This window comes from Python bivittatus, unplaced genomic scaffold, assembly GCF_059951505.1.
Source record: "Python bivittatus isolate LINGU-HERP-01145 unplaced genomic scaffold, Pbiv_v1 ctg000850_np1212, whole genome shotgun sequence".
In the NCBI taxonomy this organism is placed as follows: domain Eukaryota; kingdom Metazoa; phylum Chordata; class Lepidosauria; order Squamata; family Pythonidae; genus Python; species Python bivittatus.
The window spans coordinates 19,007,510-19,535,172 of NW_028277112.1; the positions used below are offsets into that span (position 1 = coordinate 19,007,510).

Genomic DNA, 527,663 nt, shown 5'->3' on the forward strand with positions numbered 1-527,663 from the left:
CATTTGGCTAAGATCTCTGAACTTGTTTCCCAAAACTCTATATTGATGAGACCAATGACTTGAGTAGATAGAAATCTGATCTTATCCAGTAGGTTTTGTCTTATGTTCTTAAGTAACTTTTTATACATGCATGCATGCATACATACATACATACATACCAGGAGGCTTTTTACCTCCTGGTAAGAGAATAAACATTACGTCCTATGAGCAGGTAGGTTATGCTCTTGAAGTCAAGTGCAGGCTGAAAACTCATTTCTGGGCCCCAGACATTTACACAGAAATTCAAGTTAATACTGTATGGATGGTGTAAGTTTTTCATTGGCTCAGGAGTCATAAACAGTGATGAAAACCAGTGCCATTCTTCCTTCATGATGGGGGGACTTGTATCTGGTAAATAGGGCAGAGCAGCACAGCCATTAAAGTGCTTTTATAGTCCTGGGATACCCAGAACCAAGGTTTTAGTGTCACTTTTAAGTGATTAGAATTCAGAGATGCTGAGTGTAAGTAGCTCCTAGTTAGTTCAAGCAGAGCTTCAGCCTTTAGAACCTTTATCATTAGTTGCACATCTACCCAAATGTTCAGAGTGATTTCTTTACTAATGTACTTGTCTTTCTGATTACACAGACAGAAACAGTGCCATAATTTGATTCATTGGGGAACTTTTACTAAACAAAGCCTAATGCTTTCAGTAAATAATGACATAGAATAAATTAGCAGTGGGAATTTTAGATACACTCGAGGACTTTTCTACCTAGGAAAAAAAAAGAAACTGAAATCTAGGACACTAACAATTAAAGTAATTAAACTAGCACTTAAGTTGCTATGCATCACAACAAAGTGGGAAACTGGATTCTGTCTGGATATTTTTGCATAATCCAATTTTTATTTCTCCCCCACTCACCTACCCACCTCTTCATCAACATAGCCTTTTAAACAAAAATTATTACATCTTCTGGATTTTTTTTTTTACATGATGTCTCCCTTGAGAAACAGAAATATTTTGCATATGTTCCTGCCCTTTAATTGAAAATATAAAATAAAATGCTGTGTGCTTACACAAATCATATCTATTGACATTTTTCAAAACATAGAAATAAAAAGACACTAATGAATCTCATCTATGCCAAATATCGTCAGAAAGCAACCAACATAAAATAGCATATATCCTTATGCTATGTAATAGAATGCCATTTGCAACTATAAAGGACCTGTTTGCTCAGAAAGCAGGGGAATGTCTCTATTCTCTCATAATGGTTTGCAATGTCAGAAATAAATGGGATATTATTTAAGAAAGCCTTCTAAAATGTATCAAGAGTACATCCACAAGTAGAATAAGATATTGCAAATTCCACTAATTTTTTTTTTCAAATACTTTTTATTAAAAAGTTTTACAGTGCTAAAAGATAATGCAAACTGAAGTTAAAAGAAAAAGAAAAAAGAATAGAAAAAAAAGATACCAAGTGCAAAAAAGAAAAGAAAAAAAGAAATTCTTTCTAAATTAAAGTCACTGGCCACTTTCTCAAAATATCCTCCTCTGTTGTTAAACTGGTGTGATTTCCCACCAAATTTATCAAGCCTTAAGAAAGGATTTGGTCACCATTCACCATTCAGCCCTAAAAGTGCTGGAATAAATACTTCCACCTAGGGCTATATTCTCATTTGTAGTTTTTTGGTATGCCTAAACAAGTACTAGTTGTCAACATAACTGAAGCAGTTTGGAATTTCTACTCATTTGTGTTTGCAAAAGATTGCATATAGAACTCAGTAGAAAAGCATACGTTTTACATTTAAAATATCTCTGGCATGAGAACTCTCATTATTGGGAAGTCGTTTAAAATTGTTGTTGTTGTTGTTGTTGTTCAGTCGTTAAGTCGTGTCCGACTCTTCGTGACCCCATGAACAATATTGCGCCAGGCCTTCACTGCCTCCCTCAGTTTGCTCAGTTTCATGCTCATTGCTTCAGTGATGCTATCTAACCATCTCATCCTCTGCCGTCCTCTTCTCCTTTTGCCTTCAATCTTTCCCAGCATCAGGATCTTTTCCAAAGAGTCCTCTTTTCGCATTAGGTGACCAAATTATCTGAGCTTGAGTTTATTATGTTGGTTTATTATGTTTAAAATTGCCCATGTTCAATTGAGCTTCAACTTTGTTTCTCTGATATGCACTGTATTAATGAACAGAAGGAAAGGAACAGATAATAACAACCCAAACAGAAAACCTTTAAAAGGAAGACAGAAAAGAAAGAAAAATGAAGAAAGTATATGTGTGTGTGTACATAAAGCAATTATAACAATTTTTTTTAAAAATGAACATTAAGGGAGAAATTAAGTAAGCCAAAGTGAGTCTATGCTTTGTTTTACATAGACTATGGCTTCTAGACAGTACAACTGAGTAAGTCTTCATAAACATCTTTCTAATTTGGTCTTTACTTCCACAACGCCCTATCTGCACTTCATGCATACATAATTGGAAGTAAACTCTATCCTCTTTTTTTTTTTTTTTTAAGGCATTAAAAGAAGGAGAGAAAAACAGAGAAAACCAGATGGTCCCTAATATTTTGCTGTTGTTGTCTAATGGGAAAAGCACAGTGGGCCAAAAGTACCATAGCAGAAGAAACCCCGGAGGAGAGCCATTCCCATAATTATGGTAAGCATTTCAAAGCAACGTATTGCTTTAGATTTATTATGTTAAGTATTAAAATGCAATGGTGCATTACTATTGCAAAAACAACTTTTGTAAACAGAGATGAACCAAAAAAGCTTTTAGCCCATTTCCTGAGTCATAAACAAAGAGCTTCATATTCAGCTACTGGAAGAAGCATAAAAAGGCACAGGACTATGAGATCCTTATTGGATTACTCAGAGGTTTTAGCCATCACTAGCTATCATCGCAGCTGATATAAATCATTAAAAATAGTTCCCATAGAAAAGCAATCAGGTTTTAAGAATAGCTTGTCTTCCTTCCCCAGGGTTGTTTCCTTTAGGATTCAATTAGAATTCTTTTTTTAACAGAGCATTATAGAAACTATGCTTATTTATTAATTACAATTTATTATAAATAATGAATATAGCTACACTTGACTCCCACAGTCCTCCAGAAGCTTAGGGCAGCAAGTAACAGTTTATTCCGCTTCCCCCCTTTTTCTTATTTTCTTATCATTCCAATACCTGAAGAGGGCATCACATAGAAGCAGGCTTCAATCTGTTCCCTATCATTATAAAATGCAGGATAAAAACTAATGGTTTTAAATGACAGGAAGGAAGGATTCTGTCTAGCAGGTGCAAGCTAATAAAGAACAGAGCAATTCCAGAACTATCTTGTGGAGTTTCTTGGGCTGAACCTGACATCAATCTTGCCAGACTAACTCTCCCAAAGTCTGCAACTAAACACTACGAATTCCTTAGGGTGGTGCCAGTCTCATCCTCTTTGCTTTCACACGCTCAAGCTGTGGGCTGAGGAGATGCTTCTCCCCATGACCTTGAACCTCCTCATCCAAGTCCTCTATCACATCTAGTGTATCGTGTTTGATTACTAGTTGTTTCAAGCAAAAAGTAGTGAACTTGTGAGAAATTCTGGATGCTGTTTTTCTTTATACACCATCTCTGCTTAATTAGCTAATTGTTTGATGAACTTCTTGGACAGATGGTACTGATAATGGAAACAAAGTACTTCTTTACAATTAGTGGTTGTATGTGGCTTTAATATAGGAGAGTTGCTATTTTGCACTTAAAACATTCTATAGTGGTTTTCTAAAAAAATACGATTATAGAGGTCCATACCAATGTCCATCAATATCTACAAATGGCTACATAATTATGCATTCCATTCTAGCTTTAAATATTTAAATCTATTTAAGTGAGTAACAAATTATGAAAAATAAAATCAAAGTTAGCTCTATATTTGGAGAAAAGGTAGTAAAGAGTCAAAAGGGATATGAGAAGGGGAATCATTCTGCTTATTCACCCAGATGGGTAATGACATAGAATTAATGTTTACAAAGTACTTTGAAGATGTTCAAAGAAAAGTGCTATATAAGTATCAACTTGATGATTGCAGTGAGGACAAACGTGCTAGATAATACTAATTTTATATTAATAAAAAGAAATTAAAGTTCTTAATTGAACTATTTACTCATTGTGTATCATGGTTTGAGGTAGAATAAGATATTCACAGTTATAAAATAATAATAAATAGTATACAAAGGAAGTTCAATTATTTGTATTAACTTCCTGTCTGCTATCCCAACCTTTCTTAGCTCTTCTAAATTAGGCTGTTGCCTCATACTTAATTCAGCATACTATCCCATAGACAGTGTGTTCTCAATTGTGTGTTCATTAAGTTACCACACAGAGAATGGGGGAAACTATTTTTAATAAAATTTACCACAATAAAATTCTATCCAATAGTTCAAGGTTGAGAAATTAAACACTGCTTCATAGTTTACATCTTCTCTTGCCTATATTTTGTTAATTTTATATTATGTTGGTGAAAATGCCATATGTAAGGTTTATATTACCACATGTGGAGGTCATATACTTCTGTATAAGTACGTTATGAGAATTTGAACATGTTGGATCAATTCTTTGATTTAGACCTTCTATTCTTCTACAATCCCATCTCTGTGCAAATAAGCAGAATGTAACTTGCCTACTTTCTGTTGAGTGGTAATTTTAGGGTATGTTGTTGGAGTATAAAGGAAATAGAGATGGCAACTTCATTGGATTCACTTTTGCTGCAACCTGAAGCTTGCAAGGAATGTTATTTCATTGCACCGTCAGTTTCTCCAACATGACTTTGATGACTTCAGGCATTTTAAACATATGGATACTATTAACAAATAAGTTAACTTGAAATGTCTTGGTAGATGTGTTTGTACCAAAGTGCAATCATGAGTTATATTGGTGTTGCTGAATTTATGCACCAGACTGATTAGATAATATTTTTAAAAGTTGTTATTTGAGCATACGTGTAAGCACTCTTGGGTTCCAACTTCTGCGAAATGTGAAAAATCCTAGGATACTTTTTTTTTAAATGGTCTAACTGCTATATAATATAAAGTGGGCTACATTACAAATTATGTTACAGTAATATCAGATTAGCCCACTCTCAGTCCCAATATGTGAATATATCACCCAACTTTGTATTATAGGTTTAATATTCCTTCTATATCCTCCATTAGTATGTGATGGTACTCTAATTAAAGGTTTTGTTTTTTACTCACTGTATATGTTGCTGTCATGCTGTAGCAAATTTATTTTTTGTTTTTATTTTACTGCATCTTAAAATGTTTTTTTTCTCTTTGTAAGCAGTCTTGTTACTATGAGAACTCTGCCACAGAGCAGTATTTCAAAATAGCAAATCCTCCCCAATTCTCCCCTATTTCCGAGAAAATACCACCTCCTATTGGTGCACAACATTGCTTAGCCCAACGTTCTATAGGTATTCCCTGGGTTAAGAATGCCTGGGTTACAGACAACCCATAGTTAAGAACAAGTTTAGCAAAATTTGAGTCAAATACACAGTGATTTGAGTTAAATACACAATGGCTTGCATTAATTACACAATACTACTTATACAGTATTATACAATAATACTGTTCTGGCTTACATACAAATTTGATTTAAGGACAGACCTTGGGAGCAGAACCCGTCCTTAAACTGGGGACTACCTGTATATACAAATGCTGAACATCAAGCCCTCTCTTCCTGGCTATATTCCTCATACTCTAGTCTTATGTTCCCACATACAATAAAACATTAACGCTAAGATTAAGTTTATTTTCCATGAGCATTTTAAGTAAATACAATTGCCAGGAGAAAGTTTTATTGCCTATCATAACAAATGAAATCCTGAAATCTTTCCTGCTAAACTGTATTCCTCTCTTCGGGGATCCATTCTCTTAAAAAAAAAAAGAGGGAGGGAGGGAGGGAGGGAGGGAGGGAGGGAGGGAGAGAGAGAGAAAGAAAGAAAGAAAGAAAGAAAGAAAGAAAGAAAGAAAGAAAGAAAGAAAGAAAGAAAGAAAGAAAGAATGCTCTTCTACCGAAACATCCTGAATCTTTGTAGTTTAAAGTTCCTTTTGGCATATATATGTGTGTGAATAAATAATGCAGCAGTGTTCAAACACAAAGATACCGGGTCTCATTGTCACTGGGAACCTCAGAGACTCGCTTGCCATAGTTGAAGAGACAGAAGTTTCTTTTTGTTATGAAAAATGTTTTGTGAAGAACAAAACAGGGGAAAAAAAGTAACTGCTACAGAATACTTGATGGGCACTTTAATCTTCTATTAATATGCAAATGTTGCTCTTTAGAACCTCTGCTAAAGATTTTTTCCCCCCCTATCAGACTATTTGAAAATAGTTCTTTTCTCCCAGAGGTCCTTCTTGCTTGAGTCTAAGAGAAACACTGTTTTCTATACCACATTCCCAAGGCCCTCTTGTAGGCATCATTTTCATTTGAAATTATGTGGAGTTTATTGAACCACATTTGTAAAACATTCCACAGTTGATTTTCTTTTAAAGATCTCCTTTAATAGAACCAAGTCCCCTGCTGATCTGTGTCGAGTATGTTAAAGGAAATCATCTCAAACAAGAAGAACAATGAAAAAGAATGCAAAGAAATGTGGATATAAGGTAATCACACCCCCCCCCCATGTAATTGTAGCTTCATAATCAATTTAGAGTATATAATAATACATAACCAGATGATAATACTGGTAATAATATATACTCTGTTAAACATTATATTATATTAACTGGTAAACATTCAGAAGATGTTTCTCCTCATAACATGTCTTGTTATAAATGTGACCCCTAGAGTTAACATACAGTAGAAAAAACTACAGTTATATATAGTATCCTTACCACTGTCTGTCTCCCCTCCCCCCAGAAAACCCACCACTTCCTTTTTGTAATGTACCTAATATCCTAAAAATGCCACCCTAGAGGGGAAAAAAATCTGAAGAACAAAAACTCACTTGCTGCTGTGGAATGGAAAATTGAGACATTTTGTACCCTGCTGTACAAAAGCAGCTTTGGGCAGACCATCTCTGGATCTATGTTCAGTAATCCAGGCATTTTTTCCCACATTCATTCTTTTTTTTTTCCCCTTCTCTCTCTCTCTCCCAAATTATACTAAGAAAGCAATGCACAAAGGACATGCTTCTCTTATAAGATCCTATAAATTGGCCAAGCTGTCTTTTTAAAATGTTGATGTCTTTAAAATGGCATCATATTAACAAAATGCTAATATTAACAGCTCCACACATTTTTGATGAAATAATCAATGTGTTTTATCCTTACACTTAATTTTTTCCTTCTCCCCTACACACACATATTTCAGTCTCAAAGATACTGGACAAAAAAAGAGTTGCTTAAAAAGTTGTTTAAAAAAGGAGGTAATGCTCATAAAACTTCCTAATTTTATATCATAGATTTTGCAGATCACTGCAAGAAAAATGAGTGAATACTGGGGTACTAATATCCCAGTAAGCTCTGCCACACATCCATCCATGTGATTTTCAAATCATACCAAGTTCTGAATGCCTTTTCCTTTGATGCCCTCATTATATGCCTCTCACAAATGTGTTGAAGACTTCTCCTCAAGCTGTACTGTGAAATTGAAGTGAGGGGCAGGGAAACATCCTAAACAAAATGCCCCATCCACAGAAGGATGTTCCAGCCAATCCTGAAGCCAAGGGGGGGGGAGCTGTTTTTCTAGAGGTGGCCGGACAATGGATTTTATTTTCGAATCACAGCTCAAAGCTCTGCTTTGCATCCTGGATTGTGTGATGCCCAGAGAGGCATATGTCCTGCAGCAAACATGCAATATGACTCTTATTTTATATAGAATTCAGTGTTCCCAGAGACAATGCTGGCCATAGTTTGCATTTCACTGAAAAGTGAGAAATTCGCATGGATCCCTCCTTGGGAGAGTCAGCTCACAATTTGTGACTGAAAAGGCCTGGCCATAAGTACTTACATACTATGTTTCGTGTGGCTTCTCTGGATGAGTAATACTGCAGAAGGGGAAGATCTCAACATGCAGAAGCCCAAGCAGGAAAAAAAAAAGCAGAATCTGTCATTACTATCAAAAAGATGCAATTCTTCACTACTGACTTAGAGGAGAAAAATACTGTGACATTCTGCTCAATTTGGCTGTGATTATGTGAGTACCTTGCCATGCCTTAATTTAAAACTCTGGGACATTTGACTCAGAAGAGGGCAGTAACTGGCCATTAGTGGCATTCACATGCAAACATAAATAAAAGGTAGCAACACAAAATAACCTCATTCTTTCAGGGAAATATACATTTTTTTAAAAAATGGTTCCTTGGTATTTTTTTCCTCCCAAATTTAAGTGCTATGCTACTTATATAGGGTTGTAACTTGACTTTGACCAGAAATATTGTATTATAAGAAATCTAGAATACCTGATAGGTCTTATATATCTTTCCATAAAACTACATTTATTGCTAGTAATTAAATGAGTTCAAAACATAAATTCTGGAAAAGACTCAAGTCCTTTAATTAAAGGATAGCATATTTCATGGGTGCGTTCAAGGGTGTGTGTCAAAATCTGTATGATGGACACACAACTTTGCTATTAACGCCCAACCCATTTTCTACATGCATTTGACATCACCACTCATGTACTGCATAAGGGGTGCATAAGGGGAGCTTCAATCATGACATTGCACCTGCCATCTTGCAGATGTTGCTCTCTCCTGCAGACACTGCTGGTGTCTTCTGTACTTTTCTACAGGAGTCCACAGTGCCTGAGAAGCCCATTTTTCATCGTTCTGAAATCATAATACTGGAGCTGTTATAACATTCATAAACCCAATATGCAAGACATATGTGAAGACCTCATCAAAGCAGCTGCAATTCATACTTGATGAGGAATGAATATATATATATATATATATATATATATATATATATATATATATTCCCAGAACTCTCATTTCAAGCCTTCAAACAAGTTGCTCATCATCATCAGGAGACTCCACACCAGGCAAAGCTCAATAATCCAAACTGAAAAAGACCTTTAACAGAACACAAAAACTATCTCCAAACATAAACATTATCAAGGAATACCTCCCATGCATTGAGAAAATATGTGAGGGTTATATATGTGCTACATAAAATCAACAGTGTGGTTTACCTCACTTAACACAACATATGATCAAGTAGAAACTGTGAGCAAAAACAAAGCAAGAAAAATCCCTATAATTAGAATTGAACTCTAAAGGAAAAGTATGTAAAGACTAAGCTATAATCTTTCCCATTTCATGTTCTACAAGGGAATTTGTAGCAAACTTATAAAGTGATAAGCTAAGAAAATAAAAGAAATAGCTCTGCTGAAATAAAGGTAGTTCAGATAAAACGTGTACTGTATTAGCTTCCTTAATTACTATAACACAGCCCACTCTTAGAGTTTTGTTTTGCTTTTAAATAAGAACAGTTTCTTTTCTATTGGGATAAAAGAATATATAAGATTCTAAATGATGCAGCATTCCTATTTAGTCAAACAAGTATCTAGGATTTTATTTGTTTGTTTGTTTGTTTGTTTATTACATTTGTATAGTCACCCATCTTAAAACTAAACCTTGGGTGGTTGACAACCCAGCAATAAAAACAACATATACAACTAAAGCAAACAATAAAATCAAAAACAGGAAAAACAGAAAAACCTGGTACTGCAACCACACATCCCTGATACAACCCATTATGTTCTCCTCCCACTATGACCTCACTCTATTCCAGTGCCTGGGGGAATAACCAGGTCTTGAGTGCTATCCAGAAAGTTAAAAAGGTAGTGGTCTGTCAGGTCTCCAGGTCAAGGGTGTTCCATAGGGCATGGGCTGCAATAGAAAAGGCACACTTGCAAGGACCCACAAAGTGACAATATTTAAGGGAAGGGAACTGGAGCATGCCTACCTTATCTGCTCCGGTGGGCACGCAGATACTCTCAGGGAGAGGTGGTCCTGCAGATAACCTGGTCCTATGCCATATAGTGCTTTAAAGGTGACAGCCAGCACCTTGAATTGAATCCAGAAGGAAACTGGGAGCCAGTACAGCTTGTGCAACAGGAGTGTAACCTGGGCAAACCTGGGAATGCACAACACTGCATGCACCGCTGCATTCTAGACCAGTTGTAACTTCTGAGTGGTCTTCAAGTACAGCCCCATGTAAAGTGCATTGCAGTAATCCAAACAGGAAGTCACCAAGGCATGAGTGACAGTGAGCAAGGCCTCCCAGTCCAGGAAAGGGCGCAATTGGTGCACAAGATGAATTTGTGTGAAGGCCCCCCCTAGCCACAGCTGCTACCTGCTCATCAAGCAGTAGCCACTCATAACCTTCTCCAGATGTTCACACAAGGATCTGAAAATGGGTAAAGGAGCTCAAACTGAGTTGAGAAATCCAAAGACCAAAACTCTTCTTCAGACTGCCCAGCAGACTACATGAATCAGCCAGGCGTGGGATCCATGGTGCAGAGCTCTGACTGCTACCTGCTTTCGAAGTCTCATATACTGTATTTAGTAAATAGAGGAAAGGGCCTTTTCAATATAATTTAAGATTTTTTGGACAACAGAAAACCTTATTTGGCAGTTTGGAATCTTTCCATAATCCAGTTCTAAAGAGTTAGAAAGACAAGTAAAAAAACAAAAATAGAAGAGAAAGGGACTGTCATGATAGCACTGATCACCCACCACAAATAGGAATGGTCAAGGGTTTGCTCAGTCTGAAATTTTAAGCAAATTTAAATATTTTTCGTTGTTTCAAATTTATGATCATACTCAGCTCAGAAAGAGTGGCAAAATACTCATTAAATACTTTTATAGAAAATGCCATAAGACAGTCATGAATCTACGTATATCAACATGAACACTGAAAAAAGTGAAAAAAATGCATTAGCATAATATTTTACTTATTTATGTGTTAGGTTTACATCCTGCCTTTCCTGCAAGAGTTCAAGACAGCTTCCATGGGCATTTCCCTTCATTTTAACTCAGACCAGCAACCCTAGGAGGTAGGTCAAATTGACAATGTATGTGACTGACCCAAGGTTACCAGTGAGTTTCCATGCTTAAGAATTAAAGACTTAAATTTGTGTTTTCCTGGTCCTAGTCCTGCACTTTGACCACCACACCACACTGCTTCATATTTAAAACAAAAAACAAACTATAAAGTTGTAGTAATGAGACAAACTGGAACTCTGAAGCTGATACAGCCAGAAATACATGGATCCATACTACTATATACAAGATTATCTAGATCCAGAATAGCATATAGCTGTTTCAGGTAATGTAATTTTCCACTCTGCTATAGTAAAGAAGTACTCATACTGTAATCCCTGAGATTCAGGGGGAACCCAATTTATTAGCCTTCCAGAGGGCTATGAAAACCTGGCTCTTCGGCCAGGCATTGGGCTAGGATAGAAGTGAGCCCAGCAAATTAAAGTGTAGAGTTCATGGGATACTGTGGCACTATCTTGTGGGTTCAGTTGGTCATATTTATTCAGTTTTTATTTAATGTCATTGTGAGCCGCCTAAGATTATCAGGTCAACCATATAAGTTTTTTGCTTCTTGCCTGTTCTGTATGATTTAAGAGGTAGCATGTCTATCTAAGTTGGCCTACCTTCCACTAGGTGATTTTTTTTTAATGTTAAAACGCTCATTTCTCGTGGTATTTCTAAATGTTACCTAGACCTTTATTGAATTTGGTGGCTTCTGATTTCATTCGCAAGCGTATTCATCCCAGTTCGAACTTAGATATTCCAGTTTGCCTATTCGTAAGCTCCATACTTAGTGTTGTCTTAAATCCCAAATTACAAGAAATTAACCACAATAAATGGATTAATAAAAATCAGTCATTATCTGATTTTCTATACATAATCATTTTCTATACATAATTAGCATTATTCCAGAGGAAGATTGAAGATCAAACCTGTGGTCTCTTTGCCTTGTCATATGTTCCCCTTGCTCTTCTTGCAGCTCTCCACCCTGGAGGGGACTAAGCATCTGCTTGTGAGATCAGGGTGACAGCTAAATATCTTTTTCTATTCAAATAGGAATTTTGGATTCTGAATAGTTTTCAAGAATTCTAAATCAAAAGGCAGTATACATCAGGTCAATAAAGCACCCCACCACTGCTGAACTTCAGTCCTCAATATGAAGAGTGCTGCAGGAGTGAAGAAGGGCCACAGAAAAAGCTTTTCCCTACTCTACCCCACAACTTTCTGTAATCATGTTTGGGTGAATAACTGAATAGAATTTATGTGGTTCTAAATATAAGCTTCAGTATGTTCCTTTGTTACTAATACTTTATTTAAAACTAAGTAATGGTAATATCCTGGCCATATGAACCTAATTTTAAATCTATGCACAATCACATAGTAGAGGCAAAGCAACCTGACTTCTGATTTGGTATTTTTGTTTTAAAAGATGCATGCTTTGTGTTGTTTCTGCTGAAACTTGTTCCAAAAGAAGTGTATGTTTTAGGGGGAAAAGACAGGACATGATTTTTTATTTTTCTAACTCTCTAATATGACTACATTAAACCAAATTATTTTGAAGCCATGTCTGATGTCGTGAACACGTCATCACATGTGTCACCAGGCTGAATAAGTTATCTCAGTTAGAATTAAACCACATTTATACTTAATTCTCCACTGAATTAGCCTAGAGCTTATTTCAGTAATTATCACTTTTAAATTCTATTAACAAATTATCCATAAGGAACTTTTATATGGGTCAAAATACACGATGTGAAAATTTTGCAATAAAAATAATTATTTCTATTTTACTTATTCTGTGAAGAGATATTACCATTAACACAGTAAAGCTGTTTCATGTGCTCCCAATACATTTGAGCAGCTTTGGCACTTCAGAGGTAATATATCTCAAATACCATATTTTTATTTCAGCTTTCCCTAACCTCTTGATATGTTAGCCCTACTGGCTGGAAATTGTAATCCAACATATCTGAATAGCACCTCACAGAGGAAAACTGTTTGGCAAGATAGAGATAGAAAGATAGAGATAGACTGAGACAGATAACTGAGGAAAAATTAATATTAATTTGTGAAAATGGCTGCAAAATATTTTTTATTTAGTTATGCATATTCTGATTTACCAGCTTCACAGGCTTTGCAAAATTCAGTGGCTTAAATGAAAATAGCAAAATATTACTTTTGTGGGATTTTTTGCTTTATAAAATGCAGTAGGGCTAGCTAATTCACTTCAGTCATAACTTCAATTTTATATGCCAATCACACTTAATGAGTATCTTCTATAAGCTCTTAGGTCTACCCTGTCAATGGTATCTAAGTCTACCTTCTCCATTAATGTTCAGCTTCTGTGCAGCTACCTTTACTTCCATATATAATTTGAACAAAATACTTTTCTTATCGGTGCATACTTTTCTATTGGCTTTTCCCCCCCCTTTGGCTACTTAGATTTCTTTATTGATCCCAGTAATAGTGGAAATACAGTAGATGGTTTTTTACAAGATTCCTGTCTATCTCATTCACTTTGCTAATTTTTTTCTAGCCGAGTTCCATATCATACTAAACCACAATGTAGTTTAATTTGGCTCAGCTCAGCAAGGTTTATGAACCTTGGTTTATGGTTTAACACAAGACTAATCAAGAATGGCTTATTCAAGATATATTTTGTTTATGCAAACCATGGTTTAGTGTATTCTACAAATTCAATTTTCTTTTTTTGGCACTTCATATCTATGGAAAATGAACTTCTTTCTGCATTTTTCAACTTCACTTTCTTTCTATATCTGTGCCTATTTTTATGTCTCCAGATTGGCAAAAGTAATTCTCATGTAAGACCTGGAATCTTCCTTCTTGTTAGTAACCACATGTACATTAACTTAATTTACTTTTGCTTGTCTATTAACCCTCTGCACTTCTTAGAATTTATTATGCAATAGTTTCATTTCTGTTAGGAACTTAAGTTCCTGATATTTTTAAAGTTCATTTCTTCAGTATTTTCAGTCTCTTTAGAGCTAGAACTATGAAACAATAAATTATTATACAATCTCAGTCATAGTCATTTCACTACAAAGTTTGGGAAATTTATGATATCCATGGCAACCATGGACTTGTCCCAGTTAAACTCTGGTCTGATACATGCCAGTGTCACATTCATTTTTGCCTCACAGCGGTTTTGTAATGATCTGGATATGGAAATCGTAAGACCTGTCTTTTTGCCTAGTCCATATTAGACTGACGGCCACTTCTTCAGGTGAATGGGCCTATTAGAATAGTCTGCCCTAGACATATCATGGACCTGGTCCTTTGAGCTCTCTCAGAGGCCTTCAGTATAATTAACCATGGCATACTTCTCAACTTGCTAGGTTTGGGATTGAGGACACTGTTTTGCAGTGTTCTTTTCCTTCCTCAGAGGGCAATTCCAGTCACTGCTCACTGGGAAGGAGATATCATCCTGGCAACCTCTGACATGTGAAATATCATAGGATTTGATTCTTTACCCTGCACTTTTTAACATCTACATGAAGCCCTGGGTAAAGGTTATTTGTCACTTTGGAGTATGGTATCATTAATGTACTGATGATACCCAATTGGAAGAATGCATTCCTGACTAGCTTTACATGTTACTCAAGGAAAGTTGGATGGGAGTTGCATACAAGCCACCCTATTCTTTATCTCTAACTACCTCTAACCTCAGGTTGCTTAAAGTCTTGTTACACATTTTATTGACTCATGTTGCCACATGTTAACTAGGTTCTATCAAAAATTCTGAAGCTATGTTCTTGAAGACTGACACATAAGGAGGGAAATGAATATAAACTAATGCAAATCAAGAGCTATTGGTTTTCTCTTCTTCTTTATTCTCATCTTTTATGGATAGATGCCCCTATTTCTCCATTGCTTAAGCTTAGGGCAGCCTTCTTCAGTCTAGTACTCCCCACCATGCGTTGGATTGCAACTCTTACTATATATTTCCCAACCTAATGAAACTGAAAGGCACTACTTTGGGACAAGCTGCCTCAGAGACTTAACAGGTAAATAAGCAGCAAAAACAGAAGCTGACCCAGCCCCTCCCAAGTTGTGGACTTCCACATGATGCTTCAGTTTTATCTTCTCATGATAAATATAATGTATAGCCATGTTTGAATTTTTCATAGGCATTAAAAGGAAAAGGATCAGGGGCAGCCTATGTCTATGCATAAACAATGGGAAGAAAATAATTTCCTTATATCCCTTCTACCTTTCTTTGCCTTTTGATGGGGAAACTTCAGAATTCTCAGTGGTCACAGCCGCAGTTCTCTAATCTGGTGATATTTGTCTTTCAGTTTGTTAGATTTATATCTTAACTTTTTTTTCCCCATAAACTGAAAGGGATGTACATATCTCTGGAGAGAGACAAGAAATGGAGAGAGAGATTCTCAACTGTTTTTCCAAATACTGTCCAATTAAAAATTTTAAAAGATTAAAATCATTTAAAAGCTTAAAATAAACATGGATAAATAATAAATAATGCATAAAATGATTTAAAATAAACATGGATAAATACAGTGTAAACAGCTACCACATTTCAGGTTTATTTTCTGTCGTTCTATACGACCATTTAAAAAAGCAACCCTTATCAACTAAAACCAAATCATTAATAATGCAGTCCTGGACTGAGAATTGTTTGGCACATTCAGTTCATAGTACAGTGGAAGCACAGCGCTAGAAAAGCATCTCTGAATTTCATAAATGCATGCTTGCAAACATACATTTCATTCAACATTCATAGAATCTTGGTTGGTAAAAACTTCATGATGGTGTATGGTCAGTAGTAGATCTAATGTTGTCCCTTTGATTTTTTGCCATGGCCCCAATTTGCTGCAGATTTGCATATCTGTCTCCAGTCACTTCTATCAGTATGAAATATTTTCAGTACTCCATTGTCATAGCTTTTATTTGCATTACAGCAAAGAGCAGACTTAACATATCTAAAGAAGGGCTATTAGTCTGTATTGGCCAATCCTCAAAAATAAAAGGGGCCAATTATTGATAGAACAAAAACAGGTCTACTTTACCACAAGAAGGAAACATGAATATTTTCATATAGATGGTGCCAAGTTCCCTAAGTGAGTATAAAGCATATGTGCCTATTGCACATGAGTTCTTTGGCAAGCATGCACTCAGAACCATAATGGTATTAAGAAATAGAATGCATGCCTGTGGATCAAGAGAGAAAGGAAAACCAAAGTAAATGGGAAGCATCCCCTGAACAGGAGGGGTCTTTCTAACCTCAAAATGTTCCATTCTTCTATTTTGTTTTTCAGAGGATGTTTTCCTTTTAATGTTTCAAATTTAATAAATCTCCAAAGAATAGAGTAGACCATAGAGAAGCAGACTGGAATTTTCCTTGAATGATTCATATTTACATTCAGAGTTGGTTTTTTTTTAATGAATAAACTTTCCTTCCATATTGAATGCCCAGTTCTTTCTCTATATATGTTGCTTTGTAATTTTTACACTGCCCCAGAGCTAATAATGAAAGAAGCATTCAATTGTCCACCTGGAATATTCTCAGCCCTTTCATCCAGTATCTCTCTGATCCAACATCTGAAAGACATTGAACATTTTAAGGCATTTGCCAGAACGTATGAGGTCAGTAGTTTTCAGTGTTTTCAGTGAACCCATGATGGACCATCACTGCCTGTTTTTATCCTCTTACCAGTTTGTCTATCAACCCTTAAGAAAAGTCAGGCACCCAGCTCGAACAAACAAGTGACAGACAGGTATTAGACAAGAGAGTTATCAGAGTACCATCTTGTACTTCAATATAAGGTACAAAATCTGTCCATGTTGCTTTCGTCTCCTGTTTACCACTTTAAAATTTCTTTCTCTGTGTTTGTGTGTGTCTGTGTGTGGTATAGCCATTGATAGTCTTATCTTCCATAAGATTTAAGCCATTTCAAGTAATGGTCATCATTATATTTAGTGATAGTGATGTTACCTATGTTGTGTGAGAAAGGACTCCCTTTAATCATCTTCCAACTCTCCTTCTTTATTAAAAATTTGGTTGTATGATTTCCAATCACTATCTTTGATTTTAAAGGATCTAAAGTCATCTCTATTTGTGAGCATTTCTTGAGAGGAAAGGGAAGAAAATGGTGTATTGAGGGATTTGCTCTTTTACTTATCATCTGTAGGCAGCTTTTACATGCTGTTCAGGACAAAATTCTATAGTACTGATACTTCACTGATCAAAACTTGACTGCTTATTGTCATGTAATTTCTAGAAGAATGGCGCAACATGCTGATTATGTCTGTTTTGAAATTCAAATACTGATATGCTGGGATTCAGTACAAACAGCATGGCCTTGAAAAGGTAGTTTTTCTAGAAAGGCCTAAATAAAAGTTCTGAGATTGGGGTTTGTATGCACTAGGAAACAAACATTGATCTACCTAGACTTCCAACCTTTTCTTCCAACTATCACCTGCCTGGCTAAGAAAGGTCACAGAGAGATTGAAATAAATGGCTAAGGTTTCTTGTATATTATTTAAATAAGAATAGCTATGAAATTTGTTTGTCTCCCCACTCCCCACCCCTAATTTGCATAAGGTCAAAGAAATGGTTTGAGCATTTCACTGGCTATTATGAAGCAAATGTTCTGCTGACTTGCCCACATATTTTGCATAGTCAGCTCTGCAGCATATGCAGAAACTTCATGCAATTTTGATCATTTGCCAATTGCACACACTCAAAGGGGAAAATGTTCCTTCTATATTTGTGCTTTGCTTATATCGTATGTATCTTATTATTCCATTCTTGTTGGCAATGAGAGCAAAAATACATGTTTATAGTGGAGATGATAGATATATATAAACATATTATCGGTTAAGTTTATATACTGCCTGACTCCCAACAACTCCGGGTGGATACAAATAAAAAAATGTAGATATGGACATGGATACAGAGATATAGATGATATAGAGATAGATGATATGGATATAGAAATACAGATGCAGATACAGATGTAGCAGAAGCTAGATTGCTTTATTCAGGCAAAGTTCACCTGCCTAGGAGTTCTCTTTAGAACTGGAAATAAGTTTCTGTAGCATGAAAAACACATTTGTGTTAATTAATTTTATAGCATCTTTCTATTTACAGTGGTTTCCCTGAGCTAATTTCATTTGCCATTATCAGTTTAGCATTTTTCTTAATTTTACAATGAGAAAATTATTCTTTAGTTGATCTGAACAACCTTTTAAAAAATAAGAAAAACATTTTCCGCTTTGGTGCAATTAATTAAGATTAAATTATGTACCCCAGGAAACAACTCAAGAAGATCATTGTCATAAGTATACTTCATATATGCTTGAAAACTCATCTTTGCATAAAGAACAAATTGTATACATTTTGAAAATATCGAAACTCATAATTCAATATGTTTTAAGCTTATGGAATACCTCTAAACTATTTTATCACCATCTATTGGTAAACAGATAAGAGACTGATATACAGTCAATAATATCTCTATTACATAGTCTAATAGTCATTAAAACAAATTATAATCCAATTATATCTCATATATATCCAAAACGATATAAACTACCAACAAGTCAACTTATAAAGTCTTCTGCTCTTCTTTTGTTTCCTATTATCCTCCATTTTCTTCATATATGTTTGAGCTGACTGCACTAGTCAAACATTCGTGGGTAACATCAGATTAAAGAAGGGTGATATGATCAATCCAGTTTATTACTTCTCCAGAACATCAGGCAGCATCCTTGGGGAAGAGGGTTGCCAAAACAGCAAGAAGGCTGTCCCAACATTATGATCAAAACCCTGTCTCTCTGTATATGCATGAAACACAGATGCCCTTACAAAAAAGGCATGGCTTTATTTCAATGCTGCAACTTGTTTGGACCTCTTGTACATACTGCTGTGAGCATATGTATCTAGGCAAATATAACCTTTACTACAGTCCAACCATAAAGTTACTAGTTACCATTCATCTATTTAATATCTTGTCACCACCTGAATACCTTCACTGATAATTTTTTTCAGTTGCCTAACGTCTTTATCTTTTCAGAAATAAAGCATTGCTATATTTCATATCTACGGCTATGAGCAAAGTCAAGAACGACATCCCACTTTGCATGGTAATTATGTTTGCTGTGATTACATTGGTATTATCCATGTGTTTCTGCAGCAAATATAGAGGATTGGATCTAAATAAAGTTAGGACTACTCAATAGGATTTAAATAACTACTAACTTTTCATACTGATTTCAGTGGGAACCACACTGAAGTAACTTTGTTTGGATCCAGTCCATGGTGTATAAATGAGGAAAGCCGTGGCCTCAGACTCTCTGTACAAGAGCATTTAAAGATGAACATCTGCTGGCCATTCTTTGCTACAGGCAACATGACTGCTGTATAAAACATGTACCCATTCCAGGAATAAAATGAATGCTTGAGGACTGAAACCTATAGAATCATTACAATGTGTACAGAGCAATGCTTTATTTTGTCTTTTCTTTTTATTTTCTGGTCAGCATTCATTACTTTAATAGTATTTTGGTGGTCTTTTTCTAAGAATGCAACATGATTTTTGGCAGTGGCTGATACATTAGTTTTTCATTTAAGCAGCTGGACCATGTGTTCTTGTCTCAGTGCCATGTAGCACCATGTTCAAAGCAGCCGAAGACTGAAAGTCTTGCAAACACACTGCTTAAACACGTTGCAGACAACATATTAAAGATGCAGTTTCAGTATTCAAGGCACTGATAGAGCTCAAGAATCATTTCTTCCACTATCACTTTGCGACAGTACAGCTGTGAGGAGTGGACTGCTAAATGACTACAAAAACTGGTGACTCAGACTCCCACTAAGAGAAAAAATATTAAATTGTCATCTTTCTGTGAGCTGTTTCCATGTAGTTTGCTAAGATAATTGTAAGAAATCAGGCTACTATGAAAAGTATGAAGAACACAGGTGCCTTAAATTAATTTAAATTATCTATATTTTTTAAAGTTCCTTGTCTCCAGTGAATCCTAGGCTGAGTGAAATGCTTCCAGTCTAAAACAACCAGTTCCAGGAAAACAACTAATAATACAGATATTTTTCAGAAATGTGGCTCTGTGCCAACATCATATGACTGAAACGACAGCTCCACAACATTCTAATAAAAACTATTGGAGCTGATAAATACTTTACTAAACATATTTGCATGAATTAATGAAAATTCAAAAGAAATTCTTGAAGAAAATTGCAGCCTCTCATAACTATATATTATCACTAGCATTGGGAAAAAATGTTCATTTGTTGATATTCCAGAACTTACCAAATACATATATTTCTTTATAAAGAAGATAAATTTTTGTTTTTGTTTTTTTTAAAGAAATATTTTAAAAAGACTGATCAGCTGGAGCTTTGTGTTGTTTACCACAGTGAAGTCTGTGTCTACAAGCCAAAATCTATGGAGAATGAGCATTGTCATTTCTTTTTTTCCTGATAAAATCCTGAAATAATGGTTGTTTGGCAGAAACCAAAGCAAATTAATTTGGTGATATGGTAGAAAGACTCTGGGTTAAAGTAAATGGAGAAATAAATAAAAACAGTAATTGTCTTCTACACCAAGGCAGAAGATGTGAAGGATGCTTTCAAAAAGCAATCTACAGATTTTCAAAGAAGCATGAAGTAATGGTGATGGAAGTCTTTAATTATTCTGAGAAACCGGAACTGGCTTCCTATTTGGTTCATTCATCTCCAGCATGTAATTATATATTCCACCATGAAAATGTGAAGAGGAAAATGAAGGGAAAGGAGTGAAGCTTGAGGCTGATAGTCCTTAGTATAGTCCAGGACCTTTTTAGCCATTGTGTTCTACAGTAAGTACCAGCTAATGATCTCTGAGAAATCCTTGAAAACTGGTGAAGTGCCAGAAACTTAAAAAATAAGAGAGAGAGGAGGAAGGAGGATCTGGGAACTAGTAAGTCTGACATCATACATATGAAGGTGCTAGAGAAAATAATCCATAATCATTTCGAAAACAATAGGGTAATTACCAGAAGCCAGCATGGATTTTTCAAGAGCAGTTCTTCAAAACTAATCTTATCTCAATTTTTAAAATCTGGTAATCTCCTTAATATATTGTAAAAATTCAAATATATCTTTATTTATGATTAAGCATGATTTAAGCAAAGCACGCCTGTGACATTCTGATAAGCAAGCTAAATATGGGCTGGATAGCTTGCGATATACAGCTGTCTCAAAAGTCATGCTGAGAGAGTGCTCACTGATGGATCCTCATCAGATTGGAAAGAGGTATCAAGTCCCTATGCTTCTACACTTTTATTAATGATTTGGATGAAGAGGTGGAGTGAGTTGCAGATAATTCAAAACTAAGTGGGAGAGCAAAACTAAAAGTCAAATCCATATTGCTGGCTAGAGATAGAACACAATGAGAGTTAGACAAATGAAAAATCCCTTCTTAAGGAAATAAAAATCCAATGTACAGATATAGGAGTATGTATGTATGTATGTATGTATGTATGTATGTATGTATGTATGTATTTGATGCAGAAGCTGCCTCAATGGTTGTAGCAACTTTTGGTCATGTGCAACAATATATAATAGATACAATTTAAAGACCCATGCAGAAAAGACTAATGATCAATAATAACAATAGCAACTTTATCAGGGAAACTACAACCATAAATACAAAGCATCAATCAATCTCAAAAGCAGGGTCACAAATCACCCTGCCCCAGGGCCTGCTGAAAGACCCAGGTTTTCAATGGTTTCCTAAAGGTCAGGAGGGGCAGGATTTTTCTGGGGAGGGAATGCATACCAGGGGGGGATGGCCACAGGATACAGGGTGCCTGACTTGGAATAAGCATTGTGAAAGAGACCTTGGAACAGAAGATCACCATTAACTGGGTACAGGCAACATATTATGCAATATATATATATATATATTTTAAAAAGGCAAATGTAATTTTAGGACACAATAACAGGATCATCATTTCCTAAAATACTAAAGTAAGAGTTACTTTCTGCTTTGGTTAGACCCTGCCTTAAGTTCTATGATTGGTTCTAGGAATCATGCTTTAAGAAAGTTTCAGAGAAGCTGCAACACATTCAGAGGAGGGCAATGAAGATGATCAGAGGTTTAGAAACTAAATCGTTTAAAAGAAATTAAGATTAAATTTGCATATTTAGACAGAAGAAGACTGAAGGGGAATAAGATAGAAGTTCAAATTCTGTGATTCTAATAAAAGGCACAACATTACCTGCTCTAGGCTAGGCTAGGCTAGGCTGAGAGAGAGAGAGAGAGAGAGAGAGAGAGAGAGAGAGAGAGAGAGAGTTTGACCAGTATAAAGTGGTGATAATTTCACTTACTTCATTTTTTACAAGAAGTGTAAAAATAAGCAGGGTCAGGTTGAAGTTCTTTTAAAAAAATAGTAAATGTAAAAGTAAAACATTTGTTCATCTTTGCCTGTAACAGTGCAATACAAGCCATGTAAATAACAGCTATTCCATTTTAAATTAGTTTAATGGCACATTTAGGCTTGAAAATGTTTGGCTTAACTGGATTATGTTATAAAGCTATTTATCCTTTCTTTACCTATGAGGACACATACAAACGTTGGATCTGAGGGCAATCTGACTGCAATATCTGTCATACCATTGATTGCCAGAGTTGATTCATCTGATCTAGCTGGCTAGGAAGATGACCCCTTCCTTCCTTACCATTCCACATGTATCCCTCCCAAAACCGCACACTCAGTGAAAGAGGATGACTCTCTCAGATAGAAGGAGGCACGGATCTTCAGTCAAGGTTATACAATAGCTGTTCTCCCCTGCTAGAACCTCCAAACATATTCAAGACACATATACAGGTTAACTAAAATTTCTGAAAACAGACAACTCATTTATCAAACTGTTGAAAGCTCTCAAGCTGTAGTTGCAGTGTGCCTATCCCTCATAAAAAATGATGTACCCATCTGATCCTAGCTAGGTTCTTCCAAGAAAATCAAATGAATGAAGGATCATCTGAAATAGGACTGAGGTATGATTCCAAATGAGTTCTTCTACCAAACATTGGAGACAGTTTAGTGTAAGAGTTAAAGCACTGGCCTAGGCTTAGGAACACCTAAATTAAACTCCCTATTTGATCACAAAGTTCATTGGTGGCCAGTTATTCTTCCTCAGCCCAACTTCCCTTTTAAAGTTATTATTGTAAAGCTACTACACACATCCCACTGAAGTCTTCTGATGGTTCTCCAAGCCTGAAAGACAAAGGGTGCAGAGACATATTAGGCATTGTTCTTTCAGTTGTGGCCCCTGGAATGGCCTCTTTCTTAAGGTTAGGCTAACATCATCACTGCTTATATTCTGGAAATTACTTAAGATTGAGATTGAGGGCACCTAGGAGATGATTTTATCTTTAAGATTTTATATTTATAATATAAATTATATTATAAGATTTTATCTTTATAATTTATTTGATTTTTTTCATTATCTGCTATATCTACTAAATATATTTGACTGGAAATCACTTGTAATTGCAGTGGTATAAAAAATACAACAATCATCAATCAATGAGAAGATTTTTTAAAAAAACGATTAATAAATGGTACGTGCCTCAGCAGCTACATGGCAGTAGAAAGTGAGAAATATACCCATGGCTATATCTCTATCATGGTAACATTCAAATCAAATATAGCTAAAGTATCAATAGAAGATACAGTAAAAATAATCTGCAGTCTGGTTTTTTTGGGGGGGGGAGGAGGGGAGAGCAGAAACATGGGAAATGAAATTCCATTGCATTTGTTTCCAGAGAAACCCTAGTATTTTGATAGCAAGACTGGTGGTAAAGGATATCCAAAAAAATCTATCAGAGAGGAAATGAGAAATCAGAAGAGGTTAATACTCTATTGTATATTAAGGAATAACTTGCAAATGTTCATAAATACAATGTAGGGAAAAAATAGAAATTTATTTTACCCAGGGGACAAATGTGCAAGTGGAATCCTAAATTCACCACTCTGAACATGGAAGTTATTTGGCACTGTCATTATCATCATGATAGTAAAATTTATAAAGAAATAGCCTCTCTGCTTTCCCTGGTCCAACTGGAGCAAATGACAGGAAAACCCAGGAGAGAGAGCAGAATATTGCCATGCTCACAAAACACACACACACACTTAGACTTAAATCACAGGCTTCAAAAGAGTTTGGAATTTTTCTCATTTTAGGTCCTTAAAGAAAAGCAAGCGACCTGGCTTATTTCAGGGTCTTTGCAAAGAGGCTAGACCTAGACATTTGGTTCACCTTGCAAGCTAACCCATGCTGTAATTTATCTGGTTTTTCCTTACCAAGATGTGCTAGCCCAGCATGTGTGGCTTACAAACCATGGTTAAGTAAGCAAAATTAATGTGATGTATGAAGCCAGTCTTAAACTCCAAGAATCTTTCATAATCAATTACAGCCTTGCTATTTTATCAGCCCCTGTCTACTTCTATCAACCTTTCTGTCTACTCTTGTTGCAGTTCATGCAAGCCTTTTAATGAAAATGTTAGTTGGAAAAGGTGCTATTAGACTCTTTCTGATTTTTTGCAATAGGAGAGTCATTTCTATTCTTGTGGATTCCCCATCATTCTAAGACCTTCTCGGTCAATTCGACTGTCTTTTTTTTGAGGGCTGAAAAACAGGTTTCATATTATCAAGCTAAAAGCTAAAATTAACTTGTGTGTCACATTGCACAACCCCTATCCCAAGACCTCTGCAACTAGGTAATTAGACTGTCACTGAGGTAGATTGATGTAGGAGGAGATATCCCTAAGATATTATGGACTCAGTGTTTGGGAACCCCAAAGGTCATCATCACATTTTCAAGAAAATGTTAAGACAAAGAGGTTGGGGAAAAGTTTAAGATGACAATTACTTGATAGAAAGAAAAGTGGAATTGTATGTGGTTTTTAATTTCTTTCTCATTTCTCTATCTTTTATTTGTTCTGGTTTGGTTTGTATATTTTATTACATTGAAAAAGAAATAAAGAAAAAGAAATAAAGAAAAAGAAAATGTTAACTAAATGCCTCTCTGTACTGAATAATTGTTGCCCAGTTTCTGAACACCATATCAACTAAATAAAAGTGGAATGATTGGATTTTATTTTATTTTCCCCTGGGGGCAGAAAGACAATGAAAATGGAATTGTTTAGCCTGGTTTATTAGCGTTGTGGACCAGAACAACTTAAAAAGTAAAGTAATAATAAAATAGAAACATCAAAAGCATGATCTAGCTAAAATGGTGTATCAAAAGTATAAGATTATTTTAACATGAGTGAAATAAGATATCCCACTTACGTTCCATCATAGCCAGTATACAAAATATGGCTACACAACCTGAGATCTCCAGCTCCTGGTTAGCTAGTAGGAGGTTGAGGTAGAAATAAATAAATAAACAAGCAAATATGCTAACAATCTCTACCAATATCTGAAATATATATTGGGTGGGCCAAAAAAGATTTATTAGAATAGGAAAGTATTTCAGTTACCTGTCTAAATGTATGGTGAGAGAAGACCCAGAAGGAAGCATCTAAATATAAGAATTATATATTACAAATGGAAGTTTTGAAATAATTCAGATGTCAATCTTTGGGAAATATGATTGTTAGACAAAGTCCCTGCAGTATAAGGAATGTAAAAATTAGATTCTCTTAAGTTTGACTCTTGGCTTGTTTATGGACAAATTCATAGTTTTCATGGCAACTACATAGAATTGGCTTGCTACTGCTCTTTTCAGAAGTACTCTTTGAACTTCCATGTATAACCTAGAGCCCAAATATTTTTGATGGTTTCCTATGTACTAACCAGGTCTGACTCTGCTTAACTTTTCAAAATCAGACAAGATCAGAAATATGTTGCCCCCTGCAAAAAAAAAAAAAAGTTTATGCACTAATAGTTATAGACATATTGATATTTTGCTTTTGGCAAAGGAAATTCATATCTTAATAAAATTAACTTTTAAAACTGGCTTTTTATCATCTTTATCATTATGATCATTTTGGACTAATGGAGGTAATTAAGAAAAAAACCCTCTACAAATTTTTCAATAAAAAAAAGTCTTCCATCATGAATGAAGTCCTAAAGAATTTCTGAAGCATCCTGAGAGCATCTGGGAGCTTCACAATTTACTTGATTTTCCAAAACGAGAAAATTGCACCATTATAGCACCTTAATATATTTGATGTACCAAGTCTAAAAGTTTTAAGTAGGCTTAACTGTTCCAAAGGAAATTGGGAGTCTTGGCGAATTGATGCTATGGTACAAATTTGGCACTACATATGAAGAGAAAAGGTATTTTGAGGAATCAGAAGATGTCAGAAAAAAGGGCGGTGAGAGTTAAGGTTTCATATGCCAGGAGAAAAATATATGTATTTTTCTGTTAATAAGACACCCCCATGTATAAGACAACCCCCACTTTTCCAACCCAAAATTAAGAAATCAATATTTTAAAGATAAAGCAGAACACATTTTTATTTAGTAATTAGGTAACATTTACCTACACTCAGTGGGAGGAGGTCCAAATGGTCTCTCTGCAGCTCTATTTCTATGCTCTTTTGCATAACTGATCACATTCAGTTTGAATTTTGCAGAGTAAGACATTCACTTATTTATTTTTTTATTTTCCGACATCTTTATGGGCTCAGAATGCTCTGACATTACCAGTCCCTGTCGCATCTGCTCACTGCCTACACACGCTCCACCTCTGTTACACATGCTGCTCCCAGGTTCGGCTTATGGTCACTCACTCACACTCTCACAGCCTGTTGAGGCACGCAGATCTTGTCAGCCCCCCTTGCTTTCTACCTGGGTTTTCCATATAGGTGCGGCTGGAACAGACAGACACACAGCCCTGGTCAACAGCTGGGAAATAATTGGGGATACACACAAATCACTCACACATGCACAGCCTGTTGAGGCACGCGGATCTTGTCAGCCCCCCTTGCTTTATTCCTGGGTTTTCCAGATAGGTGCGGCTGGAGCAGATACACACACAGCCCTGATCAACAGCGGGGAAATAATTGGGTATACACACAAATCACTTCCAACCTAACACTGGGGCACAAGAGGTTCTTTGTAATACACGGAGACCCAGTGAATTTAAAGTAACAGCAAAACTTTACTGGTTGCAAGGTACATTTGCTCTTCCTCATACACATACACACACACTTACCCACGTCCTTCCCAACTAGGCTGCCAGGCACTAGCTAGAGGGACGGAACCCACCAAGTCTGGATGACTCAGATGACCAAGACGACTCAGAGTGGGCGGGTTTTGGGACCCCTTTTATCCCCAAAAGTACAAGTTGATGGGATTGGGGTGAGGGCTTCCATGTGCTCAGGCCCAACTTCCTCTTTCTGGTTCAGGTCCTTTGTTTTTTCCTTAAGGACTTGCTTCCTTCTTATCTACCTCCCTGAAGGGATCTCATAGATAAGATTCCTGGCTTATGTCCTCTCTGCTTACGTGCCTGCTTCATCTTTAGGTTATGGCAGCTTCAGCCTAGTCTCACACCTCCAACGGGATGTGTTCCATTTGGTTTGTTCAGCATCAGCTGACGTCAGTTACATAAGGTTTGTGATTGGAGGAAGCCTGTTTGCAGAGACAAAGTATGGGCAGTTTTGCAACCGCGCAGTTCTCTCCTTGGCTTACTTCCTTGCATAAGACGCCCTTCAATTTTTAGTGTAAGAATTTTAGAAAAAAGTATCAAAATACAGTACTTAGGAATTTGAGTGTTAGACAGGAATAAGGAAAGACTCACAGAATATAGTTTTCTGTAGCAGATTATACAAAAATTACGACCATAATCCTAAGTATACTTTTCATACATATCTCTTAATTTCTATTTTGCTATTTCCCAAATCACAGTACTAGGACCAAACACATTATGAAAATAATTCAGAAGAGCTTTGGACCTCACATCAACACACCACCACTCTCCAATTCGTTAATGTAGCCTGTATCTTTTCAGCCACGGAAAGGCTGAAAAAAAAGTGCAGTTGCATTAAGGAATCCACTGATTAAAGGAAATACAACTTTTAAAGCAATAGCATCTTTTTTCAGATTCACTTAGAAGTCTGAAAAATGTGGGTTGCTTTAATGAATTACAGAGAGGTGTTGTACTAGGCATGGTTCAAAGCACTTCTTCCAAATCATTTTTGAACCATGCTATGTTTAAAAGCAGAAGCCCTTGAATATTTTGTTATTTAAATTAGCCTTTACTTTAAGAGATAATAGGAGTAAATTCTCCTATTAAAGTGAATGTGAATTAATAGAAACAAATGTCTTTGATGCCGTGCCTAGGCATCTCCTTGAAGGTCTGTTGTCTTCCAGCAAGAGGCCAAGATTTTTGACATTTTTAAAAAATTCTCACAGCCTTTTAATTTCCTGTACATGTGCTACAATGTAAATGTCCATTAATTTATGTCTGCTGCTTTAATGGCCTTCCTAATTTATCATTTTGCTTTATTGCTGGATTGCTTTATTACACATACTGTGAAGAAATGACTAATGTTTTTGAAATGTACAAATAAATAAGGAATAAGCCGAATGTATTTTCCTTGAAAAGGAAATAGTGGGTGTGAAAAAGAAAGAATAAACTAGCAATGGAAGGAGAACTCCCCGAAAGGTAGCTTCTGTCAGAAATTATTAGCTATTCAGGATTCAGCTGAGAATAAAAGGTCATCTCAGCAATTTTGGGAGCTACAAGACCATGGATCATCTTTGCTTTCAGCTATCTATACAGGGCTTCAGATGCACTGAAACTGTCGTAGGTCAGCTGTGTTGTCAGAGACCAACATTTTGTGCTTTTTTATCTGCAGTTCAGATCTTGGTTCTAAAGAGTTGCACTTGGCCTGGAAATGTGAACTAAAAAAAAAAATTCTGCCTGCTCTCAGGGCATATCAAAGTTTTCCACTGAAACTCTCTACTGACAAGGGAAAGAGAGGGGTTCTCACACCACAAATTGTGAAAAAGGAACAACCTACATCATTAAGATGATAAGAGAATGTCAGTGAGCTAGCTGAGCTTCAAGACTGAGGAGGAATTATTCACATTTTTTAAATTATTTACAAGTCTTTTATTGAAATATGTACATAAATGTGTATTTACAGTCTGAGACTGAAAACAGTATACGGCAGCTTGAAATAAATGAAAGGACAAAAGGTATAACAAAATAAAAACATTAGGCACTTCACAATCAAAATGGAAATCAACAAGGAATCAAAGGTAAGTCCCAAGTTAAACAGTTCCATAAAATTTGGTCCATGTCTCCTTGTGGCAGTTGCTATTGAGCAGGATTTGGCAATCCACCTGATTATTGCTGTAGATTTATCTACTAGCAGAAAAATCTCACTTTCTTCATTGAGCCAGACTATGTGAGTGAGTAACAAGGTCATTTGTAGTTGTAGTTTCTAGTAGTATCACTAGAAATACTACAAAGGACAGCATGGGAAATTAGCTGACTCTTCCAAACAGGGACAAAGTTGATCTTCTAAGAGGATATTATTATTCTTCACTTCCAGAACTATAGACAAGCAAAACATTAGCTCTAACCCACAAAAATGCTGTCCTACTGAAAATAGTTTTGCTTTGATTTAAATAAAAATATGTATTTATTGCTTAATTTGATTTGTACCCTCTCCAATAGAAAGACACTCAGCAATTAACAATACAACAATAAAAACCAAATGTATTAAACTAATTAACATAATTACAAATAATTTAATATTGCACAAAAGTTAATAAAAATAAGCAACAAAATATGTTTATATGTTTGAAATCAAATCATCCCAACATCTTTCCAAATCAACTTTATGTATAGAAAAATAAAAATAGTAAAGTTTGTTCTGATATATTATAATTACAAAGACTATTGATATGGCCATTCCTCAATTCTGAGATCAAAATTACATTTTACAATAGATTGTTCAGGGTGTTCAGTATTGGTAAAATCATTCAGTATTCACTATCACATAGCTGCAAGGTTCAAAATAAAGTCTGGTATTACACTAAAGTACTTCATTTTGTTCCCAAATTAGTTCTCCTTCTGGAAGATAATGTTGGATATTTATCCATGTAATGCTTTCATTATAAGGAAACTGAGAACAACATTAGGCTCAAAAGGAAGATGAACTATAAAGGTCACATTCACTATAATGGAATTTATCAAGGAGAATGAGAGGAAACTAGGCTTGATATAAAGAATATCTGTTTTCCCCTTCATTTCAGCAATTCTTGTAGCCAAGAATTAGAGAAGGTTGTCAAGAAAAAATATTTGTTTGTTGCTCTAATAAATGAGCAACCTTTTCTTGTGCTGCTGAACACAAGACTATCAGGTCCAAGACCTTAGTGAGAAAAAAGTTATCAGGTATGGAGTGGGAACTCCATTTTAATTGTCCTACTGAGTAAAGGTATGATGAATTCTATTTCATCATACTTTTAAAAAATAATTCATCCTGAATATGTATATAAATAGAACTGTGTGTTTCATTCATTTTGGTGGCCCTGGGAAACAATAGGAGAGACAGACCTTTGTTTACATATATGATTCAGAACAAGCATGACTGGCAACAAATATGAAAAATAAAGGGTACAATCTAGCTTATTTCTTCTTGTTTAGATACAGTACAGTTTATGTAATTTTGACTTAATGTTAATCATTTATGGAAAAATTATAATTCATTTGCAGAAAAGATGTTCTTTCCCTGCAGCATTTGTCATTCCAAGGCCATGATCTTTCTTGTTGTTAGCATATCACAGACATTGATAAAGGGAGGATGATGCACATAGACAGACAGACATGTAAGCAGAACAAAAAAATAAGCGGTGCCCGTTTTATCTCTTTTCTGAAATGAAATTATGGTCAATTCATTGACAATAATCTTGCCTACTGATTATGGCTGATTCATTTGCATGAGAATAGTACTCAAGCATTGCAAGGAGGAAACGTTTCACTTCTCTGAACTCTTAATGAATCAATATGTATATGCACAAAGGGAGAACTCATAGATGTGGCTCCAAACTTAGAACTTGTGCCAGTGAGTGCAGTAGGAGAATTTGTCCACAAACGTCTCTAATAAATGACTTTTATATCATCCAGAATCAAGAAAGACTTTTAGCATGGAAGTGAACATTCATACATGAACAAGGATTTAGTTGCTCATGGTTTGTGGTTGATTTTGTGTAAATATAAATCTTATTAGTAGTAGAAATAACAATAACCATTATGAAGCATTACTATTGTTTCCATATCTCAGACTGGAAAATTTCAGCCATGAACTACAAGCTTTCTGAACAAAAAACCAAAACTATATAACTTATAGAAATGGCTCAAGAAAGTGTTATGACAGATCCACTATGCAAAAAGTTCACAGAAGCTTTGTCTGAGGCTAGCATTTCCTTTGAACCTGTGAAATCCATGCGGTGATTCTATAAACAAATAACTGCTGTGTGTGTGCTGTAGCTGTAGCTGATGGAAAAAATCTGAAGATTACATCAATTTATTCTAAAAGAGAATTGAATTACAGTTATTAGATACTCAATTAAAAAGATAATATTTTAAATGTTCTTTTAGGCATGCTTACTCAATATTTCTTTAAAATTAAACTCTAACAGCTTATACAATTACCCCAATCAACCCAATAAATACTATAATAAAACAATATGAATATTATTAAACACATGTAGAACACAATAAAAGTTCATTTTAAAATAATTTTAAAACAGACTGATAACAGATTAAAGCAGATTGAGAACACAGGTCTTTGGAGCCCATTTGGAACTTAAAAGAGAAAGCCAATTACATCTTTCTTCATATGGAAAAGAATTGCATAATGTGGGGCTACAGAAGAAAAGTGTCTGCCTTGTATCCCAATTAACCATGCTTCTCAAAGCGGAAAGACACCTAACAAGGTCTCAAATGTTAAACTGACAAGAGGGATGATAAGGGATGAATTAATTCTTTAAAAATCCTTGTTCCAAAATATTCATGACTTTGTTCGTAGGAAGCAAACTGTAAAAAACGCACTGAGAAATGAATTAGAACACAGAAGAGTTAGGAGAAAATGCCACTAGGAAGAGATCAAGGTAATCCCCTAGGAATTTTTAAGACAGCATAAAATTAGGTGGGCCCAATCAGAGATTTCAGCAGAGGTATTATTTATTTAAACATAACAGTAATTGGTGATCAAATGTTGATAGCATAGAATCAGATATTAAGGGAGCCAGAGCAATAAACACACATGTTTTATTCAACATGCTATTTGTTTTGGATAAAATATCATTGTTTTTCTCAGCCTGACATTCTTTAGATAAACTAGGACTATGACTCCTACAATACACTTCCCAGGATGTCTGGGGAAATCTGGATTAATAACAAAGTTGGACCAACTGATTCTGGTATACAGTACTTCCCTGTCTCAAAACTTTCATTGGGCTGAACCAGATATATTGCACTATGAGATCTCAACACCCACACCATTAGGATGAGTTTTATTTTTCTTGGCTCCCTGAAAACCTTGGAAGTATCTTAGATGCACCCTGCTAAGTGGTACCCCTGTTTATCCAATCTTGGCTGATTTAAAAAAGCTAAGCATGGTCAGATATGGTTAATACTTGGATAGGAGGCTGCCAGAAAATCCCAGACTGGGAAATTAAAAAAAAAAAAAAACCGGAGGCAGCAATAGCAAACATCCACATTGTTGCCAACAAAACTACTAGACCATGTCCATGAAGTCCCTGGGAGTCGGACTCAACTCAGAGGAGACTTTACTTTTTTGTTGCAACGTAGAGTACCATAATATTTAAATGTAATGAATATTTTCATAAAATATAGAAATGGCGGCAATGGTGTACCTGATTATTCTTTTCTCTTAGGAATGCAATTCAAAAGCAAGTTTCTGCAGTCTGTTTTCCAGCCACCATGTCACATGAACCTGATACAAGATGTAATGGCTACTTCCAGATATAATAAACCAGGGAGAGAACCCATAAAGAAATGTACCAAACAACAACTGCCCAGTTCCCTCTCTGGATATTCTAATCAGAAGGGTCGATCGTGCTGAGTTTGCCTGGCATGTCACTGATGGCACAGATTAGAGCAGTGTTTCTCAACCTTGGCAGCTTGAAGATGTGTGGACTTCAACTCCCAGAATTCCCCAGCCAGCTGGCTGGGGAATTCTGAGAGTTGAAGTCCACACATCTTCAAGCTGCCAAGGTTGAGAAACACTGGATTAGAGGTTTGCAGCCACCCTACTCCTGTTGAGCAGTCACCCAGGAATACTTGTGGTTAGACCATGACTTGCAACATCCATGCTATGCAAATGTGCCAATTCTTTTGTATCAGTTGCATCAGTTCAATCCCATCAAATTAGATTCTACATTTATTGCAACCTACCAGAAGCATTTTCCATAGCCATCTGGTTAATGAAAACATTCAGACCTCCCTTCTGCTGCTTTCTCTTGTCTCTTGGTGACAGCTGCATGGCTCCAGGATGTAGAAAATTGGTATCATTTAGCTTGCACCCAGAAGCACAATCCTTAAAATATCCAAATCAGTTTTTTAATGTCATCTCTCCAGTGCATTTACATTTCTATATATGTGTAAAACCCAGCATTTTTCAATTTCTAATTTATACCACTGTTATTTGATACAATTCCTTATTTTAGTCAGCCTGAATTATGTTATCTTGAATTGATCCTTAAGATGATATATGATGTAGCAGAATTAGCAAAGTTAAGTCACTCTCATTTAACTGTTGTTTGAAATCAGAAATCTAAAAAAAGTCATATGCCATACAATTACACCGTGCTAATTACAGCTGATAAATCAACGCTTTTATTTCTTTTTTTCCTTAACCTTGTGTTTACAGATCTGCAATATTTTAAAGCAACCCAACTAGAATACCATTACTGGTATGTGCTATAGTACTAATACAGCATTCTTCATTCTGTTGTTATTTTAAAGATTTATGTAACAGTATTGGAAAACTGTACCATACCAAGCTTGATGAAAATTCATTAAAATAGAAAAAAAAAACCCAATTTTGCAAATCCAAGAAGCATGCCCTCAATTTGGGAGAAAGAAACATTCTCCCAGTTATATTTTCTTAAAGGTAATACCACAAAAATAATGTGAAACATTATTTAAGCATCCCACTGAACAACAATATTGGAGCATGAAAGATGAAAGTCACCTAAATAAATGAGAGGTTGGATTTCCCCTTCTTATTACAAATAGATACGTTAAAAATAATATATGCAATTATAATGTTGTAATGTCATCTTAAAAAGTTCATTTGGCAAACAATGCACCAAGATCAATAATTATTGACTTTCAGCTTCAGCCTTGCCCCTGGTTTCTCATGCATAAATCTCATTTGTCAGTGAGACCTATCTATAAATAATTGAGATCAGGATCACCCTTTTATGTGTAAATACAAAATCAGAACCAACTATGCAATTGGCATAAGGTATCTGTTGATCTAAGTCTTTCAAAGAGTTACTTGAAACAATACATTGTTTTCACATATTCTGGAAATTGTTACTTAGAGTTTTTAAATGTTCATCTATACATAAAGGAAAGTACTATAAAGAAATCAGGCTGGATGGAAGTCACTACAGATAACTGATTATCATTCTGCACTACGAGTTAGTGGCAACAGTAGAAGAAAACATTTAATCACATTGTTTTGATAAAGTATATGTCTTTCCATGCACGTTTTTAGAATCTATGCGCTCTGAAGATGATTCATGCAGGGTGTCAAGAGATTAAGCCTTATACTGTAGCTTTTGGGTTATTAGAAAGAGTGTCAAAAAGGTTAATCCAATTCCACACCATAGGATTCCCCTAGGACTCTAAAATAAAACTTAAATTATACCATCTGGTCTCTGGTGTCTGTTAATCCTTTGCACCAGTGATTAGTTCCTGTTTAGATTAGCAAATAAAAAAGAATTAATGTAGGTTAAAGGTTCTTGAAGCTTGATTCTTTTCCTTTTAAAAAAATCAATAGACTAGGGACACTTAAGTAAGCTTTTAGAGAATGAACTGGACATCTCATCCCAGTAATGAAGAGATGTTGGGAGTCCCTTGGTTCTATAAAATGCATTAGATATCTGTCTCATATAAAATCAAAGTCACTGGGTTACTAGGGTCAAACACATTAAGCTTCATTTCAGGTCCACATAAGCATCTGAGCCCAAGAACACGATGCTTAATTGAATATTAAGCACCATCAGTCAAGCCCAGACAAAATAACTTATCTAATGCTTTCAATTGTAATTATTTAATACATCTGGTATATGGAATATTTCATATCCCAGTTTGCTAGTTTGCTACTGCTGATACTTTAACCAAACTGAAAGTTGCATAAATCCTTGCTATTTCAAGGACTCTTACATGCAAGCTATTCAAATATGTGTTTCAAGCAATTAGTTTAACATCAACAATGGCCAAATGTTTGATACAAAGATTACAACTTCGAAAAATGTTCCAAGGAACTGAAGTGGGAAAAAAATGCTTAAAAGGTTTACATCCATTTTCTTCCCCCTCCCCTGTAAGTAGCAACATTTAGGCACCAAATTTAATATTTTAATTTAATAGATAAGGATGCAATGCAGGAAGCAGTTGTCTACTTGAACAGAAAATATCAGAAATATTGTTCTGAGGGCATTGATTTCCTGGTAAACTGATAAATGTCTGCCCAAGTACAAATTTTAAAATGTGTTTCAATTATTTAATAAATGTATGTTCCGTTCAGTGATCACAGAAAAGGCCAGGTTCTATTGCAAAAGCAGTTCACATAAAGAGCCCTGCTGTAAATAACTCATTGTGGATGAGTCACATCACTAACCAGAAGGTAGAACTCATCACTAACCAGAAGGTAACCTGGCTCACTGATTTTCAGTGTTGGTCTCTCCAACTTGAGCTTGCAAACCACATTTTGAGAGGTCTATGATAGGACAGATAACCAGTTTTCTAACAGAAAAACAAAGGATGGGAGTCAAGAATGTGAATGAGCCCTTCCCCCCCCCCCCCCAGAGAACCCAGAGTTTTTGAGTGCTTGCCATAAGCTGTCACCAGATTTCAGGAGAAGGAGCACATGAAGAGGTGGCCCAGAAGCTGGAAATTGTTACTTATAATTACACAGACTAAAATAATCAAATAATCAGAGATATAAGATAGGCCATTTATTAAAGCAGATTTGGAGAAGGAGAAGGAGAAGGAGAAGGAGAAGGAGAAGGAGAAGGAGAAGGAGAAGGAGAAGGAGAAGGAGAAGGAGAAGGAGAAGGAGAAGGAGAAGGAGAAGGAGAAGGAGTCTTCACAGACTTTGAATGAAAATGCAAGAGAAAAACAGAGTAAAAAGTCTGCTTTTCTCAATAAGCATGTATCTTTGCGAGAAATTAAACCTTTAGAGTTCATCAAGGCTATCACACACATTGTCTCCAGATTGGTTTGGTCTGATTTTTTTTTTAAACAGTCCATTTTTTGATCAAAAACCTTGAAGAGAAATGAACAGAAATGTTTAGAACTTTCTTCTGACCATTTATATCATGGAATCCTTTGCCATAAACTGCACTATTCTGGAGAATCAGAATAGCACATAAAATGTTAACCATAATCCTAGCAGAGATATATTGAGAGTTCAGAAAGATGTATATTTTCTGACAGACTATTTTTCCAATGGTATCCTCATGAATCTGTCTTTAAGAATCAGTTTTGCAGTTCCAAGTGAGACAACCCTTTTATGAATCCAAGATTACTCTGCTATATGCTTTCAGTGCAATTTGATATTTACTTCTTTGTTTTTATTTGGGTATTAGAGGTCAAGGAATGCATATACAAAGCTCCCCCTTCCAATTTTATCCTCATAACTGCACTGTAGAATCCAATAGGTGGAGAACTGGCCCCAAATCATCCAATCAGCTTTATGTTGAACTAAGGATTCTAACCTAGGTCTCCCAGCACTGACACTGCCAGGGCCACACAAAGTATTCAAAAGAGATGCTTTGCAAAATTACATTACTGCAAGTGTTAAAACAGCCATGTCCCCTAGAAGCCCTGCAGAGCTCCTTTAAAGTCTGTACCCAACTATACATATGTGTGTATGTATACTGCTTTGCTTTGGTAGTGGTCTCAGGAGAAGCACCGTCTTATGTGAACACATGTATATGCAGACAACCAGGGACAGCCAGGCACACAAACTGCTTTAACATTCTGAAGGCTGGTTCTTCACTTGCATGAGTATACTTTGCGAAGCACCTTTTTCAAATGCTTTGCATAGTCTTATTAATTGCTACAGTACATTTCTAAATAGTATTACAGTCTTTCCACTTCATTTATGAAAAAGGAGGAGGTGAAGCACCTTGAAAAGAAGAAGAAAGAAGCTTTGCATGAATGAAGCAACGAGCTCTGTGTTACTTTGAGTAATTTCTAGGAAAGTGGAGACATCTGAGATACTATTTCATTGAGGGTTACAAACTCTGAACTCTAATGAAGAGAATCATGATGTCTTGTGGCATAAATCTTTTTGTCAAGGTGATTCTAAGTCATTTCTCACAAGCTTAAAGATTTTCCTCACTGCAGCCTTAAGCTGCTAGACTCCCATAAATAAAGTGACTGGAAATGAAATCAGCTTAAGGTGTCCCTTTCCAAATTTCACCTCCTTTCTGCACTCAGCCACTGTAATGGCCTGACGTCCTGTCCAGATTTTATTTCTCAAGGCCCCTAATAGGTGGATTGCTCTTTTTTTTTTTTTTTAATCCCTCTTGGGCTGGTTAAAAAAAAGAAAAGTAAAACATAAAAGCTTTACCATGTTTTCTGTTACTTGGCTAGAAGGGGACAATGGCAGAACCATTGTCAATTTCACCTGATTTCAAAAACAATACTAAACAAAACAAGATAGGTTTATTGTGCTACTAATTCACTCTTCTCTCAATGAACTTATAAGCAAAATAATTAAAGCAAGCAAGCACAGATCCACTATTTCAACTGTGAATTTGTAAAAGAAAAATAGTCATGGACTAGTGATAGGAGCAGAGGGCATCTTGCCATACACTGGGCACATTGGATAGCACTATAGGCAGTCTCCGGGTTAAGAATGCCCAGTTTACAGATGACCCATAGTTAAGAACTGAGTCTACTGTAGCAAAATTTGAGTTAAATACACAATGAATCCAGTTAAATACACAAGTGTTTGAGTTCATTACACAATACTACTTATACAGAATTATACAATAATACTGTTTTGGCTTACATACAAATTTGACTTAAGGACAGACCTTAGCAATGGAACTCGTTCTTAAACTGGGGACTACCTATACTTAAGCTGGCATAAGTCAGAAAGCACTATTTTAGATAGATAGATAGATAGATAGATAGATAGATAGATAGATAGATAGATAGATAGATAGATAGATAGATAGAAGAAAAGATCAGCAGAAATTGCCTTTCCAATGGGCTAGGAATGGATGGAGGACAACGTCATGCACTTCTGCCTTTGGAAAATGGTCAGAGGTCAGTACTGATTCAACCCTTATTGAAATACTCTCCTATTCAGCTGAGAAAACTTCCATTTCAATGGCTCATATATCTGCTTCTTGACCTGTGTCTCATACTGACATGGAACATAATATTAGAACTAAATTTATTATAAAGAAGCTCGGTTATTTCACATCTTTGTTATAGCCTGAATCATTTTGTTTACATTAAATTCAGCTACTTCTTGTTCACTGCATTCTATTAACATCCTTAATTCTTGTGAACCAAAAAAACATACAAAACATTTAGTTCAAAGTATTTGTAATTCATCTTCAGTTAAACTTGACTTTCACAGAGCCTGCTTAGAATTATTCTTAATTCTAACTATTTTACATGAAATGTTTATTTATTTTAGGAAATGGCTCAATTATATATAAGTAAAAGACTCCTGAATGTAAAAATAGCTGTTCCTAGCCTGCAGTCAACGTTTACAGGTAAGATGCTAAATATTCCTAGACATCAAGATATATATTGATATTTCAGTTTGAAAAGAGAGCTATAGGCATTTGGGTTAGTTATGGTTACTTCATAAACACTGAATGTTCTCCTTACACTATTTCAAATCCACATCTAAAAATATAGCATCCCATTCTTGCAGAGAATATATATTATAAGCTATTCCAGGAAAATTCAAGCTTACAGAAACAGGGCTAACAGCACAAAAAGACCCTGATTTGATTAGGCTGAGGCCTAACATAAAACTTTATCTGATGCATAGTATTAACTTATTATCTTATGTTTCCCTCTAAGTAAGTAAAATTCTGTGTGAGAAAAGAGCAGTAAAGAATATGGTAGGTCCTACTGCTAACTTTTGCTCTTGTCTTCCCCTTTTATTTTTATGACAGTCAATATTGTGGGACAGATAGACCATATTTAGATTTCCCACAATGCCCATTGGGCAATATCTTCATGCAGAATGTGCAGATGTAATTGGCTGTGTCAGCACCAATCAGAAGAAAGCAGCAGCCACTACCACAGAATATTATGCTGAGGATCTAAATGCTTACAACAGACAACCACATTTTATGCAATTCCTCCCCTACTAAAAATAATCAGAGAGTTAGAATTATAAAAGGGCCTTCAAAGGCAAAGTATGGGTGCCTGTGCTGATTCCTACAATAGGTGCAAAGCCATGAACCCTCTCTTGTGCATCACATTTTTCATACCCACTGCTTTGGAGACAACTCTGGAATCAGGTGAAGTAGCTCTGAAGAAAGTGTTGTGTAGATTGTAACCAGTGCCAATTTGATTTTAGATGATAGGTGACTAAAGAAAACATCACAGTAATCTATCCAGGCATAATATCAAGAGACCATCTCTCATACGTATAGGCTAAGGTTGAAAATCTATACATACTGACTTGAACATCAATTCTAGGAAAATCAATAGGACTTATGTTTAGCATAGCCTGAAAGCCCTATGTAGCCTGACCCCATTGTTTATTCAGAGCTCAGATGTCATCAATATTCATTAAGATTCCTCCCTCCCTCCCCCTGAGTACCCACGGAGTTACAGAAAAGAAAAGCATACTCTGAAGCAAAGCCATACAAAAGAAGTGGCTCAGGATGTCTTGAAGAGCTTACACTGATGTATACTAAGAAACAGTATCATAGTCATTACTGCTGTTATCTACCTACCATTTCACTTTCTATCAACTTACTCTCAATGCCTTGAGAAAAATAGTCCTTGAATTTCTACTTCCAATTCATAGCAGCTATACCCATATACACATGTAATAGCTGTTCATCTCCAGTTTCTGTCCTTCACCACCTTGCTTGCTCTAGAGTAACAAAATGGCAACAGAAGAGTAGTTCTCTATTTCGTGGGAAAGGTACCTAATAAGACAAGGCATCATGAACCACTAATAAAAAATGGATCATTGGTGTTTGTGGTATGCTCAAATAAAGAATTGGGAGGTAATCATTCAGTTGCAATGAGAAATCAAGACAACTTGATAAGAGAGACAAATAGGATAGAGGTATGCATTCTTTTATGCTGAAGATGACTGATCCATGGTTTACAAGCCACAGATAGCCCCCCAGATCACACTATTACAGTATATTTTAGTGGCAAGTTGCTAAGAGATGGCAATGTGTTTTCACACTGTCTTTTGGCTGAAATCCTTTTTCCAGGTGTGTATGTCTTATTTTAGATTTCAGACACCCAAAACGCCTACACATTCCTCCACAGAGCCATACCAACTGTGATAATGTTACTCACTAGAGTGGCCCTTAGCTGCCCAAATTATCTAACTTTTTAAAAGAACAGCTCCAAACATCTCATGTTTGTTTGTCTGCTGTATGCCTTTCAGAGTTATTTCAGGTGACCAGATGTGACCCACTGGGTGATGATCTCATTATGCAGTGGTTTAAGCTACTTAGTAGCCATTTGCAGCAATTGATTACATAAATATGTAACCTCACAGTTTGTGTGTGATCCCTTTTATAGATGATTAGCTTCCTAAAGAGCAAACCAGCTCCCAGTGATAATATACCACTACCACCAACTTTTATTTTGTACCATAAGAACATAAAATATCTGTTTTTAAGTGCACTTGCTACAATCATTCTAATTTTCAAGCTAAACTGTTTCATGAACATTATTGAAAATTATATTGCGAAGTCTTTTTCAGATGAAAAAAAGAACAAGATTACAATATATATATAATAGTCTTTTTTTTTTTTACTTGAAGATTTCTGGCTTCAGAAGCTAGTAAAACATATTTTCCTTGCTTCAGTTACTAATGAAATAGAAATTGCCTTTGTTCGTATCAAACTCTAATATGCAACATTAAAATTGTTGATCCTCTGCTTCCTGCTTGCTGAATGTGCTCTGAATAATGATTTCCTGGTTTAGTAGTTACTGAAGATGACAGATACACACACAAACAAATAAATGCATATTCCAAGTAATTCAGGGATCCCTAGTTTCCACATTTCTTCTAAACAGATGTTGTTAGGCTTGTCTTTGTTTTCTAGGTTGGTTTCCTGCACAGAGCAGAGCAGATTTAATTCACCTTCCAAGATGGTCTTGATATTTTTTTTCTACACAACTTCTAAAATTTCAGGAACTTGGCCCTATTTTGCACTATTACAGTACATCCCAATTTTTAATGATTCCTTTTATTGCTATTATTAGCATTCTATTATCACTATCATCATTCTTATTATTATGAAGCATAATGTATTTTTATATTGTGAAATGGATTGCAAAGTACAGATTTAATGAGTAGAATTAAATTTTGGTATATAATATGCTTGGGTAAACGTGTGGATGGGCAAAACATTTCCTGTGAAAAATTCCTTGATATTAGTATAACTCCCTATCATTTAGTAAGATAGCAAGAATGCCAGTGGATCAGCCTTTGCTGATATAAACACTACGAGATGTATTGGACTGCAACTCCCAGAATCTGGAGATTTCAAACAAGCCACCTGGAGATTACCAGGGTAGGGAAGACCAGTGTGGGTAAATGAAAATAAATTATATCAACTTAAAACTGATTAATTACATATGCTGACAGTATATTTTATCTAATCCAAAGCAAGACTTTTGAAATATATCAAACCTACTGGTCAATAATCAAGAATTAAACACATTATGCTTTAATACTTTTCCTTAGGAGCAGGAAGAGTTCAAAAGTAAACTTAACGTTCCTATTTCTTATAAACTATAGAAAGTACAGAGATAGCCTTGAAGAAAGTATGTGGCAGCCATTATTGAAAGATCAGCTGAGCTCAGAAAGACAGAAAGGGTTAAGGAAGAAGAACCTGGAAAAAAAAAAAGAACCTTAAAATTGCCTTGACTCTCTTTGGTATAAGAAAGAGGGAAATATATACTTCATCATGATTCTGTTACTATAGCCTATATCAATAGACTTGTGGTATTTCTTCTGGTGTCTCTTTCGTGACCTGATCTACCTCAAAGGGCTATTTATTTATTTATTTACTTACTTACTTAACAACTTCGTAAGGCTGCCCAACTCCATGGTGGCTCTGGGTAGCATACAGTATTAAAAACAAATTAAACTACACACAAAAATGTTGATATCATGAAAGAGTAAAACACCACTAACATGCAACATTTCTGCAAGGACCCACCACCCAATCTAGCCCAACGCCTGGGGAAGAGCCAAGCTTTAATGACTCATTTAAAGGAGATCAGAGTAGTGGCCATGCAAATCTCTAGGAGAATGCTGTTCCAGAGGGCAGGTGGCATGACAGAGAAGGCCTGCTTCCTGGGTCTCCTCAGATGATACTGTTTAATTGATGGGATCCCACGCATGTCAACTCTGTCAAATTGAACAGGATGGCAGACATTATAAAAGACAGATGGTCCCTCAAATAGCCAGGTTCATATAAAGGGCTTTGTAGATGATAATCCCACCTTGAATTGCTCCCAGAAGCCTACTGATAGCCAATGCAGCTCACAGAGCAGAGGTATTATATGGGCATAGCCATAACTGCCTGTATTGCCACATTCTAGGCCAGCTACAGTTTCCAAGCGGTCTTCAATAATCCACATGCCAGATGTTCAAAGCAGGAGTTACTGCCTGTAGTAATTATCCATAAATGGGCACAATTGGCACAAAAGATGGGTCTGTGCAAAAGCTTTTGTGGCCACAGCTGCTATCTGCTTCCCTATCTGAAGCTATCAGTCCAGGAAAACTCCCAATTTCATACCACTCTCCAATAAGGAATTGCAACCCCATTCAGGATTAGAGATGGAAAGTCTCCAATTCTGGATGGTCCAAATACCCACAGCCGCTTAGGCTTTCCATCCAGAGCCTCATAGCTACCAGACTCTGGGACAAGACCTCAACAATATCAGCAAGAAGTCTAGATAGACAGTTGGGTATCATCACTGTAGTGGTGATACCTAACTCCAAACTAATGGATGACCTCACATGGTGGTCTCACATGGATGTTAAATAGGAAGAGGTGAGAGCATCAAACTCTGTGGTGCTCCACATATCAGGAGCCTTGGGTTCATTTTTCCTTCCCTGTCAATACCAATTGGAAATGGCTACAGATAAAGGAGAACCACTACAACATAGTGCTCCCCACTCCTAATCCGTGTAGGTGATCCAGAAGGATACCATGATTAATGGTATTGAAAGCTACTGAAAGATAAGAACCAGGAATGCTGCACCACACCCATCCTGGCTCTGCCAGAAGTCATCAACAAACAGGACCAATGCTTTCTTAATACTATGTCCTAGTCAGAAACCCAATTCCAAAAGGTCACGATAATCAGTTTCCTCCAGGACCCTCTGAAGCTGTGCCCTGACCACTTTCTCTTCTAATACCAACATTGTAATGCAGGGAATTCAAGCTATAATACCATATGATCAAATAATAAGAATTACGGACTTCTCAAGAAAAAATATCAATATCAACACATGCACAAAGGGAGAGATATAGACAACAAATGAAAATATGCTTAAATTTCCCAACTGGCTTCATTAGATCTGTTTTTAAACACAAATTATTAGAACATAAACATTTAATAACATACTTATCTTCTGCTAAAGTTATTATTACTCAATTTAAGAAATCATTAGAAAGTATTTCAATTGAAAGTTTGTACAATAAAGTTTGGAAAATTGCTATATTGGAAATATTGACTTGTAAATTATATTATTTCAATGGAGAGGAGTCATAAAATCAATTCATGTCAGTTGGGTTTTTTTTATAAGCTATATGGAGCAGTATTATGAAAAATTAACAATGCCATAAGTATATTTAAGAGTCTAGAGAATAAATATAATCTGACCTAAATCCTGTAGGGTATGATTATTGTTAAAATACACTTATTTGAATGAGTATATGCCTATACATTGATTTGGGTGTGCATTCTAGTCTTATGTTATATGGTAAATAAAAACAGAATTCTATATACTTGCTGGGCTATAAAAGTCCTAATGGGGTCTCCTAGATCCCTAAGAACTCTATGAACATTTACTAATTTTCCTCAAAGGTTTTCAAGATTTTAGCTTGAAATTGAGAATTATCTGATGGAAATCTCTGGCTCTACTCATGAAACAGCCATTTGTAAGTGGTACATTACTGTAAATCAGGTAAAGTTTAAGATGCAGGAAAAGTTTAGATAAAAACCTGGTGTTTTCAGCATATTTGATCAGCATTTGAGCTGGAAACAGAATGAAAGACAAAGAACTGTTCTCATACACAGACATTACCATTCATATATTCACAAACCCACCATTCTTATTCATTTCCAGCTGACCAAAAACTAGAGGCGGGGTCTGTTCAGACATGTCTTTCAATGTCTCAACAAGCTGATTTTCATGGCAAACTCTGACCTTCAACTATTTTTAGTTGGCCAGGTGGCCAAATAGCTGAGAAAAATGTGGGCTAACAAGTTGATTTAAGATGGTGTTGGGTCAGCAATGGTTATTAAAAGCTTCATGGTCAAATGCTACCTGATCCATACGCAGACATGGGATTTTATAAACAGCCAGAGGAACTCATTATACCTTAGCAGAGTAGAAAGCCGCTTTGACACTAGACACACATATCTGCTAATATGATACAGCCTATCAAACTCTGCATGTAACGAGTGATTTATATTTACAGTGAGCAGGCATAAATAAGACACAATTTTTTCATTTTTCTACATACAACCAAATAAATCAAAAGTAATCAAGAATTAAATAAGCTCACATTGTCCTTGTGCCTGTTAGGGATGTCACAGCCTCAAGACAGACTTTGATCTCTTTTCAGGTGATCAACACTCATCTTTCATTACAGTACAGAACATTGTGTCACTCACATTGTAGTCTATTGCATTAACATTATGTGAGAAGGGGATATATAATGACTAGCAGCATAATGCATTAAAGATGCTACTTCCCCACAGAAAAAGCTATGGAATTTTTATAATCCATACAAGATGGACAAGATAGCTGTGAAATGTCTGTTCGATGGTCTGAGGTCACATTTTAATTTCTTCTTTAGGTGCCTGAGGGCTTCAGTGATGTTAAGTTGTCCATGAGGTGGGTGGGCTGAATTATCCAATGTCAGTTTACAGGTTCTGGGAGTGGAGTGTATCTTCAGGTTTTTGAATTGTTTGTAACTTGGCAAGATTTGGAAACATTCCCATCTCCGTTTTTGGAAGTAATAATAAGATAGCAAATAAGAAAACATGACAGTAAACCCACACAACACACCCACACTATTGTTAATAAATAGATGCCATGGAATAACAAAAAGGACTTAATGTATCACCTGATCAGTTGTATTGAGTTATTTCCTTATAAGCCAACTTGAATGGGGATGAATGAAAAACTAGCTGTGACTGAAAATAATGCACTGGATGTATGCTTTTTTATTTTTTTAAGTTATATAATATTATTATCAAGATTTGTGGATCTGACTCTGTTTTGTGAAAAATGGAGTCAAAATCATGTAGAGATCGAAAGTTTTAACACCAAACAGTCTTATTAAGGTACAGTCGTGTGAAAAAGAAAGTACACCTCTGAGTTCTATAGTTTTATGTATCAGGACATAATAAAAAAATCATCTGGTCCTTAGCAGTTCTCAAAAGTAGGTAAATACGACCTCAGATGAACAACAACACATGACATATTACACCATGTCATCATTTCTTTTACAAAAAGAAACCCAAAATGGAGAAGCCACATGTGAAAAACTAAGCATGCCTTATGATTCAATAGCTTGTCGAACCACCTTTAGCAGCAATAACTTGAAGTAATTGTTTTCTGTATGACTTTATCAGTCTCTCACATCGTTTTGGAGGAATTTTGGCCCACTCTTCTTTACAACATTGCTTCAGTTCATTGAGGTGTGCAGGCATTTGTTTATGCACAGCTCTCTTGAGGTCCTGCCACAGCATTTCAATTGGTTTGAGGTCTGGGCTTTGACTGGGCCATTGCAACACCTTGATTCTTTTCTTTTTCAGCCATTCTGTTCTGTTGTAGATTTGCTGGTGTGCTTGGGTTCATTGTCCTGTTGCATGACTCAATGATGGCCAAGCTTTAACTGTCGGACAGATGGCATCACATTTAACTCTAGAATACTTTGGTATACAGAAGAGTTCACGGTTGACCCAATGACTGCAAGGTGCCCAGGTCCTGTGGCTGCAAAACAAGCCCAAATCATCACCCCTCCACCACCATGCTTGACAGTTGGTATGAGATGTTTGTGTTGATATGCTGTGTTTGGTTTTTGCCAAATGTGGCACTGTGCATTATGGTGAAACATCTCCACCTTGGTCTCATCTGTCCAAAGGACAGTGTTCCAGAAGTCTTGGGACTTGTTCAGATGCAACTTTGCAAATTTGCAAAACTTTGCATATGCTGCCATATTCTTTTTAGAGAGAAGAGGCTTTCTCCTGGCAACCCTTCCAAACAAACCATACTTGTTCAGTCTTTTTCTAATTGTACTGTCATGAACATTAACATTTAACATGCTAACTGAGGCCTGTAGAGTCTGAGATGTAACTCTTGGATTTTTTGCAATTTCTCTGAGCATTGCACGCTCTGACCTTGGGGTGAATTTGCTCAGACTTCCACTCCTGGGAAGATTGGCAACTGTCTTGAATGTTTTCCACTTGTGAATAATCTTCTTCACTGTAGAATGATGGACTTTAAATTGTTTGGAAATGGCCTTATAACCCTTCCCAGATTGATGGGCAGCAACAATTGCTTCTCTAAGATCATTGCTGATGTCTTTACTCTTTGGCATTGTGTTAACACACACCTCAATACTTGAGACCAGCAAACTCCTAAAACCTGGTCTTTTATAGAAGTAATCACACTTGCTGATGATCATTTGATCAAGGGCATTTGATTAGCAGCACCTGGCTGCTACTTAGCCTCTTCATACCTATGGAAGCAGTAAGGGTGTACTTAGTTTTTCACACATGGCTTCTCCATTTTGGGTTTCTTTTTGTAAAAGAAATGATGACATGGTATAATATGTCATGTGTTGTTGTTCATCTGAGACTGTATTTACCTACTTTTGAGAACTGCCAAGGACCAGATGATTTTTATTATGTCCTGATAAGTAAAACCGTAGAGCTCAGAAAGGGTATACTTTCTTTTTCACACAACTGTATAACCCTATTACATTTCAGGTCCTCCCATTATAAAAGGGAGGGCTCTTTAATTGTTAAACAAAAAGAATGTACAGAGAGAAGATGGAAACCAGCATTCTGAAAACCACTCTCCATTTCCAGCCTCTTTGCACTGATGAGAAAGACTAGTATAACTACATTTAAGTGAGCAAGTTGGGTTGTCTTCTGACTAGCAGCCCTGAAAATACAGTTTCCAATCATGTCACATGTTCCTATTCCTAATGCATGAAGGGAAGTAAAGAAGGTGTGTCTTCTAGAATATAAATGATTCAGCTCACTTGATCCAGTTCTCAAACACAAAACAGACTTTGACACTCAAGTCCAGGCAGCAATATTAAATGCAGTGTCTTAACTGAAGCAATATTACAACACATTCTTTGACACTTCTGCTAAGAAGTAAAAATGTCTACAAGTATGCAGGCATGAAAATTAATAGAAGGGCTTGATTTTTCCTTTCTCTATCCTCCATGTGTCTGCTGAACTTGTAGAAAGAGAGACTATGAGGGAGTTCCACATATTGGCCTTTCCTCTGTCTATGTTTGAGCCATCACACACTGAGCCTAACATTTCAGTCTTAACAAGTTTCTACTCCTGAAGAATGCATATACCTTTTAAAAACATCTGCTTCTGATTGTACCGTTCCATTAAGGCCTGTTGTGGACCACAAACTGGAGTCTGTATACAATACATCTTTCATAACTTGATAACAGTTATGAACAAAATGTACAACTGGAGATCTCTAATTCCAATCAGTTGATTAATGTTCTGTAGGAATTAAAATGAAATCAGACTATGAGACCAGATAGGAAAAATGAGTTAGCCCTGCCATATTTTCCCACTAACAAGAGTATTACTATATATTTATAAAGATGATGTCTTGTCAGCCTTCACTGAAGCTTTCAAATAGGTATATATTAATGCATCGCTTTCCATTTTCCCAATGTGAGAAGGAAAGACACACTGACAGCATGACAAAGATAGCCTGAAGCAGTGAACAGCTGAAATTATCAAATCAAGTCACTGAGCTTACATAATATTTTAAAAATATTTTTGATTCAGAAGTTCTGATGTTTAATTTTAAATGCCTTAGGCACTCAGTGGGTATTTGGAAATATTATCCCACATTTGTTCACTATTATGAAACATATTTATAACCTAGAAACAGTAGCAAAAGCATGTTTATAAATAGTTATAAAGTTATAATGTATACCTCTTGCTTTCCTGTACATTTTTGCTAACATTTTTCTAAGCATGAAGTATCTTCCTACTGAAAATGATTATACCACAATTTTACTCTTCACAATTCAATAGAAACTTGCACAAGAAAACTGATAACCAAATGGACCAGTTCTTCAATTTAGAAGCAAAGCTATTTTTGGAAGGTTGATGTCCACCTTCAAAGCGATAGCTCTGAAATTCTAGAGTACTTCAATCAGCTGCTAAGAAGAATAAAAAGCATTCACAAAAAAAACAATGAAAAAAAGAGGAAAATGCTGAATCTTTGGAGAACACAGGTTATGCCAAAGACTTTGACCACATTTCATACAGGATGTGATGGGTAAGAAAGGACTGCAAGCAAAACTGATCCCTTTCCATGCTCAGATAGGATGAAATGACATACTGGAAGCAAAGCCTACACCCCAGTGATTATTCGGGCCACATGGAAAACCCTCTACTTCTTTTGGAGGGATATGGGAACACTCTACTCCCCTGAGGCAACTGCAGAGAATAGTGAACATTGCAAATTAATAGTGAACCAACTGCAAATTAACATAAGGATACCCAAAGCTGTAATAATACCCAAAATGTTGTAACCTAACTTTTGAGCAACTAACGAAGGAGCAAAATACATGATAAGCCATAAAGATAAATGATAGGAAGAATTACCTGATACTCCTCTCCGCCCCCCCACACACACACACACACCCTCTCTGCCTCTCTCTCTCTTTCTCACACACACTCACTGGCTAATCATGAGCACTCAATGTTGGTAAATAAAACTGAGGCCATAAAATGATAATCCAACTTTGGTATGATGCTTCTTTCCTTGCAAATACAAATTCCTTGGTCACGGTATACTTCCAACAACCTTGTAAAACAATTAAATCTGGAAGTGACTTAGCCCAAGAAAGTTCATGGCTTAGAAGACATTCAAGTATGAATCTCCTTGGCCCACTCCAATATATCTAATCTTGGTTCTTACAGTTTTGTTGGACTGCAACTCCCACATAGACTATGGGAATTGAAATCCAACTAATATAGGGGACATGGGCTTGGAAAACACTTTCTAACTGCTATACCACATTGGCACTTTTTTTCCATTCCAATTCTGGCTTTGAGTGCTTCTATTAAGGCTATGAATCAAACACCTCTTTTTGATAGAAATCTAGCTAATCATGGGAAAAAGGGATTAGAAATATTTTTCACTACATTAACAGCATGGTGTTGTTATTCCTTTACATATAACAGCAAAAAATAATAAAAATGAAGAATTATAAAATGAATATATCAGAACCTTGAATCCTACTTAAGTTCTGGTGTTTTTGGACGAAAAATACTAGAAGGAAAGCTTTAGTATTGCTGTAAATTCTTGGGAACAACCTCAAATGCACATTGATCTGGCAAAAATTATAATGATGATTCATGATGACAGAGGCTGGGGAGTCAAGAAAAATAATGAGAGTAAAATTAATGGTCTTTGCAACTAATGAAATATATATTATGATAATATGGCACTGAAGATGTTTTTAAACTTGGAAAATTAGCTACAGTGAAACGTAAGCCTTGTTTTATTACACACAAGCTGCTTTCCTAGCATTTTTAACACTTTGCTGAAACTAGTATCTAGAAGTATCGGAAACAGCCATCTAACATTTTTATAAAGAAAGGGTATATCTATACAATCATGAGGGATATTTCTTCTATCAGATTCTTTCAGATGCACTGCATATAGAAAATCATTATTTATATTCACAGGCAAAGTTATGTGGAAGCTCCAGGAAGAAACTCTTTTGCTGTAGTTTACATTCTGCTTTTCAGGAATTAGTGTGAATGCAAAGCAAGTAAGATTACTCTAAAAACATTCATTCATCTCATTCAGAATTCTGTATCAGCCTTGTGGGAGCCAGAGTTCTCTGTGAAGGCAGGAAAAAGGAAGAAAAATCAGTGATTGATTAGAAAGCTGGAAACACTCTCTCTTTTTCAAAGCCTTGGAGCGTGTCTGCAATTTGCAGAATCTTGCTGAATTCTGATAGAAACGGGAGGCAGCTTGGAGAGTTGCATGAAACTTTATAATAGCACTCTAGGCTAGAAAATTTGCCAATCCCTGCATTATGAAATTAATGGTTGGGCCTGCTAGATTCCATGTTAAATTACCTTTATATTTAACTAGAAGATTTCAAAATACAAATAGAAACTGCTGTGGTAGTGAGGTTTATAATACTTACAATTTCAGAAGGACAGGGAAAGTTAATCCTTTTTTCCCACATTGAAGTTTTGACAACAATTTCATTTGAAAATGATATTTATATTTGGAGGAAATACTCCACTGGCACCAAAGAGATCTGTTTTCAAATGGAAGTAGCTGCTTCAGAGGAGTGAGTTCTTATAAAGAGACCAGCAGTAGAAAAAAATCATTGCATTCCCTGTCCCCACCTGCTGTGATCACAGTTATTATCTGCCTTCTCACTCTGCAGTTGCATTTTTGGGTAATGTTCACTTTAAATGCAAAGGCACATTTAGTATCATGTCTTTGCTTGGCCCTTAGATCAGCCGGATACAAGTGTCATTGACTTTGTTATAAATACCAAGAATACCAACTTTGGTCTGAATACCATTCTATTGATTTACTGATTTTACATGTCAAGTAGTCTCATGACTTAGCTGAATTTCAAAGGATGTGAAAATATAGTAAATTATCTAGTTGGAATTAAACTCCTAAATATGCATTCTAGGATTTAAGCTAAGGAATTTCTCTATCAGGGTTTTACAAGCATTTTAATTTTATTTAGGTTGGAGCTACAGAGAAAGGATCCTGAATAATATTTTCTTATTCAGACAGACTAATGAAATGGAATATCTGATGACTGGGAAAGTGAAACAGGTGATTAATTATTCTTTTGTTACAGCTGCATTGTACGACTTCTGTGCATGCATAGGTCTGTTTAATTTTAAGTATATCTAAATTGATCATATATCTATCCATCTTCCTTTGGCTGACAATGCAATAGATAGATAGATAGATAGATAGATAGATAGATAGATAGATAGATAGATAGATAGATAGATAGATAGATAGATAGATTAGTATAAGTAGATCTATTGTATAAAAGTTATGAAGTCATTGCAAAAATTTCCAGCAACTGCTATATATCAAATCAAGCCCTATTTATACTGAAACTAAGGTTCCAAATTTTTGCATTCCTTTCTCCTGCCTGAGCATGAAAATGGCTAGATGTGACTCTATTTTGAGGTAAGAAGTCTAGTTGTTCATTTGTCTCTTGCTTTTGTAATAGACAAAACCTGTCCTGCCCCTTTCTTCAAAACTAGAAACACCTGGTGCATCTCTTCTTCCTCTCTCCCATCCTGGTAGCCAGCTCAGGACAAATCTGTGATTAATTATATAGAAAGGGCATACTTCTATTAATTTGACTTTGGGCCAGTCACTCTCTCTCAGCCCAACTCACCTCACAGGGTTGTTATTGTGGGGAAAATAGGAGGAGGAAGGAGTATTAGGTGTGTTTGCCGCCTTGAGTTATTTATGAAAATAAGAAAGGTGGGATAAAAAATCTAAAAAAAAAAAGATTTAATTTACATCATTTATTCTGTTTCATTTTTCTCTTGCCCTGTCTAGTTTCTGGAATGCAGCCCATAACACACCCTTCATTGATCAGGCATCACCCTTGGTCCCCAAACCTTGGGATTTATAAGATGACCTTAACATTCAGCCAGTTCTGCTAGGCTAGGTGGGTTTAAGCATTACCGAAGCTTAATTGCCGTCCAGGAATCAAAACAACATAGCAAATTTAGATTGGAGTCAAATCTAAACTTGCTATATTGTTTTCTTCTTCAGAGCATTTTCTGGTCTGAACTACCAGGCAGAGGGGTGAGAGGAGGAGTAGAGCAAGAAATCAGGAGAACATTATTTTATTTAAGATGCTGTTACCAGGTATTGTAACTAGGGCAACTAATGTAAATATTATAAGGTATGTATGTACATAAAGTAATCTACTTTCTGTGGCAGATGGCAGTGAAGGTCCTCCTTTCTCATGGTATTTTTAATCCTCCAACTGATCTTGTCCTTTAATGATCTTCTGTTCAGTTTTTAATGCTATAGTTCTCTACTCTTACCTGTCAGAAAGTCCCAGAAAACTCAGCGAAGCTCATTTTCAGCCAGCAGGCATATTCTTCAAGATGAATAATTTCAAACTGAAGAAAGTAACGGGAAACACATGGATTACAATCATACATTCCAATCAGTAGGAGGAATCAATGCAAATTGAAAGGGTAATAAGGGAAAGTCAACAGGAACAAACTGTTATGGACTAGTCAAAACTACATGGTCAGGCGGGATGTTTATTGGAAGTCTAAAAAGGTACCAGATTAGCATTGTCAAAGAAGCTATTGGGGGAATAAAGGTATTCTTCAGAAAAATTGAGGTTCTGTTCAAATAAAGGAAAACAAAATGGAATACAAAGGGCGGTTTCAGATAGCCAGTCTCTCCATTGCTCCAGTTTTTTTATTCCACAATTAAACTGCAGCAGAGATTGACTTGCTACTACTTCTAGCTCTGTAGGGGTACTAGGTGCCATAGGAGTGAACATATTTACATGTTTGTGCATTTATAGCACTTACACTTTCTGGCCATAGCTGCACACAGGAAACTATCAGTCTCTCAGTGCTCTTTTTGCTAGCTGGTGATAAGTGCTTCATGGCCATCCCTTAGTTTTGTGCAGAAACACAAAATCCTTCATGCTTTGTTAAAATTAGTAGCCTTCTTGAAGGATGTTATTAGCAAGTGGCTGGCTACCAAGGTAACTCAGGTGCTGGTGACAGCTAAGTTAAAAGAACAGTAAAGAACAACCAGAGATTATTTCAAAAAACTGAACAAGATACAAATGTTCATCTTTTTCCAGTTGAATGTCTGTGCTCGCACCAGAGAATCCTGGAAATGCAGTTTGCCAAAGAAACCAGGATCCCTATTTTGCACCTAAACACAATACAAAGAGCTCACAGGGAGACTGAGTAACCATTTAGCAATTTCAAGCCATTGTTGATATAAGCTTACTTTTTTCTTTCTTATAATTTTGTTTATGAAGTATCTGTACATTACCATAGCAGATTGTCTTTAAATGAATGAATCACTACATGATCCCAACTACTTAGCTACATCTGTTATGTAGTAAATTGCCCTGCTTGCCACATGCATAATAAAGAGTGGGGGGAGTATATTTGTTCCTAATACAGGCCTCATTATGTGACAGTACACGAATAGTCAGGACAGATGGATCGGCTGCAACACTATAAAATTTAGAAATAAAACTTGTTTATATTTCCAACGAAATGAATGCAATCAATCAGTTGTTCTGAGAAACTGACATGTATATGCTATTTAACTTCCGAGTGAGACTTTTTTAAAAAGCTTATTTATAGAGTAGAAAAAAATAGGGTGTTTGCTTAACAGATGAGAGTTTCTTTTTAGCTGACTTCTAATTCTTTTTACTGGCTTCTGTTTTTGAAAAAAGCAGATTCTTTTCCTATAGTTTTAGATTATTTGAAAGTGTAGAGGCATTGTCATCTCCAGAGGTTCTGCTTCCTGTTCTAATACGATTCAGTCAGTTAGAATAATTAGTGGACATTTAAAGGTTTGGGGGGGGAGTTGTTTTTGTTTTTTGCTTTTTAAGGAAAGGAAAGGAAAGGAAAGGAAAGGAAAGGAAAGGAAAGGAAAGGAAAGGAAAGGAAAATGCCAAAGCACAAGAAAATGGCATCAATACAACAGGCTATAAATCTAAGCCTGAAGATAGATAGATGATAGATGATAGATAGATAGATAGATAGATAGATAGATAGATAGATAGATAGATAGATAGATAGATAGATAGATTTCTGAAAAACAAAGGAAATGCACATACTGAAGCTGATTTCTTAATGGCCTGCCAAACGGGAGGGTAGAGGGAATTAAGATTGCAACATTTATGAACCTAGAAGTAAATCTATTTTAAAACAAACAGGATTACTTCAGATACTCCCAAAGACCTAGCAATCAATATACCAAAATTCTGATGCTAAATAGGTCTTTATCCATTTCAAGCTACATCACGCAAAACCAGTGAAGTTCAGGAATGGTACTACAGAAACTGTGCATTGTGAAAGAAACCCTTTTATCACATTAAAGAACATGACTAAGGACATATCTGCACTGCCAGATTGCCCCATTGTGAGTACTGGCCAGCAATGATTTCTGGAGAGCAAGAAAAGGTAGCATCTTCTACTTACCTTCAGCCTACCACGAATGTGACTTCTGCCTCTATTTTCCTGCTCCAAATTGAAAGTTGTGTTTTCTGGCTTGTATTGGCTAAGGATCTGCCTACTATCCTTTACTAGGCAAATTAATGCTCTTTGATTGGTTGCTGTACAGAATCAGGAATGCCTCTTCACTTGAGTCAATGTAGCTCTCTAATGTGTGTTGAAGCTACTACTGAGAAACAGGACTGTCAGGAGCATAGACAATACTTGTCTAACATGTATGATGTCCCAGATAGAATTTCTTTAGACAACTTAAATTTCAAGTGACATCAGGATGGATAGGATAGGATAGGATAGGATAGGATAGGATAGGATAGGATAGGATAGGATAGGAGCAGCTTAAAGATGCATTGTGATTATCTGGTTGTTTTGTGGTTTTCAGCTGGGTTTCTTCTACATCAAGACCTAGCTCTTTGTTTACAATATGCCCCAGCTTAAAAGGAAAACATTGAAGCAATAATATGAAAAGGATAAGAGATTTTTGTTAAAACTCAGATATCCAAACCTGCAAGGCCGAAGTGGCAAAAGTCTGGTATGTGAAGAGGATTTGTTTGTTGCAATACACAATTCCCAGTACAGCCAGGTCAAAGCAGTTTAGAATATTCAGTCAATAAAGTGAATTAAACATCATGAAACAAAAATAATGTAAAAAATAAAAATCAATAATGTAATAATGAAGTTAAAGAGCAAGATGAAAATCAAAGTCAACATTAGAGTCAACGGGACTTGGACTCTGCAGAAATAAGGAACAGGATATTTATTTATTTATCTTTCAAAGTTAGTCACTGCCCATCTCACTCAAAGAGCGACTCTGGGCAGTTTACAATAAGAATTTTTTAAAAAAACATTTAAAATACAATAAAAACAGTGTTCATAAATAAATAATATAATCCAAGGAATTGGTGGTATATAATAATTATCAACCTATGGGAGTGTCTTCAGAGTGCCAGCCACCCCCAGGATTGGTTACCTCTTCTCAAGCCCCATGGGAGCTGGCAAAGCCAGGTCTTCACTCCCTTCTGGAAGGCCAGGAGAGTGGGGGCCCCACCTCACCTCTGAAGGGAGAGTGTTTCATAGGGTGGGAGCAACGGCAGAGAAGGCTCTCTTCCTGGACCCTGCTAGTTGACACTCCCTAACTGACTGACTGACTAAATTAATTACATGTTAGAAACAGTCTCCTCCTTTCACAACCATTTGCTCTACCTTGGAATAATTCAGTTCTGTCAGAGCACAACTAAACCTACTTGAGAAAGCATGTGAGTAACTTGCAAGTTGTAATTCTAGTGATATATAATCCTTCATTTCTCTGTGTCACGGGAGACTGGAAAGGCAGCCTTGTATACTGTTCCTGGGAAGGCAAGGCAAAGGGTATGACATGACATGATTAGTGTTGAAACATTATTCAGCAGTGCCATCAGGATAGGACTTTAGGGCACATGTATAGAGTCCAACTTAGTTGAATGAACAGGAAAGAACCCCCAAAGTACAGGAGCTGCCTTACAATATTTTGAAATAAATGAAGTAAAACACATGGCTCCCCTCCCATCCCTACAAAACCATTAAGGTTAGGATTAGAGTTAATTTAAAATTATTTAGCTGATCCAATGCCATTATTTAAGACTTTTTCTCACTACCTCCCTGATAGCAGTGTCAGATGAGGGCTGAAAGCAAAAGTAAGGTTCATTTTGTGGAAGGATCAGTGAAAATAAAAAAAGAGAACACTAAGAATTATTAGAAATACCTTACATTAAGTCAGGCCATTCATTCTTCAAGCTGAGTATTGTCTATACTGACTGGGAAGCACCTCTCCAGATTGTCAAGCAAAATTCTTTTGCAGCTGTTCCTGTGGATACCACGGTTGAACCTGGAATCTTTTGCAAACATATGTACTCTTCCTCTGTACTGTTCTTTCTCTAAAACAAGCACCTTCAGATACCATTTTGAGGTGTAGCATTTAAGAATAAAGAGGACCAGCATTTCTTTTCACCTCTGTGGGACTATTCAGCTCACCTACCCAGGAATGTCTAATAATTCTGGGTATTCTGGGTACTGTAAGAGTTTGAGTTATCTCCTGACCTCCTACTGGGGATCAGAAAAGAAGCAGAGCTCATATTTGTTGGTTGTATGGTTTCATTGGTGGCTTTTTTATATTTTTGCCTTTATTTATTGCATTGTTTTATGGTTTTTTAGTTGCCCACAGTCATGTCTGGTAAGATGGGGGAGCTATATAAAGCCAAGTAAATAAGTCGCTATCTTTGACTTCCATTTGAATATACAGTGGTACCTCGGGATACGAACTTAATCCGTTCCGTGACTCTGGATGTATCCCGAGTTGGTCGCAACCCGAAGCAAATTTTCCCATAGGGTTCAATGTAAATCCGGTTAATCCGTTCCGCCCTCCGAATTTGGTCGCAACCCGAGGCAATTTTCTCTTCAGAGCCTTACTCCCGCCAAGCCTGCTCTGCATTTTCTTTGGAGCCATCAAAAACCTTCGCAAAACACCGCAAAACACACCACAAGCCTCACCGAACGTCTCCTTGCTACCGCGACCTCGCCCACAGGAAGCCGCAACCGCGTGGCAGGAGGGAAAATGGCCGCAGATCCGGTTCGTAAGTAGAGGCGAGTTCGTAACCCGAGGTAAATTTTTCCTGCCAAAGCTGGTCGTAACCCGAAATGTTCGTTAGTAGAGGCGTTCGTATCCCGAGGTACCACTGTATATGTGGGAAGGAGCTAGGAGTATAGGCATCCATTACAAAGCACAATGATGAAATAAATGATGAATGTGTATTGTGACATAATGATGCAACCCTAGTCTTTCATACCTGTGTCCCAATGTCAGACATAAATATGTAAATCACACATTTGTGTTGCAACTTTGTGATAGAAACATATAACTAGAAGTTCTTCTTATAACTTCTCATGGGCTTCAAATCTGAGTGGGATCAACGAAAGATAAGCCAACATAAGTCAAGTATCCATCTTTCTTCATGCAGTTATACATCTTGTTTTAAAGAAGCAGGGACTGATAACTACAGAATAAGTAAACAGAAGGATTTGGTTTCATGAGTTCCTAAGCAAAACAGAATAGGAGCACCTTTCTACTTTATTAAAAGCACCCGATTGCATGGTTGCATTTTTTTTTCCAGATTTTGCATTTTTTCAGGATACCTAATTACTGTGCTTCTGTAATGAGTAAAGGTATCTCAGAGGAGCAACTCAGAGGTGCTGGAGACACCAGATGTTGCACAGAGGGAAGTTCAGTCATCAGAAGCACTAAACTATATGCTGAACCAGTGTTTGGCTTCTGATAGTGGCAGAAAGAATAACAAGCTTACATCATCAGTCATGATATAGACCTTGAATAAGACAAAAAAGGGAGGAAAATGCTGTGTTGATCTAACAGGAACCACATTAAAATCATATGATTTGTAGTGTTCTCCGAACTGTTCACTCTGCTTCAGATTTGCCCTGTTCATGCAGAGGAGAGGGGTGCAATTTCAAAGCAAAATGAACTGAAAGGAGGGGACCAAATTCTGTTTGGAGTTTGGAGAGGTCACATTATAGTACATTGTTGGTGCACAATGGATCTCATTTTTCTTTTCCTTTAAAAAGTTTCACCTTTATGCACACTCACTGTATCTTTTTTTCTTTCTAAGAAGCAAGAAAAGGAGTCACCCAATAGAGAGATCTCCAGAGTCACTATAAGGAGGTGCTGAGGCTTTTTGAAAGGAAACAAAGAAAACTAGGTCCATCCATTTCATATCTTCTAGAATTCTTTGTGGAATTATTTTATTTGCCACAAAAGGGGCAGGAACAAACCTGTCTTTTTCATGGGGAGTAAAGACTCTTGCAAATCCTGTCCCGATTTGTAATTTTATAACTAACAATGGGTTTAATTAGGTATTTTTTAACGTTTTACATAAGAATCAAAATCCATAAGAAAGATTTGGCTATTGTTTCTAAAATCTCCTGCCACATGTACAAGCTTTCATTCCTTGCCAGTTGGTATCTCTAATTCTTCTGCCCAAACACTTCCCTGCCTCAGTAAACCAACATATATTATTTGCTAAAACACATTTCAAATGCTGCATTATCAAGAGATTAAAACATATCTCTGTAACAAAGATGGAGTATCTCCAGAATATCTTTGCACACGTCTACCATTATTTAGAGAGTAAATTAGAAAAATAAATACATTTTAAATATGTCTGTAAGCTTTCTGAGCAAATTATGCTGTACTTAGCAGTGTGCATCAACAACAGCAATAAAAAGGCATGTATGAAACACTAGTTTGGGAATGACAAAAACCCAAAGGTAGTTCACAATTCATGTTTAAGCTCTGTCCTTGATCTCCCAAAGAGATCCATATTTCTCTCTCTCTCTTTGCTAATTAAAATGGAAGGACATGCTTTTCCCCGTGTTTATGAAAAAGATTTTACTTTTGTTTATGAAAACATAATATACACAGGTTTTCTTGCAAGTTTGGCTATTCTGACTAAGGAGGCATAACATATTGTAGCATTTTACAACTAGTGAATAATTCTTATATCTTTTAAAAGATAGCTGAATAGAACATCATTATTTTTAAATGTTAAGTACCTACCTCAACACCTTTGGGTGTATTTAAGCAAACATCTAAGATTCTTTCATACATCACTACCAATATTATTTGTGCTCAAACTTACATGTGGAGGAGAGGGGAGGGGAGGGGTACTAAGCCTCTGCTTCATGTATTTTAAGGGAAATGGGGAAAAATATTCATAGCTGCACATAGAAACAATCAGAGGTTTGATTGCACTGTTGCAGTGGCCATCTTGTCTTTTTTGACCGCACCCAGAAGATACCTATGGGAAACAGCAGGAGTTACAGGCAAGCAGAGGTATATCAGCTTAGCTGGGATAAATCTGCATGCATACTTTTGAATGGATTTTGTATTTTCAAGTGGGTGCCCCAGAAAATAAAAGATGGAAAAATAGATCAAAATGATCCAACATAGCCATACTTAGAAGAGTTTCAGCTTCTTATTCTATCAGAGATGGCTTGCTGTTCCCAACTTCTTTGTGTATTAGTTGGAAAACTTGATTTTATCTTTTAATTGTCCAGTTATTACTGTTGTTGACTTACTATTATAGTATCACTGGAATTTCTTTTGTAGGAAAGTGTTAGGTACCCATAATAAAAAACAGATAGAGCTTAGTTTGCAAGAAAAAGTTGCTAAAACCTGTGATAATACTATAATAAAGGAGATAAAATAATTTTACAGAGAAGTCCTCTGGAATGAAGTTCCCCCTGAAATACATATGGCTCCCATCCTGGTGGCATTCCAGAAGGCCTTAAAAACCTGGCTGTTCTCCTAGGGCTTGGGTGAGGGTAGATGAAGCCCTTGTGAGATGTGTTTTGTGTGTTCTTGCAAACTGCGATCTTGTTGTTGTTCTTCATTTTTGTTCTTATTTTGTTTCTGATTACTCCTCTTGTATTTTATTGTTGTTACAGTGTGAACCACCCAAAGTCATCTGGAGTCAGGCAGCACCTAGACTGAATAAATTAAATTAATGTAAAAATCCTTTCTCCTTCCTCAGTTCAAATTTTTCTCATTTCTGCATTTCTCAATTACCAGTAGCGAGAACCAAATTATTTCCTACATACACACTTAAACAGAAATGACTTCTGAGACCTTTTGTACTTGATTCCAGCCAGACGTTCTTGTGGCTTTTATTTGGAAAAAAGAGAGAAAGAAAGAGAGGCCACAAAGAATTTCATCCACTATAACATACTATGGAATATATTAGAAAGGAACGGAGAAGCTTTGTGCAAGTCTATCAAACAGTTTTGGTTTTTTAAGAAGTTTATGAAGGATTATTTATGTAATCAGAGCTTCAACCCTCTCAATCCCAATTTCTGTACACTGAATGCCACTTATTTTCACAGAAGGAACACGTCCCTGGGTACACTGTAACTGCCACATCTCTAAGGAAAGTGTTTCAGGCAGTGGTTCTTTTTGGACTGGAAAAGCTTTTCTGCAAGTATCATCAAAGAAGAGGCTGAGAAGGGAATATGGCTTTGGAGTTGGAAATAGAACCATTAACAATCTTTAGCACTAACAGAAGGAAGATATTCCTAGTGATAGTCATGACTGCTGAATAACATATAATAGGAAATGGAAATAAAATGTTAGAAATGAATGGTAGCTTTTTCTCATTAATCTAAAATTATCTCTCATGTGATAGCACTTTATTCAGTCTTTAATTATATATATATATATTCACACACACACACACACACACACATACATACATACATACATACACACGCACACAAAAAAGTTGGACAGAAAGAGTTGTCATGCCAAAGTGTGTATGAATATGAGCTAAACTATGAACTGATGAGCTTTACTCTTTTGCTCCCTGAAACAAAATAGGTGCTACCTGTTGATTATGTGTAAAGTTAGAGTTGAAAGGGGGATGTATAGTGTTTTGTTTCATTTGTTTTAAAAACAGGCAGCATGGTGCCACCAATCCAGTTTAACACAGACGGGTTTGGGAAGATATTAGTGACATTTCTAAGGGCATGATGCTCTCAACTGGATTCTTTTTGTTGTGAAAATACAATGCATAAGGCCCATGATCTAAACTGAAAGTCTCCATAATTTGGAAAAAACTATAGCTAGGCTGTGAAGGTATCAAACATGCTCAGGTTTTGCCTAATTCCTTTCTGGAAAATGGAGATTAAAAAATCAAGACTATCAAAACCAGTAAGGCTATCAAAACAAAACCATGGGTTCAGAAGGCAGGGGAGGAACTAAAAGGTTGTAATTGTGAAGGCTGTTGACTGTACAATTTTATTTTGGCACACCCTATTTATAGACTTACTAGTGTAAGTAGGCAATGACAAAAATATTGGGAAGAAGAAGTATCCAAGCAGATAGAGAGATGGAAAAACCTCCCTTCTAGGATGTGCAAAGCCAGTGCAATTATCTTGAGAGAAGTTATCATCTTGTGAGCCTCTCATTTTTTGTGACCAAGGGCAACAGACTTCAGTGCCAACAAATGATACAAAAAAAGAAAAAGAAAAAGAAAAAAAGCTCAAGGAAAAGCTCTAACTCTCAGCAATTGCACAAGAGCCATTCACTCTTGTAAAAATTAGAGCCCTGTAGCATTTCCAAAAGTGGTCTCTGCAATCTGTCACTTCACACCAGTTAAAAATGCACTCAGAAGCAGTTTCTGGTTGTGAACTTGACATTTGCAAAAAATCAGGGATGTACTTTTCCATTTTGTTTGAAAGTCAAGCTCCATTTTTCCTTCATTTGAGTGAGAGTCCTGTTATTCCCTTGCACCGAATAATGTAGAGGTAGTAAATCTTAGGAACCTATTTCTAGTAGAAAGGTGGAGGAGCTTGAACCTAGTCAAAGTAGACTTTCAAATAAGTCCATAGAAATTAGTAGTTCACAATTATGCTTAACAAACCATATATCTACACACCTCAAAATTAGGGTTTTGTCAAGCTTCTCTGCCTGGTCACGTGGAAGAAATTCCATTTTAGCAAAGTCAGCCAAAGATAATTTTAAATATCTCCACTCTGAAGACCAAGTTTGCACACCATATTTTGAATGAAAATGAAATATTTGAACAACTTGCTTCTGGGTCAGCAATAAATAGAAAAGACTAAAGTCCCCTTCGTTGGTTTTTTAAATATATATTTTCTTAGAAAATTCTTCCACTTTCTAATCTTGGAAAGACATGAGTCTAGGGGAATTCCTGCCAACTGCCCATCATCAGAAACCATCTTCTTGGGCTTTTTTTAAAGTTCAAAGTGATTTAATACAACTTAGAAATAGCAAACCAAAAGGGATTGCTTCCATCATCAATATCCCTGCTTTCAAACTTATCTTAAAAGAACTGGAACCAAAAGGTAGCAATGTCAGACTTGGAACAGCTCCAAATTTTGAAGGGTCAGATGATCTAAGTGGACACATTTTTATGCTATGTCAGTGGACTTTCTTCTTCAGCATAACCAGGAGAGGTTTCAGTAGCAGCAATATGGGATAATAGGAGGTAATATTTTCAGATCTTGTAGTATCCTCAGGTAGTTAATATTGTGTCAATCCAGGGCATTCTGGAAAACTTAAGTGATGATTTATAGATTCAGCCACTTTGACAAATATAAGTTCTAGTGGTCCCCACTGGAGTGCTGTCTACAGTATAGAAAAGAAATTATTTTGAACCTAGTTGATGCATTATCCTTAAATTCCTAGCTTCTTAATGATGATATATTCTTGTTGATCTCCATTCCCATCCTGAAACTGACAAATGTAGCTTTAACATTCCCTTGGACCATTCAACTGTATACTATTAAAAACCCTTTTGAGTAAACCACCCCAACACAATCTTGTCCTTCTCTTTTTTAAAAAAACATCAATTTATTAAAAAAATAAGATAGCATCAACATTGCCCTTAAACTCCCAGGGTAGCATGCAAGCTGCAGTTGAATTACAGTAAAATGATAAGCAATCACCATCAACAACAGGTTATAGACCAAACCTTTGGTAGGGTTGTACTTGGAAGTGCTTCTGTGAAAATGTGCACAATCACAATTCAAACACCAATATATACATAAACAGAATTGGTTTGGCTAATGACCTTGATATATATGAACTGAGAATGAAGGGTGATGTAGATGTTAAATGCTATCTGTGCCAGAATCATTGCTTTTAACTGGAATGTAATAATATTTAGAATAAGCCCAAGACATGTATATTTCAAATGGCATCTGGCCCATTTTAAAAATGCATTAGTGGAGTATAAAGTATAGATCAGATTAGTCTGACTTTTGATGTTAGGAGGCCATAGTGCACTAAGGTGAGTTGATAAGATCACCACTCCATTGGCACAGTGGAGACTTTACTATGCAGATGTCTTAAGATATACTTGGAATAGATTCCAGGATGCATTGCAACTGCTGCATTTCTACAAATTTTAGAAAGAGTGAAATGAATTCAATCTGTGTTCTACCACAATGTTTTGGAGGATATCCATACAGAAAGCATTGACACATGGACACATGGCATTGACACATGGACACATCAAATCAACAAATAAGAGAAATACAGCCTTTCTGAAATGACTCATGAACTTGACCTTTCCACAATTAGTCACAGGTTTTCAAATGACAGTGTGCAGATACCAATCGATTGATAGGTCTTGGTACTTTCTGTGAGAGAAGGGCAGATTACACTTTCTGCTTATAAAGTAGTGTCAGAAAGTCATCTTTTAAACCCATCAAGAATAGCTTTGCATAACATTTCATTGTATGCCTAAAAGGATCATTTAACAAAACAAATAAAAATGCATTCTGAAGTAAATATTCTTTTATAACTAATGCTCATGAAAGAACTTAAGACAAGGAAAAAAATCCTCATATTATACCATAGTTGCTTGTTCAATACAACATTTAAATAAATAATTCAAAAAAGATTGACCTAAAAGAACTCCATTACATTTTAATGTAAATGGGTTCATGGCATATTTTCTATGGCAAAGAGTGGTGCCATTTGAGAAAGAGGGATGTCTATCTGAGGCCCCAGGGATCATAGCATTGCCAGATTTTTCCTCTCCAAAATCATACCAACCACAGAAGAGGAGTCACCATAAAAACCTTTACAGCTCTCACCGCTGTGATGCCAGACTTAAGTTATTCAGAATGGGAAAATGAGAATACTGGGAGTGGCTTGGGGCACACTCACAAAACAGAAATGTCTTTTTGCCTTCTCTGGACCTAGTGTATAGAATGTTCTTCCACTGATTGGAGGAAATCATATATCACACTGCTGCTCTGCAAGGAGTGCTAGCTCCCAGTAGGCTTCCAGGTGTGATTCAAGGTGCTGGTTACTACTACAACCAGGCTATTTGTGAGACAGCTTCTCCCCCATTGTTTCTGTTCACCCCACCAGATCCAGCAGAGAGGAGATGCTCCAGGTCCTCTCTGTCAATCAATGTCATCTTGTGGGACCCAGGAATTGTGCTTTATCTGTGACAACACTGCCCTGTGACAACACAGCATCCTTCCAGAGATCTGGATGGCCTTGACCCTGTTAGCCTGTCACAAGGCTCTGAAGACCTGACTGTTTCCCCAGACCGGCAGGTTAGGCAAGCTCTGCTGCTGATATGGTTTTTAAGTGGGATGTATTGTTTATCTTGGGTGTCATAGATCATTATTTGAGGCTATTGTTTTAATCTTTGTATGCTGCCCTTGTGAGATGGGTGGCCATGAATAAATAAATAATAAAATAAAATAAAATAAAAACTCTTCCACTTCACAGGTTTTTACAAATCCCAGCAGCTCTAATGTCTCAGCACTCCAAGAAAGAAGGTAGGATTGTCCTGCTCTATAATGAACATTGGCTCAGATCTTTCTGTGACATCTGCTTATTCAGAATGTTCTTATTAGATAATCTGGAGCAATGCCCTAAAATTCCAAACTCAATCTATAGAGAAAACTTCACAGGAACATACAGTATGTGAAACTCTTTGTACACAAGAAGGAAAAGAAAGTATACAAATGCCTATGTTGCACACAGATGCATCAACATCATACTTCTTCATGTCACGATGAAAGGCACTGAAATTTGAAAAGGACACTGGCAACTTCACTATGCTCCACAACAAAACTCTGCCTGTACAACTGTAGCATTAATGCAGCTTTTGATGAAAGTAACTTTTTCTGCAATCACTTCTTTCTGGTTTCTTATTCCCCAGGTTTCTCAATTAAAGCAGTGTCAGGTCAAGTGTCAGTAAACATATACCATTAATTCAACTACAGAACCAGAAATTTCTAACAGTTAGTCAAGAGTTCAGCACCAAGTGGCTACAAAGGTCAGATATTCAAATGGGACTCCTTCTATTAAAACTGCAAATTAATAATCCTACAGGATTCAAAGAGTCCCAGACTTCACTGCTTATATTAAGATGAAAACACGGTGTGTTGTAAATTTAAACTAAGGAGGAAAAACTTTCTGCAGGACATTTTTTTCAGAAGTAACATTTATTCAATCAAATTTCACTCAGTAATAAATGCAACTTTTCTCCACTGTTAGCATGTAAGTAAATAAATGATTTTGCAGTTCATCTTTCCTCATTATAGAACTGATAGGCTGTGTCTATAGGAGCTATGTAGCTGGTGTGGCAGGAACTGGAAAGAGGGCTTTGCAAGCATGAGCTGTTACAAAAAGGGATTCCCCTTGCCCTCCAGTTGCTCAGGACTGCTCCAGGAGTCATGACCCAGTTTGTTAACCCTTGCATGGTTAAGCCATAAGCATATACTGTGATTTATTAAATACTAGGGCAGAACAACATGTGCTTGAACTCCTTTGATATTTCAAGATTTAAAGAAGCCTCATGATCTGAAGAATTCAGAACAGAGTAGAGCCAACCAAGCCAAGTGTAAAATAGCAAATCTAAACAGCCCACATTTTACAGTAGCATACAAAAGGAAAGAAAACAGCAGGAAAAGAAAGCAACTAAGCTATTGTTCCTGGTGGTCAGGAACAATATTAAGCACAACACAAGATGTTGCCTTGACCTCTTAAGGTTTTCCTACAGACCAAAGTGCCCCCTTGAGTCACAGGGAACCACTGAATGCACAGACTGTTAATGACCAAAACAGTGTGTGTGCCTCAATCAATGAAGAGTTGAGCACACAAGTGAGAGCAGTTCTCATGCCATCTTGGCCTCTCAGGCATTTTCCACAGACAGAGTTCATTTCAGTGAACCTCGGAGTGCTGATAAAAACTGCTTCATTTTTTTAAGTGGACCATGCCAGCCACTTGGTCTATATCCAAAGGACAGTGATAACAGAAGCTTTCCAATCTCTTATTATACAACCGCAGGTGAGACTGGTGTTCAAAGCCAATAAGAATGGCTCTGTTCTTCAGCTTTAGACCACATCCATTGCCAGGAATGTTGGCATTGTTCAACTAGAGACAGAAATGAGGGATTGGCTGACTGACACATATAGCTGGCCTCGCTTAAAAAGCAAAATTGTGATTCAGGAAGCCTCAGATGCTGACCTTCAGTGCTGTATGATTCCTGAGTGGATGATGATGCTCACAGCCCAGACTGACACAGAATCTAGAAGGGGACATCCAAAGAGAAACAAGATTTTGGAGACAAGATTTAATGAAATTGTTGTCACACTGGCCCTGAGCCTCTAACGTGCCCTCTAAGACATCACAAGAAGCACACTATATGCTTAAGTGGATCCCATGGAGATTTTCAGCCTTCTTGCAAAATATGGTCCTATGTTGGCAAATTGTTGAGTGAGGCTAGAATAGTAAATGCTATTCTCTATACATAAACTGATTAAAAGGTACATGAAAAAACATATTATAAAACCACATAATTGGTCTTTGGTGCTGTCAGTTGAGAGTGAACATGCATAAAACTGGATATTCCAAACATGGTTTTTACTTTTTTATATTTCAAATTTGTCACCGCCCATCTCACTGTGGAGTGAAATATAATCAGTATATTTCAGGTGAAAAGGCATAAAAGAAAAACTCTGGAATGATCTTATGACCCTGTTCAATGGCTCCCACTTACGCTAGGTCCAAAACACTGATCGTATGGCATATCAGGGCTCATCATGCACAACCCACAAAGCAAAGTTCTGACCCTCAGCTTTTCACCTGAGACAGAGGAGGAGTAATGAACTGAAGAGAACTTTTTTCATGCCATTCTGCTTGCCTACATGAAAGGCTGCTGCTATTTCATTTTTGAATATTTTAAATAATGTTAACTATTGTTGACTCGATGTGCTGCTTATTACTGTTGCACTTTGTGGATACTTTGTCTGACTCTTTAAAAATGCCCCAAAAGGGCTCTTGCTTTGTTCTGTTGGGGTCTTAAATTCAAAATTGGAAGTTTGCTCAGGATACACATCTTAGAAGACAGTTGCTGAATTGTACTCTAAACGACAACTGATTTTAATTGGAACTCCACTTTGGAGGGAAAAAGTCAGAATGTTTCCTATAGGATTTCATGTGCATACCAGATGTAATAATTGATCTGTAGAGACTCACATCCTGCTTCAGCAACCATCATAGACTAATGTTTTAAAGAAAGGTAAGGTAAGAAACATCAAAGAACAGGTTGGGGTGTTTTTTCTGAAACATGAGATTTGATTACTTGCCATTATCTTCCTTTGCTGAGATCCATTTAAACATTCCAGCCTCTGAAAGAAAAAGATATAAGAATACCCTTGAAGTCATGGTTATAACTGCTGGGGAAAAAAATGAAGACCAATGGATATTGATAATAATCGAAAAATTCAGATATCTAGAATAAAGTTAAGTGCAAAATTGCTTCTGACATCTTAATGACAATATCTTACAATGGTAGATTTAATGTGATGAAATACAAAGAGTTTTATTTGTACTGGCTGAATAGGATATGAATACATTTATGCAGTTTTCAAAGACTTATGCTATGTTAAAATGAAAGACATTTTTTTTTTCCTACATCAGGCAATCTGACATGGGATACAGCAAGAAAAAAGACAGAAAAAAGCAAAGTGATAAAAAAATATACATTGCAGTGCACTCCTATTCAGACATAAATTCCATTTTACTCAGTGAGATTTACTTCCAGGTAAGATTGCAGATTGAGTGAATGAACCTTTAGAAATTAGACATATTTTCCATTAGACAGAAATTCTATATCATGTTGCAAAAAGTCTGTATTGAAATGTATATCTTACTTAAGAAATTAAGTAAATAATCTATATTGCAACTAATTGGATAAGGAATAACAGGAAGGAAATTGGGTAAGCCAATTCAAGCTGGTTCAGTGGAAGCAGGGGCATCCATGGAGAGGAATCAAAAAAATCAAGATGGTAGCTGTGACCACATGAAGCCCTGCCCCTTTTTATACATATGACTGACATGGAATGCGAGTAAAAAAGGGGTGGGGCTTCTGTCATATTGTCACAACCATATATAACCACCATCAATATAACCTGAGCTGAAGTATGCAATGCTTTGATCTCTCAGAGGACCATAGGTAATATCGAGGGGTTTGAATTTAATGTTTTTGAAATCCAGCCAGAAATGATCCTATATTTTCTTGTGCAAGTGTGACTTCCCATCTCAGGATCTTCCAGTTGGTTGGAACTAAAACATCCAGATTTCCTGGCTAGCACAGCCAACAGCAGAAGAGAAAAAGTTGCTCTTTTTTGACCCATAATGCTTTTGAGAAGAGACATTTCTGTTTTTTAAAAAAGGAAAGTGCATGTTTCTGTAATCCCTAGAGCTTTTCTGGAAATCAGCTTATTTTTGCTTTATGAACTTCATTACTTCTCAATTTTATCGATTATATTTCAAAATTATAAAGTGGCCTCCTGGCATTTATGTGCTAAGAAAGGGCTGGCTAACCAAAAGGTGTCCTGCATGCTTCCAGTAATAGAACAACTAAGTAGAATGGGCCTTTTATGAACTTTTTTCAACCAGTGCTTTAAAGCGTTATCTACTGGCAAGAAGTAACTTTATGATAAATGTGTGGAAAATCAAAAACAGTTGATCCTACAAAATTATGACATTTATTACAATCCTATCCAGGCTTACTTTGGAATAAATCTCATAGATGTCTGGATGAAATGCATTTTGAAACAGGATTGTTTTAAAATTATTTCCTGAAAGTAGACTTTGTTGGGGGGGGGGGTTCTTTGGGGATTTTTGTTTTAACAATAACATTTTAGTGAGAATTTTGCCTATTTGTACATGACTTGGGTTTTAGATAATGGTCTAAATTAGATAAGAGAGCATTTTTTTTAAAAAAAAGTAGTTCATATTTCCTTTAGCAATTATATCAGTTTCACTGAGGTTGGCAGGAGCTTTGGGAACTGTGTTCAAGTCATTTAAATTCAGGGTATGATCCACAAAGAACTTACTGTGGAATGGTTTTGTTAAAGACTTGTTGAGTTCTAGCTTCAGGCTGTAACCCACAATCCATTTACTACATTTACTATCACTAGACCTATAAAAGTCAACGAGAGTGTTATAGACAAGCTGGTTGTAGACTGTAATCATCATTATTTGGTATGAGCCTATAGGGTAACAGAATTCCTGGCTTTCTGAACTACTGCTGTGCTTTACCCTCTGGCAGCCTTATTCTCTGCAGTGTTTTCCCTAATTTCATCTAGGGGTTTTGGAAATCTCTTGATGATATCACAGCTTTCATTTATTCTAAACTAAAGTTGGTCATAGAGCCATGTGTACCTTTTTAATTACAGCTGTGGTCTTTTATCTGATGAATGACCTATCTGGTAAATAATTGAAAATGCAATAAAATAAAATCAATGGCCTTGGGATCATTACCCCACAAATGATTGTCTGAAGTTAGTTGCCTAATTTTTCTCTGCTTTCTGTGGATAGTAGATGACTTTGGTTTCTGTACTTACTTTCTGCAAGGAAACCTGATGTGTGTAAGAGCACAAGCGTGCGCATGTGATTTTTCGGATTATTTTCATGGGATAATAGAATTAAATGTTTTTGTCTAATTTCCACCCATACTGATCATACTGCAGTCACCTATATTTTTTAAATGTTGCATTATGTAAAATATAGTTTAAAAAATTCAAATGCTTCCAGAGAAGTCTACAAAAGGAAAATGAAGGCAAAATTTCAGCTTTCATTAGTCAGTCACACACAGAGATGCTCAAAGATGTCAGATATTTGCACAGACAAAAACAGGTGCTGTTTTTCTCAGTTTGGACATTTGTCTTTGCTTTCTTCATTATGAGAAGTAAATAGTTTTTATTGTACCTTTCATGATTCCCTGAAGGACCTGACTTGATTCAGCCTGGTGATGGTTACTCTAGGACTGCCCATAAGTCTATTTTGGGATATCCTTTTTGAAATTAGTACTCTTTTATATTCAATGTTCCACAGAATTGCACAGCCTTTGAACTAGCCATATTTTAAACTATAGAGTTTTTAAACTTTTTCAAGCTATGAAACCTGTTTTAAAGAAGAAAAAAAAAAGATCTCTGAACCCTTGATCAAGAGGCAAAGCTCTAACAATAGAAAATTAGCAATAAAACAAAAGTGCTTGTTGTAATTTATTTATACAAATGTATATATTGTTGTTGGGTTTTTTTGCCTTTAGTCTCTCATGGAACCCCATTATGTTCTTGAATAACCATTGTCTGAAATCAAGAACAATATGTTATACTTAGTTTGTTCACAAGATTCAAACATGAGAAAGTTCTTTATCTTAAATGATAAGACTTCAGGAGTCTCCTTTTTATAGATGAGATGACAGTTACATATGAAACACTTCCTTTCCATGACAGGGAGACTATGGACAGCTATAGCCAACTTTACTCCCTTTTTTAATTTAAAAACACTCAGCTACATCACAGCAAGTCGTTTCCTAGGCTAATTGGAAATTTAGGAAATATTTAATAGCTTCTGAATGTCGAAGAAGAGTTTTTCATGCAAATGGATCAGGGAAAGGGGAATGGAATATTTTGACAAATGTCTGAATGATATCTGTAGCAGATTACATTCTTAGAGTGAAATAGAGTCTCCAGACACGTAAATTGGCTCTTAGTAGGTATAGAATTGGTATTAGGTTGTCTCCAAAGCATGATGGGAAGAAGAAACTGAGCAAATAATTATTCTTTCATTTTTCAAATATAAAAGCTAACTGTTAAAGTCAAATATGCTTCCATCCTTTGCAAAATACAGATTCCTTGATAGACAGAAAGTAGAAGAAAAACATTTTTTTCTTTCATAAATGCTTGTTGTTGCTGGTTCTTACATAAAGTCTTATTCGTGACAATAATTTTTCCATCTATTATTCACTACCAAATAGCTGCAAACATAAGGTAGGTCATAAATCAAATCTAGACTTTTTTGGTCAGATTTTCTTTTAATACTCTGTGAAAGATTGATTCTTGTGTTGGAAAATCAATATAGTTATGGATCCATATACTTACGGGTGCCTACTCCTTCTTTCTATGACATTATAAATTCCTAAACACATTTGGAACAAACTGCTAATTATCAAAAAGAAGTCCAGAAAGGGCAATTCTATCATGTTTAAGATTACAATCCTAAATTCTTTTATTAAAAAGTAAGTTCAATGTGGCTTATTCTTAGATAAAATGGGGAGGGTTAAAAGCAGAATTATAAAGTTGTTCTTCATTTAAGTGAAATGGCTTATAAGATTTTTTTTAAAAAAACTCCTTTTACTGGATGGAATGCATCTCTTAAACTGTACCTTGCACTTAGAGACAGAACATACTGTATATCCATGTTCACTGTTCATTTTTTTAGATTTCACTATCTTTCTAGAAATCCTAATAATCAAATCAAGAAGAAACTCCAGGATTAAAATTCCTTAATGTTAATGCAATTGATCCCTTAATCTTGCTCTAAAATATATGTATCTGTATACGTGACTGTATAAAAAATAACTGTTTATGTAGCCAAAAATATGCTTGCTATCTTTACAACTGTTACTACTGTCAGAATAACCATTTTAAAAAAAAAAAAAGCAAAACATTATTGTCCATGATATCTGGGGAGTCCTCCTCCAGTTGGTATTGTCCTAATTAGAGAGATGAGAAATTTGGCAATGTTTCAATACTACTCAAACTTTTTGTTGTACGTAGGAAAATTATGCACAATACAATCTATGTGTTTTTCATAAATATACAGGTTGCATACACACAATGCAATTTATGTATTTTGCAGAAACTTCTAGGATATGTTCTGAGTGTCCTCTGTTGAACTTATGTGTGGGACTTGAGAATGAACTCTGGAGCACACTCAGCCTTCCCCTATCATTATGCATTATGAAGAGAATTCTGCAGTGGTAGGTACTGAAATATGATGGTAAGGAATCATACCAGAAAGAGGAAAATTCAGGGCTCATACTGAAGTCCTGCTGTTTTTGGAGGACATATTTCATGACATCATCTTTGTCTCATACTAACCCATTGCACAGGCAGCCTAAATTTGTCTCTAACAGTTCCAGGTTAAAAGTAGTGTTTTCCCTCTTTTTTCAATGCAACTCATGCCAACAAATAATCTGTGACACCTAATTGACAACGTTGGTGATGATGTGGCTGGGATCTGCCCATCTCCTGTTGACTGCTTCAAGCTGACAGGCATGTCCCACCTCATCTGGTGGCTGACAAAGACCTCCATGGCATTGACTTCCATTTGTTTGGAGCTGGCAAAAAGACTGGACAGCTGGTTCCTGCAATTGCCTAACGGTAATTACAGAGGATCCTTACATAAGCAGGTTTAATGCTACTCCAAAAGGGTGCCAGACCTGCCTAAAAAACTGATCCCCAATTGATTAAAACAGGAAAGAAAGTTGGGTTCTGCCAGCTGTCACCAGTGAGTGGATTACAAGTTTTTCATTGATCTGCCCTTGTTGACAGATCCCTTCTGCCAACAAAGGATTACATGTAGCTATAATTTGTACTATTTTTATTGGGGCGAGGGGGGTTCTACCATTTTGCCTACTCAATGGATTACTTCAGTGCTGCCAGCCCTGGCTTCTGCTTCTTAAGACTGCCCTTCCCTTGAGTATCTATCAACTTGGGATATTATAGAGTCTTGGAGAAATTGAAAAAGCTCTCTGTTCTCACTTTTAGCTCCGGTGAAAGGTCAAAGACTCAGCAATCAATGAAGCAGGAGGGAAATCATCCAATGCCCCTTGCAACCCCTCCAGTGTGCTGGTGACCTATCAGGCTATTTCTGAAACTTCTGGAAGACAGTTAAACCTATATCCAAATTGTCTGGTGACAGATTGATAAAATAAAGTGGGAACAGAGGATGAAGTAGGAGGGAAACTGTCCCACTGATGGTGGCTGTGGCTGCCACAAACTGAACTCCAAAGAAAAAATGAACCAAAGATGTCAGTGTGATTATAACTAGCAAATCTTTATTAATTAGCCTACTATGCTTACAGAGGAGACACCCTTTCCTGATCAGCTGTGACAGACACAAACAGCAGGAGAGGTCAGCCCTAGGTTACATAGTTTAAAGGTCAATATGGAGAGGATATATCATTGCATAGATAAATGTCAGCAAAAACCTGATTAGGGAAGTAAAGAAACTGTGAATGGATTAGGGAAGTAAAGAAACTGAACGGTTTGCAAAGGGAAATACAGACTAGCTTGATCCTGTGTAGGTACAGGGTCATTCACAGTTGCACCAAAAGAACTCCATCCTACTTTACCCAGCACCCTTCCCTGACACCACTAACTTGTCAGTTGGGCTATTTTTTTAAACACAGATTTAGCAGTCCTAAGAAGTTCTCAGAAATAGCATGAATAACTTCCATGCAAGCAACTTGAAAGGAGCTAATTGCTTTCTGTGATCTGAACTTTATGTTCCTGTTGGTGCACCACGACACTATGTTTGCCTTTTAAATAGCTGGCTCATAATTAACTTGTGGTTTACAAAGACACCCAAATCCCTTCACATTCCTGCCAAGTCAGGTCTTGTGTCTACCATTTTTCCTACCCAGATGCAAAATTGTACATTTCTTCCTGTCAAATTCCATCCTCTTCAGCCCACTGCTCAGTGCTGTGGGATAGATCTTTCAGAATCTTCTTTCACACAAAGTATTAGGCATCCCTTCCAACTTTTGTCACCTGGAAAAAAAAATTCAGTTGTCCAAGTTATTGATAAAAATGTTGAACAACATAGGACTCAGGACAGAACTCTGTGGCACTCGACTCAATACTTCCCTCTAAACCAAACTAAAGCCAAAGCTGCAGACATTATACCAACTGCGAGTCCATTAAACTGTAGTATTATTGAGCCCATATTTTACCATTCTATTAGGGAGAATATCATAAGGCATGCTGTTAAAAGTTTTCTTGAGGTCTGGGTGCACTATATCTACTGTATTCCTCTGATACATTAAGTTAGTGGCTCTATCAAAGAAATATGCAAGATTAATCTGGAATGATTTGTTTATGACAAACCCATGCTGGCTTCTCCTAATTGTAGCATGCCTAACCAAGTGGTCACAAACATGCTACTTGGAGTCAGTTTGAAGACCTTGCCCAGTGTAGATGTTAAACTGACCCTCCTCCTTCCCATGTATTTATCAAATTTAGATAGCTGCCCATCTCATGAATGTGACTCTGGCCAGTGTACAGTAAAAACAAAACAATACAATGCACATCTTAAAATAACCATAAAAAACAAGATCTTATTTTCTGAAGATGGAAATGACATTTGCTCTCTTCCAGTCTTCTGGGACTTTGCCAGTTCTCCATGAGTTCTCAGAGATTCAGAGAGTAGTTCTATGATCACCTGTTCTAGTTCCTTCAGTACCCTGAGACACAATACATCTGGCCCCAGAGACTCAAATTTGGTTAAATTAGTTGTCTTTTACCCTCTCCTTGTCTATCTAAACTGTAGTTCCCCCATTCCTCCAGTGCAATAATAATGATCAACTAGAGCTTCATTTCCCTTCTGGAAGGATACAGACCCAAACTAGGAGTTAAGAATTTTAAACCTGATGTTTAAAATTCACCACTTTCTCCTCACAATGGACTTACATCCATTTGAGCTTTCTTTTTATTTCTAACATATTAAAATAACCACTTGTTTTTGTTTGTTTTTTGTTTGCTTGTTTGCTTTTGATCTCTCTCTTATTCAGTTTATTCTGCGTTTTAGCCTTCCTTACAGATGTCCTATCATTTCTGGAGACTTCCTGATATTCTTCTTCAGTTATGTTCTCCTCCTTCCAAGTCTTCTAAATTTTAGAGAGTTCTGCATTTATCTACACTGGGCTTTTTAGATTTCTCCCATTTTTTTCTTCTTATGAAGAATGTTTAAAATTCAACCTTGAGTATATTATTTCATAGGATTTCCTATTCTTCCTGGATACTTTTCTTCCTTAAGGATTTGAAGCCATTGAATCTGACCTACCTTCTTTTGGAGTCCAGTATATTTCTATAGCCCAGTATGCAAGTCTGAGTCTTCTCAGTTGCTGTTCCTCTGAATATCACAAATTAAAGGATAACATGATCCCTTTCCCCGAAGATGTCAGGCACCTTCACTTCTTCAAACAAATTCTCCTTGTTTGGTGGGGATTAGGTCCAATACAGCAGACCCCTCTTGTTTTTACTTCCACCTTGTTAACCAATGAAGTTGTCAGCCAGAGCAGACAAAACTTTCTGGGGCTTCTGACTTTTGTCAGAGTTAGATATCCAGAAGTCATCAACATAATTGAAATACCCCATTGCCACTACTGCATGCCTCTAAAAGACTGACAAAGAAAGATTTCATCTGCATCTTCTGCTTGCCCAAGTGATCTATAAGGAACTTCCCACAATGGTATCATTTTTGTTTCTCTCTATTTTTATTCTTACCCAAGTACTTTCAACAGGACTTGCACATTGTGATTTCAGAATTTCTGTGCAAATGCATTTCTTTTTGTATAGTGCAAAATGCCCACCCTTTCTACTGGATCCATTCCTTTTGAATAAATTGTAGCCTTCCAGTAATGGGTGCCAATCGTGAATATCATCCTACCAATTCTCCATGATGCCTATGACATCATATTTTCCTTTCTCAGGATCTTTGGATCTCCCTGTTTATTTCCCATACTCTGTGTATTGGTATAGAAATATCTGAGAGTTTGAGAGGCCTCTCTGTTGTAGTTTCTTCTTCTTCTTCTTCTCTAGAATCCCCAACCTGGCCTCCTGTTTCTCCCTTTGTATTCTGCTTTCTTGGCCCCAGTCCTTGGCTGCATATTGAGTTCTGGGTTTTGCTAGTCTCCCCCCTTCATTCTAGTTTAATGCCCTCCTGATGAGACAGAGAAGATGCCTGCCAACACACTTTCTTCCCCAACTTCATAAGATGTATCCTGTCATCAGTGAGGCAGAATAGAGTTCAGCCATCAGGGCAATGCAAAATATGCTGGCATACTTTTCTGCTGAGACAAGGACAGGAGGAACATACATCAGTGTGACCAAAAAAAAGAGCCTCAGTGTTAATTTCTCATTAGAATGTTAACTATGCAGAGTAGCATGAGCAAAATGCCTAAATATGAAGATAATCTATTGTATTTTCTGTAGGTGAGAAGCTGAAGCAATCTTGGCAGTAACTCGGCAGCTTGGGTACTCTTATTTTCAAAACAGTATGTCAGCCAATCTGAAACATGCTTCAGAACACAGTCTGGGGTTGTAATCTAGAGCTGTAAAACTGCTGCTTTTAGCTTGTCCTTCTATAGCAATTGAGACAATTCTATTTAACTTGTCCTTCACCTTTTATCTTTGCTGCAGGTATTTCTCCCAGTTTATGCTGCCAGAGTGTTTCTATTCTTGTTCTAGCACAGAACACATACTATGGCTCTGTGATTACAGCCAGCAACTAAAGCTTTAAAGAACAAGTGCATAAAATATGACCTAGGAAGTACAGGCAGCTCTCATGTTTCTTATCCATCTTAGCCTTCCTTATCTACTGCTAGTCTTTGGTCATTAAGTTGGGATGGCTAGATGGAAGGGATAAACTTATGGGTACAGTCTATAAAAATATGTTTTTCATTCTAGACACATATTTTGTTTTCCCCACTGACTTGTGAATACACAGCTTTCAATCTTTAAGACAATACTGAGATGTAACCCTCCAACTCACAAAAGAAGTGGGAAACTGCAAGTCACAAGCCATCAGCAACCCACAACACCCCTTTCTGAATCTTCCAGAGCTGCTTCTGATCAAAATCTGTCTCTAGGCTACATGAGGCCATTCTCAGAACATCCTGTTTTCAAGCCACTACTTGTTCCTGCTGATCGGAAGATTACTAGTAGGAGCTGTTCACCAGTAGAACTCTCCGTGTCAGAGGCAGAAAGGGAGCTCTGCTATGGTTGATCATCCCTGTCCATAAAGTGGCATCTCGATCAGATTGTAATTCCCTCCAGCCATCAAGACGACATGACTTAGGATGGCATTGTAACTTGTGTCCTAATTGTAAGAATTATTTAAGAAATATAGTAGACTTTAAAAGGACATTTTAATTATTTTAACAATATAAGAAAATTAAAAATGTATCACAGGATAATTAGTAGTCTAGTTCAGTTAGTTTTCCAGTAACCTAATAAATATGAATAATAATTTCTCACTGATTTTTTGATGACAGTCAGAACTGTCAGAGCACAGGTCCAAATTAATGGTCAGTTTTGTAAATACAATTAAAATTATTGCTTCAAAATTGAAAGCAAATAGACGTTCCATATATATTGTTCAGCTCCTCTAGGGGAAGAAATTTCTACTTCAAAATGCCACCAACTTGTAGTGCTGCAATTTGTAATGCCAACTTGGGCAGAAAAATATGTGTAATGATGTGTTTTCCATACATTAACAGCAGGAGGTCAGTTTTACAGACACCAGTGAAAAAATGTTTTGATACACTCAGAAAATCTAACTCTGCATCTTTTTATTTTAACATGCAGAACATTATGGGATCTCCAGTAGTCTATTAGCGAGTAATAGAAAATCTAACTACTGTAATTAATGATAATTGGAATTTTCATAACATACAGCAATAATTTGAATAAGATGCATAGATTATAATCAAATGATAGGCCTCAAAAGTCTTAAGACATGCTTCTGTTAGGATTGTAAATGAATGTTCTTATCTGGATACTACGTTTTTCTATATCTGAACGTTTTATAACCCTTAACCATATAAAATTGAAGATTTTCCATAAAAAGCATGTATGTTCTGTAACTTGCCAGGAACCAATTAAATAGAGGAAAACTAGAAAGCATAGGCAAAGGCAATGGGGAGCAAGGACACTGCAATTTTTAGCCAGCAACTGCTGAAGGTTAGGTCTTACAGCACCATGTTTTCTGGGTGGAGGCACTGTTTCCTCATACTATTCGCAAGAAAGTATGTCTAATTAAATTCAGTGGGCACAATAACCTTACTCACAGATATAGTTCATTTCTAGAGTGTATTTCTTGGCAATAAAATAGAATCAGATACAATCTTTGCTCCCATTTGCTGAAAAGGAAGAGACGATTCTTGGCTGCAGCCTCCTCTGTCTTCTAAAATCTACCCCAAAGAGTTGAGGAACCTCACACCATAGAACAGAAGAGCAGAACAGAAAAAAGAAAACCCTGTTTAATGTAAAGAAGTATTCTTGATCATTTATATGGCCTGCCTGTCATTTTCTCTTTGCCCAGAAACAATAATGGCTTGCAGAATTTCTTCCTTGCGTATCTCAAGTCACCAGTTTTGGTTATATCCTGATCCAAACTAGAAAAACCTAAACCTACAATATGGGAAGATCACATAACTGTCCAGGTTGCTACGCGTGTTTCCTGCTTTCCAAACAAGCAGTTTAGCACTGAGGAAAAATGGCAAGAACCACACGCTTCCTCACTTTCTCCCTCTGCTCCCAACAATAGGTGCATATAGCCTCTTTTCTATGCAAGCTGATTCCATAATAAATGTGTTTTTCCTTAAGATATTGCAAGACTTTTGATTGTTATTACAATTCTTCAGTATCTCTAAACTAGGTTTGATGTCAGACTATTAATCAATGCATTAAAATCACAATTTCTCAGTCAAAACACTTTGCAAAGCAGTGGCTTTCAGAATCCGTGCACGATGGACATAATGTGCCATTTGCAAAAACACTATTTTTAAATTGCTGGGAGAAGAAAACCCAAAGATTTACATCAAGTTGAAATGAGACTTCTTAAGATTTAGATCTGAAGAGCAGGTTAAAATAATACTTCTTATATTTCAACATTCAACAGCAAGTTTGAACCAGTTCTTGAGTCCCATTCATCTTTCATTTATTTCATGAATCTTACCCGGCTCTTCAACAAAGAATGTCCATCATGTACCAAACTGTTTTATGCTTTGCTTGTGAAAAGCTGAAGCATTCCATTTCTGGAGTTCTGTCTGATACTCTCAGCTTGCCTTTGGTGTGTCATATTCCATCAGGAACCAGAGTGCAAATAACATATTTCCATTTTAAAATCTGAAAAATGTCACAAAAAGCTTTTGGCATTTACACAGCTCAGACAATCATACTTAACACCCTCTAATTCTCTCTGCAGCTAATTTCTTATGTTCACCATATATCCTCAGCAGGAAATCAGGAATAACTATTAAAGGGGAAAATGTGTTTCTGCTGCCTAGCTATTAGTGTATGCAAGGAACAAGAAAAGAGCATGTTGTATGGCAATATTATAGCTTTTTAAAAATAAATATGACCAAGAAAAATCACAAAAATTTCAAATCGAAAGAACTCAGGCATCATTTGCAAAATGCATTTAGAACTCCATTTGAAAGGGGTAATGTATGTGGTTGTAAAGACAATTATTTCCTCCCTTATTTTTATACTTTTTAGTTGCATTTTATTGCTTTTATTATATTGAGTACTTCTGGTGCATCGGTGAGATCTAAATTTAACAAATAAGCAAATTGTGTATTTTCTTGCATAATCTAACCATTTATGGCTGGATTTTAAAAAAAGTTCAGATTAATATCTTTCTTCCTAGAGGAGTTTTGTTAATATGTCTGCTGATGTAGATGCACCTATCATATTTGCTTATGTTTAAAAGGATCTGCAGTAACTGTGAAAATAGTAATCCAACATTTGTCTAAGGTCTGAGTGCTGAAATACATGCTGTTGGTGACTGATCAGATATTTCAGCTCTGCTGTAGCATTTACTTGTGTGGACAAGCAATATATGTGTAGGCACTTTTGAACCCTGGAGACAGGCAAAATTAGCCAATGTGCAATGAAGATACTCCACAAAGTGTATCCTTCACCTTTTCTTATCCAGTTCTTGCCTCTCCTTTAAGCATCACAGTTAGACCCTGTCTTGCACATTTATAATACTGTTGTTCTTTTATAAGTGAAATTATTTAAAAAAATATTGCAGACTGCTGTGTGGTCAGACCTTAAATCAGCTGCCTCACTCTTTCAACTTTGTTCATCCTCATGGACATCTTCCTACCACTAACCATCTCTACGGAACCCTTCATAACTCAGATTTCTTGAGAAACAAGAAGTCCTTTCAACTGTGCTTTGGATTTGAAGGCAAAAATATGCCTCAGAGAGCACAAAGGCACTCATGTAGCATCTGTTGGCAATGTTTAATGCATCTGCACCTTTTCCCAGGATGATATGACTGCTCTCTACAGCTGTCGCATGTTCCCAGGAAAAGCCACAGTTAACAAATTCTGGATAGGTGCTATGTTGAAGCACCTGTACGTTCCAAAACACCTTTGCCTTCAAATTAAAAATACTCCAGAGACCTCAACAACAGTATTGAAGTATTTTTTTTTTTTTAAAAAGAGATGGGGACATAATGATTCTGAATACTCAAAACAGCAACAAAAATAGGTTCCTATAACATGTTTGGGGAAACAGTGTCCACCTCAGCGTACCACAGCAGCAGCAAGTTCAAAGGCTGGGAAAGGAACCTTAACTAGCAAAGAAAAATGCAAACACACAAAAAGGGGTTTGGGCACATTGCGTAAGTCAGAATTCTCCAACAAATTCTTCATCAGTTACTCAGATTCATCTTCAACGTTAGGTACTAACTACATACTTTGAGAAGCAGAAAACAATAAAGACATATCAGATCTTACTTTGGTAAAACTGGAGAATCTTTTGGGGGGAATATGAGTACAATAAGTGTAAAAAAGGAAATCAGTAGAAGCCAGATTGGGCAGTGTTGCCTAGTGATTGAAGGATGAAATCACAGAATTGGAAGGGTCAATTGAGCACAGAAATGCAAGCTGTAGCCACCCTTACTGATGACTGTTTCTCATTTGCTAAAGGACCCCAGTGATGAGAAGCCATGATCAAATTGCTCATATTGTCAGGAATTGTCTTGTAACATTCAGTTGGAATCCACCTTCCTGTAAATGGAATTCATTATCTTATGTCCTATATACCAAGGCTTTGACCTTCGTCTGTATGATTTTCTTTTCAGGTATTTGAAGAGAGTTACTATATTCTATCTCCAATCTTCTGTTCTCAAGGCTGAATTATCCTTAATCCTTAAATCTTTCTTTCTTCACAGGACTTGGTCTCCAGACTCCTGATCATCCTTATTGACCTTCTCTGAACTTTTTCTACTTGGACAGAATCCTTCTTAACATACCATGCCCAAAACTGGACACCCAACACTCAAGGTGGATTCTGACCATGTTAGACTTTATTAAAAAATAAAATCCCTCCCCCCTCCTCGCCAGGGCATTGTTTTAGGAGACAACATGGAGGCAGGTCTTTTTGGGGGGACAGCACTAAGAGAAGAATTCAGGAAATAAGATCCAGCAAACCCAGCCAGTATAGCCAGTAACATTATACAGCCGGTGTAATTTTACATCAGAAACAGTGAAGAGAATATGTGTTTAAGCATTATATTCAGTGACAATAGTGCTTTACTGAAGGCCCTCAATAGATTTAGGAGTCTGTGAAAACTTACTGAATTTTCTCTCGTATTTACACTCAGGGACAACACCAAGCCTAGTCTAGACTAGGGAAGCCTAGTCCTCCCGTAGTTCAGCTGACATCCAAATGAACCATTTTAGTACCAATAGAGATTGTGTTGATAGAATACTATGAAAGCAGACTATTTATTTGTTTTGCTTTGTTTTAAAAGAGCACAAGCCTATGGAAACTTAAAAAAAAGTCTGTGAACCAATGAAGCAAATCATTTGGGGAACCCTTGCAAAGGGTTAGCTCTTGAAGGTTTGATTTTTGTTTACTGAGTAGAAGGAGGTTCAATCCATATTCTGAGAGCCTAGCAGACAGAAAGAGGGTTTTTAACCCTTTATCCCATCTAGATATTAATTCAGTTTCTATCTTGCCTTTCTACTCAACTGAGTAATTGAGGTAGCTAATGAAAACCAGAAAACAAAAGCAATGTAAGAATATTACATTAATTCTAAGGTTAATTCTAAAAGGGCCCCACATTTCTCTGTGTTTCAGGGATGAAAGCTGTTCTTGGTGTTTTTACAGTCTATCATCATCTCCATTTTGCTTGTCTTGCAACTACTGTCTGACTCTAGTTTTGATAGAAAAGCACCTACATGTCAGCAGCAGAGTACATGATAGGTATGGGCAGCTGCGTGATTTCATCCACAGTGTGAGTGGGAGCAATAATGATAGCAATTGCAAAAGAAAAATACTACATAAGATCTTGAAAAGTGACTGCCAGTCAATGAGATAGTAATGGACTGCTGTAGCTCAGCAACACTACTGACATAGACATCAATAGAATATGAATGTCATGGGAAACAAGATGCAGGGAGTCGAGGGGCACACCTAGGGTTCAGTTCAGAAAAATTAGGGTTACCAGATCCCATTGACGGTGACATGGACAGGTAACTCTCCAAAGAATCCTCCTTCCCCGTATGACAATTATACATTTAGAGTTAAAATATAGGTAGAAATGTTGTTCACTGGATTCAGTCTTCCTATTAACAACTCCTCTTTTGAGTATAAGGATCTCTGATTCCATTTTTATGAAATATTTTCATTTAAAAAGTAGATGCTAGCATGTGACTTCTAACATCCTCTATATTTATATTTTATATTTATTTATTTATTTTACAAGTTGGTGCTCCAGTTATAAAACCTATATAGTTTAAGGATAACCTTGGGAATGATTCTGCTGCAAATATTATATTCAAACAACAAACAACATACACACTGGTTTTTGATCCTTGACAAAATATAAATAAAATATATTTAATATCTATATGGGCCTTCTCTGCTGTAGCCCCCACCCTTTGGAATATCTTGCCCCTGGAAGTGAGATTGGCACCCTCACTCCTGGCCTTTTGGAGGGATCTGAAGACCTGGCTTGGGGCATGGAGGGGGATCATCAAGTGTGGGGTTAGCTAGTGGCCTGGCGTTGCTGCCTTGAGCCATCGGCCTCCTGGATTTTTTCCCTTTTATTTTTGCAAATGTGTATTGTTATAGGTTTTAATTGTATATTTATTTATTGCTTTAACATGTTGTGAGCCACCCAGAGTCCCCCATTGGGAGGAGAAGGGCGGGGGACAAAACAAACAAACAAACAAACAAATAAATGTTTCTATAGAGTCTTACCTGGGCTTTATTTTTGGAAATATGTCCATCTGTGAAAAATAAAGATAGGAGGGTACGCAACATTCTAGAGGGTTAAAGGAATTGTTGGGGTTCAGCTCTACCAAGTTGCCTAAGGTAAACAGATATTTAGGATCTGTTATGCCCACCATGTTAGCTATTTCATGAGGGTACCTATGACATGCTCTTAATGTTCCAAATTTGTCCATCACCCCCAAAGTTCAAGTCTGAGGTTACCTAATTCCACTACTGATGCTATCAAGTTGATGCCCAACTCCCATATTTCTATTTGAACCTGTGAATAGAGTTTCTTTCTTTACAGATGTATGAAAGTCAAGGGTATGTCAACCAGGAATGTGTTGGACCACTACCCTCATAATTCCAACTCAGCATGGTCAGTGAGTATGCTACCTGGAAATTGTTTCCTGGTCATGTTCTCCTCAGATTTTCAAAATAATTAGAAAAATAAATTTAGCATAAACTTTGAGTCTGTGGATAAAACATCAATGGAAAGAATTAACTTTCAAATACAAGTGAGCATTCTGCCACCAGGACAAGTAAATATTTTGCTGGAATTATGTCAACAATGCAGACATGAAATACTTTTTTTGCCAATAGCAAATTGTGGGAACAGTTTTGTTCATGTGGAATGGGAATAAGTATTTATTTGGTCTAAACTATTATTCAAGACACAGTCTTTTAAAATAGTACAGCTCTTGGACATGAAAATCTAAACTGATCAATCACACACAAGTCTTTATAAAAAGGCAAGGTAGAGATGTAAGAAGAAAGGAAATCAGCCAGAGGCTCATTATTGTTGCCACTATTACTGTTTCCTGACATTCTCCCGTATTTATAAATGTGATGTGGATATTTAGGCTGGTAGTTTCACAACGCTTGTTCTGGGGGGAAAAAAATGTTTTTCTAGATAACTTCATGGAAATGTATATTTCTGGTTATACCAGGGAGTCACAAGAATGCTCTGTCAATCAACACTTTACCATTCTTACCACTTCCAAATGATCAAGAGATGTAAATAATGTGGCTTGCAAAATTCTCATATTAATGTCTGATTTTTGGAAAATTTCAGTGTTTAATCACAGCAACTGAAATGAAATTTGGAGTCCAGGGAATTCCTACATTTTACTTAATTTCTGTCGCCTTCTTGTACAGAGAAACCATATGTACTACCTTTTAATTCCACCCTATTGATTTTACAAGTTGGTGCTCCAGTTATAAAACCTATATAGTTTAAGGATAACCTTGGGAATGATTCTGCTACAAATATTATATTCAAACAACAAACAACATACACACTGGTTTTTGATTGTTGACAAATCAAACCATTTGAGGAATAAGAGAACGCAGCAGCCTTTTAAGCTTTCAGAGGCCTAAGAGTAATAAATTGTACTTCATAGACAGCATGTTGTCAGTTTGTCCTAAGTTGCTGTTTTAGTAGTAGTAGTAATAGTAGTAGTAGTAGTAATAAATGTTGCTGGGCAAGATCCTTCGCTGTCAGTTGCATTGCTGTTTAAATGGGGTTAGGTGAGTGGGTATCTCATAAATTATTGTGAGAGGAAAAACACTAAAGTTTGTTAAACATATTTATCATTAACCAAGTTTTAGGAGAAAGTACTGGACTATATAAATATGATTGTGTGACAAAAGCTAAAATTTTCAGAGGATAATATTCTTTTGAACTATATACCTAGCACAGGGAATCTGATATCTGGACAACGTAAATGGATTCTTTATGCCTTTACTATGGCCAAAAGACTGATATTGCAGCATTGGAAAGATAAATGTATGGCCTCATTCACTCAATGGATTGAAGACCTGATTGCACTTGCCACTTATGAGCGGATTGCCTATAGATGTAGACTTTGCATGGACAAGTATAATGAGTCACTTATACAAAATACAGTAGGTTTATAAAACCATGATAGTCATATAAATCTATTAGAAATATATATGTACTTGAATAATATTTGCATTAGATAAGTATATATAGAAATTGTTTATTGCTATAATGTTATATTAACACTTTTTTTCTCTGTATTTTTTTCAATTTTTTGTTAAACCACTTTTACGTATTTTTTTCTTTTAAAAAACCCCATACTCATCATTATGTAATGTTGCTACAGACATGGTACTCTCTCATGAGGACTGTTCCTATCAGGAACCAACTGCTATTATGTTCCATATTGCTTAAATCACAAATACTGGATTTTATCAACATCTCAAATTTAGATCATGAGAAAGTTGCTTAATCTTACTGATTCATAGTCCTTGGGGGTAGGGGAAGAAGGACAAGATGAGGAACACTATATGCCACTCAGAAATTCTTCAGAAAAGGTAGGATAAACATGCAATAAATAAAAACAATCAGTAATTCTGCACAATAACTTTATACACAGAGTAGCACTGTGTAAAACAGTTTTCTTCAGCTCTGAAATTTCCAAAACTATTGAGAATGCAACCTTCAGACATCAGGGTTAGAATGGCTAGTGGTTACCAAGGAGCAGTTATAGCAGTTCAAGTCTACCATTGAGAATGAATCCTAAATCAAGTCAGAGATGAAAGGTTAAGGTGTAAGAGTTAGTTTCCTAATGGAAGGACTCTTATTATAGGGACAGTTCTTCTTATTCCCCTGATACATTCTCTAGGTTTTCTTTTCAGGGACCTCAGTGGAAGTTTGGAGAATATAAAGCTGGCGGGCTTACAAAGTGATAGCATCACCACTATGGGATCTTTATCTCATATTATCACAGGATTACTATCTATTTCTTTATCACTATTTATAGCATTGAAAACAATATACATTTATTTTATTCTGATTTCTGCAGTATAATAAAAAGTCAGTGCACTTAATCCTTTTCCAAGTGTAAATATAATGGGTTCCTTCGGGAATAGGACAGGGCTCATGAGTTCAATTCAGGAATATTCTAAATTATATCATTATTTTAATTTTATAACAATTAAGTCTATCAATTAATCCCAAGAATTTTAACCTGGGAAGAATATTGATACATCTCTTGTCCTCCTTTCAGATTTACAGTTTCCAGGATTCTGTAAAAGGACAAAATGTCAGTTAAGCCTCTTAATTTACATGTTAAAGATACATGCCTTCCAACCTTCAAACTAATTATTTTCATAGGGAGATAATTGCTAACAATTGGTGAATTGATATGGTCTCCAAAGGACTTCATGCAAGATCTCCATTTTAGCACAAACAGAGAAAAAAGTACTATTGCTATGCATTAACTTTTCTGCTATGGGGTATAATATTCTAGAGAATATAGCTTTTCTCAATATGATTCTCTCCACATGTGGTATGGCTATGTTTTCTAAGATTTCCAGACATGCTGGAATTCTGGGATTGAGCTCCAAGTATTTATAAAGAACAACAGATTGAGGAAGATTGCTATATTAGACATGTAGAATGCTATGAGAGAAAGTCACGCAGAGAATAGACCATAATAAATGTCCTTGAGCCACCATGGACTGCATACTCTAGCTTTAAAACAAGTTTTATCATTCTAGAAAGCAATTTATTCCTTGGTTGCTATTTTTCACATTGTTTTGTTTAAAGAAAAGTAATTAGCTACTGCAAATTAATAATTGTCTCAAGATACTTCATTAGTGAATGGTTATTCTTATCTCTGCTGGTTTTCCTCACCCATGATCTGTATATGTCAATTTTTAAATTAACAGGCACTCTGTATTATTATAAAAATAGCTGTAACAAACAAGTCCCACAATTGTTTGGAAAGCAGACCATTTTGTCATTCAAAGAAATATGCAACACGCATGGAGAGCATTAAAGATATGGAATCCTCACCGTTCAGAGTGGAGCAGCTGTAATTCAAGAGATTAATGCCAGACTCAGGCAGCCTCTAAGAGACATTCTTTAGCAGAACATTCTAAAATATTAGCCTTGTGTATTTTTATAGTTAATTCAATGAATACCAGTTATTCTAAGAGTCCCGCATTTAAAGGGTCTCAATATATTGGTTGCCACAAGATTGACATTTTGGACTCTATTTTTATTATAAATATGACATGATATATTTTAGCACTTACGTAAGTCACCTTCCAATACACATACTTACCAAACCAAATATATTTACAGTAAGGCCCTCCACTCAAAAATTTGCACAAGAAGGTATACATTTGTGAACAAAACATTTAAAAAACAATGGTAATTTAGAAAAATGTGTACAAGTAGTAAATGAGGATACTTTTGTTTTTCATAACACACCATACATTTCATACAATTTAAATAAATTGCATATTGAATTCGTATTAGAGGAAAATATATATAAAACTATACATTAGAAAAATGCAACACAGATTTTCCTGGTTGAAAAATACTGTTAAAATGGAATGGAATGGAATGGAATGGAATGGAATGGAAAACCTAGTGCAGTGATAAAGAGCATATATGGCTGAAAAAATGATTGTTCTGGATGATCAAGACTTCAGTTCAGATGTCTATTCAACTGTGAAGCCCATTAGGTAGTCTTATGCAAGATAGTCTCCCTTATACTAAATTAACTCATAAGGTGTTACAACTAAATGCAACGAACAGGCAGACTGTCCTTTAGAACAGAGGGTGAGATATAAAAGTGATAAGCAAAACAAAATTAACAGTAATTAACAATATACATTGCTTAGTATAGTAGAGAGTTTTCTGGCAAAAGCCCTATTCAGTTTGGTGGTTTTTATAGTTTCCCTGTACTGTATATGTGCATACATAAAATCTTTGTAGGCTGGATACCACCTTATTTGCTAATGAATGTACCAATGTAATTTCATACACAAAAAGAGCAAGTAGTTTCCTGAACAAAATTAAACATACTCAAAGGTAAAATATTATTTTTGCCATCATTTCATTATTTTGTCATTAAGTAGAAATTTAATGGACTTGTGAGGGAAAAAAATGCCTGAGAACAGAAAGGGACTTGCGACCAGTCCCCGAGGTTACAACCATTGCAGCATCCCCATGGTCAGGAAAATGTGGACACTTGTCAGCCCTCCCACACTTATGACCACAGGGGCACTTCAACTCTCCCCACCCACCTATATTCTCCCCATCTATGCCCCTTTGGCCCCCTGCCACCCTGTGCTCTGCCACCTCAGCTGACCTTTACCTCTTCTTGTTCTGTTGCTGACAAGGCTTGCCTGGTGTGGCCCTTTGCAAGGCAGCTGCTGGCCACATGATGCTTCCCCAGGTTGTGCATGGTGGTTTCCTTGTGAAAAATGGGGAATATGGCAGGGGCCTTGGAGTGAGGGTGGAGAGGGTGACTGTGGTTGAGACTGGGCTGAGGCAGCTGCAGCTTTGTGCTGTGCTGCACTGCTGGGCCGGGCTGGGGCTGGGCTTCACATTGTGGCTCTGGGCTTTTTGGTGCACTGTGGCTTTAGAGCTACAAGAAGCAGCCCCATAGCTGCAGTGCAGCACACAGCCCAGCCCCAGCCCAGCCCAGCAATACAGCGCAAAGGGGCTTTTTGGCACACCATGGCTCTGGGACAGAAAAAATCATCCCTAAAGCTGCAGTGCAGTGTGAAGCCCAGCCCCAGCCCAGCCCAGCAGCCAAGCCAGGCACACCTTGTCAGCAGTGGGAACCAGAAGATGGTGAAGGTCAGCTGCGGTGGTGGAGCGCAGGGCAGCAGGGGTCTTGGAATGCAGGGTGGTTAAAGCAACTGTGGCTGGGACTGGGCTGGGGTGGCTGTGGCTTCCCAGGGTATGGCAAGCAGCCCCAGAGCCACACAGTTCTGGGGCTGCGTACTGCCCCACAAGGCAGAGTGCGGGGTGGCCAAAAGGGCAGAGATAGGGAGAGATAGGCAGGGGGGAGTTGGAGGAAGTCCCTTGCCTTACTGAGGCTCGGGGCTGAGAGGGACTAGGCCTGGAATGGCTTGGATTGGGGTGGGTCCTCAGCTAACGACCAGCAGAATTCACTTAACGATGGCAATGAGGAGTGCCAGGATTGCCATCACTAAGCAATGAGATCACGTGACATTTTACTTTACTTCCACATCGTTTAGTGACAGAAATTCCAGTTCTAATTGTGGTTGTAAGTCAAAGATTACTTGTAGCAGATTACCAGATATAAGGTATCCCCCCAAATTTCCTATATTCATGCCAAAATATTTACAATAACAGCAGATATAATCTAAAAACACTAAGCACATACTTATTAAAAATAGATCAAATGTACTAAATATGTTTGCCTCAAAGAATGTCTGAGCATCAAAAAAGAGAAAGATATAGAACACCAAAACAAGAGAAAAATCATTTCTTAAACATTGGCCAAATTATACTTAAACCCAACACATATTAGAAAATTAATATCCTTTGTGCTACAATCTGAATAGATAGGCTTTTTATTCAAGAGCTTCCTGAGTCCTAAACGTTATTATTTATATTTAAGAATTCATTTTTCTAAAGAAAAGTCCTATGACATTCTGGTAAGAATTATAATCTTAGATAATTTATAAAGAGAAGACTATTATTAAAAGTTAATACGATCTCATCAGCATAATAAGTAGTCAGTGGCAAGACTTTCCTCATCAACAAATAAATGTCTAGGATGAATCCTATCAGCTCTGGTCCCATCACACGCATAACACAATGTCAATATTGCAATGACTGTACAAGTATTTTTTTATTTTTTATTTAAATTTCAAATTTGTCACTGCCCATATCACTGTAGAGTGACTCTGGGCAGTTGCAAGTGTTACATTATATCTAGTATCAATCGGAATTCAGTTTCGCTCAGGCTGCACTTGATTAATCACTTTGTGTACCAAGTTCTTCCCCCAAAATATTATTTTTGCTGTTTAGTGCACCTGGTCATCATATGTGCAGTGTTTACCAACAATCTTCCACAATTTCCCAATGCCAAGTAAAATAATTTCAGTAGTATTATGCTATCCATATAAGTAAAGCAAAAAACATACTTTTGACTTTATTCTTTTTCAGATCTGCCTATGAATATTAGGCCTAAACTGAGAGTTTAAGAACTTGTAAGTTTTCCTCACTGGAATTTGCTCCCCTAGCACAATATTCTTATCTGTAATGGGTTGAAGCTATTGACTCACATACAAAGAGTATTAAGTAAATTCCTCCAGTTTCTTAGTTTTGCAAAGCCACGCTTCATTAGTTGTCAACATTGAGTAACTATGACAATCTGTTAGAAAAGGAAATTCTCCCCACAAAGATTACAAACATTGGTCAAACACAGATGGAAATTCTTATCCATTATACAGACCGGTAATAAATTGCATACATCTAAATCTAGGATAGTGTGAAGGTCCAGAAAAAGTGCTATCAAATTCAAACCAAATGAAAGATCTAAATCAGGTCTCCATACTTTTCTTAAGCAGGATGACAATCACATTGATTACAGAATGTTGCTCAAATATCTGCAAGTATTTCCCATGTGCTCCTTAAAGCATTTTTAACACATTAATCCTTTGTGTATATTATTTAGAGCAGGCACCAAAATTCAGTGACTAAAGATGTGAAGCCTTGAATATAGGTCTAAGTCCAGGAAGAGACAGTAATGCAATTTAGAAAACCCTCCTTGCAGGTAGCTGTTACCTGGAGAAGTTGTGGTGAAGCTACAGTCATAAGACAGGGGCATACCCAAGGACCTAAGCAATTTTTTTTTTTTACAGCAGTCAGAAGTCCTGGAGCTCAGAAGACTGTCCAAGCCTACATCAAAAAGTGGTATTTGTCTGTGTCTGTTTCCAAAGTCAACTTAAAAATGTCTATCACTGTTAGCAGAGTTAATGCTATCATTCATGGTCAGTTTTCTGGCAGCTAGTTATTCAAAGTCAAGGCTTAGTATTTAACAAGTCATTACCCACATTTATTTGGAATAAAATTATGTCATCAGCAAAATTGTAACAACCATTCCTTTCCTTTGAATGGAACAGATTGAACATATTCAAGGGTCCCTAGATAATTTTAATGATATCCATGCTAGGGATAGAAATTAGAAATTAGTAATACTTCTGTGAATTATTTGAACCTGCTTAGCCATTGTTGATACTATCTCCTCAATCACACCTCCTTCACCATGTAATTCTCATCCTTACTATTTTCCATACTATGAAGAGGAGGTCTGAAGTGGACAATCAGCTGGTAGGTTTCCCATATAATTGAAATTTTTGCACCATCATAATTGTGCAAATGTCTATGCTTTAGCATTCACCTCATCTAATGTGTGAAGGGTAATATAGATATGGTGTAAGGGTAGAACTAATGAATGCATCTCGAGTTTTACTCCCAAATGACAAGAAAATCATGTATTTGAATACATAAAAGGCATGAAAAGGGGTGCTTCTGGATAACCTGCTTTTGGGAATGGTTGCCTCCCACTTTAGCTATACATATTGCCAGGGTTAAATTTCAAGTCCCAAAGTGTTACTTATTGCATGTTTATTTATGAATATATTAGTGAAAGCAATAATATTGTGAAAGGATTTTTAAAAGCATTTTCTGTCTCCATAACATAAACAGCTGGGAGTGCTAAATTTGCCTGTCAAAATCAATGCTTGGTTCTATGATAATATTTGTGGCAAGTTAACTGAAATAGTAGTTTTTAAGTTTCTTCTCCTCCACATTCACTCACATCATTGGAACTGACATTTAAACATGTGTTTATGATGAGATCAGCATTTGCAGAGGAAAAAAATATAGCTTATGTCAAACCCTGCTGTCAAAAATGGCTGGAAGATGTGCTGGCCCATTAGAAGAACTCAAAGTCAACACTAGTTCACTCCTTTTCACAAAGATCAACTAAAGCATCATAAGCTAGTAAGCAACCTTTCCAGAACTGCAAAACTGTTCTTTAGGCTGGATGTTCAGTCAAGCAAACAAAACAAAGAAGATGAAGGGAGAGGACACTTTCTTTAAAAAAAAAAATGATATGAACATCTTAAGGTTGGATACTATGTAGATTTTAGTAGGTTAGCTCCTGATATGTGAACAACAGATTTCATCTTATATTTGCATCCAGAAGTTCGACAGTAAGAAAAATTGACAATTCTTCTCTGAAAACATAAATTTGAGCCATAAAAGTTAATATTCTTGTGTATCAGCCAGCCTAAAATAGGAAGCTGCTGTTATCTGTTAGATTTAAATGCAATCTATTTGATTTCCAGTTCATATATACATCTTACAAAGATTCCCTTGACACTAGCAATTATCCGTATATATTAGCCAAGCTGTCTCTCAAATTATTGTACAGTACAGAGATCTACATATGTGCTCTAACAATAGATTGGTGGGTAGTGAAAGGAGGGAGACTAAGCACTGCTAGACTCTCACATCAATATAGATAATAAAGTTATTATGTCCTATCAATAAAAATATGGATTTTCCTGAAACCACTTGGGCTACTATATTCGCTTGAACTAAAATAAATTGTATTGACTGAGTGAACTTAACGTCACAAAGCTACCAATCATATTTGCTACTTCATAATGCTCTTAAAATCAAACATGGATTAAAGGACGTTTTAACCACATTCTATAAACATCATTCACTCTGGCATACATGGACATCTCTGCTTGATGGAAACCAAAGAACAGGATCAAAGGCAACTGGACTGGGGACCAAAGCTCTCAGTATCTCACATGCAAATTAAAAAGAATCACATTTAAAACAGGCCTGAAAGCAAAGCAGATGTAGGCATCTGCATGGGCTGCTAAATTTTATGGCCACCCACATGCCAGATAGAAAGTAAGTTCTGGACTATTTGTTTAACTGAAGTGTCACTCCAACCTCTTACTGGCAGCAGTGAGAACATTCTTTTAAATTTTCAAGCTACAGGGTACCTTTCTGAATTTATTTTCCAGCAAGCAACCAGGGAGTGAAGGAAAGCTTCCCCTCCCTACACAATATTTTTAAATTAAAACATTTCCTCCACCTACCCCCCACCCCCCACCCAACAGTATACTAATAATATAAGGGAGGGGGCATCAAAATATAGCCATAAAGTATACAATAAACATAATGTGTAATTTGGCCTCTCAATTTATATAAAACCAATACTTAATAAAAGTTGGAATCCACAGCAGCTATAACTGTAGGTCTCAAAACCATAATACATTTAAAGAATTCTTTTCATTATTCAAAATGAATTAGATTACAAGACAAATTCTAATTTTTGCATATGCACATTTTGCATGATAACTAACCCAATTCTGTCATCTCTGTCCATTTTTAGATTTGCAAAACAGAAGCATAAAGTAAACTGTGCTGTATTACAATGATGTGTGCAGGTGGGAAAAATCATATATAAACCACAATAACCTTTTACCTTAGAGAATTTTTGGTCATATAACATAAACAGTCATAAAATTTCAGCATGCTCACCATAATTTCTGAAGAGAATAGAAAAGAACATTTTTAAGAATGGATGATACCCAGACTGATATAGAGGATATCTTGAGGATTTGCTGGAATTTCATCCTGTCAGTTGTGATATAACACACATTAACTGTAATTGATGCACAAGGAGTTTTATAAGCTATTGTGCATCTCAGGGAACAATTCATTAGGGGCATTCCACTTACGGTCTTGATGGTTAAATCTTATATTATATTCTGGTAGGCTTTGCTCTTTGATTTCTGGGAGTGGTGTTATAATTCATCAGTAGAATTGTGGAGAGCTATCAAGGGTTACACCCAAGACACAGCAATAATTCTTTCTCTCTAAGAATCAAACTACATTCAAGAGCTCTCATGGAAAGTCAAAGACTCAGCTTGAATGTACAAGTGGTTTTTACAGCATATACTAAGCAGCCCTAATGGGGGGCCCACAGAGGGTCAAAAAAGTCAAAGTGGTGGGCACAGCAATGCAATCAAAGGCATGCTTATTTTTATGTGCATCACAACTCATATTTAAAAAAGGTGGAGTTTTGATTTCGTGGCCACCATCTTGATTTTTTAAACCCCTCCCTGAAAATACTCCTGTGCCCTAATAACAACAAAGACCAGGTAGCACAGAATCTTAAGAATCTAGTTAGATATGTCTGTGTCCTTTCTGCTACTGTTTTGTCATAAAGGGCTGCTTGTCATTTACTCCTCTGTTAATGGTATCTGTGTTGTTTTTCTAGAACCTCCTGTCTGCTCCAGCATCCATGTTTCCCAAATTGTCAGTCTCAGCTCTCATAAAAACTTACTTTTCATTTCAGTAAAATATTTTATTGTGGGAAATATATTATTCTTTTTTCCTAATTTCTTCTTCCTAGTGATATTCATTTTCCATATAATCCTTACTATGACTTTTCATATCTTTTCAGGCCTTCTTTTCTATTTCAGTTCATAAATTCAACCCTCATCCTTTTGTGGATTTCCCAAGATAGTCAGTGGGAGCCCAAAGCTATTGGTTTCAAAATTTTACGTTGAATTCTGGCCTCCTCTGATTTGTTCTACACATCAGATGGTGACCTCTGATTACACAAAATAATCTAATCTAATCTAATCAAATCTGATTACTCAGTAAAAATCTAATCAAAGAATCTATTGCGTCTTGCAGCAATCTTGAAGAAGTCAAGTAGGATTGGTATTAATCTTCAGTTCTGCTAATGGCTGCAATTTGAACCATCTTTCTTGATTGAAAAAAGTTTCCAAGCTTTGAACAGGTGCTACCCACTAAAGCTAGTCACTGGTCTTTTGTTGCTTGCAAGAATTATAAGAAGCTTCTTGAGTCAGCTGGGATTCTGCCTAAACATATCTCACTTTGATCTTTATCTGTTTTTGTTCCCTGGTTCCAACTAACTCCTAATTTTGTCCCTGACCCTTGGCCCTTGGTTTGATTTCTTAACATGGTCCTTTCCCAGATCCATTCCCTCCCAGCACAAGTTTTGACTCCACTCTACACAGCTTACTGTTCATCTATAACAATGGGATACATAGAAGCTGGTAGGTTCAGTGTCCATATATTTGTTCATTTAATAAATATTTCCCCCAGTTTCTTCTAAAATTCTTAGAGCCTTGCAGCCCCTAAAAGCACAATTTAAAAATTCAACCTCAGAATACTATCAAGACATCAGTACAAAATTTTTATACCGCCAGACTAACTTCTTATATTCTTCAGCTTAATTTTGTATGAACCTTGGAGTAATTTCAAAAGCTGTCTGTAAACAATCAGCTTAATCTTTCAATAGGAGTTGCTTATTTAGCAGTTTGCTGCTTGGAAAAGAGACAAAAGAGTATCAGAAAGAAAAGTGAATTAGAAAGAGACGTGGGGATGCCAGAAAAAGAGAGGGAATAAGTTCCAACCACATTTATGGTTTTGCAACTACTTGTTGTGTCAACTACTTACGTGTCATTCCATTCTTCTACTCCTTTCCCAGTAAACTGGTCCTGGATGTATAAATGATAGTTCTAAACAAAGAAAAAATTGTCTTTGGCCAATATCAAAAATCTAACAAAAGTTTTATATTCTGTATCTCTTCCCCAAATATTACAAATAGGCAGGGGTTTTCATAATGTTATGTACAGTATAATCCCTGGACATCATCAGCTGAACCTTCCTGTAAAGACCTGCTTTCTTTCAGTCAGTATTACACCTATAGAAAAAGACAGGCTTTAAAATATAAAGAATTAGAGTGCATTGTTTTAAAGATTGGAAAATCAGTAACTTGAATTGGTAGTCAAAATATGGCCACAAGTACTTAACAGGATGAGCAGGTGTTCACTTCCTTGTATTGCTTAGAATCTGTCCCAGGATCTTGTGCTACTTGAAGCTTCTTGAGTTGTCATCACGAACTGTCTTGCATAGTACAGATAGTCCTCATTTAGCAACCACAATTGGATTGGCAACTTGGTTGCTAAGGGGATACTCACACAATTGTGACTGTGCTTATGATTTCACTTCAGCTTTCCTTTTTGCCCACACCCCTGCCCTTTGGAATGCTCACCCTGGCACTGGGACAATTAGCACGAAGGGAATTAATGTGTGTATTTACATTGATTGGAGAGGAAGGGATTACAAGAGAGTAAGCAGGCACACAATGGGGAATACACATCAAAAGGAATGGGCTGGTGCTGGCTGTTTGCCTAGAGCACTAGCAGCTCTGAGCTCCAAACCGCTTAGGAGGCAAACAAAAGCTGAAGGTGTGAAAATGATTAAAGTCTTGTCAGTTACAGGAAGCAACTGTGAGCTGGCTAATTAAGATCACAGCACTCAGTTTGTTAACTTGCAGTTAGCTGCTTTTGGGGAAGCACTGCACTGCAGAGAAAAGCAGCTCAGAAAGAGATCACTTATTTAGGAAATCTCTGCTCTGTGAGGGGAGAAAAAAGAAAAAAATGGGTTAGGTACAGGACAATACATACTAACTGATTGGAATGGTGAACATGTGACTGAAAGAGAGAGAGATGCTGCAAAGGTCATAAATGGAGGCTTTGGTCACAAAGTTATTTTTTATCGCCTTCGTAACTTCAAACGGTCACTGCACAAGGCAGTCGGTAAGTGAGGTCTACCTGTATATCTTGCAAAAATCAATAGCAAGAATCAGTAGTAGGCAAAGTAGGAAGGCACTGTCAGCAGATAGACAACCTTGTGGTAGTTTAAATTAAAAAATATCTGTGTGCAGGAATAGAACAGAAACATACAGTAAGCTAAGTTAAACTAGGGAAAGAACTCCAATGCATATACAACCCTCTTCACCCCATGTTCCCATATCCCCAGCTGTTTTAGAGCATGCAAAAATCTGAAAAGATTTTGCAAGGTTTAATAATCTAAAGGTACCCACAAAGCTATTGATTCTTCCCAAAAAGATTGTATTTCCTATACATCCCAGAGGAGAACACTGTCAAAAATTATGTATGCCTTTAACCAATATATTGGTATACATTCACAGCTACTGAAAATCAGAATCCAAAACTTAGTATTACTTAGACAAAAAAGTACAACCAGCATCTATTCACTTATATCTAAATTTTATCAGATAAAAATAAATGTATAATCATCATAATTAAAGGAACCCACTAGAGAAAAATCAAAAAGGCTTAAATAAAGCTGCCATGAGATGTTTAATGGGTTTGGATCAAGCAGGAGTCCTATTTTTTTTTTAATAAAGCAAAGCAAAAAGGAAGAAATACAGGTAGCTCAGGGAGAGCAATAGCTGCCTCCTACTAATCAGCATTTAACAAAGACATAAATTACATCATTGCTATGCCAAGAATGACAATAGGAACAATTTTAGCCTCACTTGAAACATAAATTATGAATGCCTTTAATGTCTAGCTACAATATGCTTTATGTCATTGGTTCAGCCTATCCATTAAAAAGAAAAAGAACTCGATGATATGAATGATTGTAAAAAAGCCATCATCTAGACAATATGAAGACAAAAATAAAGATTTGACAAAGACCTATCCTTGACATGAAAATTCATATAGAAAAACCTATTTCACTAGCTTACAGACTTTCTACCTTCAGAGAAGTCCTTGGGAAACCACAGTTCAATTGTGAGACCTACTTAGTTTAAAAACCTTATAAAGGTCAAAAATTCTGATAATATAGTACAGGTAGTCCTTGTTGAATGACCACTTGTTCAGTGACTGTTCAAAGTTACAACGGCACTGACCAAGGAAAACTTACGACTGGCCCTTGTAGTTGTGGCCAGCGCAGTGTCCCCACAGTTACATGATCACACTTAAGGCACTTGGCAACCAGCTAGCAATTACAACATTGCAGTGTCCTGTTGTCACGTGATTGCCATTTGCAACCTTCACTGCTAGATTCCAATAAGCAAAGTCAATGGGGAAGGTGACAGGAGGTCACAGATGGTGATCATGTGACCATGGGATGCTGCAACCACATGGGATTCACCTAACAACAGTGACCGGGACTGCCACAACTGCCATCAAAAATCAGCACAGTCATGTGACATCACGTTTACAACCACATTGCTTAGTGATGGAATTGCTGTTCCCAATTACTATCATTAAGCAAGGACTACCTGTACTTGCCTTTGTTATAGGCTTGTAAGTGCTTCCAGCTGAATGGACAAAGATAAGGGGAAAAGGGGCACTGGGAAATTGCAGAGATAGTTGGGGATTCTCTTGTATGTGCAATCCATGTCCTGTACAGTTTTGGCATGTTCTAGACATCTTAATAATATCTCAGGGAAATCATTATTAACTTGAAATTAATTACTATAATTTCTTTTTTTTCTTCAGTGTAATTCTCATAGCTGAAGTCAGCCAGCAAGGTAGAAAAGTCTCTCCCTTATATGCCAACAAGACTAATTAAAAATAGGACTGTAGTCTTGGATATTCTGGGTTTTGTTCAAACATTATTCCCCATTCCAATTTAATTCATAATTGTCCAGTTATGGGACCCAGGCTCATACAGTCTATAATTGATTTGGTCAAAAATTATTATGTCAGTGATAGGAGCCGAGACACTGGGACAAGTGTTCCTAAATCAAAGACACAACTGTTATTTATTCAAACAATCTGTGGCTTGTTGCATGTGCCACATTGTTTTGACAAACATTTCACAGACATTTAAGTGCAGAATGTACAGTACAAACTAAAGGTAGATATAGAACACAAGGATGTCTTTGGCTAGACCACCTCCATTCCCAGTGCCACGTGCCAAGGCACTTTTGTGCAAACTAATGGCACATGTTGAGTTCTATCATACCACTATGAACATGGTTTATGGTAAAATAAAATCAGAAAGAATTTTGTGAATAAGGAAACTACCCAGTACAGCCCACAGGCATAGTTATCACATATGATTTTTTTATAGTATTTACAGTTGAATTAGGAACTTTGGCTTCTACACAGAGACTAAAGCAGAAATGAACAATCTGCACACTTAGATCTTCAGACAGCACCCCCCCACCTTAATTTTGGGTGCACACTTCACAGCCCCTCCAAAAATTGCCAACAAGGTGTACTTTTACTACCACAAAAAGGAAAAAAAAATACAAAATAAAAGTAGTAATATTAACTATATTTAGTTAATTTAAATTCATTCACATTTAAACCTACATTAAATTATATTTAGTTTTGCTGTGATCCTATCACAACAAAGACCCAATATGACCCATTTTGAAATAACATTACACATCTCTTCTCTAAACAAAACTAGATAGAACAAACATAGACACTGGCCGGAGAAACCAAATAGGATCAGTTTTGATCATTCATGAATAACCTAGAATTCTTCCATTTCTAGCTTATCATGACAGCCAAACATCACAATAGATTTTTTCTTGCACCATCAACTTCTGTAAGAGCCACCACTATATTTTCAATCCATAGGCAGCAATTGTGCCATGCTGAATCATGTAAATTAACCAAGATAAATTGCTTTACTTGGCAAAATCAAATCCTCAAGTTAGAAAGGATGATGATGATGATGATGATGATGATGATGATGATGATGATGATGATTTTAAAATCACTACATCACTATTAAAGTAACTTACTTCTTTTCAAAGATTAAGACTCTGTTCTATGTTACTTGATTGTACAATCTACAAATGTTAAAAGCATATTTTGAAATAAGTCAACTAGAATTACAATATAATGCATGCAATAGAGGGCTGCAGTAGCCAGGCTGCAAAAATCAACACAACCATTAGATGACAGCTCTTGATATCTCTTTGTGACCAACTGGTAGTCCAGATCTTTGCAGCCTGGATACAGTAGCCCTAATCAACTTATACTCTGTCTAATACAAGCTTATATTTATTCCTCTGCATATTCTCTCTGTGAGATTTAGTAATTCAGTGGTGGAAAAACCAACAATTATCAAAGAGTAAAGATCATGGGTGGGGAAATATCTATATCACAGAAAACAGCTCACTGAGCAAAATGGCATATAATATATACTCACAGAGAGAGATTTCATTTTGTAGTCGTCGATCCACTATAGCCTTTAGATTTTAAAATCTAATCTTTGAAAAAATGGAATTCTATTTTCTTAATTACAGGATTGAAATGCAATGATAATAGCTTTCAGATCAAAGCCGAACAAATGTTTCTCTCATCTTCTTTCAGCTCCTCATCCTTTGCTTTTGTTCATATCTGTGAGTCTTGCACATCTGGTTGGTACTCTGAGTGTACCGATTTTTGTTTCAAAGCACACTATGCTGATTGAACCAATACAAGGTGCTCAATTTATGCAGAGGGTATATTTCCACCTCAAGAGAATTATATTGTTCACAGCTAAGGACAGACATAAGATGTAGATTAAGATTTAAGGGCAGAGTGAGCTCTGAGATGCCTTCATTTGTATTAATCACATTGAAATACAGAAATCACCACAACTCTCAAGAATGATTATATAATAGACACAGAAAATGTTTCATCTAGCTTCAAGTCAGGAATTTCATAGAAGTAAATACCCAGAGAAATTGTGCTGGAATATAAAGGATAGCTATCAATCTGACTCAAAAGCTGTGGAATACATTACATTCTTTGTTTAGTGAGTCCATAATGGCTTGCTGGTAAAACACAATTGGAAATCCAGTAAAAGTAATTTTGTAGAGCCTTAATTATGTACTCAGTACTCAGGTGCATGTCTATGTAAACGTATATGTGAGTTTAAATTTCTTGCAGATGGTGGGAAGGTAAGCGTAACATTTAAGGCTGGCCTCAGAATATAACATTGTGTTACTGAATGTCTTTGGTCATATCTGATTTGGACTTTGTTGAACATCAGTGAGTTTGCAGATGTAGGAATCCTTTGTGATCAGGATTGTGATCAGTGCAAGGGGATTATACACCATATCTAAGGAAAATAGTCTAAGGATGTGCTAGTTAAAATACTTTAACTTTAGTTTAAAATATTTATATTTTTATCATAAATGCTTACATTTCATAATTCTCCAGATATTGGTGTAGCACAGCTACAAGGACACCCCCCCCCCATATGTCTAGTTTTATTACTTCTGTTATCATGATACAATCTACTAGGTGTAACAGTGAAGGAAAGGGAAACAGATTAGAGTGTCCAAGATTAATAGCTACTTACAGATAGCATGTTTCATAGTTGTAGCCAGGTCATACTTAAGGTTCAGTGGCAGCAGTCTAATTCAAAGGATAATTGAGAACAGGTGATCACAAATTGGTTCAAGGATCTGATACACCATTCAGAATGCAAGACATCCTCAGAGAAACAACTCAGTTGCAAGCTATACTAATTAAAGTTAAAAGCAAACTTCCATTTTGGGATGGCACTGTAGAAACACATCTCTCACTTCTCTCTTGATTAAATGGCTTTCAAACTCCTAAATTATCAGACTCTATGAATAAAGACTTTGTTTACTGAGTAATTAAGAATTTTTATTACATAAAAATATGTAATATTACATATTACATCTTGCTTTCAACAAGCGATTGGTATGGCAACTAGATCTAAATGATTAACAGTTAGTTTAACTCCTACTTCATCACTATCTGCTGAGCCAGGAAAGATGGCGGAGGAGGATTCTTCTACTAACTTGTTAAAACAGGTTTTGGCTCAGCTACAAGCTCTGAAGCTGATTCAACAAGATCTGGCTGAGCTTAAGAATGATCTAAAGCAGATGCAAGAAAAAATGTCTAGTTATGAAGATCGGTTATATGCCCATGAGACTATAACACAAGCCAGTCAAAATATTTTGGATAAATGAATTACTTATCTAGAATCACAACTGCATAGGAAAAAATTATGTGTGATTGGTATTGATCACCCCCCACGCCAACCAAATCTGGTTGAATTTATGGAGGATTTTTTCAGAAAGCTCCTCTCTTTAGGAACAGACTTTCCAGTCAAGATTGAACATGTGTTTAAAACTCCTCTGATGAGACAGAAGACTGGAACTAGTTCCAATATCATTATTGTGCAGTTCCTTTGTGTTACACAATAGATGAGATTGTATGTATATTTTGCAAAGAATCATGAAGTCTCCATTAAAGTGGGGTTCCAGCCAAAGTAAGATATCACTTTATCCTGATTTTACCAAGGAAGTTTCAGATAAGAGAAGAATGTTTACAAAAGCCTGAAAATTTGCTAGATCAGCACAACTCCCATATTTCATGTGCTTTCCAACAACATTCTGCATTAATGATTAAGATCAAGTGCACAAATTTGATAGTCCTTTGAATGCAGAGGCCTTTATCCTATCCTTGAAATTTGTTGATGGAAAAGCCTGATTGTCTCTCATTTCATAGCAATGGATAAGGGAGAAGTCTAAGGCAAGCACCATTTTAAAGACTCTAAAGTTTTCACTTTTTTTTTTTTCCTGTATTCTTGACAACCTCATGATAATGAGTCTGGGCATATTGCCAACTTAACTCTCTATCTCTACAGTTGAATATTTGAATATTAATGTGAGTTCCTCTGCAGGTTCTAGGTCTATGAGCAATATTAGAAAATATGATAAATATTTAACTATAGAAAAGTTCATCACTAGATGTTTGTCAATAAGTACAGGTTATAAAACAAATTGATACTGGGAGAATGTTGATAAGTGGGCCAAAACAAAATTAAAGGATGAAGTTAGTATTAATCTAAAAGGACTATGAGAATCTAAAAACTCAAAATGTAGTTTTAGCATATTTAAAATTTAAAAGAGTCACTTTTTTGTGAGATAAGCAGTTTCTAAATTTGAAATATAAATAAATAAATAAATAAAATCATTAAGAGCAGACATTGCTTATTTACAAGACACACATTTAATGGAACAAGATAAATCTCTATTAATGAAAGATTGGGTGGGACTGGTTTACCTCACAGATACCTTGGCAAAAGCTAAAGGTGTGGCCATTTTGGTTTGGAAAGGATTTTCAGTTGATATTCAGCAGGTTATTACTGATGTGAATGGCCATTATTTAATTATATGTGCTAAAATAGCAGGGAGTGTAATAGTTATGGTTAATGTTTATGGACCTAATTTAGATACTCCTATTATGTTTCATGAATGTTTTTGACATTTGAATAAGTGTATCTATGATGAAGTGGTGATAAGAGGAGATTTTAATGAAATATTGGATGCAGAACTTGATAGAAATACACTGGTTCAAAGAAAACAATCATTAGTGAGGGAAACAATTAAGACCTATACTGAAGAATTGAGTTTAATAGAAGCATCCAACTAAAAAAGAATATACATTTTATTCAAATGTGCACCAGAATTTTTTTAGGCTTGATTATTTCTTAATATCATCAACTCTATATTATTAAATTCAAGAGTGTAATATTGACCTTTGCTATGTATCAGATCATAGTGAAATTACTTTGAATTGTGTGTTTCAGAAACCAGTTAAGGCATCCAGAAACTGGTATTTCAATGTTTCTCTGTTGAATTATAAAGAATTTGTACAACAAATGTGGTTATAGACTTTGCAGTACTTTGATTTCAATCCAGAAACATCAAGTGCCTGAATTTTTGAATGGGAAGCATATAAATCTTATATCCAAGGTCATATTATTACTTATACATCATATAAAAATAAGATTAAAAATAAAAGGGAAGATAGATAGATAGATAGATAGATAGATAGATAGATAGATGATAGATAGATAGATAGATACACATACATATATACATACATACATACATACATACATACATAAATACATACATAGCGGCTGGATAGCGTAGTGGTTAGAACACCGCCTTTGATGCAGGAGACCAGGGTTCAAATCCCGGCTGGTACTTCCCTTACCAATAGGGTCCTTGGGCAAAGACCCCCTAACGCTTCACCTGCCCACCTCAAAATATGTGAGTGACACGAACTAAGAGAGTCATGCCAGCTCGGATGTCGCCTGGATTAACAAGGTCCACGTCAGATGTTGGGGAACCAGGACAATCTGATGTTAAGTGGGCTACTGGAACAAACATACATGGATGAGACAAGAGAACTTAGAATTGATGGAATGCTACTACAACAGCAGACCTAATGAGAGGGGATATATGAAACGTATGAGGGAGCTATGGATTGACAGAAGGCCTACATTCACACTAACTGAGAAACAACTAGTTACCCAGCGCTTCAACATAGTGAAGAGGAAGCTGCTCTCACAACTTGAGATAGACCAACTCCACATTACAACCCGGACTCAAGCAGACCTAGAAGAACAAGCAGATGTGCACCCAACACCTGAAGCTGGAATGTCACTGCCACCTCTTCCATTGCAGAGCACAGCAGCTGATATGAGGCATAAGATCATGGGTAAACTAGCTACAGTCAATCCTCGAGTCCAATTACCAAGGCTCAATGGAGAAGTACCATCAGATAGTATGCTAGAAGATGCCAACAGAGCCCTCCAGACAATCCCTACTTCCACCATAACTGAAACCAATGAATTGGTATATGCTACAGCCACTGTAATCCTGGAAATGCTTGGCTACACGGTCAAGAAGAACAGCAATACGTACCCACCCTGGAAAATGAGATTGGAGGCTAAGATCAAGGCAACTCAGAGAGAAGTCAGTCAGCTGGTGGAACTACAGAAGCGTGTGGAGATTAGGGATAAGACTCGGCTACTGAAAAAATATATGGGCCTGACCCCATCTGAAGCCCTAGAGACTGCTGAACAAAGGCTCACAGCACTGGCTTCCAGGCTAAGGAGATACACTAGAGAAGCAGAGGCCAAGAAGATAAATGCCCTCTTCTCCAAAGAACCTTCCAAGGTGTACTCCCAACTGCAGTGCAACCACACAGTAACAGCTGAGCCACCAGCAGCGGAAACTGAACAGTACTGGAAGAACATATGGGAGAAAGAGAAGACACATAACACCAGTGCAAAGTGGCTGCAGGACCTGAAAGCAGACCACAGCAATCTCCCAGAACAAGAACCAGTCACCATCACAGTAGCAGACATCCAACAGCGGGTCAAGAACATGAAAAGCTGGACAGCATCTGGCCCGGATATGATCCACACCTACTGGCTAAAGAAACTAACAGCAGTGCATGAACGCCTAGCAGCACCGATGAACCAACTGCTAGCAGCAGGCTCCCACCCAGACTGGCTAACACAAGGAAGAACAGTGCTGATCATGAAAGACCCTCACAAAGGAACAGCACCATCCAACTACCGGCCAATAACCTGCCTCCCCACAACATGGAAAGTTCTATCAGGCATCCTAGCTGCCAAGCTACAAGACCACATAGGCCAGTACATGAGCACAGCTCAGAAGGGCATTGGGAACAACACCAGAGGCTCAAAACACCAGTTACTCATAGATAGGACAGTCGCCCGAGACTCAAGGACTAGGCAGACCAATCTGAGCACAGCCTGGATTGACTACAGGAAAGCCTACGACTCAATGCCATACACATGGATCTGTGAATGCCTGGCACTATACAAAGTCAACAGGACACTAAGGACCTTCCTCAAGAACTCAATGGGATTGTGGAAGACAACATTGGAAGTGAACTCAAGACAGCTCGAACAAGTGGCCATCAAGTGCGGCATATACCAAGGTGATGCACTGTCCCCACTGCTGTTCTGCATAGGCTTAAATCCCCTCAGCCAGATAATCACAAGATCTGGATATGGGTACAAGTTCAAGAGTGGAATCACCATCAGCCACCTCCTCTACATGGATGACATCAAGCTGTATGCTAAGAGTGAACGAGACATCGACTCACTGATCCACCTGACATGGATCTACAGCGATGACATTGGGATGTCATTCGGACTGGAGAAGTGTGGCAGGATGATAGTAAAGAGAGGGAAGGCAGTTAAGACCGATGGAGTGGAACTACCAGTGGGCCACATAGCAGACATAGAGACCAGCTATAAATACCTTGGTGTCCCACAGTCACACGGGAACCATGAGGAGGAGGCAAGGAAGACAGCAACATCCAAGTACCACCAAAGGATAAGACAGGTCCTGAAAAGCCAGCTCAATGGGAAGAACAAAATCCATGCCATCGATATGTATGCCCTGCCAGTCATCAGATATCCTGGCGGTATAGTGAGCTGGCCAAAGGAAGACATGGAGGCTGCCGATGTGAAGACCCGGAAGCTCCTCACAATGTACGGAAGTTTCCACCCCAAGCCCAACACCCAGAGACTGTACACCAGCCGCAAAGAGGGTGGGCGGGGTCTGATGAGTGTCAAAGCCACTGTCCTGGACGAAACCCGGAGTATCCAGGAGTACATCAGTAAGATGGCACCCAAAGATGAGCTGCTGAGAGAATGCCTCAGACAGCAGCAGACATGGGAGAAAGTTCAAGCAGAGGAAATACCATGCCAAGACAAGCCCCTGCATGGGATGTACCATCGACAGATAGCTGAGGTGGCTGACATTGGGAAATCCTATCACTGGCTGGAAAGGGCCAGACTAAAAGACAGCACTGAGGCACTGATCATAGCAGCACAAGAACAGGCACTAAGCACCAGATCCATAGAAGCAGGGGTCTACCACACTAGACAGGACCCAAGGTGCAGATTGTGCAAAGAGGCCTCAGAGACAGTCCAACACATAGTGGCAGGATGTAAGATGCAGGCAGGAACAGCATACACTGAACGACACAACCAAGTAGCTGGCATTGTGTACAGGAACATCTGCAGAGCGTATGAGCTAGACCCCCCCAAGTCCAGATGGGAGATTCCACAGAAGGTTGTGGAGAATAACAGGGCTAAGATCCTGTGGGACTTCCAGATCCAGACAGACAGGCAGGTACTGGCCAATCAACCAGACATCGTGGTAGTAGACAAAGACCAGAAGACAGCGGTAGTGATAGATGTAGCAGTGCCAAGTGACAGCAACATCAGGAAGAAGGAGCATGAGAAGCTGGAGAAGTACCAGGGCCTGAAGGAGGAAAGAGAAAGGATGTGGAAAGTAAAGGCCAAAGTGGTTCCAGTGGTGGTAGGAGCACTTGGGGCCATGACTCCTAAGCTGGGAGAATGGCTCCAACAGATCCCAGGAATAACATCAGAGCTCTCTGTGCAGAAGAGTGCAGTGCTAGGAACAGCTAAGATACTGCGCAGAACCCTCAAACTCCCAGGCCTCTGGTAGAGGACCTGAGATTGAGGAAGACATGTACCACCTACCACATGTAGGGGTGAGAGGGGAATTTTTTTTTTATATCATATATATAAATATGATTGTGCGACAAAAGTTAAAACTTAGAGAGGATAATATTATTTTGAACTATATACCTAGCACGTGGAAGTTGACAACTGGGCAATGTAAATGGATTCTCTGTGTCCTTACTGTGGCCAAAAGACTGATATTGCAACATTGGAAAGGTAAACATATGGCCCCATTTAGTCAATGGATTGAAGACCTGATTACACTTGCTACTTATGAGTGGATTGCCTATAGACCTAGACTTTGTATGGACAAGTATAATGAAATATGAGACTCATTTATATGAAATACACTGGGTTAAAAAAAAACAGTATAGTCATATAACTCTATTAGAAATATATATGTATTTGAATAACATTTGTATTAGATAAACATATATAAAATTGGAACTGTCTACTATTATAATGATATATTAACTTTTTTTGTTGTACTTTTTCACTTTTATGTTAAAGCACTTTTATGTATTTTTCCTCTTTTTTTGTAATTAAAAAAATAATAAAAAATACTTTATTTTTTGTCAAACTCCACCTAAAAAGTAAAATTATCAAATATCAAATCAGCCAAAAGAGATATCCTGCATACATAACATTCAAATGTATCAACCAAAGAACTATATTTTTCAGAGAAATCAGTTGCTCTGGTACTGCTAAAGTAGAATTAAATGCAAGTATGCATACTTTCACAGCTTTATGATAAAAAAGAGTCGCTTGTGTGAGATGGGCAGCTATATAAATGTGATATATGAATCAATATATAAACTAAAATGAATCAATATATAAACTACTGATATCAGAAACAATTTTTTTTACTGATAAGCTCTAATGCTCAAGAGTTAATATTTTATTAGTCATATGGACCACAAAAAGTCTGATTGGGGAATGTGGTTAAAATGTTATTGAAATCGTTATCATAAAATCCATTTCTGAAATGCTTTGTCATGCAGAACCAACTACACCTTAAGCCCCAAGCATATTTTTTTTGGGGGGGGGGGGAACCGTATAAGAATCTCTGAAGGACACTGACATCTGATGCTATACTTTCTGACCTTTGGCATCACATCAGAAATAGCTACCAAAGCTAGCTGATCCATAAGAAAACAATTTCAGAGGTAGCAGTATGGGAAAAGATGCCAGATCCTCGGGGAAAGAAGAATGAATATTCTCTTGTACTGCATAGTTGTTACAAGTTTTTTTAAAAAAAAACAAACCAAAAATAAATAAATAAAACCAAAACAAAACCCATAACTTTAAAAGCTGACAAACCAATCTTGGGGAAAAAAAATGTATTTTTGTTTCACTGCATATCACCTATAAAAATTGTGAGATTCTAGCAAACGTTATAAAACTCAAAATGCTTATCCTGTATTTTTATCACTATCTTGCTCTAATACCTGTCTACCTTTCAGTGTTTGAAATATATAGTTATTGCATTTTTTATCCTGCTTTTCATCGGGTATGGGACCGAACTAAAATTTAAAAAAAAAACTTAAGGAAGTAAACCACATGCAGTTTACTAAACAAAGTACAGTGTCAAAAAAAGATATTAGTTCAGTAATGATAGTACATTTACCTGAAAAGATTTGAATATGTCCACGTAATTTACCTTTAAAATGGAATGATCTTCATGGATTTGATGGAAATATAATTACTAGAGACAATTATTTTCTGTTATCTTCCTTTTGCACAAGTATGGCTTCATCTTAAATTTAGTATTACATTTTTTTTTCTGGAAAATGCAGTAATTTACAATTATCTCCTTAATTTCTACAAATTTGCGTATGCATATACATTCCCATTCCCCATCAAGGGGTTACTTACACTTCTGAACTGTCAGCTACTATTCATTCCTAAACAATAGTAGACTATGAGTCTTTAATCACTTTTATTTGTATAGGCAGCACTCAGACCATAATCTTCTACAGACTCACATAACAGATGGAAATAATGTACTAGAAAATATACAAGATCAAAAGTCTATTCCCACTGTAATCCAATAAATCCGCAGACTCTTTTCCCATATACGTATGATCTGCAGCCTTTTATCACAAAGTATGGGTTCTTCCATAGCTAATCAATAGTATTGTTAATGGGTTTTAGTTCTTTTGAAACTCACTAAGTTTGTAGGCTATGTAGAAATAATAAATAAAAAAGATGTGTTTTTAAATGAATCATTATATTAAGTTACTTAAAGAACATCCTGAAACAAAAATGATTTACAATAGATAGTTTTCCTGTAGTGGGAAAAATGTTACATGCGTTTATTACAATGCACAGTATTTCAACTGAATACATTTTAATTATACAGGAATTCATAAAAAGATACCGTTTGTACATTTGTGCAACTCATGTTAAACTCCATGTATCCTTTTTTAAAAAGAAAGAAATTCTGAAGAACTTCTGCATTTGATACACATTAAATAATTTTAAAGGAGGAAAAAAGGTTTGTGGCATTCTTTGAAAACCCTGTGATTCAGAGGCATTTTGTAGTTTCCCCAAACACCTTGATGATTTCCAAGAAGTAAATCATTTCTTTAATTTTTTGAACATTAACAGTCTTTTCCACACGGATACACTCCCTTCCCTGAAAATCTACTTGCTGCCTTGAACTGCAGAATATCAGGAATACCTACATAAGTCTCCACACAAATGTGACCTCAACTGTTTCATATATAAACCAGTAACTATCCCAACCTGGTCTTTCAGACCTTCCAATGGCACATTCATCACCACAGTAACTGAGTCCATCGACCTTGCTGCTGGTCATCCTCTTTTTTCCTTTCCTTCCACTTTCTTAGCATTGGAGCCTTTTCCATAGAGCTAGGTCTTTGTATCATGTGTCCAAAGTAAGATAATTTGAGCCTGGTCACTTGTGCCTGGAAGTGAGAACTTTGGGTTGATTTGTTCAATGATCCATTTGTTTGTTTTCTTGGCTGTCCACTGCCTTCTCAGGAGCCTTTTCCAACAGCAAAGTTCAAAAGTGTCAATACCCTTCCTATCCTGATTCTGCAAAGTCTAACTTTCACTTCTTTGGTGTCACAGGGAATGCCATGGCTTGCACATCTTTGATCTTTGTAGGCATAGAGACATTCTGGCATTTGATATCTTTTCCAGACTTTCATGGCTGCTTTACCAAGTGGTGTATTTCTTGACTGGTTGTTCCTTTATTGTTGATGGCTGATCCTAAAAGCAGAAGCTATTCACCACTTTGATGTCTTCACTGTTAATTCTAATGTTGGTTGTTCTGCGTGTTGTCATTAATTTGGTTTCTTTATATTTAATATTAGTCCCATTGTTTTCACTTTGCTCTTTAACTTATATTATAGAGCTTGAAAATTGTTTGCATTTTTGCCTATCATGGTAGTGTTTTCAGCATAGCACAAGTTACTGATGTTTCTTCCTCCAATTTTAAAAAGGGTCTCATTTTCTTCCAATCCAGCTTTCCTTAATATATATTTAGCATATAGGTTGAATAAATAAGGGGAGAGTATGCAGCCTTGTTGCATTCTTTTGCCAACCTGGAGCCACTGGTTGTTGCTTTAAATTCTGTGTACTATACTGAGGACTCTGAAAATTGTTTATTGTTATGAATATGTTGAACCTATTTTATAAATAATCCAGTTAAAATAGCATTTGTATAGGTTTTCAGTTAATTTCCCATATTTTAAAACATGATTCAGAAGAAGTGTTTCAAACAACTTATATCCATGAGCATATCACCTCTCTTCTATTCATTAAAACAGAGTAACTTTTTTCTGGTCTCCAACTGAGCCTGAAAAAAATGCTCTTTAAGAGTTAACTCATTAAAAGTAATGCAATTCTTTTTTTTTTTAATAAAATTTTTTATTCTTTACAACAAACACAAAACATACATAAACAAACAAGAACATACAAAGGCATAAAAAAAAAAAATCTTCCATTTTATACCGTGTGTCAACCAGTTACCAAATCGTTGGTGCCCCTTTCATAATCTTCACTCATTTATATAAATTCTCATATCATCTATTCAAAATATACTTGTATACTTATCAATTATTAATCATTTGTAGCTAGTCTATAAAATCATTTATTACAAAAAATTTTTAGCTTTCATTATAGGATTAGTAATACATTTTTATCCATCGATTATATATATATATATAGTAATTAATATCAAATTTCTATTATAAAATTTCCTAATCCATTACATTACTATATTTTCTCATCTAACCATTAATAAAACAAATCCCGTGTCATATAAAATTGCTTATCTTCTTACTCTAATTTCAAATATCAATTTAACTCATCTCTGCACATTCCATAATTTTCAGTAACTTCCTCCTGCATAGGTACTTTTTCATTCTTCCAATTCTTAAAAGTTACAGTTCTAACCACTATCAAAACATACTTCATTCTTCACTACATGTTTCAACAAGAATATCTCTAGTTTAAAATCTATATGTTACTATGTCCAACCATGTATGAATTTTAGTCTAATATCTTAAAACATTTACAATCAAATACAATTCTTTACTATATATCTCAGTTTTATACCTTATTCAAACGCTTGCATAGTTTTAAGTTCACCCTTTTCATTCAATATCCCAAAATATCTAGCTGTTTATTCCTTTTTCTATATTATTGGATAAGAGAAAGCAATAATAAATGTCCTTTCAAACATTCTGCTTTTTGAAGCTTCTGTCAGTTCCATCGTTGTTGTATTCCCCTCATTTTTTCTTTAGGCATCTGAAGTAGTTTCTTTCAATATTGTTTTACTTCTTCTTTTTAAGTATTCTCTTAGTACAATTTTCCATTATAATCTTGTATAATCTTTTTCTCACCCTCATTACCAAGAACAAGTCTGTCCCTCTTCATTTTTCAATTGATTAACCCTTTTTGATTCTCAGTTTATAAGCCTCAAAATAGTTCTGTTTAGTGTTTCTGATTTCTTGTGCTATTTCTTCCTTTTCCATTGATCCCGTTTTATGTTTAATTAAGTCCATTTTAGCTTTGATCTTTTTTTTTTCCTTGCGGGAATTTCTGCAGCTCTTCTTCCAGTTTTTTATAGTCATCCTCGATAGTTTAAAAATCTTTTTCTGCATTGTGTTTCTCGTATAGTCTATTATCAAACCCCTTGTATAGACCTTCATTAAGTCAAAGGATTCTTTATCTTTATTCTTGCCAAAAGAAAGAAAAGAAAAAAAAAGAGAAAAAAAAAAAAAGAAGAGGAGGGGAAAGGCTAGGTCTCTTTAAAAGTCCAACTGGGGGGGAATAGAGAGCAAAGCAAAGCTTCTACCAGAAAGAAGAGCTACTGCCACTAAACAAGGCTCTTGTGACTAACTCAAACTTTCCATCTTGAATATTTTCAAAATCGCTTTCAACTCCGCTTTCTTATTTATAGTTATTCGGATGGCACCTGTATAAACATGCACATCCTACTATCTTTTTAGAAAGCCCAAAGTCCTTGAGTATACGTCACAATGAAAAAAAAAACACTATATCAAGCCTCTAGATGGCAGTGCAACTTTCTTTCATTTACTTTCTCTTAACTCCACTTTCCCCATTTCCAAAACAAAAAATATAGGTTTCTTATAACAATAAAAAAAATCTTAATCAAAAAAGAAGCTTGAGATAAAAGATTATTGAGTATTGAAAAGAAAAAGCCAGTCCAGTTAAAAATATATTTTTTTAAAAGAAAAACATCTTGCCAATTCCAGTAAAAAGGGAAAGTTAAAAAACAAAGACTTTTTTCCCCTTTTTTTTTATAAGGCTCAATCTCTCCGCTTAATCCACTTTTCTTCACTTTTAAAAATCTCTTTAAGTTACTTAAGGTGTTCTCTAAGAATAGTTGAATAGTAAAGGTCCATCTCACCTGGTTGACACCCCTCTCCTTCTTCTTCCTTTGGAGCTGTCCCAGCTTTCGCAGTCATTAAATGGCTGCCTCTCCTCCGCCAGCTTCAAGAGCTTCTCCTGGGATCAATCTGGGACTTGCGGTGTCCCTGAGATCCGCAGGATGCGCCCTTTGCAATCACCGTCTCTACGGGACGGCTTAGGTCCATCGGGACCATCCGGGGAGGGAGATATCGGCTGCGATCCTGGGAGCCCAGGATCGCCCGCCGTATCGCCGCGACGCCAGCTCCGCCCTTCCAAAAGTAATGCAATTCTTAAAGCAATGGTATCTGCTTTTTAAACTCATGCAAAAATCTTAGAGAATAACAGTTGGACTATGCTGGTATTCATGTGAGGTCCAGAGCATTTCTGAATATTTTCAAAGCATACAAATTCATATGATGCATTTTACTGCAGTTTTGTTAACTGTCCAAGGACAGTTTTGTTTGAAAGTTTAAAAAAGAAAAAAGCCCTTATACTACATAAATTTATGAACATGGGGAAAGTTTCTGGTCCTGATGCCTGTAGTATCAAGTAGTATGTTGACTTTTCTTGCCATTGGTCAAAGTTTATGTTTATTTTCTGAATAAAGTTTTTCCTACTTCTTTTAATGAGGCTTACATAATGGTAATTTTGAAGGCTGCTAAAGATGGTATTGGATGTGCAAATTATCAGCAATTTCCTAATTATATGTTCATCTAAAAATGTTGACAGTTACCCTGATATGTAGACAATTGTTACAGACAATATAACCTCAACTGTTCATCCTGCATAATCTGATTTTATAAAATGGCACCAAGCTATAAACAGTATTAGACCACTAATCAATATTTTAGTATATATTGATGCAAAAAAAATTGAATCAATAGTTGTCAGTTTGTTGAATCCATAAAAGGACTTTGATATGGTACAATAGAACCTTTTGTAGCAAGTCTTGATTTTTGTTCCTTTCTATAGACTGAGTTAAAATATAATATTCCAATATAGCCAGGTTTATTACAAACAGAACATTTCTTCATCCTTCAGGATTTTTCATGAAACTCATCAACATCATTCTCTAACTATTAATTTAATAATGGAAACTTTGGCCTATCTTATCAGAGGACATTTGAGGTAGCTAGAGTAAAAGTAGCTAGAGGTGAACACAAACTCTTGTTACATGACGACGATGAATTATGTCTTATGGATAAATATGAATGTTCTATATTAAAATATAGTACAAAATATGGTAAAACATCAGGCTATACAGTTAATTAAAGCAAGTTTCAAATACTTTCTATAGACTGTGTAATGGATATTTGCAAAATAGAGAATTGTATCTAGTGTTTGGATTCACTTAAATACAGGTATCTTGGAATAATTATTCTTGCCAATTTAACTCGTAGATATAAATCTAATCAAATTACTTATTTCAGGTTAATACTGACCAATGAGCTTGTGGGCAAATAATAAAATATAATAAAAATAAATATTACTTTGAGATATTAGTTAATACTTTTAAAGTATTTTACATGGATTGATGAATTATTTGTTGTTGTTGTTCAGTTGTTAAGCCATGTCCGACTCTTCATGACCCCATGAACCATATTGCGCCAGGCCTTCCTGTCCTTCACTGCCTCCCTGAGTTTGCTCAGTTTCATGCTCATTGCTTCAGTGATGCTATCTAACCATCTCATCCTCTGCCGTCCTCTTCTCCTTTTGCCTTCAATCTTTCCCAGCATCAGGGTCTTTTCCAAAGACTCCTCTCTTCTCATTAGGTGACCAAAGAATCTGAGCTTGAGCTTCAGTCCTTCCAATGAAAAATCAGGGTTGACTTCCTTTAAGATTGACTGGTTTGACCTCCTAGCAGTCCAGAGGACTCTTAAGAGTCTTCTCCAGCACCACAGTTCAAAGGCATCAATTTCTCGGCGCTCAGCCTTCTTTATGGTCCAGCTCTCACAGCCATACATTATTACTGGAAAAACCATAGCTTTGACTATGCCGATCTTTGTCAGCAAGGTGATGTCTCTGCTTTTTAATATGCTATCTAGGTTTGCCATAGCTTTCCTCCCAAGGAAATTTTAATTTCATGGCTGCAGTCTCCATCTGCGGTGATCTTGGAGCCCAAATAAATGAAGTCTGTTACTGCTTCCATTTCTACCCCTTCTATTTGCCAGAAATTGATGGGTCCAGATGCCATGATCTTAGTTTTTTTAATGTAGAGTTTCAAGCCAGCTTTTGCACTCTCCTCTTTCACCCTCATCAAGAGGCTCTTTAGTTCTTCTTCACTTTCTGCCATTAGGGTGGTATCATCTGCATATCTGAGGTTGTTGATGTTTCTCCCTGCAATCTTAATTCCGGCTTGTGATTCTTCCAGCCTGGCATTTCTCATGATGTACTCTGCATATAGGTTAAATAAGCAGGGTGACAGTATACAGCTTGTCGTACTCCTTTCCCTATTTTGAACCAATTGATGAATTATAAAGGAAGTTTTTACAGGAAGGATAAGACTCTAAATTTTCTTCATCAAAGTTACAGTTATGACAGTTTAAACTTTCCTTATAATTGGCGTATATTTTGACTTCTATTTCCTGGTGAAATTCAGATGATCAAGTTTAAAAACTACTAAGGGCAGAATTAGAAAATTATGGCAAGGGTTTGGTTTTCAAACCAAGTCATATCATATTCTATATTTCAAGTCATATTATATTCCATTTCCAGCACTGAAGGCTGCAAATCATATTCGGAAGTTTATTTAAGTTTTTAAATTTGAGTTGTTGCAAGAGAATTTGGATTGCCTAAATATGAAGAATGATCACACATTCAGTTAAAGCATCTTTGAATTTCACAATTTCACCAGAAGCAATTACAGCATCTACTATTATTATCAATCCTGAATTATTATCAGGACTGAAACATGAGTTGGATGATTATAAATATACTTTTTTTCAGAAAATTAAAGACTATTAGTAAAGCTGATATTATTTGCAAGAATTTTGGAACAAAAAGTTAGAATATCACATACTAACAAATCAATGGTTAAAGATCTTAATATTGAATATTTTGACATGATCTTATGAGATCAATTCAACCAAAATTATTCATTTATTGGGTAACTGAAATAACATTTAAAAGGATTAGTTGTCAAGTTCATTATATCAGAAATGTAAAATTATAGAGGAGACATTTATGCATATAATACAGGCTTGCCATACTATCATTCCACTTCAGTTTAATATACATAAATTTGTTAATAAGATTTTGGCAAAAAATGTGTTAAAGATATGAATGTGATTTTGAACTATATATTCAATATTTTTAATTTATCAATATATGATGAATTATGGATTTATCAAGCATGGGTCACAGCAAAAAAAGATTATTTTGCTATAATGGAAAGCTAGTAACTCCCTGGATTTGCAGTCTTGGACTTAACAGTGGTTTTTTTTTTTTTTTTCCTCTCTCAGCTTATGAATTGGCTGTCAACATAATGAACATATTGATCAATACCCTTCCCTGTGGTCAAGGTCTATTGCTGTCTTTAAAAACTGAGTTGATATTTTATATAGGTGACAATGTTTCATTTATGTTTTCTTTGCATTTATCTTTCTTTTTTGAATCCTTTTTTCCTCCCTTTTTTCCTACATATTACAACAATTAAAATATTAACTTTCTGTATCTGAATTCTCCTTCCAAACTTGATACCAATTTAGCCCAACAGTTATGGAGAAAAGTGGAGGATGCTCAGGAAAAAAGAAAATCCTTGAGACTTCTAAATTTGTTTGTAATAGCCAACCCTCTCGATCCATAAGTTCCATACCTTCTTAACTGGCACTTATAATTGTAGGGCCCTCGTACAGACTGATTCTTCTTATTGCAGTAATTCACATTTTTCTAACTTCCTTTCCCCACAACATCAGTGGCTAGAGCAGTAACAACAATACTGGGTTGAGACAAAAGAAGACGACATTTTGTATTGTTGCATTTGTTTTCTTGACATGCTTAAATATATATAAATTTCTTTCTTTCATTAGCAAGATTAAATGGCACAGAAGCTCTTCATTTAGACTGAAATCTTCTACTTTCCGTATTTGCACTTCAGTTGTGTCTCATTATTTTAGCCACATCAGAAGCAACTGATCCGCAGATAAAGAAAATATTCAGACACATATCACTGCCAGTAGGCTTGTGCCTGTTGTTGGGTGAGATATTAGTCTGTGATGAGATGTTGTTCAAAAGAATATACTCATTCTCTGTGCAGATAATTTGGTGAATATTACCTTGGAATTGCTAGAGTTGAAGATGCTCATCTGTTAATCGCCTCTAAAGGGAGATTAGGCTGCCTGTCTTCTATCACATTGCTCTATTTTTCCATCAGTCTCAGAAACTGATTTGTCATTATGTCTGCAGCCTCTTCACTTGCTCTCTCTCAAGCTTACAATGGCTGTGAATGCCTGGCTGCATTTCTCAGTCCATCATCGCATGGGATTGCCAGCAGCCACCGTTTCTGCATCTCTGACATACATTGAGATGGAATGAGTGTCGAGCTTGCTGCCACATTAAAGTTATTGAACCAGGAGGTGGAAAGAGGAATTTATGCACATGGATGTTCTTTCTCTTCAAAACTTCTCCACTTCAAACTTCCAAAATGATCCCTCAACATGCATGTGACTTTAGAAACTTACAATAGCTTAATGCTATTCATCAGCTTTGGTAATAGAGAAAGTGATCATCACATAATAGCATCTTGCTCAAGTTATGCAAAGCCTTTTTAAGTATGGTAACTAAAATGTGGAGATCTTAAAAGTGTGTGTGCAAGACTCTGGCTATTCCTTCCTGTGCCATTTTGTTTCCAGAGTTAAAGCTCTTGACTGATTCTCTGCTTAGTTACACAATTGTATCTTGCAGCTCTTAGTTCAACAACTGCTGGGAGAAATACAGGTAGTCCTTATTACTACCATTCATTCAGCAACCATCCAGTGTTATGACGGTGCTGAGTGAATGGACTTATGACAGGTCCTCAAAGTTCTGGCCGTTGCAGCACCCCTTTGGTGCCCCCACAATCATGTGAACAAAATTTGGGTGTCTGGCAACCAGCTCACACAGTCAGTTGTGATCATCATCTGTACCCTTCCCTACCAGCTTCCTCAAAGCAGTCAATGGGAAGCTGGCAAGTAAAGTCATAAGTTACTGGGGTAAGTCTCTCCCCCACATCTTTTCTTCACTTGAATGTACTGCGTCCTCCTTCCCCCCTTTGCTCACACTCACCCGCACCCTCTTTCCCTGGCCTCTCTGCAGTTGCACACATGCACACATGTACTCCATTCCCTCTTTCCACAGCCTACCTCCAATCACAAACACATATGCAGTACCACATGCCCTATTTCCATGGCCTCCATGTGATTTCACACAGATGACCTCATTCCCCAGCCTTTCTGAGCTCACACACCAACCCCTCCCCTTATTCACGTGCAACCTGCGCCAGGCCTCCCCCACCCTCCTGTGGCACCCCCATGCTCCCTACCTGGGACTCCCTCCACTTCCCACTTAATAACCTGCGGGTCTTGGGTTACGATCCAAGACTGCCTGTATTGCTTAGCAATGGCAGTCCTGGTCCCAATTGCAGTCATAACTCGAGGACTACCTGTAACGGGCATCCATTATATCTCCAGCACCCAGAGTTCCTTGATACACCAGGATCCATTTCTGTCCTGAGGCTTTACTACAAATGTGTAAAAGTCTGCATATCACTAAAAATTCTGTCCTCCCTTATATGAATATTCCAGTCCAAATTGTAGATTAGATAGATAGATAGATAGATAGATAGATAGATAGATAGATAGATAGATAGATAGATAGATAGATAAAAGGGCTTACATTCATAGCATCATCTAACACAGAGAGGCTTCAAATAGTCTCCTGTAATACACATATGTATTAATGTAAAATAAATCCTTTTTTAATGTAAATCATCCTATTGTTTGACATGTATGTTCCTCTAGTATAGGATTTCTTGAAAAAATACAGGCAGTGTTTGCACAGCATACTAAGCCGAATGGTCAGTTAATGAGTATGAGCTCCCTCGCCATTTATTGTAAACCAAATTTTGAGGCTTTTTGTTTTTTTTTTCAAATAATTTTATTATTATAAATGAAAAGAATAAAAGTTGATACAAACTACAAAAAATACAAACAGAAAAACACAAAAAAGGTGTGGGGGGGGCATGTGTAAAGAAGAAAAAAAGGGAAAAAGAAAAATTTAAAAAGAAAAAATAACTTCCCCCTTCATCCCAGCAGGTAAAAACAGGTTTAATATCTTCTCTAAATAAGAAATAATCTCTCTTCTCCCCAAAACTCATCTCTTAAGTAACAAAAAAAAACAATCCAAATGCTTCGTCAATCACTCTTTGTCAGCAAAAGTCCAGTAAGAGCAGCCAGATATAACTATTTTCCTCTTTTAGCCCTGATCAAATAAACCAACCTTATAAACCTTCCCTGAACTTTTAAACTATTCTTTAACTCCTTCAAAAAAAGTCCCAGAGGTAATTTGCCAATCATCTGCGTATCAAAACAAAAATCCTTCTGAACTTTAACAGATTTCTGTAACATGTCCATTAGATGATGTTTATCCTTTTGTTTGCCACTTCTAAAAAAGTCTTTCCAAACCTTAACAGAGCTCTTTTGTATATCCAGAAGAAAAAAATTATCCAAATCAATTATCTCCTTTAGGGGATAAATCATCCATTGGATCCATTTGCATTACATTTAAATCCTCCTTCAAATTAATTCCATAAACATCCATTACAACTTGTTCTTGTTTTACAATTTCATTAAAGCATGTCTGTCCAGTTTCTCAAGCTGTTGATCCATTCTATCCAGTAACTTGGCTGAAAGGTATTTAAAAGTCTCCAAAAGGTCTCCTTATCATAAAGAAACAAAAGCAATTGCCATTTTCCCATGAGAAGATATCTTCTAATAAATTCAAAACTATAATTCCAAATTTCTCTGCCGCCTTAATCGATTATTAACTTTCCAAAAACCATATACTAAGCACCCTTTTGCTGCATAGTCCAAAAAAAAAAATCATATATTTTCAAAACATTTAAGATCAAATTTACACCATTGTCTTTTAAGGAGGTGGAGATTTACCCGATGAATACAGTAAAACCTTGCCAGTCCACAGGGTTTTAATCTCTCCAATATACAACACATGAAAAATTAATCCAAAAAAGTGATTAAGATATACGGCTTGGTTGAGCTTAGTGTCCATTAGGCTTCTCCACAAGTATGAACTTGATGTAATTGTGGCTCCCAGCCACTCCACTCATAAACAACCATAAAACAGCAGTTTCTATGGTCTATTCATGAGTAGTAGCTGTCCAGAGTCACTTGGACAATCTCAATGATCGTCCTTTGATCCGGAGAAATTACGCTGGCCTGGATCCAACATCCAGCTGCAATTTCCCTTGCAAAAGCTGTCTTACAAGCCAGCAAGCCACTAAGACATCAGCTCACCATGGTGCTCTCAGGAAGTCCCTTGACTCTTCAGTCTCAAGTAGGCAGCTTTCACAAACCAAAAATGTTGGCTGCTTCAGGTGACCCAATGAGTTTCAGTGAGCTTCTTCCCCTTTCTTCCATGTGCCATACAGCCAGAAGAGATATCTGAATGACTGAAATCATTGAGCGAGCACATCTGATCTTTAAAGGAATACCTTTACCACACTGTGAAGTGCCTGGTTCTTTTTATATATGAAGCAATAAAATTAGTGACATCAAAAGCTGATTTCTAAAGTCAGCATGTACATGTCATCACTTTCCACCCCCCCAAAAAAGGTGTGTTACACAAATAAACCACCAAAACACATCAATAAAGACAAGACCCCTAGTATACCCATTCAAATGCATGCACATTAAATACCTTCCCACATCTCACACATTGGAAATGCAGGCACTAATCAGCTTGAATTAATGACAGATTGCACATAAATCAACTCTATTGTCAAAACACCACTCCTCTAATCCCTGGAAAATAAAGGGATGTATAAAAGTAGATGTTTGTGGATCACTGAAGATTATTTAAGTATACATATGGAAAAGAGTTAAGTGCTAATCTACCACCATTTAAGTAAACAGTAACTGTCATTAGTCTCAGCTATGCCCCTAATCATTTAATAGACTCACAGCTAGTCTAAACTCTTGTACGCTAGGATGCAATTTTAGAGTTATTCTGAGAGATTTCACACTATACTGCAGAATATTAAACTCTTGTTTCAATGTATTGGCTCATCTCAACAAACCTGTGTTGCCTCTTTTCTTTTTAGTATCTTGTTCTCGCAGAGCTTCTTCCTGATTGCAAGCTCCTCTTTCTAACCCAATGGAGAAATGGATCCGCCTGAGGATATTTGCATGAGGTGCTTTGTAAATGAGATTGTATTTTATTGAAAGCTGAGTTATACATCTGCTTTGCTTTATCAACAAAACATGAAAACATGCTGATGGTTCCAGTCCAGAAATCTATTTCTAGGCAAAGAGGAAATGCACAGAGTTCATGTAATTGGCAAAGAGAAATCCATATGTGCTCTTTGTTACTTTTTTCTTCTTTTTACCCATGAGTGCATTGTTCTACTCTTTAATTGATGACATTTTTATGTCTAATGTTAAGCACAGGCTAATGTTAAGCACAGATGTTACTGAAATAAACATACATGTGATGCTTTCAAATAAGATTTTGCCATTAGATGTCAACATTTGCATTCATCATTCCTCATCTCTGATTTCATATTCATACCTGGTGCCTGCTTGAAATCATGAGAAAAAATGTTAGGGAAGCTAATTTCTGTAAAACATGAAGAACTTAATACTACAAATATTAATTCTAATTCTGTAATGCAGCTACCTGTTTTCCTTTGTGGAGCTGTATCGTCATGTGTGGAAAGTATAGGGATAAATACAAGTATGGGATAGATCCCCACTTACACACAGGTAATATATATGCATTCTCAAACACTCAGAGTCTGTGGATGAAATAAGAACAATTTTTGGATTGGAAAGAGGGTGGAAGAAATATATTTCCTTAAGAGGAAGGCTTTTTCCATTCCTAATTGCAGTACAAGAGGAAATTTTGTATATGAATCCATGTAGGGATCAGTAAGACCTTTATGACTATATAAATTACTATATAAGAATCCATGTGTATTATATGTCTATTTGACTGTGTTATGCATGAAAATAAATGTGCAAATGTGTGATATAAAAATTAAAGGTAGGTTTTGGAGATATTCTGCATGAAACCCTGGAAAGCTTTTGCTAATCAGAGTCTTAGATAGACCAATGTTAGATAGACCAATGATCTAATTGTTAGGTACCTGTCTGTTTCCTATTTGTGAAAATGTGTGCATTGCTATGTGTGGAAAGTATATGGGAGAGAAATTGTGGGATAGATCCCCACTTCCTTTTTACAATATGCCAACTACTCCCATGCAATACGCAGAAGGCTCCGGAAAAAAAATATATGATTCTCATATCAAAACAGGCATGTCTATAGGGAAAGTATGAGTTTCTTCAGAACCTTTCCAGTAGTTGTTTCCCTGCTCTGTGTAGAATTACCCCATGGCTGAACCTTAGATTCAAGACACACAATCAAATCACTTCAGAAGGCAAACAAGGTATTTTATTCACAGGAAAACAGACAAGTATGCACAACAACAAGTACACATAAAACAATAGTAAGCACCCTCAGAAATGGATAAGGCGTATGTGTGTATGTATATTTTATTCTGATATATAGGGATCTTATCCCTATATATAATAAATTAATCTTATTATAGGCAGCTATCTAACAGGCATCTGGTGACTAACAATTCTCCTTAAAGATGTAGAACTCTTATGTCACACTGCCCCAATCAAAGACAACCTGCCTCATCACCATTGACAAATATTTTGTTGAAGATGCTGTGATCCCCTTCCATTTCTCCTGAAGTTTCTAGAGTTAATACAAAGATTATCCTTGATTCTGTAATATTGTTTGCAAATTGAATAATCTTTTATCAAAAGTCCTTCCATGAGCCACTATTTCCATTCACAGAGATACTTTCTCACTTTGATGCAGTCCTTTATTTTTTACTCATAGAACGCAGGATAAAAATAATTCCAGGACAGTAAGAAATTCCTGGCACATGGAAACAGGTGATTGGATGGCCCAGAAAAGTAGGCCCAAATAATAATTTCTACTTCCTTTGTTTCACAATAAACCTAATTTTCTATACATCTCAGGTAGGACTTTTTTGTGGATTAGAATTACAGGGAAGAACTGCAAAACCTGATAAACTTCAGTTTCTATAATGGTGGATTATATATGTGGACTGGAGAGCAAACACATCAGTAAAAACATCAAAGAGTGGGTTATAATACTGAGCACTAAACGTGCCTTTTCTATCCAGCAAATTACTACTATTCATTGGGCTTCTAGATGTAGGTCACCAATTTCCATTTTACAGAAACACAAAGTACTCTGTAATACTTTGCTCTTATTTAACTGCAGAGTATATTGATTCACTCATTTGGTATGATTATTTAAGAATATACTTCCACTGTATTGCATATTCACACTGAATAATAATGTGTTGGACACATGGGAAGAAAACCATCACATATATGCTTAACAGTAAGTGGGAGATTTAAGCTAGGCCACCAACAGGATCTTAGGATTAAGCAAGCCTAAGGGAGATTCCCTGGAGTGCTTTAAAGCAATTGTCAGCAGGAAAAAACACTCTGCCTACATTTTTGACCCAGAAATGAAGTGATTGCTTCAAAAGCAACCCAGAAAGGGCACCAGCACTCTTAGGAAGTAGAAGAGGAAAATACCAGGACCCAATGAAAGTGAGAGGTATGCAGCTTCTGACAAGAAGGGCATCCAAATACCATGAAAACAATTACATCAAATGGTTTGAAGAAGATTCTGTATCTTTCAACCACCTTTCCTAAACTTTATACCATTTTATGTGTTGTATGAAAACCACAGGAATTATGGGAATTTCAATCCAACAACCCAGAGGATACCAGGCTACCTTAAACCGCACCATGTCTAGTCATAACTTTAGGAACTTATGTTGTAATTCAAGGAGAAATCTCCTTTTTAAATATAGAACTATATGTTCTTACCTAGCCAGGTAACAAAACGTCTGCAAGAAAACAGCCAAGCTCAGAGAACCCCAAGGACTCCATATGTTGTACCATTTTGAAAACAATGTTTTGGTCTTGATCAAATTCCAATGCATATTATTTCAGAGGAGCTAAGATTGCTATGTACATGTAGTTGAGCCTTGTATTTTTCTGTCCTGACATTTTAGCTAAAAATACATTGTTTCAGAAAAAGCAGTAAAACCAGAAGCTTAGGAGAATGGCAGGAATAATAATATTGTCTATAATGACCTCATAGAGGTTTTCTTTATGCATCATTCCTTTAATTCATATAGAGGTATGGTCCCTCCACTGATTAAATTTAAAGGTTTTCTCAGAGGATTACTGCTAAGTATGGTGCCAAAATGTCTACTTGATTGCCAAGTAAACCTGCCAATCCAGAGGGTACCTTTAAATTTTCCTATTTAGACACCTAGTGGGAAAAACATTCCAGTCTAAAATCATTCTTTCTCCAGCCAAATCAAGTGCTTAAACACACACACACACATATATATATATTTCCTTGTTACTTAAGTTGTATTGTTAAGTTAACTTGTTCCTTGTTACTTAAATTGTTACAAATTAATCCCAGAATAAAAGGCAGATTCTGAATGGACATTTTTGGCCTCATGAATCCTTCACATTTAAGAAAGCAATTAGGGAATATAGCAAAACATTAATTTCATCACATTTTTTAATAAACAGTTATAAAATAGCATAGAAATGTTAACACAAGGTAACATTTCCCTGTAAAAGCTCTCTCAGATTTAGGAAGTTATACACTGATCTGAAATTTGCAGCTGGTCCATATTCAACTCAGCTACACTGGAAACTCAGCAAATCCATTAACAAGTTCGGCTGCATTGCTATGGAGATATCTCTAGTTTCAGCATAGACTTATAAATTGCCTGGTTGTAAACTAAATCCAGACATGATTGAAGATTACACAAAACTTGCATAAATCTGGGTTGATCTTACAGAAATATCACAGATCAATCAAATTGCAGATATCAGTCTGATTTTTATTCTGAATAGCAACCATAGTTCCAGTGGGGATTACTGCATTTTAAGAAAATGGGCAAACATTAGTTTACACAGGCTACGCCATACTCCAAAATTTCATTCCAAACAAATGCATGTTAATAGGAGCCAACAACTTCCATTTTAAGTATTCAAAAAGAAAACTTGCTCCTGCCAAATTGGTAGAGGGACTGTTAGCAAGCATTCTTTTAAGAGAGTTCATAAATAAGCATTTCCATAGTTTTATTTCTATCACTTTGCATTAGAGGTATATCAGTAAGTGCTTCCTGGAAATACACTCTAAATAAATAAAGCTTGAGGATTTAACCTTTGTTCTCTCCATCTACTAATGCACAGAAATAAAAACCAGTTAATGTATGGGATACCAAAAAGTGTTAACATCTAGTTCCTATATATATATAAACACCAACATTCAAATTTACTTTTTAATACAGATTAAGATCCAGACCAATATAGTAAATCAGAGAAAGGCCAAGCTCAGGTACAATTAATTGTAGCCAAGGGCCTCTTGTGTAAATGCCAGATAAAACTGCCAATGAATTGAGCAAATTTACCTCAGAGCAATCCTGTATCCTTCTGAAAATTCTCAGAATCTGGGTTCTCTGGTTTAAGAGAATCTGCTATTTCTTTTGCAAAGTTTAAAACTGCAGTATAAAAGATACAAACAATAACACATAATAAGACCAAAAGGTATTATAAAAGAAGATTCTACCTTAGCTTTAAACTATAGCAATTATGATTTTTTTTAATTTTAAAATTTAAATAATTTAACAATACAAACAAATAAACCTAACATCTCATCCTACTGAGAATTTCCCAAACTGTAGTACAATATATAAGATATAAGAGATATCTCCTCTTCAGGGATCTCTTATGCTTCATCTACTGCAAAAAATAACTTTGTGCCTTCATAATTTTCCTTGTTAGGCAGGTAAATGGCTACCACCTGTGCCACTTTATGAGTTGGCCATTATGCAGAGAGGTTGATCCACCTGACTTTTTTCTTTCACTCCATTTGTTAGAGCTCTTATGGAAGCAGGAAGTTTCCCACATCCAGAGTGAATACTCTACATACTGATAAATGTAAGCAAAAATTATGGGTTCAAGCAACTCCTCTGTTAAGCAACATTTCACTTTATTTTTAAAGGGTAGTAAGGTGGACATGAATAGGGTAGAGAAAATGTATAGAATGCTTCTGTATCCCTCAAAATACCAGAACATAAAGCAATGTAATAATATTAAATGGTGTGAGACATAGCAGATAAAACTAAGGATTCCTTACTGATTATACAACTATATTTTTTAAACATTTCTTTATTGCTTTAATATGCAAAAGAACTGGTAGAAAGATACAAAATCAGAAACAAAAAATTATACATATTTTAAAAAGTTTTTAAACATAGCATTCAATTTTAACCACACTGAGTAATATCAATCAGTCTTTCCATTATGTTAATAGAGAGCCATACATAAAGAGTGAATATATATTAATCCAAGACTGGAAATCCACAGCAGCACTGTCTTCTGTTATAACGGAGTAATTTTCTTTTTTGTTAAACCTCATGCTTGGTAACTCCATAATTCTTCATATGGTGATTCTAGTTTTTTTGTATACAACTAAAAATCACATCACATTTTAAACCATGCCACTGTTTCAAAACCATACTAACAAATTTAGGGATATTAACCTGAAACAGAATGATAAGGGGACAAGCCTATATCATATGTGTAATTAATTCCTCTTTCATTTTATACTTCCAACATCACAGAATTGACTACCAACTCTTTCTAAACATTACTTGAGGTATCCATGGAAAAAGAAATTTTTGTTGAATTAACTCAGCTTAAGATAATAGGAAACATAATATTCTTTAGAACACTTAACCATTGATTTGTTAATACTGAGTATTCCAACTTGTAATTCCAAATTTCTTGCAAATACTGTCTAATTGTCCATTAAAATACAGAATGTTTAGAATAATCCAAAGCACATTTCAATACTAATTAAAGAAATCAGTAATTTAAAGAATTTTATATGGTCCTAATTTGTGGGGACAAAAATCAAAAAATGTTTGAGCTGAATATACTGCCATTTGACAGTTTCAGAAAATCCAAATTCCTCTTGCAGAAAAGGATATGGTGTAAAAAAAATTGGCAATAACTGATCTACAATATTAATATCCCTATCAATCAATCAATTAAAATTAACCCATGAATTGAAAAGCAGCCTTCCAATTTTCAAAGTAGGATATGAAAATTATATTTCCATCTCAAGGCATCTTCTTGTTATGCCTTACAGAATTTAATGCTGGAAATAAAACTTAAAACACATAATACTTTTATAATTGTATTTATAGTGTTTTTTTTAATTTGATCACTTGGATTCCATATAGAAATACAAGTGAATATTTAAAGCTGAAAGTCAAGGAAGTTAAAACCCCCATCATATGACAATGATAATTTAGCTAAAGAAAATCTAGTAGTTTCTCCTTCCATACAATTTTCTTATCAATTTTTTTAAAATACTTAAAGATGTTAGTATGGGAATCCTTCCAAGTACATATATTTATTTGAACATATTCATTTTTGTTACATTTATCATTCCTTAGAAGCTCACTAGGATTTTTAATTATATATTTATATTGGTCTGAAAACCACAGTATGGTATTTTTACATCTACAAATGAATAATTTTTCTATGCAATAATTATTCCAATATATTTTAAAATAATTCAAACACCAGGTAAAGGCTCACATTTTACAACTTTCCTTGAAAACATGAGAGCCTATAGAAAATATATGAGAACTACTCCAATTAATTAAATAACCTGATAATTTACCAAACTTTTATTATAGCAATAAATATTAGTACAGAACTTTCATAATCATAAAACATAATGTAAGGATATAAAAGTTTGTATATACTTTTAAGCCCAATATGTTCTTTGATTGCCTGATGAGGCAAGCCAATGATTCTAATACTGTATTAAATATAAGATGAAATAAAGGGTATCCTTGATTATCTCCATCAGGTATCTTAACATGTGAGGAATAATTCCATTTGTAGTAACCTGAGCAAAGACCAAGATTACTATATTTAATTCGGTAAAAGGGAAAAAAAAGAAAGAAAGAAAATCCATACTCGGCCAAAACTTTATCCAAAAATCTCTACTGTACCATACCAAAGCATTTCCCATATCTGTTGAAACTACCACTTCCAAATTCAGTTTTTTTAATGTATACCTAAAGTATCAGTTAGTAATCTAACGTTATCCAAAGCTTGAACCCCTTTTATGCAGCCGAACTGCACAGGATGTACAATCAAAGTTGGTATTGCCTGAAATCTACATGCCAACTCACTGTCAAGATAGTGGCATCAACATTTAATAAGAAAATTGGGCAATAGCTTGTGCAGTCAATAGCATCTTTACTAGCCTTCAGCAGGGTCAGGCCCATCCAGAGGCTGGGCAAGCACTACAACAGAACAATGCACTTTTTTGCTAAAGGGATCCAAACTATGCCCACCTTGCCATATCTGGTGGGACAGGCAGAAAGCTGATAACCAGTATCTTGAATTGCACCCAGAAACATACTGGGAGCCAGTGCAGCTTGCATAGCAGAAGTGTTGCATGGACAAATCTTGGTGCCCCAACACTGTGTTTACTGCTGCATTTCTGGATCAGTTGAAGCTTCCAAATGCTTTTCAGGGCATTCCCATGTAAAATGCATTGCAGTAATCCAGATTGGAAGTGACTAAGGCATATGTGACCATAATCCATATAAGAACAAAACAACAGCAACAACAACAACAAAATCAGTATATGTCTTATATCATTCAATGGGATAGATAATATGGAAGCATTTGGAGTTTCCATAGATTTCATAGTATGTCTCATTTCCTGAACAGATAGTAGTATAGCCTGTAAAGCCACTTGATGATATAATCTGTTGAAGAGCTATATTCTTTTGAAAATATTATGAATTGTATCCTCAGTAAATCTTGACATACTATAATAAAGTTGTGTGTATATATTTAATTAGATCAGAATCATTTTATAATTTACCCAAAGTATCTTTCATGGTGGTGATTATTGATAATGCACCACCAAGTCAGTGTCAACTCTTAGCCATCACATACAGGTGAAACTCAAAAAATTAGAATATCATGCAAATGTTCATTTATGTCAGTAAGGCAACTCAAAAGGTGAAACCAATATATGAGATAGATGCATTACATGCAAAGTGAGATATGTCAAGCCTTACTTTGGTATAATTGTGATGATTATGGCGTACAGTGTAGATGGATTTTCTCCAGGAGAACCTGTTCCCAACCTGCTCCTTCAGGTCTTCCAACACTGCTCCCATTGCTGTTGTAAATGAGTCCATCCACCTTGTTGCTGGTCATCATCTTCCTCTCTTTCCTTCCACCCTTTGCAGCATTATAGGCCTCTCAAGAGAACTAGGTCTTCACTAGGACTTCACATAATATAATAATTTGAGCCTGATCTTTTGTGTGCCAAGTGAGAACTCTAGGTTGATTTGTGCAATGATCCATTTGCTCATTGTCTTGGATATCCATGGTATTCTCAGGAGTCTTCCCCAACACCAAATTTTGAAGGCATTGATACTCTTTCTAACCTGTTTCTTCAAAGTCCACATTTCACTTCTTGGCTTTCTTTTTTCACACTTATCCTTAACAACTTCTTGATTTTGTTCCACAGTTCCTCTAGTTCCCAATCAATGAGGACTTCAAAGTGATTCCTGATACCCTCCTTCTCCAAAATGGTGGACATATGCTCAAACTCATATTGTGGAAACTGGTCAGCTTTGGTTTTCCACTTAGCTTAACTTAGAATTTGCACATGAGCTATTCATGATCTATTCAACAGTCAGCCCCTGGTAAGCCCCTGGCCACATCTTAGCCATTATAACTGAGCTCTTTCACCTCCTTCTAGCAATAATATAGTCAATTTAATTTCTGTGTACTCCATCGGGTGATGCTTATGTGTATAGGCATTGTTGTGGTTGTTTGAAGACAGTGTTAGCAATTGGCAGAAATTGATAAGTTGTTCTCCTGCTTCATTTTGGTTTGCTAGGCCATATTGCCCAACTACATTTTCCTCATTGGTATGTCAACTCTTCATGGTATTTTGCCATTGCTGTTTCAATCAAGAGGTTAGCAGTTCATCAGGTCTTTTCTCTCATTCCATTATCTTTGCTCATTATCTATGTATACATTTCTCCTAAGGGCAACTATACATTGATCTTGTTTAGCTTTGCAAACAATGTTTGAAATTTGCAAATTATTTCTACAAAATAGATTCTGTAAACGGATCCTTCATGGTAAAGATTCTTACTTATTTTCAACACTATTACAAGATCTGTGGCATGTTGTTTATCAGAATTTTCAAGCTACAGATTCTTATTTCATACTATTTCATCACTATTTTAATTCTTCCATTATCTGATCTAAGGAATCAAGTCTCTGGTCCATCTCCAGAGATTTTATTTCATCTACTGCTGTGTTTATATGCATAAATTAAATTACTCTAAAAGAGAGTGAATTATGGGAAATTCTTAAAGTGATATGCAACTCCACCTAACTTCTTTCTCTGTTACTTATTTTCTTTTGCAAGTTATAAATAAATTCAGTTGCAACATTTGGCTTTTCTTTAATTCTGAGAAGCTTTACTTCAGCTGAAATAGAAGTCATTCTTGTTTTCTTTGACTTCTTTACATTGGGCCCATATGTTATCACCAAAGAGCAGTATTTTAAATAAGAAAGATGTTTCCAATTTACTGCTTACCAATTAAGCAGTAAAGCAATTGAAAGATGAGTAGCTGTCCCCTTAAAAGAGGAGAGAGTTCATAAATTCAGCGCATTGCCATATTAACCAGAAGTCTGTTACACAGTTAAATTATCTTCCATTTGAATGGTTTTAAAGAGGATGGAATTAATGGATTGTGAGGCTATCAATGGTTTCCAATTGTAATATTTATACTGTACCTTACCTTCAGTATATCAAGACAGTATCCCTCTCAAGATCAGTTGCTGGGAACATGAGAGGAAAGTGCTTGTGTTTCTCCCAGAGGTAAGTTGATGGCCACCCTGGAAATAGAACTAGATTGGTTTTTATGCTGAGCTAGTATAGCTGTTAAATTCTTATACACGTTGAAGATCAGAGAATTGATTTTGTCCACAATTACTATCATTAGTTAGGAAATTATGCTCAAGCCTAGCATTACCACTATAAGTACATAACCAGAGGAGGAGCATCTACTCCAGCATCCTATTTACCAAGAGATGTTTCAGGAAATTACCAAAATTTCAGAATTTAAATTTGAAAAGTGTTCTATATCATTGAAGTCTTAAGATTCAATACATGTATAATCTGTGTACATGGTACACAAATTGATGCATAAACACTATCCCTACTTGCAATTTAGGTACATGTTCCATGATAAATCATACATTTCTCTTATCACCTATAAAGCCAACTAAACCACGACCAACACTTTGTTTTATGGCAACTCCACAAGCTTGTTTATGTGCATTTCTTCCTAGTGAACAGGTGATCAATAGAGTCAAAAACGACAATATTAAATATCTGTTCAACAGGTAGATGAAAAAAGGCATTCAGTGTTGAACACATCTGTATAATATCTCATATATTTAAATGGAGAGAATTTTAATCCTAAGTAATATTTTCATACGTAAGTTAGCCAAAGTTCAGCACTTTACATTTCTGTTAATTTCAGAAAAAGGTCTAAACATAATCTTAAACCTAATAAATAGACATAAATTCACTGACAAAATTACATTTTTGTTGTGAAATTATGTTTAAAAATTGCACATATATGTCTATCTGGTGCATCAGTAATTTATAACTAAAGCCATAAATATTTTTTGTATGTTTTATAAAATACCATTTTAAAAATTAACATATATCATACAAGCCTTTTTAAAAAGAACAAACAAAAATGTTTATAAACCACAGTATTGTGTTTCTTTGTTATATATTTAGCATATTTTCAACAATCCTAAAAGCAAGGTTTATTGAGGTTTATTACATTCTTCAGGAAAAATAACTAAGTATAAACTTGTATCTTCTCTGACATGTTTAATATGGCTCTTCAGGATTTTGGATGTTTGTTGCTAACACACACAGAAAAGAAGGGTAACACTGAAAAATCAATACACATAAATGAAATACTTGCCCATTAGAAAGCACAAATCTTTCATGTTAACAGGTCAAATTTACAGTCTACATGCAAAGAAAATCCCTATGTTAACGAGTGATAGATTTATTCTGGCAGGAAACAAGAAGACAGGATTTAACAATAACTTATTTTAATAACAGTCTTAACTATTCTGTGGAAAAGTGGAATATGAGGTAAGGGAAATAAGAGAAAATCTTATTCTTCATATCTCTTGAAAACTATACACCACATTTTGCGTGGTATGGTCGTCAGATATATCCTTGTCTACAATATCTTGCCAGTTGTCTATTCTTGCTCAAAATAATGGGGAAAATGTTACTGTTCGTCACAGAAGCAAAAGAACCTTTTGCAGTACATTAATGGATTCTCATGGATGCCACTGGGTGCAAATTCTGAGAAACTGTAATTTGTTTAAGGCTATATTTTGCAGCTATGATCATGTCTATAGTACGGCTATGTAAACCACGTGAAAAGGATGCTTCGCAAAGCACATTGTTGAGACTGAAACACCCCTCTTCAAAGCAGCAAAGTAACCATGTCCTCCAGAAGGGCTGTGCCTCGGTATTTATGCCTAGTTGCCTTCCTTTGCTGACAGTCCCAGCAGGAATGTTATCTGTCTACATACATAGGCAGTTAGGGAAAACCTTCAAAGCATCCGTCCCTGTCTTTAACCAAAGCAGCTTTAACTCCTATAGGAGGGGTGTTCCACTTATGTCAGCATACCCTGAGGAGCATCTCTTTTGAATGTTTTGAACAGCCCTAATCCATAAATGCTGTACCGCTGTACTTTATTTACCACAATGGTTCTCAATGAAATCAGTGTCATGAAACTGCAAAGAGAATTTCCTTTGACAGAGAGAGTTCCCTAGTTTGTAACATAAGGAGAGGGGAGAGCATCTCAAGTGATCTTGATGACCTTGGTTGCCCAGCTGGTGAAATGATAATTCACACGTTTCAGTTCTTTGGTTCCAAAGGCCACTGTGGTGTAATCCTATACATGTTTGCAATAAAAATACATCCCACTGAGTCCAGTACAGCTTTATCCCAGATTGTATCAGATAGCATCTGCATATTTATTTTGCAAAAGGAAAAACATGCAATATGTAAAAGGGTGTACAAAAGCTTATTTTTCACTCAATTATAGTATCAAAACCTAGCATTTGATCCTTGGTATTTGCAAACTGTACTGATCAGAGCATCTTCAGAAAGAGAGAGAGATTCAACATAATATGTCTGCCACTTACAGTTGTTAAAACACTCAATACAATGTTTCTACTACAAAACCTGATAGGAAGAGCCCTGGGAGACTACTGTCCATGGAGGGGTCAGTATTGCCTTGCTCTGCAGCAAGGGAATGGTTTCCACTATGATTGACACTCAGGGAGACCAAGAAGACAGTCATGTGTTCCTTGAATAGAGGAAAGACTGGAGTAGTGAATAAATCACACACATTTTTCACAATCAGTGTTGCTCTCTAACAATTTTCACATTGATAATTGCATTAACCAAAGACATACACATTAATTAGAATAATTTACTCCTACCCTATGTCTAGTAAATGTCATACTGTTTGTGTTGGTAACATAATGATATGTAATCATATGTAAACAAAAAAAAAAGATTGAAAGAATTAAAATAAAAGACCAAATGCTTGCTAAACTGTGAGAGAAATAAACAGCAGGAATTTAAAAGGCTTCATTTCAAACTTTTAAGAAATAATTATCATATATATGTGTATATCCACACACTACACTATTTCTTAGAATAATTGCCAATTATCTTGCTGAGAGAGAGAAATAAGATAATTATTGGCAATGCTTGTAGGCCAATAACATGATCCAAGTACCTGCAGTTAAATTTAGTAATAATTACCCAAATATTTTCAACCATATTGCATTTCATACATTTATGCAAATATTTTCCAAACTTCTAATAACTGATAAATGCTTTTATCATTTCTGAATGTGAGACATATTTCATCCTTATAAACTAAAGATCTCTTTTGAAGTGTGCAAAGATAATAAATATTAGCCCATCAAAATATTATTGTTTTTATGTAGGATTGTTGATAAAGAATTTCATACCCCATCCTAGGTTCAAACAGTTTTACTCAGTTTCACACAATCGGTTCTATTGTATCATGATATTTAGGAGAGAACTAGGTTCCAAAGGAATCTTGATAGCAGCTGTTGTATTACATCAGTTTAAATCTGCTGTAGGTAAGTGTAAAGAACCTTTTCCTATATCTGTTCTATGTGTGAAGGTGCTAAACTGTTCTAGTACCTGTTTAAGCAATTTAGTATCCTTAGACTGATGTATCACAAGCTTTGTAATTTTCAGATGCGTAGACTTCAACTCCCAGGATTCTTAGCCATGGCCATGCTGACTGAAGAATTCTGGGAATTGAAATCTACACATCTGGGAGTTTCCAAGATTTGGAAACACTGTCTAAGATTCTGGATTGACCCCACACCCTCAAACTAAGATGTTATCTGGACAAGAAGGATAAAATTATAAATTTAGGATAAGAAGACTTCCTAAACTCTGTTTTTTTCTAAATTTTTACTTGTTCTTTTCACTCTTGTCTCTTGGTTTGTCCTTAAGGTGAACATGCTATTTAGTTATGATATCTTGCTTACATAAAACTTATGTTTTGCTGGAAACTATTATTGATGGCCTATCCTTTGGAGCAGGAGTGGTCTATTCTTAAAAGATTTTTTGGAACAAGGACTGTAGTGGATAGGCAGCCAGGATTTTATATTTTTTTCATCATTTTGGAAGAGGATTGGGATTTGTTTTTCATTTGTTTTTAAATTGTATTAAATCTATTTTAGGACTTGCACTAAAGTTTGCATGTCTCCTATCTAAAAACAATGGAAAATCATATTACTGACTGTTAACAATCATTGAGCATCATTAGAGGTGAATCTGGATGATACAAAAAAAGAAAATTAAAGGAAAATGTGTTTGGCCATAGACATAAGCTGCCAAGTCCTGCATAAAGACAGCATTTTCATCATTTTTTTTTTCTATCATAGTAATTTCAACATCAAAGTGTGCACAAAGGCCACCTCTCTGGAAATGAGAAAGGTATATTTAGTTGAGTTTATATCACTATGAAGAAAAACAGTCTATGTTTTAGTGTCTCCGTGAGCTATTTTCTGTACTATTCCAGCATAATTACACTACTGTGTATATTCAGAAATGCATTCATTTATAAGAAGAGTTATTTTTTAAAAAGTTACATGACTGTATTTCCTGTGATATCTTTTTGAAAGTAAGCATGATTCTTCATAATAAATAAAGTATTGGGGAAAGGAAAAAAAGATCCTCTACTGCTGGAGATGTTATTCTAATTTATAACTTAACAGATGTGATGATTACAATTTTTCCAAAGGCACTTCATATAAAGGATGAATAGTCAAGACATTTTCTCATTTTTTTCCACCTTCTCTATGAGTTTTGATGTTCCAGAATGGTGCAGCATATACCTTACAGGAAAATATTTTCATATGGTTGGGAACTGTATCTGCCTGAAACCTTGACCTAACAGCCTGTTACTGTAGATAAATACTGAGCTAGATAGTTCGTTGTGATTCCAGTCTTAGCAACTTCCAGATTAATGCTGGTATAATACAATAATCTCTGCAGGAGTGATGTGGAATAAATCACTTTGCTATATTCCAGAATGTTCTAGAGTGAAGGTATACTGTCCAAGGCACTTCTGTAGATGGAACACTTAAAGTGTCCCCATCTTTACTACACATCAACTTCAAAGATAGTAGGAAGGTTCTGTGAGGTAAGGGTTAAGATCAGAAGATACTCAGTGTAGTTAACAAGGGATCTACCTTATGAGCTATATTGCTTCTTCTCAGTCATGTCTTTCAAATTTAAAACGTGTTTTCTTTGAAGACATGAATTAACTATATTTCAATGTGCTATTATTTGCCTGTTTGTATTAAATGTTTTAAAGTGTTTGAAGTGCTTTATTGACCAGGGCAGTATTATCATAGTTAAGTGTGGGCATTTCAGCAGCCAATATCAACATTATAATTTTTGCCTCCGCTTATGCTTGCTGAAGATGATGGTTCACTGCCCAGGCAACTTCTGGCAATGGGATGATCAACCATAATTTCTTAGGTGCATCAAAAGTCGGTAGAGTGCTCCATCACAACAAACAACCATTGCTCAACAAGTTCAAATACTGGGGGAGGTGGTGGTGGTTGTGTGTGTTTCTCTTCTGTTCAAATTTCTCCAGACTGGTAAAATTCCTCATTGCACACACTCAGCATTAAATCTATTCTCTATTTAAGGCTTGGTATCAGTGGTGTAATTCTCATTGCCTTTAATAGAGCCAAGTGTTAATCTTACTCATTTACAACATTAGGGTGTGATAAAAAAAAAATGGGATCATAAAGGACCTTTGAAATCCAGAGATCAAAGCAACTGCAATGCATCACTGTCAATTGTTATCATTAAAGATTATAAAATTAAATTGGAAGCAGAACGCATAAGTGTTCCATTGTGGTCTGAGGCCAGCTACTTTCAATTCAGATTTAAGGATAAATTAATAGAGAACCTATTAATTGTTGCACTATATATTCTAGTCATTTTCATAAAATGTGTGTATATACACATAAATACACTAAGAAAAAGAGCCATTCCTACAAATTAGTTCAGTTCTTACTTAACACTTTGCTAACAAAGAGCTACAGTTCCTATTCAATGTCTATGTTTAAAGACATAGTTTCCCCCCACTTACCCTATTTGCACCAGTTTCATCCTTGTCCATTCTCTTTCCACCAGTACGAAGCTTGGTGGAAAAACTCATCCCTGCAGGGATGTTTAGATTCTGTCATTTCATATAGCCTTGTTCTTTCCATTTTATTACCTGCTTAAGAATGCCAGAATAGGCCTTTTAAAAATTTCTTAAACATAAAACTATAAGCTACACCCAAGCTGGTGTGTCATTCCTTATGCACAACCAAGGACATCAGCCCAATAATCCCTTGCGAATGTGTCACAGACTTGAGCTGCTACGTGTCATACTGTGTCATGAGTAGGCCTCAAAACAGTGGCATGTATTACTTGCAGCGGTTGCTTGGTTGTGAGTGAGGTAAGGTTCAGACCTGTCCTACTTATCACTAGGAGGCAAAGCACACAAGGACATGAGGCTATTTCAGCTGGCTTCATCCTTATTGGATCATGAAGTGAAAACTCACTAGTGCTGTTTACTTTTATTATGGAAACACTGCACAATTGCGAATCAATGAACACATTAGCTCTGCATAAAGTGATGGTACCTGGGACAGATAATGGACAAACCCTAAAGAATTTTAAGCAAAAATCAAAGTACTCTGAGGCAAATGAAAAAGCATTACAACTGACTTTTATGTTTTAAATAAACTGGGATAAATTGAAATGTGGCTGTTGTGTATCAAATTCTTGACACAATCAGGAAAAATGTATTTTTTTTACTAATTTTTGAAAACATCTAGAGTACCCTATCAAACCATTTCATTCCTCTCTCTGAAGGGTTCGTTAAGGAACATAAATTGGCTTTGGCAAAACTGCATATTCTCATGCGAACACCTGTGAACTGTTGAGTTTAATTGGGCAACAGCTGGTGCTGATTGTGAATTTTCTTGCTGTATCTCATTACATTTCTGAATTTGGCATTTGTGGGAAGAATGCTATTTACAAAAGCTTAAACACATTTTAAGATCTTCAAGGAAAATTATTAAAACAAATTCTGAGAACACTCATGCACAGTCTATGCTGCTTTTGTCATCCATTTACCTGAGTTATGAATCAATGAAGATAGTTACGGAGAAGGACACTAGATATTCTGGCAGGATCACCTCTTTTAATTTCAATTGTTAGGGCTGGATGTGAAAATAACCCCCCATACTGTACGTTAAGGAATATAGTAAGAGTTCCAAAAAATGACAGATGAAAGGTGGCCTGATACAATACCAAGCACAGCCATGACACATCTTAATTCTGTACAAAAGAGAGCAATGTTGCAGGTGCAGTTTTATGGAACCATGCTCAGTTATGGCAGGGCAAGTTCTGGTACTCTTTCAAGACCTTTGTTTAATAGTGCAGTATTCCTGTGCTCTAGTGAATTGTTCTTTAACGGGAGGAAGGCTGGTCACCAACAAGTGATTTGTGAACTGCTGTAAAATGGGTCATATCAGTGTAGCAAAAAATGTGTTGGAGAGGAAGGAAAAGCAAAATATAGAGACCAACTGAAGTAGAAAGTGACCCAGAAGCTCTGTCATATCAAACTGAATTGTAGTCCATTTGAGCAGTAGCTTCTAAGAATTTTAGTAGAAGTTTTCACATCACTGCTACCTGATCTTTTTCACTTTCAATGTCATAGATCGTCTTCATGCAAATAATATTTTCTGCCAATGAGTGATGGTTCCCTTCAACTGAAAATAAGCAAAAACTAGGGCTATGCAACAATTCAGATTGGAAAAGGAAAAGGCGATTCAGAGCACGTATGACAAAGTTGCATCTATTGGCAATTTCTTAAATAAGCTGCATTAAAAAAAAAAATCTGGATCACTGCACAGCCCTAAAATCTTAAAGATTTCTTTAAAAAAAAACCTGCCTTTTTATATTAAACTTAAAATTGGCTCTCACATCTGACAATATTGAAAAGTTTGCTTTGGAGAAGCTGGTACCAGTACCAAGATGACCTTTCCATTGGATTGTTCCTAAAAGTCTTCAGGGTGAAAGTCTGGTACCCAATAGTAGCCCAAAGCTTGTGTAAACATTATGAGGAAAGTGTAACAAGCTACAATACATTTGCAAAAAAAGCTGTATATTGGCAGCTGAGGCTATTGCTACATATGATTTTAATGGACATAATTTTCTCAGAGTGACAGCATGAAGTCAACAGTTCAGTTTAATCTTTCTAATGCCACAAATAATCTGGTCATTACAACAGCAAGAAAATAATATAAACCACCTTCCCCACTTCCAGCTGCTGTGGTATCCTTATGAGCTGTGCCTATAAAGATGGAATTGGATTGGCTGAAGCCACTAATGGTCTACTGATCAGGGAAATAGTATATTCTTAAGGGTGCCCCTGCTATGGTGGAGTCTTTCCAATTGTCCTGTGTTATCTTTAAAAGTATTGTTTTGAATACAAGTTCTTAACAAAAACTGTAGATAAAAGCTCATTCTTCCTTCTCTTCTGTTGTATGGATATGAGTAGTTCTCCAAACAATGGGCCTACTGCCTCGTATGGATGTGTTAACTAAAAGACTGGGATCTTTTTCAGAATTATTACCTATCTAACCTTATATGAATTCTATTAATCAAAGTTAATGTTTTTAGCTATTATTGCATTATTTAGCTTTTGCAAAAAGGCAAACTATTAAAAAAAAATAATAAACTCATCAATATTAGTGATGCTTACAAAACAATGCTGTTAATTATGGGTAACTTGGGTAACAATTTACCTTTACAGGAAATATAAAATAATTTACATTTGAAAGAAAGCACCTTCACCCATTAATTTCTCTTTTGTATATGGGACAAGGAGAACTGCTCGGTTCTACAGCCCTTGGTGTATGGCTCATACAATTACTTAGGCTCATACAAGATACTTAAATAACTACCTGAATTGGGATGAACAAACTGCTCATGTTGACTGGAGTTTCTGAAAGTTGTAGCTCAGCAAATTATGGAGGGTGTAAATTCTCCACCAATTCTGATTTCTATTATTTGTATATGTAACTCACATGTGCATACAGTACTGATCATGCAAAACAGTGTTCCATAATATTAATCAAAGCACTACATGCAATATAAAGTACAATGAAATAAAAAGGACATGCAGTATGGCTCTGGTTTTCAGCAGCCAATGATTACCCCAGTAGCTCTTATTACATATTCAGGAAATTAGAATTGCAGATTATATAAATATTGCATTTGTTTCTGTGAACCATGTAGTCCAGTAGACTCACTCAGAACATTGGGACTTACAATCCTGAAATTTGATCCATCTGGATGAACCTTTAGCTGAGCTTCTGTGACAATACAGAGAATTGCCCACAAAGAGATGTTAAGCATCTTTTATTTTCTGCACATTTTTCTCAAGGATTAAAACACACAGAGAAGTGGTTGTGAGTGCATTTCTATATCATCTCACTAAGCATTCTCACAGCAACGCAATCCTACAGGCTAAATTACCATTCTTTGCAACTCATAAGAGAACCAGAAGTTCAGAGAGAAGATGTTTGGAGTGCTGACCTTGCCAAGAGCAGAACAGCTTGGAGTGCAGTATACACAAGAGTAAATGACAAATGAAAATAGAATTATTGTAGAAAAGAAAAAAAGGGGGGGGGAATGAAAGAGCATGCTGTGAAATTATCAATAGATGCCTATTATCAAGAGCCTCATTCACAGGAAGCCTCAAGATAATAGACAAGGCTATAAATATGTATTGTTTCTGATAAAGGAATAACCAACCCCAAGTACTAAGAATGTCATTCATTTTCTTTCAGGTTTTATAGCAGTAGGCTGAAATCAGAAATTGCTAGGGACTCTATAAGAAGGTAGTTTGTAAAGAGACCTGTGAGTATGGAAAAGGTATAGATATTCGGTTTTAGAAAACAGAGATGTGAAATACTTGCCCTGTACTAGTTTGGAGCATTGGAATTAGCCAAATTAGTGATAAGTAAATATTTGATTTTGGACTACATAAGTTAATACCTATTTTCAGTTTTTGTTTTGTCATTGCTTCTGTTTCATCCTTTAGGTCAGGGACAGGCAACTTTGTACCCATTGCATGTTTTAGATTTCAAATCCAGTCAGAATAATTCAAACCATCAGGAGGACATCAGGTGGCCCGCCCCAGATTTGGATGAATGGATAACTGATACAAGCTCTATTTTTAACATTAAATTTATATTTGTTTTTCCTGCCTCTCAAATTAGTGGCCATTGTTCTATTATATCTATTTGGAGAGATAAGACCATTGCCTCAAGCAGAGATCGGAATCTCCAAGCTAGTCTGCTGCCTTAAGGTACTGAAGAAAGATTCAACCCATTTTATTCATTGAAAGGAAATCACCATAATTCCCATCACTGTAGGTAATAAAAAGTCTTGGACCAACCCTGATAACCCCCACTAGATTATTTGTTTTTCTGCATGTTAAAAATCAATGGTTCGGAAGTATGATATAAAGGAAATGTCCTGATTCCAATTTCCTGTCATTTATTTAGTTTCTTCCTTCACTTCAGATACAAAATATTATCAAGTGAATAATTCATATTCCTTTTATGGGAAATACTTGAGAAGTTGAGGACAGTACCACCCATCATGTTAATGCCCAGTGATCAATTGAGCACCGTCCCCTAAATTCAGACCTCCTTTACCTTCTGACTGAGGTAACAATCTTCCTCCCCAAGGGGGCCCAACCACAGTCTATAGTCAGCTCCAATCATTCATTTATGCAACTTGTATATGAAAGCTTGTTTTTTTAAAAGAATTCAGCAAACAACAGAAATGGAATTAGTTTTCATATAAACAACATTGTTAATTTATTGCAAAAGCAGTAATGTTTATAGTAGCAATTTTGCTTGGTAGACTTCTAAATAATGTAAAGTATTTCTAAATTATTAAATTATTAAGTAATGTAATTATTTCTCCACCCTTATTGCCTCCACAGATAGCTGTCCAGCAGTCCTGTTTTGGGTGACTTGGACCATCCTTGAAGGGAATAACTCTGGGATTCACCTACAGGATCACTGTGAGGAATATGCTGTTCACCTAGCAGATAAAGTCACTCAGATTGGACTCCAGCCTTGGTGCAGGGCCAGGGGAGGTTATAGGGGATGAGCCTTGCACAGTTATCTGGGAAGAGTTCAATCCCATTGAACCTGACAAAGTGGTCAGGGTTCTTGTAGCTGTTAGTTTGGCCACTTCTGTGTTAGATACATGCTCCTCCTGGCTGGCATGATTGGGTATGGGCAGTGGTTAATTCGTCCTTGAAGGAGGGGGTAGTCCTGCCAGCTCTTAAGGAGGGGATGGTGCACCCCCTCCTTAAGGAACCATCACTCGACCCAACTAATCTGGACAGCTTTCATCCAGTCTCCAACCTTCCCTTTCTAGGGAAAATTATGGAGAAAGTGGTTGTATGGCAGTTCAAAGACTGGATGAAGTAGATTATCTGGACTCCTTTCAGTCAGGATTCAGGTCAGGATATGGGACTGAGACAGCATTGATCGCACTCTTGGATGACATCTGGTGGGAGCAGGATGGGGGTAATACATCCATCTTTGCTCTCCTTGACCTCTCAGAAGCTTTGGATATCATCAGTCATGGTATCCTTCTGGACCAGCTTTGGGAGTTGGGGGTTGGCAGCGTTGTGTTGTGCTGGTTCTCCTCCTTCCTCTAGGGTCAGTTCCAGTTGGTGTTGATGGAGGGAATGCTCCAGCCCACAGCCCCTACTTTGTGAGGTGCTGCAGGGCTCAGTCTCTCTCCCCTTTTATTTAACATCTACATGAGGCTAATGGGTTAGGTAATCCAACGTTTGGGGTGAGGTATCATCAGTATGCTTTATATCTCCATCCCAGGCTGCCTAAACGATGCCATGGATGTCCTATCTCCAGTGCCTGGAGGCTGTAGGGGCCTGGATGGGGTGCAATGTGCTTTGGCTGAGTGGAAGAACCTTGACACTGGAAGGCCCAAGCAAGCCTGAGTGGCTTTGGGTTCTTGGGCCTTCCATTGTCAGTTTTTCCCAAAAGTGGAAGAACCTTGACACTGGGATGGCACTGCCTCAGACAGACCCGGTACATAATCTGGGGGTCCTCTTGGACTCACGGCTTCTGCTGGAAGAGCGGGTGGTAGCCATGGCTAAGAGGGCCTTTGCATACCTTTGGGTTGTGTACCAGTTGCACCCATTCCTGGGCTAGGAGGCTCTGCTCACTGTCATTCATGCCCTTGGGACCTCCTGTCCAGATTACTGCAATGCGTTCTACATGAGGCTACCCTAGAAGAGCATTTGGAAGCTTCAGCTGGTGCAAAATGTAGCTGCATGGGTAAATGGTGTCAGTTACTCGGCACATGTAACACCACTGCTTTGTGAGCTGCATTGGTTACTAGTGTGTTTCCAGGTCCAATTTAAGGTGTTGGTTGTCCCCTTTAAAGCCCTTCATGGCTTGGAACCAGTTACCTGAGGGGCCATCTTCTCCCAGTTGTTTCTACCCATCCAATCTGATTCATCAGGATGGGCACGCTCCAGGTCCCATCAGCCAAGGAATGTCAGCTGGCAGGGACTAGGAGGCATGCCTTTTCTACTGTAGTGACTGCCATCTGGAACATTCTCCCTCCAGAGATTAGAGTGGCCCCTGTTAGCCTTTTGTAAGGCCTTGAATACCTGGTTATGTGCCTGTGCCTGGGGTCCTGAATGTGTGAAGGGCCCCGTTTCCTGGTTATGTTAACATCTACGGATTATAATATTTTCTTGCCTGCTGTATGTATTATTTTTTTTTATATTGTGATTGTAATTTGGTTTTAATTGATTTTATGATTGTTTGCCACCCAGGTCCCATCATCTTACATTCCTTGGCTGATGGGACCTGGACCGTGTTTGAGATGAGCAGCCATACAAATTGAATGAATGTATGAATGAATAAATGAATGAATGAATAAATCATCTTCACTTGCATCAGAAAAAGCTATTGTCAGATGAATGTTCTGAATTATTGCAAAATGATTTGTCAAAATAATCATGAACAGTTCTGAATTTGTTTAAAGGACTTATGCCTAAATTTGTCAGTAACACCACTAATGATACCCAATAATAACTATTTGGAAGTAGTGATATGGCCAGAAAGCTTTTACACTTCTACACAAAGAAATCCTTTCCTTCTGCAGAAGAACTGCATATTGCATTATCATAATTATTGCACTAATAAAAGCATAATCCCTATTGCATTAATAGATAAAATTATATATTAAATAGATAACCATCTAAAAACTTTGTACTGAAAAAAAATTGTTGTACACATTCAGAACAAACAACTTGATATACTACAGTAACGTGTGTGATCATATATTCACCAGGTTTTTTTTCCTTAAAATTTAATTGTCCGATGTTATTGATAGAAAGGATACAATTGTTAGGAAGGATACAATTTTCAGATGGGTAGCTATATTAGTATTTTGCAGCAAAAACTTTTGCTGATTGTTGTAGCATCTTAAATACAACTTACATATTATAGTTTAAGTCATTAAGGAGTCAAGTTTGTTTCATCAGAAAAGCATGGAATATTGGGATTTCCGGCAGAGTAATGGTGGACTGAAGACGACTCTGTTACTGAAGTGCTGATGACCACAGCGGTTAAGAGGAGCCAGCGAATAGTCCAGCTCTTTGGAACCATCTCAGGACAAAGGAGATGACTGGATCACCCACAAGTATTCCTTACAGAAGTCCCTGTGAAGAGATTGCAATTTAATTATCTCCAGTGGATTGTGGGAAACATCAAGCCCAAGCCACAGTTCAGAGTCTCTAAGGAGACACTAGATTTGCTTCCATTTCCTCTTTTAATTAACATCAGAAATTACTTATTAGCTATTTACTTGGAAATTAAAAACCTTCTAAAAGGCAAGTTGCTGTACACTGGGAGAATTTCCTTCTATTCTGGGAGAAAGATGATTTAAGTAAGTTTGAAGGTTAAGAAGAAAAAAAATAACTTTTGGAAAACAGCAAAAGGGAGTTAAGAATGTTGGCTGTGGACAGTTAAGGGACCAGATGGATTTGAAAGAATAATTTTTTTATGGACTGCTTTAAATTTTATAAAAATACAGCAGTGGTTTTAGAATTAACCATAAGAAAACTTACTGTGGGAAAGTTTTGGCTCTGAAAATAAAAGATAAGACTGAATTTTGAAGGTTAACTGGAGGGAACCAGAGAGCAATTAAAGGAAAAGATACTTCCTAACATAATGGAGGAACATTGCTTTACTAGAGGAGAATTTAAATCTGTTTGGGAACAATGTATTCAGGATTTATTTTTAAAATTGGATCTAACAGAGGTTATAGAAGAAGAAAATATTCTACTGAAAGAACATAAATTAAGGATGATTTGAATAGGGATTTTAAAATGGACTGTAAAGAATTACCAGACTATAAAAGAGATATGGAAGATATGGAAAAAGATGTAGATTTGAAAATGGACTTAAAAATATTTGACTACAAGAGTGACATGGAGAAAGAAGTTGTAATGGATATACAAACTATGCCGGCTGATGTTTTAACAATTAAAAGGGATATCCTGATTATATATGAGAAGATTGACTTGGAGAGTTATCTTATTTTGGATCCACAGAAGGGAAGTATTAAATCTCTGCAGTTTCTACTGAAAACAGACAGGGAGAAAATTGTAAGAAATCACTCTGGGACTTTATTTGAAGAAGCAACTGAAGAGTAGGCTTCTTAAGAAGAAGAAAAAAGAATTCAAAGTGGACTTATTTAACCACGGTTAAATTGCATAAATTTTGATTTTGGATTATTCTTTTTTTTTTAACCAGGATTGCAAGACAATGTAAAGATTTTTTTTCATATGGGTTTAAATCTTTTACATCCTACTAGTTAAAGAAAGTTATGGGTTACAATGTAAAAGGAACCTATTAGATCTAGTTTAAAATATATATGTTACTATTATTGATATTCTTTATACCTATGGGAATAAATCTTTTATGTCCATCTTATTAGAGAAAGTTATGTCAAAATGCAAAATAGATTTATTTGTCTAAGCTTAAAACATAGGTTACTACTACTGGTACTCTTAATGCTTTTGTTGAGTAAGACTAATTGATGAATATTTCTATAATTTGGTTATTGTTTAGTGATGAGCAATGGGAAGAAGAGGGTTTTTTTTTTATTTCTGTAATATTAGAAAGAGTATTAAGTTACTGTAAATGCTTATACTTGTTTGGAGGGAGTGGGGTCATTTTTAATATGTCTTTTTTCTTTTTCTTTCTCGCGTTCTCTTTCCTTTTTTGTTTGCATAAATTTTCTAATTCTGTATTAGCTTTTAACTATGTAAAACTCTAATAAAATATTATTAAAAAGAAAAGAAAAGCATGGAATATTGTTCTGTGCTAGAAATTTAAATAGTGTATGCTTACAACTGTTGTTGGACTAGAGAGGAGAGAAAAGAGAAGAGGAAGCCCAGGAGAATACAGAAAGGACAGGTGAGTGACATAAGCGCCTTAAAGGTACCCAAATACAATAACTGTTAGGTGTAATATACATTCTTGCACTAATTAACTGGTTAATACATTAGTATGATAAGAAACCTTATTCTCTGTTTAATCCCTCAGAAATTATGATGTTCTAATGAATGTCTGCTTGCCTAGTTTATTATGAAACAGTTATTTGTAATTTCTCTTCTAAAAACCAGCCATCTTGCTGTCCTTTCAAACAGAGTCCAGATAGTTGAAGTGCTTCACCATTGGTTTTGAAATAATGTCTTTTCTGGTCAGACCTATGTCCATGATGCCTTTGCATAGCAGCTTGTGAGTCATAACTTTAAAATGCCCTTTATCCTAGAACAGTGTTTCTCAACCTTGGCAATTTTCAGACATGTGGACAGCCAGCCTGGCTGGGGAATTCTGGGAGTTGAAGTCCACACGTCTGAAAGTTGCCAAGGTTGAGAAACACTGTCCTAGAGGGACTGTGTAGGGGAATGGATATCACTGTCAAAACCATATCCATTTTAACACAGTGCAAATACATTTTTCTCATCACTATAAAAATGCCATGTAATTTAATGGGCTGCATATTAATGTTATTGATTTTTCATAAACTCAATTACTTTTAATTTGAATGGAGGAGCAAGACATTAGGTATGTCATTTTATTAATGTCTTGGATGAAAAAGTGGCAAGCATACTTATCACATTTGCAGATGACATGAAACTACGTGGCAGTTCAGAATTATCTTGATGCATTGGAGAAATGGTACTGAAAATGATTTAATGGTATTACAGAAGGAGAAAAAAATAGTTATAAAATATAAAACAGTTCTACATTTGCATATTAAGAATACCTTGGGAATTATAAAAGTGCACACAAAAAAATTGGCTGTTTTAAGAGGTTTGGGGCCATTTAGTAAGACCAGTGTTATAAAGTTAAATGAATAATCTTGCATTTCATAATAACACCTCAGTTTTAGTTTTTACTTTTTCACAAGATAATTGAAAAATAATAATAATTGCTGAACAATTCTAGAGAGAATAATCTAGGGGAACCAGTATATTACACTTAGCAAGAAAGAGATTTAAGTCTAGATTATGTAAAAATCATTCTTAGATGTTTTGATAATTTTTTTTATACTATAAAAAGCTGGAAATGATAATTTGTCATAAAGAGCTAAACATACATCAATATAAACTTTCAAGACCAGTTTAAATCAATGTACATCTATTAGGAGTAGTATAGAATATTTATAGATGCTCCTTTATTCAACAATAATAAGGTCAATGAATTTAGATAAACACCTGAGATTATTTAGTCATAGTAATACTTTTCTTTTAAAATTTCTTCATAGAAAAGAAACAGCCTGGGCTTCTCATAAGAAATTAAAAACACCAGGGTCAAGAAGTCACTTTCTCACAACCATAATTCTTAAGGTTCATTCTTCATCAGTAACGTAAGCAACATGATTCATTCATTAAGGCCCTGTTCAGAAAAAAATACCCAGCAGTGAGATAGCTATTTGAAATGCTGTGACACTAAGATTGTTTGGGTGCCTTGATGCATAGATCAGCCTTTACGTGATTTTCCTTTCAAGGAGCCTTTTTATCATTGTGTATACAGCTTAGTTCTAAGCAGAGAAGATACTAAAACTGAGATTTACAACCAATATTTTAGTATCCCCTTGAAGCCTCAGGTAGAAAAACCCCATGTATTCTTTCATTTCAGTTAATAGAAACCCTTGAATAAAACATATCTTCCATTTAAACAAAAATAAAACCTTTCAAATTATAATCTTAAGAGTTGGCAGAATACTCCTTGTAACATTCTTCATAGGTAGCCATCTTAGGGCTACCTACAACTACTAGGGAGCAGCAGAAAGCTGTAATTCTTTGCTGCCACATAGTGATCATCCAGATATTTGCCATCCAGATGTGGAAACCCTACATCACCTAGTCTCTGATTTTAAATATCTAGCATAGGTACTCCACCGCCTTTCCAAACTAACTGCTTCATATTCAAGCAATTTCTATATCTGAGGTTTTCCCCAAAATACAGTCAACATTTCTACTCTTCTAAGTCAAATCAGTTGATCTGAGTAATAGGAACAACTTGCCCATTCTGTCTATGACAAGCCTTCCAATATTTGGATATAGCTATCATCTGGACTTCTAATCATTTCTTTAGCATGCTGGATTGCTACCTTAACCTCTTTTGTAAGACTTCATTACCAATATCCCACTTTTGCAAAAATGATTTAAGTTGCAATTTTGAACCCATTGTTGCTATATGTAACTATAGCATGATAATAACAAAAAGAGTAAATCACATTCTGTCCTCAAAGTACTTCACATGTCCTACCTCAGTCAGTAATACTGACAGCACTACAGAAGGAAAACATTATTATTATCCATATGTTGAAAATGGGACAGATCCATCATTGAGGCTGAGAGATAATGGAGATAACTACCCACTGAGTATATCGTTGCTGTAAGCTTTGAACCAGAGAGTAACATGACAGGCTCAGCTACAAAGCTATACCTGCGTAAGTAGGTAGAACCAAGATATGCCAATCCTAGTAATCAATTGATATTACATAAGCCTTTCCCTGCAATCATAGCTAATTCTAACCTAACAACCCATATCTGTTCAACAACATGCATATACCTCAAAGATTAAGACAATTGTGAATGTTTATATTCATTTTATATGCAATATTGTTTTGTTATATATGTCTACAAATATATGTGATGTTTATACTCTGTATCAGAGGAGTTGGAGCTGCACTAATTTGCATTAGTGCTGATAGAGTAGAGCTTTAGATTTACTTATTAATGTTCTTATAAATCTCATTAATGGATGTAATAGAGGTCTTCTTAGCAATGTGCCCTAATTCTGCAACTCTAGCAAGAGAAAACATTAAACTGTCTTGAGATAATTTTAAGTGGAAAGAGTGCCTTGCTGTCTAAGAAGAGAAATTTATTGCAACATTGTTTCATGTCGTTATCTTTATTAATGCTGTATTAGCATTGATATTGGTCCTGAAGGGAATTACTATGTAGAGAAAATACCTGTATAATGTGGTGGGGATGTATTTATTGTTCTTATTAAGGTAAGAAGCATATTAGTAATGACTAGATGGAAGGAACCCATTCTGATTTAAAGATCATGATCTTGAGATGAATCAGGTAACCATTAATTTCAGAATTACTGCCAGCATCAAGTTTCTGCTTACTTCAAAAGTTGTTGCTAATTTAGATGTTGTTATTAGCATCTGCACTGTGTATTTGGTAGTAAGAATTTAAATCACAGCGGGAGCTGGCTGTTAGTCACAGTTGTTGTGAATTTTCTATACAATTTATACATTCATAATCTTTTTCCATGCACGCCTTTCTTTTCCTGAAAAATATTATGGAGATATGTATCTTCCAGAACCCACCTACTAAAGAGACAGCCACCATAACTCTTATTACATTGCAGGAAAACAATGGCTGTATTCTCTCTCCCACTCGTCACACAAGAGGTGGCTCTGCTGAAGCTGGCAATATTATTTGCCAGAGAGAAAGGCATCTACAACTTTCTGCTGAACACCAGTAGCTGTGCGCGCAGCCGGGTTCTAAGATGGACTGGTCCAAAACCAGAAGCCAACCTGCATACTACTTTTAAAAACCAAGCATGAACATGATGATGATGTAAGAAGATTGATTGTTGTTGCTTATTCAATGGGTAGGTCAGTGTTGTCCAAACTTGGCTGCTTTAAGATGGGGTAGGTAGATTTCAGGGTTATATTCTCCATGTGGAAACTGTTTAAAACTGCAGCTGCCATGTGCTACAATCAGTGGGTAAGTGGATCATTTGGAGACTTGCCATGCAGCTGGGGCATTCTTTTTGATGCTGGTGCTGAAGTTTGAAAAGAGAAAATTATTTATTTATTTAGTCAGATATCTTTACACACACCGCTATTTCCATTGATCTAGAACAATGAGCCTGATTCAGAGGCCAAAACACTTTAGGAAAGAATTTGTCAAGTTGGAAGCTGACTCTCTGCTCGAGGATGTTTCTAAAAAGAACAGCCCTTGTATTCTTCAGCTGAGGATAGGCAGCAAGAATATGCTCTCTGTCAATTGTAGAGTGGTTATGGTAATATATACAAAAGTAAATAGTTCATTTACTATCTAGGCCCAAACTTTGTATGCTTTGTAAACAGAGTGGGTTTTTTTTCCTAGTAAGTTTAAAAGAGAATACCAAATTCCACAGAGTAACAATGCTAAATAAAATCATGAAGTGGCAAGAACAGTCTGGTCTCAAATTTATTTATACCTGTCTCTTACTATACTCTTTCTTTCATCCCCCATACATGAAAACTCATGCCATTTTGCTATGGACTGAAGACCAGTTTCTTGGCATGAACAAGCCATTTACACCTTTGTAAATGGTTTTGGTCCTTCATTTTGTTGCAACCCTAAGCAGGGTCAAGGATATTCTAAAGTTATATTGAAATAATTTATGCTTAGAGCAACATTAACAGCCCAAGATGGTACACCTTTCTATAGTGAACTAAATATAGTTACTCTTATTTATTTGTAGAATTTGAGCAAACTTGAGTGGCATATTTCCACTGATGGAATTGTTTCTGTCAGTGAAACCAGAAGGGATTATGTTTCTTCAACCCTATTGCAGCTTTCTCCCCCTCAGAACTTACTTACTTACTTACTTACTTACTTACTTACTTACTTATTTATTTAGTAGACTTATCCCCGCCCATCTCCCCCCAATGGGGGACTCTGGGCAGTTTACATCAAATTAAAACAAATAAATACATAATTAAAATTTATAAAAAAGAAAAACACATTTACACAAATGGAAGGAAAATAAAAAATCCAAGAGGCTGATGGAAGCAACACCAGGCCTCTAGGGAGCTAGCCAACCCCATTTCTGATGACCTCCCTCCCCACCCCAGGCCAGATGGCAGAGGGTCTTCAAATCCCTCAGAAAGGCCGGGAGTGAGGGGGCCTGTCTCACCTCTGGGGGCAAGATGTTCCAAGGGGCGGGGGCTACAGCAGAGAAGGCCCGCCTTCTGGACCCCGCTAGTCGGAGTTCTTTTGCCAAGGGGGTCCAGAGCATGCCTTCTCTGTGAGATCGGGTGGGATGGGTTGAAATCGTGGGGGTGAGGAGGTCCCTCAGGTAGCCTGGCCCCATGGCATATAGGGCTTTAAAGGGGATAACCAACACCTTGAATTGGACCTGGAAGCAAACCGGTACCCAATGAAGCTCACGGAGCAAAGGTGTTATATGAGTCCTTCTTCAGACCCCAAAAATAGCTCATGCGGCTGCATTCTGGACCAGCTGAAGCTTCCGGATATTCTTCAAGGGTAGTCCCATGTAGAGTGCATTGCAGTAGTCTATCTGGGAGATAACAAGGGCATGAGTGACCATTTGAAGGGCATCCTGATCCAGGAAAGGGCGTAACTAGTGCACAACCCAAAGCTGTGCAAAAGCCCTCCTGGCCACAGCTGCCACCTGCTCTTTAAGCAGGAGCTGTGAGTCCAGGAGGACCCCCAAATTATGCACTGGGTCTGTCTGGGGCAGTGCTACCCCATCCAACACCAATGATGACAACGTCCCCGATACAGAGGAGCCATTAACCCACAGCCACTCCATCTTACCAGGGTTCAGCTGGAGCCTGTTGTTCCCCATCCAGACCCTCAAAGCCTCCAGGCACCGCGAGAGGGCGGTCACGGCTTCACTTACCTCACCAGGTGTCAGGATCTATGCAAGCTATAACCTTTGATTGCTTTTCATTTACTTTTATTATGCCTAGTAAAGAGTTAATAGAAAGAATGTTAGTTGCAGGCCGCTTGCTTGACCTGCCATTGAAGGGGGGAGAGGAGGGCAGGTGCTGTTATCTTTATCTCTACGCAGGCATCTCCAAGGCCAAGCATTGTGAGAACTGGAGCAAGGCACGAAGAATTTCAAGCGGGAAAAGAAAGGAGCAAGGGGAGGGACTTGGGGATTAAAAAGGGAACAGTTTTGCTTGTAGAATTAGACTCAACAATCTATGCTGCTGTGCACTTCTCCTAATAAAGAAATCTTTAATGGAACTGTTTAGTCTCCAGCGGATTTACTGAACTTTGGGAATGAGTGTGCAGACTCTGACACCAGGGATGGAGATATATAATTGAGTATCATCAGCATACTGATGATACCTCATCCCATGATGACGGATGATCTCACCCAGCGGTTTCATGTAGATGTTGAAAAGGAGCGGAGAGAGAACCAAACCCTGCAGCACCCCACAGAGGAGGGGCCGAGGATGGGACCTTTCGCTCCCTATCACCACCAACTGGGACCGGCCCCGAAGAAAGGAGGTGAACCAGCACAAAACTGTGCTCCTTACCCCCAAATCCCTGAGCCGTCCCAATAGGATACCATGGTCGATGGTATCGAAAGCTGCTGAGAGATCAAGGAGAGCAAGGATGGTCGCACTTCCACCATCCCACTCCTGCCAGAGATCATCCATAAGTGTGACCAATGCCATTTCCGTTCCATAACGGGGCCTGAAACCTGACTGATAAGGGGCCAGATAATCCATTTCCTCTAGGACCCTTTGGAGCTGTGATGCCACTACTTTCTCAACCACCTTCCCCAAGAAGGGGAGGTGGGAGACTGGACGGAAATTGTCCAGTATGGTAGGATCCAGGGAAGGCTTCTTGAGGAGGGGGTGCACCAACGCCTCTTTAAAGGGTGCTGGAAACACTCCCTCCTGCAAGGATGTATTAACTATCGCCTGGATCCAACCACGTTACCTCCCGAGCTGCTTTCACCAGCCAGGAAGGGCATGGGTCCAGATGACAAGTGGTGGCCCTCACAGTCTGAAGGATCCTGTCCACTTCCTCTGGAACAACAGGATCAAACCATTCCCAGATGACTGGGCAAGAACGATCCCCTGGTATCTCCCCAGACCCTGCACCACGCTCGCAGTCCAACTTGGAACAAATCCGAGCGATTTTATCCTGTAGGTGCTCTGAAAATTCCTCCATGCGGCCCTGCAAATGAATCTCCAGCTCCCCTTTACCAAGGAGGGATCTAGTTATCCCAAACAGGGCCACCGGGCAGCACTCTGCGGATGCAATAAGGGCGGAGAAGTATTGGCACTTCACCGCTCTTATCGCCACAATGTAGGCCTTAATAGAGGCTCTAACGTGTTCGGTCGGATTCGGGCCGTGTCTTCCTCTAGCAGTTCTCTAGACGTCTCTTGACCCTCTTCAGCACCCTCAACTCCTCCGTAAACCATGGGGAGTGTCGGGGCCGATGTGGCAAGAGAGGTCGCATAGGCGCGATCCTGTCCAAGGCCCCAGCTGCCTCCCTATTCCAAGCAGCAGCCAAGGCCTCCACAGGAATGCTGTCCAGCCCCCTCTGGAACCCTGATGGGTCCATCAGGCACAGGGGGCAGACCAATCGCATGGGTCCTGCCTCCCTGCGGAGGGGGGTGGCATAGGAGAAACTCAGGGTCACCAGGATGTGATCTGACCATGACAGCGGAGAAAGCTGTACATCTCCCCTCAGATCACTTTGCCATTGCTCAGACAAGAAAACTAAATCCAGCATGTGGCCACTGCTTGGGTTGGGTCCCACACAATTTGAGACAGGCCCATGGCTGCCATGGTACCCATGAACTCCCAAGCCGCCTCCAAGGACCGTCCCAGGTTGATGGCAGAACCATAAGCCTGGGGAACTCCAGCGCCAGCCCCGAGATGGCCTCCAGCAGCTCAGGCAAGGAGGCTGCCACGCAGCAGGGAGGCTGGTACAGTAGCAGCACTCCCAACTGTTCGTGGGCACCCAGCCTAAGAAACAGTGTCTCACAGCCAGAAACTTGTGGAGCAATGCCCCTGAAGGCCACTAGAGACTCTCGGATAACAACAGCCACACCTCCTCCCCTGCCCTGGCATCTCGGCTGGTGCCACACCATAAACCCAGCTGGGCACATTTCCGAGAGGGGCACCCCCCCCCCTTCAGGCCCCAGCCAGGTCTCAGTGATACATGCCAGGTCTGCCCCCTCCTCAGTGATCAAGTCACATAGTAGGGGGGCCTTGTTTTTAACTGACCTGGCATTAAGCAGCAGTAGTCAGAGGCCAGGGCCCCTATGAACCTGCTGGTCAGGACCTGGGAATGAGCAAGGAGGGCTGGAACATGCCACTGGTAGCACACACCAGGGGCGTCTTCCCTGCAGATGGCCCGCCCTCCTGCTCCCACCATATCATCCCCTACCCATCACCACCTCAATAATGTAGCCCACCGCATCGTCCCTGGGGGTGCCAGGTCCGAGTACGTCCAATCCCAGGCCCTCAGAGTTCCCGGTCTGGGGCAAAGTTCCCTCCATCCACTCAGACATCCACATTCAAAACCAAACACTCCCAGGTGAGGGGAAATCCCGCCCATGCACCAGCTCATGCTCTCGGCCCTGGCTGGGACCTCCCCACCAACCTCACACCACAATCACACTCTGCCCCCCTGCACGACCTCTCTCACTAGTCAGCAGGGCGGGCATCCCAAACACTCACTCATACCTCCTGGCTCTCACCCAGCAGGTGGACCGTCACATCCCCATATGCTCCTAGACTCCCCCCAGACTCTCACTACCAGGAGGGAGTCCCAGATACACACTGGAGGGACCCCATGGCTCTGTACTGGCACTGGGTGGGATTAAATAGGGGTGGCTAGATCCTGAAGCCCCAGTTTGCCCCTCTTAAAAACAAGAGTCAATTGGGATCCCGTCCGCCCCCCCCCCTGCTGCCCAACTGTTCCTCCAAAGCTGAGGGGGTCTTCCTCCACAGTTGGACAGCCGCCTTGCATCGGGCCCTACTGGAGTTCGCCACACCGTGCGGGGCTGGCTGGGGCCTGCTGAGCCTGCTAGGCCTGGAGTCCATTGGGTTGTTAGGCTCACTGGTCCTGGGTTTAGAAATGCCATGTTGGGCCCCGCCAGAGTTCGTTGCATTGCACTGCTGGTCACTGGAGCCTGCCATGCTGCACCGCGGTTCATCTGGGCTCACCGCGGCTCGCTGCGCCCCACGGGGGTCGGATAGTCTGAAAGCTCACCACTGGTTGCCACCCATGGTGGGGCCCAGCAGAACTCTCCGTGCCACTCCAGAACTCAGCGGGCTTGCCATGATGCACCGGCGCTTCCCGGGGCCCACTGCATCGACCCCAAGCTCGTTGCGGATCACCGCCCATGCCAGGGCCTGGTAGAGCTTCCCGCCCTGCTCTAGGGATCGATGGGGCCTGCCGCCTCGCACCAAAACTGCACCAGAGTTAGCCAGGTCTGTTGCTTGTCGCTCGCCCGGTGTTGCCACTCTCCACTGCGCTCACTCTCCACCGTGCTCCGCTGCTTCACTACCCTGTCCCAGGGCTTGCGCCTGGAGGACCCATCCGAGGGGAAAAACCCCTCCAAGGTCTCCCTCCGCACCCAATTCAGCCCTAGGAGGTGGAAAGAATCCTGGGGGTGGGAGTAATCCCACAATCTTCCCTCTTAGTGCAGCAGCCGCACCCAGCATTTGCTGGCGGTCGCCATCTTGGAGTTTTTTAATTCCTGTTTCCTCAAAACATATCCTGTTTTGAGATTTTGAAAGGATACAAGGAGACTACAGGGGGAGAAAATCATGTTTCTTGCTACACCTAGAACCCTGTTCAGATGTCATATTTTCTGGAATTCTCCCCACATAAGAATATTATATAAGCCTTATCCATCTGATAATATGGTCCCTATAGAAAAGCTTTCATGCATGGAAGCTATTTGTACATAGCAACGCACAACTGTCTGCAAGAGACCAATAAACCCAGCAGCATCCCAGAAGAGAAGCTGATGGTTATGGCTTGAACAGTTCCTAAGTTCAGTCACAGTAGAAAAGATTTTAAAGTTGATCCCATTTTCATTAAAAAGCCATGGGATAAAAAAAAAAAAAAAAAAATTACCTGAATAAAGCTGAAATTTAACTATCCAAATTTGTAACCATAATGATACACTGAATATATAACAATTGAAGTCAAATATGAAAGTGGTCAGGTTTTGCATACAAAAATGTCCACAGTGGAAAGACAATTGGATGTACAGTAAATATAATATAAATACACACACACACTTTAAGAATTTCAAAAAGACATTATACTAAACAGACACATTTTCTACTGTACTGCTTCTCCTAAGGTGGGTTTTTTTGTTGTTGTTGTTGTTTTTTGTTCTTTTGGAATTGAATAAACTCAATAGAAAATCTGAATCCTGGTGAAACAGCCTGTTATTGCTCTGAAAATTGGTAACATCTCATTAGCCAACATTGCATAAATAACTCATATTGAAATCATTAGACCTGTAGAATTTGATTGTTTTCTATATATTTCTCTACTATAATAACCAAGTTTATAATAAAGTAATAGAATAAGAATTAGCTTTCCTGGATGAAGATCAGCTTCCACAAGACATAGAAACTTAGTATGAGCATTCTGCAAGCTCTGCAGAGGGAATAATTCCTGCTTCTGCTGGGAAGAGGAGGAAGTAATGGACGGTGATGATCAGCGACTTCTTACCAACAGCAACTGAAGCAGTAGTCTGTTGGTCAGACAGTCCATCAAGAGAAGTGTGATAATTTCCCAGATGACCCATTTTGGGTATAATGGAAACACTCCTAAGATTCTATATCTTATCTTTCTAGTCCATGTGGTAAAAAATTAACAGCCACACATAGACTTGAAGATACTGCAAGGGACTATGAAGTGCTAGACACAAGAGTGGGGTAACTGAACATAGTCCAGGAAGAGACAGAAGAATATTGAAAGGGAATAATTGCCTGTGCATATGGTGCCAATGAAAATGTTTTGGATTCTTCAATAATGGTCATATTTCTGAGATAAGGAATTTCTGGCAAGAAATGGGCTGCATCTCATGAAAACTAAAAGAATATGTTTGGAAGGTGCCTTGCCAACCTGAATAGAGAGCTTTAAATTGAATCATGTGGGAGAGGGAAAATACACTGGAAAATAGTGCAACACCGAATACTGGCACTGGGAGGGATATGCAGGATCTGGAGGCACCCAATAATGAACACATAAAAATAGGAAGAAATAAGTTATGTCACAGCATTTCTGTGACTATAACAGAATATGGGAAGCAAACAATGATTGGCTATCCATTGTAAAAAGGGAAAAAAAGAAAGGAATGGGCTCACTGGTAGAAGAAGATGCTTGGATAGTAACAGATGGTGTGGGAAAGGCAACTTCTATTTTGCTTTGGTCTTCCACCCCCCCCAACCCCACCCCCCATGGGAAGATGTTGAAGTGCATCTAAGCAGAACTAGCAAGAAAAGGAGGGAATGGCAACCCAAGGTCATTACAGAAATGCTTCAACAGCATCCCTAGCAGACCAATTACATTCAAGAGTCTTGAAAGAGCTTGGAACTTGAAGTCCTCTCTGGGATTCTTGAGAAATCATGGAGAATGGCCATAATGCCAGAGAAAGAAGAAGTGCAAATATTGTTCCTCTCCTACCAAAGGGAGAAAAAAAGAAGACCTTAGTAAATGCAAACCAGTCAGCTTGACATCAATACTGGGAAAAACTCTGGAACAGATGATTAAGTGGTCAGTTAGTGAGCATTTAGAAAAGAGTGCATTGCTTGGCAGGATAAATAAATCATGGCAAACCAACCTGATCTCCTTTAATAAAATGACTAGATTAGTTAATATATCTTGACTTCAGCAAAAACTTTGACAGTCTCCTTTAAGAGAGAAGATGACAAAAAATGTGCTGGACAATCATGCCAATGAACATATATCAATGGCTGTGCATTAAACTAGAGGGAAGTGTTCACTGGTGTATAACAGAGCTGTCATAGGCCCTGTGTTATTCAACATATATTTTAAAATGTTTTGTTAACTCCTGTTAACTATCGGAAGGCTGTTTTGTGATTATGGTAATATATAAATAAATAAAATGTTAGAAAATGTGACTATCAAATTTGTAGACCACACAGAGATAAGGTGGAATAGCAAACACTTTAGAGGCCAGTATCAAATTCAGAAAGATATGAGACCCATCTAATGATAACATTGTCCAGCCACTTTTTGTTATCTTCTATACCTTCAGGTATCTGAAGGCTGTGACATAAAAAATGAACAGAATTATTCAGAGTTGTTTCAGAAGACAGAAGAAGAAAAAATGGATTTAAATGCAAGGAAGATGTAGGCATAACATCAAGAAAAAATCTGAATTATAAGAGTAGTTGAACAGTTGAACAACCTGCCTTGGGAGTTGGTGGAGATACTAAACAATGGGGATGCTGTAGTAGTAGATGTCTGCACTGGGCAGGAGTTAGACTAGATGATCTTTAAGGTCACTTCCAACCTTATATTCCATGATTCTTGAATCTATGTTCATATATCAATTTTTTTCTATAAACCCATATGTTGAGACACAAGCTTACTTGGAGGAACTGAGCACTATATGAAAAGCCTTTGCATTTTCTTCATGTTTACCACCCAAAATCAGGTTACTTGGACTTTTGGTTCAAAAAGCGGGGTTTTCTTCCAATTAATTTTGACTGTTTTGTTCTGTTTTTTACTTTACCATTTTGGCAAGGATGGCTTTCTCCCTTTTCTCCATTGTCCTCTGAAGTAAACATGGCTTTGGAAAGTTATGTCAAAGGGTTGAGTTGCATGCTTTTTTCTGGGGGTAGCAAGAGTAATGTTCAGTGGCATCTCCTCTGTTTGTTAGATGTAACAGCTCTACTCTTTTGCCAAGAAAGACTCATATTTTTTTCCTTTTAGCAACCTTTTAACTTGACAGGTTCAGTGTAGCTCCCACGGAACATGACTATTAAAGACAAAGGCCACAGTTACAAGTGACACTTAAATTGGTTTTTGCATTCCCCACATCAGTAGAGCAACAGCAACTGAACATATATACAATTTAAAAGCGGCTCTTTTCTGCTCAGTCTTCTGTTTTAAGGGCAGATGTTCACAAGCAGCAAATTGTACTTAGTTATGAAATCAATATACCTATAGAGGCTCTGACAAATTATAAGACAATGATCATGCTTATATTAATGAGCTGTCCCTCATGTGTATATTTCTTTAAATGGGAAATACCCTGAATCAGGACTCTGAGCACCATTATACTGCTGAGCCTTCCAGGAGCTTCTAGATCAGTGTTTCTCAAAGTTGGCAACTTTAAGATGTGTGGACTTCAACTCCCAGAATTCCCTAGCAGGCATGCTGGCTGGGGAATTCTGGGAGTTGAAGTCCACACATCTTAGTTGCCAACTTTGAAAGACACTGTTCTAGATTCTCAAACCAAAAACCAGTTCATATGTCAGGTCTGCTAGAGAAAGCTAATACCATCTCCTTTTTCAATCAACATTTTCCTAGCCTTGGACTTCCGGTGGGGACAGTGGTGGCTTAGTCATCTCCGTTAGACGGGATATGGCACTACAGCTGGATTGGTGTCTGGCAGCAAATGCTGTCCACCCAACTTACTTTGGATTAAGGAGGAAGTGAGAAATCAATCCCTTCAGTCTCCAGGATGGCCGTTCCTCATAAGCTAATTGCAGAAACAGAAGCTTCTGAGAATGGCTTACAAGTGAATGGCTGGGAGGCAGGGAATCCATCTTTGCTCACTGCTGTGGTGCAGCTTAAATATGGACACTAGAGTCAGCTGAACCCCATTTCTAAATCACTTTGGAATATAACTATTTTTCAATGTAAGAGAGACCTTTCTTTGCAACAGATAAGTAATTCTCTTGACGTTTTTTTATTATTTCTGGGACTATAACTTTAAAAGAATAATTAAAGTTTTATTATAATTTGAACAATTTGTAAAAAGCTGGAAGATAAGGAAAATACAATATATATGTGTGTGTGTGTGAGAGAGAGAGAGAGAGAGAGACTTATGGTGAAAGGGGAAGATTTGTTAAAAGTTTAATTTTACAAAACTTCATCTGTATTAATTGGACTTGATTTTTCTATGGGAATTTTTTTTGTTTTTCTGTGATATGCTTGATGATTGGCTGGATTTTCAAAACAGAAAGAAGATAGTAATTTGAGCCTTCTGTGTATTTGTTGCTGGTACATGCCTGTAATTACAGTGTAAAAGGTACCAGAGGGTGTGAACTGTCTGTTTACTTTCACTTATACAATACCTACAGTTGCTTGCTTGCTTTGGGGGAAAAATGGCTAGAAGAGGCCCTTTGGAGCAGCTGTTAGAAGATAAAATGACTTCTTTAAGTTTACTCCAATCAATGTTTGATTAATTAGGAGATAAATTCAAGTCACTTGAAAAAAAGAAGATAGAGGAAAGAGTGGATAAGGTGGTTAATTTTGAAATGGAGGTAGAGACTGATTTGAATGTGGAACTGGAGTTTTAAAAAATGCTGGATTATGAAGATGGTATGAACAAAGATGCTGTGGATTAAAAAAATGGATTTAAAAATGGCAAAGGATAAGAGTGATATGGAAAAGGATGCCAGAACACATTTACAAATGAAACTGTGATGGAATGTATCTATGAGGAGGAGAGTGATATGGGAGATCAAGGCTATCAGGAAGGAGGGGGTGCATTCTGGTGGGGAAAAGGAGACAAAAGACAACACAGTCCATAGGGGGAGAGTGAGAAGAGAAAGAGATTCAGGATAGCCACTCCCTAGAATCTCCCAAGTATATCCACTAGCTGCTGTAGTATATGTTTAGTTTGCCAAGATTCTGTCTATAAGGTATAAGCAAATAAAGAAATTGTACTCAACTGGACTGTTTCATCGTTGTTTTGGGGCTGGGCCTGACAGAAACCAACTGATGTCACAAAGATTAAAGGGAACACACAAATAATGGAAAAGAAGAGTGATTTGGAAAGACTTTTTATCTTGGATTTGCAAAAGGAATGTGTTGAACCAGTGAGGCTGTTCCTGGGAAGAGACAAAGAGAAATTACTGGGCTTGTTTCTGGGAGAAGACAAGGAGAGAACAATGGGGAATCAACTTGTGGGGTATTATTTGAAATGATTAAAGATTAAGCTTTTTAAAAGTAAACAAAAGGTTTACAAAGTGAATTTATTTGATTATGGTTAATATATATGTTGAGGTTTCTGGTAGTTACTAACGGGATTTTTTTGTGACCAGGATTGAATGATGAGGTTTTAAGGAACTGTATATAAAGGGAGAGAGATTTCATTTGCTTTTTTTTTAAGAGAAAATAATAAATTGGATTATAAAATGGATTTATATTTTACTAAGGTTAAAATGCATTTGTTATTAAATTTATGAAATTTTGTTCTTATACATGATAACAGCACTAAGGTTTTTACATGTACAAAGGTGGAAGGATATGACAGTAACTATAATGAAAAAATAGATGATGAAGCTGATGGAGTTGGCTGAGATAATGAAATTGATGTTTGATTCGAGAAAAGATGTTCTATAATTTTAATGTAAATTGGAAACTTTTTTTGGATTTTCTGCAGGAAACAGAAAAATTGAAATCATGTTGTATGGATTTGGTTATTAGAAATAATATGGGTTTATAGTAATAATGAAAGTTATCTTGTAAACTTAGAGCAAGAGATTGATGTATATTGATACTTTTAACTGTTGTGAGGAGAACAGAAGTAATTTCTCTTTCTTTCTTTCTTTCTTTCTTTCTTTCTTTCTTTCTTTCTTACCTTTGACCCTGGTTATTCTTTTTTTCTAATTTTCCTTTCTTTTTCTTATTTTCTTCCTTTAATATTAGTTTTTGTTATCTTTTACTGTTTCTATTTTAAAACTTAATAAAGTTATTTTTTTAAAAAAAACTTTTTCCTAGCCTTACCTGCTAGGCCCCAAAACTGATATGGTTTTCTTTTTCCATACTCTATCTAATGTGGAGTTTAGGAAGAATTATCCTTTTTACATAAAACTCATCAGGTAGGAAATTGGTTATTTGTGGGGATGTGAGTGCACTCAATTCACCTGTTGGCACCTCCTTAAAGAAGCTAGTCCCTCCACCCTATTCAATATATATTTTATTTAAGGAAGCATAAATGTGGCAACAACAGGGTAAGACAAATCTTTCACATCCTAATGGCACCTTCTTAATTCAAATGAAGCTACTGCAGGAGAAGATATGCTCTCACAAGTTTCCCTGTTCTAGCCTGAGGGAGACAATTTTTTGTATGATAGCTAGCTTTTGTAGATGATCTGTGCAAGTTCATTTCTGCTAAATACGTTTTGTCAAATTTCATTTAAGCAGAGAACATTAAAAGAACAGCAGGTTGCATATATCTAAAGATGCATATATTTTATGCTGTATCTAGTTGAGATTATTATACTAATTAGCTTTAACTAATAGAACTAGGTTTGTTGTTATAGCATATTGTGGAATAATTTAGTTTTAATTGTACATCATATTTTATTTTACATAGAAGATATTATAGCTTTTATCATGTATCTTGTAACTAGCTTGGTTCAAAACACAACTACCTAGTTCACCATACATCCACAGTTCAGAAATGGGAAAGCTGGGTGACAAAGCATTCTGCCTGTAGACAGACTGAACAAAGAGTTGGTATCTATAACAAACAATTCTTTTGTGGAGTCCTTGGGGTTCTCTGAGCTTGGTTCTTTTCTTGCAAATGTTTCATTACCCACCTAGATAACATCTTCAGTGCTAAAATGGGTTGGGGTTTGCTCTCTATTTATAGTCTGTGGCCTGCCTTGCCAGTGCTGGTGTGGGTTGGGGCTTTGTTTTGTTCCTCTGGTAGTTCCTTGATTAGCATATGTTTACTGCTTGATTGTGTGCCTGGTGGTAACCTTTGCTTATCTGGGTGATGATTGCTGGTGAGGCGATCTTCTGGTCTTTTGTCTCTTTTGAATAGTACATAGATGCTGTTTATCTCTATGTGTCTGTTAATTGCTGCCTTGTCTGAATACCAGGCTTACAAGAATTCACTTACATATTTGGATTTGGCTTGGTCTAAAATGCTGACAGTTTCCCAGTTAAAACTATGATTAAGTCTGTCCATGTGTTGTGACATTAAGGAGTTTTCATCATGTCTTCTGACTGCTAGTTGGTGCTCGTGGATGCGCTCTGCTAGTCTTCTGCCTGTCTGTCCTACATAGTGTTTGTTACAGTCCTTAGACTGTATGTTGTAGATGACTCCTGCTTTTTCTTCTTGGGCTACTGAGTCTTTTGGTTTACTTAGGGTATTTTGGAGTGATCTTGTTGGTTTATGTGCTACAGAGATGCCATATGGTTGTAATAGTCTATTGGTGGTTTCTGAGATGTTTCTGATGTATGGCAGTGTGATCCTTTTCATAGCTTGTGTAGGTTGTGTTGTAGTAGGTTGAGTGGTCAGGCACTTATTGATAAAATTACGTGGATATCCATGTTGCTGGAAGATGTCGTATAGATGGTTTCTGCTGTTCTGGGTTGCTGCAATGCGTTTGTGCTCGCTTGAATAATATTCTTACACAGCTCCTCTTGTGGGAGGTTGGGTTGTTACTTTGGTAATGGAGTACTTGATTGGTATGGGTTGTCTTCCAATAAACTTGGGTTTTTAATTCCCTGTTGTTTCCTCTGCTGATGAGGATATTATATAAAACAATTTTTTTATTTGATAGTTCAAACATTTTAAACTCTTTCCCTAAGTTCCCCTTTCTTAAGAACATAGGCAACACCTGCTAAACTTTGAGCAACCATATAGAGAGTTAAGGTTGATCTTTACATAAATCCAAAACAGAAAGTTAAGATTTTCTCCAAAACAGAGCAGACACATGCCATACTCAACATTTAGCATTATGTGGATACTTAGAATTTAAATTTGTTGTTTCATTTGGAATGTTTTATTATTATTAACTTTAATCCACACACACACACACACAAAAATATCCTGCATGAGTGTCCTAGTTGGTGGGATATAGGCAAAAGCATGCAGGCAGTCTCCAGATTACTGTTTCTTCCTTACATAGTTTATGTATGTATGTATTTATTTAAAACATCTGTATATCTGCCCATCTTAAAACCAGACTCTGGGCGGCTTATAACCCAATAATAAAAACAACATATGCAGCTAAAACAAAAACAATAGAACTAAAAATAGGAAAAACAGAAACACCTGGTGCTGCAACCATACATCCCTGATGCAACCTATCACATTCTCCTCCCACTATGAACTTACCCTATCCTAACACCTGGGTCTTGAATTCTCTCCAGAAAATTAAAAGGGTGGCAGCCTGTCAGTTCTCCAGGATATTAACGAGGTTGTTGCTTATCTATCTATCTATCTATCTATCTATCTATCTATCTATCTATCTATCTATCTCAGGGGTTGCATAAAGTTTGAGAAATGAATGAAACTGATGCAAACACATAGGAGGTTGTCATGGGAGGCAAGGAAATAACTTTGATGCTTGGAATCTAGAATCTGAAGTTACCAGGATATAGGAGTAAGACCTCAACTGTAAATATAAACAGAGGGAAATGTGAGAATTAGATCATGGAACAAGATACAAAACTTCTTAGCAGACAAAATGGAGCCTACAAAGAAATAATAGAATTAGGGATCTCCTGGATGGACAGGGACACAAAGTGGAGAACAAAATGAAATTTAGAGTTTGGAAATGGTATAAAAGAGGTGGAGTGGTGGGATAGAAAAAAATGCAGACCTGGGGCAAGAACAGACCTTGATACCACAGGTTGGTCTAAGACCAAAATAAAGTCAATGCTATGCTAGACCTTGATACTGTTGATTCTGACAGGCTTGACCCAGAGAGAGGCCAAGTCTTGAAATTATGACAAGGAAAAAAAAGGAAGTGGGGATCTTAATAAAGCAATAGGAGGAAATTAAAAGGAGTAAGAGATTTAAACCAAGACAGAAAGGTTGCTCAAAAGTTACTCAAAGCAACATTTCTAGTGCAGTGGGAAACTATTGCTAATTCTTGGTTTGTTGACTGAATCAGTCATTCCTCCATTCTCAAATCTTTGCATTGTTTCACATATTCCAAAGACTTTTAAAGGGAAATTTTTACTCAAAAGCTTCATTTTAAATTATGGGCAAGATACACTTTTGAAACTCCTTGATTCAAATGCTTTGTTCCACGACAGAGGACTTGGATGGATATAAGAGGTGATGGAAGTCACATACCAATTCTTCCAATGAAGAAATCTGTGTGTTGGTGGTCAACCTATCTGAAAGAATATTAGTAAGGCACTGTTTGTCCATTTATTTAGACGCAAGGTACTGAATACATGTGAAAATGACACTGATCAGCAACAGAAGAATGTATTTATCCATAAATAAGTTACCACCATTTATATTCCTTCCTTTCCTTTTCTTGTCCAAGACTGTGATCATTTTGCTGACATGATTGGGAATCACAACTGACTATTAAAGATTGAGACTATTGAATTATGCCCCCAAGGAGGATTTATCCCATTAACTTCTGCTTCTAAATGTAATGACTCTTGCAAGTCTGATGGTAACTGAGAAGGTGGTAAGAATAGGCGGGATACTAGCCAGATGAGTTGCTAGTATAAACCGCTGATTTGATATGGCAATCCTAAAGAAATACATCACGTGCATGAAATGAGTTTACTTTTTCAGAAATATTTACCCCAAATAAGGTAAAAGTTTCTGTATTCTCAATAGACTTTATTGGCATATATAAATACATGTGTTTAAAAATGTAAAAACCACAGATAATACAATCAGTGACTTCTAAGCCTTATGAAAACTGATGAATTCTCCAAAGGATTTCACCTTTTCATAGTGCGGCAGAACTGAAATCTCTTTCCCTCTTTCTCCCAATATAACTGCTCCATTCAAAGTATTTTATTTTATTTTCAAAGGGTTTTTATTTTTATTTATTTATTTATTGTTCAAATAGATGCTATTTAATTATAATACACTGCTTAAGAATCCATAGGACAGAGGTCAGCTGGCACCATCATACAATTTCATATAATGTCAAAGGTGCCATTATTCTTGTAATTAAACTATTAAAATCTCATGAGTACATGGGATATTTCCAGATTTGGCTATCTCACAATATTGTGCCATTTTAAATAATTTTTAACAAAACTAAGAAAAAGCATACTGAAAAGAAAAAAAAGAATCTCCCATAGAATGCTAGAAGTCTGCAGGATGGGACGGATCTGCTAACAAAATAGTAGACTATTACACAGTGGTCCCAAGATGCATCCAGCAAACAGTACCTGCGGTCACATAAATAAAGCAAATCTCAGAGACAATTCTAAAGCTTTATGAGTACATAGAAAATGAACAACCTTAGCACAAGGCTAATCAGGCATTTATCTGTGTGCACTTAAGGAGCAATGGTGTCCTTCTGTTTTGCCTGGACTTGCTTTCTGATTTCATGAGAATTCCAAGCTTAAATCTGGGGCTCAAGACAGATGTCAGAACTTTCCTATTCTTTCCACCTCGGCCACACTTCTTGATTTCTTCCCTTCTACAGGAGATCTTACTTTCAAATAAAGGCTTTTTTTTTTCCTTGACAAGGAGAGGCTGAGGGAGCAGGTCACATATGAGTTTGTGGATTCCCTCTTGATGAAGTAGCTGACCCTATGGAAAATCAGGAAGATAGACTAGCAAGGCTTCAAGGACAGACCAGGATTAATGCTTAGTCTAATCCAAAGAAAGAAATGGAAGTGAGAATCTGAAGTTAAGGGAAACATCTAAAATTAATAACCCTTTCCATATTAATAACCCTTGTGGTGCCTTTAGTCATTCATATATAAATATAAATAAAATAGGTGGGATAAAAGTCTAATAATAAAAATAAAAATATCCCACTGTTACTGTGTGTAAGCATTGTCCCAGTTTCATAAGGATTATATAACTGTTTCCACCTGTTAATTCCATAAGAAGCTGCACTGGATCTGCTCTATACCATTCAGTCTATCTTTGCAAATAAAACTTATAAAAAACTTTCTCTTAATTTAAGTATGGAAACTGATTTTTTTTTTTAAAGGACACCTTTGTATTCAATGGGCATATGACACCAGATTTTATAAAATTAATTTTGCTTAATTAAACTTATTGCAGTGGTCATAAAATGGACACTGCTGTGCTAAATATTTCATTCAGACTAATTTGCGATTGTGAAAGAAGCACACTTTGAAAATCTCAGTAACTCTCGAGCTCTTTCTCTATCTCGCATCTTTTATTCTTCCTAATTTATTCTGTTTACTTTCTGCTGAGATTTTTCATCCCCTTGCCTTTTCAACTGCTTTGCTTATTTAATTATTTCTCTCCCAGCCTCAAATTGGACCCAACTGCCCCATGCAATTAAATTGCAGAACCTCAAGCTGACTGTTTGTATTTTAGCTGCTTGATTAATAGTGTTTGCATTTAAATGGTCAAGGCTTGCCTTTGAAGCCATTAGCACCCCATTACAATAAATGGAACAAACCGTGCAACTTTTGTTTCAAGTTGTTTAGAGAGGAAAGGCACAATACTCCCAGCTTATTGATTTTCACCAGAGATAAGTTTCTTTCCCATTTCATTGAACAGAGTTTTAAATGTGGGGAATTTAATATTCAAGATCTTTAAATAACAGACATCCTTTCAACACTGGAGATTCAGTGTTTCCTTAAGTCATCCATAATTGTAAGACTGTTTCAGCTCTGCAAATCTACCAGCTGCCGGCCTCCTTACCTCATGCATTCTGGGGCAGTAAACAGAACAAAATCCACACATACCAGTTGGTTTAAAGACTCTTTTCTAATGCAAATACTTTTGATGTTAAATTCCTATCCAAGTGAAGAAAGTAGTAAAACAAGCAGTTAAGCTTTTAAAAAAAATAGATACAGGGAAAATATTTCAGTGGTCATCTGTACATATTAGCACTCTCGCATATGTGTGTTTAGTTTTAATTGTCTTGTCCCTGCATGACACACCCTTCTTACAGGCCAAGAGTGATGCAATAAAAATGTAGTTAAAATTAAGCAGCTCCAGACTTTGTTGGGTGTAACTGAAAATAAAATATATGCGCATTTCCATAAATCAGCTTTATCTAAACTATCTTGTCATTGGAGGTCAGATGCATTCTTTCAGCCCAAGTTCACAAGAGTTTAGAGCTATGATCATTATTCTCTTCTTCTTCTTCCTCCCCTTCCTTTTCATTTTCCCAGTTGAGCAGGAAAGAAGTGACAGGCAACAAAGCTAAAAGACACCTACCTTTCTTTTGTGGTCCATGCATGGTTCTAGGCCATGCATAATTCTAAGACATTAAAGTTTAAATACATGATTATGGAATCAAACCAAAAGCAGAAATTTGGTTCATGAAAAAGATAAGGAGATTAATCCAAAGCAGCAGTGCTGAAGTAATCAGAGGACATGAAGCTGCTATGTCACTGCTCCTTAATACAGCCACTCTAATTAGAAGCATCATTTGCAAGAACTTGTATTTGTAACTACATTCTTTTTGGGGAAAATCTGCCAGAACTGAACTGTGCTCTAACGTTCAGGCCAAACTGAGGGCTGCTTCTGCAGAAATGTGTGAAGAGAAACAGGCATTCTTCTCAACTTTCCTTTAAAGCTGTCTGTCAGCATCAGAAACAGAGATATGGTTATTGCACAAGTCCTACGCTTCTCCCTCCTTCTCTCACCCAGCACGTTATCTCTCCCTCAAACCCTAAAGGGATAGACTTCATAGAGATCCACCAGCAAGGCATCCTAATAATTATTGATGCTTACTTAATTATGTTTGCACCAGAGTGGAGAATATTTTACAGCTCAGTTCTGGGACAGACTTTGAGGACCACATTCCAATTTTGATGGATCCAAAATTAATGTAGATAGAGCTGCTTCCAGAATAAACAAGGCCCTCAGATGCATGTCTATTCCCCTATGTGCTGACTCAGAAGTAGACAAGGACATCAGCTGAAAAACTGCTTTTCTACATGCTGACTCAGAAATGAATCTGATAGAATCGCTGCAGCTTTTTCTTAGGTACGGAAGTATATGGTAAGTTTAAACAATAAATTCACCACACAGATAACAGATTAGCAAGTTCTTCTACTACCAGCACTAGCACACACTCTCTCCCCCCTCCCATACACACACACACACACACATAGCTACACACACTCATGCACATATGCACATAGTACGAAACCATCTGTGAAAGGTTTTTTTCCCCCTACGCATGTCTAGCTATATTGCTCTTTGCATGACACAGTCCTGTGCAGCCTAGTCACATCTAAGTCCAAATGCACTCAGTGACATTTTTTGTCAAGAGGAAGCTTTCAGTTTTCATAAACAAAATTAAACATACAGACTGAATCAGACAACTCTAACTGCATTTCCAAATTTGCAGCAGTTTCTGGAGAAAAAGATAAAAATTTCTTCACCTCTGCCTTTTTTTCTTTGATCTACTGGCTTGTAATCTATGAACAAAATATAATCAGTGAAATCACATTCATAATTGATCCATTATTTTATTGTATCAGAACATTACCAAATATAGCTTGGTTCACTCATAAATGTCTCTGTTCCTGGCTATTGCTCAAGAAAATAATAAACCCCTGAGGTCCTGGATGCAAAGGGAATAGCCAACCCTATACTGTAGCTGGAAGGCAATTGGCTAAGATTGCTAATTTACCATTTTTATATTATCAGGTGGCTTTTGCCATTAACGGGCTGTTTAAAAAAATGCTTCCAGCAACAGAAGGAAGATAAATTCTCTATTGATAAAATAGGCATCAAATGAGCATGCCCAGAAGAAATCCTAAGAAGAGGAACGTAAAAATAAAAACATCAAAATGGCATCAGGGAGGAAGAGCATGAAGCTATTCAAAGCAAGTTATTAACTTTAGCTACTTGGGACCCCAAATATTTCCAGGCAGAGTTTTGTAATGGAGCTACACTTTAAAAAATGTGGGGTTCAAAAAAATTCAAGACAGTTGGTAGGTAGTTATAAGGTATACCTATGAAAGAGATTTTTTTTTTAATCTGTTCAATCATGTCTGATTCTTGGAGACTGCCTGGACTAGTCCCTGCAGTTTTCTTGCAAGGCTTTTCAGAATTGGTTTGCCATTGCCTCCTTCCTAGGGCAGAGAGAGAGTGGCTGGCCCAAGGTCACCCAGTTGGTTTTGTGCCTAGGCGTGACTAGAACTCAGGGCCTCCCAGTTTCTAGCCTGATACCTTAACCACTACACCAAACTGGCTCTGTTGAGAAAGAATAGCTGGTCAAAAATCATCTGGTGGGCTTCATAGCTGAGTGGGGATTTGAATCTGGGTGCCCCCATCCCAAATCCAACATTAACTAAACATGTGACTAAAGATAGTGTTCTGTGTTTGGCAACTAATCAAACTGAATATTTTAATTATTATAGTTTTGTCTAGGACAACCAAGTGGCAATTTCATTTTCCATTCCACTTTTTAGTATATTTCTACACACCACCTTTCCTTCTCTCTCTCTCTCTCTCTCTCTTTATAATGCCCATACATTGAAGCACCATCCCTAAAGTTTGGGTGTACATGAATTTTACTGTAATTATTTTCTACCAATTTTATATACGAATGAAGATGCTGTGTTCTGCTGCTTCTCTCCCACAGAAACATGCATCCATCCATCCATCCATCCATCCATCCATCCCTTATTCTTCAGTATGACACATCAAGGAATCAATATTTCACAAGGCATTATACAAAATGTATAAAGTTAAGGGTCACATTAATTATAGCCAAGACATAAACTCTGATTGATAGAGGAAACTACATCTCCAACAGGAACATTCCAGAGCCTCCAGCATGGTTCAACACAATGGGTGAGAACTGGCAGAACTTCTCTCTTTCCTCCTAGTTTAACTGAATCAGACAGGGTAATTTTTGTTGGAGGACTCTACTGGCAATCAGTATGTCTCAGCTTGCTTCTCTGTGCCTTGCTGAGACAAGGGGGGTGGGGGGAGAGAGCACTGTTGGAAAGGAATCAAGACATGAAACTTCTTCAGCTTTGGTTTAAAGCTTATGAAAGCAAATGATCTCCAAGGCACTAATGCTTTCACCTTAGTAAACATGCCATGAATTGCAATGAACCCCAAACAGAAAAGTTCCTCTTTTCCTCTGGTTCCAAAGTCCCTCACACCCAACTTGTGAGGAAATACATATCTGCTTCACAAGTCTCACATCTAGGGGCAACCTAGACAATTTAGATGAAAGGAAGTGTAAATGAATGGAGTACCTTGTTTTCCAAAGAGTTTGGGGATTTTTTTTTCCTGTCTCACACACCCAAAGAGAACACATTTTCTTTGTCAGAAAACTTTGGCCCTGTTGGGTGATTGGATTGCAGGACTCTTGAATATGGCTTCATTATAAGACTCTTTGTGTGAGATTGCAGCCTAACTATTTGTGGCCTTGAGTCTGTCAGATGTATGGAATATTATGAATTATGTATATATGTATACCTCCAAAGCATGGTTTGTGCCTGTGTGTGTGCTTGTGAATTGAACAGTAAAAAGCAGAGGGAAATGAAATGCAGCAGCTACATCTAATTCCCTCTGGCCTGTTTATTATCTTCTTTCTCCAGCCATAAATAGAGGTGCCTTTAGTATGAGGTTAACATTCTATGCATTTGAAGAAGCAATAGTTAGCCCACCACGCTTTATGCAATATTGTGTTTGTCCATCTTTAAGGTTCCATGATATTCTTTGAGCTCTGTTTGCACAACAGAGTCAGCCACTAAAAGAGATCTCCTTAGTGTGCTGCCAGCACCACCAGCAGCCACCCACTTTTTACAATCCAGCCTGGTCTCCATGAGTCCTTAGAAGAACACTGGCAAGGCTTTATTGCAGTGTTGTCCAAACTTGGCCGCTTTAAGATGAGTGGACTTCAACTCCCAGAATTCCCCAGCCAGCGACTTAGGGTTCTAAGTCTCCCAGACCAATTCTGGGAGTTGAAGTCCACTCATCTTAAAGCAGCCAAGTTTGGACAACACTGGTTTATTGCATCACTGCTCCCTTCTCACTTAGCCATGGAGGACACAGTTGGCATGGTTTGGGCAATACAGCCAATCAGGGGTTGGAAAGGATATTCAGTACTATCAGGACTTGGAAGTCAGTTCTAAGGCTTCATTTTTCAGCCACTCAATATAGACATCTTTTTTTCTTGAAGGATGAAGGGGCAGGGTTGTCTTTCATTTGTATAAAATGGCTTGATAGGGAAGGTAGTAACCTCAGGACCTTCTCATGCCCAAGTAATCACACAATACGCTAATTTTGTCCTTGATTGAGTTAATTGTGTTACTCAAACCCAGTCTTTCTTATTATTTTCTTGCAAAACTGTCCCTCTAGAAATTTGCATACATGTTAGGGCAATGGACTGTGAAAATAATCTTGAGGAACAGGAGGAAAAGCCACAAGCAAGACAATGATCACATAAGAGAAATCCGAGTCCAAAGCAGGATAAAGCAGGTAAAATTTGCAGGTAATTTGAAAAAAATGTCTCAGATGGATCCTCCCTAGTTTCCTTTAGGCAGGGAGGGGGGAAGCACATTCAGATTTGCAAGATTCCATTACTGTAACCCTATAATAAAAGTAGTTTTAGTATTCATAACTTTGGTGTTCAAGTCTGGTCTTCCTTGAAGGGCTGACAGTTGACTAAGAACATTTAGAATATTGTATTTGATTCAGAAATAAGAAAAACTAAATATATATAAAATAATGGAGACTATTTTGAAGTATAAGGGTACTCCAGGTAGTCCCTGTGTGTGCACAAAAATAAAAATGGTCAAAATAGCAGGAGATCACTGAACTGCAAGATTTCCACATTCTCACTTGAAATTCCCACATTGAATTTGACCACTTTACCCCCAGTTTTGCAAGCTTTCTGGTGGAAACACCAAAGCTTTATCACATATGGTGATCTTTCAGTAAAATGCTGCATTACTGACCACTGACTTAATCTTTTGATGATGATGTTGTTGTTGTTAATTATGATGATGATATTTATTGTATCCAATAGAAGATAATATACAGTATGTAGCTCAGGGTTCAGCTGGTGCTCTCTGGGTTTGGTTGTTCGCTTCCAGATGTTTCATTACCCATTACCTGAAATGGGCAATGATGATGTTATCAAGTTGGGTAATGAAATGTCTCAAAGCAAACAGCCAAGCTCAGAAAGTACCAAGGACTCCACAGATATGCTGTGTATAAAGCAAAGGTTGAAAAAAGCCTGCCTGTCTATATAACATATAATATAAGTCAAAAGCCCAAATCAAAAAAACAAACCTTTATGGCTCCATCTAGTAGCTAAATAAAGACAGAGCTTCTAAATTAAGTGTGCAGTTGAGGATACACTCTGTTAGCAGTAAAAATTAATCCACAGTTCCTTGGGAGTAGCTACGGCCTTCAGATACTGTTTTCTCATTCTTCCAGGAATGCATCTCAGCACTAAGAACCATTAGTTAGTACTTAGATGACAGACCACCCAACTATACCAACTTTAACCCTAACCACCCAACTATACCAAGGCTGCCAAAAACATCCCAGAAGAAGAGAATGGTAAACCACTCATAATGGATTTGTCTATGAAGTTACCAGGTATTGAGTTCAATTCAAGCAAGATGTTATCTTTCCCATACTGTGTCTACTGCTTATGGTAGCACCTGGGGGGACAGTATGCCAGGCTACTATTGTAAATAGTATATTTGATTAGAAGAACCTGCATTCTGATTGGCTGTTCCTAAAGTTTACTGAAATGTAATGGTTTCCACTAAATGGATACATTTATTAACCTTGTTTGGGTAACCCGTTCTTGGAGACTCTTGATTTTATCTAAGTCATCACATTTATATTTTTTTGGTTTAGATTGCCAATTAATTGAAGAGATGCTGGAAATTCAGATAAAATATTTGATCTCTGCAAATCTACTATTGAGTAAGAAGTGAGGTGGTGGTATGTTCCACACAACAGTTAAAAATGGTATTTAAGTTAGGGCTGTAATGGTTAGAAGTAAGACACTTTCATAAAAACTCAATCGGCTATAACAAAGTTAGAACTTTTTTCATGGAGGGTCAGCTTCTAAGCGTCTTGTTTATGAGATTTATTTCATCAATCCAAGTCTAAATGAGCTTGCCTAGACAGTCCTAAGAATAAGAGGATATTGTGGTATTGGTTGGATTCAAAAGGGATAGAGAGTGGAATTAAACTAGCAGATAAAAGCATTGCATCATCTAAAAGAAGAAGAGAATCACATGGCTTTGATAATCTGACAAATTCCCATTATAAATGCTGTTTGGTTCCAAAACAGGTCAGTATAATATATAATCCAGGACACCAGTTCAAAAACAAAATATTGATCAGGGCATTGATTTAATATAAACATGCACTGTTTCATCTCTGCTTGTGCAGTCACCTATACAATATGAAGTTACAGTACAACATGTATCACTCTATTTCTCACATTTTTCTCTCCTCTTCCTTCCTGCAAAGACTTCATGATGGTGTATATAATTCCTACCTCCTTTCAAGCCAATGAGATGGGTTAAATTTAAGAACTCTTACTAACCCAAAGTCACCCAGTGAACCTCTTGCTGTGTGGCAATTACACCCAGGTCTTCCCCATCTTGCACTATCATTATGCCATGCTAGTTGTGCAGCATGAGAAAAGAACAGCTCAAGTTATTTTGAAGGAGTCTAGAATAGACTATATTAATACACTCTACAGAGAACTAGTTTGGTCTAGTGGTTAAGACCCCAGGCTAGAAAGCAGGAGAGTGTGAATTCTAGTCCCTCCTTAGGCATGAAAGGCAGCTGGGTGACTTTGGGCCAGTCACTCTCTCTCAGCCCAACTCACCTCGCATGGTTGTTGTTGTGGGGAAAATAGGAGGAGGAAGGAGTATTAGATATGTTCACCACCTTGAGTTATTTATAAAAATAACAAAGGCGGGTTAAAAAAATCTTTTAAAAAAAGGTACCAGGCTAAAAACTGGGAGGCCATGAATTCTAGTCCTGCCTTAGACATGAAGCTAGCTGAGTGACCTTGGGCCAGTCACTCTCTCAGCCCTAGGAAGCAGGCAATGGTAAACCACTTCTGAAAAACCACAAGGACTAATCCAGGCAATTGCCAGGAATCAACACTGACTTGAAGGTACACACAGACCCCCCCCCCAAAGTATGTTTCTCTCTGTCTCCACTGAAAGCAATTGTTTTCAACTCTGTCAATTTTATGTCCAAAAGATCAAAAGGGCAATCTTTTAATTGCTATGCTTGTTCCCTCACTACCACCCTGTGATCTTTTAACTGGAGAATTATATAACAGGTGTGAGGTCTAGAGGTCATGTGGTTCACCTCCTCAATGCAACTCTATAACACAGAATGCCACTATAAAATCCTCTTCATAAATACTTTTGGTAAAAGACTACCTTTGTGGAACAAGTCTTCCTATTATAATGTCTCTCCTTAAGTTCAGTAAAAATCTACTTCCTTCCCATTTCTACCTATTGATTATAATATTGGCATTTACAGCAACAAAGAATGACTTTGTCCCAACTTCTGCACAACAGCTTTTCAGATATTTGAAGACTGTTATCATGTAACAGTCTCCTCAAGAAGTCTTCACTAGCCCTAACGGTACTGGACAATTTTCAGCTAGTCTCCAACCTTCCCTTTTTAGGTAAAGTTGTTGAGAAGGTGGTGGGGCTGCAACTCAGTTAGTTTGCAGCCCTGACATAGAACACAGACAGCACTGGTTGTGCTTATTGATCATCTGTGGTAGAGCCAGGAGTATTGAAACTATCCTGGTCCTTCTTCTCTCTCTGCAGCTTTCAATACCATCAACCATAGTATCCTTCTGGACTATTTGCCAGGAGTGGGAATGAGAGGCACAGTGTTGTGATGGTTCTACTTTCTCTGTGGTCAGGTCCAATCAGTTTTGAGGGAAAAAAATTAAGTCTCAGGCGCCTGTTGGGTAGGGTACTACAGGGATCTACAGCCTCACCCACTCTGTTTAAAACTACATGAGGCTCATAGATAAGGTCATCCACTGCTTTGGGCTCAGGTATCATCAATATGCAGAGAATATCCAATTATACATCTTGACCCCAGACCATCCAGGCACTACTGTCAAGGTTTTGTCTGAGTTTCTTGAGGGGATTGGATGAATAAGAACATGTTTAAGCTTACCCCTGGTAAGGCTGAGTGGCTGTAGGGATTTTTTTACCTCCCAGGGCCAGAGATATTTCATCTTTCATCTTGAATGGGATTGCACATTCCCCTTAAGAAGTGGTGTAAAATAGGGGATCTTTTTGGACTTACAGCTCCTCAAGGAACAGATGTCAGCTGTGGCTAAGAAGACCTTTGTGCAAATCCATTTTGTGTTCCAACTGCATCCTTACCTGGACCAGGAGGCCCTTGAGATATCCACTCATCTTTTGGTCATCTCACGCATGGACTACTGAAATGTCCTTCCTATGGGAGTGACCTTGAAAACCACTCAGAACTGCAGCTGATCCAAATCGCAGGAACATGGGCAACTATGGGTGTATCTCACCAGGCTCATACAATACTTTTGCTCCAAGACCTGCATTGGGTTTCTCGGTGCAATTCAGTGTATTGATTATTACCTTAATAGAATAGGGCCTGGCTATCTAAAGGACCACCTGTCTTTTATGGCTTCTGCCCAGCCTGTACCGTTGGGCAGAATTGGCATGGTCCAGGCCACATCCATTAAACAGTGTCACCTGATGGGACCTAGGAAGCGTGCCTTCTCTGTATCAGCATCTGCCTCTGGAACACCATACCCCTCCCTCAGGTTATATCTGGCCCCTACCCTGGCTATCTTCAAAAGAGCTCTGAAAACCTGAATCTTTCCCTAAGCTTTCAGTTAGAATGATGGCAGGTCCTGTGTGTTTGATTGTCTTATTATGTTTTTCTTTTCTTCCAACATTTGGGTGCTTTTTAAAATTATATTGCATGGTTGTTTTTACTGTACACCAGCCAGAATCATAGAGTTGGGCAGCCGTATAAATTTCTAAAGTCAATAAATGTATCTTCTAACATTTTTAAAAGAATGAACTTACTCAGCCATTCCAATAGTTCTATTTGTAACATTTATTTATTTATACATTTAGTGCATTTTTAGTTCAGTGCAATCCAACATCTCTTGGAGGGATATAAACTAAAACTCGGATTCTCTTGGATCATCTCTATTATTCTAATCTGAACTTCTTAATGTACCCAAGAGAGAATGGCTGTTATCACCTATTTTGGATTCTGATCCCATCAATATCTTTTTCTGTTCACCACAGAATCCCAACAGGTTACACCAGAGAGAATGTGACCTGGCTTAGTATAAGATTTATCCATAGTAATATTTCTGTATATATAAAATTACTGTACTTCTTACTGAGAAATATAATAAACAATCTACAAATGTATCAAACCCATCATGAAAGTTGTGATACACACACACACACACACACATATGAACACAGTTTTTTAAAGATTTTTTTTTTTTAATGATGAGCAGACCAAAAAAACCCCAACCCTGAATTGAACCATAAATGTATCCCTGTTACTAAGCTCCTGCTGAGTGCTAATAGGTCTTGGAATGAAATTGTTTTATTAATTTGATTAAATTGAAGGAATATCTAGGGTCTTGCATGAATAATTCATATTCTTATCATATCCTCAGAAGCCATATGTAAAACATTGTTATACCTCAATTGTCCCTTATAGTCTAACCTACATTTAATTTTCAATAATGTTGATTTATAGTTTTATAAAGCCAAATAATAAATATAATAAATTGTTCTAGGCACTATAAAATAACCACCATAGTTTTACATTTCCAGTGTGAAATATTAAATACATAAATCAAAACAAGATTATTTTTCATCTGGAGACGAAGGCCAATTGCAAAGAAATGACAAATTTGGTTGTGTTCAAATGAATGTTTTAAGGCAAGATCTCCATAGAGTCTCTGCTAATTTACCAAAACAAAAAACAAAAAAACAGTTTCTCGGTTTTTGTTTGGTTGATACAAAGAGACTGCATTTGTTGAGTTCCAGATGAAATATATTGTTTAGTAGGAAATATGAAATATTTGCTTAGTAGGAAAAAAATAACTTAGAATGACTTTAAAGACCAAAATATATATTTCTAATCCATTTCATAGTCTTATTATTATTAGGGAAATAATATTTTCCATGTTTTTGTATTCTCACTGCCAAGAACACTGTCTCTATAGTGTACTGCCACACTAACAGTAAGCTATCATTCTAGTTCCTTGGATAATATAGTTTAAGATTTTTATCTTCCCCTTAACATTCATAAAAATAATGGGACACTAAGAAGATCATTTTAGAATAATAAAGACAACTGAAGAGTGGATGAGCTTGTAATTTCACAAAAAGATCAGTTCATTGCTATATACCCATTGTTTCAGTCAGAAGCTTCTTTGGGAATAAGAAATACTATTTTGCATCTGTGATTAAAAGAATAGACCTAATTATAAGGATTCATTACTACATTAAATATGTTTAAACTCTTAGAGATTTAAAATGTTAAGTCACAACACAAAGAGCTTTCTAAAGGAGTGATGATGCCTAAATGCTAGCAGATGAATGAAAAAAGAAGTAAATAGTTTGAGCTGAACTAATGGCTTAGAAGAAAAGTAAATCCACCTGGATATAATACACTCTGTCCCAACCTATTGCTTCCAGGTGTGTTGAATGTCAATTCTGCTAATCCATCTTTAAGATTATAAAAAGCTGGTCTAGTCCATCTATGAAATAGCCTTTGATGTTTCTCCATCACAAAAAAGATATTGGGGAAAATTAAATATTGATAGATAGTATGAATGAGGTCTTGGCCATGACCCTGTAGCCATGCTTTCTGGTGAATTGCTTGTATTGCAACAGCCTTGTGATTGGAGCTATATAATACTGAAATAATTACCATTTGTCAATATACAAGGGGAGTCTATCCATTTTTCTTCAACCGAGAAAATAGTTTGGGGCTAAAATTAGTATTGGTTGGATTCAGACTGCTTAGAAAATAACATTTTAATACATCAGTTTTATTTTAGTTATGATTAACTTCTCTCACTTCTCCCAATATATCTCCTGTAAGTACTAGTACATCTAGATCCAGTCCTGTAAATCTATTCTCCCAACCTAGCTGAAATGTCAAACATGGGACATTCACAGTATTTTAGAGGTTTCTAGAGAGACACAAGGGAAATAATGTTTTTAAGGGAAAAAATCATATTGTTTTTCAACTGATTCTTTGACTACCAAAGAAAGGCGCAGGGGAATCAAGAACTTCAATTGTACAAAGTGCAAAAAAAAAAAAAAATCAAGATATTATTTCTGCCTTGAGCAAATTGGATACCAGTAACTGTATCCAGGAGACTGAATCATACTAATAGAGACAGCTGGGTCCATCATTAGCAGTAACTGCAGAGAAAATCCATACTTGGAGACTTCTGAGGCCAAGTGTGTTACTGTCTAAATCTGACACTTTTGGAGTCTTAAGTAACTGCTCCAATGTCTGGATAACATGGAAATATGTTTTACACATGTTGTCATCTCCCCCTTCCTATTTTTTTTTTTTTTGGTTATATGTATCTTTCCAGAGCAAATCACCACCTTCCATACACAAGTAAGTGGAAATTAATGGTTCTTTCAAAATGTTATGCTGATAAAGATGTAAAATAACAGAAGCAAAATGTAAGAAGGACAAATTTTGGTAAACATGATACTTCAATACACACTGGGGTCTTTTGGCTAGGAATTTTGACAGTTGTAGTCCCAATACATATGGAGGGCACCAAGCTGCGGAAGTGTCTTTCATGTAAGTAATGGGAAAGTATGATTAAGGATCAGTCTTAATCCAATAATGTTAAAAATAAGGGAAGAATAAATTTGGTCTCAGCAAGACCACTCTAAACATATCTTAAATATTATTCACAAACCAGGGGTTTCTTGACAATATGGAATAGCTACAAACCCAGGTTGTACCTGAAAACACCTTTGTGGCTCTCAGAACAAGAAGCATTTTATAGACAAGAAATAGTAGGCAAACAAAATGGCTAACTTATCATGAGATACTAGAATTTTGTCAAGATGAATTCAAAATAAAATCAAGAGAAGAACTGGTGATGGGGGATATAGATGTCAATGGTTTTCTTATCTACAGTTATTAGAAATATTTAAAATAGACAAAAGGGTTTATGGTTTTGAACACTGTAAGACTGAGTTTGAAATAGAATTGTGTACAAATGATAAACATGTAATTGCTAAAATGTATACACTTTTATTGAGAGGAATAGGAGGAGGAGGAAGAAGGAGGAGGAGGAGGAGGAGGAAAGATGGATTGTCTCATGTACCCAGTAGGATGTATGATAGATATATGTCATCAGAGAAATTGTCTAGAATGTATAAAAGCACTTCAAAATTTATGTTGGAAATGTGAACAACAAGAAGGGACATTTTATCTTGCTTGGTGGATATGTGAAAAAGCTAGACAATTTTATTCAAGACACACACTGATTCAGAGGATTTTAAAGATTAATATACAATTGAGACCAAAGGTTTTTCTTTTGTGATTGATAGACAAACAGTCAGAAAAAAGTCATGGAACTTTGTTTTTGTATATGATAACTGCAGCAAGATTATTGTATGCACAAAGATGGAAAGATTCGGCATTACCCACAATGGAGGAATGGTTGGTGAAGATGATGGAACTTGCTGAGATAGCTAAATTGTCTTCTTTGATCAGAGAAAAGACAATCTCTACCTTTAGTGCTGACTAGAAACCCCTTATGGACTTTTTGCATAAAACAGAAAACAATAAACTTATGATTTATGGTTCTGAGGATTAGATAGGATAGATCAGTATTTCTCAACCTCAACAACATTAAGATGTGTGGACTTCAACTCCCAGAATTCTGGAAGTTGAAGTCCATATATCTTAATGTTGTTGAGGATGAGAAACTCTGGGATAGATTATAGAAAGAAGAGAGTAATGTTGTCACTATAGTGTAAGAGGTAAATTTATAATTGTACTTATAACTGCTGTAAAGAAGATTGGAAACCACTTCTTTGTATCTTTTTTTTTCTTTCATTTCTATTTTTCTTTTACTTTTTCCCCTCTTTCTTGCACTTTTAGCTTTCTCTTTGATTTATTTTTCTTTTCTTTTTCTTACTTTGTATTGGTTTATATTTGTTTTTATTTTCTTTTTAAATGTATTATATCAAGCCAGGGATTTCTTGTCACAAAAGCTTGAATTAAGTTTCAATTGGCAAAATAACCTTAAATGCAAGCTAAGCCTTTTTATTCTTTATTTCTTATGACTAGGCTAAAGTCATCCAATTAATTTCATTGGGGTGGCTGGTGTGGGTCTTCCGGGCTGTGTGGCCGTGTTCTTGAAGTTTTGTTTCCTAACGTTTTGCCAGCACCTGTGACCGGCATCTTCAGAGTGTCACCCTGGGCACAGAGAGAACTGCTCCTGTCTGTGCCCCTGCACTCTGAAGATGCCGGTCACAGGTGCTGGCGAAACGTTAGGAAACAAAACTTCAAGAACATGGCCACACAGCCCGGAAGACCCACACCAGCCATCGTATGCCAGTCGTGAAAGCCTTCGACAATACAATTTCATTGGGGATTGGGAATTTGAACTGAATTTTCTTCAGTTCCAGCACTAAACTTCTAAAAAGCATTGATAAGATTGATAGACAAATTTCTAGGTGACACTAAATATTCTGACAAATTATATGAGCAAGGTCAGGATATTGTTATCTTGAAAGAGACTATTTTCTTTTATTGTGATTAGAGGCAAGTTATACATAGTATGCTTTAGCGGTTGCCTACGCTTTACTGTAGACAGCCAAGAAAACAAATAAATGGATAATGAACCCAGAGTTCTCACTAGAGACACAAATGACCAGGCTCAAATTATCCTACTTCCAACACATTATGCAAAGACCCAGCTCTCTAGAGAAGGCTCTAATGCTGGGAAAGCTGGAAGGAAAGACAAGAAGAGGATGACCAGCAGTAAGGTGGATGGACTCAGTTACGGTGGTGATGAGTGCACCATTGGAAGACCTGAAAAATCAGGTTAGGGACAGATAACCATGGAGAAAGTCTATATGTGAAGTCGCTAAGAGTCAACAATGACTTGACAGCACATAATCAATCAATCAATTACTAGTTGCCTAAGAAACTTTAGTTTCTGTAAAGGTAATCCAACCATAGAAGTTCATTTAGGATTCTTTGGTGTTATGGTTAGAGTGATTGAAACATAATGCTTAAAGTTTTGAGGACATTTGAACTCATATATTGATTTCACAAATTGAGTTGCTACACCATTTTTGCTATGTAAAAATTAAGGAATATCTTCTGGTACCTTGAGCCATTCCTGCTAGTCATGGTGATGCTTTGTTTGGATGCTTAAAATATGATGTATGTTTTCTTGTTTAGGACAGAGGGGTCACAATTTAAAGGGCAGAGTGGCAGAGGAACCATTGGACTGTCACTCTACCCAGTGGCATAGCAAACAGCAAGGTGTCCTGTGCATGATCTCATTGTCACAGATGATGCAGTCATTATAAAGTTCCACGTGGATGCCAATCTCTCTGCTCTGCTTCTGCAACTTTTTAAGAAAGCCATTAAATTGGGAATTCATTTACTTAAAGCCTTACTTTATCTTAACTTACCTGAGTTACTTAAGGCCTTACTTCACATATTATTGTACCTTGCTAGAAGACTACGGTCTTTACAAGAAAAAAAAAAGTACCTTGATTCTATTGGCATCACAGTTGATTTTTAATATTAGATTTCATGCTTTTTTAAATGTATTAATTGTGGGCAGGGCAGTAGATCTAAAATGTTGAGCTCATATATATTGAATATTTTATGAAGAATGTTAACAAATACTGCAAATGTTTCTAATAAATGCACATTACATACTGTTCAACATTTGATTCTTCATCTAGCCTTTTCAGCAGCTTAAGTAATTTCCCATTTCTATAGATTTTTTAAAATTTTCAACAGATATTTTTAACTGATTTTAATGAAGAACAAGACAAAAGCAGAATGGAAGCATATTCTCTCTCATTCAAATATATAGATTTACTTATCAGAATCTTAGATTACCAGATTTAGGCACATTCCCCATCATTCAAAGTGTTTATCTTTCTCACTTCTACATTACAATCTTCTACCAAAATTCAAAGTGATTATGATCATATGATTCCTTTTTCTACATATGTATATGAATAGAGTCAAATATACTGGTTCTCTATCAACACATGTGGTTATCATTTGAGAGTTCTTGCTATCCGGCCATTGAAAAAGAGCTTTTAGAAGCAAAGACCAAAAAAAAAAAAACACAAAACCTGTAAGAATATAACAATACTAAATATAACTTAATAATGGAAATCTACTTATGTAATTGGCATTGAAGACAGATCTACAATAATAGATTTGTATCTAGCTGCCATTCACCATTTTATTGGTGAAACAGATCCAATAAAGAAATCATTTTTTAAATGAACATGTGAATAACAGTTGTATGCTGAAGAATCAAGTACCAATAGAAGCGAATATGTGTAGCTCAGGGTTGAGCTGTGGAGTCCTTGGGGTTCTCTGAGCGTGGCTGTTTTCTTGCAAATGTTTCATTACCTGGCTAGGTAACATCTTCAGTGCTAGAATGGCAGATAGAAGATAAAACCCCATCCCATTCTAGCACTGAAGAATCAAGTATTTGAGCTGTGCAAAACAATGAAAAGGCACTTTAGAAAACAGGTTGACAGTAACAGACATAGATACACACATGCAGATTATGTATTATTCACTTAACAGTACTGACTTAAATGTTAGCACAACTTTTAGTGGCCACCCAAGCAGAGCCTGCTAGTTATAAGAATCACCCTATTATTAGAGAGATCCTACTGAGTTTCCTTGATTGTGGTTTAGGAGGGATGAAAAGCAGTCAAAATGTTTCCACTTAGTATTTCAAGCTCATGCTACATACAGCTGGTTCACAATTCGAATGGGTCACCACATAAAAGAGCTACGCAGAGAATTTAGGTTTTGTCAATCCAGCCTGAGTATCTGTGGATAAGACTGTGCAAAGTATTTCAAGGGTTACTTTGCGAAGTGTCTGGGTGTGATCAAAATCCACTCCATGAAACATTGAGGCAGCCTTGTCCTCCAGAATGATCTGCACATCTGCTTCAAGAGGTTTCTCAAATCATCTCTACATGTGTGCACATAGTCAGTTCCTAATGAAAGTGTTATCTGTGCATGTACATGCACATGCAGACAACCTATGAAGTATATGACCTTTAAGTCACTACGTAGCTCCTTGGATACATTTAGCAAATTTACCAATAATTAGAACAATGCTGGAGTCACTGCTAGGGATATCTCATGACAATTTGCTGCTACAGAGATATAGTAAATATAATTGAAGACCTGCCAAGTTATTCTAAGACTGGAGGCAGAAAATCTATGGTGCATTTCCCTGGTAGGTATTTTTTTGGGGGATTGTTGTTGTTTCATTTTTTTTTTTATGCTAGCTGTCTTAAATGTCCTCTAGAGAGAAGAATAGAAATAACAACAACAAAAATCACCACCACCTCCCAGGGAAAAGTGGGTCCCACATTGTTTCTGTAACATCTATATCCACAATGTTATAGTAGCAAAGTACTATAATGGAGTACGAGAAGGGCAATAACAGCCGATCTCTCCAATGGAAACTATAAATTAAACACTAATCATTCATCTGAACAAATGGAAGTGAAAAACTAAACTAAATCCACAAATTATTTCCATCAGCATATGTACGTGTGGCAGGGAAATAAGAATACCATACAAAACAACAAAAATAAGCCTTTTAGATGTGATGGCTGCTAAAGGAGACTGATTTGCACAGGCAATATGCATTTTGTGTTTCCATGCCTACTCCATTCGTATTTTCTGAGTAAGTTTAGCTCTCTTCTACAGTGACAGGGATTGAATAAGACAATTGAAAACGTTTCCCAGTCACTAATTCTATGATAAAAACTCCTAAATTCCTGTACTACTGAATAAAGTCAACTAGCTTTCAATCATCACTGACAATCTATCTTTATATATCGATATGTATAGCACATGTTCAGTTTTGAAGGACTTGTTTAAATCCTTAATGAGTTGGATTTTTATACCACAGAAGCTGTTGCACTAAATAGGCTTTTCAGCAATGGCATGTTGAAGCAACCAAGTGGCTGTCAATTTTCAATCTTATTGTACAAAAATATTCTACATGGAAAATTTGAAGCCTGATTGCATAGAATCTTTAATCTTCATATGAACGTGGCAAATCACAAACATTGGTAAACCTGTGGGCAGAATAAGGATTCTAAATGATGATCTACCATGTGCTACTCTCCTTAAATGAAGAACACTTGGATCTACACATCTTCCTAGAATGAAGGCCAAGATAAAAACTGTAGATCAATTTCCCTCTTCTCCCCTGCATTTAATTTAATATATTTATAGCCCACTTTTCAAAATTCCTCACAAGTTGGATTGCTACTTAAAAATAGAAAATACATAATCAAACTATAAAACAAAAATTCAGTATATAAATCCTAAAAATATATGATAGATAAAATAGTTACCAAATAAAAAATAAAAGCATGCTAAATTAACCATATGTGGACTGGAAAAAAGGTTTTTAAAATTTTCTGAAGTCCAGCAAAATAAAGCATTATCTTGCCTTCCTGGGAGTTGTTCAAAAACTGTGGGCTGTCAAGAAACAAAGACCTGTATTCTACCAATGTCACATCTACTGGTAGACTAGACAGTAAAGTTGACTGCCCCATAAGATCAATAATCAAACCTAGATATAACCACAAAACGTATTGGTGAAGTTTCTCTAGTTAAGACTTTGACTCTCAAACCAACCAGTGCACTGAACAACAATAAAAAAGCCTTCCTGGCAATAGGCACCATCACCATCTCTAAGTTTATCAATGCTGCTGGCTTCAAAAGAGCTCCCAAGCATTTTTGGATTTGGGAGAATATAGCCCACATCCAGAGTCAACCACCTTGCTACCCACAACATCTCTATCTTGCCTAGGTTAAGCTTCAGCTTGCTTCACTTCATGCATCCCCAAAATACCTGTTCGGTTTCCATTACCTCCTTGACATTAGGAGATAGAAATGAGGGATAAGCTTCATAGCCAACCATTTCTCCCATATGACTGGAGTTCTGGAAGCAAAGGGAGACAATCAGCCACAACAGCAGAGTGTCAGATATAATGAAGATAGCATAAATAAACTGATAGGCAAACTAAAGACCAGCAGAAGAGAGTAAGGTGGCAAGCTGTCATTGCAAAGCAGTAAAAACATTTTCTACTAGTCTACTCACATTGAGTTCAGTTTCTTTCCCCTCAGAACTTGGTCTTTCAGCCTCTTTCCTTCTGTGTTTCCAGGCTTTTGCCCCTGCTGATCTGTATCCTGGAAGCCTTGCCAATGCCTCCAAGCCTCCAATCCTTTCTTCCTGAAACAGCTGTCAGCCAGCTTGGGGCATAACCTTAGTCCAACCATTTCACTGGCTTGTAGCATGATTAAGAGATCAATGACCATAGACTCTTTAGTTGAAAATGGCAAATGTCTAATCCTAGGGTTGTATTTAGTTCTGTATCCTATATGACTGGTTCTTCCAATCTCAGTAAAATCTCTTATGATTGACATTAGAACAAATGTTTTATAAGACTTAGCTGACAGTGCCTGTCAGAGAATATAGAAAAATAAAAATCTTTATTATATTACCAACATTTACCCTACAAATCTGTCAACAAGAAACAAATATAAATTGCTACACTTGTTCCCCAGTGGTTTCACATAGATGTTTAAAAAGCACAGGAGACAAAGTAGGACTTGGGATCTACCACAGAAATACTGTGGATAAAATATCAATGACATGATTTATATATGCTTGATTTGGGATGTTATCATAGTTGATTATTTTGAAAGTTGCCCAAAACTTAGCTGGGATGTAGCATCATACTTCTTAACACATAATCTGAAATTCCCATATATTACGTATTTTTAAGCATTTGTACTGGCTGCCAATTTGTCTCCAAGCCTGGTTCAAAGTACCAATTTTAAATGTTATGGTTCTGTAGAGCTTGAGATCTGATATGTCTCAATATGTACCTTTAATAAGGTTCTGCTCCAAATTATCATTGGAAAGGTACATTACGCTGTATAAGGATTTTCCCTAGCATCCCTGTAATTACAGAATTCTTTTTAGTGGGAAATCTGAAAAATTCTGCCCTTTCTGTAGACAATTAAAATATGTTTTGTTTGTTGGGTTCTGCAAATTAATCTTTTTTATTTATTGCTATTCTTTGGTTTGTATGCATAATATGTTTCCTTATTTTAATAGTCGTAAGCTTCCATAAAAATGTAAAATAGTGGCACAGACACATTTTGAATAAATAATAATAATTTAAAAGGCTTATGTGGTTCACACACTCAACAAAAAGGAACCAAAAGAAAGGATTCCAAAGCATTTTACTCAAAAACAGTCTTTATTTTAAAAAAAGTAATAATAAAAACAGCAACAAAAATGCTTCCAGAAAATAGAAGTTATTGAAACATCAGTGAAAGAGATGGAAAGAAGCAAATTAGAATGAGTAAATTTATCTCCCAAGGTGAGTTAGTGGGAAGCACACATTATTAACTAGGGTGATTCATGCTTTTAGTCAGATACAGATAACAATGTCATTTCTCTATCTTTGTAGAACAGCATGGACCATTTAGTTCACCAAGGGTAGCTCACACCCACAGTGCCAGATGCTTAAACCTTGTATGAACAGATCTCATCAGATGCACAAACAAGACCATAAAGGATGTGAAATCTCAAAATTGGTATCCTGTTAGAGTAGGAAATGTTAAGTCACCATGAATCATTCAGCAATGTTGAGAGATTCGTGTGGTTCCCACCCCTATGTCATTGAAGAAACTACTGAATACTTAGTTGTTTGCCCAGCCTTGGGAACAAAGTGATCGGGGAGACCCCTTTTGTCCTTTTGCCTCTTTTGTTTTGCTTGGTCATGTTTTGAATACTTTGTTCTTCCAGTCAGTTGGATTTTTATATATTTTTATATCATCCCTAGTTATCTGGGAGCTGGGCAGCCTATGACTTTAATAAAATAAATAAATAAATAATCAAATGTTAAAATGAATTGAAAATGCTTTGTGACCTATGCATGGAGGCCACACTGAAAAAACACACATTGGTCACTTTACATTAGGATGTTTGTGTTTCCACTAAGTAATAGTAAGATTCCTTTCCTGACAAGTCAGTTGCTCCAATATGCCATTGCACTTTTCCACATGCTTAAGTGAATACTCAGAGAGAAAGAGAGAGAGAGAGAGAGAGAGAGAGAGAGAGAGAGAGATACTAGAGAATTATTACCAAATACTCCCCTTAAGGCTCCCCTTGTCTCAATTGGAATAAGACCCCAAATAATATGATTTTTGGACAATATCCTGAGAACTAAACTATGGCAAAGAATATTATAGCCATGAAGTTGGCTCCTACATGCATTAGTCATATTCACAGTTGAATTTTCACCACATATATTCCAGCCATTGTACTAAATTATCATATGATTTTCTTTATATTTGTTCTAATCTGGAATGGTTTTTAAAATTTTAATATTATGTAAATTTTAATGTAGTTTTTTGCCTTTTGTAAATTCATAATGTATTTTTTTCTTTTCTTTTTCTGTTTTCACTCTACAAGTATCTTTCAAAATAAGTTAGAAATGCACAAAACTTTAATACCTTATTCTTAAATTCCCCTTTCCTCCTATAGGGACTGTGTTTATTTGGTTGAATACATTCTTAATTTTTGACATGAGATAAGGGAAACCGTTAATAACAGGTGAATGCTATATTTCAGGAAGGGAGAAATATATTGCAGGAAGGGAGGAATATATTGAAGGAAGGGGAGGGAGAAGTACATTTTGAAGAGATTAATGAACTCATCCAACTTTGGGATGTCAGTCTTCCCCTGCATCTTTTCTCTGCAGTTTTCCTGTAGTTATTTTATCCCGTTATTTTAAATACATTTCATACACATTTATTCAGTCATGTCTCAGGGCCCAATGTGGCAATTTTTGAAGAAGAGGTGTGAGAGAGAAGAGGAGGATTCTAGAACGGACAATACTAATAAGTTTAATGATGATAATGATAATGAAGAATTTAAAACTTCTCAGGCATTTCCCTTCACTGGTACATCAATGGACTCAAAAAAAGAGTTCATCTTTACAATGAAAGCTATTTATCAATGGGTTTTACATGGACTGTGATCCAAGTTGTCCTATTCCACTGTGCCTCATCTATGGCAAACAACTTACAAATGCAACAAAGGCTCCAACAAAATTAAAAAAATAAACAGCTATTGGAATCACAGAATAGAGTAAAGCTTTGGTTAATAAAATGAAAGTCAGTAAAAAAGCCCAAGAAGTAAGTTATTTAGTAGCAGAACTTATTACACAGCAAAAGAAAAGTCATACTTTGGGTGAGAAAGTAATCATGCCAGCATGTAAAATAATAGTGGGGAAAATGCAGTACAAGAAATTGAAAAGGTTCCACTGTCAAACAGTACAATAACTTGACATACTGATGACATGTCACATGACACTGAAGAGATTTTGTGTGATAAACTGAAGAACAGCAGCTCTTCTATCCAAGTAGATGAGTCAACAGATTTCATCAATAAATGTCATGCTACGGCATTTGTAATATTTGTAAATGATGGTGAAATTTAAGAAAACTTTTTCTGCTGCAAAGAGCTACATGAAACATGCAAAGGCCAAGGTGTATTTAATGTTTTGTCTTTATATCTGGAACCAAAAGGTCTGTCTTGGAGGAACTGTGTTGGCTTCTGTACTGATGGTGCTCCATCAATGGTTGGCTCCATTAGAGGTTTCTTTCTCTTGTAAGAAAAGAAAATCCTGATGTTGTGACAACACACTGCTTTCTTCACAGAGAGGTGTTGGTGTCAAAAACTCTTGGAGAAGAAATGAAAAAAGTTCTGGGTGATGCTATAAAAATGGTTAACTTTATTAAACCAAGAGCAGTTCATTCAAGAATATTTTTAAAAACTGTGAAAACCTGGACAAAGAGCACATAAGTCTCCTTTACACATAGAAATATGGTGGCTCAGCAGAGGAACAGTTCTTTGCTGAGTGCTTTGAAGATGGAGAATGGTTGCAGAAACTAGCATACTTAGCAGACATCTTTCATCACATGAACCAGCTGAACAAGTCTCTGCAAGGCACTGGAAAAATGTTTTGACTTCAAGTGACAAGAATCTTGGATTTTAAAGAAAATTGAATGTTTGGAAAAATCATGTTGCAAAAGGAAATATTGAAATGTTTCCATTGCTGCTTTGGTTGAGAGTGAGGAAGGATACCAAAAAGTCTCAAATGTAATTGAAAACTACCTGGAAGTACTGCAGAACAAAACTGATCAGTACTTTCCCTCCCTTTCAATACAAATGTATGACCGGGTGAGAGATCCTTTCCTGCACCTTCTGCTCAGCCTGAGAACTTCACTTTGAAGGAAGAGGAAGAACTTTGTGAGCTGTGGTCTGATCATACACTCACAATGAGATTCACTGGTCTGCCCATGGACAAGTTCTGGATTTCTGTGAAAGAAAAGTATCCTGCCATTCATAGGAAGGCATTGAACATTTTGCTGCAGTTTTCAACTTCTTACATGTGTGAGCAAGCTTTTTGTTACTTAACAAGCATCAAAAGCAAAGACAGAAATCGTCTTATTTCAGTTGAAGATGAAATCTGTGTGTGCTTATCTCACATTTGGCCCAGAATTTAGTATTTGTGCAGCAAAAAACAAACACAGGTTTCACATTAAGGAGATAAGTTTCATTTTTAGTTTTAGTTTAAGAACACTGTTAATGCACATATGCAGGCCTACACCTGAAATGAATATAATAAATTTATAACTTATGGCCTATATTTGAATCTGAATGTTCAGGGGTTCCCTGAGGCCTGAAAAATATTTCAAGGGTTCCTCCAGGATCAAGAGCTTGAGAAAGGCTTCCCTAGACTGATCTTGAAAAGCTAAACAGGGGTCAGGTCTGGTTAGTACTTAGATGGGAGACCATTTTAAAAAAAATCAAAGCTATGGGTAAACTGGGAAGTCAAAAATATTCAGAAGAAGTCAGTAACAAACCACATCAGGTTGTTACCAAAAAAACCTGCATGGATGCATCTATGAAGTCACAAGAAATTGAGCTCAGCTCAAAGGAGACTTTATCATTGCAGCTCTATACGTTTACAGCAAGTGTCAGGATTTAGATGACCATGACTGATTCTGAAAAAGCTAAGTGGTATTGGACCTGATTAGTGCTTGGATGGGACACCACTAGGGAATCCCATAGATGTAGATTAGACTTAGAATTTGGGGGGGGGGGGGGAATCCACTTCCATACTGCTGCCAAGAAAGCAACATGAGTATGACTATATAGTCAACAGTTCTGCTCAAATTGAATTAAGTAATGGGGCCAAAGTACTTTTGGACAGTTTCTAATGAGATATTGGGGACCTCTAGAAATCCCAAGGTAGTATAATGAAGGAAGAAGGATCACTGTTTTATATAATAATGATAAAGGGCAAGAGCTAATCTAACTTTCTTCACAGATTGGGGGATACTATGGAGGACTGGGAATCCTCAAAAATCACTGTATGTCCAGCCTGTGAAGCATTTTGAGAGGGGTTGTTGCTGACAAGGATTAATCTCCTCCCCAACACTGCAGTGTTCCTTTCCTAGAGTGAACATCCTTGGCACTACAGTCAGGGTAAAATAAACTCAGTAATTTAGGTTACCTTAAATTTTTCTATCAAATGGGGGTGGGGGGCTATATTAATAATAGCTATTAACAACATTTTATTTTACAATTTGATTCCTATCCCAATCCTTTAAAGCAGTGCTTCTCATCCATGGCAACTTTAAGATGTATGGACTTCAACTCCCAGAATTCTGGGAGTTGAAGTCCATACATCTTAAAGTTGCCAAGGTTGAAAAGTACTGATTTAAAGTATTATTATTCCATGGATGCAGATGAGACCAGTGAGGCAAGAACATTTAGCTTGTCTATGGAACAGTTACTTATTAGAGGGGATTTGATGTTGGACTTCTTGGCTCACATCTACATTCCTCAAATTTCATAAAAATGAATTCCTTGAGAAACTTTGCCACTCCATTCACCTACTAAATTAGAAGATTATAGTGAAGACATTTCAGCAAATATTAGTTACTCTAAAACTGTTGAATCCTCTGAATCTACCTAATTTTTCAATAGCACAGGAAGACATGATTGATACCCCTGCAGCTAAGAGTGATTGATGTCAGTATCCTTTCTGCCCAGGAAACAGCTGTTTGTTCCCTTACTGCAAGATAACAATGTTCATGTGTTTATGATGGTAACTCTGGCTTCCATTGTGCTCAAAGGCATCTAGAACATCAGAGATTGGGACCCTTCCCCTTCTAAGCCCCCAGTAAAACATTTTTAGTAATTCCAATAAAGCCTAGTCATGCTTCACATACTAGCTCACTGGCTGCTGTCCAGTGGTACTGCAACCATATGGAACATGCTGGAGCCAAAATGAGTGTTTTTGGATGCTTTGCAGGAATAGGCCTGGCACTTGTGTCTACACGCCTATATAGACAGATCTGTAAAGGCATCCTGAGGGTTCAATAAGCTAAACTACCATGTTATACTAGAATGATGAAAATGAGGGAAAAACGAGGCTGCAATTTGTGTACTCTGGTTACAAATGCTTTGAAGAAACACATTGCCTTGGCTGAAAGTCATTAGCATGAAGTTAAGCATGAGCCAGAAGATGAACTGCATTAACCTGCTTAAACAACACCCCTTTAAAGCAGATAAATTGAAATTACTCAACAGGCCCATCTGCAGAAGCCTCTCTGCTTGACTGCCATCACCAGCCAATGGCTGACAGCCTTCCTCCCACTCCAAAAGTATAAAGGACACCTGTGAGAAATGCTCCCATCTGTGGCTGCCCACTCCAAGCAAGGTTTTTCTTGAAAAACCTATTAATCACATACAGTTGTTTATACCCGAGGAAAAGAAATGCAACAAACCCTTGATAAAGGATAAATATAGTTGAAATGCACACACACACCCCTACCTGAGCTTAAACTGAAAGAAAACTTCTCTGTTTTGCTTCCTGACAAAACATCACCAGGGCTTGGAAGAGCCATTAAGTCCCTAAATGGATTTAAGTGAGAGACATGTTGGGGATCTTTTTTACACATGGTAGGTGGGAATAAATCAAAGACTCCATACCACTTCTTAGTCCCCCCTTAAGCCACCAAAGATGTATAGTACTAAAAGGAGAGCACATATTTTGCAAGGAAAAAAAAATAGCACAGGCTATGGAAATTCAGAAAACTTTTGGCCAGCCCTGAACATCTACCCGTATCATAGAGGGAGTTATTGCATATTTCTAACATCTTGACATTGTAAGGATCAGATCAATATAATAGTGAATTCAGTTTCCCTCTAATCATCTGTTTGAAGTGACACAAGCAAGGGTCATTCAATGCATGGCTTAGAAGAAAGGAGATGAGGTAGGTGCCTTGGGTGGTCTTGAATGCAAATCTATGAATCTGAGGGGTGAACTAGTCTTTATTATACCTTATCAGGATTTCTTTTGTAGATTTTAAGATGCATTTGTAAATGCATAATTAATGATACTTCTGGGGCTGATTGAAGGAACTTTTACATGAGCCCTGGTTTTCAAAAAGGCCAAGTTGAATATTGAATTATCAACCTCCTACATATTATAATTTTTCAGGATACATGGGAATTCCTTTCCAAACCATTTTCAAAGCTTTCTAGAACTTAATCTATGTTCCAAAGGTCTTCTTTTATAATATAGAGAGGTTAATATCAGATAAGAACCAACACTGCAAAACTACTCAAAGCATTAAAAAAAAAAATCTCAGTTCTGTTAAGGGTGGAAATAGAAATCTCACCTCTTTTCCTTAAAACACATGGTAACATCTTTGAAGGTTGGCCCAGATTAGTTATCAGAGCATTTAGTGATTTAGATTTGTTTAACATTAGCTAGATCTATGCCATCAGACTCTGAATGCAGAATTTTAATAAGAATTGCAATTAAAGAAAAGTAAAAGTGCCATCCTGAATCTCTGCCTTCTTGACAGAGATGAACTGGGGAGAAGCAACAAAAGACAGACAGAGAGAGAGAGAGATTGAGAGAGAAGTAAGCCATGCAGCGCCCCTGCGCCCTCTCAGAATTGCTGATCATCACTCATTCTTTCAGTGGTTCACTTGCTCCTTTTCTGAGGGAGGTACCACTGCCTAATGAAACAATTAAGGTCTGACAGTTTAAATATGCCGTTCTATTCTTTTCAAGCATAAGTGCCAGCCATCAAGACAAACTATCTCCTACTGCTTCACTATCATTGCTAACCCAAGATAGAGTGCCCTAAAAATAAAATAAAAGCCATTCTCTGTGTGGAACTTCATCAAGCCAGGTCATGTCAGGCCCCCAGGGCAAGCTGCACTGAACTCATTTTGTTATTCTATTTTTAAGCATCTGCTCCATGGATCCTTTACTGCATCCAACACAACCCTCACAAAGCTCGCTCAGTAGGTGAGGCTTAAATAACAACAAAAGGTTCTCCTCCAGATCAGGTCATGTTTTCCTTACCAGTTATGCTGAAAGAAGGGTTTGTGATCAAAGGGCAGGACAGTCAGGTAATGGAAGTTTCAGAATTGCAAAATCTAACCAAACATTCAAAGCTTGGTGATTGTGCAATGTTTTTAGTGCCCCCATTTGAAGTCTCACTAAACTAGAAAGGTGGGTCCATCAAATAGATTGAAATGTCCCTTGCAGTGCTCTGGCTTTGATCTCAGAAAGGGGCTTTGGTATCTGCAACAACTTAAAGGAGCTGCATCATTTTCAGGAACAAGATAAGGGGCAGCTACTCTGAGGTATTGCAGAAGTTTCTCCCACATCTTCCAAAGGATCTCTTGGAGGCTGAATCCACAGGTCTGCACAACCTTCACAGATAGCATTTCTTGCATTTACAACTCTGTAAGTCAGGGAAGTAGGTACATGTGTATGTGTTAGCAAGTCTGATGGGAGCTCTTTCATCTCGAACTACTTCAGACACATTAATGGCTAGGACACAAGCTGCATGAAAAGGGCCTGTAAAATTGCTGTGATTTAAAGTCATTTTTGATTAGGGCTTCATGTCTCGCTTCTGTTCACATCAGCTAGGCTAGTACAAATGCTACTGATAGATGTTTCTTTCAATCTATGTAACATTTCACTCACTTCATTTCTGCAACTTCTGTATATAATTTGTCACATGGGTGGAACAGCTTTATGAGCGTTAATGAAATAAATACTGGTATAACAAATTTCCATTCAATGTTTCAGCTTCACCATTTTCTTCTTTCCTGAAATCACATCATTTCTATGGCTACCTCATCAATGTTCTTTCTGATTCTATTGTGAAACACAATGGTTTAGATAGAGCAGTGTTTCTCAAACTTGGCAACTTTAAGACGTGTGAACTTCAACTCCCAGAATTCCCCAGCATTGGGTGGGGAATTCTGGGAGTTGAAGTCCACACATCTTAAAGTTGCCAAGTTTGAGAAACACTGAGATAGAGGAAAATAATTTGCTTGGAACGAACAGCCTTTCCTAGGACAAGAGCTCTGAAGAAAAACATCAACAACTTAATACCATACATTTTTTATAGAAACAATATCCACATTTATGTTTTACAATAACCTCTGCTTTCTACCACCCTCTCCCATCTAATGCAATATTATCAATTAGTTCCTGAAGAACTCGTATCAAGGTGGGGGAAAAATCACTTAAAGACTTCAATTCCACTTCTCAGCATCACATGCCAATGAGGAATGTCAAAACCAAACATAGATCCATGCCAATTCACATACAGATAGTCCTTGATATACGACTACAATTGGGACCCGAATTTCCATTGCTAAGCAATGAGGTCGTAAAGTGCGACATCCTGTGACAGCATTACTTAGCGATGGCAATCCCAGCACTCCCCGTCACCATCGTTAAGTGAATTCCACCAGTTGTTAGCCGAATACTCACCCAATCCAAGTAATTCCGGGCTTGGTCCCTCCTAGCCTTGAGCCTCAGTAAGGTAAGGGACTGCCTCCAACTCCCCCCACCTACCTATCTCCCCCCCCATCTCTGTCCTTTTGGCCATTTTGCACCCTGTCTTGAGCAGCAGCAAGCAGCCCCAGAACTGTGTGGCTCTGGGGCTGCTTGCCATACTGCGGCTCAGGGACTTCTTGGTGTGCCGTGGCTCTGGGGTTGCAAGAAGCCTCCGAGCCACAGAGCAGCATGAAGCCCTTTGCAGCATGAAAAGCCCCAGCCTGTCTCAGCAGCACGGCGCAAAGCCATAGCTGCAATAGGAAGCTGCAGCTGCCCAGTCCAGTCCCAGCTGCAGTTGTCCTCACCATCCTGCACTCTGAGAGCCCTGCCGGCCTGCATTCCACCATCCCAGCTGACCTTTGCCATCTTCTTGCTCCCTCTACTAACAAGGCATGCCTGGCCTGGCCCTTCGCAAAGCAGCTGCTGGCCACATGAGGCTATCTTCCCCAGGTATTCCCCATGTGCAACCTGGAGAAGAAAGCCTCATGTGGCCAGCAGCTGCCTCGTGAAGGGCCAGGCCAGGCATGTTTGTCAGCAGCAGGAGCAAAAAGACAGTGAAGGTCAGCTGGGGTGGCAGAGCACAGGGTGTCATGGGGCCAAAAGGGCATAGATGGGGGGAGATAGGTAAGTAAGGGGAGCTGAAGTGCCCCTGTGGTCATAAGTGCAGGTGGACTGCCAAGTGCCCAAATTTTGATCAACTGACTGTGGGGGCACTGCAGTGGCCATAACTTTGGGGACCAGTTATAAGTCCCTTCATTCAGCACCACCATAACTTTGAATGGTCACTGAATGAATGATTGTAAGTCAAGGATTACTTGTATATCCATCTTCACATTTACCTTCCATTCACACACATATATGACATATGCAAACACAACTGAGGATGCTCCTTGTGTTTCCTGTTAGAATTAATGGGAGGATTCTTTAAGGCTAATTCATAGGAAACAATGTGTCATAGTGAATGATGTAAGAGGTCACTCTTTTCTTCTTAATGGGCCTCTATATCCCCTCTAACCCTACACTTAGGCTCAAAGGGGAGGTTTTCTGTTGTTATGCTTAAAGAAACATGACAAGTGGTCTATGTTTCTATCTGTAGATGCCCTAAAAAATAATTCTCTAATTTAATTGCTTGATTTACAAGAATTTAACCTTTATGCTGACTGTTAAAATTCGCTATTGGATTAAATCTCAGGCTAGAGTTATGTATAAAGATCCCTAGTTTACCTTAAGCAAAATACTATTCCTGCTAAACCTCAAAACAGGAAGTTTATTTATATATTTATTATTTGATTTGCATCCTACCTTTCCTCCAAGAATGCATATATGGCACACCCTAACCCTCACCCTTTTTTCTTCTCACAATGACAACCATCCAAGGTAGGTTGGGCTATGGAAAAATGACAAACCCCAAAGCACCTGGTACGAGTGGCTGGGAATAGATTTGAATGTGGGTCTTTGTAGTCCAACCCCAAACTTAAACCACTAGGTAACTTAGGAAGCAAAAGTAGCAAGTTGGGCTTGACCCTTTATGCCAAGCAATCTATCATAAGCATCTGATTTAGTAGTTGTGCAACTGATTGATACCTAGTCGATAACTATCATACAAGATCTAACAAGGATGTGGAAATGCTTCATATCAGTTGTTAGCAAAACTTGCAAACACTTCCATTTATGTATAATAAAATTGTAGCAATTTAATTCAAATTCAGTCCAGAGAAGATGAAAACTGAGAGAACAATGCCATATATCTTGAGAAAACCTGAGCTCATAGAGTAATTATTAAAGATATAAGATGTTCAGCATTTGACATGAACATGTTAAATTACAGATATCTGGCAAAGAAGAATGCTACAGTCACACAGAAATCAGTAGAAATACAGTAGATGTGTCAGGATGAGGGGCAGGGAGAGAGTGTTCATCTTCATTCCTGGTTTTACTGTCATTGGTAATACTAATAAGAAAGTGATTGGACAACCTCAGTAGGTATGCTGTAATGGGAAATACAAGAGCTTAAAGGCTAAGACTTGGGCTGCTATTCCTCCCCCATCTGAGCACCAAACAGGACTACTATTAAGATGAAGACATAGGTGGCTCTTCGTAATTATAATTCCAAAATTACAAAACATATATTGTGATCTCACAACTCAAGCTCTGCCTTTTTGTATTTGCATCATGCCATTGAACTCAAGTATAGAAGGGGTGGAATTTGCATTGCGATATTTATTTAGCTTTATATAGCCAGCCCTCTCACCAAAGTGATATTGCAACACATGTCACTTGCCACTCATGCAGACAGAGAGATGGATGGATGGAGAATCTACAGGAGGATAATTTGTTGGGCTAATTTCCCTAACTCTGTACCCTTATATGGGTCCCATCATTTAGGACTGGGTGTGGCACAGATTAAGGACAATCCACAGAGAGTGGGAAAAGGGTTGCTGTGGCTATTGGAGACTAATCAAGTGCCATGCCAAATTGCAGATGGTGTTATAGTTTGCAGCACACCACTAGTAGTCTATATCAGTGTTGTCCAAACTTGGCCACTTTAAGATGAGTGGACTTCAACTCCCAGAATTCCCCAGCCAGCCATGCTGGCTGGGGAATTCTGGGAGTTGAAGTCCACTCATCTTAAAGTGGCCAAGTTTGGACAACACTGGTCTATATGAAATATTGTGTGCCATTCCACATTGCATGGGGTATCACTGTTCACTCCACCATAATAGCAGGAAGGGGAAGGGTAGCCATGACTATCTAGTAAACCACAAGAGATTAATACAACAGTAGCATTAAAATGTCCCCAGTTACTCTTAAAACAACAACAACAATGCCAAAGCACTGGTACTACAAACTTTTCAGAAAAAACAACCTTTCTGAAATGGATATCTTCTATGAAGAAAAGAAGCTGAGAACATCTGAGAAGAGGCCAACCAAGTCCAGAATTTTGCTATTTGAAGTTACCCTTAGCTAAACTGAATGGAAGATGTGCTTCATGGTATTTTTGACCTACCCCTGGTCATTTCCACCACACCTATACTATATATATAAGCTAAAGAGGGGCACATTCATATTTATTTCAATGTTGCCAACAGAACAGGGTTCTTCACCACGCCAAGGATCCAGCAAAATATGCTGTGCGCATAATTTCTTTATTCTGACATCATTTCTAGGAAAAAAAGAATAATGTTTACATTTCAGCTCACATTTGTATTCCAGATCTGAAGGAAAATTGACTAGATTCCAACTACATCAAGACTTGATTTGATTATAGAATATAGACCATAGGCTACAATGGGGAAGCACCAAAATGCCTGCAGCTGCTTCAGCTTTTCTCGGAATGAGATGAAAATAGCAAGATGGGTAGACCATTTAGAGCAGTGTTTCTTAATCTCAGCAACTTTAAGAAGTGTGGACTTCAATTCCCAGAATTCCCTCAGCCAACATGCTGGCTGGGGGAATTTTGGGAGTTGAAGCCCACATATTTTAAAATTGCTGAGATTGAGAAAAAGTGATTTAGAGGACTAAACCCTGCAAAGTGTCACCCAGGGTAGCTTCAAGGGTTTCACTGCAATACATTTTCAAAAGATTTTTAAAAATAGCAAGGATGAAAAAAAGCATAACTTAACTTATAAGCTGTTTAAAAAGTAAAGCTTTACTGAAGATTGAAGACTCCACCTTCCCTGAGAATTTGTTTTTCTGAGTTAGAAGGTGTACTGGTATGACTCCTTAGCAAGTTAGCTTCTTCTGGAAATGAATTTGTTTCAAAAATAATCAGAGAAATGTTTATGTTATCACTCTTGTACAGCTAAAATGAAAGTGTTTTCATAAAGTGTATCCAGGAGTCTAGTATTAAGCAACTAACTTACATCCACTTACTCAAAAAATAAATCAGAGTATTCCCCCTGCCCCATTATTTTTCTCCTCCCAAGTGACCTTGTCTAAACAAATTCTAACAGGACTTCCGGTTGAGAGCCATGGCGAGCTAAAAGTCCCTTTTTGCAGTGGGACAGTGTTATGATGGAAATTGGTGCAGAATCCAGGATCCTGCTGCCAAAATGCTCTCCAGATTAAGGAGAGATCTTTGAGATAGCCCATGTGACTCCACATAGCCAGTCCTCATGAGTTAACTGCAGGAATAGTTGTTTTGCGGTTTGCTTAGGGGTTGTGCAGCTGGGAGTCGAGGGAGGAACCATCTTTGCTCACAGTCAATTACGCAACCTTTTTAAAGGGCATTAAGTTCGAGCCTCACTTCTTAATCACTTGGTTTTTTTTTTTTTTCTGCTGCTGCTTTAAAAGGATTAAGATGCTTCAGAATGGCAAGTTATATTGTATTTGCTAGGTGAGTCACCTTCTCCTTAGAGGAAGAACTTTTAAATACAATTTTTATAACCTTTTCAAAAATATTACTTTTTGGGTTAAAGAGCAAAAGGGTGCTTAGAATGTGGACTTTAGAAAATTTAACAAGAGAGTAAGGGCTCAGATGGACTTGGAATTATAATTTTAAATGCCCACAAAGAGCTATGAATTTACTCGAAGAAATTTTCTCATAGGAAAAAGGGTGATTGTTTTAAGTTTCTTCATGTTTTTCATGGTAAGGGGACTTTGAAGGTTGGATGCTAGAGGGAGCTAGAGGATAAGGAAAATGGAGCAAAAATCTATAATACAAACCTGGGAATATTTGCCTGCAAGCTTCTTGACAAAATAAATGAACTTCTTGACAAGATTGACAGAGCATGCTGTAATGAAATTACAGAACAAGAACAAATTGCAATGGATGATTTTGAAATTACTTTGAAAAGGGACTTAAATGTAACACTTAATGAGAAAGATATGGGCACATGAATGGAACCGATGGATGACTTATTCCCAAAAGGAGATATACAAATATTGAACCAGGAAACTGACTTGTATAATTTTTTTTTAACTAGATATACAAAAAAGCTCTGTTAAAGTTTTGAAGGACTTGGACTTTGAAGAAATGGCAAACAAAAGGATAAACTTTACTTACTGGATATACAGAAGAAATCTGCTAAAGTTCTGAAAGATTTTTGCCTTGAAATACAGATGAACAGAAAACTAACTCTGGGATTCTTTTTGAAGGAGTTAAAAGTTATTTTTAAAAACTCAAGGAAGGAATACAAGGTTGGCTTATTTGACCAGGGCTAAAGAGAAAAAAAGTCACATCAGGTTACATTTGGATTTTGTTTTATTCAATAGGTGAGATAGGGGGTGAAGAGAGATTATGTTGTATTTAGAGATAGCAATAAGGTATTAAGATTATCTTTACTTGCTAGGATGAAGGGGGAAGTTACTTCCTTTTTTTTTCTTTTTTCTTTTTTCTTTCTTTTTTCTTTTTTCTTTCTTCTTTCTTCTTCTTTCTTCTTTCTCCTTTCTCCTTTCTCCTTTTTCCTTTTTCCTTTTTTTTTCACATTTTTCTTTTCTTTTGTATTTTTTTCTGTTTGTATTTTCTTGTAGCCTGTATTGGCTTTTATTACTTTCATTTATAATTCTTAATAAACAAATCAAACAGACAAGTGAGAGACATAGACAGTAGAACAGCACTTTCCCAAGTATTCTGAAAAGAAGAGTTCATAAAACTTAGTATCTGCCTCCTGTCATCAATATCAACAAGCCTATTATACTATCCAAGTCCCCTCCCCCATTTTTTTATATTGTATAAAACAACCCAAGGCATCTAACAAGCACACAAATAATAAAATCAGAAGACTAAAACTTCTGATTTAGTCATTTAGACTAACCATCAGTGCCATAACAATATTCTCTGAAAAAAACAAAAAATTCTGGGCATACCTCCCTTCATGCCTGAGTGCCCAAGGAAAAGCCAGGACCTAGCAACCTTCCAGAAGACAAGGAGGGTAGGGCCTCTGCGTATCCTGTGGGGAGGCTGTTCCACAAGGTAAGCCCAGTTACAGAAAAAGCTCAATTCCCAGGCTCCACCAGATGACAACAGTTAAGGGAGGAGACCTGAAGCAAGTCCATTTTAATCCAATCTAGTGGGATAGGTCTTCTGAAAAAGGTGGCCTCACCTCGCCCCATGCCATACAGGGCTTTAAAGGTGATAATCAGCACCTTGAACTGTACCCAGAAAGAAACTGGGAACCCATGCTGCTCACACAGCAGCTGTGTAATCCAGTGAACTGCTAGGTGTTCAAAACTGTGTACACCACTGCATTCTGAACCAGCTGAAGTTGCAAGATATTCTTCAAGGGCAGCCCCATATAGAGCACATTGCAATAGTGCAAATGAGAAGTGACTAGGGCATAAGTGACCATGAATAGGGCCTCCTGGTCTAGGAAGAGTATAATTGGCACATAAGATGAATCATGCAAAGCCCTCCCTAGCCAAAGCTCTCACCTGCTCCTCCAGCAAGAGTTATGTCCACAAGGACCCCCAAATTGCATACCAACTCTGGCCAGCGGAGTACTACCCAAGAGTTAAAGGTGACAACTTTCAAAATCCAGGGGACCACAAATCCCAGAGCCACTCTGTCTTGCTAGGGTTAAATTGCAGCTGATTCCTCCTTATCCAGACCCTTACAGCCTCCAGACACTGGGTAAGCACCTGAACATCATCACCTGTCCAGCCTGGGATAGAAATGTACAAATGAATATCTTCAGTATGCTACACCCCATGCTGCTGGATGACATCACCCAGTGGCTTCATGTAGATGTTGAATAGGAGAGGTGAGAAAAACCAAGCCCTGAGGCACCCTACATAAGACAGGCTTAGATCTTTTCTCCCCTTCCCCAGCATGAACTGAAACCAGACACAGAGAAAGGAGGAAAACCACTGAAGCACCATACCTCCCACTTCCAATCCCCTAGGTCAGTTCAGAAGGATACCATGGTCAATGGTATTGAAAACTACTGAGAGATCCAGGAGGACTAGGATGGATGCACCACCCCCATCCTGAGCCTTCCAGAGGTCATACACATGTGTGACCAATAACATCTCAGTACTATAATCCAGTCTGAATCCAGCTGCACAGGATTCAGAAAATCCACTCCCTCCAGGGCCTTTTGGAACTGAGTGCTTACTGCCCTCTCAACAAAAGCTGCCCGACAGACCCTTTTGCTGCCTTTGCCAAATTCTGACTGCAATAGCCTGGGCAAATCATTTGACTGAGTTGCTTTTCTTGGGAATCAAGCATCCTTCTAAATTGGTTCTTCAAAGCTGTGAAACAGATATATGGCTGCTTTGAGGGCCCCCCAAAGATATCTGGGCATTCATCTCTACTGCTGATAGTGTGTGCGTGTGTGTGTGTGTTCATATGCCCAGAAGACCTTGGGAAGAAAAGTCTTGAAGCAACCACACCTTCAGGTGATCACAGATTCACTGCTTCCTTCATCAAATGATGAGCACAGGCATGCTATCTGTCAGTGGTTGTTACTAACATAATGGCACCATCTCATCTGCTGCATTAGTGCAAGGCTTCCTGTCAGTGCATGATGTTAAAACAGCTTTTGGTGTCTTATCTCTCTAGGGATGACTGGTAAAATTTGCCTTAGCTAGATCAGGAACAATTTTCAAAGTCTCATTAAAGACAATTTTTATTTTTCTGTATAAATTTCAACTTGTATTAGTATATTACTTTTCTCTCCTTGAAAATTGTAGTACCTAGCTTGTAACAGTATTTGTTTAAAAAAAATAATAATTCAACTTCAAAGCCAAGGAAAACTGTTACCAAATTCCAAACTTTCTTCCATCTTGGATTTTAATCTAAATTGATGGAGATTTCCTTCCCTGTCCATTTGTCACCAAACACATTTCAAACACAGTTCCCTTTTTCATTGTCAGCTTTGTGTTTTCTGTTTAATCTTGGATCCTTTTACTCTCTACCATGTGATCTAAGACTGCAGGGCATTCCACTAATGAGCTATAGGATAAAATTGGTTGGGTAGCAAGCTTACCACCATGAATGGTTCTCTCTGTTATTTCCAAATGAAATGCTTTAGCCTGATCCATCATTCTGTACAAAGGAAAGGATTGCCATAAGGCAGGCAGGAGGATGTCTTCAGCTGACTTGGAAAAATACCCCAGTTATGCTCTTCTCCTTCCTCTAGATAATTGCTGAGTTAATGAAATGCAAACTTTTTATCACATCCAGCCATTCAAGTATGAAAAGGCAGGCACAGCGAAGCACAGGGCTAAAGTGTTGACCACTCCCTTTACAATAAGGAGGCAAACAGAGTTCTTAAGCAACTTAACATATGATCTGAATGATAGCTGCACTTCAGCCAATACATGGACTTTCTGAATGTATTTTTTTCCCCCGATACCCAATGAAGAGATTTACAAATATGCTATTTGACAGAATATCTTTGAAAGAGCTTTGTGCTGCAATGAGTGGTTCTGGAGTGCCGTGCGGCATAAGTGATTTTAGCCTCCCAGCTGTGCTCCGCAACAGATGGGGTTGGTGGAAGATGCATGTAATGTGACAGTACAGAATTAAGGTGAAACCACAATTACAGGATGGACTGCAGCAGAAAACAAGGTCAACCATCAGTCTGGTGGAAATAGTGGAATATAAACATTTATAGCCAGAGGCCGATACACTTCTCTTTATTTTTATTTTATTTTTAGATCTGCAACTTCAACCCCTTGGCAGCTGTCCCTGGAAACTACTGGGAAGCAACACTTTCCCGCCTTTGGTCTCAGGACCTGATGAGAAGTGTCTCAAGCAACGTGAACACAAACTTTAATTTATTTCAAATATGTTTAATCCTGCTTTTCAACTTTAAACACACACACAGTGGCTATGAATACAGTTAAAGTAGAATGAAAAAGTTTGAAAGTCAAATAAAATTTGAAAGCCAAAAAAAAAAAAAAGCAGCAGCAGCAGCAGCTCTAGTATATTTTAAAATTGAACTCTATCAGAAGAGTGTGAATCAATTTGAAAGTGAATTAAATGAAGCCAGCAAAAGCCAGTGATAAAAGCCAAACGCTGGAACCAGGGCCAGATTTAGATTTGGTGAGACCCTAAGCTATATAAAACTAGGAGGCCCCTTGTTAAAGAAGGTCTCACAAAGGTGCATACCAAAAACAGGACCTTAGGTCACCACAAAAAAATTGAAAACGTATGTATGTATGTATGTATGTATGTATGTATGTATGTATCTTTTAATTATTTAATAGCAAGGTATTTAAAGTGAAAAATACAATTTTTTCAAATACAAATTAAAAAATGTAATTTAATTAAGAAATAAATTAAAATACAATTAAAATACAAATTATAAAATACAAATTAATGCATTTACTGATTACTTATTTATCATTTGGCTGGCTTGATCTCTGTCATAGATTATAGTCTCTCTCATAAATTACAGTAGACATAAAAAGCTGCATGAAATTCTGAAAGCCAAGAAAAAAAAATTCTGAAATTTTGTGAGGCCCTGCAAATTGTGAGGCCCTAAGCTGTAGCTTGTTTAGCTTATGTCTAAATCCAGCATTGGCTGGAACCAGATAAGTGTCAGGAAACTTCTACCTGAATAGATTAAACCAAGAACCATAATTGTTAACCTTTCCATATGTCAGGCACTCTTCTTCTTTTTTTAATGAACAAAATCTTGTGAGACCTCACAACTGTAAAATTTTAGTCATCTCACATTCAAGATCTCATGGAGGAACAGTGGAATCTAGCATAAAAATGCTGAAATCTTTGTGAGATTACAGCTAAAACACTAAGATTTTGTAAGAAATGGTTATCCTGCAAGGTACTGGCCATTAAAAAATAAAAGCAAAATTTATACAGATGCTATCTGGGAATAGTGTGTTGCTGTGAATGATCTCAGAAAAACTTAAACTAGAGATATACTATGTGTTATTGAGCTGTTTTTTAGAGATAGCTCATACTTCAAAATTGTATTTTACAGAGGAGGAGGAGGATACAATTGTTACTGCACACCTCTGCTGTTGGATAATGACTTTAACACATTTTTTATTGTTTTCCCTGGGAATAATGAAACTGAATAAACATGGCATAATCTAGCACCCAAAAGCAAGAAACAAAGTGGATATAAAAGGAAAAGGTTGACCTGGCTGGGGTAGATGACTTATGTTGTATTAAGTATCTATTAGACAGATATGGCCACTCAAACAGAATAGGTAGGTAGATAGGTAGGGACGGACGGATGGAGATAGAGATGATAGATAGATAGACAATAGATGATAGATGATAGAGATAAAGACAGAGACAGAAACAAAGAGAGATGATAGATATCCTGTGCTAAAGCATTACCATTAAGCAATAATTCACATTCTGGCATAGAAACCAAGTGAAAATATAATTTAATTTAGCAGAACTTTGTCTCAGTGATGTTTGATGAAAACTTTGCAGAAGGACCATCCCTGTCAGTAATCTTATGTGGACCAAAGGGTGAGGTAGAAAGCAAATGCTCAGTGTTTAAGTCTCAGCAGCCCAGAGAATGCCTTAAAAAAAGAAACATACAAACACATAATTTGCTCTTGGAAAATTATTTTAATGGCAAATAATGAAGAGGAAATTGTTTAAGTGATAAAAGTAATAGCTGTCACCAGTGATTTATCATCCTAAATTGTGTTTAACAGAAATCCAAGATGTAATAAAATGCCATCATGTTTCACACTTGTTTGTTTATTACCCAGGACGTATTGGTTGCTTCTCTGCCTCCCATGGCCATGAAAATAATGCACTGTTTAAAGCACCAGTACAATGATATGAGCAAATCCACTGGAGTTGGGCAGCCAATAAATTTAAATAAATAAACAAACAAACAAACAATCACCAGCAAAGAAAACCCCCCGAAGTAGGATCTCACAATAAAAATGTTTGTTTTCTTATCTGGTGGTTCTTCCAAGGAAGACAATTCATGTGTGGCTTTCCACTCCATCCCCCCCCCCCCATCTGACATAGAAATACACACATGTACAGACTAAGTTTCATGGGATCAAAAGCCCTGATTTTCAAGGGGCTGGTTGATGTGCTTTTGGGTGTGTTTTGCAAAGCATGGTTAGGGCGAAGCAAACTGGCAGCTCCCTGATCAGTGAAAAGGTGATCACCGTTGTGTTCAGTATGATAACAAGTGTGTTAGGTCAGATAGAGCTGAAAATGTGGAGAATACTACTAAAGGGCAATACTGGCAAAGATTCCTTTACTGAGAAATATTACAACTCCCCAGTGGATTTCTTGTGCTAGAATGACTACCTATAGGAAGATTCTCCTGGTTTCAAAATTTGCTGAGAAAATTGAAATTTCTTTCACATGTGATATTCTTGGCTTTAAATAACCTAAAGATGTATTTTAAGTAAGGCTATGTCGAAACAGAACTTGCACATCACTTCAATGTTATTCTCCTCCCCCCATTTTTGGGGATGAATGGGGTTGGCTTGGTTGTTCTGCTTCTTTTCTTCCAAAGCAAACCAGGCTGTTTTAAGACTATATGGACCTTAAATTTGATGCTGTTGTAAAGGCTTTCCAGTCAATTGCTCCTGAAGAGAATGCAAAACAGCTCCCTCAGCCTCTGTTTAAGACATAACGGCTACCCCGAGAATTTCACAAATAAGATATTGTGTTCCAAACTGGAAGGTCACTTTATCATTGACACATGCCCCCGCCCCCAAGCTTTTGCAAATGAAGTGCACAGGAGGGGATGATGACATACACAGTAGATAAAGCCCCCATTCGCTATGAAGCTTTATTTTTAAAAAATCTGTATGTTCTGTCCTACGTTTTTTATTTCGGTTCAAGCAGGAAAGGGTGGGAAGAACTGGGCTGCCCCTGCTGTTCTCAGTGGGGTTTCCACCCTTAGCAACATCACTGTTTTGTCCCAATCTCGTTATCTCTTCATGAGGGGGGGGGGACTTTATTATTCATGGATGCAAAACCTCCGTCTCACACCATCATAAATATTCATAACATTTGCAGCTGTATGCATTCCATTTAACCTTTTGGCAAAGGTTCTTTAGAGGAGAAAAGTTTGGCTAATGAGTGGAGCACATAGGAGCTGTGGGCAGGTTTGCCTATTTATACCTGAAGACAAAGTCGCTTTAGTAAGTACATGTAAAAATGGAGAGAGAAAAATCAAAACAGCAAGAGCAGACTTCATTGGCATGACAGCCACCAAGACACTCATTTGTTCTTCTTCAGCATCTTCATGTAAAAGAAAGAAATGAGATCTCTTTGCCATCAACAGTGGTTGCCATCAACGGTGGCACAGGGCCAAGCCATTGTAGGAGTCAGCTCTGTGCTAGAACTGGAAATAGCAAATTTTTTGCAGGTTCACACCAACCCACATTTACAATTGCGTTATTCATAAAAAGGCTTGGTTTGGAACAGCTTATTGGAAACTAAATAAATATAATATTAAACCTGTTTTTAGAAGTATGCAATGACATTGCATGACAAGTGAACACTCGCTTGTTTTTTCCTTGTAATCAGGGTTCTATCATGTTATGTGACCATCATTTTTATATTAAAAATTGCTTTAAAACTTTCTTACTACATAGCATTGCATAATATATAACAGAACTTCAAAATAATGAATCATTTTGATGGAAGGTAACCTTTTTTAAATCCAAAGTTATATTATTTGTGTCAATATATGTTCCTGCTTTAATTACATAATTGAAATAAATGGCATCCTTTGTAATAAAACCTAGGTTTAAGGGAGCGACCCTTAATTTAACAGGCAAATCCAGTAAATAAGGGTTAACAACAAGAACAAAATTATCAACTCTATCCAAAGCCCATTAAACTGAGTTTTGTTAAGCTGAAGTTTTAATAATACATCTATATTGTAACACATGATTCAAATCATTGTACTCCTTTCTCTTTCTGTTAGGTAGAAGGTTCTATTCGATTTATGAATGATTTGAGTACAATTGTGAGGGAGGGACTGCAACACCATAAGGAGTAGGTTTGCATCTTTCTGCTCACATTCCAGTGGTAGAGGCCAGTGTATGTAAGGGAATACAGGAATAGTTGTTTCATTCTATTAGCAACCACTCATCCAATTCAGTACCTGATGCCGCATTTAGCAGGTAAATGAAGATACGTTGGCGCAAACAGAACAGTTCAGTGGTTCCATTTAATCAACACTGCATTCAAACAATATGTGGCAGAGAGAATCAAAGCTAGAAATGGGGACTGTGGCCAATCAGCTGTGAGTATTTTTCTACTACACTCTTATTCAAATTTGGGAGTGGGAAGAAGTTAATCTTACTGAAAGGACATAAAAGAATTTATTTGGAGAACAACTATGCCAAACTATGGTTATCTTGGAATATTATTACACCTCCCCGCACAATATAAGTGGTACTTGTAATTTAATAAAACTCATCTTTTGTCTTTCATAGTAGAGACTAAAAGACTGGGATAGATAAGGCACCATCTGATAATGCAGTTAACTTAATTGTCCTGGGTGCATCCCACAGGCTATGTTTTTTTTAGATAACACAAAATTAATAGCATGTATGAGGGAGAAATCTATTAAGCTAAGTTTTTAAATACAAAGTTGTCTTACTTTGCATTTTTGAACTGGTACACAAATAAGAACTTAGATACCAATTCAAAATGAATACTTTCCCCAATTTTGTGGTATTTTAACTTTTTTAAATAGTACATTAGGCACATATGTTCTTCTACTGAGATGAATAGATGTTGTGAAAATGAGCAAATTGATAGAGAGGGAAGAAAATATGGATGCTTATGTGTAAGAGAGAATATTTGGTACATGCAACATTGAAAAGATCAGGAAGTAGGAAACATAGAATTTTTGTCTGTTTCAGGTAGATAGTTCAAAAATGTCAAGGTGATGGCTGTAACAACATGTTAGAAGCCCCACTTTTTTTTAAAGTGTGTACCACATTCAGTACAAGTAAAAAAGTAGGGGCTTTGACCACATGGGTGTGGCTACCACCTTATTTTTACCCCTGGGGTAAAATAATCTTATTTTATACACACGCACACACACACACACATCTTAAAATATTTTACACCAACCTAGATATGAACCATATTGGTTATTTTACCATTTATATTACAAAAGATCCCTCCAAAACTTACACAAGTATGCAATTATTGATAGAAGTTAGGGTGGAAACCATTTGACATGTGCGTACATGTATTTCTACATGTACACACAGACACATATATTAAATAATTTTATATTTGCACAAAAATTACTGATTCCAAAAGTGTTTTTCTAATTGCACATCTGGCATTTCTGTAAAATAATAAAATGATACTAAATGAAGAAAACTACTTTCAAACTTACCTACCATACTCGCAGATAAGCTGAGAATTTTAGGTGCCAAAATACACCCCCAAAATTGGGTTTGGCTTCTTTGTGGATGGGCTTATTTGTGAGTATATAGAGTAATACTTTTCTAAAGTACCCATATATACTCACGTATAGGCCCATCCGCACATAAGCTGACCCTCAAATTTTTAACCAAAATACCATGAAAAACACATCTGCCCTCTGCAGATAAGCCACTTAAGAAATTAAAACATACAAAAATTTTTAGGGTCAGCTTATCTGCATCAGTATATTACACAAATTGTTAACATAAAAGGAACTGGAAATGTAATCATATGTGGAACAAAGTCCTACTTATCACAATGTGAAGGAATAGTATCCAGTGTAATGATTTTATTTCTCCAGTAAACATACTTAGGTTGTTGTCATTTTTTCCTGGTTGTCTTGTCAGAACTGTTCTTGTGGTAACCCAAGAAAACCAGCACTCCTTAGGAAAACCATTGCAGGAAAAAATGGAGACTTTAAAGTATGTTATTGATGACGGAAGTTACCTGACACACAGCATTTCTCTGCAAATATCATGACTGCCAAAATTAGAGGCAGTACTTTGGCAGAAGAAAACAAATTTAGTTTATTTCTTGAAATATCAGGGGAGCTTTGTTTTTCTTTCCTTACAAAATGCTAGATGAAATGCTATTAGCAAATTTCAGTGCATTAAAGTCCAAACAAAATACAAACATACCCCATATACACATGCGTGCAGGCCCCCTCCCCAACAAACATCACTTTAGAAACAATAGTTACAATGATTAGATGCATTTGTATCTGCTTGCAAAAGCAGATTCTGTTGAGCTTCTTTTTAAGCCCCAGGCCTGCACACCCGTAGTCTGGGATCACATGCATTTTCCACCTTCCATCAACTGTTTCTTGTCTGCCACTGCTTTTCAGTTACTTAAAACTGAAAACTAAAAACTTAGTGGCGGTAACTCTGAATATGTTGTGAGACTGTAAATGGATGCTAATTCAATTTAAAATTGATATTGAAAAAAAATGTAATGTCTTTTTTTATTTAATCCTATTAACCTTTCCCTTTGTTCAGATGTAGTTCCCAGCACAGATGTTGTCCCCAAAGCTTCTGAATCTCGTGTTTAGAGCAGGAATGGGCAACCATGGATTCCAGGACATGATGGTCTCTTTAGGTGGTCCCCCTAACACACATACGATGTTTTCTAAAATATGGAAAGCTGATGAAATCCAGTGAAGTCACAGATTAAAACAACAAAAGCAGACCTTCCACAACTCCTTCAACATCTCATTCCCATCTCACGTGATGTGGACCTATCCACTATGTGGCTATAAGCACCCCTCATGTTAACAATAACCCTTAACTACCCAATGCCTCCTCTCCCCCCCCCCCCCCCCCGGTTTAGGCCTCATCAAGAGCCAATATAATGCTGGGTGATGATCAGGGAGACCTAGGTTCAAGTATTCAAACCATAGATCCTGCTGTGTGATTCTGGAACAGTCATGATTTCTTAATCCAGGCTATATCACAGGGTTTTATATCATTGTGGGGATAAAAGGAGGTGATAAAATGCAACATTTTAGTGATAGATGGAGAATTTTGCAGTATTGTGTGCACAAAATGAAAACTCCCTTGAGGACTACCTTGAGTTCCCAGGGGGAAACTGTAATGCAAATATAATGATGATGTTATTACTGAAGTTGATAGATTTTGGGAGAAAAAGCAACTGTAATACCAACAGTAATCAGAGCTCTTACGGCCATACCCAAGGGATTAGTCAAATATTTGGCAGTTTTAAATTTACTGGACTTGACTGTAATGACTTTGCAACACACCACCCTGCTTGGAACTTTCTTCATAGTAAACAATATCCATGATTCCTAGGCTCTTGTTTAGAACCCAAATCAATCTAAGAAAATACCCAGTCTAAAGACTGATGCTTGTTGGAAGAAATAACAACACTAGTGTATTTCCGTGTTCCATACCTACACCAAATTCTTTTTGTCTTACAGTTACCATTGCAGTTATTGAGCTTGACAGCTGACATTCTAACTGATTTGTGGCATTCAGATCTTTGAACCTGGTTTATTAAAACCTTTGAATAGTTAATAGCTGCTTTGATCTTTATTCAGGCTGACACCATATAGATGGACTAGCATACAACTTCCCAAATTCTCAATCATATTGGTTGGAAAGTTTGAGTTGAATTCAAAAATATCACAGGACACTAAGTTTGAGAAAAACCACTGTTGTTCTTGAAAACAGATAAAGATGAAATGACATATCCTGCTATTCATCTTTTTTTGAAAAGGAAATTCAAATTGGCCTCTCTTACCTGACGAAAAAGCAAGTGCATGGCCCCAACTTAGAGCATGCTCCTAACCAACCTCATCCTTGATTATTTGTCCCTCCAAAGAAACAATTAAAAAATTATCCCTTTCAAATGAAAAGTCCCAGAAAATTTATGCAAAGTTTCACATCTGCATTTTTTTTCAAACAGCATATACCAGCTTATGCACTGTGTTTAATATTAAATAAAACTGAGCTTAAAAAAATATAATCAGTGGTGACTGCAACTGGCAGAATTTCATGACTGAGTGTTCTGGGCACAAAACCAACCATTTAAAAATACTGGTAAACCCGCATAGAGAAAACTAGATCTCTGAAAAAAACTGCAAAAATCTATACAATTTTATTTTTGTTTTCTGCAGATGTTTGAATTTTGATGGACTCCTAATAATGGCCACATGTAGATATACATTTGGAAGGGACATTAACTTGGATATCTGCATGGAACTGGAAATATTCAAGCAAATGGATTGTATTTATGAGTAGAACCTGCAGCTAGAATCTGGTGTTCCCCATGCATTTTCAATATCTGCCTACAGCTTGTCATTGTTCAACACTACATATATCCCTATTTATTAATTGAAAAGGAACATATTTTGATTGTTGTAAATCAATCAAGCAACATCTTTTTTCAATAGAATGCAAGCACATTCATTAGAACAAAACATACACACACATCAAAGTGCTTTGTTCCAAGCAAAGCCATGCTTAGAACTGCAGAACCTCTTGAGCAATTAAAGCCTTAATCCTCCCCCTCCAACCCCTTTATTAACTATGGGATGTATAGGTAAATTCAGAATAATCTGCAGAGGGGCACATGCCAGTGGTGGGTGGGATTATTTATTCATTTATTTAAACAATTTATACAGCTGCACATGTGAGGGCAATGATTCTTATCTAGCTGTGGGTGGACCCACCTGTACCCTTCTGAATATTCATTTCCTTTTTTGGACCTGATGCCTCCTTCTTCCTTTCCTTGCAACAGCCTAAGATAAGTTGTTGTTGTTGTCAAAGGCCAGAGTAACTTGTGAGGCATTCTGAAATTAGGCTAAAAACTGTTACATTATTTGGTGTGCTCTATGGAAACAGAAATATTGAGGACTAACTAGAAAACATGGGAATAGAAAAACCACTTAAGTGAAAACATTAAAAACACCGGTCATCACTGTGGAAGATCCGTCAGAGCTATGACCAGTCATTGCCAAACCTGCAAAACTGTTTGCAACTATTATGTTAAGCCAAACCAAACATACGTTATTTACAATCTTAGGTTCACACTTCCAGAGACAAAGGTTCAGCACATCAGCTCTTTGTACTAAGCATGCATCTGTCTCTTTCTCTCTCTCCTCAGTAGGCTGTCACTCCTAATTTGTAAAGAGAAGTCAAAGCAAGTTATAATTAGTACTTGCTGCCCTGTTAACCAATTAAATGTAATAAAAAGCTTTCAAGGAGGTTAATGCTAACATGAATGTAATTAAAGTTTGGATTTGAAGATGTGTGGTGTGTTAGCTGCTTTCTGTGTGTTCCTCTATCCCTCACCTTATTTTTAGGTAATGTTCCATACACCTATCACCTTTATCAATCAAAAATATTTGCCAGTATAAACATTTGCCAATACAACGTCGAGTATATCTACTTAAATCAGAAATCCACCCTGCTATAGGTAGGTAACAATTTCTGGAAGATGGCTAAATGATCACTGCACGTTAAACAAACAACCCTCTAGTCCTTGTACTTTTAAGCGAACTTTGTCCAGTCCAGTCTTAATAATGCTTGTGAAGTCTCCAGGTCTAGTTAGCTGATCATAGCAAAATTGAAATGAGAGAGGGAGGGATCTCTTTAAGTATGCCTTGATCCAAGGAGGGGACTCTTTCAGTGAGTATAGCCCTTAAGGGTTTTAAAACATGCACACACACAAGTTGACATTTCAACGTTCCTGCAGTGAAGAAACAAAACTACTATAAATAATGAAGCATACTGAGCATCAGTTAATAACTTGTTGCAGAGCTGTATATCATTTTCAATACAGAATGATTAAGAAGAGAGTTATCAACATTTCAATGGATTGAAAAAAGTTGGAGAGATCTGCAGCTATGCTAAGTACTTTTCTCCACTTTTTGAACTCACTCAGACCATGCGTGTTTAGCCAAGGGGACATTGGCAAAAGGGGTGCCATGCATTGTCTGCCCTGTTTGCAGTCCTTTACATCACCCCAGTTCACACTTAGCAGAACATCTTGCTTTATTGTGTCAGATTGCCATTCAACAGAAAAATAGGAAAACTGAACATAAAACACTTAATTATTTGTATAGTCAGAATCTAGAAGATGGTATGAATAACCACCCTAACAACTTATTCTTAGGCAGATTCTTGGGCTGGGAAAAGAGAGTGTCACAACACCCAGAATATAGATCAGACTGGATCGTGGTGGTGACAACTCCAGGTATTTAGTCTAGGCAGAAATTGCATTCCAATCGTTACAGAACTGCTCAGTGTTGTATTCCTTGCAGGCTTCCATTCCCCCACAAATATTTAAGATGAAGAACAAGCCCCTGGACCAAAGGCATCATTCAGTAAATAAAATGTAGCCTGAAAGAATTCATTAAAATGATGAAAATCTTTAATTTTTTATTCAGATATAATTGTACGGACACGTGTATATACAAATACAGATTTTATGGGTTTGGTTTTTTTTTTTTTACACTTTTTGTTAAGTTCATATAATGTAAGCATTTCAAAAACAGCACTCAATAAATAAGTGCAAAGAAACTGCAAAGCAGGGCAGTACAAGGACAGGACCACACTGAGCTGGACTTTCATACCCAGAAGGACACAATCAGTGGCTTCAATAGGGTGTCATGGGTAAGCATGGGAAGCAGATTCTGAAGGCTCATGAGCAACCTCCAACATGCCAGCATCTATTAAACTGTTCAGACAATGGCAGTAAGCCTCTTGTAGGGAGATTTGTCTCACATCTGAAAAACATGGGTGAATGGATGGGAAAAATGGGGTAGTGCTAAGTCAGAAACAGACCTGCCCATTCACTGTTCCATTTTTTAAAGAGAACTTAATGGGGCTCGGTAGCAGGGAAGAGAAAGAGCACATGTGATGTACAATAAATGGAAAGAAAATTGGTGGACATACATAACCGGACTGCAGTATGAAAAAAGTTTCATATTTTTCAAAACTTGCAAAATTGACACAGCCACTGCTTTCATAAAAATATGTGAAAACAAACCAAACACACATATTCCCTTGGTAGCTATTATTTCTTTCCTTCAATGGTTATACAGGAAAGAAAATTATTTACATATAACCCCCTGCTACATTTGGTGTTCAATGGGGTGGGGAATCAAGTCACTGTACATTATCACATATGATGCTGGGAAGGCCCCTTTTGAAATAATGACCCATGGAAAAAAAAGAGGATTAAACAACTGGAAGGAAAAACCATTCTCACAAGAAAGAAGAATAAAATCCCAAGCTATTGCGAATCCACATGCTAATGAAAACCTAACCCAAAGGAAAGTACCATGGGCTTTCAACAACAGCCCATTAACACCACGGACAAAACATTGATAATCAGGTGCCACAGTGCTCCGAGTCCTGCCACTGTGAAATCTTGAGACCGGCTGAATGGTTTTCATGAGTGAATCCTGCATGGGGAGCGACCTGTGGTGGCTACAATGCTCAGTAGCCATGATGGATTCTTCGGGGATACAATCAGAGGGTGCATTGTTCATTTAAATTTTAATATCATGAAAGTCTATTTTCTTCTCACTTACAAAAGACATAAGAATCAAATTAATACTTTATTATCAAACACTATGTACAACAGAGGCTGCTAATAATACAGAATTTAAAGAACAAAGCATTTTTTTTGTCTTAACTTGTCTTTCCTTCGCCAGCTGAGAAAGTACAGTACAAAACAATATTTCTAAACTAACACAAAATGTTACCTTGTTGTCTATTAAAGGATACACAGTATCCACCACACAGACCAATCCTTATTTCCCTGCTACCCTTTGCAAAGCCCTTAGCAAACTCGGATGTCACAGGGCAGACTGTCTGAGTTGAGGGGGGCCAAATGTTGTATCTCATATGTCATGCTTGAGAACAGGGGCTATTATAAACGTACATACTGACATCTTTTTGAAGATGTCAAGACAACACACACACACACACGTACACACACACACAAGTGGGAGAGATTAAAAAATATTCAGGCATTGGCCACATTTGCATGAATGCACCATAAGGCTTGGTTAGCATCAGTGCTCCTGCACAACCAGCAAACCTTGTTAAGTTTGAGTTCCCAAGACATACGATTTATGGCCTGCACATACCATAGAATATGCCTATAGCTTGCTTATGGCTCATTTCTATGATTGGTTTGAACAGGAGTTATGATTTGCTTTCAGGTGAAACATACACTTAACAATGGATGGTTTAGTATTTGCACTGTTCAGAAGTATTTATACCAATCAAGTCTTATGCCTCACTATGTCATGTGAACATGGCCATTACTTGCTTAATGACTGAGATTGCCTGATGCCATCAAATATCCAAAGGTCCTGTACACCTACTGCCAACAAGATCTGCACTTGAGGCAGTGTAGCAATTAGCATCTTAACTGTAATTACCGTGTTGCTTTTATTTATTAGATTAGCAGTGGCGCTGTGGCAAAGCAAAAGTTTGAATTCACTGCAGTGACAATCTGTGGTTTAGAAAGCGTGCGATTGAGGCAAGTGAGTCCAGCCTTTTATTATTTATAGACAAATGATGAAAAAACAGCTATAGTCATTGTTAGGACAACAAACAGTACTACTCATATTTGCGATTGGTAGGTTACGCTTGCAGGGACCTTACTTCATGTGCAACGTTGTCTTTGCTTTGATCGCTCTTTTCAAGGTCATCCCTTCCTACACGTGCACCCAACGTACATCCTGAAGAGAGAAGATTTATTGATTGTACCATGAGGAAAGCAGTGCCATCCCTCAATGTGGATTACGACACTCGTTTTGTTTGTGTGCTGTATCAGACATCTCTGTGCTCTGAAATGAAGCCCATACTTTGCGGTATCAGGCAAGCCCAGAGAGCCTTGCATTTACCTTTTTATTCATGCTGTTTTTGAATCCTGAAATCCTGCAGCTTTTTTTTTTTTTAGAAAAAATGCTTTCTTTTCATAATTCAGACAGACATTTACAAAAGTCTGTCCATTTGTATTATGATTTAGTATTAAAGTATACTTTTTTTTTGTTTTGCAACTTGTGAAAATTCAGTGGAATCTAACCTTATTTTTGTAAAGTTTTGTTCTCACTAATTTTGAGAGAAAATTAACTTTCCAAAATAGTTGTTTTCATGGTCTCCCTCATTTAGTAAATCTATATTTAGGTCTGCCTAAGCTAATGGAAAACTACAAAGAAGGCATTTCCTGGTAAGTGTTTTATGAGGCCATAACACAGCTGCCTAAGGATTCACCCCTGATTTCAACCAATCAGCACCCCATAATCTTGTCAAAAGTTACCACATTTTATCATCTTTAAATAGGACAAGCATATATAATTATTTTCAGCATAAGGTATATCTAGATAATGTATTTTCTACTCTAGTGGATTTTTAAAAGCAACAAAAATAGTTAAAGGTCTTTGGGAGTCTGTCTAGTTTATCTCCTGCCAATGAAGACATTTATGCTACTTTTCAACTGTGTTGGAAAGGAAGAAAGAGATGAGATCAATGCCTCAACTTTCACTCTAAAGTTCAAAAAAAAATCTTCCTGTACTCTGTTCTTCACATGCAGAACTCCCCTCCACCCTCTATGACAAATGTCCTGATTCCTTTCTGGCAGCATTTCACTCCAAGAGTTGCCAAATTTTCAAGGGAGGCAAAATTATCATGACACTGGGGATTCTGTATCACTCACCAGGTTTACTCCACCCAGAGTTGTTATCAACTTAGTATGTATTGTCACCCAGAGCTGGATACAAGGCTACTGGCTATGTCAGCCTTGGGAAAGGTCACTTTTTTCACACAGAAAAGATATTTTAGAAGTACATAAATGCCTTTTTGCATTTGAACAAAAATTATTGTAGCACCATGGTATCTGTGTCAAAAGAAAAGTAATCTGGTGTGCACTATCCACTTAGAGAGATAACAGAGGCACTATCACTCCAACATAGCTTCCTAAATCTGACCTTGCTTGTCAGTAGTCACTTTTTCCTCCCCTAATGACAGAGCTTCTGTTATGGAGCATAAGTTCTATGGTCAGGGACCTTTCAAGGCAGTTGCATACAAATGATAACTCTTTCCTTTGAGGAGCCTGTTCACTGAGAAATATCTATTCTTAAAATCTTCCCTCCAGTCCTGACATGGTGACACAGTGCATTGCATGATCGTCTTACAGTGCTGAACAAGGAGAAATAAATATTTTATTGAAGAGAGTAAAAAACTCCTCTTGGTTTTTCAAACAACTTCCTTATTCTTCGACTAACTGCATCTCCTATTATTCTTCCTTCTCCATATACAGATGGCCCAGCAAGTTAACTAGGCAGTATCTTAAGAGAGGCTGCAGAGGAAAGTAAGAATCACTAGTGTCAATATTGAAATTTGGCATTTTCATTTGGAGTCCATTTATTTTAGAAGGGATCAAGGAAAGCCAGGGAAAGCTTGGGAGTAGGAAGAGGTCTAGTTATTCCTCTTCAATTTTTGCTCAGAGTTCAGGTTGCAGAGGAGAGAAGGGGAGGAGACTGGGAAAGGAGAACAAACCAACATCTGCAAACCAATACAATGTCCCGTTGCTGGGATGAGCAGTTAAGTGGATCTTTGATGTTCCAAGACCCTGAAGTTGACTGTGGCAGCTTGCTAGAATATGTGCTATAACGTCAAAAGCATTGCTAGAAGGAACAGTATAGTTGTGAAAGGCTGACTGGATATCCTTAGGGTCTGAGCTGCATTCTCACCACGGGATGGTTCAGCCGATTCATGTACAGTATCATCTGTTCAAACAGAAAACACACATTTGTACTTTTTTTTCCTCCAAAGATAAAGGCAAGATAAACATATTTTGTACACATATTATTTTAAAACCTTCTAATGGTTCCTCATTTAAATACCACATGATCCTCTTAAAAAAAAAATCTTAATGAAACCAGCAGGAACAAAGAGCCTGTTGGGCATTGTTCGATTTCTGAATTAGCCTTACATTTTAATTTGTCTTTTGCATTTAGTATTTTTACAGAAAATCAATGAATGCCCAAACAGTGGTTTACCAGTACCAAAACAGTTCCATAATTTCTGCTAGCAAAATCTGGTCTACATAGAATTTTGAACAAAGAGGGAGAGGGTTGTAGGAAGACTGACTTGGTCAGAGACCACCTTGTTGTAGAGAAGTTATATGAATGCATATTGTTTTTTAAAAATATATCGAATATTATGGTTTCGTTATAAAAATGGAAAAATGCAAGCAATTAAGTACAAAGTACAATTAAGTACAAAGATGAAAAGCTGCTGTAGACAGCTGCTGTAAACCCTAACCCTATCAGCAGACAACAACAACAAAAAAAGCTCTGAAATTATACCATATTTAAATAAATGACACATCATTTGAGAAAGCAGCAAAGATCACATCAGAAAGATACCCAGAGATCGCCACAAGTAGAGCATAAGCAGAATGACTTAGCTCTACGCTTTGACATCTTTAAATAATGCTGGAACAGACTCTCTCTCTCTCCCTCTCTCTCTCTCTCTTTGAAAAAGAAGAATGGCTAGAAGTAATACCAAAAGAACAAATGGTCTTTTTCAGTATACATCAGCTTTCCATGGCATTTAAGTTATAAAGTAGGAAAATACTTACCCAGAAATAATTTAAAAGTTAACTATGAGAGGCTTTAATTAAGATCTAAAACTATCCAGAGATCTCTTAAGTGGCTGTGTTCCTTATACTAAACCAAATCAATCTCTAAGTTTATGAACAAATGCAGCTAATTGACATAATAATTATTTCTAAAAGTTTCACAGCTTTCATCATTCTGCTGGGTTTATGTATCAAATCACAACATAAAATATCTAACCCTTAAAAACATATACAACTTAAAATACATGGTTAAGAAAAAACATTTAACTTGATGTTGGAAATATTCAATTTAGGCACCAGGAAAGTCTCTCTTAGGAATATGAGCATTACAATTCCCTGCACTTTCATCTTTCAATGTGCAAAATGAGGGTAAGGCTCTGGCTGTTTTTTCAGGAGAAGCACAATCTATTTTGCATTAACAGCCCAAATAACCAAAGGACATAAACTTGTGGTACCCTGACAGAATCTCTATATCCACATCTCTGCACAAGTCTGAATCTGAGAAATTTAGAAGATATGGATACAATCCAAACTAGCACAGAAGGGACAGAGCTGACAGTTTGTATAACTGGCTTTAGAGTATGTCTAAGAAAACTTCCTCCTGTTCCTTTCAGGAATATCTTGAGTTCTGAGTTTCTGAGTTTTCTCTTTGCCAGAGGGTCTCTGCCTTGAATTCACTCCTTGTCAGCTTCTCTCTTTACCACAGGGACTTTTGTTTGCACCACTGTCCCTTCAGCTCTCTTCAACTGAGAACCTCTGTTTTAACCTTGTTTTTCTGTAGCTCAGGACAGGTAGCCTCAGGTAGCTCTAGAACAGGACACTCAGAAATCAAGAAATATTCACAGAGTTTCCTCCCCAGTTTCTGTCCTGGCAATGGGAAACGTGACCTTGGTATAAGGACAATATCTAAAGCAATACAGTGTCCAGAGGAATATTATGTATACAATTTAGTGTTTAAGATTCTCACAATATTTTTATCATTAAAACTGAATTGGCAGGCACACAAATAAATCTTCATTGAGATCAGCCTGATCTGCTCTGTATTTAGTAATATATACATGTTTAAGTATCTACACATGATTAGTATAAATGTACTGAAGAATATAACACCAAGTTGTCCATCTTTTAAACCTGCATTCAATTTGATTTTACTCATAATTGCTTAGTGCATTCTTATTGCAAAATACAGGACACATATTTTTCTCTACAACATTGTAAAATTCTGTCCAAAATTCATCTGTATATTGTAGCAGGCTAGCAACTAGATAAATCACATTTAAATGCTCACGGGAAACATATATATGCGTCTGCATGTATGCTTCACATTTTCTTTCTTAAGAATTCACCTCTTGAATGGATACACCAAAAAATGGGGTGGGAATGGGGTTAGAACTGTTTTTAAATGTGAGGTGCCATGTCTGAATAAGCAGATTGTCATGGAAAAAGCATACTTTGTCTCCCACATCTTACAAGAGAATTCTAGCATTAGCAAATTAGATTATACCATAAGCAATATTAGCACTGCAAGAAATGAGTAAAAGCAGAATCATTTTACCGTGCAAACCATGCAAAGAGAAAGAAAGAGAGGCAAAAGCTCCAGAAAGTCAGAGGCATTTGTTAAAAGAGAGTCTCTAAGCATACTAACCTGCTGGTTCTAATGAATTTTCTACTTTGTCGTTAACATCGAAAACACGATCATGAACACCTATAGTTTTCATACAGTTGTCTATAACAAAAATAGAGATAACAGCCAAATATGTTAGTGAGACACCCTTAAAATCCCCATTTTCCCTTTTTTTTTTTTTTTTGCTGCTGTCTTTATGTCTGATTTCTATTTCTATTATAGGCATATAGTTATATCTTAACTGTGGCCTACTTCCAAATACCACAGTATTTGTCTTTTTGTACCACAATTTAAGAAACAACAAGTTAGCAACTGATGCATATGAAAAACAAATAAGAAAAATGCTTTGTGAAAAACGATTAAAAGATACGGCCAAAAAAAAAAAAAATGATGCTAAAAAGAAGACATACCACATAGGATTTTTAAAGTAAAAAGAAGTTTTTACTGCTGTTTACTAAACCAAAGCATGCGCTATAAAGCCACCCTCTGAAGCAAGGTGTAAAGCACTTACTTGCAGGCCGTACATAGACTTTCAGCTTTAAACAGGATCTCCTTCCATTATCAGGGATTGCAGATGCTGAAGAAGAAAAAGGGAGATTAGAGATCATTGTTATTTTTCATCTTAAAGGGACAACATCCAACATTCTTCTTTTCCTTAGGTAACAAATCCCAAAACAATTGTACATATTATCGGGAACATTCAAAATAGCAAATAAAATTTCTACACTATCCATTGTTCTGTATTTTTATATATTATTATTTTATTTTATTCATTTTATTTTGCTTTCCCCCTCAAAAAGTGGGGTGAGAACAGCACTGATTTTCCAAATTCTCTACCTCTTAACATCAATGGGCATAGATACCAAATTACAGGATAAAGCTGATAGTCTTTCTTTGGGAGCCCAAAAGTCACCAAGTGTTCACTAACTGAAAGACGATGGAGCTATGGTCTCCATATGTTGCTGAATTGTAACTCTAATCATCCTTTACTTTTGGCTATGCTGGCTGATAGTCTTGGGAATTTTTTATTGGATTTATACCTGCTCCAGTTAAAACACTGTCTGCAAAACCTGGAAAGAAATAGGTTCCTCACACCTACTTTACAGGGCTCCACATGGCACAATATGCCTCATCAAGAAACTCACATCATGAATGGGTCTAGTGAAAATGGCAACTCGAGTACAATAGCGGATTTGTAGAATAGTCTCTACATAGCTTGCATCAAATTACATTCATGATGCATATATGTATTTAATATGTTGGCATTTTGTTACAGAAACTATAACTCAGGGTGTCATTGGAAGCTACTGTTCCAACATTAAAAAGAAATTAGTCTAATAGGAGTTTAGGTGATTTTCATGCATGTTAGAAAGGAATATTTTTTTTTACAAATGCTTCAAATTATCTACAGCTGTGAAAAACATTTGAAAGACTTTTGAAAATTGGGTTAGGATGAACAAAGCACACCTGCTCAAAGCAACTTCCTTTGGAAGGCTTGTATGGCTGCTTCAAAGATTGTCCTTGATTTTTTTTGCACACATAACAACTTTGCTTCATTACTGGGTTAAGCAAAACAATTATCTGAGCATGTACATGTTCATAAAAATCACTAGGTTTAGAGTAGCCATATGAGTCTTCCAAAGGACATGGCTGTTTTAATGCTTCAAGTAGGAGTGTTTCTCTTGCACCCTAATGCTTACAGCCCTAATCTTGTCCAATATGGCCTTTAATGTATCAATACAGCATTGAAAACAGCTAGAATATGTGCTGATTCTGTAAGCCAAGCAGTCACAGATCATATTCATATACAAGGCTGTGTTCCATATTATTTATCTACCTAGAGTAATAAATACACTTTGAAAATTATATGTCTGTACTACCTCAAACTGCATGTGATATGTTTGTTAAATACTCTCTTATAAACTCCCTGGACTCCCTGCATAACCTAGACAGTCTGGAACAAAGATTCTAAATAAGCTTTCTCTCTGACTTGGCTCATTCCAAGAGATTGTGATTTATCCGCATGTCCAATAAATGTGCAAATATTGAGGAATGACAGTCCTGTAGGAATTATAGTTTAGTGTTGAAGTCCAAGCTTCAGACTCCATGGCCACTTATACAGATTGGGTTCAGGAACAGAAGATTCTCTTTCCTTCCACAGAATTTCCTGACTCTTTGAAGCTGATTATGGGGGACCATGGAGGGTGGGAAAGCATAAGCAAAGATTACTTTCCTTCGATTTTTCAGCAAAAGCATTTGATGGATCGGGCCATTATTATAAGAGCTTGTGTCCAAGTAATATACTAACATAAACCAATGTATCTATCTATGTGGTCACTAAGGTTTGACACTGACTTGATGGCACATAATCAATCACACCAATGTAAAATGTGTATCTATTATTATGCCTGAATCTGGAGGACAATCATGAGAAATAAATTATTCCTGGGAATATTGAGGTTGACCAGGACATTTCTTGTCAGTCAGCAGACACATTCTTCAACTCTTTATTATGATATGGGGAATTCCTTCCCACTAAAGTAAGGAAAATATGATTCAGCTACTATATAGTCCCAGAGTGCAGATAGTGGAGGGATTTTTTATCACTCAGTGGCCTGGTGCTATATATGACTGCGATAAGAAGTTTGAATTTCTTATCAGGAAAGTTCTCGTAACGTACTCAACTTGGAGGCCTTTATTTAACCTGATATGCAATTCTCACTGATGTTTTAAAAATGCTTTTGAATATTACAAACTAAGAATTATGTGTGTTAATATCAGATTTTGTTTGCTTATAAAGTAATGCAATTATATGTTATTAATGGTTTGCCAATGTTTATAGTTTTATTCATTCTATTGCACTACTGTGCAGCATAGGAAAGTGGAATTATGTTTTATGGCATGTCCAGATAATAGTCTATCTACCAAAGATTGGAGATTTAAGAGTATACCTGAAATGCAGATACCACAATGCTAATTTAGTTATCAATTGTTGCTGATTATGATATAAATGCAAGGAGGTAGCAGAGGATGCTCCAAAAACAATAAATATTATGATGATGCCACAAAGAAGGCAACAGTATACATGATCTAGTTGATTTGGTGAACGTTGGAGAGACAGTCCCTTGAAGACTGAGGAAATATCTTGATAAATAGTTCTGAGAGTTCATATTAGTGTCATATATGAATTCGAGGTTGATGACAAAGTGATTAGTGGTTTGGGTATACAGCAAGTCAATAATCCACATACTAAATGTCAAGGTAAGTGGTGCTTATAGAGATTTAAGGGATGACTTGCTTAAAAACTAGATACTGCTTTACAAAACAGTTGTTCTTCCTGCAATGCTGCATTTCAGCTTTTTCCAAGTGATTCCATATCCCAAAATGATGCTGATTTGGATAGCATGTAGATACAGACAGATAATTAGGAACTCTTTTCAGCATTGATTTAAAGACATATTTGCTTTCAAATGACAAATACACTGGGATAAGAGGGAAAGAATCCAAGACATAAACAGAGTAAGAGGCATAAGATGTCTGCCTCTTTTAATCATAAACAAAATTGCACAATGATACTACTCGGCTCTGACTCATACTCAAAGACAAATACTTAAGAAGTGCTAACAGCTGGCTTCCCTGTATGCTCTCAATAAATCAAATATGGGGGAAGCCTTTACTGACATTTATTGTAAAGAATGTGTTACAGGGCAAAGTATTGCACTCTGTGGAGGCATGCAGGAAACTGGCCCCCTTCCAGAGGCCTCTGATGAATATACAAATCTTATTCAAGACAGATTAGGTGGCTTAATAAAATAAAAATATCATGTTCCCTACCTAACAACATGCATACAGGTACAGAAGAAAACTTCCCCATTAGCTTAAGCAAAAATGTGTGATTATTTCCTATTCCATCCTGTCTTTTAATTGCTTTTACAAATGACACAGAAAAGCATGAACAGCATATTCAAAAGCAGGATGTCAATTTTTACATTTATACATTGGAAGCTTTGCTTTTGCAAAACAGTATACAATGTTCTATTATATGGTGCATTTTTTTTCATTGACAAAACAGCAGGGCAATCATTTCCATAAACTTGCTTTCAGACTACACATTATTCCTCTTACAATGAAAAGCACCAAATACAAAAGCTACTGCCCAATTAATATTTCAGAAATACTTTTTAATTCTAATTTTAAGAATTAAGAATTTTAGCCAAAGAAAAAGAAGTTTTAAAAACTGTGATAATTACATATAGCCACCCCAAATAAGTGTAACTATCTGATATTCTTGTGACTAAATACTACCCATCACTAATAAATCTAGCTCAAAAGAATCTTGATATAATATAACAGTAATCACCATTAAGCACTGCTTAATTAGATTCCAAATTGTGGATTGATTCCCAACTGAATATCCTTACAAATTAACCTGAACAACAAGTTGGAGAAGATTGCTCAATTTCATCTCTTCCAAACACTGTATATTTTACCATTACACTCTTAATATATTCACTGACTCACTGTGTGCCAACAAGTCAGCATTGACTCTTAGCGACCACATTTTCTTCAGGATGATTTCTCCCCAACCTGGTCCTTCAGGTGATCTAACAGTGCACCCACTGTCACTGTAACTGAGATGACTGGTTGATTTCTTGTTGAAGTATTTGTTTTTTTGGCTATCCATAGTATTCTCAGGATTTGTCTCCAACACCAAAGTTCAAAAGCATCAATCCTCTTTCTATCCTGATTCTTCAAAGCCCAACTTTCACTTCCATAGAGTGTCACAGGGAAAACCACTGTCATAACTGATTCTGATTTTTGTAGATATAGACTCATCTAGCATCTGAATACCTTCTCCAAGGCTTTCATTGCTACTCTTTCAAGTGCCTAGCTTGCAGTGTATTTATTGACTGCTGGCTCCTTTACTGTTGATAAATAGCAGGAGCTATCCAACACTTCAATATCTTGTCATTTCTAAGGCTGGCTGCAGTACAGGTAGTCTTCGTTTAGCAAATGCCTTGTTTAGCAACTGTTTACAGTTATGATGGTGATGAATAAGTAACTTTGTGACCAGTCCTCACATTTACAACCTTTGCAGATCTATAAAACAAAGGAAAGCTGAAGTAAGATCATAAGCATAGTCAAAGTTTCACTTAGTGACCACTTCACTTAATGACCAAGTTAGCAACCAATTGTGGTGGCTAAATGAGGACTACCTGTATTTGCTGTCACATATTTGGTCTATATTTAATCTTAGTCTTATTTTTTCACTGTCTTCCTTGATTTACATTAGTAGAGCTCCTAGATCATTTGCATTTTCAGCTATCAGAGTGGGGTTATCAGCCTAGCACATATTATTATTATTTCTTCCTCCAATTTTAAAACCATATTCATCTTCTTCCAATGCAGCTTTCCTCAATATCTATTCCACTTACAAGTTAGTAATTAAAGGGAGAGTATATTGCCTTTGTATACTCACTTTGTCAACCTGAAACCAGTCTGTTTTCAATGTTCCATCCAGATTGTGGCTTTCTTATAGGTTTTATATGAGGCAGTGAAACATTATGGGATTCCCATTTTTCACAGAATATTCCACAATGACATGATTGACACAATCAAAGGCCTTCTATAATCATTGAAGTACATGTTGCCTTCTTTTGAGAATAATTTGGCTTTCTCAATTATCCAGTATGCATCAGCAGTAATGTCTTTTGTTCCTTGGTCTTTTCTAAAGCAAGCTTGAACATCTCATATCTCCCTTTCCATATAGGTTCTAATCTGCATTGGATGATCCTAAGCATTATTTTGCTAGCATGTGAAATTATGGATATTGTACAACTGTACATTTTTTGCACACTCTGTTAAATCTCCTTTCTGTAGAATTGGTATGTAGACTGACCTTCTCCAATCTGTTGGCCACTGTGTTGTTCTCCAGATTTGCTGGCATAGCTTGGTTAGAACCTTTACAGATTCTTCTGTTGCTTGCCATATTTCTGTAGATATTCCATCAATTCCTTCAGCCTGATGACTTGGTTATTACTGGAATGCAGATCTAACTTTTTCTTCTAGAACTAGAGAATCTTCTAAGTAAGAATATCTTCTAAGATATCTTGGAGGTTGACATCTCTACTGTACATAATTTCAGTACACTCTTTCCATCTTTGTTTGATCTTCTTGGAATCAGTTACTACATCTGCCTATTTTAGTAGACTAATTAAGGTTGGAACTTCCTTCTGAATTCAGAGTTTTTTTGGGAAGTCTTTCCTTGTTTTTCCAGATTTGCTACTATCACTGCTGTATTTACAGATATCATTATAATACTGCTTATTGTCTCTTCTAACAGCTCTCTGAAACTCTTTGTTAAGTTCCTTCCTGAGATCTTTGTCTTTCTTGGTTTTGGCTTCTCTTCTTGACAATTTCCACTGTCTGTTTTGACAGTTTGCTTTCTTTTGTTTCTTGATCTTTGACAATCTCTTTTCACATTCCATGTTAACAACTTAAGTTCATTCCATAGTTTCTCAAGTTCCTGTTCAATGAGGCTCAGGACTTCCAAGCAATTCAAGTGTTTTCCTTGAAAATGAATATATGGTCCGGATCATATCACCAAAATTGGTTGCCTTTTTTCTTCCACTTTAGCTTAACTTCAAACTTGCACACGAGCAATTCATTATCTGTTCCAGTCAGTCTCTGGCCATGCCTTTGCTGTTGTAACAGAGCTTTTCTACCTCCTTCTACCAATATATAATCAGTTTGATTTCTGTGTCCTCCATCTGGTGATGTCCATGTATATAGGCATCATTTTGTCTGTGGGAATCCTGTATTAGCAAAGAAGACTGACAGAAATTGATATGTTATTCTGCTTTGTTTCAATTTCCTAGGTCATACAGTCCCACTCCATTTTTTTCCTTATTATTTCCAACTTTGGCATTCCAGTCTCTAACTGCAAGCAGCACATCTTGCTTGTATGTTTTCTTAATTTCAGATTGAATGTGACCATAAATATTGCCAACTTTCTATCTTTCTGCCTCAGTGGCTGGAGGATAACCTTGGATAATCGTCATATTAAAGGGCTGCTCACAAGTCTGATTCACATTATTTGTTCACTAATTGCATTGTAGCCAAGTACTGTTCTTCTTATATCCTTCCCAAGTATGAAAGCAACAGCATTCCTTCTTTGTTTTTCTTGTCCTGAATAGTAAACAATATGGTTTTCTGACTGTGTCCAATTCCAATCCATTTCAATTGACTGATCCCTAAGATGTCAGTGCATAGTTGATTCATTTCATCTTTCACTGTGCTGAACTTCCCATGTTCATACTTCTTATATTCTATGTTCCCATTGTAATTATGTCTTTGCAGCTTTAGATGTCCCAAAGGCTTTAACCTAGACATACCATCAGTACTCTGAAAAGTCATTAGCTCTTCCCTAATAGCATCAACCTAAGGAGCCCATCATCCTCAGTATCATTCAACCTAAGGGGCTTATCTTCTGGCAGTGTATTGTCAATTGCTTTGTATTGTCTATCCATGTGGTTTTCTTGGGAAAATACAGGAAATTATCCTTTTGCCTTTGTCACTAAGGTGATCATCCACCTCCAGCATCTTCCTATATCTCTGCTTCCCAATATAGCTATCTGCTTGCTTTAGCTGGACAGCTGAGATTACCTTCACACCTTGGGTGACTCTGCTAGGATTACATAATCATGGCATATATTCTTAGTGTTGTTCTCTTGTCCTTCCCAGGAACAACCCCCTCCCCCACCAAGATGAGGACAGGACTTAGATGGGGGTGGCTTGAATATATACAATATATTTATAACCCTAAAATAGATTTGAAGATTTCTCACTTGCCTTTCAGTTAATTATATATTAACATTTTAACGGAACCCTCCCTTAATTTATACCCATATCAATACCCCAGCTGAAGACCACTGGGCTGGGAGGGTGTTACTGGTTCAAAATCACCAGGGTATGCTTCTTTGGTAAACTAATTGAAAAGGTATATAAAGCTTAAATAAAGCTTAAAGTAAGTGACTAGCCGACTACCTACCCCCTGCCAATTAAAGGTTATGTAATAATAGGGATTCCAAGAATAAAAACTACTTGTAATCAAAATAGAACTATGGTGTTCTGTGCTCAGTGCCATGAATCCACATAGAAGCATTCCCAGTAGATGGCTATATGAAACAAAGCTTACTGCTTCCTAGGTAATTGGTTTCACTGATGAACTGCTCTTACTGTTAGGAGTTTTCTTAAAATACAGCTGCAATCTGCCTTCTCGTAGATTTATTCTATATCTTGCATTCTGGGACGAAAAAGAACAGATTTTCACCTGTGTGACACCCTTTCAGGTATTTGAAAAGCATTATCCTATTCCCCCTCTATCATCTTTTCTCAAGGCTGAACATACTCAATCTTGGATCCTAAGATTTAGCTTCCATCTTTTATCATCCATGTTGCTCTTCTCTGCATTTGCTCTACAGGTAGTCCTCAGATTACAATGGCAGTTGGGACCAGGATTGCTGTTGCTAAGCGATGCAGTCATAAAGTGTGATGTCACATGACTGCATCCCTTAGCAATGGGAATCCCGGACAGTCCCAGTTGCCATCGTAATCCTAGGACACATGGGTCATTAAGTGGGAAGAGGCAGGAGTCCTAGGTAAGGAGTGTGGTGGTGGAGGTGCACAGGTGCCATGGAAGGGCCAACAGAGGCCATGGGAGCCTTGGATGGGCCGGTGGAGGCCATGGGAGGACAGGGAGTGCTGCGGTGGGCACATGCATTATGGAATACAGGCAGGCAGGAGTGCTATGGAATACGAGATCCCTAGGATCTTGTACTCTGTAGCAGGATCAAGAGAAAAAGTGGCGGGAGCAACTTATTGGGGTGACCGTCCCTGCCAGCTTCCCCATTGACTTTGTTTGTGAAAAGCCAGCAGAGAAGGTCATAAATGCCAATCACATGTTGAGGCTCACTGCAACATCATAATTGAGCGCTTGGCACCCAAGTGCCCTGATTGTGATCACATGACCACAGGGACACTGCAAAGGCCAGAATTTCGAGAACCTGTTGTAAGTCCATTTTTTCAGCACTGCTGTAACTTTGAATGGTTATGTTGAACAAGCAAGTCAATCGGGAAGCCAGCCGGGAAGGTTGCAAGTCTCCCCCACCTGGCAGCAGCCACTCCAAGCCTTGCTGTGCCTGTGCCACACCAGGCCCTTGGGCACCCTTGTGTGCCCTCACCACCTGGCGGCATCAGCCTTCCCAAGCCTTGCTGCCCTCATCTCAATGGCCCCTTGTGCACCCTGTACACTCTCCCTCACCCGGCATCAGCCACTTACCTGCCTGCCAGCCTCCTTGCAAGCCACCTGGGACTTGCAATTTCCTGCCACCTTCCCCACTGACTTTGGTTGCTGAAAGTCAGCAGGAAATTGGGAGGAGGTCCTCATTTAACAACCTGTGACCCTTGCTTAATGACAGCAACAGGAACTGCCATGCTTTACAATCGCATCACTTAGTGATGGAAATTCCAGCCCGTTAACCAAGGACTACCTGTATTAAGCAATCTTCTTCCTTAGTCTAATGCTACTTTTGTCTTTGGTTTATCTGCTGCTAGTCACCTGCATGCTGAAACCTTTTCCTCAGGTTTCCTTCACAAGCCCAGATGTAGATCCAGCATGGTGAAAAGTGGATCTGACCTCGTGTACCTGCTTCATCTTAAAATAACCAAGTAGAGATACTACCTTTTTGTTATTTCTTGCTGGGAAAGTAAAATCTGAACTATGAAGTTTTCTTGCTTGTCCTTCTAAACAATTAACTGTCTACAAAAATTAGTTATCTATAAATACAGAGAAGTCACAAAACCAATCCAACAATCACAGTCTATAAGATTGGCAGCATTAAAGCATAATACTGGTAGTCCTTGAATTACAACCCCTTGTTCAGCAACCATTCAAAGTTATGACGGTGCTGAACAAGGGAGACTTACAACCAGTCCTTGGAGTTCTGGCTGTTGCAGCATCCCCACAGTCACATTACCATGGTCCAGATGTTCTGTGCCGGGCTTGTGATTACATCACAGCAAGCCATGGTCACATGATCATGATTTCCGATATTCCCTGCTGGCTTCCCACAAGGAAAGTCAATGTGGAAGCTGGCAGAAGTCAGAAGTCACTCCTACCACTTTTTTTCCTGCCTGCATTCCACAGTGCCTGCCCACAGCACCCTCCGCCTCCCCTCTGGAACACCTGCCCACTGCACACACACACCCCACACACACACACACCTGCCCACAGCTCTCACCTACCAGCCTGCTTGCCCGGGACTCTCACCTCTTTCCGCTTAACAACCCACACAGTCTTGGGGTTACAACGGCAACTGGGATTGCTGTCGCTAAGCACTGTGCTTTACAGCCACATTGCTTAGCAATGGAAATTCCTGTCCCAATTGTCATCATGGTAACCCAAGGACTACCTGTAGACAGGAAAGAAGCTGAACCAGCCCCATATAGACAAATCTGAAATCTCAAGTTCAAGCAGTATTTCTGTCTAACAAAGTTATATGAACAAGCTCTTTGGAGTGTGTGAAAAAGTATTAATAGCAGTGATTTGCCTTTAACCATTTTAAGCACAATACCATTTTTATTAGTTAAATCCAAGATCCATATAACCTTATATAACCCTCAAATCTTAATTCTAATTGCCAGAAGCACCAAAATTCTAATATTGTGTGTCAGCTGTAGAGATTTGGGAAGTTTCATTTTTAAGAACAGCCATCTGCTTCGTCCTTTGTGCAGAAATGAGCTTGGGTGGAAGCATTAAAAATGCAGTTTCCCATTATGTTTGCCACAGGCAATATTTCTCAATTTGTGGGAGTCAAAAAAAGAAAAGATAGCCTATTACCAGAGTTGAGCCTTTCTCCTATAGGACTTGGTGTGATTTAGACTACAACACAAACATATGTAGATTAGTCAGGTAAATGTAGTATTAAACATTAATATTCTTCTCACAATGGAAACTGAAAGAATTTACCATTTACATAAATGCTACTGAGAGACTGCTGAAGTTTAATGAACCGAGAGAAAGTTTTCATGTATATGTTATGGGGAAAAACAAATAAAAATTTGCTGACAAAACATATTTTTAAATTATATATTCATATATTATAAAACCGGTTACTTGGACCAGGTATTTTATACCCAAAGTAATGCCATCTTTCAGAAATCTGTGGCTCCATTTGCAATGCAAGGATTCAGTGTCAACTGTGTTTAAATCCAATTGCTCATAAGAAACTTAGTCTTGCATGTTTATTATGTGCTTATTTCTGGTATTTCATTTATCCCTTGATAACACATTCTTTGGTAAATTCCTTTGCTAAATAACTGTAGCAAATGACTCAACTTGCTGGCAACATTTGATCTCACGGTCTCTCCATTTAATTTTCAAACAAGTCAAGTTTCTAACAAAGCAGGGAATGTTAACATCTTGAAGCAAGGAACACAAAGATGCCAGCTACAGAAGGTGCAGTTCCATTACTGCTGAAAAATCTCATGAACTTTGCTACGATGTCTTGCTTATACATTTTAATTTTTAATTAATGGAGGCAAACACATGCACATAGGCAATCAAGATTGTATTCCCAAACTTTCATACGAAATGCTGCCACAGATGTCAAGAAAAGTTTTAAATGCCTGCCATCAAATTCAAAAGCACTGCATGTGGTATATTTCTTATTGTCCTATGTTGTCAGGAGGGTCACTGAAATGTAAAGTGACAAGGAACCTGCATCTTACAAGAATAAATAGGATTGCTTGGGCCCTACAGACTCCTGCCCTGTTTACACTGCCTCAGGCTAATGCAAGTGGGTAAAGACTATCTATCTGCTAGAGTCCAACATTCCAGCCCAAGTATGATGAAATCATTCTATGCAAACGTTACACTGAATGTACAGGAGGAGAGCAGGCCCAGTAGACACAATTCACTATCTCCCAATATGTCTAAAGTCTAAAATGAATTAATTTCTGCATAGTTCTAAGACTTTCATACATTGTTAAATTAGGGCTGTGCAAATGAGCACTTCGCAAAGCATCTTGTATGAATGAAGTATCCCTCCTCAAAGCACTAAGGCACTTGCATAGTCTAGAAGGTTTGATGTGACTGCTTTGATGACTCTCTCAAGTTGTTTTCATATGTGCAGGTACAACTGCTTCACTCAACTAGGAATCCCAGTGGAAATGCTATTTGTGCATGAAGGTGGCTGACTCTTCTGAAGCGCATGGCTGTCTCAGTACCTTGAGGGTACTTTGTTCATCCTACTAAGGATGAGTTCAGAGTTCCCCTTTTAAATGTTTTGTACTGTCATAGTCACTCCACTAACCTACAATAACACAGTCCACCCTGAACATGAATAGAAAGAGAGAACTTAGCTCAAGTCTGCATTGAGATCTCTGACTCTATTTTGCTGAGAACAGGATGCTATCTTTCTAACCAAGTAGAATTTTAAAATACCACAGAGGACAACAGACCTTCAGACTGTTTAGTGAAATTAGCAGAACGTGCTTGGGAGATTAGAATGAGATATGTTAAAAATGGTAATCTAATTGCCATTCCCAGAGACTGTTCCAGAGAAAATAAGAAGAAAGGATAGTTTGATGAGAAATGATGCTGTCAAAGAGGTATCCCTTTGATGGATCTTGTTTCTGGAGTAAAAGGAAAAACCACAGTAGAAATTGGATGGAGAAACTTTTTTTTTTCTTTTTGTCCCAAGCAGTAGACCAATAGTTCTTAGCATTAAGATTCAATCCTAAAAGAAGAAAAAAATTAAGCGACTTTTTCTTTTGGACCTGAGAAGGTATTATCGAGTAGCATTCAGAAAAGAACCACCCAAATATGGAAATTTAGTATTTATCTTAGTGAAACTTTGAGAGTTACTTGGAGGATTCAGAGATGCATGATTTGGGCACTTAGCCAAAACTTACTAGGGCAAGGTGTTAACAGGCAACATTCACAAATAATTCAGAGAGTAGTTCAGTGAAAGGGAACTGTGGGATCTCAAGGGAGATTGAGTGAGCTGCAGAATTTGAACAACTGTTACAGACTTTTATTGTTATTCTTAACAAAACTCATGAAATATAATAGTTCTGGAATAATGACTTCCTGCTCTGATTAATAAAAGAGAATCTAGGTATTAGATGGACTCTACTTCTTATGCAGGGTAGAAATTTCAGGGACAACTGATAGATGATACAAAGTTGATCTGATTAATTAGGGCTGGGGAGAATAATTTCAGGCACTTCTATGCCAATGAATACCAGTGTATAAAAAAGGTAAAGACATTGCCTTAACTATTTTGATAGAAAATTTTGGAGGAAAATTCTCAAGGGCACTTTCTCCTAAATTTGGTAGATCTTACTACCTGGAATGACCTTGGAAAACACCATGAGCTTAGCCCAGGAATCAGGAAAGCAAGAGAGAGAAACTCAAGGTTGCCTTACCTTGATTCTCTTTGGTATAAGAGGGAAGGAAGAAGAAGTGCTGTCAGGCATTTGAGATATTGTTATTATAGCTTATAGCAATAGAGTAGACTTCTAGTATTTCTTGTTTCTGTTTATTTCTGTTTCATGATCTGGCCTACCATGAACAGTTGATACTACCTCACCTTCTCAAATATTGATATAGCTCAGTTATTCTGGGCTACATATGACAGACTCTGCTTTGAGAGAAGAATGTCCCATTCTCAGAGTTTTGTCATAATCCTAAAATTTTGGGTTGTATGAATTCTAAATTTCCATTTCTTTAGTTATGCGATTTTACATACAGTAAGCTATTTGAAACCCCCAGTTTTAGGGGTATACTGAACTTAGGTCCTATATCCAGATATTTCTCAGGCCAGTTGAGCGTGTATGTGCACATATGTATGTGTGTGTGTGGGTGTGTGTGTGTAGCACATATATATTGAAGTCATGTGAGTATCCATCAGTATCTCCATGAATCAATTAGTAAGATATTTTTCAACAGCAAACAACAATGTGCGGGCTTCAGTCAATGATCGGTTTGGAAATTTTGAATCCATCATCCATAATATATGGATATCAATTGTTATTTCACCATATTATTTCTTAACACTCCAACCTAAGCCTCAATATCTAAATCTAAATCTCTACTACAGTTAGGCTATGCAGCTGTTTTGAATAATGTATTCACTCAGAACTAAGCTTCATATCAGATCATTTAATAAAACTGAAGGTACTTCTAGCTTTGTGGCTCCCAACCATTCAATATTTTCTCCGTTAGAAATCTTGGCAGAGAAGATCCTAGTCTTGCATTTCTGTCAGGTAACTCCCTCAAAATTTTCAGTACAAAGATTGCTAGGCCAGCTGGTGCAATGAAGGCAGAAGGGTTTTAAACTTCTAAAAGCAAAAACTGACAATTCTATTCTAAAATATGCTGAATTTTATTTGAAATCAAAGTCCTCAGGATTCAGTTTATATCTTGGATAAAAAGACCAAAGACACACTCAAGTCAGATATATTTAGATTTTCAAGCAGTTTGAAGATACAACAAACCAAGAAAGTTTCTTCTACTGGTAAAACAAAAACAAAAAACAATTACTTGAACTTTTTTTGGACATCAAAAGTCCTTTTAAAAATATTCTTATTTTGGATGGTTACAGACATAGTATAGGATCCACAATTTCTTACCTGCCATCAAAATAAACAAGCAAGCAAGCAAAGGATGGGGACACTTTGAAACTAGGATGAGATGCAAAACAAACGCCCAGTTCTTTCACACAAATATCCATCCTAACCTCCACCAGGAAAGCCACACATTCATGATCCAAAAGGAGGAAATTCCTCACCAAAAATAAAGACAGAGTAGACACTGGTTTACATGTGCTCTAAAAATCAAGGTAAGGAAAGCATGCAGAGCAAGACTTCTGGAATTCTTTCCAATGTTTTTTCCAGCAGTGGCCACAGGAGGTGCCTGTACTGTAGATTCTTCTGTATAATGAGGTAATGTACTGCATCTCTGAGTATCTGTGTGCACTTTCTATCCCGCATTTTTGCATAAATGTTCCTGTCATGTGTACATGTGAGGCTGTAATCAGGATGGGTCATATGTGTTGCTTCTGTGCATATACTGTACATGTTTGTGAAGGTCTAGTCAGGCATGTGCATATGAACTTATTTTTATGCTCTCCACTCATGTTATATACGTGTGTGCATGTGTGTAGAGAGTGGGCTGTATATACCATCGTGTGGATCACATGACCAGGTGGAAAGGAGTTAAGAATAGAATAGTGGGCACTGTTACCCTGCCTTTCCCAAAGGGATGCACTGTTTCTTCCCCTTCTCCTTCTTCTGTTGCTGCTCCCCTTTTTTTCCTCTAGAGTTTCTGAGTGGATCCAGCTGATTTTCCAGTTTGATCTTTCTTTTGGCAGCTTCTCCCACAATACCATACCAGATTTGGTCCTACTTCATTTTGTTTTTGTACAGCTATCCAGCTGATACAAAGATAAACAGAGTCCTGAACTTTCCTTCCAATGTTTCACTGAGCTGGAAAAAAAAAAATCCTTATTCTCCTGTACTTCTTACATTCATTCTAGCTACCTTTCTCTTTGTACATTTTTACTGTATTTTACACTGCTTTTATTGTATTTTAATTAATACTTATTTGTTGTTTTATTGTAAACCACCCAGAGTCACTTCCTCATGAGATGGGCAGTGTCTAAATATGAAATATAAATAAATAAATAAATAAAATACTAACAGCTGTCTTCTAACTGATACAGTTTTCACACTCACATTACACTAGCCACCCAGCCAATCTATAAGTAAACCACACCCATATTTTAACATTTTTTCAGTCTTACCATGTACACCTGAAACTTACCCTTTTTCAATATTTTCACAGTATTTATTACTGCTTTTTCAACATTTTTCCTATAGACATGAACATCTATAACATTTCTGTCAATTCCACTATTTAACTTATCACTATTATTTCCATATAAATCTCAAAAATACTCCTTCTAGCATTCATTACTTCAGTTTCATCCCAACTAATTTAATCACTTTTATTTTTAATTCCATTCCCTCTGCCAGTGGCTCATTGTTTAGCTTTCTTCACCTACTTCCAAAACTTGTTTTTATTTCCAACCAATTAAGCATTTTTCACTTTCTATATTTCTATATAATCTTTAATAGTAGTGTCTCAATTGCAGTGGGTAAAAATAAATAGAACATTCTCATTTCTTGCTCTATTTCAGTATTCTTTGCAACAAACTTTTTTCTATAGACACATTATATAATATTTTGCTCATTTTTTGTACTAACCATTCTACTACATGCATTTTTCCTCATCATTCCATAAAGTACTCTTTCTCATATTCCATCATGCCATAGACTTCCATAGCACTCTGCAATGTAATCCTTTTCACTCTGTTCCAAGCATCTTCTGTCTTCTCTTTCCTGATGTCCACTTTCCATTAATTCCACTCTGAGATTAATCCATCTTCTAATAGTTTTTTCTGCAGGACTCATACTCTCTCTTCTTGTTCTACTTTCAGTCTAGTTTCTTTTACAACTTTTATTTTCTTCTGTTTTTTTCACAAAATCCATTCTTCACATTATTAAAAAATGTGCTGTCCCATATTTAGAACTTGCAATCATCCTTATGTCCTTCACTAATTCTCTCACAATTTTCCCTCATAAATATTCAGATCAATCAAGCTTTTTGAGTCATTCCTTTTTCATAGGCACACATTAATGACCAGTGTTTAATTCATGTACATGCATTCATGTAAACAGAACTTTTTCTATGCTGAAATTTACAAGTCATCAATCTTATTTATTGCCTTATTTATTTATTATTAATTTATAATTATTATTTATAAGGCACTCTGCACTGTCTTATATAATTCCTACTCATCCATTCATGCAGATTTTTCTTCTTCTTCTGGGTTGGGTTGCATTAATTTAGAATGTTATACAAGTTGTCCCACAGCTAATCTCTGATTCTTCCATTATCAATCACTGGAGGATAATATATGACTATCATGAACCTATGGATTGCTATTTTCATAAAGAGCCATAACAACCTAGATGACAAATATTCATACTTTCTGATATACATTTTAGTCTTTCATTCCTAACTAAATGTACACTTTAACTTCCCTACATGTAATTCTCAGTTCTGATTGAGAGACAATTTTGCCTGAGTCTCACCAGTCAGGAGACATGTATAGAATACTAACACATTCAAGATGTATCTATTCCTATTACATAGCCAAATACACATGTACTTTCTTCCCTTTAAGAGTGGTAGAAGTTACTCTTAGCAAATACTGAAGAAAATGTGTCTTAAAAACAAGAAACAATTCTTGTATCATTTCATACAATGCTCAAATCACAAGGCAGAACCACCATCACCTAGCTTGAATCAAACTACATGCAAATGCGTGATCATACAGAAGCCTTGTTCTTATTAAGTTATCTGTGTTTTGGCAGTTCGGTTTCCTTCCCAAACTCCTCTTTGGCTATCATAAGAATAAAGTGTCAGCCCAGGAGATATATGAACTGGAGTTCTATTTTCTTACTTTCATTGGAATATACTTTTCTATTTTTATATTAAAACACACAAGTAATTAAAGAAACAATTTCTCTATGATTAACAATACTATTGCTTCTATTTAAAATTAACATTATTTAATTAAACCTGAAAAATATCTGCAGAAAACCTAATTCAGTCCTAATTAGCTTTTTCAAGGCATGGCATACTAAATCTTCAGATGGATTTATTAGATGGATGTTAATACTTGTTTTTAGAAAGCAAATCTTTTATAGTTACATGTGAACCATCACTGAGTTTCTGGCTTTGAATTACATTATGAGCCTGATAAGCCAACATCTTTTGTTTAACCCTAACTGGTAATCATTTGTTTAATTGCTATGAATGTAGGTATCATGATCATTCTCAACTTTTATTTTTGTAGACTATTTGCTTAACCATAGTTTACTGAATAAATCACTGGTTGGGTTCACCCAACACACTAAATCATAAAACCATGGTTTACACACCATGATGACTGAATTTGCCCAGACTGAATCCATTTTGACTGAAGATGCTTTTGTGAAACAATCCCCGCAAAACATAAATGTTTAGTCCATATGAAAACTGTTTAGTCTTTTACATTACAGACATAAAAGTATGCAATCAGTCAAAATGCAGAACATTTTAGGTAAAGTTGTAAAGCACATGTAAATTTTGACTGGAATATTTTCTTAGCAGAAACTATTGAATAGTTTTCATTTTGTTAATATCAATGAATCTATGTTTTCAAGTAGAAAATTGTTTACATTCTTGGTATGAGGCAGCATTATTAGTGGTATACCAGCTTTGATCATATTTAAACCTTACAAATCTATTCTTGTGAGTCTGATAAATACCCTTTAAAGGCAGCCAAGCTACTGGTATCATCATATCTTGGGACAGCAAAACTACTGATTATTTTTTGAGTGTGTGTAACATATTTTAGAATTTCCTTCTTTAAAAGGATAACTTTCTGTGGCCTACAGGATTTGTAGGTCAGCACAACACGAATGGGCAAAACCTCTAGAAAGAGAATTGTTCAAAAAATGCCACATTTCCATGTCAAATTTTCCTTTTTGTTTTTTAAGCATATTTCTCCATATTGAGGATTAAGTGGCATCAGCATGAATCTCTTTATACCTGTACTTATATGAAACTCTCTCACACTGTCTTTTAAATAAGTTTCTCTCTTTTTTTTCTAAACAAATAAAATGAAGAGCAATTTTGAAGATGAATTACTATGAGAAAAATATAAAGGATTTTATTTAAAATGTGTCAAGAAAATGTTTATGCTAAAATTGAATGACAGAAAAATGGTATTTCTGAAGTGGCCACTTCTGTTTGTATAACTGAAATGACCACATTCTTTGATTTTGGGAAGGGAGGGACAGAGAGAGGGAGGGAGGGAGGGAGGAATGGAAGGAGGATTATTTCAAGGAAACTGGCCCTCCTGTAAGTGAGCTGTTTTGTTATGAATATGGAACAGATGCTCCAGAATACATCTGCTCTGTAGGAACAAAAACACTTACAATCTAGCTGTCTCTATTAAAGACTCTGCTTAGCTCCTTTATACCACTAGCTTTCTGTGCACCGCTGTGAGGTTTTGACTTTATAGAAAAAGAGACTTCATAAAAGCAGTACTTTTACTCTTAAACGAAAGTGGTCTAAGAACTACAGAAGACAAATACAGAGTTTAATTCACATGGCTCCTTGGAGATATGCAAATATTCAATTACTTTTTTTTTTTTAGCTGCAGGAAATTCTAAAGCAAAGATATATTTATGGTGATATAGACTTTGTACCAATAACAGCAAGTCCTATGAATGATACTCTATCGTCAATATTAATGCAAGGTCAAGAATAACTACATTATTGAAAATTAGGAAACAAAGATTTGTGTTACAGGATGAAATAAAATAATAGTCCTTGAAACAAATCTTTATTAAATACTCAAAGTAAATTTTATACAATAATGTAAAATCTGCAATTAAACTTCCATCTTACATATTTCTTTTTAAAAAAAACTGTACTGGATTACTTCAGGGGATGGTTTATTTGTTTAGCTTTAGAGTATGTATGTTAGTAACTGAGTACAAACTTTCATTTATGAAATTCAACTAGAAATTCAACTGAATGTCAATATAAGCGCATTTTATGTATCCATATGCAATATGAAAGGTCCAAAAAATATCACATATTAGTTCAGATACTGAAATACATTTAAATCAAAGGCTGTGCATGTTCAAAAGCAAAAACTGCATTTTTGTTTTGTTAACAGCCATGCAAGTCTTTGCAAAAACTTGCACACATTAAATGAAACACTTATTTTCCCTACTGACAGCCTTTCCTGTATCGATACATTTGCTGTCTGTCAGTCTTGAAAATAATTGAAAAAAGGATTCCAGAGGCAGGGTGCTTTGCTTCTGACTAGATCAAGACTTCAGGCAAATTTCCCCTGCCAGTGAAAGCACAGCTTGCCTGAAGTCATAACCTTTGTTGGTGGAAGGGAAGTAGCCTTGAAACAGATCACGAAGCAGATGTTTAATGTCAAATCAGAGTCTAGGGATACATAGGCTACTGCAAATAAAACTCTTCGCCTGTCTGCCTAGTTTCCCAATTCCCTACCATGTGAAATATGAACTTGCCAACAAATGGCCAGTGTGTTATGCAGCACAGCAGGCAGAGCGACTGCCACAGCTGCGTCAGAGAACAGAAAATTTCATATATTTGCAACATTTTCATTATCTTCCTTTACAGCTCTAAATTAAGAATGAGACAGTGTACTGGTTCACTTCCTAAAAGGCGAGAAAGCTTAGGGCTGGTGTCTGATATGAGATGAGTTTCAGGAAACAATTCTTTAAAACCATGATCATTATTAAACTGATCAAAGCGCATCTCCTGGCAGACACAAAGTCCCATACAAAACAAACTAATGAAGTGCCATTTCCCAGCTTCCTAACCTGTCGCACTCAGAGTCATATGTGCCTGAGGAAAAAAAAATCATGCCAACAATATAACAGCTTTACTTTACTATTTATTTTGCAATGTGATATAAGCAATTAATTATGAAAGGTGCATCCTCAGTGTTCAAACCACATTTTTTAGATCCTAATGTGTAAATAGCTTGGGTGCAATTAATTGCTCAAGTGAAGAAAGAAAAACTGGCATGTGACACCAAAATGACAGAATACACATGGCGGGGTTGTAACACCAAGTTCTGCCCTTTTGTGTTTCTGCTGCAACATCACCTGCCCTTATGGAGGTGGGTTTGCACTGTCAAGGATGTTTTGTCACACGTCCCCTCCTCGTTCAACCCCACCCCCGATGCCTGTGCTTCCTGACCATCTTCAGATGCATACAGAACTTTATTCAGATTTCTATCTTTAATGGTAGAAACAAAAAAGTGATATAAAACCAAACTGCAATATGTGATCTTTGCTTTTGGTGAAGAATATGTGTAGCCACTCATGAGCTATGTGTAAATCCAGCAGCTATGTGTAAATCCAGCAGGTTTACATTGCATGCTAAGCCACAACTAGGCAAACCTGATTATAGCTTAGTGGAAAGTATAAACTTAGTAAGAGACTATCCACATGCCCCTTTATTATTACTATGGATGATTCACATATTATATTAATTCAAAACCAAACAAGCCATATTGTACCTTAGTGCAATGTGTGAATTTGACAACTTTCTGCTGGAGGGTAGGCAGCTCTGTGGCCTCCTTGTTTGTTTTAGGTTTGCACATGGAGGGTGCTGTTTGGTTACCTTGAGGATGATCTTGTTAAGCCTAAAAAGTCACACACAACCATTTCTTACCTATAACACTCAGAAAGAGGAGCCAGCAGGTCCACGCAGATGTACTGCTTGATGAGTGCTCCTTAAGGTTTATGATACTGTCCAAATAGAGTCAGGGAAAATGTAATAGGTCAGGGATGGGTTACAGCAAGAGTGAAGACAACAGGGAGGCTTACTGCCATCCAACATTTTTCAAGCAAACACTAAATGCTACAACTTCAAACATTATATAGACTTTGCACAACCTTAACAGCAGTAACTACCATCACTACCACACTACCTTTCCTGATAGTGGGAAAGAACATTAATAAGGGCACTGAACCCTAGAACAGTCCTGCAATGTATTACTTCAACACGCTTTCTACAAAGTGCTGGGTGGATGACCTGCTAAAACAATTCACTGAGTAGAAGCTAGAGTGGTCAGGCAAAAAATTATTAAATTGTTCCGATTTCTACCCATTCTTCACCCTGGAGATTTCCCTATATAGCAAACATGGATCAACCTTTGCAGGTATCTTGTCAACAATTCAGCATCCCTATAAATCTTGGAATCATTAATGAAGCTCTGGGAGAGTACAGGTATATAATTACCCACTTTGGAGACACCTCACTTCCAATAAATTTATTGAAGCTATTTGGCATTAATTAGAACCCAAACCTAGGGATTAATCTGAAACTATGATATAATGAAATCTGAGTTTCAAAGCATAACTTGCAGCAGCTTATCCTTGTAATGCTGAACTATACACATGTGAACTTAGCCAGTATGTGGAGTAGCATGAACTTTTACCCACATGTGGTATTTAATTTCTCTCTGCAAGAGAACATCTCATCATTTTATGCATTTAGGAAAAAATGAAGCAATTTGAGGAATATTATTTGGCAGTAGATAAAGCTTCTCTCAGCCTACTGCCTCAATGCCTAGGGTGAGCTGAATCTTCTCAACTGTGTTCCTTTTCATTATACTGCTTTTTATATACCACTACATTATGCCACTTTTCATTATACCAGAATGTAACAGAAACATGAGAATTGGCTTTTCCATATTTTGTATAAAAATGATATATGAAAAATAGCCAGATACAGAATTAAGGAATTTCGGATCATTTGATTTTATTTTTGCTTTTTAATTAAGAAAATGTACCCTATAATCTGATTTTTCTTTTTTCCCTACCATACCACCAGAAAATTACAGTCTAGTACACAAATAGCTAAAATCACCATAATTGCTGGAAAACAATTTAAACTGGTGTATTGTCATAGCTTTTCCTGGTCATTACATGCCTGATGCTTTGTTAATTTGTGTCTGCTACAATAAACAAAGGATCCACAAGTTACTTATTAGAGTCCAAAAAGTTTTAGATAAACAGGGTTAGGTTGTATTTATAGCTCCTTAAGAACATTGTTGCATTTAAACTTCAAGTCTTCCTTTTAATATTTTCACCTGGTGGAATGTTTAAAGAACAGAATAGAGATATCATTTCTATCTACAGACAGTTCAGACTTTACTTTTACTATCACTGAATTCATCCACTACCTGATAGTAATCAAGAAGTTAAAACCTGTCACTGTATTCTGAAGTGCTTGGAAAAAAGTGAATCTTCTCAAGGCTTCTACATTTTATGCTGAATAGGATTCTTTTCTTTTACAATCCTGATAACAGACTTAGTAGGTTTCTCTAGGGAATTATACCATCATGGCAGATTTTTATCATGCCCTTTTCCTGTGAAATATTTCACTGAAAATAATTGGAACTTAATGATCCTTCAGAGGAGCCGCTAGTCAAGGAAAAAAATGAAATAATCCTGAAGAATGTCATGTTTAAGACTGCAATTTCATTTTGCAGAATCCTCAGATGTCCAGTGGGAACTGTCAAAGCCATGGATCAATTAATTTTCTAATCTCTTCATAATGAGCTTCTCCCTACCTCCCACTTCTTGTTTGTATCTTCTGTAGCAAGCAGTTTGAACTTTATGGGTTTGTTTTGATCACCTTCCTTTCTCCTTTCTAAAGTTTCCATTGTCTTAAAAAAGAAAACCAGTTTGAGAGGAGGAAAGGAATGTCAAATTATCCTAATAAATTAAGAATGTTAGTAATGCCTATCCTTAAATCAGTGAAGCAGACATTTTTAAATCTGGTAAGCAGCAAAACTGATTTTGCCTATAGATCCAGAAAGTGTGCAGGCCATATTGATAGTCTCTCCTATGTTGCTGTTAGTCACTTGCATTCATTCTGATTTCTTTCTTATTATTCAGATTGGCTTCCCAACTTCTGTCATAAAATAAAATATTCCACAAGATTTACTTGTAGATTTACAAAATATTAAATTATTTTTCATTGCTGTTTCAAGAGCCTATACAACTTGTGTCTAAAAACTTCTTAAGAATTAAAGTTTGACCAAATTCAAGCCAGAATGGCTCCCCTATATATCATACATCACACAATAAGGTAAACTCAGGCACTTAGAGTATGGTTTTTAAGAGAGAAACAATTAATGTAATGACTGCAACCAAAAATAATCCCAACATTTAAAAACATGTTGATGTAAATCTTAGTTGGGATACAATGGAGGGAATTTAAAACTTAGTAGTAGTTTTCTTATGCTGTCTTTATTTACAGATAGACCTTGGTTAATGACCATTCCTTCAGTGACCGTTTAAAGTTACAGTGGTGCTGAATGAGGAAACTTACAGGTGTTCCTTGAAGTTGTGGCTGTCACTGCCTCTCTGCAGTCACATGATTGTGATTCAGGCACTTGGCAATTGGCTCACAATTATGATGGTCACAGCCTCCTGCGGTCACATGATCGCCATTTGTGACCTCCTGCCAGCTTACCAATTGACTTTGTTTGTTGCACTTTATGACCGCATCGCTTAGCGATAGAGTTCCTGGTCCCAATTATCATTAACAGAGGACTATCTGTATTCTTTTTTCTTTTCCTTCTTTGTTTCCCAAAATAATGATAAATGGTGGTGATATTAATATCATGTTCAGTTTTACAGAGGTTTCTAGTTATTTTTTTTTAATGATACAATGAACTCAGTTATAATGCAACCAACCAACCAACCAACCAACCAACCAACCAATAAAATAATAAACTTCAAATGTCTTGAGAACTGTAAGCTTCCTGTTTATTTCTAAATACTTTCTTTTATCTATTGTTTCTCTTTTTCTCCTTTTTGTAGTTACTTGTTTTTTTAAAATGTTTTAATAAATTAATTAAAAGGTTAAAAAAATTGAAAGCATGTGCATTTATATTGGGTTAAAAGATATAACCCAATACTATAGATTTATGGTCAACCACTGCTATTCTGTACATGTAATAAGAGAAGGCCTATAATCCTCAGCCTTCCCTCCTTCTGGCAGATGAAGCACCTCCAACAAATAGGTCTTATCTGACCCCTGAAAATGTAGTGTCTTGTATTCCCTCCCTTGATTGCATTAAGGGACAGGAAGGAATTCCCTTTTAAAGACAGCTGCTCCCGCCCATCTGCCAAACTTGTCAGTGTCAGATTATTTATGGTATATAAAATATACCTGGGAGGGAATGGTTCAAGGATCCCTCTGCAGGATTGCTGTGAGGAATATGCAAGGCATCTGACGGATACAGTCAATCAGATCCTAAGTTGGACTCCGGCCTTGGAAGCAGATCCAGTGGATTATGGACCTTTGTTATCTAGAGGGAATTTGACCTTGTGGGTCTGAGGAAGTGGACAGGGTGCTTGAGGCCCTAAGTTCAGCCACCTCATGTCCCTCCTGGTTGGTGAAGGCTGCCAGGGAGTGGACATGTGGTTGGGTCTGGGCAGTGGTCAATTCCTCTTTAAGAGAGGAGGTGGCCCCTCCATCTCTTAAGGAGGCAGTGGTGCACTCCCTCCTTAAGGGGCCATTGATGGACCCTACCATTCTGGACAACTTTTGTCCAGTCTCCAACCTTCTCTTTTTAGGGAAGATTATAGAGAAGGTAGTCATGCTGCAGCTTCAGAGGGCCCTGGAAGAAGTTGATTACCTGGACCCGCTTCAGTCAGGGTTCAGGCCTGGATATGGGACAAGATGGCATTGACTTCACTCTTGGATGACCTCTGGTGGGAACAGCATGGGGACAGTGCAACATCCTTGCTCTTCTTGACCTTGCAGCAGCTTTTGATACCATCAATCATGGTATCCTTCTGGATCTGGAAGTTGGAGGTGGGCAGCGCTGTATTGTGCTAGTTCTCCTCCTTCATCCGAGGTTGGTTCCAGTCAGTGTTGGGGGGGGGGGGTCCAGACCGATGCCCCTTCTTTGTGAGGTGCTGCAGTGTTCGGTACTTTTCCCCCTCCTGCTTAACACCTACAAGAAGCTGCTGAGGCAAGTCATCCTACAGTTTGGGGTCATATGCTGATGATACCTTTTCATCTGATATGATCATATCTTATTCCTATAATCATAGATACAAAAGGCAGATGTTCTCTTGCATAATGAAGTTTCAACCTCTCTGCACTCTCTGCAATCTGTTCTGGAGGGTAAGATAAAACAGGTTTTGTGGATGTGTGGAGGTGTAGGAATGAGGGAGAACAGCATCTTTCACTACATTTTATCCAGTGACCCTTCCACTATATACTATATTCCATAACTGTTCCATAGTGTTCCTGAAGGTTTCATTCCTGACATCCATACATCCATGGCTGTTCACATATTCATATGAATCAGTGTATTTCAAACTTGGCAACTTAAAGATGTGTGGAGTTCAATTCCCAGAATTTCCCAGCCAGCATGCTGGCTGGAGAGTTCTGGGAGTTGAGGTCCACACATCTTCAAGTTGCCAAGTTTGAAAAACACTGATATAAACAATGCCAACACACCCACATATACAGAGGTAAGCATTAGTGAAACAATCTTCTTTTCTGGTAGAGAAATGAAACACAAATACAATCTTTCATTTTTTTCCAACACAGGTGCTGGATACATACACACACACAGAAATCTATCACAAACCCATATACTACACCAAGGCATAAATGCTTTTACTGCCTCAAATACAGTCTAAACTGGGACAAAAAAACATACATATAGAGGCAGGATTGACTGCTTGAGGACAATTAGAAAATGTCCTCCCTAATTCTTTATTGGAAGGCCTTGGGCCAGTTCCTATAAAACATTCTAACCTAACTGTTGTAAAGATAAAAATGAGATCTTAGCCTTCTAGAAGTTAGACATAATATAAATGTCATTAAGGGAAGATTTAAAAATATTTTTAAATGTTATATGTTAGCCCCACTAGTCGACCAGACCAGGAAATCAACTCCACATGAATGCTACTTTTAATGACATTGGCTGTAACAGTGGTACTTAAACTGGGCGGGGGGGGGGTAGGGCATTTCATGGGGGTAATGGAGCAATTTGTGAGTCAAGGATGCAGTTTAGGACTGCCACTGCCAAGACAATTGTGTAAAACAACAGTCTGTTTTGGGTATGTGGGGAGGGGGGGTAATGGCATTTTCGAGATCAGGAAAAGGGCCAATTGGGTCGAAGAATTTAAGAACCACTGAATCTTGCAAGTCTGATTGTGCTAGCCCTCCCCTCCTTCTTATATCCCAGTAAATTAGGGAAGCATCTGCCTGAGCCACTTCCAAAAGTTATCTTGTTTGGCCCTCAAAAAATGTTTCCACCCCTAAGTAATGGTTCCTGCATAACTCAATCAAGGTCATCTTCCTTATTCTCTATACCATCTTACTAACAGTTCAATCGAAATCTAAAACAGGATTAACATTTCTAAGCTAAATAAATGGTTTTTCTCCTAATAGATTACCTTTGTCTATACAAATGTCATTCCAGATAGAAATATGCGTATTTCTGCTGAAGACTGTATACACACTCCCATATACTCTCAAGCTCTTTCTTTTTTTGTATGCACGCTTGTTCTTTATTTCCCTTTTTATACTAGTTTCTATCTTGACTTTAAAAAAAAATACACTTACTGATGCAACAAACACTTACACGCCAATGCAGTAATGACAAGATGCATCCATAGCCCACTTGGGAATCTATATTATGGATACTCTAGGGAGAAAATTAAATCTTGAAAACTTCTCTCATACTAAAGCTTCAAATTTTAAAGACACAATCTTTCTTATCTTTGCTCCATCCACATTCTTCCACTTTTTGCATCACTCCAAGAGGCTCTGAAACAACCAGGTACACGCTGCCTCAAAATCACAACTGTAGTCAATGGCTAAGTTTGCATTGGATGCAGCTTACGACAAAATCTAAAACATAAAAAATGGCTTACTGTTGTCTGGAACAACTACACTCAGGTAAGTATGAACACAGATGCATTTCTTCCCACCTGGTTGCTCAGCAGCCCTCAAGTTTTATACCTCCTACTTGCCAATTCTATTTTTCTAGAAAAAGGGGAAAACCTCCCCAAAACTGTATACGATATTAAATAATATACAGGTGTAGCAAAAAGTGAAAACCTACAACAATTAACTTGTTAACTTGTGAAAATGTTAACCAGTTCTAACTGTGAAATGGAAAAAAACGTTTAAATTCTGGAACATATTTACATAAACTGATTATTTTTATTTTTTATTATTCTTCTCAGTCTTGATGCCGTGCAAACACACTGAGAGCTCTTTGCACCGAAGTCAAATTCCTTGTATGTTTACATACTTGGCCAATAAAGTATTCTATTCTATTCTATTCTATTCTATTCTATTCTATTCTATTCTATTCTATTCTATTCTATTCTATTCTATTCTATTCTATTCTATTCTTAAAACTATGCAATGCTTCAGTTTTCTTTCCAACAAGAATGCAGTGAAGGAATCCTGGGAAAAATAGTGCCTGCTTTAAAGTTTGCACTTCTATACGCACCAAAGCAACTTTTCAGAATTTGTTCTGAAGCACTGGGCAGCCATTCTAATTATTAATTGAAACTGAACACAGACACTAAGTGATATACATTTAAGCAGTAATTCAGAGATTTACATATTTTGCCAAAAACCCTGCATTGATGAATCAGTATTTTTTACATGTTTATAATGAAATGATTATCAGTACTATTGAATTGGTCAGTAATTTAACTACTAGGACACTACCCATTTTATTACTATGAGACCAGTAACTGGAAACTTCTAATACTCTGCCTCCAAATTATTATTGTATAACTTGATTTTCATGACTTGAATATTGTATCATTCAGTAAACTTAAATCCACTAGTATTTTGGCAACTGATTGCATGCCCGTCTGTTCTTTTGAAAACAATAATTCCAATATGGAATGACTTGTTTCACTTTATTTAGGTATTTTCTGCTTTCTAAACAGATAATTAGCATATGCACTGAAGAGAAGAGGAACCTTAGGATCACAATTGGAAAGATAGCTGCACACATTATATTTACTACTTTGGCGTGTAAGTAAGATAGTTACTCACCATACCAATAAGAGAAAGAATCTTTTAAAACCACTGTTTAGAGTAACATTTGGGTAACGTTTGAATATACTGAATTGTATGTACAGATGTCAATTTAGAAATGCTATCTTTTCAATTAGGTACATCCTACAGATTGCATACAGCCTTTAGTCCACAAAGTGAGGGATGCCCTCAATGTATAACTCAATATTTCTTCTGTAGCCCTTGACAGAGGAAATAACAGTATTTTTTATTGATCTTTTTTTAAAAAAATGTAACATTCAAAGCTCATAAAATAGCCCAGATTTATATTTTTGTATTAAAAAAGTAGCCCAAATATTTGTGTAGACTATGAATATTGAGATGAGTATGCTAATTTGACTCATAATCATTTGCATAGGAAAACTTCCTAGAAAATTTTCTTACTTGAAATTTTCCAGAAAAAATCTACATTTTTAATTCTAAAAGTTAAACATTGTTACCTGCTCCTGATTGAAATATAAATACCAAACATCACCACAATGAGAAAGACTGAGCAGCTGGTCTTGGTACCTGCTTAGCCTGCTCCGTTTATGCTACCCATTCTTAGATTTCTTGAAGTCCCATTATCCCTTTCTATTATAGATTTTTTTATTTAAACCTGATCTGGCCAAAAGAGCTCTCCAAACAGGGTGGCTTCAAATAAAGAATTATCATATGTGAAATAGGATTTATTTGTTTGTTTGTTTGTTTATATTCTGCCTTTCTTCTCTCTGATATCTTATCCATAAGAGATGGATTTTAACCCTAACATTCTATAGTACATTTACTATAGAATGCTGAATTGCTATGTATTTGCTACATTTTTAATTAATACCTGCAGCAGAGAGATGAACGTGTATTACACCATCAAGTAATCAGCTATAATAAAGTTTCTTTAAGCATTTCTTAGTTAGCCATGCACCCTTTGTTAAGCCATTATGTGTTACAGGATGCTATTAATTTTCCTATGGGATGGACTGGCATTTTTAAAATTTAAGTTGAAAAGTAAAACAAAACAAAACTTCCTCAAAAATCAGTACCAATAGTACACATTAACAGTGGAAATCATTTGTTCATCCACCCGCAAGGGCCAAGAGTTCCTTTTCTGTAATATACTTGTGAGATGCAGATTACAAGCAGAGTCCTTTAAATACTTCCATTTCTAGTGTGTTAATGATACTTGAATTTTTGAACAGCAGGAATCCAAATAATCTCTTTTCAATTTGTAATATGATAGGCATTTAGGGGGAAAAGGACACTCAAACAACAGAGGCCAGTGCTACTTGGTCTCTATCTTCATTTTCTTACGAAGTTATTTCTTCAGCTGCAAATTATGCAACAGCTTTTAACACTCCCTTTGAGGGTTTTAAGAACACTACTGATATCAAAAACTATTAGACAGTGATGATTGTTCCAGCTTTTCTTTTCCAAGACTAGCACTTAATTCTTTTAATAACAACTAGCCTTTTAATCTGCATACTAAATTAAGAAAAAATGCCCTTTATAAGTCATCTTGGTTGTCCATTTAATGTTTCATTACCAGTGTTACCCAAAAAGCCAAACAATAATAAAACAAACATGCAAATCTACCAAACTCTTCCAATTACTCTGATTTCATTTAGAATACTTAAAGCAACTGTATTGAGTTCAATATCATAGCCAAGGTTCCTTGATTTACTTCAGTGGCTCACAGCTATCAGTATTCATGTTTGTGCTGATCAGATCTCCACAGAAAACGTAAAAGGATGCCTTCTAGATTGGGGATTGGTTTGGTGACATTTCTTTGTGTTTTAAATACATTAAGCCATGGTTAACTTATTCTATAATTTCCTGTCTGAAAATGGCAAGACACCACACCACTCTTGTTTTTTAACAGTGACTGGGCTCTCAAGGGGAAGCATTAAAAAGTTAATTTATTCATCGTTCTTCTATAAAATGTCCCAAAGAGGCTACCTGTCAGGAATGATGAAGCACTGTGAAATATTCCAACATTTGAATGATGGCACAAATGGGCAGATTTCTGAAGAAAACTGCACTTTTACAGCACTAAAGATATAAGAAAAGAACATACAAATATTAGGATATGTATAAGATGCTAGTAGCATTAACAGGATTGCCAGAAAATTCTGAACAGGGCATTTTTGTGATGTGGTATCTGGAAGACCTGAGTAACCACTATTTTCAATGTTTCTGTAGGACCACTTTCCAAAAGTGATGAAGATGGACTGTAATGATACATGAAATTTAAAAAAAAAATGCTTTTGTTCCTCTAATACATCTTCAAATATTCAAATCAAATTCAGATATATAGTGTACCTGACAAATAAACAGTTATTCTTAATTTTGTACTATTTTACCAAAAAAAAGAATCAGTGGACTTAGTTAAACAGCATAAAGTTTTTGATATCTTAAATCACTTTCAAACAATTACCCTGATGGAATTCATGACAATACCAATTCTGGAAAACTATTTAAGGAGGACACAAATTTTTAAAGCAACATATTGCTTTTAATAACTATTGAACAAAAGCTAATTGCAAGCATTGCAGAACATTTTTAATAGCAATGCTAATAATAGCAGTTTGTAGTTTATAAATTTGATGGATTTTGCATTTCATGATAAGCAAGCTATTAAGGAATAAGGCCATACTGAAATTCCTCACTACTTTCCAGTGTAGTGATTTCAATGAAATGGTTTGTACATTTATTGAGTTTCTCCTGTTTCCAAAAACTACTTAAAAAGGGGCATATATACATTTGTAATGAATGGTACCAGGGCTATTTAATGCAAAGTGTAAAATGGAAAGCAGGAACATAGACTTCAAGTTAAATATATCTGGCTAGTTTTCTTGCCTGCCAGACAGAATGTTAAACAACTAACATTTGCATTAAGAAAATACATAACATGTAGCTTGTTGCAAGGGAATGTAGACTTGCATATAGACAAACAGAGACACAGAACTCTTCAAAGCCCACTGAGCTGCTGGCATAAGTGCGATAGGTACTATATGAACTAGATCAAAGTGTTTCATAGTCATCTCCGCTTTTCATATTCATTTCATATTTATTCACAGGACATGAGCCAAAGTTTAATTTTGATATGTCTTCATGTGAATCTCAGGAAGTTAGCAGTTAAACAATTCAACTGTTACTGTTCCAATTTATTTTCATTACTTGTTGACATGTAGTATGAGTGCATAAATGAGAATAAATGCACACACACACGTAGTACTTCTCCTCTGAGGCCTGGCTGACATACTACCACTTGAGTTGATATCAGGTTTTGACATTCCGTAAAGATTAATTTCCCTATTTATTCATTTGTAAAGTATCTAAAGTTGAACAAGCAATAATTACCCAACAGACAAACATGGACTCTATGCAGCTACAGAATTTATCTAAGCCACCTAGGCTCTGGTGAATCAGGTGGTGTACACATTTAATAAATAAATAGACCAACTTTAAACATCTGCTTCTGTATCTGCAAATGTGCCAAGCACTCTTGCTGAATTTACTGAAAAATACTATACTCCAGATTCTTCAGTTAGATGAAGTGGATTCTTTGTTAACACAAGGCAAAATAATTGTAAAGAGTTTGCCAATAATCTAAGATCATTGGGTTAAGTCACAATCATGTCTGTATGCAGCTGCAAGACTGCTGTTCTAGAATATGTCTCTTCCATGTGCTCAGCATGGTCTGAGAAAAAGAAGAGATATTGCCACACAAAACAATGGCTTCAAATCTCCTTGGAAAATGCTGTGATAGGGAAGTATTTATTTATTCATTTGATTACAATTTAGATTTATAAGGCTGTCCAACTCAACAATGACTTTGACTAGCATACAGATTTAAAAAGATGTAAAATTTAAAAACAAAACAATAAGTAACATAAAAGTAAACATAATGGAAGGAACTCTAACCAAAACAGACACTGTGCACCAGATAGGTACACCCTGATCCATCCAGAGCTTGGTGAAAACAACAGGTTTTCAGAAACCGTTTACAGGCTTGCAGGGTCAGAATAGTCTGAAGTATATGAGTATACACTATTCCAAAGGGCAGGTGCACATCTTATTCCCCACAGATTACATTGTTTAAAGGGCACAAAGCATACCCACTTTGTCAGATCTTATGGGAAAGGCAGAAATGATCTGTACCTCTTCCCAGCTGTCAATTCTGACCAAAACCAGCCACAGTTTTCCTCCTTTCTCTAGGCTCAATTCCAGTAGGTGTTGGGGGAAGAAAGATGTAGCCCTAGAACCTTGCTCTGCAGAATGCCTATCCATTTTCTCCCCACTTTTGTTTAACATTTTCATGAAACTGCTGGGTGAAGTCTTTTGTTAGCATGGGGTGAAGTATCATCAGTATGCTGATGAAACTCACTTGTATATCATTACCCTGGGCCATCTAGGTGATACTGTCAAGTATCTTTCTGAGATACCTTTCTCAGTATCTGGAGGCTATGTGGGTCTGGATGGGGAGGAAAACACATGAATTCAATCCTAGCAAAACTCAGTGGCCATGAGTTTAGCCTCTTTGAACTTAGAGATTTTTCACTGCTGGCTCGAGAAGGGTTGTACTCTGCCACTCAGAGCTGGTGTGCAATTTGAGGGTCCTCTTGGAGCTTCTGCTCAATGAATGGTGGCAGCTACAGCCAGGAGGACCTTTGTAAAATCCATCTTGTGTGCCAACCATGCCCATTCCTGGATCAAAAGGCCCTGCCTTAATCACTCCCTGGTTGGACTATTGCTGACTTTTAACATCACATGGAAGCTGCAATTGTCCAAAATGCAGTGGTGCAGGTAATTATGGCTTTACCACAGTGTCCCATATAAGTATTTTATGAACTATGCTGGCTTCCAATAGGCTTCCAGGTGCAATTCAAGGTGCTGGTTGTCATCTACAAAGCCCTACATAGCACAGGAGCTATTTATTTATTTATATGGCCCAATGATTCTGGGTGGCATACTAGTTTAAAACAGCAACAATTTCACAATCCAAACCACAACACCCAAGGTTAAAACAATAATCCCCACTTATTAAAAAAACAAAACAAAACTTTAACAGAGCTCACCTAACTTCTGACTTAAAGCCTTGGGGAACAGCCAGGTCTCTGTTCCACATGCCTTCATAGGATGGGCGTGCTCCAGGTCCTCCCCTTGAGCCAATGTATTCTCATGGGACCAAGGGAGCATATCTTTTCTGTTGCAGTATCTGCCCTTAGACTAATCCTGCTCCCTCATATTTGCATAGCCCTGACCAAATTAGCCTTCATGAAAGTTTTAAAAACTGGGCTTTTCTCCCAGGTGCTGGGCCAGGATGATAGATGAATCTGTTTTCTGAGAGGGGAGTGTAAAACTGGTGAGCTATGTGATTTTTGATGGGATGGCTTATGAATTCCATTTTTATACTGTATGGCTTTTAATTTGCAATGTTGCTTTTGGATTTTTTATCATATACAATACCTGGAATCACAATGATATAAGCTGGGCAACTATATAAATATTCTAAAGAATTAAATAAGAACCATACTACCCCCATATCTCTGTTCCACCAAAGATAATCCACAAGTGCAATCAATTATCTCCATACTGTGTTCCACCCTGAAACCTGATTCAGATGGGTTCAGATAATTTGCTTCTTCCAGAACTCTCTGGAATTCTAGTCCTACCACCTTCTCAACAACCTTACCCAAAAAGGGAAGATTGGAGACTGGATGACAATTGTCCAAAATCATTGGACACTCTCTTTAAAGAATGATTTTACTACTGCATGGCTTCAACTACACATCAACTCCTGGAAGGTCTTAATTAACCAACAGGGATGTAGTTTTAATTAAACAAGTGGTCAGACTAATAGTCACGAAAATCCAAAGTCACAGGATCAAACACTTCACAGGTAACAGGACCTGCCCAGGCAAAATCTAACTCAGAGTGGATCCAAGCAACTTTATCTGCCAGATACCTAGGGTATTCTTCACACAGCCCTGAAATATTCTTGTGACCAATCCTTCTAAGCAGGGAATGGGCCTGAAATGTTCTTGTGACCAATCCCTCCTCAGCAGGGAATGGGTCACTTTGAATGGGGCCTCTGGCAAGCTATCTGCTGATGCAGTAAGAGCAGAAAAAAAATCTCGTTTTCTACCATGCATTTATTTACTAATGCAGGTGTATGGATTCTTTGGCAATTGACTTGGAAATTTGCTCCAATTGTGTTTTGTATCCCCTTTATGTAATGAGTTAACACCTGCAATGAGTTAAAAAAACTCTTCAGCCTTAAGAAGATTTTTACTGTCTTCAACAATGCAGGCTTGTGGCATTGGTGGAGCTACCATACGCAAGTATTGATGGAATGGAGGATTTTGGAATAAAGAGACATTATGCATGCCCCAGAATTGACCTTAACTAGTTGCTAAGATCAAAGTGGAAAGATAGGCTGCAGCTGTGGACCTTGTTAACATTCTTTCCCTTTGAAATTGACAAGGTTTATCAGTTAAAGCTGGGAAGAGGGAAAAGCAAAAGTGGACAGTGGGATCTCCTTGGGGCAGGAACAGGCTGTGCTCACTTGCTAACAAGAAAGAGAGATAAGAAACCAACTATCTCATTTTTCCCTTGGCAACATCCAGCACCCACCTTCTGGGCATTAGTACCCACCTTTTTTTTAGGAGTGTTTTAACTGTGTATACCAATAAAATTGCATTAACCAAAGGTGTAATTATTTTCTGATTGTAGCTGTTTAAAAACCCAATGATTTGCATGGGGCTTTGCGCTTTACCTGGAAAACTTTCCCAAGTGCCCTTTCTTCTGCAGAATAAAGTTATTAAAGAGATGTCTGACGTGTGTTAATTGGCACGCATGCCAGGTCCAACGAATCCAGAGTTTCCTGGGACAACAATTCCTGGTGCCCAACATGGGGCTTTGCCTAACAGCTGTACCTGGTTCATGGCTCCAGTTACGGAGGGGAGGGGAAATCAACACTCGTGGTCAGTGCACACTGGACCCAATTATTCCAGGATTGCTGATCTTGATTCCAGCCCCAAGTCGGATGGTCCAGGACTCAAAGGCATAATGCCATCTCTGGAAATCTCTACCAAGAGTAAAACTGATGGGTTGTTGAGGGCTCACCTTTTCAAAGTTCTTCTGCACATTGACAGGTGAGTATCCTTGGCTTTGAAAACCACTGTTAGTAAGTCCAGTGTAGTCCTTAACACCTGGGGATGCCACAGTTGAGGTAGAACTCACCAGCATCTGGGGAATGCTGTGGTCGGGGTAGAGCCCGCCAGCATTTGGAAAGCCCTGCGGCTGGGGTACAGCCCACCGGCGTCTGGGAGGTGCCAAGGTTGGGGCACAGCCTGCTGGCACCTGGGGTATCAAGGTTGAGACCCCATAGATATTGCTTATTATTGGGTCTTGGGCAGAGATGAGTAGCAAACAATATGTGTTCTGGGTAAGGCAAAAATTTGAAGGGGATGCCCTTGGGGTACATGCTGTCAGACTTCAGAGAGCTGGGAGGTGGTGACCCTTTAACTAAATGTCAGCTAATATGGTTGTGTAAAAATGTTTGGCTATGGTATAAGCTGGAAAGTGAACTTAGGTGACCACCTGAAGGATCCATGGATTATAGCACCATAGTGCAGTTAGTGCTATTTGGTAGAAAGGTTGGAAAATGGGATGAGCACATGTATGCTGAGATGTTTATGACTATGTGGAGAAATAAGTCGATGATGAAAGATTGTAAATTAATAGTCCCAGCTTTAGAAGATAAGGGGAGGAAACTAAGCCAAAAGTTTTTCAGGGAGATGAAAACTTGGCCAGGGATGATGAGGGAATGCACCACTAAACCCTGTAAACTCTCTGCCACCATTATATCTCTCACTGCAAAATTGACAATATGATGATCCAATGCCTAGCTTGCCACCACTGCAGCCTGCATGGGTTATGCCCCCGTGGCTATAGAATGATGCCCTACAGGCTCAAAACCACCAAATGGGTTTTTCTCCCCCTCATTTGAGACAGGACAGAGCCAAACCAGGGGATTATAAGGGAATAATGCCTTTTAGACAAGCACCCCTCCCTAATCAACAGTTGATTCATGGACAAATGCCACAGACTATGTCCATAACCCATTTTCCACAGCTGATTTATGTAAGTGGAAAAACAATGCCCCATCTAATTGGGATGACTCTGATCGAATGCATTCTTTGTTTTAGCTCTATTTTTAAAACACGCCAGCCAAATTGCGTTGATTGTGTGAGCTTAATGGATGTTCTGTTAAATCCAGAAGAAAAAAGAATGTTAACAGAAGAGGCTAAAGAGGAATGTCAAAGGCTTCATACCACTGATAATAATAATGAACCTGCTGAAGCACAATTATTCCCTGATGAAGACCCCAACTGGGATGACAACAACCTAGATCACAGAATTATGCTAGGGAAACAGAAGATGTTTGTTAGTGGGACTTAAAAAAGGGATTCCCAAGCAGAAAAATATGTCAAAAGTGTACCAAGTGAGGCAAAATCTGGATGAAGATCCGGACATTTTTCTGGAAAGAATTTACAAGGGATTCAGGCAGTTTACTGATCTGGATCTAGAAACTCCCAATAATCAGAGAATGATTAATTTGCTCCTGATATGCGGAGGAAATTACAATAAATGGAGGGAGCTGCTGCAATGCCTATTTCCCAATTAGTGGAGATTGCTTTTAAAGTTTACACCAATTGGGACAGAGTGGAAGAAAGGAAGGAAGAGACAAAGACTAGAAAGTAAGCCCTGTTTCTAGCTGCTGCAATATGGGGGAACTCCCCAACATCAGTGGGATCTCCCCAGGGCAGGAGCAGGCTGCACTCGCTCACTTACAAGAAAGAGAGATAAGAAACCAACTACCTCATATTTCCCTTGGCAACATCCAGCGCCCACCTTCTGGGCATTAGTACCCACCTTTTTTAGGAGTATTTTAACTGTGTACACCAATAAAATTGTATTAACCTATTATGTAAAGATTTTCTGATTGTAGCTGTTTAAAAACCCAATGATTTGCATGGGGCTTTGCACTTGATTTGGAAAACTTCCCAAGTGCCCTTTCTTCTGCAGGATAAAGCTATTAAAGAGATTTCTGCCCTGCATGTTAATTGGCGCACACACCAGGTCCAACAAATCTTACAAATCTGAAGTGATTCTTTTATTATTTTTTGCCAGTGTGGCTCTTGTCATACTGAACGAGTTAGTGTCTGTTTCCATACCAAATGTCTGTTTCCACACTGTCTGTGTCTATAGTGTCTGTTAATTAATGAAAATTAATTTAATAACTATTAAACTATAATATCACTCAAATAAATGTTTATTTAAATAATGTACTTTAATCTTTTATTTTGCTCTGCTCTCAAAGTATAAAATGGACCAAAAAATTCTTTGAAGGAGAATAATATCAAAAGTTCTTCCCTGTTCACTCTTGTGGCTATTATGTGTTTTCAGCTCACTTTTTTCTGTTTTCACAATGCTTAAGTGTCTACTTGTACTAAAACAACAAGAGCCCACTACATGTAATTCCCACAGATGAAAAATAGTGCTATGATAATTCTGTTATAGCAATATGGGGGCGGGGGTAGGGAGAAACCCTCTGTTGAATAACTCAAGTGTTCATTTATTTCCTATGAATACAAGATATGTACATTCCCCAAACCTATGGTGATTTTATTTACAGAACCTAATTATACCAAGTTATACTAGGACATCTTCAGAACATAAAAACCTGTCCACTGCAAAGGTGCAAAATCACTGTGGTTTTCTGACTCTATACAGCAATGATAAATTTCTGTATACTCACAGATGTAGAAATATTCCCGGCCTGGCCTGAACTCAAATCCTAATGAGAAGGGAGTGAAGAGTTGGAATTTTTCTGAAAACTTCAATGGTCCATTTGGAGAATGAGGCCGATTGCACTCCCACCTCTTGAAACCTTTGGAGGTATGATCACAGGAGCTGTAGCCATCAAAGTTCACCATGTAAAGTATATACCGTTCAGTCTTATCTTCTGGCACCGAATCCTCATAATGAGGACAGAATACATCCAAATAGTCATTGATGCAGACATCAATATGATAATCTCCTCGCTGGAATCTAAAAATAAAATCAAGACAAAACCAACTCAGGCAATTTTCTAAAAAATATATTACACCTTAATGAAATGGAGCAATTCCTTCAGTAAAACATTTTTTTTTCCCTGAGGGACAACTTAAGTAATAATTAGATCAGTTGTTTTGAATTAACTGTCCTTGAAAGGAAGGGCCTCACCCAGTCAGATCTTTCACCCTTACAAAATTATTTCTGTACAATAGTCTATTTCCCCAATCTGTTCACTTCAGAAGTGAATCTCCTGAAGTGAAGTTTTTTTTTTTTTAATTAAACATGTGTTAGGGTTGGAACTTACATAAAGTATAAATACCTGTTTGCAAACAAACCAGGATGCATTATTTTTGTATCACAACCAAAGCTAATTGCAGGGATATGCATTTCCTACAACGCTTATTCATCTTGACTTTTTCTTAACAGCTGGCAACAGTTAAGATCCAAGAAAACCCTAGTATGCCTTTGAAATATTTTTGAAAAGCAATATAATTCCATTGCCAAAGTGCAGAGAAGAGATACTGCTGTTCAGATAAAAGAATTCCAGGCTATGAATTATCAGCACTCACCTGACAGTTTGGAATGAGAGCCAGATGAGAAAGGCAGTACAAGGCACTTTTACCAATGCACTTTTGTTATCAGCAGTGGTAAGCAGTATTAGTTGCAACAGTTGTAAGGCTGTTTCTGCTGTCATTGTAATAATGCAGCAGCTTAGTACTAGGTAAGGCTAAAACAATTCATTTCAAACTCTTAGCAGGATACTGCAGGGTGAATTTGTAAATTGCCCAAGATATTCTTTTAACATACAGATTGCAGCTGAATCTAACTTGGTAATACAGTATTTGCTCACATACAAACTTAGGTAGGATTTGATATTTAGGGTGATATATTCTTGGAATATTTATCAAACACATTTGCTGTACAAAGTAGACAAGTTCCACTGGGACACACTATTCAAATGTAAGCACCATCAGCCAACAGATTATGATTGTATCATACAGTCCCTATTTTACCTAAAATACAAAAACTATTTTGTTTTCTGTAACAGTGAGTATATGAGAGGTATAGTACGATTTCCTGTTTTTCTGAAAGGCAACCATTTGGCACATATTGCACATACTATGGATGGCATATAGCTATAGATAATATAGATATAATTTATTTATTTATCATAGGGGCAAACCTTCCCACCATGTATTTACTGGTCACCACTACCTTATCATTATCTGTGGCTTCTATTCCTTGACAGCAGGCTATCTGTCAAATGCACAGAGAGTAATAAAGACACTGTGACATATTTAACTATAATGATCCTTGTCACCTGAGGCACATATTTTAAGCAGCTGATGGATCTGAAATCTGCCAACTGGATTCTTCTATTTAATTTGGGAAGAAAAGCAGTAATAATATAGCTTTCTCCAAGGATATAGGCAGAGAAACCTATTTAACCCTTAACATTATTTTGCTTCTGAAAAACAGGCTTTTAACAGAAAAAAATTGGATGTAGTACAGAAAGGAAGTCCAGATAAATTCTAATTCTGCCAATACACACTAATATATAATATATATTTACTTTGTCTTAAACATTAATGTAAATTAGACATAGAGTTTTTCTTCACTGGAACCCCCAATCTCTCCTCTCCTCTCCTCCCTTCCACCCTTCCTTCCTTTCACAAAAAAGTAGCTGGGATAATCTCCCTGCCTCACTTTATGGTCATGTCTAAACTTTATCAGCAAAAGGGAAGGTTTAACCTTTTCCTATATCAGTAATTCCTCCTCCCCAATATTGCAATTTGTCCTTGTAAGTATGGCTATTCTGTTTCCAGTGGTTATATTTTACCACTGAGAGAAAATAACTGTTTTTTGAAGGAAACAGTAAATAATTAACTTCTTTTCTCTGTCTTCATCTCATCTGGGGACACACACACAAAGAGGCAGGATGGCAAAATCCCCATCTTGACAGTAAGGTCTTATACCACATCTACTCTGATCCTTAATCAAGAGACCTCACCATAGTACTCTAGTAACTCTCTATAAAAATGCTACATGAAATAAATGGCTTTGATTAACATTCTACTTTTATTTATACTCTACTTCCTACGGCAAAGCATCTCAGAGTAGTTGACAATAAAAACAGCTATAAAAACATTTCACTATAGTAAAACAATATTCAACAAAAAGTAAACCATGCTCATTAAAAAGTAACGGTTGAAAAATATTTAACATTCATACTAAGAATGCCTGGGTAAAGAGGTATATTTTCAGCGGGTCTCTAAAAGCTCTTATAGCAGGTTTCTGAATTTCAAGGTGGGGATAACATTCCTGAGCACAAGCACCACCATACAGAAGGCATGCCCACAAGCACCTGCCAAATGGAAAACAGCAACTCTTGGTTCATGTGGTAAGATCTCCGCTCATACCTATTTATCTCAGTCACTGCCCAGATTTATAACAGTGACAGTGATCTAACAGTTCTTCTGACCCCAAGTTGCTTAGCATCTTGTATATCACAACCAAAAACCAGAACCTGGTTTGGTGGCTAAATGGAAGCCGGCACAGTTCTCTCACAACATATGGATGGCCAGATGCCCCATTCAGCATCCTAGCTGCTGCATTCAATTTGGAATAAGTGCAAATGTAGTCCTACATAGAGGGTATTATAGTAACTACGTTGTCCCTACCCAGGAAGAGGTATAATTGGAATACCAACTGAAAGTGGGAATTGATACTCCTAGGCACAAAGGTCATTGTTCAGTGGCAATGATGACTCTAACCCCCTCCCCCAAATTATGTACTTGTTCTTTCTTAGTGCAATCCCATTCAGAACAGGTAAACATCCCAATTACTGAACCCGTGAACACTCTACCACCACACCACTCCACATCATTCTATCAGGATTCAGTATCACTTTATTAATCCTCAAAACCCTATCACTGGATCCAGATATTGGTTCGGGGCACTCACATACCAATGCCACCAATTTTCAAAGCCATTAAACACTGGGTACAAAATATTGCCTTGTTATAGCATACCTACTATAATCCTGTGCCATTAAAAATGTGAATTGCTTTACAGAGATGTGTAAATTAAATTACTAATATATTTGGGAAAACACCTAAATTAAAAATACAACAAATTGTACTCTCTTCCAAACTAACGTAGTGTGTACGCAAAAGTTGAAATGTACTGACAACCTTAAAGGATTTTATTTAAACCTATTTTTATACATCCCATCACAATAATTTTAGAGAACCCTCCTTAATTACATGCTTACATGAATGCCTAGAAAGCTAACTTCTTAACATAGTTCTTTAGGCATTAAAAATAAATACCCATCTATACTAAACCAGGTGAAACTGTAATTTAATATAGAAATACACCAGCACTTTCTCCCAAAAAGACATGTTCAAGAACTAAAACAAAATGATCCTCCTAATAATGCCATTTGCCTTCTTAGGCTATCTGTTTTGTACAGGAAAGCACAAAGCTGATCTTCAAATATAATTGACCTTTACAGTTTAGGAAAGTGATATTCATACAACAGCACAAAAACTTGCACACTACTGAGAAGGAGGATAGGCAGTAGAATTTTAAAGAGGCATACCAGAAATAGATAGTTAAGTAGCTCCCAATCTAAATTATCTCTCTAGCAACCAAATGAGAATTTATTTCACTAAAACTCACACTGATATTAGACCCACACAGATTAATTTAGGCCAGCAATAAAGTTTCCTAGATGCTTGCTATTTGTTTCAAAGCCAGGAATGCTGAATGTGGTGAAAAGTGCCCAATGCAGTACTTTTAAACAGGGGAATGCACATATGGACAACATGGTTTGCAATTAATTCCAACAGTCTGTTTATCTGTCATTACAAAACATATGCACCCTCAGTACTGTGTGCCTTTTTTTCATGACTGCACTTCTGAGGGATATGCAAATCATGACTTGACTCTAATAATTCTATTGGCTGTGGATTGAAAAGATAATCTATTTAACTATTCAGAATCTTTTAACATTTTGCATGCATTGATCCCTTTCACATTACTCTCTTTAAAAAAGAAACACCATACAACCATGCATTAAAAAAAAACATAACTAGACACTAATTGTCCATTATCACATAGATGGGGAAAAAAGACAATAGCTTCTGCTTGGGGCTCTTCCATACAAATCAAATATATATTAGTCACATTTTGCATTTTAAAGTGCATAGCCTAACAGTACAACTTCTTATTAAACTGAGTACCCCCTATTTTTTGCTTTCATAGCAGGTTTTCTCCTTCAGCAGATAATTTGCTTTATAGACAAAGAACCCAGTTTAACATGTTGATACATATTCAAAACACTGCAGTGATGCTGATGCTCAAATCTCAGATCCCTCACTATCAGCGAGGACAAAATAGTAAAAATAAGGGTAGATTTGAAAGTCCCTTGCAATACACCACAAACAGAGTTTTAGACCAGAGACACTAACTCGTTTAGGATGACAGAAGATTTCACTGGCTAAAGTACACTACTACAGATGCAAAACAACTGTATTTTTATTTACCAGACATATATACGCCTATCTGTGCATTGGGTAAAATTATAAAATTAGAGGATGATGAAGAGCAATGGTGTCCAGAGTAGGAAAAAAGCTATTTACAACAGCAGCTTTGGATGATATCCTAGCATGACATCTAATGTGACAGAATTGTTTAAAAAGTAAAATATTGTGATTATTTCTAAATTAGTTTAATTAGAGCTACCAGAATTGTGATGCAAAAACCTGGATAATCACTAGAGAGCAGCAAAGGATCCTTTACTATATATTTTGCTGCCCTCTAGTGGTTGTCTGTATTTTTGAGCCTAGATCTAATAGCCCTTAGTTTAATGTATAAACCAACATTTAACCACTTAGCTACACTATGGTTCTCATAAATAATTTTTAGTGATTTTGCATAGTACTTGCAGACTTAATGAATTCAAACTCATAAACCATCCAATATGCACAGTCAAATACAGTGGTACCTCGGGTCATGAACGCTTCTGTTCACGAACAATTCAGTTCACGAACAGCACTGTTCACAAAATTTTGCTTCCGTTCATGAACTCCGCATCAGGTGACGAACAGGATCCACGGCCATTTTCCCTGCTGTGACACGTGGTCATGGTTTCCTGTAGGGAGGGGGACAATACAATATTGTCCCTCCAAACAATAACCGCCTCCCCACCCGCCTTCCTGTCCTCCACACCAGAAGTCGCCTCAAGCAAGGTTAGTGTTCTCTCTCTTCATACTGTACTGTACTGTACTTTGTTTCATATTTTTGTGGTTTAAAAAAAAATACATATGGTTCAGAACGGATTAACCGTATTTACATTGAACCTGATGGGAAAATTTGATTTGGATCGCGACCAAAATGGGTTGGCGACCAAATTCGTAGGGGTCAGAACGGATTAACTGTATTTACATTGAACTTTATGGGAAAATTTGATTCGGGTTGCGACCAATTCGGGTCGCGACCAGAGTCACAGAACGAATTAAGTTCGTGACCTGAGGTACCACTGTACTACCCAAAATGAACTCTGGACTTCAGTTCGTAACTCTATTGTTCTTCTGAATCATTAATTAATTTGCATTAATTTGATTTTTTTTCTCAACATACTTTCTTATTTAACTACTCACTAGACCCACTGAAAGATAACATAATTTATTTACAGTCATTGCAAAAATAGTGTTTGGTTCTATTTTTGAAAATTAAATTATGCTAAAGCACTATTCAGAAATAGCCATAAACTGTTTTTATGCTCCTTTCCTCAGATACGTATGGTCCTTTCCTCAGATTTATATCGAAAGCAGTATAGTAGAAATGTTCAAATTAGATTCTAATTTATAGAACATTGTAATAATCAGGCAAACTGTTAATTTCAACTTATTTTCATTACCCCACTCTTCTAGGCACACAAGTAATCGTATAGAAGCAGAAATTGCATTTTACAATTGCTTAGTTTCGGATCTTGGAAATCAAGCAGGCTAAAATAATTAATTTAAGATAGAAGGAACCTGGATCTTTAGGTTGTCTTGCTTGAATTCCAAGATATTCAAAAAGGTACCTCTGCAAGTAAAGTAAAATGGCACACAGTGAACATAATGACATAAAAATCATGCTCAAACCTGGAAAGCAGTATCTAAGACAGAGAAAAACTTCTTTTGTCATTAAGTCCTTGGTATTCAATTACTATTTATCTGGGTAATTAAACTTAGGGAAAGAATGCCAGGCTAATTGCTAGATTATGATAATTACCTGTCTCTGTTATGCTGCTGATCAAAATAAAATACAGTCCAGGCACAGAGATGTAGCTGCTGTGTAATAGTTAGGCTTCCATAAGTAGCCAGAACATTTTTTTAGTTGATCATTACAAATCAGGCAGGGAAGCTTATCATTTGTAACTTCTCTCACTTTTTTCTGTCACTCTACTGGAACAAAACTCCAAAAAGGTTGTCCCTAAGCTGTTGCTCTGATTGGCCCATTGCCATCACTATAACACAACTGAGCAGAATCAGGTCCTTGCAAAAGTTGATAGAACTTGGCACTGCTGCCTCATAATAGACTAAAATAAGTGGATTACACTTGCACAGAATCTTCCTTCTTGTTTTCCATTCATACCAAAAAGCCAAAGAACTCATATTATCTTCTTCTCCTACAGAATGCTTCATAGAACTGAATGGACAATCCACAGCAATGGAAGAAAAATGCAGCAATAACTTATTTCACACATCTTCAACTTCAGTTACACTTAAACAAAATACATTTTCATATTACTAAAGCTTCAAAACAAAGAAAAACACACACAAAACAAACAGAAATATTAAATCATAAGGCACAGTTAGCTTAGTCTTCCCCAAATTTGACATCCTCCAGATTGGTTGGCAGTGAGACTGGAACATCACAGGGTTTTTAAGATAACTACTAACAGGCTGATATGAAAATACTCTGTCTGAGCAATGTTTCTGTCCTTCTGAGACCAGTGAGATAATGAAAGTTGGTTTCATAAAATATTTATGAGATATCTAGTATGCAGCTTTTAAGGAGTTCACCAAACAGGGAGTGTGAATTCTACGTCTGATCAGACCAAAGCTTGGTTTTTTCCAGAAGTGTAACAAAATGTGCCATTTCCTGCCTCACACATGGCCTGCTGGTTGGCACCATTTAACATGCCCTACTTTGGTAAAACCTTTCAGCTATTTAAGAGCCTGGTTGGAAGAGAAAAGCTGATGAACAGAAACAATTTATACTTCTCAAACCAAAAAGCAGGTTGAGTTTGAACAGAAAAACAAATCAGTATTTAACTGGGAAACTCTGAAACACCAAGATGTATTTCAATCAAAACCTCGTAACTTAATGGAGAATTTGCAGTCTGGGGTGGCATGTGAAACATAAACCAAAGCAATATCTACATGAAGCTAAATATAATGGTTTTAAGAGCATATCTGTATACTATCACTTCTCAAAAATGTAGATCTATTTCTCAGATTATACAGGGTTCAATTTTTATACAGTGGTCTCTTGCATTCTAGCTGACAATAAGAAAAAGAAGGAAACATGCTGAGATAAAACAGCCATAAAACCTTAGTATTTCCATAAAATACACAATCAAATCAACATCTATTTCCCATTTATAAATCCAGCCTCTTTAGTACCATTTAGTTCAATGCTGCAACTTTCCTATAATGTTTCCTCTTATTACTTTCTTTCAATTTTGATAAAACTACACTTTGGAATAGAATGTGTACGCTAGACAGTCACCCTTCAATAAAAGTATACATAAACCTCTTCCTGTGAGAATTCTTGCTCCAATGTCAAGAATAGCACACTTGTCCAGGATGCGGAGTTTCAGCAGCACTGAAGATAATAGAGAAAAAGGGCAAGAAGGGGCATATTCGTGCTGTGCAACATGTCAGAGCACCAAATCCAGAGATGAGGCTCTTATCCTCAAATTCTCAAAATGACTCCACAGCTTTAATCCCTGAAGTAGCATCTTCCACCTAGCTATTGATTTTCCATTGCTGTGGGCATTTAACTTTGCAAGTAGGATGGAAAGAAAAGGTGGGGGGCAATTGTACAAGAGAAGTTCTTATTCTGTCAAAGGCATCAATTAGACTTATCAACTGAACTTTATACTGAGTCACATAAACTGCAGGGTATCTCATCCCAGCAGCTAAAGCCAGCCAGGGATTTTTAGTCTGTCACCAGTTGATATAAAGGTAACATTCCAAATTATACCAGCTTCTTTGGCCAGATAATTTATAGGTATTTGTGAATTTCTTTCCAAATACTTCCTCAGCATCAGCCCTGACAGTTGTATTTGGAGTTCAATTCACAAAATTGACTCAAATTGAAGGAAAATGGCAAAACCTCTGGATAATATTAACACATTTTCATTGTGATGTCATTCTCCCATGTTCTTTTTCCTGACCCCTTTCTTCCAGTTTTGGCCATAAAAAAAAAAAATATTACGCAGATTTAGTTTATTCCTTCTCTAATTTATTGTCCTTTTGTAACTTTTTAAAATTAGAGTTTCCCAAATTGGTGTCTACCAGATTCTAGAACAAGTAGCATTAAGGTACAATAAATGCATCAATCAATGCATCAGCCTGGGAAAGACTGGTTTTCAGATTTGCAAAACTGATATTCTAACAAGGCATTAAAGGCAGGAGGCTATTTGATTGGTTATGTAGTATGAAATAGTATTTAAAGTATTATACTAAAGTATTATATCTTTTAAACACATGGCAGTTATGTATATGACTAGCACTACCAAAAGTTAATAAAATGCACCTAAATAAAAAACAATTTAACTAGATTCCTTTTTTTTTTTATCTGTTCAATTGTGTCCAATTCTCACAGACTACCTGGACAAGCCCCTGCAGTTTTCTTGGTACGGTTTTTCAGAAGTGGCTTGCCATTGCCTCCTTCCTAGGGCTGAGAAAGTGACTGGCCCAAGGTCATCCAGCTGCCTCAGTGGGACTAGAACTCATAATCTCCTGGTTTCTAGCCTGATGCCTTAACCAATATACCAAACTGGCTCTCAGATTCCTATAATGCATATATAATTTCTTAGGTTTGTTATTTAGGAACTAGTCTGCAGAATCTAACTTGTTGATCATCAGCTATTTCTAAGACAATTATAAATCTGTTCATTAGGCATTTTTATTAAAAGGAAAAATTACTTTTATGCCAAGTAAACTATTAAAAATGACTGATTCTACTAAAAAAAATAGTTTACCAAATTAATATTAAGGTATGAACAGCAAGAATATGAAAAGGTATTTATGGATGTATTGTTAAATAATGCATATCTGAATCATGTAAGATGTGTTAACCATGTGTCTAACTTAAAAACTACAGATCAGCAGGTTTGATGGAATGCAACTATGATTGATATTTGCTAACCGTGCCCTGAGGCAGTCCCTGACGTCCATTAATAGATATGGAGAACAAGGGCACATCTGCAGAAAGATCTTGCTTTTCACTCTCAAAAAACCACAAAGAAAATTACCTTGCACGCTGATATTCATGATGGTTGATAGAGATAAACTGAAAATCACTTTGTTTTTCCGAAAGCAGCTTCTATCAATACCGGGGCCAGCACCTTTTGTCATTTTTACTTTCATTTTCTTTTAAAACATTATTGATGAATGAAAATAAATAAAACCCTATGGGAAATGCATGATGAAAATTTCTAAGAACCTTACATTTCTTTTTCCACCACCTTGCATCCTGCCATATAATGCAACAAGAGCAAGTGTGCTGCTGAAAACTGCTCAACCATTCTGCCTGTGGAAGCGACAGCAGAAAATAGCCCCATCCATTATTTGCTGGTTTTATATGGTAACCAGAAACTCCAGTTTCTTCCTTGCTCAGACCAGAACTCTCTTATATTCTTTATTTACATATTCATCAAATCAGGAAGCTCACAATTTTACACAATTGCACATGCTAAATATTGCACATAATTGCACAGGCTAAACAAAAATCAATAAAAGGGAGTGAGAGGACAACCCTCCTGTACACTTCTCTCCAATAGAAGGAGATTAGGCAAAATCCCAAACAGTAGTTCTCAAATACATTTTTGGAGAAAAATATAAAAAGGTGCTAATTTTAAGAATGCCTAAGGAAAATAAAACTTTGAAAGAGAAAAAAAAGAGAGGTTTGCCAACAGGGGTCAGCAAAAGAGGGGAGCAAAGAGTTAAGGTTACGGTTATGATGAAATTAGCATTGTGGCATCTTGACACAAGCTCCACCCCTTTTGTATGTGTGGGTTCTGCAGGTGTTTCCAATTGCCAATGAACTTTATTGAAAGTCTTTTCTGCACCTCATAAAATACAATGAAAGCAACTTTAGTATTAAAGCTACATATTCTAATAATAATCTAAAATTGTTAGCCCTTTATATGTGATGAATAAATCCAGCTTGATCAGGCTGTATCAATCCGCCACTTTTTAGGTGAAGGAGGGAAAGTTCAATGTTTACAGCAGAACTAAAAACAGCTGTTTTTAGAGCATATGTTTCTCAAGGGGGGGGAAAAATAGCCTCACATATTTTATGTCGAATGACAGCTATTTCCAAAGTATATAGCCACTGCATTACTTTTCTTAAGTTATGTCAACAGCTATGTAATATGAAGATGACAGGATGCTTTTTTGAGCCACTTCTACATACATTAGACCCAGATTCACCCTCTAAATCTTGGCATCTTATAATTTCTAAATGGTTCTGAATAAAAGGTAAAAATACATTTCAATCTTTGGGTTGAGAACCATTGAAGAGTAACATGACATAAGGATCAGAGATTGCTATATGGAAGAAATATGTCACATGTTTCTGAAGAGAAAGTTGAGTGGGCCTTTATCCCCCAACTTTATCCACCTAACTTAGTTTTAAAAAGTAACACAAAGAGAAAGGAATATGTAAATGGGACAACTTTTAATGCTTAACTTTGCAGCATGCCAAAGTCCTGAGAAGGTGGTTCTTTGTTGCCTAACACATGCTGGGAAAATTATACTGCATGTAAAGAAAATCTGTTTATACCTTCTTACCTCAACTAAAACTGCTAACCAAAGGAAAAAGCAAAGTATTATTTGAATGTTAAATCTCCTTCAATTGAAATTTATATGGAAATAATTAGGTTCCAGTATGTGTGGAAGCCTTCCACACAAATAGGAGGCCCTAATGTATGTATGAATATGTATGTAATTTATCCACTCCCTCAGGCCCATGTGTTGAACCTGTCATTTGGTCTCACCCAGTCTGTGAGCCAGGAACCCTATGTACCAGGTACCCTCACAATGGGACCCCTTGAAATAGACATGCTTCCAAGAACATGATCATTCTTGACATCAGCTAAACAGCACAGCAATGTGCAAAGTGACACATGACTGAAATGAACCAAAATGTGAGAAAGAATGTTAGGTACCCAGCCAGGTACTAACCTTCAAGGCATATCAAGAAAGGTTTGAAATCATAATACTTTGGAGCAATAAAAAGGAAAAAATCATTGGAAGTCTAAATACTCTCAGACTAAGCTGTCAAATATACTATTATTTGTACATATTCTTTCTATCTGGCATCAAGGGGAAGAAAGGAAATATATCCTGCAGAGCCTGTGAGAAGATGAGACAGTTGCTATGGTGGCTATTTAGCTAGTGCTGAATAGTAGGAATGAAATGTAGATATTCTTGTTCATGGGTTTTGGCAACTCTCTCCAGAGGACCCAATGGGAGGAACAACCTGATAAAATAGTGCAGCACTATAGCCTGACGTATTATCGTTGTGTTGCTGTTTGATAACAAAAAGGGGAAAGATGATTAGGTAAACAGGAAGAAAGTGCTTTCTCTCTCAAGAGATACCCGTACACATCCTTCCTTTTGGTTTCAATAATCCTGTGCACCACCCCCCATGAAGAATTGGTTCCTGGACTTAAAGAAAATGCTGTGAGTTTCTGAGGTCTCCATGGTTGCAACCACTCTGTAGTGTAATATATCTCTTGCCCCAGAGTGGTAGTAAGTGTAGGACCTTACAGGAGTACATCCTTTATCTCTGCAATAACTAGGGCTGCAACTGTTGATCCCTGTTCTCTACAGTATATTTTAAACTATATGCATTAAGTACATGCTATTTGTATCATAAACAAGAAAGGAAAAAGACAGCTCAGACATACTGATATATCACACATTTCAGATTATGAAATTTACAGCACAAGTCAGCTGTTTAAACTCATCTATTACTGTCAAGTCTAGAATACTCTTTCTACTGAAGGTGGCAAGTTCTTGCAACCTGAATTTAATATAAATAAGAATGCACAAAATCAAGCCCTTTAGGGATAAAAAGAATATTAATGACAGCAGGTGGAGCTGAATACAGACTACTGAAACACTTGTTGGCATGATTCAAGAGTGCTCAAGGCCATCTGATGCTAAGGGCCATATGAGAAATCAGCAGAGACCTAACCTAGCTAATTGTCTCCCCTGATTGTAACAGCTCTGATTAGAAGAATAATCAGCTCTCAGCAGCCTGTAGGCAAAAATGCCATCCAAAGGGTTTTCCCTCCCTTTATGGGGATGCAGAACAGAATGAATTCCAGATCTCATCATTATAGTTCTTTTTTTCAAATGTTAAAGGAGTTTCTATATGAACAAAGCCAATAATTATTTCATAATCAACTAAAGCACTTTTTCTTTTTTCTTTACTTATTATTTAAAGAAATGGTGAGGGGATACTGTGTCACAATTACTGTTCACAAAATGTAGTTAGAGGAACAGGTGGTCATGTGGAAACTTTAACCACAAAAGGTACAGCATTTTGGTATATATATTTGGAATTTTGAGAATATGTCACAATGGCTGCCATGGGAACATAAGCAGCTACAAAGCATGCTTTATCAGAATGCTATTCCTCCCTCTTCCCACACAGTCTTCCTGCCATCACTGTGTCCTTTTCCTGGGCAAATGGACACACTCCTAAACAAAGCACTGGAGTGTGGCCACCCAATCACTGATTTTAAAAGAAAGTTTATGGTACCAGTTTTCAATCGAGAGGCTTTTTAAGAAATAAAGATGGCAACCATAGGCTGTTGCCTGCTCTGCAGTGTATCAGTTTCACTTTTTAAAAAAAAAAACAAAAGAAGTTTTAAATGCAAAAAAGTGGAACAGGGAGTAAGGAGAATGTCAGTGAATGAATTGTCACAACTGGGTAGCTTGTCCTCCTTTTAAAATAATGATTTAATTAGATTTTTTAAAAAATAAAACTGCAGGTAAGAATTCAATCTCCCCAGAACTTGTAAATACAATTCAAATAAAACTATATTTAAAAGTCTAAATAAAATTAACAAACATAAATATAAAAAGGAAAATAAAAAATAAAATAAAATAGCTATATGTTTTCAGTAGAGGTATAAAAATTACATCATTATAAAAATTACTATAGCTCAATTTTTAAAAACAAATGGAACCTAGAAATCACTTTGTTGTGGACCCAACATTATACTGTCAAAAGTTACCTATCTCTACATATTGTTTAGGTACAGGTACACATTGTTTTTCTAAAGCTTCTGACAATCCAACAGTGAGTCAAATTTCCTATTGTAGTTACAAAATAACCAAGAGTATGAATTCCAAAGATAATTAAAGGAACCTGGGAAATTGACTTACATCAAGGTCAGATCAGTATAATATTCTGTATTTTCAGTACTGACTGGCACCAATTCCCAAGTGTTACAAAATGAGACGTTTTTAGCCTACCTGGAGATGCCAGAGACCCAAAATGCTGTTTTACATGTGTGTTGTACCAGTGAGCATGATGCAATGTTATTCCTGTACTAATATTAACAGTAATTCTTTATATCAGTGTTGTTCAAACTTGGCCACTTTAAGATGAGTGGACTTCAACTCCCAGAATTCCGCAGCCAGCATGGCTGGCTGGGGAATTCTGGGAGTTGAAGTCCACTCATCTTAAAGTGGCCAAGTTTGGACAACACTGCTTTATATCATAGCCAGAGTTTATAATCAGGGTTACAAACTGATTGAAGTTTGAAAACTCTAACTCACACCTGAAAATGAAGGGTAAGAAAATTCATAGGATAAAAGGGAATAAAGCAAACAACACCTGTAGAATACACCCAAACTCCAAAGAACATTGTACCTTTGCTAAGATTATATCAATTTTTGTTATAAACATAACCAAACAGTTATAATTCATATAAACAACCAATCATCAAAATTTAATACAAAATTATTTTAACAAAGAATTTTCTAAAGAATACTACATAGATGTTATTTAATGTTATTTTACTCATGGTAATCAATTTCAGCACTTTTTGCTGCTCCTTGCAAGAAAAGCTTCAAACTAAAACCTATTTTGAGTCTTGCTTGTTTGTTATTTTTCTGCTGTATTTTACTCCTCCTGCTTTCTGGCTATAATGACTTCATCTTTCTATTAGGCTTTTTTTTCTCCCCTACAGAAGAAAATCACATGTATTCTTTTGAATGCAAAATAACATTCAGCAATAATTATGGCTTCTAGGCTTGCAATTTCATGTAAACACATCTTGTCACTATCCTTCAGTACAGGAAACTTCATTATTCTTTATATATTATCCAAAAATATGCATCTCATCAGGCACAGACGTAAATGACTGACATCTTTGTATTGAGAATGCTTTTTACATGCAGTTTGGGGTGCTGAATCATCTTGGATACTGTGGCAAAGAAGCAATGTATACATTCCCTTGATAACAACATATAAAATTTAACAGAATTTAGTGGTATATTGCCCACACATACAATCGTGACTCAGAGGGCTATAAAACACAGATCTAGCATTACAAGAGATCTGAATATATTCAAATAAACACAGCTGACATTTGATTTGTTACCTACAATAAGGTCAGTAGTGGATTATGGGGAAGCACAAAACCACCTCAAGGTCCAATTCTGAGCTTATCATAGCCAGACTTCACACAGGACAAGCAAACTTGTATGCTGAACACTTGCGGCAGCAGCAATATATACATTAAGTGCACCTATGATTGTTGGCATATCATGTACATTAAATTCTATATATGCTCATTCCAATTTAAAGATGGCTTCAGTTAAGCTATCTCTAGATAAAAAAAATATTAAGTTCATGATTCTTAAGTGAAGCCTTGAAACCTAAAGGTCAGTAGTATTACTTCCGGAGATAGCCTGATTTCACCATAGAAACCGTGGCGCAGTTATATTTGCATATTCTTTAGCGTAAGAGTTTAGGTTACGTTGTGTTGGGGTCCTTCACTCAGCCTGTTTGTTAGGAGGTACCACACTGGGTCACATGTTTATTGTTTTGCAATTGCAAAATAAATACTGGTTGTTTTCCTACCGTTGTCTGGTTAATTGTGGCAGCTGCTAGGCAACAAACAAATGCTTGGAAATTATTATTTCTGTGACATCATGCACATTAAATTCTATATATGCCCATTCCCAGCTAAACTCCTGAGTTCAGTGGGACTTCCTCCTGAGAAATGAGTACAGGTTTGCAGCCTAAAAGTGGCATTTATAAAAACTACAGGGAAAAAAAGGCAAAATGGCTGACTGGCTATTTGGTGGCATTCAAACATCATTTATCCTGATATGTCCTAGACAAATATATTGTCAGAAATCAAATTAAGTTGAATATATAAAGGAAAGAGAAATTATTTGACACCTTTACAAACCTAGAATGTTAGGAGTCCTGAATGTTTTAAAGATAAATCCTTTAAAAATACAGTCTCTGCCCTAGCTCAGAGATGGCCTGCAGGCAAAGGCCTGTCCCCCTCCCCTCCCAGCCACAAAACACCCTCTAGTTCTAGTCTCCACAAAGACAGAGAGATTTAAGAAAATCAGTAGTGTCTCCTTGCAGTTAGAGCTCAGAGCAATTTGGTAATGGAAATTTTCTTCACTTCTTTCAGGGCAAATTGCTTTCTCTCTTTTTCTTTTTTTCTTCTTCCCACAAGATCCCCAATGAACTGTAAAAGCCATCACTTTGGTCCAGTTAGCATCTGCATCCATTCAGAACCAGCATAATAGAGACCACAGTGATTTATCGAAGCAGGCTATCCAGTCTTGCACATTTTCAAAATAAAAAATCATTCATTTATTGGAAAATAATGCTTCGGATTCTTCTCATGCATATTGCATTTGATTATCTAAAGAATAAATCTACACACTTTAGCAAAGATAGGTGAAATTCTATGCTCAGTCACACTTCAGAGAATAGAATGTACTAAGCACACAGATTATTTTAATCTAGGCCTAATATATTTTCGTATTATGTTGGCTCATATTCTATTACTGATTATTTGTGTTGGTATCCATTTGAGTAACTAGTTTGTGATAAAGAAGGAATTAATGGAAAATAAGCATATAAAACATTATCAAAACAAAAATAATAAAATTTGTCTTAGTTCCAATGACCCAAGTAATGAAGATTCAGACACCAATAATGTTACAAATATACTAACATTTTAGTTAGTTGTATTAATTGTGAAATCATATGATTTTTTTTAAAAAAAAATCTTTTTCAGACAGCTAAAACTTAGTTGCTGAACCATGAGAAGAAACACTGAAAAAACCTTACCAGAAAGATATTATAGAAACCCTTGCTTAAATCAAGGGTTAAGTATGAACTAATTGTCCAAGGAAGAAGCAGTTCTTTTGAGGGGAGGTAGGAAGTGCAAGCTGACTAGTACTTTCACCAAAAAAATATGACAATTCTTAAATGCACAGCACATCACCATATCCCACTGCTCCTAAGAGCATTTCCAGACCCATTTTAATGCTTATTAAAGCAGCCATGCTTTTTGACCATTTGGATTAACTATTACTTATTCAAAACTTAAAAAAAAAAAAAAAAGAGGCAAGCCTCAGATCACCTCCTGAAGTTGTAAATATCCAATTACAATTACCTTGTAAGAGAATTAAACAAATTACCAGGTTCTAATTAACTGTCCATCCCTAGCTTTGCGCTAGGATTGCCTGTGGCTTATTCTGTATTAGGCCTTTGCCAGAGTGTCAAGTCAGTGTCTTTCAACAGAATTGCCTCCAACAAGCTATTACATTCAGCATCACCCTCTTCTGCCAATCAGATAATATAAAGACCTTTTCAGAGCCTCATTTAGCCCAATGCCTGGCACAATGTAGAAAGATTGATTTGTAAAATGCTAGTGGATCTGATTCTAACTTAGCTACCACTTTATACATATTAAGGAGACTATATATGCCACAAATTAAGGAGAAAAACTTTGTGCTATGAAATACAGGACTGTAAGCTTCATCTTTTGTTCTCTCACAGCTCCCCTTATTATATGCTGACTATACTCATAAACAATGGTGAACTATCCTTGAGTACAAAATGGATATAGCACAAATGGATTCAGTAACATCTCACAGACATATATGAATAATGGGATTTCTTATCAGTCTATCAAACAGAAAGCTTACTGGTCTGATTTATTAAAAACTTGACTGACTAAAATCTTACTCATTAAAAAGAACGTATATAAGTAATTTGTTCTTGATATATGTTTCTTTCGTAAGGGCCACTCTTCAAAAGAGAGGTGTTGTTTCATTTTTTTTCCTTGGGTTAAGAGAGACATGGAAAACTGTGTTTGATTGTTTACAAGTGTACAAGCGGATCCTGTTGTAAGCAAGTAATGTGCCAAACATAGTAATACACTGATATTCCCTCAGACAACTATATTCTCATAGCTAGTTGAAAATAGCTTGAACTCCACTCAAGAAGTTCCACATCTTGATATTTCCTTCCCCAAATTCATAACAATATATATATGTATACATATATGTATATATGTATAATTTAAATATGACATTCCTAAAACATACAATTTTGGGAACTCTTATTCTAGAATTGTGACCTTCGGCCTTGAAATCTGTGTTCTGCTAAACCAAAGTTTCTAGATCAGGCAAAGGTCTTCCTTTTATTAAGTTAAGAAAACATACAAAGAGTGCTATCAATCTCATTAAAGAGTTGGCAATGTTCATGTAAATAAAGACCTAATGAGTTAATTATGCTTTGATTCAATTTCCCTACAAGAATGGTTTTATTTCAAAGTTATTTAAGTGTTCAAGCACAGGCTTTGGTAATCAGTGGATAGAAATCCTTGTTCTTTTTAAAAAGGTAAAACTGAATAAGATAATTCCAAAGCAGTTAGTACAAAGTGGGTCTCTATTCCAGGTTTCTTTGCTTGTACTGTATGTGTGTTTTAATTTATTTTATTTTTTAAAAAGGGGACACCTGAAACAAATAAGCAGTAAATAATGCACTTGCTCTATTAATAATGACATTGGTCATTATTTTAGGATCGATAGAAAGCTTTGTCCCTGATGAGCCACCCACACTGCCATACAAAAAAAGTAAGATTTTAAGAAAATTATGCCATGGTGACCAAAAAGTCAAGGACAGCACCTGGGAAGCTGAAACTTAATTGGGATCATTTTGATGGGTTTTCCATGTGCTGTTACAAGTTTTCCTTATTATATGTTCAGGTCCATATCAAGGTTTAGTCTTTCTTAAAATTTTATACAGATATATTGGTTTTCGCTTACTAAATACGAAAATAATAAAGCATTACATGAAACATGGTTTTCTTCCAGTTTTAAGAGAATCAGGAAAAACTGTTGCCTAATTTTATTTATTTATTTTTTTTTGGCCTTCATATTTCAGAAACATGGATTAGTGCTCAAATGATTTTTCTTGACGTATTTTTATTTCTCAGAAAAGTTACAGAATTGTTTCAAATTGCTTATTTCAATGAAAGTGGAGGAGAAAAGTAGTTTATACAAATATATTTACTGAGACAGATATATGGAATGGATTCTAAGCAACTGCAATTGTTTACAAACACATACTTATACGTAGAAAATTAGCAACTTGAAATAATTCATAATGAGATACTGGGTATCATCTTTACCAAACAAAATATTTGGACCAATATTTGTGTTAAACAGTGCAATCATAATTATAAAGCAAGGTTATATTAAGCTTCAAAACATTGGCTTGATTCCCCATGATCTTTTGACAAGAGGGCTCCTATCTGGGGGATGGTTTTTTGAACACAATGCAAGGAGACAATTTTTAAAGTACTGAGGTCTTCTCTCACACTTCTGGACAGAAGAGATGCTACTAATAGTCACTAAATGGATTATGAGGTAACGATGCAATACTACAAAGACAATAGCTACTTGGTTTAGAAAAAGGCTGTGTTCTTTGAATAAAGTGTTTCTTTGCTAGGGTTATTTCCCAGCATCCTTGTTTCCCAGTGCTGTTGTTGTATCTTGGTTTTTTAATCAAGGTGTTACTTTCTTTGTAGTATTGCCCTTACAGCCTCACCAAACACATGATGTGCTGCTATGTCCAAAGTATGCTGCTGTAATTGTTCACTTATTTTACCATATCAATTACATGAATACTGTAATTAGCATAAATCTATAAAAAGGAGTTGCCTCTCTTCTAGATTTGCTGTCACTGTCTCTAGTAGCATAATAAACAATCTGTGCTTCAACACAATTGTGTGCTGGTCTCTGGATTAAAATGAACTCTTGGGGAAATTTGTGTAAGATTTCTCCTACAGTTACAAAGCAATAGACTAAATTAATAGAGTATTCATGAATGTTAAATATAAAAAGCTTCTCAGCTGTTGTAAAACCAATTATCAGCTGATGCAGCACAAGTAAAAAATGGATAGCAAACTGTTTTTATGAAAGAGATAATGGTAGGTATCCTCTGTTTAATTTTCTAAATCATAATTAGCTCAGAATGTTTCTATAAAAAATTCAATTTGCTTTCTTTCTTTAACTTAAAAAAACCCTATAGGAAATAAACTAAACTAACATGCAGTTTAGCTAGAGAGCTCAGAATGCTACTACATTTCATAGTAATTAACAAATGATATAAACTTAAATCATATTATGGTTTCTGAGCTGGTTACAAGCCAGTTTGCTTGCTGAGACACAATGGCAGAATATGGACATTTGTGTTTCAACACAATGATTCAGCTAGGGTTAGGCTGTCCCAGGAAAAAAAGTTCAGTTATGTCAACAACCAACAGGCATCTAGCTCCAATGCTGAGAAGCGCATGGCTAAATGTTAACTAAACATCGAGCCCAATGTCTTTTACTTCGGTTCATGTTCCAGCTCCCTGATCTCAACCCCTCTGCCTTTAGAAGCCCTGGCTTTCAGCTGCTGCTACTAAATGCCAGGTCAGTCTGTAATAAGGCTTCAGTCATCTGTGATTTAATCACAGATGAGAGGGCTGACTTGGCATGTATTACCAGGATCTGGCTGGGTCCAGAAGGGGCGGTGGCTCTTTCGGAAATGTGTCCAGCCAGGTTTCGGGTATGGCACTATCTGAGATTCCAAGGCAGGGGTGGAGATATGATGATTGTCACCTGGGAGTCTCTTAAGGCTTTCAGGGGCACTGCTCTGGATGTAAGACCCTGTTCATTAAGCTGGGCTCTAGGGATCAGTTGGGATTGTTGCTACTGTAGCAGCCTCCCTGCTGAGTAGCAACCTCACTGCCTGAGCTGCTTGATTCCATTTCCAGGTTGGCGGTGGTATTCCCCAAGCTTTTGGTCTTGGGGGGTTTCAATCTGTCCTCTCTGGGAGTGGGGTTGGAAGCAGGTCAGCAATTCATGGCTACCATGACAGACATGGGCCTATCTTAAGTGACTGTCCCCTAACATGGGACAGTAGTCACATACCTCATCTGGCTTTCTTGTCAGAGCAATGGAAATGTGATCTGGAATTGGGGGAGCTTTTAGTGTTCCCCTTGTCATGGTCACTTCATGCCCTGATTACCATGGGGTTCTCCAGTGCCATTATCTATTGCAGGGCAGCAGGACCTATTAGAACAGTTTGCCCTTGGGACTGATGGAACCAGATGGGTTTCAAAGGGAGCTGGGGGGTGTTCCTGCTGCATGGTCCGTGTGAAGCCTTGGTTGTTGCTTGGAATAAGAAGGTGGCTGAGACTTTGGATCAGATTGCACCTATGCAACTCCTTCCCTCTCATGGATCCTATCACTCTCTGTGGTTCACAGAAGAGCTGAGGGAGATGAAACAGGAGAAGAGATGTCTAGAGTGTCACTGGTGCTCAATGAGGCACGAACTCAACCAAACATGGGTTATAGACACTATTAAGGCCTACCTAGGGACGGTAAGGATGGAGAATACTTCTCCGCCCTTATTGTGTCCACAGATAGCTGTCCCACAGGCCTGTTTTGGGTGACATGTGCCATCTTGAGCAAAGAGAGTTTGGAGATCTCCCTACAGGTTCATTTGGAAGAATTTGCTCAGCATCTGTCAAAGTCACTCAAATTTGTTCACAGTTGAATGCTGGCCTTGTTGCAGGTTCTAGGGAAATGCCCAGGGTGGAGTTTTGCCCTGTTATCTGGGAATGATTTGAACCTGTTGGGACTGCGGAAGTGGACAATGTCCTCATGACTGTGAGCTCGGTCACCTGCTCTTTAGATCCATGCCCCTTCTGACTAACTAAAGCTGCCTAGGTTCCAGCAGTGAGTGAATTCTTCCTTGGGTGAGGGAGTTGTTCCTTCACCTCTTAAGAAGGCCTTGGTCTACTCCCTCCTCAAGAAACCATTGGTGGACCCCACCATACTGGATAACTTTGGTCCAGTGTTTAATCTCCCCTTTTTAGGAAAGGTTATAGAGAAGGTGGTTGCACAACAGCTTCAGAGGATCCTGGATGAGATGGATTTTCTGGACCCCTTTCAGTATGGATTCAAGTCTGGTACGGGACAGAAACAGCATTGGTCGCATTTTTAGATTATCTCTGGCAACAGCGGGATGGAGGTGGTGCATCAATCCTAGCTGATCTCTCAGCGGCCTTTGATACCATCAACCATGATATCCTTCTGGACCAGCTTCATGGATAGTGGGTGGGCAGCACTGTGTTGCGCTGGTTCTCTTCATTTTTCTGGGGTCGGTACCAGTCAGTGGTGATGGGCGTACTGAACCAGCAGGCCCAAAAACCCAGAGCCATTCAGTCTTGCCAGAGTTCAGTTAAAGCCTGTTGTTCCCCATCCATACCCCATAGCATCCAGGAACCAGGATAAGGCATCAATAGCATCACTTTATTCACCAGAGGCAGAAATATATAATTGGGTATCACCAGCAGACTGAAGATACTTCACCCCATGATGACAGATGAGTTCACCCAGTGGCTTCATGTAGATGTTAAATAGGAGAGGAGAGAGCACCAAACCCTGCAGCACCCCATGTAGTAGGGGCCGGGGGCAGGAATCTTTGGTACTGGATGGGTTGCACTACCCCAAACAAACCCAGTGGGCAACCTGGGGATCCTCTTAGACTTGTGACTCCTGCTAGAAGATGAGGGCCTTTGAACAGGTTTGGGCTGTGTGCCAGTTGTGCCTATTCCTTGATCAGAAGGCTCTGCTCATGGTCACTCATGCCCTGGTCACCTCCCAAGTAGATTATTGTAATATGCCCTACATTGGGCTGCCCTTGAAAAGTATCCAGAAGCTTCAGCTGGTGCAGAATGCAGTGGCGCAGGCAGTTATGTGTGCCCCTAGAATGGCATGCATTACACCTCACAGTGCAGGCTGCATTAGTTGGCAGTTTGCTTCCAGGTCCAATTCAAGGTTCTAGATTTGACCTTTAAAGCCATTCATGGCATAGACTTATGTTATTTGAGGGACTGACTCTTCCTGATTACATCTGCCCACCCCATCTGATCTGGCAGAGGAGGTACGTTCGGGGTCCTGTCTACTAAGGAGTTACCTCTGGTGGGACCCAGGAAACAGGCCTTTTCTGCCATGGCACCTGCCCTGTGGAACATCATCCCCCTGAGGTGAGATTGGCCCCTTCTCTACCATCCTTCCAGAAATCCCTCAAAATTTGGCTGTGTCAACAGTTCTGGGGGTTTCAAGGGAATAGTGAGCTGCTGAGGTGGCTCCTCTGTTTCTAATATCCAATGTTCTTGCCTAGCCTTTTTTTAATAATAATATCAATGTTTTTAATGGTAGTGCCACCCAGAGTCATGTTTTATGAGATGGGTGGCCATATAAATATGATTTATAAATAAACAAACAAACAGTAGGAATGGTGGGCATAACAAATACAGTAATTAACTGCCATGGATATATGAAATGCTTCATCCTAGGATGCAATATAGATTTTTATCTAGCAGCACCAGATTGAATGTCTAGGAAGCTTCACTGAGGTTCAAGCCAAGGTGCTTGACAATATCCACTAGGTGCAAGGCAGGAAAAAGCAACTGTGATTTTTGCATATAGGAATGGCTGCTGCCCCTTTAAAAAAAAATGCTGATATGCTTCTTAATTGATTAACACCAACCATATCTGCCAAAGCTCAACAAACCATTCCAAACTAAGAGAATCTTATTTTTTTTTAATGCCCCATGAAGCTCAACATCAACAGGACACAAGAAAATTTATGGTGTACACATGCACACCAAGTCTAACAAACCAATTAACTAACATTATATACTACTAGCCTTTACATTTATGTAACTTCAGCCCACCATTAGCAACACTTGTGTGTGAAGCATGGTAGTGAACTCATACACCTTTGCTTTACCTGCCTGCAAAGTACAAACAGCACAACACAAATGCAATCTAATTATCAGTTCAGATAAATTTAACTTCTGTGCAGGAAAGTTATAAAGGGAAAAAAAGCAGCAATTTACTAGACAAGCTGGCAAGCATATAACTCTGAGCAGTCTTCTTCTTTCTAGCCATGCAGTTTATTATGGCTTTCCTTTCATTATCCCATTCATTCTAAACCAACAGCAGCACAGACACAATTGGTCTCTGCTGCTTCATTGGCTCAACTGGAAAAAGTTCAAAAAGAAGCAACCCGATCACACATCACAAGATTCCATTGCACAATTAGAACTGAAATGCCACCTAAATGCCCAAATTTACTTTCCATTCAGAACAAAATAATAAGCACTGCTCTGACCTTAAAACAAAATTCTCAAAATACACATTTTGTTTCACACCCAGAATTTGTTTTATTACATAACTAAAAAACTTGATGTTACAATCTATTACACAGTATTAAGTTTGCAAATGATATACTCAATGATTATCTAGTAAGTACTTTCAGATATTTTTTTCTAATTTTAAAACAAGATCATTTTTATTCTTTTCATTAAATAGGGTTTTTTTTATATCACCAAATAATAAATAGCATTATAATGCAGCATTTTTACAGGTAAAATTTGTACTTACCAGTAAAATATAAGCAGTATATTATTTTCCTAGAAAGCCCCCTCCCCTCCAAAAATTTCATCCTGCATCTTCAAAAGAATACAGAGGACAAGGAATTTATGGAACAAAACTAATGGTCACAGGGTTGAAAAAAAAAAAAAAAGCTTGTTGTTTCTCACTTGTCAGTACAGTTTGATAAGAAATCACCTAACGCCATGAGAAATTGTTTTACAGTAATTTCTGAACTATAATTATGCCAGTCAAACTTTTTTTGACAAGGGGACTCCCTTTTAGAGGTGTTTTTGAAATATTCCAGTACTGAGCTATCACAATCTCATTAAATGAGTTCCCCAGGGTTTTTTCAAAAGTCCATTAAACCTCTCTCTCAGACACATGCACATATACTTAAAAAAATAAATAAAATCACACTTTTGAATCAATAGTGCCCCAGTGGTTAAATAACAGATTCACACACTGACTGTTCGCTTTCCATCTACAGTTTATATTAGCATCTAAATAAAATGTGAGCAGTCATTTCTATTTGGTCAGACTGGTTTATCTGTATTTTGTGCAGGATTAGGGAAAACTGTAATCAACTTAAGTTCTCATATATAGTGTAGAAACACAAACAAACAAAAAACCCATTTCTTTATTCTGGTAATGCTATACTTTCTTACCTGGTTTCAATCTTTTTTACCTTCCTGTTACATGATAGCACGCCATGGCCTAGCTTCTCACGCACCTCAGAAGAGTCCAGGGATGGTGGTGCTAGGATCATCTAGCTGCTGATGGAGCTATTTATTCAAGACCACTGTTCACGTGGACTAGGCTGGATGGGATATGAGGTTCAGAAATATCTGGATGGCTATGGTTTCTCTATAACTGCATTATGATTATTTTTTTAACATGGCAGTTTTATCAGGTGACAGTTCTGTTTTGAGATGCTATCTTGTGGTAAAGACAGAATTAAGCACAACAGGACAAAACACTTAAGTTCTCATCCAAAATTTGCCCAGGCTTTATCTATAAAAAGTTAAATCAATAAATATAACAGAATCATATATGTTTTGAATAAGCCAAAACAAATCCTGCTTCATTTCAGGAATTCAAAAACTAATGTTTCAGTATGCTGATTTTTAAAATTAAAAATATGGCCTAAATACAGCAGTTTTCATGTGCAATTTTAGCATATTTTGCACAAGCAATAACATTAAAATACGTTCGCTTATGATGACTTTGTCATGAATTGCCCAACAGTTTTATAAAAACCTCTACTATTATGCTTTTTAATAATGCCTGTAAGATATATAATGGGGTGGGATGTAATTGTCATATCTATATTACATTCTCTATTGCTTTTAAAGGAAAAAAAAAGTATTTAAATAGCCAGACAAGGATATGTGAACTTTCAGAATGTTCAGGTGTGGGATAATAAATAAATAAATAAAATAGGGAAATGAGCAGATTTCCTGAACTAGTAATGGATACTTTCAGGAAACAAAAAAAGATGAAAAGAAAAAAGAACATCTTGTAGTAATGAATAAAGGCAAAAATATTTTTTAGTGTAACTTCATATATTTAGTTCAGAACGCATGTGTTCCCTCAATTTATTATATGAAAGGAAACTTTTTGCCACAAAAATATACGGAAATGAAAATGTTTGCCTGATTAGAAAACCACCACCTATCCACTATTTAACTTTGAGGAACTTTCAAACTGGCAAATCCAGAAGATGGGAAGGGGCAAAAAAAAAAACTGGAAGCATTCACATCTCCAAGACAGAAATGTTTGGTTGAGCTATCAGCTGAACATCCCTGTAATACACTAGCATAGTTTTGTTAAGGAAAAAAAACCCATTATTCTAAAACTATTTTTCAAAAGTCCATTTTATTACTCAAGATAATAATAATAATAATGCCCTAGGCTCTGGCCTATTCCTCTTTTCTACCCGAATGATCCTTTCCCACTTTTGTTCAGAGTAAGAACAGACAATCTAAATCTTTTGGATCATTAACACCAGATAATATTTCCAGTAGGATCTGCAAAGTCTAGTAATAAAAATCAATGAGCACAGTGAAAAATTGAGACTAAAACGGCACTAAACATAAAGAAGACCAAACTAATGACAACTCAGAACTGATAGTGAAGAGACTGAAGTGGTGGATAGCTTCTGCCTTTTAGAATCAACCATCAACAGCACAAGAACAAGCAGTCAAGAAATATGCCACAGACTAGCACTTGGTAGAGCAGCTATGAAGGTCTTGGTAAAAATATTCAAATGCCATAATATGTCTATACTTGGAAAGATCAGAGTCAGGCAAGCCATGGTATTCCCTGTGATGCTGTATGGAAGCAAAAGTTGGACTTTGAAGAAGCAGGATAGGAAGAGTATTGATGCTTTTGAACTTTGGTGTTGGAGAAGACTCCTGAGAATAGCATGGACAGCCAAGAAAAAAAACAAATGGATCATCAAACAATTCAGCCCAGAATTCACACTCGAGGCTCAGGCTCAAATTATCCTACTTCAGACATATTATATGAAGACTTAGCTCTATGGAAAAGACTCTAATTTTTATTTTAGATTTAGATTTTTTTATCCCACCTTTATTATTTTTATAAATAACTCAAGGCCTAGTACTCCCTCCTCCTCCTATTTTCTCACAACAACAACCCTGTGAGGTGAGTTGGGCTGAGAGAGAGTGACTGGCCCAAAGTCACCCAGTTGGCTTTCATGCCTAAGGCGGGACTAGAACTCAGGGTCTCCTGCTTTCTAGCCTGGTGCCTTAACCACTAGACCAAACTGGAAAAAGTGGAATGAAAAGAAGAAGAGGATGACCAGTAGCAAGGTAGATGAACTCAGTTATAGTAGCAATGAGTGCACTGTTGGAAGACCTGAAAAACCAGATTAGGGTCAGATCATCATGGAGAAAATCTATCTATGCGTTTGCTAAGAGTCAACAATGACTTGATGGCACATAATCAATCAGTATTTCCAGTGGCATGTGATTATGGCAGACGTTATCAATTTCCATAATACTGCAACTCTCTAAAATAAATATATGTCCCCCTCCTCCTCAATAATACTAATGAGTTCATTGCAGTTATGACTTTTGCAAGAAATGTAATACTTACTTTTTAAATTTTTAATCTATATATTTGCTTGAGGACATATTCTTACCATATGGTATTTCTTGACAGCTTGCAAGGCCATTTTTCTCCAGTAACAAAAACTTTTTATCATATTTTTATCATACTTTTTTGACTTAGGCTTAATTTTTGTTAGCAATACTAGCAGCCAGTTGCCTTTAATATTTTTCTTGCCATCCATCATAAGAGTTTCTCATTTTGAAAGACCAGACACTTAAAATAATAGATAAAAATACTGAACTTCACTAATGCATACACTTCTAAAACTACTACAGATCATGCTGGCAGTATTGCTAGAGGCGCACAAATATTTCCAAGAGAAGCCAAACCCAAATATTGGTGGTCAGTGTCAATGGAAAACTAGAATCTCTTGAGTGCAATGGGCAAACACATAAATAATTAATAAGAGTTTGTCATTTGATCAATAGCTGTCACTTCTTTGACTGAAAATTACAAAATGTTATCAAAATTTTTATGTAACAGATTTTAATGCATAAATTTAAATATTTTGTGAAAGAAACATATATGCAAACATTAAAAAGTTAATTTCAAAATATATTCTATAACATAACTAATAACAGTATTGTTTGCTATTCACAGTATTCTTGTGCTTGAGCTAAGAAGCCGGTGAAAAACAAATTGGTACACTGAAAAATTCAAACTTGTCTATCATGCCTGAAGCAACATTTTTAAAAAAACAAAACACTATGATCACCTCTAAATTGCTCATGACCTCCCAGGCCATTCTAACTCCCAGTTTAAGAACCCTTGGATTATAGAGTAATAACCCAAAATAACAGGGCCTAAAGAGAAATGTATTAGTTTTGTACACTCACTCAAAGTTTTATGCTCAGATGCAGTGCTTGTTGACTCCAAAGCGTAGTTCTATAAGTAACATGGCTCAAGCTATCTCTCTTTTTGGTGCTTAAATAGATGCCACATAAAATATGGAAGCTGCTAACTTTGTTGAGACTAACTTAAGCCAGGTATAACTTTAAAGGAGGCTAAAATCTATTTTTGTGCCAAATCATTGTGAGTCTCGGGCCCATTATAACAATTAAGCATTGGTTCTAAGCATCAGTTCATCTTGCTGCAAGTACTTCTTGCATGTGGAATGGCACCTGAATATTTTACAGTGGTTCTTAATGTATTGACAAAGTTCCTGAATGCACATAAAGAATCTTAAGGAATTTTCCCCCTATTATCTGGATTTGAAACTAAATGCTGATAATTTTCCAAATTATCAGTGGCCAATATGGTTTTCTATTTTTTTTTTACATTCCACTTTCTTTCAAAAAAGACATTGTGACTGCAAATAATCTACTTTATCTCCATTCCATCCCTGAAAGTATCTACTTTGCTCCCAAGAGGAACATTTTCAGCAGCACTTATTCTTTCACTGATGTAGAGTAAGCAATCTCCTGCTATTTCCATAATATTCCCTTCACCTTATTTGCCGCAAAGTATATTTTTATCCTAGGACAGTTTCTAATAGTATATAGTTTAAGTAATATTCAAGTTATTTTTCTCTTTTGTAATATTAAATGCACACATGTTAAAAGTACTTTTTAAAAACTGGGATACAGTAGTTCTTTTAGCTAATCATTCTCCTTTTGAAAGGAATTATGCACAATTTAGTGAAATACAATGCATATCTCTTTGGTGAATATGTAGCATCACAGTAAAGTGTCTCTTACTTCTTAATCAGTTTGCATATGTACAAATTTATTTATTTGTGTGAACGAACAATACCTTAGCAATAAGCAACTTGATATGATAATAACCACAAACACACCACAGGATAAAAATAATGATGTAATGATAAGAAAGTAATAGTAAAATTACATAAAGTTACAAAATCCCATATTGGAATTTCTTTTTTAATACTGAAAAGTGATTAAATATCTTATACATTATTGCATTTTATACATAAAAATCTTGAATTAACAATATTTAGCTCCAAATGCAGAAAGGACACTTTGAATCCCATTATTGTTATTTCTTCAGTATTGATGGCATTGTTATATTAATATTCTTTATCTTTTCCTCAACAAAAATATATTTTATGAAACAAGAATGAGTTATATATTTAAAAACATTCTAGTACAATTATATGTTTCTAAGTCACAATTCTTTATCCTAAGAGTCCTTGTGTCTTTTCAACATTTCTCTTGGGGATGCCTGATCCCCCCCCCCCTGGTGCTTTCCAGATCCAACTGTGTTCTCTTTTTAAAAAATTAACAACCATTTCTGACAATGAAATATAAATAGGTGATGATTTCCTCCAAATTAGGATGAAGTTAACAATTAAGTGTTTATGTGAACATTCCTACCCTAATGCAATTATAAGTATATTCCACAAAGAGCAATAGGAAATAATTACTCTGATTCTCAAGTGATAGCTCTAAGAAAATTAGATTCTCAATCTTAAATTCATTAGGTATGTTCCACAACTCTGATTACAAGCCCAGGACTGCAGAAACCTTTTCTTTGTTAGTAATAGTTTCCTTAATCACTGGAGTGTGATATTGTCCGGTTTGTCTAGCAATAACTGAAGACCAGCCAGGATTACCAATATCCCATTAACTGTACTCCACAAGGCAGTCTCAACAATTACAGAAGTGGTTTTGAAACAGAGACTGGTATCATTTCAAGTCAAATCTTAAACACATTAAGGTATTTCTGCAAAATGCAAACACTATGCACAATGCCAGTTTCTTTTTCATTCAGATGGAAAAAGTCTACAGCAGAAAGCTTACAGTTGCAGCTTTCCTGATCGTTCATATTGATGTATTAACTGTATTGTACATATTGATGTATTGTACATATTGATGTATTAACTGCAACTGATGAAAAAAAATCTAAAGGTTTAGTACAAAACATACTCAATTATGAATTGAATTGTGCTATTATTTCAAGGTGTGGGTGCATTATCTGAATGCTGAGAATTGAAAAACTTTTAACAACAGATCTTGGCAAGTTTTGCCACTTCAAATTCCTAGTTGTCTGGCATTACAACACAGATAAGAAATCTATGACCAGCCAGTGAGCTGCAAGTTGTAGCACTCCTGTGGTGAGGAATGTTGGATATTATAATCCAGTACTACTAGATAGTCAGAAGGTCCTCACCCCTAATGAAGAAAAAAATATCCCTAAAGCTCAGAAAGGAACAAAAGACAGTTATGAGGAACACTGTAAAACTTTTAAAGTTTGGTTAAATAGATTCTTTAACTTTATAGTTTAATAATGAAAAGCTCACAATAACAGCCTGTCTGCATTTTGAAATATGGATACATTCATTTTATCTAATTGTATTTATTTGAACATTCCCATTATAAAATAAAAATCAGGATACCTGTGAATCATCCACGTTTTTTTTTTCCCCACTATTAGATGACTGCAGTCTGAAACCCTGTGGGAGGTATGCTGAATTGGTCCTAAAGGACCAATAATTAAACATACTTAATTTAGGTTTCTGTAAAGGTAAATTTACATTGATGTAATTATCTTAGATTGAGCATTGCATAGCGTATGAAATGACTGCTGCATATGTATTTTCTGTATAAGGTGACTGTGCCTGTTAAAAACAAAACTAAGTCTTAAAACAACAACTTTAAAATTGTAATTACTTAATTAGGTGTAATCAAAATATTACAAACTGCATATTCCATTTGGTCTTAAGAATGCTGATTTTGGAGTTTTGTCACGCATTGACATAACTTTTGGTCTGTTTTTGGAAGAGAAGGCTTCCAATTTGGAAAAATAGGTTTAAACAGGTGGCCTCTTCTTTCTAAGAAGAAATATGCCTTTTCCATTTAGGGAAATGATTTCTGCAGGGCAAATAACTTCAGGAACTCTATCTAGTTAATGTTGCTTAATGACTAAGGAATCTTTTATATCTGATTTATATAGAACAGTTATATGCCCCCCACTTCATCAGTTGTGCAGCTTAGAAATATGCAATAAAACCGTTCATAAAAGTAACATTATAAGCTTGATAGATTTTAAACGCAAACTAAAATATTAAAGGGCTTTACTAAATACATGTATTCTGAGCTGTAACAAGAAGTGTCTCCATTTCAGCACCATCATGAAAAAGCAGAATTTATTTTCAATGTTGGACACATCTGTGGCAGAGCCTGCAAAATGTGTCCTACTAAAATCTTGACATTGCAGGGTAGATTGCATAGAATTAAATGATCCTACAGGTAAGCTGGACCAAAGCCATATATTATAACACTTCATACACAAAGTGAGAACCTTGAATGGAGGTCAAAATAGCAACCAGCACAGCTGTTTCAAAGACTATGGAAAATGAAATTTCCAAGAGATGCCACATCTCCAGCATTGCACTGCCACATTCTGGGCCAGCCATAATTTCGGAACAATCTTCAAGGGTTAACTCATGAAGAGTCAATATATGTAATCCAATTCTGAGGTTACCAGTGCAGGTATCACTAATGCCAGGTGTCTCTCCTCCAAATGAAGCACATCTAGTTTATCAGTTGAAGCTGGTGAAAGGGTTTCCCTGCCATAAATACTACACAGATGTTCAGATGCAAATTCCAGAGGGTACAGAGATTGTGAACCTGTTCCTCAAGGGGAAATGTGGCTCCATCCAGAGCATTCATATCACCCAAATGTTTAAGTCTATACCCCAAAATCAGGAACAAATCTAACTTTTCTGAATTCTGCTTGTAATTACACAAAGCAGAGTAAAAACCTTTGCAACCAGGCAGCGGAAGGCACAGCATTTATACAATTGTATGCTGTCAGGCCTAGCCCAAAGAACTCCAGGAGACCATGCAGATTCAGTTCAGCGATGTTTATTAGCTACAACCTTTAGCAAGAATCTTCCCAGACTGAAACTAGTTCCCAGGGTCAGCCAGTAAACACCGAGTGAATTCCTCAGGGAGATGCCAGCCTCATCCTCTTATCTCTTCCCCTCCCTTCCAGAGATGAAAGAGGATGCTTCCCTCCCTGAGTCTGGCCTTCATAATTCCATTCCATCACATATGCAGAGTTTTGAGCAGTCTCAGATTCCTTGAAACTTGCCTCTAAGGGGTTTCCAATAACCAAAGTCCAAAGCAGAGATGTCATCAGAGCATGGTCCAAAGGTCTCAGAGTCATGGGTAAGTTGTCAGCTGGTCTGGGTTTAAAGGAATAGAGATTTTCACAGGCAGAAACTCAGGGCACAAACAGGCAGAGCATCTGGCAAGGAAACTGGTTGTTCTTAACAAGGGATTGCTTGCTAGCAGTGGCTCTAAAATTGAGCCCCCACCAGGTACAAGCAATCACTGGTGGGAACACTCTTGCCTCGCCCTTCATTAAGTCCTATATACCATAGACTGGGAGGAGGTCCTGGATTGGGCCCCTCATCCTGTGCTGCTTCCAGCTGCTCCACATGCTCTGCAGCCAAAACAGCCCCAGTGACTCCCTGCTGCTTTCTGAGACTGCTGTTCCACATGTTCATCTGAAGCAACCTCCAGAGTCAACGTTGGCCCTGACATTCAGCTTGGTTTTCCACATCCAATTCTTTAAGGTCTAGAAACATGAGAAGGTCCTCAAGTTATCCAAATCCAAGGTTTCAGGAAATGAGAAGTACATCCATGTAACACAAGTGTACTGGTAGTAACTCCAAACCAACATATAATACTTCCCAGTTGCTTCATGTAAATATTAAATAACATAAGAAACAATGTGGAACTTTGAAAAACCATTCCCCAAAGAATGATTCCCAAAGTCTGAATAGATACTTCTCTAGGTGCTAAGTGGTAACAGCAAAGTCATAAAACAGTGTCTCTGAACCAAAACTCCATCAAGCAATCCAAAAGGATTCCATAGTCAGAGTATCACAGACTCTGCAAAATCCATAATTACCAGCAGGATTGCATTCCTGTTGTTTTTCCTAGTGTAATCACCCATTAGGATGAAGAGGGCTTTTACATGAAAAACCATGCTTGGACAACAGCTATGACGAGGCACCACTGCCTTCTACATCTTCGCTAATAGATAATTATAAAATACTTACCCATAGTTGTTAAAATCAGCCAGGTTAAAATATGGCTTCTTCTTTAAAGTGGCAGGGCATTCTACCTGGCTTGGACAGATGCTAATAATCTCAGAAACCATTAACAAAATAGAATTTTTAGAGGCCCACAAATTCTGGGAAGGGGTCCAATAAATGTGGCAGCAACTGATCCAAGAACATTATCCTGGATAGGAAAGCAATGAACTGGACACTTTCTATTCAATATTATCCATATCATCTTCAAAATAACTCTCAGTAAGTCCACTGGCTGGTATTCCACAGATGCCATAAGGGAGAAGCCTCCCTGTTTCTTTGTATCCCAAATCATCCCAGGATACATCCTTATAACACTGCCACAGTTACTTAAGCAGCCTGCCCTTACTTCATCTCCCCATACCTGCTCCATATATCACTGGGAGTTACAGACTCTTGATGTGGGCAGGGTTAGGAGCCATCACACTTAGAAGCCATGAGATATTGTTATCCCATATCTCAATTAGATTATTAATAGGGTGGCTTATAATAATTTAAACCTCATCCCTGCAGAGGGAAATTTGCTGCCACAACTGAACCTTTTCCAAGAAGTGATTTGTTCACAACAGCACGACCCCCATATATCATCCCTCTTCTGAACTGACTTATGCTAGGTCATATTCTGAAATAAGTAGCTTTACTTCCTAAATCATTAGGTTTTTTTGTCCAGTGTGTGAACATATCTATTAAATTCTTCAGCTTGTTTATTTCAATTGCTAAATGGCTTTCAGAGGAGGCCCTGTACACCCATTTCAACTGCCAGCACTATTAATATATTTTGAACATCTCTGTTTTCTACATCTGGCCTAGTTATATGAGCCTATCTGTTTTAATTCCTGGGGTAGGTGAATTAAATTCTAAATTTTTAAGGCACCATCAATTTACTGAAATTGTCACCAAGCTCAGATCCTGCCAGGATACTTACATCTTTTAAAATTGCATACAGTGGAAACTTGATGAATTTTGCCTTCTTTCATGACTTAAGCAGTCACAGTTGATATACAGATTTAGTTCTTTAGAAGTAAACTCAAGGCTTTGTACTTCCCACTTGAAACTTGGAAGGTTGCACTACAATTATTTTTCAAGGCTACATCTTCCAGCATTTAGTTTTGCAAATATATTATGAGATTCTTAAGACTGTCTCAAATATTATTTTAAAAGTTGTTTGTTTTTGCTGTGTGGTTATATATGAATTTTTCAAAAGGAATCTAATAGCACATTTCTTGCATTACCAAATCAAAGCTGATACTGTAATTTCTTTCTAACTATAAATTCTTTGTTATCTTTTAGTGGGTATCACTCCCCACTCCTCATATTAAACTCAGGTACAAGATGGATTTAATCATTAAAAAGAGCTTGCCAAAAAGATGTTAGCACAAGGAATGTGTCAGGTGACAGGGTAGAGCCTCCAAGGACACTGGGATCTGTCAACCTCTGTAACTGTATCCTGGTGGCCTGTCACAGTAAAGTTAATTAGAGACATCTGTAGCACAGAGATCAAGCAGAGGTACTAGTGGCAGCTTATTTGCACTAGAAAGGTACAACTCATGTGGGAGGTAAAGGGAACAGAATCACAAACAGATATGGATCAGTAACATAAGTCTGAACAGTTACCTGAGCCATATTCACTTTTGGAATAAAGCTATTTGATTCAGTGATGTAGATGTAGAACTTATGAAACAAGTAAAATACACTTTGATATGCTGAAATTTTAACACCATAAATGGAGTTCCGAGCTACCTGTAACATTTTTCATACAGCCTGTTTCACATTAGTTACAAGATGCTTGTTTAAAATATTTCTTTCTTTTTCCATTGTTCACTCAGCCTCTGGATTTTGTTGCATAACTTTGCAGTTATCCTGTGTTTAAGGTGGAAGACAACTCTGAACTCTCTTCACCAGACAAATACTAGACATGGCTTAGAGTCAGCTACTTCTTCAGGGCTGTGCATAATCAATATGTATAATTCATCCTGACACTTAGAACACATATACTATGGGTTTTAATACTGTGAAAATATAACCAGCTTTTTAATGTAATATAGGAAGCAATTTGATTAAAATAAGAATAATTAATTATCAGTACAAAACCAATATACCTGTATCATTTTTATTTAAATAAAAAGATTGTGCATAGCTTTAGTAAAATCACAACAATTCCAATGGTACATTAGCTCAATTGTTGAGTTACTTCTAGCTCATAAAAACAGGTGGCAAAGACTGGTTGAAAATGATCTGATGACTGATAATTTCACTTTAATCCAGAATTGGTATGTCACTTTCTATCGCACTGAGACAAGAAAGACTACAAACTTTTTTCATAAATTATGTATTCTTGCCATTCAAGGCAAAGAATTCCATATACTTTCAATGAAAAGGCATTGTACTGTACACAGATATTGTTTCTTAATGCTTCTCCTCTCAGAAAAAAAATATGGAAGCAGTGCTGGCAAAAGATGGCGTGCAAATGACAAAAAACATCATCCTTTTTAAAAGTATGTAACATTCATCAGTAAGCCCAGTAACACGTCTTTAGAAAGCTAATGGCGGTATGGAACTCTAGCTTTACTTTTATTTAAATAAAAAAATTGAGGGACCACCTCTCCCCAATTATTTCTGCCCTTCCCATCAAATCCGGCAAGAGAGACATGTTATGGGTCCCTTCAGTCAGGGAACTATACTTGGTGGGCCCAAAGAGGTGGGTCTTCTCTGCCATGGTGCCCACCTTATGGAACGTTCTCCCCCCCATGGCCCAGAGGGAGGTCATCTCCATTCCTACTTATTTTCCAGAAGTCCATCAAGACCTGGCTATGTCATCTGGCCTGGGGATCTCAGGGAACTGTGAAATCATGAGGTGGCTCCCTTGCTGATCTAATCTGTGTATTTTATGATTTTTTTAAAAAAAAAACTTTTTAATTTGACTGCTTTTGACATGTTTATTGTTTTTATATTTTTTGTTGTATGCCACCCAGAGTCACTTCTTGTGAGATGGGCAGCCATATAAATTTGATAAAATAAATAAATTTCCTACATCTCAATCTCTGCTTTTTTGTGTATGACTTTGTGATTGCTGTTTTTTCCACATGCATTCAATTAAACCTGAATCTTTAAATAATGGATTGGATCCAAACTTAATGTTGCTAAGAGTACATCCACTGAAATCAATGGATTATGACTAACTGCTATACTCCACTTAGAACAGCATGATTGACGTGACATAAAAGAGCTCATAAATAAATATATAAATCCCACTGATTTCAGTGGATACATTCCAAACATTACTATAGCTGAATCCAACTCAGTTTATATTTGTCTAACTGAAAGCATAAACTTAACAATGTATGCTTATATGTGACTCACCATACTTAACACAGTATTACATTTCAGAATGTTTGCATCAAATTTTTCTGATTTACTATATGGAAAAATGCACCCCACAAAATGTGCCAGAAATTTTCTTGTGTCAAGCTATTGTTGCTTTATGTAGTTTAGTAAAACTGAGTTCCCTGTGGCTTCTTAATTTTGCCTAACAAGCCATCAATCAAAGGAAGGTATTTAGAAAAAGACAACCTGATTGGTTGCAATGGGATTTCTGGACATTTTTAAAAAATACCCACTGAAAATACATGTGAAAGGTTTCAAATCTTGAAAAAAGTTATCTGACAAAAGCTATGACAGATATATGATGCCATGATAGAAATGTTATCATTATGTCATATTTAATAACCCACTGGTGCCAAATTATACAGCTGTTTCCATTAGTCAGTGGTGCCAAGTAAGATTTCTTATTTCACAGCCTCTTTTTCTTCCTAATTAATGATGAATAAAATCACACCAGTGGTACTATGACTGCGTAGAGACAGGAAGACCTGACTGGGGGTGGAGAATCAAAACAACTAAGCGGATAATTTCTTTAAAATTATGCAAAGATTTCTAACTGCTTGCTCAAATTCATTAATAAAGAATCAGTTCCCATAGGTTTACATGGAGTAATTAGCAGCAAACAAACAGTAGTTGAGTTTTTCTGATGTGTAGGTCCTGCTGTGGGATTACACACAAAGGTTTTGTAAATTTCAGAAGCTATCTACACAGGTGTCTGGGGTAAAAACAATTTTAAACAATCCATTTAAAGAATGCATACTTTATTAAGCTAGAACCCATGAAATAGATTTGGATCACATAACTTTTCCATAATGTTTGTTGGCAAAGTGGATGAAAAAAAATAGCATACAAAGTGAAAACTTTTTGACAAATTGTAAAAATGGGGGTGGGGGATAGGCAATAATGATTTATTTGGACACATTTCCTTCTGCAACCAACTCAGAATTTTGTAGTTCTTTTCAAAAGTATTAGATAGAGACAATACCTTAAGTAATGTTAGTATTTAAAATATACTGATATTTATGGGCTTATCTGCACTGTAGCCTCCAGCTGCTTGTCTCCTGTGTGTAAACTGGCTGGAAGTGATGCCAGTTCAAGAAACGCTTTCCTGGATTTCAATTCCTTCCTTTGCTTTGGCCACATCTTTTGGGGACTGGTGAAAACGACAACAGTTTTACAGCTCATTTGGCCACTTGGCTAAGAAGGGGAAACTTGGCAAAAACTTTGTCAATTTCACCCAGTTAAAAGGAAAAAGAAAGAACTAGCCAGAATTGCAGCTCTTTGAACCTGTTAAAAGTAAAACAACTGCAGCCCTTTATAATATGCAGCCACTATAAAATGGCCACTGAAGGAAGAGACTGGAGATTAGCATACAAGCGAACCTAACAGCTAATTGGAAGGGAGGTATTTGTACGAGACAGGATGAAGTGGAGCAGGTGGACTGGATTGCCCTGCTTGTACCAGTGGAGAGAGAACAACACTACTTTTGATACAGAGCCAGAAAACGTAGGTGGAGGTCATCTTCTGAGCAGGCTACGGCCGGGCTGAGGTCAATGTCATTTATTCTTGCCCTCCTGAAATAGTATGTATCTTGTTCTCACATTCAGAGAAAGTGCTGATCAGTCTATAACTGAACACATGAACAATGTGTTTCCCCTTTGCATCTGAACAGAAGAACTGATGAAAGTTTTTTTAATGGAATAGTGATTAAGTAAATAATCAGTCTATAGCCAGATATTTCCCTCTTTGATACTAAGTCAGATTGGTTTCAGTTATAAAGTACCGATGACCAAGAATTAACAATTCCAAATCAAACCACTGAATTTGAACTGGCTATAAGCTAAGCAAACATATATACTAAGCTGTTAATATCCAATAACATTTAGGCTTTACACATATTGCTAATGTGCAAAGATACTAACCATAAAATGACAAGTAAACCTTTAAAATATATAAATAAAAGATCCAAAATATTTAACTGTTGATCAGAATATTTTTAAAAAGTAGCTTTCAAATATTGAAAAGGAAAATTAAGGGAAATTGATAAAAGAAAATCAATCAATCAATAAACAAAATTGCATATGTCTTATACAAACGGAAAAGGGAGGGAGGGAGGTGCCCAGTTGATAGTACTGACAGAAAAAAATATCTTCTACATATACAATAGCTTAACACACCATGTGACTGAATTTATAGATCATATGTTACATAGCTTCTGGAGGTTTTCACATTATCATATTTGATTCTATGCTAAAAGGAAAAGACATAATCTCTGTCTAGTTAAAATGCATTAAAAATATCATGGAGTAGCTGCAAAATTGTTAAATATTTTAGAATTAAACACATGATACAGATAGTTCTCAACTTACGACCATTCATTTAATGGTCGTTCAAAGTTACGACAGTGCTGAAAAAAGTGACTTACTTTTTTCAGTGACCATCACAACATCTCCATGGTCATGTGATAAAAATTCAGGTGCTTAGCAACCGGCATGTATTTATGATGGTTGCAACATCCCGGGGTCATGTGATTGCCATTTGCGATCTTCCCAGGGGGCTTCCAACAAGCAAAGTCAATGGGGGAAGCCAGATTTGCTGAATGACCATGATGATTTGCTTAAAGTCTGCAGCAAAAAAGGTAATAAAATCAGGCACAAGTTACTTAACGAACACATTGCTTAGCAACAGAAGTTCTGGTTCCAATTGTGGCCATCAGTCGAGGACTACCTGTACCTAAAATACATAATGTACAGCACTCCTTATAGACATATTTTATGCAAAATAATAAGATTGTAACACAACGTAGAAGAGACTGAGCAAATGGATTATGCTATCCACTCCCTGTGTAGTGTACAGGGTTGCAGCATGTCCATTTATAGTAAGGTGCATAAGAAGATAAGCAGTGCCCTGTTGGATCAGCTCCCTGGTTCATCTAGTCTAGTACTCTCTTTTCACAGTGGCCAAACAACTAAACAAGGAGAACTGCACTGTTCTCCCAGAAGATGGGCTTCAGAGGCAGTCACACTGCCATTAAGGCAAATAGCCAGAGATTCCCATGACTTTCATGAATTGGTCCAATCCTCTTTTGAAGCCAGACAAGCCACCAGCTAGCATCACACCTCATGGTAGTATTCCAAAGTTTAATTATGTGTTGTATAAAAAAAGAATTCCTTTTGTCTATCCTGATTCTTCCAGGATTCCTTTTCGCCGAGTGACCTCTGGTTCTAGTATTTTGGCAAAGGGAAAATAGCTTCCCCTTGTCCACTTATCCACACTATGCATAATTTTGCACATCTCAATCACTTCCCCTAGGATTCACTTCCTTTCTAGAGTAAAAAGCTACAAATGTTGCAATCTTTCGTCATAGGGAAGCTTTTAAAGCCCCATTATCATGTTAGTTGTCCTTTTCTGAACCTTCTCTAGCTCCACTACATCTTTTTTGAGATGTGGTGAGCAGAACTGCACACAATACAGGTAATCCTCATTTAAAAAACCATTTGTTTAGTGATTGTTTGAAGTTACAATGGCGCTGAATGAGTGGGACTTACAACTGGTCCTTGTAGTTGCGGACATCGCAGTACCCCCTTGGTCACATTATCGTGATTCAGATGCTTGGCAACCAGCTTGCAATTACAATGTTGCAGCATCCCATGGTCATGTGATTGCCATTTGCAACCTTCACTGCCAGCTTCCAACAAGCAGAGTCAATGGGAAAGCCAGCAGGAAGCCACAAATGGCGACCACATGACATTGTGCTTAACCACTGTGTAGGATTCGCTTAACAACGGCAACCGGAAGTGCTGGAACTGCCATTGTCAGTGTGGTCACATGACAACACACTTTACGACCACTTAGCAACGGAGCTGCTGGGCCCAATTACCATCATTAAGTGAGGACCACCTATATTCCAAATGTGGTAAAATATATCCAGAAGAGATGTTGCATGATACATTTTCCATTAAATAAATTAATTAAATCTGTTTCCTAAAGAAGGACGTTTTCAACATTTCTCAGGCTGCAGAAACTGTTTAAAAAAAATCCTGTAATCCTGATCAACAGGCAAAGCTCTAGTGATAGAATATTGGCTAGGTTTTAACACAGTTTTCTTAGAGAACCCTATCAAGTTCTTGCAGAGCCACAGGGTATGGGAAATCCTGCCCTAGAGAAGAGCTAAGGATGTTCCCTATATCTGGGTTTCAGTTCTATGTATTCATCTTTCTATTTCTTTGCAAACTACGGTTAAAATATTATAATGTGGCTTAAAAATTGCCAATTCTTTTAAAAATATGCATAGTCCACATGTATACTTATGTTCTGCAATATGATTTTTAGTTACTGTGCTTGGGTTGAGTGAGGCAACTAGTTCAGACTGCAGATGTTGCAGGGCAACATCTTCCTTCCTCTCAGGTTAAATTGCTACTGTTAATTTAAAATGTGGAATAAGAAACTGATTACTTGGTGGTTAGATTCTATACATGGATTTGGGGAATGGCATTTTGTCTGTCACTTCAGACAGACTTTTTTCCCCCAGCTGGCCCTGTGTAATTTGTAGTACTGCCAACTTCATTCACGCCGGGTCTTTTAATTTCTGCTGTTTATACACAATTGCAATAATTGCATGCAGATGCAGTTCAAATGAAGGAGGGATTATTAATACAAATATATGCAGTGTAGAGTTTGAGGTTGTTCAGCATCAGTATGAAGACACATGGGGGATAGAGCTTCAAAATATTCATATATATCGACCTTTTCAATGACCGCTTATTTAGAACACAATTGTGTGCATTCCCAGCAGAGCATCTTGGGTATATGCACTTGTTGCCACATCAAGTGGTGCAGGCATCTGTTTATAGGGAAGGAAAAGCAAACCAAACACTAAGTTGTCAATGCCAAACACCTGTCTCTGTTTTCTTACCATGCAGTCTCTCCCTCCTCCCCTTTCCTCTCTAAATACCTTGATACTGGGCAAACTAATTAATAATGCCTCAGCTCCTTCATGATTAGTTTAGCTTGGAGCTGCCAAAGTGGCTCCAAGCAACAAAAGGAATTCCTTTGGGTCTTGTCATGACATCATTTTTTGCAATATAGCTGGTGATGGCAGAAAATGAAGGTGGTATTTATACAAGAGTATTACAGGAAGGCCCTTCTGCATCAAGCTTAAAATGACAAAATGTCAGCTTCAATCATAAGCCAGGTTTTGGTCTCTTTTTGTAACCTCTTTCTTTTTTGGTTGCTTTCTTTTTATATACGTATGACACTAACAGAAAAATAAATTGAAAAGAGCACTGAGGCAGAGTGTATTTCACGCACTGATGCCAATGTTTTATATCTCATGAACCTCGGGAAAACAATTTATCGAACTAATTAGTTTACAGTGTTTAAGCAGCTTGTTTCCCGTCTGTAATCTTCTTTATGTAATACTGTGAACAAAGCCATATTATCTTCCAACTTTTTTTCTCATACAGTTTAACAAATATAATCTTTTTTATTTCTTAAGATTACTTGAATTACTCATACAACTCTCTCTTTCCTCTCCTTTTCAAGGCAAAAGACAACATTAAAGCAGCATTAATTCCAATGGACTTCCAATGGCCTCCCATACTGAAATAGCTCAGTTTTTTTAATTAATCCATCTGAAATATTTTACTTATTCAAGCAATTTGCAACTCAGAATTTAATTTCACAAATTGTCAGAAATAAATACTGTATTCCCTGCTGGATTGGCGGTTGGCTACTTTCACTGGTGCAATCCACAGCAACTGCACCGTCATCATCTGGCACCACTAAACTCTTCTTACAAGGGCCAGGGGAATTTCAGATACAAATAAAGGCACAGTCCTATTTGTCATCAGCATAAACGAACAGAGCAAAGGGGCAATTACAATTTTGGTTGCTGTCTGGTATTTTTTCCATGTATAGTATTTTGCTGCTTTACCTACCACCCAAACAAAGCAGCACTTTGTAAGCATATTATTTAACAGGACCAGCATATCTGAATAAAACTCAACTGCTTGCATAGAAGGGTTAACATCATAAAGAACATTTTATTTCCATCTAAGGATTAATAAAGATGGAGAAAACTTCTCTTCTGCCACTATTACTGTACAAGAGTTATGGTTAGCCCAACAGTTTCATTTTTTTTTTTTTAGTCCATTCAATCATGTCCAATTCTCAGAGGCTGCCTGGACAAGTCCCTGCAGTTTTCTTGGCAAGGTTTTTCAGAAGTGGTTTGCCATTGCCTCCTTCCTAGGGCTGAGAGAAAGTGACTGGTCCAAGGTTATCCAAGGTCTAGGCAGGAATAGAATTCATGGTGTCCCATTTTTTAGCCTGTTGCCTTAACCACTACACCAAATGTTATTCAGGTCATATGCTTTCACGGAGAACAGATTTTAGCTGAAATGTTGATAAGTAAAGGTTTTCATTTTAAAAAATTGGTCATTAAGACACTAATAATACAAAAAAGTAAACTATTAGCATAGTTTCTGAAGTCACAAAAGATACATAAAGGCACTGATATAGATGCACAAATATATACTGTAAATGACTCCAAGACTGGATAAAAGCTCATACAGTAACTTCTCTCCAATCTATCTAGAGCATTTATTTCTAATTAGCTAAACATGTCTACAGTATATAAAAATATTCTTAATGATACATGTTTTCGATAATGTCACTTTTGGAGCAGGAATGATGAATTTTTACAGCCATTTACTCTGCATATCAATAAACAAAGTTGATAGTGTCAGCAGTAAATCCTGGTTGACTTTTTGCTTGCTTTACAACACTTTACTGTCCCATAGTGCCCATATGCACTAAAGTTCACTGTATCCTTAATTGTCATACAGATTCATGGTAACTCTTAATTAGTACAGAATAAGTAATACAGCTGTGACTTTGTGAACCCTAAATTCTTGAGAGATTTGTGATCTACTATGCTCAAGAGGACTCTTCCACTGTCCCTCAAGGTTAATGACTTCACTATGCGCCAGCAGTAAGTATACAGACAATGTAACTAAAGATACCTGAAGTCACATAGCTACTTGGGGATTTAATGAGTGAATAAAAAGGCTTGCCCTTGAAGGCACAAAAAGTTACTGAACCAATGAGTCAATGATAGTATTACTACATCCATTCATTTTAATGAAAATTACAATTTATATCCAAGAAGATGAATTTAAAGATCTTACTAGAACTGAAGAGACAGCTAACTTAGTAACAGATTAAATTTTTCCACAAAGTTTCTGTATAAAGAGATCAGTATGTACTTTTATCAGTGAAGTAATGTCAGTTCAAAGCTCAATGAGAAAAGTGGAACCAAATGTTTTAAACTGAATCCAAGAATTACTATTCCACTGTAACCAACCTCAGCAAACCTACAGAGGTGGGTAGACTGTTCTGTTTTATTTCTAAAAACATTTTTATTCTGGCCCCCATCATATCAGATTTCAGAGTGGCAAATAACAAGTATAGAAGCAAGAAAATACTGGATTAAAAAGTTAAAACAGATTTTTTCCTTTTCAACAAATAAAAATTATTTGAATACCTGGGTAACTAAATATATTTTCATCTGATCTCTAAATCAAAACAGTCCTTATGCCAAGCAAACCTCTACACATTTCAAAACTGGGATACTCTTTGGAAAAAATCTGTCCCTTTTGGAAAAGTTCTTTTGTATCTCTAATGATAGGAATACAGAGAAGAGCTTTGAAACTTAAAGGAATGGTCTGATACAGAATTTTTGATCCAGCATATTTAGAAGCCTAGAAAACTATAACAAATATTTTGAAAGGTCAAAAGCAGGATCCAGAAAATACCCTTTTATAATGTATGTAATATATTTACCAATGCATAGTAGTATTTTAATAAGAATATGTCATTATTTAGAATGCTGGAGCTTATTCTTGCAGATGCTATCTTCGTTCTTCTACTTCAATAAAGAAAAAAAAGTGGCAATACATCAAAACTGGACAAACTATGGTTAACCCTAGTTTGTTTAAATAATTATAATTTATTTCAAAACTAGTTATAACATTGTCCTGTTTAAACCAATTATAGTTAAGATTAGGACTTTGACATAATCTAAATAGCAAAAAGAATAGCAAAGTTTTCAATTCCCTCCTTGCTGGCATGCTAGAGTTCAGTCCTGAAAAATGATGAACAAGAACAATCCAAAGGAAGGTCTTCTTGTCGCACTACACTAGTGCATGCTAACAATAGAAAACATAGAAACTGCAGGGTGTAATGTGTATGCTAAAACAGACTTTAGATGTTCACTCTCCCCAAATCTTCATACCTTTAAAAAGAAACAACCAAGGGAACATTTATTCTTGCAGAGAATGATCCACTTTAGGCTCTGAACGGAAATCTTTCAGTTTTGAGACCAAAGTTGCACTAATATTTTACCTCTGTATATAAACAACCTAACCTAACAGACCTCAGATAAATTATAAAGAAAACTAATTACAAGATGTTGCAAAACTACTTCACATGCCTTTGGATTTCAGATATACTTCAAACAAATTCTTCTCATTTTTCATTTGCTGTCTGTAATCTGCATTCAGATATTAACTACAAGTGCTGCATCTTTCAGATAAACACAGTTTATTTCAACTTTGTGTTTGTGACAGAGAAAAGAACTGAAATACATTTTCAGTTCGGGTTACAGAGTTTTTAAAGTCAGACTAATTAACATAATAGGTCATGATTGTGAAATATATGACAGTCACTATTTAGGTAGCAAAAAGATAATCATTGTAAAAATTTGTATACTTATTTATATAAACTATGATTGCCAGAGTGTTAACTCCTGCTTTTACAGAAAGGATATAAAATTGCAACTACTAAGTAATGGCAACTCATTCTCTAGAAAGAGGCATGTCTAATTTTTGCTGCTAGAACTGTTAAATAATTGTCATGTTTTGTCCCATACTAGTAAATTCAATGTACAAAGTATTCCTACTGTACATACATCTGATGATGCAAATGCATTTTATTTCTGAACACACAAAAAAGCAAAGCAGAGCTAGATCAAGGCTGTTTGAAGCCAAAATGAAAGAATGCTTTTGTGTATAATGCTCACAGACTTTGTAGGTGATTCCTAAACACTGTTAACAAAGAGATCCAAAGCATGATCTATTTAGGATAATCCGGTAGATTAATCTAACATATCTAATAGGCAACCAATGAAATACTCCATGAATTATGCATTTAATTCAATACACATTTTAAACATTTTAACCTGTAATTCTAGTAGGCAATTTTGCATATGTTTACTTGAAAGAAAGTCACCCAGGAATTCAGGATTAACTTCCAAAGAAAAAAGGGGAGATGGGTAGATCCTATAAACTGTACGGAAGGGGAACATATACAGATAGTCTTCAACTTAAGACCACAATTGGGACCAGAATTTCCTTCACTAAGCGATGCGGTTGTAAAGTGAGACATCATGTGACTGCATCACTTAGTGACAGCAGTCCCAGCACTCCCATTGCTGTTGTTAAGCAATTTCCATCGGTCATTAGTCAAGGACCCACCCCAAACTAAGCCATTCTGGGCTTGGTTTCTCCCAACTCCGTAAGGTAAGAGACTGCCTCCAACTCCCCCCACCCACCTATCTCTCTGCCATCGCTGCCCTTTTGGCTTCCCTGAAACCTGCCTTGCAAGGCAGCAAGCAACCCCAGGACTGCTCTGGGGCTGCTTGCCACACTGCAGTTCAGGGGCTTCTTGGCCCTCCTTTCCCCTTCACTCGCTCACAGGGACCAGCACTCTCCTTCCCTCCTTCCTCACTTACATACACCAGCGCCTTCCTTCTCTCCCTCACTTTCTCCTTCCTTTCTCCTCCAAAGCCTCAGAACTACAGCACAGCACGAAGGGGGCATGGTGCGTGAGAGCAAGCGAAGGAGGGCATGGTGTGTGCCTGTGAATGAGCAACGGGGAAATGAGGGTGCTGATGCATGCAAGCGAGCAAAGGAGGGCAGTGTGTGTGTGCGACCAAGTGAGCAAGTGAAGAGGGAAGGAGGGTGCAGTGCATGTGAGCAAAGAAAAGTTGGGGTGGGTGGAGGAGACTTACCCGAGCAACTTCCAAACTTTCCCGCTGGCTTACCCACTGACTTTGCTTGTGGGAAGCCAGGAGGGAAAGTTGCAAATGGCGATTACATGATCAGAGGGTTCTTGGCAACCAGTCGTAAGTTCGAACAGGTTTCCAAGCACCCAGATTGCGATCACATGACCACAGAGGTGCTGCAACAGCTGTAACTTCAGGGATCAGTCATAAGTCCATTTTTTCAGCACCATCGTAACTTTGAATGGTCATTGAGCAAATGGTCATAACTCAGGGTCTTAAAACCCCAGTTCTCTACCTTGTCAGCCTAGGATTACTACTTCTAGCTATAACCATCTGAAATTCGCAACTATCACGTTACACAATTGCAATTATAATCTGCCAAAAGGCATAGTACAAAATTTAAAAAGGTAGAGCCAGAACGATTAATATCAAGTACAATAAATATTAATAACAAATAATTAAAATTAACCACCTGCAAAAAAGTATCCCATTTATAAAATCAGTAATTTATGAGATAGGGTAGATTACAAAATAATCTACATATACCAATCATTTCCTCTTTCACATACTGAGACATACAAGTATGCACAGAGAGAAACAGTCAGTCTAGTGATTTATTTTCCATTCCCTTTTTCTGCAGAAATACCCCCAAAAAAACCAGAATGTAGGTAGAAGAAGAGGATGGCATAATACACTGAGAAAGGAGGTATAAAGCAAGAGCAAAGGAAAGATAAAAAGAAAAAGAAAAGCACTGAAGATATTACCTAGCCCAGTAATGAAATGTTTGCAAGGAAACAACCAAGCTCAGAGAACCCCAAGGACTCCACAGTTCAACCCTGAACTATACATATTCTCTTCAATTGGAAAGGAAGGAAGGAAGGAAGGAAGGAAGGAAGGAAGGAAGGAAGGAAGGAAGGAAGGAAGGAAGGAAGGAAGGAAGGAAGGAAGGAAGGAAGGAAGGAAGGAGAAGTCCCATAAGTTATATTTACCATGAAAGTAGCTGCTTCCAAGCAGAGGCTAATCTTCAATGGTATCCAGGCTTTGCAGCAGCCTGCCCACAGTTGCATCTCTTGCTCATTCCTTTGTTTTCAAGAGCTTCTTCAATTCTTATCAAAGAATGTAAGATAATGCCATTCCCCCTCAAATTAATGAGAAATGTAATACAGCATTTTCTCTACAACATTTTGTTCCTATATTCTTTTTAAGCTATAGATATAGAAAAAGCTAAATGGCAGGAGTAGCAGACATGCTCTGCATATTTCATTTGCTATTTCAGTCAAACAACATAGTTCAGATTTGTACCCAACTATTTCTTATAGCTTATACTACACAATGATCTGTGTACAATTCTGTACTGCAGCTAAACTGATGGTCAATCCAAGTACTTGGGATTTTGCTTATACTTCATTTTACAAAGTGACTCACAAAATACAGTCAAATTTTCCATTTATGCTGTTTTCTGGAAGATCATACTTTGTTTACTGAAAAAATGCTTTAATGGATTAATATATATATTCTATCCAACTAGACACATTATCTAAATTAATTGCTATAACTATTATTTTAATAATATAAGAACTTTGCAAAGCTATTCCTACCACAAAATTCCAACATAGCATTATATTGTCCCTCAAGACCTGCATAAATATTACAATAGACTAAAAAGGAGAAATGTAAGTGATTTTCCATCTCTGTTGTAATTAACAACTCACAAATCTCAACTAAAATAAAATGATTTTATTGTGGGCAGCAGCAATAAGCCACTGCTTCATACACCAGCAAAAGCTGGTCTCATCTATAGTACAGATGTAAAAATGGTACCTTGCTTATGAATTGGTTAATGATAACAACCAGAATAATCAAAACAAATTAAACATCCTCCATAATAGCTATCCTACCCTTTGGATTTGATGGATCTGATAGCAAAAAAAATCTAGCATCTTACACCAACTAAAACTGAATATAGCACTTCCAGTGCAAAGCTTTTCACCTATTAAAGCAAATACTAGCTAACATACAAAATGTCCCTACACAAAAAAGACCATAGGTGTCCACAGAAGTGGGAGAGATGAAACATGTGTCATGATATCAGAATGCAAAACACACAACATATATATATGCAACAAGTGTCAGGATACAAGAACAGAAGGGCAGAATTTTTTTTTTTTAATTTATCTTTTCTTCTTTTTAATGTGGGTTTTTTTTTTTTGTGAACCTCCCAGAGTTGTTGGGAGTTGAACAACATATAAATTTAAATAATAAATAAATAACCATGACATCAACATGCACATGTCATTTTGATGCAATCAGAATTTACCATGGTTGTCTTTGAACAAAACATCATTATAGTAGACTTGAAATAATGCAAAGCATTCTACAAATATCCACAATATACAGCTAGAGAAGAACCATGGATGATATTTGGAAGAAACTATGCAATTTTCTGAATGAATGTGATCTGGAGGAAAAAAATATTGTTAAAAAGTTATTGGGCCATTCAGAGAGTGAAAAATGAATGACAAAATATAAAAAAGCATGATTGTTTATGATTAAAGTTTGAGAAAATTAGTGAAAGCTAACAAGATTAGAAGTTCTTAACAGGGAGCAGGCCAATATTTTGTAGTGGCAAGAGTGGAATAGGACCCAACTCTCTTGTCCTTCCAGAAAGCAGTCAAGACCTGGCTCTGCCAACTGGCATGGGGTGAAAAAGGGGCAACCAACCTGGGGGTGGCTAGCACCTTGAAGATGCTCCCATATGTTAACATCTTACTGATCATCAACATCTTGGAAGATATTATTTGCGTATGTGTTTGGTTTTTATTCTATTTTTATTGTATTTTATGTTGTTTTTATTGTATTTTAACATTTATTGCTGTTTTATTGTGAACTGCTCAGCGTCACTTTTTTGTGAGATGGGCGGAATCAATTTGAAAAACAAACAAATAAATAAATAAATAAATATTGTCAGTGAAGAAAAATAAAGATACAGGATAAACAACAGTGGAAGTAAAATGGCTAAAAGATGAAAAAAATATGCATTTTGTATGAAAAACAGGAGAAGATAAATAATTAATGGAAACTAGACTCTTTTTATTTTTTATTTTATTTAAAAGAGGATGTAGAAGTTACTTGGAACAAAGTGAAAAGAAATATATTACAGAATGCTGCAGAAGTGCATAGTGCATTTGTATGGTGCATTATGTATGTAGTGTATGAAAAAAGATCCTTCTAAGAAGGATGAAGTGAAAGAGGCTGTGGATAAGAAAAAATATATGTAATTCCTGAAATAAATGTATATGAGAAAAAAATACTATACATATGTAGATAAACAGAAGTAAAAGAAAGTAGTAAAACAGAGTTGAGATTCAAACAAATGGAGAAAATGAAGACCAATTTTGATTTTAAAAATTGTATAGAAGAAAAATGTATTTTTTTCAAAATCTCTTCTGGTTCATCCTATGAAGCTCATCCAACTTTACATTTCTACAATTATAAAAATTATAATTAGGACACTATTTTCACTGCCAATGGCTTTCCTGATCTTATCAAAAAGAATCCATAGTCCAAAACATCACAATAAAACAATAGAGTTCATTATAGGGCAAATTAATAAAGTAGCTAATTACTTATTAATTATGCCTTTCCATCTCTTCAGCATCCCAAGTGCTTTATGACAAGTATCATTTCTCATTATAAAAAGGAAAGATGTAATTATCACTATAATCATTACTTGCTAACAGAAACAAAAGGTATCTTGGTAAGTACTCCTATCTGAGCTATATTTGTGGAGAGAATTTCAATAAATGTACACAAAGAACTGCAGATTTTTAATTTGTTTTAAAAAATAATAACCTCTGGTCCCAAACAGTAACCTTTTGGCTTGTTTAATGAGACTTTCATATATTTCTCTCCCTGGACAAGACTCCACTCAGAACGAGGAGTGATAAATCCTTCAACTGAATGCAAATTAAGATAAGGTTATGTCCTTCAGCTTGCAATACATTGGAAGAAAGCAGAGGATTTATACAGTTTTGTTATGAAACATGAGGAAAGAAGTCAAAAATTTGAAAGATATCTGTTACAAGTAAAAAATATCCTACCATTTATAACTAATGTCCAATTGTTATTTTTAAATCTTATGTTTTCTAAAAGACTGTTTTAATCATTTACAATCACACACACTGATAAAAACCTGAGAGTTGTTTTTCATCTTTTCCTAGAAAGCTTCGTTTATCTATAGACTTGAAATGTTGGTAAGAAAAATTCCACAGCACTTGAGACATGTAATTGGAATTTTGATTCCTACAGTTCCCACTTTAACTATTTTATTATGAACATCATTAACCCCAATTTGGTTTGCTATTCAAAATTTTATCATGTATTAATGTAACTTCAAGATTGTAAAAGTGTATAATTTATTGTCCAAGGTAGCATGCAGCCCCTGAAGCCTTGGATGTTACTTACCAGAGGCCTCTGAAAGTTGTCTTTTACTTTTTGTTATTCTCATGTAAATATGCGTATGACAATATTCATAATATTAATTTTATATTAATTGATTGTAATTAAATTTAAATCATTTTTTTTCCTGGTTTCATGTGTTTCTTGGGGTATGGACTTAGCATGCCAATAAAAGATCAGATATGGCCATTAGGTTGAAAAAAGATGTGCATCTCATTATAAAGCATAGCATTCCTTTATATAAACCTGTGTCTGTATTTGAGATTACATTTTGTTTTATTTTCAAACGAGTTTTTGAGCTTAAATAAAACTTTTGAACATTCATTTTTTCAAAATTGTAATTTAATACAAATGATTTATTTATGGTAAAATCCAGTCCACAGCTGAGGTAGGCCTATACATTAATTGGTTTAATTTTCCAATTAACGTTTCTGTGGACTAAAATTTATTGAATGCCACCCCATGTGCTTCCTTCATTAAGACAGAGCATGAAAATGGAAGACCTTCAAAGTCTCCTTGCAGGTGTATAGATTCTTGCCCCATGCTTATGGACAATTGAGGGAAAAATCCTTATTGTTAGAACACTCACAAGTGTTCTTACAAGTTCTGACAATGATAATTATAACCAATACTTCAACATGTAAACAGTTTGGTATGCAATCTGGGGCCTTCCTGGACTCACGGCTCCTGCTTGAAAAGCAGGTGTCAGCTATGGCCAGGAAGGCCTCTGCACAACTCCATTTGGTGCATCAGTTGTGCCCTTTCCTAGATTGGGCCCCTTCAGACACTCATGCCCTAGTAATCTCAAAGCTTGACTACTGCAGTATGCTGTACATGGGGTTGCCCCTGAAGACCACCCAGAAGCTTCAATTGGTCCAGAATGTGGCGGCGCAAGCAGTAATGAGTATGCCTCAGTATGGCCACATAACACCTCTGCTTTGTGAGCTACACTGGTTGCCAACTTGCTTCCAGGTGCAATTCAAAGCGCTAATTGTTACCTATAAAGCTGTACATGGCATGGGGCCTAGTTACTTGAGGGACCTGCTCCATAGCGCCTGCCCACAGTACCTACCTGCCCATGGCACCCGCCCATGCTCCGTAGAGCCTGCCTGTGGCACAGTTCACACTGCACCTGCCCACCCATAGCTCTCACCCACCAGCCTGCTTGCCAGCGACTTTGCCTTTTCCCATGTCACAGTCACATGAGGTCCTCACTTAACGACCCGCACAGTCCTGGGATTACAATGCTGAATGCTGGGATCACTGTCACTAAGCAATGCAATCACATGACATCGTGCTTTACAACTAAGCAATGCAATCACATGACATCGTGCTTTACAACTACATCACTTAACAGTAGAAATTCTGGTGTCAACTGCTGTCATAACCTGAGGACTACCTGTAGTCAAACTTCTTGAAGAAGAGCTTGGTTGCAAAGCCCAAAGCATCTTCCTTGTTATATCTGACCAGGTTTTGTTTATCGGAATCAAGCACACATGCATCTCAGAAAATGAGAACGGAAATTACTGGATTGTAACCTTCCTTCAAAACGTATATTTGCTTAGAGAATCACTGAGATTATGCCTTACAAATCTGAGTTTCCAGTTACGTTTTTGTAAAAATAGAAATACAATTGTGAAAGGGAACTGTTTAAATACTTTTAATCCTTATGTTTACTGATTGATTAGCTCCTTTTTAAATGTCTGCTTCTAATATATTTTTTTATTCATGTTCAGCGTATCTTGCTTTCTTCTAGCATAAACATTGTTTTCAGGGTACATCTTAAAACTCAGCTGTCCTTTCTTAAAACTAACAGGAATGGACAGAAGATGAGAAATTATAGACTGTGGAACTGATGTGTATGACTACATTAAAATTATTGTGGCACAAATCTTCATCCAGCTCTCTGCTGAATAAATACTGAATAATAGCTAAGTAGGAATAAAGCTTCTTAAAATACCTCAAAACCTAACTGCTGTTTTATTTCTCCTTCTAGCTTCCTTCTTTCCTGTCAGAGTAAACCATGTTTATTGTAATGCTTTATTGCAACAGTAAGACTCTGGTTGCCCTAAGGTGGAAATATTACCAATTTAGCTGCATCAATTTTCTACCCAAAGAATGAAGGAGAGTTCTCAAAGCTACTAAATCAAACAGAATATATGAGAAATTAAACAAAACCACGTAAGTGTCTCATTTCTACCATGCTTTTGAAGACACTTGGCAAAGAATATTCTCTCCAGTGAAATCACATTAATCAATAGCTAGAAGCAAAATATAACTCAACAAAATGTCAGTGTATTGAGCACAGAGTAATGTTTTTTATCAAATGAGATACTTGTGTAGTTGACCACTGTCATAAGGATAATCAAGATGATTTACTGGTGTTCAGCCCCTTTTGCATCATCTCATTACAAGCATATATTTCTGCTTGTTTAGTTTAGATTATGAAATAAGAATAAAGAAATAAAAGGAAAGTAGAAAGTTATTACTTATGCAAGCAGAGAAAATATTTGTGTAATTTAGTTTAAAGTGTTATAGTACCTCCTTAACCACAGAAACTCACAGGGTGACTTTGGACCATTCACTGTCTCTCTCTGTGTAACATACCTCACAGGGATGCTGTTGTGAGAATAAAAGGAAGTAAGATCTCAGAGGAATGCTGGATTTTCCAAAGAAATCACTGCATTTGTAGTTATGCTATTTCATATGGACACTTCAAAGTTAGTCTGCAACGTTATATAATCAATTCTGAGAATAACTGCATAATCACAATATCGCTATAACCTCATGACAAATCTGAGCTTAGCCCTGACAACAAGAAAAGCCAAGAAATTAGTGCGCCAAACCTGCCACATTCATTCAATCCCAGAGATAAAAGGCCAACATTTCTTACAGAGTAATTTGCCTTTCAAGTCCAAACTCCATTCAGAAAAACTGACTCTGAAACTAATCTACGGCAATTAGCATATATGTTAAGATAACAAATATCAACATGGAAGAGTTATATTACAACACTTTTGTGAACATAACTACTCCGAGGGTGACATAATTCATTTATCAATTAGATTCACAAAAAGAATAGACAGTTCCTTTAACATTGTCAGTCATGTTAACTTCCTTCTAGCTGTTATCAAAATATTAATGAAATACTAAATCATGCTGCGGCCCCCATCCTTTGGAACATCATCACCCCGGAGAACAGACTGGTCCCAATCCTACTGGTTTTCCATAAGGACTTTGGTTTGCCTTTGGGTGAGGGTGCCCAAGAATGTGGTAGAGCCTGTTGATTATGCTATGTTGATTATTGTTGATATATGGGTATTCCATATATACTCGTGGATAAGCCAACCCTCGAATTTTTAACCAAAATCCTGTGAAAAATGCATCACCAGCAGATAAGCTAACCTTTGAAATTTTCATGTTTTAATTTTCACAATTGGCTTATCCACAGGTGGTGCATTTTTCATAGCATTTTGATTTAAAATTCTATGATCATCTTATTCATAGAGGGGCTTATCTGCAACTATATGTGGAATATACAGGTACTTTTAAAAAGATGAGGGAAGAATCTATCTACCATCCATCCATCTGCCCGCCCGCCCACCCACCCACACTCACACTCACACTCACATATATCCAACCATGGATAAGCTAAACCTAATTTCTTGGGTGTATTTTTGGCACCTAAAATTCTCAGTTTATCCACAAGTACATTGGTACCTCGGGTTACGAATTTAATCCGTTCCGTGACTCTGGTCGCAACCTGATTTGTTCGCAACCCGAAGCAAATTTTCCCATAAGGTTCAATGTAATATTACTGTTAAATTACTGTTAATCCGTTCCGGCATCCGCAGACCACGCGTCAAGGGCGGAAAAACGGCTGCGGACCACGCGGCAGGGTGGAAAAACGGCTGCGGACCATGCGGCAGGGCGGAAAAATGGCCGCGGACCACGTGGCACGGGCGGAAAAACGGCCGCAGACCACGTGGCACGGGCGGAAAAACGGCTGCGGACCGTGCGGCAGGGCGGAAAAACGGCCGCGGACCGTGCGGCAGGGCGGAAAAATGGCCGCGGACCACGTGGCATGGGTGGAAAATGGCCGCAGACCACGTGTCACAGCGGAAAATGGCCGCGGATCCGGTTCGTACCCCGAGGCGGAGTTTGCAAGCCGAGGTAAATTTTTGTGGCCAGAGCTGGTCATAACCCAAAAAGTTCGTAAGCAGAGGTGTTCGTAACTCGAGGTACCACTGTATATATAGTGCCTTGGCTATGACTATGTTATTTTATGGTTTTTATATTGTTTTTTATACTTATTTTTTGGGGGGGAGGTTTGTTTGCTTTTTAATATTGTTTTTAATTGCTGTAAGCTGCCCAGAATCATATATTTGAGGGGGGCAGCTATATAAATTGAAATAAATAAATAAAAATAATCTTTTATGGTTAGCTATTGGCTTAACAGAGAACACTTCTTAACAAATAATTAATTTATATGACATACTATGTGAATGGGGAATGTTACTATCATAGTACAAATGCAAACTTTTTTTGTCAGCTTTTATATGGTTAACTGCAAAGACAGATACGCGCTAAAACAGAATGCCTTAAATAGCAGTAATGTACTGTTCTCAAGCATGCCAAAATCAATTTCAAATCAGCTTTCTGATTTATATTATAAATATATATAATATTAATTATAATATATCATATATAAATATAATTTATATATTAATAGTAACTAAGTATTTTTTCTTATATAAGAAAAGAATAGAATAAAATAATATTTAATGTGAAAAGTAATTAAAAACAACTAATCCAGATTCCTAAAGTAGTTAAATCTTTTATACAGAAGAGCTCCTTAGTCAGCATAGAGTTATTCCCTTGAAAAATATGTTGATAAAAAAAAAGGGGGGGGGGAGAATCCAGCAAACTTTATTATTTCTCCCCCCCCCCCTTTCCTGTACAAACACACGTTCAGAATTCCTTTTAAGCAAACAACAGAAATATTTGATGAATGGATCCTGAGAGAGCACTTCCTTTTGCCCTAGTGTGGAACAGCTTATACGCATACCATCCTCCATTAATACTGAGAGGTGACAGATTGAGAAGCAGGAAGAATGCTGCAGTAGCATGCATTTGCTTACTAATAAGGAATGCTTCAATCTTCTCCCTCCATTCAAAGCTTGCATTATCAACATATGGCTTCTGGCTAATGGTGCAGCTTGCTAATTTACCCTAAATAAACATATTTATTATTTGAAACTAAAATCTGTGTGTCAAAGAAAAAGCAAATACTAACAAAAATGTCCTTGCAATGAGCTTTTTAAAAAATTCTGATTTTGTCCTGAGAATTATTCTTTATGATCCCTCCTTTTATCTTCTCTTTCACAACATGTGATACATATTCCACCAACTCTAAATGCTATATAAAGAGACTTCTAATTACATGCTCATTAAACTATTCATTTCTTACCTGTGTTTTGACCTCTGGAAATCTTCTGCATAATTAGTTTTAATGAAAAAAATTAAATCTTTTATCAACTTTACCTTATGGCTAATTGAAAGCAAAAACATCATAACCATTTTATTGTCATAGGGCAAGAAAAATATCCACTGAATTCTAATAATCTCTAAAAAGAATGTAACTCTTATTGTCATAATAGAAACTTTTTTAGCAGCTGAAAGCATCATTAACTTAGAGGTAACAACTTTTTTTAGTTTAAATTCAGAATTGTGCCTACTGCTATATGCCAATAGCAAGGTTGAAGAGGAGGAACTTTAAAAAAAAAAGAATGGGTAGATAATGTGGATGTTAATTCAGTACCACTTAAGTAACAGACAGTTCACATTTTAAAAATGCATATGTACAGATGTCTCCTTAATAATTACTGTACGAGCTGAGTTACTTGTGCAGTCTATAATTTTTTGTAAAGGTTTTTAAAACTAAGTCACATGTGATTTGATTCAAGGAGGAAAAGGGACCCATTCAAAAATCAGATGCAATACCTTTCATTTATATTAACTAATGTAGTAGGTAAATTTGGCTAATTGTATTTATTTAACTGCCAAACCCAGAAATATTGAGGAGTAACACTCTCAAGACAATTCTATCATTATGAACAGGGGCAATATCAACTCCAATACCTTATTTTCTACAGGGAAAAGTTTTCTTCTTCTATAACAGGACTTCCCCCACTAGTAAGTGCTGTTATAGAAGCAGGAAGAAAAATGAACAGAGAATCTATCACCATCAGCGTTTAGCACAAGTGCAAACAAGGCCAGAAAAGGTTTAGGCTCGTGATGACAGAGAAGCTGTTGAGAAATAGTTTCACCATACAGTATTCTAATTTCCTCCAGCACATAAGATCTGGAGGTTATAAGTGCTGCCATAATACATGTGCTGTTTCATCCTTCTTCAGTGATATTTTCTGACTACATGGAAGACGCTTTAGCAACTTTTCTTTTACTACATCTTTTACTATTATTGACAAATTATTGTTTTACTGCTTTTGTGTTTAATATGCAATTCAATTTCATTGCTTTATATTTGTTTGTTTGTTTTTTGGCAAACAAGAGCTTTGGTTATTGTACTGAAAGAAAAAGTATAGCTATTAAATAAATATAAAATAAGCCAATTGATTGGCGGTTGGTATTTGTTGGCAGAAATAGAGGAAGTTAATCATTATGTATTAACTTTTATTTTCTCACAGCATCATCCTGTAGGATTATTTAATGCTAGCATTTTACAGTTGCTTCTCAGTCAGCTAATATTAGAACAGATATGCATTTTCCTTGCAGGCAATGATTAGTTTAACTGTTGGAAAATTGGCTCTGGCAATTAAAAAAATCTGTTGCTTGGCATATAAAAGATAATTGGGTATCCAGTATTTCTTATTATCCTATTTGATATTTAATGTTATTTTTATAGCATAGCTCTATTTCTATCAACTTGGAAGTCCATCCAACTATTTTCAATGGAGAATATTCCCAAGTAAGTGTCCCTAGGACTATAGTTTAATCAGAGATGACAAAGCATTATTATTTTCTGGTTTTCTCCTTTTAATCCAGAGAGAGATACTAAAGTGAATATTAAAGGATAGAAAGTTTATCTATTTAAATATTTTAAAATAGTATTTCATTTTTGGGGTGGAATTTGGATATGCTCAATCAATATTTTAAACATCACTGTTCAAGCTATCAAAGCTTCTACTGCATTCCTGAGAAATTCAATTTCTTTCTTAATTTTATTGGAAAACTATTTTCAGAATTGTGGGATTTGGTTTGTTTTTGTTCAAAGCTCTGTTACATTCCTGAACATCCCCAATTTCCTAACACTAAGAGTTCAGGAGACACCCACAAGTTCTTTCTCACATCATTCCCTATTGCATATGAACTATGCTGAGGTATAAATATTAATATAATCCATGATTAATACTGCACCCAAATAGTTGAAGTTTGTTTGTGCTTTGACTTGCCTCACTATCAATAACATTAGAGGTTATTCTGAAAAGTGACAAAAAGAACTTAAGCTATATTACGGAACAGAATAATTAAAAATTATGAGAAATCTATGAAGAAAAAAAATTGCAATATTATTTTCACAATTTTTTTTGTTAAGTCCTTTTCTTTCCTCAACCTCTGTAAATAGTTTATCTTAGTTGAAAGGAATAGTGAAGCTCCATTAGATATATTACAAGAAGACAAATGGCCTGATGAAAATAAAGTGAGAACTTGTTTCAATAGGGTGACAGAATACACACATACACACACAACTGTATCAAGAACAACAATGGTGAGTGGATGGCCATACAAACTGAATGAAACAACAACTGTGAACCTGGAAAAGGTAACAGAGATTCAGCTTGTTTTGTTTGTTCTATTTGTATTTTTTCCTGATGGAAATGAAAGCAATATTGATAGATGTCATCTATGAAATGCAGTTGAAATAAAGAACAGATGCAATATAAAAAGTTTCCTTTTAAAAATTAGCAGGTCTCATAATTACATTACTTTACTTTAAACTTTTCCAAATAGCAAATTAGCCTGGATTAGAATGAATTTCTTCTTAGGGAAAGTAAAAAGGTTTAAATGTCTGAAAAAAGAATAGCATGTTTGACATCTACTTAGGGGAAAAAAAGATTTGCTAATAAAAGTTGAGCCCCAATTGATGCACCCAATGCCTCTTAGTGTTTGTATATACTTTCAAACAATTAGGGAATCTTACACTCCCCTCTCTATCACACAACAAAAAAGTAGGGTGAGGACCCAATCTGGAGAATGAAAAGCCATTTCAGACCCTGTTGCCTTGTTTCCTTGCTTTGACAGAGGTCATTAGAGGTCATAGTGACTGACAAGTCTTTGGTAATTCTGAGATTGCAGATAATGCACATAACACTTCTAGAGACACAAGAGTTCCAAGTACTTCTAAACATACTCAAAAGGAAAACTGGAGCACTGGATTAAATAATGCTACAAACCTGATGATTCAAATATTACAAATAGCTTCCTCAGTCAATTAATACCAATTAGAAAGCAAAAGAATACTGTAAAATGTACAAAGAGCAACCAGTGTTTTTCTCCAATCCCAAAGCCCAATGTTCTGGTTCTTTTTATACAATTACTTGTGAAAATCATATTCTACAATATGGCCCCAATTGTATGGAAACTTACTTAGAATCCCGTGAGAGATAAAGTATATTTTGCTACTTTCAATTTCTTTTCAAAGAGAGATCAGGTGCAGAGTTTTGAGTTTTAATAATCTGTAACAATATAAGCCCTCAAACTAGGATTTCATAAAGTGCTAGCGAGTCTCCTAAAAACTACCGTCCCCAACCCGCACTAGTTTAAGGAAGAATGGTTTTAAAAAACCCACCGCATTTCTCAACAGAACCAAAAACTGACAGCTTATAAAGCAGCCTTTCTCAACCTTCTGACCCTGGAGGAACCCTTGAAATATTTTTCAGGCCTTAGGGAACCCCTGCACATTCAGGCTCAAATATAGGCCAGAAGTTACAAAATTATTATATTTGTTTCAATATAGGCCTGTATATATACATTAACAGTGTTCTTAAACTAAAAATGTATCTCTTTAATGTGAAACCTGTGCTTGTTTTTTGCTGCACAAATACTCAGTTCTGGGCCAAACCTGAGATAAGCACACACAGACTTCATCTTCAACTGAAATAAGACAATTTCTGTCTTTGCTTTTGATGTTAAGTAAGAAGCAGCTTGCTCACACATGTAAGAAGCTAAAAACTGCAGCAAAATGTTCAGTGCCTTCTTAGGCAAGATACTCTTCTATCACAGAAATCCAGAACTTGTCCATGGGCAGATCAGTGAATCTCATTTTGTGTGTATGATCAGACTACAGCTCACGAAGTTCTTCCTCTTCCTTCAAAGTAAAGTTCTCAGGGTGAGCAGAAGATGCAGAGAAAGGATCTCTCACCCAGTCATTTGTGTTGAAAGGGAGGGAAAGTACAATTTTGTTCTGCAGTACTTCCAAGTAGTTTTCAATTACATTTGAGACTTTTTGGTATCCTTCCTCACTCTCAACCAAAGCAGCAGTGGAAACATTTTAATATTTCCTTTTGCAACATGATTTTTCCAAACATTCAGTTTTCTTTTAAATCCAAGGATCCTGTCACTTGAAGTCAAAACATTTTTCCAGTGCCTTGCAGAGACTTGTTCAGCTGGTTCATGTGATGAAAGATGTCTGCTAAGTGTGCTAGTTTCTGCAACCATTCTCCACCTTCAAAGCACTCAGCAAAATGTGGAATAGGATTTTCTTGAAAATACTCTTGCAGTTCTGCCTTCAACTCAAACACCCTGTTGAGAACTTCCTCTGCTGAGTCACCGTATTTCTATGTGTAACAAGAGACTTATGTGCTCTTTGTCCAGGCTTTCACACAGTTTTTTAAATATTCTTGAGTGAACTGCTCTTGGTTTAATAAAGTTAACCATTTCTGTAGCATCACCCAGAACTTTTTTCATTTCATCTCCAAGAGTTTTTGACACCAACACCTCTCTGTGAAGAAAGCAGTGTGTTGTGACAACATCGGGATTTTATTTTCTTACAAGAGAAACAAAACCTGTCAAGGAGCCAACCATTGATGGAGCACCATCAGTACAGATGCCAACACAGTTCCTCCAAGACAGACCTTTTGGTTCCAGATATAAAAACAAAATATTAAATACATCTTGGCCTTTTATCTGTGAAATCTATTAACTCATCAACGTGGATAGAAAAGCTATTTTGGGGCTATTTGGGGCTACTTTTAAGGGCATGTACAGTTTTTGAGAACTATATCAAACTGTCATGAATGGTAACTGCAAAATGCATTGCAGGGATGCACATGACACCGGCACGCTGAGTCGGGTCAGCCGGCCTCCTCCCCTCTCCCTGCGTCATCAGCACCTTGTTCCCAAATCCAGCTTCTTTCTTGTGCCCCCCTTTCTACCTCCTCTCCCAAGGACCCCTTTGGAAAACTAGAGGGGGCTGGCCCTTTGCAACCTCCAACACTCTACCCTTAATATTTGGAGTCTTCAACCTCTCCTGAACCTCTCCAAAGCCTCCACCACCACCACTTTTCCTTTCCCCCGCCTTCTCCCCCTCCCACCTTTGTGGCTGGCTTCTGCTGCTGCTGGGGCCAGCCCAGCCCCGAATCCCCTGTGCCTGCCCTGAGACTGAGCCCCCCAGGCTGCTCCACCTGCAGAAAGACAGGCACGCACCAGCAAGGAGAACCATGGCACTGCAGGCAGGGAGGCCCCAGCGGCATCTCTCTCACATGCTCCCTCACCATCTGCTGCTCCGCCACTGCCTTTCCAAGCCCACTAGTTGGCTCGCGCTTTGCTCGCCTATCCGCTTGCACGAACATGCACAATACCCGCCCCTGCCCAGGATATGTGCAAGCTCAAGCGGACCAGCCCAGTATTGGACGTTGGGGGGGGGCTGTTCACTCTCTGCTCATCACTAGTGACCTCCCTGCAGAACCTCGGTTGAGGAACCCTGCTATGAAGTATGTACTTTTCCAAAATCAAAGAACTGAATGCGGCGAAAGTAGCACATCATGTTTAGCATTTTAACTACAATATATTGGTAATATCTGTTTTGTTTTCTTTGTATGGACAGACAGGTGTTTACTTTCCTGTGAATGTTAATAGGACATAATTATAGATTTTTTTTTAGATTTTTTTTTTATCCCACCTTTCTTATTTTTATAAATAACTCAGGGTGGTGAACATACCTAACGCTCCTTCATCCTCCTATTTTCCCCACAACAACCCTGTGAGGTGAGCTGGGCTGAGAGAGAGTGACTGGCTCAAAGTCACCCAGCCCGCTTTCATGCCTAAGGCAGGACTAAAACTCACAGTCTCCTGTTTTCTAGCCTGGTGCCTTAATCACAGCCACACTCTCTTTACAACTAATCTAAAACTACTAAGAACTGAGTGAAAACAGCCTTGCATTTTCATCATAGAAAACATTACCTCCTTCAGTTTTTCTAGGACAAAATTCAATGAAAATTTATTATGAAAATTGTTTGTGTATTTTATGCCCTACTGCTCTTTTAAATTAAATGAATGATAGGCTTATCCATGAGGTGCAGCCATTGGGCTATATGCAACTATGCATATCCACATAGGTACTTCTGGGACTACATATTGATCTAAAACACATAGTAATACTCTGATTTCACAATTTTTTTAATAATTTGACTTATCCAACCTAGCCAAAAATAAAACACATGGAGTATCAATCATAACATACAAATACAAATGTGTTTCTTGGCTTGAGATGGAAATGTACAAGTTGGGTATCATCAGCATGCTGATACTAAAGCCTGAACTGATTACTTCTCCTAGCAATTTTCTGTAGCTATTAAAAATAATGGGAGAAGAGCCAAGACCTGGAGGACCCCACACTGGAGTCATCAATGGCTCACTAACTCCTCTTTCACTAACACTAATTGTGCATTTATATGAAGAGCTGAACCACTGCAGAACCTCCAACTCTTTCAGATTTCCCAAAAGGATACCATGGATGAGATCAATCAGGATGAGAGGAGATTCCCTTCATTTAAGTCCTGTTGCAGATTATCCACAAGAGTGTGATTTTTGTCCCAGGCCCAAGCTTGAACCCAGGTTGAAAGGGATCTAGGTAACCCACTTAAAACAAGATTCTCTGTAATTGCTATTCCACCACCTTCTCAACAACCATCAATAAAAAGGGGGGGGGGGTGTTAGAGCCAGGATGTTATCTAAAATTACTGGGTGAAAGAATGGCCTTTTGAGGAAGTTACATGCTACTGCTTCCTTCAAGGATTAAGTATCCTTAACCCAGCTGAGGGAATAGAAGTGGTTTTGTCTACAATGCACCTAGCAAACAGAGACCTACAGAAGACTCTTTTGACCCACCACTCCCCACCGATCAATAGATGACAATTGCAGGTGCAGTAAGCCAGACAAGCACTGATGCTTTGTTACTCCCAGCATTACTGTGTAGGTCCAAAATCTGGGCTTGTATCCATGTTCAGCCATATTTGTTCCTCCTACTGTTCTACCTTCAGAGCTCTTCAGTAAACTATAAAGCATCATTAGATCAATATAAAGAAAGAAAGGCCAATCAGGGATAATCTGTTAAACATCTTCTTCATCTCCATAATTCAGAGATCAATCAGGCAATCAAATGAAAATGAAGTATTTTTTGAGTCAAGCTCGACTCTAGGTAATTTCATGGACACACTGATTATTCACGGATGGAAGTTTAAGATTTATACAGAATACATGCATAATGAAGATGTACTGAAGACACCTTTAAATCATTTTTTTTAAAATAAAAGGGAGCAAAAAGCTTCATCTCCCTTGAACTAGTAATGGTATTGTATCTGCCAGATAAAGACAATGTAGCAAGACTCAAGTATATTGTTTTCCAGTATTTCCCAATTCCTTATTTTGTTTCCCATCTTTGGGAATATTTTAAAAGGAGCTCTCTATTTATTTGTATTTCTGTGTTGACAAGATTACAGCAGTAAGCATTGAAGACTCATGTAATCACTGAAGTTTTTCTAAGTTAAGTTATTCACATGCTTCATAAATCACATTGAAGTCACAGAAAGTATTTGCACTGTGACCTAACATTATACTTCTGCACACCATCTAGTTGATAATGTTTGTACTTAAAGCAATACTTGCTTGTCACTAAACGTCATAAATAAAGAGTGGAACAGGCATACAGAGTTTTAAACTATATTACAAGTAATAATCAGCACTTGTGTGACATTAAATTTCCAACTGCCAGCTGCATACACTTAAAAGAAAAACCTATCAGTAGTCTTTATAAAATAGAACCATTTTTTATTTAGCTGAAAAACAGTAATCTTTTTACCTTCTCAACATCAGTTAATTTTTTCCCCTGACTAGCTTTTAAGTTCAATGGTAACCAGTTCTCCCTGGAACAGGAAGTAGGATGTAAAGACACAACAAAGAGAATATGCAGAGCTAACTAGATTTAGTTCTTTGAGCCTCTATACATTTGCTGCACCAGGAATTCAATGCACAATAAAGGCAACCACATTTCTCTGCTATGGTGCAGGAACCAGTAAACAGAAAAGTTAAGGATAAAAAACATGAAGCATTTTCCCAAAATTATCATTTATTTTCTGTATCTGATTGGTTTTATTGAAGTTTTAATTATAAGTTGTCTTGATTCTCTCTAATCTGGCAACCTTGTAAAATTAATATGTTGTTATTATTGTTGTTATTTTATTATCTAACGTGTGTATAAGTTTACAGTTCATCAGAACTACATACATATAAGTTATAGGCATTCCAATGTTTGCCTGTGTCTGTGTATGCATATAAGCACGGTATCTATATCTACATAAAGTACTTAACAACTAAGGCTCGGATTTCATGCATCCAGTGTACTCTAAACTGTTAAAGGGTATGTCACAATAATCTACAAGGAAGGGATGTAAAATCTATTTCAGCCTCATAGCTGAATCGATTATAAGCAAGCATAATGAAGGGAGATGCATAAAAGCAAAGTAAGCATTACCCAAGGTAGACTGGAATATCAACTACGGATATACCTTCCCCAGCTAAGCTGTTACGTAATACACTCTCAATTTACTCACACATACAAACACTGTATTTTGGATGTTTATGTCTTAATTAATGTCGAAGGAGAATTTTTAATCCTTGTAGAACGGAAATGGAGTTATTATTCAAGGAGGGGTGCAGATCTGGAGAGGTAATCAATAGTTTTAAAACAGTCTCAATTTTAAGATAATCTCAACTGACCACTTTAAGGTATGGAAAAATGTATTTGATCAGATTTAATCAGAGATAAACGCTCTTTTACTTTACTATTAGGAAAAAACAAAGCAGTAAGAATCCATATGGCAAAAACGACAACCTATGAAAAGTGGAATTCTTGACAGAGGGAGGCTAGAGTAGGTAGGTCTTGTGGGGATGGGGTGGAATCTTCCAAAGCTGCTTGGTGACTAGGCAGGAGGAAGGAACGGGTTGTGGCTGTCCCATTCCTATTTTAAAATATTTCAAAACAGGGCTCAAGCATTGTTTATTTGGGCCCAACGCAACCTGGTAAATGACCCTTTGCCTCCACATATTAAAAATGAGGCATCCTTTCAAATTTTAATTTTCCTTCCAAAATTATACTGAGCCGTTATTAGATGTCCTAAATATTGCAGAACGTATGTTTGTGTTTATATAAAATATATGGAGCTGTAAATCTTACCAGTGTTCCTGGAAGCTAAGCACAGAATTGTTATCTAGTTTGGCCAAAAATATAGTGAAATGGAGTAGAACTCTATCAGTCAGAAATATATCGCTAACTTAAACTTATGCTTTATACTGGGAGTTAGCAACCTTCTTGCCTATCAGGGCCAGAAGCCATGCCACCTCAATCACCATTTCCTCCTCCATCTCCACCTTGCTCACAATTCTGCCACCACTGGATAGGGGACCTATTGCCCTGCCCACATTGAGACAGCTGGTAAACCCATAACCAAAATAGCCACCAGAGGAGGCACTGAGTGTTCACAAGAGCAGCCAAGCAGACAGCTGCTCTCGCTCTCTCTTTCATGGGCCAGATGGATATATTTCTTTTTGGGACTACGGGACCAATCATTTTGGGTAGCAGGGCATAAGCTGCTAATCCCTGCTTTATGAAGAAGGCTAAAACCAAATTTTATACATACATACTGTAGGAGTGGACATAAGAGCTGAAATGGGTATGGGAGCTGAATCTGATCGTGCTGAATCTGATCGTGAGCCTGAGTATGTGGAAGTTGAACCTGCATATGAAGACATGTGTGGTGGGCTGGCATATGAGAATGTGTGCATCTATGATAGAAACTGTGTTCAGTGTTCTTGTCAAGAGTGATGTATTCCTTCCCAATGACATTCTTGTCAAGAGTAATGTATTCCTTCCCAGTGACATGCCCATGCAATTTTTAAAGATAGTTATGTGCTTTATGGCTTCCTTGTAACCCCCTTGCTTGTTTTTGTAATCTTTAAGCTTTAAATATAACTATATTATTTAGTGATTTCATTGTATCCTTGAAGATAAAAATAACTGTATGGTTTGTGATTTCCTTGATCCTATAGCAGAGATGGAAGAGACCAGCTGTGGTCAGTCTGATAAGGGGTCATGGCTTGGACAACTGACAGAACATACAAGATCTATAAGCCTGTAATGTTATTCTCCTGATGGGATAAGGGGAAGGGGGTTGGGGTTAAGATAAGTTTAAGATAGATAATGAGTAATAATTAATGTATATCAGGAAGGACACAAAAACCCATTTTTGGTTGAAGTCACAGTGACCTGGCGACAGATGTTTGTAAGAAGTTAACCAGTTTCTTTGTTTAAACTGTCACGTAGATCCTGCGAAGAAAATGTATACAAGCTATGTAAAATCTGTAGTCAGGACTCCCTCCATTAGCTGGGAGTCTCCAGTTTGTTTAGAGCTCTAAAATAAAGTAGATAGAAAAAGTCTAATTTTCGTCTTGGTGTTCTGTTCACCTCGCACCAAGTCCCGAACCTGGTAATTAGGGTCGTGTGTGTGTATAGTTTTTAAAGTGTTCTTTTTGTTGTTTTTGCCAAAATAGACTAATATACTTTCCTCTTTGAATTCTGATTATGATGATGCTTTTTCTCCTGTATACACACAAGAAATTCTGCAACTGACAACTCTTAAAAAAATAAGAAAGCATGAATCTGTCCTAATTAAACTGAACACACTGTTTTTGAGAAGACAAGAAATCATAAAAATAGATTTTCATATATTTGTATATTTGAAATGATTTTAGTCTCATTCTCTCTCTCTCTCTCTACATACATACATGCATACATACATATATATATATAAACATTTTATTTCTAAAGTTTATCAGAAATAAATCTCACTTAGAATAATGTGTACTAAAAACATAACGAAGTCCAAAATCCATATAAATAAAAGAATCCATAAAATCAAAAGAAGAGAATGAAATAATCAGTTAAAATGACAGAAGCTATAAGAGGCATTACAAAATCTAAAATATCTCAGAGGTAGTAACACAACATGGTAAGAAAAACATACAGTGGGGAAAAAATTAATGTTTTTCCTTGTCCAGCACCCAAAAGTCAAGTCCTTATAGTAGTAGTTGGAGTCTGGAATGGAGCCTCTTGGGTGACCAGAACCTGGCAAGTATATCTTTGGCCACAACAACCTCCACCATCTTTCATATTTTGTCATAAGCACTCTTCTTGTTTTTCAGCAACAGCTGAATACCACTATCTTTGAAAGCTAATAACTAATATCTAAGGAAATAGTAAATCTCTGTCATCTGGAAAACAGATGAAAGACAAATGTCTTCTTGCCACTCTATTTCATGTTCACTCTTGAACTACAACTATATCTGTCTACTAACAAGTATTAGGGAACAAGCTATACTGGATTTTTAAAAATTTAGTCTATACAAGGTATATTTCAAGTATAACTTTGAGAAATAAGATTTCAGCTAAACCAGTAAATCATAAACCTACGCTATGAGCCTCCCGGTGACACTTTTTTGAAAGAGAGCCATTTTTCTAATCCAAGTTTAAACACTGGGCCATTTTACCTATTAGTAGTAGTAAAGTTATTTATGTGTGTGTTGTTTCACTGGGTTTATCTTATATGAACAAAAAAGAATGTACTTATATTTTTATAAGATTTTTTGTATGTGGTAGAGTAGTTTGAGATAATTGTTAGATATGCAAATAATAAAAATAAAAGAATATGTTAAGCATCTGAATTGAATTCATGTGAGTTACAGATATTCATATTTTAAGGACAAATACCTTCTTCAATTTATATTTCATATGCTATAGTAGTGCCTATAATAGTTTTAATTGTTGCATTTAAATCCCTAATCTTTCTTCTAATGTGAGTTACAGCATTTAATACAATTGCTGAATCAGTCTAGATTTGCAGTCTGAACAGTGAGCTTTCCCATCCGCTCTCCCCTTGGTGGATTTATTACTGAGCATTACAGTTAATTAGTGCAATGTTTTGTTTTGTTAAAATACTTAAGTCCTGTATATTCTTGGGCCAGCCAAGAATTAAGTATCTCTACATTTTTATTCCCTTACTTGTATGTCAACAGTGTACAGGCCATGTTATGCCTGTCAGACAGGAAAGACATAAGACCCAAATGCAAAAAAAAAAAAAAAGAGCAACCATGATCTAAGTTGGTGAAAAGTAGAAAGGTATAACAGCCCTAATGGTACCACAGAAAAGCAGATTTCTTTAGTGCTCAAGGAAAATATAGTAAGACTGAGTTCTATATTTATCATTTAAGGAAGAACTTTGGGCTAAAGAATGTGATTCTAAAGTATGCCTCTACCTAAAATATTAAGCATATTCTGAAAACCTTACATAGTACTATAACATTTCAGAACTGAAATACTTGTCAACCTTGTTATATAGCAGCTTTTCAAAGAGACAATTGCATAATATTCCTACTCATTTTAAACTGTCAGTAAACATATATGTTTAATAACATATATATTTCATTAAAATTATAAACATTATTGTAGTCTTAACAGAAGATATACGCTTACTGTCTATACTCAATTTTTTATAACCATGCAAGAAATAACTATTCATATAAATTAATGTGCATTCTTCAGTTCTATTCTTTACTATTAATCCAGTGAAAGTACAGGTATTATGCAAAAGTATTTCGGAAACTAATAACACATTTGAATTGTCTTATAAATAGAATAACAAATCAATCATCTTTCGACTTGTCAGTTGTGCCACCTTTACAGCTTTGCTTTGTTAACAACAAATTCATTATTTTTAGCTATAAAACTGTTACTAACCATTTTACCTTAATGGCCTTTTCATACTATAATTCCAGTGATATGGAAAGAAGAGGATGATGTCTTCTACATTAATATTTTGACCAAAAAATAAATAAATAGGGAATTACTCTCACCTAGTATATTAATGTAAGTATCTGATATTTAATGCTTATGTGCCTGCAAAACAATGTAATGTTGTGTATGCCTGCTTATTCAGAAACAAGCCCCACTGAATTTAGTGTAATTAAAACCTCATACACAAACCACAATGACAAAAACAAAAATGCTGAAACATGGATCACAATGCAAACTTCAACGTTTTCTTTTGTTCCCAACATCCAACGCAAATGCACAATACATGTTTCATCACTTCCTCCCATTCTTCCCATGCCTATGCATAAACGCTTCTGTAGACTTAGGGTTTATGCTCACATCCTGCTTGCCACAGCATGAAGATGATTTAGTAACCATTTTTGAAGGATATGTCTGTCTGTCTGTCTCTCTCTCCATGTGTGTATCTGTGTGTGTGTGTGTGTGTGTGTATACAGTGGTACCTCAGGTCATGAACTTAATTTGTTCCGCGACTCTGGTCGTGACCTGAATTGGTCACAACCCTAATCAAATTTTCCCATAAGGTTCAATGTAAATACGGTTAATCTGTTCTGACCCCTACGAATTTGGTCACTAACCTATTTTGGTCACGACCCGAATCAAATTTTCCCATAAGGTTCAATGTAAATATGGTTAATCCATTCTCAACCATATGTATTTTTTTTTAAACCACAAAAATATGAAACAAAGTACAGTACAGTACAGTACAGTATGAAGAGAGAGAATGCTAACCTTGCTTGAGGCAACTTCTGGCGTGGAGGACAGGAAGGCGGGTGGGGAGGTGGTTATTGTTTGGAGGGAGAGTCCCCCTCCAAAAGGACATCAGGGAGATCTCCTTCAGGGGTTTCCTCTCTTCTTTGCCTCTTAGCTGCAGGCTGAGTTTTGGCAAAAAATCTGTCTAATTGTCACTTGTTTTTTCCTGCACTACATAACCTGCCAGAAGAGCCCTGTTTCATCGCAGTTGAACACTTGCTGAGCGATGTATCCTTCTGCCTTCATGAATTCCGTGAATTCTTTCTTGTAGGTTTCTGCAACAGCCTTGTCAGAACTGGAAGCCTCACCATGTCTTGTCACACTGTGGATGCCACTTCTCTTGCGGAATTTACCAAACCAGCCTCTGCTGGCTTTAAATTCTTCACTTCTCGCGCTTGCAGAGGGTTTTTTTTTTGCAGTAAATCACTGTGCAATTTCCTGGCTTTTTCACAGATCATAGCTTCACTAATGCTATCACCTGCCAGCTGTTTCTCATTCAACCACACTAACAAAAGTTCTTCCACCTCTTCCAGCACTTGTGTCCTCTGCTTGGTTAACATCATTACTCCTTTTGCCACATCAGCTCCTTTGATGGCATCTTTATTCTTCAAAATAGTCGAGATTGTCGACTTCGCCATCTTGTACTCCGAGCCCAGATCAGTCACACGAATACCACGCTCATGCTTTTCTACAATTTCCTTCTTCAATTCAATGGTGATTTTCTTCAAAACCTTATTCTTACCATGCTTGCTCTGTACTTTCTTTTTACCACCAGCCTTGCTCTGCACTTTCTTTGGAGCCGTGCTAAAAAGCACACCAAAAAGCTTCATAGCCAGTGTCTGTCTGCGACCGCGATCTCGCCTACAGGAAGTCATGGCCACGTGTCACAGCATGGAAAATGGCCGCGGATCCCGTTCGTCACCCGATGCAGAGTTCGCAAATGGAAGCAAAATTTTGCAAACGGTGCTGGTCGCGAACTGAATTGTTCGTGAACAGAAGCGTTCATGAACCGAGGTACCACTGTATGTATGTATGTATGTGTGTATGTGTGTGGGTGTATATATATATATATATATATATATATATATATATATACACACGTGTGCATGTGTATGTGTGTGTATGTGTGTGTATGTATATATATATATATGTGTGTGTGTGTATGTGTATATGTATGTGTGTATATATATATATATATATATATATATATATTATAAACAAAAATAAAAACTATCTGAGGGACCATGTCTCCCCAGTTTCATCTGCCCATCCTACCAGATCCAGCAGAAAGGGCACGTTTGGGGTTCTGTTGCCTAGGGAGCTACATTTGGCAGGCCCGAGGCAGCGAGCTTTTTTTGCCGTGGCACCTGTGCTGTGGAATCTTCTCCGCCCTGAGGTGAAGTTGGCCTTGTCATTGTTGAGTTTCTGAGGGTCCCTTAAGACTTGGTTATGCCAGCAGGCCTCTGGACCCCAGGGGACGGGGGAATTAGTGAGGTGGCTCCCTTATTTTTAGCATCCTTTTATTCTCTGTTTTATTTTGTTTTTTATATTTTTAATGTATTGACTGTTTTTAGCTGTGTTGTACACTGCCCAGAGTCTCCTGTGGTGAGATGGGAGGCTATATAAATTGGTTTAATAAATAAATATAAACTAATATTTAGAATAAAGAACAAAAAGAAGAAATAAAGAGAACAAAGCCAAAAGTGCAGAAAAGAAAAAAGAAGGAAAATATAAAGAAGTAGATTCTGATTTTCTTTATAGCAGTTTTAAGTATAAATGTAAATTTACCTCTTACTCCATGGTTATATCATGATTTTCATTTTTTTCTATAAGCTGTTCTTTTTAATCATTAAAACCGTAAATCATAAGCTCCATACACTTAGATAATCTCTTTTCTCTGATCAATGATGTCAGTTTGGCCATCTCTGCAAGTTCCATCATCTCCATTGTGGGTAATATCTAATCTTTCAACTTTTGTGCATATGTTGGAAATGTGAACAAGAAGGGACTTTTTACCATGCTTGGTGCACATGTAATAAAGTTAGAAAGTTTTGGATTCAAATACATACACTAATTCAGAAGATTTTAAAGATTAATATACAATTGAAACCAGGTTTTTCTTTTGGGACTGACTGATAAACAGTTTGAAAAAAGTCATGGAACTTTATTTTTATACATGATAACTAAAGTAAGATTATTATATGCAAAGGTGGAAATATTTGACATTTTTGAGGGACATGTCTTCATGATCTCCCCCACCTAGTGAAGTCCACTTGGCAGTCTTTAGTTGTTCTAGTTTGGAAGTAGTGTTTTCATTGTTCTCCCAATGCAAAACTTGAACACCTCGGGTATTTCCACAGCCAGGGAAAGCAATCTGCTCAGCTGCAACTGGTCAGCTACAGCAGACTTTTCATCTGAAAAGTCTGCTGTAGAAATGTGCTTCTCATCCAGTCATTGGGCAATGTGCCTCCATGGCTGCTTTGGCTGTGAGAAGTTTAAACTCCTGGTATTTATTTATATTTGATTTAGACACTTCTGATTCCAACTGACTCTGGGTGGTTTATGTACAATAACAGAAAAATCACTACAAACTAAAAAAAGATGGGATCTGGGCACAACATACAGACAACAAAGGCACATCCAACAAAGGTGCTCATCTGTTATACCCCAAGGCCTGGGAGAAGACCTTTTTTTGTTCTACACTGGAACATCTACTTCCCAGGAGAGTGACAGATCTGCCGACTGAGAACCCTTCTATATGGTATGTCTATGTGTGTTGGGAAGATCATAAGGCAGAAAAAATGAGATATACACAAAAAGAAGTAGGGAATGGGATGTTGAAAAAGCTTGATCAAAACAATTTGCAGGGGAAATAGGAGAAGGAATAAATAGGAAGGAGAAAGCAAAGAAAGATTAGAAAAACAATAGTGAGAGCAGACTTCTGTTTCCTATTTCAGATGAACTCTTCCAATATCTCAGGAAGACATCTTTGTGGGGAATAAGTTGTTTAACATAGCTATGTAGATATTTCTCTGCCAGGATGATTTATCTCTTAGGAGAACAACATTCCTATGAATTTATTTCAGAAATCCTGCCATCTAGAGGTCAGATAATCTAGTTGATCTACGATAGCAGCATCTATGAAATAATTTCACAGAATTATTGACCTCCTGTCAGTAGTCCTGTCAGAAGTTCCATTCAATAGTCATGTCAGAATCATGCAGTAAGTAATGATAGACAGACAGACAGACAGACAGAGGCTTAAACCCCCAACCCTTCACCACCACATATTGAGGAGAGGAATTGGTAGTTTGTTTTCCCACCAGAAGGTGACACTGGGTGGGAGGATAAAGGACCACAAGAAATCCACCAATCACTGCCATGAAACTCCCCTGTAATAAACTGTGTGACAGCAGCAAACCTACCTGACTTTCTTTGTGAGGTATTGTGGGAACAGTGCAATTTATTCTCTTACCATAAGAGTGAAAGGAAAGCATAAAAACATGGCCATGAGGAAGAGCCCTAAAGATTTAAAGAGGATGCTTATAGTTGCAGGACATATAATCTGGGTCATACACACTCATATCCCCAGTATGCATGCATCTATTCCTTCTTCTTACTCTACTGTACATCATTCCTACTGAGGAAGGCAAATGGTGCATAGAAAGCACATCACAATACAATTTTTGAAGTAGTAAACAGCCTGGATTAGAAACAACATACAGTGAAAAATTTACTCTTTTATCTGTCTCACCGCTGAGCACACTGACCTCCACCAAAGTCAAGGAACCAAATGCATTATTTTCCCTGACTCCTTTCATCTATTCCTTTTATTTTGTTCTGTGGACACAGCAGAAAAGCTCTCAAAGGCTATGACATACAATAGCAATATGTGATAGCTACCATATGGAAATAAATGAATCATACAGGTCAAACTGGAGCCCAAGAATAACATCAGGGAAAGCCATTCATCATTTGGCCAATGCTGTGCAGACCAGATGAGTCCCTAGCTGTCAAGCCTGAAGAAGGCATTCCTCCTTATCTCTTTCAATACAAGTATCATCTTACCAGCAATTCTAAGCAACCAAGGTTTTTTTTCTCTCTAAGATGGGTAGTAATAGTCATTATGCAAGATATTTCAGCTGAGAATTACAAGTTCCCAACTATATGTACTATATCTGCATTTCTCGCCCATATGAGCATTTAAAATTAAGTACCCCATAACATTCTATAATTAATCTGAAGATATGTTCGCTTTTAGCTGTATTTTAGACAATAGTCATGGGTTTACTAGTTCCACTTTACTGAGAGATTAATGTCTCCAAAATTAATTCTGAAACTATTAGAGGAAGCAACATACTCAAATAAGTTTCCATGTACATATTGCCAATAATGGCAACCAAACAATCTTCAATTAAAGCATAGTAATTTATAACTGAAATACATATTATAAGGTCTATGCCATTATGTAAGGCTAAACTATACCATTACACTTAGGAGAGAATGCAAAGAAACCCCAATGCTCCCATCCATTCCTTCTCCTTGTATAAGGTTGGGAAGAAATAAACATTGCTGGAGGAACATAAATCAGGATCATATTCTTGCTATGGGCATTTGTTGCAACTTTTTGCTGGAAATCAGGTCTACTACCTGATCTTATGCATTGCAAAGTGTAGGCCTAGCAATCAGGACACCTAAGCAAGCAATAATATATTGCCATTGTTATGGCTGATTTTAGTCAAGGCTGTCCATTTTATCTTTTTAACTGTTTTAACTGCTTATTTATATTTTGTAAGCTGCCCAAATTGTCTACTGAAGTGGGTGGCCATAACCCTCCCCCCCCTCTTCTTCTTATCATTATCATTATCAAAATAAATTGACAAGCTAGGTGCATGGTTATTGGAGAAGTCCAGATACCTGTTCCTCATTTCATTTAATTGTTGTTTCTTGGTCATTTATTTATAAAATTAATTACATAGATTTATACAATGTGGCTTGCTACTAGAGCTGGGGAAAATTTTGAAATATGGCTGAAATGGCTATGTACACATATGCATGCACAGACAACCAGAAGCAGCTCTTGTAACAGTTTTGTGAACCTTAAGAAAGACAGTGCCAAATTAACAATTCAAAAACATGTCATTTGTTTGCATTCCCATGCATTCTGAAACACTTCATTCAAAGGATTTGCAGACCCCCTACTGCTAGAGTACCTATCTGAAACATTTCAACTGATTACATTAATTCATTGGAACTAAGTTTACTAGTATTAGATGTGTACTAGTTTTCAAATTCTGAACACTTTCCTGAGGTGTCAAATACAATGGTCCATGGCATACAGTGTACAGGCCACACAGAAACTTCACCAATATATTAGCATTCAAACCTTGTCTGAGTGAAACCAGTTTACAAAATATAATTAGCAAGCAGTTTGGTACCCTACCTTAACTGTATAAAATGTGAAACAGCAGGGAGTCTTTTTAGTTTATTGAATTCTGCTGTCAGCTTCAATACTGACAAAGTTGCTGACAACTAAGAATACCATTATCCATTTTACTAGACTAAAAATTGGTAAACAACTGAAAAGGGAAGGACTAGGTAGGTGTCAAAAAGGAATGGAGTACAAATGGGCTTTTTATTAAAGTGGCAACTGAGGCAAAGACAGATAAAGAGAGTATATTCAAGAAATATTCTATAATTAGGCATTGACCAAAATTATTTTTAACCCCCTTACTTCCTGTGGTCTATTTTATTCAGTGAATCAAAAGACAGCATTGTGTTTATGCTACAGAACTACTGAATGCTCTATATTTTTAATTAATGAATGGACTTTTTGGAAAGTTTGCTTTGCTTTTAAAGCAGACCTCAAAAGAAATCATAACCTCATTATCATTAAAAGAAGAAAAAAATTATTATTGTCCACCTGTTTCTATAACTAAACTACTTATAACAATGTTTGCATTTAAAATACATATGGTAACAAACATGGCTGACCACAAAGCATGTAATTGGACTGGAAAACAGTAACAAAGGTGACAGTATCTATTTGAAAGCTTAAATGAATAGCTTGAAAACACAGCTTTTCTTGAACAATGTGTGTATGCATGTTAATATAAAGTCCATAACACCTTCACTTTCCATTCACAAATCTGCTCTGTGAAGCTTGCATACAGCTGATAGAGCAACAAGGCATCCATTTCTATTAAAAATGAGAGGTTGTGTCAGGGCACATACTTTCTATTCAGAAGTTCCCAGGTTTTAGGGTTTGAAGAAATGCTTACTGGGCCACTAGCAAATCTCTCAGATGGAGCCCCCAATAAGAGAGATTTCAGGCAGCAAACCCATCCCTAGGCTGTGGCAAAAGAGGGCAGGTGGGAGAAAGAGGTCACACAGCCACCTCTTCTCCACCATTGAGGCCCAAGTCTCCCAAAGGTACGCACTCAAGTCCTCGCACACCAGAAGTATTCCTGCCTTGACTGAGAGGAGGAAGAGGAAGCTGGCAGCGATGGTGGTGGTAGTGCTGCTGCTGCTGCCGCTGTTGAGGGGAAAACAGACTCTGCAGCAACAGCAGGGGAAAAAAGTGGGGTGCAGAAGCAGCATCAGTGACTGCTCCCTCGTTTCTGACAAGCGGCTCTTCGTCCCCTATGGCTCCTGGGATCCTGCATGCCTGTTTACTGAAGGTGGGAGGGAAAGGGAAGCCAATGCCCCCTTCAACCGCCTCTTCCTTTGCCCTGGATACCGGGTTCAATTCCTAAACATGCAAAAGATCAGGAGTCTGGTAACACCTTTTCCGACTAACACATTTTATCAAATGGCATAGGCTTTTGTGAGTTGCAGCTCCTTTGTCACATGCTTAGTTTAAGTTTAATAAAAATATTAAATAAATATTTTATTAATAATAAATAATATTAATAAAATTTAAATAAATTAAATTTAAAAAATTAAAAATTAAAAAATCTGTTACATGGAAAAGGTGCTACCAGACTCTTCCTGATTTTTTGCCACCAGAGATTAACACGGCTTTTGTCCCAAAACAACGTATCCAAATAAGGCTGAGAAAAAGGTCTTCCTGAAACCCTGAAGAGTTCCTGCCAACATAGACAACACTGGAATAAATAAATTAATAGTTATTTAAATTAGACAGTTTTCCTATGGAAAGTTTTTGAATACTATGTAAGATAAAAATATGCTATTGACCAATAAAAGGATTTAAAAAAACAGTAAAATCAAATGCTGAAACAGAAATAACTCATCATCCATTATTCAGCTTTGGTTTGGTTTTGTTTTTTAATTCTATTTTAAAAAGTGAGTGAGGCTCATTGGGAAAGTTAATATACATTTACTGCGGGAAAAAACCCTACTCTGTTTACCATAATATGATGAATCTCTTTCAGCTCAATTCTCATATATAATACTGCATATAAAATAGTAATTAGCACAAACCCAAAGGCAAGCTGGCTCATGCTAATTCCTAGAAGCTCCAACAATGCTAACAATGAAATACTGTTTGTTTGTCAATGGCCAGCAAAAAATTGAAAAAATACAACACAAAAGTAAAATGAAATAGATGAGATAAAATACTAGCATAACAGATACCTGTAAAATAAACAAAAATGTAAAATACACTACTATAAATGGTGTGTTAATTACCTGTGCAAGTGCAAAGCTGAAATATTACAATCTATGAAGTAAAAATATATATCACCTAAAACAAGATAACATGTATTAAACCTGAATTGATGAATAAAACAGAAGTGCTTATTTCTGTGACCAGTTTTGCCTTATTTTCATTGCAGTAACACAGAATTTGGCTACTGCACAAGTGATGAAGGGTTCTGAATCTTCTAAAGGTTGGTTCATACAGAAATTGTCTGGCCTTCCTGGAAATTTGCATATTAGAGGTAGAATATAAGCAGACCTGATACCCCTGTAGAATTTACAATGTAATAAATACATGCAAAAAAATGGTTTCAATCTCCTTGTCACTACATGGGCAGGTACAAATTCCCCATCACTGGATGCATTTAAAAAGAGGCTGATGATCTAAATGGTCCTGTCCAACTTTAGATTAAATTACATTTAAATCAGTAACAACATACAAACAAATGTAATTTTCACATATGCTTTTTAAAATTTTTGTTATCCAATTCTTTGTAATATACAACTTGTACATTTATACTCTTTATCATTAAAAACAAAAATGAATTGGTAAATGCATCTGTGCATTACTATTTTAATTAATTAAATATCCACAATATAGATACTTAATCCTTGGTTTCACAATTTCTTTGGCCTATGAATACGTTGATCCTTAAAGTAGATTCAAGTTAACAGAAACCTACAGCTTTAAACATTCCCTCTTGTATGTTAATTAAGTTAAAAATCTGGACCTCCTGTTATTTCACAGGAAGATCTTTTATTTAATTTGCTTGCTGACAGATGGGCCAAACACATTAGAGTCATAGGTTTTCTTCCTTTTCTTCCAATTAATGAAAGAGGTGGAGGAAGTGATGGAATAAAAGCAATCTGGGGTTGTGATTTTTGAATACCTGCATTAAGTTTGAAGTTATGTTATTTAAAATAAATGTATGAAAAGCTGTAAGTAGTGAGACAAAGGTTAGGAGCGCAACTGAAACCATTTTCTGGAGAATGTATGTTTACTAATTTGCTATATCACAGAAAAATCTCCTCTCATAGCTTAAAAACTAACCAATTTATTAGCTACATAAACTGGTTAGATTTTCATGTGCCATGAATTATTAGTTGTTTTTAACAAAGAAATGAAGTTAGGACAAAACATGATGAACTTCAATATAAAAGGGATTTGGGAAAACTGAATGTGACTTGTTTTTCATTTAGAAACCTGTACTTCATAAAAATACAACATAAGGATATATTTTGAAAACACTGATAACATTTTAAAAAGGAATGCAAATTTCAGAAGATTAGCTTTGCTGCTTCCAAAATCATTTTTAGTTTTAAGTATGTAGGGTTTTTTTGGAAAATAATGCACAAAAGAATAAAAAGGGAAATTTAAAGGATCATCAGATCACTTGCAGTGTTGCAGAAGAACATGTAATTTTTTTGTTTGAATGTATGTATGTATGTATGTATGTATGTATGTATATATGTATGTAAGTGTGTGTGTGTGAGAGAGAGAGAGAGAGCGATTTAACAATTTTTACATCCTGCCCCCTCCCAGGAAGACTCTGAGATACAGAACAAGAATAGAGCAAACAATATTTTTAAAAATTACAAAAAATATATTTTGCTGGCCTATAACCATAATAAAAATTTATTTGATTTACAAAATTAAAATACTATCATAGTTAACAAGAAGCATTATGGGTGCCCATAAAACTGAACAAACTAAACTAAGATTCAAATGCATCTGGAATAACATTGCTTTGGTTTGTTTATAAAATTATCAGCCCTTCAGGTAGGCCAGGTCAAGAAACAGATAACACAAGAAATACTAGAATTCAACTCTTTTGATGTAGACATAACATAATCTTGAAACTTGAGAGCACTTTCCCCTCCTCCCCTTTTATACCAAAGAGAGTCAAGGCAGGGCAATATTTAGTTTCTTTCTTAAGAATTTTTTTTTTTCATGGTTTAAGCTCATGCTTTACTAACAATCATCAAATATCTTCTCCAAGGTCATCTCTCTGTTGCTCTACACAAATGCCAGCAAGGTGGGGCATGATCCCATTCAACACTGTAAATTCAAGAGTGAAAATTCAGGAAAGGAACTTTTTAACATAACTTACACACCTTATTATCCATTTGAAAATATTTCTGAAAAACAATTCAACATTTGGAACAAGTATTTTGCCAAATTTTTGGATCTTTATGTTTAGTAAATATATATTATATATATATATATGTTTAGTAAATATATTTTACATATATATATATTATATATATATGTAAATAATAAATAAAAATAATCCCCTTTCACCCCTATGGGTGGTATGTGTCTTCCTCAATCTCAGATCCTCTACCAGAGGCCTGAGAGTTTGAGGGTTCTGCACAGTATCTTAGCTGTTCCTAGCACTACACTCTTCTGGACCGAGAGCTCTGATGTTGTTCCTGGGATCTGTTGGAACCAGTATCCCAGCTTAGGAGTCACAGCTCCAACTGCTCCTACCACCACTGGGACCACTTTGGCCTTTATTTTCCACATCCTCTCTAGTTCCTCCTTCAGGCCCTGGTACTTCTCCAGCTTCTCATACTCCTCCTTCCTGATGTTGCTGTCACTTAGCACTGCTATATCTATCACCACCGCTGTCTTCTGGTCCTTGTCTACTACCACAATGTCTGGTTGATTGGCTAGTACCTGCCTGTCCATCTGAAGCTGGAAGTCCCACAGGATTTTAGCCGTTATTCTCCATGACCTTCTGTGGAATCTCCCATCAGGACTTGGGAAGATCTAGCCCATACACTTGTACAGATGTATCTGTATACAATGCCAGCTACTTGGTTGTGCTGTTCAGTGTATGCTGTTCCTGCCTGCATCTTACACCCTGTCACTATGTGTTGGACTGTCTCTGAGGCCTCTATGCAGTCTGCACCTTGGGTCCTGTCTAGTGTGGTAGACCCCTGCTTCTATGGACCTGGTGCTTAGTGCCTGTACTTGTGCTACTATGATCAGTGCCTCGGTATTGTCTTTTAGGCCAGCCCTTTCCAGCCACTGGTAGGATTTCCCAATGTCAGCCACCTTGGCTATCTGTTGATGGTACATCCCATGCAGGGGATTGTCTTGCCATGGCACTGTCTCTGCTTGTACTTCCTGCCATGTCTGCTGCCTCAGGCATTCTTTCGGTGCCATTTTACTGATGTACTCCTGGATACTCTGGGTTTCATCCAGGACAATGGCTTTGATGCTCACCAGACCCCACCCACCCTCCTTCCGGATGGTGTAGTCGCTGGGTGTTGGACTTGGGGTGGAAATCTCTGTACATTGTGAGGAGCTTCTGGGTCTTCACGTTGGCAGTCTCCATGTCCTCCTTTGGCCAGCTCACTATACTGGCAGGATATTTGATGACTGGTAGGGCATACATGTTGATGGCATGGATCTTGTTCTTCCCACTGAGCTGGCTCTTCAGGATCCGACTTATCCTTTGGAGGCATTGGATGTTGCCGTCTTCCTTGACTCCTCATTGTGATTCCCATATGACTGTGACATACCAAGGTACCTGTAGTTGGTCTTTATGTCTGCTGTGTGGCCTCCTGATAGTTCCACCCCATCAGTCTTAATTACCTTCCCTCTCTTTACTACCATCATTCTTAGCATACAACTTGATGTCATCCATGTAGAGGAGGTGGCTGATGGTAGTTCCACTCTTGAACTTGTATCCATATCCAGTCCTTGTGATTATCTGGCTGTGGGGGTACAAGCCAATGGAGAACAGCAGCAGGGACAGTGCATCACCTTGGTATATGCTGCACTTGATGGCCACTTGTGCGAGTTGTCTTGAGTTGAGTTCCAGTGTTGTTCTACATAGTCCCACTGAATTCTTGAGGAAGTTCCTTAGCGTCCTGTTGACTTTGTATAGGGCCAGGCATTCAAAGATCCATGTGTGTGGCATTGAGTCATAGGCTTTCCTGTAGTCAATCCAGGCTGCACTCAGATTGGTTTGTCTAGACCTTGAGTGACTGGTCTAGCTATGAGTAACTGGTGTTTTGAGCCTTTGTTCCCAATGCACTTCTGAGCTGTGCTCATGTACTGGCCCATTTGGTCCTGTAACATGGCCATAATGCCTGATAGGAGTTTCCATGTTGTTAGGAAGCAGGTCATTGGCCAGTAGTAGGACAGTGCTGTACCCTTGTGGGGTGTTTCATGATCAGCACTGTCCTTCCTGCCAGTCTGGGTGGGAGCCTGCCGCTAGCAGCTGGTTCATCTGTGCTGCTAGGTGTTCATGTGTTGCTGTTAGTTTCTTTAGTCAGTAGGTGTGGATCATGTCCGAGCCAGGTGCTGTCCAGCTCTTCATGTTCTTGACCCTTTGTTGGATGTCTGCTACTGTGATGGTGACTGGTTCCTGTTCTTGGATATTGCTGTGGTCTGCTCTCAGGTCCTGCAGCCACTTTGCACTGGTGTTATATGTCTTCTCTTTCTCTTATATGTTCTTCTGATACTGTTCAGTTTCTGCTGTTGGTGGCTCTGCTGTTACTGTGTTGTTGCACTGCAGTTGGGAGTATACCTTGGAACATTCTTTGGAAAACAGGGCATTTATCTTCTTGGCTTCCGTTTCTCTAGTCTAGCTCCTTAGCCTGGTAGCCATGCTGTGAGCCTTTGTTTAGCAGTCTCCAGGGCTTCAGATGGAGTCTCTACACCCTTCTGTAGTTCCACCAGCTGACTTCTTCTCTCTGAGTTGTCTTGATCTTAGCCTCCAACCTCATTTTCCAGATGGGTTATGTACTGCTGTTCTTCTTGATTGTGTAGCAAAGCATCTCCAGGATTACAGCGGCTGTAGCATATACCAGTTCGTTGGTTTCTGTTAGGGTGGTAGTAGAGATATATGACCCTACTAGTAGGTATGTACGTGTGTGTGTGTGTGTGTGTGTGTTTGTTTGTTTTCTCCCCCAGCTGGGGAAAAAAAAAACCTCAGCTGAAACTTTAAAAGCTAGCATGACAGGAATGTCTAAACTCAATAAGCAGTATTTTTTTTAACAATCTAGCAGCCTGATTGTAGTCCTTTTTTCTCCAATCAGCATAAAGCAAAAAAGAGAGAATTTATCACCTCTATTTGTGCTCTGACTATGCTCATTTAAATATTCACAAGCAAAATAGAATACACATCTACATTTAAAATACATGTTACTAAAATCTAACCCTGTCTCCCTATCTGTGCCAGGTTCCACACTATTCTCTCACCACTGTGTTAAGAAATACTTTGTTTTTCTTGAGTAAAATGCAGCCAGAATGCCAAAACATCTACGAACACAGAAAGAACTGCCTAATTAGTTACAAATATTAAATGAAATTAATTAGATTGATGTCTTCTGAAACTAAAATTCTAACACATAGTACATCTTTATACAGTTTTTCTACAAAAATATCATTAGCCACAATTCAATTGATGTACATTGGAAACATTTAATATTAGGACAGCACTTAATATGCAGCACTTTGGGATCTAAGGGAAAAGCTACTACAGAGTCCACATGGACATGCACACAGCACCTATAAACAACTCCTTAAACCAAATATATTTTTCCTGAGATCACACTGCACTTATGAAAGGTAGCTGTAGATTCCTATAAATAGTGGCACCTGCTATAAGGAGTTGCTGACAGGTGCGTCATGTGTATTCCTGAGCACGCTGAAGCATCTTTTTTTCTTTTGAATCTGAAGCAATGCACAGCCATATATATTTACTGATGTAGGTGATCTGTCATCTTAATCCTAGTAGGATTCTCCTAGAGATCTATACAACAGCCAATCTTAGATATAAACATTCATTTCAGGGAGATTAAAACCTGTTAAAAATGCAATGGAATAAATAAATGTATACAGTCAACACCAATCATCAATTGTTACCCCTGATTTTGTGCATAACTTACATAAGATTTTTCTACATATTACTATTTATAAAGTCATTCAAATACAGTTCCCTAACTCTGCCAAAGAACTCTTTTAAAAGCCCAAGACAGGAACCACAGCACCTGAAATGCAGGCAGATATATCAAATAAGAATTAATTGACAGAAGGCACTGTATGACTGAACTTGAATTTTCCTCTCCAAATCTTATCCCTACAACAGTATGTGAAGACCAGACTGATGACAGAAACAGATAAAACCAATTAAACCCATAAGCAACAGTGAAGGGTAGATCTCACAGTGATTTCTAAAGACGCAGCAGTGTAAAAGTAGAATAGTTGATATTATCGTGGCTTAACTCAAGGCCAGAACAATTTTCAATGAGATTTAATTTCATTTAGAGTCTACTTCCACTTACTGACAAGCAGTAACAATAAGATGATCAAAGAATTTCTGAGACTGCAATTTTTATTCTAAACAAAATATACACAATATTAAGACTATATTATAGCAAATGCTGTTGAGGGTGGTAGATCAGCAACTGAAATAGAAGCTGTACAAGAGGAGATCTTTCCCATATGATGATATCCTTTCTCTCATATTCTATCTGCTTTCCATAGGTGAAGAGAAGATGAAAACATGCCTCCGCCCCCCCCCCACCCACCATGTTTTTGCTAGAGTTCTTGTACTGGTGTTTTAAACTTGGGGTTTAGGTGATTTTTAGTAATTTCATTTGCTGCCCTTCTGTGATATCCCTTTATAAGGTTTCACTATGGAGGGAGTGGCCTCAGATTATGAAAGCTGCAGTCTAGTCACACCTCAGTTTATTGAGTTTATTAGAATTTCACAAATGGATAAACACAGGCTATCATATTTTATCACATAAAAATTCATATAATTATAAGCTAATAGAGATGGAAAATTAACATAATCAATTTATAATGTTACTCTTTGTTTTTATACACATACACAGAAACATAAGCACAAAGATTGGCTATGATATACAGTTCTGTGCAAAAGTTTTAGGCAGGTGTGAAAAAATGCTGTAAAGTAAGAATGCTTTCAAAAATATATATTGTGATTGTTTATGTTTATCAATTTACAAAATGCAAAGTGAGCGAACAGTAGAAAAAAAAATCCACATCGAGTCAATATTTGGTGTGACTACCCTTTGGCTTCAAACCAGCATCAAATTACACAAAATTCACTTACACACTTTGTACACTTGCACAAAGTCAGGGATCTTGTAGGATTAGAGTAAGCTGTATGATTAACCAATTATACCAAGCAGGTCCTAATGATCATCAATTTCATATGTAGGTTGAAACACTGTCATGAACTGAAACAGAAACAGCTGTGGAGGAGGCTTAAAATTGGGTGAAGAACAGCCAAACTCTGCTACTAAGGTGAGGTTGTGGAAGACAGTTTCATGTCACAGGTCATACACCATGGCAAGACTAACCACAGCAACAAGACACAAGGTAGTTCTACTGCATCAGCAAGGTCTCTCCCATGCAAAAATTTCAAAGCAGACTGGGGTTTCGAGATGTGCTGTTCAAGCTCTTTTGAAGAAGCACAAAGTAGCGGGCAATGTTGAGGACTGTAGATGCAGTGGTCGGCCAAGGAAACTTAACACAGCAGATGCAAGATACATCATGCTTACTTCCCTTTGACATTGGAAGATGTCCACCAGTGCCATCAGCAGAGATCTGGGGGAAACCAGTGGGAGCCGGTACACCCATCTACTATCTGGAAAAGTCTAGCCAGAAGTGGTCTTCATGGAAGAATTGCGGCCAAAAAGCCATACCTCCCATGTGGAAACAAGGCTAAGTGACCCGACTATGCACAAAAACATAGGAACTGGGGTGCAGAAAAATGGCAGCAGGTGCTCTGGACTGATGAGTCAAAATTGGAAATATTTGGCTTTAGTAGGAGGCAGTTTGTTCACTGAAGGGCTTGAGACTGGTACAATAACAAGTGTCTGCAGGCAACAGTGAAGCATGGTGGAGGTTCCTTGCAAGTCTGGGGCTGCATTTCTGCAAATGGAGTTGGAGATTTGGTCAGGATCAGTAGTGTCCTCAATGCTGAGAAATACAGGCAGATCCTTATCCATCATGCCATACTATCAGGGAGGTGTGTGACTGGCCCCAAATTTATTCTGCAGCAGGACAATGACTCCAAACATACAACCAATATCATTAAGAACTCTCTTCAGTGTAAAGAAAAACAAGGAGTCCTGGAAGTGGTGGTTTGGCCCCCACAGAGCCCTGATCTCAACATCATTGAATCTGTCTGGGATTACATGAAGAGACAGAAGGATTTGAGGCATCCTACATCCACAGCAGATCTGTGGTTAGTTCTCCAAGATGTTTGGAACAACCTACTTGCTGAGTTCCTTCAAAAACTGTGTGTAAGCATACCTTGAAGAATTGAAGCTGTTTGGAAGGCAAAGGGTGGTCACACCAAATATTGAGTTGATTTGGGTTTTTCCTCTGTTTGCTTACTTTGCATTTTGTAAATTGATAAACATAAACAATTACAATATATATTTTTGAAAGCATTCTTACAGCGTTTTTTTACACCTGCCTAAAACTTTTGCACAGTACTGTATATAACTTTATAACCTATCCCAACATCTTAACATATGGGAAATATTTTTAGCTCAGCTTGAAATAAAGTATTGATTTTTTTTTAGAGAATTCAGTCTACATGTAATCTAAGATTTAAATATAATTAGGTTGAAAACATTTTACTAATTTGTTTATTCCTCTGCCCATCTATGGAAAAGTTCTGAATTCAAAGTACAAGGATAATTTTAAAGCTATATTTAATCTGAAATGTTCAGTCAGTTTAATTCAAAAACCAAATCATATTGCCTTTCCACTACAGTATACCTCAGCCTCCTTTTAGCCACAGAAAGTTTTGCTTTCAAAAGTGGCTTTGCTATTCAGGATGGTTAGGGCTTCCTTCATCTCAGATGGCCTGACAAGATTCACTAAGGAAAAAGATGAGACAATGAAATTGCAGAAACTTTTTTAAAAAGAACAGGAAAGCTAAAAGATGGTATACAACTATAGAAGTATTAGAACAAGAACTTGCTCTGTATGCTAGCAAGTGTGTGTGTGCGCGCGCGCGTAAATAAATAAAAAAAGTAAAAGCACTGAAGATGTTACCTAGCCAGGTAATGAAACGTTTGCAAGAATACAACCAAGCTCAGAGAACCCCAAGGACTTCAAAAATTACCCTATATATTATTTCTCTGTGTGTGTGTGTGTGTAATGAATTAGCCTATCCTTTAAGTTAAATACCCTTTGGGTAAAGAAGTCCTTTTAAACATTCTGATTGTTCTATATTTGTGATTTTTTAATAACATGCAAGTGTGAAAGAAGGCAGCTGCATTTTGCTCAGCAAGAAAACTCCCATGCCTTGTGCTGATAAGATCATTTTCTCTTCAGAAGTACAAGGTGAAAAATTTGAAACTGAGGAAAATTTCAATAAAGTACATTCTGTATCTTCACTTATATTTTTAGCAAGTTCTTATTGACTCTTCTTTGATTACTTACATGGTCAAAAGATAAGGAGAAGGAAGACAAAGTTGGTATGTAGAGCCTATGCGTACACTATTAAGGCAAGGAAAGAGAAGCATAACAGGTTATCCCCATGGTGGTGATGTTCTTTTACAGAATCATCTTGCCTGTACCCCCAATCTCTGATTAAGCTTTACTAAAGAGTGTTGTTCTTATATGCTGCATCATTTATCCTCCCTTTCTCCTTTCTCTTTAAGATTTCTGCTTGATTAGTAATGTTGACCTTTTGCCAAAGCCTAGCTTCTTGTTACACACAAAACTGTCATTTGTATATTATGTTCTGAGTTTCTAAAGTAAATGCAAAACAATTCCCAGATTAAAATGGCAACAGGAAAGCAAGAAACACTGGATGTTAACGCTGGATGTTAAAAAGGTTAGTAACAGCAAAGAGGAGCAATATCACACTTTTTTTTCATCTTTTTCTATCAATTTGATGAGAGCCTGCTGTTCAAAAGAAAGGAAGCCTTGGTGTCAGAGGTTAAGAAATGGATTCCTGAATGTGTGTGACTGAAGATGGCACTGATGAATGTCAGGGAAAACAGGGATATGCCTGTTTTGCTACTTGTCCCACCCACTGCTGAGAGACAGAAAGACAGTGGAAAGGAATAATGTCTAGTCTACTGTCAAAAATCGGCATCAACACGTGTGAGGGCAAGGGAGTAGCCACTAATTCAATATTGTATGCACATAATAAGTTCTATAAAATCAGGTTTGTGTCTGGAAATAAATTAGAGAAGCTGTTTAATGTAATGTCTTTTTTAAAAAAATAAATAAGGCCGAAAGGGTGATAAAAAGAAGTGAGTATCTGAATAGATGATTTCACAAAGTCAGAAATTAAGATTTTGAGTAGTTCAGGATGAAATGCTGGTCGTGACATCAGTTGCTAGAAACAGTTTTCACCAGCTTCCTCTGATAGTATTCTACAGCCTTTTAAATTCAGAACTCACTGATTTCCCGAGTGAGATTTTCACAAAGCTGTTAACTGTCCCTGTATGCAGAACATAAAAATATTTTAAGGAGACTTATGATTATTCAGAAAGTTTATATGGACATACATAAACCCTCATCAGGATTTATGTATGACCATATCAGTTTTGTTTTCGTCATCCTGCCTCAAAATATAAACAGTGTTAAAATACTGTTATGGCTCTGAAGCAAGAATGCTAGATAATCTAACAGATATTTTTACTGCTCCTGACCCCCACCCCAAAAAGAGCTTGATTGTTCATTAAAATCGGTGGAATGAATCAGAAAGCAATAAGTTTCTACTTAGACCATGAAACAGAAATAATTTTCTTTCGCTGGTTCCAACCAGCTTGTCTCAAAATTCAGTCAGTTGGAATGGGAATAGTGACCATCATTTTAGCTTTCAGGTACTGATACACTAAGTAATGGGAAAAGAACCACCTGGGACTTAGTACTAGGTAAACATGTTGACTTGGCCTACATCAGGTCCTGGATGGAATAAACTGAAGAGTAAATTTCTATTAGACTTCTTCACCTAGGTTTTCTTATCACAGCATATAAGACCTAGAAGAGGGATAAGGCAAGACATGAATTGAAATGGTTTATTGTGATTCTTTTGCTCAGACTAAATGCCAGATCACCCAGCCTTCCAGGTCTGATAACATCTATCTGAAGATGCATGGGTGGGCAGAGCAGAGATTTTGACGTAGTATCCACCCTGCTGCCCAACTATCTCCTTTACAAAAATTTTCCTGGCTTACTGTTCAGTCTGGTGTCATGCCTCATTTTGAAACTGAAAATGTTTTAGTAACTTCAGTGACACAAACTAGGCACAGAAGTATTGGAGGATCCATTTGATAAGTGCTTGGAAACTTCAGCTAGTTCAGACTGTTGACTCAGGATAGTCATAGGGAGCATGTAACTGTTTTATTAGAACAACTTGAATGGTCACTAAACTTTTTCCTGGCACAATTAAATGAATTATGAGCCACTTTTTTTTTTTTATCCGCACTCAATCGTTACCGATTCTGTGGCAACTGCCTAGACAAGTCCCTGTAGTTTTCAAGGCAAGGTGTTTTGGAAGTGGTTTGCCACTGCCTCCTTCCTAGAGCAGAGCCCAGCTGGTGAGCGCAGGAGGTGGGGTTTCCATTGCTTCACGCCCTTTTCAGGCGTGCGCAGCTTCCGCGTTACTGGCAACTGCTCCCGTCTCCTTTGCAAGGCGCCACCAGCATTTTTCCTCCCACCGGGGTGAGAGTACCCATTTATCTACTCATGTAAGTTTTTGAGCTGCTGGGTTGACAGGAGCTGCACGGAGCTGGGCTCAAACGTTGAAGTGTCGACCATTTCTTTCCTGCAACTTTCAGCATCATTAAGCCGCTGCGCCACCACCTCCCCCTCATGAGCAATCTACATGCCAAATTTAGAACAGGATACTATATACTACCAGTGGGTAGATGAGAAAGGCCTTCTTGATGTCTATGCCTAGGCTTTGGAAGAGAGATCAGTACATCTCCGTTTTCCTTCTGTCAGCAAGCAAACATCTTTATTTAAGAACCCCCCTTTTAAAGGAACTTGGCTGATTAATTTGGGATTATTCTATAGGAGATTTGTCTGGGTACCATGAGATATGGGTATTATTTCTCAGACTCCCCCAGTTATCACGGCCATGGGAAGGAATTCTTGAAGTCTAAGTTACATATAGAACAAATATTCAGATTTAGGAAAACTTGTGGTGCATATTCAAGTAATTTAGTATTTTTAAAATTGTGTTTTATTCATAAAATATTATTCTTGTTAGAAGTTTTGAGCATCTGCAAACAATGTGATGGCCCATATCTTGATACTTTCATATTATTTAATTGCTATGAAGTCTAAAATTGATTATGGAAGAAGGATGTACAGAAACATCAACTGAATATCCACAAATGAGGTCTGAATGTCTGAATAAGGAACCCCTAACCGTGAGCATATTTTTTTTATTTTAAAAATCACAATTATGATCTCATGAAAATTAGATGACATTAGGCTTTCACAAATTATATATTTATTAATCTAATCCTAGCTGTCATTTCATCACACATTGATTAATCACAACTAGCAGCCTCTGCCCAGGTGAAACACAGGTCTAGGCAAGCTAAGGTGTCTTAGATCAGAACCTGACAGTATGGATAGACATGCTTGAAGAAATCTGTTGAAAGCCTGTTTTTAATATGACTCATTGATAAATGTGCTTTCAGGCTCCAACTTTCATCAGCATCAAATTAAGCCACAACTTTAAAGCCTGAAAGCAGAAGAAAAAAAGTATGCCCAGAACTGTAGAAAAAGGTTAAAAACAAAATATTTCACATTTCACAATATTTTAGATACCAGTTAATATCTGATGTAGGAAACACACCATGTTTTTGCTTTGTTGATTTCTCTCTTTCTTCCAAATTAGGAGTAGTAGATAGAAGAAAATTACACAAAGGTTTCTGAGTATATCAAACAATAAAATGTTTTTTTTAAAACCTGACATAGATTAAATCAAAACATCAACAGTTACGAAAACAACTTTAATTTTTATATGCAATATGGTTTGGTAAAATTAGGGATACAATAATGCAGCTTCTTCATCCTTTCTTGAAATTAACTTTTTATATGTTCAAAGGAATCTGAGCCCAAGTTAAGACTGGAGATATACAGTACTAAGAAAAAAATGAAACCAGCAAACCCACTGTGTTTAATATCGACATATTTAATGAAGTGGCTTCTTTTGGAATGTTATGCAAAATTTGAATCAACCTTTTTTTTAAAGAAGGGAATATAGCACATGGGAAGAAATGCAAAAAGGTTCATTTAGCACTATTTAGGATTGAAGAATCTGTCCTATGATAAAAGACAAAAATGGAAGGAACAAAAAGCTTCACTGAATTATTCATACAGTATTAAATATTAAATATTCTTATATTATTCAAAAATATTCAAAACAATAAAATTCAGATTACCCAATGGAATTCATTCCCAAACAGACGCATGACAAATAATGTAACTTCATATAGCATACAGTTTACGGAAGTAACCACTATAAAAAATGATGATAGAGTAGACTGAATACCATTACTAATAAAATCAGCAATTAACCAGACTGTTGAGGCTTACAGGAATGCTATTATTTTTATGTTCTGTTTGTAAATTGTGCTAGACCAGGTGGACTATTGTAAGGCTTTTGCATCATACGATGCCTATGATACTATACAAAATTTCTCACAGAACTTTATAAAATGTTTTAGTAGCGTACAAGTGCTCTATTCAACAAAAGAAATTTATTTTTAAAAAAATGAAATTCCCAAAAGAAGTAGAGCTAAAAAAGAGTAGTTATTGGGGGAAATTATAAAGAACTAATCAATTTAAAATATTAGTTTAAAAAATCTTGTGATTGCAACTTTTTCTATTGTAATTGCACATCAGGGCAAGAAAGCTTTTGAAAATTGTTACATTAATTGTTAAATTAACTAAATTAAATTTATTTATATATTAATTAAGGTAATACTGCCTAAAAGACTGCCCATGGAAATCTACCGATGCAGCAACATATTAAAAGTGGCTTTCTAACAGGTCCTCTCTACTTTGACTCAGATCATGTTTTCTTATATTGTGCTTTTGCCTTAACTAATCCAGGTACATACAATATTTGATTCAGCTGCAGCACTGTAAACACATGGGAAAAGCAGCTATTTTATCCAAGAGGGATATGACTATCATCAGTCTGTGCATCTTGAAAGTTTTAAGTTTTAAGCAAAGAGTAAAAATGAAAACTAAAATGACTAGCTATATTTGATATTTGTTTGGTTATAGAATTTATAAAGCCTCCCATCTCACTCTAGTAACTCTGGGTGCCTAACAATATATAAAACTATGTGGCAGTGTTCAACACTACAACATATTGGAGGACGGGCTTGGCTTGGCATGGCATGTAATATAAACCATGGCTTGTTGTTGTTTAGTCGTTAAGTCGTGTAAAAAAATAAACATCTAAAAATAAATTTTAAACTCTTTAAAAATTAAATCATTGATTTGCATTCATCCTGGTAATTAACAGTGTTAAAACAGAAGAATAAGAAATCTTCACAAGGGGGAAATCAGTGAAGGAAGAAAAGGCAGCAAAGGAGTACATAAAAAGAAGAGACTATAGAATGTGTTCATAATATCTGTGTTTAAACTCATTTTGATGCATTTGCCAAATGGCTGAGTTTTCTTATTTCACAGTATCATTATGATGAACCAAAGAGGAACATGGTAAAGAAATAAATGTTATTTGCAGCACTGTATCTTTCAGCTACAGCATCTTATGCCCACTGACCTTCAAGAGTGTGATTAAAATAATTTGCAAAATAGATGCAACATTCTAAAATTGTCAACATGAATATTACATGTCATAAAGAACGGAGGCAAGGAATGTGTAATAGATGAAATTCATGTGGAACTCAAAACTTTTTAGTTTTTTTTTTTGAGATTACATCTAGAACGCATGCATTGAAAACAAATTTGCAATAGCTACTTCTATGATTATAAAAACAAAATAAGAGATTATTTCCAAGAGATAGTTAAAATGCGAATGTGCTACTTTAGCATGAATTCACACTGTTATGGAATGAATTACTAATATTTATGTCTAACTTATAGGCTAATAAAATATAAAAATAGAAATAAATGCTAAAGATTAAAACAGTGCTTAAGGCATCATGGTTAACACAGTTTTATGAATCTGAACAACACAATGAACAGCAATCAGTCATCTTGGACTGGGTTCCTATAATATGCTAGACTGAAGCTGGCCAATTGATGGTTCAGCATTTAAGAGAAACCTTTCTGTTCCTTAGGAGAACAATAGTGAGAAAAGTGCAGCTCCTGATATATCACCTATAGGAATCCTAAACAACTACCAGCCACTCTTGACAAGAATTTCCAGACCACAGCTTCCAAATCAACAGATCTTACTTGCCCAACAGACAACACCCATGTAAATGCTCCCAACAGACAACAAGTGACAGTTGGGAAGAGTGACGAAATGTATCTAAACATCTTGAAAGTATGTCTTCGACTACATTCATTTGAAATCAGGAATTCCTAATTCCTAATTATTCCAGGACCCGTTCACTACATTTTTTCTGATTTCTAATAATCTCAAAACTGTTTTGTCTCTGCAATCATGAAGCAGACCTTTATATGATCATGTTTTCAGAAACTATAATAGCATGCTTAAATAATATTTCCAGGTAGTAGTTACAACTCAATGACAGGTTTTGTCTTTGTCAAACCTTTGATTTTAAGCCTCCAGTAAACAGGAAAATAAAAGCTAGACAATGCTACTGTTGCTAATGCATCAAATCAACATCTTTCACAAGCACTACCTATTTGTCAAGATAGCAGGTCTTGGCGTGCAGTGTAGTGTATGTTGATCTTGTGATCTTGGCTGCAAACCAAACATGCTTAATCCATCAACTACAACTGCAGAAACCTTGTAGCTATATAATTCCAAATGGACGGTATGAACTGTGTGTTAATTCTTTGTTTTGTCTGTTAGATAAAATAGAAAACAATTAATGAAAAGACTCTTCACATAAAAAATGTATGCCTCCCCAATAAGACTTTTAAAAATAAAAAAAAGTAATCCAATACTAGAAACCTATGATTCTCAACTATAACTTAAAAAAAAATCCAACAGAAGATGGTCATTCATCTTCAGGTCTTCAAAATATGTTCTAAGAGAAATAATTAACACCAACTTCTACTGAATTGAGGATGAAGCTGCATGAGAATCATCATATTTAGATGACACCATATATAGCTGTATGCAAATGTTTAGGTACCCATAGTCAAATCTGCATGTTTTACTGATTCCCTAAATGAACAGAAGCTGACTCAACCCCTACATGTACAAAAGATGAACACAACGCCCTTATGCATTTTGAATGTATCATGTGCAATTGTTTACAATTCAAAATGAGAAAACAGGGAATATGGCAGATGCACAAGTTTCGATATACTTTAGTCAGTAATTTGTAACACCTCCTGTGGCAGAAATAACAACTTCCAAATATACTCTGTATCCATCTAAGACTCTTTTGGCTTTTGCTTTCTGAATTTTTGCTCACTCTTCCTTGCAGAAATCTTCTAGCTTAAAATATTCTTATGTTCTTTGCACGTACAACATGTTTGAGACCTTCCCAGTATTTTTCAGTAATATTCAAGTCTGGGGCCATTCCAAAACCTTTATATTTCTTTCCTGTAAGCGCCTTATGGTTGATTTGGAAGTATGTTTTGGATCTTTGTCTTGCTGAAATATGCAATCCTCTTCAGCTGAACCTAAATAAAACCCTAACCCTGAATACACTATGGTTCCATATAGTTTTTTGTTAAACTTTCTGGAACATAGCTATGATGGAGGAAATGGTACATGGAGTGGTTACTCCCATGCTTTATCTGTCTCATGCTTTCCACAGCTCCTCATTCAACCTCTTGGGTCAAGAGATTGGTTGTTATTATTGCTTTAATCAATGATTTGCAGTTCCATAGGCACACTGAGTAGAGACTATTGTTTAAAATGACTGTAGGGTTTTAGTCCCAAGTACATATTGGGGATTTGTATACTGCTCAGAGTTGATGGGATGAAGCAGCCTATAATTCCTGCAAACAAACAAACAAACAAACAAACAAATAAAATTGGGCAACAGGATTTAACAGCAAGTTGGGCACTTTTAAGGCCAAAGTGAAGGCTCATATGGGGCCTAAGCTTAATAATTAGAATTCTATGTCCCTTAAGTTTTTTTTTAAGGGAATGTGGCCTTTTGGTAAATCAGTTTGAACTTACAAGATTGTTGACACTGTTTAAAACAAATAAAAACCTTATCACAAAGCCCAGGAAAAAGAAAAATCCTATCTGTACACATATGAATAATTTAGCTCTACTCATATGTGTTATGACACCAGCTACAACATTCACCCCTCTAAAAACAGATACTTTAAGTTGGTTAGTCTAGTACGGGGGGGGGATGGGACAGGGGAATTCCATGGACCCAAAAACCTTCATGTATGCCAGATAGAATAAAAAATTTCAGAAACTTTTACCTTCATTTACATGCAGTATCTTATTATTATTTATTTTTTTAACAGGCAAAAAAGAATTTCAATTATTTTGAAATAGAAAACTCCATCTTTCCCCAAAGATTTTTTTTTTCTTTCTTTACGTCAGACTTCCAAAATGAACTAGAGGAGTAGGCTTTTCCTATTTCTAAATGTAAGTCCATTTAGGAATGTGACTTCTTGCCTTTCACAAAGTAGCCATAGCAATTTCTTTAAAAACATACAAATTTGTTAAAAATGTGAGGATTTAGTAATTTGATTTTATTTGGTCATTAATAGTAGGTCTATTTTCTGCACTAACCACTGTTTAGCAAAGACTTCATATTACTTCAGAAATGGTACACATGTATGCACACTTGATATGCCCAATGACGAATAAATAACTGCAAAGCATTGCATGCAAAATTGAAAATAGAACTTAGTTTTCTAATGTCAAATTTTCATCTACTCAGCCAAGCAGCTTTTCAAAGCAATTATGCAAAATCCTTTCATTTGGTTATGCTGCCTGCTGCAACTATAGATTTAATAACACTTTTCATGCTATGAAGAGCACTTAAAACTGCTATTAGCACCTACTTCTATTCCCTTTCTTTCTATTCATTACCTTTTCCCCATATTAGGTACAGGTAGCTGAAGAGAAAAGGATAAAGTGCGAGAGCACACCCTCCCTTCTTAGGTACAAGTTCTAGCATGAATAAATCATTCTGATTTCTCAGAATAATCTATCATGGCTAAACAATCCAACCAAAGTAGCAATAATAGCCCCAAAGCACATTTTTCAAGACCTTTCAAAATTAAGTACATGTCATGGAGAGGCGTAAGTAGGTTTAGATCTCTCCATGACACAATTAACCTGTCAGTGTCACTTTATGCTTCACTCCTTCTCTTGACTAGTTTTTGTGTTCTTACAATAAACTGCTGAAATCCTACAAACTTGATTTCCTTTAAAAATTATATTTTTAAAGATTATGCATTATTGTTCCAAGTTTAGTACAATTAATAATGAAATATAATTTGCTTCTACCAAATGAATATTGTAACCATAATCTCCAGTATTTTCTTTCATGAGGATACAGCTGCACTGCCAAGCAAAACATTTCAGTTTCATTAATTGTCTCATCAGAATAACCCTAATCTTCTCTAAACTTAAAAGGTAACTGGTATTTGTTTATAAGAATGCAACATAGGTTAAACACATTGGAAGCAGTTTACCTTTAAACTTTTACTATGATTAAGTGTACAAATTTTAAAATTAAAGGTCATATTGTGAGATTTCTCTGAATATAGCTAATGAGAAAGAAGCTCTTCAAATCAAATATTAGTCCTGACAGATGTATGGTTTACATTAAACACACATACACAATTATTATGAAAACTTCCATCCAAATGCAGCTAGAAAGTATTTGAAATACATATCCGCCCAGAGTCCCCCATTGTGGGGAGATGGGCGGGGACAAAATAAATAAATAAATAAATAAATAAATAAATAAATAAATAAATCTTGAATATACGTTTATGGCAGCAAGCCAGTATGATAGATAGAAGGGCTAACAGTTTACCATATGTTTCCTTGTTGTGGGGAACATTTCCATAAGTGCCATAGTTACTGCACACTTCAAAACAAACTTTGTTGAAGACTTTCCATACTTAGTGGTTGACTTACATAAGTTGCACTCTCAAAAAAAATATTGCTGCTACAAATATCATACGACCTCTGTACAGCTGCTACAAAACACAAAAAATCCATTAAACCTAGACTTGTTCACCAGGTCAGTATGAAGAAAATAAGAAAAAGAAAGAAAAAGAAAATAAGCACTAATTAGATTTTTAGCATTAATAATTTCAATTAAGAAATAAATGTATTATTTCAGTTTATCTAATCTCAGAATTAAATACAACAAAAAAAGCATTGACGAGATGATATTACAAAACAGAGCTCCCTTGAAAGTCTACAGATTGTTAAACAGAATCATAAGGATTTGTATGAGTTAACAAGCACTAACTTACTAGTCAGCATATTGACTCATAGCTAACTACAATTCTTGAATCTGAGTCTCTCAGATTACATTCCTTTAATATCTGGAACATCTAAACTTCCCATCAGCTTGTTGAATGAAAAAAAATATGTGCAGCCACCAGAGTAAGAATTTATCTGCCATTAAGGTACTGTGGCTTAATTTCTACTTACGTATGCTGTACTCATCCACTGAAAGCCAATTTTTCCTCCAAATTATTACTACGTAGTGAACTGAGAGTTGTCTTACATACCTTTATTAGAAGAACCCATTAAAAACAAAGAAATGGACAGGAGGTGCAAATGACTATAAACACTTCTGCTGAAATGTGTGGATGCCTTTGAAATTTGGCCTTAAGATTAGCCTGTTGCTTTGGAGGAGTTTTGTCTGGAGAATTTAGCTCCTTTTGTAATATAGGTAGTCCCCATGTTAAGAACACCCTGTTTAAGGGTGACCCATAGTTAAGAACAGAGCCTACTGTAGCAAAATTCGAGTTAAATACACAATGATTTGGGTTAAATACACAATTGTTCGAGTTCATTACACAATACTACTTAAACAGTATTATACAATAATACTGTTCCAGCTTGCATACTAATTCCACTTAAGGACAGACCCTGGAAATGGAACTTCTTCTTAAACTGGGCACTACCTGTACCTAAACCGAACTTCTCTCTCTCCCATTCTTCTCCTTTATTTGTACAGGCACAGTAATAGTAGTAGTAATAGAACTGGCCTGACCTTTGGAATGTGGCTTCTGTAGTTTGTACACATACACTTGTATGTATGTATTTGAGATGGTGCAGCGATCTGGATATGAAAAACCTGATTCAGAATGCATGCAATTAAAAAGTAAGAGCTTCCTTAACACATTTGCCAACATATGCTACAAAATAATGTTATATACTTGAAATGTGGACAATTTTCAAATCTGCACAATCATAATTTGTATGTGTGTGTGTGTGTGTGTGTATGGCACACACAAATATGAAACATTTGCTTATTTATTGAGAATGAGGAATTTGGAAGGATAAGTCTTATATTCAGGTTATCTTCCTTTCCACTCTTTTCTAGATTTTTGTCCTTGAGTAATAGCTGTTTCATTTCATATCTGTTGACAAAAAAAGTGTTTTTGTTAGTATTTTATTATTTCTAAATTTAGGTACTGCCAGACAAACCTTTTTTAAATGTCTGCTTATGCCAATTCTATGGAAAGTGGCATCGCTTAGATAAAAAGTGTGCCTTTCACACACTTTCTGAATCCAACTCTTCTTTTTACATAACTGCTCGTGTCAGGTTTCATTTATCAGTTAGGATTAAGGCATACTCGGACCTGTCAGACATTTCCAGGTGCTGGATGAGTAGAAAGCTACCATTTCTCCTGCTGTAGTGCTAACTTGCTGTTTAACTGCTAAACAGCTTATGAACCACATTGACAGCAACAGTTGTTCAGCGTTCTTCAGCCATCCACCACATATATACATGCATAGGCACGACTCACAGTTAATGTAGTTTTCTTTAAAAAGAAAAAAAGAGGAAGAATTTTGGTCTTTAACAAACCATCTGAAATTGTAACAGCATGTTCTGCCCAGTTAAGAATATACAACTAGATATATGAAAAGCAGACTCTAATTATAAGATCAATTCCTATGGATGTTTTGCATAGAAAAATAATATTTCTTCATGAAAATTCAACATTTCTCAATGTAATACCCTCCAGAACTGAAGGACAACTCCTATGATCCTCAGATAGTCATGGAATGCAAAATCCAGCACATCTCTCAGGTACAAAACCAGAGAAACCAACATACTGGTTCTGAAATAGTTTGGGCCATAAGGATGTGATTCTTTTATGTGATGTCAGGAAACTGACATTTACATTCTTCAGTTGTTAAGAATAATATATATTGTTACATGTTTAACTATAATGGATCTTTTTTTCTTAATCATTCCATAATTCTCCAAAAGATACTGATACATTCATACAGGAACTATTGCAAATTACTGCTAGAAGGCACTATTTTGTGGTAAACAGAACATCTTACCTGCATTGTTCCCAGTTACTATAAGGCATTAAAAATATAATTTCAAAAAACTTTGGCATATATACATATTTCATAGCTAGAGATGAAATAGGACAGAGTTATTGGGCTTTCCATAAAATAAAACTGGAGCTTGATATGACAGATGTCTGTGAAACTAAAATCTTCATGAGTGTTACTGTTGTTCCTTATATTCTGAACATAATCTATTATTATTTCTCAAAGAAATGTGTTGATCCACGTTTCCTTGAGATCTAAAGAGACATGCATTTCAGAACTTTTTCAACAGATTGACTTTGGGCCATAAAGGTATACTCAGGAAGAATATAACAGCGTAGCTAAAACATAAATTATTACATTTAACCTTTATTCTTTCCCAAGCCCACTTATACTTTTATAAAAGACACACAACACCATGGAAATATGCAAAGTTGAACAATGTATGAAGCTGAGTCTGTAACACAACAACACACATTTTTTAAAGTGGGATGATTTGGGGGTTTTTTTGAGGGGGAGTTAGTCAAATTATTTTTGCTTATTTTTTAGATCACTGATTTCTCCCTGTTCATAAGTAAGAAAAAAATAACTTGTTTAGTCTGCAAACATTATTCTGTTTTTGTTTATAGCAGTACCAGTATATGGAGGACTGATTTTACTTGAGATCACTTTGCACAAACTGGGAGACTTAAAGTTTCCTTCCTTAGCTACTTGCTTTGCAAAATTCAGAGTTAAAAACAAGGAGGGGGAAATATTATAAAGTAGACATTGAGCCAAGTCTGATTCTTATCTAAGACTTTTTTTCTTCAATATAAAAGCTAATTAAAACAAAACATAAATATTAGTTTCTATTAAAGAGTAAGTTAAGAACTCTAAACATATTCATGGAGATAGGTGCATTAAGAGATAGATTTTTATTCTGACACAAATTTTCTGACTACTAACCAGTTGAGGATTAAAGCATCATTGCAAAGATTTTTTTAAAAAATATGAGAAATTATCTTTATCTCCTCAGAATCTCCAAGATGTTCTTAACCTTTCCCAATTCTTTCATGGACCTCGTTTTTTAAATATGATAGGGACAAAGTAATATGATCCAGCTACTTGTTTAACATGGCTTACCCAAGCTGTTTGTCAATTTACAAGCTGCTCAGCTCTGTCATTATATTATGGTTTCCAAGAGCCCAAACAGAAGAATATCACTTCTTTGAGAAACTGTACACTTTTTGCTTTGTGGTTTACCCTCCTGAGTTGGTTGCAATATGACCTTTGACATGACTGGAAGCTTATGGTTAGAAAGCAAAGCTGTTCCAACAGATTTTAAGACCAGATAAAAGTTCCCAGAAGCCCTAAGCCAAAAAAAAAAAAAATCTATACAAGTATCTCAAAAAGTGAATTATAACACTCATTTCTTCCCTTTCTAGAATATTATCTGTAATTTCAGCAAAACTGTGAAACCAAAATATGGAAACCTATGGCAAAGCAAAAGAATGCCATCTTCAGCTTCAAATTAGGGTAAGTCAAGGGGTAAATAGATGTATGATTGCTAAGAACTTGATATCGCTGAGTTCAGTAACACTTCAAAATTTTTATATGCTCTCTACACTAGATAGATGATTGTCTCTTCTCTGCTTAAAGGCTTCAAGGATGGGGATAGATGGCAGGCTATGTATTGTTCTAAGCCTTTGGACCCTTGCCACCAAGCTGCTATTGCTGCATCTCATTTCACACCCATAGTAAACACACACATCTAAATTCCTATCACAGTATTGCCTCTATAGTCAGAGATCTGTATACAGCAACCTATTTCTGAGAAATATACACTTTCTAAAATTATTTTTATTTGTAAACTGTCATTTACTTTCTTTTGCTATTTTTCTTTTGCTTTCAAAATTAAGCCTATACCATTGTGTTACTGCAACTTATAGTGATCTCTTTTATTGACAGGTTAGCCCTAGTCAGTAGGATATATGGAATCATGCATTTTATTACAGCCTAAGTACAAATGTATGCCCCAAAATATAAAATTTTATAAAACATTATTTAAGCCTTTAAGACACAGGAGTTTGGGATATTTTACTTTTCACCTTAACTTTTAAAATTCATACATGGTAAACAAAGCAACTCTATTTAAAGGCTGAAGCAAGAATACATGTGTGCTATCCACTAAACGTTAAAAACAATGAATACTACAGCACAAAAGGAATATTGTATCTTTCTCGTGCTTTAGTTATAAAATACCTTGTTCCTTTCTAACTCAAAGAATAGAACAAATGAACAGTGACACACCACAGGGAAATACAGCAAAAGAGAAAATAGGAAGAGATGCTACAGTGGTTACAGCAAAGTATTTGTGGTTGATTTTTAGGAATTCAGAAGTACAAATGGATACAGAGAAGAAGAGGTTAATTATAAGTGACACTGTATAATTTCTATTGAAGAGAATCCTGAGGCGTGTAAAAGAAAGGTTACCCTGAAGTCTAATAAAACATTATGCTGGAATGCCTCTTTCTTATATACAGAAGGAAGCTGCATTGTTTTATGGCTGGATAGGCAGCTGGCACTACACTTTGACCTCCAACCCTGACTCAGCAAGGAGCTCATTTATGACCTCACAAGAATCAATCAATTAAATGAGATCATTCAGAAGAAAATCTCACAGACTGTTTGTCTTCTATCCACAGCTCTCTTCTCATTCCCAGACACATGGTGGCATGCAGGTCCAGTTAAGCTGCACAATTTAGTTTCCTTCATAAACTCACCATTTTTCATGTGTATTTGATAGGTTCTTTCCCTCCAATTCAAAGCTTCTTTCAGAGGAATGTAAAAGGGTATGAGCTCTCTATTCTTGCCTTAGATTTGATTAATTTGTGGTATTCATGTGCCTATTTCTATTCAGACAATGGAAATAGACTGGTTCAACTCCATCTACAAGCAATTTATAGCAGAGACAGTGATATGTAAAAAGAAAAAAAGATTTCCAGAGTTGTTTTAACTTAAGAATAGAAGTGAGGGAGTAAATTTTTAAAAAGAAACATCTGGTTTAACACTAATAATTACATGTAAATAATCACAGCATATTTGCAAAGATAATCCAACTTCTTATTATAGTATGAAATATTTTTATGTATATAGAATATTTTATTTATATTTGGATGAAAAGAAATAACTTTTTAATCAAGGGAAGGGTACACCTTCCTGGCATACCAAGTAATGGATAGAGAATCAACAAGCATATTCCAACTGATTGTTTTTGAAAAATCTTAAACAGATTATGTCACATGCCAAGGAAAGGTCTCAACAACCTTTCTTTGGCATGTGGATTTGCTATACACTCATGTCATCAATAAATTTATCACTGTGCTTAATCAATCAAAGTTTGTTATGCAGTTAAATTCTCTCTGCTCATGAAAATGTTGCAGAACAATCAAAATCACTATCCTGTACTTGCCGTACATGTTGTAGCCAGAGCTTGGGGTTTTTAATCTTTTTTTAATAATAGTAATTATAAATAATAATAATAATAATAATAATACCTGGAGACAGCACAATAGAAGAGAAAGAACTGGAGAAAATCACAAAATACAAAGACCTGCAAATAGAAATAGAACAACTGTGGCAAAAGAAAGCAAAGATAGTACCAATAGTAATATTTTGTGCAATCCCAAAATATCTGCAGAATTATTGAAGACCATCGGCACTGATTAAATCACCATCAGTCAATTGAAAAGGCAACTTTACTTGGAACAGCTTACATCCTGCAACAATCCTTTTAACACCCATCAAACGACAACATCTGCCTATCCCAGGTCCTTGGGAAGGACTTGATAGGTGGATAAAAATGCCAAATCCAGTCTAAACAACTGGCTGACTGTGCAACCAACAATAATACATTTTGTAGTACTTTCTTGTTCTCCAGAGGCTGTTAATGTGTTAGGCATATTTATTTTGTTAACTAATTTTATTTAAAGCAAGACTGAAGTTGATTTTCTGTTTTTCTGAACAAAATCCTTCAAATCACATATTGCTGAATTCAACTATCAGTCCCAGCAGATGGCCAGTGATGAGTGTTAATGTGAATCTGCATCCAAGGACATATATTTAAAATCACTTAAATTGAATGCAAGCCTATTATTTATAAATAAATGCAGAAACAGCAGTAGAAACATCCATGTAGCAGTAAAAATGTTTGCATGTTGAGGATTGTATTGCTAACGGAAAAACAGTTGAGATCTTTGTATTGCCATCAGGGACAGGTTCACAACCAGTCCCAGACACCTTGTTTTCTCTCTGTTGTCTTCTTTGACATCTTGACCATCTCTTTTCTATTTCATTATCCATCATTTATTTTTCTCTCTTATTTTACAATCTTAGGCATATGCACATATTGACCTATTCATCCATGTACCCCTTGTAGTTTTCTTCCTAACTGTCCTACTAAAATGTTTTGCAACTAACATGGCATTTTTAAGAAGTTAATTTTATTACAAAAACATGACTCTTGGATATAAACTATAACAGCACAAAATTCACAAAAATTATAATCAATTTCCTATATAAGAAACAAATGCACTACTAACTAGGAAAAAAGATAAAAATGAAATAAAGTCTGAAAAATGTATTGATGTACTGGAAATGAGTGTTTATCTAGTTACAGACACCTCTGCTTTATTAATGGAAAAAATGAAAACCCTACACCAGCAATGTTCCAAACATTGCACAAGCTATCTGGAGAAGATGTTTTTGCTGGTGTAAAATTTCCCTCTCCCTCATCAGTGGGATCCTAGCATAAGGAGCCTCCACTGAGGATACACTCCCAATGGAACACTAGTTAGGATCCAAAAATCACAAAATAATTCAGTCATGCAAATTTAACTGAAATTTGATAGCATGTATGGACAGCAAAACTAGTTCTGATTCAATCCTCACTGCAAACATTGGAGGTGTTTAAATTATTTATAACAACACTTCAATTAAAATAATTTGTAGTGGGTAAAACTATTGCCAGCTATAGGCTTCTTGATAGATTAATATTTAAAACAACTAAGAACTCATTTAAACATTTCCTAAAAGCTTAAAGAACTGCAGATTTCTGAGGTCATCAAGCAAAGAAAACAGAAGAAACGGTCACAACTCTTATTTAGGTCCATTCCCAAGAAAGACTACGTTCTGGATAAAGTTTCATCAAAAACTTCACAGTTTGTGGAGCTGCTTCTGTTTACATCAGCAAGAGTGGGAAATTTTCCAGCCTTCAGATTGTGCATAATCTATCCAAAGGGCAGAGTGCACTGGAACTTACTGGGTCAGGCTTTCAAGCCAAAGCTCTTGCTGATAAACCATACTGCGATTACAAGCTCTGATCACATAACTGGTGAACTTACATTGTGACAATAACATGCTAGCTCTATGTAGCAAAGAATTTCTTACACTTGTATCATTTTTTTATAAAAACAGTGCACTGCTATACAAAATGGAATGAAACAAGCTTTGTTGATTTTGACTGTTAAAAAAGGAAGTCATTTACTACCTAAACAAACAGAATATAAAACAGACAATATCCAACTTTCCAAATCAAACTGCTAGCACCTTTCATAACCTCACATCCACAGCAAGCCAGCATAATGCACTGTCCCTGACAAGAATACTCGGAACAGTCTTCCTATATAGTGAACAAAAATTATTTTATTCCAAAGAGATGAAAGATGTAACATTCCTCTGCAACTACATAATGTAATGGCGATCATACCATCTAGTGACTTCTGGATCTCTGAAGAATTCTCCCTCCACCATCCTTCACCTATCTTTGGAATATGCTCTGTGTGTGTGTGTGTGTATGTGTGTGTGTGAGATTCTACTGCATCAGTTGCAACAGGTTAGGGTTAGGGACATTCTACTGAAAAATATTTTGGAGATGAGCAGTGCTGCAAAGACTGCAGCCAGAATATTGTGTAACTGCACTGTTTACTACACAGCCACAACATCAAAAAATATGGTTGTACATGCTGTCTTTATAGATAGGAAAGGCAAATGAAAATCTTTCATCTGATAAAAGACTTTATGAAAGTACATATTGACTGCAGATGGTTTCTTATGTTTTCATACTGCAGTATTATACAATATCTAGCTTTAACTAGCAATGGCACCCCCTGCTGGCTTTTAGTTTGAAATTTCTAATTTTACTTCCCCTCTATACTTATGAACCCCCCACAAAATCTCAAATTAATATTTCAGACTCCTTTATATTTTAAATATATTTTAAAATGAAAAAAGTTACCAGACTGTAAGTCTGTATTGATTTAAAATTTTATCCATAGTGTATTACATAAGACAATCCTCACAATTACAAGTCCTATACATTCATTTATAACATAGTCATTATTTCATAGTCAAATGAATGTCTATCCTCTGGAAACCACTATATGAAGTAAAAGAAGTACAAATATGTTCATGAGGTATTGGGAACAAATTGAATTTCCAACACTGAAAAATATCAAAGCCATAGGATGTAGAAAGGATACTTTTCTCCCTAAAATTACAATTCAGAATTGCAACCAAGAATAAAGGACCCAAAGCAATAATCTGACTTCTTGTTGCTCAGCTGATATTAATAACAAAAGATGATAGCAAATTCTCAAAGAGCAGTTGCTTCTCCCATGGGATTTTGCATTCTTTGAAACCCAAATTTAACAACATAAAAATTGTAAATAATCTTGAAATACAATTTCCCTGAAAGCAACTGATTATTTATTGATCACTGCTTTTGAGAATTCTTAAAAAAAAAAAAAAAAAAAGCAAGACTTACCCTTCAAAATGTACATAATAACCACTTATTTTCATGAAAGTTAGTAAAAGTTAGTATTAGCACTTTCATGATACATTAAAGTTTAAACTTATTTTTTGGAATTAAAATTTAAAAAGTTTAAAGAACAATTTTTATAGTCACAATTTAAAAAGCACAGCTTTCCTTGAGATCCATATAGAGATCAGTTATCAGTTTCCACGGAAGCTGGGAAGAACAACTGTTGTTTCATAAAATTACACTGATCTTACATAGCAACAACCTTCCACCCCACTAAGACAGTCTCCTTTCAACACTGCTGCTGTAGCATTTCAGGGGTCTGACAGAAAATCCTGTGTAACACAAGCAGCAAGATTATCTGAAAGCACATTCCCACCATCATCAATTGGAAACGGTTACTTAAGAAAAACTGCTGCTAATATGTTCCAGTCAGCTATGGCACTAGGATGACAAAAGCTCCAGTATAAAAAAATATGCAACATTTAACCTGATGGCAATAGCTCTGATTGTCGTTCAGAACCATTCATCCATTCTTCTTGTTGCCTGATAAACCATCCCATTGTTTCCTGAGCAAACTCTCTGCATGTTAGTCACACTGATGCAAAACAAGCCATTTGGCTTAAGCTATCCAAGCTTCCTTAAAACATTGTCTGTTTCCAACCTACATAGCCATGTATTGAAAGCGCAAGGAACGAGACTGTGGAATACGCAGACACAGATGAGGCAACTGTCTTGCCTCTTCTTAAGCTATTTACCCACAATGTTTTCTAAGTCATGTAATCATGCAGACTATATATTACTTCAACAATGGATGGATGATACTATAAAGATGCTCTAAGCCACTAGTAGAGATAATGCATTAGCATTCTTGGCACATGAAGAAAATTACAAAAAGGTTGAAATTTTGCTAGATGCTGAAGAATGGTTCCCAGTGCTATAAGATTTTCAATGTAAGCTGAAATACAGCTAATCCTAAATACCACTGTATTTAAATAAATAATGAAAACTATAATTTATAAGCAAGCAAAGAATCCTAAATTACTTTGCCTATGCTTACAAAGCTTTCTGGAGAGAGACAGACAGAGATATTAATTTATTTATTTGGCTTTTATCACAATATTAATTCCCAAATCCATATTCTATAGCCTCAAACTACTCGGCCTTAATTATCTATCAGAAAGTCAGCACAATTTACAGCACTAAAATATAAACCAGCATCATTTTTTAATCTCATTTCAATAGATTATCATTGTCAATAAGTTAACTTTTGTCTCTCATCATTAGTTTGTCTACAAATGAAAAGACTTAATTAGCCAAGATAAAAATGTCACATTAATTCAACAAGGTTGTTTAAGATTCTATCATACTCCGTTTTATCACTGGAAACATTCTTATTTAATGTTGGCATCCTTCCACTACTTTGCAGTGCAAATATTACATATGTCATAGACCATTTCACTAGCATGGAAACCTAAAGCCTCAGGTTAATTAGCTACAAAAGTTACTTGAAAAAAAACCCCAATATAATGCTACTTCAAGTCAACATTTTTTTAAAAAATAAGAGGGACTATTTAAAACAGACCTCAAATGTATATTTTCAGTCAGTGTAATTCATTTTTGCCAGAAACACAAAATAAGGCTGATAAATGAAAACCACCTTCCATGAGTTTAAGCTAATACACCATTAATATGAAAAGAATTTGACAGTTTACATAAGGGATGTGACCTGGTGCCAACAACCTCTGGCTTCTCCATTTTCCAGATGGAGAGAGATTAGTCTAAAGCCTTTATTCACATAAGAAGATTTTCCCCCATGGAAAAACTATAAAGGACAATTCTGTTCCAAACTTCAAGTCTCCTTCACAAATGTCTACTCAATTCTGGTCCTTTAACTAATGCCTATTAAAAGAAGCCCTTGGGCCTGAAGCTACTGGGAAAAAAAGACTAATGCAAACTCCACTTTAAAGTTTGCCTTTAAAAGATCTATTGACAAAAGCAATGGGGAGAATTTGGACAAATGTTAACTTAAGAAAAAAGGGTTGGTGAGTTTCAATTGTGGATTTGAACGCCTGCTTGAGTTTGATCTTGACAGGCTAAGGCAGGGAAAAGTTAATCCTACTTGCATATTAAAAATACATTAATTTTAAATTCAGCATGTATCTTTTTCCCACTTTGATTTATAAGCATCACTGAAAAAGACTTTGAAGGACATTCCTGTTTAAAGTGGTACAGAGCTACATCACAGGACACTGTCTTTCCTTTTAAATAATATTGAAAGCTGTCCATTGACAAAACATGACAATTTCCAACTGACCCTTAAATAAAGCAAAATGGGAAAATTGAATATTTTACTGCTTTGTTAAGGGAAGACGGTAATAGTTAACCAAAGCAGAGCTTTCTCTAATTTTTTTTATTTCAGACATACAAAAAAGCATAACTGTTAATTGAACAACACAAACATTTAAAGCATTTTTCATTACCACAGCACCATGAAAAGTTATCTACAGGGATCAACCCATTTTGACTGGCATCAACAGAGAGCCACATCATTTTTACTGTCACAATCTCTTCCCAAGGGGAGCAAAGTCTTGTTCATGAACTATGCTGTTTCAAACACACAAAAGATCAGAGAAACATCTACTGCTTGCCTCTCCGTAGTTAAAAGACAAATGTACGGGAACTGTGTCTTCCAACACTTCAGAGACTGAAACGGGCAGAATCATGCTCTGTTCTGATCTAAGGGTACCTGCTAGGCACAGAGCAAAACCATGTACATTGGGTACCTCCATCTCTGAGTTGGAAACAGGCCTTGTTCTATCTTTGAGATTTCATTGGGCAAATTCCAGATTTCAGCCAAAGTCTGAGACTTAGGAGAAGAGAGTTTGGTTCTTTCGAATTTAATTCCAGGACTGGAATAAACCTCAACTCATATGGATAATCATAGTCTGGCTTCTTCTATAATTATGAGAAGAGGCAAGTAAGATTTGATAATTCAGTACTAGACTTCTACAAGATTTTATTCTAACAGCATCATGTTAGCATTTCTACACAGGTGAATAGCAATATCTCTCTTCTACTTTTTTATATATAATTTTTATTAGAGATTTTAACATAGGTAAAAGATAAACATAAAAATATAGAAAAATTAAGAAATAGAAAAAAGAAAAAGTGCAGAAAAAAGTACAGATATAAAAAGACAGATATATAAAGAAGTGACTTCCAATCTTCTTTACAGCAGTTACAAACAAACAAATTATCCCTCCTCCTTCTTTACATTACATGGTTCCATCCATTACCTGGTTCCATATTCAACCCTTTTTAATCAGCAAATCTATAAATCACCAATTCGTTTTTCCCATTTTCAGCAGAAAGTCCATAAGAGGTTTCCAGTCTTTTATAAAAGGGCAATTTCTCTCTTCTACTGAAGACTTAAATTAATAGGAGCTATACAGCAACAAATTAAGCACGTTCAAATGTGGGTTTTGCAAAAGACATTCCCTGTTGATTTGGCCTTTTGTGACTTGTGCTGCATAAATCTATTATATCCTAAAACTAAATTTATCCATAAAATACATATTTGGCATGTTCATTATTGTACCATCAAAGTACTAAAGTTATTGAATCTTAAGTTATTTGAATGAAAGCCAAATGTTTTGTTATATTTACTTTACAATAAGAACAGAACAATTATAAATTTAATCTTATTTTTAGTAAACTCCCACAGTTATGAACAGTCATTTTAGACAAAGATAATTTTTCAGTCCTAGATTTATAAACGGAAAGATAAGCATACTCAAAATCCCTACACAATAAATGTTCTAAAATGTAATAACTGATAACAATTTTGCAATTATGTGACAAGTTTAGAAAAATGTTTGAAGAAAGAAATCTTAACATTACATCACACCAGTAGAATTCTCTTTAATTGCTAGTGTATTTCTTTTGTCACATAATGAGTTTTATTTTTAAGAATCAAAACATTCACTTTTATTCATAAAATTAATCTACTGTTCTGCCAAACATCTGCCAGTAATCCAGAGATTTGTAATTTGAAAATTATGTTCTATCAAAAATCTATTGTTTTTATACAAGTGTGGCTGCCTGTTCACTGGTTTAGCTAATCAGCAATGCTGCCTTTCTGGATACTCAATTTCATCCCTATATGGATCATTTCCTCCCTTCATCGGCAGTTTATGTTCACTGTACATGTTCAGTCCCATTACACTGTTTTGGGACAGTTTCTCTATTTTTTTCCTCCTAAAATTTATGTATTCCTGAAATTTTAAGATCTCTCTTTTAGTTTCTCCATGGCCCTATTTGTCCAAATGCTAATTAAAGAAACTAGGTTGGAACTTTGCCACTAAAGTATGCATTCCTTTACTAAGCTATAGTCCTAATTTTTCCTACCTGTAAGGCTCCTGCTGGTCAATGTAGCTAAAAGTTCCAATTAATACTTCAGTCATTACTGAATTCAGCCCTAATAGTACTTTCTGCTACCTGCATGAGATGGTGTCGTAGCTCAGTAGTGGCTTGATGGTGTCCTATAAATGACAGGAAATTGAACGCACACACCCCCCCCAGGACATATCCATCAAAATTACTGAATATCTCAGCTGCATAAGGGTTGTAAGAAGAGTCTTAATAGCATTACTAGACCCAGGCAACTATCTTCACTGACCAGACACAAAGTCTCTAATGTATTACACTGATGATGACACTTGGAAAGAAGGAAGAAATAGCCAAGCTCAGTGAAGGCTTTTTGTCCTAGACTCTAATGTATTAGAATTCGTTAATTTTATCTGAGTAAAAGGAATTTTAAACTAGACTTGACTATCAAGTAAAAAAAAAAAGTGTCACTTGTAGTAAAATTAAAAATAATGAAAAACTACATATTTTTGAAGTAGCAAAATAAGATTGCAATTTATTCACAGGCCTTTCAAAAGTAAAATTCCTCCCACAAGGCAAAATGGCAAATAATATTGCAAACTCCAAAATAATCTAAAGCACTTTTATTGCAAATATAGAAGTACAGAAGGCTGTTGGTATAAGCTCTATGGTGTACTTGAATAAGGACTTTTCTGCAGGAAACACTGATGTTAAATTCAATGGGGGCAAATCCTTCTTCCTCACTACAGAACACATGCCACAAATTTATTCATTTATGTTAAAGATTTTCTTTTTCCCTGCACAATTCTTTTAAAAGAGATTGCAGTGATAGCAGTTCATAAAATTAAGACTAACTTTCTACCAAATTCTGATAGCTCATTATAAAAACTAATAGTTATACTGTATAATCATAACCACCCCGATATTCAAATACTTCTATCTTTTGACTTTTATGAACCATTATTAAGGGAACAGAATATGATTTCAATAGCAAAATTGGGGTTCAGGAAGAAAACACTTTAACTGTTCCTTAAAAACACAGTATGAAAGAATGCATCATACAAACCTCCAATGTTTTAGATATTCACACACTTTTGGTTTATAACTGTATTTTGTATCTACCATTCCAATTAATAAATAACATAAGCAATGCCCTCAGTATCAAGTCAGATAAAGCAATGTTAAATAGATGTATTCTTCACTATGTAAAACTTCGTGATAGAAGGAAAAGCAGCACCTCTTTAAAAACTAGAGAAAAGTTTGTTTATTGCAGGTATTAATTATTTCCATTTATATTGTTATACTTCAAACAAATTATCAGGTTGGCTTAAAACTGTATTAATACAATATGAAATAATTAGTAGCACAATTATCCCCCTTGTTTAAGGAAGATTTCAGGGCTAAAAGACTGTACGCCCCTAGATAGTTGTGCAATGTATCATTCCCAGACAGGGATGAGACTGCTTTGGATGACTCAGTCTGATCCACACACTGATGTATCCTTCAGCTAGTTACTCTTCCTCACTTCCACTGGTTTCAGTGGATGGAATCTCAAATGGGAAAAAGTATCTGCTGGCTTTGAATATTAAATGAAATAATTCCATCACACTACTTCCATCTTGGACAGGAGAAGGTAACAGTGAAAGGAAAGGAAAGGAGGTCCACTTATTAGCTCTGCTGTACAGCAAAATAAGGAAACACAGAAATTCCATCAAATTGACATCCATATAAAATAAAATGAAACATGAAAAAAAAGAGAAAAATAACAACTCTGTAAAGCTACAAGTTTGAGTGCCAGCAAGCCTATTTGAAGAATATTCCAACGTACTACTAAGCTACCAACACTTCTTGCCTCATGAGGAACTGCCATATGTCATGTGACAGAGCAGAAAAAGGGGAAGATAGATTTGTTTCCAAACAACAATTTCTTCTGTGTCTAAACATTGCTCAAATGTGCTTCTATATTATCTGAAAAATATAAGGTCACTAGAATACCTGATGATTCATATTTTGTGCAAGTTATCTATATTTCCCTCCTCCACACTGCTGAATTATTCAAATCAAAAAGATCCAAGTTAAAGAAAACTGAATCATCTCAACTTTTCCCAGGATTTTAAAATGTGAGTTTCCTGAAAACGTCGTAACTTAGTATCTATTTTATTTGCTTCTATTTCATGTATTTGTTTTTATTTCTGAAACTCTTCACTCCCCAGTTTATTTTCAAACAGTTTTTACAGTTATTCTTAAACATTCTTGTTTCTCTTTTAGGTTTTAACTCCGTCAATCATTTAATTCTACTCATAATTCATAATTCTGTTCAGTTCTGCATCAAACTCCTACCTCCGGCAATATTCCTCTCCCTTTCTTCTGATTATTTTTGTAATATAACTATGTTAACATCCAAAATGTAATGCAGCCTATAGAACTTTTAGATAGGGATGACCCAACCTTAACAGATGAATTAACTTTTGTCCATATCTGATAATGTAATTCAATATTGTTTTTGATGGTCAAGCTTTTATAAATGTCTGAACCTTTCTTAAATTAATAATTAATAATAATAATAATTTTTCCCAACAAAAATTAGGAACAATGAGATTTTTTTTTAAATTTGAATTTTCTTCCCTCTTATATTTTATTTCTTATCCATATATATTTTTTGTGTTTTTCTAACCTTGTTATTCAGAATTAACAAAATGTGGTAATTATATTCTATCAAAGATTCAGTAATTATATTTTGATGATCCATCAGTTATATTTTTAGATATTTCCCTTCCTTTTATACACATATGCATACTTATTGATATATACAAGAAAAGGAATGAAGAAAAAGCTCCTACTCTCATACTCACTCTCAGACATGCACAAAGGTCCAAGTATGACTTCTGGCTTTTTCTACGCTAGTCCTCCTATCGCTTTTGCTGGTGAGCAAGTCAACGTTCTTGGAAATATTTGAATCCTAAATATCTCATGGTTCAATCCAGTATTTAATTATTGTTAAAACAAAAAAGGGAGAAGATGTTGAATTCAATATTAAAATAAAAAGAACCGTTATGTTGAACTACCTGTTTATTGAACAATAAAGGCAAAATCTGGATAACCTAAACACAATCTGTATGTGTCAAGAAAAAGCAATTCAACAAGAATTAAACCTCTTTTTAGAAACTATTTATAACTGCAAACTTTCATATCCTGATCTGACATGGTAAATGAAGATACCTTTCATCCACTTCTTCACTCAGTGTATAATTCTATATGGCCATACAAAATTTAAATGCCCTTCTAATGAAACATACAATGACCTACAATTAAAAGTAGGTTTAATACATATAGGAGGGGGTGACTAAACATGTTAGCATACAAAGAAACTCTTCAACATATACAAGTCCCAATAAGACTTACTGGTTGACAACTACACTGATTTTTAGATGTCTTCAGAGTTTTCTTTATTCATTATTCAGCTTCTAAGTTGGTTCATCTTAACCACACCCTAAGAAATGGGTCATGAGATACCTGAAATGTCATCTTCTGTCTCCAAATATTAATTATATCATAAATTCAGATATTCATATACACTACAGACATAAAAACTTGAAGTAGCAGAGCTGAAGCCTTAGAAGCTTTTTTTTTACTGCTTTTTGAACGCTGCTATGTTTATTATCGGACTAGGGTCTTTATACAGACTGACTTTTCTAAGCAGAAAACAACAGGCTAACAGAAGGTAAAAGAAGGGTTAGCATTTCATATATAAAGTTACAAAAATGAGCTGATACATATACTATGAAATAACTGGCATTTATTAGATCCTGTAACAATATTACCTGAATACATAAAAGGCCAAAGTAGGTATCTAAATTTGCAGCAACATCTAACTACAGTTAGTATCATATTTATGTAGTCTACTGCTGCTGAAGAGCAGGGACACTAGAGTAAGAGATTATGTGAAAAACAGAAAACACTCAAGGCCTTCGAAGGAGAAATATTATCTGTTATTATTTAAGATAGACTGCAAGGTTGTTTTAACTGCTAGTTGTGACAATACACTATCTTTGTCAAATTTCTTATTCACTGTCACACTGTGAATTATGAGTATTTTCTGTACACCTTTAATTCCCATACAGAAGAAGAAAAATATTAATTTATTTCAGCAACGGGTAAGCATTGCTGACAAGGCAGGATTTAAGAATGAGTCACATTACAGAATTCAGACAGAGAAAATTGTATCAGTGTGGTCTGAATTATATAGGAAGGTACTCTATGAACAGCCATATTACTAGTATGAAAATAAACATGAAACAGTTAAACAGTTTAACCTGATGAAGAACAATCTGCAGAAATCTCTTCTTTAATTTACATTCATTTTTTCTATCATCCTACACTTCATTATTTTGAATTATATACTTGCCTGATCTATCAGCCTTCTATTTACCTTGTACTTACATTCTTCAATTTTATTATTGAACAAAAACATATACCAACCAATATATAAACCTTTCAGGCAAACCTTACTTTTCAAACTTACTAGTTTACTTACTACTTTTTAAACTTACTATTTTCAACTTACTATTACTTATGACCTGCCAACACAACCGAATAGTCATGAATAGCCCAATAGCCCAACCAAGAGCTTAACCCACCAAATGCTCAAAGTAATATTTAGCATCATAAGGGATATATGGCTGTTGAGTTTATTTGGCCTGACATATCATTAATTATACAGGTACAAGGAAATTAAGAGATAAAATCTCCTGGTGGGACAATTTATATGTACTTACCAAAAAGTAAATGAAAGCATTATTGGGAAGGAGTGCACATATCTCATCAAATGTTTTAAAACTATCAGAATTGTTTTTGTTTGAAATTCAGCAGGGTTTTATATTGTTAGCATGAAAACCTGTTTTTGAACTATTCAATTCGAAACAGTTCAATTAAATTAATCCATAAATGTTTGCCTGATAATTAAGGTACACAATTTGACTTTACCATCAAAGTGGTGGAATTATGTCACATTTGAACTAGTTGTGTCCTTTGTATAACTGTTACATAATCTTCATATCCTGGAACAATAAGTCTTCCTCTTAGAAATTTTGGAACTGGAAAAAAAAGTAGGCATTCTAGTCCAAGAAGCTACAAATTCAATACACAAAGTATCTTATGCTCGCAAGTACTCACAAACACTTGCAACCTGGATAAGTAGTAAACTCCATACTAACTTTCTCAACAAATTATTTTTCAGTTATCAATTTCTACTTCCTTTAACTTCAAAACAGCTCTGTTCATCCTTCAAATTTTCAAACAGTCAGGGGCAGAGAAATTTTACATTGCGAAGCAAGCATCATATCTTTTTTCTTTAAAAATATGTGCGAACTGAACATATATTCAAACTCGCATAGTATAAAGATAAACTTCTTAAAGAATAAATAAAAGGGTAGCTACATAAATATCAGATTAGTTTTGAAAGAGAGGATGGAGTATGGAAGAACCCCAAGATTGTCCCAGACTGATTCTCTTTAGTATAAGAGGGAGAAGAGATTATTTCAGGCTTTCAACATTCTGTTATTATACTCTGCAACAATAAAATAGGTAGCAGTCCTTGCGGAGTGTGTTTCCTGACTCAGCTTACCACAAAGGGCTGACAAAACTGCAAAAAAAAAAACAGTAATCTCATACATTTCAACATTATCAATTTATTCAGCTTTAATTGATGGTTCCTTTTTGATTCAACAAAGTTCATTTGCTTGGAAGATTTAATATTTTCTGAGAGTGAAAAAATTTTTTTTGTTATTATCTGAAGAAATTAAATTCTAGCCCTGCAACTGAAATGCACAAATAAGGCACAATAATAACAGTGGGTTAAAATACATAAGGGAAATTATCAATATACCAAGAAAAGAAATGGACCGATGACACAAACCACTAATTAATTTGCAGATATGGATTCTAGTGACTTTTACCAGAAACCTCAGAATTGCTATGAGGTTTCAAAACAGTTTATAAAAAAATAGAATAAAATACACAAAATCATGGTTCCACTACAATAAATGAACTTTACTGTTGATGTCAACAGGAACAATATCATATATATTCTGCCTTCTTTTAGCACAACTCAGTTCTCAAATTGATTATCTTTCTTATTATCGTGGACGTACAAAAAAAATAATCACGTTGGTTTTAATGTAAGCAAACAGATTGTTCTAAAGTATGTGTAACACGTAATAAAGTTCCTAAAGAACAATTTACTTGAAAGCTTACATGATTTTTCCCATTTTATTATGACAGATAACAGCCATGGACACATGGAGAAATGTCTAATCTCCATTCTGCCTACTTTCCAGTAATTATAGACTTAGTTTCAAAGTCAAGATTCAAAGTTTAGAACTACAAGGTAAAATGCCCTTACATTCTAAAATCAATATCTAAACTTTACTGTTTTAAATATATATATATTTAACATTAATATGGTATCATATGATCTAATGTGAATTTCACTTCTCATCAGGCAAAAAAACTATTTTAGACAGTCTCCAAAATAACAAAAGAATATCTTCAGCTATAACCAGCATAAAATCAGAGAGAGAGAGTCTGTATGAAATAACATTAATGTGCATCTGTTGGGTGAAAACATTTATACTCATGACAATATGCTCAAGACATTGGCTAGCTAGATCTAAAACTGGCCAGTTTCTCAGTAGAAAAGGTAACTGTCTCAGCTGATCACAAAGAACCAATTGTGAAGCTATACTTGCAAAATCCATGAGTTTTGTAACAACTTTTAGTTCATATTTCTTGCCAAGATGTTTGAACAGGATGATGTGCAAAAATTTCAGTGAGATGTATTTTAATTTAACTGTAAGTCTGGTTTTGGTGCTGAAGCCATCTTCATCATCCTGATGCTACAAAAAGGACAGGAGAGACGCAATTTCATTTTCTTTAATTACATGTTTTTACTCTGCTTCTATTGCTCCATGGATAGTTTTAGACCCACATAAAGACTATCTGACCTCTATGCTTTTTAATATTCCATAAAGGTACTGAATAAGGTCATGCAGAGATTTTAAAGTGTCACCAAATAACACCCCTATATACCTTTTCTTTACAGCTGATTGAGGTTAAGAAGCAGTGAACTGTTAAATTGGTGTCTGGACAAATTATGGGTTAGATAAGGGTTAATTAACTTAATCTCAGTGCTGATAAGGACTGGGTGCTGTTGATGAGTGATCCACGGTGAATGACAGTATTCAGTTTGTTGTGGACAGGGGTTACACCCACTTTAAAGAATAAAGATAATTGGATACTCAAGTGCCTCTGGAGCATGGATGTCTCTTAGCAGTTATATATGGTACTCCAATTCTGATTACTTCTGAACTGTCACGTCATGGTATCCTTTGTTTACCAAGATTACTGCAATGCTTGGGAGGCAAGGCTTTCACTGAAGCTGTTTAATGAACAGACTGCAGTTAGATCAAGATCACTACAAAAATGCTAACCAGAACCAGAAGTTGGGAGCAGTTAAGATACAAGCAACGAACCAACATCAGATTTTTAGAACCTCAGTTATACTGGCATATATATTCTAATGCTGACCATTAGCTAGAAAGAAAAAGAAACCCAGTTTCATATAACTATATTAGTATTTTTTTTTATTTCTAACTGAGCAACTATATTCAACAAGAAAAAAAAATACTCTTAACAGCATTCTGCTTTACAAAGTTTACTATTGAATAAATCATGTTTCAGCATTTTTCTATTTAAAAAAAAAAAAACACATTCCTCCTTATCTTTACTAAATTAGCAATGCAATCTGTTCATTTTACTCAGAAATAAGTACCAGTAAGTTCAGTGGGCTCACTCCCAGATAAACTGACATATGATCACAAAAGAAGTAATTCAGTACAAGTTCTGAAGTTATGTTCAGAATTAAGTAACCAAGCTAAGAAAAAATTCTAATAAATATAAATTATTCAATAACTAGCCCACAATCTGTCCATCTCCAAATCTCATTTTAGAAAGAGATATTTTAGAGCTATATTATTTTCCAAAGTTTTGAAAAATAAGCAGATAATAATCTGACCTACTAAGTTTGAGTAATTCTGTCAAGTTTGATTTAACTCCTGTTTCTCATTTTTACTCCATTCTACTTATGCATCTATTACAGTATGTTCTGTTTGAACAGTCAGACTACTGTTTTTTGTGCCCAGTGTCCCCCAATATGTGTATTTGCTTTTTTTCAAGTTGTAAATTACATGATAACATTCAGTATTATAACTACTAATTAAATATATTCTCCTTTATAAATAGAAATTTTAAGTATTTAATGGTCATGAAAACAGAATCCCAATCCGCTTTATAATAGTATCGATGTACCTAGCAATCTGCAAGTGATAGCATGCCAAAATCAGTCACACTTAATAGTGATGTAACCAAGAGATCAAGGATGAATGCGAGTAGACCAAAAGGTATTAAAGAACTAACATAACCATCTCACAAAACTGATTAAAATCCAGAACTTCTAGATAAGCTACTACAGAGATAGACAAGTTAGACAGAAAAGAAGATGGGATTGTCAGTCATATTCAGGTTGTTATGATCAAATTTCCATAAGCATTTCAAAAAACTGCCTTCGACTTCTTAAGCATGAAATATATGTCAGTTGGAGTTGGGTAGCATTAAAAAAAAATCAAATATATAAATAATCATCCCTGGTGCTAAACATTGAAAGTTCAGAAAATACCTATGGCAGCCAATTCACTTATCACATAGAATTGACTACCTGTCTACACAAGAGTGATTTTTCCAAATACAGTCAATCAAATGTAAAAGCTATACATGTATGTAAGGACTTCAATTCTTAAATAAAATACAGTATTTTACATGCAAATTGAAGCATTAGAACAGAACATTTCCCCTCCCAAAGAAAGAACATTTGCTTCACAAAAGAAACCAAAATATTCTATAAAAGTGTATGTTCCATGACAGTAGTTCAGAGCATTAGTTGTCCAAACTAATACTGTAAAACAAACAATACAATGGGGCAAATTAACCAATCCTAGGAATAAAACTGAAGTTGCTCAAAAAAAAAATTAGGTCCCGTTAATTCTGCCAAATACATTTATCTTAACATATATTTCGGCATAACTATACAAGCTGTGCTAACATATTACCTATTTGAATGGTGTTCTGCTATCTATGCTCAAAGCCCATATTTCAGTTCAACAGGCAAGAACTTGATCTCTTTCCAAGACAGATTTCTTCTTAAAACATAAATATATCTAAATGCAGATTTGAGAAATATAGGATTCTTGAAATGCCTGCATGGAGGATATGGAGAAGAAGCCAACATGAACAAATTTACAATTCAATGTCAAATGTCAAAATCCTCCATCTCCATTAAGTGTTCTCTTTACTACAAAATTCATTGTTTATAATTACCAGAATAACACTTAATCACTAACTGAAATTATAGCGTCTATTAAATTTAAACATAACTAGTTTTATATATCATGTGAAAATACCACATGAAATACACCCAGAACAGTAGACAGCTATATATATTTACCTTGTTCTGGCCCTTCCTAATCCTTCAGCCATATGGACAGACACATTTGGCATTTTCCATTTATCAACAGCCAAGAAGCTACTAAATGTCATCTTCTATTTTATGATTTATTCAAAGATAAAGTAATGCAACTATGAAGGCAAGCAAGCATTAAGTGTGATGGAAATGTTTCAACAGGTATTCTCTCCCTTGAAAACAAATCTGCTTTAAAAATCACTCTTACTATAATTTAAAATCACATTTTTCTGAGTATTGACACAATTCTGCCATAGTTAAGCACTTCAAAATTCAACTGATTACAATGCATGAATTAAAATATATTTCCACTGAAATCTGTCTAGTTATTCTACTAATGAACCATTGTCACATCATGACTGCTTTCAGAATAAGCTGGTGAGCTATTCCAAAAATTATGAGTAGTATTAAGGCAACATTGTTTTCAGTACTACCCCACCAGTTCCAATTCAGTTCTTTCCAAAGTTGTGTATATGTAGCCCTTATGTATCACAAACAACTTATTATATAACATCAACAGGAAATGTTTTCAGATTTCAAGTTGTAAAATCTTGCATTTGTTTACAACTTGAAAATGTAAACAAGCAAAAATGCTCAATAGTTGTATCAAGAAACTGAGAATTAAAGCATTACAATGCTCAATTTCAAGACTTGATTCAAAAGTTACTTGTTGATTTAACTCAACAAGTTAAATTTCTGAATTTCTGAATCAAATCTCCAAAGGAACTAAAAGCATAACACTGAACAGGATTCCTCCGAATTGCTTTACCCTTTTGGATTCATTTTAAGATATGACAAGTGTACGTTCTTCAACATTCAAAATCCAAATCATGTCAGCCCAGATCAATTTTCTAAACTGATTTGGAAGTGATAGTGCAAATGATCTATTAAAAGGTTTAGATGAAACTGGAATAGTGGTTTACAGGTCCACAGTGCTGTATTGTTTATATTAAAAAAAATGTGCATTGGAACGTTGTTACCATAAAAAGTCACTGCATAAAGTATGCAAAAGAAAGCCTTAATAAATTTCAAATGTTTTAGAACAAATTGCTTTGTCCACAACCACAGAACAAACATTTAGGGGAAAAAAGGTAACATATTTGAAAAAAAAGAACACTGTACCAACTGTTAAGCATGAGAGCTGTCCTATTATGCTTTAGGATTATGTGGCAGGCCATGACAGAGGAAACAATCTGTGGAAGGAAGGAATAATACTTTTTTTCTTCCTAGCATTTTTCCCCCATGTGCAGGTCCGCTTTTTTTCAGATCAACCGTATGTTGATCCGATGGTTGCAACAGAAATTGATTGACTGGCTTGTCACCCAAGCCTGACATCGTGGGCTAAGAGAGAGTGACTGCCCCAGAGTCACCCAGCTGGTTTTCATGCCTAAGGCAGAACTAGAACTCACAGTCTCCTGCTTTCTAGCCTGGAGCCGTAACCACTAGATCAGACTGGCTACATTACATTACATGGAATAATCCTAAAATTTACCACAGTTGGTGAAAAAAATGAAGCTGAAAAGAAGTTCGGCAAATCAACAAGACAACAATCCAAACATACCTCCAAATCAACTATGAAGTACTTACAGAAAAGAAAGATAAAGATTTTGGAATAGCCTTCAAAGTTCTCAGAATTGAATATTACTGAAATCTATGGTGGGATCTTAAACATGAGTGCATGCAAGTAGAGCTAACAATATTTATGGGCTAAAAGTGTGAAAAATTCCAAAAGCAAGAATGTACATATTCATTACTTCTTATAAGAAATATTTGGAAAATCTTATTTTTGTAATTACAAAATACAGGTATTACAAAATACTGACTAAAACAGTGTCCAAACTTGTTATATTATATTGACTGTTTTCTTACTTTGGATCTGCACATATAGGAAATATGTGCACTCAAATTTGCAGAAAGATGTCGTGTAGAAGTTGTCTCTGTTCACTTAGGAGATTCACTGAAATATACATTTTGACTAAACGTTTGCATGCAATTGCTTGTGCTAGGTCCTGTCTTACAAGGGAAGAACTGTGAATTTGACCTAGACAAATCTCAGTGTGTTTCTAAAATGCCAAATTGAAGTTGAGATTCCCTTAAATAATAGTAAAAACTATTTCAATTTTTTTTTTAAGTATTTTCTCTTACTACCTCTTTCCCAACTCATTTTAATAATTTTTCTAACACCTTTCAAAACCATAACATTTAAAGTTAACTCATATTACAACAATATGAAGCTTTTTCATTTCGAATTTGCCAGTCTTACTTCTGAGGGATTTACAACTGATTCAGTTTCTCTACCAGTCTGTCCCAGTATATCAAAGAACATTCTAACAAAGGGGAGAGAGAAGGAATGACTATTCAACCCAAATACTTTCTGCCCATTATCTACAGGTAATATTATTTTTTAAACTGTTGTAGTTCCTTTAAATGTAAAGTTTTTGGGTATAACAGTAATGATCCCTTTTAAAATTCATGATGTGAACAGCAAATGAAATCCAATTAACATTAAATTATTAGCCTTCATAGGAAGCAAGAGAAGTCATTCTATTTAGAAAAAGGAGGTCTTCGGCATCATTCCATAACTGCATTACCAGTTAATTAGCTAACCTTTCATCACCTTGTTATCATCTCCATGTTGGAACTTTTTCTCTTAACAGCCACAGCTTGACTGATGAAACATATATAATTAACTATAAGATCTATCCCATGAAATAATTGTACCTGATTCAGTGGATCACTACATGGACCCATGTCCACTTTTGTGTAGGGTCCTCAGTTTTTCATGCTCTCCATGGTACTATTTAACATCTACATGTCACCACTGGGTAAGATCATTCAACAGCAGGGAGCATGAATGTATGAGTATGTGAATTTAACTATACATTTATGCCCCAGGCTGACCAAGAGATGACGTGGAGATTCTGTCTCAGTGTCTGGAGCCTGTGGTGGTCTGGATGGGAAAGAACAGGTTTCATCTCAATCCCGCAAGACTTGGCTTTGAATTTTAGGGCCTCCTGTATTTGGTGATTTTCCAGCTTTATGGATGGGGTTCCGCTACACCAGACAGAACCAGCACACAATCTAGGGAACCTCTTCGATTTGTGGCTCCTGTTCAAGGACTATTTGGCAGCCATGTCCAGGAGGGCTTTTGCACAACTTCAGATTGTGTGCCAACCCCTTTCCTGGACCAGGAAGCCCTGCACATGGGCACACGTGCTTTGGTTAACTCCCAAGTAAATTACTGCAATGCACTCTAAATAGGCCTGTCCTTGAAGAATTTCTGGAAGCTTCAATTAGTCCAGAATGAGGCGACATGTGCAATTAGGGGCATATCTTGATATACCCATGTTACATCTTTGCTTTACAAGGTGCGCTGGCTTCCAATATGGTTCTGGATACAATTCAAGGTGCTGGAGGTCACCTATAAAGCTTTTCATGGCATGAGACCAAGTAATTTGAGGGACTGCCTCTCTCCAATGGTCATTACATGTCCCATCAAATCTGTCAGAAGAGGCACGCTCCAGGTCCTGTCAATTAGGGAATGTCATCATGGCAGAGTCACCTTGCAGTAAGATGGGTGGTGACAAATTTTAAATAAATAAATAAATGAATAAATAAATAAATAAATAAATAAAATCTTGCAAGATCCAGTAAGCATGCCTTTTCTGTTAGTGCCCTTTGGAACACCATACCATCCAAGACTGGTTTGCCCTGTCCCTGCTAGCTTTCTGGAAAGCCCTTGAGACCTTGCTGTTTGCCAGTGATGGGAGTTGGGAGGTTCAGTGAGCCCATAATGTGTTGATTGACTGGTACCTTGATTGTCATTTTATGGAGGGTTTTTTTGTTTTCTGTTTTTATTGTTTGTATTATTGGTTTGCACTATTGTTTGTATTATTGGTTTGCACGCAACAAAGTTGTGTTTGTGAGATGGACAGCCATATAAATCAATTAAAATTAGTACATTAAATTTAAATAAATAAATCTATGAGATAAGTTTCTTTGTAAAGAACTGGAACACTAACAGGTTCACCCAGCTATAAGATAACTACTCATGGAAAAGAAATCACAAATTAATAGAATAAGACATGAGCAATGCAGATAATTAAAACTTAACATATGTAAAAGTTACTTTAAAACATTGTTTTAAAATGTTTTAAAACATCTAAAAATCCCATAAAAGAACATGAATGCCGATCTGTATGATCTGAATTGGATTTTTCCCCTTTTCTTAGTAATTCTCTCATTTTCATTTTTAAAGACATAGATCAAGAAATCTCTTGGAATATATGGAAGCCTGTACAAAATATATCATAACTGTGTCCAATTCATAGAAATTTATTGATGTAAGAGATATGACTGAGTTTAAAAACAATTTTTAATGTAAGATCCAAACTGAGTTTGATTATTGGCCAAAATGAATTAGCTATCCTCCTTTCATATCAGATATGTGCATAATTTTTAAAATTAACGTTCTCTTCTGGATCATAATGAGTTCTGGTATGTTCCAGCGGATGGGGTATGCTCCAGGTCCCTTCTATTAAATCTTGTCATCTTATGGGATCAAGGAAGTGTGCCTTCTCAGTCGCAGCCCTCACCCTCTGGAATAGCATCCCCCCCTCTGTGTTAAGGACTGCACCCTCTCTCCTAGGATTCCAAAAAGCACTTAAGACCTGACTTTGATCTCAGGCCTGGGATTGATCTGCTTGATTTGTAAGTGTAATTACAACTGGTTGATTTGTAATTATTTGTTTTAATCCAGGCTGCCTATGGGGCTGTATGTTTTTAATCATTTTTAGTGCTTTGTATTTGTATTTATAAGACACCAGAATCATAATATAATATAAATAATAATGCAAAAATGTCCAAAAAGGAAAGACTGAAATATGGCATTTGAATCTGTGTGTGTAAAACCCTGCCAATTCACTGGACGCCTATAAATGTGAAGTTAAAATCCAGAAGTTAAACCAAATGTTTACCTGAATAAGAAATATAGTTATTTATAATTAGCTACGTTACAGATTTTGGGAGAATAAATTTATTTGGTTACAGATTATATATCTTTCTGTAAGAGAACTTACATTACAGTACAAAGGAAGCAGTGTACACATGCAAATTAGCACATGCTACTGCACTACAATACAAATGGATACAATCTAAACTATGGTTTTGTAAATTAATTTTATATATTAAACTAGTAGAAAAATATATTAACAATATACCATTGAACATGAAGAAAAATAAAAAGAAAAATTTCTGAGCAATTACATCAGAGAGAAAACAACTTACCACAAAATATAAACATTCAGTTTGAGTATATAAAGTCTTCGCTTACTAGCCACTTGTTCAGTGACCGTTAAAATTACAACAGTGTTGAAAAACAAGACATACGACTTGTCCTCGAAGGTGCAGCCATTCCAGAGTCTCTGCAGTCACATGATTCTGATTCATGCGTTCAGCAACCAGCTCACATTTACTATGGTTGCAGCCTCCTGCGGTCCTGTGATCACCAATTGTGACCATCACAGCTGGCTTCTGACAAGCAAAGTCAACAGGTAAGCCGGCAGGAAGTTGCAAATCATAGTCACATGACGTCATGCTTAACAACCACATCACTTAGCATCCCTACTGCGGTCAGTAAGTGAGGACTATCTGTATTGACACTGAAATGTAAATGAAATGGGATACAGGTTATTCTTAATAAGCACAGGTTAAAACTTCTTGTGATTAAATTAAGCATTTTCTTAAAAATTAATTCTTAAAATAAATACTGGTTAATTCAAATAGTACAGATGAGACTTTAATAATGTACTTCTAGAGCAAAATAAAGGAAATTTATTTTGTTCTACAAATTTACTATACAATTACAAGTGTCAGTTATACATTCACTTATTCAAACTTTTACTCAAACTTCTCAAATGTTCATCTAACTTTCCTTCCAGAAAAGGAGAAAATTAAGTAACAAAATTGTCTTTCAGTCATAATTGTACTTCTATTTCTTTAATTACTTATTGAAAAAACTCATCTGTTCCTTGGTATATTTTTTGTGCTTCAGAATAGCAAATTCCTCTGACCATATTCCAGCACAGAGCTAAATCTATTATGCCTATTAATTTCAGCTGGATTCATTACATTCAATTTTATTAATAGCATCTTCTTATAGTGAATTAACTGTCTTTGAGACAGTCCAAAAACTAACGTTATACCTTCTTGAAATGGAAATAAATATAATTTTGTCAGTGGGACATAACACATTCAAAACCTTCCCTCTCCAAAAAGGAACAGAACTTAAGGGGAAAATAAAACTTATCTACTTCTATTGCTACACTTAGTGAATCTAAGATAATTCTAGTTAAAGGTAAATTATTAATTACTATTGTGATATCAAGCTATGTAGAAGTTTAGCAAGACAGCTGGACTGTGGGCTTTTAGACTGCTCATTTTATAAGGAAGTTCAACTCTAATGTTGTAGTATACAGTGGTACCTCGGTTCACAAACTTAATTCATTCCACGACTCTGGTCGCAACCCGAATTGGTCGCGACCCGAATCAAATTTTCCCATAAGGTTCAATGTAAATACGGTTAATCTGTTCTGACCCCTCCGAATTTGGTCGCCAACCCATTTTGGTCACGACCCGAATCAAATTTTCCCATAAGGTTCAATGTAAATACGGTTAATCCGTTCTGAACCATATGTATTTTTTTTTAAACCACAAAAACATGAAACAAAGTACAGTACAGTACAGTATGAAGAGAGAGAACGCTGACCTTGCTCGAGGCGACTTCTGGCGTAGAGGACAGGAAGGCGGGTGGGGAGGCGGTTATTGTTTGGAGGGAGAGTCCCCCTCCAAAAGGACATCGGGGAGATCTCCTTCAGGGGTTTCCTCTCTTCTTTGCCTCTTAGCTGCAGGCTCAGTTCTGGAGAAAAATCTGTCTAAAGTCAGTTGTTTTTTCCTGCGCTGCATAACCCTCCAGAAATGAGAGACCATGTTACTGTTCATCAGATTCAACACTCTGTTCGTTACAGTTATGTTGGGGTGGTGCTTCTCAAAGAAATCCTGGCACTCATTCCATTTTTCCATAATGGATTTAATCACATCACTGCTAACCTCCTCCCTGTCTTCCTCTTCCTCAGTGGAATGCTCCTCACCAAGTGCTTTCTGCTGCTCACTCTGGAGTTCAGCAAGTTCTTCCGTGGTCAGCTCCTCCTTATGGTCCTCAACAAGCTCCTCTATGTCTGCACCATCGACAACCAGACCCATACTCTTGCACATGGACACAATCTCCTCCACTACGTCTGCATCAGACCCTTCAAAGTCACGTTCAGTGACACATTCTGGCCACAGTTTCCTCCAGGCTGAGTTTAAGGTCCAGTAGGTGACATCTTCCCAGGCTTTGTCAATGAGGCTGATACAGTAGAGGACATTGAAATGTTTCTTCCAAAATTCTTTCAGAGTCAAGGATGTTTCTTCAGTGACATTGAAACACCTGGTGAAGAGCGCCTTTGTGTATAGCTTCTTAAAGTTGCAGATCACTTGCTGGTCCATGGGCTACAGAAGAGGTGTCGTGTTGGGGGGGAGGAACTTGACCTTTATAAAGTCATATTCAGCGTCCATATCATCCACCAAGGCTGGAGGGTGTGCCGGGCCACTGTCCATCAGAAGAAGGCACCTTTCAGGCAGTTGGTTGTCAGAAAGATATTTTTTAACGGTGGGTGCAAACACCTCGTGCAGCCATTCCATGAACAATTGCCTTGTGACCCAAGCTCTCGCATTGGTCCTCCACATGACAGGCAGTCTGGCCTTGTTCACATTCTGTTCCTTCAATGCACGAGGAGTCTGAGAATGGTACACCAGTAGTGGCTTAATCTTCAGCTCGCCGCTTGCATTCGCACACAGCAAAAGGGTCAATCTGTCCTTCATGGGCTTGTGCCCTGGCAGTGCCTTTTCCTCCTGCGTGATATAGGTTCTCTTTGGCATCTTCTTCCAGAAGAGCCCTGTTTCATCACAGTTGAACACTTGCTGAGTGACGTATCCTTCCGCCTTCATGAATTCCTCAAATTCTTTCTTGTAGGCTTCTGCAGCAGCCTTGTCAGAACTGGAAGCCTCACCATGTCTTGTCACACTGTGGATGCCACTTCTCTTGCGGAATTTATCAAACCAGCCTCTGCTGGCTTTAAATTCTTCACTTGCTGTGCTTGTAGAGGGTTTTTTTTGCAGTAATTTGTGCAATTTCCTGGCTTTTTCATAGATCATAGCTTCACTAATGCTATCACCTGCCAGCTGTTTCTCATTCAGCCACACTAACAAAAGTTTTTCCACCTCTTCCAGCACTTGTGTCCTCTGCTTGGTTAACATCGTTACTCCTTTTGCCATATCAGCTCCTTTGATGGCATCTTTATTCTTCAAAATAGTCGAGATTGTCAACTTCGCCATCTTGTACTCCGAGCCCAGATCAGTCACACGAATACCATGATCGTGCTTTTCTACAATTTCCTTCTTCAATTCAATGGTTATTTTCTTCAGAACCTTATTCTTACCATGCTTGCTCTGCACTTTCTTTGGAGCCATGCTAACAAGCACACCAAAAAGCTTCACAGGACGTCTGTTTGCTACCATGATCTCGCCTACAGGAAGCCACAACCACGTGTCAGCAGGGAAAATGGCCGCGGATTCTGTTCGTCACCCAATGCGGAATTCGCAAACGGAAGCAAAATTTTGCGAACGGTGCTGTTCGTGAACTGAATTGTTCGTGAACTGAAGCGTTCGTGACCCGAGGTACCACTGTATTTTAGATAAGTTAATTCAGCACTTGAAGTCCCTTATTTATTTTATTTCACAGTTATTAAAATATTGAAATGCAAACAACTGAAACACGAAGCAAATTAAAAAATCTACATACATTATAGTGATTAAACTAAAAATAACAGAAAAAAAAGAACTAATTAAAAAATCCCTATAAAATCCATTAATATCAATATGTTAATAAATCAATCCTTAGGCTTATCAATAAATCTAGATCATAGAGAAACATCATTTACTCATTATTAGAATATAAAGACTTTTCAAAATATATAACAAGCTCATATCTTGAATTCACTCCTTAATATCAGGACTAGCACTTGATAGAATAGCAATGAAGTCCTTGGAAAACTTATTTTGATGTCATGATATGTCTAGATCTGCAAAGATCACAATCTCATAGCAATGGTTTTCTCTGTGAACACTCTATCAAAGCAAAAGTTGAACTTAAGTATGATAGAAAGAGTATTGATGCTCTTGAACTTTAGTGTTGTAGAAAATACCTCATAATATTATGAAGAGCTAAGAATATTCTTAGTCACCCATTGGGGGAGATGGGCGGCATACAAATTTGAAAAATAAATAAATAAATAAATAAATAAATAAATAAATAAATAAATATTACAGAACAAACCAATCCAGAGTTTTCACTCAAGGCACAAATGACCAGATCTGAAGGCCTGAATGGCCAGATTGAGATGGATCATCCTGAAGACGATCTATATATGTGGTCACTAAGAGTTGACACCATCCTGATGACACATAATCATGTTTCTTTTCATTTATGTAAGAACCCAAAGCTCTTCATAAAATACCAAATACCATATATAGGAATATAATTTAATGTCATATTTAAATATTTACAATACTTATTTCTTAAATTGTATTAAGATATGCTCTGATTTAAAACAAAACAAAGCTATGTCTGGACAGGACCAAATCATATGACTTAAATAGCCTTCAAATTTCTTACAACACCACACAAAAAAATTCTGATGTCCGACCTTCTTAACACATTTTTGAGGGGTCCAATAAAAATGAAATAATATCTATGATGAATTTACTTAGTTCTTAAATCATAACTATGCTTTATTATACTACTTAAAACCTGGACCCATTGATTTTCCAAGACTGGATATTCCAATTCCATTCCACAGTTCAGTATGTAACTACTGCTAACCTTCATTCTATTTTTCAATTCCACATAGAATGGAATTGCTGGTTTCACTTCAAGAACACTATCTCTTCCAGATTGTAAGATTTCAGATACCTATCAGCATCCTAACTATCTGGGCCCTATTGTGTTGTCAGTACATGTTTTGATTGTATATATTTATATATAAGTATATAATTATAACTGTATATAATAATACATATTACCAAACAGATGTGGGCAAATCATATTCAGAACACAATCTTTCAAAATCTTTAAAACAGCCATTATAAATCAAATGATTTAAGATATTTATCCTGTGTTTGTCACAGGCATCCCTACAAAATACCTTCCCTACTATCTTCACTTTTGATTATTCCACAACATCCTTTTCTTGTGTGATTCTGCTTACCTACTACCAGCTTTAAAAACTGGGAATAAAGATCATTGTTTACTACTTGGACATTAAAACTTGCCATGATTTCAGAAGGATTACTCTCTAAATAGATCTAAAGAGGGCAATGTTAAGAAAAATTCCCATTCCAGAAGAATACAAATGTTAAAATAAAAAGCCAACAGTAAAACTGAAAATCTGGTAGACTGAAACGGCTTTATCATAAGGCAACCTTAATTTAACCAAAGATACGTGAGGGGTTTTGGCCTACAATAAATTTTTTCTCATTCATTTATCTGTGTAAAGCATCCAATAGCAATTAACATTGGAATCCCTCTTAAAATGTATATTAGTCTCAATGTAAGATTCATTTTAATTGCATTAATCTTGCCACAGAGAGTGCAATACATTTTCAGAAAAATATAAACCCAAGTATTTTAGAGTCTGCACAAATTGTAAATCCTAATTTCTTGCAGTACTCTAGATAGTGTAGCTCCCAAAGGAAGCAAATTAAACTTTTTTCCAATTGACAATATAACCAGAGTATAAACCATCTTGCTGAACAACTTCAAAGAACTTTGGTAGTGACACTAAATAATTAACCAAAATAGCTGTGATATCATGGTATATAAAAACAATTTGCATTGAGTATCAAGTATCGCCATATCCTTAATACCTTGGTATTGTCCAATGAGACAAGCTAAAAACTCAAGAATGAGATTAAAAATTAAAGGTGACAGGAAGCATCCTTGGCAGGTACCGCAATATAAATGAATGAGCTGAGAAAGAAAACCATTTGTTAATTACTCTGGCCACAGGATAAAGATACCAAATAGTAATCCAATCCAAGAGATGATAGAATCTCAGATCTTCTCAGAGAATACTTCACAAATTCAATTTGAATCCCATCAAAGGCCTTTTCAGCATCTAATAAGATTAGAATATAACTTACCTGTCACGATGTCCAAAATATCAATCATTGGACAAATATTATTAAATGCATGTCTATTTTTTATCAATCCAGATGAGAGAGGTGAATTATAGGTAGTGTTATTCTGAAACCTCCTAGCTAATGTTGCAGTTAACATTATAGCATCCACATTAAGCACATACTCGTACTGGTCTATAACTTTCACAGTAAGCTATAGTAGGATCTTTCTTAAGCTTTAATATTATTGTAATTTAGGTCTCATAAAATGATGGATGAATGTAGAAAGTTTAAATTACTCATTATAACCCTGTAATAACACAGGTGCTAGTAAGTCTATAAAAAGTATCTACCATTCATCTGGAAATCCATCAGGTCCAGGGCTTTCCCCATTTTCACAGACTGAACTCTCTCTATGCTTTCTTATGATGTAAATGGTTGTGTAAAGCCAGTTTTTACAAAATCATCTCAAGAGATTGCTTGAGAGAGTCTAAATATTTACCCCCAAATTAATAACATTCTGTTCAGTTTCAGATATTTTCAATTTGTGTTAATATAAAAATGAAAGAACTGGAGATTAATAGCCTCTCTCTCCATGTAAAACTGACCACCATTAACCCGTATTTCAGATATGAAATTCTGTTATTTTTATTTTTCAACAGGCGAGCCAATAACTTTCCAGTTTTCTGTCCTGATTCCCAGTAGTTCTGTAGGAGCCCCAATTTACTTGAGCTACTAAAAAAAAACTTGATATAGTTCATCTGCAGGTTTTCTAGCTAAAGACAAAAGTATTTAACAAACTTGTATAAGATTAATTTATTGAAACTGCATCTAATTAAACTGATGACAACAGTGGATCCTTATATAAATGCCTTAATTGTAATCCAAGAGTTAATATACAGGAACCCCTGAATGTTTTTTCAAGGAGGAGGAGGAGGAGGAGGAAGAGAAGGAAGAAGAAGAGGAAGAGGAGGAGGAGGATATAGTAGTAGTTCTTAATATTTCACAAGAGGGGTCTCTCATGAGAGAAGTATTCAGATACTAACTGGAAACAGCTAATTTCTAGTTTTAAATTTTAAAATGAGAGTTACGGTCTTTGATTGTAACTTGGCCGTTCAAAGAGTTTGCAAGTTGATCTACCAAAACAGGAGAAATAAAAAACAAACTAATCTAAAATAGTTTTGATACACATGCAAAAAAAGAGAGTACATGTTCTACATTTTAGATTTAGAAAATGCCAGATATCTATTAAGTTAAATTCTAATTTGTATGCTTGCAATACTTTCAAATACTGAAAGAAGTAAAATAGTATTCTATTTAGCCAAGGATCTTATTTTAGACTGATATCACCAATAAGTATTATTGATTGGATGGTTTTCAGAATATAGCTTTTAAAAATATCAAAGAAATATTATAGAAGTCTTCTTAGTGGGGCAATAAAAGGTAATTAGTGCAATAGTTTCATTGGCTATCTTTACAGTAAAAATAAATAAATTCATATCTTTCATTATCACACATTATTTTAGAGTTACTATTAAACATAATACAGTAGCTACCCAATGTGCTTTATTTGAACATCCACTAATATCCATTCCAACCCAGGTCCTAAGCCTCAAAAAAGCTGTGCATGGAGTAGCCTGTGTCTCTTGCAACAGTATTATACATGGTTGTAACCTTCCAAGTTGTTAACACTAGTTCCTCCCCCCGTCTTTTTTTAATTTGGGTCCATTTACATTCCAGCTGATTAAGTGCCATATCTCCATGTAGGCAAAATAATTCTCAAAGTTAATTTCCACACATTATACACATCTCATACTGTAGTAAGCTTAATAAGTAGCAAATATATAAAGAAAGATCATTTAAGTAACAAATATGGAGCCAAAGTAAAAAATAAAAAATAAACATAACAAAAAATATGATTAAAAAAGACAATACTCACCCCCAACTGTGTTACCATTAAAAGAAAGAAAGAAAGAAAAATAACTGCATTCTAAACCTCCAATTTAGCTTTGGTTACTGCCCCTTCATTCTCCCCACTATAACAAAAGAGACAGAAAAATAAGTATTTTTATATAGTACTAATGAGTATTGAAGCAAGGGGGGGGGGGACAGAGAAGGAAAAAAGCAAGCTTGTAAGTCATCAGATAAGCACAGCGCCTCTAAAAATTCCACAGCAGCAGACAGGCTTCTAAATAATTTGATCTCTTCTCCAAAAGAAAGACAGAAGATTGTTGGATACAATAAGATATATTTAATATTTTTTTATTCCTTGCTGATGTACTGTACATAATAAATCACGTCTTCTTAAACTTAAAATTTGTGAAAAAAATGTTTTAATAAATCATTATTTTACTTCCATGATATTTCAATTCAGTAGGTTGTCTTAACAACTGAAGACAGTGGCCCCTGGTGCTGGACCTCAGAAGTTATATAGGAGGACATCCCTGTGAGGGATTGCCTTTTGCCCTTAATCTGTAAATATCAAGTATCTCAAATTTAAAGTCAGCTGGCAATGAGAAGATTTCCTGAATACATTCTTCCATGTAAATTAAACCTGAGTTCTGCTGCTCTACTTCCAAAAGTAGATTCATTATTTTTAAGTTGTTTGTAGTGAGTTACCTTTCAATTTAAAGTAATTCAGCTTACAGATTTGTAGTAAGTTTATCACAACATTGTTCCTTTTCTTCTAAAATTGTAATTCTGATTTTATGGGACACTTATAATAATTCTTTTCAACGCTTCCAAAACTTTCTAAAATGTAATAGCTTGGATTTTCATGGTTTTAAGTTCTCCATGGATCCCATATATGCACTTTTCCAGACTCGTAGATCAGCAGTTCATCTGTCTGGACGTTGACTGGAGCTTCACTATTAATTCAATCTCATTATTTCTTTTCACTGAGATAGTAATACATCTGGGGTTAATATTGCTCTATCTTGTCTGGCAGATTTAGAGGAGGCAGCCACAGCCCCCTCCTCCATGTTTGGCAGGGGTTCTCAAACTATGGCCCATGGGCCAGATGCAGCCCTCCAGGATCATTTATCCGGCCCGGCCACCGCTGCTGTCTGTCAGAAGCGGAAGTGTCGGGGCTGCGTCGGGAGCTGCAGGCAATGCACAAGGAGGGAGATCACAGAGCCGGACTATTCTACATGACAGGTATGCCGGCCCCAGCAGCTCTCCTCCTCTCCTCATACTCCGCGGAAGGGACCCTCATGTTTTTTTCAAACTATAGTCCACCCCCCCCAACATTCTGAGGGACTGTGAACTGGCCCCGTTTAAAAAGTTTGAGGACCCCTGATGTTTGGGATTGAGTGCCTAAGCTCATCCAGTCTTCCTTTCTCTCCGTTATCTGGATTAGAGATCTTCATTTGAGATGACTGAAGGGGAGCTGTCTTCTTCATTTTACAACGCATATCAGTGAAATAAAGTTGTTAAAGCAAATTGTGAGAATTTAACCATTAATCATTCACCATTCAGCTATCTATATGAGCAATTTCATCCACAGGTTCAGAAAAAGATGAAGAAAGAAACTGCTTCGGCAGCCATCAAAAAGATAGTCCCAGTCTTGAATTAACTTAACATATTTTCCTTAAGTTCACTGAGGTTGCTGTCCTTTACTGAAGAGAGTTTTATCCAACTAAAATAGAAATATAGCTTTTTTCTATTTTAGTTGGATAAACTAAAGATCTTGATCATTTTACAAAGCTCTAGAAACAGATAAGGAAAACTGTTAACTGCTTTTAGAATTACGCACACAAACTTTTTTATGCTCTATTCTATTAAGGAATTTTGCTGATTTAGATTTTACATAAATGTTGTTCAAGGATGTTCATATTTTGTACATTGCTTTTATATCAGAAAAATAGTTGAATCAAGACTCGCAGGTTGTATTATTTCTCTTATAATACAAATGATATTAAGAAATTTCTGATAATTCTCCATACTTCAAGAAACATAGCATTGTTTGTATGTACACATATCTGCATTCTACTATATTCACCCCACAGTAGCAGGTGACAAATGAGCAACTCTAAGCAACACCTTTTTCAATTTCTCCATATTTTCAAAAAACATTTTCAATAAATTAGAGAACTATTTCACAGTACTTGTTTTTAAATGACAAAATATGTATATAAGGAAAAAAGGATATGCTACTAAAATGGCATTAACAAGAAAAATAGCAGTTATTTTTGGTACAATTTCAATCTTATTAAATAAAATTATAGGCAAAAGTTACTGTAGTACAAATTAAATCCCTGATAAAATGATGCTAATGAGAAAGGTTTCGCAAAACTGTGCGATCACATATTCTGTAATTTATCAGTGAATGTTCTAATAACATTAGAAAAGCAGCATTAAGATGATCTGAACTGCTGAACTATTGTACGGCACTATTGTACAACTGCACAATAGTTGCTGTGCTACTCATTTAAAAACAAGTCAGAATTCATGAAGTCTGAAAAAAAGTCTGAAAAGGCATAAGAGAAGGATTTGATTACACAAGCATGAAGATATGAGAACAAAGCACCGCTACAAACATTTTAGCGTGGAAAGACTATAGATTACATACTGGTTTGCCAGGTGTATTTGTATTATCGTAAATGTTTCAGCTCACAGGTAGACCTTCTATAGTTTGCTTTAGAGTCAACAAAAAATCCTCCAGTTAGATTTTGTCTCAGTATAATAATTAGAGCATCCTATCCTAGAATATTCTTTAAGCTGCAATCCTTGATACATTTACAAGGACTAAAAATAGTTGCACATACTTGAATAAACACGGATAGGGTTGGACTGATATTACGTTCTTATGTCAAGCATACTATATGTGAAAATGTTTTTGTTTAACAGACTCTAGTCACTATTTCCTAATTACCCTTCTATCAATGGAATAATCTTCCATTCCTACCCATAAAACTTGAAAAATTGAATAGTTAATTAAGAACCAGTTATTGATTATTAATTGTTTGCTTTAGATCAAATTAATTGCAAGGAAATAGACAATCATTCCATTGGGAGAAAGGTCACAGGGACAAATGAGAGGCTGCTGTGTTAGTCTGAAGCAAGAGGATGAAAAACAGAAAAGCAGGGCCACAAGAGAAAGCTCTCAGGTTAAGGATTCTACTACTGAACTCCAAAGTACTTGTGAAAGTACTTGTGCAGTATAGATGGAGATCAGCTTTACCTGACCATCCTCTACAATAAAGTCATCATAACTTTATCTAGGTGGAGCAATTGTTAAGTAGGAGTATACTATGCTTTGACTGGAGTACCTGGTATATGAAGTAAGTATGGATACACACATATACAGACATAGCTGGGAACAGTTTACGGTGTAGCTACATGAGCCCGGAAAAAGAAATGGCTGCTTATATGAGCTCTACACATTGCAAAGTACCCCTTTCAAAAGTTTTGCACATTCCTATCTCCTGGTGAACAAAGAAAACATAACCAAAATGGATTTTTCAAGCCTTATGTTTCTCCTTATCTTCTATCAAAATTCCTATTTTGGAATAATAAAGTACCAAGACTGCATTTTAGCAAAATATACTAACTAGGTTAATTCCTAACTAGTTAATCCCATACTAACAAAGGTCATCACATAACTACACCACTTCAAGGACAAACCCTTCTGCATTTTTTCTAGTGTTTACTAGGAGCTGATACAAGCCATGTAAATAGACAGTAGAGGTTGCATATTTAAAATTTCGCTAATATTACATGCTCTCTTATGCTAGTAATTCAAAATAAATCTTGCTGCTGGCTACAGTAATATAATTGTATTAGGGCAAATATTCATATGACTGTTTAGAAGAGTCCTGCAATCCACAGCAATAAAAGAATGAAGATGAACCAGATGAACTTATTTTATTCTCAGGCTGAATTCAACAGTAGCAAGAAAACAAAAGAGTAAATCAAGTTCAAACTTCAATGACTTTACCCATGTGAAACAAAGCAATCAAAAGTGGTTTTTCTTTAACAATTCAGATGGTTTGGCTTTCCCTGCTGGGTGAACAAATATATGAATTGGACACGCTTCATAATGCATACATTTTTCTCACAGTTTGCTGAAACTAAAAAAAAAAAAAAGCACCACAATTTTCTGTACCTGAAAGATCGCTACTTTTAGTTGTAGTATACTTCATCTTCATACACATATTAAGTATTAGCAATGGCAAAAACGACATTAAATTATTTTTAATTTGGGGGTTTTAGAATTCAAAAGGTATGTCAATTCTGATGACATGAACTTTTCAAAACCGGATAGAACTACTCACAGTAATTTTGATATGAGATGTCAAGGGGCTTTTTTATGTATTCTCTTTTAAATGTCAAGATTGGATACTAAAATTAACATTTTGAATCTTTGTTACTTCCATGAAACAAAGATATGTTTACAAAATATAACTTCATTAATGTCTCATTCTTGGAAGCAAAATCACAAAAAGACAATAAGAAACAAATTACTGTAACCCTTAAAATTATAAAATGTCAAGCTTTTCTGCATCTAAAATGTCTTAGGAATTTTTTAAAAAATGTAAGAATGACTTACTATCCTAAGACACAAACTGCAGTGCCAGAGGCAACAGAGAAGCTGTCATAAATATGCACAAAAATAGTTTAATTCAAACATTCAATTCCTGAAAAAAATCATTTGTATTTATCTTTTTTATTTCTTCCTATTAATCTGAAATTATTAAAATATTTTTCATTGGAAATGCAAGTTAAAATTTGAATTGCATATATGAATAAAGAAAAATAGTTTCACTGATAGAAATATAATGAATAACATTAAATAAATTCTTCTTTATGATGAAACAATAAAGTAACAATAAAGCAAAATGATATAATTGATGTAATCTACAAATAGAGTCCTAAATGCTTGAGAAATATTTTTTTTTATTGCACTTGTCATATCTACACAATAATAGATATGACACCCTAGTTATAAATCTGGAGAAAAAATTATTTACACTATTTTAAAAAAATATGCTAGTTTGCCATTTATTTTTCCCTAGCAATATGAACACGTAGTATCATTTTAATTTTTTTTTTTCAAACAGAAATGGAAAATGAAAACTTTTACCAAAAATGTTTAATTTTTAAGCTGTAAATAGGTGTCTTGGCAAAAATTAATAGAGACAATTCTTCCTCATTATTCTAATTAAAATAACTGGTCAAAATTCATACTTCGGTCAACATGCAAATGCTGTCTTGTGGGCCCTTCTCAATCTATGACTCTAACAAGTTTTATCAAAATATAATAATGCACACTAAGTTTTTCCCAGTAATCAGATAAATGGACCTGTTTAGTAAAATTAATCTTTACTTTGATGTAACTCCAAGGTCTATATATGAAGATACGAAAAAGAATCTTATCCAAAATCTTTGCATAGTTTATATTTTATTTTCCATTATTGAAAATGCTGCTTATAAAAACGAATTAAAAGTAATCGTGTTCATGCCAACCAGGGCTGTCCCACTTCCTTTGTCCAGGGGCTTTCTCTCCTTTGATCTGTCTGTCTGTGTTATTAACAGGAACTGTGAGGGCAGCAAGTTCAAGTCAAAATAAAGTAAATAATTTCTAAACAGAAGAAAGCCAAAGCCCACATGCGGGCAGCTGTCGAACTATGTTAAAAATAAAATCCTACACTGAAAGAAAAGGAATAGACTCAGGATACAACAAGAGGTCAATGGATTGCATTGTTAAGGAATGCCTGTTAGTAGTGAGTCAACAACAGCTAGTCCTGAGCCTCCACATTGTAAATATTTGTGTTAATGTATACTTAGATAGTAAGCATTCAATCATTATTAGAAAGTGTAAGGGTTACTGGACTACCCATTCGGATTTTTTTTTTTTTTAAGGACTGAAGCAGTTTGTCAGCAAATGTTTTCAAGAGCATGGATCAAACATGCTATAAATTCAAGATTACCCCCCCGCAACATTTAATGATTAGCAAAAACGGGGGAAGAAACAGCAATACCTGATTTATTATTTCATCATAATTATCTCTTCAACTTATCTGAATAAAATGGGTCTAAAATGCATGCAAAAATTAATATAATTTCCATGAATAATTTTAATTTTAAATAAATAAAAATACCAGAGTTTAGAATAAAGGATTATTTTAAATATATACTGTAAAAAATATTAGTAGAAATCATACTTTAGTATGATTATTGACAAACTATAGTGAGCTGATTGGATTTATTTTCCGACTATATCCTTTATGCTACCAGAACAAACTAAGTAGAAAGTTTTCTTTTACTGATTCTCTTATAGCGGGAGAATTATAAGAGGCAGGAGAGAATACATAGGCCCCTAACTTTTTAATGGAAAGTTCATCCATTTTAAAATAGTATATTTCAAGGCAATTTTGATGTTTTAAACATTTATCCAAGATCATTAATACAATTACATGTGTAACCGTATGGGTTACTGTACTTTAATTCTTGTATTTCTGACACTTTTAAAAGCAACTTTACTACATATGGAAGGTTGAAATATAGTAGATGTTTTTAGAAATAATAGCTATGTGTTATCTGGTGAATGAAGAATTTCCTAGAAGTGCAAATTCTGATCTGTGTTCTCTCAATCCCATTGCGTGCAAAGAATATTAGAGGAGTTCTACAGAGGCTTTCATGATGATGCAATGTATGGTCACGAGGTACAGCTACTAATGCATTCACCCACTTTGTACAATATCCTGTCTCAAATCATTTCCATACTCACACAAGCATGAAAGAGGGGCAGTGACAGATTCGTAACCTAGCAAGAAATAGCAAAGATGTGCTCCTGCATTCACTGGAAATTAACTATTTACTAACTTCAACCACCTTTACACAAAGCAAGACCAAAGGGAGGACTTAATTCACATATATTCTGTTGAACTTAAAAAATTTTTGACAATTTGGAAGGACAAGGAGAAATACTGAAGCATGTAGTAATATTTTCTGAGAGGGTAAAAAATCATGAAACATTTATTTACGTGCACAAATAAAACTCTTTCTTTCTTAGAGTATTGTTGAGCCAATGATAACTCCTTAAAAACAGTCAGTCTATGCCATGTCAAATCATTAGCATATTTGGGGCGATGCAAATACCTGAAAAATACTAATTACAGCCTTTTCTGTACTGAGTCTAATTTAAACCAGAATATGACCTCAAAATAAATATATATTATTTTCTGGATCCAAAAGAAATAAAAAGATGTATTTATTGCAAGATTTAAGATGATAACATAAGGTATCAGAGATTACCATCAAAAGGATTATAAGGATTAATAAATCCTTAAGTAAACTGAAGAATAATTATACTGATTTACCCCAAACCTGAATAGTTTTCTACCCCCCCCACACACACAAAAAAAATCTATGGAGTGTTTTGAGTTCAGTTAGTTATTGTATAATGCCTTACATGAAATTATTTTTGAAACGACGTGTTATCTTGTTGAAAAGTTTAACAAGCCTCTTTTTCAAAGTCATAAAATCATAACACAGATACAGACACTGTCCATATATTAATACTGTTTAAGCCCAGTAGCCAAAAATAATAATGAAATATTTTAGTTTTTATTAGTTTCTTAACTCACAAATATAAATTTGAATTATATCATCCTATTTATTACTTACAATTTTCAACTGTCCCAGCCTCAAAAAAGTTAAAATCTCAAGTGTTTCTATTTTTATAATATTACTCTTAACTTACAAATATGTCTTCTCCCCCAGTTAATTTTTTAAAATTATGATGCAGATGTAGTAATTATTAATGAATTCTGTTTCTAGGAGCCAGAAAAAAAAATCAAGTATTAAGCAAAAAGGATGAAAACAATTGATCAACATTACTTGTTCCAATACACATATCTGAGAGCAAGTCCCATTGAAATCACTGGGACAGTTACCAAACTACTAGTAGTCAATAAGAAATATTAATCTCTTTCAACTTCTTCTGCACTAGCAGTAAGGATTTCTACTGAAATCCTATTTTCACCCAATTCCAAGTTACTTAAAAACGTATTATTTCCTTCAAGGATATATTCAAGTACTTCAGGATTTAAATTACCATGATAAAATCAAAGTAATGACCACAAGCAGAGTTTATTGAACAGCCAAGTAAATTTGTACATGACCAAAAAAAAAAAAAATCAAACTGCTAAGATGTTCTAGTAAAAGATACCATACCGATTAAACTTGTTCTTGCACTAAGTATCTCTTAGGGCTCTAACTGTCCATCAGTCACATTAAGGCTTTCACAAAGAGAAAGATTACTGAACGAACCCCATCAGAACTTTGCCCTCAGAGATGTGAAAGCTCCAATTCCTCAAGGTTTCCAGATCACTTGACAGTCTTGTAAAATAGAAAGATAATTAAAGTGACATGAAATAACTGCCCTGTTTAAATTCTGGGGGGCCGTTTGTCTAACCTTCTGATTCTGAAAAGACCACAGTAATTCCAGCACCTGTTCATAGTTTCTATTCTTTAATCATGTTACATACAAACATTTATACCTCATATTTCTGTTAAAAAAAACTGTCAATCAGCACTTGTGTTAAGTTCCAGAGCATCTATAAACATCTACAAGCCAAGGTTTATACTCTGTTTTTTATTGTTTGTCAACTGTTCTTTCTGACCTTTATCCATTCTATATTTTATAGTCATTATATACACACACAAACTAATTATTAACTATATTTAAGTAAGTAAAACATATGCAAATGCATTTAAATTTCTATTGCGAAGCTTTTTGCACTTTTAGTTTTATAATTATTTTTTGTAATTTTAATTTTATAATTAAGACAATTTTAAATATAAAACACTCATGTAATGCAAATATAAATCAATTTACTAGCCCTAATTATAGGAGAACCTTATAATATAAACATTAGCATCATTAGTGCACACTGGAAATAAACACCTTTAACATTACTCCATGAGTGGTTCACATAACCTTGCATATTACTTATTTAAAATAAACCTTCTTGTTGATTTCAGTAGTTTCTTACTTCTAGCTAAAGCCCAATAGTAGTTTAAATGAATCTAGATCTTATTTGCAATGGAGAATATATCAAATCATGAGCAATGTTATATTTTACTTTGATACTAAAAAACAATTTGGGTTCTGATTATAGATTTTCTATTTTTGTCCAATAATATAATTCTATTTCTATGCAGAGAAAAAAATTGATTTAAACTAAAAATAACATGCCTAATCTTTAATTTAGAATTGTAAATGTATGGAGTTATTGTTTATCTTAGCAGGGAATCATAATTGGGTCTATTCAGAATGAGTACAATGAAAGTTATTCCCAAAGGACATATGGTTGCACCAGTTCTTGTAAACATGAACGTTATATGAATAATAGTTTATTCTATTTATTTTGTAAATAAATACAATTTCTGTTTTCAGGAATGTATAAACCATGTATAATTCACAACCAGCTTTTTGAATTTTGGCACTGATTTTTGATTTTGCTGGAAAATACATGACAAATTTCTTATAAGCAAATTATAAAAAATCAAATAAAATTATGCAAATAAAATGTATTTATCAAAGAAAACAATAAGCACATTTTATCTAAAAATCCAGAATCCTTGTCAGTTATAAATAATCCCCACCTAATTTTGAGTTTTGGACTTTGTATGGTGTGTCGTTGGACTGAAATTAGCATTTAAATACCATTAAACCAGAAATAACCAGAAATATATTTTAGGAAAACCTTCCATCTGGGATCAATAGCACCTTTTCTACAGATTGTTCCTAGAGAGATCATTCAGCTAACAGTTTCCTCAGAAACCAAGAGGGCTGTACACAAATTCCTTCCATTTGTATTCATTGCCTACTTTGTTTTTTAAAAAAATCTGGGAAGAATGCTGAGACAATGTTTGCATTATGTATTCAACTAATATTAACTGAAATCATATGAATCATCAAAACCTGCTTCCTTTCCTAATATTCTTGAACATGCTTTAAAGAAAGATTGGAGATTCCTGTATTATGGCTGCATAGTTGATTTTTTTCATTGTATAAAATTGATGGCAGAAGAGATTGGAATAATAATAATAATAACAACAACAACTTATTAAGTTTGTATGCTGCCCAACTCCCAAAGAATCTTGTACTTCAAATGTAGACTGTAATATAGAACACAAGAATGTGAATACTAAAAGAACAGAAAAACTTTGCAATATGCATATTAAATAATCTTCATTTCCTTAATCTATAAGGTCGCTAAGAATTGACAATAACTTGATGGCACATAATCAAATCACAATAAATTTATTTATTCTTTGACATTTTACTTGGCTGTAAAAAGTCCTCTACTGCAGTTTTATCATTCTAATGAAGGAATAGCTTTTTGTATATTTCAGAAAATATTGAATTTACCATTCTTCCAGAAGGATCTTAAAATTAGAAGAATTTAATCTACTATAAAAATGAAGCTTCACTTGTGTGGACAAGTATTTCCATAAATAGGTAGCAATACAACCACTTTGGGTTCTATTGACTTTTACATAGTGTGCCATCTAAAATTAATCTCAAGGTTTGTTAATCTAAAAATAACTACATTATCTTTACTATTGCTTTCTGATACTTAAGAAAACTAGATTTCCCATGTGATACTGAGAGAGCAGAAAAAAATAAAGCAGCCTTTATATTTAAAAGGAAAGCACCAGTCTTACTTCTTTAATTCAGTAACAATCATTACAACTTGAAATTTCTCCATGTACATCTCAACTTATTTGGTAGCTTATTAATTTTGATCATTCACTACGTGTCAACCCAATCTGCCATTCAGAGTCAGATTTGGTTGACTTTCATACAGTGAAGGGATCCCCAGTGCACAGCCTCTGACTCCTATAGAAAACACAGAATATACATGTAAATGCAGCAACAAAATAATAATAAAGTTAGTGTTTGTTGTTGTTTAGTCGTTAAGTCGTGTCCGACTCTTCGTGACCCCATGAACCATATTGCGCCAGGCCTTCCTGTCCTTCACTGCCTCCCTGAGTTTGCTCAGTTTCATGCTCATTGCTTCAGTGATGCTATCTAACCATCTCATCCTCTGCCGTCCTCTTCTCCTTTTGCCTTCAATCTTTCCCAGCATCAATAAAGTTAGTACCAATATTTATAAGTGCCTTAGGTGCAATCCCAAAACATCTGGAGCACCACTTGAAGACCATCAGCATTGTCAAAATCACCATCAGTCATTTAAAAAGGCAGCTTTATTTGGAACAGCTTATATCCTATGACAATATCGTTAACATCATCAAACAACATCTGCCTATCCCAGGTCAATGCCAAGTCCAGCCTAAACAGCTGCTGACTGTGCGACCAACAACAACATCTATAATAATATATAATGTGTTAAAAAGCATCTTATTTTTTAAAAATCCTAGTAGTGTTACAAATAAAATAATGCGTTCACTGCATGTATGTATCAAGAATATAACTATTTTTAAAATGCATGTTTTAACAAACTACATTGTGTCATAATGAACTTATATAGTAAATGTATCATCTGGTTCAGTCCCATAACTGTCTATCCAGATATAGCTTTCTTTTGTGTAAATGGGTATAGAGGTCTCAAACTAATGGAGAAATCTAGAAACATGGATTATCATACAATAAAGTAAGTAACGAATTAATAGTTTGCTTGTTTGTTTGAAATCCTGCAATGACCAAACAACCTGCATTCAGGTTATACAATAAAATTATAACATAAGGTACATAATATCTTCATTTAATGCATTAAATTCTGCTGCCACCAGAGTAAGCATTGCAGATTATGACAATACACTCATATTTTTCATACATGACTATATATACAGCTTGTATTGAGAAGAAAAGTATTATTTATGCTATAAAAGCATTGTGTTTAAAGAGCTCTTTGTCTATTACGATAAAATAAATATTTTAATTGTTTAGTTGTTTCGGCTCTCTTGTTTTTAAGAGGCAGTAACTAAACCTTTCTTTCCATCAATTATTTCAGATAGCCAAGAATAGTTCTTCAAGTTAACTAAATTATCTATGACACTGCGCACTGTGTGCTAATCTTTAAAGGTAATTTAAAGCTACAGAATATTTATAAATTAGGAGCCCATCAGGGTCAGTTCCTCAGTCATAAATGCTCATTAAGCACCCTAAATGTCCCTTTTCCAAAAAACATTTTATGAAGCACACGGTCAACTGGTAAGCAGTACAAAAAAAGTTACCATTTATAATCATGTTTTATTTTTTATAAGAATCTTTTTAAACGGTTGACTGATGCAAAAAAATTAATTGGTTAAATCATAATTTTCGTTGACATCCTCTTAGATACACTAATTGTTTCTTTGCTTCAGCAGAATGTAAGATAAACTAAATAATACCTGAGGACATTGTTTAGGTATGCTACACCAAGGGCTTCCAAATTTTTTCAGGCCACAGAACCTGTTAGTAAAAAAAAAAAAAAAAAAAATTGGCTCCGTTCAAGGGAACTTTTTTTTTCTTTTTGCTGTTGGTCTCTCATGGAATCTTCCACCCAATTCTAGAGTTCCACAGAATACAGCTTGAAAAACTGTGCGCTATACAGTACATGTCATACACTGAAAACTTGTTGTTACAAGAAGTCAGCTTTTTTCAGGGGAATGAACACATTCCAAACACAAAATACCCATCCTTAGTATTCTGAGTTCAGAATAAAACACAATGCTGGGGACAATATGACTATTGTTCAGTCTCATGCTGGTTCAAATGTTCTTGCATCTTATAGCCTTCTTTAAAAAATAAAATACTCCAAAGCACAGAGATGTGGGACATGTATTAGCCAATATCAGGCACAGGTTCCATACTAGGTGAGAGGATGGGATGGGGGCATGTTCAGACATCAAAAGCCATTTGGGACATAAGAAAAAGATTGATGCCTACCTACTGGTCAGTTTACTGAGGTTTTCAAATTCTTCCTATGGGCAAGTTACAGTCTGTGAGTGAAACGTAATGTCCCTCTGTGTCTTCCTTTTCAGGAGGCTTGCGAAATGTAAACATGTGCTCTGTACATGAGTGCCGCATAGGAAATTTATTAAACAGATTTATGCGGCCACCTATCCAACCAGTGGAACTCTGGCTGCTACAAAAGCTGAGCTGTCCACAGTTGCAAGAATGTAAAAAATTATGTTGGTTTATTTGTTTTTGAGCTTTGCAAACAAGGCCAAAAGCAAAAAGTATAAACTATGTGAGTAAGAAGAAGCCTTAAACTAATCATTAGAGAAATATATTTTTGCTGTTGTTCAAAGGCTGAAGTACAGGTGAATCTGCTGTTGGGCTTCTTTCCCAGACTCATTTGTGTGGCTACTGTAGAGGCCATGTTGCAAAAGCATGCTTAATTATTGTTGCCATTATTTGTTTTCAAAAGGTTTAAATTATTTTTAAAAACAAATACCCTTGGCCAGTTCTTTGTAATCTGGGTGATCAACAGCACTCAGCATGGATTACTGTTCTGCCAACTTTTTGTGGCCATGGGATAAAAAACGAAGTAAGAGACTTGTTTTGCACGCCCATTGTTTCCAAGAGTAGAAAAGCTTTTTGAGTATGTTTTTATCAGAATTCAACCTATTTGAAATGTATATCAGAACATTTAGGCTAGGTTATTCTGATCTGAAGCAAAACCTGTTGTTTTATATACATCTATACATCTCCTTTTTAATTAGCCTGTTAACACTCTTTTCCTTTTATTGAGGTAATCATATGAATGAATTCATAGAAACTATATAAAAGATTGTGCTTGGCCTCAGTTTTTTTTTTTTTTTATAAATTTCAACAGCTGAAGATAGGAAAATCAAATTCAAAATCTCTATTGGAGCAAATGTTGGCTAGAGGGGGAAAAGAGCAACTATTCCAAATATTAATGAGAAGGAAGTTTCTGTGTGAGTTTAGGGTGTGTGGCACACAAAAGCAATGCATTTATTTCTAGTTATATTGAAATATACGTACTCCATGAATAGATGCCATTTTGTAAATTTGAGAAAAGTAACATTTTGCTGTCCATTGACAAAAGTTACTTCTGTAATGGGATTCTATGAGCAACACAATTGTTATTGTAGCATTTGACAAAATAATATCAGCCAGAGGATAATCAAAAAATTAAAACACTCTAATTCCAAATTTATTATAAATTATCAAATTTCTGAATCAATCAGTATTAAAATAATGTCCAGTTTATTGTCGCTGCACACTGACTGCATGCTAGATCTCAAAAAGATATGATTCTTGAGAGTCTAGCTGCTGAGATGCTAAGCACAAGAGATAACACAATCCCAAAGTATTGTGTTGGCAATACATTAGCAGTTTGGACTTTGTTGCTGGCCCATCTCAACAACTATCGCAATGTCTTCTATGCTTGCTGGCATCCAGTACTCCAACTATATCATTATGCCTTTCAGTTGGCCAATACAAACATCTGAATAAGTTAGCAATTCCCTTGATTTTCTAAAAAATTATCTTGCAGCTCCCTCTGAAATGATCCCGATAAATAACTGTGATCTATCATTGGGGAGAGATGAAGAGAGTCACAAACTATTCCATACTGCTTCATGTTATTTGTAAGAATAGCATCCACATATAGCAAAACATATTTCACATCAATAAGTATTTCCAGTACTTCAACGGTTCTATTAGCTCATCTCACAAGCTATTCCTCAATCAGACATTTTTCAAAAGTAAATATTCTTTACTTATAAAAGGGAAATTAGTCATTCTTATCAAATATTAGCATGGGTAAATTTTAATTTAAAGCATGGATATGTTTAAATTTAATTTAAGTTACAATTATTCTGAGTAGTTTTTACATAAATACAATAGAAACATTTGTTATGGACTGACTCCTTACACGAATATATTTGGGTTAGGTAAATGTCATTCCCCTTTCTGAATGCAAAAAATAGCAAAACAGATTGAAACCCATTTTTCACAAAATATATGACCAACCTACCTATAGTATCACTACTCCAATGAGGAGACCGCAATTCTTCCCTAAATACAATCCAACATCTACTTATATTAGTTTAAAAGGAGCAAGCAGTAATGGAGGTACTAAACAACAAAGCTCATCAAGAATAACTGCTTGCTGTTGTATAGTGTAAAAATTAACATAGCTATATGGATATACAGTAACAGTGCCTCCTGCTACTTTACCTCAATTATTTTGGATGGTCTAAATCAGATTATGAATAACCTGTAATATAGGACTTTGGGAAGCACTTTAGAGTAGATTCACACAATGAACACATTTCATATCGTATCACTAAAATTATCATACCAGTTGAATCATTATAGTTTTCATTCCACAGACAAAAAAAAGTTTTAATCTCACAATAGGTTGTCTTATTTATTTATTTCAAGATTTATAAGGTCCCTCAGCTCAGACAGTGTGATTCCAGGTGGTGTACAACATAAATAACAATAAATCAAAAAGAAGAAAAAACAAAGAAAATAATCTAATGAACAATATATAAATACAAAATATAAAATGACCAAGCATCCAACAGAACCACAGGGCTGTCTCTTCAAGGTATGAAAAAAATATGTTGGAAGTTTGTATGTGAAGAGTTGCTCATTCATTCATGTGCTTTTGCATTACTTTATATTTATTCCAAATGCATTTCAGAATACGGATTTTTATATTATTTTTTAAAGGTTATAATAAAATGCTTCACTGAATCCTGTATGGACAACAGTCTTGATTTGGGAAAGATTACACACTGCTTCTTAGAGTGTGCTGCAAGCATTTTTGGTACCATCATATAGCCCTAATGTAGCCATATAAATGTATATTTCCTATATTTACTGTAATTTTAAAGTTGCAATAAACTATTGGGATTTTTCTCCCAAGTTTCCCCCAATTTCCCCCCGTTTTGCAGGACAACAAAATCAGAATGTGGTTAGTTACGACCGCATATGCAGTTCCACAATGCAATTTTGTACTTCTAACCAGAATAGTGCTTACCCTGCCGTTTCACTGCATGTCTTAATAATCACATACTTACAAAACCAAACAAACAAACAAACAAAAAACCCTCATTCAAGAGTAATGGAAACTAAAGTTTTCAAATAGGACACTCTACTATGTAGAAGTCTGAATCATATCAAGAAGAATTTCAACAAAAGGAGGAGGAGAAAATGGGTGGCATATAAATTTAATAAATTATGGATGATGATGATGATTCCTGCAGTCTCAAAACAGTCGGTAAGTATTTAAAAATTTATTATTCTGGAACTTAAATATCAGATATATTATCATTACACTTAGATTACATTTGCCCACCACTGAATAACAGAGTATAGGATAAACATTTTAATAAATGTTTATAATACAAAGAATAGATAAATGTATAGTTAGGTATATTGGTACGATATAGACATATTTTTCCTTATACTGATAATGTTAAAAAGAAAAGAAAAGCAGGTATGGCAACTGCTAGAAAGTATTGCTTCTTGTTGAAATCAAGAATACTGTACGACAGTATAGGTAGAACTCACCTATGCTGGCTACCAGTTAGTATAATTAATAAGGTATATAAAACCTTGCATCATGGTAAAGCCATGCTTAAAAGGTTTAATCTTTTTTGCATTTCAGATTCTTATTTTTTGCATTATTATTATTATTCCTACTCTTATATATTATCCAGAAGAACATCTGACTAATTTAATGGAACTGAATTCTAAGTCTCTAAAAATAAATAAAACATGTCAACAAGAACAAGGTACTAACCTACCCTGTAATATGCCCTACTGGTCCAGTGAAGGTTGGTTGATGGGTTTTTTTTAAAAATTCCCAGTCTGGGACTGGGAGAGAATGACTGACCCATAGTCACCTACATGGCTTCCATGCCTCAAGGAGCATTAGAACCTGGGTCCCCGTCTCCTAGTCCAGCACCTTAACCACTGAAACACAGTGGTTGCCTCTCCACCCCCCCATTCATCAAATCTCAGTCATCAAATCTGTATTTTAAAATTCTTCACTTCCAAAGGACAGACTTCAATTATCCATATTTAAAATTCATGTGGTATCAGCAACGTGAAGATTCATTGGAAACATTCACCAATCTTAGAAATTTTTAGAGAAAAAATACTATTAATTTTATGGCATTGAACATACAAAACCACTGCAATGAAACAAGGACTGCCTCTTTAAAATATTTTTTAAATGTTTATTGATTTTACCACACTATCATCAAAGAAGCCGTGTTTGTATTGCTTCATTAAATGTTACGAAGTTGTCTTAATGTATGAAATATTATATTATATATATCTTCCTGTCTTTTTAGTACCGTAATAATCTTCATTGTTCTCGGTTGGTGTTTATTTTTTTTTTACATGGTATTATCAGTACAGAAAATGTTAATGAGGCATGATTATTAAATGAGTTGATTTGAGATCTCTGTACTGCTTTTCCAAATGAAGGACAAAGCCTTCAATTTGCTGCAGCCAAGAAATAAAAGTTATTAACCACTTTATCACCTGAAGAGTTATCACAGAGGGAACATTTCACCTGTAGTAGTACTACTTTCTGTAAAAAAGGTAATCTAAGGAAGCATGGAGTTTATGGTATAGATCATTTTCGACGTAAACATCCCTTCATATTTTGAATAAAAATGTCTAATTATTAGTTGTTAAATCAATACCTTGATCACATGGTTCCAAATTACAGAAAATTAAAACTAATTAAAAACAGAAAAGTATATCCAACTTAGTTATTTTTCTAATGTATAGGTAGTCCCCAGTTTAAGAACAAGTTCTATCCCAAGGTCTGTTCTTAAGTCAAATTTGTATGCAAGCCGGAACAGTATTATTGTATAATATTGTATAAGTAGTATTGTGTAATTAACTCAAACTATTGTGTATTTAACTTGAACCACTATGTATTTACTTCGTATTTTGCTACAATAGGCTCCATTCTTAACTATAGGTCGTCCTTGAACCAGGCATTCCTAACACGGGACTACTTCCAATGCAGACCTCTGTTTAATTATACCAAAGATATTTAAGTAACAGCTTTGTGTTCACAAAGACTGAAAGTGTCTTATTCATTAAGTATTGTAATTACCTATTTTAGGATAGTTGTTTTTAGCAGTTAAAGAATAATAACAATGCTTTTATTATAAAAAATCTTAAATAAAATGAATATACAACATAAGACAACTTATCACTATTCAGCCAAGCCACCAATATTGAATACTTTTTGTTATAACCATGAGTAGTTAAAACATTAACAAGAATGAAGGGGCTACAGAAATCAATTTGCTCTACATTGTTTCAAATCATCAATTATTTTGACAATAAATTAGCTGTGTCTGCATAACCCATTTATAACAATACCTGCTACAAATACTATACCTATCAACAGAAGTGCTAACTTTTACTGACCTCACCCCACCCCACCCCACCCCCAATAAATATAAATGCAAACAACATGCCAGAATCAAAACCTCTTAATTCTGATGTGTTTTCCTTAGTGGGCACACACACGCAATTCTATTGTGCCTCAAACCTCTCTCGGCCTCAATAGGCTCACCAACTGGAGCTGCCTCACTGCACTTTCACGTCACATTACTTCTGCTTTTATAACTTTTCCACTTCTGAGCACTATCAATTATGCACTAGAATAACTGAGGCCTGGCTCGGCAATCTAACATAAAGGCCAATTATGTGAGTAAATAATTTAAACACCTGCATGCCATGTTCTTTTTACCACTGATATGTAGCACTTGTAATGCTATATATCTATTGGTAAAGACTGCTCACTCTGCTAATGTACAGACTCTGAATTCAATGAAGGTATGGTTGGTGCATAATTTAGCCCTTAAGGCTACAGCAAATGATTGACTCTAAATAAATTAGAACAGAATTTTGTTTTGTTTAAAGTTAGTTTTTTTAAAAAATAATTTAAATAGAGAATTCCATTATTCTGGACATGTTAAGGCCCAAATGCCTCAAATGGTATTTGGTAAATCTCAGTTACATTTCCATAAAGGAAACAAAATTGTTGGAGATAACAGAGAATGAAGGAGTAAAGGAATAAACAAACAAATGAATGTTATAGTCAGCTATTCCCAACATAGGTATTAAGTATACTTGCAACTGGCAAAAGGGAAAAGTAGTGCTAAGCATATGCAGAACATTAACAATTCCTACTCCCCACACTGAGATCATAACTAATAACTGAAATAAAAACCTATAGTTTCCAAACTCCAGGTAACTTTTATTTTGCTTTTACTATAAAATGTAAAACTACTTCTCACTCTTCCAAGGATTAGCTATATAACGCTATCGGTATTATTATTATACAACAAATGCCGAAAATAAATGCTTGGCAAAAAGAAACAGAAGAAGCAGTTTGAAATAATGCAGGATTCGTTGTGGAAAAACATGTAGGGATTCATTAGAAATATACTGTAGTTTCATGATTCAGCATTTCCAAGCTAGTGACTTACAGTAAAAAAAAAAAATGGAATAACAACAGCTCATGTATTTCTAAAACAACTAGGAGATCTTTATAATGAAGTGCAGTTGAGAGGGATGGATTTAAATTACACTTTCTGTTTGCTTTTGAAATCCGCTAATAACATGACATTGCAAATGGAATGTTTCCATTTGAGAAGTATAGTTCACGCTTCAGTAACATTTATTCTGAACAGAAAGATTGCTGTTGAAGCAAACCCAGCTCCTACAGAATCCTTACAGACAAATCTGTGCCGTAAGTAAAGTTCAGAAGAAAGAAGAAAAAGGAAGAAAATTAACAACTTGAAGAACATTAGATCTGTTTTTCTTCTCTCTCAACCAAAATATTAAAAAAAAAAAAAGAAATGGAAAAGGATATACTTTTGAAAGCACCGCTTCCAGGAAAAGTTGGGATTTAGCCATGTCAATTTCAAATTGAAGGGTAGTAGTTGCTTAAAAAAGCAAACTCAGTTAATGGTATCCATATGAGGTAGCCAATCAGCATAGTCAGACTCAATAAACAATCATGCAGTTATTTTTGTTAAAGTTTTCATTATCTGGTTTGAGCTAACCATCAAGAGCTTTCACATTTCCATTCACCAGATCTATCTTCAAACTGTAGCTTAAATGTAAAAGCAGAGTAGGTTCTAGATCTCATAAGCAGTAAAGGATTTGCTCATTATGAACATTTCGATGTGATTTGTTTCATACTATCTACAAGTCATAAATATTTCAAAAAATGACCAGAGTTTTTAATTCTTACTGCTCAACTGCAAGGGCACAGTGCCCATCAATCCATCATTTATAGGAAACTTTTTAGGGTTTTAGTTATTCTTAACAAGAATTCTAGCCCAGGCTAATGAACTCTATTAATCATTTGACCCTACTATAGCCATTTTTCATTAAATATTTGAGATGCATTGTAAAATTATTAATTTTATCCAGTCACAATTTGACTGACTGCTTATCTATCCCTAGCATACATACACTAGAAATAAATCCCTGGCTTCATATTACATAACACATAAACAAATGAATAAATATAAATATAAATTTTCACATCCATTGTGCAAATTCCACTAAATTCAATGGATACTTTATATATAGGCTTATTTTATCCATACTGAAATACAGAAAACAATCCCCTCATAGCAGTCCCTCTAATTCAACACATTTTATGTGTTGTAATGAGAGGCATTTTATAGAGGTAGTAATTATCGTGGTTTTTAAGCCTTAGGTAATAGCGACATAGTGGGAAGGTTCAGCAAAGGCAAAGTTTCTAATTAAGTAATATAAATGCATTTCCACTAAATGCTACACAGAGAGAATGATAGATAAGACCACATTTGTAAAGCAACCCACCCACCAATGGGATGAAAGGTTCAGCAGAAAGCCCGTGAACAAGATGCCTATAGCTAAAGTGCCGGCAAAGGATAAAAGCAACATAATGAAAGCTTTTATTTGTCCAGTTAAGTTACTATATTAAATGGCGTTTTAGCACGCATTTGTTACACCAGGAATATTGACCACTGTCCTTTCTTTTCTTTGTTTATGGACTACTGTTAGTGTTGAATATTCTTCTCTTTTCTTTTTGGTAAGACTCAATCTGGGACACTGCTGAGGAAGGACAAAATTTCAGATAGTACTGCTCCAGATAGTATTGATTAAAAATGGCATGGGAGGAAGGTTATGCCAAACTGCACAGTCAATAAATGTTTTGAAAGCCAGCCCACAAACAGCTTCAAGCATTATGGACCTTAATCATTTCACAAAAGTTCATACAACAGGAAGACTCACAAACGAGTAGCTACCCAGTGATGTGTTAGTAAGTTTTTTTAACAACCATCTCTCTGAAAAAAAAAAAAAACTCCAATGACCCCAGGCTTCACTGACACTGCTGGGCCGCACCTCCAGGTGCCAAATAGCAGATCAGCACACCAGCAATCATGGCTCTGCTCTATTTTTTTTACAAATTAGTAGAGAAAATAGCTTGCAAAATTCCAGAAAATTTAACAATTGGCTCTCGCTAGGAGAATGAGACAGCTCCACCACACCGCTCTACTTACCCCAGTCTTAGGACATTTCAAGAGGCAGGTTTTGCCCACCATGACCGACAGCAGTTATAGAAGGGGCATCTGAGGCCAGAGAAGAAAGGTTTGACTCATTTTTCTCCTGCATCAAGTCCCTAAACTAAACTGGAGCACAGTTGTGGTTCGTTCTATAAAAGCATATGCAGTGTACAAAAAGGGATTTTTTTTTTTCTCCTGAGACCTAATCCAACCCCTGCTCAATAAAGAAGACCATTTTCCTATTCCTGGTATTTTATTATATTTCCAGACACTGTCTAGGAGACAACTATTTCCAAGGTATATGAAGAAATTACACAAGCCACCAACCAATGGCTTTATCTACTCTCCTGGGGACTTTTTTCTCATCATTTGCGTGCTAAAGTCTGCCTGCCCTGCCTGTTTGTAAGCCTGCACACAGCTTTTAATAATTAATTCAGTCCAAAGCAAACAGCGTACCAAAATTCAATACAAGGAAATGCTTTATCTGCTCCATCATAGGTTAATAATCTGATAAACCCAGAAGCACCAGGGAATCATGGCAAATTCTGAGGAAATGACGTATAGCTGCTTTAAACATTTTATTACAGTCTAGTCAATAAATCAATATGGAATAAAACCATTTTAGTGCAGCTACTAGTATCTAATGAATATATGTCCACAGTAATACATTTATTATATATTTATATACTTATATATGTAATATTTCAAAATCATTATCTAGTATCAGTTATAATCAAATTGAAAAATTAAGCTATCAACCCAACTTAAACTCCTCAGTGTTTTAATTTTTTTAAAAAATTGAACAAATATTACTGAACATAATTGTATATGAGCACATTGAAAAATAGTTTATTTAGCTAAGAAATTGCCAATTCCTTGTTAATTTGTTGAAGCACATACAGCATATTATTTTAAGCAAACGTTTATTCAAAAGGCATATTTTAAATTTCTATTTTGTCAAAAAAAATTTGCAAAAGATTACAAAAACTATTTAAACAATCCATGCTTAATTTTGAGATGCTTTCTATGAATACCAAAGAAGGATACACATTTATATTGTTCTTCCTTTTCACCAATTTCCTAATATCTTGGCTTTGCAAATACAGCCATAAACACATGCAAATGCACTCACACACTTCTGCTGCCTAATCAATACTTTTTCAAACATTATTAAGACTAAAATGTCAATTTCTTCAACATGATGCATAAAAATGCCTCCTTTATCCAGAAACTAAAGGTCAATTCTATTTGTCCATTCACTATTCCTATATAATATTTGAACTTTATATGAAACATAGTACTGATAAAAAAAATTGATAGAATTAAATACTGAGATATTTATATAACTCTATTTAAGCCAAAGCATATAGACATAACTCTCATAGTTGACTGGCTTCCAGAATCTGATGGTTGTTCGTACGTTTAAAAAATGTGTACAAAAACCCCAAAATCAGATATACTTGAAGCAAAATAATGAATAATTTGATTATGCTCTATGAATAAATGGAGGAGAGAAACAAAAATCAAAAACATCAAAATATTCTTTGGATTAAGTCAGATATCTTACTTATTTAAAATCAATGAAATTAAATATATACTTCAGACATGTATAGGACTGCATGTATTTTTTTTTCCAAAATATGTAATTACCTTTTCCATAGTAGGTTTTCCAAAGTTTTCCGAAGTTTCAGAATTTCTAGAACAATTGCATTTTATGTGACTATCATTTTTATTTACAACTCAGATGTTTACAGCAAAAAGAACCTACAGTTGATTTCAGTATTCTACATCATGCTAACTTCTCCCATTGTTAACTATGGCTTAATCCCCAATTCTCTGCATTTTGCCATTACAGCATTTTTATGTTGAGTTGCAATATAATAAATGAACTAGGATCACAGGTCCAGGTTACCTGAGGGACCGTCTTAGCCCTATCACATCAATCCGTCTCACAGAGTCAGGCAGAGAGGGTATGTTGCGGGTCCTGTCAGCAAGAGAATGTTGACTGGCGGGGCCCAGGAGGAGAACCTTCTCTGCCATTGCCCCTGCCCTTTGGAAGATTCTCCCCCCATAGGTGTGGCAGGCCCCTTCCCTACCAGCCTTCTGGAAAGAATTAAAGACCTGGCTCTGCCAGCTTGCATGGGGTGATAACCACCTTACCCAATCCTGGGGGTGGCTAGCACCTCGATGACACTCCCCGAGTGATTGCCAATTATTTTTTGGATCTATTTATTTTAAATTTATTGTAATTTTGTAATTTTAATTGATTTTAATTGTTTTGTAAACCGCCCAGAGTCGTTCAACGAGATGAGCAGTGACAAATTTGATTGATAGATAGATAGATAGATAGATAGATAGATAGATAGATAGATAAATGTAAAGCATCATGGATACTTTTTCATTAAGCACTGAAGGGTCAGGATTTTAACTAGATGCAGAGGAATGCCACTCCTGTTATTCTTTCATCCCTTTTCATCTAAAATCTGATTACCTAAACCCCAGTTAATCTACAATTTGGGTTGATTAAGATTTAAACAGATATATTTTTATTGTAACTTAACCAGAAATACGCAAACTCATTCCACAACTGTCAAGAAACAAGTGTATTTTGCTCAGTAGCAATACAACACCTAACAACACACAGATTCCTAACTCAGTAACCATGTTCTATTAAGCAGTAAAAACATCCATGTATCGAGCTTGATTCATAGTGACTACAATAGGGAGGAGTTTGTATTTGCATTCTTTTTAACTTTTTAAAAGTCTACTCCTCAATCTAGCCTACACTTCCCTGGCTATCCTGGTGGTCTTTCTTCCCAGCATCAACAGGACTGACTCTGCTTAACTTTTTACGAATCATTTAAGGTCATTCTGACACTGACATTGCTTCAGGAAGACTAAAATTAGGGGTTTCTTTTGGAACATTTTTTACTTTTACTGCAAAGACCTTCTCTTCAGAATATATATTTAATGCTGTAAATATAACTCACTGATTTTGATCTAATAAATTCATTGCCATAGCACTGAAAAAAAATTAAACACACTCAGACTGTGGATATATACAACATTTTAATGAATCTTGCCAACAGCTGTGTAGAAATTTACAACTGAGAACAAAGTATTAGATTTTCAATAAACAAAAAATCAGACTTGTATTAGGCACAGAAGATGAAGTAAAGCCCAGTCACTATGTTTCCTTACCACCTGCCATTCCTTCTACACTCATGTGCAGAAATGAACCACAACTGGGGAAATAGTTATAAGGTACATCCTGCTTATAGCTCATGCTACAAGAGCATAATAGCAAGTGGTATCACTATATTCTGCTTTGATCATCGGTATTTGACATTTTATTAGACACTTGCATCGTTATTGTAAGTAGGCTGATATAACAATATGATGAGAGGTAGAAACACAGAAAAATAAAAGTTGTGTCTTCATGTTTCACTAAAAAACAATTTCCAAACAATCTATTTGACAGAGTCTAATGAAATTTTAGCTGTCTATGAACTGTCTAAATGTATTGCCTATATAACAAATGTTTTCTTAAGTCAATGGGGTAAACCCAAAAGTACATTTAGAGAAAAATGGAAAACTCAGGGGAACTGGGGAAATCTCTACTGAAGGCTGAACGTGATTAAGGTTTTCTGAATTCTATTATAAACAGGAAAACAAAAGAAACGTCCACAGCTACATATATTCATCCCCAAGAATTTCAGGACACTCACAGCTTGATATCCATAAAAAGAAAATGTGTGCCTTCGAGTCAGTTTTGGCTGCGGACAACTGCCTGGACAAGTCCCTGCATTTTTCTTGGCAACACTTGCCACTAGTTCCTTTCCAGGGCTGAGAGAGAGTGGCTAACCAAGGTCACCCAGTTGTCTTTGTGCCTAAGGCAGAACTAAAACTGCCAGACGCCTAGTTTTTAGCCTGAATCATTACGCATTCTACCAATATAGCGCATGGCAAATTATTTTGGAAAAAATAATTACATATTTAAAGATTAGCAATATTTTTTTAGAACTGTTCTTAAAATGGTTGTATATAATTATTTAGTGAACATATGTAAATATCTTTTTTTTTTTTACAACAGATTTTAAGTTCTTACAATTCTTACAAGTGGAAATATTAGTGCTAATAACATTACAGTATCTAGGTATGATTAAATAGTTGTATTAAACAATGCACTTCTTGGTACAATCACTAAAGTTAGAAAAACACATTTTAATTAACTGAATTTATGTCAGAAATCCATTTTGCCTGATCCACAGAAAGCAAAATCTAAACCCCATAGAACAGCATCTACTCCTCAGATTTATTCTTTTTCTTCCTACAATGCAATCCTACAATGCAATTCTACAATGCATAAATGTACATCAGTTGTTATTTTTAAAGATATCAAAGGTGCATTATGAAAGTCAAGTCCAACAAGTCTATCTTAGCTACGCGCCTCAAATATTAATTTTAATTAACAGAGTCACGCTTTTTTAATGGCAAAACAAAGTACAAGGATTAAAAATATGACATCTGTCAATCCAGATGGTGAACAGCTGTTCAGTTAATGAGTCAGTCTTCACTTCTTATGTGGCAGCATGTGGCTAAAATGATGGATGGTCAAGAGTCATGATAGCAACACTTACAATAAGATAAATGATCCAAAGTAAATGAACTTTTCAAATGTTCCATAAGAATTTCTGTTTTTCATAATGGTAGAATAAGGCTTTATCTTTTCTCTCAAAGCCATCTAATTTTTCTGAAACTGCACAGTATTCTAGATTTTTTAAATCATTCCTCAGCATTTTTTTCTTATATGAAAAAAATGTCAGTATTACTTCCATGTACTCTGGGCAAACCAGGAGACAGAGTTGCCTGCCTGCCTGCCTGCCTGCCTCTCTCTCTCAACTTATTTTCTCTATATGGTACTCAAGACTTTAGTAAAGCATTCTGCTAATTTAGAACTGAAATGACAAAAATTCTAAAGTTCTATAACTCAGTTTGTAAACAGCATATCAAACACATTACAATCAACAGAATTATTTAACTTATTAAAATGGTTTTAACTTAAAATTTTTATATTTGAAAGCTTTGTTTAATTATATGCAAAGACTGGGAGGATTTATCTGACTGGCTACATGATACATCTATCTAAGTATACACACAAGCACACACACATAATTTCATTCTCTATTTCCTTATTGCCTCACTCCCTCCCCTTCTTTGCTCCAGTGATCTGTTGTTCTTGGAATACTATCCGCTCACATGCAGAACCATAACCATCTGGGCCTCTGAAGAGTCCTCAGTTCTTGGTCCTGAATGGTAATTGTCTCAGAGAGCACCCTTACAGACATTTCAAGCATTGGAGCTTATTAAAATCCTGAAGGGCAGTAATCCCTGAATGCCACTAAAAAGATCTCCAGCTGCTACCGTTTATGAAGTGGGCTTGACAAGAGAGAGAAAAGAGGAAAGGGCTACAGAAAGAAAAAAGAATTTGGAAAAGGGCAAGTTATCCAAACAACTTCCCTTGGGGACAGAGTAGGGGGAGAAGAGTCATGTTTTATCAGCTTAGGTTTTCTTGCCTCAGTTCCCAAAAGGTATTTCTCTCCCTGCTGTTTTCCTTTTCCTCACAGCACACAAAACACACGCTCTTGTTCAATCTTCTTTGTGTTTTTAAATATCTCATTAACATATCGAGACAGAAAGTCTAAAACTAAGTGAATTAAAAAGAACAGATCAAGAACCCAAAATCTGAACTGAATCTTGAGCTTCCCCAAACACAAGGAAGACTCCTAGAATGTGTTTATGTAAAAACAGTTAAAAAATGTTTCTGTATAAAACTCTTACTTCACTATTTTATGAAAAGATGTTTCATTTGTGCAAGTGGATTAATAAACATTCAGCACTTTGCTCGTGGCTCCTCAGAAGAGGTGCAGCAAGTTGAAAGATGCAGGCAGAAGGCTTTTGTATTTGAAAACAATGAATAGGATGACTTCTTAAAACCTTCCTTGTCACCCTCCATTAGAAACAGATGGACACCTTGGATCAAATTCTTTAGACAAACATTACATTGTAACACTCCTTTATCTTCTATTAACTTTCATGAAAGGGTTTAACTACTCCAAACTACATGAGTTTTTGTATATGCATTTTCTAAGCCACCAAACAAGGGAATTCTCCCATTTCAAAAATTATCCAGATATACTGCTAAAATATATCATTGGTATTATAAGTATGTAAGTAAAAAAGAAGAAAAGAATAAAATGGGGTATACATCCTTTTCAGCTGATAAGCAGGACACAAGTCATAGATAGATAAATGAATGCTGAAGAATAGTTCTTTCAATTAGGTAAGCCAGTTCTCCTTATACCCTAGATGATAAGTTTATGAAGCCCTTTGGATTCAAGGCAAAAAAGTACCTTGGAGCACACAGGACACTCATGTAGCACCTCTCTGCAACTCAAAGGAGCTATGATCTTTGCTGGGATTACATGATGGCCCTCAACAACTCTGGTGCAATTCCCAGGAAAAGATGTGTTTGGTTGAAGAGGTGAAGAGAGGCGATCAGTGTAAGCTCCTGTGTCTTTCAATGGACTTTTTTGCCTTTGATTCTAAAGTACTGCAGAGTCCTGTTTGAAAACTATTTTCTAATTCAACTTGTTAAAAGCATTCTGTTGATCATTTACAATGTTACTGCAGTAAAATAAGCAGCAGCGATATTAATTATTTCTCAGGCCTCCATCATAAAAAGGCAATCCGACTTTGTACAGTAATTACTCATGAGTTCAATAGGATTCATTTTCCAAGTAGACAAAATGTAATACTATAGTCCTTAAGGGATCTATTGTAAAAGCCAATCTATTATATTAAAGTAAAATCAGTTTGTATTGAAAACAAAAACATTTGTGAAGATATTTCAAGATATATTGATCATAGAGTAACATATTAGTAATATTGTACATAAGCCCAAGCTATTTTTGCACAACTGTAATTCTTCCTTCAAACAAATCCTTCTCCCCCAAGAGCTACATCTCTCTCTGCCTCCCCCCAACACACACACACACAAAATTGAGTTTCATATAACATATTGTGAAGCCAGAGTTCTTTCATGTATTGCTAATTATGTTAACTTACTCCATTTATTTTTTAACAAACTGTAATGGAATCTAGTTAGAGGTTTTCTATTCTAGCCAAACCCTTAAGTATTTCTATGTCGTGTAAAAAAGGAAATCTGTAAATGAAACTGAATTTCAGTATTTTCTATGATACTCTGACTTCTGGTGTCTTCTGCATACAACTGGCTACCTGAACAAGTTAGCTGAGAGACTGTTTTTTACTTGGTATAAAATGGTGACTACAAGAGATTGAATATGCCACTGTATAAAGCAGTTTCTTCAAACCTATACATATAAACTTCATGACATGTAACCTACCACCTTTTAAATTAAACTACTGACTTTAAACCACTACTCTGAACCCAATGTATATTTACTGAGTCAAATAATACATAAATATAATACATAAATATACTGTATTATATACAATTACAATTATTACAATTTTGAAATTTCGTAAAGCTTTCACCTTAGCCAGGCTGGAAGCACTGCCCTCAGCAGTCTTTTTTGGATATTTTAAGGGTACTTCTACGTACCTTCGGTTATGACCATGTGGCGATGGCTCAATAGAAACCCTAAGCCATATGTTATTATACTGTTCCCTATATAAGGACTCTAGGCAGATACTTATATATCTGATACTGAAGAAATTTCCAGGCAGGGAGTGTGCTTTCTATTCAATGTTACTTCTTTCGGACAAGGACCCAAAAATATCCTCCCAGGTTGCCCAGTTTTGTGCTACCATCTGCACAATACGCTGCACCATTACTTAGGTTTAGAATTTCTTAGCATAGTATTTCACTTTGATATATTTTAGTATTTTTATTTTAATTTTAGATCGTATATTGTTTCTGTTTTATATATATATAAATATATATATAAGATTGTTACTATTATATATTTTGATTGTATCTGGCCTTAGGGCTGTAATAATAAACGTGTGTGTATAATAGCCTGTACCAATATTATTGGCCAATTATAGAAAGATTTCCATCATATGGAAAACAACCTGTTCATCTCTTTTGACTTAGTACAAACTTATCCAAATTGTTCATTGCTTAGAGATATTCTAGCAAGGACCTAATTTTTTTATAGTTATGGACTCAATTGTATAGTTATACTTCCAACTGGGCAATAACCTTCTCATCCCACCTCCCAGATCTCAGCTCCATACAGCATCTGGGCTATCACTTTGCCCTAGAAAATTTTAAGTGCAGGGGGTACCAGCTATCCTCTTTTAAAATAGAAAAACTATAGAATAGCACTCACTGTATGTTGGACAATTGCTACAATAGTAGTTAAATGTATTTTCCATGTAAGGGACTTATGAAAAGGATATACCTAGCTATTTAAAAGAGGGGCATTGCTCTATTTGTTGGGCATTAATTGTCCACCTGTGATTAGTACTACTTCTGCCGAAGACCACCACCTTTGTTTTATTATAATTTATCCTCAGTTTTTCCCTTTCACAACAATCAGCTAGTCTAGCCAATAATCTTCTAAGGCTAATCTCAATACAGGAAATAAGAGTCATGTCATCAGCATACATTAACATTTAAATTTTCCATCCATTCCATCCATTAAAGGGAGAAAAAACTTTGTGACTTCATGGTCATACAATATCATTAATGTAAAAGTTAAGAAAGAAAGAAGTAAACATCCCTGTTTGACTACTCTCTCCAATAAAATAGGGTCTGACAAGGACTCTTGTGGGCCCATTCTTACTCTGGCTGTAATGTCAATATATAATTCAATTATTAGTTTGAGAAGGCACCTATTGATGTCTGTCCTAGCTAGTTTCTCCCATAGATGATACCTATCAATTTTATCAAAGGAAGAGGTAAGATCAATAAAGATACAGAGTTGTTTTGTATGTCCTTTGGTATATTTCTGAATAAAGGCCTTCAAAGTGGTACAGTGATCTACTGTGCTATGTCCTTTTCAAAACCTTGCCTGTTCTGGATGGAAGAATTTTGTTTCTTACTCCCAGTCTCTAATTTATTCAGAAGATGTCTGGCATAAGGCTAAAAAGAGATATCCAATTGGATGATAATTGGCAGGTTCCTGCCACTTGCCCTTTTTGAAGATTGGGCATATTATAATTTGTTTCCAATGGAGAGGCACAACGTATGTTTTATCTATTTCTGATAAAAGTCTAGTCAGGATAGGACCCACTAGGAATCATTCGTCTTATATATCTCTGGAGGAATCATATTGTCTCCATGAGCTTTTCCAAGGGCCAGGGTTGAAATCACCTGCTCACACTCAGATTTTGTGACAGGTAGCTACTCTGGTAGTATGCTTAGTTGAATAGAGACTGTTATCAGCTCATTGTGTGGGCAGCTGTAAACAGAGAAAAACCACTGGGTCCAATTTTATGTTGAGATGCATGCATGGGGCATAATCTTGTGTGTGGAAATGTCATTAGTCACCAATTCCCAACATTTTTTTTTTTTTTAATTAAGCTGAGGCCAAGTTCCCTCCATTGATCCCTATGATAAGGTAACTTCTTAGTCTTTAATAATACTTGTATTGGAATCAGGATTTGGTCAACAACTAAATCAAAGAATCTATCCTTTCCTCCCTAAATCTTCTCTGTAGCCTTCTCAGAGCTTGTCTTTTGTTACTACAGTCTTGGTCGTACCATCCCTTCCTTGTATTATTCCTTCTAGGTTGACAGGTAGTAGTTAGCTGGGAGCTTAGCACACTATTGATTGAACTAAAAGTATTAATACATTGGAGTTAGGTTGGAATGCAACATACCTTTGATTCAACTTCTGTGGGAATTTTAAAAAGCAGTGATTTTGTCTCTGAGGTTAGGACTCCATCTGAAACAACATTTAACCTGGGGGATGCCACATTACGGTACCTCATTGGGTGGAAATCCTCATAAGCCAAAAGGGTCAGAACCAAGGGTAGGTGATCACTCTCTGTTCTGTTATGGACATCAAAGGAGCTAACCCAGGGGAGGAATGCAGGGAAAATCAGAATGTAGATGACAGGCTCTGAATGAGCTTAGAAAGGTATAATGCCCATTAGAACTATCAGAACCATGGAGACTATACAGCCTATATTTAAAGGCCAAATTCAATAAGGAAACACCTTGTTTGTTTAGTACTTTGTCCACTGAGGACCACAGCAAGTATCATTCATCCTTTGCACTAAACTGTGTCTTCCTAATATAGCTGTTGATATCATTGCCAATTGTGGCATTAAAGTCACAAGCCAGTAGATATCTGTATTTGGCAATATTTGTTCTGTGCTCTCCAAAAGGGTTTGCAAGGAGGGCCAGGCCTTGAGCCACAGATTTGGGTTCCATCCTGTTGGGAAATAAATGTTAATGCAAAGAATTAACCCAAAATATTTGCTATCTATCTGGAATACCTGGATGATCACTCTCTGATCGATCCCTTTGCTGTATAGTTCCTTTCATATCAGCTGAGATCAAAATTGATAACCCAACACTTGGCTCTTCCATACAAACCTAATTTAGTGGCAGGCATGGTGTATGAGCAGAATCCTAGCAGGGAAGGAGTAGAAATATCCAGGTACCATGTCTCCTGTAATAAAATATCAAATTCTGACAAGTAGTGTTCAAAGCAGGTATCTACCAACTTATTGTGCTACCCAGCAATATTCCAACAGATGGCTTTTATGGAACCCAAAGCCTTGTCAACTTGTGGCATTCAAAGCATTATGCTCTTGTCTAAGTATTTCATATGACTATAAGGGGACAAGTGGGGAAAATGATTTATGTTGGTCTTTTTGGTATATATATAAACAGTCAACAAACTTCACTTACATATCAGATCACTGATGATGTTAAATCGAGTCTACTAAGTTCTTGGTGTGGTACTGCTGTTTTAAAGAGACACACTAATTTTACTGGCTAATTTCCTTCAAAGGGAGCTATCTTTTTTCAGGTGTATGAAGAAGGTGAATGTCAGCCTTACCAGGTAGACCAGATAGGAAACATGACCAGATGAACTAATTCTACTTTACTGTAAAGCTATGTTAACAGAATCTTGCACGTCTGAAAGTACAATTTTTCCACCTTCATCTTTACAGCCTGAGAACTTAGGGGGGTCCCTTCTGAGCCTCTTGTTCCACCCACTATGCAGCTGCAGGCTATGCTGTCTCTTATCTGACTGTTCCCTAGGCAGCATCTTTTCCCCCCATCTAGGTCTTTCCCACATACCATTTTACTAAAAAAGACTACACCACTTTAATGAACAGGAGAGCTGCTGCATTGTGACAGTATAAAACACTTTTTCCTAGTCATTTTCAAAGCATGCACAGCCATATTAGATAACATTAAACTAATGACTGAATTGAATAAACATGCTTTTCAAAAGTATAATTAGCTTTGCTCATATTTATTATTTAATCTACTTACTGAAAAATATAGGTTACTTGAAACAGTGTATCCTACTTTTTTGACAATTCACTATACTCCATATTTTCAGTAAACTAATTTAACAAAGCTAAATTTCTACAGGAAAATTATTTAACCTATTTTGATTAATTCAGGAAACTGATTAAAATAATCTGAAATTGAAACTACTGCTAGCTGGGTAACTCCACACTACTTTAACATGCTTCTAAATACCTTACCACAATTTTCATGCTTAGCAAGCACCCATTATTTGTTGATTTTCCTGATAGAGTTGTAATCAAAACATAGTCTATTTAAATCTAGCTGACTTCTATAATAAATTCATTCCATATTTTTCTGTGTTTTTAATGAAGAAAAGCAACCAGTCCACAATATATTTAGGATAACTAATAAACCATATACCAAAATATTCAAGATTTGGAACACTGTAATTTTTCAAGTTTACAGTAATGCAAGAAGAGTTTGCAGTACTTAACGTATCCCCCTTCAGAAAACAGTATTAAGTCATATTATTATTTTATTTTAAACAAAATAAAAACCAGCACTAGAGTCTCATGTTTTATCACTTCAAGATGATTTCTCCACCAGTAGTTGCTTATACATCAACATAATCAGAAACACTCAAATATACAACTGAAAAAGATAAATGAAATAGTTATTTATGTGTCTCAACTAAATGTATTAAACACAAACAAATTTCATAAACTCAACATGGTCCTTTGAATAAATACAGTGGGAAAATAATTTCTTTTCCTTTCAATTTTTGTGTTACATACTACAAATGAGTAGAAATAAGAGACAAAAGGTAGCGTCATTGTAAGACTGCAACTGTAGAAGACACTCTACATATCAGAACAAAACTGTTTATCTGTAAGATCTGATAAGGGCATCTAGATAGCAATTTAGATTAGATGGTGATAAGCGGGAAGGAGAAAAATGATTACTTTACAAGAAAAATAGTACTGGTTTGGCACAACAATTAAACAATTAAAAGGGGATTCCACTCAACTGGACCCAAATGCCTGGGAAAAAGCCAGGACTTAACCGCTGTTCTAAAGGAAAGCCAACTTGGGGCCTGTTGTATAATGGGGGGGGGGTAGATCAGTCCAGTGCATTCTTCTAGGATGTTTTTCAATTTTCCTATCTCTGATCCTATATCGTATATAGGACGTATAGGAAGGACTAAATTATATTTAAGCTACCCCTTACTAAAGCAAGTCAAAAGTGTGAGGTAGGGCAGGAATTTATATACATATTTCTACTCCATTACAGAAGAGAGTAGAGTAATCTATTTCTAAAGCATTCAAAGTTTCCAAGGTGTAGAATAAGTTATTGCCCTTCATAATGCTGACATTCCTTTCTTCTCATCAGAATAGAATGGAATTCAACTGTGTTCTGTGCTTAATATCCTCCATTACTTTTTCCTAACGGATACATACTTCAGTCTTGGTTGCAGTGTGTGACTAAGGAAAAGCAATGAGCTTTTTAAATCATCAAAGATGTGTCTGAGAAGAATTTAGCTCACAGACCCTGTTAATATTTGCAGCAGTTTAGATTTGGTATGCAAATACCCCCAAGCAGGATGCAGAATGAGATCTAAGATTAATATATCTTATTTTAACAAAAAATGCAAACAGAATATAGCCAAATCACATATGAATAACCATGAAGAGAAACAGATTTAGGAAAAAATAAGGATTGGGTAAAGGAAAAGAGAAAGGACAATGAAATGGATGATTCTAGTTAATGATTTTAATGTTAACACTAAGAAATTTAATTTTCAGATTTAATTATTTTTTATTAGGGAACCCTGAACTGCCAAAGTTTATATAAGAAATCATACCTTGAACAACTCACTTAAAACATCCCTAAAAATATGAACATAATATTACTGTTATAAATGCATAGGAATAACACAAGTATGTGGCTATAGAGAAAAACTGGATGCATATCTTTTATATAATAGCATGCTAACTTTGAATATGTTAAATATTTTACTGGGGATAAAAGTCCAATTATGATAAAATGCTATGATGCAGGAATCTTATAAAGTTATTAAAATAGTCAAACTGTACAACATATCACCTGACAAAACTATGGTAGTATTATGTAAAATTTACTTTTTATCAGAATGTTCATTTAGTATTTATTATGTCAATTTATACAGCCACCCATCTCAAATTCATGTCTCTGGGCAGCTAACAAGAATTAAAAATCATGTAAAAAACAAAAATACAGTATAAAAACCATACAACTACAGTCAGCAGTCAAAGAACAAACAAAATAGCAACAGCCATTAATGCAACCACCGCATGGGCTCTACCACACATCCAGATCCCCAAGCCTAGCGACAGAACCATGTATTTAAGGCCTTGTGAAAAGCAAGCAGGGTCGGGGGAAATCTAATCTCCAGGAGTATGATGTTCCACAGAAGGGTGTCACATCAGAAAAGCCTCTCTTCCTGGGCCATGACAGATGACATCCCTGAGTAGACAGAATTTGAACCATGTCTCTTCTGCCAGACCTGATGGGATAGGTAGACATATCTGGGGAGAGGCAGTCCCTCAAATAACCCAGCCCCATGCCATGGGAATATCTTTATCCCATTAAAAAGAATGTGCTCTAATTTTAAACGTAGTTTAAATAATCTAAATATAGTTCTTTCCCATCATTGTGAGATTACAGAAATCCAAATAAATTAGGCTGTTACGACATTAAATAAATATTACAGCCAGATGTAAAAAAGAAGTGTAATTATTGCAATTAGAACTGTTTGGTTTGATAATTATTAAAAGCACTTAGAGACATGTTCAAACACCCCTTTTAGGCTACTTAGTTTCGGAGAATCAAAAAAGAGGCATAGCAATATTTTAAGCCCTAGAAAGACAGAGAGTTTCAATACTAGGTACATCAAAACATTCTGAAAATTATGCTTTGCCAATCAGAATGTAAAGAATGCAAAGCAATACTTCTGTTATGTGTGTATATGTATGTGTCAAAGTTGCTGGAATGCTGAAGTTCATGTCCACTGTCTTTTCTGCATTGAGCATATCCAGAATCAAAGATCAAAAGAACTTACCCTTCAACTGTGCATCAGTCTGCTATTAATGGTGAACGAATACTTTCAAGATTGAAGGGGAGAGATGTAGCATAACAAATTTTTCATCTACACTTTACTTCCTTTTTTAAAAAAAGAGGTATGAAATTTTTAATTACTGTGAAGATCAATATTTGTTTTCAAAACTTGAAAAACACTTCCCTAAGCAGGAAGGTGAAGGTGAGTTGCACTTCAACTCCCATAATTCCTAAGCAGCATAGCCCTTGCTCAGATTGACAGTGACACATCTGGGTGGTGGATTCAGCCCTACACCAGAATCCTTCATAAATATTTGAAATATGTGTATATGTGTGTGTGTGTGTACGTGTGTGTGTGTGTATGCATGTGTGTGTTCAAATACTAATTGGTCCATCAGCATAAAACTCTTTAACAGATCCCCTTATTACTAAATCCCTCCTCAATTTAGAAATGTTGGCTTACGTACTGGAAAAAGAGAGAGATCATTTAATCTATGAATTATTTCTTTATTTCATAATATAAAATAGTCTTTAAGAATTCCTTAATTTCAATGCCTTTTAATTAACTGTAATAGATAATTTTAAGAAAATGAATTATTTTGCAGTATGTGATATAACGAATCATTTGACAGCACACTATAGCATTAGTATCTCTGAACACTTATTTGCCCAACAGCCACAATTATACAATATGCAATATTTATTGCTTAAGGAGAAGGGATAATTTTACAAATATAATGTTCATATAAGGCAAGCTGATTAGCAGAATCGTCTTCTAGGAGCAAAAAATAAAATAAATACATTAAAAATGCCTCTTCTGCATAGTACATTTTATTTATTAACAGTGAAGGCTGTCAGGAACAACTCTTTATGACTGCATTAAATCGGCTTTTTAAAAATTGGGTCATTTCCTTTTTTGAGTTACTATGGTAGCCCACATGCTTTCTATTCTGCCCTCTTTTACTACCTTAATTTTTAGAATATACAAAGCAATTGCCCTGCTATGCATTGAAGAACACTAGCTTCCAGCCCAGAGTTTTTATTTTCTTTTTTGTTGAAATCAACACAGAAAGAAGGAATAGTTTTGAGGATTGGGGCTTTTTTTCACTTGTAAACTTGGGAGCTTTAAAAAATATTTACCCAAACTTATCCAAGGTTCAATACATCAGTTGTCTTTTTATTTTTGTTTGTTTCCTCACCAAAACCCAGTGCTGTTATATAGCAATTGCACCAATTTTTCACAGGACAAATTCAGAGGGCTCCAGCAATGCCAAGACAAGTACTGCCAACCATCTAGAAGCTGATAAAAATGAAAGTATATAAATAAATGCCATATCATCCTCAACATTTGCTTATGTACATAAGTCCAGGGTTTGGTACCCAAAACATATAAATATGTAAGAAATGCATTTGTTTATTTTTAATTAAGAATAATTTGTAGCATTTTCCACCTGCTACAAATACTTTAAGGTCAAACTAAATATTACTTTTTCTCTATGATATACAACTGCATGTTTTCTCAATTCAAATTTAAGTATGGAAAATGTAATTCAGATCAGACCTTACCGTGGGAAGGCTTTTTAACCTTTGGCATGGATTTCAGTCCCAATTAGTTCAGTTTGCATTTTTTTTAAAAAACCTATTTATTTCAAGGGAGACTCTGTTACGTATCCCAATTGCAAGTACAAGGGCGCTTAATCTGTGTTGCAAAGACAGCAGTATTAAAAGGTTATCTTGTCCATGCTATCAGAACACTCATTTATTTTAATAAATAACTTTCCAAATACAACCCAAACTAATGGAAAAACGTAGCTGATTTAACTAGTGTTGTTTTCATATAACGTATGCAATCTGGAAGCAGTTAAAATGGGTTGAAATTCTAAACATGTTTACTGGAAAGCGAGTCTCACTTGAAAACAATAGGAATTTGTTTTGTTTAGACATGCGTAGGATTTCATTGTTAAGTTTATAAAATGCCCAAGTTGTTTATACTTTCACTGATTACCTATTTCATGCTGCTAATGGTTTTATTTTGGGATTTAAAACTTCCAGATACCGAAAGACAGATACCAAAAGCAGTTGTTTTAGCTATAGACTTCGAAAATGATACCTCTGTTAATCTGTTGAAGCAAAATTAATGAATAGTATCACAGTATTACAAAGATTAACAAATTTATTATAACACAACCTTTTGTGGAAAAGGATTTTAGTTAGGGAACATAATAAATCTAACAGTCACTAATTTAAATATGAAATAGAAATGTATTAAGTACAGTTTTTTCAGTGAATTTATGTAAATGATTTATTTTATTACTAAAAAAATAACTGAATTCCTACATGCATACAGAAATTGCTCTGCGGCTATCTGTCCTTTGAAAATAAAGAGTTCAATTACAAAAATAACATTTTATAAGGCCAAAATGTAAAGTACTCTGAATGTTTCAGGATTATACTTTCCTACCTATTCTTCTACCACAGCAATTTGCACACCCAGAAAATCAGAGATAGAAAGACAGATACAGATATACAAACACAAACCATAAGTTTCAGGCCCCTTATGTTGGCATTTTATATTACATAAAGCCTGCAGCTGGAAAATAAAATGAACTGCCTGATACATTGATACATTGTCTGTATCTGACATATATCAATGAAAAAGTAAGTTCCATTAAAATAAATGGGCTTATTTATCTTAGGTAAGTAGATACCAAATAAATGGGCTTAGCTAAGCGGATACCAGATAAAATTGTAATTAAGGACTGTAACTGTTTTACCAATCTGTAAAAATATTATAGTGCAACCCTTTACATCTTTACTGCAAAGCAAAATAGTTGTGCATGCTCACACAAGAGGGAAACAGCTGGGAGCAACTTTCAAACCAACAACAACCCTGGAAAGAGATAAAACTACTGTAAGAATTTAAAAAGGAGCACATTCCATACATGGTGCATGTTCCAAAACATGTCTTTCAAAGGTTCAGCACATCCTAACGGTTACTCAAAACCCTACTAAAACTGAAGGGAATATAATTCTGTGTGGTGGAAAGAAGAAATTAGTCTCTGTATCACAGACTGCATGTATTACATGGACGCCAACATTCCCATATTATGATAAAGAAAAAACAATTTGCAATTGCATGCTGTGAACTAAGCAAGCTTTTAGTTCAGCCCTCAGAAGTAAATTTCATTGAATTCAGTGAGACTTCTTCACAGCTATTAGACTGCAGTACGCATTTATATATTTATAAATAAAACAGAAACTATAATTGGCTTGATACAAATGGAGACTACCACTAAGTTATCATTCAAGAATTTCCTCAATTTGATTAAAAAACAAAGGCCACTCTGATGCTTCAATCAGTTGGAAGATGGCACAGTCATCTAACACCTCTACTGTGAGAGCTACATTGGTTATCCACTCACTTCCACGTGCAAATCAAGGTGCTGGTGATTTCCTATAAAGTCGTGTATGGTTGGGTCCACAATACCTCTGAGTCCATCTACTCTGATTACACCCTACCAATCCAATAGCAACAATTAAAGAGGGGATGCTGAGGGAAATAGGTGGAGTGGGACCCCCAGAAACAAGACTTTGGCTGCCTACTCTGGAACAACTTACATCCCAAAATCAGGGTGGCTCACTCCCTATTAGATACAAGAAGATAGTTAAATGCTGCTCTTCCACAAACCTTCCAGGAATAATGTTATGCCGTGCAATGGTGGATTAGTTGGCAGATATAAGGGAATGGATGGTTCAATATTTTGGTTATTGTTTGGTTTTATAATATATTGTTTTTCAATATAATACCTGTATATGTAATCTACCTAGATTCTATAAAATGAGGTAGCATACAAGTCTGAGTAAATACATAAATAACTAGGAACGATAAATCAGATGACATTTTTCGTAACAGCTTTTTAAAAATACAGCCAAATAATATATATATTACTATATGCATTCTATCTTGGTATTTTTCTTAAATGCCAAGCAAAAATAGTAGCAGCATAACAGTTTTTTTAAAAAAAATTCCCATGACAGCTATAACTCTGAATGTAACCCACTCTACACATCAAGAAATGTGCTAATTATGGCATCTCAGCTATGATAAAGTGTGCCAGGAGTTATTGGCAGCCCTGGCTAGCAGAAATATTGAAATGTTGCTTTACTTTCATAGGCCATTGCTCACATAATTGTGGGGAAAGGACTATATCCTTTGTCCTTATGTTTCTTAGTTCTGCTGAAGCTGTTGCTTATTAAAATGTTCAAGTAACTGAAAGCATCACTAACCATTATTTCACAACTCCCAATATCTATTCTGCTTTTCAAACTGAACTGATGGAAAGTCCTATAAACAGTGGCAACTAGTATTTGACTATTACCGCCCTTTCATTTTCCTTTCAATATTATTTATTCAATATGTGGAAGAAACTGTCTCTTCCTACAATGTCAGTTCCTAGTTGTTGCCTAATTAGGAATTAGGAGGCACACGTTTGGCAGCTCTTGTATTGCTATTATTTCTTGTTGCTTGGCACAAAAATCCTCTAAGAAGCAACACTACTACTGTACCCCTCTTAGTGATGGATCACTAATTTTTAATAAGCCAAGCTGCTAAAGAATGGCAAATGCATTGAACCAACAAGAGTAAACAAATAAAGCATGCTGTTGCCTTGCATGGAAATGTTCTGGGGATGTCTGATTTGAATGAATTACCAAGAATAATAAATGCATTTAAAAAAATATAAATGCTCACATATGAACAAAAAAACCTGATATCTGTTTGATATCTGGGTTTTCTTTTTAACAAAATATATGAAGCAAAGCAACAATGGCAAATATTTTTCCTGCAAATATTATGAATTCTTGTTTTCACTAATAAATAAAATTATTCTACAAAAAGTCTTTTTTTTTCTGAAGCAGTATCCTAACACAACATTTGTGTAATTATTTACAGATCCTCAGGATAGGTCCTGGATCTTTCCATACCAGTAAACTTAAAACTTTTAAATAATATTAAAAGTTTATATATAGTTATAAAAGCAACATCAGGTTCAATTATCACTATTCATTTTTATGATAGTGAATATAGAGTTTGCCATTTTTTGGTTTAGCAGGGGTATGATTTGAAAGAAATGTTCAGAGCTTGTGCAAGCACAGTTCCTCTCTGCTATTCATTAAAGCAACATAATTTTTTTCACACTTCAGTGCAAGCCCCCACCAAAAAAGATGTTTTCTGGAGTCACATAAATTTTAATGAGTTAATTTCTTAAAGCTCCATGAAGAAGCCTGAAAAAACTCAAGATGCTTGAAATTATAGCAAAGAGGTGCTGTGCACTCACAAGTTCCAAAGCACTTCTTACAAATCATATTCAAGATGTGCACAGCCTTCATTCACAGTATAATTCTACACTGGTCCATTTGTAAGTGTGCACTCATGAGTTCCATGAGTTTTGCTCCCATCTGAGTACAGAATTGAAACTTGATGGCATTTTGTGTCAACGCAAAAAAAAAAAAAAAAGTTCTTATGTGTCAGGTCATTATTTTCAAACCCTAAAATGTCAGTCAGTCTCTTTTTATGAAAAATATTGTATCAATAAATCCCGCATTGTTTCACTCACTCGTTAAAAGGTATTAATTCTTCTATGTATATGAAAAATGTACAAGGGGTTTTTTTAGACAAAAGTGATACTAACGACATATTTTGTAAACTACTTTAAATTGGTTAAAACTATTCCTAATACTAATTCAGCCGTGCATAGGGTAGCTTTCCAAATTAATTGAAGAGCTAATTCACCAAAATGAGACATTTTCGAATGTGCATCTTACTTTCTTCACAAAATAGATGATACTGTTTCTTTGAAATATTTTAGCATTAAATACAGCAATTTCCAATTACAGGACTTACAAAGCACTACCTTTTGACATAACAGTCAACTGAACATCTTAAAATTTAAAGCAAGAAAACTGTACATTCAATATATATTTAGATGTATAAGCTTATACATACAGGGTGTACCAAAAGTCAGTTGTTATATAAATTACATTAAATGTTCGACTCAATTGCCATTTTCTGCTAAATATTTTCTTATTCGCTTGATACATGACCATTGAACATTCTTTTTCTCTGAAAAAAAAATAATTAATAAAACACTATGATTGGCCTATGGGGACTTTTGGTACATCCTGTATATCTATATTACGAATGTTATGTATTCATCACCCTGTGGCTAAATCAAGGGCTAAAATGCTTTAAATTAAAAAATACACAAAAGACATAATTGCATACTGGCAAAAATGTAGAAAAAAAATACTATAATCTGAACCATTACTATTTGATGGTTGTACATAGATATAGCAAAGTATAAAACTCTTAGTAATTCTAAAAACGGTATGTCTAAAATGAATGCGTCTTTTGTAATAGAGACGATTAAGTTGTAGTGGAAGCTTTGGCTGAAAAAAGCAGAAGGCAATTTTCACAAATTCCTCCTTCCTCTTCAACATCTTTGACCAACTCCTAGTAAGAATCTGAAGGTCTGGGACAGAAGAAATGGGCAAAAATTGCCTCCTTTTCCCTTGTGGGAGTGTATATAAATTAAATTAAACCCCATTTTCAATTATTGATCATCTGAATCATAGTTCAACCTGTAAACATTCAATGAAATTGGTGTTTAACTTAAGTTTACTAAGCAAACAGATCTAACTAGAAGAATTTGAAATGGATTGTAAAAGAAATGTTATTTTATGACCAGTAGATTGTAACTTTTAATGTTCATTTGGCATTAAAAAATAAGCCTCGTTCACTGGCATAACATATAGCAATGTGATTGTAAGTAAAAAGCCAGCCAAAGACATGTTTCAAATCAAAAATTACCCATCAAACCCTGAAATTTCTTTTTCCAGGTTCAAAAAGAATTGGGAGGCATTCCTCACAAGATAGGTAGTTATTGTAGATCATCAAAAGCAGAATTTGCACTCTGAACAGTTCTTACACGTTATGTTTTTAACTCGAGAATGCAGAAAAGTTTGGAGGACTGGAGCAGCTGGGTCAAGTATACACATTGACTCAGTGAATACCACCACAGCCATACACTGTTTAAATATATATTGCTGACCTGTTTTTTCTTAAAGCAATAAGGCTTTGTTTCTCACCTAACCCATTTTTCTTCACTCTATTCCATTGACAGAGAGATACTAGCAGTACATAGGCATGGAGGACAATGTATTTCAATCACAAGAAAACACACAAGGTTTTTATTTAGTGTCAATTTCTGCATTTATTAGGCAGATTTTTAGACATTTTTTCCCATACGATTAAAAAATTGGGATTTCACTGGACATTTTCACTGATCTATCAATTATCAGATGTACAGAAGATGCTCTTTGGCAACCAAGCCAAACATCTTACTGTGTTTACATGATTAATGCAGCACTAGCTACAAAAGCAATTTTTCAGTACAAGCTATACTCTTATTAGCGATTGTCCTAATTCTCATATTTTTTGCTTTATAAGAAAAAAATATGGTCGGTTTTGCAATTATTTGAAATTATAGTCTACCTCTAGTGAATTTTACAATAATGTATATGAATCATACCCAAGTTTAAGACCAGTAATAAGAAATATGGAATGTGTTGAGTGTTACATTTGGGTGATAAATCAATAGCTCTAAGGTCAGCAGAAAGTGGTTTCAAAAACATTTGTCTTATAAATTTGGCATTTAATTTCTCAGTGACTACAGGTTTAAACATAAATGGAAGAAATATATGCAAGTACGCACACACATGAAGAAACTGCTCTCAAAAGCATATGCATCACTAGAATTGTAATGCTAGAAACAAATTATTAAAAATTCTAAAAGTTATAAAACATGTTTAATGTAGGAATTTAGTTTTAATTGTTATTATTGTAATATTCAAATATTCAAATTCTTTATTATAGGTCAGCGACCTAGACTGAATAAAACTTAATAAAACTTACAAATTAGAGCTACAAGATAGAACATACAGGGTAAAATAAAGCATACAAGATGAAAGATCTATAATCGCACTATTTTGCTGTCAGCAATATGTTTTACAAGTTGCGAAAACAAACTTTTCTATTGTAGTATTAGCTTGCAATGAACAATAATTCAACGCAAACTAATGAAAAATTTAAATTAAAGTAAATTAAAAGTTTACATTTATAAATATACATTATGAAGCTCATAAGGATAAGATCTGATCATTCTTAGTGATAGATAATTTTATTTTCTATATTCAAGGAACATACTTTCTTACACATTACACAGTAGCTGATGGCAGCAAGATGCATAATAGAGAGTAGTTATAATATAAAGCCTGCTGCAGCCAAACTATGTACTCTATCGATTACAGCAGGAAATGCTTAGTTTTCTCAATTAACACAAACATTAAAATCATTATAATTTTTTAACTTTTGTTAGTTCCTAAACAAAAATGTAAAATATTTAACAGCCCAATTAAAAAGTATGAGTCATAGGTAACTAGGCAACTAACCTTAACATCATTTTTCCCACCATAACCTTAACATTAGCTACCTGTGTGCTTGTGTATACATTCGTCTCATCAAGTCACCACAGGCAGAAAGTCCAGGATGTCTGATGGACTTACTCTATTCATTTCTTATCCCACTACAGAGCTGGCAGACTGCTAGGTCTGCAAGAAGAGGGGAAAGAATTTGTAAGGAGCAGCATTACCTAGCTATCTCTAACAAGAAATCAGGCCACTGTGTCCTAAATTCTAAAATGTATCCATGAAGAATATTTGTAAAACTGGAGAAAATTTATTTATTTGCTTTACTTTTACTGATGACTGGAGAAGGCCTACATAACTACTGAATGGGTACTTTCTAAAGGAAAAGGCTAGACTGTGCTGAGAATCACTTTATACAGAAAACAACTTTCAGACCAGCTAAATAGCATGTAATGTGCTTCTGAAGGTTTTTCCACTACACTTCTAATCATGGGAAATTCACTGGGCTGGAGACTAGTTTTATCAGCTTTTAATTGTCAAATATTTTATGCTGTCAAAGTCTGAAATAAAATGACTTTGACCTTTTATGAAGAATAAAATTACTTTTTATTCAAGAAAGTATTACGTTCTTATTCATTAAAAGTATGTTTAAATAACACTACAACTATACAGATGTTTATTTCTAGTAGATATTACAATGTCTACACCATATAGTACAAAACTACAGTAAAGAAAGTAATCGCTTATTCATACAGGATTTCAAAATGTAAGTCACAAACTTTAAGTGAGATCCAAAATTCAGACAAAAATGTATACAATAAGATATTATCAAGATAAACGATCTTGCGTTATGAAGAGCCGAGCACTTTTAACGTAGTCTAAAATTTACTGAAAGCTATAATTCTAAATAGTCTACTTGGTACATAGTCAACTGAAAGGCCTAACACAATTAAGGATGGGTGCAGTTTCAATATAACAATATACTTAAGTCTAATTAAGTTCAGTGACAAATAATTCCTAGGAACTCTATTATAACCTTGAAGTCATCTTTGGATCTCTTTATTATAACAAAACTTTAACAGGAAGAGCAGTCTGAGGATCAACCATTCATTTTATTACTTCCATATTCTCTTTCACAGCTTCTATGATAATAGTAGTGATAACTGCTATTAGTGAAACTATGGCTCAAAACTTATATTTTGAGTTTCTGAGACTAAGCCCTCTAAAAGCAGGGATTTCCAGTAAACTTACACAGGAATGTGCTGCACATTAGCAGTATCTTTCTAGTACACAGAAATATATTTTTTCTTTTTAATTTACCCATGTCCATATATTGCTCTAGAAATATATCTGTATTACTTAAATGACCATGGGTTTAATACTTGTTTCTTTTTAACATAATTACTTATATAAATGGAAAATTAACTATTTGTATACTTTAAGACTTTTGATAGAAGAATTAGAAATACTTTACTGTAAAATACTGCATAAAACAAATCTGCATTACATTGTTTGCAGTATCCAAGGCTTTATCTGGAACAAAGTTTTCAGAATGTATCTCTAAAACAGAAAGTTGTAGTTTTATGTAATATTCCAGTGACATAATATCTAGACAAATACATTTCAATACTCAAAACTATCTAATCACTGTAGAAGAATTCAAAATAGAATTCAGATGTTCTACGTACAACTTATAAATATAGACTCTTAAGCCACAGACATCAGTGCAAAGTGTTTGAAGTTTAAGGTCTACATATGGTCCTTAATAGTATCAGTATTGTGCATACTGTAGCTTTAAAACAAATTTTCACATTTTTCTAGGGCCAAATTATGCAACCCATTTAAGTATTAAGGACTGTGAGTACCTTCGTAGAATAAACATATTTTAATTCATAATTAGTGCATCTAGCAATATTACAAAAGAAAACTAATCATAATTTCTCCAATACTCAATTTGCATTCATGACATAGTTTTGAAAATATATTCTAATGTTATTTTAGAATAAAATTTCAGCAATTTGTCACATATATGGTATATAGGTATATTTATGCTTAAGTAAATTATCGGATTATAATTTCTAATGAATTTAAAATGTTAATGGAAGCACTCATTTAAATCTGTATTTTAGAGTATTGTTTTATCCCATTTATTTTATCTAATTCTGTATATTATTTGTGTATCAAATCTAAGGAAACATGCTAATTAGAAGTGCATTTTAACCTCAGAAATTATAGAAATCTCTACATAATTTTTTTTCCCTTTATGAACTTTTTTGCACTCAAATTAATTCACAATATCCTGATTCTTTTATGACTTTCCACTTTACCATTTTCCATTCAGTGCTATGAATATTTACTCAGAAGTAAATCCCCTTGTATCAGTCTAGCTTACCCCAGTAAGTCCTCATATGAGAGTATTCTACCAGTATAAGAAACAATAAATATAAAAATCTTCTTGTCAAGTAATATCTCTCATGTTAATTAAAATCTCAGTAATGGTTAAATAAATTATACTATAGGCTTTGAACTTCAGATGATAAACCATGAATTGCAAAAATGTCTTAATAAAGGGTTGTAGAGTGTCAAAATACATATTTGAATGAACAAATATGGGAAAAATATGTAATTTCATCATATTATATTTAAGACCAGAAGACCTAGTTCAAACATTTTAATATAGCAATATAGTTGGGAATGTATTACTCCATCAACCACATGTTACCCTGATAAAGTTCTATAATCCACTACCCTTCTGGCATTTTAAAACACATATATACATATATTTCTTTACAGTCTTTAAAAAAGTATTTGCTTACATGACTGCTTTCTGGGTTCATTGGCTTAAATGTTCCAGTTCTGACCCCACTGTCCTATGGATTATTTATACTGAAGTACTGCACTACATTACATGTTTAATTGATACCACAACAGGCAGAGAAACAAAACATTTAATACTGTGCTTTGATTTAAGCAAAAGAGCAACATGTGCAAGTCATTTGATCAAATTCAAAGCAGCAAACATTTCCGCTTTCACAAGCAGAGTGGGCAAATTCAGTTTATTACTTCACCACCTTTGACAAATGCATTACTTCAGTTTGTAACTTTTATTGTAAGATATGGCACTCATCATTCAGAAAAGACAAATTTAATATTCTTCCAGAACTCTGTCTATAACAAAATTGTCTGATTTTACCTGAAATCTCTTTGGGTACAGTTTTATTTCTGATAAGATGGAAAGATGTGCCAAGTTTTGGAAGCACAACAGTTAGTAACTATCAAAGAAATTAACTTAAGGAGGATTAATAATGAACAGTGTTCCTTTAAGTATTGTTTTGCTTAAAACAATACATTAAAATTAACTCACTGAACAGCCTGCTAAAGTTGAGGTACTTAAAAACAGGCAGTTTTTCTTTTTTCTCTTACTCTGGCAATGTCTACTTTCACTCTACCATTGAACACAGTAAAACAGTTTTTGGCAAGCACCACCAAACTATTTTAAAGCATTACCTGCAACAACAACAAAATCAATGTGCTACAGTATTCTCAATCCATAGCACAAAGATAATGTAAGGTAAAATGTCCATAAACCTGGAGTAGTCCAATGGGTTTAAAAAGAGCAAAACAAAAATCCTACTGAAATCTATTTGAACAATGCCAACTTCTTTTCATTTTAACAAGCTGATAGAACATTCAGGTGCCTTATTTATGCAGAAACAGCAATGGAAGGATTGCTATTATCAGCTAGTGAAAAACAAGAAAAATGCTAGGGGTAGGCAGACCCTAAAAGAAATTGCTAATCCAACTGCATGATTCACTCTAGAATTATGACAGGAGAGTTAAGAAACCAAAAAAAAAAAAAAAAGTGTTGTTTGTACTCACATTAATAAAAAAGCAAGGAAAACAAAGAAAAAAAAGAAAAGTTGCTCTTCCATAACCTCAACCGAACAATTTATCATGAAAGCTGTTTTGTTCAGTGACATAAAGCATATATTCAATAGCGGAATAACCTTAATTTCATTCACTGCCAAATGATGCTAAATCACTATGAAATCATCAGCTGCACCCAGAGCACTTTACTTTTGCATTGTGAGAGCATCACCAACTACTGCACGTGAATTTATACTCTGACAGCATGAGTCACCCTTGGCTGTGGAAAGTCTCCAAGACCAATGATCCTCTGAAAGCACTGAAAATCTTGGGGAGGGGGCAAGGAGCTGAGTATCTTCATGCCATTAATCTGACTTAAACATTTACTCGAGACTCGCCCTATTGAACAAACAGAGGAAACGGAACCTGCAGGGCACAACGGTTCTGCTTCTAGACCCCTCAGAACAGGTGCTACGTGGAACTGGAGTCTCCCCGCAGCTGCCGAGGGCGACTACAAATATAAACACAGCTTAACATTATAAACCCAAGCACACTTCAGACTGACATAATCTAAGGGCACTGTTGGAATTCTAGCTGCACCTACTGATAAAAGTTTCCCTAGAGTAATTTTTTTCCCCTGATATATTTGTTATCTATCAAGCGGAAAATAAACAAAACTGACCCTCCAGGATCGCGCGCGCGGACGCGTTTTCAGGATGTGTGATTCCACATATTGGCTTTCACGAGTGATTTACTGCAAGTTACGGATGATCTAAGAAGAGATTTTGCCGGTTGTATAAACAGGTCATTAGTGAAAATTAGCTGGCCTGGTCGTTGATGCGACACAGAAAGCAAGAGAAGCGAGGTCCAAGGCGATGCCTTTAGAGCTGCCCGGGCTGATGACTATGAGAAAAAGTTTGCTCCCTTTTTACAAACAAGTGTCCCCCTCGACACACACTTAGGCATGCTTGAGGGCGCAAAGCCGCTGGCAGCTTCCAAGGGAGAGGTCGTTTGTCCGTTTCCCAAAGCGCCCCTTTTACAGAAGCGCCGGACCCTGAAAATGCTGCCACGCCAAGCCCCTCAGACTGCGCCGGTGCTAAGACTGCGCCGTCTTCCTTCCTTACCTGGGGTTGGTGCTGTTCCAGTAGACGGCATAGCGATCGGCCACCGTTTTGGAGCTGGGATCCTGGCTGAAGACGCACGTCCAGAGCACCAGAAAGACCAGCGTCAACATCTCCACGTGCAACATCACTCCCGCCACAAGACACGGCCAAGGGGTAGACGGAGGAGCTGCGAGCGCGTGTGCGTCTTTTCAAAAACAAGGACAAGAACAAAGGAGAACACCAAGAGAAGCGAAGGAGGGAGGAGAAAAGAAGAAGGACAAACCACAGAAAGTCACAGGACACACACAAAGAGAAAAGTGCAAGGAAAACGAGGAAACTTGAGGAGATCCCCGCTGGAAAAAAGCCGGTTCCGAGGAGAGATCCTTGTTATGGAGCCTGCGTGCCCCGGTAGGGGGAGCCGGGAGACTAGCCGGGCAGCAGCAGCGGCGGCGGCAGCAGCAGCAGCAGGCGGCGGCGGCGGCGGCGGCGAAGGAGAAGGCGGGAGGCGCTCATTCACGGCGGCGAGTCCTGTGTGGAGCCTAAGGCGAGACATGCACCGGCCCTGCCCCCGTCCAGCGCTGCTGATGGGCGGCTCCGCTGTCCTGGCTTCCCCTCCCCTCGGAAAGGACCGCTCTCCCCCCGCCCCGCTCGCTCCCTCTCTGGGACTTTCTTCCCTCCGTCTTTTGGCGCGAAGGCTCCGGGGGAGCGGAGCGAGGAGGCCGGACGAGGAGAAGCTGCTGCAGCAAATCCTCCGAGGCGGCGGACGGCCGCTCGGGCTCGGCTGTGTCGAGCTGCTGCGGGAGGCCGGAGTTCAGGCGCCTCGCTCGCTCTGGAAGGGATGCTGGTCCCTCTTCCTTGGCCGATGGAGGGAGGAAAACACAGCCGGAATCCAGACCCAGAACCGCCTGCGGGGAGGGGGAGGATTGAGAGGAGTTTGCAATCCCAACCGACTTGCTTCTGGAGGGAGTGCTTGGAAAAAAAAAAAAGAAAAAGAATTAAAAGCGGAACGAGGGAGAAAGGACGTCTCCCAGTTCTCTAGGGTTGTTTCGTTGCGAGGGCGAGGAAGAAGCTTTTCCGCTCCCCGGGAGGTGGGCGCAAGCGGTCTCTCCTCCGTCAAGCTTCGCCAAGTGGCTCCAGGAGCGAAGCGAGGTCCGAGTCCCTGGAATGTCAACTTTGCAAAAGAGGGAGGTGGTGGTGGGGTTAAAATAAAGCGGGGGGGGGGTGAGGAAACCCTGCAGACGCCTACATCAGAGGGCGAGCGAGAAAGGCAGGGCGGTTGGGGAGAGGAAGAAAGCCTTCGGGTCTTGTCCGGCAGGCAGCTGCTCCCGCTCTCAGAAACCGCCGCGGCGGAGTAGGAAGAAGCGGGGAAGCGCCTCTCTCGCCACTCCACCAAGCAAATGAAATAAAACTCGAATGCAGCGGCTGGCAGGCAGGGATCGCAAGGAGCAACGAGGATTGGAGGAGCAGAAGTCAACACTGCCAAAGAGGAGGAAGGAAAGGAAAATGGGGGGGGGTCTTTAAATAGTCACGCCCACTTTTTTTCTTTTTCTTTCTATTTTTTTGCAATGACCGGTTTCTTCCCCGCGTATAAATCGTCAGCAGCCACCTAGGAAAAGCGGGGACGCTCGCGGGATGGGTTGTCTGCGTGCAACAGACGGCTGCATAGATGCTATATGAGGACTGTGGCAGACATCCACATGTGTATGCGTGTCAGATCTGGAAGCCTCCGTTTGTGTGCGTGTGTGTGCACAGAAAAGGCGCAAGCAGCTAGCTAGGAGCGAAGGCGCTGCTGGTAGATCATGTGGGATTTTTGCATGCAGTTTACTTGCGTAAGGGGAGGAGGAATCGCTGGAGCAGCCAGTCAGAGCCCAGATTGTTTGCTTATCGATCGCTTTTCCCCTTTCTTTCTCTCCAACCCGATTGGACTCCGATCTTATCAAAGAGGTGTCTTCTTCGCCTTATGGCCCGCCCTTACACCAAACAGACTCGCCCACCTTCTGAAAACCTGACTAATTGAATTACAAGAAGTGGTTTCTTGATGCAGCAGGTAACCATTTCCGCGGGGGACTGCGAGACAGAATTGCCAGGGCGCTGCCTTGGTGCCGGCTCTTCCCGTTCCCCGTAAAAAGGGAGGCGGAGGAAGAACCAAGCGAAAGCCATTTACCCAGATCTGGGAGAAAGGAATGCGGCATCAGCTGCTGATGTGCTGAGATCCGTGGAATTTGGCCGCAACCTGCCAGCTTAATCTTGCTCTTTGAGTGTGATCAGTTTTTAAAGGGAAGGTGGGGGTGGAATGAACTTAACTACCTGGAAAACAATTTGCGTAGAATCCTCTGTTCCCGATGATGAAAGTGGATACCTTGCTAAAAGGCAGGTCAGCCCTGGCGGTTTGAATAAGGTTGTTAAAAACAAGGGAGACCCTGACAAAACTGCCTTGCCCGATCTGCAGCTAGACCTGCGGGTCTCCAGGCCTTTCCCCGCTACTGAGCTGAAGCGCCGTCTCCCATCCTTGAGCGGCAGAAAACTACAGTACCTGTCTACCCATATCCTGCCTCTTTTCCCTCTTTTTTCTGAGCTCTGCCAGTCCCCTGACCTCTTTCCAAAATAGAGAGTGGTAAAGCCTACTCGATTTTACAAAGACCACAGAGGAGAATGATTTAAGTCTGTTACTCACGGGCTGGGGACAAGATTAAGGCAAAGTCACAGGATATGGCAGAAAAAAGGATGCCAGAGCAGGTTAATGCCATGTCATGGTTTGCTGCAAGTGGGGAAGTTCGTGCTGCTGGGAGAGAAAGTGTGGACCTGTAGCAAGTCACATTTCATTAGCATTGTTCCCAGGACAGACATCTCAGTGTCTGCAGCCAGCTGCGTTTGTATGCTGCCCTGCTGGTGAGGCAGCTCAGGTGACCTTTCTCCAGAACGCAGTTTTAAGGCGTTGTACTTGTTTGCGGATCCACCCATCACCCTTGCACATAAAAAACACGTCCCGGTGGGGTCCAAAGTTTCAGGCCAGTAATTGAAGGAATAAATGCTGCTCCACCAGTAATCAGTTGCACTTTACTGTGGAAGGAAGAAAGGAAGGACCTTAGTCTCCTTAAAGGAACATACCCTGCGTGGAGCTGCTGCTTTATGTCAGATCTTTCAGCAACTTGGGGAAAGATACATGCTTACACTGGGCAGAGGTTTTCTTCCCTGCTCTCAAACAGCATTACTTTTAATTCTGTGAGAAATGTTCTTTCAAGTGTAACAAAATGGTTTTTCAGCAGCCCCCTCCCCCCAAAAGTATGTTTTTTAACTGCTCTGTCTCTTCAGCTCTAATTTTTTGAGGCTTCCCAGTTGTTTCAAAGTGCCCATGTTCCCTCTAGTGGTGAATTGTAAGGCAGCATCTTAGGCATTTATTTTAAAAACAATAAGGCTGAGTTTGTTTCAATCAGTTTGCCTACACCAGATAAGATATATTCTAATATTAAAGAAAGAAATCCACTGAGAGTTGCTGAAAAAATATGTAATTAATCCTTTCAGCTAGTCTAAGAATAGGAAAGGTTTTGAGAATGTAGGTCTGCAAAAATAAATTTCATATCACTGTGGGTGATTCAAATTAATACCATAATAGAAGTACCTTGATAGCAAGAATACATATTTGCTGGAGGTGTGTCAGATACTGAAACAGGAAAACATGCCACAGTATTCTGCTGAAATGTGTGGGTTTTTTCCTTGCAGATATGCCTAAAACGGCCACTATAGAGTTAAGCAGGTACAGTGATAAATTATTTACAGAATAACAGGTTACAAGAAAAATGCAATTGTCACAGTTCTATTTTCAAGTAGTTGACATTAAAGAATAACCAGAAGCAGTAGCCCAATAACTTTGGCTGCATTATCATTTTTCCCCAAAGGAAAATGACGAAAATAATATCAGATTGGCAAGTGCCACAACCATACAATTCATATGCGTTTATTGACTTAAATTTGTTCATTTATCTATTATCTATGTGCTTTTCATTATGATGTAATTAAGCAATTAATGAAGCCACTTATTTGTGCCAATAAATACCTTTGACCTTTGCCTGTAACTAGAATCGTAAGATAAGTTGACAAGTGATTTATTCTGCATGAACGTGCATTATAAAATTTGAAATGAAGAATTTACACTGAGAAACAAATATAACTGAATAGTCGCAAAGCTTCCCCTCATAGATTGCTACTCTGTAGCAATCAACAAATACTTCCATGTAACTTTTTTCTTAGCTAAAATGAAAAACAAACAAAAGGGACCTGCTAAAGAAGTAGCAGAACTTCTTACAAGTGATGTCTTATATCTAGAGTGCATGACTTATGAGTTGCTAATGGGAAATAAATACAGAAGGCAATTATTTTAAAATGGAATAATACATATTTTACAGATTTTTAATACTAAACATAAAAACGTCTTGCACTGAATTAGATCAGTGGTCCAAATAGCCTTCTATATCTTGCATTTCATGAAGTGGGCTCAAGATCCACTTTTAAGCCATAGTGTTGTTTGAAGGGGACTTATTAATTCCCATCGTTCTTCACAACTTTCACTAAGAAAATGGGATGAAGAAAAGGAAGGAAAGTTGAAGGCTACCAGATACTAGCCAGATAGCCCATGCTTAAAGTATTGTTAAAAGGGGACAACTTACCTTTTGACTCTGTTCACATACACATTTATAAACTAGGATTTTTAGCTAAGGTTTGTTGACTAAGCCTCAAAGGACTGGTTCACAACATTAAGCCATAATTTGTGAGTTCTCAAGACAAAAAAAAAAAAAATACCATTGAGGATGTACATAGCATTTATTCTGCTTTTGTATCAGCGTACATGTAAAATTCATTTCAGCGTACATGTAAAATTCATTTTTCCAGAGGAGAAGCTGGAAAAACTCAGACAAAGGAAATTATGTTGGTTTGAATAGTTCCTCTCAGATTTTACAAACATTCCAAATAGATTTTAAACTGAAGCAAAACTGTAGAAGAAATAACACAACATCTCAGCGAATGTTGTCTTATCCTGATGTAGTAAAAAAAGGAGCAGGATGCTTAATTAATAACAAAAAAGAGGGAAAAGTTCATTTGTTTAGGAGTGAAATTTCCTAACATCTTTGGGAATAGAAGCATCCTGTTGCTACTGATATAAAAGTATATTGTGCAATTGACTGTTGAGAAGCAGTCTCAAAAGCCTTTCATTTCAATATTTATTTTCTAGAAAGGTAGTCATGATAGTTTGTTTCAGTTAATTAAGTAGCATCTCAAAGACTTAACATGTTTTATGCAATAGCTCCACATAATCTTTTGCCTCATAGTAGAGAAAAATACCCCACAGCAGCTGAGAAAAGGACTGAGTTCCCCAGACTCTTGAGTCAGCTCAGTGGTTGCACCCACAAATCTAAACTTACAACTGCATCTTGACCTTGGTTACAATAATTATTTGTGCCTTATGATTGAAGGGGCAGCACAGTAGGAAAAACGGTCAGCAAGTGGGAAGGTAAAGGCAGTAAATCTTTTACCTTCATCTTATCTTTACAAGTCTCAGAAGTTGGGAAAATGAGAAGCTCCTCATTTAACCTTCAGATTGCAAGAAACAGAAGCTGCCTTAAGATAGTTTTCCAGTTGCAGAAGGAAGTTCCCTCTAAACATCAGTATGGACCCTCTGCAGAGCATTTTGGCTGCCATGAGGAGGAAAAAGCAGGTATGTGTCCATCTTTATTGCCACTTTATTAAAGAAAAGAAACTCTTTTAGAAGGCTGCCTGCTCTGGTATAGATTTTGATTGCTTGACACTGAACAGCTGAATGTCTTTAAAAAAAAAAAAAAAGATAAAAGACTCCCTCTGGCCAAGCCTCATTCTTGGTTCCTTTAGAAATATACAAATGTCAAGACATTTTGTGCTCGCTAAAGAGGACCTTCAGAAAGTGTCTTGAGGAAAAAAGTTTAAAAATTAATTATAGAGTGACATGAATAGTCATGAATGGCATCATTAAATCTCCATTACAGAATATGCTACCTATTTGTCAGCATATAATAAAGGACAAAATACTACACTTTTTTGCTTTCTGGGAAAAAAATCCATAGGCAAAAGGGTTATCAAAATCTAGATGGATTTCATCTCTCTCACAAGATACCTCTGTTGGTAGCTAGAAGCATTTAAAGGTATAAACGTAGAAGGTAGGGCAGCTTAACCGTACTTCATCTAATCACATTTCTCCAGGTTACCAAGCTTCTGTTTACTGTCTTCCTTTTCACTGATTTCAGATATATAAAGGCATCAGACTTTGCCAGACACCACCTAACACAGAAGCTAAAAAAACCAATAGTATGAGAGACAGTGGGAGGGAGAGTGGTATAATTATGCTAGGGTGTTTTGAAAAGGGGCTGAATAATTACAGATTTGAAGTTCCACACAATATCATCATTATAATATAATTGGTTTGCACATCTGTTGGGAGCATAGGGGTACATCCAAGCAGAAGCAAAGATCCTTGTCTGTCTCCTCATATGAATTTTTTAAAAGAGATGTTTCAGATGTTCCTTCATTGTTTCAATCATGAGAGCTTCCAGCAGCTGCAGTGCTGATTCTGAAAGAGTCATTCTGAGATGCGTGAACATACTGGAGCCTCGCAGAACATGAGTGCACAGCCGTCAAAAGCTGTATAATGATTAGTAAATTGTAAAACAGAAAGTTAATTAAAAGAATTCACAAGCCAGGCATCTAAATGAAAATGGTAGTAACTTTTACAAAGTTGAGCGTTATCTCCTTTATGAAAGCATGTATATGTAATATAAATAAAAGAATTTTGACTTTACTAGTGTGAAATCCTTAATCAGAAGGAGATCTAGAGGAAGTAGGAGAAAATAACTTCAACACAGAGGACATAGCTGACGTTAGAGATTGCCTATTACACTATAAAGTTTTCTGTTAAAGAGACAACTGATGTTATCTAAGATGCAAATAATAGACTTTTCTTTACAGAAGGAAATAAAATCCTTCTGACAATCCTATTAAACTCCACTTTTGCAAATAAGAATCAAGTAATAGGATAAGAATTAAATTGGGTAACAACTTACTGAACACTGTGGTCTGCTGTTTATTAGCATATTTATTTAAAAAAACGTTGCCAAGGGACATTTGCATGATACATACAGTATGTTACAGTGGTCTTGCTTGTCCCTTGTCATTCATATACATAGGAAGTTTGCTTAAACTAAATCAGTCCTCTGATCCACCAAATCTACCGATGTGCTCTATTGTCACTGAGCATAGTTTTTGCCAGCCCAACTATATCATGTTGACTTACAATACCCCTTCTTACAATTCTCAGCTCTGCTGTTCAGTGTTGCAAGTGCCTTCCCTATAAGAAACTGAGGGCTAATGTTCATACTTATCAACAAAAATGGCTGGAACAGGACCATCTGCTGCTGAGTAAAAAAAAGGTTAAGGTGGCAGTTGCCACTGACACAAACGGACCCTGTATAGATGCCCCTGGAAATTATTAAAGCATAGTTAGTATCTGTCTGAGAATGCAATGTAATATGCTTTAATAATGGCAAGAATACATAGATCTAGGTTTGTATGGCAAGGGAAAAAGCCAAGGGTTAAATATAAAATCCTCCAAGATACAAAGGAATGAGGAGGACTCGGACTGCCTGATTTGAAACTCTATTTTGCAGCCAGCTGTTTGGTTTGAATGACGGAGTAGGTGCTGCTGAGAAATAAGAGAATTTTAGAACTAGGAGAGCATGACCTGAGGTTTGGATGGCATAGTTTTCTACGGTACGTTAAAGTTAATGAAGATTTTAAAAATCACTATATTAGAAGTGCCATATTGAGAATATGGAATAGATATAAACCCAGACTGTCCCCAAAAATGCCTTTATGGATCTCAACATTTTATAGAAAAGAAACGTCAGGCAAAGAGAGATGGTTAACATATAGAGAGCTGTTAAAACAAGAGCACAAAGAATATAAGATGAAATCAAGAGATCAGTTGACTGCAGAGAGATTTAGTTTTCAGTGGTTTTCATATGTACAGTTAAGAGAAAGATTTAAGGACATTTGGAAGTGAACAGCATAAGACAGAATTTGAAATTGAACTATGTACAAACAATGAACATGTAATTGCTAAAACATATACATTCTGTTGAAATTTGAAACAGAAGAACAAGTGAAAGAGTGTATGATAAAATGGGCTAAGAACTTTGGACATAATATACTGAAGGAACAATGGGAAAATATGTGACTGAAAGGACTGAAATTTGCATTATACTATAACTTAAAAGATAATTTTTATAATGATGTGCCATTGGTACATGACTCCAGAAAAATTATCTAGAATGTATAAAGGTACTTCAAATCTATGTTGGAAATGTGAAAAACGTGAAGCGTCATTTTATCATGCCTGGTAGACTTGTAAAAAAGCCAGAAAATGTTGGGTTCAAATACAGTGATACAAAGAATTTTAAAGATTAATATTCAATTGAAACCAGAACTTTTCTTGCTGGGACTAATGGATAGACAATTAGAAAAGAGTTATGGAAGATTGTTTTTATATATATTAACAGCTGCAAGATTATTATATGCACAAAAATAGAATGAAATACCCACAGTGGAGGAATAGCTGGTAAAGATGACAGAATTAGCACAGATGGCAAAATTGACTTGTCTGATTAGAGAAAGGACAATAAATACATTTATTAGTGACTGGAAACCCCTCATGGACTTTTTGCTGAAAAAACATTAAAAAATGATTTTGTGATATATGGGTTTGATGATTAGAAAGGGTAGACTGCAGAAAGAAGGAAATTATGCTGTAATCTTAGAGAGAGGGGGTAAAATATAAATGTACTTGTAACTGCTGTTAAGAAGATCGGAAGCTGCTTTTCTATTCTTTTTCTTTTCTATTTCTTTCTTTGGACCTTTTTCACTCATATTACTTTTCTTTATTTTTCTTTTTCTTTCAAAATGTGTATTGTTTTTATTGTCCTAAAAAATTCTTTACTAGAAATTACATATATAAAAATAATGGCAAGAATTCATAATATAAGGACACCATTTTAAAAGAAACATTTTTTAAAAAATTAAAGGTTTAAAGACGTATAATTGTGTAGAATTCTGAAATTATTAGTCTGTTGGATTCCTAATTCTGAAACAGAAGATCATATGATTTAATCTGGGTTTTCTTTCAACAGGTTATGTTTAAGAAATAATTATTAAAAAATGTGCCAGTAGCATGCAAATGTTAAAACCCAAGAGAAGAATTTTTTTTGTTCGCTATAGTGTTTGCATCCAACTTTTCCTCCCAGAATTTAAATTCACAGCACACACATGCACACACCAATAGTAATTTATTTGTGATATCTAATAAATTACTATTGGGGTATGTGTGTGTGTGTACATTCCTCTCTCCTTCTCTCCTCTTTTCCTAGTAATGTAAAAGTTAAGGCTGGGTTCTCCACAATAAACAGTGTTACTGCACAATGCCATTCAGAAGGCTGAGATACTTCATCTAAGAGGACCAGGAAAATGTAATGTCTGAGGAATTCCATATTTATCTGTGGTTGGCTTGAAATATTAGGGGACAAAGTGATTATATGGAGGGTAAGTTGTACAGATATTTTCTTATAGCCAACCAAGCTGCCTTAGCTAAATTTCTGTGCTGACTGAGTCATGTCAATAGGTATCCTTTCTCTTGTGCAAGTCTGAATTATTTGGATCTTTTTAATTCCCTTTTGATTATTTGATTTACTGTATAAACAGTGTAGCTATCTGATGTTGGGCTACATTTAAAATGTTATTATGAAACTTACTATATGCTACTTTATATACTCAACTATATCATTGGGAGTTCAGGCTGTACACTAATGCCAGTTCAAAAGTTTTAATATATCATCTTTGATGGTATTATATTGCGCACACTCTTTTTTGTTGCCTGTACATTCACACTTATTTTAAAATAAAATCCCATGAGAAAGTCACATTAGAATAGTCCATAATACACATTTCTGCATCCATCCATTTGATGTCTGTTTCTTAATTGATGGTGGGAGACATAATTTGCTGAAAATCATCTTGAGTCAGCCCTGTGAATTTATTTCCAGACATGGAAATAAAGAGAACTGAAAAGAATAAGCCTTAAGGTGGCACTCCTTGGGCAAATGTTGGCAATAATTCTGTTCACGTCATATCCCATGTTCAGTAACAAGGCTCAGCTAAAACAAAGGGTATATCCATAGCTTGACTCTAGGTAATGAAATAAACCCTTCCTTTGGATTACAGGGTTTTTGTTTGTTTGAATGAAGTGAACTAAGGCAAGGGTCAGCTCACTGGCACCAGATGCCCGTTGCATGCCACAATAGTGCCCATGCCTTCTCTTAATTAAACTGCCTCAATTCTCACAGGATTACAAAGTGGCTGATATCACCTAATTACAACATTAGAGTACTCGGGTACAACAAAGTCAGTGCCAACATAGCAGAATGTCTCGTTCTAATCTGGGGATGGGTGGTTATGTCTCTTTTCTAAGGGCTGGGTGGAGAGATGGACTGTAGAGCCTCCTGTGGAAAATGTTCACTACCCATGGCAACAGAGACAATATATCAATATTATAGACTCCAAAGAGGAGAAAAGTGTTTCTGTGTCTTGGAAACTATGCGCTATCCATTCCACCATTCTGAACTTTTCAACTTGGTTTCTGCAGGTGTTGTACACTTCAAGGACAGTGTTCAACAATACTGCAGATTAATTCATAACAGTATTTTTTGATAACCAAGATATAACTTATATTTTAATTTGCTTTTAATATTATGGTATTGCATATTCAGTGAAATGGGTAGTAAAATCAATTCATCTTTATTCATGGTATTTAAATGTCTGTATTTAAATTTTATTTCTAAACCAAGCATTTACATGTGGTTTTGACTCTGTCTTTAAAAGCTCCATTTACATGATCTCGGCCATGGAGAGCTCTGAGCACTTCAAGAAATGCGTGGATAAGGTCATCAACAACAAAGTAGCTACAGTATGTGTACCTCTCATATTTTAACACATTTGAAGAAACAAAGCCTGAAGCATCTGTTATGTACATACGTGCAGCTGAATTATTTTGCTCTGACTTTGCATTTCTGAGAACCTGAGGGCAAACAATTCTATCTGTGTAACATGTGTAATTGGATTATATGCATAATAATGTTCCTACTTCCCATAGATACCTTTTTCTTTTTAGTTAAAAACATTTCACAAAAATATTCCTCATGACTCTGACTTGTGCGAAAACCACAAAATAAAATGTAGGGGCTGATTTAGATTCACATTTAATCATTTCAATATACCCACTCTTTACATATATTTGAATGTTAGCATTCATTAATGATATATTATTTATGCATAATTTTAATTTTCAATTTTGTCTATCTCTCTTTCAGTAGTGCAATATCCAAAGGATGCTTCTTCTCTTCCATCTCTAAATAAATACTTCAGTTCAGGCAACTGACATATACCTATAGCGGTGTACATATGCCTAATCCTGAGTGAATTAACTCCCAAGATCGTTGATATTGATCCATGGAAATATAGATGTGTTGAATATCTGGTTCTCAAGGGTGATACTAGAAAATGACAGTTCTGGCTTGCTTTAATTCTGTTTTCTGTCTTTATAGAAAAGGACAATATAGATAGCCCAGAAGTCAGTAACTTGCAGATTGTAGCCTTTTATATGGACATGCACACATAAAAATATTTAATTGAATTTTAGTTGCCTATCATATAACTAAGCTTGGTATTCTAGAAGAGGACCTTGTATCTCTTTGGGGAAGATCATAGTGGTTGGAGATAACAGGATTTGTAGTCTAACACAACTCTAAGATGACAAGTTGGGAAGGATTATATTGTAAATAGAGACTATGAAGCTCTGGTGGGTTCTCCTTTCCCATACATTCATGTCTACTCATTGGAATCCAACCCAAGAATTTGGAACTCAGAAAGCAACTAGAGAAATAGTAATTAACCTCATTGAACATTATCACTTCAAAGAGAATGATAATATAGGGAGTCAAAAAGTCAGACCTGGAAATTTGTTTTATGATAATCTACAAACCACCTATTCCTCTAAGGATGCTGAAGACGCAGTTTGTGAATGACAAGGTCTTAGGTAGAAGAGCAATCTAGACAAGAAACATAGAGCTAAACAGACAAGTAACTTAAGTATATAAAAAAAACAAGCAGCTACAAAGGAACTAAATCTGATGCTCTTCAGGGGTTGGCCGAGTTGAGAAATGGTGCAATGTATACAATGTTTTCCTCTTTGTGCATGGAAGAAAGTCGATGCTATGCTCTATTAAAAATTGATGGGAATTTTCTGCGTGTAAGGTTGTTTTGTTTTTCTTTTGCTCAAGAAATTGTTAAATAGTTGATGAGAACTTGGGAGGAACATTCCATGCCAAATAGGAAAGTCCATCACAAATATAATTTTATCTCAAGATCAATTTTTGTTTGTTTTTACACATAGGAAATGTGCATTGATTGTTGAATACTAAGTGATTTGAACACCCCTGGAAACTTAATGCTTCATAAATATATAATGAATGAAGAACTGGTCTATGTCCATCTAATTAATTGCTGTATTGGAAGCAATCGCTATAATTGGTGATAAATGAATGCTCTTTCCATGTGTTGAATGATTCCAAAATTTACTGATTTGATATTGCAGTGTGATAACAACAGGAACAAGGTCTTTTTTTCCATACCTGTCCAGAGTAGTCAATGCCTTTTAGCTGTGCCAAATAGCTATTGGGTTTAAAAGTTTTCATAACTGATGTACAAGTATATTTCTCATATGCTTAAACAAGACATAGTAATTAGAAAACAGGAAAAGAGAAACAGCATACAGATGTACATACACACATGCATTTCTTAAAGACCAAAGGCAGTTAATAAGCTGTATCTGAACTGTATCCAGGATGCATCCAGGAGATCTTAGTAAATGACTGAACTACTGTGAAAAGGAACAATAGCAACATCAACAACAACCAGTTAGAAAATGAGAAAGGTAAGGAAACAGGCTAGAATTTTCAGTATGATAGGTAAGTAGACAGATAGTAAAAAAACTGTTCCATCAACCTGCATAGCCAAGAGACAAGTTTACGACTTGTATATTTTATACCAGTGGTTCCTAAACTGTCCCAATTACCCCTTTTCCTAGTCTTGAATAATATCACTACCACCACCAAAAAAAAACACAAACCCTCTGTTGTTTTACATAAGCATCTCAGCAATGGCAGTCCCAAACTGGATCTTGACTCTCAAACAAGCAGTTACAAATTGTCCCATTGTCTAGGATGTGCCCAAATTACCCCCTTGGGTAATTTTCCCAAGTTTAAGAACTACTACAATATACAATAAAAGTTGGACCTGCAACATATGGATCATGTTGCAGTCATCGGCCTGTGCCATCTTCTCGGTTATTGAGCATACTTGGCTTATGTTAGTAGTTTGGGCAAGTTTATCCAATTAGTTTTTTTGTCTCCTCTGCAGCATTTTTGGCATTAGTTAAAACCCTATGTATCCCTCTAGTGTGGGGGTGGTGCTATGATGGCTACAACAATGACATTCACAGCCTGAAGATTGAAAAAGAAGGAATGATAATGCAGCATTTGACTTTTTCAGTTAAGACAGAAGTTCTATTCATTAAATTTGGGGAGTGGAAAGAGAAAGCAAGTGTATGTTGCTTGCCAGCGCACAATGATTTCATCCCAACTTACCCACATTATAGGCATATGTAAGTTTTGGTCATATAAGGAGAAGGCATTATACATAAACTATATATGTATGAATTTGCTTATTATGGTACTATAAAGGAAGATGAAAATTTTAGCAATCCACTTGTAGCCCAGTCTTTGATATAAAGAAAAATCATAACTGCAACACTCCAGAATCCACAGTTGAGTGGACTAATACCTTTTTAGAATAAACCAAAATAACTCCAAAGAGTATGCAAGCTTCTGGAGAACCTCAAATCCTAATGAAGGCTTTATACAATTACGAATTTTATGTTTAACCGTAATTAAGTTTATGGTACGTACTCCTAAGTAAGTATGACTTGCAGTCTTACTAGTTTAAGTTTCAGCATATAGTAATTTTTCAAGTTACTCAAAACCTTCTTAGAGCAAAGTAAAATATTTTTTTTTGAATTGCATGTAATTTGGTTGCAAGTTATTAGATTACAGAAAAAGCATTAATGGAAATAATACAACAATTGATTGAGACCTTTTCTACTGAAATTCCTTATACTGCAAGCTGCAGGAATTTATTTTTATTAAACCTATTTCTATGCCACTGCAAGCAAAATTATTCTGGGCAATTCACATATGGCTCATAGTAGTTTTCCCAGGGTAGTTATGAAGGCTAAAGAATATATGGCATGATATGAAAAACTCTGAAAAAACTATTACAGATGCAGCATCCTATGATTAGATCTTTGATTCCTAGCCCCATGCAGAAAGTAAATCTCTTCATTTTAATTTGCACTGATTATAGGGAACATTGTCGAAGAACTACATATAATGAGAGATATAGAGTTATGCTGACATGGTACCATCACACCTTTTATAGCATATAATTTCACCTTAAGAACAGCTAAAATAAAGTTGTTAGGCTGTTTTCTAACCCATAGTTTTGGATACTTAAACTTTATCTATTGGAACTTAAGGCTATATGCAATTTCTAGTTCTTTGATTTATTACAAAGAATACAATATCTTAACATGCAAATGGGAATTTCCACAGAAACAAAAAGGTCTTAAAAGTCCATATTAAATTCTGCAGTTTCAGGATTTTAAACATTATCTAATTATGATTTTTTAAAATATTTGGACTATGGTTATTTATGCTACTGGCATAATTTATTTTTTATTTATTGCACTTGTATTCCACTAAATAGTTTTATGGGTCTTTAACAAAAAACAGATAATCCATTAATAATATATTAATTGAAACATTTAATTACTGATAACAGTACAATCAAAGGCGCTATCACAATCAAATCAATATGCACAACTACTAAAAATATTTAAACCAAGCAAAACAACATCATGTCAGATAAAATGCTAAAAGAATGATGTTGGGGTGGATAATTTTCAATGATGAGAAGAGAGGGGATCTGGTAAGTTTACCTAGAGCAAGAATTCAAAATAAACTATGTCACAATTGGGAAGGCTTTAATCTTGTTCCATCAGGCAGATCTCAGACAAGAAGAAACTTCTGAGTAGGGACTCCCTTAAAGATCTCATTGCCCCAAAGTCTACTAAGTAAGCCATTGCCTTCATTGATTGAACAGAAGTGTCTCTCTGTATACAGCTGCTTCACCATTAAGAGCATTTTCCTCTGCATTGTATACCTTCGAACAGTATGTAGAAAATAGAAAACCATAATAGAAAACCATTTCCTAAGACACTCAGGTGGTCTTGCTACACTGCAACTGAGCACTAAGTAAAGGCAATTAACTTTTGAGTTCTAGTGATTGCAGTTTGCTAAAATCCATGGGCATAGGTGGTGGTTGTATGGTGTTTTTAATTGTATTTTACCTATTGTATGCTCTATTGATATAGACTAAGTTATAAGTTATAAATATTCAAACAAATAGGAATTATTTGTTAAATTAAATTAAATTTAAATTTAAATTGTGCTTGGAAGCAAATATAGCTGTCTGAGACCATATGATACAGGACTCACCGGTACAATTTCCTGGATAGCTATACTTTTAAAAGCTGCACATTTATGCAATTTATGAATTATCTTCTGTGGCAGCATTTATAGTATCCTATTCTAATTCAACGGAGGGATAATGGTGTCCAGATCACTATTTGCAAGGAGTGGACTGGTACACAAGTTAAAATTTGTACTATTGTTCAGTATATTCATTTGCCACAATTCTATTTTGCATTATTGAAAAGGGTTTCCTGAAAAGGGGTGTTTACAGCCTTATTATTCACAGAAAGGCCTTGTCTTTGACCAGAAGTCAGAAATAAACAGAATTTTTGTATGAGATTATAAAAAGAAATTGAAGATCTCATTAAGTGGGAATTCAGTGACCACTGCGCTGCTTCAAACCAGGCCGATTATAGTTGGTGCTGTGGGTTTTTTCCTCTCCCTTTGAAGGCCATACCCATTGGATTGTTACATAAGTTCATTTCCTTTAGATGTGGGTCCCTAAAGTGAAACAATGTCCTTTAAACTATGGCCATTTAAATAACTGCTTTACACAAACTAGAACACAACAATATAGCATTTTTTTTTCTTCCAGGGGAAAATTGTGTCAGAATTGATACATATTTAAACTTTAAGTACAACAAATTCCTACTCCAAAAGGTAGATTTAATTTGTAGTTGTTTGTTCCAATTCTTTCATAACACAAACGGTGTATTGTTTGGTTACTGCTGCAGATAACCTTGAATTTAGTCTTCTAGGTATATGACATGATATTTGGAAGACAAAAATTAATTTCTGATTCTAAACAATCCAAATACATACTTTATTTTGCACCACATTTTATTTGTCCTTGCTTTATCTAAAATCAATTCAACCCTTCCAAGTTTACATTTTTCTGGGGGGGAAACTGGAATTTGCAATAGTAAATATATTGAGAAAATCACTATAATTGATTCTATCAAAAATAAGACTGCATTATTCATAACAGGCTTATTTTATTTTACTGGAGAACTGAATACTGCTTAACTTTGTATATCATCTATTCATATAGAAATGTCCTTGGCAGTGATGTTGTAGGCATATAGTAAATGACTTTCAAGTACAAGGGGAAATAATGTCAGTGAATAAGCAGCTGAGCCAAGGATCAAGGATATTAATTATGACAACGACAGCACTATCAATATACTTGGTGCTTTACAGATCATCATAAGCAAAAGACAGATCTCTATCTCAGTGTCTTGCAATATAAGTTTAACTCATGCAACCAGAAGTAAGAGGCTAGTATAACAATAGATGGATGTGAATAAATGCAATGCATCATATACTTCAACTTCATTTCAGCTGGGCAGTAGCTTTGCCCAGCCAGGAAAATGACCAAAAAGAACAAAATCAAAAACCCACAGGCAACAGGCAAAAACAGAGAAGAACTGATAGTATGAAGGTGCAGAGAGTGGGAAGAAACAGAAGGCTAGAACATTTCTGAGCCAGCAACAATTCATCACAAATCACAGAAAGTAGGAAAGGCCAAAGAAAGAGAATGAGCAATGCTGAAAGTAAGAAAACATTGCTTAACACAGACAGAAGAGAATCTATGCAGAGAAGGCTAATAACACAGTAGTTCTTAGAGATTAAAAGAGAGCCCATCACCCTGACTGGCTGAGCCAGTTAACCAGGCCCAGCATTGTCAGTAAGAATGTTGAAATCAAAAAGAAAGGTTAGAATATTGTTCAAGAAAAAGAAGGCAAGGCTGTAAATTCAAAAATGTGAAAAAGCTGAAGAAACAGCCTATGTTGCTGCAGAGGAAGCTGAACTCCCAGCACACGGATGGGGGTTCTGGGAATTATAGTTTAACAATATTTGAAGGACAAGATGATGATATAGCATATAATCATGGATAGTCAACAGGAAGAGAAAGAACTTCTAATGAAGAAGAATAGTGGAATAGAAGAAGCAAGGAGATAGTAAATATTGCCACTGCATCCTCCAGGGAGTGCCTGAGTAAGAAGGAGACCTCCAAGGAGACAGCAGTAGCAGCATTAAATCTAGATGGAAAGTACTAGTAGTAGGACATGCCCTTGAGGAAATCAAAAAAGGAAAGCTAAGGAGGGAAAGTTTTCTAAGCAAGGGGATGATTATGTGATTTATTTATATGCCATCAAGTCAATGTTGACTCTTAGCAACCACACAGAAAGACCTTATCCAGGATGATCTGTCCCCTGTTTGGCCCTTCGGGTGTTCAATGTGCCCATCGCTGCTGTAACCAAGCCCTTCCACCTTTCTGCTAGTTGTCCTCTTGTTTTCTTTCCTTTCACTTTGCCCACTTTGTCTTCACTTAAGGTGTTGAAAAAATAATTTCAGCCTGGTCATTTGTGCCTCATATGAGAACTTTGGATTGATTTATTCTATGACCCATTTGTTTGTTTTCTTGGCTATCCATGGAATTCTCAGGAGTCTTCTTCAACACCAACGTTAACAAATGTCGGCACTCTTTCCTGCTTCTTTAAAGTCTAACTTTCACTTCCATACAGTGTCCATAGAGAAGTGTATTGTCTGCACAATTTTGATCTTTCTGATATAGACACGTCATGGCATCTGTATCTTTTCCAAGGCTTTATTGCTACCATATCAACTGGTAGCCTAAGATATATTTCTTAACTGCTGGTTCCTTTACTGTTTATAGTTGATTCTAAAAGCCAGAAGCTATTCATCACTTCAGTGTCTTCACTGTCAGTTCTAAGACCAATTGCTATACCTATTGTTGTTACTTTAAAGATGTTGGTCATCTTTAACTTTTTATGGTTGGTCGCACAATCAGCCAGATGTTTAGACTGGGTTTGGCATTTTTATCCACCTATCAAGTCCTTCCCAAGGATCTGGGATAGGCAGATGTTGCTTGATGGTTTGATGGTTATTGTTGTTGTTGATGTTGTTGGTTGCACAGTCAGCCATATGTTTAATCTGGATTTGGCATTTTTATGGATTCCCAAGACCTGGGACAGGCAGATGTTGATACTTGATGATGTTATTAGTATTAGTGCAGGATATATGCTGTTCCAAGTAAATCTGCCTTTTTGCAATTGACTGATGGTGATTTTGTCAATGCTGATGGTGATATTATTATTATTATTATTATTATTATTATTATTATTATTATTATTTTATCCTGCCTTTGTAAAATATAACTCAAGGCAGCAAACATACCTAATACTCCTGCCTCCAATTTTCCACACAACAACAACCCTGTGAGGTGGGTTGGGCTGAAAGAAAGTGACTGGACCAAAGTCACCCAGCCAGCTTTCATGCCTAAGTGTGGCCTAGAATTCACAGTCTCCTGGTTTCTAAGTCAGTGCTTTAACCATTACACCAAAATGGAATTTTAAAAAAATGTAGTTCCATTTTTTCACTGTGCTTCTTCACTTTGATTACTAAAGCTTTCAGATCATTCACATTTTCAGCTATTGTCATCGAGTTATTGATGCTTCTTCCTCCTGTCTTAAAACCACAGTCTTCTTTTTCCAATCCAGCTTTCCTCAATATATATTCAGATACAGCTTGAATAAATGAGAGAGAGTATACCACCTTGTCTCAATCTTTCACTAGCCCGAAGTCAGTCTGTTTCACCACGTTTTATCTGGACTGCGCCTTTCTATCCTGTGAATAGGTATTGCAATGAGATGTTCCTCAATTTCAGTCTCATGTTCTATCCTGTGTATAGGTGCAGTGAGGACAATGAGATGCTGTGAGATTCCCATTTCCCTAAGGACTTTCCACAGCTTGATATGGTTGTCACAATTAAAGGCCTTTCTATAATCAATGAAGCAAGTAGAGGCTACTTTTTGCTATTCAAGTGAGGAATACACCTTAAGAAAAAAGAAAATAATGAAAAAGGGAAGAGCAAGGGACAAACAGCCAGCAACAATGGGGAAAGGTTATTTTCTACCTATAGCAAGTAGCAATTATAGTCGCAGTGGTATTCTGTAATAGGGCTTTGTAGTGATCTGAATATAAATGGGAAAAGTAATGTAGAGCACAGGGAGTATTCATGTTGTATGTTGGTTAGTTATTCCTTAAAGAAGCTGCATCTTTTCTTGGAATTGTATGCTTTCTCTTCAAATCCAGATCACAGCACACCATACTCTGTAATAGTACAGACAGCCTAGCAATATTGAAATTTATGAAACGCCAATTTAATTTCAGAATGAAATTTTTTCAGCCTCTCAGTGTATAGATAGATTATCTCCCACCAACTTGGACTTTTGACTTCCTATTTCACAGAAATATATCATGTACCTTCTCTAGTGATGTAATGGGCAGAAGGAATAACTTTGAGGAACAGGAGGAAGAGCCGCAACCAAGACAACAGTCAGATAAAAAAAAGCTGAGTCCGGGGCAGAAATGTAATTTTATAAAGTTTGATCTACCTTGGAGGGCTGACAAGGGCTGCCATATCTGAGCTGCAAAAATCCTATGATCACCAGGTGACAGCTGACAAGTAGAACTTTCTCTATCTCCTTCCTGCCACCTAATGGTTGTCAGGCGGTTTGCAGCCCATATATGGTAGCTTGTGGGAGGGAGTGGGGAAACTTCTTTTATTTGATACAGGTCAAATCTATCTGTGGGCATTTTCTTCATTTATTTGAGCTGTATTCAGCCCATATAGCTGAGGAGGAGGAATTGTCTATATATGAAGAGAGATAAAGGGAACCAAGAGACAAATTGATATTAAAGAAATAAGCTAAGGGGCACAGGTGCAAATGTATGCCAAGATGCTGTTTTCTCCATGCCTAACAAAGGTGATCCCGGAAGAGTGAACTGTACTGTATCATTATGGAAGAGAAAGGCAAGGCAAATTAATCATGTTCCATTATCTTAACAGCTTGCACTAACAATATGTCAGGCACCTGGTGCACATGTTGTATTCATTTCAATAAAAGACTCCAAAACCAAGCCCCGCTAAAATGAATGGAAGTTGCACAGTCAGTGATGGTTGGATAGCAGTGAGAAATATTGATTGTACTAAAAAACTGCAGAAAGCCCATTATCTAAATAAATAAATAAAACATAACAGTGAATAACAGATTAAAATATGTTTTACTAGGTTCCCTATGCTGCATTGGTTAACTCAGTAATATAGAAAGTTTCCTACTTTTTCATTTATTTTGAAACAAAGCAAAATTGAATTCATTACTCAGATACTATTAAAGTAGCATAAATATCTTCAATAATTTTTAACTGGTTTTGTGAAAGTGCTCAGTTGCAATCCTACTTAAGCTTCTCTCGGCTCAATGGATGCTGTGAGCGTTCTGTGCAAATATGCATATTACCGGGTTGCAGGTTTGTTATTAAGCTGAAACCACATGCTATTTTTGTGTGTATACAAATGATTTTTTCAGCACGATGCTCAAATTAGGAAGCTACATAACTTTAGCTAGGGTGTTGTGCAGTGGAAGAAAAAGACAAGTGAGAACGTTCTTGCCAATTACTTGCAAACTTGAGAAAAGACAAAAGGTATCAGAAGAGAACTAAGAGAGATGTTCCCCCTCCATCCTATAAATCAGGGTCAATTTCAGAGGCATGATTTCCTGCCAGTCATCAACAGCCAAATATGAAAGCCTTTGAAAAAACTTCCAACCTGGAAACAAGAGCGAATGGGACACTGAATCTGACGGCTGAAGTTTCAGGTGTAATTAAGAGGAAAAATGGCAGCATGTCACATGCATCTTTGTAAGCAACCTCAATCAGGATGGCATCCCACAAACAATAGAGCACCTTTGTTCATCTATTATGCATGTACCTGAACATTTGTGGAGACTGATGGTGAGGGCAAAGGGAAGCCTAGTGCAAAGAGGCTGAAAGAAAGAAGGAAAAGCTCTAGCGGTGGAGAGAAAGTTTTAATGTCAGCCATTCAGCTGATTGAATGGATGCAGTGAGCTAGGGCTGCTTAACACTGAAGCTTCTTCTCCCCTTTCCTGAAGCCTATTGTGTGAGCAAAGTTATAGGTTTAAAGTCATTTCAAATTGAGCCTTGTGACACCTATTAAACTAACAGATGTAGATACGCAGCTGGATAAATTACGATGTGCTTCAACAATGCTTGATTCATTTACAGGGACCGAGGTGTTGTGTGATGGTTGAGATTTTTTTCCCCCATCGGCATTTTCACATGAGGCACGCTTCTTTCTTGGTCTTTTGTCTCTGTCAGATGTTTTCTATTAAAAATAAAAGATGGTCTTTCCTAACAAGAGGAAACCAATTTGAGAGCCAGTACCAAGAGAGGCATGTTTTGTTTGCTTGCTCTCTCACCATTTAATTTGGACCGATGGATGCATTTAAAAGAAGAGAAGTGCAAACTAAATGGACTACATCAAAGAATAGCAAAGTTTTGTAAAGGAAACATGTGCACAGGGGGACATTCTTGTCTTACAAAAATTAGTATAAAAGAAAGCTATTCTTTTGTTCTTGGGGGAAAAACTGACAATAGTGCAGTTTAATTCTATGCGTGTTTACTCAGAAGTAAGTTTTTCTACATTCAGTGGGTTGTACTTCAATAGTAGGCATAGCATTTCAATTTCATTTTCACAAAACCTAGTAAGGAAAACATGATATGTACAGTACGCCTGCATCCTTTTTCAAATTCATTGTTCACAAATTATTAGGAAAGCCATTAAGGGAGTTGGCCTAGTGAAGCATTCTGAATGCAAAAATACTCCTTTTCCCAAGTTGGATCGAAAATCTTCATGCTTGCCAAAAAAATGGGATGTCCTCCAGAAATACATCACTGTAATCGATATCATTGACTGGGCTGTATTTATTCTTCTACAGCAGTGTTTCTCATCCATGGCTGGCTGGGGAATTCTGGGAGTTGAAGTCCACACATCTTAAAGTTGCCAAGGTGGAGAAACACTGTTCTGGAGGTTTCTGTTTCTTCACTACAACTCTCTTAGGTGTATGAGATCTGGGAGTAGACATGTCAGGTTGCTCCCTATTTTGGTCATCCCCTCCCTGTTCAACCATTAGTAAAAGCTGGTGAGCAGGTATAGAATGCCAACTTTTTGCTCCCTCTCCTTTCTGAATGGCTCAGCTATATTTTCAAAGGGAAAGAATAATGTTGGAAAATAATCCATATATGTATTGTAGAAAGGCTATCCAAACAGCCTTGCTTCCATGCTGCCTAAAAACTGGGTGGAGCAGGGGATATTTCTGCTAGTCCCTAGTACACTATGATGTTTTCCTTCTGAAATAAGCCAGTTCTGCCCATAACCTGCTGGGCTTTCAGAGAATTCTTTTTAAAAAATATTTCCATTGTGTTAGGTCCATTCCTGACTGTTTCACTTCTAAATAAAATTAAAAGTTTATCAAGTACATAACATGCTGGATTCAGGCTACTTATTCAGACAGTCAATAATCAGATGAGCAAGCAAAGTAAAACATTTTCCATCCTCTGCTGAAAATTTTTCTATTTACTTTGTACCGTTTGGCTGTTCTTATCCATTCAGCTGTTCTTCTTCCAAAATAAAAGAGGCCGTGATCAGCATCCTTTTTTAAATCCTTTAATGTCAGGTATAGTTATATTCCAAGGTAAAGGCACAGTACGATTTTCTATCATGCATATGACTGAAAAAGCAACTACAAGCCTTGACTGGCTGACTGCAAATTATCCAGTAAGGCAAACAGCAGTTTGGTCCAACAACTTAAAACAACACAAAACTCTGCAAGACAAAAGAAAATGGCCTACTTCAGCTACCTTCTTTAGCCCTAGGGAAATATTTCAGCACCCTTGCTTCTCCCTGCTGCCCTTCCCCCCTGCCCAGTTTCTCACATAAAGCTATCTTAAAATTGCTATACTACTTTCTCTTGGAATTACATATTCCTCATTCACTTTAAAATACCCACGTTTCCAGACTGTGCCTGACTTGCATCTTTATAAGAGTCTGTAGAGGAAAATTACTTTCAGTAAATGTCAGTATGGAGTGTCTGGTTGATTCTGCTGTGTAACGTTTGTCTCCACTAAGCAATTTTTAAAATGTTTTAAATCAGGCAACAGATTAGATTATTCTATGCTGAGAGCAAGTTGAGGGGCATGTCAAAGGCTACTAAACCTTCCACCATCATCTAAGCTAACTTTTCAGCTTTCTAAGAGGGCTGGTTCATACACTAGGTTTGCAGCATCCCTAACAATCAGCTATAATCTGTAGTTGGAGGGAGTTGTAGTTCAGAACATCAGGAGAACTATACACTGTATGCCCATCTGCTCTGCCATAATGTGGGTTAGTTGTTTTTTGACTTAGCCTGCTGTCCAAACCCAAACATTGTGATTGGTAAATCATGGTTTTGATTTAGTATATTCTGTGGATTCAACCAATTGTGATTTACTGATGCCATGATCAAGAAAATTATGGCACAGTAATGGTGTAGAAGAACTTCAGTAGTTGCCATTCGGATGGGATTCTGATTTATTCTATAGGATAGAAATGTTGGACCATGACTGTTATCTTTTCAACTCCTTCTAGGACCTAAAGGTACTGATGTCATGTAGATCATTCCATTATGCAAAGTATATAATATGCAGCATTTGAGTGATGACATCATCAAGCATATGATAACACCATGGCAAAGTAGGAGATAAGCCTAGAGAAAGATTTGAAAAGAAGTTGAAGTAAATTCCTATTCAACCCCCCAAATGATAGAAGTGTGGACTGTACCTGGTGCTTTCTGAATGATTGCTGCTTTTAAACTAGGAGGGAAGAAAATGTATACTGAGCCACATTAAGCCCAATGGGATGATCATAATAGCTCTTCAGGATCTCTTGGGCCCAGTTTCTATTCCTGGAAGCTTCTTCACCAACGCTATGAGGAGAGAACCTAAGTATGTTCAATTATGAAGTAGCTAGCTTGTACCCCCAAATTATTCAGTCCAGTCATTTTTCAAGAGGAGACTGGCCAAAAGTATGTGTCATTTATTCATTAGGGTATCAAAACCTAACCAAAATTTCAGCTGTAAAGCATATATTAGCATTTTGGAAAGCATAAAAAGCAAGAATCAGGAGCCTTAAAATCCCCTCAGTTTATTTCTAATAATCCTGACAAAAGACATTTTGAGGCTGTAGGAGTTTCACATCTCACTTTTCGATAACTCCTCGACTCACATTTTGCAGAGAAATATAGATTTCTTATATAATGTTGATCTTGACATTTGCTTGCTGATCCAGAAGAGTGGTGTTGGAGATGTCTTCTGCATATGGATTCTTTGCTGAAATTGGAATCATATTTATAATCTGGATGTGAATCTGTCTCAGGATGTTGTTTCTGCATTGCAATGCCTTTGATTATAAAGCCCCTGTCACCAGTTGTAGCAACTGCAGGTTGGGGATTGTAAGGTCAGCCACACTATAGAGTATGCATTTTAAGCCAAATGGGAATCAAGGAAAGGTCATAATATTTAATGCTTTTTAGTTTAGAGAAATGGTGCATAAGGCAACATGACAGAAGCTTATGCAATTATACATGCTGTGGGCAAAGTGCAAATACAAATACAATAATCTCCTTCTCTCATAATATGAGAACCTGGAAAACATTCAATGAAGCTGCAAGATGGGGCGTCTAACACAGACAAAACAAAGAACTTCTTCAGATGGTGCATATATGAACTGCACTAATTTCAATAGTTTTTCAGCATGGATTAAACTACATTGGAAAATATAAGTTTACTGATAATTACAAGTCATATTATATTCTACTCTTCCCCAAGCTGGGCATCCTTCAAATGCATAGACTTCAACTCCCTGACTTCCCAGTCAGAATGTCCAGACATTTGGATGGTACCATGTTAAGAAAGGCTGCTATATACTTCTAGATTCGATAGCAGAATATTTCTAAATTGCCAGTTGCTGGCAACAGAGGGCTGTTGCCCTAATATCCTATTTATGGGCTTCCCAGAGCATCTGATTAACTGCTTTGGATACAGGATCCTGGACTAGATAGGCCTCTGCTCTGAACCAGACATTCTCTTTTCATATTCTAATGGCATTCAGTAGCAAGAACCTAAGAATTGCCTGATTCTTTAGACCAAAAAGCTATTCCTAATTCAGCATAGTTTGTCTTACCCAGCCAGAAGCTATGGAGAAATTTATAGGAGCAGGATATGAGGGCAACAAGATTCTCCTGTGGTTTGTCCCCTTCGTCTGGTAATTAGAAATGCATTGCTTTTCACTGTCACATTTAACTATCATAAAGATCACAAAATAAGGCTATATAATATTTCATTCTTCTTATGTGCACCCTAACCTCGTCAATACCATATCATTACAACTTCAGAAATGAATTCTAGATGTTAATTATTCATTGTAGGAAAAAGTATTTCTTTTTCTGGACTTAAACCTTCTGCCAGTCAATTTAATTGGATCATCTAAATTCTAGTCATTTGAAATGAGTCTAACTGAAAGCGAGAAAGTTCTTATCTTGTGAACTTCCTTAGTAAAAAGGATGCCCTGATCATTGCAACTGTTCTTTCAGGGACCTTTTCATAGGATTCCAAATGAAGGTTCACATAGCACAGATCTGTTTAATAGCTCTACAATGCTTGCCATTTTATTTAAATTTACCTAAGATCTTCCAGGCCATATGGAAGGTTATGTCCTTACTTGAACATAATTTTTTTCTGTTTTATTCATGTGTTTTATTTTATGCCTTTCTTCCATCATGAAACTCAAGGTAGTGTACATGGTGGCCAGATATTGACTAGCATTAACATTGCCAAATAAGTTTGCAGAGGCTGAAATCCACTAAACATAGGAAGACTTAATTCCCAATAAGCACACATAATGCAATGAGTTTTCGATAGCACATCGAATTGTGATTTAAAGCAAGCTTTTTTCGGGGGAGGGGGGGAATGGGACTCCAAGAATCCTGGATAGTGATAGCAAATTGAGATCTCAGTGGCATGCATATACAGTTGGTGCATTTATATGTTTGTTAGATTTGTATCCAACCTTTCTCCCAGTTGCTGGTTATAGCTCAGAAAATTACATTTTTAATCCAGCCAGTATGTAGAGGGAGGTAGAGATATTAAAGGAATGCAAAAGCCATTAACAGATAAAAGAGGCAATAAACAAAATCTCAGCCCTGGGAAAGAAATAACTGTAAGGAAGAGACTCAAAATAGCCCCACTTTGATCTGCATCATATAAGGGAAGACCAAAGGAAACTCTGGCAGGCTTTCATGATTCTGTTATCATATTCTATAACAATAAAGTCAAGTTCAGTAGTCCTTGCAGTGTCTGATTCCTAATCAGGCCTACCTTGAAAGGCTGATACTGAAAGATATTCCCAAAAAGTTTGATGCAGACATTTTAATGCCACTAGCTCCTTGATAGTGGGTTTTATTTTGATGATATCTGATTATAATTAAACTACTATTAAAATTATTATGTATTATTAATAGTGGTAGTAGCAGTAGTAGTAGCAGCAGTAGCAGCAATAGTAGGATAGCAGATGTAGAATGTCTTGGGTTGGTTCACATATTACACTAGGCCATTATTTCTTTTAATCATGTTTTTATTGAAGAAATTGTAATGAATAAACTCTCAACCAGGGGATCTCCAAATTTGGGGGCCAAGGGTCAAAGGACACAATTTGAAAACATGTCATGGATGCTTAAAGGAACGCCTGTCATGGAGGCCTTGCCCATTCAAAACTGGTTGCCACAATGAGTGTGCTGGTCACAAAACACCAATTTACTGGACTGCAAACTGATGAGATCATTTCCAATGACCCTCTGTAGTCTTTCCTCCCCTCAGATTTTCACAAATCAACTCCCATCTTTTTTCCTCTGGGCAGGTAAGCCCTGGGCTACATCGACTTGCCATGTTTATGTTCAAAGAATGCTTTATTGGCCTGAATGGAATCCAAGGGCATTCTCAGAAATACATAAGAGCCCAGCCTTTGCTTTGCAGCAGCCAGTTCCACTTTTCATTTTGTGTAAGTATCTAGGCAAATCCAGGGCCAGTGCCCAGAGGCATGTTGGTCCCCACAGGTGCCACATGGGAAATCCTGGCCATAAACCATAGTTTATCATTCACAATGTCTGAGTTCATGTAGCATACTAAGCCAAAGCCAAACAAGCCAAATTATGTCACAGGCTATTGGAATCTTTTCTTAAAAGCTCCTTTGGTGGTTTGGTCCAGAATAAAAGTCAGGTTAAAAACTATGGAGTTACATTTATTTGTCATTCCTCCTGGAGAGAACACTTTCAGTGTATTTTTTTTACCTCAATTTTGCTAACTCGGGTATATGTTTTACATCCTTTCTTCATAATATCCCACAAGAAAGTCAGCTGCATATCTTTTGTGTTTGACCTCCTTAGGCATTACATTTGGTTGAGTATTAGTATCTTGGCAGGAAAGGCATAGTATTTTGCTATTTTTTTCTTAAATACTTTTAAAATTGTTCTAACCTGTCTCAAGCCTTCGGAAATAAAGAAGTGAAAAGTCAAATAAATCAAAGCACCAGCTAAAGCAATGTAGAGCTGGTAAAGTCTATCTGGAGAATAATATATAGCCAATTTTCAAACCTCTAAGGGCAATTTTGTTCAAAATATGGTGTCATTAAGAGGTCTTAAATGCTTCTTGTAACTGCAGCTCTCATCAGAAGAAAATAATTAGGCATATAGATATATTGGGCAACTAGCAAACATGTTCCAGGGTTCAGTGACTGTATACGTTTTTATTTGCCATCAAGACATTGCCTTTTTAAAAAGTAATACTAAAAAGAGGCATGGCATTTTGCTGAAAATATCTGTGTTTTATGACTACCAGGAGATGTACACTAAAATTTGATGATGGATAGGTATTTAATCACATATAATACAGAATATTGGGATTTTTTTCAGAGAAGACATTTACTAGTACCCTACAAAGAAGGATGAAGGTTAAAGCATTTTATAGCCTAGTACATGCAGAGTTATTTTCATGGATTATTCAAACATGGCATTTCTCAACTGCAACACACTTTCCTTGCAATGCTGTACAAGAAATTTGCAACTAAAACTGAGGGTAATGCTCTTGTTTGCAGAAAAATTCCCCACAAAATTCCAGGTTAAATTCTGAAGAGCCTATTTGGAATGAGTTGAACTATGTTGAAAATTGCCTTCCAGGTTCCCCATTTATGTGTGTGTGGGTGTGTAGTGGCTGGATAGAATAGTGGTTAGAACACCACCTTTGACGCAGGAGACTGGGGTTCAAATCCCAGCTGGTTACCTCCCTTACCAGTAGGGGTCCTTGGGTGAAGACCCCCTAGCATTTCACCTTGCCTACCTCAAATATGAGAGTGACACGAACTAAGAGAGTCATGCCAGCTCGGATGTCACCTGGATTAACAAGGTCCACATCAGATGTTGGGGAAACAGGACAATCTGACGATAAGTGGGCTACTGGAATAAACCATACATGGATGAGACAAGAGAACTTGGAATTGATGGAATGCTACTACAACAGTAGACCTAATGAGAGGGGATATATAAAACATATGAGGGAACCTACATCCACACTAACTGAGAAACAACTCATTACCCAGCACTTCAACATAGTGAAGAGGAAGCTGCTTTCCCAACTCCACATTACAACCCAGACTCAAGCAGACCTGGAAGAACAACTGGATGTGCAGCTAACACCTGAAGCTGGAATTGTCACTGCCACCACCTCCATTACAGGGCACAGCAGCTGATATGAGGCATAAGATCATGGATAGAACAGAGGGTGTGGAGATTAGGGTTAAAACTTGGCTACTGAAAAAATATATGGGCCTTACTCCATCTGAAGCCTTAGAGACTGCTAAACAAAGGCTCACAGCACTGGCTTCCAGCTAAGGAGATACACTAGAGAAGCAGAGGCCAAGAAGATAAATGCCCTGTTCTTGAAAGAACCATCCAAAGTATACTCCCAACTGCAGTGCAACCACACAGTAACAGCAGAGCCACCAGCAGCAGAAACTGAACAGTACTGGAAGAACATATGAGAGAAAGAGAAGACACATAGCACCAGTGCAAATTGGCTGCAGGACCTGAAAGCAGACCACAGCAATCTCCCAGAACAGGAACCAGTCACCATCACAGTAGCAGACATCCAACAGCGGGTCAAGAACATGAAGAGCTAGACAGCACCTGGCCCAGACATGATCCACACCTGCTGGCTAAAGAAACTAACAGTAGTGCATGAACAGCAGATGAACCAGCTGCTAGCAGCAGGCTCCCACCCAGACTGGCTAACATAAGAAAGGACAGTGCTGATCATGAAAGAACCTCACAAGGGAAGAGCACCATCCAACTACCGGCCAATAACCTGCCTCCCCACAACATGGAAAGTTCTATCAGGCACCATAGCCGCCAAGCTACAAGACGATATGGGCCAGTATGGGCACAGCTTAGAAGGGCATTGGGAACAACACAAGAGACTCAAAACACCAGTTGCTCATAGACAGAGCAGTTGCCCAAGACTCAAGGACTAGGCAGACCAATCTGAGCACAGCCTGGATTGACTACAGGAAAGCCTATGACTCAATGCCACACACATGGATCTGTGAATGCCTGGAGCTTTTCAAAGTCAACAGGACACTAAGGACTTTCCTCAATAACTCAATGGGACTATGGAAGACAACACTGGAAGTCAACTCAAGACAGCTCGCACAAGTAGCCATCAAGTACAGCATATACCAAGGTGATGCGCTGTCCCTGCTACTGTTCTACATAGGCTTAAACCCTCTCAGCCGGATAATCACAAGGACTGGATACGGGTACAAGTTCAAGAGTGGAATCACCATCAGCCACCTCCTCTACACGGTCATCATCATACATCATACATCAAGCTTTATGCTAAGAGTGAACGAGACATTGACTCACTGATCCACCTGACACGGATCTACAGCGAGGATAGAAGTGTGGCTGGATAATAGTAAAAAGAGGGAAGGTAGTTAAGACCAATGGGGTGGAACTACCAGCAGGCCACATAGCAGACATAGAGACCAGCCACAAATACCTTGGTATCCCACAGTCACATTGGGAAGAACAAGATCCACACCATCAACATGTATGCCCTGCTAGTCATCAGATACCCTGCCGGTATATGAGCTGGCCAAAGGACATGGAGGCTGCCAATGTGAAGACCCAGAAGCTCCTCACAATGTACAGAGGTTTACACCTTAAGTCCTACACCCAGAGATTGTACACCAGTCACAAAGAAGGCAGGCGGGGTCTGATGAGTGTCAAAGCCACTGTACTGGATGAAACCCAGAGCATCCAAGAGTACATCACTAAGATGGCACCCAAAGATAGCTCCTGACAGAATGCCTGAGGCAGCAGCAGACATGGGATGAAGTTCAAATGGAGGAAGTGCCATGGCAAGGCAAGCCCCTGCATGGGATGTACCAGTACCACCAACTATCTGTATCAACAGATAGCTGAGGTGGCTGACATTGGGAAATCCTATCAGTGGCTGGAAAGGGCTGGACTAAAAGACAGCACTGAGGCGCTGATCATAGCAGCACAAGAACAGGCACTAAGCACCAGGTCCATAGAAGCAAGGGTCTACCACACTAGACAGGACCCAAGGTGCAGATTGTGCAAAGAGGCCTCAGAGACAGCCCAACACATAGTGGCAGGGTGTAAGCTGCAGGCAGGAACAGCATATACTGAATGGCACAACCAAGTAGCTGGCATTGTTTACAGGAACTTCTGCACAGTGTATAGGCTAGACCCCCCCAAGTCCGGATGGGAGATTCCACAGAAGGTTGTGGAGAATAACAGGGCTAAGATCCTGTGGGATTTCCAGATCCAGATGGACAGGCAGGTACTGGCCAATCAACCAGACATCATGGTAGTGGACAGGACCAGAAGACAGCAGTAGCGATAGATGTAGCAGTGCCAAGTGACAGCAGCATCAGGAAGAAGGAGTATGAGAAGCTGGAGAAGTACCAGGGTCTGAAGGAAGAACTTCAGAGGATGTGGAAAGTAAAGGCCAAAGTGGTCCCAGTGGTGGTAGGAGCACTTGGGGCTGTGACTCCTAAGCTGGGAGAGTGGCTCCAACAGATCCCAGGAGCAACATCAGAGCTCTCTGTCCAGAAGAGTGCAGTGTTAGGAACAGCTAAGATACTGTGCAGAATCCTCAAACTCTCAGGCCTCTGGTAGAGGACCCGAGACTGTGGAAGACACATAACCACCCATAGGGGTGAGAGAGGAACTTCTGTGTGCGTGTATGTAAATAATACTATGATAAAATAGGAATCTGGATTGACTTTTCTATTACAAATCTCTATAGCATTTTATAGCTTCCCTGGCCACCCATGCCTCTTGATCTGATGGAACAGCCCCATGAAAAGAGAGAACTCATGGAAACTTGAGTATTGCAAGCTGAGCAACTCCAGATGGCATATTGATTATAAAAAGAAAAAAAAAATACTTACATATCCTTTAACCAACTTACAACTAAAGTAAGCACAAGAACACTGCATTTTACCCATGAGAAAATTGCATCAGCACTTTTTTTTTCTTCTCCTTTTGAATATTTTTAAGCAATTTTTTTTCTACCACTTTGAGTGAAAATGGTGAAAAGGGCACATTCAGTGCAGCACTAGTTTCAACTAAAAGAACATTCTTGAGGAGGTTTTGCAAAACCAGATTGACTTTACCTGGCAAAAAGACATGTAGATTTAATATCCACAGAATAACAGTTGAGAGGGGACAGTTAGGCCAATGAATACAAAACCTTGCTCAGCGCAGGGGTTCAGATTAAACATGACTGTTCTTGCCTCTGTTTGAACATTTCAAATACAGGTAGTCCTTGCTTACCGAACACTTGTTCAAAGACCATTGTGTAGTTACGACAGCATTGAATAAGGAGACTTAGAATGGGTCCTTGAAGTTGCGGCTGCTGCAGCGTCCCCACAGTCACATGATTGCACTTTGGGTGCTTGGCTACCAGCTTGTAATTACATCACAGCATCCCATGATCCCATAATCACCATTTGCGACATTCACAGCCAGCTTCTGACAAGCAAAGTCAATGAGGAATGCAGCAGGAAGTTGCAAGTTGTGGTCACATGACATTGCGCCTAATGACCCACAGTGATTCGCTTAACGGCCACAGCCAGAACTGGCAGTGCAAGTCAGGTGTGGTCACGTGATTTTTCAACTGCATCACTTAGCAATAGAGTTGCAAGTCCCAACTGTAGTCAATAAGTGAGGACTACCTGTAAAGGGAGCTCACCAGCGTGCTCAGTAACTGGTTGTACTCCTGACCTGCTCTTACAACATTTTTTCCCCTAAGATTCAACTAGAATCTATTTTTCTGTATATCAGAGCTATTATTATGTGTCATGAACTCTGGAATGATACAGAACAACTAATAAAGATGCTGTCCAGCCCATAATTTTAAAACTTTCCCTCTAGTTAAGGGTTGACTCTTGGTGATTTCATAGCCACATGCATATAATTTTCTTAGCAATAATACAGAAGTGGTTTGACACTGATTTCTTCTAGGATTTTTAAAACCTTCCAGCCTACTCTGGAATAACTGTGGTATTTCTTCATGAACTTCTGTTCGGCTGATACTAACCAGGTCCAGCCTGGTCCATTTTGAAACCAGCCAAAATCTCTATTTAACTAATTTGCTAATAACATTGTCACAAGGTAGTTTGTTAAATGCTTGGCTCAAGTCAAAGATGTTATCTCATCTGCATTCTCAACCTCTACAAAGTAAGTTTCTTAATTTAAAAAAAATATGATTAATTCAACAACACTTGGTTTTGCTGTTGTAATCACTGCATTGTTTTCAAAGTACTTACAGATCAATCTCTTTATGGCTTAGACTAGCATCCATGCAGTTATCAACATAAAAATTACTCATCTGTAGTACCCATTGTCCTACATTCCCCTTTTCAAAATAAGGATAATATTTGCAGTCCTTCAAGTATCTGGTATTTCACTAATTCTCCAGGATGTCTCAAAAATAAGGGATAGATCATCAGCCAGATCACCAGCAAGTTCCTTCAGCATTCTAAAATGCAATCCATCTGGCCCTGGATATAGAAATTCATACTCTGCAATTGGTATTCCCTGTGTTCCTATCAAGCTTGAGCTGAAATCCTTTTTTCAATCAGCTCTTCACAGTTTCCTGATAGAATCCATGTGTTCTTTTCAGAGAGAAGAGTAAGGTGAGTAGGTCTGCTTTTCTTTCCTATTTATTGCATTTTTGCCTTCTTCACTAAACAACTGTTTCCTTTGTCTTTCATCAACTTCAGCTCATTTTTAACTTTAGTTTTCCTGAAACCATCTCTCCAAATCCAGCTTCTTGTTTATATTCTTCCTTTGGGACCTACTGAATTCTAATTTTTATTCTCTATATATGCCCTTTTTTTATTTTCAGATTATCACTAATTTTTTTGTATGGCCTTTGCTCTCCTCTAGTTTTTTTTTTTCCCCTCAGTTGAATTGCTTGAGATTGATCTTTATCTTTCCTTTACTATCTTTATCTTTATTTTTTTCTCCTCCTTTTTTACAAAAATCTCTTTTATATTGAATTCCTTTTCCCATTAGGGTTTTTCTTTTTCTGCCATGGAATCCTACCTAGCATTCCTCTGGGTTTATTAAAATCTTCTTTCTTGGCATCAATATATATTCTGTTTTAGTTTTCCTTAACATCAACAATTTCACAGTTACACAGTGACTTTAGCCTTGCAAAGTTCCCTCAACAATTTCCTTAACTCAGTATGCCTATTGATTATCCCCTTGTGCCTTACTTCATTCTCTGAAAAAAAAAAATTCTAGCAAGATAAATCACAAATATTCTGGAAGGACCATGCATGGTAGAATTGTACAACCAATGTCTGTTCAGCTAATTAAAGTCCCCCATCAATACTATTATGTATTATGTTCTTTATGTATTATGTATGTAATACTATTATGTATTATGTTCTTTTGAAATATAGGCAATTCACTTTTAGAAAACATTATCCATATCTTCTCCTTAATTAGGTGGCCAGTAGTGGACACCAAAAATGGTCAGGAACATTAAATTGAATCCCCTAGGAGATGGAAGCTCAGAAATACAGATCTTGGGTGAGGATTTATGCACTACAGCCAAATTCATTCTTTCCAGTGTTCATGAGATAGATGTAACCTCTCTTATGCTAGCAGCATATCTCAAGACAATCTAAAAATCAAGAGCTATTCAAGAGATGACCTGACATCTCCTGAATGACATTTCACACTGCTGAGCAGAAAATCCCTCAGAACACAAAGCTTCTCTGATCAGTCTTCTCTCTTCCTTTTCTCTCAGTCCAATTGATCTCTGCTACCAAAGTCCTGTTAGCAGTCCTGCTCACTTGCTCAATGAACTCATTCTGCATTATTTTCCTTCTGGGAACTGGCTGCATTATGTTCCTTCTACAGTTTCTGCAGCAGCCTCTGCTTGCTCAAAATAAGGAATTACTCATCACCCATAATAGGCATTCAGCAATTCTCCGAACACATCCTTTCTAACCAGCTATTTAGGACAGGACTTTTTCAATCCTCACAGTTGACCATACAGTGTTCAGGTTTGCTGATCTTTTACTTCTCTGAGACATTTGTCTCTTTCTTCTGATGAACTCCGCTGTCAAATTCCTATTAGCTATCCCTATTCTTGGCATCTTAAAAGCCTACAAAGCATTATTGTTATTGTTGTACCAGTATTCACTAATTTCATTCTGATGAGAATTTTCTGATCCAGACCCTGTTGCTGAGCTATTTATTTAGAAAAGCTGAGACAATCCTGGTGTTATTTTTCCTTTAAAAAATCAAGATAAAAATATGGCTTCCAATTTTCTCTTTGTAGGGTTTCCAATGATTTTAAGAGCTACTTACTTGGAGAACTTTGGCACAGAGAACATTCCATGGCATTGAGATGAGGGTTTAACTCAAATAGCCTGTTAAATATCTGTGTTACCAAGATCTAATAAAAAAAAAAAAAAGATTATCCCAAAAACAACCACCACCACCCTTTGGCAATTTTAATCAGAAAAATATTTATGTTTCCTTCCAATAATAATGAGATGAGAGAAGGAAATGAGAGAGCTAAAGCAACACAATGAAAAGTAAAATCTATCTTCAAATGGTTGGACACAATCTTAAGTAGTAGATTCAGGTGAGCTTAATACAGGAGATCCTTTGCACCTTTAATCATGATTTTTTTTGGAGCTGCTTTGGAAAGAAAGATCCTGCCACACAATAGTGTCTATAGACATTAAACAAGTAAACCAAATAAAAACTACCTTTAATATTTCTAAGTAGGAGTAGAGGCTAGATTCAAATCAGATAAATCTCTAGGCAGGAGTCAGCACTGTAACTTTCAGAGGGGGTTGCTAGAATCATGATTTTAAATTGGCTGTTTGAAACCCCAGGGGGGCAAAGTGTTCAGAAGTGATTATCTCAGATTCTGTGAGAAGTTTGCCTTTCAGACATATTGGAGGGCAAAGGACATTGAGAACAGCTCTGATCTGTTGTACTGTGGTTGAACCATTCAGTGTCAGGGGTTAAAGGTTATGATCTACCCAGATTAACAGAAAGAAAGGAAAGCAACAATAGAAGATAAAGTGAAAGTTTGGTGAATACCAGAGAATTCATTTATTACTTTGGTTTACCAACAAAGTTTGCCAAGCTGAGGCCAATTTTCTGTCTGCAAATATTGTTGTATGCACATCACCATATGCAGTGCTGAAGGGAGACAATTCTACATTTACTGGAAAATTTGAGATATTAAGCTGATTACCTTTAATATATATTTCAGACCTTTTACACAGAACATTACATTTTAAAAATAATTAGGAACAATTGTGAGTTAGAAGATCGTGCTAAAGTTCAAGGCAGTGTTGTCCAAACTTGGCCACTTTAAGATGAGTGGACTTCAACTCCTAGAATTCCTCAGCCAGCCAACACTGGTTTAAGGCAACATGGGAGAGATCTCATGCTTCTGCAGGCTGCATATCCTATAGTACTGAACTACTTTATTCTGCAAATTCTCTATTTCTGTTACTAGCAGGGGTAATCACTGCTTGGACAGCTAGCTTAAGAAGGTTGGGTTGAAGTACAGGTACCTGTCTAGTAGTGAAGGGTTGTTCTCCTGACCCGAGTGTATTTCAGCATAGAGTGCTAATGAGGACACAGAACTGATGTTTCCTGAAGGGTTCCATTGCACAAACATCTTTACCAGATGACATTTTTCCAAGTGTATACTGTGTCTTAACTTTTATGTTTTTTTCTTCTTTGAGCAATATTATACTCCCCTAGGAAAATACTCAATTTGGGGTGGGGAAAAAAATGATTTTGACACTTGCTCAAATGGTAATTCCCTCTGAGTTTCAGTATTTGAGTTTCATTGGACTACCATTAATATTATATACACAGCAAACAATCAATAGGTTTCAATTTGTATCAATCACTTCCTGTTTTTCAAGATATCCTTGCCAAAAGATGGTAGTTTAGAAAACACTGTTTTTCAGTTCCAGAGGTCTATTAAAAATCATGTTTTTTTCTATTATGCTATGCCTGCACTGCACAAAGTTCCTAAGTCCTGCACCTTATTTAGGATATCCAATTCTTGTAACTACTACTGGAATTCTCATGGACTTTTATTCTCGTGGCTCGCTTCTAATCATGGTCTTTTAATAACAGGCTAATTCAGGGATTTTGAAAATTATCATACCTAGCTCCATGATTATGTGCAGATTTCTATTTTTACAGAAAATAGAAAATTGGGGTGGTGGATGGTAAGATAACAAAAATACTGCAGAGATCCCTATCATATAATTAATGTATGAAAAATAAAACCTTAGAACAACCCTGCTGGATTGGACCAAGAGCTCATGCCACTTTTCCCTAATCAAGTGGCAATTAGATGTGTAGAATTTCAATTTACAAATTCTTTAGCCACTTGGCTAATTGTTTGTTTCCGTGGCTTATAGGAGTTAGTCCAATTCAAAATGGAGGTAGGGCACCAAATTATAGAAAGCTAGACCTCGTGATTTCATATCTAAAGGTGAGTAGTAAGGTACTTTTTGAAAATTTCCAGGATCTGGTATTCAGTAGTATTTGTCTTATGTGAAAAGTCCTGTACTGAGCATGGTGAAATGTAAATAGGGAAAAAGTATTGTTGGCCAGAGCTGCTTAGTTTTATAAAGGACCTCAGGGAGCTGGAACATTAGAGGCTTATTACTCCCCATGCCATTATTTTTGCAAATGTGGAACTCTTCCAGTGTGGTAGAGTTGGGGCAGGAACCAGTGATCTGCACAGGGGAGCAGTTAAGTGGCACCACTCAGTAGCAGAGCAGAAAGATCCAGGTTCATTTCCTGCTATCTGCAAGGGCTCTGGGAAAACCCTCTCTGAAACCATGGATGGACACTGCCCGTCGGTGCAGACAGATGTCAAGCTACATGGGCCAGCCATTGACAGGCAACTTTCAATGACCATTTAAAAAATACAAGCAAGGACTTTTATAATAGTGCCAAGGTTCAACTTCTCAGCTCTTGAACTTCTTACCTACAGATCACATTACTTTTAGGAAAGCACTTACTAATCTCAGTGCCAGAGCTATTCCAACAAATCTACTCTATAATGAAAAGTCATCTTATCACACTCTCCTCTCAGTAAATTTACTATTCTTTGATAAGGTTGCAAACAACTGGCAAGTAATTGATCTGTAATTAGTGTGGCAACTATGCAAGATAGACTGCACTGGGATTTCCTCATTTATCTATGCAGTGCTGCACATTTCTGCTCAGCAATAAATTATTTAGGCTTTCTCTTAAACACAAATGGTTTCATACAGGCACTGTTATTTAAGGTGCTTTCTAAATGTAGAAGACCATTGAAATTTCTGATTATCTATCACCAATGGCATTTTTGCAAGCGAGATAATTTTTCACACACAACTTGCCACAGACTTACTTAGCATGTCATTTCCTGACTGATTCTTTAAATGGGAAACTAAGAGAGGTCTCTTTGATGTTTTCCTGGCATGCCACATTTATCACTCGACTGAACAAAGCTTTTTGATCAATCTAATTTCTAGAACTCAGTTTGTCCACAGTCACATTGTCTCAGCAATACAGATACAAAGCTACATGGTACCATAGCATTATCAGCAGAGGTTTTTCAGTTACTAAAACGGGTACATCGACCCCCTGATAATTTATAAGTATATGCTACACAACAGTTCACAGATTGGTCCATTTACCAAATGTTTTCATGGGGCAGGGCCTTCATCTTCAGAAAACAAATTAGCTCACAGCAGTTGGCCTCTTTTGGCATTCAAGACAAATCCTGACAGATATTTAAAGAATGGCTGGGGTCACTGGACAAGCTATGCACTGTCCATGAAAAGTCCTTACTATCATTGTAGGAAGATCTCGCTAATGCCTGGAGAGATTCTGGGAGACAACAGGGGCTGACTACATGGACATCTGCTGCTGCTTTTTGCCAGCCGAAGCCTGCAGTTCCCATAAAATTTCAGCTGTTTCTTGCTGACAGCTGATTAACAGAAATGCACATGAGTAGTATGTTCTCATAGAGAAAACGCTAAAGATAAGAATTAAAAATAAAACCATGGATAAGTGATAACAGTTCATTTACAGGAGAACTATTGCTAGCTTCACTAGTTTATGCCTTGTGATACTCCATTTTAAGCAGGTACACAAGCTATTTTGTTTCCACTGTCATCTCTCAATTCTGTCCTTCTTTCATTGTCATCATTAGTAATGACTAACTCCCCCAGAGATTTGGATCCCCCACCCCATTAGCTTTTCATAAGGAACTTAAAACAGGGTTATTCCCATCTTCTGCAAGTTCATTGTTTGATAGGTTTGATTACTTCTTTACAGCAAATTGGAAGTGTTTTTTTCTTGACCATGAGCCTTGGTTATGGGTATTATTGGTTGATTATTATTGTTTGGGTTTAATAATAAACAGAGTTATTGTTGTACAATGGGCAACTATATAAATTGTTTAAACAAATTAAATGTGCATATAAACATAAACCATAAAATGGTTTATGGTTTGCTGGTAATTTATTTTCATATATATATTTATAAATCTTTATCCTACTTTTTGATGAATTATGTGTGTGTATGTTCAGAAATTATCTGGGTTCACACATCATGCTAATGTGATTTGTTTGGTTGACTTACCATTCTGTGTGAATCTAGTCACTGCAGTTTATAAACTATGTTTAATGCTTTAATGCAATGTGTGTACCCAACCATTTGTGGCTTATTATGAAGTTAAACGACAAAAAACAGCACAAAGTCTGTATCTGAATATTGTATTGGTAAATCTATCACAGGCCTATCTGATCATATTAGCTTAGGCTACTATTTATTTTCCACTACATTGATGCAATTGTTGTGCTAGTCTAACCATAAAGGATATGTGACGTTCTTGCAGCATTATTAAAATTCAGATATTATAAAATGCCACTATTTTCAAAGAAAGAACTTCCCCAAAAATAAACAAGCAAACAAACAAAAATCTGTGAAAAAACAAATATACAATTAATTGATTGGAGAACTAGTAATAAAAGCATGTTTGTAGAGGCTAGGTCTCCAGTTGAAATCGAGCTCAGAGTGATACTAATAAAAACTGTGACTTCATATTTTCTGGGAATTTGTTAGAAAGACATTTGCATGTGTATATCTCTTTCTATCTATATCTGCATCTATATCTCTATCTCTCCACATTTATAGAAATCCCTACACATGTATTAAAAATGGAAAAAAACATGTTTCATAGAGGCACTCATAACATTTGATGGTTTCATCAGGATGAAGAAATAAGCATTGCAGCACAAGTCCTGCCCCTTTTGGATGTACGTGCAACATTATGGTTGCAAGAGAATCTTGCAGCTCAATATTGCAAAGTTTGTTTCCTCATTTCCCCCCCTCTGTCTGCCTTGTAGATGCTCATGAGCATAGAAATCCTGTCAATAAACAAAAAAGATGGTCAGGTAGTGTTAACTGATGCTACAAGCAACTTGTCTTCTCTGCAGAAATACTGTAGAATGTATCAATCTAGCTTCCTTTACTAGTAGAGAATTTGATTGATAGCCCACAGGCCCTAAGTTCCAATGATGTAGCTGTTGCATTTGTATGAGAGCCTATTTTTCATTGTGTTGTATTTGAGACTGCTAAGCTATATACTAGGAACCTTTGAGTTCTTCAGAAACTTGTCAGAATTTCTTACTGAGATGATTCAAAATAAAGAGACCTGAATGAAAGTGTGCCTCCATCACTTTGACTTCCTCATGAAATATGAAGTCATAATAGTGGGTCAAACATTTTAGGATTCTTCAGACAGGATGCTACTGGATCCTAACAGGACTGGAAGTGTCCCATGTAAATGCTAGAAAATGCCCTTCTGGAATTCTGGAAAATCATTATAGCATTCTTGCTCTTTCTATAACCTGAATCATTATGTCTGCAGTCCTAGAATATTACCAGATAAGACTTTCATTGACCAATCACCCTACCTTGTCAAGAGAATTTTATGAGAATCCAGATGAGGATTTAGATCCTTTGTATCCTTCCTATCTTTTCCCACCATTGCTTTTGTCATTTCATTTTCCAGGAAAAATAAACTTTGTTGAGGAAGCAAAAATTGAATAGTTGCACAGTGCCTTTGGATTGTACCAGAAGCTATCCACGTCTCTGTAAAAACTTACCTAGATTAGATCCCACTGAAATTCGTGCATTTTGTTTCTACTTAGGTTTATCAAGGTTTGTGCTATAAAATTACATATTTTTAGTATGGATGTCTATTGGCCACTAGCAATACCATAGCTAATACACAATAATGAATAACTCAGTGGAAGCCTTTGTATTCACTCTGAAATAGACCGGATCTGAGCAAATCAAGTAGTACGCTCTGAAAGTCCCATTTCCCCCCTAGAGTTTTGTTTCATGCGATATTAATTAGCTGACCAAAGGTGAATTAAAGCCCTTCCTCTAGTGATTACAGCTTCACACAGCCCTGTTGTGGTAATATTTGGCCATTGGCACAATGACATGCTGTCCTGATGTCCTAGCATTTGTGGCTGGCTAACTAAATGTACTGACTCAGTTGGTAGGCAGATGAACATTCTGAGGGCATTAATTGGTGGCTGAATAACTAATGACTTGCATTCTGTTTTCCCTCCTCAGATAAAGGCACCTCTCCCAATTTATCAATGATGATCAAGGCTAAGTTGGTCACATGAGCACATCTGTCTGCAAAGGAGGGAAAACACTATGAAGTGTTCACACCAGTTTATAGAGGAAAGGTGGTTCTCTTAGGGGAACACAAAACTTTGAAAGAAGTCAATTGAAATCATGAGTGGGAGATGAGATATAGCCCACACTGTGTGAGCAGGAAGTAAAATGAGTCTTGCTAGTGGGTTCAGAGGCAGAAGTGTAGAAAGGCTGTGTACTGTACACTCAATATTTAAAAGGCTTCTGCTTTAGGAGATATGTTATTTCTAGAGATTTTAGAGATTGATACATTTTCTTAAGTTCAGTGCATTAAGGTGACACAGAACAATACTACAGTGACCACTGGTATCTCAGAGCCTAGTTTTGTTGCTGAGGAAACAATGTTAGCAGATGCTCTAAGTGATCCTGGAGAACTGTTATCAGGGTATGCTAAAATATCCTCCAAATTCACTTTAAATTTGTTAGGTTGACCCATAGGCAAGCATCAGTGTTACTGGAGCAAAGAGACATGCAGAGACAGGATTTAAGTTAGACGAAGTAAAATATGCAGACAGGATTAAGAATGAAGGGAACAATGCAGAAGCTACAGCCAAAGAACATATAAAAGCACGGAAGTCTCAAGGAGTCTCTAGTTTCTCAGATGAAGTAACAGCTTAAAAAGGAAACCTTTCCTACCCTTTCCTAAAACTACTGCCAGCCCAGAGCTTGAAACATTTCACTTCTAGGAAAAGACTCAAAACTGAAGTTCTGGTGGCTTAACAGGTAACAATTATATAAAAGGCCAAATATTCCTGGCTTAGCTCAATAGCTCCTGGTCAAAGGTGAACCAAAGACTCATTGAATTCATACATGTTGAGCCAGAATGTGTGTGTTGGGTTTGATGTAATATCATGTGAGAACCAAGTCACTGTAGTTTAAAATCATGGTTTATGGTTAATGTTATGTGTGAACCAGGACAATACTGCTTGTTGAACATGCTTAATACCACAATATACAAAGCCCGTCAGTACAAACACTATAGATTAATTTCCCTCTTTGCTACATTGTTGCTTTTTGAATATGATATGCAGTGCTTCAAACAATACTTACTTAAAGATTTATTACACAGCTCCAATATTTTACTAGCAGCCTGATTGTGTGACAAATATCTGGAGCACTTTCTGGAGAAGAAAGTTGGCTACCCCATATCAGAATGACACAAGAATAGAGGGATATGCTATTTTGCCATGTCACACTAAAATATTTGAAAGTGGGACCATATTTCTTCTCTTTTCCTTTTAGCTGTCATGTTATCTATTCTTGCATATTATGGAGGGTTTAAAAAAAATCCTCAAGTGCTTACACTTGCCATGTTTTCTGTCATTCCTGTGAGGTGAAAGATGTGACTACTAGCCAACCAGTTCATAATACACATACAGAGGTGACCTGTGATTTTGGTTTTTGGTTTTTTTTTAAATTTCAGCCTGGGGAAAACACACTGGGTTAATAAGAAAGCACAAGTGAAAAGTGGTTATATTAAATACGCTAGACACAAATAAGAAGGGATTAAACGAAAAGAATCAAAGTCAGGGGCAAGATATTTTAGTGAAAGAGAATGAATGAAGCCAGATTCAGTGACCTTTATTTTAATTTTCTTTAGCTCTGAGACTTGTACATAGCCAGAACCTGGAATGCACTAATCTGATCTCCTCCAGTATGAAGAAAAATGTAACATCTTCCCACGCTGAGACACTGAGCACAGGCAGCACTCCATTTACTCTTTTCTGTCTTGCAACATCCAAATAAAGCTCTAAATCTGTGATGCTTTCTCAAGGACTAATAATTGAACAAGAATTTAGTAAGTACTTAAAAATGAATACTTCTGACAAAAAGCGCATTATCTTGGTACAGAATTGTAAAACACTAGGGGCTCCATTTCCTTTTTATCCAAAAGAAGCACTTTCTTTCCCCTCCAGTAAATATTTGCATTATTAGAAAACTTTTCAGTTTATTGTTACACTTATGATATCCTCAGCCTTGAGTGATACAAGGCAATGATTAAAAAGCATAATGGCTATAGAACTTCACTGAGTTTCAGCTCCAAAAGGTCTGTTTCAGTTTGGGGATATATTCATTTTGTAGATGTATAATCCTGTTTACTATTGGTTATAATTCTTAAATTTTAGCATATAGAAAACCAATTTACAGTTACATTGCAACTTCCTTCTGAATATCTCAAGATACTTTTACATCCATATTGGTGTCCAACATCTGATTGTGAGCTCCAACACTTACACTCAATATATAAAATTGGAAATCTAATATAAAAATGTAAAAAACTATTCTGAATTATTTCATTCTGTAGTGTCTAGGAATCCTGGCCCTTATTTTGACTTTTTTTTTTAATTACAAAAAGAAGGAAAAAATACATTAAAATGCTTTAACATAAAAGTGAAAACATACAAAAAGAAAAGAGTTAATATATCATAACAACAGTTCAGTTCTATATATGCTTATCTAATACAAATATTATTCAAGTACATATGTATTTCTAATAGAGTTATATGACTATTATTTTTTTAACCCAGTGTATTTTGTATAAATGAGTCCCATATCTCATTATACTTGTCCATACAAAGTCTTTGTCTACAGGCAATCCGCTCATAAGTAGCACGTGCAATCAGGTCTTCAATCCATTGAATAAATGGTGCCATACATTTATCTTTCCAATGCTGTAATATCAGGCTTTTGATCATAGTAAGGGTACAGTTCTTATTTTGAAGTTAAATTGGTCAGTCTATTAAAAGTTGTGCATTAATAACAGTAAATTATTAAATAATTTAATTATTAATATTAAATTATGTAATTATCAGTATTAAATCATTAAAAAAAATTCAGGGAATTATTTAGGTACAACAAGGTGAAAACGATTAAATATTGGCATCTGGGAATCAGTAAATTAAAATGGACTGCAATGTGTTACTTCACATCAGAGGAACATTATTTCTTCTACTGTAGACAAGAAAATCATAGAAGAAATACGCAACCCAAAAATGATAGAATGATCTCCATTTGGGCCCAACGCAAGCCAATCAAGATTTTCTTGATTCATGTGTATGCTCCAACCATAACTGCAGAGAAACTGGAAGCTGAACACATCTATGCTAACTAGAAACACCTGATTGAGACAAATTCCCAAAAAAATATTATACTAATTATAGGAAACTGGAATGCTGATGTTAACAGTATCTGAAATAATGGGAAAGACTGGTCTTGGTGTATTAAGAAAGAGGAGACAGACTAATAGAATTCTGCCAAAAAAATGCAATTCCTTAACATTGTAAAATATGGCATGAATATCACCAGAGAGACAAGAATGAAATCAAATTGCCTACATACTCTAGAAGCAATGATGAAGTTTTATTTAGTCAGCAAAAACAAGACCTGATGCTGACTGTGGCTCAGATCACAAATTCTTTTTAAAAAATTAGAACTTAGATTAAAGAAAATGTATAAAATCATCAGACCAACAGGACACAATCTCACCAATAGTCCATGTGATTATGCTTTAAAAATAGATTTAAAGAGTTAAATTTGACAAACAAAGTTCCTGAAGGACTCTGAAATTTGTGATATCACTGAAGACGAAGCAACAAAAAACATCCTGAAATTCAAAAAGCAAAAGAAGGCAAAATGGCTATTTGCTGACACACTGAAAAATAAGAAAGGCAGAAAGAAAAAGACAATAGTGGCACAGGAAAATATGCCCAACTAAACATTAAGTTCCAGACAAGACCATAAGGAGACAAAGAATTCTATCTACCTAAGCAGTTGATGATAACAATTGAATGGGAAGGATAAGAGATATATTTAAGAAAATTTCAAAAATTAAGAACACTTTTATGCAAAGTGAGCGGAATAAAAGATGAAGGCAAAGATCTAATGAAGAAAGAAGATATATAGAAATGACATGACTATACAGAAGAACTGTACAAAAAAGATCCCTAAATTAATCAAATGTACAATTCCTGAACTAGAACCAGACTTTCTGGAAAGTGAAGTTTAATGTACCTAAAAAATACTGCTAAGAACACAGCTGCAGAAGTTGATGATGTACCAGAAGAACTGTTTAAAATCTTTACTAGATGAAACAGTTGACTTGCTACAATTGGTTTGTAAGCATTATGAAAAACACAGCAACAGCCAAGGGACTGGAAAATATCAGAAACTATCAATACTGAAAGAAAGCAGTGCTAAAGAAGGTTCAAACTATCAAGCAACTGAATATATTTCACAACAGTTGCATTTATTATATATGCTATTAAGATAATGCTCAAGATTTTACAACCCAGACTTAATATATGGAAAGAGAATTGCCAGAGGTATAAGCTGGATTCAGAAGAGGCAGGGACACCTGAGATAGCAACACTAATATATAATGGATAATGGAAACTCCAAAAAGGCATCTATTTTTTTTCTATTGATTGTTCAGAGGCTTTTGATTTTGTTGACAACAAGAAAACTTCATAGAGATGGTGACTAAAGCCATGAAATAAAGAGATATCTGCTACTTGGGATACTAAAGCAAATTTAGACAAAATATTAAAGTGCCAAATTGACAAATAATGTCAATCCTATGGTCTTCCCAGTTATAACACATGTCTGCAAAAGTTCAACCATCAGAAGGGCTGAATGGAGAAAAAAATATATACCTTAATTGTTGAGAATACTGTGGACCACATGAAGAACAAATTGTCCAATACTGGATAAAGTAAAACCAGTCTAGTCATTGGAAACAGTAATAATAAAACCTAAGCTTAAATACTCTGAACTCATAATAGAGGTTGTCCTAAAAGTCTTAGTGGACACCCTGTATGAAGGCAAGAGTCCTTAGAGAGGGCCTTGATGCTTGGGACAGTCAATGGCCATAGAAGGAGAGGTTGATGGAAGGCAAAGTAGTTAGATACTGTCACTGATGGCAGGAGTTCATAACTCAAAGAAGCTGTTACTGGCAATGATGTTCTGCACCCTTGCCTGTCAGGAAGATCAGTGCAGCAAAAGGAAGATCAATCCAGCCCTGTTAGAAGAGTGGCTGAAATTCCAATACAACCTCCTCAACCTTATTCTCTTCAAAAGCATTAAAACAACAACCTTAGCAAGCTTGGAGGCATTCAGTTGAAAATTTGTTACAATAGCTAAAATCTAATGTAATTTTAGAAGAAAAAAATATTAATATTACTCCAGTAAAAATAATATTTAAAAGAAATTATGAAGGCCTTAGAGAGCAGCATAGGCTTGTATTGAAAGTACATTAAAATAAGTGCCAGACTAGGTTTCATAGAGAAAGGGCACCTCTGAAAAGTCCTTCCATCTGGTAGCTCCCATCTGGACTTCAGATAGAGGAGAGAATATATCTACTGATCTTTTTTTTAAAAGATCAGTAAACATATGATAAGATATTACCTACCTATACCTAGAGATTCTATATATAACATTATCTTTACTTGGAATCTGTACTATGAGGCCCCCTACATAGAAGCCACATGTGTGTAGTTGTATCTGCAGAGATTTTCCTCCAGTAGACATCTGTACATCTGAGGATTATGTCCTTGGAGTAATATTGTTAGTGGGAGGAGGATTATAAGGGAACAGTCCAAACAGTGAGAATTCTGACATCAATAAAACCTCTATAAGGCTTATGATGATCAGGAATCCAGTGGAAATTTAGCACGTTATGCAACTTGTTTTTACAGTTTCCTCAGCCAGTGCTACGAACTCTTTTGGCTACTATTTGTATTTGATTTCTTTTTTGTCTTTTGTTTTCATTTGTTTTAATTGTTTTTATAATGGTTCGCTGCCCAGAACCACTGGTTTGAGATGGGCGGCTATACAAATTGAAAATAAATAAATAAACAAACTTCCAACTTTCTCAAAATACAAATCCCAAAAGTCTGATGGACAAGGATTTCCATGCTCATATTGACTTTTTCATGAAGTTTCATGAATGGCTTTTACAGCTAATATGTTTGCTTAACCTTCTTCCCATATGCTGTTAAATCCATGTTGTTTTAATAGCTGCAAGTCAGCAGTATCATATCACTCCTGAAGAATATTTATTTGTGTGGTAAGATTATCCAATTTGCCAACAAATGAGGTTGCAGTGCCTTGTTAAGTCATTCATTTTGATGTTTATTTCTTCTAGAATTGCTCCCAGGAGGTAGATCTCCTTTTCCTCAATCAGATCCTGCCTTTTCTTCCTGCCAGCTGTTCCACCCTCTTGCACCACTGACAGTTTTGGGTTAAAGAGATTCATTTGTGCTTCTCTTCACAATAGAGCTAGTGACAGAATGGCAACTTTAGAAATGGTGTCTAAAACCATACTAATAAGAGATGAAAATAGTCATTAAAATTCAGGGATGTGCAATGGCACTGAATTTTAATTTGGGCACTTGGGAACAATGAATGGATATTATACTTTGTTTAGTTGTTTGTACTAATAGGAGAATTTGACTAATTTAGAATTACAAAACTTGATCAGTTAATTCAGGGGTGCAAAACCTTTGGTCTTTGAGTTGCATGCTGGGGACCATAGTCCAAAAAAGTAGGGGGGGGCAGAATATTATTTGATTTAATATATTTTCTATTAAAAACAATTATATGTAATTCACCTTATTAGTCCTCAGGGATACCATGGGTTTTCCCTTATGTCACACTCAAAACTTTGATTTACAGTTTGGTGGCAACTTTTGGAAAAGTTCTAGGGATTGTACCAAGGCTTTGGGGTATCACACATAGCCCTAGAGCCTCAGTTGTGCACTCCTTAGGTACAGGAGTTCTCTTGTTTGGTTTGCATTTTCTACATATGTTCTAAACAGCAATTTTACAGAAGCATCAATTTATTTTCTAAGGATATTTCCAAGTTATTACTTGATAAGCTTCTTCATGGAATGCATAAAATATATGCTTTATGGAGCCATTTTGTTATGATAGGTTCCTGTAGGGATATTCATCTTGATACTGAACAGAGATTTTGTGGAGGAAGTTGCTCAATCATAGAAGGAATGCAGAATATTCCAAGTTTAGTTTCCAGCATTCTCGGATAGGACTGGAAAAATACTTGCCTGGAATCTCCAGATACCTGCTGTCAGTTAATGTAAGTATGACTTGGTTAGAGAGAACCAATGTCTGATACCATAAAACAATGTCTTATGATACAAGGAATAATCAGGATAAACAACATATCTTGAAAAATCATTCATAGGAATGTTTTGGCTATTTAAAGTGTCAAGGTGCCATGTCCTATTAAAGGGTCAATGCAGCAGTTTCCAGGGCTCCCCACATTGTTACTTTATTTCAACAGCAATCCCAATAGAAATGTCTTCTATGCATGGATATCTTTTCTGAAGCTTTTCTCCAAATGATTCATACAGCCCTAATATAGTATGTTGGTTAGGGGACTCAACCAGCAAACATTCTTTAGATGACACAACAGATCCCAGGTAGCTGCATCTTGACTGCCCCTTCCCTTTGCTGTGCCTGGTCAACCACATTTCCCATTTTTAACATTTGGAATTAAATAATTAAAAACAAAACAAAACCCTACTGAGGCATGATTCTGTTGGAGCCAAAAGGCTAAGACTAATATTTTTCTGTAGCCTCTTTATTTTGAAAAAATACTCCCCTACCTGTCTGTCCACAAGGGCTAGAACAAATGGGAACAGTGGAGATTGTGATGCAGAAACAGCTTCACTCTGCACTCTTCACATTGTCTGACCACCTTACTTTCCAGAAGAAATAAAGGCTGCTTAATTGTAAGAGAGCTTTAGTCCAGCTCTGACCTATCAATCCAGCTAAGATAAAGTAACCTACAACAAATCATGGCTACAAATTGTAATTAAGACATTTATCCTTAGCCATAATTTAACTTTTTGTCTAAGTTTGTTCAATGTGGAAGCTAAACAAAAATGTATCTTAGAATGAGGGAGTTATTTTTCTGTACTGATGAATCATGTCTTCCAAAAAGTTTTCCACCAGATTGGTAGGAAGGTGAAGGGTTGGAAGTCTTACATTCAGTTCTCAAACACGACTTGAGACTGCAATATGCATTTCCAAACTTCTTTCTTTGGGATGATTTTTGTTTCAGTTTAAGATATTACACAAACTGCCTGGCACTTTATTTTGTAGGCATGCATGGTAATTATACCGTTAAATTCAGACATCATTATTTTTTTAACAGTAACAGCTAATGTCATGAAAAGATTTTGTTGGTAGCAGAGAAGTGCAGACTTTACAACCATCACGTGGACTATGTTAGCCATCAGAGTTTGAATATGTTGCCATCTTTCCAAACCATAAATTTTAGGCTGCATTAATAGAACTTATACATGTCCAATGCATGAAAAGTAATGGTTTCACTATATTCTGCACTAGTCAGACCAGGGTTGTCTGCAGACAGGTGTGGGGTGGGGGTATTGCAATTGCATGCACAATTGAAGCCTAAACTCTTTTTAAGTTTGTTGCATGTGCAATGCACATAAAACAGGGACAGGCTTCAACTGTGTAGTCCTGGCCACCACCTTGACTTTTTGATCCCCACCCCTGTGGATAGCCCTGAGTCAGACCCTCCTTGTGTATCATGTTCAGTTCTAGGTAGATTGATTTTTAGAAAGATTCTGACAGTCTGGAACTAGGGCAACAGGAATGATCACCAGACCAAAGACAAAATAATTTGAGGAGGAGAAATTGAGGAGACTGGTTAGGTTTAGCTACAATAAAAGTTATTGGGTGGAGGGGGTGGAATATTCAAAGTCCTTGAAAGGGTGTCATCAGTTGATCTGTTTTCTGTCATCTCAGAGTGGACGATAAAGACCAATGATGGATTTCAGTGACAGGAAGGCAGATTCCACCTGATAGGAAAAAAAAGTCTTTCAAACTGTAAGAGCAGTTTGAAAAGGGAAGCAAATAATCAGGAAGGTGGTGGGTTCCCCTGCAGTGCATGTGTTCAGACAGAGGCTAACCAGCCATCTGTCAGCAATGTTTTAATCTGAACTTCTGCACTGAGCAATGACCTAAATGGCCCCTATTTAATTCTGTGATTCAAAATGATTCTATGTTTCTATGCTATAAGAAACCAAATGTGGAAAATGAGAATCTCCCCCTTGACTTTTTTCATTCTGGTCTGAAGATCATGGAGATTTAAAGCTGATGTGTGTGCAGCACAAGAATAGGAAGGAAGGAAGGAAGGAAGGAAGGAAGGAAGGAAGGAAGGAAGGAAGGAAGGAAGGAAGGAAGGAAGGAAGGAAGGAAGGAAGGAAGGAAATATTAAGGGTAAATCAAGGACTAAAGTAATAGAAACCAATTCAAATGTGCATAATTAGACAGTCTGTGCCTTGTAACACTAGGAGCTGTAAATAACCCCAGTGGGAGCTCTGCCAGAAAGTAGAAGTCTTTACAAGACTCCAGATATTTTCACCCACTTCATCACTCTTGTTGTCATAACTATTGCTATTATTATGGGATATGTTCATTAAAGCCAGAAAAATAATTTGTTTCTGGATCTTTTTTGCTATTGCATACAGTTCCTGAAAGGAAAGTGGATGTGGGGCAGCATGATTTTAATATATGTTTATGATACACAGTTCGACTGCTAAGTTGGAAGCATCTGAAGGGTATATTTATACATTGCTAATGGTGTTTCTACTGAGCTACGAACGGCCACTTCTCAAAGGCATGTGGAAGTGTTCAGTAACATGCATAACTCACGAAAAAGGAAAAAGATGAGATAAGTGAAGCTCTTTACCTCTTGCTGGGACTGTTTATCCTTTAGGGTTCCAGCAAAGAGGATCATTCAGGTTCATTAGGAGCAGGGATTTCAGTTTGGCTATGGGTATGGAAGATTCTTTCTCTTCCCGATCAAATCTCAGTGACACTGAGCTGTCCCTGTACCTTAAAAGGATTTGTGACATTTTAAAGACCAATATGTTTATTTGGCACCATTTTCCATGGGTTACAATCTACTTCATCAGTTGATAAAGCATTACACTAAGAAGGAAATCCATGTAGAGAATAGCAGAAAGAAAGGCCAGAAGGAAATAAGATGCAGAAAGAAGCAAACCAGGATAGCGATCAGTAGATTGATTGTTCACAAAATAGTTGCAAGCTGTGACATACAGTATATACTCGTATCTATTCTTCAGGCTCATCCACACTGTCCCCTTAAGCTGCTCAAGGCCAACTTGATTTGAACTGTGTATCATAAACATACATTAAAATCATGCTGCCGCACACCCACTTTCCTCTCAGGAACTGCATGCAATACAACTAGCTTAAAAAAGTCCTGTCCAGGCTGACCCGTTGGCAATAGTTTGTACAGTCTGGGCAGCATATCTTCCCACTGAGCAGTTCTCCTGCTGCTTGATCTCTCAACTTCCTCTTCCAGGAAAACTATTACCAACCACTTCCTTTCCTGTCAGCTGGTCTCCCTGGGTCATAACATACTCTTCTATCTGTATGCATGTGGGAGCAAAGAACAGAGTTGTCAGTTATAGATATAGATATTTGTGCCTTCGAGTCAGTTTTTGACTCCTGGTGACTGTCTGCACTAGTCCCTGCAGTTTTCTTGGCAAGATTTCGGAAGTGACTTGCTATTGCCTCCTTCCTTGGGCTGAGAGGGTATCACTGGCCCAAGTCACCCAGCTGGCATTGCGTCTAAGTCGGGACTAGAACTCTCGGTCTCCTGGTTTCTATCCTGATGCCTTAACCACTACACCAAACTGGCTCTCTCTTGTAACATACCCCAGTTTTATTATTTCCCTTATGTTTTGGAAATATGGGAGAGAACTGAGATTCCCTGCATATTAGGTAATCTAAGTCTATTATATATAGTAGAAAATCCCACTGGATGGGACGGGTGAAGTTAGTTGGTCATAGTTACAAAGTGATTCATTAAAAATGTAGGGCTTTCTGTTGTACAGCATTAATCAAGGTTGCAAACTTTCATTTCTCCTAGACATATTTGTTATAGCAGGCCTTGGTATTGAGGCAGTATAGTATGTGGCTGCTTAGGAATTACTGTTATCTAGAAGCTCTTAATGTGAAGATACCTAAGGCTCATACATGTTATCTATAGAGCAGAGCCAAGGGCTGGGCTTTAAGTTAGACCAAGTGGCCTTAGGTACTTAAGGAAGCCAAGGAAATTATTTATTTAGTAGATTCATAACCTGCCTTTCTCTGCAAAAGTAACATTCAGAGTATTTACAGTAGCTACTCCATGATCTGCTATTTGACTGACAAGGACAGTTCTGTCTAATTGAGTTAAGTTTTAATTTGCCTTTCTTCATCCAGTCCATGACTACTGTTAAATACTATTTTAGGATGTGAACAGAGTCATTGGATATTAACCTGGAGGAATATAGACACAGATGTTATTGTTTTCATGATTGCAGGTTTATTCTTTGAAAAAGAAGGGATCTACTTAGTATATCAGTTTCTCAAGGTCAGGCCTACTTATCTTGGTAGACTTGCTGCTCAGGTCTTTTCATGCTATCAGGTGACTTTTCATTAAATGTGCAACTAAACAGATTGCAATATCTGTAGTTGTAAGAGTATTTATGCAGTTTAAAATTCAAAGAATACAAAAGTTGTATTATATTAGCTGGTGAAAAAAAGCAGCTGATCAACAGTGTGAAAATGTTCATGAGCTGCAAATCATCACCAGATATACAGCATATAGCTAGTGTATAGTATCCTGGGAAATCCTGATTTTGAAGTGGACCATTCAAACATTAAAAACAAATAAATAATATTAATAAATAGCATTTCTCCCCATCTTCATCATAAAAGACATTCCCTGCACTTACCACTTCCCCCTGCAAAAGTGCTCATCAGCGTTTTCACGTTGAAAGGAAAGGATAGAGTTCACAGACAGACTCTCAGCTTTATATGCAGAAGGTCCCAGATGGCTGATCCGGGGATACCTGGAGCATTAATGGTAGTCAGTGTAGACAATCCTGAATTACATGAACCAATTGTAGGAAATCACTGAATGACTAGGTATTATTTTTCCTTCTTCAAAAGAGAGACATCCTTGCTGGACCATTGCATTACACATAAATTAACTTATTTTAATTTTATCAAAAATCCAAGAAGATGCCTGGAGTTAAGCCATATAGTACCTTGAGTCTGAAAAGACACAGCTCCAGGATATTGGTAACTTCATGCTGTTATTTCTCTGTTTGAAATCATTTTATAATTTTTAAAGCAAGTGGGGCACAGGCTTGCTTGGAGAGAGACCTTGGCAACTGAGAGCACGTAATGAGGCCTTTGTTTTAAAAAATGATGATAGATAAAAATTATCCACTCATCTTGTTGTTTCTAGCAAAAAGATCATAATTAATCTTCAGTTAGGAAAGGAACAGGAAATGCTCAGTAGTTTCCTTCATTCCTCAAAATATAAATGCCTTGCTTTATCTAGCCATATATAAATTACTCTAGGAATTCGAATCTTTTTCACCTTGAGGCCCTAGAAAAATAGAATCAAAATGTTTCACATTTATATAACATTTATAACACTTAAACAGAATCAAAATGTTTCACGTTTATAATACTTCTGAGTATTCAGAACACTTAGTTGTATTAGTAACCCTTACAAAAGATTCAAGAAAGCATGCTGATGCTTATTTAAGTAGTTGTTTAAGATCTGTTAGTAATTAATCCTGAAATTAAAACTATTTTAAAAGCAACAATAACAGAACAACAGAACAGCAGAGCAGAATAAAATAACATAAAACTAGTGCCTTGAGTATATAAAACATACTCATACTCAAAAGTATTTTCCGTTTAAATAGTTATTAAGTAAGTAATTATTTATCTACCTTTCCACCAATCACCTCAGGACAATTTATCTGTTTTCTCCACTTATCCTCATAATAATTGTCCTGAATTAGATTCCTTTAAAAAAACATGACCAAAAGCAACTGATCTATTTATTTTTCTGTTGGATTGGTATCCCACCTTTCTACCGATCTGACAACCAAGGGAGCTTACAACACTACAGATACAAACTATAAACTATAAACAAGCAGCAATAATTTTATTCTAATCAAACATTAAAATAAATAATGTAGCAATATTTCTTTATTTATCATTTATTGAATTTGCGGACTGCCCCATTCCATATGATTCTATGCGGCCAGCAATAAAAATAGCATCCATTCAGACAGCAAAAATTCCCATCCATATTCTCACAATTTCTGGACTCTATCCCTCTATCTAACCCAAGGCCTGTAGGAAAAAAGTTGGTTTTTAATCCTTATTTGAAAATGGGCAACCTGGAAACCCATACAAGTGTGCGAGGATGGAGAAGACCTGCTTCTTGGATCCCACGATATGAGACACTCAGAGCAAGCCAGCCCTGCTGAAATGCACATGCAGACACCACAAGGACAGGTGATCTTTCAGATAAGTAGACCATATGCCATGAAGGGCTTGATACAGTAGGTAATAGTCAACACCTTGAATTGTACCTGAAAGTCAACTGGCAACCAGTGCAGCTCATGCAGCAGAGGTGTCACACAGTGTAATGGTATGTGGGAATGACCCTGGGAAACATGTTAACGAGGTCCAATCAAGGCAGCAGTCAGATAAAAGGCAGCTTAGCCCGCAGCAGGAATGTGGGTGGGGCAAGAGGTTCAGAAGAGACCCTCACTAGTTTTTGGGCTGTAAAAGTGACATGGGGAGAGAAGTACCTTTAGACTTGCAAGATTTTGTTAATGCAACCTTAGAATAAAGTAGAATTAGCTCATCTGGTCATGTTTCCTGTCTGGTCTACCTGGTAAGGCTGAAACACGGGCACAGCAAGGCTTGCCCAACACCATTTGTGCTGCTATATTCTGGACCTGTTGTAGCTTCCAAGTGATTTTCAAGGGCAGACCCCATGTAGATAGTGCAATAATCCAACTGGGAGGTGACCAGTAGTGAGTGGCTGTGGGAAGGGCTTAGTGAAAGAGATGTGTTTTTACCAACTTCCTATACTGGGAAAGTGAAGGCCAACAGCATCTTCTTAGGAAGTGCGATTCACAGGCCTGGGAGCCATCCAGTTGAAGGCCTTTTTCGACATACAGGTAGTCCTTGTTTAACAACTACTTCTTCAGTGACTGAAGTTATGACAATGCTGAATGAGGAGACTTACAACTGGTCCTCATAGTTGTGGCCATCGCAGCATCACTGCAGTCAGTTAGCTAGATGTCAAACAGTAGTCCCCACCATCCCCTTCTGGACATGTCAGGTTCAGATGCACTATACTGCCCCTAAAGCCCAATATAGCCAGATGACCCAAAAGGATACCATGGTCAATGGTACTGAAAGTATCTGGGGGGTCCAGGAAAACTGGCAGGACTGCCTATCTCTAATCTGGTTTCTTGCATTGGTCATGGTGACCAAAGCAGCCTCAGTAACATGTCACAGGTGAAACTCCAATTGAAATGGATCCAGAAAATCAGTTTTATCCAAATTAATCTGGAGCCTTAAGGTTATCACATTTTAAAAAAATATTGTCTAGGAACTGAGGAATTAAGACTGGCCTACTTAGGAAAGCGTATATGCCAGGACAAGGTTTCTTGTACTTATCTTCCTTAACCATGGGGCCAGTCCCAGCCTTGAAGGGCAAGTTTTGAGTAAATAAGTACTGTAATGGCTCTCATTTCTCCTCACATCCTGTCTCTATCCTTAGGATCTACAAGCTGAAAGAGATTTATATGAATCTGACAAACAGTGATCTTATAACCTACCCCAGGCATGGGGATGGGTGCATGAGGGTATGAAGGGGTGTGCCATGGTGCGAGGAAGGCACGGTGAGGGTTGGGGCGGTTGCACAGGGGTGCTCAAGGGGCCAATGCAGAATGAGCGCAGAGGGGCTGGGGGAGGGTGCACAGGTGGGGGAGACTTACCCCAGTGACTTGCAACCTTCCCTGCCAGCTTCCCCACTGACTTTCTGGGGAAGCCGGCAGGGAAGGTTGCAAATGGAGATCATGTGATTGCTTGGTGCTGCAACTGCTCATAAGTGCGAACTGGTTGCCAAGCACTCAGATTGCAGGCGCCTGGATTGGACCATTTTAAGCAGTCTACTGCTCATGCAGAGGCTTGTAGCAGCAACCAATCTAATACTGATCTAAGAGTGACCCGTCATTAATGCAGCTTTAATATTATGGCCATTGTTTCATTGTAACATATTAAAATGGGATTTTCTTTGAGAGGCTTACTCTGCTCTCCATTGTTGATGCTATTATGACATTCAAGTTCTTTAAGCACAGAACACAGTTACAGAGTTCCTCCACTCTCAGATCACCGGTATCTACCAACAGAATACTCAAATCCAGTATTTGTCCTGCTATATGCTTATAGCTGAGCAGGGCATTAACCCAGGATAGTCCTGCCTCTAGCATTCTATTTACTAGAGTCTAAAAGCAGGACCTGGCTGACCTTGGCTGCTCTTAAACAGCTAAGTGGGGTATATCTTATTAGTAGTTGGATGGGAGACCTTCAGGGAATTCTTGGTCTGGAGGTTAGACCAAGAGGCTAAATAAAATAAAATAAAATCTGGGGAAAGCAATGGCCAACCATTTCTGTACTATTGCCAAAACCCTCTACATGGTTATATTTATGAAGTCACTAGGAGTCAAGCTTGGCAATAGGCAACTTTATCTTTAGTGACCAGACTGTACTGGCATTAATTGTTGTATTATACATAATGACCAAGGAAACCACCAAACTGAATTTTCTGCGTGTACCTGTTCATAAGCCTACCCCAATCTGGGAAGCTCCAGATATGTTACACCCCAACTCCTCTGCTGGCTGGTAATTATGGGAACTGAAATCCAACACATCTGAAAGAGCCATTGGGAGAACACTAGTTTGCACGTGTCAGTGTATCAGGCACCAGGGGAAATAATGGCAATGGAAGTCTTGCAACAGAATGCTGTATTTTCCAAGTTAATCTTATACCTGAAATATATAGGTCTGAAACAAATAAAGACTCTGAGATTCTCTGCACATCTTTGGCAAATGCAGGACTATTTATCCACAAGTGACTATTTATTCTGGTTATCCTTTTTTTTTAATCCATTCAAGTGTGTCCAACTGCAGTTTTCTTGGCAAGGTTTTTCAGAAGTGGTTTGCCTCCGTCCTAGGGCTGAGACCAAGGTCACCCAGCTGGCTTTGTGCCCAAGGCAGGACTAGAACTCATGATCTTCCAGTTTCTAGCCTGATGCCTTAACCACTACACCAGATTGGCTCTTATCCTTTTACCACTCCCCCCCCCCTTTTTTTACTTCTTCTCAGCAGTCATAATTTAGCTTTAAACCCATTCAGTGAAAGTATATCCCTACAGTGCTTACAGTTGAAGCTACTCCTGTCCTGTGCTCATGATAACTTGACTGTAAGTGGACATAAGAAAACCCTGTCCAGGCTGAGGTACTGGCAACAGAGTACTTAGTCCAAATTGCAGGCCATCACATCCTTCACTGGACAGCTCCCTGCTGCTGTGTCCTCCCCATTCCTCTTCCAGGAAAACAATTGCCAGTCCTTTTCCTGGACATTTATACTTTTATGCTGAGATAGATGGACGGACAGACAGACAGACATAAACAGAGAGAGAGAGAGAGAGTTAAATTGAGTGTGTGTGCGTGTGTGTGTGTGCGTGTGTATTTTAAAGCATCAAAATAAGATAATTACTGGTTTGAAACCCAGAAGGAACATTTTAATTACTTTTTTCTTTCCTTGAGCTTCCTACATTTTCCTGCACTTCCTTTAAAAAACAAACTCTAATGGTTCACCGTTTCTCCACTCTTCCAATCAGCCAAGGAAAAAGTGTTTTCTGGATTAAATCCACTCCTATTTGCCATATAAAAAAGACTGACACGCGGTAGATTTAAGTCATATGGGAAGCAGTTTGTGGAACAATATATCAGTTAGTAATTCATAATGGAAGAACTCATAACTCAATAATATGAAACAGTTATGCTTAAGTAATCAACAGGTTTAAAGGGAAGAAAAAAGACCAAAAATTGGGCAAAGAACAAAGCAGTTTACAAATGCAATGCTCGTCCTCTGAAGTCATTTGGCAATAATCAAATGTGAGATGAAATTAATCTGTACTGCATTCTAATTACTCTTTGAAAAATAGAAGTATAAGATGTCCGAGACAGTTAACTCTGAATTATGACTATTACTGTAACACTGTAGTTACAGCTTTGAATTAGAACATTTATCATTCTTTCATAAAAAATTGTCATTTTTTAAAAATGGCAGCTACAGTGACAATTCTGCCCTCACTGTTTCAGTGGGCTTTTAGTAGTTAGACCTGCACAAGCCTATAGTTCAGGTTGATTGTGTGACAAAGCAACCTAGCACAGAAGGTGGTTATCCTTTTACAGTAATACCTCGGTCCACGAACGCTTCTGTTCACAAACAATTCGGTTCGCGAACACCGGGTGACAAACACGACCCGTGGCCATCTTCCCTGCTCTGACACGTGGTCGTGGCTTCCTCTAGGTGAGATCACGGTCGCAGACAGACACTTGCTGTGAAGCTTTTTGGTGTTGCCTCAAGCAAGGTTAGTGTTCTATCTCTTCATACTTTACTGTACTGTACTTTGTTTCGTATTTTTGTGGTTAAAAAAAAAACATATTATTCAGAATGGATTAACCTTATTTACATTGAACCTTATGGGGAAATTTGATTCGGTTGGCGACCAATTTGGTTGGCGGCCAGAATCATGGAACGAATTAAGTTCGTGAACAGAGGTACCACTGTACTTTGAAGGTGGGCACAGAATGACTTTGTCTTAATGTTTTCTGAAGTTCTTTGCAATGCCTAGAATGCTCCTTTATATTTTTTTTCCTTAGGCTGAGATGTGTACTCTCCCAGCCTAAAGACAGAAAGTACATTTATCCATTTCAGGTGTTAGAAAGAATCACGAAGTGCAGGTAACTTATGCTTCTTGTCAAGTGTCCAAGTGGAATATCCATAGGTGTTCAACAAATGGAAAATCCTCTGCAAGCTTGTAAAATAAAACCACGCATACCTAACACAAGCACAAACACCCATCCACACACACACACACAGAATGAGCACTAGAAATCTTGCAGTTCAAGTGCAACATTTACATGAGAAGCTATAACCACTCATAAATCAACCTGTTTATGTTGTGCTAAAAAACAGAATAATAAAAAATACATCCAGGGGAGGGGGAAAATATTAAGATTATGAATCAAGTTGACAAAAAGTCTGCTGACACTAGGAATATTAAAATAACCCAACACATTATGTGCCAAATGGCCCAATATTAGTGCAAGTACTTTTTACTACTCTGGTCCTTGGCATCCTGTCGGCTGTAATGAGATCAAACTAAAAGTCTGGAAATACAGAATCAGTTTACTTCAGTGTATGGAATATACATTTTGATATGGATGTTTTCTTAGGGAGACATTAATACCCTTCCCCCCTCCCCCCCCCCGATTCTAAATGATGTTCCGCTCGGTATTTGAATATTTTGTGAATCTTTAATGAGTAAGGCCTAAAGCAGATATTCTTTACATGTAACATGCCCATAATGTCTCACTTTGAAAAACAGTAATTAGAAGACAGTAATCCTGGATATGGGTATATTGTGCTTATTTTCTTATTCCAAACTAAACACATTTAGCATCAGAGCTGCAGAAACAGACACCCCCCCCTCGCCCCCAGTTAAGATAGTATTTTGATTGAAGTGAATTAACATGCTCAGCGTTTGGTAGGTAAATAGTTTTGTTTGTTTGTTTTTGCTTGTTTGCTTTATTTTAACATATCAGGAATGTAGAAGTGGATGTAAACGGAAGAGTGGAGGAAAGGAGATAATGCTAATTTTGGCCTTCACAACTGTTGCTGCCTATAGATATCTCCCCCACCATAATTGCATTAAATCCATGAATTCAAATGATTTAATCACACATTTTCAGGCACGTTTTTATAAACACAAACACCACTAATTCAGACAGGGATGATCACCATGTTATTTCACATACGGATCAACCTATTTTGACAATAGCCCTCAAAACCTCCTTCTAGGCCATCCTAGCAGCCTCTGATGCTGAAGTTGAATGTGTATCAGCTGCTTCTACTAGGAAGCATGAGACTGTAGTCACTGAACTTTTAAAACAGGTCACAGCTGAACTATGCTGACAAACTCCCTTATATATTCTGTGATGTCAACTGGAAGAAACAGGTTTGATTCATTTCTCACTTGATTTTTAGTGCTGGGATTGTTTAAAGATAGGAATAGGAGTATAAGGTCCTTCTGAGGCAAAATACCCATTTCCATCTTTAAAGTTACCATACAATCAAATAGAAATTGCACAGTAGAAAATTAGCCATTTTTCTCCTGAATTTTAATGGCATAAAATTGGGCTTCTTCAGGAACTACAGATGAAGTGCCAGGGTAGACCATGGATTGCAGGCTACCCACCTCTGCTCTGTTACTGGTGTTTACTGGGGTTGGAGTTACTGGAGACAAAGCTTTACCAACCTCTTTGTCGGGTGCCCCCAGTCCTCCGCTGAGTGAACCTCTTTTCTGAAATCTCTTAGTCCTGAAGGCTGCTCCCCCAAGCCCACCAAACCTGACTTTATCAGGTTTATTTTATGCATATCCAGTGCAATGTCCCTTTCCACTCACCTAAGGTAATTGGGAGGAGACATTTAGCTTTATTGTCCTCTAGTATGGTCCTGAGGAATATTACTTCTTTGCAGCTGCTGTTCCCATGTAAGGTGGAAGAAATCCCTATTTAGCATTAATATGGGATTTCATTCCAAAACTAAATTAGCTTTAACATTTCTAATCCATCAGGAACACACCTGGATCAAGACAGTAAGACTTTAGATAACTTTAGCTCTGTGCCAGCAAATCTACTTGCATTGTGTGCATGTGACATGATACTCTGAGCCACAATCTAGCAAACACATTCTATCCAGTTCATGTGGTTAGTTTATGGTTCTCTGTGTTGTATATCCCAACAGCCAGAAATGTTAAATACATCATGAAAATATTATAATGTGGCCTTCAATCCAGTAGCTGAAATGAGTTGCTTTCCTTATGGTCAGGAAATTTGATGCTGGAAAAAGCCCAGGAGAAGCTGCAAAAGATCAGTCAATGATAGGCTTGGGGAGGTGTTCCACTGGTCTTTAATGATGGGCCACTGAACTCTCAGTCTGCAGGGGAGCAGTTTTTGATTGGATTGTGGGCTTGGGCTGGACGGAATGCATCACAAGGCAGGGAAGCACTTTTAGGGGTCAGCCAGGGGATTTATCAAGCTGGAGCTGGTCAGAGAAAGCAGCAGAAAAAAGGGTCAGCAGAAACTGTCCAATGGAAGGTCGTTTTGAATTCAAAATTGGATGAATTTTGAAAGGTGACATTTCCAGTTCAAAGCAGCTGTTTTGAATATGAAACAGGTTGTTCTAACTATTCCAGAAGTGTTCTGAGCATGAACATGTTTGAAATACTGTATTGTATTCTTTCTGAGTTTGAAATAGGGATGTTTCAAGCTTGAGACATCTCCAGAACAACCTGTTTTTAACTCAGAACATTTGGGATTCAGAACATTTTATTCATCGTTGTCCTAAAGCTTACTTATAATTTTCACTGGCAACTAACCATGTATGATATCATCCCAGGTGGTATGTGATGTTTTAGTATGCTATTCTTTTTGAAGAATAGTTGAAGTACTTTCTTGGGGTTTCACATCCAAATCTGCCATTGTACCAGAGTCCAGTCCCATGACTGGGCCAGTCTGAAGAGCTTTGGAAGCAGTTTTGATTCGAAACATGAGGTTGTAAGGAAATATGAATTCAGCACAATGAAGAGGAAAACAATAAGAGTCTGAGACCCTTCTGTTAATCAGACGGTATTATAGTCCGTGCTATGTCCTTATGGGTGGATTTTTTTTTTTTAATTTCCAAATGCTAGTAAATATTGCAGCAGAATAAACAATAGTCATTACAGAGAAGGAAGTACATTGTAATGGGAAAAATCCTGTTAAGAGATTAAAATTCAATTTCCACTCAACCATTTAACTGATTTCCAATTTCCATTTCCTTGTACTAAGTAATAACCTAATTTGTGGTCCTGGAAATATACGTTTTGGCTAATGCAATTTTTACTTCAAAAGCATTATTTTATGAGTTTGCTGCTTCAGAAGCTCAAATGCAAGAATGCAGACACAACTTTCTATGTTTAGTAATCTGTTCTTCATAAGGAGTAAGTTATGCTCAACCACTTTTTAGATCTTTTATACTGCAACAAAAATGCTCCTTCTATCTTGATACACATTTCAAAGGATTCCTGTATTAATATAAAATATGTGTAAATGTAACTTTGATCTGATTTTGCAGATAAACACATGGGAAATGTGTTTATCTGTTAAAAAAAATAGTTTTTTAATTTATTTTTTTAGTTTTAGTTTACCTTTTTTTTTAAGTTGCATAGCTCAAATTAAGCAACAGAGTCAGAAAGCAATGTGGAATAGGAAAAATGGAGCTGCTTCGTTAATTATTTAAAAAACAACCTAAAATAAAATAAATCCAGAAAAAATATGTTATTTTTTTCGCTACATATGTGGACTCAAATCTGCATCTATATACCTTACAATTTGCTTTTCTTTCAGTATTTTGTATGTAGGCAGAAGCTAACTTGGTTTCTAATTTCTGCATAGCACCCAATATAGTTTTAAATATTGAATTAATTATTTATTATACCATTCACTTGTCATCCTTTCAAAAGTAGTTCACCAAAACCTTATACTTTTATAAACATTATGGTAATCACTCATCTTTTATGACTGCCAGTCCATTGGCTAAGAAGAGTTGGGTTAGGATCTTGACACAGTTATCTTCCAGGTAAGCTCTGCTGACTGTCATACTGTTGATATACCTCTTCTGATGCCTATAACGTTTGGTCATTAAAAGGTACATTTTTTTCCCCATTTATCCATACATATAATTTTCTTTGACAACTCTTGGAGGAGCAGGGTCACTTCACCATGACATGAAAATAGATTTAATATGGCTTTATGTGACCTTTAGGGGCACCATAGTTTGTCATGAGTTTTTTTGACAAGATTGAAATGGGAAAAGAGCACTAGCTTTTCTTTTCATAAAGCACCACCTTAGGAATTACTATATCATTTATTTTCCAAAGTACAATGGAAGTAAAATTCTTACTAATCTACTCCATACATTTAAATCTTCTTTAGGAGGGAAAAATTCAACTATCCCTCCCCGAAACAGCCCCCAATGAATAACGTGGGTAACACAGGAAACAGTGGGCCTCAATGCCTTGATTGCTACTGTGAGATAAAAATCATTCCTCACACTTTGAGAAAAAGTAAATGGCAGTTTGCAATGTTAAGAACCCCGGTGGAAATAAGATGAAATGAAACAAGCCTTCCAGACCTGTGAGAAAAATCAATCTGATGGAAAATTGACAAACTTGTTTAACGTGTCGGCACAGGATCCGAGAGCTGACCCATAGAGACCTCCACTTAGACACACTGTGAAGTTACTGTCAGTTATCTTAATCTGTTCAATTACACAACAGGATCTCAAAGGGGAATTTTTACCAAACATCACTTTAAATTAACTTTTTCTCCTTTGTGTTTTAAACCTTCAGTCTTCTCTTCCATCTAAACTAATGCCTCCCCAGCATCTCTAATAAAATATTTTTAAAAACCCAATTGCATGTCAATGAAAAATTTGAGTAAGATTGATTTCATTTTCTTATTAAACTGAGATGCATCAATGAGACTGTATTTTTAAACAACCAACACAACAGGAATCTCAGTACTCTGTTGCATACAAGTGTAGCGGTGATCTAACTCCACTCTTTTTCAACACACTTTATATTCAAGAGTAGAAAAATGCTTGCAATTTACATTGCTTATTCAATATGAATAAACTAAATGTTCTAAATAAAAAACTACAGAAATGTTTGACAGGGAAGGAAAAAAACAGTTGAGGCTATAATCACCTCTAAGTACTTGTATCCCATTTTCCACATGACATGAGACAAGACAACTGAAGTTATGAAATTAGTTTTGTGGTCCTAAGTGAACTTACATTGAATCCAGTCTAATGAATTCAGTATGACTCCTGAGTGAACATGTCTGAACCTCAGACTATATCAGATGTTGGAACATTAAACTTTCTTTAAAGAAAAAGGCTGTTAAAGTAAAATCTTGAAGAAACTGGATCCACGGAGACAGAGAACATTTATATCAGAAAATTAAATAAAACAGGACTATAAATGTAAATTAAGCTACCACAAGGAGACATATTATTTTATAGCAAAATATTTGTACCCATCCAAATACTTTTTAACTATAAAGCTATGCAAGTGTTATTCAGATGCAAAATTATTGTGATGATATTTAAGCTTATCTAATTAAATATATAATGTATAAAATATTTGAGAGACTATATACTAGCCTATATCTTAGAAGAACTCTGCCTTATTGCTATTCCTAAAGAAATGATCATTCTCAGCTAATTCCAGATTTTGTCATAATCCTTGGAGATCAATTCAGCAGATGAGCGCACAGAATAATACTTAGAAACACTTAAGAGCTCAAGGGACAGATTGTTTCTCATGCCATGAAAATACCTTTTTTGCAAACCACTTTATACTGATTATCTTCGGAGCTGCAGGCTCAGCTAGATACCCAGAAAGCTACAACCAAAAAGGCCTGCATCTGCATCCTAGGCCACTGCAGCTCTCTTCAGTGAGAAGCTGGATGTGTTCAAGCAATACTGACATGTTCTAAATCACATGGAGAAAAACAGGGTAATCTAGTGCTGCAGAACAGCCTGTACATATGTCCTATTCAGTCTGGATATCCTAAATGTGTGTATCCAAAACTTTAAACCATTTCTGCTAGCATGTTTCTAAGAACAGTTTAACAATGAGACAAAGAGTGGCATGATATAACATATGAATCCCTACTTTTAATCAATGATTTTAGCTAAAATCAGGGTAAAACAAAAGAATCCAAATAGTAGCGGAATCTTAACAAAACTTGGAGATGCCTGAGCATGAGAGGGAGAAGATCACCAATACAGATTAGAAAAGCTATTTACGCTGGTTTAGAAAAGTCAATCAGGTTATCTGCAAGATGCCATATGTAATGTCTGTCACTGGGATGGCAGTTTTAAATTAGTAAATTATTTCAGTAGGCCTTGTAGTTTAAACTAGTTTTCTTTCCTGAAATGCTGTTCATTTTCGGCTACCCACTTTTATGTGAAGCCAGTTCTAAGATCCAGACAAATGGAGCAATGGATCAGGCACCGTATTTGATGCAGCTTCATGAAAGAGGAAGCAAAGGATGCCTGAAATTGCCCTCCAATGCTTCACAAATCATGCTAGCTTGGTTTGTTTATTTTTAGTCTAGTGTGATATATGAATGCACCACAGGAAACAATGATTTACAAAACTACTGTAGATGGATAAACATGCTAAGCCCAAAACAAACAACCAATGTATTGCTTAGGGAGATATGTGAGCCATACCTTCTGCACGCATTTCATGAGCATGAGAGCTGCTTTGCCACTTTGAAATGATCTTACTATTGACTGCACAGAGTCTTAATCAAAGCATTCCGTCAGAGGGCTGATGGGAGGTGGCTGAAGAAGGAAACTAGCAGAAAGTTCAAAAAGAGATCAGTGTCAGTAAGAACTGGGAGTTGGATCATTGTTCACATTGTAGCCTGCTTGTAGCATTACGTTCTAAAGTTTGCTACAGCAACAATGGTGGATTGGACTTTTCCACAAAGGTGACACTCATGGGCAGTATCCATTGAGATCTCCTAGAAGTCCATATAATTGGTTCCTTTTACGTGGTTGGGACAGTTAAATGTTATTCCATTTATGAAGGGGCTTCTCTTTGTTTCAGAGACAATGAAACCCTGGACTGGATGTAGCTTGGGAAATGTGTAAAGTGGCTGTGATGTTTGGACAGAAGCAAATCTGACATCTCAGACCACATAAACAGAAGGTACTTTAAGATGTGTTACCTGCGGTGACATGTTAAAAGTAGGCACCAATGCAGATTAGTTGTTTCTTTTAGAGAGATGATGTGTGTTTATGTTACCCTAAAATGGCCTTAAAAATCACGATCAAGATATTTCTGAAGTTCACATATCATTTCACAGCATAGATTAGGCTTCTTTCCAAAAATATTGGTGCTGTCTTCATATTCATGACAAGGAAGGAAAGGAGAGAGGGAAAAAGGAGGGAGGGAAGGAGGGGGAGAAGGCTCGCTGTTGCATCCACCCATATTTTTCTTATTTGAATGATGATAGTGAAGTGTGCCTCTAAGCAGTTTGCAAGAATGGAAGCCTAGTTCTAAATCCCCCCTGTAGTTCATATACATACTTGTACTGAAAAGTGTCAGAAGCACAAAAATAAGATTTATTTCAATTGATCATTTGGAAAAGCTCTTGTTGGCGAGCAATGGAGGATAACTGCTCAGTAATCATTCAGAAAATATGTGCAAGATGATGGGTAAGAAAGAAAAGAAGAACAAAAAGTGTAAATCATTCTTTGTCTAACTATAAATCTAGCTACTTCACTGTTGCACTGTGGGTGGGTTCAGCTATTTTACTCTAGTGGAATATTTTATTCTGGGAGGAGGGCAGTAATGCACCTCCTGGCATCTGCAATAAAAATGCTAAGAAGTCAGCAGTAGCTTCCTTATGGAAGCCTCTCTAATACAGCCTTGATAACAAGTGGCAGGATTTCAGTGGTGGCCAAGGGCAAGTCAATAAATTACAAAAGGCAGACAAACTCTGCCTGTAGTTGTCTGACAAAGAGCTGATTGGGATTCATGGGACTATGTGGCAATCAATCTTTTTGTGATTTCCATCATGTTTATTTAAAAGAGAATTCAAGTTATTTCAGTGGGTAGCAATCAGACTGGCATCAGAAACTTTTGGTGAAGAAGGACAGAGGCAAATATATTTAATTGGGAAATCTAACTTTTTTCTGCCTGCCCCTTTGGGGTTGCTAAGCTCTTATCTTGGAAGATTATGTTCTGATAAGGAGAAAAAGAGAGAATGATGAGGCCTTAATGATTGTGGAATGAGTTCACATAGCCTAATTATGAGACTAATGTGAGTTAGATTGGGCCCCTAAGCTGATGTTGTTTCCTTTTGATGTGTCATCAAGTATCACACTTTCCATGTACCAGCAACATATGGCTTAAAAAGTGGCCTAGCATCTCTTAAATTACAACTTCAGATTCCAGACATATTACTTTGGGCATAGCCCCCTGAGATTCTCCAAAAATTACCACTAAATTATAATTTTTAAAGTGACAGAAAGGGAGAATTATGATATACAAGGAAACATAATCACATTAACTATATTTTATTAATTTGATATCAACTGAATCATCAGTTCAGTTCTGACTCTGCAAATATTTTATAATGTAGGTTTTGCTACACACATTTAAAGCCCTGGTACAATCTACAACCTGAAAAAAGTTCTAGCTACGTGTTCCAAATAAAGCCTCAATTTAAAATAAAACAAAATATTACACAAACTTGCTTTCACAAAATGTGTCCTCACAACAAACAATTGCACTAGTTTGTGTATATAGTTTTATGGAAAAGTTTAGACATTCTTGGGCAAATTGTATGTTTTAATGAACTCTAAGTGAACAGAAGGTGACATACCTCTACATGGCATACAGTTAAAGATGACATCTTTCTGCAGATTTGAATGCATACTTACTCTTTATGTTCTGTTGTTTACAGATTCAAAATAAGAAAACTGTGAATATGGCAGGTGCAGAAGTTTGGACATATTTTTAATCACTGCTTTGTAACTCATCCTTCAGCAGAAATAACAGTTCCAAACATTTCCTGTATCTAGCTAAGGATACAGAGTTTTAATAATATTCAAGTCTGAGGAATATGAAGACCATCTCAAAGCCTTTATCTTTCTTTCCTATAAGTACTTCATGATTGATTTGGAGGTATGCTGTTCTGCTTCAATATCGAAGCTCTTTTTGGCTTCAGTTTCTTCACTGAAATTCTTCTTTCTACCCAGACAATACTTTCCTTGCCACGAGCTTCCACACAGTTCCAAAGCATAGTAAAATCACTCCAGTGCTTAATGGTTGGCAAGATGCTTCCTTCAAATGCTTCACCTTTTTTTCTCCAAAGATACCTTGGTTGGTTGTGACTGAACAGTTCAATTTTTATTTCATCATTCCAAAGCAGTTTGTTCCAAAACATGTCCAAACTTCTACACCTGCCTTATTTACTATTTTCTTATTTTCAGTCTGTAAAAAAAATGCACATGAATAGTCAGGGTGATTTCAAATTTGCAGAAAAATGTCTTCAGCTTTGTATTATGTATAGACTATGTCAGCTTCTGTTTATTTAGGGATTCATTAATGCATACAATTTGGCCAGGTAGGCCTAACTGGCTATATTACTCAAATTTGGCTTTTACTCCATGTGAATATTGTTTTTTAAATCATTTTTGTACATTTTAGAAAAACCAGCAGCTTAGATGCAGGAAAATGGGAAATGGCATTTCCACATACTACATGCAGGGTGTGCTGCCAGTTGATTAACAAGGGCCTCTCTAGTCACAGATGGTGGGGAATGGCAGAGAGAAAAGTCTTGAGGTTGTGGTCCAGAAAAGTGATATTCCGTTTCACTCACTTTCTATCTCTCGGAACCCCTAGCCAAGAGGGACAACAGTGATTAAAAATGCCAGGTAACAATATGTGAGCCTGTCTTGTCTTGGGTCTTCCTCAAGTGTTGTCCTATCCAGCACCTCTTACACTGGAGCAGATCCTCTCCATATTGCTTTGTATTGTCTCATCACTTCCATGGTTAGAATATTAAATTTGATTAAACTAATCTTTTAAACAGACTCTGTAGTACCATCCTAACTACCTGCCAATATGACAACAGTAGTTTTGAGTTGTAGGTACGTGGAGCAATCAGTAAGGTTTGAGAAGGTAATGTCGGAATCGTGGCTTCAATTCTTCTATAAATTAATCAGCTTTAGCAATCCCTATGCTGTTCTACTGCTGAGCTTGAAAAAACTCTTAATAGTTTACAATAAACCACAATTCATTTCCAACTATATTTTTGGGAACTGAGATTTATTTTAATAGATTAGATTTATTCTAATAAAAGCTTAAACAAACCAGGGTTGATTTCAGATCCTGATTTTTAATTAATTTTGGTAACATCAATTTCCAGAATATAATATAGAAATGTGGCTTGTTCTTAAAATGAATATGTGAGAGGGATGAAATAAGAGCTCAAGCCTTGTTAGAAAGTCTTCCTATCCTATGAACCATAACGATTATTTGGATGAGCAATCTTTTAGTAACCAGGGACTACATTTTTTTTTAGAAGATGAGGGCCACAGTAGGAAGGGTAATCATGCAAAGTAGGCTAAACAAGGTCTCAGAAATAAGTAAAATGAGGTAATTTTAGACATTTTTCTTGCTTTGACAGGGGAGGCATTCTTTCTTTTAAAATCACTTTAAGCCTATATTATAGTTACAATGTACTTTTTGTTTTTCTGGCTTCAAAATGGTGAGAAAGTCTGCAACTGTGTTTGACAACTGCGGCTAGACACAAAACGGCTGCGTGCAACCAGGGTTCAGCTTACTTACCTCTAGTTTACACAGCTGCTTCACGTGTAAAATGGTATGATTTGGAAAATTTGTATTATTGTTGTTATTGTTAGACTATCAAATCCTTAGAGACTCAGTGCTGTACAGATAAGATACGTAAGAAACAATATACAGTCAACAATCTAGAACAAACAAGAAGTATTGAAATACTAATGAAAGCTATAAAATGATGTTAAATTAACCAAACCAAAGTGTACCCAAACTAAGATGGGGTTAAGACCTAAATGCTCTCTGGAAGAGCTCTGGTTTTGAGCAGCTTGCAGATGGCAGTCAGAGGGGGAGCCATCCAGATGTCCACTTGAAGACGGTTCAAAGAACTGATACAGCTACAGTGCCATTGAGCTTTGGTCCCCCTAAAGCCAGCCACCACTAATATTTTGTCCCAGTTACTGTAGATCAAATTATCACGCTCAGTTCTAAGGGTGGAATGCACTCCTGCAGAGAACTGGGCTCCAAGCACTTTGAACTGCACCTGTTGGCAACCAGCGCAGGGCCTGCAGCACTGGTGTAATGTGTTCCCGTTGGTCAGCACATGGGCCACTGCACTCTGAACCAACTACAGCTTCTGGGTGATCCTGAGAAGCAGCCCCGTGCAAAGTGCGTTGCAGTAGTCTAAGCAGGTGGTGGAAAAGTAATGAGTCACTAGCAAGATATTCCTGCTCCAAATGGTACATCAGCCAAAGCTGGGAAAGCCCCCCTCCCCTGGGCCACAACACCTATATGCCATTCTAGCAGGAACAGTTAGTCCAGGAGACCCCCAAGTTGCAAACCTGCTCCTTTTGTCAGATTCAGCTGGCGCGGCGTGGCTAGTTTTTCCCCAGCTGTGCTGAGTCAGTTCTACCGCCCACACGCGAGCCGGGAAAAAGGGGAAGTGAAAGCTGCAGCTGATTAATGAGCCACCTGAGACTGCCTAACAAAAAACTGCAGAGCGTATATTTTGTATCGATGCTGATTAGCCGTGAGCGCCATAGACAAAAGGTTGAGCGGCGGCTTGCGGAAAAGTGATCAGCACGCGATCGGAAAACCCCGGCTTTGCGTGCAACTGAAAGAACCAAGAGGAACCACGACCACGTCAGCGGGGCAGAGCAATCAAGAGACAAAAAGAACTGAACTGAATCTGCCATTTCGGTGGAAGGAGGGATTACACCAAGAGATTTGTAACATAGCAACGAGGCAAAACGCGGGAAGGGGAGAGCTATAAATTGTATCACAAGATGTGCCAAGCCAGTTCTGGCTTTGTTTGTAATTACGTACGTTACGCTCGAGTAAACTTCTTTGTTGAACACACGTGTCACGAGAGTTTCTCTAGACGAATGGGGTAAACCTTACACCTTTAGGGGTAGTGCTGCAGCAGAGAATGGATATACTGTAACTCTTCCCAGGATTCAGTTTAAGCCTGTATTATCCCATCCAGACTCTCATGTCTTCCAGGCACCGGAACAGAACTTTAATGACATCTCCAGTCTGGCCTCAGGTAGCTTCCTTCAATGCCACCAGTAGTATCTCCTCTCACCACAAAGGGTTTTACAGTCTCCCTGACCTAGGAAATTACTTCCTCCCAGCTGCCTGAAGGCCTGAGACAATACCCAGGTTTTTATAGAATGCTTGAAGGAGGGCAAGGTGGGAGCCATATGGGGGGATGCTGTTTCAAAGGGCAGGTGCAGCGACAAGCTCTACTAAATCACATTAATTGTTGACACCCAAAGCAAGCCAACTTTGTCAGGACACTCAGGACTGGCATACACTATTGGAAATGGGCGGTCCCTCAAATAGCTAGATCCTATGCCATGTAGAGCTTTATAAGTGATACCCAGCAGCTTTAATTGCATTCAGATGCCAACTGATACCAGTGCAGCTCATGTAGCAGGGCATTATATGGGCACAGTGAGTCTTGCCCATCACTGCTTGTGCTGCTACATTCAGGATCAACTATAGCTTCCATGTGATCTTCAAGGGCAGACCCATATATAGACCACTGCAATAGTCCAAACACAAGGTGACCAAGGGATGAGTGACAGGGAGGAATGCTTCTTGACCCAGAATGGGCACAACTGGTGCCCAAGCTGCACTTATGCAAGGTCTTCCTTGCCACAACTACCACCTGCTCCTGAAACACAAACTGAGAGACCAGGAAGACTCCCAGATTGTGTGCCAATCCTGAAAGGGCAGTGCTACTCTATTAAGGACCAAAACTGGATGGTTCCCAGCCACTTGGTCTTGCTAGGGTTGACCCTGAGTCTGCTCATCTCCACTAAGACCCTTATAGGCTCCAGACTCTGGGACAAGACCTTGAGAGCATCATTTAGTCAGCCAGGGGTTGGCATGTACAACTGAGCATCACTGGCATACTGATGATGGCTTCCCCCAGCGGCCTCATGTAGATGTTAAACAGGAAGGGAGTATCGAGCCCAGAGACATCCCGTAAATCAGGGGCTTTAGGCTCATCCCCTCCCCTCCTACCAACACTGACTGGAATTGGCCATAGAGAAATTAGGACAACCATCATAACACTGTGCACCCCATTCTGACTCCTCACAGCTGGTCCAGAAGAATACCTTGGTTGATGGTATCAAATGTCACTAAAAGATCAAGGAGCCAGGCCTCTGCTGGGTCCAATCTCAGCTCCACCATAGGTTATCAGTAACCATCTCTATACTGTGTCCAGACCTGAAACCCAACTGAAAAGTCCAGATAATCCATTTCTTCCAGGATCCTTTGCAACTGCAACCTAACCATCTTCTCAACAATCTTCCCTAAAAAAGGAGGATTGGAGACTTGGATGAAAATTGTCCAGGACAGTTGGATCCAGTGATGACCTCTTTAGGAGGGGGCATACTACCACCTTCTTCAAGGCTGGGACAACCACTCCGCTCTCACAGAGACCAGCATCATTGCATGGGCCCAGCTGCATGTCAGTTTCTGAACAGCCTTCACAAACCAGGAGGAACAAGGATCTAACAAACAGGTGGCTGGATTAACAGTACCAAGGATACTGTCTACTTCTCCCAGTAATCATGATCATGCTTGTGAGACCTTGACTGGACCAGCCCAGAGTCCCACTCATGAATGGATGTGGTCTTATTGCAGACAGTCCTAGCATTCAACATCAACAGCCCAACAACAATGCCTCAAAGAAACCTTGAACTTGTCTGGCTTATGGATACCCCATTAAATAAATCCAGACTAGAGAGTAGTAGAGACTATTTTGCAAAATCTTTAAAATTACTTATTCTAGGTTGCCTACAGTAAATATGCATTTCTGATGCTGCAATAGCTACTTGAGATTTATCTCAACTCATTTCAGAAGACAGGAATCAGCTGTTACCTTACTCACCAATATTTATGACATTGTATAGACAAACATTCCTCATATTTTTGAATAAATATGTTGTGGCACCTTTTCATTTAAAAACCTAATGTGCTGAATACGGGCACCTCATATTCTTATAGTTTCAAGTGGATATTCTCTGCTTTTGGCCTACGTAATTTTTAAACATAAGAAATAACATGTCACTGCAGGGCTGACATCAGTCTCCATAAACAGCCGCTGAGTCACCAAGTATTTCCCATTGGTCAGGTCTGATCCATGACAGGAAGACCATAGAAGAAGAAAGTTTTAGTGTGTTGTCTAACTTTTGTATATATTGACATATAAACTAGCTCCTGCCTGACTTTTTTTTTAAAATTTTTATTGCATCCCCTTGTTGGAATAAATAACACCTGAAGGTTGTAGGGAACAGTGGTCTCATTCCTCATGTTACTCTGAAATTACTTTGCAGACTGTACTATACAGTTACATTTGGTTCCCTTTGCTTTAATACCAAATCCGTCAATCAATCACTTAAGATGCCTGAACTTTTTAATGCCCTCTGAGGACTCCTGGGCCAATAAACTTATGAATACACACCATATGCATACATTTGGATATCTAATACAAGTTTTCACATTTTTAACATCAAATGCTATGATGAAAATGAACAAAGGGAAAAATGATAATACCAAGCTGATTTATTTGTAATAAAAAGTGACAGGACACACTGAAAGTCTCAAATAGCAAATTTCAAGAAACTTTAAATTCATTCCAGTGAAATCAATGGAATTTTTGAATTTTCTTTGGATTGTGTTTAATAACGGTATATATACTGTAATGTGCTATAATTCCTACTTTTAAAAAATTTTTAATCTGCACTCAGTCGTTACCGACTCTGCAGTGACTGCTTTCGGACAAGTCCTTTGCAGTTTTCAAGGCAAGGTGTTTCGGAAGTGGTTTGCCAGTGCCTCCTTCCTAGAGCAGAGCCCAGCTGGTGAGCGCAGGAGGCAAGGTTTCCATTGCTTCGTGCCTTTTTCGGGTGAGCGCAGCTTCCGCACTACCGGCAACTGCTCCCGATTCCTTTTGCAAGGCGCCGCCAGCATTTTTTCCTCCGACTGGAGTGAAAGTGCCCATTTACCTACTCATGTAAGTTTTCGAACTATTGGGTTGACAGGAACTGGGGGAGGAAGCAGGAGCTCACTCTGCTATGCGAAGGCTGGGCTCGAACCACTGAAGTGTCGACCATTTCTAGCCGGCAACTTTCAGCGTCATTAAGCCACTGCGCCACCGCTTCCCCCCTAATTCCTACATTACTATTTCTTAATTGGTTGCTTTGCATTTAGCTCTTTGTGCTAAATACTCAATTGCTTATTACTTGATTATCTTTGTAGCATTTGTCTTAAATATCAGTTGATACACTGTTATTAAATATAGTACACTGTTATTAAATATAGTTTCATTTTTGGACTTCCAGGATGCTTAAGCCGGCTTAGTAACTTGCAGCGGAAAGGTCCCAAAGAGGCACTGGGGAAGGCATGATCCCCACCTGTTTTCTATATGAGCCAAAGATACCATAGCCGTACAATCTGCAGAGGAGCTTTGTTACTCTCTCAATTGCACTTATCATGCACTTACCCACTGGGCAGGCTGGTCTGAAATTAAAGTTACCTACTTTTTACTTGTTGACTTCTCCACTGAAATTTCCAAGAATGTAGTAGCAAAATTTTGCTTGATTGCAGTTTTTTAGAAGGCTCTTGGTTTGATTCTTGTGCTGGTTAAACTCCATATCTGGGTATCTTTTACTTGCATTTTTGTTCTAGTTACTTATTCTGGTTTTTTTTATAAAGAGCTGTCATAATTCTATCATCAATTTCCTTCTGTAACTTGCTTCTTCTTGTGTACTACTTTTTTTGGCCTCTAGCCATAAATTAGGAGTCCAGTGGTCATATAAAAAGCAGCATAAAAAAGTACAAATTCTCTTTCAATACTGTATATAACAGTATTGAATCATACATTAAATACTAATTTCTTCCTCTTGTGTCATTTTTAAAAATCAGTTTTGTGAACTCATGCTTGTTGAGTGTCTTATACAAAATTGGGGGGGGGGGGGGTTGCCTGTATCATAGGTGCACTGCTCATTGCATATTTTTGCATTGCATTACTCTATCAATTATTTCTTTTTCTATCTGAATTCTAAAATATGATAGCATTTTTTCTAGTTCAAGATGCCAATATCAAACCACTTCCACATCATTTTCCTGATCTTTTTAACATAATTAAAAAAAAAAAATCCAGATCAGTTAAATTGGCCTGTATAATTTTGTATTATTCCACAAGAGAAGCCATACAATGTGTGAGTTCGGGGACTATGGGTGTTATTCTGACTGGACTCAAGTTGTTTAACATATGTGACATTGGTGGCTATGAACATATTCAATTGAAGCTATTATTCCAAAGCATGATCCAAACCTGGATTAGCCATTATACAATATTCTGATACTGTTCTGAATGAGTAGTAAGAAAGGTAAAAGACAATATGATTTATTGATCCATGTGTGCACATAAAACTCTATTTCCTCTTACTCAGCCTGTGCTTGGTTCCAGTGTGAAACTCTGCTACAGAGATGATGCAGGAGTAGATGATTGTTACAGTAGGGAAGATTATAGGTTTAAATAAATGCCTTAATTCTGACAGACATTAAGAGTTAAGTACACGTTCCTTTCCACTAATGATACCTACTGTGTAAAATTTGCATATAAATATTTCTAATAAAGCACAGTTTCATTTCAGATTCTGTTATAAAACTAAAGCTACACATGCATATTTTATCAGCTGTATCCAGTGGTCATTGCTGGTGCAAAGCTTCTACAGTTAATAAAAATCTCACTTTTGTCCTGTTTCCACTTGGACAAGCGTTTGTCAAAGTGCTTGTGCAGGTCACTGTATTCACTATATTCACAATTTATTTCAACTTTAGTGAGCTCTTGTACAATTGCTAGTGAAACATATACCAATCCCTTGAACCTTTCCTATCTATATTGCACTGGATATGATTTTATATTCATTGATTAACTTTCAGAGTCAGCATTATAATAGTTAAGTGACTACTTCTTATTCCCCTTTAGTACTGGCACAAATGAAGGAGAAATGAATACTTTCCTTGAAAAAAAACCTGTAACAGTGAGATTTATTACATCTCAGAGTCTCTGAAGTAGATATAAGACTTTATATGTTTTACTAAATGCTTGCTTTAATTAGTTGTCATATTATCTCTACATTTTCTCAAAATTCTTTGAATTGCAAATTACCAATTGCCATCTATATGTAACATCTGTTAGACTGGTTACTAAGTTAATAAAGGCTTCAGGCTGATATGGGCCAAAAGTGGCTCTTTAAAAAAAAAAAAACTAAAATAGATTGCACAGCAAAAGAATTTACTTAAGAGAATTCTCAGATTAGACATGTCTTTAAGAAGTGCTACAAAAGCATACATTTTTCGAAATGGTCAATGAAGACTTCGGGAAGTTGAGATGTTTTCTTAAAGAATGGATGCCCATAATGCGCATTAGGTATTTTGAGATTTTCTAGGTCATTTTGCTGAATCCATGAAACTATCTAATGTATATTTGTAAAACCAGTGAATATGCTATTAAGTAAAAGCTCTTAATAATGGGATTATTCTATTATAAGGGCAGAAATACCACAAGAGATGTGGAAATCTGAAATCCTGGCAATCAGTAATAAAAGTTGTGTATGTATATTGGGTGGATGGGAGCATACTGAATTAAGTATACTTAATACTGTCACCATCTTCCTACCTTTATTACTTTATGAACCTAAACTTTCCCTCACTTTATAGGAGGCAAGACTGCTAAATTAGACTGAAGAAACTAGATACTGGAGATAACTGCTCATTTAAAAGAAAGCAGAATATACAAGAGGATAAAACAAGTACAAGGTGGAAAAGCAGAGGGAACTAGTAGAATGATATATTAAAAGGAATAAATGATAAAACTCAAAAAGTTATGCAGCATGCACTTGGAATACAGGCTATATATAGTTTAGTGGGAATAGGACCACAGCTTAGTGACAGTGCATATGCTTGACATGCAGAAGGTCTGTTTAAAAAGCAATAAATATATTGACTTGAAATCCTTGACCACCGCTTTTAAGAATAAGGTAGTCTTGGGCTAAAATGAAAGCACATGCCCTCATCACCATACATTTAGACTGGAATGTGTTTTGCATGGGGCTGCCTTTGAAGGCCAGCCAAAGAAACAATTAGTACAAAATGCTATGCCCTGCTTGTTGGGAGGTGTTAATTGCTACAAACACATTATACCTGTGGTCAAGGCTGTGCACTTGCTGCCACTAGGCTTCTGAATGCAACTGAAAGTGCAGGTTTGGATATATAAAGTCCTATATGGTTTGACACCAAGGTATCTTCAGGATTTCTCCCACAGAACCAATCTGTCTAGTACATTCATCATGGGATAACCTTTTGATGTGGGACTGAAGCCAGGAAGCAATGTTTTCTGTTATGACACTGACACTGTGGAACAGCCTTTCTTTGAATACAGTGGTGGCCTCCTGGAAAGCAGTGAAGATCCAACTTTTCTATAGGGCTTTTAGTGGTGAAGTATCATCTTGCATGTAATTGTGAGATTGCTGCTGTGAGTAATTTTATTAAGGGATTGTTTTGAGTTAATAATTTAAATTATTGTATGAGAATATTACTGTGGACAATTACTGTTTTTGATTATTGTGAATGTTATTAGTGTTATATTATTTACAGCGGATGTTTTATTGTTTCATATTGTTATGTTAGACTGTTGATGTTTTAATTGTTCTGTTAAGCCTCCATCAACTTGATTAGACTTGACAGCAGGCAAATTGAATAAAATACAGGTAGTTCTTGGGTTACAACCACTCGTTCAGCAACTATTCAAAGTTACAATGGCGCTGAACAAGGAGAAGTTACGACCAGTCCTCGAAGCTGCAGCTGTTGCGGCATCCTCCCCAGTCATGTGATCGCAATTCAGGCGCCTGGCAACCAGCTCACAATTATGACAGTTGTGACTTCCAGAGGAAGAGTGGTGGACTGAAGATGGCTCCACAAAAAGTGGAGCCAATAACCATGGCGAAGAATGAAGAGCCAGCAAGTAGACTAGATCCTCAAACCTTTCTGGACAAAGGAGAAGACCAGAGATTTCCCAGAAGTGCTCCAGACAGTTGCTCCTCACGAGGAGACTGCAAGACAGCGGTCTCTGGTGGGTTCTGAGCACTGGGAGACGAGAGAATAGTCATCTTGCTCAAACTGTGGTCAGTGCCTTTGAAAGGACACTAAGGTTGCATACTTCCTTTTCTAATCACATTCGGAAACTGCTTATTAACTATTTTTCAGCTATCAAAAACCTTTAGATTGACAAGTCTGAAAACACCAGGTGAGTCTGCCTTCAATCCGTAATGAAAGAAAATTTTAACTACAAGCTTAAGAACTTTTTTTTTTAAATAAAAAGAGAAAGGTTGATTAAAACTTTGATTTAGAAAGCTACAAAAGACTAAGGGTCCAGATAAATTTGAAATAAGATTTTGGAATTAAGTATAAAGAATCCTTCCTGTGGGAAAATGCTTTTGTTTTGAATTTTAAAAAAAAAAAACATAATAAGATTTTAAAAATTGGACACTAGAAGGAACTAAATATTTCAATTAAAGGAGAAGAACACATAAACTTGACTAACAGTTACAGAATGGCACAAAATATTCTAATACAGAAGGATACTTTTGAAAAATGGAGGCAGAAATTAATATTAACAATGTCAACAGCGACATCTGCCTCTATGGATAGACTCTGTCTAAAAAATGTTATGGAACAGGGACCAGTTTTACCTGACAAGACAGAGACTGAATTGAAAGTGGATTTACAAATTAGAGTCTACAAGAATGACATGGAAAAAGATTTTACACTGGACATACAAAAGAAACTGGCTGTTGTTTTAAAAATTAAACAATAAACCAAGAGAGTGACCTGGATAACCTTCCTATATTGGACTTACAAAAGAGATTTTTTAAAGGTTTGAAGAATCCAGTGAGAAGGGACAAAGAAGAAATGAAAAGAAACCAAGTTCTACAACATTATTTGAATGGACTAAAGATTAAGATTGTTAGAAAAGGAAGGAATATAAAGTTGGTTTATTTGATCAAGGTTAAAATAGGTACGTTGTTATTTCCGGTAACTCTTAATGGACTTTTGCTGACACCAGGACTGAAATGACAATACTTCATGGATTTGTTTATAGATAAGGGATGGGATATGGGAAGAAGAAATCATTTGTTGTAATTTAAGAGAAGGTGAAAAGTTACTAAAAGTGTTTATACTTGTGATGAAGGTTAAGAAACACTTCTTTATATATCTTCCTTTTTCTTTACTATATTCTTTTCTTTTTTTTATTTCTATTCTTTATGCCTTTCCTATTTTTTCCTTTTGCACTTTTTATTCTATTTTTCTTTCTTTTAGTTTGTATTAGTTCTTACTATTGTAATTATAATCTTTAATAAAAATTTAACTATGCAATTACGACAGCTGCAGCGTCCCATGGTCACATGATCACCATTTGCGACCTTCCCTGCCAGCTTCCCACAAGCAAAGCCAATGGGGAAGCCGACAGGAAGTTGCAAGTTGCTGGAGCCACTTTTTCAGCTGCCCACCTGTACTCTGTAATGCCCACCTGCAGCACCCACCCAGAGCACCCACCTGCCTGCACTCCATAGCACCCACCCATAGCACCTGCCTGCCCATCCTTTGTAGCATCCATCTGCAGCACCCATCTGCCTGTCTGCCATAGCACCTGCCTGCCTGTACTCTGTAGTGCCCACCCATGGTACCTGCTCACCCATACCCCATTGCCTGCAACCCGCCTCTTCCCACCGGTCCTCACTTAATGATCCATGCGGTCCTTATTTAA

General features: G+C 36.6%; 1 protein-coding gene and 1 long non-coding RNA gene across 5 annotated transcripts; one reads left to right on the forward strand and one right to left on the reverse strand.

Annotated features, from left to right (window-relative positions):
- Nucleotides 1-217,494: 217,494 nt before the first annotated feature.
- Nucleotides 217,495-449,580, reverse strand: EFNA5 (ephrin A5). Of its 4 annotated transcripts, none has more exons than XM_025163010.2 (6): nucleotides 449,368-449,580; nucleotides 446,715-447,662; nucleotides 262,910-263,202; nucleotides 224,800-224,865; nucleotides 224,310-224,390; nucleotides 217,495-221,807 (listed from the first exon to the last, which is right to left on the reverse strand). In XM_025163010.2, exons 2-6 carry the CDS (start codon nucleotides 446,837-446,839, stop codon nucleotides 221,686-221,688), a joined length of 687 nt encoding a protein of 228 aa, XP_025018778.1. In that variant the 5' UTR covers nucleotides 446,840-447,662; nucleotides 449,368-449,580; the 3' UTR covers nucleotides 217,495-221,685. The 4 variants fall into 4 exon arrangements, with proteins under 4 accessions (XP_025018778.1, XP_025018779.1, XP_007422756.1 ...); XM_025163011.2 differs by lacking the exon at nucleotides 449,368-449,580 and adding an exon at nucleotides 447,940-448,463; XM_007422694.4 differs by lacking the exon at nucleotides 449,368-449,580 and having other exon boundaries at nucleotides 446,715-448,463.
- Nucleotides 448,501-459,254, forward strand: LOC148213781 (uncharacterized). The gene is made up of 4 exons (XR_015793679.1): nucleotides 448,501-448,740; nucleotides 452,242-452,403; nucleotides 457,644-457,728; nucleotides 458,132-459,254. It is a non-coding gene; the product is annotated as an uncharacterized LOC148213781 (long non-coding RNA).
- Nucleotides 459,255-527,663: the final 68,409 nt, after the last annotated feature.

Excerpts from the sequence above, each read along its gene's own strand:
- EFNA5 (XM_025163010.2), bottom strand. The coding sequence starts at position 446,839 with ATGTTGCACGTGGAGATGTTGACGCTGGTCTTTCTGGTGCTCTGGACG. Across the intron at positions 263,203-446,714 it reads TGGAACAGCACCAACCCCAG|ATTCCAGCGAGGAGATTATC; the intron begins GTAAGGAAGGAA and ends TTTTATTTTTAG. Across the intron at positions 224,391-224,799 it reads AGTCTATGTACGGCCTGCAA|ACAACTGTATGAAAACTATA; the intron begins GTAAGTGCTTTA and ends TTTTTGTTATAG.